General features: G+C 44.8%; 3 protein-coding genes across 8 annotated transcripts; 1 reads left to right on the top strand and 2 right to left on the bottom strand.

The window, feature by feature from the left end:
• The first annotated feature begins 2,317 nt into the window (after nt 1–2,317).
• DNAH14 (dynein axonemal heavy chain 14) lies at nt 2,318–303,278 on the top strand. Of its 2 annotated transcripts, XM_087859257.1 has the most exons (85): nt 2,318–3,544; nt 9,046–9,209; nt 19,275–19,418; nt 25,203–25,333; nt 27,936–28,088; nt 29,217–29,329; nt 38,776–38,838; nt 43,603–43,747; nt 47,258–47,389; nt 55,050–55,300; nt 60,323–60,452; nt 65,836–66,115; nt 66,561–66,606; nt 66,694–66,791; nt 70,484–70,650; nt 71,357–71,701; nt 77,726–78,067; nt 82,233–82,602; nt 84,153–84,343; nt 86,885–87,130; nt 90,229–90,350; nt 92,272–92,443; nt 100,652–100,756; nt 100,844–100,962; nt 101,736–101,810; nt 106,265–106,352; nt 109,223–109,476; nt 114,071–114,302; nt 115,247–115,300; nt 116,754–116,899; nt 119,011–119,079; nt 119,696–119,882; nt 120,701–120,777; nt 125,287–125,458; nt 136,834–136,923; nt 143,008–143,142; nt 146,663–146,878; nt 151,623–151,716; nt 153,008–153,216; nt 154,153–154,405; nt 166,770–166,854; nt 169,470–169,699; nt 180,887–181,003; nt 183,189–183,347; nt 184,411–184,543; nt 185,915–185,976; nt 188,281–188,465; nt 189,619–189,747; nt 190,999–191,136; nt 192,252–192,419; nt 193,554–193,724; nt 196,626–196,793; nt 197,522–197,614; nt 206,478–206,675; nt 208,473–208,634; nt 210,505–210,696; nt 212,022–212,203; nt 216,397–216,505; nt 217,040–217,165; nt 218,808–218,902; nt 221,788–221,947; nt 226,218–226,349; nt 226,709–226,804; nt 235,465–235,605; nt 236,498–236,713; nt 241,216–241,446; nt 242,170–242,291; nt 244,060–244,304; nt 247,352–247,773; nt 247,850–248,039; nt 253,128–253,364; nt 254,890–254,975; nt 259,145–259,301; nt 260,190–260,400; nt 264,029–264,131; nt 265,971–266,198; nt 272,213–272,410; nt 274,469–274,668; nt 278,222–278,382; nt 279,311–279,507; nt 293,285–293,397; nt 294,281–294,420; nt 296,789–296,952; nt 300,411–300,557; nt 300,912–303,278. In XM_087859257.1, exons 1-85 carry the CDS (start codon nt 3,417–3,419, stop codon nt 301,125–301,127), a joined length of 13,923 nt encoding a protein of 4,640 aa, XP_087715383.1. In that variant the 5' UTR covers nt 2,318–3,416; the 3' UTR covers nt 301,128–303,278. The 2 variants fall into 2 exon arrangements, with proteins under 2 accessions (XP_087715383.1, XP_045652839.2); XM_045796883.2 differs by lacking the exons at nt 19,275–19,418; nt 38,776–38,838; nt 43,603–43,747; ... (75 more) ...; nt 300,411–300,557; nt 300,912–303,278 and adding an exon at nt 17,700–17,709 and having other exon boundaries at nt 2,325–3,544; nt 9,046–9,175; nt 29,217–35,798.
• LBR (lamin B receptor) lies at nt 302,501–323,046 on the bottom strand. Of its 3 annotated transcripts, none has more exons than XM_045796859.2 (14): nt 322,940–323,046; nt 318,875–319,053; nt 317,145–317,348; nt 314,698–314,781; nt 314,249–314,444; nt 312,976–313,172; nt 311,923–311,977; nt 310,723–310,914; nt 310,110–310,213; nt 309,081–309,206; nt 306,208–306,376; nt 304,924–305,004; nt 304,703–304,825; nt 302,501–304,311 (listed from the first exon to the last, which is right to left on the bottom strand). In XM_045796859.2, the coding sequence occupies exons 2-14, from the start codon at nt 319,037–319,039 to the stop codon at nt 304,151–304,153; spliced, it is 1,857 nt and encodes a 618-aa protein (XP_045652815.2). In that variant the 5' UTR covers nt 319,040–319,053; nt 322,940–323,046; the 3' UTR covers nt 302,501–304,150. The 3 variants fall into 3 exon arrangements, with proteins under 3 accessions (XP_045652815.2, XP_045652809.2, XP_045652819.2); XM_045796853.2 differs by lacking the exon at nt 322,940–323,046 and adding an exon at nt 320,181–321,766; XM_045796863.2 differs by lacking the exon at nt 322,940–323,046 and adding an exon at nt 319,384–319,671.
• A 37,896-nt stretch (nt 323,047–360,942) lies between these two features.
• Nucleotides 360,943–496,670, bottom strand: ENAH (ENAH actin regulator). 3 transcript variants are annotated; one of them, XM_087859272.1, is made up of 15 exons: nt 496,318–496,670; nt 432,080–432,245; nt 421,181–421,358; nt 395,141–395,225; nt 381,148–381,455; nt 379,234–380,028; nt 376,893–377,197; nt 375,830–375,975; nt 375,625–375,682; nt 375,002–375,050; nt 373,335–373,401; nt 370,765–370,827; nt 367,451–367,529; nt 364,437–364,494; nt 360,943–363,866 (listed from the first exon to the last, which is right to left on the bottom strand). In XM_087859272.1, the coding sequence occupies exons 1-15, from the start codon at nt 496,320–496,322 to the stop codon at nt 363,829–363,831; spliced, it is 2,400 nt and encodes a 799-aa protein (XP_087715398.1). In that variant the 5' UTR covers nt 496,323–496,670; the 3' UTR covers nt 360,943–363,828. The 3 variants fall into 3 exon arrangements, with proteins under 3 accessions (XP_087715398.1, XP_087715393.1, XP_087715396.1); XM_087859267.1 differs by lacking the exon at nt 496,318–496,670 and adding an exon at nt 496,005–496,084; XM_087859270.1 differs by lacking the exons at nt 370,765–370,827; nt 496,318–496,670 and adding an exon at nt 496,005–496,084.
• Nucleotides 496,671–572,314: the final 75,644 nt, after the last annotated feature.

The following is a 572,314-nucleotide window of genomic DNA, read 5'->3' on the forward strand; positions in this document are numbered from 1 at the left end:
ATAATACCTTCATTTTGCCTAATAGTTGCCCGATACGTCTTTTTACTGTCCTTCTCTTGCATCCTTTTTGTATCCTTTTGTTTTACAGATTTGTTTTTAAATAAGATATAATTGGATTTCCTCCCCAGGTTTTCTGTCTTTTTAGAAAATTTGGTGCATTTGTATTGAATAATTATTAGTATGTTTTGGTTTATTTCTGTCACCTTATTTTGTGGTTTACCGTAGAAGTTTTAAGATGTATGCTTAGCTTAGCAAAGTGTAAATTTAATTATTTTCCATCTTCGTCTAGAAAATACGAGAATCTTAAAACAATTTAATTTTAATAATCCTCCTCTTGACCACTATGCTGTTGTTTGTTGTGCACTTTAGTTCCTTCTTACTTTTAATCCCACAAGAAATAATTACTCTTTTGTGCAGTTAGTGTTTATTTAGCTTTACACGTATTCATTACTTCTGCTGATAATTTCTTGCATCTTAGACCTGTCATCTTAGGATCATAGTCCTTTTCGAAGTCCTTTACAGTACATTTTATGAGTGTCTGTTGATTTTATTTGCCTGAAATGTCTTTATTTTGCCTTCATTTTTGAAATACATTTTGCCAGGTATAGAATTCTAAGTCGACAGGTATTTTTCCGTAGCATGTTGGAGATGTTATACCATTGTTTTAGTTGTGTGCGTGCGTGCGCACGTTATCAAGAAGCCCATACTTCGTCTGTTTTTCTCTTTACTCTGTCTCTGGCTGCTGTTATGATCTCCTCTTTGCCTTTGGCCCTCTACAGTTCCACTGTGTTGGGGGGTGTGTGTGTACACGCGCATGTGTCCACTTACATGTTCATCCTGCTTAGAATTTGCAGGACTCTGTGGGGCTATAGATTGGTGTCCAAAAAACTCTCAGTCATTATATTCCCCTTTTTCTCTCTTCTTCCAGACTTTTGATGTGTATTATGTCAGATTTATCATTCTCTCCTGTCTACTGTTTAACCTTTCTTTTCATTTTTTCATCTCTATCCCTTTTTTGACAATTCGTTCAGATCTACCTGAATAAAAATCAGAGTACCGCTTGGGAAAGGGAAGGAGGGAATGAATATTATGTAGGCAACCTACTAAAGTCAACCACAACTGTCCTTTATTTTTTCTGATGTTTTAAATCCCTGTTTTGTGTAAATACATGGTTGTGTTTCACTTCTGATACTTGGGAAGGTTCATGCATCCTTTTAGTTCTTCTGGACTTACAACGTCGTGTATATCCCAACCTTTATTTTGTGATCTACGCACTTTACGTAGCATCTGTTGGCTCCACATTGTGAAATGAAGAAATTAAAACATCATGCATTTACATTTTATCTGATACCTCATACTCCCTAATGTTTATTGCATATGTTATAATTTTAGTTCTTTTTACGGGTACCTTTTACTTTTAAATAATATAGTTAAACTTCTGTTATTTTATTTATCACATTTAAGTAGTCTCTGTGGATGAGGAGTACTTCTGTTCCCTGTAGCTCATTTACCTCCTCTTCTCCCCTCTCGATTGTTTTAATACTTACACTTCTGCTCTGTACCAGGAGTCCTCCAGTTGTTCTGACCTACTTCTCCACTTAGATGAATTTAATGCTTTTCCTATTATTTTCTCTATTGCCATATTTTTGCCTTCATCGCTGTGAGGGTGGAATTTATTATCACGTACGTTTTACAAGAAGGGTTCCCGGATGATATATTTACTGAATTGTGCACGTGTGAAAATGTTTGTTAGCTTTATACTTACATGAAAACTTGGCTCTGAATAAACTTCCTAAGCCACTCCTTTCTCCTGAGGAAATATTCTGGCATTTGAATGTTGCTCTGGAGAAGTGTGAGGTTAACTTGATTTTTTCACTTGTCTGATAGGAAAAAAGAATAACTCATTTGATTTTTTATACTGTTTGATTAATAGATCAAACAACTTCTCTCTGTCTTTTTTTTTGGGGGGGGGGTGTTTGGTGGCCGTGATGATAGCATGAAAATACAAGCTACTCCAGAGTTAAAGTAGATGTTGTAGTTAACATCTACTCTCCTGTTGGGTCTGTCAGATGGTGGCCTAGTGGTCACATCTGGTCTGCCACCTGTTTTTCTAGGTCTGCAAGCTAAGAATGGTTTTTATAAAGGAATAATGACAAGCAATTTGATGATAGATAACACTAACTTTGAACCCCAATATGAACATGTTACCCTTCTCAAAAGAATTCTGTGTTCTTCATTAATAGGAACATTTAAATAGGAATATTTTTAAAAATTCTATTTAACTACTTTCATATTGAATTTCATCAATAAAACATTTGTAGAAATTTGTTTTCTCTCACTTTATGAATAATGTGTAATATCTTTGATTTTTCCCTCTGGTCCATAAGCCTAAAATATTTACTCTTTGGCCTTTTTTTTAGAAGAATTCTGCTGACCTCTCCTCTGTTGTAAATCGAGAATGGGTTTGATTCAGGGATGCTTTTGAATGTAGTGAGACTGTCCCTTGGATCTGAACCTTGTCTGAAGTGTGGGCCCCAGAGTTGTAGCCTTCAGTTCCTGTCTGCGGTAAATGATCCTTCTGTGGCCATTCTTGGCACTCTTGGGATCTGATCGGGACCCTTTCTACACCCTGAGTCTCATCACCAGATAGACCAGTCCTGCGTTGATAGTGGTTGTTGGCTTCATTTCCGATGTGGAAATTTCTATCATTCCTATTCCATTAAGAACTCCTCTTGCCTCTGGCCTCTTTCATTCTGTCATATTTGATTTGTCTGGTGCTAATTCACTTGACAATTGAAGCTTTTCTGCCCTACACTGATTCTAGGCTGCATCTTGGCCTCTTTAGTCAGAGTATGCTGCCATGCCTGCACAGTGCATTTGCTTTGTTTGGAGGCTTTCGGGTCCTTGCTAGATTTCCCTCAGTAAGCAGAAAGAGAACACTGCTTTTTCATATTTCAAAACCCACTCCCTTTTGTTCTGTTCCGTCTGAAGAATGCTAGTAGTATATGGACATGGCCTTTTAGTACTTAGCGAACGGTGAAATGAGTTTAACAGCTTAGGCCACCAGGTCTGTTGACTTCCCTGTGTTCTTTCTGATGATTTTCCCTGAGGAGAGGATCTTAAAACTTAGCATTCTCTTCAGTGTGAAATTTAAGGTAAATTAGAATTGTATGTACATAAAGCCATCGTTGTAAGAAAGAAAACCTTGCCTTAGAGAGGGAGGTAAACAATACGGAGGCTGCCCTGAGAAGGATAACTAGCATAGTGAAGGGCCTGGAAATCACACTATACGGAGGAAACCTTTGAAGGTAATGGAAGATATTCATTTAAGCCCTGTGGGAAGTTGAGAACCATATGTGCAGTTTTGAAACCAATAGTCGTAACTGTGAAAACATCTTTTATATTTAAAAGGTAACATGAACATATTTTTTACAGCCTGTTACTTCAGAGTTCTGTTTAGAAAAAAAAACATCGAGAATATACCCATCGATTTGACAACAATAAATCAAGACATGGACAAGGAGAAAAGCAACACAAAAGCAAGGTAAAATAAGATACAATAAAATTAAAATTTCAACAGCATATGTCTAGTGGTAAGCCATTCTGAGAGTGAGGGACGTACAGTGTCATGTGAGGAATGGATGAGGGTGCCGGAGTTTAGCAGACCTTAGGGAGGGGTTCCCGACAAGATAGGCAGATTAACACCGGCTCCTTCCCCACGCCAGTCTTGGATATGCCAAAAAAGTGAGAAGGGAGTTGCTGGAAATGAGAAGTTAACCAACAGCTGAAAAAGCCCAGGATGGCCCAAGGTGGTTCGGTGTAGGCAGATGGAGCAGAGGTTAGAGAGATTCATGTGCTTGCTTCCTTTCTCGCATTCCTCTCAGTGGATCAGCGTCCACTCAGAAAGAAAATAATGAAGTGAGGAAGTGCTGGAAGAAACTGACTTCTATTTAAGCCTCATGGGTTGAACTCATGCTCTTACTGCTCTCCTTCCTGAAATCCCACCAAATGATCAAAAAGGTATAAACTCACAAAAGAAGGAGAGAGGAGACAAAAGCATGTGGGAGCTGCCAGTGTAATTTGGGAAGCTTGGGAACGGAAGGATAAGTAATTACTGATTTGCAGAGCAGACAGTGCAAACCTAAGGTGACAGGAGTGAAGCCCAGCAGCAGCTGCTTCATCTCCGCTGCCACCTCACCTCCCATCTGTAAGGATCCTCTCGAAGTGGCCAGTGGCAGCGGAAGCAGTAACCTGAAAGTTTTTAGAAGCAGCAGTTAGAACGCAGATCCCCTTCCTTAACCTCCCTCAGCCAAGAGAACGTTTCTTCCTTCATTCCAACAGAAGACATCCAGGATGCGGGGACACCAAACACAGCCGAGAGTACGTTATTGTACCCAAGTCGTAGGGGGCCTTAGTATTCTTCCTGTGCTGGACTTTGAGAAAGCTCACAGCCAAAATCTAAGCACATTATCTTCTGGATATATGGCCAGCTGACAGGAAAAATCTGTAGATAAGGCCAGTTGGGAAAAACTCAAGCATTATCCCGCAGTGAAATCTACCAGTGGACAGATTTCGCCAGTGCCTGAAGAGTGGTCTCATTGCTGTCTCAGTGATGATTCTTAAATACGAGCAGATGACCCGTGATCATTTGAGGAAAGTTTACAGCTTGACAGAAACTCAAATCACAGCCTGGAGAAAAGAGACTGAAGGGAGCAGAAAAGTTCAGTAACAACCAGCACAAGCCTATGTTGGGTTGTCAGGTGACAGAAGAAATAGCATTAAGAGAATAAAAAATAGGGAACATTTGGAGGAAAAAATAGCTTTTGGAAATTAAATATATAATAGCAGAAATGGAGATTGAGAGAACAGGTGAAAGATAAAGCCGAGGAAGTTCTCCAGAAGGAAAAAGGGAAAGGTAGAGATAGACAATAGGAGAGTAAAGATAAGAAGAAGGATACGGAGGAGACAAAAAGATGATGATAGAAATAAATTCCAAAAATGCCTGTAATCACAGTAAATGCAAATGGGCTAGAGTTTTGTTTTTTGTTTTTGTGTTTGTTTTTAATGTCAAACTGGGTTAAATCCATGTGTGGAAACATTTTAGAAAGCAAAAGGGTACCAACAGATGAAAAGTAAAAAGATGCTTCCATATTCTCCTCTGGGTCATAGGGAAGAATTACAAGGCTTCACCATTGCAGACCATAAAACTTGTTTAGACAAATTCTCAAAACATCGCAGTAAATCACATACTCCTAGATCACAGTGGACATCAGTTCTAAGAGCTTAACTAGAAAACCACTCTTCATTTGGAAATGAAACATGATGTCTGAAGAATAGACACTTTTCTGAAAGACCCCCCCTCCCAAGAGGAAACAATGTAGAACTGAGTCTAGAAAAGCAAGAAAGAAGAGAGGAAGGAGTTGAACTTGCCGCCCTAGTCTTGTCTCAGTTACAAGTGGTGTGGCGTAGCCGATTCAGCTGTGCGGAGAGAAATTTATAGTCCTACAGCTTACGCTAACAAACAAGATAGGCTGCAAAATTAATGAGGTAACAATCCATTCTAAGAAGTTAAGGGGAAAAGAGTTGAACAGACTAAACCAAGACAAAATCGAGGGAAGAAGATTAACAAACAGTACCAGAAACTAACAGAATAGAAATCAAAGATAAAATCAGGAAAAGCAACAGCTGTCGATCAAATTGGCAGACCTTTGACAGAATGGACCATGAAAAAGAAAGTCACAAGTGCACAGTTAGGGTTGTAACATGGCACAGCTCTAGGAAACACCGCGTAGCATGTGTTCTCTTTATATACTGCCTCCCAAAACACAAACGCAGGGGGCGCTGAGCAGTGCAGGGTCGGGGCTCTGTAACCACTACTAAGGAGGTGGGAAATGGGAGATGCGTCAGCGCAGAACGATCTGCAGTTAAAAAGATGAGAAGGTTAACTGTTTCATGGCAATTAGTCTGAAATGTAAACGTTTTAAGAAAAGTATGAATAAAATAGGCTCAATAAGTAATAGGCAAAGTGAACTTTTTTAAGTTTTTATTTGAATTCTAGTGTTAACATACAGTGTTATGGTAGTTTCAGGTTTCCAATATAGTGATTCAGCACCTCCGTAGGACACCCAGCGCTCATCACAACAGGTGCACTCCTTAATCCCCATCACCTGCTTCACCCAACCCCCCCACCTCACTGAGTTAAGAGTCCGTTTCTTGATTTGCCTCTTTTTTTCTCCTCTCTGCTCATTTGATTTATTAAATTCCACATATAAGTGAAATCATATGGTATTTGTTTTTCTCTGACTGACTTAATTTTGCTTAGATAATACTCTCTAGTTCCATCCACGTCATTGCAAATGGCAGGATATCATTCCTTTTTATCCACTAAAATTGTCGAATTTATAGTTATGAATCATGACTGCCTCCCCAACCTCCCCTGCCCCCACAGACCACATATACTAGGCTCAAGCAGATTTCCAGAGTTTCTGAGTTTCTGCAAGGTTTATGAGTTCTAGCAGAAATTTAAGAAACGGATAATTCCAATCTTATACAACTTCTTCCACAGAACAGAAAAAGAGAAAATAGTCCCTAAATCGCATGCATGCATGTGGGGGCGAGGGGCACAGGGAGGGAGAGAGAAAGAAACTTAAGCAGACTCTGTGCTAAGCTTGGAGCCCAGGTGGGGCTCGATCTTATGACCCTGAGAGCACAACCTGAGCCAAAACCAAGAGTTCAACGCCCAACACACCGTGCCACCCAGCGTCCCCATTTATACAGTCTTCTAAGTCAGTTTCATTCACAACCTTAGAAGCAGGAAACCTTAAATAAGATACTAACCTACAGGTTACAGTAGCATGTAAAAATGGATGCTACACCAAGATCAAATTGAGTAGCTTATCTCGAAAATGCAAGGTCAGTTCAACATTAGAAAGTGCATCAATACCAGTTATCAATAATAGATTAAAGGGAGAAAAGCATTTGATAAATGGATTATCTCTTAATGATAAAAACCCTTAGCAAACTACATGATTAAGGGCACTTACCAAAAACCTGAAGCAAATATTTTTAATGGTCAAGTATTAAAAGTGTTCCTTTTAAATTGAGAAAAGTGACAAGGATATTTGCTGTTGCCACTTCTATGTGACATGCTATTAAAGGTCCTAAGATAATAAAACAAGAAAAAAGATGAAAAGAAATGAAAGCTGTAAGTTTTGAAAGAGAAACAAACCATAATCATTTATAGATGATATGTCTAGTAAAAAAGTACGAAAGAATTCACAGAGTTTTATAATTAATAAGTGAATTTAATTTAGCAAGGGTGCTAGATTAAAATCAGTGTATGTAAGTGAATTTCATTCCTATAATCCAGCAATAGATTGAAAATTCAATTTTAATCATAACTATCATTTGTAATAGTAATGAAAAATCCAGTACCTAGGAAAAAGCATGTGTTTGACCTTTGTGGAGAAAATTACAAAATTTAATTGAGAATGCAACAGAATTTATATGGAAAAACAAAGGGCCAAGGATATGTAAGCACTCTTAAAAAAAAGAAATTTGGAGGCATGAACCTATAGCTATGACAACTATAGCAATTAAAGCAGTGGGATAGAAAAACAAGGATAGAGAAATAAAATAAAGAACCAGGAGTGGATAATTGTATATATTTGGAGTGATACAGACTTGGTGTTACAGGTCAGGGAAGGGAAGGATGGGAGTGTTCAGTAGTATGTCGTGACAATTGCGTGTCATTATGGGGTGGGAGTGGGGAGAATTGGATCTGCCCCTCACATCATACCCCAAACTCAGGATGAACTATAAGACTTGTGGAAGGCAAAACTTTTAAAGTATTTGGAAAAAGTAAAAGAGTTTTCTCAAGATTAAAGACAGATTTCTTAAGAATAAACACAAATCACAGATGCAGAGATAGATAAATTAGGTTATATTAAAGTGAAGAACTTACATTTATGAAGACTTCGTCAAGAAGTGAGAAGTTGAGTCCAAACCAGAAGAGGTTTTCAGCCCAGGTAAAATGACAAAAGATTACTATATAAAATGTGAAAAGAACTCCTAAACATTGTTAAGAAAGTGGTATACAATTCACTATAAAAAAAAGAACAAAGGGTATGGATTAGACATTTCGATGAAGAAGAAACTGTTCAAGGTGTTCATAAACCAAAGGGGACTCAGACTGCTCAAGGGAAGAGGATTTAGGAATTCCTAATACAGGTATGCATGAGCAAGCGCGAAGTGTTCTGTCTTTGAAGAGAAAGCTTGCCGCCTTATTCATGTGATTCAGTACTTTCGTTTAATATACCGATGGGTAGTTTTGCCCACTGAGCAGCATGTGAGGATCTAGAGAACCTTCTGTTTCCTCCACCTCGCAGAAGCGTGCTCTGTGGCCTGAGTTGGCTGCAGGCACTGATTTTGGATCTGTTCTTATGAGAAGGTTTCCCAAGATTGACAAATAGGCAGTTGGCTAATGTATTGTGAAAAGATTTTGGTTTCAGTCTTGGTAAGGGTTGTCGTTGGGGTTGGTTTTATAAAGACGGGTAATATATGAGTATTAAATTTCAAAAAACTGTGTTCTGACCTCACTCTGCTGCTAATTGGTGAATATTTCTTCATCTTTTAAGTTAGATAAGGATTCTTAAGTCCTTTCTAGCATTAAAATGTCCATGATAATATCAGACCTCTTTTGGATTTAACTAGACTCTCCATGTTTCAGATCTGCTTTTTGTGTTTTTAATTATTTATTTATTAAAAAAATATTTTTAAAAAAATTTTTTTTAAGTAGGCTCCACACCCAGCATGGAGCCCAGGGCATGGCTTGAACTCACAACCCTGAGATCAAGACCTGAACTGAGATCAAGAGTTGGACACTTAACTGACTGAGCCCCCTAGGTGACCTCAGATCTGCTTTTTAAAGTGTATCAAAAATTGCTCGAAAGGGTAGATGTTATATTGTAAAGTACAGTATCAGGGCTTAAACTTGGAGTCCTGGTGGCTGTTAACTATAGCGTCTTACTTTCTTTGTCATATTAGACTCGGGAAACATGAAGAGCAAGACTACGAAGATGTCACACCGCCAGAGGGTCAGCCAGCTCAAGTAGCAGAAAAAGAAACCTCAAAATATAAAACATTCAGAACGCTCTCTGTGCCCCTGAAGTCCGAGGCGACAGGAGAGATCTATCAAGATTACTATCCAGGCATGCCAACTCATGTTTTCTTTTATGGAGACGGAAGGAGGTTTTCGTAGCGCTAAGTTAAGGAAACAGGCAGACTACAGCGCAGTACTGGTCTGCTTTCCGAGTACGGGGTTCGGTAGCGGGTCGATTTCGTTAGTTACGGCGGTCGCTGCGGTCTTTGCGTGCAGTGCTGATCTCTTAAAGGGAACATAATCTACTGGTTGTCACGATAGAAACGGCAACGGTGGTATCGCTGCCCCCACCAAGAGTATCTGATATTTCTGGAGCAACTCAGAGTTGACACCACTCTTCCTGCATGTCCTCTTTTTCGGGATTTGTGTGAGGTGAGGACCTAAAGTTGGGTCCGCATTCTCCGAAGGCCCCGGTGCCTTCTATCTGTGCCATGACCGCCTTTGTGCTCTTGTCTGCCAGGACCCTGACTGCTCCTCCACGGGCCCCTGTTGTTCGTCTTCCTTCCCTCCGCCTGTCCCAGACTGCACCAGCAACAGTATGTAAAACGATTTGTTTAACCACACTTCCTTGTTTACCCAGCTCTTTCCTGTCTTCACTTTTACGAAGGTTGCTCTTTGGTCTGCGTCCATGGCCCCATCTCCCCCCAGCGCCTGTTAACAGTGTCCTTAACTCTTCCCCCTTCTCTCCTCTGCTCCTGGGTTGGCAAAACTGCAACTGTGTGATCAGTGTGATTGTCAGTGTGCCCTGCCGTCACCCTCATACTGGCAAGCCTTTTTGCAGAAAACTTTTGCACTCGCTTGGGTTCGTTCTTCATGAACCGTGGTCTCCAGCACCGTGGGGTGCTCACCACTGCCTGGTGCCCTTTTATGTCTCGGGTTAGCTTTGCCTCTCGTTACCGCGTCCCTTTACACTGTCACAGTTTAGCCATAAGCCTCTCCTTCTTGATTAAAATAATACTAGAAGGAATCAGAGGGAGACCTCTCACTTGCAGCTCCTCGGCCCATCCCGGCCCCATTTCAGTACTTGTCTCACTTCTGGAGCTCCTTTCCCACCATGTCCTCGGGAACATGGGGTCATCTTCCATTCCAGTAGCTCCTCTTTGTCCGTGTATAAACATGCTGCAGGCTTGCCTGTCTTAAACAAGACAACCCAGGAGCATTGTTGGGCCTGTGCTCCCTTTTCGCATCACAAGATCAGGCCTCTTGATAGAGTTGCCTCGGCCTTGCCCTCCACTTACTTCCTTCTCGTTCCCTCCTCAGAGGGGTTCTGACTTCTTCATTCTCAGAAGAGTCTTTCTAATGTCACCAAATACCTCCACATGGCTAAATCCGAGTAAAAAGAATTAATTAGTACATAAAATAATCTTTCTCTTAGTGGACTAGTCTGCAACATTTATTCTTTTGACCACTTCTTTCCTTTTTTCCCCCTTGACTTTTGAGGAGACCACTCTCTTGGCTTTCTTTCTGCCTTTCTGTCTGCTCTCTTCTGGATCTTTATTCCTCTGTCTGCCCTTTAAATGTTGTTGCTTTTCAGGCGTCTTAGGTTCTGCCGATACTCATGTTCCTTCTGTGGACTAGACCATAGTTCGATGATTTTATGTAACAACACATTTCTTCTTAGATTTCTTACTAAGTACATACCCAGAGCGAGTGGGCGCTTCCTGCAGTTGCCTTTAGTCTCTGTCTGAATATGGGTATATTTGACTTTCTGAAGGAGCCTAAGACTTTCTGGCGTACATTGGGCAAGAATGTTTTATCTGACAGATTAAAAAGAGGGAGTGCCTGGGCCTTCTAGCCAAGTGTTTGCAGGCCTGACCAAGCTTCCTTTCCAGCGAAATGAAAAGTTGAAGTACTCCGACCCTTCTGTTACTTTCCTCAGTAAGCAGAAATACAAGGCCGGATAGGAGTACAAGGGTCGGGCAAGGCAAAGGCTTGTTGGCTTTGTTAAGGATTCAGGGCATTATACTATGAAGATAAAAGCCACAGGAAGTTTTACAGAGAGTTAACATGATCAGATTTCTGCTTTGCAGAGATCACTCTGGCTGTGGACTGAAGAATAGATTGGAAAGGAATAAAAATGATACAGGGAGCTCAGTTATGAGGCTTTGGATATTCTGAAGGTAGGATTATCAGGGTGATGGGTTGGTGAGAGAGAGGTGGTGTCAAAGGTGATAGCTAGGTTTCTGGTTTGTTTGATACAATGAATAGCGGTGCCATTCTCTGAGATAGGAAGCCCTGAAGAGGGGTCAAGATTTGTGGGGTTTGGGGATGGGTCATGGTTCAGTTTGGGACATGTTTAATTTGAACTACCTTCGGTCCATTCCAGTGGAGATGTCAAGGAAGCAGTTGACTGTATGTGTCTGGGGCTCAGAGAAGCCAGGGCTGAGGGGATACATTTAGAGTAATTATGTGGTGGAAATGTAAGGCATGGCCATGGGTGAGATTGCCTAAGAAAAGTGTATGAAGTGAGACAGAGACAGGGCCAAATAACTGTAGCAGCTCTGGCCTGGATAAAGGAGGGTGGCTGCAGTGCCCACACGGGGGTGGTCGGCGTCAGGCTAGAGAGAATGATGAGCAAGAGGATGGGGGTGGGGTGTCACAGAGGCCAAAGGAAAAAATGGTATCAAAAATGAAGGAGTAGGTCCTGGTTCAAGATGGTGATGTAGAAGGATCCTGAATTCACCTCTTCCCACAGACACACCAAATCTACAGCTACACGTGTGACAATTTCCTCTGGAAAATATCCCAAAACTGGCCGATCAACTCCTATACATTGGGTGAATGAAGAAAAAAGCCACACAAACATGGGTAGGAGAGGCTGTGACACAATCTCACCATAAACCCTACCCGCGGGGCAGCAACACACCTTCAAGAGGGAACTCACCATCCTGCAATGTTCCCTGAGGAGCGAAGAGTTGGAACCCCTTCGTTGGGCACCTCAGCTTTTAAGACCTGTGCCTGAGAGATGAGCCCCCAAAACAGCTAGCTTTGACAGCCCGGGCTTTGATCCACAAGACCTACAAAGCAACACTGAACTGAGAAACAGTTCTCGAAGGGCTTATGCAGGCTTGCCACCCGAGGGCCCAGTGCACAGGCAGGTGGGCAACTAAAAAGTTCCCAGTTGTTCAGTGAAAGAGGCCTATTTGCTTATCTTAAAGCTTCGCTTTGAGGGTTGGGCTTTTGATTTAACCCACATCCAAGGGCCTGCTGAAATGCTCTCCAAAAATGGAGGCTGGCAGATGCCATCTTTACCCTCTCCCTCTCCCTCACTCCAGGTCCCCAGTATCTCCCAGAAAGGAGCATGTACTCTCATCTGGCACCCTGAATTTTGTGGCTGCCCCCCTGGGGATACCACTAGATATCCTGACTGGTGGCCAGAGGGGCTTACACTCATAGGGCCTGTAGTCCTGTAATAAATGGAGAAGGAAGGGCCCAGCCCAGACACAGCAGACTGAAAACACAGCCCCAGCCTTTCTGGGAAAGGGTCTGTTGGCTTGTCCTAGAGCTTCAGCCTGCAGGACAGGCTTCTTGGGCACACATCTGAGAGCTACTGAGGTGCTGTCTGGGGACAGAGGCCAGTGGGCACCATCTCGGTGCTCTCCTTCTGCCTCATTCTGGGTCACTGGAATCTCCTGGGGTGGGAGGCTGGTGCACCGGTCTGGCACCCTGGTTTTTGCATCTGCCACCTAGGAGACACCTTTTGACCTCCTGGCTCTGGCGACCATGGGGCTTGCACATGTGAGTCCTGCTTGTTAAAAGTGGAGAAACAGTTGGGGGCTCCCTGTCCCCCGGGCACAGAGCAGAGATGGCTTACTGAGGGGCACCCACAGTCTGGGAGTGTAATGTGATGTTGTCAGGGGTTAATCACTTACATGCTAGCTTGAAGGTTAAAAGGTAAAAGTAGTAAAAAGAACTATTAACAAATTTTATTAATGGATACACAGGATAAAAAAATGTAAATTGTGAACACCAAAGACATAGAATGTGGAATGGAGGAGTAAAAATGTAGAGTTTCAGAATGCATTCAAACTTAAGTTGCTATCAACGTAAATAGGTTGTTATAAATATAAGTTGTTTTATTTAAGCACAACACAAAAACCTATAGTAGGTACACAAAAGACGGATGTAAGAATACACTATAGAAAACCATCAGATCACAAAGGAAGAGGGCAAGAGAAGAAGAAAGGAACAAAGGAATTACAAAACAGCCAGAAATCAATTATCATTAATTATTTTAAATGTAAATGTACTAATTCTCCAAACAGAAGCTATTGAATGGCCAAATGGATTTAAAAAAACAAGCCCCATCTATGTGCTGCTTACCAGAGTCTCACTGCAGTTGCACAAACACAGACTGAAAGGGAAGATGGAAAAGATGCCACGCAAATGGAAACAGAAGCTGTGGTCGTAGCATACTGTAATAAGAGATGAAGAAGGTCGGGATAGAATGCTCAAGGGGCCAGTAGAGCAAGAGGATAGAACGTTTGTAAATGTGAACTCAACATAGGGGATCTAAATACATATTAGCAGGTGTAAAAGAAATCGATAACAAGACAGGAATAGTGGAGGGCTTTAACATTGTACTTAGATTCAATGGGAGAGATCATCCAGACCAAAAAAACAAGACCAAAAACAATCCCCTAAAACAATAAGGAAACATTGGTGTTAATATGTGAGACCAGATGGATTTAACAGATGTAGTAGAACATTTCATCCAAAAGCAGCCGACTCCCCATAACTTCTCAAGGGATCATGGGACGGACATTCACCAGGATAGCTCATACAACAGGCCGCAAAACGAGTCTCAATAAATTTAAGCAGGTTGAAATCTTATCAAGCATCTTTTCTGCCATAGTGGTAAAGAATGAAACAAAACCTAGAAATAAGTTAGAAAAGAAAACTGGAAAACTCTCAAACGTGGGGATTAAACAACATGCTATTGAATAACCAAGGGCTAGAGCACCTGGGTGGCTCAGTTGGTTGAGCGTCTGTCTTTAGCTCAGGTCATGATCCCAGGGTCCTAGGATTTAAGCCCCACATCAGGCCTCCCTCTCTCTCTCTGCCACCCTTCCTGCTTGTGCACTCTGTCTCTCTCTCTCAAATAAATAAAAATCTTAAAAAAAAAAAACAAAACAGGGGCGCCTGGGTGGCACAGTGGTTAAGCGTCTGCCTTTGGCTCAGGGCGTGATCCCGGTGTTATGGGATCGAGCCCCACATCAGGCTCCTCCGCTATGAGCCTGCTTCTTCCTCTCCCACTGCCCCTGCCTGTGTTCCCTCTCTCGCTGGCTGTCTCTGTCTCTTGTCAAATAAATAAATAAAATCTTAAAAAAAAAAAACCAAAAAAAAAGGGGCGCCTGGGTGGCACAGCGGTTGGGCGTCTGCCTTCAGCTCAGGGCGTGATCCCGGCGTTATGGGATCGAGCCCCACATCGGGCTCCTCCACTGTGAGCCTGCTTCTTCCTCTCCCACTCCCCCTGCTTGTGTTCCCTCTCTCGCTGGCTGTCTCTATCTCTGTCGAATAAATAAATAAAATCTTTAAACACCCCCCTCCCAAAAAGACAAGGGCCAAAAAAAAAAAATCAAAGGAGAAATTTTTAAAAATGCCTGAGACAAATGAAAATGGAGATACAGCATACCAGAACTTACAGGATACAGCAAAGCAGTTAGAAGAGGGAAGTTCATAGCATTGCAGGCCTATTTTGATAAATGAGAAAAATCTCAAACAATCGAGGAAGTAGAGAATGAACAAACAAAGCCAAAGGTTAGTAGGAAAGAAATAACAGAGATCAGAGAAAAAGTGAAATAGAGACTAAAAAGACAATAGAAAAGATCAGTGCCACTAAGAGATGGTTCTTTGAAAAGATAAAGTTGACAGACCTCTACCAAGAATCAAATACACACAAAAAGACTCGAATAAATAAAACGAGAAGTAGGAAATGTGATAGCTGATAACCACAGGATCAAAGAGACACTATGAACAATTATGCACCAGCAGATTGGATAACCCAGCATAAATGCATAAGTTCCTAGAAACCTACAACCTACCAAGACTGAATCATGAAGAAATAGACAATTTGACCAGAACAATTACTATTAAGAATCATATCGGTAATCAAAAACCTCCCAACCAACAAGTCCGGGACCAGTTGGCTTCACTGGTGAATTCTACCAAACACTCAAAGAAGAGTTCATACTAATCTTTCTCAGATTCTTCCCAGAAATAAAAGAACACTACCAAACTCAGTTTACAAGGTCAGTATTACCCTGATATCAAAACCAAACAGAGATGCCACAGGAAAAGAAAATTACAGGCCAGTATCCCTGGAGAACATGCAAAAATTCTCAACAAAATATTAGCAAACCAAATTCAATGCATTAAAAGCATGAACCTCCAAGAGAAAACATAGGTGGAAATCCTGGATATCGGTCTTGGCAGAGATCTGTTTTTGGATTTGACACTAAAAGCAAGGGCAACAAAAGCAAATATAAAGAAATGGGATTATATCAAACCAAAAATCTTCTGCACGGTGAAGGAAAACAACAAAATGAAAAGACTATGAAATGGAAGCAGATATTTGCAAATTATGTATCTAATAAGGGGGTCATATCCAATCCCCTACAGCTCAATAGCCAAAAAAACAAACTCCAATTAAAAATGGGCAGAGGACCTGAATAGACATTTTTCCAAAAACATGCAGACGGCCCACAGGTAATTATTAGGGGAATGTAAATCAAAACCACAAGGAGCTATAACCTCACACCTGTTAGAATGGCTCTTATCCAAAGACGAGATAGCTAGCGTTGGTGACAATGTGGAGAAAAAGGAACCCTCATGCCCTGTTGGTGGGAATGTAAGTTGATGCAGCCACTGCAGAAAACGGTATAGAGGTTCCTCAAGAAATTGAAAATAGAAATATCATATGATCCCATAATTGCATTTCTTCATGTTTATTTAAAAGAAGTGAAAATTCTAACTCAGAAGGATGTATTACATCCCCCACGTCCATTGCAATGTTATTTACAAGACAGGGAAATAAACTGTCTATTGATGGCAAGAAGCTGCGATATGTATATACAATGGGATATTATTCAGCCATAAGAAAATGAAATCTTGCCGTTTGTGACAACATAGATGGACCTTGACAGCATTGTGCCAAGTGAAATAAGTGTGGTATGATCTCACATAAATGTGAAATCTGGAACAACAACAACCAGACTCAAGGATACAGAGAACAGGTTGGTGGTTGTCAGAGGCAGGGGCTGGGAGTGGACAGAATGAGGGAAGGTGGTCAAATGTACAAACTTTCAGTTATAAATAAATTATGGGGACACGATGTACAGCTTGGTGACTGTTGTTAATAATAGTGTGTTGTAAATTTGAAAGTTGCTAAGAATAAATCTTCAAAGTTCTCATCATAAGAAAAAAAAATGCACTACATGATGAATCTTAGCCAGACTCATTGTGATGATCATGTTGCAGTATGTACAAATACCAAATCATTATGTTGTGCACCTGAAACTAATATGTTATTTGTCAATTATATTTCAATTTTAAAAAAGGAAGGAGCAGTCAAAAGTAATAGCCAAATGAGTACTGAAAATGCCCATTGAATTTACTGACCCAAAGAATAAGGTCACTTGAGTGCTATTTAAGTGAGGTCCGAAACTCAGCTAGACTTGATTAGGACATGGGAGTAGATGAAAACAGAATAGTGAGTACATGTAACTCTTCTGAGAAGTTGTGAAGAAAGGCGAGACAGAGCTTACCAACTAGAGGGAAATGTGGTCTAGGAATAGGTAAAGCTTGATGGGGGCTTGAACTTTATGGTGGGAGCTTGATAGGCAAAAGAGAAGAAGAATAGTTAGCAGTACAGGCATGAGGGGATGGGGTCCAAACGAAGGGTGGAGAGGACTGGTTTGGATGGGAGGAGAAACACCTCCCTTATGAAGTCAGAAGGGGCAGGAGGAAATGATGGTGCAGGGGAGGGTTCGTTGGCTTACTTAGCACAGGCGTGTTGAAGGAATTCCCGTCCCATGCCTTTGTGTGCCCTGGGAAATAGGCATGAAAATCTGTTGGAAGTAGAGAGATTGGAAGGTGAAGGTTCAGGGGTTTGAGGTGCTTGTGAGCTAGCCATTCCAGAGCCAGAAGGGCGAGTGAGCCAGGCAAAGAGTAGGATTTCAGATTAGTGTTCAGGGGCCATTTGTGATTAATTAAAGTGGATTTCAGAAGGTACCAATCCACTCACGTTTGGGCCTTTGTCTGACAGCTGTGCACACATAGGGACGCTGTTCTGCCACGGAGATCAGATCAAAAGAGTGAGAGTTGCAAGAGTGTTGTTGAAAGACAACATAAGTTCAGCGGGACCAGGAGGAAGATGCAAATAAGCAGAGGGATGATGGATAGTAAGTCATGGGGCCTTAAACTGGAGGTGCCAATGAGGTAAAGAAAAATGCTGACGTTGGGAGTTCCGAGCAGGCTGGAAGAAGAGAGGCTGGCGATGACGGGCTCTTGGGGGTGATCTCGGAGTGGTCGGCTGAAGCGGACTAGAGGTGGGAGGGTGTTTCGAGACTGGGGCGAGGGGTGTTGTGTCCACCACCAGAATGACGGGGGTTCACTACGGGGTGAGTAGGCCCTCCCTGGTCCAGGGTTCCAGAATCACTGAGTGGCCAAGCAGGGGGCGGAGTCCAGTGAAGCCTGGAAGAGTCTGAGGTCATGGGAAGGCATGAGCTCTGGGGGAGCAGGGTGTGGGGTTTTTTTTGGTTTTTCTGTATGCTTTTTCTTTTTTGAGATGGCAAGTTGTAAGGATTGGCAGCAGGGAGGGAAACAAGCCCACTTTCCGATCTTGGGGGATTTGGGGTGCTGGTGTGTCAACAACCCCTGCTTGAGAGGGCTGCGTGTTCTTGAGGTCTGGGAAGTCACTAGGCTCCAGTTCAGGTAGGGGAGTGAGCGTGAGAAACTCTTGGAGTGGACGTTAGGGAGAAAGGAAGGTTTGCACGGTTCTCTCACAGACTGTCCACTGAAGCCCACATTTCGTCGTGCAGTCTCCTGAACAAGACTTCTGTTGTCTTACCTTTCTCTCATCCCTGCCCTGGCCCCGACCCGCTATTAGAAACCTTACCGTCATTCCGCGTTTGATTCCGTGGAGCAGGATGGGCGTGTGGTCTCTGATTGTGCAAATAGGACATCTTCTGTCTCTTTCTTTCTCTCTCCCTGTGTCTTTCCTCTTAATTAGGATTATTGGCTGAAATAGAGCGTACTGGCTATTTTGCTTGTACTTGTTTTGTTTGTAATTATTGTGTCTTATCCCCTACTTAATTGTAGCTCAGTGCTGTACACCACATAAATCTTCGTTAAATCAATGAGAAAGTGTGAAATTATTTCCTTGTAAAAAACCGCACTTTCAGTCATTTCCCCATTCTTCTTCATGCTGAGGATCCACTGATCAGGTAAGTCATAGAAGGAATCTGAGAAAGAGGCTGCATGTTACTTTTCCGCATTTGGATCTGAGCATTTTCTGGCCTCAGTTATCAAATTACAGTTAATAAAAAGCTTTTGTTAATGTTTTTCACATGAGAATTCACATTTTAAAGATTTATTGTAATGCTAAAATTAATATTTATCTTTGTAAGAACTTACTGTGTGCTTTTTAAAAAAAGGTTTTATTCATTTGAGAGAGAGAGAGAGAGCATGAGCAGGAGGGAGAGGCTGAACCGGGAGCCTGATGTGGGGCACGGTCCCAGGACCCGGAGATTATGACCTGAGCCAAAGGCAGATGCTTAACCACCTGAGCCTCCCAGGTGGTTGCATTTAAGCATATTAACTTATTGCATTTAAGCATATTAACTAACTTAATCCTTGTAACATTCTATGAGGTTCTCACAGTCCTCGTTTCACAGGTGGATAAGGAAAGGCGGATGGGGTCCGTACAAAGTAAATCACAGCACTGGTGGTAAAGCCTGTAACTGTGCTGGGGATGAAGGCGGTCTGACTCAGAGCCTGTGCGATTCGAACTGAAATTGTATCGTGATTGACCGTATGGCCTGGCATGTGGAATTGCCATGGGATTATTTATAGCCCTTGCTGGTTACTCAGTTAATAATGCTTTTATTTTTAGATTACTTCCAAAAAACTGGAACTCAGCAGGATCTTTCAAAACCAGTTTCTCCTAAGAAGAGAGAGAAATCAAAGGGAAAAAGGGATCAAACTCACGCTTGTCCAAAAGTTAAGAAAAAAAGGCTTGTGTCTTATGATAGAACAGGTACGTGGTATCACCAACCCAGCTTGTTTAGAAGACACACCATTTTTTTCAGAGAATTCTGTGGTTTTATGTGTTTGAGTAGGACACTGACTTTAGAAGAAACAGTCTTACTGAATTTTATGTGTTTGTTTGCTTAAAGAACTGTTTTTTTTAATCTTTTTGAAAACCTAAAATATCAGTAGATTGAAAAATGGGCAGAGTCTGTACTCTATGTTCTTAATTAGGAACAATCTCTAAAGGTTATGGTTATGGGAATTGTGAATAAAGTTGTATGGCTCTGTTTTATCCTTTTAGTAAAACTTTGTGGTATCATTATATTTAATTCTTTTGTGTCTTTGTCTGACACAGAGTTTAAATCCCCAAATAAACATTTCATTTAAACTGATTTTCCTCCCTCACGTTTTCCAGTTTGTATTTTCTCTGTACCTGAGATTCTTATTTGTATCAGTATCCTAAGTTTGACAGGAAAAGGGAAACTTTTCTGTTTCACTCATACACTGTGGTCCAAGGCAGATTAGTCATAAAGCTATGGAGACTTAAACTTCTGGGCCCCTCACTTAAGTAGGCTTCATTTTTTTAAAAAGAAGATCCCCACTATTATGAACGCCTCGGATGGCACAAAAGCCGCAAAGCCGTGTGCCTTGCCTGCGCCCTTCCCGGCGAGTACAAGCGGCAGCTGTGTGACAGAGCCGGGCTCCTGGACCAGGTCAGTCTATGTGGCATTTTTGAGATGTAATAAGACCCCTAATCAGCTGACTTTTTGTTAATCCAAAGGACATTTTCCTGGATGAGCCTGCCCTAATCTGATGAGCCTTCAGAAGAGACCAGAGCAGAAGTAGACGTCACGTCGCTGCCGTCGAAGGGGCAGACGGCCACGTGGTGGGGAGGGCCTTGTGGCAGGGACCCCGAGGTAGACTTTCGCAGCCGACTGTAGTACGTGGCCACCTGTTAGCCGCTCATGGGGCCACAAAGAAGGGAGTTCTGCCGGCAGCCTGGGGGAGCTTGGAGGCAGTTCTTTGCCTGGCCGTGTCTCTGGATGAGGGCATCGTCTGCCAGCTTGTTCATGTCAGCGCTGAGAGACCCTGAGCAGGGGACCCAGCGAAAATTTGCTAGATACCCGAGCCCTGGAAACCGGGGGGTGATAGATGCGTCGTGTCTTACCCCCAGTTCGTGGCAATAGAAAGCAAGTACGGAAGTAAAGTGGTAAATGTGTAGCTCAGGGCGCTCCCCTTTCCGTTCCCTGTCCTGCATTACAGTGGGGCCAGCCGATGGTCACACTCACATGGGCGACTGTCCTTTCCATGTATCGTCTACATTGATATTTGTCCATTTCGGGAGTTTAAAAATTTGTCCACATATGTTTTGACACTGGTTCCTTCAAAAGCCGGAGCCTTGTTCCCCTCCCTTTAAATGAAGGCCCGACTTAGTGACTCAGTTCTAACCAATAATATAGTGGGCTTGATAGTTTGCAGTTATACAAAGTAGAATGTGCTGGAAGCGATGCTGTGTGCCCTCCATGACTAAGTCACGACAGGCATAGTGATCCCTGCTCCTGCGTGCTCTTTTGGCGCCCTCTGTGGGGGCCGCCGGTGTCCTGTGACACACGTACGCAGCCCTACGGAGAGGTCCACTGGAGAAAGAGCTAGACGTCCTGCGCATCGCCATGTGAGGGAGCTAACCGGGAGAGGGGTCCGCCAACCCCAGGAAAGCCCTCAGCTTTTTGATTGCAACCACGTGGGAAACTGAACTCCTGACCCATAGAAACTGTGAGATAATAAATATTTGTTTTAAACCTCTAAATTTTAGGACAGTTGCTCACACATCAATAGATAATGAATACATCCATAAGATATATGGCATTATTGTGTGTATGCAAAAGTGCACGCACCGTATTGACCAGAATAAGCTAGATAGAGAATACATATGGTACGATTTTACTTATATAAAGTAAACGCTAGGTAAAATTGATCTCTAGTCTTGGAAAGCAGGAGAGTGGTGGTGACTTTTGTGGGAACGGGCTAAAGCGGAAGTAGTAACTGGGCAGGGGTTCAAGGCCGACTTCAGGGGTGCTGGTGATGCTTCTCTTCTCGATTGGTGTGCTGGTTCCAGGGTATGTTAGTGCCTGAAAATGCATCAGTCCGTATGTCTACGGATGATATGTGTACTTTTCTGTGTGTATGTTATACTTTAGCAAAAGCTTTAAAATACACATATATGTGACGTTTTGTGTCCCTTTGTAACCTGTCCTTTTGAGATCATTCATGTTGATGTGCGCTTTTGGAATTTACTCTTTCTTTCTTTTAAGATGACTTTTTGTCTAGAATGTCCTCTCTTCTCTTTTTCACCCTCTCAAGCCCGATGTTAAGATCCATTTTTATGAGATTTCTGTAAAGCTCTCAGTGAGGTCCCGAGTCTGCGGTGATCCTTCTCCTTGGAGGGAGTGCAGTACTTACTGGCGGTGTGGCTCCTTTGACAGTTTTTATGTGTCATCTTTCATTATGAGGACATAGTCACATCATAGAATAATACCGGCACTTACATTTTAAACTCCAAGGCAGCAGAAGTTCTGTTTTAAACTTTTTCTTTTTTGAGAGAGAGAGAGAAAGTGTGGGGGACGGGGCAGAGGGAGAGAGAGAATCCCGAGCAGACTCCATGCCCAGCACAGAACCCGACGTGGGCTTGATCTCATGACCCTGAGATCATGACCTGAGCCGAAATCACTAGTCAGACGCTTAACTCCCTGAGCCACCCAGATGCCTCTTTTAAACTTCTTAAAAGAAAGGTTTTATTTTCATCCTAAAGATACTTGGTTTTACACTTAAATGCCAGCACTCTTGATTAAGCACTGTCTTCACTGTTACTCCTGTTGAAGATTCTGTCTGGTGTTGGTGCTTCTTCAAGGCTGTAAGATTAGAAGGTGAGGGCCCGAGAAGGTCAGCCCAGTGCTCACTGATGAGATTTTATTGTGTCTAGAACAGAAGAGACTGGGTTGTGTTTACATTGACAAAAAAAATTTAGTCTTTATGCTGCTCTTTTTTTTTCACGGTTTTTTTCTGGAAGACTTTCTCTTGAAAGTTGGAATTTCCTGACCTTATTTCAGGTACCTGGATTCCGGACTCACTGTGAAAGTGGAATGCAGGCTAGTTTCCTTGTAGTTCTGATTAAAGGAATTGCTGTCTTGGATCATACTGTGCACCCAGCACGCTAGGACAGTGCCTCACCCTGCCATGTTACGTATAAAATGGATTGTCTGATTTTAGTAAATGTCTGTGATTTTTTTTTTCCTAAGATTTTATTTATTTATTTGTCAGAGAGAGAGAGCGCGCGCACAAACGGGGGAGCGGCAGGCAGAGGGAGAAGCAGGCTTCCAGCTGAGCAAGGAGCCTGACTTGGGACTTGATCCCACAACCCTGGGATCATGACCTGAGCTGAAGACAGACGCTTAAATGACTCAGCCACCCAAGCATCCCTATCTATGATTTCTCAATTAATCTGGCTTTTTAGAAAAATTTCTACCCAGCATTTTGGAGGATATATTATTTTCCTTAAACTTACTACATATTCTGAAAAATCGTTATTTTGAATTTGTCCTAAATCGCTTCCATTCTCCAGTGGTTCATTAAATCTGCCAGGTTGCCACCAAGAATGGATGTGTTAATTTACGCTTATGCAATATTGCATTAGAGCAATACCCTGGCCAGCAGTTGATGTTTTCTAACTTAATTTTTTGCAAGTCTGATGGGTGAGAATGGCTTTTTTGTTGTAATTTTAATTTATGATTTTCTGATTACTAATGGGGTTGAATATTTTTTGGTATGTTTACTGGCCATTTGTCTTTTCCTATAAACTGTTCATCTTTCTATCAAAACGTTTATTTCTTATTGGGAAGAACTCTTTAAATATTTGATATGTTAATCCCTCGCTTCTTACATAGGTTATAAACATTTTATTCTAACTTGATAATTATGCTTTAGCTTTATTTCTGGTGGCTTTTCTGCTGTATAAATTGCTAAGTTTGAAGAAGTCAAATTTATTATTTTTTTTAACATGCTTTGATTCTTTTTCAGGAGCATATATTTTCTCTAATATTTCTGTAATTTCCTTTTCCACATTTACTTCTGTAATCTATCTATAGTTTACCCTTGCATATAACTGCATAGTTTTCAAAATGGCTACTTTCCCATTATGATTATGAACAGTTAACAATCGCTCAACTGATTTGAAAATACCTTTATACCTTTTTTCACTTACTAGATTGTGTTTTGTAAATGGCCCTGTCTCTGGTCTGTAATCAGTTTTACAGATCTGTTTTCCTATGCCTTAAGTGCACTACTGTGGTTTCGATTGGTATGCGTTGTTATAGCCTAGTCTGCGTGGCTTACCTCTCAGCTGGACGTAAACTCTTTGTGCCTGTGCTAGTGTCAGCACCTCCCCTTCTCTCTTCTACACCTAATAATAACTAGCTTTCTTTTCAGTTAAGTATTTTAAACTTCTTTCCGTGTTTAAGCAACTGATAGGGCCCAGACTAGGGTGAGACAGGTGAGGTGCCTAGGGTACAAGGTTAAAAGAAGAATTTACTCTTAGGGTTGTGTAGGACCGTATCCTGGCCCTGATGTTGTTTTACACAACAGTTCAAGTCCTGTTTAGTCCTGAGTTAAGAAGCTGTTTTGATCAGTTGGTGTCTGTGATTCCTAGAGATCCAGAAATCTTGAACAACTTCATAGCATTGCTGGTTTTGCCAACATGGTTTCTGGGTTGCTTCTCTTCCCAAGATTTGTTTTACCAAGAAAAGCAGAAGGGCTACGAGGACAAGCTGTAGAGCATGGTGAATAAAAGCCAAGAAAAAGGAATGTCTCAAGAAGGAGAGAATCATTAGCTGCTAAGAGATCAAGGAAGAAGGTCTGAGGGGTGCGTGGGTGGCTCACTCAGTTGAGTGTCCAACTCTTTTTTTTTTTTTCAAAGATTTTTTATTTATTTATTCGACAGAGATAGAGACAGCCAGCGAGAGAGGGAACACAAGCAGGGGGAGTGGGAGAGAAAGAAGCAGGCTCATAGCGGAGGAGCCTGACGTGGGGCTCGATCCCATAACGCCAGTCCCATAACGCCGGGATCACGCCCTGAGCCGAAGGCAGACGCTTAACCACTGTGCCACCCAGGCGCCCCTGAGTGTCCAACTCTTGATCTCAGCTCAGGTCTTGATCTCAGGGTTGTGAGTTCAGGCCCAACCCTGGGCTCCATGCTGGGTGTGGAGCCTACTTGGGAGGAAGGAACGAGGAAGGGAAGGAGGGAGAGAGGGAAAGGAGGAGGGAGGGAAGGAAGAAGGAAAGGATGGGAAAGGAAGGAAGGGAAGGACGGAGGGAAGGAAGGAAGGAGTCTATTGCATGAGAATCTTTAGGAAGAATATTTCCACCTTGCATGGTCATCACTTCTTTCCTGATCCTACTGCTTCCAACACCATCTTTGGCTTTTATTAAGAAAAGCCTCCTAACTGGCTCCTGTTCGAGTGTCTTCTCGTGCCAAGTACCTGTGGAATGTGGAATTAGGTCTTTTGTAATAACTTTTTTAAATGGAAAAATACTATTCCTTTTTTCCGGCTTCTGTTAAAATTAAATTTTAAGCTATATTTTCTCTTCCAATTATATGGTCTTTGTGTAAATTTTAAGTATAAGTTTCCATTTAAATTTTTTCTTTACGTAGAAATATTTGAAATGTTATACATTATCCTAAGTGATGCCTGTACTCACACTTATATTAGATCTTTTTTTTTTTAATGTTCTAAACCAGAACCAGAGGATGATGATGTGACAAGACATATTATAAGGCTAAGAGAAAAGTTTGGTTGGCAAACGATGTTACCGCAGCGCTGTTTGGAGTACAAAAGTTCCAAAATTGCAATTCAGAAGATAATTCTAAAGGTATTAGTCTGTTTTATCCAGTTTTATCTTATAAATCTTAATTTATACCTTAATCTTAATTTCATTCACTTCACAGATATCAAAATTAGACATGATTACATTAATATCAAATTATAATCATTGTTTCATAGTAAATGCTTATGAAAGTGTTGGGCATCATTTCACTTGTCTTATTTCAAGGAGGGAGAACAGATTAAGATATATCTCTGAAATGTGAATCTACTCTTACGTTCCTATCAGAGTTTTTCGTGATTTAGAAAGAAATTCTAATGTACTTCTGTAACATTGTATCCTACTGCCTGGTACCCAATTTTCTATCTCATTGTCTTCGTATTTCCTTATCCTTTCCCCTTCTCAGAAGTTTTAGCCTGTGCAGGGTCACGTGACCAGAGGGTACAAGCGGCAATGAGAAATAAGGTCTGCCTCCTGTGCCCTTCTTCATTACAGGAGATCGAAAATTGGGCAGGATCATCTGTAACTGCTTTTAGACCCAGGATTCTCAAAGGGCGATCCCCCAGCAATCACATCAGCATCACCTTGTAGCGTATTTGCCATACATGTTCTCATCTCCACCGCAGACCTTCTGAATCGGAAACTCGGGTGGAACCCGGTGACCTGTACTTTACGGAGCTCTCCAGGTGATTCTGATGCACAATTGAGAACCGTTGTTCTGGACCAGGACCAGCTTGTTTTTTCTGAGAAGTGCCAGATAATAAAGATTTTAGGCTTTGCAGGCTCTCTGATCTCTGTTGTAATCACTCAGCTCTGTCACTGCAGTGCAGAAGCAACACCAGACAGTACATAAGCAAATGGGTGTGGCTGTGTTCCAGTGAAACTTTATTTACAGAAATAGGCACCTAGTCCTGGCCAGAGTTTGCTGATCCCTGCTCTGGACTGTTACCAGGAGGATAACTGGTCTTTACGTCATTGTCAGAAGCAGCATTCCTGTAAAGCAAAGCACCATGCATAATGGAAGCAGAGTCGCCCAGCTTTGAATCTCTATTTATATGCTCACTGTGTGTTTTGGGGCAAGTTTCTGACCTCTCTGAACTTCAGCTTCTTTGAGCTTGAAATGGAAATAATAGTACTTAACCTTAGAGAGCTGTGAAACTTAAATGAGGCATGCAGGTGGCCTGGTGTCCGGCACGTAGTGGGGATGGTGGTTGAGAAAACACATAGCTGTGCACGAGCCAGCTGTCCTTGGACTCACTGAGAAGGGATGTTTCATTTGTTTGTAAAGAAAAGATTGAGAATACGAAAAAATACTTGCTTTTAATTGAAAAACAATAATTTAATCGGAACATATTATGCTTCTAATAAGTGGATGATTTAATTACATACATGACCCATTTGGATAATTGTGTCCACATTAAGTTTCTAGTATCCTCAACTTTCTGGAATGTAATTAGAACAAAAATGCCTCAAGTGGCCACATAACTAACCAAGCCATGTACTATACAAATCATCACCTGGAGCTTATTTATTTCATTTTACTTGCAGTTTTTAAACTTGTTTTTTAAGGTTTCCAGGTGCGTATCATCTGAGAGGTCAGAACAAGACAGTGAGGGGCGCCTGGGTGGTGCAGTTGGTTAAGCGTCTGGCGCTTAGTTTTGGCTTACGTTGTGATCTTCAGGGTCATGAGATCGAGCCCCGCATCGGCTCCGTGCTCAGTGGGGAGTCTGCGTGAGATTCCCTCTCCCCCTCTCCTTCTGCTCCTCCCTCTACTCTCTCTTTCTCTCTCAAATAAATCTTAAAAACAAAACAAGACAGTGACCACCTGGGACCATTAGGGAGAAACAGTAACAGTCTTCAACGAGGACAAAAACTTTTTTAAGAAGTAAAACTGGATCCAAAATTTTAAATTCCAGTGATTGGAAAGTCTCAAAGCTAAAATAAAGAAATTGCACTTAAAATTTTTTCTTAATATGAAGTGGCTGATTTCTTAGTAATGCCCGGTAAGTAAGAAAGAGGCATTATAGTATATTGCAGGGTCTCAGAGCATGGATTGTATTCACATCTCAACTTGCTCCTTCCTTCCCAAATTACCTAATTTCTCAAAATACTAGTTTCTGCATCTGTTCAATGAGCTTAAAAAGATCATCATCTCTGCAGGTAATTTAAAAGATTAAATTTAAGAGATTAAATTCTTGTGGATAATGTATATGAAACACATTACTTTTTAAATATTTATTATTTACTTCACAAATATTAGTTATTGTTATAATACGAAGCCATCATCATTATCATAATAAATGATTAACATGGTTCGAAAGTTTCTGGTGTTGGCAAACAAATTTATACTAAAAGTGAGGCATGAGTGTTGAAGGTATGTTGCCAGGTTCTTTGTTTGACTAAGAGTGCATGAGGAAGCATGTCGATGAATTTTCATGAATGTTGTTTCACCACATTATAAGAACAAAAATTACATATTTTAAATCTTTCATAAGATTGGTCTTGTTGAACTTTGGACACAAGTTTAGCTTTCCTCAGTGATATTACTCTTAATTTTAATCGAAAACTGTTTCAATTTACTGAGTAATCTGTTGTTCAGCCATTTTATTACTTCTTTTGGTCAAGTTATTTAAAATTTTTTTAACCTCAGGAACCTTTAATGGATGATGGAGAATTTGTATATTGCCTTCCTCGGAAAAATCGTCAAGTTCTCTATAATCCATATGATCTTCAGGTGGTCTCTGCCCACAGAGCTAGACACTGCAAAGAATTTTGGATTATTACTGCATCATTTATCTCAAAGGTAATATAGAATGGGTGTTTTTAGCTTTTAGAATCATATTGGAAAAATATTATCCAATTTAGAATATCTTTGTGTGTTTCAGAAAAACCTCATCATTTGAGGGATAGTTTATGTTTAAGATCCTCTTTGGGAGAAAATTATTTAACAGCAAGTTTGTTTTTTTTCTTTTTTATAGAGATACACGTTTAAGGATTCAGTTTCAAAAACTTTTTTTTAATCTCAAATACTTTATTAAAGTGTAGCTTTTTTTTTTTTTAAAGAAAACTAGACTACAGGGATTTGCTGACATAATAGGAATTATAATAATAAAAGAAAATGTTTTCTCAGGTTTGTGAGAAACTTCACTGCCAGATGTAGAAACCCCCCATTACCCTCTTACATAGCGCTCTGCTACTTACCGCAAGTTGTAATTATAGAGTTACTTTTTTTGATCATTTTCTTAGTGTCTGTCTGCTTCCCCCTACTCTGCCAGCCAACCACACTGTAAGCACGTGTGGGCAGGGCCACATCGGAATGAAGCAGATCTGTAGGTGTAGATGTGGAGATATCCCTGATGTGTATTATCAACTGAAAATGGGAGGAACAACTTCTGTATAAACCAAAATATGCACATAAGTACATATGTGCTGATATAGTCATACTTTTATTTCCAGAAGAAATTTAAGAAAAGGTTAACATTCAGATGGGGAAGAGGGACTCTGGGGAAGGGAATTCCTTGATGAAAGGCCTGTGGTTCTTGGATGTCAAAGTAGGGTATCTTGGTAATGGCATTATTAGTCCCTTTGGAACTACGGCATCCCCGTAGTCAAAATTGAGCTCATGATATTACAAATCATGAGACTGAAGAAATGAACAAATATTTGTGAAAAGTATCTAAGGGTGAGGAAAGTTTCTCTGATTCTTTCTCTGTTGGAGCATGAGAAATAGTATTAGAAAAAGGGCAAGGATAGAAGCAGTGTGGAAAGGGAAATCAAGTTTGGGTATAATGAGGTGGTGGAGGTCATATAGAGAACAAGCTTAATTATAAAAGCAAGTAGTTATGAGGCAAACAGGCTTTCTTAGTTTCTTGAAAATAGTGCATATTTTTTTAAAGAAATAAAGTCATGGTTTTGTGCTTTATATTTGCAGGTTACTAAAATAGGTGATGTAGAAGAAATAGAACTCATACCTACTTTGGAATGGCTTTTAGAAAGAACATGTTACTATTTATTACAGCAATTCAGGATATTTTCCAATTTTCGGTGAGATGAAAGAAAATGAAACCAATTATTTGTAGTATGGTCCTGTTGAAATAGCAACTGCCTGGTTGATGTGTGGGTTCTACATAATGCCATCTTTATGGGGAATATTAGAGGAAACGGGGTATTCCATGAAAGGTTCTTAGACAAGATGGAGGTGTAGGAAGATCCTGAACTCACCACCTCGCACAGACACCACAGACCTCCAGCTGTGTGTGGAATAATTCCCTTGGAAGAGTTCAGAAAACCAGATGGACAGTACCTCTACAACAGAGGAAAAAGGCAGCATGGAGATAGGGAGGAGAAACAGAGACATGCTCTCACCTGAACCCCACCCCCAGTGCGGCAACCCACAAACAGGAAGGATCTCAAACATGTGGAAACTACCTGAGAAGTAAGGAATGTTGCCCACATCAGGCACCCCAATTCTTGGGTTCTGCACCAAAGAGATAAGCCACCAACATGGAACACAATGGGAATTATGTCCAGGAAAACCACAGAACCCAGGGAACAGAGAACCTGCTCATAAAGGGTTTATATGCACAGCTTATATGCACACCCTGGGGCCCAGAGCGAAGGCTGCACCTTGAAAAGTGTCTAGGCCACATGTAAAGGAGACCCATTTACTATTCTTAAGGTGAATGCCAGAGAATCAGGTATCTTTTGGGACTCTCTCTGGGAAAGACAGGCTGGCAGCTGCCATTTTTGCAATCCCATTCCATTTTGCTAATGCCAGTGTTGGCAGTCACTGTTTGGGCAGTCTTCCTGTAACCTGGGCACACCCCAATCCCCCGTGCCAGAAGTGCACCCCAGCCACCTGGGCAGGCATCCCATCCATCCATCCCTAGCCATAACTGCACCCCAGCTTGCCTGGTGAGTGCCGTGCCCCTTCAGTGCCACAGCTGGGCCTCACCAGCCAGCAGGGGTGCGTAGCCCACCCTTGGGACTCCCTTTGAGCATCTGGCACCGGTGGCCAAAGGGGATTGTGCTTCTCAGCCTCACAGGTCACCTACACAAGGCCATTTCTTCAAGTTTGGGAAAGATAGATGTTTTGCCTAATCCATTGGAAAAAACCAGAAAATCAGCAAAATGAGACAGAATGTCTTCAATGAAAGAATAAGAGAAAACTTCAGAAAAAGACCTTAATGAATTGGCAAGAAGTAAATTAACTGATCAGTAGTAGTTCAAAGTAATAGTCATAAAGATGCTTACCAAATTTGGGAAAGGAATGGAACACAGAACTGCAGCAAAGAGATAGAAGATACAAGAAAATACCAAATGGAAGTCACAGAGCTGAAGTAGAACAAATTAACTGAGAAAAACATTAAAGGGGTTCAGCAGCAGACTGGATGAATCAGAAGAGTGGGTCAGACAGTGAGCTAGAGGACAGAGCAACGGAACTCACCTGGACAGAGCAGCAATAAGAAGAGAGGTTTTTAAAAAGTAGAGATAACACAAGTGATCTCTGGGACAATTTCAGGTACACATTCTCACTATAGGAGTCCCAGAAGAAGAAGAGGGGGAAGAGGGGGCAGAAAAACATATTTGAAGAAATAGTGGCTGAAAATGTCCTTAATCTAGGGAAGGAAACAGACATCCATATCCAGGAAGCCCAGAGATTTCCAAATAAGAAGAACCCAAAGAGATTCACACCGAAATATAGTGTAATTAAAATGTCAAAAGTTAAAGATAGAGAATCTTAAAAGCAGCAAGAGAGAAATAACTTGTTACATACAAGATAAACCCGTCAGGCTATCAGCAGATTTCTCAGCAGAAACTTGGCAAGGCAGAAGGGAGCAGCAGAAGCGTATTCAAAGTACTAAATGAAAAAAATTGCAACCGACAATACTCTACCCAGCAAGGTTATAATTCAGAACTGAAGAAGATGAAGAGTTTTCATATAGCAAAAGCTAAAGGACTTCATTACCACTAAACTAGCCTTACAAGAAATTCTAAAGGGACTTACTTAAGCTGAAAAGAAATTATACCAGTTAATGACAAGAAAACATATGAAAGTGAAAATCTCACAGGGGAAACAAAATATATAGTGAAGGTAGTGAATTAATTATTTATAAAGCTAATACAAAGGTCAAAAGACCAATGTAGTAAAATTAAAACTACAATAATTAGTTAAGGAATACATAAAAAGTTGTAAAGTGTGACATCAAAAACCTAAAACATAGAGGGGGATAAAAATGTAGAGTTTCAGAATGTATTCAAATTTAAGTTGCTATGAACTTAAAAAAACACCACTGTATACGTAGGTGGTTATATATGAACCTCATGATAACCTTACAAAACTTAGAGTGAGCACATGATAGAAAATGAATGAGAAAGGAGTCTAAACACTGAAGAAAGTTATAAGACGTCAAGGGAAGAGAGAAAGGAAGAATAAAGGAAGAGAGACTATAAACAGCTAGAAAAGAGTTCACAAAAGGGCAAAAAGTACATATCTATCAAAAATTATTATTTTTTTGTGAGCAACAAAGCAAAATTTATTGAGTGATAGCAAAGTGATAGTACAAAGCTTCCAAGGGGGGAGGGAACCTGAAAGGTTTGCCCTCAAAAGTTAATTAAATGTAAACAGACTAAATTCTCCAGTCACAAGATGTAGAGTGACTGAATGGACTTTAAAAAAAAAAAAAGACTCATCTATATGCTGCCATCAAGAGACTCACTTCAGAAGTAAAGGCACACAGACTAAAAGCGAAGGTATGGAAAAAGATAATTTATGGAAACGAAAAGAAGGCTGTTGTAGCTATACTCCTACAAAATAGACTTAAAGACTTACAGAAAATAAAGTAGGGCATTACATAATGATAAAGGGGTCAATCCAGCAAGAGGATATAATATTTATAAATGTATATGCACCCAGCATAGCACCAGTATGTATAGAGGAAATGTCAACAGATCTAAAGGGAGAAAGAGACAGTATGATACAATAATAGGAGGGGAACTTTAACATCCCACCCATGTCAATTATTAGACCATCCATGCAGGAAATCAATAAGGAAACATTGGCCTTAAGTGACACATTAGACCAGATGGACTTAATAGATTAACATAGAACATTACATTCAAAAGCAGCAGAATACATTTCTTCTCACATGCACATGGTGCTCTCTCCAGGTAAATAACATGTTAGGCCACAAAAAAGTCTCAGAAATTTAACAGGATTGAAATCATATCAAGCATCTTTTTCAATGATGATGGTATGAAACTAGAAATCTATTAGAAGAAGGAAACTGGGAAATCCACAAAAACAAGGAGTTTAAGCAACATGCTACTGAACAGCAAAGGGGTCTTTGAAGAAAGCAAAGGAGAAATAAAAGAAAAAATACCTAGAGACAAATGAAAACAGAAAAATGACATAGCAAAAATGTGTGGGATATAGCAAAAGCAGTTTTAAGAGGGAAGTTCATAACCATACAAGCCTACCTTAAGAAACAAGAAAATCCCAAACAGCCTAACTTTACACCCAAAGGAACTGGAAAAGAAGAGCAAATGAAACCCACAGTTAGTAGAAGGAAGGAAATAATGAAGATCAGAATGGAAATAAGTGGAACAGAGACTAACAAGACAATAGAAAAGACCAATGAAACCAAGAGCCAATTCTGTGAAAAGATAAAATTGACATACCTTTAGCTAGACTCACCAAGAAAAAAGGAGAAAGGGCTCAAATAAAATCAGAATGAAGGAAGTTACAACTGATACCATAGAAATATGAAAAATCATGACAGTCACTATGAACAATTATGCACAAGCAAACTGAACAACCTACAAGAGATGGATAAATTCCTAGAACCATACAACCTACCAAGACTGAATCATGAAGAAGTAGAAAATTTAAATAGACCAATTGCTAGTAATGAGATTAAATCAGTAATCCAAAACTCCCCAAAAAAGTCCAGGGATCTGTTGGCTTCATTGGCAAATTCTACTAAACATTCAAAGAGTGTTTAATACCTATTATTTTCAAACTCTTCCAAAAAAAAAGAAGAGGAAGGAATGCCTCCAAAGTCATTTTATGAGGCCAGTGTTACCCCAATATGAAAACCAGAGGATACCACACAAGTAAAGAACATTACAGGCCAATTTCCCTGATGAACATACATGCGAAAATGCTCAACAAAATGTTAGCAAATCAGAAAATACATAGAAGGATCATGCACATGGTCAAATGGCATTTACTTCAGGGATGGCAAGATTGTTTGACGTCTGCAGAATAATGTGATCTACTATATGATACACCACATTAAAAAATTAAAGATAAAAATGGTTATCTCAATAGATGCATCTGAAAAATTCATTCATTTATGATGAGAACGCTCAACAAAGTGTGTATGGGGGCATATACTTCACCATAGTAAAAGCCGTATATGACAAACCCACAGCTAAAATAATATTCAACCGTGAAAAGCTAAAAGCTTCTCCTCTAAGATTAGGAACAAGACAAAGATGACCACATTTCCCACTTTTATTCAACATAGTATTGGAAGTCTTAGCCACAGCAGTTAGGCAAGAAAAAGAAAAGGCATCCAAATTGGAAAGGAAGAGGTAAAACTGTTTTTTAAAGATGATATTATACTATATGTAGGAGAACAGAGCTGTAGCTGTTGCTATCTCAGATTTTAAGATACACTACAAAGCTACAGTAACCAAACAGTATGATACTGGCACAAAAACAGACACGTAGATCAAAGGAACAGAATAGAGAACCCAGAAATAAACCCATAGTTATATGGCCAATTAATCTATGACAAAGGAGGTAAGAATATGCAATGGGAAGAAGTCTCTTCAATAGATGGTGTTGGGAAAACTGGACAGCACCATGTAAGAGAATGAAACTGGACCACTTTCTTATGCCATACACAAAAATCAACTCAAAATGGGTTAAAGACTAGAATGTAAGCCCTGAAGCCATAAAACACCCAGAAGAAAAGTAGGCCATAAACTCCTTGACATTGGTGACATTTTCTTGGATCTGACTTAAAGGCAAAGGTGGCAAAAGGAACAATAAGCCAATGGAACGACATCTAACTGAAAAGCTTCTGAACAGTGAAGGAAACCCATCAATAAAATGAAAAGGCAAACTACTGACTGGGATGAGATATTTGAAAATCATATATATAATGAGTTGATGTCCAAAAAAAATAGAAGGAATTCGTACAACTTGATGACAAAAATAATTCAATTAAAAATGGGCAGAGGGGCGCCTGGGTGGCACAGCGGTTAAGCGTCTGCCTTCGGCTCAGGGCGTGATCCCGGCGTTATGGGATCGAGCCCCACATCAGGCTCCTCTGCTGTGAGCCTGCTTCTTCCTCTCCCACTCCCCCTGCTTGTGTTCCCTCTCTCGCTGGCTGTCTCTATCTCTGTCAAATAAATAAATAAAATCTTTAAAAAAAAAATAAAATAAAAAAATAAAAATAAAAATGGGCAGAAGGGGCAGCTGGGCGGCTCAGTCAGTTGTGTTTCCAGCTCTTCATTTTGGCTCAGGTCATGATCTCAGGGTCTTGGGATCAAGCTTCACATTGGGCTCCCTGCTCAGCTGGGAGTCTGCTTGAGATTCTCTCTCTCCCCCTAAAATAAATAAAAAAAAAATGGGCAGAGAATCTGAATAGACATTTTTCCAGGACCTACATACGGTGGCCAGCAGACACAGGAAAAGGTGCTTAGCATCACTGATCACCACGGAAATGCAGATCAAAACCCCAATAAGGTATTACTTCCTACCTGTCAGAATGGCTGTTATTTAGGTTTATTGAGATGTGGAGAAAAGGGACCCTCGTGTACAGTTTGTGGGAATGTAAATTGGTGTGGCCACTATGGAAAACAGTATGGAGATTTCCTGAAAATATTAAAATTAGAACTACCATATGATCCCGCAGCTCCACTTCTGGATGGCTATTCGGAGAAAACGGAGGACTAGTTTGAAAAGATATATGCACTCCTTTTTTATTGCAGCACTGTTTTCAATAGCTAAGCTAGAGAAACAACCGCAGTGTTCATTGATAGATGAGTGGATAAAGAAGATGGGGTGTATACATACAGTGGGGTAGTTCCCAGCCATAAAAAAAAAATGAAGACATGCCATTTGTGTCCATATGGATGGGACCCTAAAGGTATTAATGCTAAGTGAAATAAGCCAGAGAAAGACAGATACCACATGATTGCACTTGTATGTGGAACCTAAGAAACAAAACCTACACTCGGAGATACAGAGGACGGAGTTGTGGGTTGCCAGCAGAGAGGTGTTGGGCGAGGGGATGAAGCGAGTGAAGAGAATCAGAAGGTAAGGACTTCCAGTTATAAATAGACCATGGGGTTGTAATGTCGAGTCAGTAATACTGTGTTAACTCTGTACCGTGACAGATGGTAACTCACCGTGCTCGTCAGTCCACAGCGTATACACTGCGATGTCAGGTTGCGGTGTTGTACACCTGAGACGAATGCAATATTGTATGTCAGTGATACCTGAGTAAAAATTTTTTAGATAAAGTTTACTCATTTAAGTATTCATCTTTTTGGATAAATTTGTAAGAAAATTATTTTTATGGTTGAATTTAAATTAACTATAATGACCTTAATTGAATTTGCATTTTGTTTTTCATGTGCATTTATTCATTAAACAAATATTTATTGAGAGTTTGCTAAGAACCAGTTATTGTTCTAGAAGACAGATGTCCTGCTTTCAAATAACTTAGAGTGGGAGAGAGAGACACACAGACATGTAAAACATCAGGTAGAGAAGGACTGTTATAATGGAAAATAAATCAGAGAACTAGAGAGCTGGGCAGCTTGTTGATTCAAGGTCATCATTTAAAAATTTATCTAGTTCTAAGTGACATGACCTGACGCCAGGATCCCTGAGACTCCTGACCCTCCCACAGAAGGCCCAGACTTGCTCCTCGAGTGTTTATATCTAGTTCTGTTCCTTGCGTGTCGTTGACACACGATGTTACACTGGGTTCAGGGGTACAACGTAGTACTTCCTCATCTCTGGGTGCTCTGCGCTCCCCACGAGGGTGGCTGCCGTCTGTCTGTACAGCGCCATTACACTGATCTTTCTGTTTGCAATGTCTCTGTTTTCTTGTGATCTGCTGCTATCTGCTGGAGACTAGGAAAAGAGATAAGTAATATTTTGAATTGTTACATTTAATAAGATAAATAATTGAAGGAAGTTTTTCTTAGAAGTGAATGGATTGTGTGGCAGAGAAGGTCCTCACTTGCAGAGCAGATACTTGCCGGTACCTTTTTTGTTCCACTGTTATGGGCACTGGAGATGTAATCATGTAAAAATATACGAGGTCTGTGTTCCTATAGAACTCCCACTCTAATGCAGGGGGATCAATAATAAGTAAGATTATTTCAGCTAGGGATAACGGCCAGAAAGATAATAAAGGAGAAATTAAGTGTTACTGCTTTAGATAGGATGGCCAGAAATGTGCTGTGTAATCTGAGGCCTGAATGTTGAGAGTAGCTTCAGACAGCATAACAAGATGAAACGTTTTGAGGCAGACACAAGGTCAGCGTGTATTCAAGGGTAGAGGTGGTGCGGCGGAAGCGCTGGAGAGGTTGGGAGGCCAGGGAGCCGGTCCTGTGACTGTCCGGAACTAAGTCACATGGCAGTGGAGGTGGGTCACTGAGACAGCTCTGAGCAGCTCCTGTTCGAGAACGTGTGTGCTGGCTGCATCCCTGTCAGTCGGCGGCAGGACCAGCTCACGATGGTATGGAAAGTACTATTCTCGGAATCTGTTTGTTTAAACTGTCAGTGTTGGACTTTCCAGCTGTTGTCCTTGCCTGTAATAAATCCTTGGGGTCCATTCCACTCTGAATAATTTTAATTGATTAAACTTCCAAAACACAGTTGGAACTGGGATGAGTCATCTTTTTATATCACATTTGGCATCAGTCTGCGGTCAAAACAGTTCATTTTCTTTATTCATGTTAAGAAAAGTATAAATTAAAGTTTAGTCAGGTTAAAACTTATAAATTCATTTTATTTTTATTTTATTTTTTTAAAGATTTTATTTATTTGACAGAGCGCGCATAAGCAGGGAGAAAGGGAGAAACAGGCTCCCCGCTGAGCAGGGAGCCCGGTGCAGGGCTTGATTCCAGGACCCCGGGATCATGACCTGAGCCAAAGGCAGACGCGTCACCGACTGAGCCACCCAGGCGTCCCCCTCCATTTGATTTTTGAATTTAATTTTTAATATATTTTGTTAAGTTTTTTATGACTGACATTGTAACGGGCAACATTCCAAGCAGAAGATGAGGTAAATCTGCAGCGTTGGTGGCTTCCGTTGGCCGTGCGCTGTGTGCTGTGTAGGGGTGACTCCGAGCAGCCGCACCAGCTTCTTAACCTCGGGGGCCTGCCTGGAGGCGTCGCTTCTGTGGCCTGGTGCGGACGCTCCTCCCGCTGTTAGTGGTGGGATTCGTCTGGTGTTCTTTCCAGGGATCTTTTGGAGTGCTGAGGTTCCGTGACTAGAGAAAAGTGAGATAGGAATTTAGCTGGAATGCTTCTTGGGAGCCTGACTCAAAGTCAAGGTGCTAGATCGGAGGCGTTTCTGACTTCTGAGGCCTCAGGTGTGCCTGTTTGCGTGACGTCACGGGGTTCTTTCGGAACTGCTGCTGGCTTCTGTGATTCTCAGCCAGCCAGTGAGATGGGCAGGTTGGCCTCTTGGGCAGTCCTGGCCCCACCAGGTCCTCTTGCTACATAAGGAATCTCACTTTGGCAAACAGGCATCACCATTAAATTCCTTCTCCTACAGGTTCTTTGAGTTTTAAAGATTATAAATGCATCTTTCCAAAAACATAAATATTAAATATGAAAATGATATACACTAGCTTAATTTTTTATATACCAGTGTGCAATGATTTATCAATGTACCTTTCATTATCACTGGAAATTCATTCTTGACTCCTCTTGAAATATGAGTCTCTTTTAAAAATAGTAAGATAAATATATAGAGAGAGAAGAAAAGATTGATTTGATTGATTGATTTAGGGTGAGGAGGGAAGAGGGACAGAGGGAGAAGGGGAGAGAGAATCTCAAGCAGACTCCCCGCTGAGCATGGAGCCCGACACAGGGCTTGATCCCACGACTGTAAGTTCATGACCTGAGCTGTAAATTAAGAGTTGGACACTTAACTGACTGAGCCACCCAGGTGCCCACGAGAAGAATATAGTTTTTATAGTTTTTATACTTAAATTGGGATATTGAAACTAAATTATGTGTCCGTAAGAATTACAATGACTTTGCTCTATGTTCTCTTGATAGTTTGGGAGAGAAGTGATATGATCTAGTATGTACTTCAGGTAAAATTTATGAATGAAACATGTGAATGAAACGTTCTAGGGAATCTAGCATTCCTAAGATGTTATTAAATGTAGTCTATATAAATACATGATTTGTGAATATAGAATGTAAGAAATGTTTTTCTTTTCAGAGTTAATAAATCATTTGTTACTTGGAAATTGAATGTTAGAAGAATTAAGACAGAAAAGAGCAGGTAAGTTTTGACAGGCAATGTAATTTAAAAAATTTTATTTATTGTAAATATGTAATATGGAACAGGTATAAGTCATTTTCACTCAGTGATTGGAAAGTCACTTTATGATTATGATTAAATTTAACCCTTTATGGGGACGCCTGGGTGGCTCTGTCGGTTAAGCGTCAGTTCGGCTCAGGTCATGATCCCAGGGTCCTGGGATCGAGTCCCACCTCGGGCTCTCTGCTCTGCGGGAAGTCAGCTTCTCCCTCTGCTCTGTTCCTCCCCCTTGCTAATGCTTGCTCGCTGTCTCTCTCTGAACAAACAAAATCTTTTTAAAACAATTTAACCCTTTTTTTTTTTTTTAAAGAATTTATTTATTTATTTGACAGAGAGAGACAGCCAGCGAGAGAGGAAACACAAGCAGGGGGAGTGGGAGAGGAAGAAGCAGGCTCATAGCGGAGGAGCCTGATGTGGGGCTCGATCCCATAACGCCAGGATCACACCCTGAGCCGAAGGCAGAAGCTTAACCGCTGTGCCACCCAGGCGCCCCCAATTTAACCCTTTATGATTAAATTTAACCTGTCTTATTTTTAAATACTATATGTAAACATAATAAACACTGTATTACCCAGTATGCCAATCCGTCATATGAGGAAATCATAGTACGATAAAGCACTTTGGATAACTTCCTTTGGTCATTTGATTTAACTTTTTGCTTCCAGAAGGGGAATGACTACATCACACCAGTTAGATGGCTGTTAACCCTACTTTGCAGGATCTCCCGCATGTTGTCAAACTTTTTGCTTTGCGGTAACTGATTGAATGCAGTTGTGAGAAATGATACAGAGATGATACAGAGATCTCCTCCTTCCCCCAGTGGTAATGTCTGCAGACCTACCGTAGGACAGTTGCAGGGCAACCAGGGCAGTGGCATTGACGTAATCAGCATACAGCAGATCTCTGTCCTGGCAGGAGCCCTTCTGTTGCCCTCTTGTAGCCCTTCCTCCTTTCCTCCCACTCCCACCTCTTCTGAGCCCATGGCAAGCACTCCTCTGGTCTCCATTTCTGTGGTTTTGTCTTTTCAAGGATGTTGTGTAAATGGAAGCCTACGGTCCACAGTCTTGGGGAGTAGAGTCCAGCCCCTGCCTTGCTCAGTAGTTCTCCACTGCAGGGACGTGCCATGGTGTAGTCGTTCCCTCGTTGACGAACACCTGCTGCTTTCCAGTTTTTGTCTATTAGACATAAAGATGCTATCAACCTTCATATATAGGTTTTTATGTGAACAGAAGTCTTCATTTCTCAGGGGGAAGTGCCCAGGCATGCCATCCTAGGTCATATGGTAATTGCATGTTAAAGATTTTTTAGAAATGATTGTACCATTTTTCATCCCCACTGGCAGCATTGAGTGCCCCAGCTTCTCCACATGGGTGCCACCATTTGGAATTGTCACTGTTTTTCATTGCAGACATTCTGGTGGCTGTGCGGTAGGATCTCATTGTGGGTTTTTTTTTTTTAACTGGTGTATTTAGACCATGTACATTCAATCGAATTATTTTTATGTTAGGGCTTAAGTTTGCCATTTTATTTTTTGGTTTCTGTTTCTTCTCTGCTTTCTGTTTCTTCCTGTGGATAATTTGAATATTTCTTAGACTTCTTTTTCAATTTTTTTCTGTAGTATTTTTTAATGTCTCTTTTTTGTGGCTTTTTAGTGGTTGCATTATATATACATAACACAAAATTTACTGTTGTTGTCACCTTATTAGTTTGAGTGAACTGTAGTAACCTTAGCTTTATGTCCCTTACCTCCCCCATTTATAGTGTAATTGTCTTAAGTATTTCCTCTGTATGCATTTGGTGCTGTATCAGAAGAGCTAGCATTTTTGCGTCCATCATCAGAGCATAAGTTATAAAACTCAAGAGAAGGATAGTCTATATAATTTTTATTTTTGTTTTACTTTTTAAAGATTATTTATTTTAGAGAGTGTATGCAAGCGGGGGAGGGGCGGAAAAGAGGGGAAGCAGACTCTGTACTGAGTGCAAAGCCCATTGGGGGGCTCCATTTCAAGACCCTGAGATCCTGACCTGAGCTGAAAGCAAGAGTTGGACGCTTAACTGACTGAGCCACCCAGGCGCCCCTATGTTTTTAAAATGTATTCAGTTTGGTTTGTTTATCATGTTCTTGGTTCCTTCTTGATGTTCCGGGGTTCCTTCTTTCATTGTTTTGTTGTATAATTTCTGTTTAGAGAACTTCCTATAGCCATTCTTTTAGGGCAGGTCTGCTGGCAACAAATTCTCTTGCTTCTCCTTTATCTGAGAATGTCTTGCTCTCCCCTGCAGTGAAGGATGTCGTTGCCGACTCTGGGACTCTCAGTTGACAGCTCATTCCTTTCAGCATTTGAAAAATGGGCGCCCCTTTCTTCTGGCCTCCATGGTCATTCGAACTGCTTTTCTTCTATAGATGTTTCTTCTCTTGCTGCTTTCAAGATTCTTTCTTTTGCCTTTGGTTTTCAGAATTTTGGCTTTGATGTGCCTTGGTCGGATTTCTTTGTCTTTGTCCCGTTTTGGGTCACCCTGGCTTCTCGCACGTCTGTGTTTGTGCATCCTTTGATAAATTTGGTAAATTTTCATCTGTATTTCTTTTAAGTATTTTTTCAGCCCTGCCCTCCTCCTCCTTTCCTACTAGGACTTCAGACACAAATGCTACATCTTTTTTATAGTCCTGCTGGTCCCTGAGGGTCTGGGTTGGGTTGGTTTTTTTTGTTTGTTTGTTTTTTGTATTTGTTTCTCTGTTGTTCAGATTGAATAATTTCTTTTGTTCTGTCTTTTAGTTCATTGATTTGTTGTTCAGATTGAATAATTTCTTTTGTTCTGTCTTTTAGTTCATTGATTTAGTTCATTGATTGTCTGTCCATTCCATTTTGCTGTTGAGCTAGTGTATTGAGCTTTTAAATTTCAGTCATTATATTTTTCAATTTTAAAATTTCCATTTAGTTCTTTTTTTATGTCTTCTCTTTCTTTGTTTGACTTTCTGTTTCTTTGCTTGCTCCCACCCAGGGAAGATGAAATTTCCAATTCCCTACTCAGCTTTCCCTAGAAACCCCCAGACGAATGCTAGGGAAGCCTGTTACCACTTGCCAAGGGTAGAACTCCATCCTCTGCCCGTGGCCTTTTTTTCCTTTGGTATCTCACTGAAGTAGAATTGTTGAAAATTTTCTGTCATGCTCGGCTGCCTCTTTCCTGGTCCTTTGGCTGGAGAGCAGGCTTTTTGCTGGCTCCTGTTGGTGTTTCTAGGTTGCTGGTTTCTTCAACTCCAAGCCTGGGGTGGAGGAGGCAAGAGAAAACCCAAGGACCTTAACTCCGCGTCGTTCCTAGCCAGTCCGTCTTCTCTGCCTTTCAGCATCTTCTCATGTTCTCTTCGTGCATGATGTTCACGGTTTCTCGTTGTACTCAGAGGGAAGAATAGTGAAAGGTATATTTACTCCATTTTTCTAGAAGCCAGGACCTAGGTTTTAATAGATTTCTGTGGTATATTTTCTATTACCAAGCAGTTCTATCTTGTGAGTAAAGTTTTGGAGAATGTAGTTAGTTTTCTGTTATAATAAAATGGAATTTGTTGGTGAGTTCCTCATAGCACCTATGCTTGAACAGTCATCAGATGATGCTTGATTTTTCTCTTGTCAGATCTCACCATTACAATTCTCAATTTTTTCATGCTTTCCCCACCGTTAATTATTTTTATAATGCACCCTCCCTAGTTTCTTCATATCTGTGTTAAAATGTGCAAATAAAATCAATTATGTTTTTTAAAGGAAGTAAAGAAAGCCTTAAACAATGTTGAGTAGTGTGAATTCATTACTGTGTGAATTTTGATCATCATTCTCTTGTTAATAAATATCAAGATGGGGTCTGATTTTTGTGGTGTTTCACTTTTTGGAATGTGCCATTTGTCTTTAGTGTGATCTTTTTTTCCTCCCTGTACTAGATATTCGGGAATGTCATGAACCAGTTCCACCTCTGTGAGTAGCTCCAGGTTCTGTGAGGCATGCGTAGTGTGAGGAGGCCTTCTTTGAGATGGACAGCACAAGACTCTGAAAGAGGCAGGGCTAATAAAGGGCCCATGGAGCTTAAGCTTCACTAGCCTCATGGTATATAAAGCTTTTGCCAGTAAAATGGAAAGACAGAAAGAGGCTAATATCTGATAATTATATTTTTTGTATAAAACACAAAAATCAGCCACTCCACAAGGGATCAGTGAAGGGCAGGAGACCCCCTGTTCTTTATACACTGTTGCACAGAGAAGTTTGCTTTTCTTGATCCAGTTTTTCTGGAGCTTTATCTCTCCCATGCTGCTCTTTTCTCCCTCAGTCTTGCGTTGTTGAAAGTGGTCTGTCTCACCTTTGTGACCATGACCAGACAGTAGGAAGGGACTGAGGAAAGAGAAGGGCTCATCTTTTCTATTTTAGGATTTAGTTGGTTGGAGAATTTAAGAAACCTGTCACTGCCTACTATTTCAAAATTATTAGAACTCAGTGGCATGAAATTATTACGTCATTACTTGTTTCTCCTCCGATTTTGTTCATACTCAACACACCCAGTACCACAGCCTTGCTTTCTACATTATCAGCCAAACAAATCTTGTCATGCTTACTGATGTTTATTAATGTCACGTCAACTGTACTAGATAGAATACATATGGATACAAAACAAATGATACTGGTTACTTGTAAATTCATTGTGCTCATTTTGAATGGGAGCTAAGTCTGGAAATTCTTTAACTTTCAGGTCGTTTTTGTACTGCCATCTTTTTTGGGCCGATGAGTTATTTCAAGGCTGTTTGCTTTATATAAAGGGACTTTGTGAGGATGCAGTTGATATCAAGAAAGGTAATGAACATGAAGACCATCCATCTGCCATATGCCTCATAAAGGTGGGTAGAAGTACATTGCTGTATGCTAGTGTTTGTATGTGGAACCAGGAAGACAAGTAGAGTTTTGAGTCGAAGGAATTCATACTGCTAGATCCACCAGTAAACGATCACCGTGCGTGACTGATGTTCTAAAATACAGGGAACGTTATTCCCTCAGATAGTCATTTTTAGTAACAACATGCCTTATACATAACTTCTTCCCTAAACTCAACCTAAGTGTGTTCTGAAGCCCCTTCTCTATTTTCAAAACTCTTGATGTGCAATGTCATTTATAAATAATTATCTACTACAATTGGTAGTTATCAGCTATTCTCTCAATATAGCATGTCAAGAAATTGTCGTGAGTTACAACACAGGTTTTGGTTAAATTTATGAATTCTTCTGTTCCACAATTCTGAGAAAGGGTGACCTTCCTAGTGGATGATTTAATTAAGTTTATATAGAATATTTCTTTCAAAGAGGTTGAAGTACATAGACGTTTGAAGTGTTTAGTATACAACTAAACAGGATTCCAGCAGCTTTTACTTCATTTACTCAGTGAGGAAGGTACTGAGAAGTAAAATTGAGAGTCACCTAGACTTAAAAATAGGGAAAAGATTTGGACAAGTTATAAATTTGATCATCAACTCAAAAATTAATTTTGACTATATATGTGTAATAAGTTTAATACTTACAAATCAGTAGCTTACTTTTAGAATTGATTATATACAGTGGCTGATACGTAATAGATGCTTAATAAATAGTCTTTGAGTGAGTGAATAAATAAAAGAGTTAATGAAGAAAAATGAATTAATCACTACAGATGAAGTACATTTTTTATAGCTAAATTGAGACGAATGTTTCAAAAGGATTACCACTCACGTTAAGGACACATTTCATAGAGGAGTATTTTTGGTAAGGTTTTATTCTAGAAGGAAATTGGTTGGGCAGCTATTTCAGATTGTTTTATGAGTGACTTAGTGGCAGAATTTATCGGTTAATGATGGGCAGTAAGGCAGAGGAGCCTTCGAAATATCTGTGAGTGCCCGTGCCTAGTGGATGGTAATGCTCATGGAGTGACCTTAGACCCTGTCGGCTTCCCCCAGAATGTCAAGAGGAAGGGACCAAAGCATTCCAGACAATTTGCAGATATTTGTTAATTATTGTATGCAAAGGAGATGGATACAAACTAAAAATGAGGTATTGCTGTTTTTAATTTGCTTACCGTTTATTGGAAGAGATAATTCTTTACATATAAAACTGATTGCTAATTCCAGAGGTGGTCCCTCGGTTTTGCTAATCATTCTAGCTAGCCATTTAGCAAAATACAAGGCAGGAAAGGTTTCCTGACAAACAATACTTATAAAACACTTGTAAAATATTCATGCCTCCGATATTCAGCTGAAGCAGAGATTAGCCTTTGGAGTTAAGGTCGGGGCATGTTTCGTGAGGGAAGAGCAGTATGAGCCCGGCCATGCTGGATTTGAATAGCCAGGCGGCAGAAGAGCCGGGGAGCAGAATGTGAGTAAAGGATCAATATGTGTTTGATATGCAAGTTAGGTTGGGTCTTGAATGTTGGGCCAAGAATAACAGAGTAAGGGAGAAGGAGGAGCCGAACCTGGGCATTAGGGCTGGGGCACTCCTAGTGGGGGTTGTGAAGAAAGTTAGCAAGAATAGCAGTTCCTGAGATTGGAGAAACCAGGGCCAAATGGAGGGAGAACAGATTCACAGCCAGGAGAACCGGGATACGAAGGTCAGGAATCAGAAGGTGGCCACTTGCACATTAGGACTGCTGGGGATCCAGATTCCAATGAGGATTGATGAGGAGGCAGGGAGAACGAAGCGAGGGCAGGAGTGCGGACGAAGTTAGAGTGGAGTGCGTGCTGGTGCCAGTGCTCTGCCTGGGTGAGCCTGAACTGTGCGGGGCCTGGAGTGTCTAGAACTGGGTGGGAGAAGGCACACGGGGATCATTGTATCCAGACCTTCCCTTTCAGCTGAGAAACTAAGTCCTAGAGAGACAGTGGTTTATCCAAAGCCACAGAACCAGCCAAAGAGTTGGGACTTGGAGTTCAAGAATAATTGCGTTGGGGAAGGCAGTACTTTGAATGCTTAATAAAAATGTAAATTTGTGTCCTACCCCTTTTGGGGGAGAGTGTGGTGAGTGGTGCTAGTAATCTACACTTTTTGCAAGCACTCTTGGTGATTTCCTATGCAGAGTAAACATTGAGAACCTTTTTTTTTTTAAGTAGGCTCCTTGCCCAGGGTGGAGCCCAATGTGGGGCTTGAATTCACAGCCCTGAGATCAAGACCTGAGCTAAGATCAGGAGTCAGATGCCCAGAGCCACCCAGGCACCCTGAGAACTATTCTTTTTTTTTTTTTCTTTAAGATTTTGGTTATTTATTTGATAGGAAGAGATAGCACAAGCAGGAGAGCAGGAGAGGGAGAAGCAGGTTCCCCGCTGAGCAGAGAGCATGACATGGGACTCAATCCCAGGACCCTGAGATCATGACCTGAGCCAAAGGCAGAAGCTTAACCAACTGAGCCATCCCAGGTGCCCCATATTCTTAAAGAACAATTATTGAAAGTTTCTGAACATGTTATTGTAGGAAAATCAGTGTGATGTTGGTTTACGGGAAAAACTGAAAGCAAGGAGATACAGAGTTAAAGAAATTGCTAGTAGAGTGCTGGAGTAATGCAGATATGAACGGCTTCAGGCAGGAGGTTGGCAGTGAGATCAGGAAGGAAGGGAGATTTTGAGACACGTTTGCTGGAAAAATCGACCTGGTAGCCAGATATGGGACCAGGAGAAGGAGAACACAAAGAGTTAATCCAGAATTGGAAGGCTAGAACAGCACTCTTCAATCTTTTTTTTTTTTTTTGAGGAAGGTGTACAATTATAAAATATTACAGTATGACTAGGGTAAAGATACCTGCTATTTATTGATGAAAATGCGTTTTGGCAAGAGAATTAACAGAATGTGGGAAAAATGAGAGAATTCTGAAAGGAGGAAGGATGCTGGGAGATGCGTTGTTTGTGTGTGGCAGGGCTCGGTGGCACAGGTAATGGAATTTCTCCAGGTCACATTCCGAATGAGCTCAGGAGAACATGCGTGTTACTTGGGTTACGTAATTTTAGCCTCTTTACCCCACATTTAGTGCTCTTGTTTTTAAGTCTTACACATAATTGGATTTCAAAGGTAAAAGCAATTCCTGGATTTGGTGGTTCCCCTGGGTTCGTAGATATTTCAAAAATACATCAACTCTTGAAGTTTTCTGCTGAGGCTTAATCTTAGTTACAGTTAAAACAATAATGTATTTTTCTGTCTTTTATCAAGATTTAGTTTTAACTACTGGTGTTTGGATTTGAAGAACGTAAAAAGCATTTGGTATCTAAAACATAATGAATACAAAAGGAAGCATAAAATATGCTTTTTGTGACATGAAATGATGACCATACTATTTTATATCTTTTTTTTTTTTGTAATGAATTTTGACTTTCCAACACTCAACGTTTACTGTCATTTAATTAGCTGGATAGGTCTCGAACATATTCTCTAGATGAATTTTGTAAAGAACAGTTACAGCAAGCCACCCAGGCACTGAAGCAGCTTGAGGATATCAGAGATAAAGCTATTTCCGAAATCAGAAGTACAGTTTTAAAGGTAATTCTTTAATTATATCCTCTCTTTTTATCCATATTTAATGTACTGAGTAAAGCAGTTGCTCCAGATCGCATCTCTGGAAACAGTGTTGGAAATGGATGGGCGGATTCGTTAGCCAACCAGCTAACGCCACACATTTACTGGGAGCAGGACGTTTTCCAGGTGCTGCGTAGAAGGCAAATATTGACTTGTACGTGTCCCCTGCTTTTTGAAAGTTCGTGTTACACCATGTTGCTTTTACAAAAGATCGATATTCATAACTGTTTTTGCTAGCTAACTGGAAGAAATTCAGAGAGAATTTTCACTTTTATGAAAAAAAGCGAGAAGCAGAAACAGCCTTCAGCGTCCGTTTTGCAGTGAGCTGTTACAGGGCAGCGCCCGGAGCAGTGAGAGGGGCCCCCCAGCTCCTTGCCTGGGACCCACACTCAGCATCTCAGCATCAGGCCGCCAGAGCTGTGGACTGTATCTGTGAGCGTCTGTGCTTTTTCTTGACTTAGTTTGTTCATCCATTAGCAAGATGTGTCCTGCAGTATCGGAAAAGCCTAACAGGTTATCTTTGGGGTCTGGGAATGCTCAAAAATTGTTCCATATAAATTAATGGTCATTGCCTCTGCTTTATGCTGTTTTGGCTTATGGGAGGTTTCATAGCAACTCTACTTTTGGATAGTGGGGGAAACCTGTATAAGAGCATGCAAGCATGTGCGTGTGTGTGTGTGTGTAAATGCATGTATATGTATGTTTACTTATACACCTTCAAGATACTTAAAATCTAACCTGAGCTGACATATATGGGGAAATACAATTTGTTACAAATTTCAGTATTTCTAAGATGAAAATTTACTGCTCAAGAGAAACATACCTAGATGAGACAAAACTTCCCTAAGGATTTTTTTAAAATAATTTTTATTTTGTTACGTTAGTCACCATACAGTATATCCTTAGTTTTTGATGTAGTGTTCCATGATTCATTATTTGTGTATAACACCCAGTGCTCCATGCAATACGTGCCCTCCTTACTACCCATCACCAGCCTATCCCAATCCCTCACCCCCTTCCCCACTGAAGCCCTCAGTTTGTTTCCCAGAGTCCACAGTGTCATGGTTCATTCCCCCTTCTGTTTACCCCCCTTTCATTCTTCAAGCAGAGAAAGACAATTATCATATGGTTTCACTTATTTATGAAACTTCCCTAAGGATTTTATAAAAAGGACTCAATAATACAATGAACAGTGTCCTCAGAACATTTGTACCTGAGATGCTGTGACTCATCTCACAGGGTTATTTTCTATAGCTTCTCTGTATAGGGAATGACCGTGCACGGAAGCATGGTCCACAAACACAGTTTGGTAAGGGACTGATGCACTGTCTCTGCTTATGGGCTTGCTGCCTCTCTCTGCCAGTTTGGTGGAATCCAGGTGGATATTTGAGGCTCTCTGGAGGAATAGGTGGACTGGGTCTCCCTCAAACTGTTTTCCGATGTTATTTCTCTGAATTAAACTTTTGATAGATACTGGGTAGCTGTGACTTCAAGACTTTGCTCCTTGACAAGAAGATGAAGTGAAGCTGTTTTGCATCAATGAAAGAAGGATCTCTTTCCTCATTGCATTCCGCAGTTACCCGGACCTCCCTGAGCCCGTCATATGGGCAGACTCTGGGACAGTTTGGCCAAGGATCGTATAAATCAAACAGGGATTAACCGCATGTGTCTTAGGCCACTGAGAGAGTAGTTGCATATTCCTCATAGTCATTCTAGTGTCTCCTGTTCAGCGTCACCAGGATCTGGTCATAAATATTTGTTAAGAGATTTCTATTTAAATAAATCTCAGATAAGAACCCATTAGACCCACTGCCAACTGACCCTGTTGAAATCCACCAAAATTATTCACTCCATGGAAGTATGCAGATTTAGTAAAAATGACAAGATCATAGAATTGGGAATGGGTCCAAACAAAAAGAGGATATGGGGAATGGAAGTATCAGTAAAGCATTGCATTGCTTTTTCTTTCTTTCTTTTTTTTTTTTTTTAAGATTTTATTTATTTATTTGACAGAGAGAGCGAGAGAGGGATCACAAGCAAGGGGAGTGTGAGAGGGAGAAGCAGGCTTCCCGCTGAGCAGGAAACCTGATGCGGGGCTCGATCTCAGGACCCTGGGATCACAACCTGAGCCAAAGACAGACGCTTAATGGCTGAGCCACCCAGGCGCCCCAGGTTTTTCTTCTTAGGTGTTATCTTGCTAACAGAGACTCATGCCCTGTTTTGACATGGCTCTTTATTTTTTTAAATTTAAATTCAATTAGTAAACATATAGTACATCATTAGTTTTTGATGTGGTGTTCAGTAATTCGTTAGTTGTGTGTAATACCCAATGCTCATTACATCACGTGCCCTCCTCAATGCCCATCACCCAGTTACCCCGTCCCCCCAGCCCCCTCCCTTTCCATAATCCTCAGTTTGTTTCCCGGAGTCAAGAGTCTCTCATGGTTTGGCTCCCTCTCAGTTGACATGGCTCTTTAATCTAGCCAACACATGGCTGAGTTGCTGGGTCCCATCTAATGCAGCTACCTAAAGGCAGGCACCGTTCCCCATTTCCAGACTGAGTGTAATTGGAAAGCACTGACATTACCTGGACAATTTTGTTAGGGCATTTCATATTTAAATGTTGAGGACCATGATTATCAAGCTTTCATGGGCCAGAATCACCTAGGAGGCTTGGTAAAACAAGGGGTCTCCGTTTCAGCAGCTGTAGCCGGGGAGTTTACATTTCTAACAAATTCCTGGGTGAAACTTGATGCTGCTGGTCCTGGAACCACTACTCTAGAATTCCTCCTGGAGAATACTGACCACTTATTTAAGTGTTCAGACTCAGATTTGATATGTGAATTGAACACACTCTGAGACTGTATTTATTTCTCATTGTGAATTTCCCTGAGCTCGGTAGAAGCATCGATTTCAGAGAACTTCAGAGCTATCTGTTGGAAATAAAGTCACAATTTCAGATGCAGATTTTAACAAATGATGAATCGTGCTTTAAGTTTCGATGGCTGTACCCTCTAAGAAGAATTTGAATTATTAAGCATTTGTCCTATCATTTTGACTTGCTGGGAAGTTTCACCATTCCAGAATTTTGGAAATGATGGACACTTCCAAAATGTCATATAATTACTACTACATTTTTGTATGAGAACGTTTAAAGCAACGGAAACCATCAACAAAATGAAAAGGCAGCCTATTGAATGGAAGAAGGTATTTGCAAACGATGTATCTGAAAAGGGGTTAATATCCAAAATATATAAAGAACTTGTACAACTCAACACCAAAACCCCAAATAATCTGATTAAAAAATGGGCAGAGGACCTGAATAGGCATTTTTCCCAAAGAAGACATGGAGATGGCCAATGGACATATGAATGCTCAAATCACTCATCCTCAGGGAAATGCGAATCAAAGCCACAATGAGGTATCACCTCACACCTGTCAGAATGGCTAATATCAAAAGGACAAGAAATAACAGTGTTGGAAAGGATACGGAGAAAAGGGAGCCTCTGCACTGTTGGTGGGAATATAAATTGTGGTGCAATCACTATGGGAAACAGTAGGGAGGTAAATTAAGAATAAAAATACCATGTGATTCAGTAATTCCACTGCTGGGTTATTTACCCAAAGAAAATAAAAACACTAATTTGAAAAGATACATGCACTCCTGTGTTTACTGCAGCATTGTTTACAATAACGAAGATACGGAAGCAACTTAAATGTCGGTTGATAGATGAATGAATAAAGATGTGGTACATACATGCAATGAGATATTACTCAGCCATAAAAAGAATGGCATCTTACCATTGGCAGCAACATGGATTAGACCCAGAGGGTATTATGCTTAGTGAAATAAGACAGAAACAGATACTGTATGGTTTCATTTATATGTGCAGTCTAAAAAAATGAACAAACACAACAGATTCATAAATGGAACAAACTAGTGGTTTCCAGAGGGAAGGGGCTTTGGGAATGGGCAAAATAGGTGAAGGGGATTAAAAGGTACAAACTTCAGTTATAAATAAATCATGGAGATGAAAGTATAGCATAGGGAATATATGTTGCAATAATTTGTATGGTTACGGATGGTAAGAACATTTATTGTGGCGAGCGTAGTATATTGTAAAGAATTGTCACATCCCAACGTGGTATACCAGAGACTAATGTAACATTGTATGTAAGCTGTACTTTGATTTTTAAAATTGCAGTTTTCAGTATGTGGATCTTTGACCTCCTTGGTTATCTATATTCCTAAGTGTTTTGTTGTTTTGAGGCTATTAAGAATGGGATTGTTTTATTTCTTTTTCAGATATTTTGTTGTTACAGAAATGCAACTGATTTCTGTATCTTGGTTATTAGTTTTAGTATATTTTTGGTGAATGCTTTAGGATTTTCTGTATATAAGATTATGTCATCTGAAAACAAAGACAATTTTACTTCTTTTGTTCTGATTCAGATACCTTTTGTTTCTTTTTCTTTTTTCTTTTTTTATTTTATAATAATTTTTTATTATGTTAGTCACCATACTATATATCCTTAGTTTTTGATGTAGTGTTCCATGATTCATTATTTGCGTATAACACCCAGTGCACCATGCAATACGTGCCCTCCTTAATACCCATCACCGGCCTATCCCAGTCCCTCACCCCCCTCTCCTCTGAAGCCCTCAGTTTGTTTCCCAGAGTCCATAGTCTCTCATGGTTCATTCCCCCTTCTGTTTACCTCCCCCCTTCATTCTTCCCTTCCTTCTCCTACCAATCTTCCTGCTATTTCTTATGTTCCATAAATGAGTGAAACCATATGATAATTGTCTTTCTCTGCTTGACTTATTTCACTTAGCATAATCTCCTCCAGTCCCGTCCATGTTGCTGCAAATGTTGGGTAATCGTTCTTTCTGATGGTCTTTTTCTTGCCTGACTCTTGCTGGGCTTCCAGTACTATGTTTAATAGGAGTGGAGAAAGTGGGCACCCTTGTCTTGTTTCAGACCTTAGAGAAAAAGCTTCCAACCTTTCACCATTGAGTATGCTGATGTTAGCTGTGAACTTGTCATATATGGTCCTTCTTATGTTGAGGTATGTTCCTCCTCTACACAATATGTTGAGCATTTTTATCATCAAAGAATGTTGTATTTTGTCATTTGCTTTTTTCTGCATCTGTTGAGGGATCACATGATTTTTATCTTTCAGTTAATAGGATATATCTTATTTGTAAGGTCGGGGAGGGGAGGGGGCAGGGTGAGTACAAACACCTGTGTGTCACAAGCTAGTGAAATCTGCTGGGGGCCTGTGGCAGCTGTGCTGGCCACTGTTCCCTTCTTCAGTGGCAGAAGAGCTGTGTTTATGTGTTGAGCAGGTCACTGTGAACAGGGATCACTCTGGCTGCATGGCTGCTATCAACAGTCCATGTTTTTCTCTTTTGTTCTAGCCATCTCTGTCCATCTCAGCTTTGCTGGCCTGCACGGGGCGACATTGAAGTGGGACCTTTGTTCAGTGCCCCAAAGTCTGGGGAAGCCGGTTACTCACTCTGCTGATGAAGGCAGCTCTTAGAAGCTGGGAAGTTTCCTCTTGGCGCTGAGCAATGCCAGCTGGGGATGGGATGATGTGGGCAAATTGAAGCTGTCTTCCTTCTCTTTTTGGGTGGTTATTCTCAGGATTTGTGTTTCACTGTGTTGCTGAAGTTTCTTCAGTGGACTCCAGAACTGTTCTGGTTCATGGACACCTGTCTTACTTGTTGATCTCTGTCGGGGGCAGAGGCTGGGCTTTCCTATAGCGCCATTGGGGTGAATGTGTAAAACTGAAATGTGACTACTCATTGCCCCAACGCTAGGCAGCATGCTAGAATCAGCTGGCAGGGTGGGGGGGGGGCTCGTAATAAATATTGATATCTGGGACCACCCTAGACCCAGTAAATCAGAGTTTCTGATGATAGAGCCTCCGCCAGCAGGTGAAAAGCTCCTCAGGTGATAAAATACAGCTGGGTTGAAAGGCGTTCTGGGCAATGTTGGGGACTGCCCAGACACAGCACGGGCATAGAACTGATGAAACGGAATCTGAAAGCCACCATCAGTATGTGAACCTAGAGGCAGACTTGAGATGCCTCCCAAAATATGGGAGAGAATATCTACGTATCTGCCTATCGGTGTCAGAATCTCCATTAGCCTCAGAATATTCAATAAAAAGGCCAGCATTACCAGGCTACTACTGTATATTTTTATATTGATACAGTTATTAAGCTATTTAAAATTCTTTTAGTACCAATGCTAAAAATCTTTATTTTGAGTAGTTAACAGACTCTGCTTCACTATTTTACCAATTAAAATGCATTTTGCACATAAAGTTTTCAAATCATGTGGCCACTCCTGGAAAAAAAACGACCTTTTCAATAAAAACATAACCTGTTAATAAAGTCAGTATTTCATTTGTCAGGCCCAGCAGAGCTGTGCCCATAACTGCTATACAAATTATCTTGTCTTATTTAGCCCAATTTCTACAAGCATCTGTTGTATTAGTAAAGAACTACATCACCATGGTAAACCATTCATCCAGAGAGTCCGCCACTACTGGAAAAAACTTAACAAATTGATAATCAACTGACCTAATTAATTTTAAAAAAATTATGTTTTTAAATTAATTTAAAAACATAAATGAATGCAATTGTGTTTTTAAAAATTAGAATACATGGGGCGCCTGGGTGGCGCAGTCATTAAGCGTCTGCCTTCGGCTCAGGGCGTGATCCCGATGTTCTGGGATCGAGCCCCTCATCAGGCTCTTCTGCTGGGAGCCTGCTTCTCCCTCTCCCACTCCCCCTGCTTGTGTTCCCTCTCTCGCTGGCTGTCTCTCTCTCTCTGTCAAATAAATAAATAAAATCTTTAAAAAAAATTGGAATACAGTTTGGAAAGGATGACTATCAAGCATTTAAGTATCAATGGAGCAAAAAATAAAAGGAATGAACAAATATTGAAAATATATTTGGAACTTTAAAGGTCCATCAATAATTAAAAAAATGTTTATGTGTCTAAAAAGAACCATTTGCCCAACTTTGGGATTATTTTAGAGGGCACAATTTAGAAGTTTTGGTGGTACTGGTAGTACTGATGCCATTCCCCAGTAACGTACTAAGTCAGTTGTCTTAAGAGATAGATTGTTTAAAGGCTATTATCTTGAAAGGCGGATTTGATGAACTTAAATTTTTTCTTAATTCTGTATTACGTATCATATATGTGTTAAAAAAAAGGGAGTCTAAGTGCTACAGCCTACCATAAGGGAGGCAGTATTGGACTGGATTTTAGGAAACCTATTATTTACACTTGACTGTCCCCCATTGGTAGCTCTGCCCCCAGTGGTGTACTTGAGAAGGGTCCCTCTATGTAAGAGTGCTTAATCATTACTATGTACTTCCTGTTTGAGTTCCATCAACTCATCTGCTTATAAGTGAGACCCCAAACTTCATAGGCTTCTTTTTTGTCTGCTGTTTAAATACAGTGCAAGCATAAAGTTTTTATGAATATTTTCATAATAATGTTTAGTTGCAGTGTTGTTCAGACTAATGAAAATACTATACATTGGTAATCATGCTATCTTAACATAGGAAATTATCACTGTTTCTCAATTGTTTATTGAACTGTAGGTGGCAGAGAAGAAAGAAATTAAAGAATATTTTGAGTCAAACCTCTCTGAAGACGACACCGTACATTTCAAGCTGCCTAAATATCGACGTTTATTAGAAACAGTTTTGAGATTTCTGCAGCTGGTTGACTACATATTTCAGGAACTCATCCGTCAACTAATGAATACTGCAATCACACTACTTTTGGAATTATTTAATAATTCTGCGAGAATGCCATTTTCAGTGGAAAAAAGGAATGAAGATCTCATTAAGTAAATCACACTTTCTTTGACTTATAAAAGGAATTTATGATCATAATGTAATATATTGTCACTTTTGGAGGAAATACCCAACAATTTAAGCTAGACTTTGAAAATTCTCCTCATAGCAAACTATATGTACTCAGTTTTTGCAATTATCTGAACTTCTTTATCTGGTGATACTTTCATTAATACTATGCATAAAATTTAAGAAAATTTCCTTCCCCTGCCCAAAATATTCTGCAAGGGTAGGTTGCCATGTGAAGTATATGATGCCCAGTGAAATTTGAAATTCAGGTAACGAATAATATCTTAGTGTAAGTATGTCCCAAATACTACCTATACTAAAAATTGTTTATCTTGGAATTCAAATTTAATTTGGTATTCTGTTCTGTATCGATTTGCTAAATCTGGCAATCCTACATGTAGGTATGCTGTATCTTCAAAGTTCAGAACTAGTTCTTAAAAAATCATTTGTGAGAATGGTTCTGGGAGTAGCCACAAGGTTCAACTGGAATTTGAGGCAATTCAAAGTATCTATTGAAAACAAAATATTTTCACCTTTAAAAAAAAAAAGATTTAATTTATTTGAGAGAGAGAGAGCATGCGTGCACACTCGTAGAGAGAGAGAAGCAGACTCCCTACCAAGAAGAGAGCCCGACGAGGGGCTCGATCCCAGGACCCTGAGATCATGGCCTGAGCTGAAGGCAGACACTTAACCACCTGAGTCACCCACGCGCCCCATGTTTTCACCTTCTATTTAAATACTACTGATAAAACATTTTTCTTATTTTCCACAACTGAATCTATCGCTATAATTTGTGAACCATGGAATATGAATTGACATTGTAGAATCCTTTATGTTCAAACTGTCAGAATTTAGCAATATCATTTTAAGTCAAATCAGAGTTTCAGTATCGTAACTAGAGAGTGAAAAATAAGTTCATAAAATTTTGAAGAATCTTAAAGATATTATACTGTTTCTGTAATTTATTATTGAATCCAGCAGAGATTAAATCACTCTTCTAGGGCCTCATAAGTACTTTGAGTTAGTGCTAGGACTTTAACCTATATAAGAGCACAACTATTTAGTAATAGCACATTATAATTTGATTTCTCCTTAAACTCCAGGTGAGTATTTATGTGTGTGTTTGTGTGTTTAGGAGAAGTTTTCAATTTTGAACATAATTTTTTAAAAGATATTATAGTTAAATCAGCATATAATAGAAAATTTGGAAAACAGAAATTGCCCTAATTAAATCACTTAAATACAATGTCTTATTATTTTGGTATAATTTCCCCTAGACTTTTCCTATGTATTTTTCTGTTGTAATCGTAATGTATTATTTCATAGTTCATTTTAAAAATACAACATGTTCTGTATATATTTAACGTTATAGGAGGAATACATGGTAGTGGTTCAAGTACATGTGTTTTTGGAGTCATACCACTTGGGTTTTAATCCCTGTTTCATCTCTGACATATTGTGTGACTTAGGTTAGCTAGTGATAGTAAGCTAGGAGACATTAAATAAATTCTTTAGACCTCAGTTTCCTCATCTGTAGACTAGAGATAACAGTAATACCTATATCATAACGTTGTTTGAGAATAAATACAGTAAATGCCAGCTAAGTAGGAGCTATCATTTAATCTGTTTCCATTGACCTTCTTAACAGTATTGGTTTATATTTCTATAATGACTAATGATGTTTATCCTTTCATATTATTAGCTATTTGTATATCTTTTCTGAAGAAATGTCTTTCAATGTCCTTTGTCCATGTTTAAATTGTGTTGTCTTTTTATTGCTAAGTTATAAGGAGTTTTTAAAATATATTTTGGGTACAAGACCCCTGTTATTACCAAATAATAGATTATTTGCAAAAATTTTCTCCCATTCTGTGGGTCATCTTTTCACTTTCTTGATAGTATCCTTTGAAGTGAAAGTATTTAGTTTCGAAAAAGGCCAGTTTATCTTTTCTTTGTATTTTAAGTGTAATATCTAAGATCATTGCCTAATGCAAGGTCATGAAGATTGATACCTGTATTCTAAGATTTTCAGTTTCAGCTCCTATATTTAGATCTTTGATCCATTTTGTTTTAATTTTTGTATACAGTGTGAGATGAGGGTCTTAATTCATTCTTTCCCATATGGATGTCCAGTTGTCCCAGCACTACTTGTTGAAAAGAATGTTTTTTCTCCATTGAATTGTCTTGGCACTCTTGTTGACAGTCAGTTGACCATAGACGTATGGGTTTATTTTTGGACTCTAAGTGTAATTCAGTTGATCTATATGTCTGTCCTTATGCCAGTATCACACTGTCTTGATTACTGTAGCTTTGTAGTAAGGTTTGAAATTGGAAAGTGTGAATCTGCCAACATTGTTCCTTTCCAACATGGTTGTGGCCATTCTGGCTCCCTTGCATTTAAATATGAATTATAGGATAAGATTGTCAATTTCTGCAAAAAAAAAAAAAAAAAAGAAAGAAAGAAAGAAAAAGCAGCTGGAATTTATATAGGGATTGCATTGAATCTGTGCATAAATATGGGGAGAATTTTCATTTTAATAGTATAAAGTTTTCCAATCCATGAATGTGAGATTATCTTGCCATCTATATAGGTAGTCTAATTTCTTTCAGTGGTCTTTTGTTTTTTAGTGTATATATCCTGCTTCTTTTATTTATTCTTAAGTATTCTTTTTGATGCTATTATAACTGGAATTTTTAAAAATTTTGTTTTGGATTATTAATTGCTAGTGTATTGAAATATAGCTGATTTTTGTATATTGTATCCAGCAATCTCATTCAACTTGTTTATTAGTTCTGTGTTTGTTGGTTTATTTGTTTTTGCTCCTTACGATTTTCTGTGCAGGATCATGACACCTGCAAATAGAGATAGTTTTACTTCTTTTTTTGTCCAGTCTTCCATCTTTTATTACTTTCTGTTGCCTGATCGCCCTGGCTAGATCTTCAGTACGATGTTACTAGAAGTGGCAAGAGTGAACATTCCTGTTTTATTCCTGATCTCAGAGGGGAAACTTTGGTCTTTTTTTCATTAAGTTAGCTGTGGGTTTTTTGCAGGTGCTTTTTATCAGGTTGAGGAAGTGAAGTTTCCTTCTATTGTTAGTTTGTTTAATGTTTTTACATGAAATGTTGGATTTTGTTAAATGCTGTTTTTCTGTGTCAGTTGAAATGTGCTTTTTCCTTTATACTACTAACGTGATACAGTACATTAAGTTAGGTATATACATTTTTGTACGTTGAACCAACCTTGCATTCTTGGGATAAATTCAACTCTATACCGTTATGGTATAGAATCCTTTGTATATGCAGCTAGATTGAGTTTGCTGGTATTTTGTTGAGGATTTCTGTGTCTCTGTTCACAAAGGATATTGATCTGTAGTTTTCTTGTGATGTCTTTGTCTGGTTTGAGTTCCAGGAAAATAGTGGGCTCATAGAACGAATTGGTATAATTTTTTCCTTAAATGTTTGACAGACTTCACTAAAAAACCTATTGGGTCCTGGGGCTTTCTATTTTGAAAGCTTATGAATTGTTTTTTCAATTTCTTTAATAGATGTGGTCCTATGCAGTTTGTCTTTTTCTCTGATTTTTATGAGGGGATGTGGAAAGATTTTCTTAAATGTTCTGTACCATTATCTTGCTGTCAGAAATTCCTAATTGGTTTATTTTCTACCTTATTTTTTCACCTTAAATTGAGATGTCTATCGTATCTTATTATGGTTTGATCCTGCTTTTTAACTCAATCTGATAGTTTCTGTCTTTTGATGAGGAAATTGAACCTGTTCACTTTCAGTATACTTTGCTTTTATTCCTTCCATTTTATTTATGCTTATTATTTATTTTATTTTGTTATTTCTTCACTTTCCCTTTCTCAATTTTCTCATTTTTGTTGATTCAGTCAAATGGCTCTTAATTCCCAATGCCTCCCTCTACCTCCTTGTTTTAGTGTTTCTTATGCTTTCAGTGTGTTTATGAATTCTCCATCTTCCTAATAGTTATGATTTAAATTTTATCTCCCTATTAGCGTATATTTATAAATCTTCACTTTTCCATAAAAATGCTTCATTTTTTTATTTCCCCCAATTAGAGTCATAGAATATTTTTACTTTTACATCCTGTTGAAATGAGACATATGACTTTTTTTATTATAGCAAAATATAAGTAACAGAATTCATTATCATTGAGCACATTCACAATGTTGTGCAACCATCACCATATCCATTTCCAGAACATTTTCATCATCCTGAACTAGGACTCTGTGTGCAGTAAACAATAACTCTTCATTCCCTGTGAGTGGCCCCCTTCCTCCCACCAAGCCCTCCTGACCTCTAATATACTCCCTGTCTCTCTGAATTTACCTGTTCTAGTACTTTATTTAGTGGAGTATTCATACCATGTTTCAACTTTGTATCTAGCTTGTTTCGCTTAGTATAATGTTTTCAGGGTTCTTTCACGTTGTAACATGTATGAGAATTTCTTTCCTTTTTAAGGCTAGATAATAATCCCGTATGTATATACCACATTTTGTTTATCCATCCCTCTATTGATGGACGTTTGGGTTGTGTTCACCTTTTGCTTTTGTGAGTGATGTTGTTAGGAACAATGATGTGTACATTTCTGTTTGAGGCCCTGTTTTCAATTTTTTTGTTTATATGCCCTGAGATGGAGTTGCTGGATCATATGGCCATTCCACATGTCACGCTGAGGAATTTCCCTGCTATTTTCTACGGTAGCTGCACTAGTTTGAGTCCCACCAGCAAGCACCAGGGTTCTAATCCTCACCAACACTTACTGTTTCCCTCTTTTAGAAAATAGTAGCCATCCTAATTGGTGTGAAGTTATATCTCACTGTGGCCTGGATTTATATTTCCCTAATGATTAGGGATACATTGGTAACAATCGACCATCTGTACGTATCTTCTTTGGAGGAATGTCTAATTATTTATGTGTTCTGGATATTAGTAAGATACAAAAGTTTAGAAAGACTTTTTTTTCTTCTCATTTCTTAATCTAGAATATACAAGAATGTCTTTTCTGTCACTGAAAAGATAACAAATGATTATGAAGAATTTGTTGATAATTCAAACTTATGTGCCACTTCTGTTTTAAAGTCAGAAGTAAAAACGGAAGCAGATATTAATGAGGTAAAATGATCTTTAAAAATATAAGCATAGATTTTCGATGTAAAATGAATAAGTTTTGGGATTAAAAATATGATTTATGATTATTCACAATCTCTTGCACACGCACGTGTGCGCGCGCACACACACATACACACACACACACACACACACAGACATCCCTCCCACTGTAGAAAGCTATAATTACACTGACCTCAGCTGGTTCGTTTGTTCATGCATTATTGAGTACTTATTTCCCAGTCAGTGAGCTAGGCACTAGAATCCAGCAGTGTGCAGAACAAGTCCCTGACCTCCTGCAGTTTATGTTCTGCCGAGAGAGACAGATAATGAAGCGATGAGTGCTATGAAGAATACCAAAGGAAGATAAGGGAATGCGGAGTGGTAGTGTACGCTGCTCTACATGGGAATGCTCAGGAGGGACCACCCTGTCTAAAGTAGCAGCTACCCCCTTTGGCCCTCACGACTCTATACCTCTAACTCTTCGCTGCTGTTCAGAGTACTTTTTTCATTGTTATTAACTCAAAAATGATGCAAGACAAATGTGAAAAATCTTGACAGAATCCTAGAAAAACTTTCATTAGGAAATCTTTTCTTGCCATGAAGAATTGTATCCCACCCCCCGCCCCTCAGTGTTTTACTGGGATTAAACTTTATGTGGTAGATGCTTGTGCTATTTGGCAAAAACAGCATTTTTATGAGCTAGCACTGTATAATATGTATACATTACACGTTTTTTCCTTTAAAAATATTTTAGGTAGATTTGGTAACAATGGAAAGTGTGTACATTTTTTATTTTAATGTGTATTTCTCTTGTTAGTAGTGTATTTTTAAAAATATGTTATTGAGGATTTTTGCCCATTAATCTCCTGGATTGATTTTTCTTATTATTTTGTAGGAATTCTTCATGTCTATATTACAGTTATCTTTTCCTACTAGATGGCTTGTTACTTTTATTCCCTTATGATGTATTATTATCAATAATTCTTTTTTAAAGATTTTATTTGAGAGAGAGAGTATGAGCGGGAGTAGGGGCAAAGGCAGAGGGGGAGGGAAAGAGAGAGAAGCAGACTCCTGCTGAGTGTGGAGCCTGACAGGGGACTTGATCTCACGACCCTGAGATCAGGACCTGAGCCAAAATCAAGAGTCAGATGCTTAACCAACTGAGCCACCCAAGCACCTCTGTTATCAATAATTCTTAATTTCAATGTAATAGAATTTATCAATCCTTTTATTTGTGTTCATGTTTGAAATTATTTACCATCCTGAGTCATAAATATATTCACCTTTGTTTTCTTATGAAAGCTTTGGAGTCTGTCCTTCACGTTTGTCTCTCAGTCTGTGTGTGGTGTATGTTTGGGATCATTTTCATTTTTTTCTGTGAGTGACCATTGCTCAGGCACAGTTTCTCTACATCCTTTCCCTGCTGATCTGTACAGTGGCTCTTTCTTTATCATTTATCATATGTTTCCATATACATGTGTCTTCTGTTTCCAAACTGTTACTCTGTCCCGTTGATCTGTTTGCCTGTAACTGTGCCGATTCCACACCAGATTAATGGTATAGCTTTGAAATAAGTCTTCTCCTTTCCTGAGAGTGTCTTCTCTATTCTTAGCTGTTTGCATTTCCATATACATTTTAGAATCAGACCCTACTTGGATTTTGATTGAAATTGCCCAGAAGTTGGGAAGAGTTAATGTTTTATGATATTGAGTCTTACCACATGATTGTGCAATTTAAGTCTTCCTTAATGTTTTTCGATGTCTTTTATAATTTTTTCCATAAAAGTCTTGTGTATTTTTTTGTGGATTTAGCCTGTGTCTTTATAGCCCCAGCCCGTACTCTGAGGGAATTGTTATCTTAGTTGCTTCTACTAGTTCTTTATGAACGCTTAGAATAGAAATATTTTTAGATTAAAAATATATACACTGCTTTAATTTTTTCCTTAGGATTATCATTAAATCAACACTATAGACCTTTTTATGGCTTTCCATTTGCATTGCAGAATTTCTGTTTAGACAAGGTTATACCAATTTCTATTAAAGATATCTTTTAAGTGTATTCTATTTCATACTGGCTGTTGCTTATTGATAACTGAAATCCGGGATTAACTGGTTTTAATTTTTGCATATTACTCATAATCTTGGATATTTTTCTTGTGCTCATTAGCCATTTGTATTTCTCATTTTTATGACTTTTTGATGTTCTTTCCCATTTTTCTGATGGAGTTTTTTTTTTCTTACTGAATTACAAAACGGTTTATAAAATACAGACCGTAACCATTTGTTATACCATGAAAATATAAATCTTAATGCATTTTTGTGTGCATTCTTCAATCCACCCTCCATAGTTCACAGTGAATTTTTTTTGAAATGTATTATTGGTTACTAGAATATACATGTTAAAGTTTGCATAGGGTGTGGTGTTACACTGCATCTGTACATTTTCTCATTCAATGTTACATTGTCAAGACTCGTGTCATGTATCGGTGGGTCTGGGTCCAGTGATGTGCCACTAAATGCCCTCGGTGTGGGACGTGTTGCTGGGAGTGTTAGCAGTAGATAGCCTTTAGCTGTCCGCTTTTTCAGAGATTGCTTCAAGTGCAGCCCCCTTATTCAAAGTCATGCCCCTTTTGGGGGGAGGCCCACATGCAATGAACAATTGTTACAAGGGTTTAAAGGCATGGCATCTCAGTCCCAGTCTGGGCAAGTCTGAAGGGCCGTTCCAGCTCCTGAGCTCCCCATGGCTCGGCTGAGCCTGTGGTGTGGCCTGTGTAACAGCTCAGCCTTCCCCTCTATCCACCCTGCTTGCTTTCTCTCCCTTCCACACAGGTTGACCCAGGCACATTCCTTAGTGTTTACCTCCTGCCTGTCTCAAGTTGGTTTCCCAGGGAACCCAATCTATGACAACACACACACACACACACACACACAATTTATCGTTTCTGATTGTTACATAGTATTCCCAGCTTTCTTCTTTGAATTGGGTATTGATACTTTTGAACATTTTTTCTATTGGGTTTCTTACTGATTTTTAGGACTTTCTTGTGTGTTCCAGATATTGATTCTTTGTTAATTTTAGACTTTAATATTACCTCTTAACTTTGTCCCTCTCTGTTAACCTTAGGTATAGATCTTTGGTAATAGAAATTCTTAATTTCGGTGTTTTAAAATTCAACATCGATTCTGATTTTCCAGTTTGCTTATGATTAGATTTCATGTAGACAGCCTTGTGATCCTGGCATAAATCCTGTGTGTCCCTGGTTTCACTTTTGCCCCACAGCCCTGGTCGTAGCATCTCACTCATACTTTGCCTTCTGTATCTGACCTTGGTTCTCTCCTATTTTTGCTAAACTCATGTTGGTATGGACTGAGTTTTTGAGCTCATTCTAAACAGCCTTGGAAAAGATAGATAATGGGGCGCCTGGGTGGCTCAGTCAGTTAAGTGCCTGCATTCAGCTCAGGTCATGATCCCAGCGTCCTGGGATGAGCCCAGCATCCCCACTGAGCAGGGAGCCTGTTTCTCCCTCTCCTTTTGCCCCTCCCCCTGCTTGTGTACGCACACTCTCTTTCAAATAAATAAATAATCTTTAAGAAGATAGATAATTTATTTTATCTTGGGATGTGTTGAGTCAGAGGTGCCTGTGGGCAACCAGGTGAAAATACTTCTATTAAGATTTTGGAAATCTAGATTTGACTCTCAAGAGAGAGCCAGGCTAAAGTGGGGGAGGTCCCCACTTCCCATTGCATACTCTGGAATTTAGATGTAGCTATTTCTCTCTTGTAATGTACAGTCTGGAAGAATTCAAACTATTTGCTGATCCATTCTTGTTGGCACAAAAAATAATACCCCAAAAATTTATTACAAAAAGATTTTCAAGCCCCACTTCATATTTTAACTGTGGGCTTTGAGTCACAGACCCACAACAGCTGCAGCCTTAACTACATGCTAGCGATATAGCCTTTGACAAGTTAATATAAACTTCCCGAGTCTGAGTTTCTATTTTTGCATAATAAGAGTAATAATTTCTTCCTCCGGGTTACTATGAAGATGAGGTGAAGGTAACTTGTTTACTGTAGTGCCTAGGACATGATAAGCATTCATCAAATAGTAACTATCAAATAGTATCGTATGCTATGAGTATACTGTATCAAGTATACTTCAGTATTTGATATAGATCCAAGTATAATGTATCAGGTAGTAAGTACAGTATACATATTTCATGTATTTATGTACTATGCAAATATTTATGTACTATATTTGCAAAATATTTATGTACTATAATATTAGAAGATATGTAGGGGTTGAGGTCCAGTCATTACCGGAATTAGAGGTTATTTTCCAGAAGACACTATACAACACATTATACATTTGTTTGGAATTGTCTGTGAACTTCTTTATTGTGATAGAACATACATAACATACAATTTACCATTTTAACCATTTTTATACATAAAATTCAGTGGCACTAGTACATTCACAGTGGGGTACACTATCAGCACTATGCGTTTTGCAGAAGTTTTTCATCATCCCATAGAAACCCCCCGTTTGTGCGGAACATTTAAGGATTGCACAGCACCTTCAGTATCTGCCCGAGCTTTTCCCAGCAGCTTAATTGGGTGCTCACGGTGTTAGTTGGTACTGTTAACTGCCTTTGTATACAAATTCATGGTTGAGGTTCCAGCAGGCAACCTAGCTGACCCTGAGAAACACTGGATGCCTCCAGATTGGAGGGAGCCATACGTTGGTGGAGAACCCCTGCCGAGACAGAGCCCAAGACAAACACATTGTCTAAGCAAGATATTTATATGTAAAATACTCCCGATGGATACGTGTACTAGGATATGTATGTTCAAGTGAGGAACTAGCACCTATAGAAATGGATTTGAAGTATATTCCTGATTCGTAATTCTTAGTGTGGAGTACACAGTAAAATGTCCTGCTCAGCTTTCAAATGATTCAAATTCTTGGTATAAAATTGCTTAATCAATATATTGGGCACCCGAAACAAATACAACATTGTATGTTAATTATACTTCAGTTAAAAAACAAAAGATTCTTGGGCCATGCCCCTGACCTTTTAACTCATAATCTCTGGGGATAAGGCCTAAGAATTTGTATTTTTAATAAGCTCTCAAATGATTACTATGTAGCCACTCTGGCATTAACTTACAGTCTTCTGGGGGAAACTGCTGCATTATAATGTATCCTGTGTTTTATATTAACTTGTCTTAACATGCAGATGTCAGTTATGTGGTAATATAATGTTCTTCAGTTATACTGAAGTTATTATTGATCATTTAAAAGTTAGATCTGCATCATCCTAATTTAAAGGAATATTCTTTCAGTTACATATTGTCACCATCATCCTAACATGTCTGTTCATTAGATTTTGAATAGTATTAAAGTAGCTGAGGATTTGAGAAAAATATATGCACCGGTATTTGAAGTCACTCTACACTTGAGCGTTCCCGAAGAGAGTGACTCTTCAGAAAGTTCCACAGAGAACTGTCATGAGTCTGAGAAGTCCTCAGAAGAATCTGAGTTGTTTGAAGAAGATGAGGCATCAAAAAATGAAGTCGGTTGTGTCATAAAACGCTCAAGTGAAGACCTGCCAATAATGAAAAAACCAAAAAAAGCCTCTTCCAACTTTGATGGAATTCTTTCAGGTAAGAGGAAGGAGACTATTAAGAATGAAGGGAAATGTCCTAATAGCTGGAAAAGACAAATGAGAGAAAATTACAGTAGTTTATATGTGGTCCGTGACTAGGTTATAAATGTTAAGAATGCTCAGCGTGAGCATAAACTGAGATCATTTGTGGTGCGTGTAAGTAATAACACCATCATTCATTCGGTTGTCGTACTCACACTATTTCTCACTAATGGGGACCTGAGGACCCCCCTCCATGAGGATGAACACCACCTGGGGTGCTTGTGAACAGTTCAGACTCTCGAACTCGGTCAGGATCTGGGGGTGAGTTGTCCTGCTCGAACACTACTTTTCAAATGACCTTTCCAGTGGTGTTTGGGAACCACGGACACATATCAGTTGGCCATTTAGCTGCTTTAAATATCAGTGTTTTATTCTCTCTTTTTTTCAATGGATTCTTACAGACATGGAAATTATGGCTGATTTTGAGAATAAATACATGTATGATGAGTAAGTAGTAGACATTTTAAAAATTACAAGTAATTAAAATTTGTATTAGTTACTGCATTTTTCTGAAATAAGCTTTTATTTTCTCAGATTTTCGAAATTTGCTACAAATCTCTTCTTAGCTCCCAACAGATTAGAGTTTTCGATAAAAATTCAAAATATGGTGACTGACATTGAAAAATGTATAAGTAAGTATTTTAAAAACTTAACTAGATCACATTGTCTCCTTTGGCAATATTTTCTTAGATGTAGGCATTTGATGCTTATACCCAGAGATCGGCACACAGTACAGTGTATCAGGAGATCAGAAGTTCCCAGTCTTTGGGATCAGTCAATGTGAACTTGGGATTATTTGAGAATGTGTGAATTACACATACAGCCATAGAGTGTAAAGGATGGGAATTAGGAAAATAGGCTAAGGTTTGGATTTTTTCAATGATACATACTACAAAATTCTATGAGACTTAAATAAGCCATATCTTATAGCATAACAAAGATATTGTTTCCATCTTAAATGGATTTTTATTAATTCTTTTCTAGCTATGTGTATACAATCTGAAATTACATGGCTATTACTAGCCCAACCCATGAATTTATCCCTTCTCCATGATCTAAGTCTTATAAAGATCTTAAAATAGCAGGACCCTTGTCAAGTCTTTAAATGTTTATATTTCCTCTTGTTACTAATAAATTTGGGGAGGGATGTCTTGAGATGGTCAGATATCTTTGTTTCTTCTGAAAATTTTGCCCATGAATTTTAGCATTTATTTGTGGATCTTGCCACTAATTAATTAGTGAATCCATTTCTTTGTTCAGTTATTTATTTATAGAAATACGTATTCAGTGATCTGTGTACATATTCATATATGTATGTATGTATGTATACATATATGTATGTGTGCTTATATATTCACCTGAGAAAAATAAAACATCTTGATCACCCCATCATACCAGCCACCCTCATATAACAGCTATTTGCATTTTGCATTTTTACTTTCGTTGGCATCCATTAGTGAAACTTATATTTAAAATATTTCATTATCACTTAGCATTATATTCTAGACATTTTCCACGTTGCTGCGTGTGCTCTTATAATTGTCACTTAGATGGCTGTATAATATTCCATTACATTAATGTGCAATAAGATGTTTAACTGTGAGTGCAGAGTTAAACATGCTCGTGACTACACGCGGTCATGCCGTTCACATCCGGCGCGGAGCTTGTGGCTTCCACAGGATCTTCTCACACAGTAACCGTGAGAGTGAACCTGATGCGTCTGAAGTCTTTCTCTTACTGATCTGTGGTTCTTTTGGATTAAGAAAATTAATCCTTAATCTTTGATAATGAGTTTTAAGAAAAATAAGTAGGTTGTTTGGCTTGATTTTATGGTGATATTTTTGCCATGCAGAACATTATCTTTATGGTATGACACATGCAGAGCCTTTAGACAAGCCTCCAAGATGTGGTGCCCTAGTTAGACAGGCTTGCCCAGTGACCAAATCATAAAAACCATTCTCCTGCTTGTCTTCTAATTCTATTGTGATTTCATTTTTATATTTAAATATTTGATTGCTCTAACATTTATTTGGCATTTGTGAACTTGTCATTTTTTCCCAGACAACTGATTGTCTGTCTGTCCCAGTACCATTCACTGAGAAATCCATTCCTCACCCTCACTGGTTTGAAATGCCACTTTTATCATTTATTCTGTTTTAGTATGTTTATTTATGGACTATATAGTTGATCTGTCTGTAACTCAGGAACAGTACTATACTGCTGTAATTCTGTAACTTCTTCTCTCCCCCAGGAATGTCCTAGGTTCGCTGGTGCTTGTTTTCGTCTGGGGAGTATAACAGACTATTACTGTTACTTCTTTTGTTGCTCAAACTGTCTGGCTTTGCTTTTGCAGAACAGTTCTTTCCAAATGGGTCCTGTGCGCTTTCACCTTACCCTCACCCTTTGTTGTGACCGCTATAGCTTCTGGGGCCACGGGATGCCCCCGGGCCCTCTTGTCGTTCTTTGCCCCAGCCCTAGGACGTGCCTGTGACTTACAGAAGTGGCGCTGCTGTGAGGCCTGGCAGTGAAAGGAGCTAGGAAGTCCATGTGGGAAGCATCAGTCAGGTACTTCTGTGTCCCACATGGAAGGTCATGTCAGAATTGGGACTCTGACCTCCTTGAGAAGCAAATGTGTCAACTAACGCACAGTGCTTGTGTGCTGTTCTCCCCCCCCCACCCCCCGGTCCTCGTTTTCAATCAAGACAGTTTTCCAAAGTTCCTTGTCAACTTCTTTGTTCTCCACCCTCTTCGGTGAGGGTTACTTCGGTGAGGTAGCAAGGTTACTTTGTCCCCGTCGGTATTCCATCTCGGGTTCTCCCCGCCACCTGGTTGGTTCTTCAGAACTTTGCCTGTGTCAAGATTCCCTCCGCGTGGCTCACATGGTGCGGGCTCGACAGCTCCACGTGCACCCCCCGAGCTCCACGCATGCCCAGCTTCCCGTGCTGCGCCTGGGCGGTCAGACCCTCCTCTGCACCCTCTTGTCCCTGACCCCTGGCCTGCCTTTTCCAGAACGGCTATTTTCACACAGAAAAATGCATTTCAAATGCATCCATATTGTTGCACGAAGCAATAGCCTGGTTCCTTTTTGTTGCTGAGTTGTGTTCTGTTGTGTGGGTGTACCTCAGTTTATCCACTCACATTGGGCTTTTCCAGTTTGGGGCAATGGTGAACTAAATTGCTGTAAACATTCACATACACGTTTTTGGATGAACATAAGTTTTCTTTTCTCTTGGGTGTTAATCACGGGTGGGATTGCTGGGCCGTATGGTAGGTATATGTTTAATTTTATGAAAATTGCGAAGTGGTTGTATCGTTTTGCTTTCCTACCAACAACGTATAAAGTTCCAGTCACTCTGCATCCTTGTCAGCACTTGGTGTTGTAAGATCATTAAAAAAAATTTAGCTATTGTAATAGGTGTGTGGTGATAATCTCATTGTGGTTTAATTTACATTTCGCTAATGACTAATATTGTTCATCTTTTCATATGTTTATATACATTTGCTCGTGTACATTTTTTTGTGGTCAGATCTTTAGACCTTTTGCTAATTTTTTTTTTTGGAATGTTTGTTTCCTTGTTGTCAAGTTGCGAGAGGTCTTTATATGTGCTCTGGATACCAGTCTTTTATCAGAAAGATTTGCAAACATTTTCTCCCAGTCTGTGCCTTATCTTTTCATGCTTTCTCACAGAACTAACGTTCTTAACTCTGGTAAAGTACAGGTTATCAATTTTTTTTCCTGTTGTGGATTATGCTTTGGTATCTACAAACTCTTGGTCTAACTCAAAGTCACACAGATTTTTCCTGTATTTTCTCTTGGAATATTTATAAATTTGTGCTTTGTATTTAGGTATATGATTCACTGTGAGTTAATTTCACATAACGTATGAAGTGGAAGTGGAAGTTTTGTTCTGTTTGCTTGTGTGTGTGTTTGCCTGCAGACATTGGTGTTCCGCTAGACTGGAAACACACTGCTGGTGCAGGCTTGTCTCCTCTGTCTCCTCACTGCTGGTCTCATGCTCTCCACGTGGCATCACGTAGCACAGACATTTCAACTACTTCTCAACTTAACGATTTTTCTCAGCTTCTATTTTAATTATGCCTTGGCCCACCGCCATCCAGTACCTGTGAGTGATTCTGTTGTTCCCATAAAATTAAATCCAAACTTGTACACCTGTCTTAAATTCCATTTATCAGGATAGAACACTCTCTAGCCCTTATAATAAGTCAGCCTCAGTTTCCAGTAGTTTTAGATTCATGGATAATTTTAAGGTGTTGCTTTCGGTGGGACTCCTGAAAATACTAATTTTTGAATTATGTATTTTAGCCAAGATTATTCCTCTTTGCCGAGATCCTCGCCTGTCTCTCTTTACTGAATCGGTTTTAATTACAAATTTACCTAATAAGAGTGAAAGTGGAATGGCCTATAAGAAGCCAGCCAGATGGCCAGATTGTCAGATCCTTTTTGAAATGGATCCTACCTACCAAAATAAAGTAAGTTTAAAAACAGTTTCTCTTAGGGACTACTTGGCTCTAGGAGCAGAAACCCACTGAGATTCTTAGATTAAAGGGATTTACTGAAAAATTGGAGTGTCCTAACTTACAGCAATGGAAGTGTCATTTTCCAACTCATCTCCCCATCTGTCCTGCTCATGGGCTTCCGGCTCCGTTCACCTCTTTTGTTTTTTCCAACTTCTGCTATGAAAAGGAGCTTTCTCTTTTATGGTTCCCCCTAATACTGACTTGCCAGTGTGTTGACTTGCCGTGGCCGGGGCGCCCCCATTACGATCCCGCTGGGTATTGTGGTTCAGACCCACAGGAGAATCTCATCATCTCCGCTTGGATCAGATTCTGCCTGGCAGGGAGCCATGTCTTGGGAATTGGGCGAGGTCACAGCAGTCCACGGACCTGCCCTTGTGCGGGGCTGCGCACAGAGCATCTGTGTGCTCTAAAGCAGGATGGCAGGCACAGGAGCACATGACCAGTGTTTCTAGTGGCTTCAGACAACATGCTGACCAGAAAGAGAAATGGCCTAAATATTGAAAAAGCCATCTAAATTTCTTAGTCTTAGGTTTCCAACGTAGTTCTCTAGTGTGGGTTCTTCACAGAGAACTGTTGTATGCATTCTGACAGAACCATCAGCCTGTCAGCCCACACTCGTTGCTCTTACAATTCTGACTTGTTAACGCTTTATTTACAGATTGCCAGTCTCCTGACTGTTGTTGGAAGTTCCATGGGGCAAGTTAATGTTTACAGCTGCAAGTTTATAAAATACTGTTCCATGGTACAGAAGGCCAAAGCCATGAGTATGAAAATCTCATCGATGGACGAACTGACTGCAACACAGTTTAAAACTCTCCTGGCTAAATTCAGAAACTATCTTCAGTATATTATTAATATGGCCATTGAGAAACGCATTGGTATTTTCAAAGTTGTAAGTCTCAGTTATCAGTCAGAGTGCTTACCATATGTTGAGAATGTCATACATCTGATCCAGAACCTCTTGCGATCTGTAATTGAAAGAAAGAATACAAATCTACTTGAAGTAAGTATTGTGGAAATTCCTGTGGCATGAGAATCTCTATGATTATTAGATTATTAATTTAAAATATGTACTTAGGAACTACAAATGATGAGTGTTATCCTCAGAAAATTCTAATATGTATTAACACTTGTTTGGGTCTCTGATCAGATATCATTTCCTCAAAGAAACATTCTCTGTCCACCATTTCCAAAATGGCACCCCTGTTCCTTGTTACGTCTTTTCCCTGTTGGGAATCGTTGCAAAATTATAAACATGGAAATGACATGATACAACTTGCATTTTGTAGGGCGCGCTCTGGCATAAAGAGTAGATTAAAGTGGGACAGGACAGGAGGAAAGCTGTTTCTGGCATCTAGGGGAGTGGTGATGAGCGCTCGAAGCAGGGCAGTAACAGTGAGAAAGAACAAAAAAGTGTGGGGTCTGAGCAGCAGATGGCTTTGAGATCCATTTAAGAGATGGCAGATGTCGTGATTGGCAGAATTTAAGGAATAAGAGAAAGGAATGAACGATACTTTGAGCTTGTGCATTGGGCCGCAGGATGAGCAGGGCTGCAGTGCACGGGCGGGGGCACAGGGCTTGCTTCACTGCGTAACCGTCAGGCAGAGACGTGCGGCTGTGCGTGTCCAGCCATCGGACCGGAAGCATATGGTTAAGTAACCAGCATACAGGTGTCTTTGACGTCATCCTTCAGGAGAATGCACCTGTTAGGTGTGTCATGAGGAAGGAAAAGAACCCCGCAGCAGAAGCCTGAAGAATGCCAATGTGTAGGAGGTTGTGAGATGGAGAGGAGCCTGCAGGGTCCCCTGAGAAGGAGCAACCAGACAGGTTGAGGAAGGCAAGGGAGTGTTTTGAGAAAGAGGGAACATTTAGTAGTTTTTAGTGCTACATAGAGTTTAAGAGAAGATTGAAAAGTGTCTATCTTTAGAACCACAGCAATCCTAAAACATACACAAAATTACTCTCTCTTTCACTTAGGGTTGTATTCCCCAACAAGTATCAGATAACCAAAAAAAAAAAAAAGTCTCTTACACAGCGGTTTCTTTGATGCAAGACGACGTCTCAGTGCTGGCGAGGCAGGCTGGCACCGTGGCTGCCCGGCGGGCAAGGAGCCAGGCCTCTTTCCGATGACGGCGGCTGCCCCACAGGCCCTGTGCTCGCGCTCGAGGCAGAAAATACGGGGACGCAGAAGCAGCAGCGTGGTGCATTTTCGTTCAGTTGTCATTGCCAGGACCGGGTCACAGAGCCGCCTCAGCTGCAGAAGGACCTGACTGAGTTGGCACGTTGTAAGCGCCTCTTCCTCAGTAGTTGAGGAAAGCAAGCAAAAGATGGAGTGGCTTGGGTTTCAAGTCAGACGACTACCGTATCTGCCACAGTCGATGCCTTGGCTGTTCACACCCTTCTTCCCACATACTGAGTTTTAGGGGGCGTCACAAATGTCGCCGCTCTTAGCTGGCTGAGTACTGAGCCGAATGAGAAGGAAGACAACAGGTTAAGGCAAAAAGAGATTAAAGTGCAATTAGGTCCCACTAATGAAGTGGACCTTGGAGAATATGGTTTCTGTTCATTTAAAATTAACCTTCCCCAAACTGCAGCTCAGAGTTAGGGAGGGACTTCGCCCACTCAGCACTGGTTGCCCTGAAACGTGACCAACATCCTGGCTGCAGTGAGCGAGAGGAACACGTACGCTCGGTGGACAGGTCGGCTTTGGAGAGGAAGTGTCTAGGCTCTGCCCGTCCACCTCCTCCTTCCAAACTCACCAGTCACAGGAGTCACTTCACCTTCCCAGGAAGTGAGTGTGGAGGGGAGGGGCCACCAGGAAGGCTGGACGACCGGGGCCCCCTGCCTCATGGAGACATCAGGAGTGGGGGTGAGTGTTGCCCCCCACCCCGCCGTGCGCACTCTATCAGGTGCAGCGTGGCGCTTAGTGTTCCAGTGAGCTGTAAATACGGTAGAAGCCCCCCGCTCGCCCAGTATAAACTGGTGGAGAGGGAACTGGATACATTTAACTGAAACCTCACCCTGTGAAGAAGAAAGTGGGAAAATAGCTGTCTCAGGTGGTCTAGAGCAAATATCACATCTCGCTGGACAGAAATACCAAGCGTTCCTTTCTTTGAGGATAGAGTAAGCTCTGTGGTTGGTCAGTCTGGCAGCCTCTGCCTCACGTCTCTGGGAAAGTGTCTCTTGTCCTCGGTGACCCCCAGTTAGGCCCTGTAGGATGTCTCTCTGGGTTTGCTGTTCTTCACCACCTCATCCAGGGCGGGCATCGTGGGCTTGTACTTGCTGGACCCTGAGCAGGTACACCAGTGAACCTCCTCTTGGCATGAGTTGGGACACCTGCGTATGCCTTAGGAAATGCCACTGATGATTATTAGACTCGGACTTCTTAAAATAATTTTTTCCTATTTGCTTCTGGTTAATTTCACACTTAAGTCTAGACATGATTTTGAAGCCTGAGAACTTTTTATTTTTGGCTGCTGTCTGTGCTTGACACTTCCCTCTCTGCCCTAAAAGTATGGTTCCGTATCTGACGCTGTTTGGAACATAGTCTTGGGAGGAAAAGTTACACACTTCATAGTCTCTGCCAGCAAGGTTCCTGCCAATCCTATTGTCCCACCGTCTTCAGTGAAGGTTCCTAGTTTGAGGTAAGGGCTCTAGTCTCCTCTCCTGCTAAGGCTGGCACTTTGAAGCCACCACTTTCACCCAGAGCGCAGAAACAGCTGTGTCAGTTCTGCAAGCCTTTGAATTAAAGAATTCTCAGGTCGGCTCTGGAAAAGGCAGAGAAGAATTTTCTTATCAGAGCCCCTCAGTCTCTGCTTAGCTTATTTTAGCATGAGTTCATCTCCTAGGATTTCACTGGAAGTAATAAAAGGATCCAGAATATAACACCACATGTTCCCTACTATTTACCCAGGGCTGCAGCTGTAGCTGGCACAGCCCTCAGTCCCATGCAATAGCACACAACATTGTGACCAATTTGTTTGCCACCCTTCACCAAAGAAGATGGCCAATAGATACAAAATATTCTGAACTTGACAATCATCAGGGAAGTGAAAACCGCATGTGTAAATGGCTAGAATTTAAAAGACTGACAATAGCAAGTTCTAAGAAGGATGTGGAGGAACTAGAACTTTCACACCTTGTTGGCGACAATGAAAATGGTGCAGTCACATTGGAAAAGTGGCGATTTCTTGTCAAGTTAAATTTTCACTTACCATTCAACCCAGCAACCCCATTCCACATTACTTACTTACAAGAAATAAAAATAGGTCCACACAGAGACTTGTACTCACATAGCCGTAGACACTTTACCCACAAGTGCCAAAACCTGTCAACAATCCAGAGATCGTTCAAGAGGCGAATAAGGAGAAAAGCGGTGCATTCACGCCTTGGGATCGCGGTCAGCAGTGAGAAAGAACAAATAAGCGCCATGTACGGTTTGGTTGGACTGCAAAAGTATGTTGACCGAAAGAAGCCAGACAGTGGCGTGCCTGCCGGGTGATTCCATCCATACGGAACTTGACAAAGACAAATCTAATCTGTAGCCACACCAGGCAGCTGGGAGTTTTCTGAGGCAGGAGAAGGAGGAGATTATTTGGGATGGGGCACAGCATCTTTAGGGCAAGGAGCATTTTCTATGTATGGATTATGGAGGTAAATACACAGTCACCTCCTCATGATATACAGTTAACATCTTTTGTATGTAAATTTGCTTCAACAAAACTTTGTAAAAAAACAAAATCCTGGCTTTTCCATTTATTATTTGAAAGACGTTAGTTAATATCCTTATTCTTGCTGTACCTCAGTTTCTTTGTCTGCAAATTGGAGATAATATTAGTGATGTACCTAGAGAGATTGTGAGAGTTAAACGAGTTATAGATTATACAACCCTAAACACGTTCTGGCACATAGTGCTGGATGAATGTGAGACTGCAAACCGGATTTCTACAGTTAGAAGGGTCCGGGGTTTTAGTTCCAGAAAACTTTCTGAGCTATAATTTTTAAGATTTATTCATTTATTTGAGAGAGAGCACAAGCAGAGGGAGGGGCAGAGGGAGAGGGAGAGAGTCTAAGCGGACCCAGCGCTGAGTGTGGAGCCTGCCATGGGGCTCAATCTTATGACCCTGAGATCACGACCTGAGCTGAAATCAAGAGTTGGATGCTTAACCAACTGTGCTACCCAGGCGCCCCTGAGCTATAATTTTTTTTAGGAACCAGTTTTGGAAGTTGTTTAATTCGGCCTCTGTCTGGTGCCTGCACGCCCCCACATGTGTTTTTATGTATTTCCTGAGGCTTTGAGTAGCTTCCATTTATGTAGTTAAGGAAGTTCCCCTGTTTTGATGAGAGTATTTTTTATCATAAATGAGTTTTATCAAATGCTTATTCTGCGTCCCTTGGAATAATCACACATTTGTTTTCTTCAGTCCTTTAATGTGGTTTGTTGCACAGCTGACTCCTGGGTTGGTGGATTTAGTTGCCAGCACGCCCATGCACTGACTTGCACGTTATTTGTAAGGTGTTTGCACTTAATGCTTACAAGTGAAATTGGTCTGTGACTTTCTTCTGCCATCCTTATCTGTCTTTGGTATCAGTGTGCGACCAGTGACACAGGGAGTTTGGGTGTATTTCACCTGTTTCTACCAGCTATTTTTTTTTTTTAAAGATTTTATTTATTTATTTAACAGAGATAGAGACAGCCAGCGAGAGAGGGAACACAAGCAGTGGGAGAGGAAGAAGCAGGCTCATAGCAGAGGAGCCTGACGTGGGGCTCAATCCCGTAACGCTGGGATCACGCCCTGAGCCGAAGGCAGGCGCTTAACCGCTGTGCCACCCAGGCGCCCCACTACCAGCTATTTTTTGCAAGAAATTGGGATTACCTGTTTTCTTTGTGATACAAATCGGCATTTTCCTATGTTTCTTTCTTTTTTTCTGGCATTAAACGGGATTTGTGGTTAGAGTCAAGATAGCCATATTTACTGTCTTCTATTTTGGTCATGAATTTCAGTTAACGTAGTAGGCACCACTATCAGCCTGTTCCTAAACTATATCATCCGAGTTGATTAAAGTACAGCTACTTGCTTAGGGTCACACATTAGGAAGCTCTGGAGCTGGGATTCAAGCACAAGCCTCTCTAGTTATAAAGCCTGTTCACATAAACTGTGGGTGGGTTCACAGGGGTTGTTTCTGAGTGGCGGAATAATAGATATTTTCTATATGAAAAGCGTTTTTGTATGAGCATCTATTTTATAATCAAATAGAATAAAGTGTTCAAAAAATTAGAGACATCCAGGCAATTAATTCAAGGCTGTGAAATTGAACATTGAAATGACATTGATTCCAAAATTATGCGTGAGTATTCATTAAGAGCCCTGGAAACATGAGGAAAAAATATGACAAAATTGTAATTTGAGTATAGAAATGCAATTATTTTGAAAATTTCATGGAATGATGTACACACACTTAGAAAAGTATTGATATTATACATATAATGAGTACATACACTTAGATAAAAATAGGATTTGGAATCAGATTTGGGTTTAATCAGTAACTCAGTAGATTTCTGATTTTAGGCTAATGAATTCCCCTGAGATTCTGTTTCCTCCTGCGCAGACTAGAGAAGTAACACCTGATGAGCAAACGTGCTATCCGCACGGGGTGAGAAGTAGCACGTCAGTGCCCAGAACAGGGTAGCAGTTACGCAGCCACACCCTTGCTGTAGCCACGAGTCTGTTTCTCAGAACCAAAGTTATTCATAATATTACTTCCTTTATGTCTTTAGTATTTATTTTAGTATTTATTTAGAATTATTTAGGTGCATTCCGGTTCCCTCTGTTAACATATAGAAAGGACTTGAGCATGTTAATGCTGTAGTATTTAAACCATAGTTAGAATAATGTTTAGAGGATGTCTTCATTTTTTTGTGGAATTATAGTGATGTAAGTTAGTGAGAGATATTAAAAGAATAATTAGCCTTGTAAAATAGTGAGAACTCATTATATAATTCTCATTGATGTGTTAACGATTGCAGGTCGTGGAGTCATCACTGCGAAAGCTGGACTCTGATCCCACTGAAATAGAAGAATTTGTAGAACATTTTACTTTTTTGGATGCAATTTCCTCAAAAATATTTGTATTAGAAAAAGAGTACTCCACGGTTGCTCAGCTGCATTCCGTTGTTCGGTATTACCAGATCCAGATCTCAGAAGAGCAGATTGCCGTATACAAAATTCTTCTTGGCAGGTTTGGCCAACTGAAAACTTCTATGAAGTTAAGCAAAACAAATAAAGATGCGGCTATTTCTAGATTCAGAGACAATTTGGAAGCACACATCGCTGGTCTACGAGTTGACCTCAGTAACTTAAAGGCCAAGGTCAGTATTTTGTTCATTAAATATCAGCGGGATCTTAGTTTCGCATAGGCCTAAACATATAGGTATTTGCTTTCTGTGGAGTCTTAGGTCACTAATCTGATCCAGGTGTTGTTAACCTGGAATCCACAGACAGAATCTTGGTGATTCGTGAGCTTCACTGGGAAGAGAAATTGCATGTCTGTTTTCTCTAACCTCTAATGAAATGTAGCCTTTTCTTCAATTATGAATGAATGTAGACAACAAACAACGGCAAAGTGGTGACCTTTTCCGTACGATTCAACAGTCGGCCACAGGAGGCCCCGGCCCAGGGGGCTGAACCGCCCCTGACATGTGTCTGGGCCTCGCTCTGTGCCCCCTCCGCCCTCGCCGGCGCTGCCAGGTATTAGCGGCCCAGGGAGACGGTACAGCGTGAGTGCCCAGCGTGGATTAGACGCAGCGTGACTTACTGCAGTTACCGGGTTTTCAGCTTCTCCATCGACACGGCTGATCTGTACCGTTCCGCACAAATACAGTGAAGATGAAACCAGTCATGAAAGCACTTGATGCACATACCCCATCTGCAGCCTTTAAAACCGTACTGAAATGTACAGACGCTCACAGACAGAAGGTTCGGGTGGACACAGGTTCCGTTTGTTGAAGTGTATGAGGTGGTGGACACCGCCTGAAATGGGGGTCTGTGTTGCGGTCAGTTTACTGCCGAGTGCTGGGCAAGCACACAGCAGGCCGGGGGCGTCGGGCTGGGACAGGAGAGAGTTGGTGTCCTTGTCACCAAGGGTTCAGAGGCCCTGTGACAGTCGAGAGCCGGGGTGACTCTGCAGAGCTGTCCTGAGCTGAGCCTTCGTTCCTGCACCCGCAGCCCTCCCAGGGGCCTGGTCGTGGGTGACTTTAGCTCTTTTTGGCCAAGGGCAACTCCTGGGAAGGGGCCCCCTCCTCTACCCACCCCTCCCGGGCCTCGCCCCATAAGCTTTCATTTCTGCCGATTATGGTTTTCACTTCTAAATTTTCCATTGGGTTCTTCCCTATATTTTTTCAAATTTCTTAGCTAAGACTTTGTGTTTCCCCACTGTTTTCAAGAATATTCATCATTTTTTTGGTGGAGCATTTTTTATCATACCTGCTTTAAATCCTTTGTCGGGTCATTTTAAAATCTGTGTCATCGAGGTATTGGTGTCTGTTGATGAATCTTCTTCTGTGAGTTGAGATTTTCCTGATTTTTTATATGCTGAATAATTTTGTGTTGTATATTTTGGATTAAACATTAGGCTATAAGACTCCGTCTTATTTAAACCACACGAAGGTTGATATTTTTGTTTCAGAAGGCAGCTGACCTTGTCAGGTTTGAGTCCCAAGACCCAGCCCACGCTCTTGGGGCCGCAGTCCCGTTGTCATTGTGGTTGTCACAGCCTCGGCAGGACTGCTTGGATGCATCCCCCCCCCCCACCTCGCCGTGCGCCATGCAGCACTCAGTCTCACTCTGGGTGGTGGTCTGTCAGCCGCGTCTCCAGGTCTCCGAGGTGCTGAACAGGAGCAGATCTGCATGCGTGTGGCTCACAGGGGCTTTCCGGAGTCCCTTGCTCTCTGTGATCATCCCAGAATTTTCCACATTCCTGGCACTCTTCAGTCCTCTGGCCAGAAAGCGGCGGCCAGTTACTGCGCTCTGCCAGGCACTTCCGTAACTGCACACACATCTACGGCAAAGCAGCAGACACGCAGCAAGCGGTCGGCGGGGTTGCACCTCCCTGGAAGAGAGGACAGTTGTCTCCCCTGAGGTTTTCGTGTACACCCCCTTGGGATGCCTGAGGGCCGGGGGGAGAGAACAGGAGAGAGAGCGAGGCCTTCCACATGCTGTGCGAGCATCCGCTGCCGTCGGAGAAGAAGCCGGCTGCTTGTCAGAGCCGTCCGGACAGCAGGGAAAGAGAGCGCAGTAGAGATCAGCTAGGCTCTGCACACAGCATGACATCCACTGGGCTCTGCACACAGCATGGGCCCGCGAAGCCCTCCAGCCAGGCACCGGGACGGGTCGGTGCCCGATGCATTAACGGGGCAGATGTCAGGGGAGGGGAGGACTCTGGCCAAACCAACTGGATGGGATTCTGGCTAAAGATAGGCCAGAGTGAAGCCAGTCCCGTCCCCTGGGGCGGTGGACGGTGCGGGCCCTGACCAGACGTGGCGGGTGCGGGCTGTGGTACACAGAAACTGGCCTTGACGTAGACGTGCACAGATGGGCCTCGGAGAAGCTTCCGGAGCCTGGCTAAGGTGTGGTCAGGCAGAGAATGCTTGCCAGAACCTCTCCTGAGTCCCCAGTAGTAGGCTCTCCCTGAGCTCTCACACCACAGTGCCCACCGAGCAGAGGTCAGGGTCTGCTAGAAGGACACCGTGGTCAATTTATCACTAATCTGGTGGCACTTCGGATGAGCATCTGCATGCCCGGCCTGCCTTGTACTCTTTACTTTCAGACTTCTCCGGTTGCTGCTCCCTGGGGAGAGCCAGGGTGGGGCATAAGTACTGTCTTCCGACTTTGTGTGACTCTTCACACGACTTCATCTGTATACCTGATGGCTGAGATCATTCTGTGAAGGTCTCAAGTGGAACGCTGCTGCCAGGACTGGCAAAATGTATCCGCATATAAGCCAGTAAGATCATTTCTCCAGCTCTCTCCCCTCGAGATAGCTCATTGACAAACATAAATAATTATTAATGAGTGGAAAACTATGGGAGAAGCCTAAGGAAAGCTTTATCACATGTCATTATATGAGCATCCCTTTTACAGATCATACATTCAGCGGTATCCGTTATCACGAATGCCGTTTATCAGTTTTATGTGGCGTGACCACGCCACACAGAACACAGTGTTGCTTGCCATTCCACGGGTTGGATTTTTTAAAAGAATAAGGTGATAGGATCCAAATTCATTTATTCGTTCAGTAACTTTTTAATAAAAACTGCTGTCTACATCTTACTGTACTAGGTTCTGTGAGGTGTTCAAAAATAAATGGACAAGGGGTGCCTGGGTGGCTCAGTCACTAAGGGTCTGCCTTCGGCCCAGGGCATGATCCCAGGGTCCTGGGATCGAGCCCCGCATCAGGCTCCCTGCTCTGCTGGGAAGCCTGCTTCTTCCTCTCCCACTCCCCTGCTTGTGTTCCTTCTCTTGCTGGCTGTCTCTCTCTCTCTGTCAAATAAATAAATAAAATCCTTAAAAACAAGAATAAAATAAACGGACGAAATCATCCTTAATTCTGAGAAGTTTATAATTTAATAAGGGATAAATCAGGGCAAACTTTTACTTACGTCTTTGGAGGTTATTGCAAACGTCCACAATTTCATGTGCAATACTTAAACTCTAATACAAGGCAAAATGTGATAAGTGCCATAAAAATAGAACAAAGTTAGGGGCGCCTGGGTGGCTCAGATGGTTAAGCATCTGCCTTTGGCTCAGGTCATGATCTCTGGGTCCTGGGATCCAGCCCCACACTGGGCTCCCTGCTCAGCGGGGAGTCTGCTTCTCCCTCTGCCTCTGCCCCTCCCCCTACTCATGCGCTTGTGCTTTCTCTCTCTCTCTGTCTGTCTGAAATGAATAAATCTTAAAAAAAAAAAATAGAACAAAGTTAGGGGTGACTGGCTGTCTCAGTCAGTGGAGCAGTATGCGACTCTTGATCTCAGGGTTGCGAGTTCGAGCCCCACGTTGGGTGTAGAGATTACTTTAAAACATACAATCTTCCAAAAAAAAAAAATAGTAGTACAAGGTTAAACAAGATCAGAAAAAGGAAACAACCTCTGGAGTCAGTACCATGCCCCGGAGGCCATACCCTGAAACTGCCATTTACCATTGGATGATGTGACAATTACTTGTAATTTTAGAACTTCCTTGAAAACCTGTGAAAAACATGAGCTATCTTTCAGGCTTGTTGTATGGATTTAGTAAGTAAGGTAATGTATTACTGACCACAGAGCCCAAGATAGAGAAGGACCATGACAAATTATAGGTGTGATGGTAATAATAAATAATTAAAATTAATCATAATAAACACAAATAATTATTAATTAAGGGCAGTCTCTGCAGGTGATGGTGGTTAAAGCTTCGATTATGGGCTCAGATGCTGTTGGTGAGACACGTGTAAGTCCTGACCGCTGCGATGTCTCATACTGTCTTCCTGTCGTGCTTTAGATAAGGACTCCGGTCCTGCTGAGCGCTAGCACTCGCGTGGACACTGCCGTGGAGATGATGCAGGCTCTCACAGAGGAAGCCGCCGCCCTAGCTCACAAGGCTAAAACCTACTCCAGCTACCAGCACTGCTTCGAGGACGCCCAGTCGCACATGCACTCTCTGAACATGGAGGAGATCACACAGCTGGTCCTGGCGGAGGTTTTGGACATTGAATACGACCTCACCTTGAGGAAAATACTGTGGGAGGTCCAAGAGGAGTGGAGGACACTCTTTCGGGAATGGAGGACTCGTACTCTTCACAGTATTGATATAGAATCAGTCCACAGAAACGTTTCAAAATGGATGCACAAAATCCTCATCCTAGAAAAAGGTAAAAGTGTCTTCCTCAAGGGTCCCGCTACGATTGTACACAGAGTGGCTCTGGGCCGGGAAGATCATTGTCCTTGACCTTATTTCTTTACCTGCTGCCAAGGCCTGGCCGTTAATGGCTGGAGAGGCAATATGGGAGCGTAGGGGTAGGAATCGTTTTCTGAAGCAAGAAAGAGATGAAAACTTTGCAAAAAAATGCGAAGTACTTAATAACAGTGTTCTGTGTTCTTTAGAAGTTGTTTCCCTAGGCAGAACCGCAGATGCTTCGCCATGATCGTGGCTCTTCCTCGGGCCACACATGCAGAGCGCGCACGCAGATCCTCACTGTTGACGCCTGCAGTTGGCTTTGGCCGGTGGGCAAAATAGCTAAAAAGTCATTTTGAGAGGTTTCCCTTCTGCTGACATGAAGCTTTGCCGACTCAGAGCTGCTGTTTCTGTTTGGGCGACTCTGTAAGGTCCGACCTCTCCGCGAGGCGAGCGTCTCATCTCACCCGGCAAGAGAGTGTTGGCTTTTGAAGCCCCTCTCTCACCTTCACCTATACCTCAAGCTATAATTTCCTCTCCAGAAAAATACTTTAAGCTGCTTGATTTTGAATTATACCAGAAATAGAATGATACCACGAAAAGTTCACAGAAGAGAAAAGCTGGGGACAAACCACCCATAGCCTCACTGCTTGGATGTGGCACTCATTCTGTGCGCCTTTTCTCAGGGCTTTGTCCTGTGTCTGTTTCAGAGGACGGGGTGTAGAGTGCCAAGCAGACATAGTTTCCTAGGTAAAATCCTGCTGTTTGCCAGAATGTAGACTTAACCACAGAAGTTATTCTCTTGTCCTTTTATTTCACTGGGTCTTGAAAACCATTATTCAACATGGCTCTAGAAAAGAAGCCCCATCTGTGCCAATTGGCTATTCAAGGAGATAGGTGTGCTTTTCAGTGCTTCTGGGTCTACAACTCTGGCTGTTTCTCGGCCTCCTCTCTTTTTCTTTTAAGAGTTGAGTAAAAAGGTTTTGAGGTTTGAAGTTTCAACTGCAGAGGTTGTGACTCCTGGACAGCCGTGGTTGGTCAGCGCCAGAGGACAGGCCAGTGCTGGTCTGTGGCAAGATCTCTGTGTACATTTCCACGTTTCGGTGTTAAGTATTTTTTTATGACATGATTGTTGCAGGTTTTTGTTCCCCCTTGATGTTCCTCCTTACTGAGCAGATTTTAAAAGCCCCAAACCTGTAACAGTCTTTGAAATGTATATGCACGTACCTGTCTGTCTAGTCAAGAGAAACCTGTGAAACTCTGTGGTAGCTGACGTTTCCTAGTGTCAGATTTTCCAAGAAAACTTGGCTTCAATGGTCTTGGATTTTAGTCACCAGTCCTGATAACTATTTCTCTTTGTTGGAATCCACAGTTGTCTCTTCTGGGAGGGTGATGTTAATAAAACCATCATCTTAATGCAGACTAATAACTGAGAAGCTGAATTACATTAAATAGCAGACGTGTTTTCTGGTTTAAAAAATATAATGAACTTATCATAACCTTCTGCCCTATAAACCCTATTTATAGGTTTACCTAAAAACGACATGGTAACCCATCTTAAGCAATCGGTGACCGAATTTAAGCAAGAGCTGCCTATTATCATGGCTCTGGGAAACCCCTGTCTCAAGCCAAGACACTGGGAGGCACTCCAGGAGATTATTGGAAGGTCCGTTTCTCTTGATAAAGACTGTACAGTAGAGAATCTTCTAGCACTCAAGGTAAACACATATCATTTGAAAAAAAAATAGGTTGGAAGACCAGAGGGGCCAATTTTTAGTGCAAGTAAATCTGTAAGGAATAGGAATTAGAAAAGGGAGAGGTTTGTCCACTGGGAAGGTGGGAGCAGCTGGCGGAGGTCAGGTGGCCGAGGTTACATGTAGCTGCGGGCGCGCCATTCGCTACACCATCGTCCCGGTGATGTGGAACCTGGCCTCGGTGTCCCTCCTGAACTCACACGACCACTTTCCTGTTTAGTATCTGCACTTATGTGTGTCAGAGATATCTTACTGTTAGGGTTCTCCGCCTCCCAGATGCTCCTCTTCCTTCCCCTCCCCATCTCAGCTAAGGGCACCTCTGTTGTTTTTCCGTCTCTTAGGCTAAAAATCATGAAATGATCTTTTAAATCTTCTCTTGCTCTCCCAGTCCTCAACCCATCTAAATCTCTCATCCTTTCCTGGATCATTACCAGGCCTCCTGACTGATCTGTGTGCCAGCAGTGAATTCAGCAAAATATCTAGGTTGTTTCAGAACATATATGTCAACAGCTAGGTTTATTCAAAACAGCATTCCAGAAATGTAGCACAATTGCAAGGACATTTTCCTTTTCAAAGTCTTGGGTTATTGGAGTCGTCCCTGGGCAGGTCAGGTAAAGGGTGAAATTTGGCACACGGTCTAGCAGCAAGCAATAGAAGTGAGGGCAGACAGGCCTCGAGTGGATCAGCTGGTGGCCTTCCTGGGGTTGGTGACTAGAGTAGCTCAGAGGGTTCCAGTGGGCTGTCCCTGCATTTCTAATGTGAATAGTTTAAAAAGGAATTCCCATGCTGTTTTTGGAGGATCCAAATTAAGAGAATTCAGCATCTGAACAAAAATGAACAAGGCCTTCAGCCTCTGAAAGACTGTAGCCAGGAGTCAGAGGAGCCCTTTCTTCCTGAGGTGGATTGTTTAGTAGTCAGAGGGGATAGCAGGCAGTCAGCTGCCAGTCTCACCTGAACTCAAAGAATTCCTGGAAGACCGTGATCATCCCATTTCTATTCGACAGCTTATCCAGTATAATGTGTGTACCTAGATGGACATATTTGGCCCAGAAACTCAGTCTTCATGTTGTAGAGCAGGTCTGTCGTGGGGTAGACCCAGGGACGGCGGTCATGCTACAGGCCTGCCCAGGACAGTCTGTGGCAGGAGTTCACTTGCGATCCTATCAGATGATTAAAGGATGATGTTCAAGGACAGCCATTTCTGTCCAGCGTGTTATGGAGGCTCTGTAAAGCCTGTGACATGAAAAGCATGTCACAAAGTAAATTGAGAGGAAGAGGTCAATAGTATGCACAAAATGCTTACAATCGCTTCATGATTGATCTTTTTCGCTTTAGAACCCAGGTGCTTTATCATAGAGGCAGATAACTACGGGCATTAAGATTCATCTGAAACGTCCTAGGTATTACCGAGTTGATTGGGAGATCTGACCATTTGTCAATCAGGTCCCAAACTTTGACCATGAGGACTTGAAAGGGCTCAGTGCACTTGGTTGAAATTTTGCTTTACGCGCTATCAGTGTCAGGATTTAGTTACTAGCAATTTCAGAATGTCAGCATTAAGCAAAAAGTTCTTTCTTCAGCATAGAAACTTGATGGTCCTGTGGTTCCTTATCTGCCTTTGGCTGAATATCTGTATCAAAGGGCAGGCCTCGTTCTCCAGCTGTTTGTGTAGGCCGTGAGCAGTCAGCCGAGCCCGCCGTGTGACACCTGTCTTTGGCAGATGATGAACACTAGTCCTGTTTGCTTGGAGCCCCACTGAGCTGCATTACCGAAACAGGGATTAGGCATCACTCTTTAACCCCATGGAGATGACATACGGGAACAGGGGTAGATTCTTCTTTCAGGGATAAAAGCAGTTAGCCTGGCTAGTTAATTTTACGATGCGGGAATGAGAAGCCCTCTGAGTATGTCTGTTGCAGTGAGTGAGCCTGGAGATCTTGTGTCAGGATCTTGTCCTCTGGGAACTGGCAGTCCATGCCCATTGGAAAGAAGGCCCGTCTATCCTCCGTTAATGTGTTTTGAGAGCCGTGTGTCCTCATGGCGATAGGGCAAAGAAAGGGAAGCCATGGAAAGCTTGGGTCCATTAGGATGATGTTCTCTCGGATAATTGTTTCTCGAGAATTATTGCAGAAAGTGAAAGCATGTCCACAGAGTGAGGAAGCAGTTGGCGTTAGTGCAGACACAAGAAAGCTGGAGGGTCTAACAGCATCTGCACGTGTACAGAAGGTGCCGTTAACTGTTCTTCGCATGGGCTAGAATTAGAGGAAACATACGCAGTGACTAGAAATTTCACTGAGTGCGCAGAACGCGAAATGGTTAGAATGGATAAAGCCCACAGACAGCCCTGTCATGTGGGTGGGGACGTGCAGCCTCCGGTCAGGGCGTCACCAGGCTGGGACCAGGTCTCCAGGACCTGTGATGTGTGCGTTCCTCTAAGTCTTGCATTGTAAACATCTAAGGAACCATCCGTACACTGAATATTAATGAATAATGTTTTCATTTTAGATGTTTCAGTACGAAAATGAAATTAACGAAATCTCAACCTCCGCCACTAACGAAGCTGCTCTTGAGAAAATGCTGTTTAAGGTTATTGATCAGTGGAACACGACCCCGTTACGCTTAGTTGTTCATCAGTCAGAGACGATGTCCATCCTGATAATTTCCTCCATAGACGACATACTGACTCAGTTAGAAGAGTCTCAGATCATACTTGCAACAGTTAAAGGATCTTCCTCTCTCGGGCCCATTCGGGTAAACACTGTGGCAAAGGGAAAATACTGTAACTGTTTATAGTTTTATTTATCACCTTAAGTTTTTACACTTCGCAACCTTTTGAATTGTACAAATCATTCACATACTTATAAAGAAATGAGAAGGAATGTTAGTAGTTTAAATATTAGAAGTAACTTTTTATGGAAACATATTGTTCATGAAGAATTGTCATAAAGTTCAATTTGAGCAGATAAAATTAATTTAGATAATATAAGAATAGGACCCTATAAACCCTGACTTACCAGCAGTGCCACTGGTGCGAGAAGTATCCACAGTTCAAGCAGGGCCCACGCCAAGCCGATTGCCTGCGGAGTCCTCCTGCTGATGCAGAACGCGCCGTTTTCATTTCCTGTGCTGTTGCTCTCAAAGGGTAATCCTACCTGCGTAGCTGTGTGTCCCTGCAGGCACTGCTGGAACAGCAGCCTGCACGTCTACTGTAGTGTAGCTGGGAACTGAAGCACAGGGCCAGCTGGTATTCAGTGCTCCCCGATATTCCCTCTCTGGGCTGCCCCACATCCAGTAACATGGCCAAGAATCATTTAAAAACTTAAGAAAACTCAACAAGCTATGTAATAATATAGAGATAATTCATTAGTAAAGTTACCATCATTGATACAGACTGAGAAAGAGAAATGTGGACCCATCAAATGGAATTCCCATTACTTGCAAACACATAAGCATTTAGGGAAAATGTCAGTTAACTGAACCTTAGAAAAAAAAGTAAATTACAAAAAACAGATGAACCAAATAGAGAATATATTCTCTAACCACATGTATTAAAATAAAAAATGAACAAGCAGAGAAACAGCAAAAAATAGGAGCAAAACTAACACACACACACACACACACACACACACACAAAAACATTTGATTTCAAAGCATCCATAAGAACATACAGGAAATATAATTTTAAAAATTTCATTAAAAATAAAAAGGAGAGAATTCTAAAAAAAAAACCTTGTCACAAATGGCTTAGAGCCCCATGAAAAGGAAGGTTTATTTTTTTTTTATTTTTTTTTAAGATTTTATTTATTTGACAGCATGAGAGAGCACAAGCAGAGGGAGGGGCAAAGGGAAAGGGAGACGCAGGCTGGAGCCCGATGCAGGACTCGATCCCAGGACCCCGAGATCATGACCTGAGCCAAAGGCAGATGCTTCACCGACTGGGCACCCAGGCACCCCTGAAACAGTTATTTTAACTCCATATGTTTAAAAAATAGATATGTGGAAGATAATATAGACCAAATATAAATATGAAGACCAAAGTCAAACTTCTATAGATGAAAACTATCATATCTGCCATGAACTATGCACTAGATGAGATGGACAGCAGGTTAGACATTGTAGGAGAGAAGATTAGTGAATTTAAATAATTTTGGTAAAGAACAAAGTTGGCAGATCAACACTCCCTGATCTTAAGAGTCACTGTAAAGCTACAGTAGTCAAGACAGTTTTATATTGGTTCAAAGACAGAAAAATGGAACAGAGTAGAGAGTACGGAAATAGACCCACATATATGTGGACACCTGATTTTCAACATAAGTTTAAAGGCAATTCTGGAAAGAATCTTTTTAGAAATGGAGCTTGCAAATTGGACAGTTGCATGCAAAACAAATTTTTAAAACCCTTCAAGGCGTATCATGTAGCATACATAAACTTTAACTCAAGGATGGATCATAGGCCTGAATGCAAAACCTAAAACATCGGAAGAAATTTTTGAAACGTTGAGAAGAAAACATCAGAGAAAATTTTCGTGACCTTGGGCTAGCCAGGTTTCTTCGGTATGATGCCAAAAGAATGATCAATAGAAGGATTTCTGTTAAAAATTAAAAACTTGTGCCCTTCAAAAGACACTATTAAGGGGAAACAATACAGGCCAAGACTGGAAGGAAATACTTGCAAGGCATGTATTTGGTAAAGGACTTGTTTCAAGAATATATAAAGAATTCTCAAAATAAAAAACAATAAAGAAATGGGCAAAAGATTTAAGCAGACATTTCACCAACGAAATTATTTGGATGGGAAATAAACATATGAAAAGATGCTTCACTTCATTATTCATCAGGGAAAAGTTAGAATCCCGGTGAGGTGCCACCATACACCTTATGACTGACTAAAACTAAAAAGACTGGTGATCCCTGGTGTTGGTGAGGAAGCAGCGGAACAGGGAACTCTCGCACACTGCTGTGTGAGAGGTAAAATGTTACAGTAGCTTCAAAGGTTTCTTAAAAAGTTAAAAAAATAGTCCTACCATGTGATGTAGGCATTCCACTCGTAGGTATTTACCCCAAAGAAAGGAAAACTTATGTCCATATGGAGACTGACATGTGAATATTCATAGCAGCGATGTCCACAATAGCCAAACTATGGAAAGAGCCCAGATGTCTGTCGACAGATGAATGGATAAAGAAGATGTGGTCTATATATACAATGAAATACTACTCAGCCATCAAAAAAAATCTTGCCATTTGCAACAACGTGGATGGAACTAGAGGGTATTATGTTAAACAAAATAACTCAGAGAAAGACAATTACCATATGATCTCACTCATGCGGAATTTAAGACAAAACAGGATCATAGGGGAAGAGAGGAAAAAATAAAACAAGATGAAGTCAGAGAGGGAGACAAGCCATAAGAGACTCTTAATCATAGGAAACAAACTGAGGATTGCTGGAGGGGCAGGGGAGGGGGAATGGGGTAACTGGGTGATGGACATTAAGGAGGGTATGTGATGTAATGAGCACTGGGTATAAGACTGGTGAATCATTGACCTCTACCTCTGAAATTAATAGTACGTTATATGTTAATTAATTGAATTTAAATTTAAAAATTTTTTTAAAAATAAAATATGCATATATTTTTAAAATATTTGTATGTTATATAATAAATAAAACAGAAAATTGCATGAACAGAACATCTCAAACGTCCCCCAGAACTAAATATAATTAGATTTACATTTATTTATGGGACCCTTTATAATACTGTCGCTGTGTCAGTGACTGATAGTCACTTTTGATGTCAGTATTTTTACTAAATGAATCTTTAGACTTTACGAATGTGTGTGTTCGTCTTACAGGATATTGTGGATCAGTGGGATCGGAACTTGACTCTCTTCTCTCATACTCTCGAGGAGTGGATGCATTGTCAAAGAAATTGGCTTTATCTTGAACCAGTCTTTCATTCTGTAGAAATACAAAGGTAAAAAAACCCATAAAGAGGTTAAAAAAAATGCATGGTGGATATTTATTGCCTATAAATCCTGAGAAGTCATTTCTTCAACAAACCCTCTAAAATAATTCACCTGTGGGCACAGGAGTCTTCTCTGAATTTGTTTTCATGAAAGATTGCAAGCATCATTTTTTCAAAGGTCCTATTTCTCATTTGTTGATATAAAACTATGAAGGACTGGGAGAAGAGTGTCAGAGAGGTCATTGTAATCCCTAAACCACAATACTGTGTGTGTGTTTCGTTCTAGAATATTAGTGTGGTTTTGAGATGAATAATAAATGTGTTTTTAATAGCATTCATACGTGAATGGTAGTTTCTTACTTTGGACCATGTGAAAGAATGGAGGTCCTAGACAATTGGTGAAAATTCTACCTTTTCTTTTTATTCATAGCATTCAAATTAATTGGTCTCTCTTTAAAGTGGTCTTAAGAGTAAGTTGTGACACATGTCTTATTTAGACAGAATTGAAAGTGTTGACCGTAAATCACACAAGCTAGTCTAGGAGCCATTCTGAAATAAGGCAGGAAGCCATAGAGCATGTATTTGTAAGGTGTGTTAGAGCCGATGATAGAAGACCTTGAATGTCAGGTTCAGTGTTGTGAATTTTATTTTAGGGGCAAAGGGGAGCTCTGAGAGGCTCACCAGAGAAAACTGTTTAGAGGCGAGTAGTGCTTTGCAGGGAACAATACCCAGTCTTGTTACACATGTGTATTTCTTGTCGTATGGGTGCTTTAGTTTCTTCTATCTGTAGTTATTCGAGAGTTCCCAAAGGTGAAACGATAAGGAATGTATCGTTTGTGGTTATAACAACTTACTGCCTTAAACTCGAACTTTAGTTACTCTTTCCCAAAGATTTCTTAATTGATGGAAAGATAAGACCCCTAGTTAGAGTGTCCCCAAGTTGTTCTTCACAGGATTTGTGAGAAAAGGGGGCTCTTAGTGAAGGAATGCGAAGTGCTGTACAGGAGTGCTAAAGAAAAGAAGGTCCGCATCTGTCATGGGCCTGTCTTTGACTAGTGGAGAAGGATGGGGGGCCCTCCCAACAGGGCGGAGTGTGAGGAAGAGGAAGGGGAAGAGAGATTCATTAGCGAGGAGAGTTGCTTGGAGAGGATGCTGTCCTTTCCCCTCCCGCCACCCTCACTGTGAGGTCACACCAGAACGTCCTGTGGAGGTTGGAAGGGTACCCAACAGAGGGGAGGTTGAAGGCACCTCCCTAAGGATTTGTACTGCCCTGAAGAAATGTTTAGGCCCACTGCCCAAAATGGGGACTGGGGTCATGGTGGGGGGGGGTTGCTGGTAGAAGAGCTTGACGTGTGTTGCCCCGGGGTTTGGGGCATTAGAAACTAGGACTCGCCTCTTCTCTGGAAAGCTCGGAAGCAGCCTTTAGTAGCAGAGCAGAGAAGTACAAGAGCACACGGTTGCGTGGACCACTGGTTCTCAACCACAGGGGGAATTGCCCTCTAGGGAACATTAGGCAGTTCTAATGTCAAAAAGCACTTCTCCGACAAGATCAGTAGCTGCTTCTTGAGAAGCTCTCTCCAGGTCGCATTTCCTCTAGAATTGCAGGAGCCTTTGTTTTATTATGTTTCCTAGGACACAGGTCACTTTTACTTACTTTATGTGAACTTGTGAATACCTTCCTTACACCTCTCACTAAGTATGGTCTTGTTAAATGATGGACGCGTGTCTGATTTATCCTAGTATTTCCTACCATGCACATCACCATACATAATAAACACTATAGAATATCTTCACCCGATGATCAGCAAAAATAAAACATGTCACAACATTTTAAAAATTGAGCAATATTCTGTGGAAAATGCATTTAGAATATAGATTTTAATTATAGTACCTTCAAAAGATGAAATTATTTCTGATTTTCTTTCTAAAGGCAGCTCCCAGCAGAAGCAAAACTCTTCTCTCATGTGATTTCCATGTGGAGAGAAATAATGTTAAAAATACAAAACAAACTGGATGCTTTTCGGATAACCACCTCTGCGGGAGTCCTTGAAATTCTACAAAATTGCAACACATGTCTTGACTATATAATGAAAAGTCTGGAGGTAAAACTATAGCAGTCCTAAGGTGGAGAATCATTTAATCGTCGAAACAATGTAATGCACAACAGTAGCTCTTCCAATGCAGATTTTCTTTCTTCTAGCTGCCAACAGTTTTTCCAACTCTAGCCAACTATAGGGTTAATGAAAATACTATCAAAATGAAAAAAAAAGTGGGTAGACCAATCTAAATGGCCTTAGACAAAATACCAAAAAAATTTTTTAAGTGCCTAGGTTTCCTTATCTGTAAATTGGGAATAATGTTAGTGCCTACCTTGAGGGGCTTTGTGCTGAATGAGATAATGCATTTACAGCACAAGAGCTCGCGCAAAGAAAGTATTTAATGAGTGTTAATTATATTAGCACTAGGATTATTATTAAATTGACAAAATCAGCAAAAAATGAAATGGGATAGTTTATTTTATTTAATTTTAAATCCAGTATAGTTAACATAAAGTATTATATTAGTTTCTGGGATACAGTATAATAATTCAACAATTCTATCATCATTCAGTGCTCATCAAGGTTTGTGTACCCTTAATCCCCTTCACCTATTTCATCCCCCCCCCAACCCCTGTAACCAGCAGTGTGTTCTCTATAGTTCAGAGTTTGTCTCTTGGTTTGTCTTTTTTTTTCTTTTGTTCATTTGTTTTGTTTCTAAATTACACATCTGAGTGAAATCATATGGTATTTGTTTTTCCCTAACTGGCTGACTTCATTTAACATTATGCCCTCTAGATCCACCCATGTTGTTACAAATGGCAAGATTTCATTTTTCTTTATGACTGAGTAGTATTCCATTGTATACACATCTTCTCTATCCACTCAGCTGTGGACAGTTGTGCTGCTTCCATAATTTGGCTATTGTAGACAATGCTGTGATAAACATGGGGGCCATATAATTTTTGAATTAGTGTTTTTGTATTTTTTGGGTAAATAGCCTGTAGTGGAATTACTGGATCATATGGTAGATCTTTAATTTTTCAAGGAACCTCCATACTGTTTTCCGCAGTGGCTGCACCAGTTCTCATTCCCACCAACAGTGCACGAGGTTCCTTTTTTCCCCACATCCTCACCAACACCTGTTGTTTCTTGTGTTTTGGATTTTAGCCATTCTGACAGGTGTGAGATGATTGCATTTCCCTGATGATGAGTGATGTTAGGCATCTTTTCATGTGTATGTTGGCCATCTTCATGTCATCTTTGGAGAAATGTCTATTCATGTCTTCTGCCCGTTTTTAAATTGGATTATTTGTGGGTTTTGGTATTGAGATGTATAAATTCTTTATGTGTTTTGGATGCCAGCCTTTATCAGAGATGTCATTGGCAAGTATCTTCTCCCATTCCATAGGTTGTTGTTTAGTTTTGTTGATGGTTTCCTTTGCTGTGCAGAAGCTTTTTATTTTTTTTTATTTTTTTTAAAGATTTTATTTATTTATCTGACAGAGATAGAGACAGCCAGTGAGAGAGGGAACACAAGCAGGGGGAGTGGGAGAGGAAGAAGCAGGCTCACAGCGGAGGAGCCTGATGTGGGGCCCGATCCCATGACGCCGGGATCACGCCATGAGCCAGAGGCAGACGCTTAACCGCTGTGCCACCCAGGCGCCCCCAGAAGCTTTTTATTTTGATGTGGTCCCCCTTGTTTATTTTTGCCTTTGTTTCCCCTGCCTCATGAGACACATCTAAAAAGAAGTTAGTATGGCTGATGTCAGACACATTACTGCCTGTGCTCTCTTCTAGGATTTTTATGGTTTCAGGTTTTCACATTTAGGTCTTTAATCCATTTTGAGTTTATTTTTGTGTATGGTGAAAGAAAGTGGTTTCTCTTTTGCGTGTTGCTATCCAGTTTTCCCAGCACCATTTGTTGAAGCAACTGTCTTTTTCCCATTGCATATTCTTGCCTCCTTTGTTGACGATTAATTGACCATATAATTGTGGGTTTATTTCTGGGCTCTCTATTCTGTTGTATTGATCTATGTGTCTTTTTTTTTTTTTTTTTAAAGAGAGAGCACGTGCACATGAGTGGCAAGGATGGGCAGAGGGAGAGGGAGAATCCCCAGCAGGCTCCACACAGCGTGGGGCCTGATGCAGGGCTGGATCTCACAACCTTGAGATCATGACCAGAGCCAAAATCAGAAGTTGGACACCTAACAGAATGAGTCACCCAGGCACCCATCTATGTGTCTTTTTTTGTGTCCGTACCCTATTGTTTTGATTACTACTGATTTGTAGTATATCTTGAAATCTCAGATTGTGATGCCTCCAGTTTTGTTCTTCTTCTCCAAGATTGCTTTGACTTTTTGAGGTCTTTTGCATACAAATTTTAGGATTGTTTGTTCTCATTCTGTGAAAAATGCTGTTGGTATTTTGATAGGGATTGCATTAATGTCTAGATTGCTTTGGGTAGTATAAATATTTTAACAATATTTGTTCTTGCTGTCCATGAGGATGGAATATCTTTCCATTTGTTCATGTCATCTTAAATTTCTTTCATCAGTGTTTTATAGTTTATAGCGAGAGTACAGGTCTTTCACCTGCTTTGTTAACTTTATCCCTAGAAATTTTATTATTTTTAGTGCTTTCGTAAATAGGACTATTTTCTTAATTTCTGTTTCTTCATTCTTAGCATATAGAAATACAATGGACTTCTGTATATCGATTTTATATCCTGCAACCTTACTGAATTCATTTATCAGTTCTAGTAGATTTTAGTAGTAGGTGGTTTCTTTATGAGGTTTTTATGTATAGTATTATGTCATTCTGCAAATATCCTTACCAATTTGGATACCTTTTATTCCTGTTTTCTTGTCTGATTGCTATGGCTAGGACTTCCAGTACTATGTTGAATAGAAGTAGTGAGAGTAGACATCCCTGTCTTGTTTGACCATAGAGGAAAAGTTCTCAGTTTTTCTGCATTTAGGATGATATTAGCTGTGGGTTTTTCGTATATGGCCTTTATTATGTTGAGGTATGTTCCTGGATGGACTCTGAGAAACAAACTGCAGGCTTCAGAGGGGAGGGGGGTGTGGGGGAATGGGATAGGCTGGTGATGGGTAGTAAGGAGGGCATGTATTGCATGGTGCACTGGGTGTTATATGCAACTAATGAATCATCGAACTTTACATCAAAAACCAGGGATGTACTGTATGGCGACTAACATGATATAATAAAAAAATATTAAAAAAATGAACTCATTCTAAAAGCATTAAATTTTTACTCCTCCTCACGTCTTAAGTATATGGTGTCATACTTTACATCCTTTTATGTTGTGAGTCCCTTGACTGATTTTTACATATATACTTATCTTTAATGCTTTAATGCTTTGGAGATTCCTACTTTTCTTATTCCTTATGGTCTTTCCTTTCCACTCAAAGAGTCCCCTTTGAGGAGAGGAAAAAATAAAACAAGATGAAATCAGAGAGGGAGACAAACCATAAGTGACTCTTAAGCACAGGAAACAAACTGAGGGTTGCTGGAGGGGAGAGGGGTAGGGGGATGTGGTAACTGGGTGATGGAAATTAAGGAGGGCATGTGATATAATGAGCACTGGGTGTTATATAAAACTGATGAATCACTGACCTCTACCTTTGAAACCAATAATACAGTATATGTTAATTGAATTTAAATAAAAATAAATTTTTCTAAAAAACAAACAAAAAAAAAGTCTCCTTTAACATTTCTTGTAGGTTTGGTGGTCATGAACTCCTTTAACTTGTGTTTGAGAAATTCTTTATCTCTCCTTCTGTCCTGAATGAGATAGAGTGGATATCTCTTGCTGGGTAGAGTATTCTTGGTTGCAGGTTTTTTCTTTCAGCACTTTGAATATATCATGCTGCTCCCTTCTGGCCTGCAAAGTTTCAGCTGAAAAATCAGCTAATAGCCTTATGGGGTTTCCCTTGTATGTAACTGCTTTCTTTCCTCTTGCTGCATCTAAAATTCTCTCTTGATCACTGTTTTTTGCCATTTTAATTATGTGTCTTGGTGCAGACCTCCTTGGGTTGGTTTTGTTGGGGGCTCTCTGTGCCTCCTGGATCTGGATTTCTGTTTCCTTCCCCAGATTCAGGAAGTTCTCAGCTGTTACTTCTTCAAATAAATGTTCTGCCCCCTTTTCTCTCGCTTCTCCTTCTGGGATCCCTATCATGAGACTGTTCTTATGCTTGATGGTGTTGCTGAGTTCCCTGCGTCTGTTCTCATTTTGCATCATTTTTTTCTCTCACTGCTCAGCTTGATTACTGTCTATTACTCTGTCCTCTGGGTGGCTGATCCATTCTTCTACTTCCTTTTTTTTTTACTGTTTATTCTAGGTAGTTTATTTTTAATTTCATTTATTGAGTTCTTCATATCTGATTGGTTCTTTATGTTTCCTATCTCTTTTTTGGGGGTCTCACTGAGGTCCTCCACTCTTAAGTCTAGCGTGTAGCTTTATGACCTTTACTTAAAATTCTCTATCAGGAATATTACTTACCTCCACTTTGCTTAAGTCCCTTGCTATGATTTGGGGCGTATTCCTCTGTCTCCTCATTCTGTCTGTTGCTGTGTCTGTTTCTATGTATTAGGAGAGTCCGCTACGTCTCCTGCACTTGAAAGGAGTGGCTCTATGAAGAAGAGGTCCCGCGGTGCAATGTCTCCTCTTCACCAGAAAATGGTTTCAGCGGTGTCTCCGGTGTGTGTTACTACAGGGGTGTCCTACCGTTGTGGCGGAGCTGCGTTCGCCTTCCGTCCGGCCTGTGAGGGCTCTCTGCCTGTTGTGGGCAGAGTCTGGTGCCTGTGGTGTCGTGGGCCGGTCCGGGGCTGCTTTGGGCTTGAGCTGAGTCCGACCAGGTGTTCGCCAGAGATGAAGTAGCACCAAACTGAAGGCACTTGCCCTGTGTTGTTCCCTGAGAAGCTTCTGTGGGTGGGTGGGGTCTTCAGTCAGACCAGCTGCCTGCCCCCAGCCCACAGCTGGGGCCACAGTCAGACTGGCGTGTGTGCAGTTATCTTCCCCTGTTCCAGAGCATGACTCACTCTGGAGCCGTGCTGGCCCTCGTCTGGGCTGTGTGAACACTGCCTGGCTTGTGGCAGACAGACTCCTGCGGAGGCCCCGTGGGGGGGGGGGTTGTGGATCCGCAACATGCATGTGGCCAGGGGTGCAGTGCTAGCAAGGTCTGTGCAGGTCTGCCGTGGGAGGGACCTGGTGCTGAGGTCTGGCTGGAGGGGCGTGTCCACACCGGAAGGAGGGGGTTGCTGTTAGCAAGTGAGTTCCAGCTGCGGTCAGAGGATCTAGGCTAGGAGAGGGAAATGGCACCGTCAGCTCCTTTGTTCCTGGAGAAGTGTCCTCCGATCTCCGTCCCTCCAGCACAGGCTCTGAGATGGGTAAAGGACTCTTTCCTGTATGCCCCAGGTGGTTTTCAAACTGCAGCTTCTGTGCTGTATCTCTGTGGGGCTGTTTGTCACGCAGTCCCTGCAACAGTGGGGACTCCATTTCCTCTCTCCCTCCCAGCTCTCCTAGAGCCGAGCCACTGATTTGTAAAATTTCAGGTTTTAAGTCCTGTTGGTTGTAAGAACTTGCAAAATTTGACCTGTCTCATTTTCTTTCTTTTTTAAATTTATTTTATTATGGTATGTTAGTCACCATACAGTACATCATTAGTTTTTGATATAGTGTTCCATGATTCATTGTTTGCGTATAACACCCAGTGCTCCATGCAATACGTGCCCTCCTTTCAAAGCCAAATGTTAGGAGGATTCATCTTCCCCGTGCTGGCTCCCTGTGAGAGGGTCTGTTTCTCCCCCTGGTCTGTGCTCCTGGGTCTCTCTCTTCTTCCACAGACCCACAAGTCTGTCTAGCTCCCCACCACCTCTCTGCCCTTCCTCTCTTCTTCAGTGTGGCCTCTTCTCTGCATGTAGTCGTGGGGTTTGTTCTGCCAGTCTTTGGGTCATTTTCTGAGTTATTTATGCCAATAGGGGTGTTATCTAGGTTTACCTGGGGGGCGAAGTGAGCGCAGGGTCCTTCCCGTTCCACCGTTGTCCCCAGAAGTCCTCGTCTGATGATTTTATAAATTAAGTTATTCCATATATTTAAACATTGCCAAAACATCAGATTGTCAGCTAGACATACATATTTTGAAATATTGGGTTTTAATACCTGAGATTCGTGGTGAATATATTCACTTCACTTCATAAACCAAGATCTCTTTCTGGGTTTTTATCTCTTTTCCTTGTTGAGCACAAGTCACACCGGGTGTGATGACCCCTCCAGAATACCCACATATGGTAGTTACAGCCTATAGAAAGTTCTCTGCCCAGGAAGACCCTCTGCTCTATGAATCCATGAATCGATTAATAATAGCGAGTTTACTGAGTAAGGATTTAGATAAGCCTTCTAATTATTTCTAGTGTATCTTTGGACTGTTACTAAGCATCATTACCAACCAGTAATTTTCCATTTATTCCTGCATTGAGTACCTGCTTTATACCAGGCACTGCTGCTGCATGCTGGGACTCCTGAGATAATTCCCTACTATTGCAGAACTCAAGATCTCTTACAGGAACCAAAGTAGAAAGATACTAGCCTGAATGTATGCTGTGATAGTTTGGGTGGTATGGTCACATGAAAGAAGAGAGATTAACCTAGCCTGGGAGAAGTGATCATTTAGCTGGGTTTTGGAAAAATGTGTGAGTTGGGCAGGTAAAAGGTTCAGGGTGTGTGGGTGGCTGGGTGGGAAGAGTATCCTAGGCAAAGGGGAAGCATAGATCTGGACCCATGAGCAAGTGTGGCATGTTCTAGAGCCGAAACAAGATGGTACCAGTGGAACCTGTTTTGCAAATGGGAAAGTGGGGAAAGGTAAGATTCCCCAGGAGGTAGGGCCAGGTGACAAAGGGCCTTGAATATCACAATGAAGGATTTTGAGCAAGAGAGTGAAATAATTTGACTTAGAAATGTCTCCCTACAAGGGAGCATAGAGTTATGTGTAGATGGGGGGCAGTGAGAATAGAGAAAAATAAACCAGTTATGAGACTCGAAATCCTGGAGGACTAAGGTAAGACGGTGGTGAGGATGAAAGAACGTGGAGCCAGGAGCTTCTGATGGGCGTGTGGAGGAGAAAGGAAAGAGGTCCAGGCTTGTGCTGAGATTTCTGGCTTGGCCACCCAAGTGGAAGGGGATCACACTGCAGAGAGAGGAGGTAGGAGGGAGAGGCTTGTGTAGAAACAAGTAAGTTTTGTACATGTTGAAAATCTAACACTTAGGGGACAGCCAAATGAACATCTTCAATCAGCAGTTGGGTATGTAGATCTGGGGCAGCGGGAAGTGACAGGAGCCACAGAGCCAGCAGCCCAGGAAGAGTGGGACAGGCGGAGGAGAGATGGGGCAAGCGCCAATCAGCGTTAAAGTGTGGGGACCTCGAGGGATCCTGAAAGCAAATGGTAAGAAGTAGGAGAGTGACATCCCAGGCAGAATGAGGGACAGAGCCAACAGTCACATGCGACGCAGACGTCATGCGACATGAATACTGAGCAGCTCCGGTCTGTCCATCCATTAGCAGAGGGGCTACACGGCAGGGTGCTGGGGTGGCTGAGAGACGAGTTTCTAGACGAACTTTTCAAGCACTGTAACCGTGGAGGGGAGGCGGGCAAGTAGGCAGTAGCTAGAGGAAAACAAACTGCGAGAGGGGGCTGCTTACGTATAGTTTTAATGAGAGGTAAAAGGGGAGCCTGTTGCAAAGGAGAGCTTGCAAGTGCAGGAGAGTGTCAGTGACACAGGATGGCTGGCCCGGTGGCCAAAACAGGCGTCTCCTCCTCTGGAGGAGGGGGACTGAAGACAGGTGTGAGTGCAGCTAAGCCTCAGGGAGGGCTGGGGCTGGAGGGGCCGTGCATGCAGCAGGACATGAGGTGACAACTTACTCCCTGAGGACCCTGAGGACAGGAGAGGAGCAGAAAGGTGGGGGTGGGCAGGCAGTGCTGGTGCTCCAACAGACAGCGGGGCATCTGTGCGTGTGCCTTCACGGGTGGGGTTTCTTGGTTTTTATTTTCATTTGTTTGAGTTTTGCTTTATTAAAAATTATTTTAGCAGTTTAAGAATAAATTAGGCATGGGCTCTTATTTTTACTAATTCTACTCTGTATACTGCAATTTGAATATCATGCTTTTTGTGTGCAAATGTAGGCCCAAATGAGCTGTGATCCTATCATGATTAAACATACATTATGAATGGCAATTTCTTTTGGTTCTGGACAGGACTACCTTGAAATTAAAAGAATGATTTTCCCAAGATTTTACTTTCTTAGCAACGCTGAACTCCTTGATATTCTAGCTGATAGCAGAAATCCTGAGTCGGTACAGGTAATATTATTATTCTCTGTCAGTGATACTATTTCCCAACCAGGTCAGAATTTTATAGTGTTACTGATTCTTGTTTCTGGTCCACAGCCTCATCTTGTGAAGTGTTTTGAAAATATAAAACAATTACTGATATGGAAACAAGAAATCGGGCCTCCTGCTGTGATAATGCTCATATCTGCTGAAGGCGAAACTCTTCTGTTGCCCAAGTAAGGCATTCGTGTTACAAATCAAGCATTCAGACTCTGTAAAACTTCCCTATTTAACACCTCTCTTTGGAAATTTCTGGTATCTCATAGAAGTTTGCTAAGCAAACTGTTTCTTCAAAGATAACGTACCTATGCAGAATTTTACTTTTCCGTGTCTATATTTATTGGTATTATCCTGAGTGCCAACACGGGGTTTTATTATAGGAACTTCAGAAGGCAATTTACTATTTGCTTGGCGTTGTTAATGCTGCTCCCCCTGCTGCCTCCCCGCCCCCAGCCCCCAGCCCGGCTGGCTGTGAACGGCTGCAGGCCGGGTTCATCAGCTGGGTCCTGCCACCACACTGGTCCAGTTTGCCAGCCAGCCTTTGGCATGTGGCTCCTTATGGGAGTTGATTAAAAAATGCTGCACCCAAGTGTCCCCATCCACCAGAGTCCTTAACCCAACCCTGACCTAGGCTGGCTGTTTAAAAGAGCCAGTGAGGAATACAAAAATGCTTTGTAATATAATTTATCTAGTTTGTCAGTTCATGTTTTACTGGAACCTCTTAATTTTGTAAATCCATGGTTTTGATTGATGTCAGAATTCCCTAAAGTTAGGTGGTATATTGTCTGCGTAGCTTTCCAAATTGAGATCTAGAAAAAAATAAAAATTAGAGAATTGTGGTCCTTTGGCCTGTGAATGTTGTAAGTGTAGAAAAGTTAGTCTACAGCCTTATCAAAGGAGTGAAACATGGATAAAAATTGTTTGCAAATTATTTTTGAAAAAATTATAGGAAAATTCGTGTAAGAAGTGCTGTGGAACAGTGGCTGGTGAATGTAGAGAAAAGCATGTTTGATGTGCTGAAAAAGTGAGTACAGTTTTTAATCCTAAGATTGCACTATATATATATATATATATATATATATATATTTAAACTTGGTTAATTCTCTACTAATCCAAGTGGGAAGTATCTGCAGAAATGCATGAAATAAAGTCTTTTATGAAATGGGCTTTGATAGAATATGACAGCACATGGCTGAATGGAAAATAAGCATTTTTACAGTGTGAATGTCAGTTGGAGAGCATGATCAGGGACCACATTTGGGCGAGATTTGTGTGCTTAGGGCTCATTCGTATCTGCAAACTGGCCAGGAGCTGAACTCACGGCAGGACGTTGCTGCCTGCTTTCTAAGGACCCAGTGCCCAGCAGGCTAGGGCAGTAGTCCCTCCCACTTCTGCTTCCTCGCATTGCTTGCTTGGTTCAGGCTTTATACCTTCCAGTCTGTTTTTTACCTTCCAGTCTGTTTAGAGTGAAGAAAGAGCCTCAGAGTGTGAACTTTTCAGAAAATTTGGCTAGAGCCGTCTTGTACAATTCTAATTATTTGTTGTTGGTTATAGAAAGGCTTTTTATTGGTCTTGAGGTTTTAATATCTATATTTATGAATATGATCCTGAAGCCAACACAAAGCTTCCAGAGCAGAGCAGATTATTACTTACTTACATAGATAACCACAGTGGCTTTCCTTGGCTCCAGTTCTTCGCTGGGGTGATGTGATGAGAGCCAGCTGTCTTTCGTGTGAGGACAAGGAACCCTGAAAAATGCATCTGGGCACTTGAAAGACAAACCGATTTTCACTTACTGCTCTGGGACTTTTGTCAGATAATCTTATTTGCTATTAATGATAGTTCTTTCTCTTTCTTCACAGTTCTTTTAAAAAAGTCTCTTCGTTTTCATGTTTAGGATGACAAATTTTGTGCAGTGTTGAAAAGCACAGATGACAGCATCCTTCTTTTGTTCCTAATTTTACGGGGAACGTTTCCAACAACTCACCGTTTGTTTATGATGCTTGGATTTCTGGGATATGCCCCTCATCAAAGTAAAGAGTTTTATTCTACTCATTTGCAAAGTTTTTAATAATTAAAGGATGTATAAATAGTTCAGAGTTGTTTTTTATAATGAATCTGTCAAGAAACCCAAATACTCTTTTGCCTTTAATTTGTGGTTGTCATGAATTAGAATAACAAAGTTCCTTATGTTGAACTTCCCTTGATTTTTCTGATCATTTTGCGGGTCTACATACTTTATTTTCTAGAAAACTGTACTAAACATTTCCTCCTCTTCTGTGGGTTTGTCCTTACCTTGTTTTATTTCTAGCATTTATTTCTAATAAATAACTGTGTCCCCAGCCCTGTTGGCTCCTTTGACCGTGCCCCCATGTCTGCAGAGTCCCTTCACTGAACTCTCAGGGCGCCCTTCGCATGCGCTGCGTTCTGCTGCTTCACTGCTCCCCATCCCGTTGTATGTCTTCCGGTCATCAGGCTTTTGGTCTGGAGGGGTTTTCACTGACTGTTGTTGCATTGAGTTTCTTCATGTCTTTTGGGGCAGCCATGCCAAAGTCATAAACATTTCCTTTTTTCTAGTGAATGCTCTTAAAATGTTAATGTACAAAGTGAAACATATTTTTATCAAAGCCTATAGTAAATACCTCCGATTTGTCCACAGTGAGCATGGATCATTTCCTGATACCCTCCAGTCACCTCCTCCATTTTATAATCATGCAGGATTTTATTCCAAATGAGTTAGTTCTCTGTTTATGGACCAATAATTATCTAGTCTTAGTAAGATTCTTGGTTTGTTTTGGTTTTGTTCATTAGCGATTCACAGGTCTCACATTTTAGAGTTTGTTTTCCTTCTGCTATATATATTTCCAAGTAATTTTTTCCAGAAAACATCTGTGAGTGGCAAATATTTTTATTTTGCCCTCTTACTTGCAGGCTAGTTTGAGTGGAATTAATTTTAAGTTCAAATCCAATTTGTTGAATGCTAGTTCCCCAAAACGTCACCATACCGACATGTTGATAAGACAGAGCTGAGTGTGGGGGTGAAGGAGAAGCCCTGCTGAGACCCCCAGAGCGCCCAGGCACCCAGGCGAGGAAGGATTAAGCTGGAATGTCTGTCTGTCGAGCTGTGGCAGTCTGGTTTGCAGCGGGCCTTCCGTGTGGGGCTTGATTACAGCTGGACAGAGATCAGGGGACGGCCGTCTGGGAGTGGAGGACACAGCAGCAGGGGCTGCCCTTTGGCGCTGGGTTTTGGAAAAAGCATCATTTTTGTTTTCACACATGCCCGGACAGTGAGGTATTATCTTCATAACACATTCAGTTTGGCAAAACAGTGTCTTCTACCTGGAAGCCTTTTCTTAGCGTTTGAGTGTGTCCTTGCACTGTTCCCTTTGGGGAAATGATTTCTCTTTCATCAAATATCGCAGGACCTGGTGGTATTTGATCTCACCAGAAAATGTTCGTATTCCTACGTCACTCTCCCCACTGGCGGAGCGACTGTCAGATACTAGCAGCTCTGGAGATGGCCCTGATCGCAGAGAGTGTCGACTCCGGGTTAGAACCGGTAACGGAGCCGTCTGTGGCTGCGTGAGCTTTGTTACGGCTGCTTCCCCAGGTTCCTAGTCGGACCGGCGAGTCCCTCTGCCTGTCCCAGCAGGTACTGGTGCTCAGTTACAGAGGCAGGCCTGCGCGGCTGCAGGTGACAGAACAGATCCCAGTCTGGGAGTGGCATATCTTCCGGTGCATGGATGTTCCTTTCCATTTCCCCTGGACGCTGCAAGCTGCCTTTGTCACTTCCCCGGCACTCGGGTTCCAGTGCTGTGTCGGATGCAACGGCCGAGTCTCGTGGGAAAATGCCAGTGTCAACAAACTTTGGTTCCTTTCTTCCCATCTCTCCACTTCCCTCCCTTCCTCCCTGTCTTTCCCGCCCTGTTTTCCGACGTGTGGTGCGATTGCAGGCCCGATTCTGCTTCTCTCTCCAGCCCCATTGGCCCTCGGAGCTTTCCATTCCCATTGGCCACCGGCAGCTGAGTATGGGGCAGGGGGTGTGGGGACAGGCAGAACCCACTGCGGTCCCTACTTAGAAAGCTCTCTCCTCATCGTCCTGAAGAGCCACCCCCGCCTCCCTCTTGTTTTGTCAAACTTGGCAGGAGTGTTCTTTGGTGGCTCTTCTCTTTCTAAAATTCAGTCCCAATTTGCTTGCATCTGCTAGAGACGTTTCAAGTTGTGAATCCCCTGGAGCATACTTTCTTGTGTTCCAGTGTTTTCTATGTGTGTATGTGTATATGTATATATATGATATATATTATTATGTAGTATTCATACATTATCATTTGAAGAATATTGTTCACGATGAATATTGTTCACGTGATCCACTCTCTCCCAAGAGACTAGAAAAAATCAGAATAAATATTTCCAAAACCCTGGAGGAAATAAAATAAAATATAGTGTGCTGTGTATGTGTGTATTTATATAAATATAAACACAGGGGAACGTGTCAAAAATAGAAGTAAGATCTTAATTAAAAAAAGATTTTGTCAAAAGAGAAATGGAACTACATGTTGTTAGAGAGAGAGCAGTGCTACACAAAGTTGTGAATAAAAGCAGTAAGGACAGATCACATAACAGCAAACGAAAAGAAAACAAAGACATAAAATAAAAGGTCATTTTAATTGATGAAACATACATTTGCCACTGATGTTGTTTTGAAATACATAGAAAGTTGTTATAAACCTATTTCTCCTCAGTGGCAGTGAAAATAATAAAATGAAAACAGACACCATTTGCAATTACAGCAAAAATTAGAAGAATCAATATTCATTTTAAAAGTAAACTAAATTCTGAATTATGATAAGTTAAGAAAAGAAGCAGTCGAAGTAGAAGAAAATGAGTGAAGTTTCATGTCAAGAATTTCTGACACATGGCATCAGTGATGAAATGTGAAGATTGATCGATTTGACTATACAGAAACTAAAAACTTCTGAGTGGAAAAAACCCACTGTAACAATATGCGGACATTTTCTGTCGGCACATATTAACTTGATCTTAAATAAAAATGTCTGCATATTTTTCATGAATCCTATTGTTTTCCTTATGATTAATTTTTAAAGGTAAATGCAAGGCTTTACTGCGAAAATTCATTTGATGGTTTCAAATTATTTTAAATACTGATTTTGTCATTGATAGTATTAGAAATTCAAAGCTAATGTGTGTCATCTCCCCCTTTTAGTTTTACCATCCCAGAAACTCAGTGGCCCTATTAGAGAAGTACAGGTGATATTAAAGGGAAATTTAAGGAATATGCATTTGCATGAATTAATAAGGCTCTATTAACTCTAGCATTTGGTCCCATACGTATACCTAACTTAGAATTAAAAAACCAGAGATCCTAAAGGAAAATCTCCCCGTGATCTTGTCATGCTTGATCATTAAATGGCCACTATGATTGCACGTAATGATAGAAAGAAAATGTTTTGTTTGTAGGTTTGTAAGTCAAGGGGTCGAAGACTGGAGCTGCCAGACTTTCTCTGCGTGGGTGGTGTCTCATCCAGGACAAGTGGTCCTCACGGTGGTGAGTTAGTTTATGGATATACTGTCCAGAAAGCAAAAATTTAGAAAGAAACCATTATGAAGGGTACTAATATGTGTCACTTACTTTGAAATGCATCAAAAAATAAGATGGACGGTTGAATGGAAAACTGAACAGATATGTGAGAAAGTAAATATAGCAAAAAATAAGCAGGAATATAGGTGGTGGGTATATGGGTATTTGTTTTATAATTCAACTTCTTACGGTTTTTAAATTGTTTCATAATAAAACGTTGGATGAAAATAAATCCTAAATTATTTTGTCAGGGACAGCCCTCTGTTGCAGTGTATTTGGTTTCTACTGCTGTCATTAGAAAGTTGCTACACACTTAGTTGCTTAAAACAGCACACGTTTGTTATCTCGCAGTTGTGTCTGTTGAAGGCCTCACTGGTGTCACTGGCCAAAATCAAGGTCTCAGCAAGGCTGCATTCCTTCCCAGAGGCTCAGGAAAGAGTCCCTTCCCTTCTCTTTCCCAGTTTCTAGAGGCCACTGGGATTCCTTCATTTTCAAAGCCAGCCCTGTTTGCATCTGTCTCTGTCTGCTCTTCTGTAGTCAAACCTCCCTCTGCTCACAGGCAGAAAAAGTTCTCCACGTTTAAGGGTACATATGATCCTATTGGCCCCACTCAGGTAACCCACAATACTCTCTCCATCTGAAGGTCTTGATTTCATCACTTGCAAAGTCCCTTTTGCCACATCAGGTGACACAGTCACAGGTTCTGAAGAGTCACAAAGGAATATCTTCGCAGGGAGCCTTCATTCTGCTCATGGTTGCTGTTCTGGGCCTCAAGGAAGAAAGAGAAACAAGGTCTGAGGGGATAGCAAGGAAGCCAGCACGTAGTACTTTTAAGAGGAGGAATTCGTGAAGTAATGGTCAAAGCCAGGAGTAGGGAATTTCCCCTGTAGACCGTGTTGAATGAGAGAAGGACAGGGACAGATCTCCAGGGACATCCACATTTAACAAGCAGGCAAAGGAAGGGGCTCCCTGAAGGGGAAAGCCAGAGGCGTCAGGGAAGCTAAGGGAGCAGAGAGGGAACTGGACTGACGTTTCTCTGCAGACAATGAGCGGGCGCCATTTTGAAATGCTCTAGAGAGGTCTGAAGTCTCAGTTACGTCTGTCAGTGACAAGAGTCCCCACACACTTGGGAATAGTGGTTCTCTTGCACTGATGGAGGAGGAAGCCCCAGCCCCACGAGTTACCCTCATCAAGTGTCTATAAAGCAGACTTGACTTTATTAAATTCTCTATTAAAGATAACATCACATCTTTTCACTGTGCCTTGCCCCACCACAACTGTCAGGTCTCTGTTCACATAACCTGGGATTAGGGACACAAATAAGGATGTCCGATCTCCCGGTCGCCTATGTCGTGCACTTGACTGAATTTTGATAAAATACTCGAAGATCCTGAGCTGCAAGGGCTTGTGTAAGCTGTTGTCTACAAGGGCAGCAAAATGATGGTGAATTGGTCTGGACATTTCTGTGGTTGACCAGGCATCCAGATAATCAGATCTGCTCTGTGAAGAGAAGATCATCCCTAGATCCCTGGTCCTCCAAACATGCTAATCAAGAAGAAGTGGTTCATTATAGGCTTGAACTGAAATCATTGAACAGACTTTGCCAAATTTCCTCCCCTGTCTGCCCAGCCTGCTGCTAATTCCCCATCCCAGTGTCCCGTTGATAATGTGCCTGTGTGTTCTGGCCACAGAGAATTTCAGTGTGGATTTATCCAGGCCAGAGCACCTGACAGTTACCTTCCAGCTAGCTGAAGAGAGAAAAATCTGGTTCACAGCCTGCCTCACCAGAACTTGCACTGACGCAGCCTAGCAGTGGGGGCTTGGCCCATTGGATGCTCTCTCTGAGGCTGTGAATCTTGAATAAATGCCTCAAACATAGCTGTGCAGTGGCTTTTGACCGGACTCCTCTGTGCGGTAGCCTTGACAACGGTTCCTGCCGCCTCGCCCAGACTCGCTCCTGCCCACATCCCAAGCCACGGTCTCTCTCCTCCTGTTGATCTGCCACATCCTTTCAGAAAGTCAAAGGTGGTTTCTGCTGCATGCATCCAAGAACACGGACTGATACGTCAGGCTCCACACTCTCTCCCCTCTTTTCTTGCTCTGGAAGAAAGTCCCACCGCTATACCTCTTACCTCTATGCTAACTATTCCAGTGTTTATTTCTTTATAGCCTTACATGTTCTTTGGCACTTCAGATTCATGAAACCCCAAAACAAACCCACCACACCCCTTCCCCTCCAGCATGCTGTTCCTTCGGTAGGTGCTATCCTAGGGACTGAAATCACAGTTCACCCAGTCACAGGCCAGAAACCCACAAGCCTCCTGACGTGTTCCCCTCCACTGACTCCCAGGTCAATGTGACCTTAATCCAGTGGCCTTCTTAAAACGACTCTGCCATATGTGGAGAGAGTGAGCCTCAAAAGACGGATCAAATAACGGAAGTCATGCAGAGTTTCTGAAAATTATGATCGCAGACAACATATTCTAGGAAGACTATTTCTGGGGTCAGTTGAGCACACTGTCCTAATTTCTGGAGTTTTCTACCATTATTACTGTGTCCCGGGTTATTACTCAATCTAGTGATGATGGCCAAGAATATAAGATTTCGAAAGTCGAACTATTGGTGATAAATATATTTCAGTTTATTAAAAAATAAGGCCCCAGGAGCATTAATAAAATTCAGTGTCTGACTCTCAAATACATTCAAATGTGTAAACTCTCTTTCACACACAAACATACTCTCTCTCACACACACACACACACACACCCCGTGAAAACATCTGGTTTAATTTATAAAGTTTATTTTTCAGTGATCATCTTTACATCTTCCTTTTCCAGAGCCAGATCATGTTTTACAATGATTGTGTCAAAAGTTTCATGAGTTCTCATTCAAGAGCAGAGCTGGAGAAGGTCCATGCTGGCATGATCCATCACCTAGAAGAGATTGCAGGGCTGGCGGCGCTGGACACTAGTAACGCTCGCACGCAGGCCGTCCTGGGCGCGCTGCTCACGCTCTGCGTGCACTGCAGAGACATCGTGAGGGATTTGCTGCTGAAGGACATCTCCAGTGCGGGGGATTTTGAGTGGACGAGGTAAGTAGATCTCAGTTACGGTAAATTCATTCTCTACCTCAGGTTTTGTCAAACCTGACTTTTACTTTTCTGGGATTTATAGAAATTCTGGGCAGACTGTGTCCGTTTGAGCCCCCTGTGCCTATGTTTTCTTCCGTCTCTTCCACTTTAACCTCCTTCCGCTTCATCTTCCTGGATGGGCTTCGCTCCTCTCATCGTTCAGCCGGAGCACAGCCCTCCCTCAGGCCTCGACTCTTCCCTGTGTGCTGTGCCTTCTGGAACACTCTAAACTGGGAAACAAACCAGAGAGCGTTTCTAGCCAGTTTTCTGCCTCGGAGCACCCTTTCTCCTGCCAGGAGCCTGGCAGTATGTATTCATACATATGTATTTCATACATGAAACAGCACAAATGTGAAACTGTGGCAGAACAGAGCCACTGACCCTGGGGAGAAGAGGAAAGCAAGCATAAGATTCCTATAATGTGAAGTTTCAAACTGCCGAGTTATTTTTTTCTTTCTGAAGATTCCTCTGTTTATGGAAAAATAACTGTCCTGACTGCAGAAGGTCTTTGATTCTCAAGAAAAGTTAATTTTTAAGAAATTCTGCACGAGTATAAATTTACTTATTTTTGATGCAACAATTTCCTTTAAACACTAGGGAAAATGGAGCAGAGAGGCTGATATTTTGACTAACACCACTTGAATTTTACTGAATACTTTATATTTGATATATATTCACATGTTCATTTTACTGCAAAAGTATAACTGTATATTATTTTTAATTGCCGAAGAAATATGCTGTATTGATGAACCATCACTCAAAAGTTCAATATGTCATTATTACTTTCTAGTAACTCTCTTTGAACGTGTAAATGAAAGATGGAAGAGCATATATAGAAAAGTAAAGTAGGAAAGACACGATTCTAACCAACTCTGTGAGCATCTCTGATTCTAGGGCTACAGTTCCCAGGTTGTATGCCAAGGTGCCCCAAGGCCCCATACAGAATGCGCAGGACACTGCATAAAATTTTAAACTTTTGAAGGACCCAGAGGACTCATGTATCAGACACCAAGCAAACTGGTAGCTCAGAGTAGTTGACAAGTTTAACATTAGACCATTAAACGTTAGAATCATATTGATGATTTCTTATTCTTGCAAAGCTAGGTTTTGGGCAGTTGCTCTGATAAAGAAGCAAGCACTAAATGAAAACATGGTATAAGAAACAAAATTGACAGTATCCTATCTGATTCTAAGGCTTGTGAAATTGTGCAGTGCACGACAGGTACACACATCCCATTAGTAAGTAAGGGTGATTATGTAAAAATGAAATAAAAATTTCATTTCTTTTCAATTTATTTGTATATATTTTAAAAACAAGCCACCAAGTTCATTAAGACAAAAATACCTTTAAATTGCTTTGGACCTAAAAATTAATGAAATTAACTATGAGGTATTTATTTTGACTATGGTAATCAAGAAAAAAAAACTATACTACAGGTGCAGTAAATCAAGTTTGGGAACCTCTGTTCTCGGGGAAGAATAATACGGGAGTAAAGCTCTGGAAATTAAAATTTATTTAAATGATGATTTAGTACTTGAATCATAAAACGATTGCTGGGTCTTAGGATAGCAGATACCTTTACACTTTCGCTTACCATTTCTTTACTTCAGCACGGTAAAAGCCGTATCTGTTGAGCCCATAGCTAACATCACACACAACAGTGAAAAGCTGAAAGCTTTTTCTTTAGGATTAGGAGCAAGACAAGGATGTCCACTCTCCCCACCTCTATTCAACATAGTACTGCAAGTCCTAGTGAGAACAGTTAACAAGAAAAAGAAATAAAAGGAATCCAGATTGGAAAGGAAGAAATAAAACTGTCTCTCTTTGCAGATGACATGTAGAAAACCCTAAAGATGCCACCAGAGAACTGACAGTCCTAATAAAAGAATCCAGTAAATTTGCAGGATGCAAAGTCAATATACAAGAACCAGTTGCGGGGTGCCTGGGTGGCTCAGTCGTTAAGCGTCTGCCTTCGGCTCAGGGCATGATCCCGGAGTCCGGGGATCGAGCCCCACATCAGGCTCCTCCGCTAGGAGCCTACTTCTTCCTCTCCCACTCCCCCTGCTTGTGTTCCTTCTCTCGCTGGCTGTCTCTCTCTCTGTCAAATAAATAAATAAAATCTTAAAAAAAAAAAAAACACCCGTTGTATTTCTATACACTTACAATGAACCATCAGAAAGAGAAGTAAAACAATCCCATTTACAATTACACTAAGGGAATAAAATGCTTAGGAATAAATTTGACCAAAGAGGTGAAATATTTGTACACTGAAAACTCAGTGAATTATGACATTAATGAAGGAAATGGAAGAAGAAACGAATGAAAAGACAACCCATGATTGAGGATTGAAAAACTTAATATTGTTAAAATGTCCATACTATCCAACGTCATCTATAGATTCAATGCAAAACCTTTCAAAATGCTAGTGATTTTTTTCACAGAAATAGGAAAACCTAAAATTTTTATGGAACCACAAAAGACCTCAAATATCCAAAACAGTCTTGAGAAACAAGAGCAAAGCTGGAGGTATCACACTTCTTGATTTCAAGCTCTATTACAAAGCTGTAGTAATCACAACAGTAGGGCATTAGCAGACACATAGACCAATGGAACAGAATAGCCCAGAAATAAAACCACACATATATGGCCAATCTATGACAAAAGAGCCAAGAATATACAATGAGCAAAGGACAGTCTCTTCAATAAATGATGCTGGGAAAACTAGACATCCCCATGCAAAAGAATGAAACTGGACCCCTGTCTCATGCGACCCACAGAAACCAGTTGAAATGGATTAAAGACTTGAACATAAGACTTGAAACCATAAAACTATTACTCGAAAACGTAAGACCGTAAACTTGTCATTGGTCTTGGCAATAATTTTTGGATTTGACGCCAAAAGTAAAGGAAATAAAAGCAAAAATAAACAAGTGGGACTACATCAAACCAAAAGCTTCTGAACAAGAAAGGAAACCAGCAACAAAATAAAAAGGCAGCCTACTGAATGGGAGAAAATATTTGCAAACCATGAATCCACTAAGGGATTAATATCCAAAAATATGTAAAGAACTCCTACAACTCAATAGCAAAAAAAAATTTTTTTTGGCTTAAAAAATGGGCAGAGGAACTGAATAGACACATTCCAAGGAAGACCTCCAGATGGCCAACAGGTGCATGAAACGCTGCTCTGCACTACTCATTATCAGGGAAATGCAAATCAAAACCACAGTGAGATACCACCTCGCACCTGTCAGAATGCCTATTGTCAAAAAGACAAATTTTGGTGTGAATGTGGAGAAAAGGGAAGTGTATACGCCATTGGTGGAAATGTAAATTGGTGTACCCGCTATGGAAAATGTGTGGCGGTTTCTCATAAAATTAAAAATATAACTACCATATGATCCAGCAATTCCAATTCTGCATATTTCTGTGAATGAAGTCACCATCTCAAAAAGATATCTGTACCCCATGTTTATCGCAGCATTATTTATAATAGGCAAGACACTCATTAACTGATGAATGGATAAAGAAAATGTAATTTATGTGTAGAATGGAATATCACACAGCCATAAAAAAGAAGGAAATCCTGCCAATTGCTACAACACGGATGGACCTTGATGGCATTATCCTAAATGAAATAGGTCAGACAATGTGTGACCTCACTTACATGTGAAACCCAAAAACACTGAATTCATAGAAACAGAGAAGTGATTGGGGGTTGCCAGAGGCCAGGGGCAGGGGATGTGGATAATGGATGAAGGAGGTCAAAGGTACCAAATTCCAGTTATAAGATAAATAAGTTCTGGGGAGTAATGGATAGTGTGGTGAGTCTAGTTAATAATACTTCATTGCGTATTTGAAGGATGCTGAGATAGTAGATCTTAAATGATGTCATCACAAGAAAAATAAATTCATAACTGTGAATGATGGATGTTACCTAAATTTATTGTGATCATTTCATAATATGTGCATATATCAAATCATTATGTCGTATGCCTTAAACTAACACAAAGGTCTGGGTCATTATCTCTGTAAATCTGGGGTAAAGAATACATACTATAAAGCTACAATTGGGTCGCAATTTTACTCATAGTCTTATAGAGGAGAAAACTTACGGTTAGCCACACGATTCACAGTGTTCATAAGATAAGTACCAAAGTAGCATTTCTCTCAGTTACCCTTGTTGTAAGGATCCTGGTTATAATGAACAATGTCTGAGCCACATCTTTATTGAAAACCACAATACGCTTCGTAGGGATGATTCTTGTGTAAATCCTCTGTTTGTGCTGTGCCCACATCACAGCAAAGCAGCAGGGCTCCGCGAGACCGTTTTCCTCACAGGGAAAGTGCTCACGTGCTTGTAGGATTCGGAGTTCTAATATTTCATGTCTAACATAGTCACTGATGAACTGTCCATAACTCTTCGTTTTGTTTTAACGTTTTTATTTGTTTTTTTACTCAACACTCCATTTTTAATCTTTGTTATGTTTCTACTTGTGAAAACTAAAACTAATTTTGCCCAAATAATATGCAAACTTACAATATTGTTTTCAGGCACTTGCAGTATAAATGGAATGACAAACAGAAGTTGTGCTATGTGTCTCAAGGAGACGCCAGCTTCACGTACGGCTACGAGTACTTGGGCTGCACCCCCCGGTTGGTTATCACGCCCCTCACTAGCAGGTGCTGGCTCACCCTCACGGGAGCGCTGCTCCTGAATCTTGGAGGCTGCCCCGCGGGCCCCGCCGGCACGGGCAAAACGGAGAGTGTCAAAGATCTAGCCAAAGTAAGTGCTTTCCGTCGCCAGAATCCTGGTGGTTGTGGTTGCGCAAACCTTAACAGTATCTTACATTGACACCGTTCTGCTATGAAGATGTTCATAACATTTAACGAACACCTTACCAGATTCACTAAGTGTATTTGTATGTATTTGTATACATTTGTGTACACTTGTGTAACGTCCAGTGTATTTGGATGTAATTCATCCATTCACTTTTAAATGTCCACTGTGTGCTGGTTCGTGGGACCTCTGCAGGCCAAGTATGCTTCTGTTTACCTGGGATTCCACTGTGCCAGCTGATGAGTGAGCGGCAGCATCGTCCCCTTCATGCAAGGGTGATTTTGAGCTGCACGCAGACTTCTGCCTGGTCGTGTGTGTGTATGTGTGACACACACAGAGAGAGCAAGACAAGTAACTGATGAAAGTGGAGGATATAGTTTGATGTCACTGGAATGACATGGGTGAAATGCTTTTTTAGTTTTTTGTTGATGTGTTTTAAAAACAGGACGTTAGGGGCGCCTGGGTGGCACAGCGGTTAAGCGTCTGCCTTTGGCTCAGGGCGTGATCCCGGCGTTCTGGGATCGAGCCCCACATCGGGCTCCTCCGCTAGGAGCCTGCTTCTTCTTCTCCCATTCCCCTTGCTTGTGTTCCCTCTCTCGCTGGCTGTCTCTCTCTCTGTCGAATAAATAAATAAAATCTTTAAAAAAAATAAAAATAAAAAAAATAAAACCAGGACGTTAGTGTTCCATGTACTAATCAACTTAATTTGTAGTGTGTGTGCATTTACACTCTACCAAGTTTTGTGAATTTCTATATTTGGTATGTAATTCATCTGGAGATTGCAAAGTTTTCTCAAAAAGTAAAGACATTTTATTACTCCAGAAGTTTTAACGTTAACATTTTGTGTCATAACTTAAGAGATCTATTAAAATAGTATTTTTGTTTCTCAGTCCTTAGGCAAACATTGTGTGGTCTTCAACTGTTTCGAGGATTTGGATTATAAGGTAAAGCTTATTCATATATATGCAGGAAAAAAATATTGTGCACATAAAAGAAATAATTCATTGAGGATTGAAAGAACAAGAAAACTGTTTCTCTTGGAGAGACCATAAGTATGAATAGAAGTGTAAATGCTATTAATTCTTTTAAATTAATAGAATAGAAACTTAGAATGTAATAGAAACTTAAAACACTATGCAATTTACTTTTATGCAACTGAACTACTTAAGACAGTGGTTTTCAAACTTTTTGACAGAGATTTTTCCAAACAAAATCTGATATGGGACATGAATATATTTAAAAATTAAGAGTACTGCTCTGTTAATCTAAATTTATTTATAAGTTCTAACCCTATACTTTTATTTACTGAAAAGGTAATCATTAAGAACAATGAGGCTATTACAATTAACACAAAAATTTGAGTCAGAGTTTGTATGGATGATTATAATTTTATGCCAGCCTTATTTTGCTTTGGTGGCATATTACCTAAGACATAGCTCATAACATTCTGAAATATTTATTGAAATGTCCTATACCTCTGTGCCTGCCACGAATTTACTTAAAGTTTCAAAATACTCCCATCGATTTTGTTTTGCATGTTAAGTTCAAACCATTTACCTTTTATTAGGGTCATTTTATTGGCAGCTAAAGGCACATTCCCCACGAGACCCTGCATTTCCAGTTAGTGCTCACTTAGCACATTAAAAATAGCAATAAACATAAATAAGCTGTTTGCATGAGTCTTGTTAGACATAGGGAACTGCCCTCTGGTGGGGTGAGCAGGGCTGGGAGCAGCTAACCCGGAGCCAAGAAACCTGCTAATCAAGATAAATCATATTTTAATGAAATACTTTTTTTAGAATCAAAATTAGGGGCGCCTGGGTGGCACAGCGGTTAAGCGTCTGCCTTCGGCTCAGGGCGTGATCCCGGCGTTATGGGATCGAGCCCCACATCAGGCTCCTCTGCTATGAGCCTGCTTCTTCCTCTCCCACTCCCCCTGCTTGTGTTCCCTCTCTCGCTGGCTGTCTCTATCTCTGTCAAATAAATAAATAAAATCTTAAAAAAAAAAAATTAATGCCGAAAAACCCATGAAAAATGAAATATCAGAATTTTCGGTAAAGACACGACCTGATTCCCACAGCCAAAGGGAAGAACCGGACTCGGTGTCTCTGGCCCAAGGGGCTCTCATGTGCACTGCCTATGAGAGCAGGCGTTCCCTCGCCCATATTCATCCACACGTGTTGTGTTGGGCCTACAGTGTTTTCGCTGGTTTCGGCTGCCGGCACGTAGGCATCAGTGGGTTCTGGACCTGGCAGCCTCCCCTGAACGCTGAGGGCCAGGTGGTGCTGCCCTGCACCTGCCAGGGGCACAGGGCATGCGCTTGCCTCGGGAAAACTACGGAACCGCATGGGACCCTGGCCCGGCGACAGCTTTCACCTGCGTGTAATTGTTTTCAAGATAATGGGAAAGTTCTTCTTCGGACTGGTGCAGTCGGGAGCATGGTGCTGTTTGGACGAGTTCAATCGGATTGACGTGCAGGTCCTCTCCGTGATTGCATCGCAGATCCTAACAATCAAGGCGGCCAAAGACAGCTACTCTGTCAGGTACCGGGGGATGCGTTTGCTTACTTACTCTTCAGTATTCCTTCTCCGGTAAGTGTTTGGCTGTTGTTTTTTTTCCTAAACACAGACCAAAAGGAGTGACATCTTGGATGTCTTCTTTGCTGGGCAAGTAACGTGCAAATATACGTAACTAACTTTCATGCCAGCCTGGGTGTATCCGGGCTCCTGTCCAGCCTTGGGACCATCTTCCGGGCCACCAGGACAAGGTCACAAATATATCCAATGACTTTTACTTTGGGTTTAAATTCTCTTAGTACCTTTCCATGTTATATTTCACTTGAAGAAACCAACATATTTTTCTTTAATTCTACATCTTTTTAAAAAACAAATTATACTGGCCACACACCTGAAGTCCTCTCTTATCCCATTACTCTGAATTAACATACTTTTATTGAAAAAAAATTTTTGTAAAAATAATATTTGTATGTTAAGATGACTAACGTTTACTAATCCAAGCAAAATTTTTTTCTCTTCAGATAAATTCAGGAATGCACATGATTTGCTTTATGGGCATAATTGAATTTGTGGGTTTAAAATTTCTATTACAATCTAATATTTCTTTTTTTTAATTTTTATTTTTTTAAGTAATCTCTATACCCAACGTGGGGCTCAAACTCACTTGTGGCTTTACTCTCAAGGATTTTGTTCCCACTGTTAGAGTCAGCGTTGCAAGGCGTCACGCATCTATAGGTGTACATGGGGGGGTGGTCACAGCAGGCCACACGTCACCAGTTCTCCACCATGCCTCACTGTCTGCCAGGCTTTCCTCTATTCTGTCCAGGGAGTCCTCAGCTTTTGTTCTCAGCGTTCTTCCTTTCCAGCTTTGACCACCCTCACTGCTGTCGCCTGTCCGTAAAGTCACCAAAGCATTTCTCTCCATGGTCCCTACCTCTGGTGCTGACAACAGGACACTAATCTCCAGGCCAAGGTTCTACTTCACAGCGGTCCCAAAATTATCTAATTGGGTAGTTAGGGGCAGGCTGCATTGCATGCTAACACAAGAACTCTGTGCCATGGCCACTATTTGCTCTGCAGTGTCACCCGGGGAGAACTCTGTGTCCGAGGGTCTCCTCAGGTTCTTCTCCCTGTTCAGTCAGGTCATTCAGGTGGGCGCCTTCTGGCCACAGGCCCCACAAACTCTTCACACGTGATTAAATAAATCTGAAACCGCAGAGCGCCTGGGTGGTACCATCGGTTAAGTGTCCGACTCTTGGTTTTGGCTTACGTCTTGATCTCAGAGTCGTGAGTCTGCTTGGGATTCCGTCTCCCCTCTCCCTCTGCCCTTCCTGCTCATGCTGTCTCTTCCTGTCCCTCTCAAATAAATAAATCTTTTTTTAAAAAAATCTGAACCCCCGCAGGGCTCACAACTTTGGGTCAAAATGACCCTCTTCTTTCCCCTCTTAAAATTGTTTTTTTTCCTAGCATGTGCTGTTTGGAATTAAATGTAACACAGCCATAGGAATGTTCCCAAACTCACTTATTGTTTTCATACTTTGACTTAGAGAAAAGAGTTCTCTTAGTAATGAATATTATAATGGACAGGGAAGGAAAATTTTTCCTTTACCTGTCAAGGTTCTTTTGGCTGGTCCATTAATTAAATTGGCATAAGATAAATTAGTAGGAGAAAAGTTTGATTGTATGCATACATGAGCCTCGCACAGACATGAGAGGTTCAAAGACAGGCAATTAAGTCTGTATGCCATTCTGAGCTAAGGAGAAGGGGGAAGGGGTCTGGGGCTACAAAGGGAAGGAACAGAAGTCCCAGGGGGATGGGAAGAGCTCATGTTTGGAGAACAAATATTTGTCATGCCCTGCAGAGACAGCAGAACACAGAGAGGAATATGAATGAATCGGTCTGCTGAGCATCCCACAGTTTACCATGCCCAGCCCATATTCTCTGTAGTTGTCTCTGGTGAGAGCTGTCTTTCTGGACCCAGCCCTCTATCTAAACTTGCAGAAGCAGTTAAAGAGGGAGGTAAAAAGCTCTTTCTGAGTCTTTCGGGCCTTCATTGTCTTCAGCTGAAAGTAATGCACATAACGAAGTGGCACATTATGGGGGGTGCTCGTTCTGAACCCCTTCCAATGTCTTGTAGGTTTGTACTGGAAGGAAAAGAAATTCGTATCAACATGTCTTGTGCAGTATTTGTCACCATGAACCCTGGGTAAGTAGCGGTTAATCTGTTAGGAGTGGAGACAGTCAGAATTGGTTTCTGAGATCTTAGCCATGATGCAGTTGTCTGACGTTGTAATGTACCATTCACCGCCACTGCCTGACTCCCTCCTCTACTCGCACACTTAAAATCAGCAGCAGCTCCGTACTCATCCGCGTGGGTGGTCTCAAATTAAGTTTCTGTCTAAGGGGTGTTTTCACTTCCAAAAGAACCAGAGAGAAAGGAAAAGGTCAGCCACTTGTCACAAAGGAGACAGACAAAAAAGCCGAGAGTAGCAGAAGGAAGGGAACTTGTGGTTACAAGGAGCGGAGGCCAGGCAGGCTCAGTAAACACCTGTCGAGGGAGGGAACGTGGTGACAGTCGGGCCGGAGTGACCTGATGTGAGGGGCACTGTGGGAGGAGGCACAGGAGGAAAAGTCAGTAGAGGAAGACACTCTTGAGATGAAAAGTACAGTCGAAACCGTTTTATATGCTTGTTTTCAAATGAAGGTCACGTAGGAAGCTACCAGGATTATTCTGGGGAAAACTATATTGTGCGGTTCCTCATCAGGAAAACTGAAAAACTGCTTTGTTGTTGTTGTTTCTTTGTTTTTCTTACCCCCTTAAGGTACAAAGGTCGAGTAGAGCTCCCAAATAACTTACAGTCTCTGTTTCGCCCAGTGGCGATGATGGCTCCCCATTATCAGATGATTACTGAAATACTGCTATTTTCAGTTGGTTTCAAATCTGCAAAATCACTGTCTGGAAAGCTGGTTAACGTTTATGAATTAGCTAGCAAGCAGCTCTCACAACAGGTAACGAACTGCTTTTCTCAAAATAAAGGTGATTATAGAAAACTTTAAGACTTTTCTGGCACTGGACCAAGGATGACCTAGGGAAATAACGGAGCTAGGATCCCATCAGCGCTTGGCGAGCTGGTGTGGGTGTGAGGTGATGTGTCGGGTCAGTCAGGTTGCAAGCCTTTCCTCCAGGACCTGGAGAGAGTAATGGAGAATCCGCTGTGTTAAACCGCGGACTACTTTCTCCATACGAGGACATTAACCTTTACGGCGACTCTCACACTTTATTGTGCTTCGAGATAATTGGGGGTATTTGTTAAAACACACATCACTGGACCTTACCACCAACTTTCTGGTTGTCTGGGGTGGCCTCAAGAATTTGCGTTTCTAACCAGTTCTCAGCAGTTCCTGATGTTGCTGATATGAGTAGCACATTTTGAAAATGATTTTTCTGGGCTATGCCAGCTTAACGAGTATCTGTTTATGACTCAACATGGTTTGGACAACCAGCCACGTCACCTCCAAAGCGTTCTTCTTTATCATGTTCTTTCAGCCCATCTCTCCATTTCAGAGAAAGTTTAATTTAGGTACTAATAGTTTCTACAGCTTTAATACTTGTGACGCTCTCTTTTAAGAAGGAGACTGAGGGGCACCAGTTTGGGGGGGAAGCGAGGGCATTGGAAGCCAGATGCAGGCTTTCTTGAGTTATATCCCAGTCTCTCTCCACAGTGCATGTGATTTGGGATTTAACTGTGTAGGAAATGCATTTATTTCTAGGTCATCCCATTTTTCCTTCAGAAACTTAATAACTCAGATATTTTAATGCTTTATAGGATCATTACGACTTTGGCTTGAGGTCTCTGAAGACAGTTTTAATAGTGGCTGGAAAGAAGAAACAGGTATTTAAATGGTGAGTTGAGTTTTGAATCGTTAGGTCAAAGGGAGTTAAACAACACAGGGAAAATAATTGGTAAAAGTCTTAAGTAATGATGTCGAGATAAGACAGGGAGCTCCCAGAATGTCGCAGTGAAATATGGTAGAGGTGTTTAAGAATGTGAAAGAAGAGGGGCGCCTGGGTGGCACAGCAGTTAAGCGTCTGCCTGCGGCTCAGGGCGTGATCCCAGCATTATGGGATTGAGCCCCACATCAGGCTCCTCCACTATGAGCCTGCTTCTTCCTCTCCCACTCCCCCTGCTTGTGTTCCCTCTGTCTCTGGCTGTCTCTATCTCTGTCAAATAAATAAATAAAATCTTTAAAAAAAAAAAAAAAAGAGTGTGAAAGAAGAGAAAGAAAAAATGCACAAAATCCCTGGATACTTTTCCCTAAAAGAACCCATACTTTTAAAAAATTATCTTACCTTTATATAATAAAAGATACACTGGAATAAAAGGCCTCATTTAAAAGAGCAGTAATTTAATGAGAAATGTAAAACCCATATGAAGAAAGGACACAAATGAAAATATGAATAAATGAAATAATAGGTCATGTAGTTAATATCGTAACATCTTAAAGGGCTTAGCATCATAAAGATTTAAAGACTCTAAAAGCTCATTTATGAATGGAAGTACATCCCAGTGAATATACCAAAGGTATTATTTGCTTATTGTTAGGAAAGCAGGTTCTAAAGTTCACATAGAAAGGGGCGCCTCAGTGGCACAGTCAGTTAACTGTCCAACTCTTGGTTTCAGCTCAGGTCCTGATCTCATGGGTCATGAGATTGAGCCCCGTGTCAGGCTCCACACTCAGCAGGAAGTCTGCCTGTCTCTCTCCCTCTGTTCCACCCCCCACTCACATTCACATGTGCACGTGCACTCTTCTGTCTCTTAAATAAATAAATCTTTTTTAAAAAGAAAGATAATTAAGACTAGCTAGACAAATATTAACAAATGAAAGGAATGAAGGAGAAACATCCCTTTAATTATTGAGACCTATTATAGAGCTTCGTTGGTTGCAACACTGTGGTGCTGGCTTATGAACTGAGGGGGCAAACCGTCGGGGCAGAACAGAACCCCTGGGGCGGGACTGCCCACGCGGGGCACGTAGTCTGTTGTCAGTTGTGAGGCAAGAACAGACTTGACAGACTTTTCAGCAATTGCCGTTGGGAAAACTAAATTGCGTGTGCATAAGGATCCAGTTAGAACCATGGCCAATGTTATTTACCTAAATAACAGGATCAAAAAAAGACTAAAACCATAAAAGTATTTGAAGAAACAAAATGTCCTTTATATCCTTGGACTACAGAAGACCTTTGAAACTAAGACTCAAAATCTACAAGCCATAAAGGAAGAGAAGGATAATGGTCTAAAAACACTGTGAGGTCAGGAGCCGAGTGAGAGAAATGCACATTTAAAATTGAAATGTTGTTTCCCATCAGACGGGCAAAAATACGAAAGCGGACGGGACTGTGTTGGTGAAGCTATAGGGAAGGAGGCGTTTGTTTTCATCATTGCTAAGGGGCCGACCTGTTTGGGTTGGATTTGAGGCTGTATTACCTATTAAAAATGAAAAATGTGAATATGTTGTAAAAGGACATATCAACATACTATTTACATGAATTTTTAAAACATGGTAAATGTTAGAGATTTTTCATGGATACCTAGATGTAGCACCAAGCACAGAATGTTGAGTGGGAGGGGAAGAGTCAGGGATGAGGCTTTAGCTTGGCTAGTATTATGTTATTTCTTAAAAATAAAGGAACTAGGGTGCCTGGGTGGCTCAGTCAGTTAAGCGACTCCCTTTGGCTTAGGTCATGATCCCTGGGTCCTGGGATTGAGTCCCACGTCGGGCTCTCTGCTCAGCAGGGAGTCTGCTGCTCCTTCTCGCTCTCCCTCTGTGTTCTTCCCCCCCCCAAATAAATAAATAAAATCTTAAAAAATAAATAAATTAGGGAACTAAGGCATATATTGCAAAATGGCCTGTATAAGTCGATGGCAGGTAAATGGGTATCTGTTACGAAATGCTTTGTAATTGGGAAGATTAGAGACAGGAGTACCAGGAATCAGCTTCCTGACATCCTCCAGTCCTCCAACGTATGAGGACCTGTTCCAGTGAGGGAGTCCCCGAGAAGCCTCCATTCTCGCAGGCGCCGGGACTGGGGCTTCCGTGTCCAGCGTGCTGTCAGTCTGCCGCCCTGAGGAGCAGCTCCTTCTGTCTGTCTGTGCTTACACAGCTGTGACAGCCCACCTCCCTGGTTCCGCCCAAGCAAAGTAGACATGATTGTGAGAAGTTGACTGTATTATAAAAAGGATTGGGGAATTTTTATCAGAGTAAAGCAGAGCAAGCAATTTAAAAATTAATATTAGACTATTTTGCTTTTTAAAAATCCCTTGGCCCTCCCTGACACCAAAAATTAGCGTTGTTTTTCTTGTCTGTCCTCTTCCCTTCTGTCCCTTCCTCCATCTGCTCCAACCCGTTCTCCCTCAGGCTCCTGGCTTTGCCTCCGAGGAATACAAGGATACCGCAAATGTCCCTCATTTCCAGATGCGTTCTGGATGCATTTCCCCTTTCTCCTCCCTTTTCTGTCTCGGATGAATTGGCAGAGCCTAGCTCTGACTCCCAAAGAGTTTTGAGGTGCTTATATGTAAAAAAGTAATACAAGACCGTGTACTCGCTTTATAGGGCTGCCCATAACCAATTACTACAGACCTGACATCTTAAAACACCAGAAAGATGTTTTCTTAAAGCACCTGAGGCCAGAAGTCTGAAACCAAGGTTGTGGGCAGGACTGTTGTCCCAGCCTCGGCCCTGAGGGAGAGTCCACCCTCTGCTCCGCCAGCACCCCAGGGCTTGTGGGCACATCGCTCCAGTGTCTGCCCCATCTTCCCACTATTTGCGCGTCTGTGTGTCTCTCTGCCTCGCTCTCGGTAGGAGCGTGTGACTGCATTTAAATCTGGGTCATCTGGGATAAATTCAAGATTCTTAATCACATCTTTTGCTGTATCAGATAATATTCACAGGTTCCAGGGATTAGCAAGTGAAATATCCCTGTGGGACATTTTGTTTGCCTCCCACAGGCAGCTTCTCTGTCGGCCCCAGAAAGGAGGTTTCCATATCTCCCCTTTGGTTTAGAAAACAAACTGTCCAATGGCTGAAATCCTAGGATGTCCTTGGTAGAAAAGATTTGCTTTGTCAACGGCTAGAGAATTAACATCTCTTCAGGTAAACACTTGAAACACTTAAAAACTTACCACAGTACTGGGCCATAAAGTGAGTCTTAACTAATTCCAAAGAACGGGTTGGTATCATGAAAGCAATCATAATGGGTAAAAAGAATAATAAGGTTTAATAACTATCCTTTTCTTAAATTTTAGTTGATGTTAGTCTAGAGCTTTCATTTTTTTTATTCTTAAATGATAACAGATATTCCCCATGATAATCTCAGATGCCATCCTCCAAATTATTCTTTCATAGAACTTTAGTTGTCTTATCTTTATATCTAATAGCAAAGTATCATAACAACATTATTGTATATAAGCCATGATCGCTCCCAGATGTAGTGGTCCATCCTTCCTTCCGTCCGTCTGTCCGTCCGTCCGTCCTTCCTTCCTTGTCAGTCAAGATCTGTCTTGGGAAAAAATGACCTGACACCCAGCAGCTGTCTGACCTCTCCCTACCTCTTAAGTGGTTGAAAAGATTAATGAATTCTTTCATTCAAGAATTAAGCAGAGTGCCCAGTAAAAAGTACTTACTAAACGTTAGCTATTAGCTGTTTTTAAGGATCAGAGACTTAAAAATTGCCACCATCCTGTTGAAGAGTTTTGGACACTCGTCCACAGGGGGACAGGAGGACCACTTCCACCCAGAGGACGTTTCGTCCTTTGCGTCTCTGCAGTCTGATCGTACGGCATGCAGCTCCTTCTCCTGGTTAGATGTTTGGTGTATATGAATATGTACTGAAGTGCTCAACGGGCAAAATGCTGTTATCATGGGACAATACGTCATGTGATGACTCCTTGCATCTGGAGGCTTTTGCGACGATGGTTCTGGCTTGAACGGCAGAGGGAGTTCACCATGTCTCTCCATCAGAAAATCCAGAGACTTTGAATAAATCGTTATTTTTTTTAATTTAAAAAATTTTTTTATTATTATGTTATGTTAGTCACCATACAGTACATCATTAGTTTTTGATTTTTTATTTGATATTAGCCCGAATTCATTCTGTTATTTGCAGCTAAAACACGCTACTTGATACAGTGGCTGTCCCTGAAATCAGTGACTGGGGAGTGGACTGTTGGAGACCAGTCCGGGCCCCTCTCTGGATCCAGGGACCAGATTCACCTCACCCACACCACATAGCTGCTTTGCGTGAGGGAGAGGAGGAAGGGCTGTTGGGATAGCCACCTCTACAAGGGAATAGGAGCTCTCTTCAATGTCAGCGAAGCATACTCGCTAACTTTATCTTTTTCTTCTTCCATTAAAGTAACACCAATGACCATCTTTCTGAAACGGATGAGACTCTGATCATTATTGAGGCTATAATGGAAGCTAGTTTGCCAAAATTTCTCCCTGAAGACATCCCACGTTTTGAAAAGATTATAGGAGATATTTTTCCTGGAGCAGCAGTTTCAACAGCAAATCAGATTGCCTTGGAGGTAATAAGACTTTTGAAAACCATCACAAATGATTTAGATGTGGAATATTAATTAAGAAATGATGTAAGTAAAAAATATTACAGTTCTTCCTGAAATACTGTACTCATGTTCTGGTTGGAGGGATAAACGTACTCAGAGATGTATCTCCCCTTGGGAGAGAAACAGAGCGCATCGCGGCCTCAGTCAAGGAAAGCCACTACTTACGTTGTTCCCTGGTTTTCTCGTCTTTCCAATGGGAATAATGTTTCCTCTTCCTACTTTAAAGGAGGGCTTTAAGGATCAAATGAGATCAGAATTATGAAGAAGAACATTCCAGTGTAAAATTCTGTGGTCATAAAAATGATGTATCATGACTTTATTTCCTCTTACACCTGCTGCCTTGTAGTCACTGCCACTGTCTAGGTGAGGTCTCAACTTCTTTCCTACCACCCCTGTGGCCACATGCCATGGCCGCCAGCGTGTGACAGGCCCACAGAGCCCACAGAGCCCCCATCACACAAACACGGAGTCAGGTCCCCTGGCACCGGTCACACTGCCTTTCACAGTCTGGCCACGTCAGGTTACCTTGCTGTGTATCCTTTGTCCTCCCGCAGCTTTTTCCACCCCGAGTCTCTCTGCTTTCTGGCTCTTGCTGGGCCCTTATCAGTCGTCAGGCCATCAAACCCACGCATTCCTTTCCCTGGGACACTGCCCAATTTTTTAAACTGCTTGTTTTTTTTTTAATTTTAAAATATATGGTTTACATAGCTTATAGTTTAAACAGCTTCACAATGAATCCTTCCCTAAATACAGGTATAAGCTACGTGTACAACCTCATCCCAGCGGGCACAGAGTACTTACTATCTTGAGGTACACATGAAGCGCTTAGCAGGAGAAGATCATTCACTAGGCTCTGTAGGAAGGTTTGGGAGAATTTCCCTTGCAAACCACCCGGACCAGGAGTTTTATGACATGATAGTTCTTTCGTGGTTCTGGTCTCGTTAGATTTCAGATCCCTTCTAGGCTCAGCTTCATTGAACTTGAGAGTGTTTTCATTGCATTCACACGTTAGAATGTTCTGTGTGGATTGGAGCAAACCGTCTCACAACCCCTGTGGTTTCCTGTTTCTGATGCTACTCTCCCAGGCAGGTCTTATTTTCTTAGCTTGGGTTTTCTTCATTACATAGATGACATAGAAGTGTATCTAATTGTTTTCTTCAAAAAAACCCAGCTTTTTATTTATTTAATGCATCTTTTGGATTCCTAACCTTTTCATATCCATATTGATATTTTTAAATATCTTTCTTTATTCCTCTCGGTTTTGTGTTTTCCTTCCAGCTGTCTGAGTAAGATGAGTAGTTTATTTTTTTATTACTCTAAGTTTATAAAACAAGGGGCACCAGGGTGACTCCATTGGTTAGGCATCTGGCCCTTGGTCTCAGCTCAGGTTTTTTTTTTTTTTTTTTAAAGATTTTATTTATTTATTTGACAGAGACAGCCAGCGAGAGAGGGAACACAAGCAGGGGAAGTGGGAGAGGAAGAAGCAGGCTCCCAGCAGAGGAGCCTGATGCGGGGCTCGATCCCAGCACTCTGGGATCATGCCCTGAGCCAAAGGCAGACGCTTAAGGACTGAGCCACCCAGGCGCTCCTGAGCTCAGGTCTTGAACTCCGGGTTGTGGTGCAAGCCCCACACTGGGCTCCGCGCTGGGCGTGGAGCCTACTTAAAAAACAAAAACAACAAAAGAAAACTATAACTTCATCTAAGCACTGCTTTAGTTATATAGGCTCTAAGTTCAGGTAGGTAGGGTTTTCCTAAGCATTTCTTCCCAGAAATGTGATAGGATAGTTAGTACTTCCTTTCTTTCCTAAGTGTTCTTTTAAGACAGAAGCTTTTCATGCGTTTGATTTCCAGGTAAAGGATGTTTTTATTTTCTGATTTTTTTACCAATTTCTGGTCTTACTGAATTGTGATCAGAGAATAGTGTCTTCATTATTTTTCCTTAAGAATTTAATTTAGACTCTTTTATGGCCTAATATGTAGGTAACTAGGAATAGTCCCCATGCACATGAAAAAAAGGTATATTCTCTCATGGACGGCAAATATAAGACAGAGTTCAGTTTATCTCCATTTGTTATGACTGTTAAATTAGCATTTGGTAAGTGAAGCACAGGGTACCGGCTGGTGAGCCACAGTTCGACAAGACACACTGAAATAGAGATGCTTATTACTCATGGGTCCTGGAGGAGGTTCGCGGTACAGGCCTCCAGGGGCTGCTTGGGGAGGACAAGGCAGGGTACAGGCAGGGAGGCAGGCCCCGGAGCACATGCCTTCATCGGGGTCCATGGCTGGACTGCTTTTGGAGTTCCCAGGCTCAGGCTGGATTGGTCAGTTCAAACAAACAGAGCAGGACTTTGGTAAGTTCCCCATGGGTCCGTCTAAGGCACATGTAGGGGGAAGGCCCCGGGGGGAGGGGTGTCCTACCAGCAGCTTGCACCTGCTCACGACTCAGCGGGCTGCCGTCCGGGGCCTGCACTGATGTGAGGGCCTGGTGTCATGGTTTCATGGCCCCGCGGGCTGTTGGGTGCAGCGGCAGCAGTATCCTGAAGCAGCTTAGCTAAACCCTCGACCCCATTTTCTCTATCTTATCGATGGTGTTGCTCGTCACATAGTCAGATTTGTACCTGTTTCCCTGTTCTCCTCGGACTCAGAAATGAATTCATGTCTCCTATTACTACATTCCTATTTACTCTTACAATCTCTGCTTCCTAATGGTTGTGACCATGTTGTTTGACACACGAATCTCAGTAACAAATCATTGCGTAAGTTGTATCCTTCAATACATAGCACTTTCGTTTTCTTGTCTATGGTTTTTTGGCTTGAATTCCACTTCGTTTGTTAAGACAGTTACTCCATTTTTTGTTTGCTTTGTGTACTTTTGGACTTGTTTTTTTCAAACTTTATAAATTCCACAAAGTGAAGTGGTTTTTAAATTTCATTTTTTTTCTACTGATTTTTGTTCAGGTTAGTATCTTTATTCTGAGGGTAACTTTATACATTTTTATAATAATATCCATAGTTTTCCACATATTTGGATATTATCTGTTAGTCCCTAATATGAACAGTGGTGTGTGTCTTCTTTTCCCCTTTCTGCTCTTTCACTGCTCAAATTCAGACAATTTTGCCTTTTTTTTTTTTTCAACTTTGTACATTAGAAATGCTGTCTCTGCCTCTGTGCAGGAAGGGTGTCTGTGAACTTCCTCTCCCCCCAGCCGAGGCCCTGGACCCTCCCAGCTCTCTCTAGATCCAGCCTCACTGCTGCGTGACCACGCGATGCCCTCAGTTGCTTCACAGTGTCGTAGAGTTTTTGGCGATATTGGTGTCATATTTTTATAGTATTCCTAGTGGTTTATTGCAGGTGTACTGAAATGCCTTTGATTTGAAACTCCCCTTGAATATGGCAACCTTGCTGAATTCTCTCAGTTCAGAAGTGCACTGATTTTATGTGTTCTCTGGGGATATTTTTGGTAATAATGACGTAATGACAGCTGTACCTCTTTCCTCCCATCCTGTGTCCCATATTCTCCTTTGGTTATGATACTTTTCCAGTGATGAGTCGCTCCCGCATTCCTGGGACATACCAGGTTTTGTCAGCATGTGACTTTTATACACTACTGGATTAAGTTAGTTAATATTTTATTTAGGATTGTCACATGTACGCTTAAAGTGAGGTGTCCTTACCTGTTTTTAGAATCAAGATTATACCAGTTTCTCACAATAGGCTGAACAAATGTTCTTCTGTTTTCTGGAAAAACTTGTATAAGATTGAGGTTAACTATTTCTTAGATTTTTGGTCAAACTCACTATAAAAATACTTGGATCTGGATTTTGTAGGGGTGGGAGGGAGAGGCTTTGAACTACTTAATGACCCCTTCACGCTCTCTGTGTTCACACAACACGTCTGTATTTCTAAATGTATTAATTAAAGTTGTTTCTACTACTCACCATTTTCCAGGCTCTGCTGCAGTGTTTTCTGTTCTTTATTATTGATCATTCTTGCTTGAGGTCTGCATATAATCAGTTCTTTCGAAGAGGTAACTTTTGGTTTTGATTATCCCCCCCTTTTTTTTGTCTATTTGGTTGATTTCTGTCCTTCATTATTTATGTATTTTTTATTTCTTTGGATTTGTTCTCCTGTTCTTTTTTCTAGTTTCTTTAGTGCTTAATTTCTTTTTTATCTGTTTCTTCCTAAAGTATTTGCAGATGACATTTTCCTCTCAGTATTCCTTTAGCTGTTTCCCACAAATTTTCACATGTAATGTTTTAATTAGCATTTAGTTATAAATATTTCTTAATTACCTTCATGATTTTTTTGTAGACCACGAGTTAATTTTTTTGGCAATTTCTAAGAAGTTAAACTACCCTTTTATTATTAATCTCCATTTATGGTTAGTTTTGATTGGGAACTATATGCTATACTCCATATATTTTTCTTTTTAAGATAACCTTCATGAGGTTTCCTACACCCTCTAATGGTATTGTTTTGTAAGTGCTTGTATTCTGTGCTCGTTGGACTTAATGTTATATTACATACACTGTTACGCAGCTTTGATATCTATTTATTTTTTATTGATCCATCAGGTTCTAAAAGGGCTGTATTAAGATCTTAACTACAATTGTTGATACACATCTGTTTTCCCTGCATTTCTGTCAATTGCTGGCCTTATATAGTTTGAAGATATAAGTGGTATATGTATTTATATCTTCTTATTCTTCTTAAATTCCACATGTAAGTGAAATCATATGGTATTTGTCTTTGACTAACTTATTTCACTTAGTATTATATCCTCTAGGTCCATCCATGTTGTTGCAAATGGTAAGATTTCAGTCTTTTTTATGGCTGAGTGAAATGGGATGCCTGAGTGGCTCAGTCAGTTGGGTGATATTCCATTGTATATGTACACCACCTCTTCTTTATCCATCCATCCACTGATGGGCACTTGGGCTGCTCCCACACCTTGAGTATTGTAAATAATGCTGCAGTAAACATAGGAGTGCGTGTGTCTTTTCAAATTACTGTCTGCATTTCTTTTTTTTTATTTTTTTTTAAGATTTTATTTATTTATTTGACAGAGAGACAGCCAGCAAGAGAGGGAACACAAGCAGGGGGAGTGGGAGAGAAAGAAGCAGGCTCCCAGCAGAGCAGGCAGCCTGATGTGGGGCTCGATCCCAGGACCCTGGGATCCTGCCCTGAGCCGAGGGCAGATGCTTAATGACTGAGCCACCCAGGCACCCCTGTTTGCATTTCTTTAGGTTAAATACCCAGTAGTGAAATTACTGGATCATATGGCAATTCTATTTTTATTTTACTGTTTTCCAGAGTGGCTACACCAGTTGCATTCCCACCAACAGTGCACAAGGGTTCCTTTTTTTCCATATCATCACCAATACCGATTGTTTCCTCTGGGTTTTGGGGTTTTGGGGAGGTTTTCTTTGTTTCTTTAAGTGTTAATTTCATTATGGTTAACACACAGTGTTGTATTAGTTTTAGATGTACAGCATAACAATTCAACAATTCCATTTATTGAACCATTCTTACTCCTCTCCCTCCCACGTTTTAGGTATATGGTGGTATGCTTTACATTCTTTTATTTTGTGAATCCCTTGACTGAGTTTTACAGATACACTTATTTTTGCCTCTTTTGTGCTTCCTCCTTTTCTTACTCCTGCTTATGGTCTTTCCTTTCCACTCAAAGAATAGCCTTTAACATTTCTTGGAGGGCTGGTTTAGTGTCGTTAATTCCTTTAACTTTTGTCTGAGAAACTGTCTCTCCTTCTGTTCTGAATGAGAGCCTTACTGGATAGAGTATTCTTGGCTGCAGATTTTTTCCTTTCAGTGCTTTGAATATTTCCTTCGACTCGCTTCTGGCCTGCAAAGTTTCTGCTGAAGAATCCACTGATAGCTCTGTGGGGTTTCCCTTGTATGTAACTGCTTTCTTTTCTCTTGCTGCTTTTAAAATTCTCTCTTTATCCCTACTTTTTGTCATTTTATTTACTTTGTGTCTTGGTGTGGGCCCCTTTGAATTGGTTTTGTTGGGAGCTCTCTGTGACTCCTTCCCCAGATTTGGGAAGTTTCCAGCTATCATTTCTTCAAAGAAATCTTCTGCCCCCTTTTCTCACTCTTCTCCTTCTGGGATCCCTGTCATGTGACTGTTCTTATGCTTGATGGTGTCGCTGAGTTCCCTGCGTCTGTTCTCATTTTGCATCATTTTTTTCTCTCACTGCTCAGCTTGATTACTGTCTATTACTCTGTCCTCCGGGTGGCTGATCCATTCTTCTACTTCCTTTTTTTTTTTTACTGTTTATTCTAGGTAGTTTATTTTTAATTCCATTTAGTGAGTCCATTATCTCTAATTGGTTCTCTTTGTGGAGGGTCTCAAAAAGTGGAGGTCCTCCACTTTCTTCTCAAGTCTAGCGATTGTCTTTACGATCACTACTTTTAATGCTCTATCAGGTGTATTACTTATCTCCATTTCACTTAGCTCTCTTGCTGTGATTTTGTTCTCTTCTTTCATTTAGAACATATTATTCTGTCTTCTCATTCTGTCTCTCTGTTTGTTTCTCTGTATTCGGAAAGTCAGCTACGTCTCCTGCACTTAACGGTAGTGGCTTTCTGATGAGGTCCTGCAGTTCCCTGCAGTGCAGTGTCCCCTGTTCCCCAGAACCTGGAGCTTCCGGGTGTCTCTTGTGTGTGTGTTTCCTGTGCCCTGTTGTGGCTGCAGTCCAGTCATCTGCAGTGGCTCTCTTTGCCTGTTGTGGGGTTTGGTCCCTATGTTGTTAATGGTCCAGTGTGAGGCTTGAGTTGGGCCAGACCAGGCATTTGCCAGGGCTGCAGTGGCACCAAAGTGCAGGGCACTTTCCCTGTATTGTCCCCTGAGAAGTTTCCTTGGTGGGCAGGGCGAGAGTCCAACTGGTGTGTGTGGTTATCTTCCCCCTTTCCCTGAGGCAGGAGTGACTACAGTGATGCTGGCCCCTGTCTGGGCTTTTTGCACACTGCCATGCCTGTGACAGCACTTTGAACGGGCTTCTGCCCAGGGCACATCGGAGGGGGCGGATCTGCAGGAGAACTTGGGGGGACGGGATGTACAGTGGTAGCAAGGTTTGCGTGGGGCTGTTATGGGAGGGGACCTGGAGCTGGGGCCTGGCTGCGGGGGCCGAGCAACTGTTAGCAAGCCAGGTGAGAGTGTTCCCACTGCACTGGGTCCTGCAGGTGTCCATGTATCTAGGCTGGGGCGTGAGGGAGGGAATGGTCTCCTAAGGGAGAAGTCTCCAAAGATCCCTGCTGTAGCGCACATTCTCGGATTAGTAAATGAACCTCCTCCTCATGTACCCCAGGTGTCTTTCAAGCTGCGCCTTCTGTGCTGTATCTCAGAGGGGCTGCTGCTTGTGCTGCCCTGTTAAGGGCAGGGACTCAGCTTCCTGTCTGAACCTGCTGATTCTTAAAGTTCAGGTGGTAAGCCCCACTGATGGTAAGAACTCACAAAGTTAGGCCCCTCTGGTTTCCAAAGCCAATGTTAGGGGGATTCCTCTTCCCAGTACAGGTCCCTGTGCCTGGGCTGGGGTCTGCTCCTCTTCCCCTGCCTGTGCCCGTGGGTCCCTCCCTCCTGCAGACAGTGTTGCAGGTCTGTTTGGTTCCCGCTGTGTCTCTGCCCATCCTACCCTCTTCGTGGTGGCCTCTTGTCAATGTGTAGCTGTGAAGAGGCTGTCCTGCCAGTCTTTGGGGAGTTTTCTGGGTCATTTACACTGATGTGAGTGTTATCTAGTTATATCTGTGGGACGAGGTGAGCCCAGGATCCTCCTGCTCCTCCGTCTTCCCTGACGTCTCTCCGGAAGCTTTGAAAACTTCCGTTTTGTCTTTGATATTCTAAATCTCACTTTAAATTCTCTAGTTATGTATTTTCATATTCTATTAGCCATTTTAGTATGGAGCCATTTATTTTTAGTTCGCTATGTTGACAGGAAAGAGGCTTCTGCTGTGAGATTCTTTGTTCCACATGATTCAATGAGTTGGATTTTTCCATATCAACAAGTTGTAGGTCCAAACTCTAAGCTAAATAAGCTTAACTATTTTCATAGCACTTATGTGTGTTTTAGAGTTTGTAGATTTTTTTTGTATTCTTATTTTAATGAAAATACAATTTGAGATGTATATATATAGAGATATATAGATATAGACATATATTTATATATGTATCTTTGTGGCTTTGTGCCTCGTGTCTTCCAGGAGACATACAGTGGATGGTTGCATGTAAGCTGTTGCCTACATTTTGCATATTTATACAGTTTGAGGATTTTCACTTTGCTAAAAAAAAAAGGGAAGGAAGATGTTAGTTGACAAGTTTTGCTTTCTCTGTCTTGTATAAGCATCTTTCCATCTCTCCTCAGCCTACGCATTCCTTCCTCTCATCTCTCCAGTTATATGTTACCTTTAACATTTTTCAAGTCGCAGCTAAAACAAACAGCATTGCCATCATAGTAGCATTTCTAGGTGCACAGTAATGGTTTGACTTTTGAACCTTGTTATATATTCAGCTCTTCATCAGTTTTACAAGTCAGTTTACAGGGGCGCCAGGGTGGCTCGGTTGTTAAGCGTCTGCCTTTGGCTCAGGGTGTGATCCCGGTGTTATGGGATCGAGCCCCACATCAGGCTCCTCCGCTGGGAGCCTGCTTCTTCCTCTCCCACTCCCCCTGCTTGTGTTCCCTCTCTCGCTGGCTGTCTCTATCTCTGTCAAATAAATAAATAAAATCTTTAAAAAAAAACAAAAAAAAAGAAAAAGTCAGTTTACAGGCATCAGTTTATTCTGCTACTTTCCCTTTGTATAATTTTTACATTTATTAATATGCAGGCTATCAACTGTTAAATAAACTGTTAATAAAATGTTGCCAAATAGTAATATATGGCTCAAGAAATGGCACAAAGTGCACAACTTATAGGATTAATATTAAATTGGGAATAATCCAGTCTTTTATTTAATAGTGTATTTTTGATTGTTTACACAGGGACCAGTGACATATAGCATATCCACGTAGGAATATATGTTATTAAATAAATACTCTGTAGGTGTGCTGTTTACACTTCTTGTTCAGTTGAGGTACAGGAGTCTGAATTGCATGCAATAGGCAATTGGAATCTATCCAACTTATTCACATTTCTGTCTCTAACAAAATCTACACTGTGGGGGTGCAGTGTCATTAAGTCAGGGCAACCATAGGATTAACAAAGAATTACCAAAACCATATCCTGGAATAAATGATGTATAGTTTGCCATGAGTTGACTCTATGGAACTTCCCTTACAACCATAAATACTTTACAGTAGAATTATGATTTTATTTCAAAACCTTCCAAAGTAAGGAATTGTGAAAATCTTTAACCAGGAGGGAAGACCTATCTCTTCTTTTGATTATCCCACTTCTGCTGATCCTCTGCATCCCATGCCACCCCTAGTCCACTCCTGCAGACTGTTGGCTTACATCTAGGCAGGTGTCTAGGTTTGTATTGTCCATGGAAGAGAATTCCTAGCCCCTGCATCTAAAACTACTGCATGTTCAGGCCCTAAGTGGGTGTCTCATCAACTCCTTTTAAAAGAGGTTGCTCTCATTGCGCTACTAGGTATTTACCCCAAAGATACAAATGCAGTGATCCAAAGGGGCACCTGCACCCCAGTGTTTATAGCAGCAGTGTCCACAATAGCCAAAGTATGGAAAGAGCCCAGATGTCCATCAGCAGGTGAATGGATAAAGAAGATGTGGTATATACATACAATGGAATACTACTCAGCCATCAAAAAAAGAAATCTTTACCTTTGCAATGACATGGATGGAACTAGAGGGTATTATGCTAAGTGAAATAAGTCAATCAGAGAAGACAATTAAATGATTTCATTCATAGGTGGAAGTTAAGAAACAAAACAGAGGAGATTGAGGAAGGGAGGGAAAAATAGAATAAGGTGAAATCAGAGAGGGAGACAAACCATAAGAGACTCTTAACTCTAGGAAACAAACAGAGGGTTGCTGGAGGGGAGGAGGTGGGGAGATGGGGTAACTGGATGATGGACATTAAGGAGGGCATGTGTTGTAATTAGCACTGGTTGTTATATACAACTGATGAATCATTGACCTCTACCCTGAAACTAATAATACACTATATGTTAATTAATTGAATGTAAATAAAATAAAACTTAAAAAATAAAAATGAAAGAGGTTGCTCTCAGCTGATCTCCTACCTCCAGTAGCCTGGCATTGGAAATACTTTGTCTCCATTCGTACAGTCCTGCTGAGTGTTCTGTGTCTCCTTCAGCAGCATCTGTCTGTTCCATCATGGGAATGCAAGGAATGAGAAGTGGAGTAGAAGAGGTCAGTGAGAAAAAGGATAAATCCCACTTTTTTCTGTAGGCACATTTACAGATAATATTGACGCTGAAATTAACCCCACTTTATTTTTTTTTAAGATTTTTTTTTTTTTAGATTTGAGATAGAGACAGAGAGCACTGAGCCAGGGGACAGAGGGAGAGAGAGAAGCAGGCTCCCCACTGAGCAGGGAGCCCGATGTAGGACTTGGTCCCAGGACCCTGAGATCATGACCTGAGCCGAAGGCAGATGCTTCACTGACTGAGCCACCCACATGTCCCTAAACCCCACTTTAGAAGGAAACGTGGCTGCCCTTATAATTCCTGCATTAAAATATTAAGTATCTTTCCAAGCTGCAGCCACTTACTGGATGTTTTAATGTCTAATCACATCAAGTCCTCAGTCTTACAAATTGTGCTTTCTGTTCTAGAATATTCTTAGTATTGTTACAAAGCTGAAAACCTACCTTAATGGTGATTGGAATTACACAAAGATACAGACTCTTTTAAATGTTCTTTTAGCATATGATAATTAGACAATGGTACTATGGTAACAGTTCTTAAATACATCTTAAAGAATGAATTCTTTTTTTTTCAAAAATTCATTTATTTTAGAGAGTGTGTGGGGGGGGGAGGGAGAGAGAAAATCTCAAGACAACTCCCCACTGAGGAAGCAGGGCTCGATGCCAGGACCCTGAGATCATGACCTGAGCTGAAATCAAGAGTTGAATGCTCAACTGACTGAACCTCCCAGGAGCCCTAAGAATGAATTTTTAAATTGGGGGAGAGTCTATAAATTTGCTACCTGGGATCTGTGAACATAACATTTTGTGGGTATTGTATCTTGGGGTAAGTAGTAGTCCCAGGTTGGTGAAATTAAGAACTGTCTTAAAGTGCAGTATTTGGTACCTATTAAGAGAGATTTTGTAGGGTTATGTCTTAAGGATTTAATTTGCAATGCACTTTAAATTAATGTATTTATTTTCTTTAGAATGCAATATTTATTGCGACAGAACAGTTGGGCTTACAACAGTGGCCAGCTCAGAAAAAGAAAATCGTACAGTTTTATAATCAACTGCAGGTAAGTGAGGAATGGCATGTTAGCAGCTCTTTGCTCCTGAACCTTAATAGTTCTGATCAAGGAGACAACCAGGGTAACAGTGAAGTGGTTTACTCGGTTTTTTTACCAGATGTGGTTACTTGACCCTTTAACTTTGAACAGATTATCTTCTTCACCCCTGTCCCCTTACTACATGATTCTAAAAACCCTGCACACGTGGTGTGAGTGTTCGGCCTTGCATAGCTGCGCCGCCTTTGCATTTTCTGTCCCCATGAATGAACCAGCTGGAAAAGATGGTGCATTTCCCTGATAATTAGTAATATTGTACATTTTCATATTTATTTCTTTGCCATTTGAATTTCCAGATTATATAACGTACTCATTTCTCAATTCGGTTTTTTGTCTTTTTCTTACCAAGTGTGTATAAACTTTTCATTATGCGTTTTTATATCCTATTTCTTTATTGTTTATATGCATTGCAAATAAATTCTCTAAATCTTAGGTTTTCAGAAATGTTCCTAGTGTTCAGTGTGCGGGAGACATTGTTAATGCAGGAAAGTCCATTTGTCTTTTTCTTATGGTTTGTTTTTGTGAATGTTTAGAAATCTTTTCTATCCTATTTCATAAAGATATTTCTATGATTTTTTTCCAAAATTTTTAAATTTTATTTGCATGGTATTATGCAAATGATACTTGCATTTCCCATTTTTAAGTTGTCTGGAATTTATTTTTCTTTAAGATGTCAAATATGGATCTTTTTCCTCAGATGGATAACCGGTTTTCCCAAGACTTTTCCTCACTGATTTGCTATTTCTCTCATATACCATGTTTCCAGTCTAATAAGGTGGATTTCTTTGTTGATTTCTTCCATGTTTTATTATTTTGGTCTTTATCTTATGACTACACCAGTCTTAATTACCATAGCTTCATAATAGGTTTCCATATCTGGTGGTACCAATTGTAAGAGAAGAAAAAAAAAAAAAAGCTATCCCTGACCCTCTTAGGGTTCCTGGCTGAGTCTGAAAATCAAATTGAGAAAGAAAGATTAGCAGAAGAAAAGCATGCGCATCTTAACTGTATTTAGTATTTTTTTACATGGGAGCCTTTAAAGAGAATAGAGACCCAAAGAAGCGAGCAGAACAGGAGGCTTTATAGAAAAAGAAACAATGAATTTGTGCAGAGTTAGCAGGGCAGAGGGGTTTGGGCTGGGGGTGTAGTAGGTGGTGAAGAAGTAACTAGGAAGATACAGGCCAGTTGAGCCAGGTTTGTCCATAAAGCCTTGTCAGCCCCTCATTTCCCATAAGGATGTCTCTGTCCTCTGGGTACGAAGAGGGCGCCTTTCACGTGGGGCTTTTATGACCTCTTTCAGGGGAAGAAAGGTGAGGTGGGGAAGCTCAGAGTGACCTTCCTGTTTCTGCCATGTAAAGAAGACTCCTCCAGCTTAATCTAACATGCCAAAGACAGGGTGCCTATCTTGTCCTGAGCCCTGCCATCATCTTCCCTCTTTGTCATTTTCCCCGATTCTTAGATAATCAGTTGATTGTTTGCCAGTGAAAAAAAATTAAAATTAAAAAGTCCTATTTGGATTTCTATTCGGATAGAATTGAATGAATAACTCGTGTTGAGAATTTTCATTTTATGGTATCACATTTTTCCCTTCCTGAATATATTGAGTTGATTTAACAAGTTAGCCTGCCACAGCTTCACAGCAGCAGAAAGTGCTAGACTCCTGGGTCAGAAAGGACCGTTTACCACTCAGCAACAGCAGTAGCCTTATCCCCAAGATTTAGTTCTTGGAGGATGACGCGGGGTCAGGTGATGCCTGCATGTGTGGTAAGTGTTCCACAGAAGCACCCCATCTTAGGAACACTGCAGCCTTAGAAGGGGACTACCAGCAGACATTCCTAGCCTTTGCTCAGGAAGGAGACATTATCTTTGTTATTCTAGACAGGAATTTAACGTTCTCCATCCTGATTAGAGGACTGTATCTTCCAAAAACTGTTTGCTATACAAACATCCTTGAAAAGGCAGTCCTAAACAAAGCTTCCGATGCCTCTGTTCAGAGGCATGTAGAAATGTCAGCGACTGTAGAGAATTGTCTCCCCAAAATTCCACCCCTTGTTTATACACTGTCTTGGCTTCTGGTGAATTTTCCCATGGCCGCTCTGTTGACTACTCTGATTAATCTGACTGCCAGGGGCTGGGACCACTTTTATTCAGCTTATTTCCTACAACATTTAGCTAGAGCCTCTATCAAGAGGACGATACACAGTAGGACGGAGCCAACCTAAAATACTAATCTCAGCCATGCCTATCAAAGGTTCGGGGCTCAAACAGCTGAACACATCAGAAGCCATCAGACTCCACCTTAAAAGCCAGGGGGATTTCTCCTGAAGCTGCTATATATTGATTGTTCCTCTTGGTCCAAAGGATTAATCCAGGTAGAGCAAGAGTATCAGCTGTACAGATGTTGTCTCGGCCCAGGAGGAGAAAGGGACCAGGGCCATTCTATCATCCATAACAACCCTGGACTGATGTGACTGCCTTCCTGGGACAAGTTGATGTTTCCTTAAATACTAGATTTTTAACACTTTAACCGCCTCTGAGGTGCAAGTTGCATTGTTTTGGGGAAGGAGACAAGTTGGTGCCTGACTTCTACGTAAGAAATCAAGCCTAAGGGTATACATGGTGCCCTTAGAAAGAGTTTCTTAATAGTTGTTGGGTTCCCCAAACGGGACTATCACAGTTCAAGGGATACAGTTCTCAGTTCGAATAATTAGGTCTAGTTCTTTTTTTGTTTTGTTTTTGGAGTGACCACTTGAGGACAAGCAGTCCAGTCTGACCTGTTTGCCATATCATGAGCCAGATGGCATTTGTCTGCTCCAGGAAATGAGTGAGCAATGGAGATAGGAGTGAGGAAGATAGGCAAGACATCTTGAGCGATGGCCAGGTGTTTTGCCTGGGAGGTGCAGAAGCTGAGGCCACCCCTGCAGTTCCTGCTAGATTTCTCCGTAACGGGTAGGGGAATAACACTTAAATCATGGTCAGTTCTATTTGGTAGGGGGTGGTGGTCCCAGCAGTCAGGAAGATGAAAGGCTCCTACATTTGTTTGGGGTACCCCCTTTGCCAGGAAGGAAAGAGAGGGAGTTCTGAAAGACAAAAGATCTTCAGTATTCATCTTTCCCCCTGTATTCCGTGGTCTGAGGTGTGCCCTCCCTAGGTGTCTGGGTTTTTGCTGCTCTTGCACTGCCACAAAATTGGTATGCCCCATTTCAGTACTTATTACCATAATTATTTTCTAAACATCCCCTGCTGTGATGCACGAGGGACAAGGGCATTTTTATGGAACTTGGAACCATTATGTACCCTGCTTTGGCCTGCGTGGGCCACTGTGGAAGGACTCATCAGGAAGTATACTCGATCAAGTGGTCATTATCCTTATGGCCTAAGACCATGTCATTCCAAGAGAATCCAGGTAATTGAACCAGAATTAAATTTGAATCCTCTGGGCCCCATTTTGGAATGTGTACAATCAGGGTGGCCTGAGGTCGTCATTAGGGAACAGAAAGAAACCCCATGCTCAGGATTGGTCAGAATGAATCCCAAATTCTCAAAATAGATCTCTATAATCCCCCTTCTCTTTTATGCTGATAATTACCTAGGAAGCAGATGAAAGGAAATGAACCCCTTCTGGGGATGTCTACATTCAATGACCAGCCCTCCCTGGTAAGGTGTGTGGACAAAGAAAAGGGAAGGGGCATGGATCAGAAATCTTTGGAGTCAGTCTTTGAGAAGGCTGTTCCAATGCTCAGTAATACCAGATGCATATGGATGGTAGGGAGCATAGGAGGCCCACAGAATGTCTGGACCATCAGCTCGTGGTTAAGAGACTCCTATAATAAAAGGTATACCATTGTCCGACTGCAAATGGTCCAGAAATCCAAATGACACAATTTTCGTTTCAAGAAACATAATGGTGTGGCTGGAGTTAGCTGATTGGATCAAAACAGCAATCCCATAGCCTGAAATAGTGTCAGTGTCAGTGAGTCACCACCAATAGCCCCAGGAGAGGGGGTGTGCAGATCTGATGAAGGATCTGCCTGGAGTACGTGGGGGTCATTCGTGCCCAGGCAGTACGACTCTTCCCACCATGAAGTCTGGAGCACAGCAGTAGTCCCTGTGTCACAAACACACGGTCCTTTACTTTGTGAGTTCTGTGACGGAGAACACGTTGCCACATCCCATGTGACGTTGTGTCCAGCCAGCAATCATGGCAGTCTGGGAAGGACAGGCTTGATCAGCAGCCTGGTTCTGGGTCCTCGTCGTGGGCCCATGAGTAACTCCGATAGTCTCAGTAGCGGCCCCAATTCGCTTCCACAGTTCACAACTCCAGAGAGGGTTATCTTTAATCTTGTAGTCCGTAACAGTTTCCCAAGTGGCAGGCCAAATAGCAAGGCCACTGCCAAAGCCAGAGTCAGAGTTCTCACCGTGAACAGAACTGACAGGTCTGCTCTTGGTTCTTCATTGCTGGCTCTGAGGAGGGACAGCGAGAGCCTTCAGGTCTCAGCTAGGCTGAGCCACCAGTAAAACGGACTAAGGCATATACGGGATCTTTGTAAATCAAGGGCTTCACTGGGCCAGCAGCTTTGCTTTAGGACGTGAAGTAGGGGATAAAGTTGCTCCCACAGGGACAGCTGCCTCTCTTTCATGTAAGGCCATGATGCCCCGGTGGCCAGTTAGCTGCGTCATGCAAGCCTTTTGGACTCCTTCTCACCTGGCCAGTTGCAGGATGGAATTATCAGAGCAGAGAATCATAAGACCTACATGAGGATAAAGAGACTGGAATGGAAGTGAAAAATATTTTAGCTTTATCCATATTTGAATTTTAATGTATTTATTTGATATATTATTAAAGATAATCATTTCTTTAATCCTATTCCAGTAGTCTAAAAGAGATGGGGAGGGACACTTTAAGAGCTTTAGCATCTGACGCTTTCCCCCTTGTCTTAGTCCGTTTGGGCTGTCGTAACAAAATACCATAGATGGGGTGGTTTAAACAATAGACATTTATTTCTCACTGTTCTGGAGGCTGGGAAGTTTAAGATCAAAGTGCTAGCAGATTTGGCTTCTGGTGAGAGCTCTCTTCCTGGCTTGTGGATGGTCCCCTTCTCACTGTGTCCTCACATAGTGGAGAGATGTTAAACTCTGGTCCCTCTCCCTCTTTTTGTAAAGACACTAATCCCATCACAGGCCCACCCTCATGACCTCGTCTAAACCTAATTACCTAGCAAAGGCCTCACTTCCAGTATTGTTGCATTGGGTGTCAGCCTCAACATTTGAATTTTAGAGGAACACAAACATGGACTCTGTAACACCATTTGTGATTGGGTTGGACAGAAGAAGATGGGATCAAGCAAATTTTGTAAGAGATGAGGAACTTTGGACAGTGGGTACCTAGTGGTTTTATTAACTAGATTAGGGAATAAGAGAAGCAACAAGTGTGAAAAGAAGGTGTAGATTAGATTATGTTGACTTTGAAAATCATGTGAGACATCCAGATGGAAGTATCTAGTAGACCACTGAAATTTCACTCAGGCACATAGAACCAAAGCCTGGAAAAAATAAATACATTAGGAAGTCATTAGAACTCAGGTCATAGTGAAAGATGTTCAAGTTGATGAGATTGGTAGGGCTAATGTAGGAAGAAGGGAGAGAGAAAAGGATGAATTAGAGAAGACTAACATGGAAATGACATTCAAAACTCAAAAGAGAAAAGAATAGAGAAGAGGAAAGCGGAGATAAATCATATTACAGAAGCCAATCTTAGAGAAAGGTCCAAAAATAAAGGAGAATTGGATAAAGATAAACCGTCAAATATCAAGAATTGAAAGTCATCCTTTGAATTTTAAAATTAGGAGGTTTCTGTTTATTTTGACATTAACCTAGTCAATGAAAACAGAACCCAGATTATAATAGATTGAACAGTAATATGAAGGAAGGGTTTGTGGATACAGAGATGTGTTTGAAATAAGAACCTTCGCATTTCATCTTAGCTGAACCATCAGTAAACCAAAATTAAATCATAAATCTGCAATTTTGTTTTAGACTTGCGTTGGTGTGATGTTAGTAGGCCCAACGTGTGGAGGAAAGACAACAGTCAGAAGAATTTTAGAAAGAGCATTAACACTATCACCAGTTGAAGACTTCCTATCAAGTAAAGAAAGGGCATCTATTTCACAGGTAAATACTAAGTAATATGTCTCTATTTCTTCAATCTTACTTTATACTTCAGTAACATTTTATGTCCTGTTTATATAAGTATGTTCTTTTTAAATTTATGCTAGGAATTTTGTAGTTAGGAATCATTGTAGTAAATAGGATTTTTTTTTTATTTCAATCTCAAACTAGTAATTACTAGTAATTACTACTACTAAAATCCGTGGAATTATATATTTATTTTGTATTTAGTCACCTTCATGGACTGGTAATGTTAAATTGTAATTGTTTTTATAGGTGATCAATTGAATCATCTTCAAATGAATATGATTTTGTCTCTTTTGTAATATTTATATAATTTTTATTCTTATTGCATTGATTAACCCTCCAAAACAGTGTTAACTGTAATAATATCTTGTTTCTTTATCTGAAATACCGTTAATATTGCTGCATTTAATATGGTATTTGCTCTTTGTGTATGATAGTCTTTCATACGCTGGGAATTTTCTTCCATTCTCATTATACTTTGGTTTTGATTTTTGGAATTTATGAAATAACTTTTCAGAATCTATTTTTTTATATTTTAATAGGTTAATAAGCTATGTTGATAGATTTATTAATATTAAATTATCCTGGAATTCCTAGAATAACTCTGACTTTTTCATATATATATATATTTTTTTTAATGACTAATATTTTTATTTCATTTTTTCCAAATTTTTATTTAAATTCTAGTTAATAGCATAGTAATACTTTCAGGAGTAGAATTCAGTGATTCATCACTTATATCTAACACCCAGTGCTCATCATGACAAGTGCCCTCCTTAATGCCCATCCCCCATCCTAGCCCATCCCCCACCCAACTCCCTCCATCACCCCTCAGTCTGTTCTCCCTCATTAGGAGTCTCTTATGGTTTGTTTCCCTCTTTTTCCCCCCCTTCCCATATGTTCATCTGCTGTTTCTTAAATTCCACATATGAGTGAAATCAGATGGTATTTTTATTAAATATAAAGTTAGATCCCGATAAATAACGTGTCCTTCAGTTGTCTTATTTAAAGGCTCGGCTGTCGTTATTCCACAAGTTTTAGAAAATCAGGTTCTCAGTTCTGCAGTTGGCTTGTTTCAGGTGGCATGCAGTTTCTTTCCATTTTTAGCTCTTACTTTCAATAAGCAAGAAAATGTGTCTTCTTTTCTGTAGTTTGCAGTGTATGTCTTTCTCCTCCTCGATTATATGTATTCCAAAGTATTTTATTCTTTGGATGCTATTATAAATGGACTTGAAATTTCTTAAACTTTGTTGTTGTTGTTGAAGCGTGTTCATTGCTGCTATATGGGAATGCAACTGATTTTTGTGTGTTGATCTTATATCCTGCAGATATGCTGGTTCATTTATTGGCTCTAGTAGTTGTTTTGTAGATTCTTTGGGATTTTCTATATATAGAATCATGTCATATTTAAATGGAGATACTTTTACTTCTCTCTTTGCAATTTGGATGCTTTTTAATTTATCACCTGATTACCCGGCTAGGACTTTCAGTGCAGTGTTTAATAGCAGCGGTGAAAATGGGAATTCTTGCCTTGTACCTGATATTAGGGCGAAAGCTTCCAGGCTTTCACCACTGACTATGGTATCATCTGTGGGTTTTTCATAAATACCCCTGATTATAGTAAGGAAGTTCCTTTCTATTTCTAGTTTGTTGAGTGTTTTTACCGTGAAAGGGTGTGAAACTTTATCGGATGTTTTTTTCTGCCTCTCTTAATGTGATCATGTGGTTTCTTTTGTCGTATTAATATGCTATATCACATTGATTGATTTTTTTGTTGTTGTTGAACCCACCCCTCCATTCCTAAAATAAATCTCATCTGGTCATGGTGAATCATCCTTTCAATGTGCTGTTGCATTCAGTTTGCTAGCACTTTCTTGAGGATTTTTGCATCTCTATGCGTAAGGGATACTGGTGTGTCCTTTTCTCATGGTGTCTTGGTGTGGATTTGGTATCAGGATCATTCTAGCCTCACAGAATGTGTTAGGAAGTATTTTTTCCTTTTCTATTTTTTTTGCAAGAATTTGAGTAAGGTTGGTGTTAATTCATTTTCAGGTGTTTGGTAAAACTCATCTACCATCTGATTTGGGACTTTCTTGGAGATTTTGATGACTGATTCAGTCTCTCTGCTTGTTACAGATCTGTTGAGATTTTCTGTTTCTTCTTGAGTTAGTTTTGATAATTTTTGTTATTTCTAGGAATTTATCTGTGTCCTGTAGATTACATAATTTGGCATACAGTCATTCATAATGTTTTCTTATAATCCTTTTAATTTCTACAAGGCGCTAGGAGTGTCCATACTTTATTTCTGATATTATTTGTGTCTTTTTTAATTTAATAATTATTTCCTTTTTTATTGAGGTATAACTGACATATAGTATTATATTGTTTCAGGTGTGCAACATAGTTATTTGACATTTATATATATTGTGAAATGATGACCACTAGTCTAGTTACCATGTCACTGAACAAAATTAATAGTGTTATTGACTGTATTGCCCATGCTGTGCATTGCATATCCATGACTTATTTTTTATATGACTAGAATTTTGTACCTTTTGATTCCTTTCAACTATTTTGGTCCCCCTCCCAATATATTTCCCCTCTGGCAACCACCAATATATTCTCTGTATCTATGAGTCTTGGGTTTTTGTCTTTTAGATTCCACATATAAGTGAAATCATGTGGTATTTGTCTTTCTCTCTCTGACTTACTTCCTGAGCATAATCCCAAGATTATTCTTGGCTTGTCTCTCTCTCTCTCTTTTTCCCTTTGCTGATGTGTTTTGTTTCTTAAATTCCACATATAAGTAGTGTATAGAATTGTTGAGCCACTATAGTGTACAACTGAAACTAATATAACACTGTATGTTAACTACACTAGAATTAAAATGAAAAAAAAAACAATATTAAGTCTTCCAATCCATATATGTATATATTTTCTAGATATAAGTCCCTTATCAGGGACTATGATTTACAAACCCTTTCTTTCATTTCGTGGTTGTCTTTATTTTCTTGATGGTATCCTTTGAAACACCAAAGTTTTTAACCTTGATGAAGTTCAGTCTATTTTTTCCATGTTGTTACAAAATGGAAAGATTTTATTCTTTTTTTAATGATGAATAGGATTCCGTCATATATATATATACACACACGTGTGTGTGTGTATGTGCGTGCATGTGTGTGTATACACACCACATCTTCTTTATCCATTCTTCCATCAGTGGACATTTAGGTTGCTTCTGTATTTTGGACATTGTAAATAATGTTGAAATAAACATAAGGGTGCATATAACTTTTCAAATTAGTGTTTTTGTTTTCTTCAAATAGATAACAAAGAGTGGAATTGTTAGATTATTAATTAATGATCACAGATTATTAGGGTCTCTTTCTTTGGAGTGAAAGACCTCTCCTAAAACTCTTTGGTGTTAATAGTGCAAAAATTTAAATAATTGTACTATAGTTAGTGCCTTTAAGAAACCACACTGGATTTTTTTCAGATTTCAGGAAGAAAAGGAAAAGTAGATATTTGTGTTTTAAATCCGAAGTGTATCACTGTTGGTGAACTATATGGACAACTGGATCCTAATACTATGGAATGGACTGATGGATTATTATCAACAGCAGTTCGAAATTATGTATATTTTAACACTGCAAGGAACTCAAAGAAAGACAGCGATTTCGGACTGAAATCAAGAATCTCAGATGCATCTGATGTAAGTTAATATGGAAGGATTATTTTTGTCTATTGTGGATTACTTCATTGTTTAAAGATTGATATTTAAGCATTATTATACTTACCAGTATAAAAGTAAATTTAAAAATTATTATGATCAGGGGCGCCTAGGTGGCACAGTCATTAAGCGTCTGCCTTCGGCTCAGGGCGTGATCCCGGCGTTCTGGGATCGAGCCCCACATCAGGCTCCTCCGCTAGGAGCCTGCTTCTTCCTCTCCCACTCCCCCTGCTTGTGTTCCCTCTCTCAGTGGCTGTCTCTCTCTCTCAAATAAATAAAATCTTTAAAAAAAAATTATTATTATCAGTTTAAAAAGGAGAAAAATTAGAAGCTATGAAAAAACAGAAAATATGACACCGGGTTTTAAAATGGTTGGTAAACAATAAAATGAAAGATACTGGCTTTTAAAGTAGCACAGAGTGGGTTAAGTGTAAGCAGAGGGTGATCTAGTGATTCTGTCACCACCAGTATATCTTACAAATTAATGAGTATGAAAATACTTCACTGGAAAAGTGAAAAAGTTTTTGATACAAAATTCATCACAAAATCAACATAAATAGCAAACAAAAATTTGAATGTTGTATTCTCATTAGTTATAAGTAGGAATTACTAGTAAATTTCATTAGCCAAAATGTATTAACAGACGAATGGCATTTAAAACCAAACAGATAAACAAAGATTTTTTTTTAAGTTTTTACTTAAGTTCCAGTTAGTTAACACAGAGTGTAATATTAATTTCAGGCGTACAGTATAGTGATTCAGCCCTTCCATGCATCACCCATGCTCATCACGACAAGTGCACTCTTAGCCCGTTTACCTGTCTCACCTGTCCTCCCGCCCACCTCCCACCCAGTGACCATCAATGTGTTCTCTAGAGTTAAGAGTCTGTTTTTTGGTTTCTCTCTCTCTCTCTCTTTTTTTTTCTCCCTTGCTCATTTGTTTTGTTTCTTAAATTCCACATACAAGTGATGAATAGAATTGTTGAGCCACTATATTGTACACATGAAACTAATATAACACCGTATCTTAACTACACTAGAATTAAAATGAAAAAAAAGTATTAAGTCTTCCAATCCATATTTTTTTTCTAGATGCAAGTATCTTATCAGGGACTATGATTTACAAACACTTTCTTTCATTTTGTGGGTTGTCTTTATTTTCTTGATGGTATCCTTTGAAACACAAGTTTTTAACCTTGATGAAGTTCAATCTATTTTTCCTTTGTCACTTGTTTTTTGATATCATATCTGAAGAAAGCTTTGCATAATTCAAGGTCAAAGACTTTATTCTGTGCTTTATTATAAGAGTTTTATGGTTTTCACTTTTCTATTTAGGTCTTTGGTCTCTTTTGGGTTGACTTTTGTGTCGAAGGGATCCCAGTTCATTCTTTTGCATCTGAATATCCAATTGTTCCAGAACTATTGTTGAAAAGACTGTTCTTTCCCACATTGAATTGTCTTGTCACTCTTGTCAAAATCAACTGATTGTGAATGTAGGGATTTATTTCTGGACTTTCTGTTCCATTAATCTTGACGTCTATCCTTATGCAAATGCCACACTTGATTACTGGAGCTTTGCACTAAGTTTTGAAATAGAAAGCTAAAGTAGTTTTTAAGACCTTGACAAATTGATTCTAAAATGTACGTAGAAGAACCAAGGTCCCTGATATTCCTGAATAAAAAAACAAGGGGAAGAATCTGGGTGGTGAGATCTGCCAGAGGTCAAGAATTATTATAAAATTGGGGTACAACAGCCTGCTATTGGTGCAGAAAAAGTTGGCGGTTCTGAACTACTCTGTGCCTATGACATAATGTAAAAATGTGTAGAAAAAATAACTGAATTTTGTAGAGAAATTGATAAATCACATCCTAGTGTGAGATTTTATTGCATCATTCTCAGTAATTGATAGAGAAGGAATATCCTAAAGTGGCTGTGATTAAATTCTTCATGCTAATTATCACCAGTTAGAAATGGAAATAGGAAAAATTCTGCTAACAGTGGCAAAAATCTATAAAAAAAATACATTGGAATAAATGTAAAAGAAAGGAACTTGTCATGGGAGGGTGGCAGCGAGGGAGGCAGGAATACCTATACCAAATTAATATACGGATATAATGTCTTTCCAAGCAAAATCCCCCTTTAAAAAAAAGTGAATTAAATGACTTTAAAGTTCATTAGGAAGTATAAATGTTCCAAGAGTTCAAAGAAAATCTGGGCAAAAACCATAGTGCTTTTTATTTCTAAAATGTTCTATATTAATTTTAGAACAAATCCATACTGTAACCAAAACAGTGAGGTACAATATAATGCAGTGCCATAGTTAATAACACGGTATTGGATATTTGAAAGTTTGTAAGAGAGCGGATCTTCAGAGTTCTCACCGCAAGAAAAAAATGTTTACGTATGTGTAGTGATGGATGCTAACCAGACTTTTATGATCATTTCATAATCTACACAAATACTGAATTCATTATATCACACATCCGAGACTAATGTAATGTCGAGTGTTGAGTACATGTCAGGAAAAAAAAAAAAAAAGGTAACACTTTTCAAAACCTGAATAAAATCCCTGGAAGGTGCTAACACAGAAACGGAACCAGTCAGAGTCCAGAAACATATTCAGACATATATAGGAAATTAATATACAACTGAAGTAATATTTCTAATCAGGAAAAGCATTGTTTACTCAATTCATTGTTTATATAGATTGCTATTTTGTGATGTGAAAACATAGAAAGACCCTTACCTCTACCTCATTCCCTACCCAGAAATAAATTTCCAGGGGTGACTGGGTGGCTCTGTGGATTAAGCTCAGGTTGTGATCCCCAGGTCTTGGGATCAAGTCCCGCATCAGGCTCCCTGCTCAGCAGGGAGCCTGCTTCTCCCTCTCCCTCTGCCTGCCGCTCCCCCTGCCTGTGCTCTTGCTCTTTGTCAAATAAAAAAGGGAAGGAAGGAGGGAGGGAGGGAAGGAGAAAATTCCAGATGAAATAACCAACTAAATATAAAAATAAAATTATAAAAACATAATAATATTTGGGGACATATTTGTAGAGTTAGGAAGACCTTAACTAAAACTGGGAACCCAAAAATCATAAAAGGGAGATAAAATTATTTGACTGTAAATATAAGAAAAAAATTTTTTAATAGTTGCAACAGACAGCTTCTATTAAAGCAAACCACAGTCTGGAAGAAAGCTTACAGCATCTTATAGGAGTGAGTTAGTATCCTTGCTATAGACGAGGTGCTATAAGAATAGACGCAAATAAGAAAGGATGGAAAACTCAGGAGATGAGGAAGGCTATGACTAGAACGCTGATCGAACACATGAAAATGGTCAAGTGACATATGAAAGACCCACAGCCTAAGTATTAGTCAAAAATTAAAAATTGTAGGGGCGCCTGGGTGGCACAGGGGTTAAGCGTCTGCCTTCAGCTCAGGGCGTGATCCCAGCGTTCTGGGATCGAGTCCCACATCAGGCTCCTCCGTTATGAGCCTGCTTCTTCCTCTCCCACTCCCCCTGCTTGTGTTCCCTCTCTCGCTGGCTGTCTGTATCTCTGTCAAATAAATAAATAAAATCTTTAAAAAATAAATAAATAAAATAAAAAAATAAAAAAAATAAAAATTGTAGCAATGATAGGTTTCACATTTTTCTCATCAAGTTTTCACAACCTAAGAATATCAGTAGCTAAACCATTTGGTATTAACGAAGATGTGGAGAAACAAACATTCCTACATCTTGTTGGTGGAAGTATTGTCACAAACTTTCAAAAAGAAATCCAATAGAATTTATTAAGGATTAAAATCCAGATAACATTTGACCCACAATCCCACATTTTTTAAAAATCTAGGGAAAGAAATGCAGTAGTGCATAATGACTTATGTACAGGGCTGGTAAGTGCAGACTTACAGAAATAATCATTGGAAACAGCCCCGTGCTTGGTCTTCTCCCTGATGAGCCTTGAGAATGAGAAGTGGCTGGTTACCGTCTGTTGGGTTGTGAGGCCCTGGCTGAAACATGGGCCTCACTCCTGTGTGTGGTCTCTCTCTGGAGCCCACTGGCTCTAGTGTTTGGTCAGCTTCCCCTACTCTTGGGGGCAAAGAAAACCAGTGCTAGTCAGCTGATGATATGGGACTCGACCCTGTTGAGGAGCAAAATAATAAAGTCCCCCAGATAATTAAGAGTTAACTGTATGCATAGATCAGAATTTCTCAGAGATTCGTGTGAGAACAACCTGTATTTGTATCACCTGGGGAGTATAATACAAATGGGGATTCCTGGACAACTCTGCAAACCGATTCTGTCAGAGTCTCCAAGGATGAGGTGTTAGAATCTGTGGTTTAGCAGATCCTGGAGGTAATTCTTCTGTGCCTAAAATTTTAAAAGTACTATGAAGGAGGGGGGAAATATGCACCAAAATATCAACAGTGATTCTTTATAGATGGTGGAAATTCAGAGAATATTTGCTTTCTTCTTTGTGCTCTATGTTTTTATTTTAATGTTCTACGAGCATGTACTGTGTGGGGGGAAACAACCAAAAGAATTCTCTAAAAGAAAACGGCCTGTATTCACCCCTCAGCTCAGCCAAACTGCGCCGGTTACGGGGAGGTCTTTCAGTGACAGAACCTTCTGCCTTTTCCCATTTTTATTCTGGAGAGCATATTGGTATATCCATTGGAACTAGAAAGTGTGGTCAAATTAACATTATCGATTACGTAAATATTTTAGGTTTTCAAACTCGATTTCTCTGATGCGGCAGATACTGACATTAATATATTTGAGAAGGAGATGGAGAAGGACGTTAACATTCCAGAAAGTCAGAGTAAGTGTTATTTGATTCAATAAAGTGATTGATTATGAGCTTTATTTCTGTTTTTAAAAACATTTTTGATGAGTGATATTTTGTTCTTTTACTATATTTTTTCCGTGTTTATTTAGAATTTGTGTATTAATCATATACTATGGTATATTCATCTATAATTCTGTTATAGAAGTGGTAGGTCTTGTATAACCCTTTCAGTTTATAAATGAACATTAATATCTCAAGAGAACCAAGTAGATACTAAAGGTAGAAGTAATACTGTGTGGAAACCTACAATAGTGTTGTCTCTGAAGTGGACTCGAGACAATCTGCCTGTTCCCAGGCCAAGTACTACAACCCAAGCACACTCCTCTAAGAAGGATTGCACACCCACTGTGTGCCACTCTGTGGTGTACAGGGAATGGAGAGTGGGGGTGGGGGGTGATCCTGCTCCGGAGGAGTGGGCAGGGTGCTGCTGGAGCCCCCCCCCCCAGAGTGCTTTCACGGCTCCAGGGTGGCCCCCCCCCAGAGTGCTTTCACGGCTCCAGGGTGGCCCTCTAGCCACACATTCGCCAGCCAGATATGAGCCAGACGCTGAAAGAGGCTTCTGCTGTTGCTTCTGCTGTTGCTTCTGCGTTTCGAGAAGCCCTCGATTGTTGTGTGGCACTCTCTGGTGTGCAGGTTGGAGAGCACAGTCCTTGGGCGCAGCAAGTTCCCTTCCAGCGTTTGAAGACAGGCCCCGAGTCACGTGTTTCAGCCAGTCTGACCATCCGCCTCCTGGCTGTCCTCCCTCTTCTGCTGGGCTCTCATGTCTTTCAGGTGGCTCACTACTTTCTGTGTCCACAGTGACCCACACGTTCCTCCCCTAGCTTGACCAGTGGGTTTTCTAGAACTGTGGGGCAGGGTGGTTGCCTGTAGCTATGGAAAGAGGAGTAAATGGGGTCACGGTGTGAACTACTCTGGAATGTATTCGACTCTTTCTTCGAAGGGCATCTACTTCCCTTTCCTGTTTCCCAGAGGCAGCATATCCAAACAGTGCTCTGGGTGGAAAGGGGAGACTCACAAACCATAGCATTATGGAAAGAGAACTCCTGGATCTCCAAAATTTAAAGGCTAATGTTGAAATAATGTTGAAAGAATTACTAAGTATATACTACGGGTAGTTATTTTTATTTAATAAATAGTAGAGACTGCATAAAAACATATTCAGTCTAGTGTTTTCTAGGATATCTAACTCCATATAGACAATTTGCAAGATTGTAGTAAAAGAAAACATTATTCTCAGTTACATCAAAAATACCTTTCTCTGCAGACTACAGTTGGCAGTGGATTATTTTAGATGGTCCAGTGGATACCTTCTGGGTAGAAAATCTAAACTCCATGCTGGATGATACTGGAACATTATGCCTAGCAAACAGTGAGAGAATAGTCTTAACTAATAAAATACGAGTGATTTTTGAAGTGGACAGTCTCTCTCAGGCCAGTCCTGCTACTGTCAGCCGATGTGCAATGGTCTATATGGTAAGTTTCCAAAATCAAATTTCATAAAGAAAATGTATTGTTTAGTCATTATCTACAGCATTTTTGATGAATGGTTTATCGTTGCCCCTGGACTCGGCAGGGTGATCGCGGTAGGTCAGTTTTGTGTCCCCTGAAGCCTCCTAACCCAGAAGCGCATGTGAGCGTAATTACGGTGTGTAAACGAGTCCTCCGGGGCTGGAACGTGCGTGTTCTCAGTGCTGTGAGCGAGTGGCGCCTTCTAGACGGCAGGGGCCGCGGCCTCGGTTATTTTTCCGTAGAGGAACCGCTGCCCTGAAGCCTTTTCGCACGGAATCTGTGACCCTTCGGACCCGCGGAGCACAGCCCCGTGGTGAGAGGGGTGGACGACACAACAAAGACTAGGTTTCTTCTCTCCAGGAAATTAAGTAGTAGCCGCGACCCGCCCTGTGTCCTGTAGCAAAGCAGATGCTGCCTTCCCCTCAGCACGTACACGTAACCTCAGCGCTCCTCCCTGCACGTAATGCCCCGGGTGCTTGTTGTCGTGTAAGACCGTGGTTACGGTCACAAATCCGAGACAGGTCACTCTTTTTTTTTTTAATTTAAATCCAGTCAATTAACATATAACATATTAGTTTCAGAGGTAGAGGTCAGTGATTCATCAGTTGCATACAACCCCCATTGCTCATCACATCACGTTCCCTCCTTAATGCCCATCCCCCAGTTGCCCCATCCACCCAGCCCTCCTCCAGCAACCCTCAGTTTGCTTCCTATGATTAAGAGCCTCTTGCGGTTGAGACCGGTCATTTTTTAAGCTGTTTTGATCAGTTGCACTTTGATGAATGGTGATTCTGAACCATATTCTGCCAGGGGCAGTGGTGAAGTAAAGAGATGATAAGAAAGAAGACGGACACGGTATTTTTCTTCATTTATGTAACATCTTGTGCTTTATGTTGGTAGGATCCTGTTGATCTGGGATGGGAGCCTTATATGAAGTCATGGCTTTCGAAAACTTCTAAAATTATGAGTCAAACAGGAGTGAGTTGTCTTGAATTCATGATTAAAAATAGTGTTGCAGACGGACTACAGTTTATAAAGAAGCATCAGAAATGTCAGCCGTTTCCTGTCCAGGACGTAATGATTGTTATAACTCTGTGCAGAATTCTTGATGCTTTCTTTGACTTCATGGGTAAAAATGGAGGCTTTGGAAAATGTGAGTTTCCCCCCCTTATATTAGTGGTCTTGTATCTCACCTCATCAATGCCAATTATTCATCACCTCTTATTGAGTTTTATCAAAGAAAACAAAGAAAGAAAGACCAGGAATTTCTAGTCTGTTTGAACCAACAGCAGACATGCACATGGAACAAACTAAAAACCATTTATAAAGGAGCACATGAACAAAGTAAAGTAATATCATATGTTGAAGGGTCACAAGAAAAATGAGTAGAAGGAATCCTAAGAGGGTCTCTATTAGGGAAGAATGCTTTTGGTATGTTTTAAAGATTCTTGGAAAGAGTGGGGAAAATGTGTCCAGAATCTTAGGTGTAAATTATAATCATGCAAAGGTGTAAACGTGCAAAGTAGTGTGAGGTGAGAGCAAAAGATTCAGAAAATAGTGTAGCATTATGGGTAAAGGTGTGGTCTCCGGACTCAGGACACCCACCTTCAGACACTGGTTCTGTCTGGCTCCCAGTGAGACGGGGAATTGGTACAGGCTCCCAACTCTGCCTCCAAAACCCAGTTTGAGATCCATCAAACCAACAGCCATTGTGAGAAATCCCTGGGGCGACAAGATGGTTAAGGTCCTAGTTGGGGAAGCAGCATTCCTGAGGGGAAGAGACCTGGATCCCATGACTGGGAGAATATTTAGCTTGGGCCTCTCCCCTTCTGACAGCTCTGAGCGGACCGTCGACCTTCCCTTTGCCGGTCAGCACCGCAGCCCAGCTAGAGGCAGCAACACCATCGCGTGTTGGCGGTGAAGCCTGACTAGGTTCGGGAACAGCTACAAGCTTATTTCTTCCCAGGGCCAGGGCCCTTCACATCTTGAAGTCGAAGTGTTTAAGAGAAAGAGACAGTGTCAGTGTGGATACAAGTTGTTAGCACACAACTTTCCTGCCTTGAAGAGTGGCCACTTGCTCTCCAGATGCACAAGTCTAAATTCGTCAGAAGCAGAAGCCAGGAAAATGGGAGTACTAGAAACAAAGCAAGAAGGAGTTACGAGAAGGAACATCATAAATGGGTTGGATGCTGATGTGGTTAGCTGTATGACAGCTCAGTCCAGGTGCTGTCCCGGATCACACAGCAGGAGGCGCTAAGGAGAGGAAACACCGCGTCTGTGTCTGTGCGGACTTCAGTAGAACTAACTGGAAGTATAGTCATTTACATAGTATACATATATGTGTATGTTTAGCTGTGTGTGAGGGTGTGTATTTAGTTGAAAGATGAATACAAGTTGAAAGTTTAGCATCCATATACAGAACCTCCAGAAAGAAATTTTTTTAAATAAATAGAAGGGAGGAAATATTTCAAGAAGTAATTACTAAGGTGTTCTAGAATTTGAGAAAATGTAAGACCTAAGATTGAATAGGATCCTGGAATATTAAATAGGTCAGGAAAGTAAAAACCCACACCTAGAAGTATTATACTGATATATTACGTACCCCCCCTGCCCCTGCCAGTTCTTGGATGCTCTGTTCTTTTGGTTTGTGGGGTTTTCTGTTCTTTTTGTCTTCATATTTCAGAATAACTTTTGTTGATTTATAATCCAAGTCACTAATTCTTTGCTGCATTCAGTCCACTGGATAAGCCCATTGGAAGAATTCTCATCTCTGTTAGTGTGATTTCTATTTCTAGCATTTCCATTTGACTCTCTTTTTATAGTGCTCGGTGGTCTGCTGAAATTCTCTGTTCATTTTACGTCAGATGTTTTAACAGTTTGACTGTAGTTGTTTTAAATCCCCGACACCTGGGCCATGTCTGGATCTGTTCTATTGACTGCTTCGTATCTTGGCAACAGGACTCTTTTTCATATTTTTATGTCTCATGTTTTATTGAACGTCAGATATTGTGGGGAAAGGAGGAATAGAGACAGGTATATTGAGTTTATACCTGAAAATGGTTACACCTTTTCTTCTGCCAGATTGTTGAGTTAATGGTGGGGAGGATGGAGTCTGTATGGACCAGGATTCAGCTTTTATTGTTGCTTATAGGTACCTTCGGTGCACCAGACTCCAAAGTCTCTGTGCTCCCCCACGTCCCCTGGCAATAGACTGCTGCTGTTGTTCCTTGGTGGAAGGCTCACAGTGGGAGCAGGGGTGATTTCTAGGTTCTCCTGCTCTAGCCGCAGTCTAAGGCAGGCTCTGGGCACCTGAGCCTCAGGAATGGGGGTTCTCAGCAAAGAAACGGTTTGTTGTGATTTGAGACTATCTCAGATGAAAGGGAGATTCTAAGAAATTCCGGAAGAAAAAGCCGACACGATTATAAGAACAGTTTAACACAAGATTTCTCAACAGCAATACTGATTAAGGGAAAAAATGATGTATTATCTTCAAAGCATTTTATATTTGGCTAATTAAACATATTCTCAGATATGCAAAGCCTGAAAAAGTTTAACATACGAGACTTTTGGAGTAATCCAGTACTGCAAGAAATGGATCAAGGAGAATTATCTGAGATATGGAAGTTAGATGTGATTAAATAATTCAGTAAAACTTAATGCAGCCAAAGTAAGCAGAGAACACTTCTCAAAAGTATGAACATAAAAATCCAGAACAAAATTTCAGACAATTTCAACATAAAGTGCATAGGAAGGGAAGGGAGGAGGTGGCAGTTCAAAGAAAGCTGAGAGAAGACGATTACCTGCATTGTTTGAGGAAAAAAACAGAAGCGAAGTCTAAAAAGTGATGGAGAAAAATAAACATAAAGTATAATCTTAATGTGCTAAGGGTAAGCCTCAGAGTAATAATAAAATCCACAGAGGGTTGCCTGAGGGTTCAGTCGGTTGGGCATCCGACTTTTGGTGTCAGCTCAGGTCACGGTCTCAGGGTCATGGGATTGAGCCCCGATTGGGCCTCTGCGCTCAGCAGGGAGTCTACATGAGATTCTCTCCCCTCGCCCCACCCCGTCATTCGTTTTTTTCTCTCTTTCTCTCTCTCCCCAAAAGTAAATAAATAAATCTTCAAAAAAATAATAGAATCCATAGCTTTAAGTATGCGAAGTAATGTTCTTTACAATAAAAGATAGAAAAGGAAACCAAAAAGAAAGAAATTTGAATAACAAAAAAATTGATCCAACTTTAACAATAATTACGATAATATAAAGGAGTTAAACTCCCTCGTTTAAAAGATAGAAACTGATTTCATTTTTTTTTGTAGTTTCTTTTTTTTATTTCAAGTTTTTATTTAAATTCAAGCTAGTTAGCGTAGTGTAATACTGGTTTCAGGTGTAGAATTCAGTGATTCATCACTTATCACCCCCAGTGCTCATCACAACAGGTGCCCTCCTTAATCCCCATCACTGATCTAGCCCATCCCCCCACCCACCTCCCTCCATCTGCCCTCAGTTTGTTCTCTATAGTCAAGAGTCTTTCATGGTTTGCTTCCCTCTCTCTTTTTTGAAACTGATTCGATTTTAAAGCAAACAAATACTAATTTTTTTTCTACAAGTATCGTCATTAAACCAAAAGGATACAAATGGAGTAGCCACTTTGGTTAAACAGTTTGGCAGTTCCTCTAATGTGAAACATAGTTACCATTTGACCCAGCAATTCCACTCCTAAAAAAAATAAACCCAAAAGAAATGGAAATGTGTCCATGCAAAAAGTTGGACACAAAGGTTTATAACACCATTATTCATAATAACCAAAAAGCGGAAACAACCCAAATGTCTGTTAAATGGATAAAGAAAGTGTGGTTTATCCACACGATGTATATTATTGGGCCATAAAAAGAAAGGAAACATTGATACATGCACAGCAGGGATGAACTTGAGGACATTCTGCTCTGTGAAAGAAGGCAGTCACCAACACCACATCCTGCAGGGCTCCGTTTGTAGGAAATGTGCAGAATAAGCGAATCCTAAGGAGGCTGTGCTTGCCGGGGGTTGGGGGAAGGAGGAAACAGGCAGTTCTGCCAATGGGTGTAGAGTTTCTTTTTGGAGCGATGAAAACATCCTAAAATTATAGTGGTAATGTCTGCACAACTCCGATTATACTAAAAACCACTGAATTGTGCATTTTTAAAGGGGGACTTCTATATTATGTGAATTACATCTCAATCTATTATTTACGAAGATGGACATGGAATGGTTGGAATAAGGGAATAAGATGCATAATGTAAATATACATGAAAAGAAAGCCAAGCTGTCAACTTAAATATTAGCCCAAATTTTATTTTAGCATGAAAATTGTCTTAAGCAATAAAAAGATTAAGACCTATTAAGAACATATTAGAGATATATATTCTGGATTATGATACATACACACATATATTGGGGGAATATATAAACAAAGACAGAAGAACTAAGTGTTAAAATAAGCAAACCAGTAATTAGAGATACTTGAGCAGTCCCTCTTGGGAGGCCTCCCAGGTAGCACACACACGGAAATTCTTACATCCTGCACCTGAAGGGAAATGAAAGCTCAAGACCAGGACTTGGTCATCAGAATGGCCACACTTTAGAAAATGTTAATGACCAACCCTGACACTCAGGGTGGAGGCATCTGAGCAAACATCACCCCAAATACTGAAACCCCCAGACTCAATACTCCAAAGCATTTGTTGCTAATAAGTTCAGTGCTGGTGGCTCTGGAGACCAGAGCTGACAGTAGAGGCGACCATTACTGAACTAGTCTCACTAGAAGGGCTGATGTTGCCCTTCCTGCCAGAAACCGGAATTCAGCCAAGCAAGGGTGGGGGGGGGGCAGAGATGATTCTCAGAGTTATTAAGATAAGTTATTAGAATAAGATATTAAGATAAGTTATTAGTAGATAGTAAGATATTAGTATCTATTAAATAGTATTAAATATTAGATATCAGATTAGAGATTAGATTGTATTAGATATTAGATAGTAAGATATGTATTTAAGATAAGATATAATATATTAAGATAGTAATATATTAAGTTATTAATAGAAGGTGCCATCCCTATGGGCAGGATGTATGGGCAACCAACTAGGTACCATCAACGTGTATCATGAGAAGAAGTCCAGAAGGTTAAGAGTAGCTGCCTCAGTAGTAAGTCATGATCTCCTGCCTGTTTCCAAACCCAAGCAGCTTTCAGGCCCAGAACTCATTGACTAAGGAGGAGATTGGGACCTTCTGCAATATCATGGGAAGTATTTCTTTCTTTTTTTTTTTCAAGATTTTATTTATTTATTTGACAAAGAGAGACAGCCAGTGAGAGAGGGAACACAAGCACGGGGAGTAGGAGAGGAAGAAGCAGGCTCATAGCAGAGAAGCCTGATGTGGGGCTCGATCCCAGAACACTGGGATCACGCCCTGAGCTGAAGGCTTTACGACTGCGCCACCCAGGCGCCCCTCATGGGAAATATTTCTAAAAATAATTACACTGGTCCTTCTTCAAAGGGGACTGCAGCCGTTTACTTGAGTGATGTACACTAGGGAGAGAGGACCGCTCGATGTTTAGAACTGTTGGACACAGGGTCTGACTGATACTGATACCCAGAAACCTAAGGCATCTTCATGCTCCCCTTCCATCGGAGTGGGGCCTGTGAGGGCTAGGTAATAAATGCAACAGGGAATCTTGACCAGGGTTCAGTTTACTGAAGTGGGAATTAAGAATTCCATTGGGAATTAAGGATTTAAATTTTTAATGCTATTCTTAAGTTTTAAAATCTTAACTTTCTGTTGTTTATTGCTGATACATAGAAATACAATTGATATTTTATACTGATAAAGACATGAGTACTGTATTTCCAATCAGTGTGCATTTTATTTCTTATCTTTGTCTTTTTGTACTGGGTAGGACCTCCAATACAAAGTTCATAGATGTTTTGACAGCAGACATACCATTTTCCCCCCAATCTGAAGGAGAAAGCATTCATTTTTCACCATTTCTGTGTCATTTTAGCCATAGGTTTCTTTCATAGACGTCCTTTATCAAGTTGATGAAGTTTCTTACTATGTCTAGTTTGCTAAGAGATTTTCTTGATCACGGATAGTGGGGTTTTTTCCTGCATATATTGAGATTATTAAATTTTTTAAATAATGAGTTTTCTAATTTCCTTTGTGGTTTATTCTTTGTCCTGTGGTTGTTTAGGAATGTGGAGTTTATTTCCAAATATGTAGGGACTTGCTAGATGTCTTTTTGTTTTGTTTTTAATTTCTAGTTTAATTTTTCCTGTTATAAAATACACTTTGCATGATTTTAGTGCTTTACGTTTATTGAGACTTGTTTGATAGCCAGAAGTTCTCTATCTAGGGGAATGTTCTTGTGCGCTTGAAAACAAGAAGTATTCTTCCTTTGTTGGATGAAATGTTCTATAAATATCAACTTAGTCTAGATGATAGTATTTCTCAAATGTTCTGTATCTTTTCTGATTTCCTTGCTCCATATTCTACCAGATAACAAAAAAGGAATATTAAAATCTCCAATTGCAATTGTGATTTGTCTCTGTATGGTTTCAGTTCTGTGAGTTTTCCCTTTGTGTATGTTGAAGCTGTTATTAGGTGTGGACATTCAGACTTGCTATCTCTTCTTGGTGCATTGAATCCTTGGTTAATTATTTCTTTATCTCTGGTAATTACCTTTCTCTAAGATCTACTTTGCCTGATATTAACATAGCCACTTCTGCATTTTTATCAACTTCTGGGGTACTGCTTTCCATCCTTTCACTTCTGACCTATCTGTGTTTTTGCATATGAAGTGCCTTTCCTGTTGACAGACTGTATTTGGTCTTCACTTCGTTATCATCTGATGGTCTCTGGCTTTCAGGTGGAACATTCAGGCCATTTATTTAATATGTAAGGTTAAACATTACATAAATACATAAATACAAGAGCACTTTGAGAGACTAACAAAATGTATTCAACAATACAAAAAATAACCAAACATAACTTCTAAAATAATACATACAGTCACTGAATGGAAAACTGAGCGGATGGGCTAATACTGACTTAGTTTTATCTAATGCTGAAAAGGGAATGAGCAAACCAGGATGTAAAAAAGATGGCACTATGACAGGGAAGATTGAGACAGAGAAATTCTCACATACATTTGTTTGGAGTTCTAGAAAAATCATAAGGAAAAGGCTATATACAAAAAGTAAATGGGCGAGAATTTTCCAGAACTGGTAAAATACATGTATTCTCAGTATAGAAGGTGAAACACATCTCAAGCAAGACAAATAAAGTGAAGCACTCACCTACATTTACCATCACGAAACTACCGAGCACCAAAAACAAGAATACATTTGAAAGGCAGAGAAAGAGGACAGATTACCTACTAAGGAATCATAACTAGATGGACAAAACACTTTTCAACAACAAAAATGGAAGCCAGAAAACAATCTAATGTATAATAGGCTGAGAAAAAAAGTAACTCTTAATTCAGAAGTGGTAGCCAGCCTTCCATTTTAAAATGCTGGTAAAAGAGAGACCCCTTGGATTTTCAGACAAGGATTTGAGAGAGTCCACCAGAACAGACCATAACTGAAGGAACTTCGGAAGTATACACTTCAGGTAGAAGGAAAATGATCTCAGAAGGAGTATTTGAGGTTAAAGAAAAAAACATGAAAAACAGAGGTGATTTAGACAAGATAAATGACAAAAGTAGCACAACAGGTCAAAAGAATAAACATTTTAGTAAATCGTGTTGGATCAACTAATTATCCGTATTTTTAAAAAAGAGCTTATTGCCTCACATTATACACAAAAATAAAATAAGTCTCAGGTAGATTAAAGCATCTAATTGAAAAAAATGACACTTGAGAACTTTTAAAAGGAAATATAGTAGAATATATTCATGATATTGAATTGATGGTGGACTCCTAATATACAAAATTTCAGGAAAAGGTAGGTGTATTTTTGTGTAGAACAGGCAAGACTATGTGTTTCTCAGACAGCATCAAAAGTTTGAAAGACAAGCCCCAGATTATAACACATATAAACCAACAAAATATTATCCAGTATCCAGGTTGTCTGAAGCATATGGATTAAAAGCTACACGTATCCACACACATGATGCTCCACGAACCTGAGGAGTAGAAGAAAGCAAACTGTGCAAGTCCCTACATTTGACACCATTTATATAAATTTTTTGAATCATATAAAGTGAAACTGTATATATTTTAGGGGTACATACTACTGAAATTATTTTCATCGCTCATGACAATAATAAACAAATTCGGTCTGGTAGCAGTATCTGCAGGAATCAGCAGGAATGTGAACTGAGAGCTGCGGCCACAGGTGGCGGATACGACAGTAATGCTTCACAGCGTAACCCGGAGGGAGTCTGAAAAATCACTGTTCAGTTTTTATACTTTTTAGTTACTGTGACTATTGCACAGTAAGTATTTTTTATGAAATGTATAACTCATTCTATGGAGGTAAAACAGATCAACAAAAACAGTGATCAAAATAATTAAATTTAAGGAAAGGGGGAAACAGGAAGCCTGTTTAAACACTGCAAATGAAATGATAATACCAAATATATCACTGATTGCAGTGAAGATAAAGATTCTCAAAATTGAATTTTCAACCTTACTATAAAAGACACACTTAAATCGTAATGAAATGAAAATTGAAAAGAAAGTAATGGGGACAGCCTGGGTGGCTCATTCGGGTAAGTTTCTGCCTTCTGCTCAGGTCATGATCCCAGGCTCCTGGGATCGAGTCCCACGTCAGGCTCCCTTTTCAGTGGGAAGTCTGCTTCTCCCTGTCCATCTGCCCCTCTCCCCACTCGTTCTCTCTCTCTCTCTCAAATAGAATCTTTATTAAAGAAAAAGTAATGGAAAAGATACACAAGAAAACCATTAGCTATACTTGCACATATGTGTTATATGTACATATTCATCTATGTGTGGGTTGGCAGTAGTAACAGGAGACAAAAGGAGTGGTAAGCTAAAAACATTGAAGGGACAAAGGAAGGGCATTTTGTGTTGATAATTGTAACTATCCACTAAGAAAGTACACAGTTATGAGCATTTTTGCAATTAACAACATGTCCTCAAAATATTTAAGTCAAAAACTAACAGAATTGTAGGAAATTATCAAATCCACAATCATAGTAAAAAGAATTTTTTTGATGATTTGACATTTACTTAAGTCCAATTTTATTGAGAAATGACATCCAACACTGAATAAATTTAAGGCATACAGCACGATGGCTTGATTTACATCTGTTGTGAAATGATTACTACACTAGGTTCTCAGTTAATATCCATCTTCTCATATAGATACAATAAAAATAAAAGGAAAAAGAAAAAAATTGCTTTTTTTCCATAAAGTTTTATTCTCATGGTTTTCCTTCTTTTTTTTTTTTTTCCAAGATTTTATTTATTTATTTGACAGAGAGAGACAGCCAGCAAGAGAGGGAACACAAGCAGGGGAGTGGGAGAGGAAGAAACGCCCGATGCGGGGCTCGATCCCAGAACACTGGGATCACGCCCTGAGCCGAAGGCAGACGCTTAAGGACTGCGCCACCCAGGCGCCCCATCATGGTTTTCCTTCTTTACCATTTCAACAGATTTGTTTTCTGTTGTCTTGCAGATTTTAATTGTATTTTCCCAATTTTTTAAAAAAGGGGTTTTTTTTAGTCAGAAAAAACAAAACATAAAAGGACCAACAATATTTTAAACAAAAAGTCATAAAAATTACAACCATCCTCATCAGTTGATTTAGTTCTATGTAATTGTTGTTGATCTTGATCTTTTGGTATCAGTTTTATGAATTTGTAAGTTTTTAAATCAGAGTTCTGTAAATTCTTAGTCAATTCAGTGGTATGATCTTAGCTGTCAGAACCCAGTCAGTCGTCTTTTCTGCACCTCTCCTGGAGCATGAAGTGTTAGAGGAAAACAACTGTCTGTAAGTGACAAGAGACTTAAAAACAGCTGTGGCTAAAGATCTGATGAGAGTTCATTGTAATGCATTGGCAAGGAAATTTGATTATTTTTGTGATATCTTAATTTAAAAAATAAAATGATTGATAATATTACACTAAGCCACCAGATTTCTAGGAATTTCATATAATTTTTAGAATATTTACATTAATAATATACATCTGTTTATATATAACCTAAAGAAAATTTAGTATCACTTTTATTTGATAATGCTTTCTGTGTAATTTAATATATCAAGTAAATGTAATTAGTTGAATATATCTCTTTTATAGGGAGAGAGAGCAAATCTTTTGAGATGGTCCAGGGACCCTCTGTAAAAATCTCAAAGTTATTTCAGGGTCAGAAAAACTTCATTTAGAGTTTGATTTGGGGGAAGTTTATCAGAAGTTTCACAAAGTTTTAAAATACTTGATTAAAGAGGATCATATCATTGTGAAACAATATTTAGTTATTAATTTAACCAAAGAGACAAAGACTTGAGGCAAATACAAAAAGTTACATAGTTGTAAAAAACTCAGCTCTTTTACTAGAGAAGACTCAGTTTTCTTAAGTAATCAAAGACGTGATAAAGACAACATGAATCCCAGTAAATTATTTTGGCAAAACATCAATCACTGTTTTCTTTTTTTCTTTTTTTTAAGGTTTTTATTATTTGTCAGAGAGAGGGCACACAAGCAGGGGAGGCAGAGGGAGGAGAAACAGACTCCCCACTGAGCAGGGAGCCTGATGCGGGACTCTGGGATCAGGGCCTAAGCGGAAGGCAGATGTTTAACAGACTGAGCCACCCAGGTGTCCCCAGTCATTGTTTTCTAGACAGATTACTTAAAAAGTAAAGAAAAACCTCATATAATCCTATCAAGAACAAATCAATAGTCCCAGAAAACTTTGTCCTTTGAACAGATGAAAGAAAATTAAATTTTAGTTTCACATAAGCTCATTCTTGATATTAAAGCTTATTTTTAAGACAATTAAACAGAGATCTTTTATAAATTAATTTTGACAGTATTGTCTAGATATAGAAAAATGTTATCCATACGTAGCATATATCCATACACATACATGAACATACAGACAGACACAGAGCCTGTAGCTCCAAGAGTGAACTGTATCCTTGAATCCGGTACAACAACACACAACTCACTAGTTGATAAAGAACAGTTGAGTTCCAGTTGTGTCTGTGGCAGATGGAACGAGTGTCTGGAAGGGTAGAGGAGAGGCAGGTATGAAAGCCACCTGGGTCACAGGGGTCTTCTCACAACCACTAAAATTTCCAATAAATGAAACTTAAATAAAATTCTTAAAGTGTTTAACCTTACAGATAATGAAAAGAACATTTATTTGAAAATAGCATAAAATTTTCATCTAATAAGCAAAGAGATTTTCGAATGGAGAAAACACATCAATAGCTAGAATGTATTAACATATAAACTCACAGAAGCTATTCGAGGTAGAAGTTGTTTCAGCCTTTCTTGGAGAGCCATCTGGCAATATATGTCAAAAATATCCATGTATTCTGCCCTAGAATCTCTCATTCTAGAGAAATAATCACAGAAGTGTACAGATTAATGCACAAGGACCTTTATTTTGTAGCAGCATTATTTATTATAAAACAGCAAAAATCTGAATTCCACCAATAGGAGAATGGCTTCATAAACCAGGGTGCAACAGTGTCACGTTCCAATGGAAAGACATGAAGACAGACTTAAAAAGCAGGATGAGACGCCAACTCTCTTTTTAACTTTTGATTTGGGTTTAAATTCTAAAATATAGTATTTAAATATTATGTATTTATATAAAGGACCATAATGAAATGCATCACCATTTAGTCATTGTTAACTTACGTGTTGTAGAATTGTAGAGTGATAGGTACTACAAGAAGCCTTTATTATTTTAATATAAAGAAAACAAACATTATAAAAGAGAAAATAAGCTAAAAGAAAGAATGAGTAATTGCTCATTCTCTCTGTTCCTCTGCGACATGCATTACCTGGACAGAACAGGTGGGTGACGGGGGTGGGAGGGAGATGAATACAGTCTGCCCAAAGTGCACCTGCTTGCTGTTTGTTTTAGTAAACTCACTACTTGAAATTAGATAGCGTTTCTAATCCTTCACCTCACATTAGGACCCATTTACAATTTAGTTCGTAACGTACATCACTTCGGAGGTGATTACCTGAATGTCCTAAAGTTTTCACGTTGGAGCAATCCGACTTAACAAAAAAGATACTAGAATGGAATGAAGAAAAAAGTATGTTGATTTATGCTTCAGATACGTAAGAATCACTTTGGACAATTGCAGGTACATCCTCTGCCCCTCTTCTCTTAGAAAGGGGACTCCCGCTTCGGTCTGGTAAGAGAGCTACGTGAGAATGCGTGAAAGAAGGATGTTCTGTGACAATTCACAAACGAAACAATGTTGAAGGTTAAACCTCACTAAGTTACCAGGTAAATTTAGGGTCTGTTGTTCACTGTGGAAAAAAAACTCTTTTCCTTTTAGGTGAAGATTTGAAGGATATTTCCACTGAGGAGAAAAGTTCTTCACATTCAGAAGTTTCTGTCAAACTCAGGAGTGTAAAAAAGAGGTCAGTTACATTCATTCCACAGATCTGCTTAAGTCCCTACTAGGTGCCAGCCCCGCAAGCTCGTGCGGGATTACCTGTCAATAAGCCAGGACTTTTGTGACTTCCTAATATCAAAATCCACTTTATCTTATTGCAGCTTAGATAGAGCCCTTGTGTATCTAATGCGAGTTCACGAGATTTTGATACTAAGTTAAATGGACAATGTGAGTACATCCCGGGCAGACTTTGTGCATATTTGAGAAAGGAATAAAATTGACATGAATTTATTTCATGAAGCTGCTGTTTACGAGCTGAGAAATGTTGAGCCAGTTACTAAATAATCTTTCAGCTTTGGTTTTCTCATTTATTAAAGTAGAATAATAATGCGATGTGCTACGTGTCTAGAATAGCGCCCGGTCCATAGTCAGTACATTACAGCTATAGAGATTATTAGCTCTGCATGTCTGCCATTTTACAAAATGGACAGGAGAGCCACTGTTGAGGCCCTCCTGCATTCCATCATGAGGCCCCAACACATTCATGTCACATTTTCTTTTAAATGACAACATTTAAGTACGGTTTTTACTCTGGCAACTCCTTCACTTCCCCCTCTTGTCTGCATCCTCACTGTCTGATTTCTGCCCAAACCTTCACTGTTTCCTGCCTGTCCTGTTGCAAGAGCTTCCCCCATTGGTTTTCCCACTTCTTCTAGTCCATTCTGAACGCAACTACTGTACATTATTTTAAACTTTTATTGAACGGTGAGTAGCCATAAAAGAGTATTTGTGAAGTACGGGCAGGATATAAACAATATGCAAACATCACTATACACACCACACAGTTCTAGAAAAAACTTGTAATTTATCTTTGAAGTCCACCATGTATCTATCTAGATCTTATGCCATCCTATCATCTGGACCAACGTGGATTTTGCGTTTATCAATACATTTCCAAACAATGTATTTTTCACATTTGCATGTTTTTAAACTGTAGTAGAATCACTGTGTTCTTGGTGACTTACTTATATTTTTTTGTTCAGTGTTCCTATGATTAATTCACTGTGCATGTAAGGGTTCTTCATTTCACTGCTATTAGTCCATTGTATAAATATGTCACAAATTACTGACCTGTTGATGGACGTATATATTTTCAATTTTTGTTATGACAAATTCTACAGTGATTAATATGCTTGTGCACGTCTCCTGGTATTTATATGCAGACATTCGATTTTTTAAAAGATTTTTTTTTAATTTATTTTTTTGAAAGAAAGGGAGAGAGGGAACATGAGCAGAGCGGAGAGGGAGAAGCAGGCTCCCCGCTGAGCAGGGAGCCCAATGCGGGGCTCAATCCCAGGACCCTGAGACCATAACCTGAGCCAAAGCAGACGCTTCACCAACTGAGCCACCCAGGCGCCCTGCAGATGTTTGATTCTTTAAAAAAAAAATACACTACAAAAAAATCAATAATAAATTAGAATGTCTCTTTTTTCTAGCCATTCCATGCCTTCCCATTTCACTCCGAGTGGAAGGACAGAAGCCGTGTAGAATGTGAAAGCCCTGCCCGCCTCTGCTCTGACTCCAGTGTGCTTCAGTGACACTGGCTTTTTGTCTCAGTTCCTCAAACCAGCCGTCATCCTTTGACCTCGGGTCGTGGCACATGTGTTCCTTGTGCTCGAAATGTTCATCTTCCTACATTTTGCCCAATCTCACTCAGTCTTCACGTCCCCGTTCACCTGTCACCTCTCCCCAGGGGCCGTCCCCACCTGCCGCAGGTGGACGCAGTCCCCTCTACCGCCTGGCATGGCCCACGTAACTGCATTCTTCACACACGCCATGGCTTAGCATGTGTGTTCTTGTTCTAGGCAGAAGGGATCACCTTTGCTTTGTCCAGGGGAACTGATACATGGTAGGAATTCAGGACATATTTGCTGAATGAACTATCACACATGATAGAAATTTTAAATAGAATTAATTGTACATGTGCATTAGACATTCATGATTGCCAAGAAATTTCAGGTCGGCGATATATTTTTTAGGATTTTCATAATTTATAAATAATTTTATAATAATGCTAAATCCTGAATTATTTTAAATGCCTTGAAATCAAGCCCAAACCTGTCCTTCAGTCCATCACCATCAGCCCTGTCACTAGAGAATCTCAGGGTCCACAGACCAGGGTGACCTTGTTGGCCCAGACTGGACAAGACTCTCCTCAGACTCTCAGTGCCTGGCTTTAGCCAGGTGGAGCTAAGTCAGCCTCTGGAACTTGGTTGAGAGGAGTACAGAGTGAAGGACTGTTCGTTTATGTTTTTGTACATAAAATGGGGAATTACCAGATGATCTCCCAAAAGACAGGTAAACTGTCAACTAATAAACCTAATAAATAAAAGTGAATCATTTGTACTACATAAAGAAAGGTTGACTACAAATCTCTTACACAAATGGTACCTTAAAAATAGTAGCAGTATATAATGTAACATGACGTATCAACAAAAATTGTACATTAACCTTTTAAACATTTATGTTAACACCTAACTGTTTTATAATTTTTAATAATGAAACTTTGACATGATATCGACATCCCTGAACTTCCTTCTGAAAATGTTAACACTCACCCTTCCACATTCTCTGCCCCAGAGCTGAAAATACATGGTATCTGGAGAAGAATCCCGATAAATTAAAAATTATGCTTCAGAAGCTCTTCGTGTTTGCATTTACTTGGGCGTTTGGAGGAACTTTAAAGCGTGAGGATGAGCATGAAGATGACATGGTGCTGTATTCGAGCCACGAGCCTAGTACTCTGGCCAGGGTGACCTACGATTTTGACAACCTTGTGCATGAATTATTCGAGAGCAATCCCCATATAGGTAAGTTCTGGGGGCAGCAGTCATAATTTTGCTTACCTTAGAATATTGGTTTGGGGGTGTCTGGGTGGTTCAGTCGGCCGCTCAGTCCAACTCCTGATCTCAGCGCCGGTCTTAATCTCAGAGTTGAGAGTTCAAGCCCCATGTTGGGCTCCTTGCTGGGCATGGAGCCTACTTAAAAAAAAAAAATACAGGTACTTTGTCAGAGCCAATATAAATCTCTGGATAAAATAAAAATTTTTAAAAAAGAGGGACGCCTGGGTGGGCTCAGTTGGTTAAGGGTCCAACTCTTGATTTTGGCTCAGGTCATGATCTCAGGGTTGTGAGATGGAGTCTCTCTCCCTCTGCCCCTCCCTCCTTAAAAAATTAGCTTGAAACTCTTTTTGTTTGGGCTTCAGTTAAAAGGCCCATCTTTTAAAAATGTGAGATTAAAGGTAAAAGCACACTCCAGTACCCCTACTCCAGCAAAAAGAGGCTGCAGTAAATTAGATTCCTGGTTGAAGAACAAAGGCAGAAGAACAAAGATAAAGCCTTGAAACTATGGCCTCGGCCAGTTGAGCCGAGCAGCCACATAGCTGGCTCCGTGAGATACAGACCATCGTGCACCAGGAGCTTCTGCAGATTATAGTTTCATTTACTTTTTACAGACTTATATTGAAAAAATTATTTTATGAAGTCTTAGATTTTTTTTATTAATTTGTGGTTTTTTGAGTCTGTTCTAACAAATGGACTCTGGCCTAATATTCTGAAATGGTAAGCCTTCCCAATTAGCTGTTACTGATTAAAGGAACTTTGAACAGATGAAGAGATCCTTGGTACAGGTGCCAAAAAGACACAAAATAGTGAACATGAATATATTTAGAAGAACTTTGTTAAATAAAGATGAGGGCTAAAAATATTTACCAAAAGTACAGGTTTGACCAGTTCATGTGTTATAACTCTTAAAGTACCTTTTGAAATTATTTGTAAAAGTTCTATTTAACTTTGATCACAAAGCTTTATGTTATTTCCTATGGAAATTAACTTTTTTAAAAAGATTTTATTTATTTGAGAGAGAGAGCATGAGCAGGGGGAAGGAGAAGCAGGCAGAGGGAGAGGGAGAAGCAGGCTCCCTGCTGAGCACAGAGCCCTACGTGGGGCTTGATCCCAGGATCCTGAGATCATGATCTGAGCCGAAGGCAGACAGTTAACTGACTGAGCCATCCAGGTGCCCCAGAAATTAACTTCTAATATAAAGCATTGCATGTTAATTTGTTGTTGAACTTAGTGATTCAACTCGATGTTGCTGCTAGCTCCTATGATAAATAAACCACCCTGATTTTCAGGCATAAATACCTCAAATTCCATAATTTCTTTTCCCGGTGAACCTAAAGACAAGTCCATAAATCATACAATATGTTAGATTGTTTATCTTAAAACGATGACTCTGAAATTTTGTCTTGTCATCTGTAGTACCAGTGGAAAAGCTGGTTTGAGACAGGGATGTAAGGATGAAAGGAGAGGCAGGCGGCAGCGGTCGTAAAAAGTACAAAACCATCAAAATGGAAATGAGTAGAAAAGGGAGTCCAGAAACCTCCCACTTGTAGTCATCCTGTGAACAGAATTATAAAACACCAAACAATCAATACTAAGAAAGTATACCAATGAAATCACCTATCATAATATTAATTCATTCCAGATGAAATTGTTGTAGTCTAACGGAGACTTTAATATAAATATGTTTAGCGTTCTTTTTTGAAAGATAGATAAAGAAATGGCATCCATTTTTAAATAAAGAAGCATATATGAAGCAAAAACAAAAAAAAATAGTAGAAATGAAAATAGAACACGGCTATGAAAGAGGACTAAATAGAAATTCTGTAGTCATTCAAATGGAAGAGTCAGTAGTCCAGACGAACTCTACTCTTGGCACCATCAAAGAAAGAATTAGTAAATTGATGGGCGCCTGGGTGGCTCAGTCAGTTAAGCATCTGCCTTTGGCTCAGGTCATGATCTCAGGGTTCTGAGATCAAGCCCCAAGTTGGGCTGAGCAGGGATCCTGCTTGTCCCTCTCCCTCTGCCCCTCTCCCAGCTCATGCTCATTCTCTCTCTCTCTCAAATAAATAAATGAAATCTTTTTTAAAAGATCAGTAAATTGAAACCTAGAAAAAAGTTTTCAAGTTTTCTTCATCTTGACTTTGCGTGTTTCTTATTAAGCTTAGTCGTACGTATGTCATCCTTTTTTCTGTGGTTTTGCATTTGCCATTATGAATGGTAATTCAAGTGCTTCCCCATTAAGTATGGTCCAGGTTTTGTTGTTGTTGCTGAGCTCTTTTTTTTTTTTTTAAGATTTTATTTATTTATTCGACAGAGATAGAGACAGTCAGCGAGAGAGGGAACACAAGCAGGGGGAGTGGGAGAGGAAGAAGCAGGCTCATAGCGGAGGAGCCTGATGTGGGGCTCGGTCCCATGACGCCGGGATCACGCCCTGAGCCGAAGGCAGATGCTTAACCGCTGTGCCACCCAGGCGCCCCTGTTGCTGAGCTCTTAAGTTTCATTTCTGAAGGTCTGTTTGGTTCCTTTGAAATAGGCTGTGTCACTTTTTTATAGTTTCTTGCTGTTTTTAGGTATTTTCAAGCTTACTTTTATTTAAACATAGAAAGCATAGTAAGCATGGCTGTCTTAGAATATGTACCTGATAATTCCAGTCATTTAAGTCTTACTAATTGGTGGCTCTTAACCTTGTTTCTGCTAATCACCTTTAACTGATTATTAAATTCGCAAAATTATTTGTGTGGTTTAGGATAACAGTTCCGTCTATCCACTGCATCCATCATAGCTAAAGATTAGATCAGGCAAGAACATCAATGGATGTTACACTTAGGGCAGAATTTGACGAAGAGCAGGCTATTCCCTGATCTGACACTGTTTCCTCACAAACTGGTTCTTAGTTGCAAGAGATTAAACAACAGAGAAGGAAAGCAAAGGACAAATGTTGCAGTGACTCCTCTTGCTGGGCGATGATAAGGCAGAATAAGGGCTTCCGGAGATCCCCACGTCTCACACCTTGGGCCTGTGGATATGCTGTCTCATAGCACAGCAGAGTTTGAGAATGGCACTAAGTTAAGGACCTTGAGTTGGGAAGATTACCCTGGATTATCTTATGGGGGCCAATGTAACTGCATGAGTCCTTAGTGATGGAGAAGGAGGCAGCAGAGTGACCGGAGGAGGCGTGCGGAGGGAAGCGAGGTTGAAGTGACGCAGTTGTGCAGCTGCGGGCTTTGAAGGTGGAGGAAGAGGCCATGAGCCCAGGACTACAGGTGGCCGCCCAGAGCTGGAAAGGGCAAAGAAAGGGATTTTCCTTGAGAGCCTCCAAAGGAATGCAGTCCTGCCAACACTTTGATTTTAGCCATGACAACAGCTTGGACCTCTGACCTCTGAAACTGTAAACCAATAAATCTGTGTTGCTTCAAGCCCCTAAGGCTGTGGTGATTTCTTATAACAGCAATAGACAACTTACACAAAGGCTTTGTTAGTCTGAACTCACGCCTTCTATTCTCAATAGACCTGCAGATAGATGCAGAGATAAAACGATTTCTCAACATTTGCAGCAACATGGACGGGACTGGAGGAGATGATGCTAAGTGCAATAAGTCAAGCAGAGAAAGACAACTATCATTTGGTTTCACTCATTTATGGAACATAAGAAGTAGGAAGATCAGTAGGGGAAGAAAGGGAAGAATGAAGGGGGAATGAACCATGAGAGACTATGGACTCTGGGAAACAAACTGAGGGCTTCAGAGGGGAGGGGAGTGGGGGAATGGGATAGGCCGGTGATGGGTAGTAAGGAGGGCACGTATTGCATGGTGCACTGGGTGTTATACGCAAGTAATGAATCATCGAACTTTACATCAAAAACTAGGGATGTACTGTATGGTGACTAACATAATATAATAATAAAAAACAAACAAAACAACAAAAAACAGATGTGTGTTTATTAGTACACGGAGATACATTTCTCAGCTCTTTACTCTCATCACCCTCCCCTTGGCGGCACAGCCCAGTGCCAGGAGGGAAGAGGGACGGCATGTGCATGAGCGACTGGCTTCTCAGCTGTGTGGGACACTGCCAGGGAGGCCCAGTTTTCTTTAGCCCCATACAAAGTACCAAACTCTGAGCTACCTGACTGTAGGGCAGTGAATGGCTGGGAGAATAGCAGCCAGGGCTCAGAATGGGACACAAATCCTGCTAAACAGCTTTAGAACTCCAATAGGAGGTCCACCCATGAGCTTCTGGGGACACCTTGCCCGAGGATCCCCTGAACTGGCCCACACACAGGCTCCCCCAGCACTCCACTAGCCTTACCCATAAACGCCCCCATCCAGGGGCCAGTGCCCTGAGTACATCCCAGAGGGGAGCAGAAGTAAGCCTTTTCATATGGCTAGTAGAATCCTCAGCAGACTGTAGGAGTGGGAGAAACCACACAAATATGGCCCCCAGCACCACCCTAGGGAAAGCAACAGGGAGGCTGTCAGCACCCAGCCTGGCTTGGCAGGATGGAGAGAAGGCATACGTGCCTAAAAATTCCCCAACAGGTGAGAACAAGATCTTGTCCTCTCCATAGAAAAGACCCAGAAAAGCCTCAGGATCCTTAACAGGTCGAAGGGAGTTATTTCTCTCCCACAGCCAGGTAGTAGAGACCGGAGGAGACCGTTTCTTCAAATGTAGAGACTGCAATGAAGAACTTCCAGGAACATGAAAAATCGAGGAAACATGATAACCAAAGGAGTACAATATTTCTCCAGTAACTGACCCCAAAGAAACAGAGATTTGTGATTTGCTTGATAAAAATTCAAAATAGTTGTTTTGAGGAAGCCCAGTGAGCTAAAAGACAACACTGGGGGCGCCTGGGTGGCACAGCAGTTAAGCATCTGCCTTCAACTCAGGGCGTGATCCCGGCGTTATGGGATCAAGCCCCACATCAGGCTCCTCCGCTATGAGCCTGCTTCTTCCTCTCCCACTCCCCCTGCTTGTGTTCCCTCTCTAGCTGGCTGTCTCTATCCTGTCGAATAAATAAATAAAATCTTTAAAAAAAATAAAAAATAAAAAAATAAAAGACAACACTGGAGGACAATGAAATCAGGAAAACAATACTTGAACAAAATGAGAAATTTAACAGAGATGGGAATCAGAACAGAACCAAACAGAAGTTGTGGAGCTGGAGAATACAGCAAATGGAATAAAACATCAACCATAGACTGGATCAAGCAGAGGAAAGAGTCTCTAAGACAGAAAACAGTTCATTTGAAATTATCCATTAACTGGAGAACAGAGAAAAAGAATGGACAAAGCCTATGAAATATGGGATATCATTTTTTAAAATCTACACATTATGGGAGTCCCAGAAGGAGAGGAGAGGGAGAAAGGGGCAGAAAGCTTATTTAAAGAAATAATGGCAGAGAAGTTACTGAATCTGGGGAGGGATTTAGATACCTTTTACATAAAGTTCAGAGATCCTCCAATAATTTCAACCCAAAAAATCTTCTCAGACACATTATAATAAACTGTCTAAAGAAAGAGAATTTGAACACAGGCAAAGGAAAAAATTGCCCACATAGAATGAACACCATAAGGCTCAGCAAATTCCTCAGCACAAACCTTGCAGGCCAGGGGACAGTGGGATGATCTCTTCAAGGTGCTGAAAGAGAAAACTGCTAACCGGGAATACTTTATTCTGCAAAGTTGTCCTTCAGAAATGAAGGAGAGGGGCGTCTGGGTGGCTCAGTCAGTTAAGCATCTGCCTTCAGTTCAGGTCGTGATCTCTGGGTCCTGGGTCAAGCCCTCTATGGGGCTCCCTGCTCAGTGGGGAGTCTGCTTCTCCCTCTCCTTCCACCCTTCCCCCTGCTTGTTCTCTCTATCTCTCATGCTCTCTTTCTCTCTCTCTCAAATAAATAAAATATTTTTTTAAAAAATGAAGGAGAGATAAAGACTTTCCCAAACAAACAAAAGCTGAGGGAGTTCACCACCCCAGACCTGCCCTACAAGGAATGCTAAAAGGAGTTCTTCAAACTGAAGTGAAAATGTTAATTAGCAGCAGGAAAACATATGAAATTATAAAACATATTGGTAAAGGTAAGAATATAGTCAAACTCACATGCTCTAATACTGTAATGTGTGTGAATCACTTTTAACTCTAGTATAAAAATTAAAACCCAAAAACATTAAAAATTACTATAGCCTCTTAGATGTGTAATGGATGCACAATATAAAGAGAGAGAAATTGTGACATGGAAAACATAAAATGTGAGGGGAGGATAAAAGAGTTTTTGCACGTGATTGAAGTTAAGTTGTTATCAGCTTAAAAGATGTTTTATGTAAGTGTCATGGTAACCACAAACCAAAAACTAACAGTAGATACACAAAAGATAAAGAAAAGGAAATTAAAGCATACCTCTAGGGAAAATCATCAGTTCACAAGGAAGACGGGAAGAGGGAACATAATCAGATGACATTAGTCTTTGCTTCTCAAGATTACTTTAAAAGTAAATGAATTAAATTCTACAATCAAAAGATAACAGGTATATAAATGGATTTTTAAAACAATACCCAACTATATGCTGCCTACAAGAGATTCACTTCTGATTCAGGGACACACAGAGGCTCAAATGGCAGGGATGGGAAATGATATTTCATGCAAATGGAAAACTGAAAGATACCAGGTGTAGCTAAGCTATACTTATATTGGACAATATAGACTTTAAATAAAAAAGTATAACAAATAAGATTGAAAATTATACCAAGTATCTTTTCTGACCATAGTGGAATGAAACTAGAAATACCTTGATGAAAACTAAAAAAAAAAAAAAAAAAAAGGAGAAATTAAACAACACACTTCTGAAAAATCAATGAAAAAAAAGTTAAACCTTGAAAAAAACAATGGAAACACAACTTATTGTACCTTATAGGTTTCTTCTTTTTTTTAAGATTTTATTTATTTATTTGACACAGAGAAAGACAGCCAGTGAAAGAGGGAACACAAGCAGGGGGAGTGGGAGAGGAAGAAGCAGGCTACCAGCAGAGGAGCCTGATGTGGGGCTCGATCCCAGAACGCTGGGATCACGCCCTGAGCCGAAGGCAGACACTTAACGATTGCGCCACCCAGGCGCCCCATGTAACTTATAGATTTCAATAAAAATTTCTTAGAAGGAGTTTTATAGCAATAAATGCCTACATGACGATAAAAGAAAGATCTCAAATAATCTAACTTTACACTTCAAAGAAAAAGAAGAATAAACTAAGCCTAAAGTTAGCAGAAGGAAAGAAATAACAAAGATCAGAGTAGAAATGAATTAAAAGAAACCAGAAAAACAATAGAAAAGATCAACGAAACTAAGAGCAGGTTTTTTGAAAAGATAAACAAAATTGACAAATCTGGAAGAACAGATACTGTTCAGATGTCTGTACTGTCTAAAGCAATCTACAGATTTAATGCAATCCCTATCAAAATATCAATGGCATTTTTCACAGGGCTAGAAAAACAGTCCTAAAATTTGTTCAGAACTGCAAAAGACAAAAGACTGCCAAAGCAGTCTTGAAAAGAAAAAACAGGAAGCATCACAATACCGGACTTCAGGTTCTATTACAAAGCTGTAGTAAACAAAACAGTATGGTACTGTCATAAAAATAGACACATAGATCAACAGAACAGAATAGAGAGCCCAGAAATAAACCCACAATTAGGGGCACCTGGGTGGCTCAGGTTGGTTGGGCATCTACCTTCAGCTTGGGTCATGATCTCAGGGTCCTGGGATCGAGCCCCAAGTTGGGCTCCCTGCTCAGCGGGGAGCCTGCTTCTCCCTCCACCCCAACCCCCCCTCATGTTCACTCACTCTCAAATAAAATCTCTTAAAAAAAGTAATAAATCCACAATTACATGGTCAATACATCTTCAACACAGCAGGAAAGAAAATACAATGGGGGAAAAACAGTCTTTTCAAATGGTACTGGGAAAACTGGACAGCCATATCAGAAGAATGAAACTGGACCACTTTCTTATACCATACACAAAAATAAACTCAAAATGAATTAAGGACCTAAATGTGGGATCTGAAACTGTAAAATCCTAGAGGAGAAGACAGATAGTAACCTCTTAGACATGGGCATAGCAGTATTTTTCTAGATGTGTCTTCTGAGACAAGAGAAATAAGAGCAAAAATAAACTAATCAAAATAAAAAGCTTCTGCACAGCAAAGGAAACAACAAAACTAAAAGGCAATTTATGGAATGGGAGAAGATATTTGCAAGTAACATGTCTGATAAAGGGTTAGTTTCCAAAATATAAAGAACTGATACAACTCAAATCCAAAAAACAATCCAATTAAAAAATGGGCAGAAGACATGAACAGACACTTGTCCAAAGAAGACATCCAGATGGCCAACAGACACATGAAAAGATGCTCAATGTCACTTGTCACCAGGGAAACGCAAATCTAAACCACAATGAGGCATCGCCTCGCACGGGTCAGAATGGCTAAAATCAACAACACGAGAAATAACAGGTGTCAGCCAGGATGGGGAGAAGAGGAGCACTTGTGCATCACTGGTGGAAATGCAAACTGGTGCACCCACTGTGGAAGACAGGATTGAGGTTTCTCAAAAAATCAAAAATGGCACTACCCCATGATCCAATAATCACATTAGTGGGTATTTACCCCGAAAGTACAAAAACACTGATTCAAAGGGCTGTGCACCCCAGTGGTTACTGCAGCGTTATTTACAGTAGCTGAAATATGGAAGCAGCGCCAGTGGTTTATCAGCTGATGAATGGATAAAGAAGATGTGATACACACACACACACACACACACACACACAATGGAATACTACTCAGCCATAAAAAGGATGAATTCTTGCCATTTGCAACAACATGGATGCACCTAGAGCATATTATGCCAAATGAAATAAGTCAGTCAGAGAAAGACAAATACTGTGTGATTTCACTCATATGTGGAATTTAAGAAACAAAACAAACAAATGGAAAAAGCGAGACAAGCCAAGAAACAGATTCTTAACTCTAGAGAACACACTGATGGTCACCAGAAGGGAGATGGGGAGGGATGGGCGGAACAGGTGATGGGGAGTCAGGAGGCCACTTATTATATAAATATTTTTTAAAAAGAAAGAAAATAAATAAGACATCTTTGAAAACAGTGAAAAAAAGTAGTGAAAGGCATCCAAATTGGAAAGGAAGAAGTAAAATTGTCTCTGCTTACAGATGATATGATCTTATATACAGAATATCCTGAAGACTATACAAAAAACTTTTATAACAAATAAACAAATTCAGTAAAGTTGCAGGATTCAAAATCACATACAAAAATCACTTGTGTTTCTGTGCACTAACTAGCCGAACAAGAGTTTAAGAAAATAGTACCATTTACAAGTGCCTCAAAAAATAAAATAACTAAGAATAAATTAACCAAGGAGATAAAAGGTCAGTACATTGAAAATTACAAGACACTGATGAAAGGAATCAAAGAAGACACAACTAAATAGACTGTGTTTATGGATGGAAGGGATTAGTATTGTTAAAATGTCCGTACTACCCAAAGCCATCTATAGATTCCGTGCTTTCCCTATCAAAACCGCAGTGGCGTTTTTCACAGAAATAGATAAAACAATCCTCAAATTCATATGGAACCAGAAAAGACTGAAGAGCCAAAACAATCCTGTGGAAGAAGAACAAAGCCGGAGGCATCACACTCCTGATCTCAAACTGTAATACAGAGCAGTAAAAATCAGAACACTATGGCGCTGGCATTGAAAACCAACACAGAGACCAAGAGAACAGAATAGAGTCTAGAAATACCCATGCCCTTACACCCAACCAATTTTTTTTAAAGATTTTGTTCACTTCAGAGAGAGCACACACATGAGTAGGGAGGGGCAGAGGGAGAGGGGGAAAGAAGCCGAAGCAGACTCCTCACTGAGCACAGAACCCAACGTGGGGTTCAATCTCACAACCACGAAATCACAACCTGAGCTGAAACCAAGTCAGACACCCAGCCGACTGAACCACCCATGCACCCCTAGCCAACCAATTTTTGACAAAGACATCAAGAAGATAGTCTTTTCAATAAACAGAATTGGGAAAACTGGATAGTCACATGCAAACTGAATAATGAAGTTGGACCCCTAACTCACACCACTAACAAAAATGAACTCAAAATGGATTAAAGATACAAATGTAAGACCTGAACTATAAAATTCCTAGAAGGAATTGACATTGGTCTTGGCAATGATTTTTTGGAATTGACACCAAAAGCAAAAACAAGTGGGACTGCACGAAGTTGAAAAGCTTCTGCACAGCCAAGGAAACAATCAACGGAATGAAAACGCAGCCTATGGAGCAGGAGAAAACATTTGCAAACCATGTGTGTGATAAGGGGTTAGTATCCTAAATACTAAATAATACTCCTACAACTCAGTAGCAAAAAAAAAAAAAAACCCCAAAAAAAAACAAAGCCCAGATCGGTGATTACCAAGGGTTGGGACTAAAGACAAAAGGGGTAGCACTAGGAAGTTTTTTTAGGGTTTTAGAATTGTTCTGTTATCTCACCCGTTATGGTGATTACAAAATACGTTCCAGTGGTAAAAAACTCCTAGAACTGTGTACTCCAAAAAAAATGAATTTACTGGTATATAAAAATTTTATAAATGTTTCAAAGAACTGTATCAAATATTCACACTGTTATCGTCATACGGTGAAACCATGGCTAAATTCTTTTGCTTTTATTGTTCTGTATTTTCCAGAATCTATTAAGAAAATTTATTACTTTTGTAATGGAAAAACAAATGTGCTTTGCAAATAAGTAGCAAAGTTATCTAATACACTGGTTTGAGTAAAACCAGTATATTACTGTCATTTAATAATATCCAACACGTGATAATAAGCAGAACTTCTGGGTAAGATTTCAAAGGATATCAGATAATGATTCACCTTGCTTTCTGGATATAAAAAGACATTTTTATGTAATTAAAGATCAGAAGAATAAAAAAGGCCTGTTTTATAAATTTGGATATACCCTTGGTGAATAGTTACTATTTCTGATTCAACAATCAGATTTTTCACATAGAGATCATATCATCAATGAAGCATTCCATAAATGAACCTTTCTTACTTGGATTGATTGATTTGTCATTTTCACATGTAGGCGTCAACCTACCAACTGGTAAACGTTCCATCTTTGGCTATTTTGTGGATTTACAGCAATGCGAATTCATACCATGGTCAGAATTACTTCCTAGTATTCAGACACTAATTCAAAAAGGTAAGAAGAATTACAAGAATCATACTCTAACTTCTCTAAAATGTTGGGACTACTTTAGATATAAAAATAGTTACCTCAGCAACTTTGGAGACTGATCTGTTCCAAGTTGGGCAGAATCAGCTTAGATCTATGTTTACAAAGCAGGCCTTTAAGACAATATCCACTGAGTATTGCTTTCTGAGAAACTGGATTCTATATGATTGAGTCAGGTGTGCATTGTAAAACTATAGGTCATTGAAAGTCTTACTAGTGGAAATATTTAGTATTTTAATTAGCTGTGGTTATTGAAAGCAAAAAAGGGAGAGGACCTCATAAAATAGGAAAAGCATATATGTAAGAACTACACTTGATTTTAAAAGAGCCAATTAGAAAAGAATAATCATACCTTCACAAATATCCATAAATGCTTCATTGTTCATTGTTCTTTTTCTCAATCTTCTGCATACTTACAGAAAACAAAGATACAGAAGATTGTTGTACCACGAGAGCTCAGTTGAAGTTTGAGGCAGGAACTTAATGACCAAGCTTCATTTAGCGTTCTTGCAAATATAAGAAATTCAATAAATGCAAATTGAGTTGAATTTCTTTGAGGTCAGGTTTCTCTTATCAGTGTATTTCAAAGTTTGGTTATCAGACTTTCTGGCAGAAAACAACCAGAGATATCATAGTTGCCAAGCATCCAGAAAGTTCTAATTTTGAATTAATTTGTACAAACTTTCTATTGTGTAATATTTGTCACAGTAGGTGTTAGTGGGTGATTATATTTATTTAAAACATCTGAGTTGTGTATCATATGTTAGTGCTATATTGGTTATTTTTATCCTTAGCTTTTACTACTACGTCCAAAAACACAACTGAATGCATGGAACTCAGTATCGTAGTTTACCATTCCTATGGGAAACTAAATCCAAGATACCACTTCCTCTGGTCCCACCTTATCCTCATTGTAGGCCACAAGCCTAGAAGAAATTAAACCCCTCCCAAGCTTTCAAAGCCAACCTATGACAGGAATCTAAATGTCGAAACATCCCAGTACCGTCTTCGTTTGAGACTATCCGAAGTCAATCAGACCAGTCTCTGGCACCAGAAACAAACCATAACAAAACCCCCACATTTTGTTCATGTAAGACTCCAGGAAGATTCTCAGAAATACCATTAATGATGTGAGGTGCTTTGGAATGAAAACACTGGAAGGCAGCTTGTCAGTGTGTATCGAAATTATACATCCTATGCCAATTTATACGGACCCAGCAGCTCCGCCTGTGACAGGCCGTGTGCAGGATGATGTGGGTGTATTCTGTACACTCAGCAAAAGACTGGAAACACCGTAAATATCCGTTGCTGGGACACTGGAAGAAATCTATGAGACATTCACCTCTAAAATGTACTCAGTTTTTTGAAGTGCTGACCAGCATACACAGGATGGGAACTAGTCTCTAGGATACAGGAGTGAGAGACTATTGACCACACACTTTCATGTGCTTCAGAATCGTGCGCCCTGTGAGCGTGTGGGCCAGTCGATGGCCAACGTTAGAAAAGCGACTACAAGATGAGCAAGTGAGGTCTCTGTTGTGTGGAGCCCTTCCGAGAGGTTTGGCTGCATGATGGTGGAAAGAGTGGGGGTGGTGTTTGTAGGAAGCTGTGGAATCAAGACGGATATGGTTTCGTTTGGGGGTGTGTGTGTGTGTGTGTGCGTGTTTTATTTCATATAAAATTTCCCATGTTCAACTGGTTTTTACTAAATGAATGTCAGTTTCCCATGGTTCAACCAATAACAAGACAGAGATACTAGTACATAAGTGTTCGTTCATGGGAAAGTTTCAACAGGAACAAGAGACAGATAATGGGGGAGAAGCCTTACCTGGGAAGGGAAGTTCTTCTACGACGGCAGGAGCTTTGGCAGCAGAGCTGCTTTCTTCCTTTCACTGGAGGGAAGGAGGAGGGGAAGGGGCATTGCCTGCAGGTGGTGGACAGTCGGAGGGATGGGGGTAGTTCACCGCCTGAGTGGGGGTGGAAGGAACAGCTGCTGAGATCAGCAGAGACCCCCAGGCACTGGCGTCCGTTTTGGCTTCTGTGCGTCTGCTGACATTGTTCTACACTGTGCAGACTTCTCCAGAAAGTATTTAGTACCTAAAAGATTAACGTTTATCTATAGGTCATTTGAAACTTTTTAACTTTACCTTAGGAACGCCAATACTAGTGGACCCTGAAGGATCGAGTGAAAACCTCTTGAAGATAACAGAATATGGAGAGAACATCAGTCATATTGCCACCAGAGACACGGTGTCCCTTTCCTTCCTCATAAGCCTTCTTTTAAAGAATTTCTGCCCTGTACTTCTCACAGGTATTTAGATTTAAAGAAGGAGAATTTCAGAGTTAGGAACAGGATTAGTAATTATTTAGTCTAAACATTTTACTTTATAACTGGGGAAAAAATACGCCCTGAAAAGCTTTAGACACCATATCAATCTATATTCTTACTAACAGTATATGAATGCCCCTTTCCCTACGTTTGCCAGTAGAGGCCGTTATAACTCTTTATCCTTCCTTCTGGTCCTTCCAAGACAAATTCCAGAAGTAGAACCATAGCGTCAACGCATGCATGGCCTCCACAGCCTGTGGGCTGATGGCCTTAGAGGGTCCCTAATGGTAGGAACATCGATTGGTCTAATTAAATGTACTCACATAACTACATACAAGGAAAACATTGAAAGAAACTGCCTGATTTTTTTTAAAAAATTATACACGTAATTCCTCAACCTGACGTTCAGATGTTTCCATCCTTTAAGGTTACCACATGACTAATTCAATACAGCCCCACCTCTCCTGTAACATTTATTTTACCTCTTCTAGCCCCCTACGCTGTGTTGTCCATCACCAGAGGCCGTCGTGTTGCTCCCCGAGTTCCAAACAGAAAGTATTGAGGCAAATGAGGCTGGAACTCTCAGACAGTCCATTCCTTGCCTCCAGTTTGGCCTGAGAAAATTCTTACTCTTAATATCCACGGAATTGTAAAGTCATGACCCTGTTCTGCTGCAGAAGTTTGTCATCAAACCTCTCTCCCAGATTGTGTCGGCCAAAGTTTTCAGGGAAATGAATTTCGTGTAGCAGTAGCAGCTCGTCTGTGCTGTAAGCAAAAAGATTGGTGAGAGGCGTACGTGAGCATTCAGTTAGAAATAATGGTTAACTCTGAATCGGTCCTTTTGTAAGAGCTGTAAAAAATTTGAGAGGATTTCATATTTACTCCCTGGTTTTACCCAATCTTAACCATGGTTTTTAAAAAAGGGGAGGAAAGAATCTATGTTTCATGTAATTTTCAAATAAAGTGTTATTGGTTCATCTTAATGTGTTAGCATCTCTTCATTTCCTTGGCTATAAATGTAACCTAATGTCTTTTTTTTCCTTAGGAGACCCTGCTGTTGGGAAAACCAGTGCCATTAATGAAATGCTGGAGAAGTTGGAGGGCCCTGGAGCACTGGATGTGAAATACGGCTCCATCTTAGGAGAAGTCCTACTCTTCAATGAAATTAAAAAATCAAGGTTGTATATTTAAACGCTAAATTTGATTTGTCTGGTAAAAAAAAAAAGTTTGCTTTGATATATAAATGTGCCTTGTTTTAAAAAGCAAACCTGTTAACGTTAAAATGCAGAATTCTTCCAAAGGCAAGAGAGGAACAAAATCTGTACTTTTCCCAAGTATTAACACCTAGATTAATTCCTTTATGTGAGAAGTTTTTACGTTTATTTTACGTATAACTTATAATTTAAAATCTCCTTTTTCTTACATAACAAAATGAAGCTATAAGCTGTTTTCCTTCCTGGAAAAATGCACCTAAAACATACCAAAAAAGTATTGCATATAATTGGTTTTCTTGCCCTAGAATTTTCATCTTATCAAATAGAAAATAAATATTCTTTAAACGTGGGACTCTTGATCTCAGCCCAGCTCTGATCTCAGGGTCATGGGTTCCCGCCCCGTTGGGCTCCAAGCACACTGGGTGTGGAGCCTTCTTGAAAAAACAAAACAAAACAAAACAAAACAAAAAAACATTCTTTACAAAGAACTTTGCCCTTCTCTGTGTCTCTTCCTGAAGGGAGGGGGGAAAAAAGCAAAGAAAAAGAGTTCTAAATCGTGCAAATAAAAAGTGCAAATTTTTAAAGTTAATTCTAATTAAAACATGAGAGAAGCACACTGTTGTTTGACCAGAGTAACACTGTAGGATTCCTCCCCAGCCGCAGCCCGTCTCCCGCCCGCACTTGTCAAGGCTGTCCTGTCTTCCTAAGACATCTTGAATTCCCCCACTTGTCCTTCCGATGCCACTGGTAGCCAGAGCACCGTCACCTGCATGTTACATGCATGATTTTGGGATGGATCCTACTACACTTAAGCAAGGCCATAAAAAGTCAGAGAAAGAATTTTTGAAAGATTTAAAACCATAGGAATCCTTCCTTATCTGAATTATTATAATAATAAATAATAAATGCCAGAAAAGAAATCTTACTGGAGGTTCACTATTTAAACTGGATTTTAATCAAGAAATCATATTACAAAGAAACACCTGAAGACAAGGCTATACTAAAGGTGAAAGGGGCTTCTGCTGAGCGGTCCGCAAGGGAAAGTGCATTTTATAAAGGGATGAGTGAGTTAATGGCTTACTGCCCATCGGGGAGACCAGTAGCCTGGCACCCTAGGAATTTGTGCAGTTTGTTTTTGAGAGTGAGCCTGTGGTGTTGAACTTAATGGTGACGGGTGGCATGATCTTCTCTGTAAAAGTGCAAACAGGAAAAAAGAATATTTGTTCCCTTGTGGGAGAGCGAGGTACAACCCACCGCACTCTGGTACTTCGATGATATTTTGTTCATACGGCTACAACGGTAAGCAAGCTGATTTTGGATCTTTTCTTCCAACAGCCTGAAGCAGAATATCAGCATCTTGCTTTCTGAAACTCGCAAGACAGCCACTGGAAGTCAAGGTACATATCACGTCGTGTGAAACTCCTTCCTGGCTCAGCCATGTGCAGGTCGCCGCGTGCTTGTCTGGTATCTCAGAATGAACAGATTTCCACTGATGGTTTAAAATCGAGAATCCTGAAAGATCTCCACGCCCCTCTCAGACTGCCGTGCCCTGCCCAACAGCTGGGCTGGTGATGGCAGTGCTTCCCAGCAGGCGGCTTCTCCGGCTTCTCCGGGGAACTTTGGATGAAGTCTAGAAGTACCTGGAGGCAGCGTCGGCCTCTCCTGTTCCTTCATGCTTGTCCGAGTAACGCAGGGGAGAAGTCACTATATGAGTTCTCAGATCGGGCCGCACACGCGGCACTTCCGGAGCCCCCTCCTGGGGAATGCGGGCCAAGTGGTCTGGGAGCAGCCACTCCATTGCTTTTTTCTTTTTTTTTTTTATTTGTAGTATTCCATGATTCATCATTTGCATATAACACCTAGTGCTCATTGCAATACATGCCCTCCTTAGTAGCCATCACCAGGCTGACCCATCCCCTCACCCCCCTCCCCTCTGAAACCCTCAGTTTGTGTCCCAGAGTCCATAGTCTCTCATGGTTCGTCTCCCTCTCTGATTCTCCCCCTTCTTTTTCCCTTCCTTCCCCTAATATCCTCCATGCGATTCCTTACATTCCACATATGAGTGAAACCATATGATAATTATCTTTCTCTGCTTGACTTATTTCACTTAGCATAATCCCCTCCAGTTCCATCCATGTCATTGCAAATGGTGGATATTCATCCTTTCTGATGGCTGAGGAATATTCCATTGTATACATGAACCACATCTTCTTTATCCATTCGTCTGATGAAAGGCATCTCGGCCCCTTCCACAGTTTGGCTACTATGGACATTGCAGCTATGAACACTGGGGTGCATGTGCCCCTTCTTTTCACTACATCTGTATCTTTAGGGTAAACACCCAGTAGTGCAATTGCTGAGTCATAGGGTAGCTCTATTTTTAACTCTTTGAGGAACCTCCATACTGTTTTCCAGAGTGGCTGTACCAACTTGCATTCCCACCAACAATATAGGAGGGATCCCCTTTCTCCACATCCTCTCCAACATCTGTTGTTTCCTGCCTTGTTAATATTAGCCATTCTGACTGGTGTGAGGTGGTGTCTCAGTGTGGTCTGATCTGCGTTTCCCTGAGGGCTAGTGATGTGGAGCATCTTTTCATGCATCTGTTGGCCATTTGGATGTCTTCTCTGGAGAAGTGTCTGCTCATGTCTTCTGCCCATTTTTTGACTTGATTATTTGTTTTTTGGGTGTTGAGTTTGAGAAGTTCTTTATAAATCTTGGATACTAGCCCTTTATCTATAATGTCATTTGCAAATATCTTCTCCCATTCCGTGGGTTGCCTCTTAGTTTTGTTGACTGTTTCCTTTGCTGTGCAGAAGCTTTTTATCTTGATGAAGTCCCAAAAGTTCATTTTTGCTTTTGTTTCCCTTGCCTTTGGAGACGTGTCTGGAAAGAAGTTGCTGTGGCCGATGTTGAGGAGGTTACTGCCCATGTTCTCTTCTAGGAAAGCCACTCCATTTCTGAAGAGGAAAAGCATGGGCAGCCCCCAGACCTATCGGGAAGGGAGCCTGGCCACAAGATTCTTGCCACAAGGGGGCAGATCGGGAAGGGAGCCTGGCCACAAGATTCTTGCCACAAGGGGGCAGATCGGGAAGGGAGCCTGGCCACAAAATTCTTGCCACAAGGGGGCAGATCGGGAAGGGAGCCTGGCCACAAGATTCTTGCCACAAGGGGGCAGATCGGGAAGGGAGCCTGGCCACAAGATTCTTGCCAGAGGAGTTTTTGGTTTTGTTTTTACTTTTATATTTGCCGTAGCACCATCCCGAGTGGCCCTTGTGGAGGGTGCTCTCAGGGGATGCGTCCTAAGTCTGATGCCTTTGGTGGAGCAGGTGGGTGTTGCTTTTCAGCCTCTCCTGTGTGCTCTCAGTAGATACATACCATCTTGTTCATCCAGATACTTTCAGATCATAAAAAGGGACCTGTGTCAGGTGTGCTTCAACTGCAGAGATTTCTCTGAGCTTTCATACTGTTGTATTTGGCTGTGGTTGCAGAGACCCAGCAGACCACATCAAAGGAAGGAAATCATTGGAAACATTTCACAGTTGGTATTCCTGCTCTCACTGAATTGTCCTCAGAGCCATTTCTTGTAAATAATACAGTAAAAGTATATAATGTTTATATTTCCTAACACCTTAAAAATAAATCACAGATATTCTCAAAGTACTTTAAATTTGTGTTTCTTTCCATATTTGGCATAACAGAGAAGCCTATTAAAAAGCCAGCGGTCAGAACTGATGAAAGTTCATTGAAAAATGATAAGAAAGGAATTATAGTCTCAACAATAAATTTTAGCATCAGTATCACAGCTGCCAAAGCCAAGAAGATGATCCTGAAGAAATTAGTGAGAAGAACCAGAGATACTCTTGGAGCACCAAAGAACAGCAGGGTAAAATGCCCCCATCCCGTTGACTAATCTGCTTCTGCCACTCAAGCCATAATGTGACTTGTTTTAATTAATAATCATAAACAGAGAATCAGCTAAGTGTCACATATACTCCTGTACAGCTAGAAAATGCACTTTATAACTACCGATCGGTATACTACTGATCAATTACACGGATTCAGAATTACTAAAGCCAGAAGACGCTCCTGGCATCTAAAGTAAACGTGACCAGATAGGACAGAAAAGGTGTTAGATGCCCCTGGTTTTGTGATGGTGTATTTGACCACATTTTCTTCCTGTGACCGTGACTTGGGACTGTTAAAAACCAAAATGCAACTGAGTAAATTTTAAGGATTTATTGGCTTTACTCAATTATTCATGAGTCTGCTAGGCATGCAACTAGCAGAAAGAAAGGGGCTCCCAGGAGCTGTACAAGATGAAAGACTTTTACAGGTGAAGGGGGTTGGGGGGGGAATTATACTGGCAAAAGGAGTGTTAATTGTGACAATGTCACTTTCCCCCTGGGTATGGCAGGGTATGTCAGGCCAAGGACCTCCCTAGTGCTGAGGGACTGGTTTAAGATTCCATTTCTGGGGGGCGCCTGGGTAGCGCAGTCGTTAAAGCGTCTGCCTTCGGCTCAGGGCGTGATCCTGGCGTTCCGGGATCGAGTCCCACATCGGGCTCCTCCGCTGGGAGCCTGCTTCTTCCTCTCCCACTCCCCCTGCTGTGTTCCCTCTCTCGCTGGCTGTCTCTCTGTGTCAAATAAATAAATAAATAAATAAATCTTTAAAAAAAAAAAAAAAAGATTCCATTTCTGGGAGAGCCGAAACTGTCATTAAGTCTGGGTTGGGTGGCACGGGGCCTACCGTAAGGGACTCCATTTCGGGCCTGTTGTGAGAAAGAGAAACTGGAACCACAGTCTCAGGGAAAAGTGCTAAGAGAACAGACTTGTTGAGTGCAGTCTGCTATTTTGAAAACTTACTGTTTTCTAAAGTCATCTCTTCAAAATGGAATTTGGTCTGCTGCTTTTTAATAGAAAAACAGGCGTGTTGTTTCACGCAACTTTGTTCTTACACCATAGTGTAATTAATATGCCTAATTTGTAATTGAAGGAAAGGCAATACTAAGTGATTTAAACCCTTTTGTCTTGCTCAAGATTGTACTGTTCATTGATGATCTGAACGTGCCAGAATCAGATATGTACGGAGCTCAGCCGCCCCTGGAATTAATCAGGCAGTTGCTGGATATGGGAGGCCTGTACGACACTGAGAAGAACGTTTGGAAGGTACAGCGTATACGAAGGTTTTGTTCCCATTAACAGTGAATTAAATATTCATAGCAGTGTTGAGTGAATGGAGAAATGTAGGAACTCTAGTCACACAGACAGAACACATCGGAAACCCTACTTGAACCGTGCTGATGGCGTCCTTGTCATTCCACGCAGCTCCATAGGATTCGCTGTTGGCGTGAAAATTACCAGTATGGCCCTCTAGGTTTCATTTCTGAGTCAAATAAATGCTCACCGTTATTCATCACATCAGTAGTTCATCAGATTTTTCAGTGTAGCAGTAGTTCACATAGGAGAAAAGCTAGTGAAAATATGTCCCTTCAAATGCATCCTTACTGTCTGCATAAGCCTGTTCTGTGTCTCTATTTGCAAAATCACAGATCAGGGATATGCAGTAGCAAAGTCCTACAGATTCCCAGGGTGGTGTTCCTGTGCCGTTGTTTTTGTTGCATTGAACCAAATCAGAGTGGCTGCGGTTTTTGAAAGAGCAAATGCACTTGTCTCCTTACTTGGTAAAGTTGACTTTGTGAAATTAGATGGTTGCATTACAAACAGTTGCACGTCTCAGACAAACCTGGGCCAAGGATCCTGGACAGCACCCTGGCTGGTGCATGGTGTCAGCTCAGACCCCAGACTGTCTGAACCACCCGTCTTCCTACAGCCAGGAGAAGAATTCTGATGCAGCCCGGGCAGGGGATATCCAGGAGACAAGGACAAAGGACAAGAAGTGCTGAGGCTGGCCTCTTGTGGGCTTCCTGTGGCCGGGGCCGGGGCCTGGGCCTGTTACAAAGCCCACCATGAGTCTGTGAGTCGGTTTGCAGGACCGAGGCCAGCCCTGCAGCGTTCTGAAGGTACAGTGTCCACAGGCTGTGACCCGCGCAACTCTGGCTTTCCTGGAGACTCACTCCCATGCTTCTGAGCCCTCCCTCATCGCCAGAGTCCTCCCTCATCGCCAGAGTCCTCCGCTCGCCTCAGCGTGCTGCTCAGTGTCCAATAATTGCTTTTCCAAAGACAGGCTGTTGCTTGATGACATTTATAAAGCCTCCTAGAAGGAACATGTCTTGAAATTGCATTTGAGGATTTTGGTTACTTCCAAGAAGATCAATTTCTATTACTGTCCAAGTTTTTGTTTTCGCAGTAAATCATCTTTTCGTCTAAACATTGAAATCTGTTCATTGGGGGCTGGGAAATGGGTGATATTTCACTTTCTACAGATGCGTGTACCCGTCCTTTTCACTCTTCCTGCAGAACATTCAAGATCTTTCTCTAGTGGCAGCCTGCGTCCCTGCAGCAGTCAGGAGGCACATCAGCCCGCGTCTCCTCAAACACTTTACCATCCTGGTGCTGCCGCACCCTCCGCAGAGCGCCTTGCAGGCCATTTTCCAGGTAGTGCGTCCAGTTCGTTTTCTACTGAACAAGAAGTTTAATTCCCTGGTATGAGAGAAACCTTGAGAACTTGAAACCACTGATACTGAAAGAAAATTCCCTCAGGGGGATGGGTTTTGTTCCCCCTCCCTCCACTTTCCGGCCTGTGGTTGTAATGTGTGTCTGAATAACCGCAGCGTAAGTCAGTGCGCATTAGAAATACATGTGGCACACGTTTATTGCATGTGTAACCTGTGGCTCGTACGGCTTCGTTCTCAAAGATCCTGATCCAGCATATCTGGGATGGAGCTCGGGAGTCTGCGTTATTAACAAGCTCGCCTGGGGTTTTGCTATCTTGGTTTGTTTTCTTTGTTTCTTTATAGAATACAAAATAAGAAAAAGAATCTGAAATATCTTATTAGAAAAATGGCTCAATTTGAAATCTAGTTTGATTAGAAAAATAAATTTGAGGGGCACGTGGGCGGCTCAGTCAGTTAAGCATCCGGCTCTTAGCTCAGGTATTGATCTCAGGGTCGTGCATTCAAGCCCCGTGCTGGGGCCTACTTAAAAAAAAAGAAAGAAAGAAAAAAATCTTATGCAGGATTACTGATTTCTTCAAAGCTAATCATGTGTTTTCCTTCTTTATAATATAAAATTTAAAGATCAGTTTTTTAAATCTGTCTTTCAAAAAGCCCTTGGTAATTCTGCACATGATCAAAAACCCACACCTTAAAAAAATCCTAATGTAGAAGAATTTATCTATACATACACCAACCCAAAATGAGACAATAGTTCTGTCACTTTGTATTCCATCTGGTAACCTCTCCTGGGGGCAAGGGGGCGGGAGAATTGCCAGCAGTCCTGCTATACACAGAGGTGGGGCATGAATGGTCCCCAGAGAGCAGCAGCACGTGCCTCTAGGTCATTCACCAAACTTGGACAAGGAGAATTTTCCCCGGTTTGCGACACTCACAGTGTCTTTGTATTAGTCTGTTTGGTTTAAAGTGGGTTCTAATTACTAACATTTTAAATGTCATTAATCCTCCATGATAGTACACACATCTCCTCCTTAGTAGGGATTAAGTAGGAAGAAACTGCTTAAACTTTTGGGCTGACTATAAAATTTCTTTTTAAAGGCTCATTTGGGAATGTATTTCTCCATCAATAACTTCACATCTGACGTTCAGAAAAGTAAGGATCAGATAATATCTTGTTCTCTCGCTCTCTACTATCAAGTATGTCAGAATATGTTGCCAACCCCAGCGAAATGCCATTACCTGTTCAATCTTCGAGATATGTTTAAGGTGTGTCTTAAAATTCATTCTCTAGCTTAACTTTAAATTGTAAGTTGAAGAAATGTAATTTTACTGAATTGACTCTCTCTCTCTCTGTCCCCATTTCTCCACTGTCAACATTCAGTTGTTAGAGAAGGGGGGGAAGAAGAAATCCAAGTTGATTAGTTTTGCTGTTTATTAGCAGGTTATCCCATGAGCCATTTAAAAAAGAATCATTAAAATAATTCCCTGCAGAGAATTCAGTGACGAAAGCCACTCAGACTGTTAGGCTCAGATTCTCAGCAGGGAAAGCAGTGGCAAGGATATTACATGGCTTTTGGTTTTGCTTTATTTCTGAGATATTATTGCAGCTCTCAGAAAATGAAAGCCTGTATGCATTTCATAAATATGCTTGCATTTCCCACGAGTCTTGTTTTTTACAGCAGGAACTGTTGCCAACTGTGCTGACTTAGTCATTAGCCTTGATCAAATAATTTTCAGAATTAAAACATTAAGAAAAACCGTTTTTGGGTTTTTTCCCCAAAGATTTTATTTATTAATGTGTCAGAGAGAGAGGGAGAGACCACAAGCAGGGGGAGCAGCACGTAGAGGGAGAAGCAGGCTCCCCACTGAGCAGGGAGCCCCATGCAGGACTCGATCCCAGGACCTTGGGATCATGACCTGAGCCGAAGGCAGACGCTTCACCGACTGAGCCACCCAGGCATCCCAAGAAAAACAATTTTTGAATTCAGTCTTTCTCTCCTTGCCATGGGCCTGTGGTCCAAAATAGTGCATATCATGTTTGAAATGGGTTATAAGTTCTTTTAATCTTAGAACATGTCAGCACGAAGAAGCATGTCCCGATCACCACCCGCATAGTCAGGACCCATGCTTCCCGTGCGGGCGAGGCCTCCACTAGGCCCAGCCGAGGGGTTCTTAGCCCCTCTCCCTCCAGGGGGGGATGCCATGCCAGTTTTCCCCGAGTTATGACCTGCCCATCTCATTTCAAAATCAAGTTTATCACTTGGAGAAATGGACAATTCTTACCTCAGATGATGGCTTCTATTTTTATGGAATCGTTGGTAAACCTGCAAAAATTGAGCCTCTACTTCACATACTACCTGCTAATGTTAAAAAAAAAAGTTATGTTTCAATCCCTAATAGCTTCTCCTGGGATTGCTGCAAGCTGAGAAGGTCGTCATTAAGTCCAGAGAGATGGCGGCTCTGTTCTTTGCTCATGAAGCCACCCGTGTGTTTCACGATCGCCTAATTGAATATACTGAAAAAGGGCTTTTCTATCAACTTCTCTCAAAGGAAATTGAAAATTATTTTCAGGTAAGCTTATATTTTAAAAATTATTTTAAATGGTATTTTGGGCAAAAATGGTGTTTTCTAAAAGTCCTCAGCCATTTCTATAATATTAATAACAACATTATTAATATTATTAACAATCCCATTTTCCACTTGATAATGTCTAAATGAGCATAGATTTGATATGATGGAAATGATCAAGTCTTGATGCCTTTGCTCGTGCGTTTGGCCTTCACAAGCCCTGACACGGCTCCCGTTTCTCCAGGACTGGCCGAAGTGCTCCATCTCCGTTGCTCCAGCCCCTTGAACTTTGGCCTCCAGGTGCCCCTGGGCTCCAGGTCCAGAAGGAAGGAGAGCCGTACAGGAGACTGAGCCGCCCCACAGGGTGGTGGGGAAGCAGAGGGACGAGCTCAGCGCCTTTATGAGGCCGGCGGTGTGAGCTCAAGAGAATTGGGGGTGGGGCGGTCCTTCGGAATTCCTTCCAGGATGACTCCTCCTTCCTTTTGTCGTCTTTGATGGCGCTGCTTTCTCTCACCCTGTTCATAGAAGCCCAGGATATGTAACGAATTCACAACAGTAAAAAAAAAAAAAAAAAAAAAAAAAGACTTTGGGGTATGAACCTTATACCTAGAAATGCAGACATGCACATAAATTCAGAACACAGCGCATACACATACATGTGGATGTGTGTTCGTGCGTATGTATACGTGTACTGTGTACGTGTACATATGTATGTATAAGACTAGTCACAAATCCAGACAGCTTTTAAAAAGTACTTTCTAGACCCTCCCATCAGTATTTCCTTTCAGTCCAAGCTCTCTGCTCTTCAGCGCAGATCCTCCTTGATGTGACTGTTCATGCCGGCGCCCAGCCGCTACCCTCCCATCTCCGTTGAGCTTGCAGGGCTCATCCTTTTCCCGCTCGCTCGTGGAGTCCCTCAGACCTGGCCCAGTGTCCTCGGAGCTGCTCTTCCGTGATGCTTCGGACTCCTCTCGTCCCTACTTTTCCTCTGCTCAGAGACTAGACTCCCCAGCCCACTTGTGTACTGTCCCCACTCTTCTTCCCCGGCAGCCTGAGAAGCACTCGAATATAGAGGCTGCCCATGTGGACCCTGCCCACCTCCCAAGCCCAACCCCACCCCTGAGCAGCTGTGGGGCCCCGGCAGGGACCCCTGTGTCTCTGTTCCCTCATCTCTGAAGCTGGGGTAGCAGCTGTGCCCACCTCGAAGGCTGTGCTGAGAATCAGCAGCACTCATTTGTGTTTAGGACAGTTTCTGACATACAGTAAGCGCTCGATAAATGTAAGCTGTGGGGAAGAACTGGACCTTATGTCTACATTTCAGACACAGACAGGTGGTTTGGCAGAAAGAACCTGAACTCTAAAGTGAGACCTCGGTTTGTCTTTTAAGTCTGGCTCATGGTGTTCGGGGTGCTTCGTGCTCGACACGCAGAACCACTTGCAGAACCAATCCCGGTCTGCCCGCTGCGCCCTCTGCCCCTCCCGGTGCCCTGGCCTGATGTTGCCCACCTCGGTGACGGGCGGTACCGTCCCAGCCTGCGTCCGCACCGGAAACCTCGGCACATCAGCCCCACGTCCTAGCCGGAACGTGGCGGCGTCTCTCCTGCCTCTGCCTCAACACCTCTGGGTCCCCTCTGGCCGTCCTTCCAGATTCAGCTCCCGCTTCCTCGTCAACTGAATGTTCTGGCCAATACCGCACCCTTTCCAGTTTCAGTGTCCCTTCTTTCTCCCGGGACTGTGGACTTTTCCTATTCTAGAACTTACTGTAATGTCATTACTTATTTCTCTCTCTAACCTATGGGTTCCGTGAAAACAAAGTCATTGATTTTACCTTTACCTAAATCACCAGGATTCAGCATCCTCCCTTCCTCTCAGTTGGTGCTTGGTAAAGATAACTGGGAGGAAGGGAAGGAGGGAGGGAGAGACTTTGCTAAAATAACAGAAGAGAGCTCATTTGTGCCGCAGGGAAGTTCGCACACTCCCTCCTGCAAACGGCAGCTGCAGCCCAGGTTTCGGACTTCGCCAGACTGATCGAGCAGTGGGTGTAGAGGCGGTAGGACGAGAGCTCGCACGTGCTTCAGGGACGCACGGCTTGCTCTGTGGACGGACACCAGGAACCACTACAAGACCCCAGATTAAAGACATACTGACCCCATCTTCCTTAAGGACATAGGATATAAAGTAGTTCTCTGAGAATTTGGGTTTATATGGTATCGTTTAATCAGTTGGGGGGCTGGCTTATTTTCATTTTAAAAAAATCAAATGTGATAACACTAATAACAGTCGCACTTACAACGTGCCAGACACTGTTTCCAGAGCTTTCTATACCGTTGCTCATCTTAATCTCTGTAACGCCTCTGCGATGGAGGTCCTGTTGTTATCCTCAGTGTACACATGAAGAAACTGAGGCAGAGTGGGGTTAAGAACTTGCCCCAGGTTACACAGCTAGTTAAGTGGTGGAGTCATCCAAACCCAGGATAGCGGACTCCAGATATCCTTTTACCCATCACGTTATCCTGCCCCCCAACCTTATCTCCCGGGCCTGCTAGGAATTTCTGGTGCCAGACACCAGGTCAGGGGCGGGGGGAGTGTCGCTGAGACCTACACGGAAGGCGCGGGCCCGGTGTAGGTGCCGCATGCTTCTGGTAGAACGCAATGGCAGTATATTTGGTCTCCTTTGCAGCCCTTTTGTTTATAGTATATGCATTTTAAAATACCATCCTGAGAAAGGGTCCGTAGGTTTCACTGCCAACAGGGGGTCCAGAGCACACAAAAGGCGAAGAGCCCCCAAGGCTTACCTACATCTGTTGCGCCAAGAGCGTCTCTGATACAGTCTATTACGTTAGTTTTGATAATGAGTGGAACTTGGCTATTAACAGGTACTATTAAATGATTATCTTACAATAGATTCAATGGACCAAAGAAAAACTGATGAACGACTCAGTTGTATTTGTGGATTTCTTGGATATAAACAAGCCTCATAGGAAAAAGATCTATCGGAATACCAATGACTATAATAAACTTGCCAATGTACTGAATGAATTCCAAATGAAGCTGAGCTCCACGTCTTTGGAGGTACGTACAGACACGCGCTGCGTAGAGTCTGAGGAGTGCCGTGTGTGTGTGTGTGCACATGTGTGTGTGTGTGCGCACGTGTGTACACACAGGTCACTTATATACACGCAAACGCACATAGATGGGTATATTTATTTCACAGCAGATATTTTCAAGACGTGTGTGTATAAGAAGGAGGGGCACCTGGGTTGCTCAGTCAGCTGAGTGTCCGACTCCTGGTTTCAGCTCAGGTCATGATCTCAGGGTTGTACATCCGGCTCTGTGCTCAGCAGGGAGTCTGCGTGGGATTCTCCCTCTCCCTCTCACTCTGTGTGTCCAGACCAGCAGCAAGGAGCAGCACCCCTGTCACTGCTGTCGTGGACAGACAGGTGTCGGACCAGAGGCCCCGACAGAATCACAGATTCCTCACCCCATCTCCTGGGACTCTTCTCTCACCACGAGTCCCACCCCAAGACAGCAGCAGCAGAACAGCCCCGATGCTGTTGTTCTCCTCTTCCTTCTCTTCTCTCGAGCCTGTGACTCCCCCAGTCTGCTCACAGCAGTACTGGCATAGGGACAGTCCTTGTTATGCAAATTTATTTTTCATAAATATGAACCCGTTTACTGGGTCTAGGTTGCTGGATTACGAAATTGTCACTCTCGTTCCCGAATCCTTGCATGTAAACTGCAGTGAACGTTTGATTTTTCTATGCCTGTAAGGAGTTTATTTGTCCCATTTCCTCTGCTAGATTTTTCATCCCATGGTGTTATTCAAGGAAGCCATAGAACACATCGCAAGAGCTGCGAGGGTCCTTCGGCAGCCTGGGAGTCATATGTTACTGGTAAAAATTTAAATTGTTCAAATACCTTTAAGTTTCAAAATAACAGTTGGGGAAATCTGATAAAATCTACCTGGCTTACAAAAGTTTTATTTATGCAGACTTTATGTTTGTGAAAGCTTGCAGCCACTGAGTCCCACAACAATGTGGTCTTCCTCTCTGGAGTTTGCATAAGAAATTTATCAGCATGTTAAAATGCTTGTTTTGGGAAAGCATTTGATGTGACTAGAAGTGACGGAGCTGGCAGCGTCTCTCCATATCCTCAGCACGAATGTAGTGTCTGTGCAGGTGGATCTTGACCTTGAAAATAGTACATTTCCTGGAATATTGATTAGAAACATGAGTCTTTGCACAAAGTTCTGTTTCTCATGAAAACAAGTGGGAGTTAAATTCTTGGAAAATCCCCAAATAACTTGAATAGAGAAAAGCTTTCAGAAGGCTAAATAAAATCCAACACATACAGCCAATTATAGGAATCACAGTATTTATGAATATTTAAGCTATTGTTTATGCCTATTATTTATATATTTTATACTTTTGTTTATATCTAGTTATTTTATTCACATCATTTTTTCCCAAAAGGACTTGTTTTACATGCAGAACTACTAGAGCTGTATTTAAACCGACACATATTAAGACTAATTAAAAGGAATTAAAAACTAAAAAGAGAATTAAGGCAAAAATACAAAAGCAAATATTCCCACCACTGAAAACTATTCCTTTACTAAGCTTGCCCTTCTCATAAATGGAGACCTACCGCTCTAGCCAGAAACCCAGGAACCCCTCACCTGGACACTTTTCTGTCACACCACACCTTCAGTCCATCAGTACTGGCAATGCAACTTCCAAAATACATTTCAAGTCTGCACACTTGTACGCATCTGGATTGCCACCACGCTACCTGAGGCACTGCCACCGCCCAGGACTCCTTCCTCCCCTATCTAAAATAGCAGGCTCTCCCCTCCCCTCAGCTCCTGTCACTCTGTCCCTTTATTCTGCTTTTTCTCCCTAGACCTTTGCATTATCTGATCTTATATATTTAATTTTTCATTTTTTTATTATCAGTCTCCACATTTAGCACACAAGCTCTGTAAGATCTATGGTTTTGTCTATTTCAGTTAATAACAGGTTATTTTTTAACTCCCAAATGGTACATACTCTGTTCGGTTTTTTTACCACTGAGTGACATTATTTTCTAATAACTGAGTTTACAGAGAGTTCTCAATTCTAAAATCCTGAGAATGCATTCAGAGCAATTTTTAAAAACCTAACACTCAACTGGAAACTTGCCTCTTTAACAATGCTTTCTCATGACCCTATCGTCCTATCAGAGCCCCTGTTAAAAATACAATTTAAAGTATGTTAAGTCCCTGTTTCCTCTCTGCTCCTGTGACTGCTTTGCCCAATTAAACATCATCGATAGATCTTTGCTCTGGATTCACTTGTGTAAAATGGTAAAATAACCGGAAGCTGACCTCGCCTGCAAGGCTTCAGCAGGGACTAGTAGCTGGAGGGAGCATAATGACCTGGTGAAGAACCTTTAAAACAGATTTTAAAAAATAATCATGATCTAGATTGGTCAATTCAAATGAGATTAGTTGAATAGGTAAAGAAGTAAAAAGCAAATCATACATGACTTGTTAAAAAGTAAACATTACTTATAGTTCAGCTGGATTGTGTTATTGAACTATCCAGAGCAAGAAAACAAGCTTCTAGAAGCTGCCCTCCTCCCTTGGCTCATGACCCGCCTTCTCCATCTCCAAAGCCAGCAACATGCCGTCTTTCTAAGCCTTCATCAGCTGTCACATGTCTTCCTTTGTCTCTCTATCTGACCACAGCCAAGAAAGATTCCCTGTTCTTAAGGACTCATGTGTTTAGACTGGGCTCAACCAGATTATCCAAAATCCCCATTTTAAGGTCCTTAATTTTAATCACATTGGCAAAGTCTCTTTTGCCATATAAGGTAATATATTCACAGGCTGTAGGGATCATAACATGATACATTTCGGGGTGAGGGTGAGGATAGCAAAGATATTATTCTACCTACCACAGATAGTATATTTTTCGTTTAACTGCTTTCAAAGATAGGTGCATAAAACAGTAATTACAAAACTATTATTAGGCTTATAATATAAAGATTTAGTTAATATAATAATAGCACACAAGAGGAAGGAGCAAATGGAGCTATATTGAGCAAACTTTCTATATTTTACTGGAATTAAGTTAATATTAATCTGGAATAGATCGATAAAATATCCAGTGTAATTCCTAGAGAAACCATCAAAAAAAAAAAAAAACCTCAAAAAATACATAATGTAAAACAACAAAAGAATTAGAATAGAACTCTAGAAAATATTAACACCATAAGAAGGTAGTAAAGGAGAAACAAAGGGGGAAAAAGACATGAGACACTAAAAAACAGCAATATGGTAGATGTAAATCAAATCATATCAATCATAACATTAAATATAAATGTACTAAATGTTCCAATAAAAAGGCAGAGATTGGAGGACAGGATTTTTTTTTTTAAATCCAATCATGTGTTGTCAACAGGAGTTGCATTTTAGACTCACGCAGAAGTGACTGAAAATGAAAAGATGGAGAAAGATAATTCATGTCAATAATTCCCATAAAAGGGTTGGAATAGGTTTTACTAATATCAGACAAAATATACCTTCAGGGGAAAAAAATAAGTGTTCTGAGAGAAAAGAAAGATGTTATAATGATAAAACCATTAATCATCAGAAAGATATGACAGTTATAAACACACACACCTACAGCTAAGCCCCAAAATATGTGAAGCCAAACAGATAGAATTGAAGAGAGAGAAATAAGCAGTTCAACAGCAGTGATTGGAGTCTTCAATATCCCCTCTCTCATTGTTGGAGCAACTAGATATAAAATCAACAAGGATATAAATGTCAACAATCCTGTAAAACAATTTGACCTAATTGATATAGATAGCAGAGTCCTTCCAACAACAGCAAAATACACATTCTTCTGAAGCACACATGGAACGTTCTCCAACATAGTCCATGTGCCAGACTATAGAACAAGCCTCAATACATTTAAAAGGATTGAAGTCATTCATAGTATGTCCTCAGCCCACAATAGATAGAATTAAAGTAGAAATCAATAACAGAAAGAGATTTGAAATATTCACAAATATTGGAAAAATGGAATTTTTACAACATACTCCTAAATAACCAATGAGTGAAAGAAGAAATCACAAGAGATATTGTAAAATATTCTGAGATACATGAAAACATGGCATACCCAAAGCAGTGCTTAGAGGGAAATGTATATAAGCTATAAATGCCGGGGCACCTGGGTGGCTCAGTCATTAAGCATCTGCCTCTGGCTCAGCGCATGATCCCGGCATTCTGGGATCGAGCCCCACATCAGGCTCCTCTGGTGGGAGCCTGCATCTTCCTCTCCCATTCCCCTTGCTTGTGTTCCCTCTCTCACTGGCTGTCTCTCTCTCCATCAAATAAATAAAATCTTAAAAAAAAAAAAAAAAGCTATAAATGCCTATATTTTTAAAAAGAAGAAAAACCTCGAATGACCTAACCTCCCACATTAGCAAACTACAGAAGGAAAGAAGACTAAACCCCAAGCAAGCAAAAAGAAGGAATTAATAAAGATGAGAGAAGTAGAGAACAGAAAACAAAGAGAGAATATCAACAAAACCAAAGGTTTGTTCTCTGAAAAGATGAACAAAATCGACAAACCAAGAAAGCAAAAGAGAAAGAAGAGTCCATCATTAAAAATTATTGAAACCAGGAATTAAAGAGAGGACATAACTGCCAACGTTACAGAAATAAAGGATTATAAGAGAACAGTATGAGCAACTGTGTGCTGGCACACTGGATAGCCTAGATGAAAAGGACACTTGCTGGGAAGACACAAATGACTGAGCTAAAGAGATAGGAAATCTGAAAAGACCTAAACAAAGAGATTGAATTGGGAGTTTGAAAACTTCCCGTGAAGAAAAGTCCAGGGTCAAACGGATTCACTGGAGAATTCTACCAAACATTTAAGGAAGAATGAAATCCATCCTTCACAAACTGTTCCTGAAAATAGAGGGGGGAACAGCTCCCAACTCACCCACGAGGCCAGTTATCACCTGATACCAAAACCAGACAAGACACATCACAGCAAGAGAAAACTACAGACCAATATCCCTTATGAATATAGTTGTAAAATTCCTGCACAAAATATTAGCAAACCAAATGCAACAACACGTAAGTATCATAGGCCATGACCAAGTGAGATTTATCCTGGGAATGTATGTTTGGCTTAACATCCAAAATACAGTAATGCAATGCACCATATTAATAGAATACAAGGCAAAAACCACATGATCATTTGTGCAGAAAATGTGTTTGATAAAATCCAGTACCATTAATGATTTTTTTAAACTCTCAGCAAAAAGGAATAGAAGGGAACTTCACCAACCTAATAAAAGGCATCTATGGAAAACTTATATGCTTAATGATGAAAGGCTAAATGTTTTCCCCCTAACACTGGGAACAAAACAAAGATGTTGTCTCTCACAATTTCTATTCAACCCTACACTGGAGTTTGTATCCAGTGCAATTAGATAAGAAAAAGAAAAGGAAAAATAAAAGGCATTCAGATACTCACTTTACAAGAAGTAAAACTCTTCATTCACATTCCACGTGATCCTGTTTATAGAAAATCCTACGGACAAACTACCCAATTAAAAATAAACAGACACCTCACAAAAGCATATAAAAAGGTTCTCAATTTCATTTGTTGTTAGGGAAAACAATGTGATACCACTACATGCCTATTGAAGTGACCAAAAATTTAAAAAAAATGAATAGTGGGAATTGCTAGCAAGGATACAAAGCAACAGGAGCTCTCATTTATTGCTGATGGGAATGCAAAATGGCACAGTCACTTGGAAGGATAGCTTGGTGGCTTTTTACAAAGCTAAAGATAGCCTTACCATATAGTCTAGCAGTATGCTCCCATGTATTTACCTAACATATTTGAAAACTTACTTCCTCACAGAAACCTTCCCATGTGTAATTGTAGTGACTTTATTAAAAAACTAGACACAACCAAAATGTCCTTTGGTAAGTGATAAACTGGGGTACAATGAAATATTATTCAAAGATAAAAAGAAATGAGATATCAAGCCACAAAAAAGACGTGGACAAATCTTAAAGGCATATTGCTAAGTGAAAGAAGTCAGTCTGGAAATATTACACACTGTATGATTCCAATTATATGACATTCTGGAAAAGGCAAAACTATGGTGATGGTAAAAAGATTGGTGGTTGCCAAGAGTTTGGAGAAAGGAAGAAAGGTTAAACACAAGATATTCGAATGGTGACACTATTCTGTGCAATGCTGTCATGATGAATACATGACACCAGACATTTGTCAAAGCCCATAGAACTTCACAGCACAAAGAGTGAACCTTAGTGTATGGAAGTTTCAAAAAATCATTTAGGAGGTCTGGGGAATCCCTGGATGGAATGCAGAATGTGAGGAAACAACCAAACTGTGTTACCGTGTGTGCAACAATCTCCCTGAGGAGGGTGGGAAGGAAAGGAACTAACCTAAGGAAATTTGGAAATGAGTGGAGTCTGTTAGACTCAAGGCAAAAGAAACTTACGTAAGCACTATACTGTAGCTGATAAAGTAGTTTCCTGTGGGAGTGCGGTCACCATTCTGGTACTGCTGTGCGTATGTATCACAACTAAGGAACTAAGTAAAGGATGGCAGGTGGTGGGAGCCACTTTTCTCACTGTTGGAGTGGGAGCTTACAGATGAGCAAGGGGAAGAGGCTAGAATTATCCATATGCTGATGGATGAGAGTTGAAGACAGCAGTTGAACTCGTGTTTGGCTTCGTGTATATGGTTCTATACAGACATATTTATAGGAATGTGTGTATGCAAAGGTCAGCATACAAACATGTTTCCTTGCTGTGTCAGCCAAGAGAACCTGGCAAAATGCCCAGTTGTAACAAGCACACCCAGCACCCAGGTCTTGGTTTCTTTTCTTTTCTTTGTTTATTTTAATTCAATTAGCCAACATACAGTACATCATTAGTTTCAGATGTAGTGTTCAGTAATTGATCAGTTGTGTATAACACCCAGGGCTCATCACATCATGTGCCCTCCTTAATGCCCATCACCGAATTACTCCATCCCCCTACCCCCTCCCCTCTAACAACCCTCAGTTTGTTTCCTATAGTTAAGAGTCTCTCATGGTTTGTCTCCCTTTCTAGTGACTTCCCATTCAGTTTTCCCTCCGTTCCCCTATGACCCTCCGCACTGTTTCTTAAATTCCACATATGAATGAAATCATATGATAATTGTCTTTTTCTGACTGACTGATTTCACTTAGCATGATACCCTCTAGTTCCATCCATGTCATTGCAAATGGTGAGATTTCATTCTTTTTGATGGCTGAGTAATATTCCATTGTGTGTGTGTGTGTGTGTGTGTGTGTGTGTGTGTGTGTGTGTGTGTGTGTATACACACCACATCTTCTTTATCCGTTCTTCTGTTGATAGACATCTGGGCTCTTTCCATGGTTTGGCTATTGTGGGCATTGCTGCTATGAACATTGGGGTACAGGTGCCCCTTTGGATCACATTTGTATCTTTCAGGTGAATACCCAGTAGTGCAATTGCTGGGTCATAGGGTAGCTCTATTTTTAACTTCTTGAGGAACCTCCATACCATCTTCCAGAGTGGCTACACCAGTTTGCGTTCCCAGGTCTTGGTTTCTAATACCATTCTTCAACAAAAGGGCCAGGGCTCCTGGGAAAAATGGCTTACCGTAGGGCTGGCACAAGAAATATACTGTGTTGAGCATGGAGTATCTTCTTGTGCAGAAAGGAAGTGTTTTTAAAAATCACAATGACAAGAGAGAGAGAAGAGCCAACTAAAAGAGTTCCCGATGGCCATACCCCAAAACAACAACATAAATAGGGTAGTACTGGATTATAACTCAAATATAAGTATCCAAGAGTCGGTACATATAAACACATGATTAAATAAATAAACAAATAGGGGGAAATAGACAAATCTCCCGTACAGAAAAATTCTAAATAATGTGTGTAGATACTCTGCCCTCAAGGAATTGGAGCATAACTCCGCACTCCTTAACTGTGAGCTATGAGTGATTTCCTCTCAAAGGATGCAGTAGGAAAAGGAGAAAAACACGAACTTCACAGTGGAGAAGCCTGACATACAGCACTTTATCTAGGTGACCAAGGTCAGCGTTAACAGTGCTAAATCAGGTTGATAAATGGCTCTTTATCCCCGCGGTCTTCCCTCCCAGAAACACATAACCCCAATCTAGTTAAAAGGAAAACATCAAGAAAATCCCAACCGAGAGACGTTCTGCAAAATGCCTGACCGGCTCACTTCAACCCCGTCAGTGTCATCAAAACAAAACAAAAAAGGAAAGTCTGAAACTGTCACAGTCAAGAGGAACCTCAGGGCATATAACTAGCAAATGTAATGTGTCCTTGATGGGATCCGGGGACAGAAAAAGATGTTAGGTAAAAACTAAGTATGGATTGTAGTTAATAATAATGTATCGATACTGTCTCATTAGTGGTAACAAATATACTAGCTAGATGTTGGCAGGGGAAACTGGATGTGGGGCATATGAAAATTCTCTTTTCTGTCTTGGCAATTTTACTGTAAATCAAAACCTCTCCTAAAATCAAAAAGTTTATTATTTTAAGTGGACAAAAGATTTAACTAGATACTTCACCAAAGAGACATGAATGCGCATAAGCGGGTGAGAAAACTACTCGCCGTCATTAACCGTTTGGGGAGGGCGGTCTGGAAGCAAGTGGAGACACGGGCACGCACGTGCTGGCACTGTGCCACGGCAAGTGTAGGCAAGGCTGTCATTGAGCCGGAACTCGCACACAGGGCCGGTGCCAATGTAAACTAGCACAGCTGCTTTGAAAACCAGTTTGACCATTTCTTACAAAGTTAACTCCCGTGGACCCTCTAACGGAGCAGTTCCATTTCTCTTTATCTACACAAGAGGAAGTAAAACAAACGTTCGCTTGACGACCTGCACGAAAGTGTCCCGAGCACTAGTAGAATAGCCGTGAAGTGGACGTCCTCCCACGTGGCCATCTGCAGTGGGATACTACTCAGCAATAAAAAGGAGCAGACTACTAACAGATGCTACCACGTGAAGGAACCACAACACCGTCATGCTCAGTGCGGACGCAGATGCAGAAGACTTCGTATTTACCCTTCAGTGGCTGGGAAACCTGGAGGGACGGGAAGCCTGCTAATGGTTGCCTGGCACTGGGGTTGGAATGAAGACTCACTACTCACAGGCCTGGGGGATCTTTCTGGGGATAGAACTGTTCTAAGACTGGATTTACCGGTTGCAAACCTGTAAATTTACTAAACATCATTGAATTATACACACAAAAAGAGGTATAGTCTGTACATTATAGCTCAGCAAAGCTGCTAGAACAGGTGATACTTCGTCATTATTACCAAAGAGCACCTAAGTGTTTATTGCTCGGAATATATAGGAAAAGACCTATCTAAATTCTTCTACATGAAAAGTCAAATATTGGCAGTAACATAATGATTTATAAACCTGTCGATGCTATTTTTTCAGATTGTGTTATCGTTCCAGTCAAACTGTCTCATATTATTTCAAGAGACTATACAGAGAAAATGTATATGAAAGCCCTATTGGACTTTGATAAATACTTTCATTATATTTCACGTATTTCCCAAAAAGATTATAAAAGATATTTTGCTGAGAGGAAACTATGCATTTCAAGGTGTCTGGGACGCACATAGGAATCATATGTTGGATTGTTCTTCTTGCCCAGGTAGGAATAGACGGCTGTGGGAAGGAGACCTGTGCCACCCTGGCCTGTTACTTGACAGAATGCAAACTCTACCGGGTGCCCACGTCCTACAACTACCCCTACATCGAATTCAAAGAAGACTTTAAAAGGGGCTTCATTCAAGCAGGATTAGAAGGGAACCCCACTGCTTTGATAGTTGCTAGTTTAAACCCAAAGCAGGTGAGTACTTTTTGTCTTTCGCATTTGCTAGCATTTGCCGTGTAAGTAGTGCCTGCCCCCCATTTCATATTTGAAAAGAAAGTATAGGCCTGCCAGCCTGCCCTGGCTTTTCCACTGTTCTGGCCGTCCCCACTCACAGCCCACAGCGTCTGTGTTTGTCCTCTTGCTGCGGAGAGTTCTGCAAAAGCATTTCTGTCTTTAGAATTTTCATTTTAATTGGCCATGAGAAGTAATTGGCCCATGTAGCTAAACTAGCTTTATGGTCTGCAAGAGGCTCCTGGTCCCCCCCTCTGTCCCCCTGCTCCAGCGGCACTGCCGAATTTAGGACTCTCCTCGCAGGATAGGCCTTGTTTACATACAAGCAAAAAAATGCTAATCACCCAACGCCTGTGTTAACCTGTTATCTGGAGTAAATGATGCCCTTCCACAGCCTAGACGTAATCACGCACGCCGTCTCCCATTCAGTGTACCTTGTGGCAACATTTCACAGCAACAGTTTATTCTGTGCTCCAGACTCATGTAGTTACGAGCAAGCGTTGTTTCAAACTCGCATCTTGTTTCTCTCCTCATACTGGGCCTCTCTCCCTGGGGTCGCGGTTTTCCTGCATATGGAATTTTGAGAGTAAGTCCCAGTGCTGTGTTGTTATCTGCTGTTCTTTGGAGTGTCCAATTTTCCACTTTACTTATATTTAATTATATGTCCTCCCTTTCCCAAAGTTAAGTACTGTTCATCAGCTTGAGGTTTCTGTGAGATACTTTTCTGGATTCGGATGTCGCTTCTCCCATGCCGGAAACCTGCTGTTCTAATTTACGAAGTCATTTTTCAGAAACACACTATCAGTCAGAGCTGGGCTGGACGTGCTCATCTACTCCTGTGTCATTCGGGACTTCAGGGTCACTGGATCTCTTCTCCACACTTTCCAGCTTTTTCCTGACCACAGCATTGCTGCTTTCCATGTGAATCCAAAAAACCGGGTGATGACTGTGTTAACATTTGTTAAGTGGAGCCCAGGGTGCTGATGCACAGTTCAACAGAAGACCACGCAAGAGATTGAAACGGAGAAGTTTCTTACCCGTCCTGGAAGAAGAACACAGCATGCCTCGAGGGGCCACATGGGGAGGTCAGGGCAGGGTCAGGCAGGGAGAGGCGCAATCCAGAGCCCGTGAGTGGTGTGACTTGGGCTCCCAGGCTAGGGCCTGATCGGTCCACTCACACCTAAAGAGTGGGGTTTTGGTTCGCCCCATGGAGGTCTGTCCGAGGGGCACATAAGGCCCATGGGCCCTGGGAGGCGGGGGCGGCTGCTGAGCACAGGCTGTCAGGAAAGTCCTACCAGCAGCCGGCACCTGCTCGCCCGTGCGGGCGGCTTGCACGAGGGACTGGTGTCAGTGAAGGGTCCCTGCAGGCTGCTTGGTGAAACGAAGCCAGTGCCGAGGCAGCAGCACCCCAGGGTAGCTAAGCGGAGCCCCTGACAAGGAGGAAAGGCTCAGTGTGTTCTCCGTCAGTCATGGGTGAGACAGGAGATGAGCCAGCCCCACGTGGCTCTGTTGGCCCGTCCTGGAGGCTGTCCTCCCGCTCGCTTTCCTTCCCCACCTGAAACACTGGGAACTGTGAGGGTCAGAGAAGGAGCCTGAGGAGGGGATGACGCTACACGTGCTGTTTTAGGTAAAGCTTGGATTTACTCTCCGTTTTAACAAAAACTCCTTCACTGCTCTTGGTCCTGGGTCTCAATTTGTTGTGTTCAGAGTGAAAAAGTAAGTACTTTACTCATTCCTGATTTGATATCTGTTTCACCTAAGGAGTTGTTAATGGAAGATTTGAACAGCATTCTCAATTTGAGGAAAATACTGGACCTGTTTGAAAACGAGGAGCTGGACTCCATTGCGCTAAGGATGCGATCTTTTGCTGAACGGTCTGGTCACGTTGATAACAGGCAGTCTCTGCTTGCTTCCTTCCAAAAGGTACTCTTTTGTGGCTTGGCTTTATCAAATTATCATGTTAAATTGAAAGTAGACTTTGTTTATAATTCTGTACCCAATTTTCAAGTTGGGTAATTTTTTTTTTTTTTTAGTTCTTTTAATGAGTTTTTAAAGTTAAAACGAATGACTGGATCCCCGCACACAGACACTCTATACCCTTAGGGAAGTCCAAGGTCAGCCAGGATCTGGGCCTACCTGGCCCTCAGTGGCTGAAGAACATGGTAGCAGTGAGAGGCAATGACAAGAGAAATAAGATGCTGGGTTTATTTCTTACACTGACTTCCCTCCCTGACCACGGTTGGCAACAAGTCTGGAAAAGCAAGAGATAAGAATTCTTGCATCCCTTTGAATAGCCCTGGAATTGGCTGGGGGGTGATGGGCACAGACAGAAATAATCCAGACAGAGCAGGTGATAGAAGAACTCAGCAGTGGGGTCCATCTGGAGAGAGAGTCCAGACCAACGAGGTAAGCTTTCCACGTCTTTAAGGCATGACGACTGGCCAACCGCTCAGCAGTGAGAGAGAGAGAGAGGAGAGAGGATCGCCCCAACCAGACATCCAGATGGGAAGCACCATAGACCAACTTCTTTCTTGGGCCAGTTCCTTTCGACAGTGGGGTCATCTGAGAATTGACCTGGCCCATCTTCCATCCTCAGTGGACACTTAGTGATCCGGCACTACAAGATGTAAAAAAATTCCACAAATACACAATTGAGGGAGAACAACATCATATGATGCTTAGATTAGGTTATATTTTTAAATGCAGTCACCCTGATAACTTGTTGCCCTCTAGTGCCTTGTTACTAAATTGGTTTACATAGATTGTGATTGGCGAGGAAGAGCAAAGAATTTCTCATTGGAGAACAGTGCAGTCCAGAAATAAAAAATAAAGCAAGAATCCCAGTTAGAAATCAGTTTTGATTATTTGTATGTCTGTTTTATACCACACTTCCAAAACTGATTTGAAGTGTCTTACAATAATAATAGCGAAAGCGTACTTGAAACCGCTAACACTGTATGTCTTCAGGGAGGAGTTTGGGGATGGGTAAAGCAAAGAGAGGTAACCTCATTTTTAATTTTAGCATTTCTCGCTTGTACGAATTCTACGTTGAGCAGTTTGATCTGCTTTCATACCTGTTTTAAAGACAAAAAGGAGGAAAAAGAATCTTACACTTTCCTCTTCTTTCAGCTTTACCACACTTCTTTGGCAAAATAGGTTGCTTGATCCTCAAACATCTTATCACTTTGTACAAACTGAGCTGTTTGCGTTGAAAAGAACATTGAGTCCCCGAAGCTGCTGTCGGTGATATGGTTTCACTGAAAGCGACGCAGGACATCGGGAAGGACTGTACGCCCATGCCAGTCCTTCCGAGTGGACAGGAACAGCAGCCACGCAGCTGCGTGGGGGCAAGGATGCGGGAGGATTTCACAGAAACCAGCGCTTTGCCCAAGCCCTGCGAAACTGGAGCGGCTCTAATTCCGCGTGGCGCTAACCCTTCGGGGGCTTGTGACTGCCTCCCTCATGCTCCGCCCATGACGTCGGTGTGTTTCTGTGTCTTCCGGCTTTCATTCCTCTGACCACTTCCCACACTGAGTTTCTGGGCATCTTGGTGGCCCAGCAGCCCAGAGCAGAGTGAAATAGAGCCGCCCCCCACCTGCTGTCAGGTCCCCCACTGAACAAAACTCTAGCACCACACCCGCCCATGTGACCTGGTTCATAGAGGGGATGTTCCAGGTCTTGCAGAGCAGAACCCAGCCACTTTCCTCGCGAGAGCTCCACAGGATTTGCAGTTTCCTTTGGCAGGTGCTCAGGGGATTCCATGTGAACACATTACATCTGTATTAATTTTCAGAGGATCCATAAGAATCTTCATATTTTCATGACCATGAGTCCAGCAGGACCGACCTTCCGCCAGCATTGTAGAGCCTACCCTTCGATGATCGCTGCCTGCACGATCGACTGGTATGAGAAGTGGCCAGAAGCAGCCCTCCTTGTCGTAGCCAATTCCTTCTTAAGAGAAAAGGTGGATTTAAAGAACAGAGAGGTAAATACAACCCTTAAAGAATCGGACCCACGGAAAGATTTCAGATTATTAACAGCACCTGGCAGAACTGTCTCTGAATGGTAGTGAGTCCTAGGTAGCCAAAAACAGGCAGCGCTGGGCAAAACCATGAAATAGGTCAAGGGCTTGCCTTGACTCTTTATCAGTTCCCCGTCTCTTTTGCCCCCTGACCCGTCCTGATTCCTCACTGCCTGGGTCTCTGCACTGTCCTGCCCCATGGTGAGCAGCAGGTTTCCTTGAAGCCAGGTGCCGTGGGAAGGACGCTGCCGCCTCCTGGGTACTCCCTGTTGATGTCTCTGGCTTGGCTACGACAAACCACGTGTGAAATAAGCCCAGAATTCATGAGCCACAGCACGAATCTTTTCTAGCGCGGCCCCACCGAAGACCCGTTGGGTGTTGACAAAGGAAGCTATAAAAGCAGAGCGGCCCAAGACTCAGCGCGGCACCTGGAAAAGGGCTTGCGACCTTACTTGGCAAGCGTCCAAGGAAAGCTAAGGCCAAGGCTAGAGTCAGGGTCGAGTCAGGAAAAAAATGCAGCTGAGTTAGAGGAGACCAGGTTATTGGCCAGCCTTGGTGGCTGCAGGTGGGCACCAGGGCTAGGTCGTGTCTCCGAATTTTCTCTAAAACTAAGCAAGGGGCACTTTCTCCTCTAGTTTGCCCATCCACATATCAGTATATCATTTGAGTATGTAAGGACATTTTTGCAGCTTTATGTCACTCAAGGAAGAGAAGTGGAGTCTCTTGTAATTGATAATCTACTTTAGGAAAGGAAGATAGGAGATTTAAGAGAAAAAAAAAAAGGCACCATGACCCCGGGCCATTGGTGATAGCCCCCTAAGTCCTTGGATGGCTATAGCAGAAGTGAGGGGAAAGCCTAGTAGGTTGTCTGGCATGTCCTAAACCACCAGCCCTGTTGCCTTGTCCACCCGAACACCATCCAAACCACTAAGACGTCTCTATTCTTGGTCCCATTTACCCAGGGCCTTTTTCTATCTTCCCATATCTCAGAATGATAAACTGTTTCAAGTTATTTTCTCTTTCTTTATGTATGTTTATTTTTTTTAAGATTTTATTTATTTATTTGACAGAGAGAGAGGCAGCCAGCAAGAGAAGGAACACAAGCAGGGGGAGTGGGAGAGGAAGAAGCAGGCTCCCAGTGGAGGAGCCGGATGTGGGACTCGATCCCAGGACTCTGGGATCACACCCTGGGCCGAAGGCAGACACTTAACGACTGAGCCACCCAGGCGCCCCTCTTTATGTATGTTTAGATTGCTTTCTCTTGATTCTTAAAAATTATTATCCTGCAGAACTTAAAAGAAAAACTTGCCCCAACGTGTGTCCAAATCCACAGAAGTATAAAAGAGTTGAACACGAAATACTGCCAGGAAACCAGAAGGCATTATTATATCACTCCCAGTAGCTACTTGCGGTTCATGGATACATTTGCTCACATTTTGAGGTCACGAGAGAAGGAAATGCAAACAAAGAGGTAAGACTTTGAGACCAAATCAGAAATACATACATATATATTTTTTTTAGTTGGTGCTTTTATTTGTAAAAAGAGACACAAATACAAAAGAAGGAGCCCGAATCTGTCTTTCTTTTGGGGGGAAAAGGCAACAGCTGCACAAGCCCTTCAAAGAGGTGTAAGGCATTCAAAGGCTGCCCGTCGGTCGAGACAGGGCGGACACGCGCAGCCGGGGAAGAGGTGTTGAGCCGTCGTTAGGTCGCGTCGTGAAAGCAAGAGCAGCCACAGGTGCCACCAGCCATGTCCCTTATCCCAGGGACAACACCAGAGTAACGGAAGCCCAATGTCACAGACAGTGGGATGCCCCGGTGCTGCGGACCCTGTGTCCAGCTGCCCCTGGGAAGATGGGCGAGGAAACACGGCGCAGCGGGTTTCTATCTGATCAGAGCCCCGGCAACACCGAGAAACCGTGTCCTAACAGCTGCCCAGTAAGATGGACACGTGAGCGGAAATGGCCTTGTAGGACCTGCCTACGAGCATCCCACACTCTCTACTCCAGGAGGCCCACACGGTGTCCTGACAAGACCTCGAGCAGTTGCGGTGAGGCCTGCGTGACCTGCGTGGGGGCGTGAAGGCTGCCGGGGCTCCCCCCAGGCGGAGCTGCTGCCCTCCGGCAACATCCTCCAGCCTGGCCTGTGTCCCGCTACAGGAATTGGGGCCACCCGACGAGACACCCTCATTAACAGTACTGATAGGGACTTGATGCAAGTCCGTTCTGTGTCTTCGGTGACACTGGAGGACAGTGCCCATGACTCTGACTCCGCAGCCAGGCTCCCGATCAGGAGCCAAGCCAGTTAGAAATGCCGTCAATCCGGGTGCATCAGCGTTGGCGGTCACACATATGCAGCCTCGCACGTGCTGCGGGAAGCCCAGGACAATGGAAGTTTCTCCTCTCCGCTCGTGCTAGAGCTGTCAGTTTGCGTCTGGCAGAGCAGCGGAGGCCAGAAGCAGTAGCTGCCTCCGCGGCGGCCTGATGCAAATGCAGTGTCCGGGGCTCATTTTTTGACATTTTTGTTAACAAGGCCGGGTGGGCCACGGCAGATTCCACGTCGTTCCATGTAGAGCCGCCGCTGGAGTCCATGAATGCAGTGAAGCTTCAAGGAGTCCTGTTAGGTTAGAAGGTGAATCTTGTCCTATTGTTTGAAGTAAAAACTTGTCAGTCCTGGAGATAGGGGCTCCCGGGTGGTTTCTCCAGGTCCCTACATTGAGCTTTTTGTTGGTCGGTGGTCACACTGAGGGTGATGACAGCAGTCTGTATAAATTGGCCGGATGCCCCACACATAGGAGTCAAGAGATTAGGGGGTCCTCCTTCCACCTTTGACTTCCAAGTTTCCAAGGTGTCCCCTTCCCACCACTGGGGAGGGGGCGGCTGCTGCCTTCCACCCGCAGGCATGTGACGGCAGTCGGTACGACCAGTCCCTGTCACGGCTGCTGCTTCCCTTCCCCGTCTTGCCCGTGCCCCACCCGCACCATCAGCCCAGACTCATCTCTAGGTGGCTTGGTGGTGTCTATTCCTTGTGCTAGCCCAGAACGTCTCCCACCCCCGATGTGTGGGTCAGACCAGGAACACCTTCAAACTTATTCACATGGTCATTATCATCGTGATCCATAACTGGTCACATCTCTCAAGGTGGTAAAAGAAGCACCAGGTTAAAGGTCCCCACTCCCCGGCTCCTCTTTGCTACTTGCAAATTCCAGCAGCTCCGTTTCCCAGGGGTAGACATGGGAGAAAAAAAAAGCAGGGAGGGTTCATTCTGTGGTCTGGGTCCCTTACAGCCAATCCACATCTCTTCCCCACCCAGAACTCATAATGAAACATTCCGTTTACAGGGGAGGGAAGTCCCAACCTGCCTGCCTCACGTGTGTGCTGCCCGGGGAGCTGGGCTTCAGTGTTCCTAAGAGTTCATTTTATTTTTAATAGCACCTGCTTCTTGGGGGTGGGATTACAGATTGACTGCAAGCAGTGGCTGACATATGCAGCTCACAACAATAACAACCCTGAGTGATACGGACGTGTATTTTAGGAAGATCACTCTGGCATTAGAACGGGGGATAAATTGAAGAGAGAGAAAACTTAAAACAAAGATTTGAAAGCTATTGTAGGAATCCAGATGAGACGTTTTGAGGACCTGTCCAAGGCTTAGAGCAAAGAGGGAAATGAGAGCAAATGCCCGACAGCATCCGTGTCACTGACCTTGTACAGGGCATGGCTGACAGCATCCTTTTAGGTTAGGAAAGTCCTGCTAGAGTCAGGACTAAACTTTTGTTGGCTGACGGATTTGGAGTCTGCTGGTTTTACAGTATTTGTGTTTATTTACTTTATTCCTTACAAACTGTATGTTTTCAATTTTTTATCTTAACGAATGGATAAATGGAAAATTTTCAACTTACTGCTGCTTCTTAAAAAAAAAAAAAAAAAAAAAACCCTTTCACTTCGAAATAGATTCACCGGAAGTTGCAAAACAGTACAGAGAGGTCCAACTTACAGTTTACACTCAGTTCCCCCTGTCGTTACATTTTCCGTAACTGTGACATCAAAGCCAGGACGCAGGCATTGGTGCCACCTGTGTGCATAGCCCCGCACCCTTGTGTCCTGCGTGTGGATTTGTGCACAACTGTTCATTGCCATGGCCGCATCCCTTGGGCTGCCCCCGCCACCGACCACTCCCAGCAGCGCCGGCCACGGTCTGGTCTCTGTCTCCCCCTTCCCCTTACACGGGGGAACAAGATGGGCTTCACCCAGCATCACGCCTTGGAGTTCCATCCAGCTGTTGCATGTACCGATAGTTTGTTCTGTCCTGTAAGCACCCCACGGTATGGATGTACCACGGTTCGTGCACCATTCATCCACGGGAGGAACTGGGGCTGTTTTCAGGGGGGAGTGGTTCTGAACGGAGCTGCTGTGAACATGTCTAGGGGAAATGCCAGGAGCGTGATCGTTGAGTCATACAGTGTGTATGCCGGGCTGTAAAGAAAATAACACCAAGTTGTTCTCCACAGTGGCCGCGTGTGAGGAATCCAGCTTCCCCACGTCCTTGCAAACACGTGGCACCGTGCTGTCCGTGTGCACGCCTCTGCACTGGTGCATCCTTTCAGTTTAATGCCTTTTCATAGCATTGGCACATTTTCTAAATGGATTCTTTGATTTTTCTCATTGCTGGGCTTTTTTTTTTTTTTAAGATTTTTATTTATTTGTCAGAGCACGCAAGCAGGGCGGAGCAGCAGAGGGAGAAGCAGGCTCCCCGCTGAGCAGGGAGCCCGATGTAGGACTCGACCCCAGGACCCTGGGATCATGACCTGAGCCAAGGGCAGATGCTTAACTGAGTGAGCCACCCAGGTGCCCTCTCTTTGCTGAGTTCGGAGAGCTGTCTGTGTTCTAAAGAGGAGTCGTCTGTCGCATGTACGGGTTGCAGATACTTATCCCAGCAGTTACTTGTCATCTTCTGGACAGAATGTTTGTTTCAATTTTGATTAAGTCCAGTTTGTCAGATCTGTTTTTCTTTCTCAGATATGCTTCTCTTGTCAAGTCTGTGAACTTGGTCCTGGATCCTGGAGACTTTCTCCTATGCATTCTTCTAAGAGCATCATAGACCCACCTTTTACCCTCCATTCCATGGTCCACTTTGACTTAGTTCTGTATAAGACGTGAGGCTTACGTCCAGGTTCATGCCGTATAACCAGTCGCTCCACACCCTGTGTTGAAAACGTTTCCTTTTTCTCTCACTTCTGCGCCTTTGTGAAGAGCTGGTTGACTGTGCTTGTGTGCGTTTGTTTCCGGCTTCTCTGTCTCGTTCTGTTGATGGACGTGCCTGACCCTCTGCGGGTACCCCAGTCCTGACGACTCTCACTACCCAATCAGTCTCACAATCAGGTAGAGAGGTGCCACCCACCCACTTTATTCTTTTGCAAAATCGTTGTAATCATCCTAGTTCATTTGGCTTTCTATATAAATTTTAGAAGATCCTTGTCTGTATCTACAAAAAAAGAAAAAATCTCACTGCGATTTTGGTAGGCATCACGTTAAGTCTATGTATCAATTTGGGGGAGGATCGACATCTTTACCATGTTGTCTTCCAATACAAGATCGCAATGTATCTTGCTTTGCCGATGTTTCATTACATCTTATGCCTTCTTAATACTTCTCCCCCCCTCAGGAATCATTTTTATATGGGTCTATCCAGGATCCTGGAAGCAACCGTGCTCGTTACAGATATGCAAGAGGAGCTCTTGATTCTTGGCCCACAGATAGAACAAAAAACAAAGGTATAGCTGGTTTGCAATCTCTTTTAAATATTTGATGGTTTAATACAGAGCAGTGTTGGAAAGCAGAGGCTCTGATACTTGGCGAACATGGGTTAGGATTCCAGCTTTGTTAGCAGGCCGCTGGGTAGCTCTGTTGGCCTCAACTTTCTTACCTGTAAAATGAGCAAGACAGTGGCAACGATGACAGCAAAGTAGTAACAGCATTACGTTGTAACCACTGAGTGTGACAGTAGGCCTACAACTAGTTGTAAAAGCTCACCTAGCATAATTCTGTCGTTAGTTAAATCAACCTGAACTATGCCATGGTCGCTTGCAGTCTGCAGCGCGTTCTCAAACACGACGTGTGTCGCGTGAGATGATACTGGCTATGGTTACCCTTTCCAGTTTAGTCTGTCCAAATATATTTCAGGCTGATTTTGGTAAATATTATAATGAAATGAGCTTTATGACTTTTTCTTGAAATGAATTTCTCTTTAAAGAAGAGCTACCATATCTCTTAAAATTCATTCTCAAAAGAACCGTGTGTCTCATTAGGAAAAGGAAGCCCTAATGGAAAAACTGCAGAAAGATTCACAAGTGGTGGAGAAGGTCCAGATGCTTGTTAAACAGGATGAAGAAATTATGGCCGAAGAAGTAAGAATTGTGCAAGAGTACGCCCAGGTAAACGCTAAAATATAATCGGTCACAATTATTTGGATCGTTTGCAAAATGATTCCAGATGACCTCGTGTGAGAATTATTTCCATATCATTTCCTGGGGAATGTTCAGCCTAGCTGATGAAAATGTGGTTTTCGTTTTTGATGGTCAGGTTCAGTTCTTTCAGCTTCATAACTCGTATCACCGATAATGTCATGAATATTTTTAGTGTTGCTATCAATTGGCGTAAACAAAACTGGCATTTCAAGGTTTTTGACTAATTTTAGATGCCATGTGGATTGAGAGCATTCACCAACCAGTTTTCCACCAATGTCTTCCTTAGAGAGTTGTTTTCTGATATTTATATTTTCATTAATGTTAACAGTTCTTGCAAACTCAGCCAGAACCTTTACTTTTTACAGTGTGATTGTATGATGCATTCTTCTTTGTGTATCAGATTGTTAAACAGACAAGAGGCAGATCATTACCTCTATCCTCAATGTACTTTTTCCTCTTAATGAATTATTGCTTTTAGTATAACCTGAACATTTTCATCACATTTTGCTCCTCTAACAAAATCATCTCTATTGATTTTAACACTGTATCACGTTTGTGTTGTAGCTCACAAAGCTTCGTCGTCATTATTTATTTGTAAAGAAGATTTTTAAATTATAAAATAAGGCACCTTTCATACACGCCTATGTAAGAACCCTCTAATGTCTCACTTATTTCACGGAAAAACTCCAAAACATCTTTTTAAGTGCAGTGGCTATTATCCCCAAACTTAGGAATTCTGATGGCTCATTTTTGCGTAACTCCCATCCAAAAAAGTGGACACTCTGGCACGTGTAGACGAGTGTGCACTGCATGGTCTGGTGTGTTCGTGAAGGAGTGAACTTCCGTTCGGGGTAGGTATTGACGATCACCTGACCTTGCACTTACAGTCTCACACATCTGGTGCATGCAAGGGCTTTGCACAGACCAGATTCAGGATCGGTGTATTGCAAACCTTGTTTCTCCTCCATTACCCACGTAGCTCTGGTGCTAGGCCCCGTGGCATAAGTGTATATTACAATATGTCCCCTGGCCGAGCACCTTAATGTCACATGCCCAGAAAAGCTGGAACAGGGGACAGTGAAAGTATTTCTGGAAGTCATTCCTAATTGAGATAGCTTGCGATAACTTAATTATACAGACAGGTGACTGTGTGCAGACCCCAGACATGTCCCCGGCCATCTCGGGAACACCTGCCCCGAGAGGAAACCTGACTGCAGTTACAATGTCTAACTTTCACAAGCCTAGCGAAGACACGCGGCCCCGCCAACATTGGTGGAGCTCCTTCCAGGCCCCGGGGGGAGGTCTGGGCCAGTGAGGGGCTCTGAAGCTTAGGCTTCATTAGCTGGACAGTGACCCCCTGTCCCAGGACCACCCCTCGAAAGGGCGTTGTTACTGCCCTAGTGCGCTGGAGAAGGCCAGAGCCACACATAACTTCTCATCAGGGAGGGAGTAAGGCACCGCGCTTAGGACTCCAGCACGCGTTCCCAGCAGCGTAAATAGCACGCGTCGTGGAAAAGTCAAATCTATTTTCCAAGTTCAAAATGTAAAAATTTATGGTATGCAGCCTTGTGCATTGATACACGCTTGGGGGCCTCTCACTTTGTTGCAGGAAACTGCCCATGAAGTAAAAAGCGTGCTGCCAGCTCTAGAAAAGGCGGTCGTGGCTCTGAGCGCCCTGGATAAAGCCGACATCGCTGAGCTGAGGTAAGTCACCTGGGTTTGTTGGGAGCTGGAAAAGCTCAACAGAAAACACAGATACATGCTAAGAGGGACTGAGTCCCTATTCATGTATTTTTAGACGAAGTCATTTTTAGCCATTTTGGTGACTTTACATTTGTCATTATGTGTGTTACGTGCTGTCTGTCGTCCGCGTTGTGGCGCCATCAGCCGTGGGGCATGTCAGTGTTCTGTGTTCCCTCGAGAAAGAAAAGCTGCTGCCAACCAAGCTGTGCAGGAAGAAATGAGACGCTCCAAGGTCCAGAGCCTGATCCCGATGTTTCTAGTTTGAATCTCTGGGTGCGATGCTCTCCGTTGGTGTCTGCGGCCCAACAGAGAAGAAGACTCTGCTGTCACCTCTCCGATGGGTTGAGCCGTCCGTTGTTTACCGGAAGTAGTATTTCCATTACCGATGTAGGAGTAGGCACATCTACTGCGATATTTGTCATGGTGCTTTACCTCTGGGGACAGGAAGAGAAGAGGACACACAAGCTGTCATTCATCAGTGACTCTCCAGGGAGAGCGGCGCATGCCACAGGGCCATAGCCGTGCCCTGTGGCTGAAGGTCGGGTGCAGAGAGAGACAAGCAAGAGGAGCCGGGCAGATTCTCAACCTCTCTCCTGTTTGACCTCATTCACCGGAGTGTGTTCTCGCACATTCGGGCGGCAGAGACACACAGTGCACGCTGTGCCCCAGACCCCCTGGAAGTGAGAGTGGTTACCAGTTGCCAGATGTCGTAGAAGCCAAGAACTGAGCAGATTTGCACGTACGCCAGGGAGGTGTCTAAAGGAAGGGTGTTGTACGCAGAAGACACGGAAAGCACTGAAGGCCGAAGGCAGAAACGTGCTTCGCGGGCCCGGGGAACTTCCAACACGAGGGTGGGTGCAGCCCGTGAGTGCAAGGGGGTGGCCGGAGTCCACACGGGCCAAGTAGCAGCGTCCACAACGCCCCAGCATCATACTCCTGGTGCCTCATGCCTTCGTTCCAGAAGTTCCATTCTCTCAGCTTCTCTCTGGCACATAATCCCAAGAGAGAGGCCAGCTAAATGCCCGTGAGCCTGAGTTCTGAGGGCAGTGTGTTACCTTGCAGGCTCTGTGACCAAGCTTCCTGGGCCGGAGTCCTGGCATTGCCTCCCCGTGCCTCAGCTTCCCTTTTATGCAATGGGGATAACAGGTGATCAGAGGACTGGGTGAGTTAAAACATGTCAAGTGCTTAGAACAGAGTCTGGCATGAGGCAAGGGCTCGAGTTATTTCAATGCTAAGAGCTTTCCTTGGATCGAGCATGCCCGCTCCCCTTCCCTGGCTAGAAAAACCTAGCCTTTCCAGGGATTCTCTCCATGTGCCTTGGGGGTTTTTTGTTTGTTTGTTTGTTTCTTAAGATTCTCCCTTGTGATACTGCTGATGTGCATTTCACTTTGGTTCCAACACCAGATATATGGGACCCCTTACAATAGGAATTCTTAGGGCGTGTGGCAGAGACATCCAGCAGATACCCAGTCCAGCCCGCTCTCTTTCCTAGCTGCTGTCCAGCAGCAAAGTGCAAAGGATTGCCCCATCATAGGATTAGCGGCATTAGCTGCTAGAAGAAGGAGGGAGATAGTAGAAAATACAGATTGGAGCAAACCAATACAAGTCTAAGCCAGAGGACTCCTGTGTAGTGATGAGGCCCTTAAAGCAGATTTCCAGGGTAAGTAGGTCTTGCTTTGAATCAGGTATTTGTTTCTGGAAAGTGACATGTACATGGGACTAGAGTCAAGTGAATGTATTTTCCCTTTAATTTACATTAAAATTTTATAGATAATACATTTTATCTTAATTTGACTATATTCCCATTATGTTTGCTTTAAAAAGAGTCAAACATAGGCAAAATTGAGGAAAATTTGCTTTTGGAGCTCTCCTTTCTCCCCTGTGGACCTTGTCTCTCTTTTCCTAGTTCCTCTGTTACAGCTTTCTCCTTATTTCAAAAAAAACATACTGATGATCTCAGAAAAGCCATCTGATAAATTAGTTTTAAACAAAGTGTTAATGATTTATTTAGTCCTGAAAAAGATCCGCATTTTAAAAGTAGACTGTAAACAAGAACAAAGATTAATCTAAATGAATGAATCTCTAATGGTGAAATTTAAGGCAGAGGGATCTTCTTGGTAACCCCCATAGATGGTGTTATACACATAAAGTTGGCTTCATTGCCTGCCTTCTTTTGGAAAGTCTATATGGTTTCATTTGGGGGACACTCATTACCATGGATGGACCCCTCCCCTTTGTTTCCAAATCCCAAATGCTGTTACATAGCAACCATCACCCTCGTGGCCTTTCATGGAAACTTACTTCTTGTGACTGTTCTTCTGACCCCCTGCTTTCCAGAGTGTCACCTTCTCATTAACAGTGCAGTGGCATGTCAGCTGATGAGGACACAGATAAGAAGAGGCTTCCAGCGTTCCAATAATCACGCCCGAGACCCACTCTTGCCCCCCCCTTCCCTCACTCTGCTCTGTAGTGATTTTATGGTAGGAATTTTAGATCAGGGTGGAGAAAAGTCATGTGTTTAAGGGGAGTGGCACAGTCGCCTCCGTCACTGGGATGAAACATGACGGTTCCTGCTTTAAAGAACGCCGCAGTGAGCACTTTGAAGAGAATTCACCTCTAACTTAGCCGTTCTTCATATTTAAGTTTTATGCGTGTCATCTTCCTAAAGCAAAGATACCCATGTATTAAACATACCCCAATGTTTAAAAATACCCAAAACTGAAGTAGCTAAGTAGTTGTCCTTGAGAAAATGCCGGTTAAACATCCGTGGGTGTTGTCCTCTGAGATGGTCTGCAGGTGCCTTTGATACCAGCTGTGAAGCTGACGAGGTTCTGGCCCTGTTGCAGGGTGTACACGCGGCCTCCCTTCCTCGTGCTGACCGTCATGAACGCCGTCTGCATGCTCCTGCAGAAGAAACCTAACTGGGCTTCGGCAAAGCTGCTGCTTTCAGAGACTGGTTTCCTGAAAAAACTGGTTAACCTTGACAAGGACAGCATCCCCGAGAAGGTAAAAAGCCGGCCCCTGATGAATGCGTAACCAATGCCTTCCGTGCTCGTAGCTTGGAGGAGTCCAGGAGAAGTGTTAAAATTGGCATTTGTGCATTAGAACGGAAAATCCGTGATGCACGTTAAAAGATGAGAGAGCAGGCTCCACAGCCAAACGTAACAGGTTTGCTGGGAGTGCCGAGGAGAAGCAGTGCGTCGCCCAAATCGGGGAAGGCCATGTCTCAGAATCTCTTGAATGAGAGAAGAGACCAACGGAGGGAGAAGGTCTCCCTGGACGCATTGCATTACACTAAGAAACCGCAAGGAGTGGGTAAGAGTGTCTGAGATTTCTTAAAATTCAGATATAATTGGTATATAACATTATATTGATTTCGGGTGTACGATATTATGCCTCAGCATTTGTACATACTGTGAAGCGATCACCACAGTAAGCCTAGTTATCATCTGTCCCCACATAGTTACACATATTTTTTCTTATGATAACTTTTAAGATCTACTCCATAACAACCTTCAAATACACAATACAATACTTTTAACTATAGTCATCATGCTGTACGTTCCATCCCCAGGGCTTTTTATCTTGTAACTGGAAGTTTGCTCCTTTTGACCCCCTTCACCATCTCTAACAGCCCCCCAGCTCTGACAGCCACCAATCTGTTCTCTGTGTCTGAGTTCAGTTTTTTGTTTAAATTCCACAGATAAGTGATATCATCTTTCTCTGTCGGACTTACTTCACTTAGCGTAATGGCCGCAAGGCCCATCCATGTTGTCACAACTGGAAGGATTTCTTTCCTTTTTATGGCTGAATAATATTGCAGTGTGTGTGTGTGTGTGTGTGTGTGTGTGTGTGTGTGTGTGTGTTCGTTATCCACACATCCATCAGTGGACACTTCATTTGCTCCCTTGGCTTAGCTGTTGGAAATAATACTTCAGTGAGCATAGGAGTACTTATATCTTTTCAAGTTAGTGTTTTTGTTTCTTTTGGATAAATACCCAGAAGTAGAATTGCTGGATGAATGGTAGTTCCATTTTTAATTTAATTGAGGAGCCTCCATACTTTCTTTCCATGATGGCTGCACCAATTTATAATCCCACCAGCAGTGCACGAGGAGGGGTCCTTTTTCCCTGCATCCTCGCCAACACCTCTTGTCTCTTGTCTCTTTGGTATGAACCATTCTGACAGCTGCGAGGTGGCGCCTCACTGTGGGTGGATCTGCTGTCCCTGACGACGATCTAGTACAAATTACATACGCTGTAATGGATCCTTCGTTCCTGGATCTAGTACAAATTACATCCGTTGTAATGGATCCTTCGTTCCTGGATCTAGTACAAATCACATCCGCTGTAATGGATCCTTCGTTCCTGGATCTAGTACAAATCACATCCGCTGTAATGGATCCTTCGTTCCTGGATCTAGTACAAATCACATCCGCTGTAGTGGATCCTTCGTTCCCGGATCTAGTACAAATCACATCCGCTGTAATGCATCCTTCGTTCCTGGATCTAGTACAAATCACATCCGCTGTAATGCATCCTTCGTTCCTCGATCTAGTACAAATCACATCCGCTGTAGTGGATCCTTCGTTCCTGGATCTAGTACAAATCACATCCGCTGTAGTGGATCCTTCGTTCCTGGATCTAGTACAAATCACATCCGCTGTAATGGATCCTTCGTTCCTGGCTTTGTTTATTTGAGCCCTCTCTCTTTTTTTCTTGGTAAATTAGCTTCAGGTTTTTCAATTTTGTTGTCTTTTTAAAAAACCAACTCTTAGATTCATTGATCGTTTTTATTGCGTTTTAGTCTCCGTTTCCTTGACTGCTCTCATTTTTGTTGTTTCTTCCTTCTACTAACTTCGGACTGCACTGTTCTTCTTTTGCTGGTCTGGTGGGTATGTTAAACTAGAAGACTGACCCTCAGGACAGAGCTATAAGGTAAACACAGAAGCCTCTTTCACTGAACAACCGGGAACGAGGCGGGGCGAGTCTGCACAGGCCCTTTCAGGACCGTTTCTCAGTTCACTGTGGCCTTGGGGCTCTCGTGGAGGGAAGCCCTGTTGGCTTTTGAAACCAGATGTTCTGGGGGTCTTCTCTCAGGTGCATGTCTAAAAAGTTGAGGTGCCAGGTGTGGGCGTTCAAACCCTTTACTTTTCAGAGAGAAGCTTGGGGTTGTGAGTTCCCTCCCGATTGTGGGTCACCGTGCCAGGAGGGGGGTGTACGGCCAAATTATGTCTCGGCTTCTGCTGCCCGTTTCAAGGGTGTTTCTTCTCATTGCCCAGTGTGTAGGAGTCATTCAGCTTCTGGGTTTCTTCGGAGGCAGTCGATCTGTTATGTTGTTGTAGCTTTGGAGAAGGTGAGTTTAGGCTCCTCCTACATCACCATCTTGAACTGGATCCCGAAGATTTATTTTTATTTGCATAACAAATGTTCACAGAACAACATGTGCCAGACACGCTTCTGAGCACTTCAAATATATGAATTCATGCTGGAGGAGACGGGGGACAGACAGGAGCAGAGAAAAACGAAGAAAATAAGGTAGCCTGACACCTAGGGAAGGGCTTTGCTGGAGCAGATTTAACTCAGCAGAACATGGATTTGCTTTCGGACTTCGAGGAGGCTGAAAGCAGGGCCGAAGTCCTGAGCGCACATTGGAGTTCAGGGCCCCGGTAGAGCGGGAGGCCCTGCTGGACAGGTGAGTCTTGTAGGAAGAGGAGGGGTATGTGTGGCAGGGCAGGCGGGAGGTTGCGAGGGCCTGGACCCAGGCACAGTAGGTAGCAGTAAAAGGGCCGGACGCCACCGACGTGGCCAAAGCCAAGTAATGCCTGTGGCGGCAGGAGCTGCACGAGGCGAGGAACAGAATCGCCCCCAGAGCCCCAAAGAGACTGCCATCCCACTTGTACCTTGACTGCAGATTTCTTGTCTCCGGGACTGTCAGAGAATAGATTGCTGTTGTTTCCGGTCACCCGGTTTGTGGTAATTTGTCACAGTGATCCCAGGAAGCAAATAGAGATTTGGGTCCCAGGCAGTGGTTGCTGTGGTAACATACCCAGAAATGTGAAAGTGGCTTTGGAAGTGGACGATGTGTAGAGACTAGAGGAAGAGCCAAACCGGGGTATTGGCAGGAGTGGGGCTAAGAGCTCCGTGCAGGGGCAGGCAGGTAGATTGGTAGATGCATACGTGGCCCTGTCCTTGATTCATTTAGTAACCTTCCGAGGACATCATGGGACATGAGGATAGCTTACAAGACCAACTCATTCCTTGGTGTTACAAAGGTGACGTTGTAATGGGGAAGCCAGACATCAAACAGCCGATACCGAATCAGTTAGTTGCTTACAGTGACGATCTGTGCTCTTAGGATACAGGGCAGTAGGTGAACAAGGTGACTTTTTTAGCAGAATGTTAATGTTGACATCCGTATTATTCCTGAATTAATGAAACAACCACTCACTCACTGAAGCATTCTTAGCAAAAACGATTCCCTGTGGTTTTGTTTAAATAGATCTTTCAAGCTAAAATAATAGCTCATCAAAAGAAATTATTAAAAGCCTAACAGTTTTTTAAGCAATAATGGAAACACCAATAATGAATTGATAATGGACCACCTGCCATCTAAATTAGCCGGCAGAATGGTTCTGTCCTACCAGACAAGAGAGGAGATGCAGGCTTGGGAAGGAAAAGAAAAAAGAGTCTCAGTCTGAGAAAGATGTTATTTTGATTATGGCTCCCGCAGTAGGTGAGAAATCGTATGTGGCCAACGGGAAACAGGGCTGTACGTGTGGGCGAGGTGGATGTTTGCGCCCGTGGCACAGTAAGCTAGGGTGTCGTCAGGGAGCCCCCGCGTGCCCAGGCCTCCACCACTGACAGCACAGCCCTTTAACTAGCGACAGTGCCCTGCCGATCTGCCCCTTGGGGACAGAAGGTGGGGGACGGTGTCCGTCCGCTCACACCTCGGCTGCACAAGAGGGAGACTGCAGACCGCCTTGCACACCAAGTCCACAAAGTCAGCCTGCTTCGTCTTTGTTTTACGATGGAGTCCCTTGCGTGCAACGGCGGCACAGCCACCGGGCCAGCCGCGGCGGTAACCCGGTGTCTGACGGAGGCTTCCCTCCCGCGGCCAGAGACGCCGTGCTGCCGGCTGTGTCCGCGCGTCTGCGACTGAAGAGTAGCTGAGGATTTCCCGTGTGAAATACAGTTTTACGTTACCGTGGACTGGGGAACATCTCGGGTCACTCACATTTCGTTTTCTTGTAATACACGAATTGTGTTATCTCTAGGTTTTCATGAAGCTGAAAAAAATTTTAATCTTACCTGATTTCAACCCAAACAAGATCGCTCTCGTTTCTGTTGCCTGTTGCTCTATGTGCCAGTGGGTCATAGCTTTGAATAACTACCACGAAGTACAGAAGGTACGCTCTGTCCTCCCGTGTGTCCGTGACCGCCCGGAAGTCACACAGCAGAGCCCCAGGGACAGTGTTCACTTCACAAGGAGCACGTGAACTGCTGTGGAAAGAATAGCGCTGGGGAAAACCACTTTAATCAAAGATACTATGTTAACAGATGTCAATTTTATTATTTTATTATTTATTTTATTTTATTTTTTAATTTATTATATGTATTTATAAGATAAAGTTATTTTATGGGTAAATATTTATATTATTTTTATTTTTTATGATTTTATTTTATTTATGGCAACTATGCTCTTGTTTTATTTTAACAGTGAACTTGACATTTTTTAATGGTTAAATGTTGTGACATTCTTTTTTAGGTGGTGGGCCCTAAGCAAGTCCGAGTAGCTGAAGCTCAAAATGTCCTCAAAATTGCACGACAGAGGTTGGCTGAGAAGCAAAGAGGTTTGCAGCTGGTAAGACATTTGTGTGCTTGTTAAACTTGCAACAGCTTTGTGAACTAGTCAGAAACACCAAGAAAAGGTCATTACCTCAGTAGAGTTTTATCAGTTTAGGATAAAATGAGGATAAAAGGAAAGTAGTGACGAGATTAATTGTGATTAAATAATACAGGGACTATATGTAAAGGTGCCTTTCACATAATAAAACACTCAATAATGCTAATTATTACTTGTCAGTGATACATTAATTTACCATTTCACCAGATTTCTCCCAGGAGAGCTTTGTGACTTCCGTCTACCAAAGATGTACCCAGAATCAATCTGTGATCTTAAAAAACTATCCTTAATCTGTTTATATCAAATTACTATGTTGTTTTGTGAAGACATGGTTATTTCTTAAACTTCTTGGTGTTCAGTTAAAACAGGGATATCGTTATGAGAGCAAGGACTGAGGTCGCCAGCCCGCTCACAGGCATTCTGAGAGGGGGCGATGTAGCACTCTTCCGAGATGGCCACACAGCAGGGAAATGCACCCCTTTGGCGTCTTCTGTTTGCCCGTATACAGTCTTTCTCCCAAACCGCCCCCCATTCCGATGTAGTTGCCCACATTCTAAAATCTGGGGATTTCATTTAAAATTTGAATTTCTGTCTTCACTTGAAAATTCAGATCAGCCATGGGCTGGCACTCTCACTGGCTATAATAAGCCCCCTTCTCACTTCAAACATTCATGTCACCTGCCTGCCCCCTAGGCGTTTCTTGCAAACTCAGCTATATAAAAGGTATTGGACATTTTTGAAGAGAATTAACAAATTTTTACTGAATGTATTTTATGTTGACATGTCATTGTATTGCTGATACTTTGTTGCTGCTTACAATGTATGTATACAGTCATACTTAGAGATGTGTTGCTAATAGCTAATGTTTATGGAGCACAGACTGTGTTCCAAGTACCGCACAGAGGCTTTATACAGACTTTTGCAGTCAATCCTCAAGTCAGCTTTCAGAAGAAGATGTTTCCAAGAGAGAAGACTAAAGTCAAAGATTTGGTAAATTTGTCCAAATCTTGAACCTCTTAAGTGGTGCCCATGCTCTAACCCAGGGCTGTCTAACTTGAAAGCACTTAATCTGCTGCACTAAAAATACTCCTGTTCACGGGTGATATGCAAACCATCCAGCAGCCGGTGTGGCTCAGACTCCAGCTAGTCACAGAGCAGTGTGGGGTCCTGGAGGTCACCCACGAGGACGGAATAGTGGGGAGAGGCCCAGGGTGGGTGCTCTCCAGGGTGTGGCGCAGGACTACTTACCAGCCGCTACAGAAATAGTGCAGTACTTTAACAACTGGCGTGCCTCCATCAGCCTGTTCCTTTCCCACACTCAAGTTCATGAATGGAGTAGACCCAGGAAAGGAAAAAGTTTGCTTCATAATTTAAAGAAAAAGATTACACATTATACAACTTGATAAACAGGGAGTTCAAGAAGAAATACAGTTGACCTTTGAACAACATGGGCTGGAACAGCAAAGTCCTCTTCTACCTGGATTGTTTTCACTAAATACAGCACAGCATTGTAAATGTATTTTCTCTTCCTTATGGTTTTCTTAATGACATTTTCTTGTTTCTACCTTTATTATAAGAATATAGCTTATAATACATGTAACATACATATTGACATATGTATGTAACATATTTATGTGTTGTGTTGTCAGAAAGGCTTCTACTCAACAGCAGGCTATTAGTAGATAAGCTTTGGGGAGTCAAAAGTTATACGTGGATTTTCAGCTGCTCAGGGGGTTGGCACCCCTAACCCCTGTGTTGTTCAAGGCTCGCCTATAATTTTTAATTTAATGGAAATGTCCATTTGTTGTTTTTCAATAATTACTAGAAATTCTGTGTAAATAAATTTAAAAACCTGAATGATATGCCTGGTTTTCAGGAAATTCTTAGTCACTAAAAGTCAACTAAAAATAAACTTGAAAGCCTAAACAAGCAAAAATCAGAGCTTTCAAAGGTCTGAGATAGAACAACCAGACAGCAAATAAGGAAAGAGAGGAATGAAGAGCACAATGAACCAGCAAGACCTGCAGACACTCCAGAGCACTCCACCCAACAGCAGAACGCACAGAACAGGTCTTCGTGGAGTCCTAACGGCAGATATCCTTTGAAGTATCTTCTGCAACCACATGGAATAAAGTATGAAACCAAGAACAGAGGAAAACTGGAAAATTCACAAATACGTGAGGATTACACAGTAAACTCCAAAGCAATCAATGGGCCAAAGAAGAAATCATAAGGTAAGTTAGAAAATACTTAGAGACAAATGAAAACAGAATACAACGTATCAAAACTTTCGGCATGTGGCAAAAGCAGTGCCCAGAGGGACATTCATAGCTCAAATTGCTACATTAAAAAGAAGAAAGATCTGAAATCAATAGCCTCACTTTATACTTGAAGGAACTAGAAAAAGAACAACTAAACCCAAAATGTAGCTGATGGAAAGAAATAATAAATATTAGATCAGAGGTAAAGAAAATAATGAAAAAACAAGAGAAAATCAGTGAAACCAAAAGTTGGTTCTTTGAAAAGATCGTCGAGATTAACAAACCATTAACTTAGATCCCTAAAGATTCCACCAAAACCTGGTAGAATAAACAAAGCCGGTAAAGTGGCAAAATGCAAAATCAGTGTACAAAAATCAGTTGTGTTTCTATACACCAAGAACAAACTATCCAAAAGAGACATTAAGAAAATAATCACATTGACAATCGCATCAAAAAGAATAAAATGCCTAGGAATAAATTTAACCAAGGAGGCGAAAGACCTGTACTCTGAAAGAGGAAGAAGATACAAATAAATGGAAAGATCGTCCATGCTCATGGTTAGGAAGAATGACTATACTACCCAAAGCTAGCTTTGGGTTAAGGTTAAGTGCAATCCCTATCAAAATTCTAAGACATTTTTCACAGAAATAGAACAAACAATCCCAAAATTTGTATGGGGCCACAAAATTTGTTATCTTTTATTTTTTTTTTATGATACCCATTTTAACAGGTGTGAGGTGATACCTCTTAGTGGTTTTGTTTAACTTGCATTTCTCTGATGATCAGTAATACTGAGTATATTTTCATATATGTTGGCCATCTGTGTGTCTTCTTTGGAAAAATGTTTAGTTCCTCTGCTGATTTTTTTTTTTTTTGAGAGAGAGAGAGAGAGAGAACACACACGAATGGTGGGGAGGGGGCAGGCAGAGGGAAAGGGAGAGAGAGAATCCCAAGCAGGCTCCTTGCCAAGCACAGAGCCTGATATGGGGCTCCATCCCACAACCCTGAGATCATGACCTGAGCTGAAATCAAGAGTCAGACACTTTCTGAGTGAGCCACCCAGGTGCTGCATTGTCTGCTCATTTTTTAATCAGATGGTTTGGGGTTTTGTTACTGAGTTGTAAAAGCTCTTTATGTATTTTAGATATTAGCCTCTTATCCAACTGTTTTGCAAAACTGTTCTCCCATTTTGTAGTTTACTCTTTCATTTTTTTCCCTTTCATTTTGTCCATTGTTTATTTTGCTCTGCAGAATTTGAAGTTTGATGTAGTCCCAGTTCGTGATTTTTGCTTTTCTTGTTTATGCTTTTGGTGTTATATCCAAAAAAATTATCACCAAGACCAATGTCAAGCAGTTTCTTCCCTACATTTTCTACTGGGAGTTTCATGCTATCAGTTTTGTGGTGTTCTGATTTATTTTGAGTTAATTTGTGTGAGTGGTATAAGAGGGGAGTCCACTCTCATTGCTCTGCATGTTTTCGCAGCACCATTCGTTGGAGAGACTCTCCCTTCCCCGTGGGTTGTTTTTGGCTCCCTTGTTGAATGTTAGTTGACCGTATATGCCAGGGTTTGATCCTGGGCTCGCTATTCTGTTCCAGTAGTCTGTGTGTCTGTTTTATGCCGGTACTGTACTGTTTTTATTATTGTATAGACATGCTACTGATTTCTGGATATTGATTGTACATCCTGTAACTTTACCAACATTGCTGATTAGTTCTGACAGTTTTTTGGTTGAGTCTTTGGGATTTTCTATATACAAAGCATGTCATCTGCAAATAGTGATACTTTTCCTTGTTCCTTTCTGATGTGGGTGCTGTTTATTTCTTTGTCTTGCCTGCTTGCTCTAATCAGACCTCCAGTACTATAGTGAGCAAGAATGATGAGGGTGGGCATCCTGACCCTGTTCCTGATCTTGGAGGAAAGGTTCTCAGTTTTCCACCGTGGAGTATAATGTTAGCTATGGGTTTGTATTAACTGCCCTTAATTATCTTAAGGTTTGTTCCTTCTATACCCAATCTGTTGATGGTTTTTATCATGATAGGATATTGTATTCTGTCAGATGCTTTTTCGGCATTTATTGCGATGATCCACGTGACTTTTATCATTCTCTTAATATGATGTAATACATTTATAGATTTGCATATGTTGAACCATCCTTGCATCCCAGGGATAAATCCTACATGGTCATGCTGTACAACTCTTTTAATGTGTTCTTAACCAACTGAACCACCCAGGCGCCCCCCTTTTAATGTGTTCTTGAGTTCAGTTTGCTAGTATTTTGTTGAGAATTTTTGCATCTATATTCATCAAGGATATTAGTCTGTAGTTTTAGTTTTTAGGTCAGTTATTTTATTTTTCTGTGATTTGGGATAAATAATTCTGTTTCTTTATTTTTCTTGATTCTCTGTGTTGGTCTCTGTGCATTTGATAAAACAGCCACCTCTGCCTGTCCTGACAGAATGGTCTTGTGCAGGGGACGAACGTCCTCAGTGCAGCCTGAGCTCCTGCTTGTCTCCCACACCGTGGCAGTGCCCCGGCAGCCTTGTGTGTTCTTAGGGGCTCCCAGAATTCAGAATTAGGGTCCCAAAGGGGGGCATCTCAGTCAGCACCTAGATCAGGCTCCTTGGAAGCCTATGTCAGTAGTTCTCTTCAGGGACAGATGGGGAGATGGGTGCTTCTGTCTGAGTCCTCGGCACTGAGCCAGTTAAGAACTGGTTCTGTGTTTGCTGTAGTTCTGGGGGACCCACGAGTGCAAGCTTTGCTGGCCACCAGAGCCAGGTGCCCGAGTGGTGTAGCCTCTGGGCCACCGCCACCAATGCCGGGGCACCTACCAGCCTCCCGGGTCCCTGGGGAGGATCAAGGTGAACCCCTAAATGTCTGGTAAACTAGAAGCCTGACCCTCAGGCCGCAGCCTCTTCCAAATAGGCCTCTTTAAAGCGAAGACTGGGAGACACACATTTCTGTCTGCCTCCTCTGTGCCGAGCCCTGGGGGCATAGGCAGTTAGGAAGTATTTGCTCTAGTCTGGTGGGTCTTGTGGATGCAAGCCCTCTTGGCTTTCAGTCTTAGAAGCTGAGACACTAGGTGTTGGGTTCAAAACCTTTTGTCCTCAGAGGGAAGCTGGAGCTGCGAGTGCTCTTGTTTGTGTCGCTGTGCCAGGGGCGGGGGTCATGGTGAGAGTGGGTCTCGGCCTCTCCTGTTTGGATGTGAGTGCTCTTCGTTGGCCCAGTGTGCCGGACTTGCTCAGCTAGCTTCTGGATTTCTTCCATGGGGAATTGCTCCATGCGGAGCTGTAGGTTTGGTGCGTCCACAGGAGCAAATGAGTTCAGATGCCTCCTCTGTCGCCATCTTGGACTGGAACTCCCTGTTACGTACTCTTTGACGCTTGGTATGTTCGATTTTGGTATTTACTCAGTTCTCCTGATGTTCATAATTTTTTTGTGTGTATTTTGTATTTCCATTCATTTACCCAACAAATTCTTATTTCTAATATTGTCCATTTGTTTTTTACTATTATCAAGTGGTAGGGCAGAAAAAAACGAACTCGAAATTTCAGTCAGAACCTTACTTATTAATAGACTACCTTCCTTTCCAGCTTGCAACTGTGGTCTTCATGAGAAGTTTCTAATACTTTAATTCACTGAACTCAAACAAGTGTATTTGAAATGTATATAAAATATTAACGGATATAGTTAGTATTTTAAAAGTGAGTGTAGTAGTTAACTCCATTGTTTTAGCTCTTTGTTGAGATTTTCTTCTCAGTTATGTACTGTCTCCTATTTTAAAAATAGGTCTTTTGTTCACCTGGGCCCTAATATAAAAAATATTTCCAAAAAAATCTAGGGAACTTTAGGGGAAATAATGCCAGAGGGGCGCCTGGGTGGCTCAGTCGTTAAGCATCTGCCTTCGGCTCAGGGCCTGATCCCAGGGTCCTGGGATCGAGCCCCACATTGGGCTCCCTGCTCCACTGGGAGCCTGCTTCTTCCTCTCCCACTCCCCCTGCTTGTGTTCCCTTTCTCACTGGCTGTCTCTCTCTCTCTGTCAAATAAATAAATAAAATATTTAAATAAATAAATAAATAAATAAATAAATAAATAAATAAATAAATAATGCCAGAACATATACATGAGCATTCCTTAAAAATGTTACCTTTGGGAACATAGTGCCTGTCATATAATAGACTTTTTGTGGGTTTATGTGAAAAGATATTCAGCATCACTCATCATCAGGGAAATGCAAATCAAAACCACAGTAACACCTCACACCTGTCAGAATGGCCAAAATCAAAAACACGAGAAACAGCAGGTGTTGGCGAGGATGCAGAGAAAGGGGACCCTCATGCACCTTTGGTGGGAATGCAGACTAGCACAGCCACTCTGGGAAACAGTATGGAGGGACCTTAAATGCACCCCTGTGTTTATTGCAGCATTATTCGCAATAGCCCAAGATACGGAAGTGGCCCAAGTGTCCATCAACAGAGGGGATGGATAAAGAAGATGTGGGATATAAACAATGGAATACTACTCAGCCCTCAAAAGGAATGAGATCTTGCCATCTGCAATGACACGGATGGAACTAGAGTGTATTATGCTAAGTGAAATCAGTCAGTCAGAGAAAGAGCAATGCCATATGGTCTCACTCATGTGGAATTTAAGAAACAAAACAAATGAACAAAGAAAAATCCAAAAAAAACAGACTCTTAACTCTAGAGAACACATTGATGGTCCCCAGAGGGAGGATGGGGGTTAAGGAATGCACTTGTGAGGAGCACTGAGCAATGTATAGAATTGTTGAATTGCTACATTGTACACCTGAAACCAATATAACATTGTATGTTAACTCTACTGGAACGAAAAGAAATCAAATGACAGTACAAAGCAAAAAAAAAAAAAAAAGAGAGAGAGAGAAAAGGAATTTCATCTTTAATTGAATCAGTAAATCCCACACTTGAATATTTATATAGTTCACTAGGTCATTAATAGCAAGAACATTTTCTCGGAATAACCAAATCAGAGGGAATGAACAAGCAAACAAAAACAGCATTTTACATTAGAGTGAAAACAACTGAGTAATGATTATGAGTGAACCAGGAATAAGTAAATCTTCAGAGTAATCATGCCAAAAGTAGCTAATGTGTATATGTATTTTTTAATTAGGTATTTTCCCCAGGATAACATCTGTAGACTAGGAAGAGAAATTATAAATTAGAAACTGCACTCAATAAGCACAATTTTGTATATATGATTTCATGAACATACTTTTTTCAAGTCTCCATGCTAAACATGGTCTTCAGAGATTTTGAGAAGACATGAACATCTTTCAAAAATATAAATATAAAATATAAATAGCAATATAAAGATAATAAGGCCATAACTCAAGAGATAATATCAGGCAGTTTATAATAACTTCTCAAACAGCGGTTATAAACTGTACATCGGGGGCGCCTGGGTGGCACAGCGGTTAAGCGTCTGCCTTCGGCTCAGGGCGTGATCCCAGCGTTACGGGATCGAGTCCCACATCAGGCTCCGCTATGAGCCTGCTTCTTCCTCTCCCACTCCCCCTACTTGTGTTCCCTCTCTCGCTGGCTGTCTCTGTCTCTGTCAAATAAATAAATAAAATCTTTTAAAAAAAAATAAGTAAACAGTACATCGGTGTGGATTTGACAGTACTGAGGCTTACATTTAAGGAGTTGGAGGAAATGCGGAAGAGAGCAGTCTGGCTGCTGACTGATATTATTGGAAAGGAGATGACACTGGGGAGGGAGGTTGGGGCCAGGTCGGGGAGGCTTTTATTGATGGGGCCAAAACTTTGGGCCATGTCCATGGGCAATGATTTCTAGAGAAATTCACCAAATGCTTTTGAGTAAAGGCATTATCAAGATAAGTGCTAATTTAAGAATATAATTTTGTCAGCTCTTCAGGACGATACCCTTTCCCCCGACAGCCCAGGCGTACTTTAAAAACCCCCCTTCATCCTACCAGCCTTGCTTCGAAAGCCCACTAGTTCATCCGGGCTGGTCAGTGTATCTGGAATGGAAAGTTCAGTCATCTTTTTGGAGAAGGAAACTGGATATAACATTTTCTGTCTGAAAAAGAAATCAGAAAATGATGAATCTTCAAGTGCTGAGCTTGTACAAAAGCCTGTTGAGGAAAGTGGCATTTTCAAGACAGACTGTAGTATCAGGGGATCAGTTATTTACTGACCACACTGTTACTGTTAACGTAGCCCATCTTTCCCGGAAGATTTTCCAGGACGTGAGAATGAAGTGGCCGTGCACTGTATTTATGTAAGCGACAGTTAAACTCTTGAGGCAAAATGAGAGTAATAGTGTGTCTCAATAATGAACGAATTGTCTTTCAGGTCGAAGAACATGTGCTGTGTTTGCAGGCGGCCTACAGAGACGTAGTTGCTGAAAAAGAGCTCTTAGTCAACAGAAGGAAACTGGCCACCAAGCGCCTGCAGTGCGCGTCCGTCCTGCTAACCGCCCTGGAAGATGAGAAGGCATGACTCTCTCTATCTCCTTCAGTAATTTCTCCCGGGCTTGACAACCCCCAGGATGCTATTTTCACCCAAGGTTGTATCACGTACCTCCTAAAACTATCTTATCATCCAGTTGTTTTTTTATTGAGATCAGCAGACACTCCTTATAAAAACAAAGGAGTTCTGGTCAAGTAGTCTTCAAACAGAGGCGACAGACTGCAAGGATCCGACAGGACTTTCTCTTGCTCCCCAGAGCTCAGCTCTCTAGTCTGACGAGGTCCACAGTAAACCTGTCGGTGAGCATGTCCGAGCTTTCCCTGTCCAGCACAGGGACAGCCCAAGCCAAATGCATAAGCCAAGGTGGCTTAAAGGGGATGAGACCTCAAAGGGAGGAGAAAATTTTATTCTGTTCTGTCAATCCTCAGGCCTCTTTTATCTCTCTTTGTAAAATTTCTGCTGATCTTCTCTAAACTTCAACTTTCTGGTCTTAAAATGAAGTCAGTGGGTTTTACTTAACAGGATATTGAAAGCATCAAATGAGATTTTCAAAGTAAAATGCCTGTTGGACATGGAAGGATTCAATAAACATCAGTCACGATTATTACGGAACACCATTAATAATATGATGTATTGTTATTTTAAAAATTACCCTGCTTTGTGACACAGAGGACTTGACATGGCTATCGGTGCTAACAACTATGACCGTGCTGACAAATCCAAGAACAGGGCTCATGTTCCCCTTAGAAAACTCTTTTATAATATTATCCATTATTAATTTTAATGCAAATAGCATGAGAACAGTGATACTAATAGCAATGCTAGATCCAAGTTGGAGACCACAAATATCTTATATGTCTCATAATAGTGTATTTTATGCCCAATAGCAAGAACTCATTTTTATTTTAACATTTAGACTCGATGGCAAGAAACAATCAGTCGAATAGACAAGAAGTTGGAAGGAATTTTGGGCGACACCCTTCTGTCTGCAGCGTGCATTGTCTACGGCGGAGCCTTAACAGCCGAATTTCGCCGGTTAATTGTGAACAAATGGGAGAATCTTTGCACTAAAAACAACATTTCTTTTTCTCCTAACTTTTCCTTAATTGAAGTCATGGCACAAAAACACGAGGTAGTAACTTATTTCTATTACCCAGTTAAGTGGCTGTTGTTGATTTGAATTTTGGGTGTAAATGCATTTTTTTTTTTTGACTGGGATCTTTTCCCCAAGTTGTTTTGATAAAGGAAAATACTGAAATTTGTTGCAGGTCTTTAAAAAAAAAATACTTTTTCAAAATTATAGTTCTAATGCCTCAGTTACATCTCTTATTTCTCATCCTCTGGGCAAAAGTCAGAAAATCCTCTTACTCACTGTAGTCCTACTGCCCCACCCTGATAAATATAGCCAGTTTCTCTCCCTGAAGCCCCTTTCATTAATAAAATTGGTGAACACAGGGCACCTAGGTGGCTCAGTCAGTTAAGCGTCTGGCTATTCTCAGGTCACGATATCAGGGTCATGGAATCAGGCCCTCTCCCTCTCCTTCTGCCCCTCCCCGCCCTCGCTCATTCTTTCTCTCTCAAAATTAATAAGTAAAATATTTAAAAAAATAAAATAGGTGAACTTACTGAGCCACAGGTAATATTCTTAGAAAAAGCCAAAAATATAGACCTCAAATTTATCAATAAATATTTATTGTCTATCTGTCTATGTTGAGGGGATAAAAAAGAAATACACCTTTTTTATTCATACCCAAAGAGTAATTTTAGATTGATTTCTGCACTGATAACCCAACTTAAACTGACCATCCAACCTACAAAAAGTCTCAGAAGCAAATACTGGCTTCTCATTTGCATAATGCTAATAACCAACTTAAACCCAAATATATCAATAATTACGTTAGATGTAAGTGATCTAAAAAGTCCACTTAAAAAGGTAAGATCGTAAGACTATATAAAAATATAAACCAAAGCACAAAACAGAAACCATAAGTTATTTAGAAAGAACACGTCTAAAACATAAAGGTTGGCAGTAAAAAAAAAAAAAAAAAAAAAAAGGAAATTTACCACAGATTACCAAAAAAGGGCAAAATAGACTTTAAGGCAAAAAAGGATTACTAGAATTAAATAACTTTATGTTACAATAAGAATTCATCCAAGTCTCCAAGAATGTTCTCTCAATTCTCAATTTGTAACTAATAATCAGACTTCAAATAAATTCATAAAGCACACATTAAAAGAACTACAGATAAAAATGGACAAATCTACAATCATAGTGAAAGATCTAACACACTTCTTCCTATAACACATAGAAAAAGAACACAAAACTCAGTAAGGATAGAGAAGATTTGACCAATATAATCCACAAACGGACGTACTAGGCACACCCAGGACACTGTGGCCTACAGCTGAAGCTCACATTCTGTGCAAGCACCTGTAGAACAGTGCCAACACTGACCAGATCACCAGCCCCCCCCCCAGAAGTTTCAACAGATGTCAAAGGACTGAAATCACAGAGCATGTTATCTGTCACAATAAGGCAATGAAGCCACAAGTCAGAGAATAAAAGTTTCTTTGAAAATCCCCATATTTCTGGAAATTAGGACATATACTCCCAAACTAACCACAAGTCAGAGAAGAAATCAGAAGTGAAAAAATGAAGCATTGCTCAACGTTTTTCCTTTGAGACTAGAAACATGACAAAGGGATATCCACCATCTCCACCGTGTCTAACACCCTAGCAGAGATCCTAGACATGCAGTAAGGCTAGTAAAAGATACTAGGATTGGAAAAGAAGAAAAAAAACAAGAAATAGAAATTCTTGCAGATATATACCTAGAAAATCCAAGAGGATCTGTAGACATATCATGAGAATTCATAGAAGTTTAATAATGTTTCTCAAAGTTTCTGGAATTAAAGTTAATATACAAAAATTGATTGTATTTCTCTACACCAGCACAAGCAGGGTGCACAATGTTTGTAGATACCATTTATCATAGCATCAAAATGAATCCATCAGAAGTTGTATAAAATTTACAGGAACAAAACTATAAAATATTATTGGGATAAAGTGATAAATTTTAAGAAAACTAAGTAAGTGAAGAGTTATGCCATGTTCACGAATGGAAAGACTCAGTATCCTGAAGCTGCCAGTTCTTCCCAAATGGATCTGTAGATCCAGGGTAATCCCTATCAGCATTCCTGCAGGTAGGGGAGCACGTATGTGTGTATCTTACCTGAGAAACTGATTCTGAAAGTTAGAAGGCAGAGAGCCAACGTGTCTAAGATATTATTGATGAAGAACAAGGTGGAAGGACTTGCTGTATCAAATATCAACACTTAGGACATTTATTTAGGACAGGGGAATTATTTATCCATGTGTGTCCCAGTGCAGGACAAACACCACTACCAATGGAACAGAACAGAGAGCCCAGAAACAGACCCACACGTACGTGGACATCTGATTTATGACAAAGCTGATACTGCAGTGCAGTAAGGAATGGGTAGTCTTTTCAATAAGTAGGGCTGGGTGATTGAATATCCATAAGTAAAAAAAAAAAAAAAATTGATCATTACCTCACACCATATATAAAAGTTCAATTGCAATTGAATTGTGGACCTAACTGTGGAAGGCAAGTTAGTAAAGCATAATTTAGGAGAATATGTTCATGACCCTAAGAAAAGATTTTTTAAGCGGCACTAACCATAAAGGAAAACATTAAATGAATTACATTAAAATTTAGACCTTTTATTCTTCAAAAGATACCACACTCAGAGGATATAAAGAGAAGTCAATGAATAGAAGAGAATATTTGTAATAAAAAGTTCTGCCAATCAGTAGCAAAAGACATACAAGCTAGTAAATAAATGGGTAAGAACCTTGAACAGGCAGCTCACAAAATCACCAATAAACATTTGAAAGGTGCTTAACCTCATTATTCATTAGGGAATGAAAGTTAAATCTAAAATGAGATATCACAACACATCAGCCAACATCAGCCAAAGGGACTAACATTTGAAAGACTAATAATATTAAGAATTAGCATGGATAGGGAATAATAGAAATTCTCATACACTGCTGGTGAGAATATAAAATGCTAACATCATCTTAGAAAACTGACTTCAGCTACAAGTATTAAAAATACACCTCCCTGGGGCGCCTGGGTGGCTCATTCAGTTAAGCATCCGACACTTGATCTCAGCTCAGGTCTTGATCTCAGGGTCGTGAGTTCAAGCCCCACGTTGGGGTCCATGCTGGGCGTGGAGCCTACTTAAAACACACACACAACACACACACACACACACACACACACACACACACACACACACCATGACCCAACATTCCTAGCTGTTTACCCATAAAAAATGTGTGTATATATATATATATATATATATATATATATATATATATATATATATATATATGTTAATCAGAAGAATATAAAAGAATGTTCATTGTAGCATTATTCATAATAACCCAAAAGTTGAGAAACACTCTAAGTTCCCTCACCAGTAGAATGGATAAATAAATCTAGGTGTGTTCATAAATACCGCAGTGAGAATGAATAAATACAGTTATAAAACAACACAGACGAGGTCAGACAGAAAAGGGGATACTTGAAGATTGCCTTTATCTAAAGTTCCAAAATTAGCAAAATGAAATGAGATAGGAACACATACTTGGGTAAAACAATACGGAAAAGCATGGAAGTCAGGGGAAAGATTGGTTTTTTAAAATAGAACCTCTTGGGTAGGAAGTTTGTTTCTCTCCCCTCGCTGACCTTGGCTTTCCTGCACCTGTAATCAGATGCAAAGGGAGCTACTCAGCTACTTGTGGGTTTCAGGATTCTTCATCCCCTCTCTGGTTCCCTCTTGTGTAGATTCAAGAGAATGCAGTTCTTCACAGGCTTACACAAAATACTTCTTCTTTCCTTTAAACTGAAAAGTATCCTTGGCTTCTCCGGGGACGCCCTGCTGCCTTTCACTGGACCGTCCCGGTGTCCTGTTCCTTCTCTGACCTCCATGAGCCTTCTTGGCTTTTCCTCCCAGCCTGCTGGGACTGCCGTGAAGTCAGAGCCGCAGGCAGAGACTCCGTAAGGATGAGAAGTTTATCAGTCTTGCAGTCAGCATCTGAGTCAAACCCTCGGTCTGCCTCTTCCTCTGACAGTATGACCACAGGCAGACCCCAGTTCCTCCTTCCGAGAAATGAGGGTTGTTGTCGCAATTTAACTAGATAATGTACGTGTGTTCTTGGCAGGTGGTGGGTGTGCAACAGAGTAGCTGTGATCACCTCTGTATAATTCTGTGTTCTTGCATGTTTCATATGTGCATTCAAGTCCAAGATCCTTGGGAACAGGAACCCTCTCTTAAAATTCTTGCCTGTCTCCCATAGCATCTTTGTTGTGATGGGCATTCGTCCTTCCTGATGAACAGAAAAGTGTCAATTATGGAATAATTACTCATATTACCCAAAATTTCATATCCCAATGTTTTAAATTGTTCATCTCCTTAGTCCTTTCAAAGAGTATTTGATTTTTCTTAAAGGCAGTGATCCTGTAGGATCCACTGAGATCTTACAGGATACTAAAGACGTGAATGAGTGTATGAAACCGTTAAGTACCAGTGCTCTCGTTCCAGATCAGCCGATGGCATTCTCAGGGGCTCCCCCTTGGTCAGTACTCAACCGAGAACGCCATCCTGATCAAGAACGGCCTGCAGTGGCCACTGCTGATTGACCCACACAAGCAGGCGCACAACTGGATCCGGCAGATGGAAGGGTCCCGGCTGCAGGAGCTGTCCATCGAGGACAGCAGTTACATCCAGACCATCGAAAATGCTATGAAAACGGGAGGCAGCGTCCTCTTGCAGGTATTAGGGCAGAACAGCCTCACTCCCTGATTCCGTGCAGCTGCCATAGATACTGTGTGCCCCGAGCACAGAAACTAAAAGCTCTGAGTTACAGGTAACTTTGTCAGGGGAAAATATATATAAAGAGGGGCATCTGGGTGGCTCAGTCGGTTGAGCATCCAACTCTTGATTTCGGCTCAAGTCATGATCTCGGGGTCATGGGATCGAGCCCTGCGTTGGGCTCCACGCTCAGCAGGGTGTCTCCTTGGAGAGTCTCTCTTTCCCTCTCCCTCTGCCCCTCTCCCCCCTTGCACATGCATGCTCTCCTCTCTCTCTCTCTCAAAATACATAAAATCTTTTTTAAAAAATAATAAATAAACAAAATAATAAATACAGTGACTTTTCAGTGTTCAGTTCTCTCCGATCAGGCTTTCTTTGGTGTCCAAATACTAACAAGATTTACTTTTTATTTTTCTTAGAGACAAGAAAGAGTCGGGGGGTGGGGAGCAGCAAAGGTAAAGAGAAAGAGAATCTCAAGCAGACTTCCCACTGAGTGCAGAGCCCACTGCGGGGCTCGATCTCATGACCCTGAGATCATGACCTGCGCCGAAATTCAAGAGTCAGACACTCAACCGACTGAGCCACCCAGGCGCCCCAGAAACACATTTTTTAAATGCTCTGTCTTTTCAACTGATTTATTTGTTATAAGATGAACTTCTTATTTATGTCTGTTGGGTTTTTCAGAATCTCCCTGAAACATTAACTCCAAGCTTGAAGGCAATTTTGAAGAAGGATATCTATCAGAAAAGAGGACAATATTTCATAAGGATTCATGATTCTGAGATTGAATACAATTCCAAATTTAGGTAAAGTCTCTCACAGTGAAATTGAGTCAACTGTTTATATTTTTAAAGACAAATATTATTGAAGGCCTGTATTTCAGTCCCGGGAAGCTTCTCCTGGAGGAAAAAGTGAGATTGCATTTCGAATGTTTTGTTTGTTTGCGTTTCCGGTTGCACTCATTAGTACACGGGATAGAGAACTGACTTTTATTTATCAAGCTTTCCAAACCAGCATTTTCCATGCTGTTCCTGATAAGCCCTGTGGGTCCAGGGGGAGTCCCCAGAAGGTGTGCAAAGCCTGGCCCCACTTGATCCACAAGAATTCCAGTGGACCTGTTTGCCTAACATTTTATTTCAGCAAGAAAAGCTTCTGCTCCTTTAAAAAACAAAATCCGTATTGGATATCCAGAGCAAAAAGAGAACAAATTCCGCTTGGTCAGATAAAAATGTTGTATGCATGTTCCCAGGAGCAAGGGACCTTCCGGGATGCAACCCCCACTCCCCCTGCCACAAAGCACCCCATAGAGTCTGGTTTAATTACCACAAAAATATAATTCCCAAGGGAATAAGACATTTGAGTGGCCAGGAATGTGCACTCTGCCCATGACTTCACCATCGGCAGCTCACTGCGTGAGCGAGTCCTCAGCAAGGGGGAGCGGGAAGGTGGGTTTACTGGTCCCCAGCAGGTGCACTCCCCTGCCTTACAGGGGCGGTAACACGCTGAGTGCTCATGTGGTCGGTGGGTCCTCGCACCCCCCCACCCCGGCAGGGCTCTGCAGCCTTGCCCGTCACCGCGCTCGTACAGCCTGGACTCCCCTCGCCCAGCCTCCCTCCTTATTGCAAAGTATGATCCTCAGAACATTCTAGGGATTTAATAGGTGTCACTCAAAAAAGGGTCTCATACTTCTTAAAAGCTCTAGGTTAAACAAACAGGATTCTTTAAGGACTCGAAACCTCTTTGTGTAACAGACCCTGTCCGGGGCGCTGCGTTCTGCAGGACGCCGTTCCTTCTTTCTCGCCGAATATTATTGATTGAGCAACAGCTCTAGGGAGGCTAATGAAGGAACGTTTTGCCGAATTGCCCACCTGGCGCCCATGTTTGGTTGTGAGTTTGAAGAGGTGGTGGGGGGCACCCCTGTGGAGGCAGACTGCACACGGGTCCCCACTCTGTCACTGTGCGGCTACATATTGGGGTGTGAGTGACTTACTGAACCTCTCTGGGCCTCAGTTCCACCCTTTATAAAATGGAACAGGAGCTGTCCCTGCTGGGTTGAGTTGCTGGGGACACCAAACAAGATCCAGAATCATTCTTGACCCTTATCCCCCCCCCACCCCACTCCAGGCCCCTCCCCCACCTCTCGCATGCGCAGCCCTCTCCCAGCTTCCTTCTCCCCCGAAACCTCCCACCCCTGCGGAGTGGTCCCTTTAGAGAAGGTCGGCCTCCCTCTGCTCACACCCTCCACCGGGCTCTCGCTCACTCGGGGCAGAAACCACAGTGCTGACAATCATCTGACAGCGGGTCAGAGCTACCGCTAGCTAGCACTGCTTTCCTCTGTCCCGATGCTCCCACCGAATACAGTAGGGGCATCATCTGTGGCAGTGTTTCTTAGTAAATAGCACCTGTATTCACACGGTACAAAGTGAGAGCCTCTTCTCTGTACCAGGCTGAGCAACACTAAAAATCAACCTTGTTTACTTCTAGGAGAAATGTTTTTTCTATTATTTAATAAATTTGTTTCATTCTTTTCCTCTGCAGACCCTCTGACTAACCGGCGTGTTTCTCGTGCTTTAGGTTATACATGTCTACGGAAATAGACACCCCCCGGGTTCCTCCCGCAGTGTGCAACTGTGTTACCATGGTCAACTTCACAGTGACGTTCCAGGGTTTGCAGGACCAGCTCCTGTCTACCATCTTAACTCACGAAGTTCCTTACTTAGAAAAGCAACATTTCCAGTTACTGGAGAGTATCTCCCTTGATGCTGTGACCCTTGAAGAACTAGAGGAAAAAACGCTGACTGTGCTACGGAACGCACAAGGTTAGTGAGGGTCTTCAGTGACGTCAGACCTTCGCGTACCTCTGTGAAGGACAGAATGAAAGCTCTAAGAGCTACGTTCTGAATTGGTACCAAAAATATCAGATGTGCGTTTCCACCAGATAACTGATTAGTGTGGGTGAAACGCCCTATTTCTAAAATTAAAACACTATGGATGTTGATGTCCCTACGTTCCTACCTCTGCCGGAGCTCATTATACTATATGACAGTGGCCACGAGATAATCACATAAGTTATGAGAAAAATTACGGAGACCACTCCATCATATATCTGACATCCGTCATATGGATCAAGTTAGATTGTAGAGACCAAAAGATGAGGCTTTCCCCAAGTATTAATAATTAAAATATACCAGGACAAAATTCAGTAATTTACTTCTATGTGTCCCATTAAAATATGATGTTTATTAAAATAGTAGTAGAAATTATTTTCCTCTTCAACACAAGAAATATCTAAGAAACCATAGTCTTTAAATTTTTACAATATAATTTCTAAACCACTATATCTAAAGCGTTGTCAGTTCCTGGGGGCACACTGACCTATCTGCTCCTAAAAGGTTCTGGATACCCAGTTTCAACATGCGGGATGGGGATCCCCCATGCTAATGACAACGTTCGGATGCTGGGTGGGTGTCCTACAATTCAACTCCATTCTGACGCGATCGCCCCAGAGACAGCATCAGACTCACCCTCGCCTTAAGCTTTCAGTCCCACGAGACTGTCCCTCCCCACAGAAGGCTTCAGATAGAAGCTCCAGCAAAGCCCCTCTTGAGGTTTGATCAGTTCGCTGGCAGACTAGAACTCAGGACACCTGTTTGCTCACTGGATTACTGGTCTCTTCTGCAAGGATGAACTTGGAACAGCCAGGTGAAAGAGATGCGTGGGCTGAGGTGTGGGGGACAGAGGCGGGGCTTCCGTGCTAGCCATCTGTTGGGGGTCACTGTCCTGGCAACCACCCCATCCTTAGATGGAGACTACAGTCACCTCATTAACATAACAGAAGTCGCCTTTATTCCTCTCATCCCCAGGGTATTCAGAGCTCTAAGCCAGGGATGGGGACGAAGACCTCCTGTGTATTTCCTGTTATAAGTCACAGTATCACAGCTCCTAACTCATCCGTGATCAGATACTTTCCATCTAGTGGTGGACTGCCGTTCTCTCTTAACTGGTGACTCAGTGGGGCTTGAAAGTCTCTCAGCTGCTTTAGCTCCCTATTAAGGATCGGACTGTATTCCTTCCTACTTTAATTACACCTAATACACTATTTCTGTGTCACACACGGCTAAGCCATGCTTCTGTTCATGACAAGACTAGGATGAGGTTGCGTGGACCAGGTTGTCACATCTGTTTCTCTGGGAGGGTTGGAATGAATCAGCAGCTGATCACTCCTCAGGGAGCAAAACTGGGACACGCAGAGATGATGTGACACACAGGAGGTGACTGTTGGCCTAATAGGACTTGCGAGGATAGCCTCTCTTGTTCTAGGAACCACTATATGACAAATGTCATGTTTTGCTGTAACTTTTGCCTAAATAGGACAAGAGATCGACTTAATGAGACAAAGGAAAGTTGTTGATGATAGCCCCATCACACTGTAAGCTGGCGTTATGCTTTGGTGCTGATTCCCTACCAGTGGTTCCTCACGGGAGAGTCAGGGATTTTTTAAAGACTAACCTTTTACCAATAGTAGTTATAATACAATTGTTCTTGAAAAAAACTAAAAAGATTCCTCAATTTGGTACCTATTTTCCCTCCCTTTTCCAAGTTTTAGTAAAATGGATCATCCTTACTATCTCTTTGTAAAAGTGTGGTTGCCCACTCCCTGTGGGCAACGGTGTGGTGGGCTTGGGGACTCACATAGCCCACACCCGAGGTCCCGACGTGACTTAGAAAGCTTTGCTAAAATCAATCAGAATATGGGATCCAGGTCATGGAATGTAACAATCCCACAATTCCTTGCAATGATCATTATGAAGCTGTGTTTAGTTCCTGATACGGATGTAATATTTAAATGTTCTTGGTGAGGTTTGGTGGGTCCGGAGCCGACGGCCAAGAAAGAATTCTTGAAACGTCCTTGGTGCAGAATGGTGGTTTTATTAAATCACAAGGACAGGATCCGCGGGCAGAAAGAGCTGCTGTCCTGGGATTGTGAGGAGCAACTGGTTAGATACCTTCGGGGTTGCGGAAAGTAAAGATAAGGAAAGTTCCAAAAGGACTTTCATATGCTCGAGAAGACCCTCAGGACACGGGAGGCCTTGCTATTGTCAAAACAAGGCGGTTTTTCCCTCTAGCAAGGCATTAACGTGAAGACTGTCGGAGCTTCCTGGAGGAACCGTATACTCGGCCCGCCCCAAATATTTGGCAATGGGCTACAGGACATTTAATGGTATCTACATTTCCTTTTGCCTTTACCACACTTTAAGAGGGCTCTTTTCAAACTAACATGTGTCTAGGGTAAGCATCAAGGATAGTGAGGAGTCTGCAAATCGTATCACTAACAAAAGCACTTGAGGAAAATGGGAATGCGCATAAAATAGTAGAGTTTGTAATGGTAATAGGAGAACCATCTTAAATATTTGAAAAGGAGAGAATTATTCTGTTTCTAGAGCAGAGCTTTTTTTCAAGAGGTAAGTTGCAACCTGTTCATGGAATGAGAAATCCATGTTGGATTAAAGTTGGTCATTACCAACTTTATTGTTTACTAAAATAGAAAATATCGGAGTGCACATGCTATTTTTCGGAAATTTTGTCTCCTTGTCTATGCGGACGGTGGGTCATTCCTTATGACAGAGTGGCTACTTATCATGTGCTTATAATGAAAATAGCATCCACCCTACTAAAGTAATACAAAGAAGAGATGGGGGGCGTGTGTGCTATTAACCAAACTATTCGGAAATACGACCTGTCTTCATTTAGCCGCCCATCTGCCACATAAAACCACCAAACTCTTATGGAGAGATTTCAGAATGAAGGAACTGCGTTTAATATTGCAAGTGGGTTTTATTTAAAATCATTTTTTGTTTCTTTTTAGAATGTGTGTTAGATGATGAGGAAATCGTAGACATCTTAAGAAAATCCAAAAAGGCTTCAAATGAAATTTCAAAGCGCATCAAAGCCACAGAAAAAGCGCAAAGTAAGGTCCAAGAGGCGCGCCACAGCCACCTGCCCGTCGCCGCCCGGGGCGCCCGGCTCTACTTCCTCGTGGCCGGCCTGGCGCGCCTCAGCCGCTCGTACCGGTTCTCCCTGGACTGGTTCCGCCAGGCGTTCCTGCTGGCCGTCGGCTCCGCGAGCAGAGCGCAGCAAGAGCCCAGCCCTGGAAGGGACAAGATGTCTCTGAAGAAAACTCGTGATGTTACAAACCTCTCCAAAGAACCGAAGCTAGGAAGTGAGGAAAATCTCTCCGAGACACATCTTAAAAATTCAGTCGATGTGCTGACACGACGTATCTTCAAGGTGAGACACCCTTGCCTGTGACTTTTGCGTAAGTATTTCCTCCAGGCGGCTGGCCTCACGCTCCGTTTCCCCCTAGGTGGTCTCTTCAGCTCTGTTGGACCAACATAAACTGAGCTTCTCCCTCCTGCTCTGCGTCACAATCATGCAAAATAATGCTGGTGAAGGCGATGACCTCGGGTCCTTACCGGGTGAAGAATGGGACCTCTTCCTACATTCTGGCACACTGACAAACGTGAACGGTGTGACGCCCCAGGCCAAACTTAATAGTAAGTAAAGGTACTGCTCTGGGTTCCGTAAAAAGCCCTTAAAAACATGTTTCCCTGAAAAACATGGCGAGATGTTGAACGTGCTCCAAGTCGGTGCTTCTTTGGGGTTAAACTAAAAACAGCTTGAGGTCAGGTGTGACGTTTAATTCATCACTGTGTCCTTACAGGTCGAGCACATAATTGCTACTCAGTAATGAATGAATGAATGAATGAATGAATGAATGAATGGCATTTGCTATGGTTATCCTAATCCTAATCTATAAAGCTGAATGCCCAAGGCTAGACTTCAGGGACACGCACACGTGCGCACAAGCACACACGCACACACACACATTGATTAAATATCACCTGGAGTGAAACGTTACCCCTCCTCACTGTAGTCACCCTCAGTATCTTCGGAAAATTCCTGGAAAATTGGAACCACGAAAACCATGCTTGTGCAAAATGAATAGGCAGAAATCACGACGTGTGGGATCTGTTCAAATCCTCCTATAACCTACATTTTTAGGTATATTTATTTTTTTTAATTGTGGTAAGATACACATAACCTAGAATTTACCTTCTTCACCATTTTTAAGCATCCAATTCAGTAGCATGAAGTACATTGACATTGTTGTGCTGTGTCATAATTTTAAGTCACAAGAAATGAAAAGCTAAAGGTAGTCTGACATTCTCACTGAGGGAGGAAAGGTAGTAGATTAAAGTAGCCTTTGTCATGTGTTCTGAGACTTTTAGCAAAGACTAAAGTCAGAATGGAAATACCAAAGAATTGCTCTGGAGGATACCAGACATTTGGAGAGTTTTGTTTTGTTGTTTGTTTGTTTTTATTTATACCAAAGCCTGGCATACAGTAGACGTTTGGTAAACGATTGTCGAGTCAATAAACGCTCTTGTGAGTTTACTAAGATTCTTTGGCTTGCCAGAAACAGACAACAATGACTCAATATCTCAAACCAAAATAAAAATAAAAATGTTTAGAAGGATTCTGGGGTATCTCAGAAAACAGCAGGGAAAATGTGAATAACTGAGCACCAACAGGAGACGAACCTACATCTGGCAGTTCTCAGGCCCTGGGCCTCATGGTCAGACACCGCGTCTCCAGGAAGGTGGGTCTGAGCACCGCAGCCTCTGGCAGGACTCTACTCCTGAACCACCCACCTACAACCAGGAGACGAGGTCTCGCAGGAAAACAGCCAGCCCACCAGGCATCCGCTGCACTTGGAAACCTAAAAACATCCCCAGTGTATTTTAAGAAACAACAAAAATATAACAGCTTCCATTTTTTTATTATACAAGCAGTACGTGTTTATTGAACCACTCCAACCTACAGATACACAAGAAGAAGTAAATAAATCTTCTGTAATTCCACAGTCTAGAGATTATCACTATTAATATTTTTGGGGTTTTCCTTCCACTGGTTTCCCTCCATGTATATATTCTTTACATATATTCATATTCATATTGGAGTATTCATGTGTATTCTTTCAGGTAACTTGGCTATACAGACTTCCTTTTTTCCAAATTAATAACATGTCAAAAAAGCTGCCTGTGTCAATAAATATACTTGAGATTTTTTAATGTCTGTGCAACATTCCAATTTTCGAGTGGACCAACACTTATGTAACCATTCTCTCAAGCTATTGGGTTTCCAGTTTTTTCTTATGCTAAACAGAAAGCACAATGATTGACATATAAAGTAGCTTTTCTGACTAGAAACTAGAAATCAGTATCACATGAGAAATCCAAAAATATGTGGATATTAAACAACATACTCTTAAATAACCAGTGGATCAAAGAAATTAAAAATTAAGATGCAATATAACAAAACTTATTTGGATACAGCAAAAACAGTACGACGAGAGAAATTTATAACTATAAATGCATCCATTAAAAAAGCAGGTCTCAAACAACCTAACCCTACACCTCAAAGAACTAGCAAAAAAAAAAAAAAAAAAAAAAGAGGGAACTAACCGTAAAGCTAGCAGAAGGAAGGAGACAGTAAAAAGTGGAGCACAAATAAAATAGAGCATTAAAAAAATAGAAAAATCAGCAAAACTAATAGCTGGCTTCCTGAAAATATCAACAAAATTGACAAACTCTTAACTAGATTAACAAGAAAATAAAAGACTCAAATATCTGAAATCAGAGATGAACCCGGGAACATTAAAACTGATGCCACAAAAATAAAAAGGATCACAGGAGACACTATGAACCATTACATGCCAACAAACTGGACAACCTAGAAGAAATGGAAATGCATAATCTACCCAGACTGAATCATAGAGAAATAGAAAATTTGAACAGACTTATAACTAATAAGGAGATTGATTCAGTAAGCAGAAATCTCCCAGCAGTGAAAAGGCCTGGGCCAGACGGCTGCACTGGAAAATTCTACCAAACATTAAAAAATAAAATAAACACAAATTTTCCTGAAACTCTTCAAAAAAAAAAAAAAAAAGATGAAGAGGGAACGCTTCTGAGCTTGTTCAGCATTTCCCTGATACCAAAGCCAAAGATTCTACAAGAAAAGAAAGCTACAGGCTGATATTTCTGATGAATATAGATGTCAAAATTCTCCACAAAATACAGCAAACCAAATTCAATAGCATAGTAAAAGGATTATACACCATGACCAAGTGCAACTTATTCCTGGAATACAAAGTTGTTTCAATGTAATGAAATCAATCAATGTCATAAGCACATTAACAGAATGAAGGACAAAACCACATGACCATCTTAACTGATGCAGAAAAAGGATTGGTAAGATTCAACTCTTTAGTAATTGAGAATACTCAACAAACTGGGAATAAAAGGAAACTACCACCACACAATAAAAGTCATTTGTGAAAAACCCACAGCTAACATCCTACTCAGTGGTAGAACTCTGAGTTTTTCTCTAAGATCATGAGCAAGGCAAAGATACCCCCTGCTCTTACGTAACACTTGTTTTTAGCATGGAAGTTCTAGCCAATGCACTAGACAAGAAAAAGAAATAAAAGGTTTCCAAATTGGAAAGGAAGAAGTAAAACTATCTTTGTTCACAGATGACATGATCTTACATGTTTAAAACTCTAAAGAGTCATGAAAACACTGTTAGAGCTAGTAAACCAGTACAGCAAAGCTGCAAGATACAAAACCAACATACATCATCAGGGTCATTTCTATACATTAACAACAAATAATATGAAAAGGAAATTCAGAAAACAATTTCATTTGTAATAGCAGCAAAAGGAATAAAACACTTAGGAATAAGCCTAACCAAGGAGGGTGAAAAACACATATACTGAAAACTACAAAACATTGCTGAAAGAAATTGAAGACAACACAAATAAATGGAAAGACATCCCATGTTCATGGATTGGCAGACTTAATACTGTTAAGATGTCCATACTAACCCAAAGCAATCTATAGATTCAATGCAATGACTAACAAAATCCCAATAGAAATTCTTGCAGGAATAGGAAAATTCTTCCTAAAATTCATATGTAATCTCAAGGGACTCCAAATAGCCAAAACAATTTTGAAAAAGAACAAAGTTGGAGCCATCATACATCTTGGTTTCAAGCTATGTTATAAAGCTATTATAAAGAAAACGGTCTGGTACTAGCATAAAGACGGGTAAATAGACCAATGGAATGGAACAGAGAGCCCAGAAATTAACACATACATGGTCAAATGATCTTCACTGAGGGTAGAAAGAGCACTCAATGGGGAAAGGATAATCTCTTTCACAAATGGTGCTGGGAAAACTGGGTATCTACATGCAAAAGAACAAAATTGGACCCTTATACCAAATACAAAAATAAACTCAAAATGGATCCAGGATCTGAACATAAGACCTAAAACTATAAAACTCTGAGAAGAAAGGAGAAGGGAAAAGTTTTATAACTCCGGACTTGGTAATCTCTTTGATATGTCACCAGTGCCCAGGCAACAAAAGCAAAAATAGACAATTGAAATAACATCAAACTTAAAAACTTCTGTACATCAAATAACACAATCAACAGAGTAAAAAGGCAATCTATGGAATGGGAGAAATAATTTCAAATCATGTATCTGATAAGGAGATAATGTATAGAATATATAAAGAAATTCGACCACTCAACAACAAGAATCAAATAACCTCATTTTAAAATGGGCCAAGGACCTGAATAGACATTTTTCTAAAGATGATATGCAGATGGCCAACAAGCACATGGAAAGATGGTCAATATCCTTAATCATCAGGAAATGCAAATCAAAAGACCACAATGAGATATCATCTCACACCCATTAGGATTGCTACCATAGAAACAACAACAACAACAAACCCCAGAAAATAAAAAAGTGCTGGCGAGGGTGTGCGGGCTTCGGAGCCTTTGTGCGCTGTTGGTGGGACTATAAACTGGTACAGCTCTTACAGAAAACAGTATGGAGACCCCTCAAAAAGTTAAAGGTGAAACGAGCATGTGGTCTAAGAATACCACACTGGGTATGTATGCAAAAGAATCGAAAGCAGGGTCTCAGACCACTGTGTGCACGCCTGTGTCCCCAGCAGCACTGTTCACGTAGCCAGTAGCTGGAAGCAGCCCACACGTCCGTCAGGGGATGAGTGGATCAGCATGACGTGTGTAGTTCCAAGGGAATATCATTCAGCCTTTAGAAGAAGGAAACCCCGGCACCTGCTACGGCACGGATGAAGCTTGAGGACGCAGTGCTGAGGGAAAGAAGCCAGTCACAAAGACTCCGTGGTTCCACGTACCTGAGGCATCTGAAGTAGTTGGAATCAGAGTGACAGAGAGGACGATGGCGGTGCCCAGGGGCTGGGGAGGGCTGCTTAATGGGGGCAGAGTTCCGGATTTGCAGAGAAAGTTCTGGAAATCTGTTTCACAACAACATGAAGGTACTTAACTCTGATGAACACGTACAAATGGTTCAGAAGGTTAATGGTATGTGTTTTTACCACAATGAAAAGCTTGCCATGAATGAAAGTTTTACGTAAAACGGCTTTTCCTCAACAACAGTATTTCTTTAACATCTACCTTTAATGAGTAACTCAAAGGTAAAGGGTACCGTCTCTTTTAACTGGTCCTTTCCGTTTTCCGGTAGGCATGTATGAGACGTGCAGAGATGGGCATCTGCAGTGGCTGGCGGAATCCCGGTGGAAAGAGTGCCAGTATGTGAGCGGTGCGCTAGAGCCCTTCTCTCTCCTGTGCAAGTCCCTTCTGTCCAACGTGGCCCAGTGGGATGCTTTCAGAAACAGTAAGGCTGCATATTGCCTGATGAGCGTGCCTTTCTCTGCAGAAGATGCTTCAGTGGAGGAGAGTAAGAAATCACCAAAGGAAAGTAAGAGAGCATTCAATGTCTTATTTAACTAACCGAGTAACAGACGTGCGCACGTGGATGGTCAGCTTACGGACGTAGCTCAGTGTCTTAGGAACGTAGCTCTGCTGTGAGCTTCTGCCACAGCATACGAGCACGTATGCCGGTAACAGACACACCCTTCCGCACGTTTCCTCTGCTCTTGTCTCTGGGACGGGCAGCTGGAAATGGAGCCGCTGGGTCAAAAGCATACGATTTTTATGTTAACAGTTGCTGCCAGGTTGCTTGTCTTAAAGTCCAGGATAATTTACATTTCCACCAGCAATACATGACTTCTTTTCCAAGAGGGTTATTGATCTTTTCTTAACTCTTGCCAATCTGAAAGCTGTAAGGTACTTTAATTTGGATTTCCTGACCAGCACCACGTTTAAGTACCTTTTCAGATGGCTGTAGACCATTCGGACTTACCTACTCATGTACTCGGCCCATTTTGCTACTGAATTATTCATTCTTTTGTGGCCATCTGTAAGAACCCTATTGGTGTAACAGATAATTAACTTTTTGTTTTGTTAAAGATACCAACCTGTTCATTCAAGTATTTTTAAAAATCAGCCAGTGTCTTTTGGATTTGTTTATACTGTCTCTGCCACGCAAGGGAGAAACGTCTGTATGGCCAGTTACGTCTACTTTCTTTCTTTTATAGCTTCCTGATTTCCAGTTCTGACTAAGAAGTTCTCCTCTTCCCCTGGGGTTCTCTCTCTAGGTCATTATTTTGTAAAGTGAAGATCTTTTTATTTTGGGGAAAAAATCAGATTTATCAATTTGTAACTAGATTTTCATGTATCCTGGACTTTTTTTTTTTTAAGATCAACACACGTATTTTAGCCCTATCAAAAAAAGCTACTTTGTAATCCACTTTGTGTTTAAAGTTAGACATGGGGAAAATACATGGAAATAGTAGGAGGCAGAAACGCCAGGTACATCGGGATAGTTGGGGGTGCGCATGTAGGACTCTGTTGCAGTGGTAAGAGGGTGGTATTAAAAACGCAGATCTGTGTAATACTCAGTTTTCAAAAATTTGAGAGTCTTGTTGCATTTCCGCCTGATTGTCATCTCCCGCGTGTTTAGAGGTAGACTATGGCGAGAACCCGCTAACCGCTGGAGTTACTAGTTTACATTCACCGGAAAACCTCCCACACACGGAGTAGGTTGTAAAGTGTTGGCCGCGCCTCTGCTTCTCCTGTCGGTGAAGCGTCCAACTCAGGTCTTGACCTCAGGGTCGTGGGATCGAGCCCCGTGTCGGGTGCTCCGTGGGGAGGCTGCTCGGGATTCTCTCCCCCTCTCCTCACTCCCCTCTGACCTGCGCGTGCGTGCACACTCTCTCTCTCTTGAGAGTAAATAGATCTTTTAAAAAATAATTAAAAAACAAGTTAGACATGTTTTTAAAGCAAACTTTATAGTTTTATAAGAAAATTTTCATTGTGGTGTCTCTTAGTGATGCAAAGCACTCGATTGTTCACCTCCGTTTCTTTCTCTAAATGACATCTAGCTGAACTTCTGGATGAAAATGAAGAAATACGTAGTCCTGTGAATTTCCCCTGGGAGAAACTCACTCCATTTCAGAGACTTATCTTGGTAAGATGTGCTGTGAGCAAACAGCGATACTCTACATGTTTTGAGCACTTTATCGTTAACTTAAACCATTCAAATTTAAAATTTTCTAAGCAAAATCTGTGGGTTTTACAAGTAACGTTCATGTTAGAGGGACGCACTCATACTCTGATCGGGTGACACTCCTGGTCCCCCTCTGTCTCCGCGCACTCCCCCCCAGAGGAGGAGGACTTGGAAAGCAGGTACATGAGAGGGATGAAGGTAAGTGGTTGCTCAGCGCCTTCGCCCCGTCCCTTCAGGGGTCCGCCTCCTGCAGACAGCACACCTGCGCTCTGCTCTCCACGCCATCCGCAGTCCAGGCACAGACCCGGCCTGTGAGGGCTCCGTATCGGGAAGCACATCCATCCTCCCGCTGTTACTTACGGTGATATGTTACCTGACTCCTCCTGCTTCACAATCACGGGGGTGGGGGGGTTGGGGATGCAAATGGGTGTCATTCATGAGCCCCTTAAAACATCTAAAGCTTAGCGTGTGCTAAACATTTTGCAGACATTATTTTATTTAATCCTCATAATAATCTCAGGGGAGAGCTATGATTTTTTTCCCCCACATCACAGAATTAGGGGGCCAAGGCTTAGAAATTGCCTAATGGCTGTGATGCCTGGGTGCCTCAGTCGGTTGAGTGTCTGCCTTCGGCTCAGGTCCTGATCTCAGGGTCCTGGGATTGAGTCCCACATGTGGGCTCCCTGCTCAGTGGGGAGTCTGCTTCTCCCTCTGCCTCTCACCCTGCTCCCACTTGTGCATGCTCGCTGTCTCAAATAAATAAATCTTGAAAAAAGGAAAGGAAAGGAAAGGAAAGGAAAGGAAAGGAAAGGAAAGGAAAGGAAAGGAAGGGAGGGAAAGGGGAGGGGGAGAGGGAAGGGCAGGAAGAAAGAAAATGAAGAAAGAAAAGAAAGGAAAGAAAGAAAAGGAAAGAAAGAAAAGAAAGAAAAAAAGGAAAGAAAAAAGAAAAGAAAAGAAGAGAAAGAAAGAAAAAGAAAAGGGAAGAGAAGAAACACTGCTAACAGGGCCAGGATTGAAACCCAGAATATTTGTAAGACCTGGTTCCTGTCAATAACACTACTCTTCCCAGGGAGACCTCCTCAATTCATCCTCACCTGAAAAACTTTATTTCTGCATCTGCCATCCAGCTTAGGGATGGAGAAACCCTCCTCTGTCTCCCCTATCAGCCCTGACTTAGTACAAACACCAGCCCGGACAGGCGGTCCCCCTTCAATTTCTGCCTTAAATTTTATATTTGTACACTTTAAAATTCACCCCAGAATTGCATCTGGCATACAGACATTTCAGTTTGTTTTGTTTCTAGAAGTTTAAGTATAATTTGTCACCAAACAAATGGGTTCGAACCTCTGGAGGTCTGTCTGAAGTCTGTCTGACTTCAGAGTCTTCGAGTAAAGAGAACAAAGATATCACACACGATTTAAAAACTCCGTGTAGAGTTATCTTCTATTTTTTTACTGTGGCAGAATATAATTTCATTTAATCCTGATATCCTCTTTTAATTCTAAATGAGAAATTTTAATTCTGAGAAATTCAGTGGCATGAAGTACATTCACAGTCTTGTGCGCCCACCACCTCTATTTCCAGAACTTTCTTATCCTCCCAACAGATGCTCTGCACCTGCTAACTGGTAACTCCCCATTCCTTCCTCCCACTAGACACTGGCAGACACCATTCTACTTTCTGTCTCCAGTTGCTGATTCCAGGAACCTCGTGGCAGCACAGTCACGCAACATCTGTCTTTTCGAGTCTGGCTACTTGCCCTCAGCGTAATGTGTTCAGAGCTCATCCATGTGGTAGCAGGTGTCAGGGTCTCATTCCTGCCCAAGGCTGAGGACGCGCCACATCATCTTTATCCGTTCATCTGTCCGTGCACACGTGGGCTGCTCCCTCTGATGGGGTGACACTCCTGGGCCCCTCTGTCCCCGCACACCCCACCCCCCGGAGGAGGAGGACTTGGAAAGCGGGTGCCTGTGAGGGATGGAGGAGAGCGGTGTCAGGGGGTAACCGCTGCAAACGTGGGTGCCCAAGTTTGGTTTGCATTGCTTTTTCTTTGAGCCAAAATTTGCTCATTGAGAGATTTCACCAAAAAACCCACATTTCCAGCTTTCATTGAAAAAGTAAAGGCTCAGGCAGTGCTGGCTGGGTCCACAGGCAGCGGCAGCAGCTAGAGCCGAGCGGCGTCTGCCCCGAGGACCGCCGCACCACGGTCGTGAGTCACTGCAGGGATCACCTCCTCGCACCGACCATTAGCTGCCAGCACGCGCCAACCCGCTTCTCTGATTCATGTTACCCACCTGGCAGTGTAGACAGCCTGCTACCCCCACTCTACCTGCGGATTACTGACCTGTCACGACACGAGCATACATTTCAGCTGTAGGAGCTGACAGAGGTGCCGTGAACACCGCACGGTCCGTGTAGCGCCGCCCGAGCTGCAGAAAACGGGGGCAGATGCAGCAATGCTTGTGTGCGCGCAGGGAATGTCGGTAAGGAGCCGCAAGAAACAATAGAGGTTTGCCCGAAAGTAGGACCTCCATTGCCCAATTTCTCGTTCTTTGGATTATTTGAACTGTACGTGGCCAGTATGTGTTCCCCTGACAGCAAAATTAACCTTTTAAAGCCTGTGCTACCTTACCTTTCCCCAGTAAGGTCCAGAAGATTCTAGTTTGTCAGCTAGAAACTTGATGAGTGTAGCGATCCTATTTTCCAAACCCACCATCAGAAGACATGATCTGATAAAGGGTCAAGTACACATGCAAAGAAATTGAGTTAGAATATTTGAAACTGAGTGTGGCCTCTAAGAGTCGGAAATTGAGATCGCCACCCAAGAGAGTCCACTAGATTGTCTCAGAAAGAAACCTCCACCTGGGGCAAGAGGGTATCACAGAGCTGCACGAGGGCAAGGACTCAGTCCAGTCCTCGCCCCGCTCCCCATCACGACCACATCATGGGAAAGATAACAAGGGCGGGGGGAGGGGACATGAGGAAAATTTCCAGAACTATCCATAGCTGCTTAGAAAGGAGCTGGCAGAACTGAGTTTAGCACAACCCCATTTCTTCCGGTCTTGCTTTCTCTCCCACCCCCGGTGTTAAAACTTACTGTACCACTTTATTGGTCAATGAAGTAAGGGAGGAACAGCAGCACAATGGTGACAGCTGGTCACACTCACATCTGGGACTCTCAGGGTGACGTGTGGGGACCACACCTGACCATCTGTTGCCCTCGGCTGATTCGAGCGCTTTCACTAAGTGGGCGCACTGGGCGAGCTCCGCTCTTAGACCTCGCGTGCTTTGTGCACTGCCGATTTTCATCTGCAAACACATGCATTTAAGTCAAATAAAATCAAGATTAATTTTTCCAAGGAATAACAGAAAAGAGCGGAATTTGACATAATGATCACATGTATTATGTTAAACAGTGCAATTGCCAATGTTTGACAGTTTTTGACCTGTAAAAATGGCAGTGTCCTGTGGTTCAACCCAGGGCATCTGCACACCTTTCAGCCTTAAATGATGGGGTCTCTGACTCTGAGGACAGAATTCATGGTCATTTTATAAACAGCATGTAAGTAGTTTGTATGAAACAGTTTTCATGGAAAAGGTCTTTCCTCCTCCAGGATTTGCAATGATTTCTTCCAACGGACCCTGACCCTCTGCTTACTGCAAACACATACACGGTTTCTAAAATCTTTCAGCCCTTCCAGAGTTCTTTCTGTATACGCACGCCGTTTGTGGTGCTGTTTATCTTTGTGTTATTCCTGGAGGAGTTAGTCGCCTTCCGGTTGTGCCGTCCTGATTTTCACCCTCTCCAGACACATCCAGCAGAGCAGGAAGAGGCCCACGGGAAAGGTTTCCTTGCAGAATCAGGGACCATAACTGGGATTTTTACATCCAAGGCAAGATCTCTGTCAGAGTGTGAGAGGGACGGAGGCACAGGGTGGCCCTGGCTCCGAGGAGGGACCACAAGCCGTGGTGGCCGCCTCTCTCCATGACACGTGCCCAGCACGAGGAGCAGCGTAAAACTCCGACCACGCGGATCGTGAACACTGCTTTGCTTTGTTCCATTTTATGATCGGGACCATTCCCTTGCGTGGTTTTTAAAGTTACCTTCTCTTCCGTGCTTTCTTGTTTAGATAAAAATTCTTCAACCAGAACATTTGAGGAATTCAGTGAAATGGTTTATAACTGAAAAAATGGGAAATGAATACATTCTCAGAACTGGAATTAATTTGGAAGAGTCGTATAAGGAATCCAGTGCCAGAACCCCACTGATACTTCTCCACTCCCATGGTAAGAGGCCGCCTCCGTACTTAGTGAAAGGTGTAGACAAGTAGGTTCGTGTCTGGTATTTCCGTGTTTAAAACAGTTTTCTATTCTTAGTTAAGTATTCTGGGAAAGGGACTGATTAAAACTTTATAATAAGACTGAATATTTCTGAAAATATGAAAGAATAAAGAAGAATAAAATTTCCCGGATTCATAAGCATGGAAAAACTTATCTGTGCTAATTTTCTGTGCAGAAAATCTCTCTTAAACATGTATTATTGATCTGAAAGTTGGGATGGCCCTTGTATTTATTAACTGTTCTAATCTGTTGGTTCATGAAAACATAATACATAACAAACCGTCAGAATGTGGCCCTGCCAACCCAGCCCTTGTGTCCCTCAAAACTCCAAATGCTTTTTCCCTTCTCTTTGCCCCCACAGACCCTAAGCAAAGTATTTTCAGTTATCTTCTGTTCTTTGTCATCTCTAAATCAAATATGTCTTCGCAGTTCACTATATTCAAACTTTGATTCTATTAGGCATAAAATCTTTCTGAAAGTGCATCCATGCAGAGGCTTCCTCCTCTGGAACCTTTTATGTGGAGCAGCCACTCTGCACCTGACGCACTCATAGTAGCTACTGTCCATTTTCTGAAGACATAGCCCAGAATGGCTGCCAGGGCTCTAGCCCTCACGTCCACGCTCTAAACAATAGAATGGAAGAAAGGAAGTATGAAACAAGTTAACAGAGCTTGATCTTGATCTCAGCTCAGGTCTTGATCTCGGGGTTGTGGGTTCAAGCCCTGCATTGGGCTGCACGCTGGGTGTGGAGCCTACATTCAGTCAGTCACTATGTTTTCAAGAGGGAATGAAATGAGTTTATAATTGTGTGTACGTTTCCACGTTGTTGTGCAGGGACTGACCTCACCAACACTGTCCTGAAATTTGCACGAGAGTTAAAAGGAGGAACAAGTCATGTGACCATTGTTTCCCTGGGCCGCGGCCAGGCCACGAAGGCAGAGGAGCTCATCATGAAGGCCCTCCCCAAAGCCTCACAGTGGGTCTTCCTGCAGAACTGTCACCTCGCAGCGTCATTTATGCCAAGGCTGTGCGCTATCATCGAGTCGTAAGAGCTTTACGTGATTTGTAAGGGATCAGATTAACGATCAGAACGGTGAGGTGAGACAGAACGGCCACGTTTAAGCGGTGATAAAGTAATGTGCCGGGCCACTCAGGGGAAGTTAAGCTTTCTTGTGCAGGTTCTCTCTTCTCCAGGATCTGTACAACTGTGCTAAGAAACACCTCAGTTTTTTAGGGAAAAAAGCCTCTCTGGTTTTTACTCTCCATCGCCTACATCACTTCCTTCCTGTCCTTCTCCACAGATGAACCCGCCACAGCCGCAATTCCGTCCGGGTGTGTGGATCTAAACCATAGTCTTTCATATTCTGCATGATTCTGAACAGCAGAACGTAGTGGCTCACATCCCTCCTTCCAGTGGTGATTTATTTTACGGCCTGTAGTTCGTACTTACTCTGACTTTCTTGGGCTCAGTCCACTTCTCTAGGCTGTCTCTCCCAAAGACTTGCTCACTCAGACAGAAACTTCCAGAGGCTCAGCCTTCTTGTTGGCAGCAGTAGTTGCAAGTCGGTCGCTATAACTTTGAAGAATTAGCAATGTTTTAATTCTTTAATAGATTTTATTTATTTGAGAGAGAGCATGCACGCACGAGCGGGGGTAGGGGGCAGAGATGGAGGGAGAGAGAGGGAAAGAATCCCAAGCAGGGCTCCATCTCACGACCCCGAGATCACGACCTGAGCCGGAACCAAGAGACTGACGCTTGACCGACTGAGCCACCCAAGCACCCCAGCAACGTTTTAAGTTAGTAAAGTTGTAACTGGTTGTGCTCTGGAGTTTTCTCTCCCACTTTGCATTTCTGTTGCTTCCCGGCTGCAGCCGGTGCTGGACTTGGAACGTGTACTCAGGTCAGGGCCGCATCGTCCTCACGCTGTTATTTGGATGTCGTGAGCACCCGCAAGGAAACTAAACCAAGAAGCAACTGCCCTGACTTAAAGTTCTAAAAACCTCGTTAGCATCATTCATTCTATTCTCAGACTCCTATGCCTTTAGCAAATTAAAAAGTATTTGGTAATTTTTCTTTCACATTTACTTCATCACTGAAGAGAACCAGAAGATGAAGTTTGCCTAGTTGTATGATTTCGATAGTTGTTAACTTTGGAAGATGACACAAGAACTTCTACCAGGTCCTTCAGTCATTGTTCATTCAAAAACTATTTCTAGGGCACCTACCTATTTGCCAGGAATCATTCTAGAGACTCAGGACACGGTATGGACCAGACAGACATTGTGTCAGACTTCCAGAACGTATTAAGATACAGAGCAACAGTGGAATGGCAGAGAGCCATGCATCATTCTAAAAAAAGAAATCGGAGGAACATTCTTCAGAACAGAATTTCAGGGGCGCCTGGGTGGCACAATCGTTAAGCGTCTGCCTTCGGCTCAGGGCGTGATCCCAGCGTTGTGGGATCGAGTCCCACATCAGGCTCCTCCGCTATGAGCCTGCTTCTTCCTCTCCCACTCCCCCTGCTTGTGTTCCCTCTCTTGCTGGCTGTCTCTCTCTGTCAAATAAATAAATAAAATCTTTAAAAAAAAAAAAAAAGAACAGACTTAATTAGTAAGAGTAATTAACAATGTGTAAAAAAAAAAACCTATATAATCAGAGTGTAATTAAGAGAAATTCATCCTTCTTTATTAAATCAAGTCAGTAAGTGTTAAGACCATCACCCAGCAGCCTACTGTGGGAGAGAGACACGTGAAGCAAATTTCTTACGTTTAAGAGTTAGAGCAATATGTTTTGAACATATTTCCCTAACTCTTAAACATAAGAAAACTCTTAAACTCTTAAATTCTTAAAATATGTTCACAAGATATTGCTAAGACAAAAAACAGCAGGCTACCAACAGTACGTGCCACATAATATTTTTATTTAAAGAAAAAGAGAGCGAAGGGCGCCTGGGGGGCTCAGTCAGTTGAATGAGCCGAAACCTGATTTCGGCTCAGGTCGTGATCTCAGGATTGTGAGATCAAACCCCCTGTCGGGCTTCACTCTGGGCGCGGAGTCGCCTTGAGATTCTCTCTCCCTCTGCCCCGCCCCCCTGCTTGTGCTCTCTCTCTTTCTCTAAAATAAATAAATCTTTAAAAAAAGAGAGAAGAGAGATAGAAAAGGAAAAAGGTGTACTTACACCTAGTTACTAGGATATTAGATTATTTTTGTTTTTCCACTTAATTCTGAATTTGGTTTTGTTGTTGTGTTGGGTTTTTTGGTTTGTTTGCTTTCATTGTTTTGGTTTGTTTTGTACACTTTACAAAAATAATTTCAGACGTGAAGAAAAGCTGCAAGAATAGCACGAAGTTTCTCCTACACTCTTCACCTCTGTTTCCTGCAGTTAACATTAGCCGGGTCGTGCCTTTCCTGTTTGTACATATGTATGTAACTTTTTGAATCACTGAAAGTAAACTGCAGACATGATGCCCCTTGAGCCCCCTACAAACTTCAGTGTGCTTATCGATTGTCTAACCCACATATCTAGCCTATTGGCCCAATAATCACTTTTACTGCAGAAACAGAAAGACAAAGTTCTGATCCAGGTTCTAACTGAGGATTTCTCATTTCATTCAGCTGCCATGTCTCTTTAATCCTCTTTATTCCAGAATTGTTCCTCAGTCTTTGTCTTTCATAACTTGGACATTTTTGAAAAGCACGAGCCAGTTACTTTGTCAAATGTCCCTCCATTTGGGTTTGTCCGCTATTTTCCCGTGGTTCGATGATGGCTGGGCAGTGTGGCAGGAACGCCACAGAGGACATGTTGTGTCCTTCTCAGTGCATCGTACCCAGAGGCACACGATGTCCGTCTGTCCCATTACTGGTGATAATAACTTCACTCATTGACCGAAGTGGCATCCTCCCCCCCGTAGGCTTTTCAGACCATGATACATCTCAACCTCTCGCCTGCTGGTCGTACAGCCCCTGAGAATGTTTGACTGGATTAGGACTCGATTATTTGCCAAATGGTGACTTTCTAACTCCTCAGTTCCTTCTAAATTTATCGACTGATGTTCTGCCCTATGGAAGAGGCTTCCCGCCCGCCCTTAATCATCGGTTTGTTTGTATCAGTCGCGGATTCCTGTTCAGTTCGGTGGAGTATCAGCTGTGACCACTGGCACTTACTTTCATGTCCGGTTGTTCCAGATTTGACCCGTGGAACACTGCATTTTGTTCTTAATTTGTCATTTTTCCAAGGTTCTTTGCCATGAGCATATATCACTTTTGTGCTTATAGGTGGAAACTCTGCTTTTTAAAACAGAATTACTGGGTCTTATGCAAATTTCTGCACAGCATGAAAGGCCATGGTGGGCTGATAGGGCCTGTAGGTGATTATGGAAACGAGCTCTAGGTCACTTTAGACACTGAGATTCTGCGATTCCTTAAATATGTGGGTTTGGCTTAAATTTTTTACACTAGGGGCGCCTGGGTTGTTCAGTCGGTGAAGCGTCTGCCTTCGGCTCAGGTCATGATCCCGGGGTCCTGGGTTCAAACCCCGAGTCGGGCTCCCTGCTCAGCGGGGAGTCTGCTTCTCCATCTCTCCAGCTTGTGCTCTCTCACTCTCTCTCTCAAATAAATAAAACCTTTTTTAAAAATTTTTACACTAAAATATTTTTAAATTTTTGTTTTGCAGATTTAATAGCCCAGATGTGACAGTTGACCCTGAGTTCAGGTTATGGTTAAGCTCAAAATTAGACAGTACCTTCCCAATTCCGATTCTTCAGAAGAGTTTGAAGGTAAGGACAGAGTAGAACAGATTTTGATGTTGACTGAGGAGCACTGTTTGAGTGTAAATTCTCTTGCACTCATAAATCGGAATTACGAAGGGAGTCCTGACTCTAGCACGCTGACCTACTCTGCGTGGCCCCGCACGGCAGGCGGGAAGGACGCTAGCATAGTAGGCGAGATCCCTGCTTTCAGTTCACAGCTTGACGGACGTTTTCTCGAACCAACAGGTATAAACCAGAATGTCTGATCTGTGTGCTTTTCTCGCCCTTCTTCTCTGGCCTTACCCTGTCTCTGCTCCCCCAACCAGCCCACAGCATATTCTCTGGAAAGGCTCTGGCAGGAAGCACGTTGAAAGCAGGTGTTGGGGACAGGGGACCGAAGGATGACAGGTAGGGACAGAGAGCTTCCAGGAACATTTCACCTCAAGCAGGTCCATTGCTCTAATTAGCAAAATACAGCTTCACTTCAGATATAAGCAACTTCTTCCCCAAGATAACACTTTCTCTCTCTCTCTCTCTCTCTCTCTGCCCTCTCCCACTGCCCCCACTCCCCTCCGGCCTCCCCCTGCATACATCCTTCCTCATGGGGCTGTGCAGAGTTTTGCTTTTGGAGACATGAGCAAGAGTCTCCAAAGAATCAGCCGTGAGCCTCAGGGAGTGAAACTCTGTGAACATTCTTTCATGTCTGCAGTCAGGCCTCTCAGCAAACATTGCAGGCAGTTTGCATTAACAGATACTGAAAGGTAAACGTGCCTTGGAAGGTAGAGAACGTCTGCTCTACGAGGCGCTTCTCACAGCCACCCAGCCACATTCTCAGGGTGATAAGACTCGGAGCCATTTGGTTAACACTCCAGGGATTGTGAAAACCCAGGTACCTTTTCCTCTTTCCCCAGAGATAATCTCTCTGCGCTCCAGAGCAAACGTTTCTCTGTCTCTCGGTCTCTGTCTCTGGAAGGAGGGGCTGCATCTGGCCCTCCCCTCTCCCCCGTCACCCTGTGAGGATCAGAGCATGAGGGAGCACCGTGAGCTCTGATCCTGGATCCAGAAACGTCCGGTTCATGTACACACACATCCATGTGTCGTACATACAGACCCACACAGATCCGCATATCCACAAGGTTTTTATACGTGTGTGTGTGTGTACGTGTGTGTGTACGTGTGTGTCTATGCGTAATGTACAAGGAAGGGAACATTTCAAACCTTTTACAGCTTTGGAGTTAACAGCCACGCTCTTTAAAAAGCCCCCCCCTCCCCACTTCACCTCTGCCCCTCCTCACTGTAATTCTCCTGGTTAGGGAGTCAGCCAAAGGGATTTTTAACGCAAGCAGGGCACTTGGGTATTACCCCAAGTTTATTGTTCTTTTGAATCTCGGTGCTGACGAGATGCTTCTGTAGGCTCCACTGATTCTGTCTCCTGGGCTTGGGCACTCCCCACCGCCTTCGCCCCCTCCCCACCTCCCGCCCCCCACCTGCTGGCCTCACTGAGGCCAAGCAGCCCCCATTCTGTCACAGCCCCGCAGCCACCACTGACAGTTTTGACGACAGTAGCTCTTTACTGTCAAACCTTCCAGAATGCTGTGCTTCCAGAATGCCAGACTTCGAGCAAGCAGGAGTGCTTTTAATGACAATGTTAAACTTTTCATTTTAAGATCTGAAATGGAACAATAGGAAATCTGGTACAATCCTTTAACAGAAATTTTCAAATGAGAAAATAACACAAGAGTTTTTATTTGCCACGAACTCCTGCAAACATTTACACTCTTAGCCCGCTCTCTGCGCAGTGCAACGCAGGTGTCCCCTGGATCAGCACCTCTGCTCACCTGGTGTTTACTCATTTCTGTCTTAAAGATTGCGGTGGAAAATCCCCAGGGGCTGAAAAGTAACTTACTTCAGACCTTTGGATATGGTGGGAGCGGAGAAGTAACAGAAGAGATACTTGAAAAACCTGACTGTGGACCGTCATGGAAAAAACTTTTATTCAGCTTATGTGTTTTCAACGCTGTGATCAATGAAAGAAAAAATTACGGAATATTGGGCTGGAATATTGCTTATAAATTTAGTTCTTCGGACTTGGGGGTAAGTGATATCTTCCAAATAACCAATAATAAATAAATCACAATAGGATACAAACTGCCTAGTGTGCGTCCACACAGATACTAAGTATTTTCATGGCGTTAAGAAAATGAACTCCGTGACAAGGGCTAATGCGGAGAAACGTGGACCGGGAAGCCAGCTTTTCTGGAAACAGATCACAGCCCCCCACCTACGGATGTATAAGCATTTAATCCGGTGGGCGAGCTAACAAGCTCTCAGGCTCTCGGGCTCTTCGTTCCCTTGGCCAAAAAAAGAAAAAAAGCAGGATGGGCGAAGGGAGGGCGGACGCCAGTACCTACTTCAAAGGGCTTCTAAGAGGCAGACTGGTTAAGATGGGCAAGACTCTCAGGACAGCGCCTGACACAGAGAAACCCCTGCAACTGTGTCTGCAGTTTCTATCATATTTATTTAAAGTAAGAGAGCTTGCACTGACCCACTGCGGGAGAGGGGGACGTAGCTTCCTAGTCTTTCTTCACTATTCTCTATCTAGAACCTTCTACTTGCTTGACATTGCCGGGTGTATTTTTATGGCTCAAGTAAACAGGTGGTAACGCCTGCTCTAGCTTCCCCCAGGTTAGAGCAGACACCAGAACACTTTCTGAGCAACATCTTGATTCTGCCTCTGGTATCTGCCCCCAAGACCCACCCCTTCTAGGGCCTCCGGAGGCTCTTCGGCTTTCACGAGCGGCTGTCACAGCTCTCTGCGCGCTCAGCTGCCTGTCCGAGTACGTGCAAGCGTGCACGGGCGCCCCCAACCAGAGCGTGACATGAAACAGCCACTCTGGGTGTTTGTCAGGGAATCTGAGCCCAGGCACACTTTGTCCCAACCCCACTCAGAGCTTAATCAAAAGGCTAACAATATACTGGGGGGGAAATACCTGTAGTGTGGATGATGCAAATGGCTAATATGCTGATTATATGAAAATCTTTTATAAATTAAGAGAAAGATAAATACCCCAATAGGCAAAGGACATGGTTAGGCAATTTGCAGTGTAAATACAAAAAGGCAATAAGATTATGAAAATGTATTCCATTTCATTAGTAATTGTGATGTTAATTTTATGTGTCAGCTTGACTGGCCCACAAGATCCCCAGGTATTTATTTGGTCAAGCATTATTTTGAGGATGCCTGTGAGGGTATTTTCTGGAAATTCATATTCAAATTAATAGACTCTCTCTAATGTGATGGGCCTCGTCCAATCAGTTGAAGAACTGACCAGAACTAAAAGGAAATCTCCTGCCTGAATGCTTCGAACTGGAACATTGGCTTTTTCCGGCCTTTGGACTTGAACTGAAACATTGGCTCTTTCTGGGTCTTGAGCCTGCCAGCCTTCAGGCAGGAAGGACACCGTCAGCTCTCCTGGGTCTCCTGCTGTCAAACGCAGGTCTTGACATTTGTCAGCCTCCATAATTACATGAGCCAAGTCCTAATAGTAAACTATGTACATCATACTGGTTCTCTGGAGAAGCCTGACGAACACAGTAATCAAGGAAATGCTCATTAAAATCTCGTTAAAATGAGATACCACCTTTCACTCCCGCAGTGGCTGAAACAAACCAACAAAAATGCAGAGAAGCAGAGGCTGTCTTATGCTGCTGCTGGGGGGCACTTTGGTAATATGTATCCAAAGAATAGATCTGTAAAGAATTTCTCTTATCATTGATTCAGAAAGAGATAGTCACATTTATAGGATTGATTAATAAAATTAGTTATAACAGAGACAAAGTATGATTTCATTTCTGTGTATATATATATATAACTCATTTCCCTTGCGGATGGTGTTTTTAAGAAGTCTGTCCTAAACCATCTGTAGGGGGAATGAACGGTGGGACTGGGATGGCTGGTGTTAGCAGGGCACGTCGCCATGCGAAGAGCGTGGGCCATTACCGGCAGCACTTGGTGCGGCCCGGATTCATGGGATGCTGCCCTTCTTCTGGCATTTTGCAGAGAGGCTTGCTCAAGCCAGAAGCAGCTGGTGACATCATCGCACTGTAGTACCCTTCCCCTCCTGCTCTCCCCCCCCCCTTTGTGAGGCAGAAGTGAGGGCAGCCTTGCCAGTGGGAGAGAAAGCCGGGGTGGGTGCCAAGCTGGCTCACGGTCTGCAGGTTCCTGCTCGGAACTTCGTGGGGAACGGGCTCTACGCACAGCCCCCCTCATAAAGGAAGTGGGCCCTGTGGGAAGTTGAGTTTGGACACGACTCCTCCCACTCGGAGGAGTCCCCAGCCAGCCAGCTGGTGGTCAGGCAACTCGGGGTTTGCTCAGGGGACTGGCGGTCCGACCAGTGCTGTGTCCCAGCCCACAAGGCTTAGCATCAGTGGACCGCACGCAGGGCTATGGCCAATGAAAGCTCCCCCAAACCGGGACTTGAGCCCCATGGACAAGACCAAGAAAAACAACTTATCCAATGAGATCCAGTGACCAGAGAAAGAACATAAGCAATGAAACAGAAAACTCTAAGAGCCCGTAAGGACATACACATTTCACACCTGTACACACGCACGTATGTATTTCGCACGCATGATTTTTTTAGGTGAGCACATATCACAAGTTTATTTTTTTTAACTTTTTAACAGAAGAACCAGCAGGATGGTAAAACTGGTTTTTAAAAATATGGAGAAGTATTTGTAAATACGGAGAGAAATTGTAATGAAATACCATTGCTAAGTTACATCCCAAACTGATAAATGCCCTGCAGGCAATAAAATTGTGCTATTGGTTCGTAAGTCGCTTCATGAGCCGGACAGCGTTTGTATTTCTCTCGGACAGAGTTCATCAGCATTGTCCTCAGAAAGAACCACGTGCAGGGCCATCAGTTTTCTGTAAGTTTCAGCAGCTGCTCTGACAGAACTTTACGTGCTCCGAGCAAGAACAGCGCATCAGCACAAGAGCAGGCGCTCCTGGGATGGTCGACAGGCCTTGAAAGAGCATGTCAGACGCTGCTCCAGTGGGGCATGGAAAAGATCCGTGCTCACCCCTTTACTATTTCCAGATTTTGGAGTTTTTATTTTTTTTTTTTTTTTTAGATTTTATTCATTTATTTGAGAGGGAGAGAGGGAGCATAAGCAGGAGGGACAGAGGGGGAGGGAGAAGCAGGCTCCCCGCTGAGCAGGGAGCCCGACTCAGGACTCGATCCCAGGACCCTGGGATCATGACCTGAGCCAAAGGCAGACGCTTCACCAACTGGGCCACCCGGGCGCCCCCTAAATACAGATTATTTAAAAGGAAGACTCATACTACAAGAAAAATTCCTCTAGTCACTTTAAGCTAAAAATACCAACCTGTCTCAGCAGAACCTAGAGGTGGGAGAGGAAGGTCTTTTGGTGCAGGGAGGAGTCCCTGTGAGGACAGGGAGGGCAGAAGAAGAAATGGAAACATGGACGCTTCCTTGGAGGGCGGGGGGGGGGGGGTCACCGATGTCTTCTTTCCATTAGAAAAATGTTATTTTAATAGGACTTCAAGGAAAGGAAAGATCACCTGTTATGGAAATACTCTGATGTGTAAATTGGCAAAGAAGAAAAAGGAAAATAGCAGTCTGGTCAAACTATCAAAAATAAGGAGGGAGAGAAACAACCAAGTGCACTAAATAGTAGCAAAGTCACGTGGAAGGAATGTTACCAGGCATCATTTGAAATGTAAACGGACTGCACTCCCTCATTAACAGACACGTGCAATTTGTATGAAAAACATTTAAATTAATGAAGACAGCTTAAAACTACCAAGAAACTAATAACAGCAGCAACAAAGCAGGAATGGCAGTGTTCGTATCAGACAAGATAGAATTTCATCTGAAAAAGCACCAAACGGTAGAAAGAGGAACAGTTTGTGAAGATCAACAGTTGTGAAAAGGCTTGGTTTTAAGTGGTTTATGGATTGACTAACCTGAGCCTCACATCAGCCCTATGAAGAGGGTGGTACTATCCGCATTTGACCGTTGCTGTACAGAGAGGCTGAGGAAGCTGCTGGAACAGACAGGATTCAAACTGTGGTGGTCTCACTTACACCGTGTGGTCTCGATATTCGTCGGAGAACAGCCTGCGGTAGTGTGCGTACACCCACGTGTGTGTGTATAGACACACGCACACACATACGTGTATATTACATATGTGCGTATTCCTGTATAACTGTTGTGGGAGTTTCAAAAACGTCTTTCAGAATTAGCTCTGATAAGCAAAAGTAAGACCAATACTAGAATAATACCATCAACAGACTTGAGTAACGGGGGTGTATAGAACCTAGCATCGCCTAGCAGACTGTACATATTTCTTTCATGTACTAAGGATCTTAGAAAACCCCACCATGAACATGGCCACAAAGTAAAATTTATAATTATGAGCCACGTTCTCTGACCACAATCTAATAAATAATAAAAACTTGGCCCCAAAGATCTTAAGTTGGAAATTAAGAAACATGCCTCTAGATAATTCTTTCATCAAAAAGGATATTGAAAGGGAAATCACAAAATATCTCAAACACAAAGGAAATGAGATTCCTTCATACCAAAAATGATACAACAGTACAAAAATATGCTCAGAAAAAAATAAACTACTATCTTAAATATCTTCACTATTAAGAAAGGCAGGAAATTAATATTCATCTTAAGAAATTAGAAAAAAAAATAGGAACTAAAATAAAGAATATAATTTTTAATAGTAATAAAATAATATACAAAAATAGTAGAAAGGAAAAATCCAAAAATTGGTTTTTGAAAATCTGTATGAACCCAATGATTTCTGGGAAAACATGAATTATCAAAATTGACTCGAAAAATTATGGAAATTTTGAATACACCAATTGCTACAAAACGTTGCAAATAACACCAGAATGAAATGGTTTCCTGGCTTAGTTTACTCTAGACTTTAAGAAACAGATATAAATATTACTTAAGCTGTTCCAAACCTTAGAAAAAGATGGCAATCTCCCCAATTCATTTTATGAAACCATAATTTTAATATGAACAACTGATGAAAATATTATATGTAAGAAAATAGGCTAATTTTACTTAGAACTTGATGTAAAAATCCTATATAACCTATTAATAGGCTTCAGCAATGAATCAGAAGAATAATACTCTATGATCAAGTAGGGGTTATTCTGAGAATGGCTCGATATCTGGAAATCCATAACTCACGCCACATGGTCACATCAGTAGATGCAGAAAAGGCTTTTGTTATGAATTCCGGCACCATTCCTGACAAGAACTCCAAAATACAGGATTAAAAGGGATTACTTAAATATGGAAAAGACCACCAAAAAACTGTAGCAAATATTTTAAATAGCTAACACTAAAGTTGTTTTTATTAAAATCCAGAATCCAAAAAAAAAAAAAAAAAATCAGTCACGTTGCCTATTCTCACATTGACATTCAGCATTGCCTTAAAATCTCTAGTCAACGCGGGACTAAGGATACATAATCCATGTCAACGATGTAAAATGATGTTCATGCATATTAATGAGGGAATAAGAAGAAGACTGTATATAAGAGATCCACTGCCCAGTTGCAGGGCAACAACAAAAAAGAATTAATGGATGAAAATGTATATCCTAGTATTTTTATTCCTCTTGCTATTTCCGTTTATGGTTGACTCTTGAAATGCAGGATCGGGGCACCGACCCCCTGTGTGGTTAAAAATCCACTTACAACTTTCAACTCCCCCCCAAACATAACTAATAGCCAACTATTGACCGGAAGCCTTACCGATAACCTCAACAACAGTCGATTAACAGGTATTTGTATGTTGTATGTATGATACACTGTGTACCTATAATAAAGTCAGCCTGAGAAAAGAAAATGTTATTGAGAAAATCGTAACAGAAAATACATTCACAGGACTGTGAAAAAACCCACATAATTCAAACGCATTGCTGTTCACGGGTCAACTGTATTTTTAAAGAGAAAACATCCATGGCTGTTTGAGAAATGATGATTTTATGTTAGTACATCCCAGTGAGCTACAGGCATGTTCTGAAATAATAAAAACTGATGGATTTTCTAAAGGTCTCCATCAAGATTTTGGAAAATGCCCTGAGCACACGGTCCAGTATCTCGTGGCCGACACTGCGCTACCTGATTGGGGAAGTGATTTATGGTGGCCGGGTGACCGACACGTGGGACAGGCGATGTTTGAACACCCTTCTCTACAAATTTTGTAATCCTGAAGTGCTGAGAGATGATTTCAGTTTCTCCAGTGACGAGGTAAGAAAATGTATTTCCTCACATCACTCGCTTACCTGAATGGTGTTATGTTATTTAAAGTCTGCATTTTAGAATTTTTAATTTTAGAATTAATTAGAATTTAATTCTAAGAAATTTTAATGTTCTTAGAATTTAATTCTAAGAAATTTTAATGTTCCCTTTCAATGGCTTTTATTAACTTCCAGTGTTTCTTTAAAGATTTCATTTATTCATTTTAGAGAGAGCAAGAGCGAGAGAGCGAGAGCAAGAGAGTACACACAGAGGCAGAGGGACAGAGAGAGAGAGAAGCGGATTCCCCACTGAGCAGGGAGCCCGATGCAGGACTCAATCCCAGGTCCCTGAGATCATGACCTGAGCCAAAGGCAGACCCTTAACTGCCTGTGCCACCCAGGCGTCCCTATTAACTTCTAGTCTCCCAGAAATAATTCAGCGTTACTCTGGCAGTTAACATTTCATCTATCCATCCGTACTCTCAAGGCCAGAGAAGACCTGGATATGACCTCTGTGTCCTCGATTATCCCGATTTACAGCAGTTCCCTGACCTCATCATGCCATTGTGAAGATTTATGCACCCAGCATCCGAGCACCCAGATACATCCATCTTCCATCACCTCCCCTGTGCAAACCCCTGTGCCTCTATAGACCTGTCCCTTTGAAGAGACCCAAACAGAAGGCCCCTAGTCCCCACACATTCTGCGATCCTATTGGGTGAAGGTCGCCAGCTCCGGGCCTGGGACCCCGGTGTCACTTCCTGGGAGCCCTCAGAGGTCCCTGTCCCCATGCACCGGGCTCTTGGCTCTGCCCTCTGCGCCATCCTTCCAATTCTGTAGAAAGGGGCCCATGTTTATGGCTCAGCAGTTTCTTCAGCACCTTCCTTTCTGCAGTCGAACTGCAGTCTGACGTCCTTTCCACATTCTACTGTCTCTGTCCCTTTCAGACCAAGCTGATACAGTTCATTTTTGAACTCTGAGTTTCTGGAATCAGTTTGTCATCTTCTCCAATAAAGGTGCACCAGCACATACCCCCGGGGCAGCTCAGCTGTCGTGGTGGCTCAGGGTTCCCCGGGAGTTACGCCCAAGACGTCGGCTGGGCTGCGGTCATTAGGGCTTCCCTGGGGCGGGAGAAGCCACTTCCAAGCCACTCACAGGACTGATGGCCAGAAGCCTCAGTGCTTCCACATTCGGGACCTCGGGGGGCAGCGCGGGGGTGGCTCCCGACCACCATCGATAGGGGTGTCTGAGGATCGGGGTCGTGCAGCTGGCTACCCCCAGAGCAACCAACCCACCAGAGAGAAACGAGGCTGCGGCACCGTGTACGAGCTGGTCCCCAGCCACACGCCGTCCCCTCCGCTCCGCGTTCTGTGGGAAGAAGCAGCCACGCAGTCCAGCCTCCATTCCAGGAGAGGAGAAGTGGCTCCGTGTTTCAAAGGGATGGAGTCAAAGATAGTCACGTTCATCACCATCGCTAAGTAGGGCTTTGAAGGCACAGGCTCTCCCAGTTAGATGTGACTGTGAGAGTCGGCCTTACGGAGCAGCACCGGCTTCGGCTGATCCCGGGAGATGCTGCTGGTGGATGGGAAGGAAGCTCTCCCGCGCCCAGTAAGGAGCTTGTCAATTATTAAAAATTGTATTATTGTATCACTGGAATTTTGCACCTTTTGACCATGTTCCCGCATTTTGCCCATCTCCCACCTCCCAAGTGGTCAGAAGGATTCTTCAGCTCAGTGTCCCGTTCCCTCTCCAGGTCTCACCACAGTACTCTGGTGTGTGAGGGCCTGACCGCATCCGCTCCCCGGAGGCATGGTTCATGGAGACACGGGTGGTGAGAAGCCACCCACTGGCCCTTAACGTCTCTCTTTTCCCAACAGGAAAGTTATTGAGCAGATCAGTACAACTGCACTTTACAAGCACAGTCCCAGATGTCGCTTTTGACAGAAGTGTCTAGAATATGGCACCTAGAACTAAGAAGAGCCTTCTGTATATGTTTTATGGGAAGCAGTGTCTTATGGAAAATAGGTCTCACTCGGGGCAAAAACTAACGAAGTGGTTAAATTTTCAGATACCTCAGTCAGTGCCCAGATCTGCGAGCATCGGCGACTGCATACACATTATCCAGTCCTTCCCTGACGACGACCCTCCGGACCTCTTAGGCCTGCACCCTGAGGCCGTACGACGCTGCAGGGAGATCCAGGGCCAGGAGTTCGTCGACAGTCTCATCGCCATGGAACCAAGAGCCACCACCACCCACCTCCTGGTCAGGTAAGAGCTCACCAGGAAAAACGTTTAGTCGGAAATTACAGAACATTCATAGGCAAGAATTAAATATTAAATGACTAATTAATAACTTGGAGAGATACAATGCCGAACTTGTGGATCAATAAGTCTAAAATATAGCGTAAAATGTAAAACACAGTCTAAAAATACAGAGACTAAATTCTGCAGATGACACAGAGGCGAGGAGACACAGCTAGGAGCGCGTGCGCACACACACGTAAATATAATTACGAGGTACGCAGTGGGCACTCAATAAATCTTTGTGGAATGAGTGGTCTATACCCAGTGAGTGGCATTTTTAAACTGACTTTGTTTTAGTGTGAAATGTCACTTTTCCTTCTCTAGGACGGGGAAAGACACCTATCATAATAAGTAAGAGGACTGTTTGGTCAAGAGAAGCTCGCTGTGTCCTTAGAGGCCTGGGTGGCTTGTGCCTCTGTTAGTCACACTGCTCAGTATCCTTACTCTACTTATCTGTACCTAGACAATGCCTGTCTACCCATCAAGGCCGTCATGAAGTTCAGATGTTCTCAACCCAAACTCTCCAGCCTCATCAGCCTGTAAGCGTAAGATAAGGTCGTTTGTGTCAAGGCCACGACCACCTGGTGTGAGCTCCCCAACGAAGTGTGTCCCTGCTATGCTCACTCAGATCTGCTCAGGACACAGGTGGCACGCACGGGCTTCACCTCTCTTCCTTCCTCACTGGCTCCAGGCTCAAATCCCAGCTCCACCACTTGACTTTGCAAACTTGGGGATGCCAATGAGGTCTTTTGTCTCCGGTTCATCAAATTTAAATTAGAAATAGTAATAGTGTCTAGCAGGGCTCTGCTCAGAATATGAGTTCCTTATGTAAGTTTGGCTTTTCAATTTGCAAGTCTAACAGATTTTAACAAGCATTTTGAAAAGGTCTTTGAATAGTATTTGGTTCCATCAACAAACTTAAACACTTTCAGACATGCTAATATTCATTACGAACTTAATATACTTCAGCTAGCTGACTCCCAAACCCTCTCGAGTCTTCAATAAGCCTTATAAATCTAATAATTAAACAAATATGCCAGATCTTAAACTTGCTTATATATTTTTTAAATTTATTTATTTGAGAGAGAGAGAGAGACAGATAGCAAAAGAGAGAGCACGAGCGGGGAGGAGAGGAAGAAGCAGACTCCCCACTGAGCAGGGAGCCCAACGTGGGACTCAATCTTGGGACTCTGGGATCATGACCCGAGCCAAAGGCAGACGCTTAACTGATTGAAACACCCAGGCACCCCCTATTTTCTTAAAAAAAGATGTTATTTATTTGACAGAAAGAGAGCACAAGCAGGGGGAGCAGCAGAGGGAGAGGGAGAAACCTGGTCCCCACTGAGCAGGGAGCCCGACGCTGGACTTGATCCCAGGACCCCGGGTTCATGACCTGAGCCGAAGGCAGACACTTCACCGACTGAGCCACCTAGGCACCCCTAAAATCGTAAATTTAAACCAATTTCTCAATCATGTGTTTTAAGTTGGAGTGACAAAGCTGATCTTCAGGTTTTAAGAGCCCAAATCTCTTAAATATCACCAATAGTGAAAACACCAACATGTACAGAGTCCTCAACACAAAACTACTGTTACTATGATTTTGATTCTGTTAGTCTCGTCTACACCAGCTTCTAAGCCTTCCCCACGCTGAGAGATGCTAAGCAGGGAGCAGGGGCGTCACAGGGCAGGATGTGTGAGTCTGCCTTCTCAGGGTGCTTAAGGTTGGAAAAACCCCAGGCAAATAAACAGAAATTTAAACTACAACACGAATTGCTTCTTGTTGGCAACACTCACAGGATCCCTTGAACCCCGATCAGAGTTGTCACCAAGACAGTAACAACTCCAGCAGCCTGTGAGGTGACAGTCACGTTACCCACATGCCTGGATTCCAATGACGTGTGCCCTAACGGACTCAGACTCACACACTGGGTGTTACGTTCCGTTTGCTCTGCAGGATAGCTGGGGCCTCCACGGTCTCCCCCCTGGTGCGCAGGGGGCTCCACTCTAGATAACTACCCCGTGACCTCACCACAAGGCCCCTCCTTCTATAAAGCTGGGTTGAGGCCTGGGTTTTGTGGAGAAGAGCTGTGAACCATCAGCATCTTCCATCCACGGAGTCCCTCCTGTCAGTGAGTTACCCCGAAGAAAAACTCTGGAAAAGGTCTTCTCAGTCTGGGGGATACTTGACTGGCCCTCCCCCACCTTCTAACAGGCTCTTAATATACACGTGTATTTTTTTCCACTTACCTCTCAAACCTCTGAACCCATAGGAATCCTGTGCTCCTCAGGTCTTCCTGTCTCTCTGGACTGTGAAACTCCTGTTAAGATGCTATCTGACTGGATTCTCACTAGGGCTTTGGTTATTTGGTGATCTCGTCCAAGGTCATCCCACGGACACAAAATAGACCGACCTGAGCTCTCATTTCACTGACGGAGTAAATATATCCTAACTATGTACAACGTAGAGGGAAAGCTGCACACGGAGAGGAGGACGTCATTGGAAACCTTCCAGTATGTCCCCAGAATATCAGCTTAAATTCCCCGCACAGCCGACACTTCTAAGTAGTAATTCTGTACTTTTAGTCTTAACAAACACACCAGTCAGAGACGAGATGATTGTAAGGGGCTGCTTCTCGTAAGCACGTGAAACCGGTTTATTCAGGTCCCTCTGGTTATTTTGGGACGCTATGATTATTACAGTTAGGCGCCCTTTACTCAAAATGTACCAGAAACTTCTCTGTGTAAAGTGCACTTGAAAGATCGGTCCCATTCGATGTGACCCCCTCGGTGCTAGCAAACATTTGCGCTTTGGAGATGTTTGCAATATTATTGAAGTCATCTGATCTTTTGAATCCTCGTAAGGCAGCCTGGAAGAATCCCACCGAGTAACCCTACTCGCAAGTCAAAAACTAGGGTTTTCCTACTGCGTTGTGCGCAGCTGTGGCTCCTCCCAGACTATCGCTCACCTTCCAGGACAACCCTCCTTCGGGCGTGTGACCCGGGCTGTTACTGAAAGCCCGTCCCTGCCGGTATTTAGAGTCACTGAGCGGGACACAAAGCAGGTGCGCCCCGTGGCCATCTCCTCCGCTCCCGGCAGGGAGGTGCCATCACCATCCCGAGCCCCGGTTTCAAAGAGCTCCTCCAGCTTCCGCGCTTCCTGGCTTTGTGTCCCCATCCACGCAGGTGTCGGCAGGGGAGCCGCCTGTCCTGCTCACTCGTGTCCGTGCCGTCAGGTTGCTGCTTTTCTTCTTCCCGCTCTTGGCACTTCACGCACGCGCATTCAGGGGATGCGTAGTTGACAAGGAAATCTTAAAACTTTAAAAATGCGTGTGTTCTTGTAAATGTCTGCAGCACACTGGACAGTTGCCTCCTCTGTCAAATGCAGCGAATGCCCTCGTCTGCGTCCCGTGGCTCTGTGGCTCTGGGAGGCTGTGCTGGCCCTCAGGTGGGACCCACCGGAGGGCTTTCCCTGTTCAGACAGATCTGTAGCTCATTCTCCTCCTAATTCTTTCTGCAGTGGTGAGCAGAGTAACGACGAACTGGTGATGGAAATTTTATCCGACATGATAAAGCGGCTGCCAATGTCTGTGGAGAAGGAGGAATGTTCTGGAACTCCCAGCACCTTGAAGTGCTTCATGTCCAGCCCCATTTGGGAGTCTCTTTATAAAAGCATCCAAGGTAAGCACAGGACGTGAGCGGGGACCCCAGGGAAGGACTCTGGCAGCAAGAGGAAGGAAGAGTGGAGATCCCACTGAAGGGAGCGCAGAAATACGAAGCCTGAGTGAGCGGGAGAGCGGAATCTCTCTCCAGGCTGAGAGATGGGGAGCAGACGACAAAATGAGGCTGTGGCTTTGTCTTTGCTTCTGTTCTTGTTGAGGCTGGGAGGGGGTGAGGTGAGGGGGGTCGTGGCCCCAAGACTAGAGGGCAGGAAGTCCTCCTTGTTGCAAAGCAGCTCTGCAGGCGGTGGGGTTCAGAGGGGCCTTTGACTCAGAACTCGGGGGAGGACGCACAGGGCCAAAGGGGGCGGCGGCAACCAGCCTGGTTAAATTCTCCACATCCATATTTTAACCCTCGAAAGAAAGTTCATCTGGGAACCCCATGCTGAGCAGTAGTCTATGCAGTCCGTGCTGTCGCTGAGTCTGGACCACGGTCAGCAAACCAGGGCTGCAGCCAATCCAGCTACCATTCCTTCTCGTACAGCCTGAACGCAAAAATGGTTTTTATGTTTTTTTAGTGGTTAAAAAAAACAAGAAAGAGTATTTTTGGAGCATAAGTGCTATATGACATTCCAGGTTGAGCGCGCACAAGTCAGTCTTCATTGGCCTGAAGCCGTGCTCGCTCACTCCCGCGTGTGCACGCCTGCGTTCACACGGCCGAAGCAGCGCTGAGCGGTCGTGACCCAGGCAGGAGGGCCCCAGAGCCTGCCCCAGGCTCTGGCTTTTTTGTTTTTTTGTTTGTTTTTTGTTTGTTTGTTTTGGCCAAAAAAAAAAATGCATCTCAATCCCCCGTCTGGACACATGGAGCTCCTTTGAGTTCCAAAGCCTGTATTGCTCCATGTAAGCCTCATTTTATCTGAAAACTAACATCATTTTTTGTTTAAATCCAGGCTATGATCCCCTCATTCATTGCGCCTTACTGACCTTTCTGAGTCAAGAAATTGAACGGTTTGATACGTTCTTATTGGTTGTGCATAAATCTTTGAAAGACCTTCAACTTGCAATAAAAGGAGAGATCATCCTCACCCAAGAACTGGAAGAAATCTATGGCTCTTTCCTTAAGACTTGCGTACCTACCCTGTGGCAGGTAAGCACTACCGGTCCTTCTGCTTTTTAAAGATTGAATTTATTTATGGAACAGAAAGAGAGCGAGCGCGCGCGCACGAGCCGGGGGAGGGACAGAGGGAGAAGAAGCAGACTCCCCCGCTGAGCAGGGAGCCCGACGCAGGGCTCAAACCCAGGACTGTGGGATCATGACCTGAGCCAAAGGCAAATGCTTCACCAACGGAGCCACCCAGGCGTCCCAAGAGTCTATTTCTTAAATTCCACATATGAGTGAAACCAAATGGTACTTGTCTTCCCATGCCTGACTTATTTCACTTAGCGTCACACTCTAGGTCCATCCATGCTGTTGCAAATGGCAAGATTTCATCCTTTTTTCTGGGGGAATAACCTTCCATTGTGCCTATGCACCGCATCTTATCCATCCATCTATCCAAGGACGCTCGGGTTGTTGGTTATATTGGTCTTGGTGTAGACAGTGCTGCAATAAACACAGGGGTGCAGAGATCTTTGAATTCGTGTTTTTGTATCCTTTGGGTAAATACCTGCTAGTGGATTAATGGAAACGCAGTAATTGTATTTTTAATGTTTTGAGGCACCTCCATACTGTTTCCAGCGTGCTGCACCAATCTGCATTCCCACCAACAGTGCACGAGGGTTCCTTTTTCTCCACATTCGTTTCAACACCTGTTGTTTCTTGTGTTTTTAATGTTAGCCATGCTGACAGGTGTGAGGTGGTGTCTCATTGTGTTTTGATTTGCGTTGCCCTGATGATCAGTGATGAGCATCTTTTCATGTGTGTTGGCCATCTGCATGTCTTTTTTTTCAAAAAAGATTTCTTTATTGGAGAGAGAGCACAAGCAGGGGGAGGTGGAGAGGGAGAAGCAGAGAGAGAATCTCAAGCAGACTCCCCGCTGAGCACGGAGCCCAATGCAGGGCTTGATCTCATGACCCTAAGATCACGACCTGAGCTGAAACCAAGAGTCAGGTGCTCAACGGACGGAGCCACCCAGGCGCCCCTGGCATGTCTTTGTAGAAATGTCTGTTCATGTCTTCTGCCCATTTTTTAACTGAATTATGTTTTTGGTGTTGAGTTGTGTCAGTTCTTTATATATTTTGGATACTAACCCTTTATTGCATATGTCACTTTCAAACATCTCCCATTCCATTGGCTGCTGCTTTCAGTTTTGTTGTTTCCTTCACTGTGCAGAAGCTTTTATTTTGATGAAGTCCCACTAGTTTATTTTTGCTTTTGTTTCTCTTGCCAATCTAGAGACCAATCTAGAAAAAATGTTGCTACAGCTGATGTCAGAGACATGACTGTCTAGGATTTTTAGGGTTTCACGTCTCCTATTTATGTCTGTAATCTACTTTGAGTTTATTTTCGTGTGTGGTATGAGAAAGTGGTCCAGACCCACTCTTTTGCAAGTAACTGTCCAGTTTTCTCAATGCCATTTGTTGAAGAGACGGTCTTTTTCCCGCTGTATTTTCTTTCCTCCTTTGTTGAAGAGTAATTGACTATATAACTGTGACCTTATTTCTGGGCTCTCCATTCTGACCCATTGATCTGTGTGTCTGTTTTTGTGCCAGCACCATACTGTTTCGATTACTACAGCTTTGTTGTGTATCTTGAAATCTGGGATTGCGATTGGATGGAAATCTTGGATTGTTCTTTTTCAAGATTGCTTTGGCTATTTGGGGTCTTTTGTGGTTCCATACAAATTTTAGGATTGTTTATCATAGTTTTGTGAAAAATGCTGTTGGTACTTTGATAGGGATTCCATTAAATCTGTAGATTCCTTGGGATAGTGTGGACATTTTAACAATATTCTCCCAGTCCATGAGTATGGAATATCTTTCCATTTGTTTGTGTCCTCTTCGATTTCTTTTGTCAGTGTTTTATAGTTTTCAGAGTACACATCTTTCACCTCTTTGGTTAGGTTTATTCCTAGGTATTTTATTATTTTTGCTGCAGTTGTAAATAGGGCGGTTTTCTTAATTTTTCTTCTTCATTATTGGTGTATAGAAATGCAATGGATTTCTGTATGTTGATTTTGTATCCTCCAACCTCACTGAATTTGTTTATCAGTTCTAGCAAATTTTTTTTTGGTGGAACATTTAGGGTTTTCTATATATAGTACCATGTCATCTGCAAATAGTAAAGTCTGCTTCTTCCTTGCCGATTTGGATGCCTTTTATTTCTTGACTGATTGCTGTGGCCAAGACTTCCATACTGTGTTGAATAAAAATGAGTGGACACCCTTGTCTTGTTTCTGATCTTAGGGGGAAAGTTCTCAGGTTTTCACCATTGAGGATGATGTTAGCTGTGGGTTTTTCATATATGGCCTTTATTATGTTGAGGTACGTTCCATCTAAACCTACTTCGTCAGGGACTGTTTTTTTTTCCATGAATGGCTGTTGTACTTTGTCAAATGTTTTTCGGCACCTGTTGAAAGTGTTACGTGGCTTTCACCCTTGCTTTTGTTGATGTGATGCATCACGTTGATTTGTGAGTATTGAGCCACACCTGCATCCTGGGAATAAATCCCACTCCATTGTGATGAATAATTTTTTTAATGTATTGTTGGATTCGGTTTGCTAGTATTTTGTCAAGGATTTTTGCATCTATGTTCATCATGGATATTGGCCTGTAGTTCCGTTTTGTATATGGGGGGCTCTCTATCTGGTCTTGGTATCAGGTAATGCTGGCCTCAGAATGAATTTGGAAGCTTTTCCTTCTTGTATTTTTTTTTAAAGATTTTATTTATTTATTTGACAGAGAGAGACAGCCAGCGAGGGAGGGAACACAAGCAGGGGGAGTGGGAGAGGAAGAAGCAGGCTCATAGCGGAGGAGCCTGATGTGGGGCTCGATCCCATAACGCCAGGATCACGCCCTGAGCTGAAGGCAGAAGCTTAACCGCTGTGCCACCCAGACGCCCCATCCTTCTTGTATTTTTTGGAATAGTTTGAGAGGAATAGGTATTAACTCTTCTTTAAATGTTTGGTAGAATTTCCCTGGGAAGCTGTCAGGTCCTGGACTTTTGTTTGTTGGGAGCTTTTTGATTTAATTACCAGCAAGTAAATTGAATCAGTAATCTGCTGAAATTTTCTACTTCCTCCTGATTGAGTTTTGGGAGGTTTTATGTTCCTAGGAATTGACCCATTTCTTCTAGGTTGTCCAGTCTGTTGGCACATAATTTTACATAATCTCTCATAATCCTTTGTTCTCTCCTGGTGCTGGTTATTATTTCTCCTCCATTGATTTGATTATTTGAGTGTTCTCTCTCTCTTTCTCTCTTTCTCTCTTTCTCTTTGAGGAGTCTGGACTAGTTTTATCAATATTGAACTTTTCAAAAATCCAGCTCCTGGCTTCGTTGATCTGTTCTACTGGTTTCTAATCCCTACTTCATTTATTTTTGCAATTATCTTTCTTATTTCCTTCCTTCTACTGGTTTTGAGTTTTATTGTTCTTTTTCCTGCTCCTTTTAGATGTGAGGTTACATCATTTGAGATTTTTCTTGCTTCTTGAGGTAGCCCTGTGTTGCTATAAACTCCCCTCTTAGAACAGCTTTTTCTGCATCCCAGAGATTTGGGACTGCTAGATTTTCGTTTGTCTCCATGTATTTTTTTTTTTATTTCTTCTTTGATTTCTCGGTTGACCCATTCATTTTTTTTTTCAGTAGCATGTATTTAACCTTCATATACTTGTGTTCTTTCCAGATTTTTTTTTCTTGGGGTTAATTTCTAGTTTCATAGCACTGTGGTCAGAAAAGATGCATGGTATGACTTCAGTCTTTGAATTTGTCAAGACTCACTTTGTGGCCTAATATGTGATCTACTCTGGGGAAGCTCCCTGTGCACTTGAAAACGATGTGTATTCTGATTTAGGATGGAATGTTCTGAATAGATCTGTGAGACCATCTGGTCCAACACATCATTCAAAGCCACTGTTGCCTTACGGATTTTCTGTTCGGATGATCTGTCCACTGATGTAAGTGGGGTGTTAAAGTCCCCTCATATTATCGTATTATCTATTTCTTCCTTTGTTTATTAGCTGCTTTATGTATTTGGGTGCTCTGATGTTGGGTGCCTAAATATTCACAATTGTTATATCGTGTTGCATTGTCCCCGGTATGATTATATAGTGTCCTTCTTCGTCTCTTGTTATGGTCTTTGTTTTATTTATTTTTTTTTAAAGATTTTTATTTATTTATTCGACAGAGATAGAGACAGCCAGCGAGAGAGGGAACACAAGCAGGGGGAGTGGGAGAGGAAGAAGCAGGCTCACAGCGGAGGAGCCTGATGTGGGGCTCGATCCCATAATGCCGGGATCATGCCCTGAGCCGCAGGCAGACGCTTAACCACTGTGCCACCCAGGCGCCCCTAGTCTTTGTTTTAAAGTCTATTTCATTCAGTATTAGAATTGTTATCCTGGCTTTCTTTTCACTCCATTTGCATGATAAATGTTTTCTGTCCCTTCACTTTCAATCTCCAGGTGTCTTTAGGACTGAAATGAGTCTCTTGTAGGCGGCATGTAGATGGGTCTTGCTTTTTTATCCATTCTGTCCCCTTATGTCTTTTGCTTGGAGCATTGAGTCCATTTACATTCACAGTAATTATTGACAGGAATGTACTTATTGCCATTTTTTTACTCATTTTATGGTTGTTTTTGTCGTTCTTCTCTGTTCCTTTCTTCTCTGGCTCTTCTGTTTGTTGGTTTTCTTCAGTGACATACTTGGATTTCCTTCTCTTTATTTTTTGCATATCTATTACCGGTTTGTGGGGTTTGCTGTTTTTCTTTTTTTTAACAGAGTGAAGGGGAAGGGCAGAGGGAGAGGGAGAGAATCTCAAGCAGGCTCCACACTCAGCGCAGAGCCCAACATGGGGCTCAGTCCCAGGACCCTGAGATCATGGCCTGAGCTGAAATCAAGAGTCAGAAGCTTAACTGACTGAACCACCCAGGTGCCCCTCTATTACCAGTTTTTGATTATGTTACCATTCAGTTTGTATGTAACATCCTGTGTGTGGAGGGGTCTGTATTAAGTTGATGGTCGCCTACTTTCGAACCCATTCTAAAAGCACTAAATTTTTACTACTCCCCGTGCCTTATGTATATGGTATCATACTTTACATCCTTTTATTTTGTGAGTCCCTTGACAGATTTTTTACACGTATAGTTATTTTTACTGCTTTTGTGCTTTCCTGGTTTTGTGTTTCCACTCAGAAGCCCCTTTGTCACTTCTTGTAGGGCTGGTTTAGCGGCCATGAATTCCTTTAATTTTTGTTTGGGAAAATTTTTTTCTCTCCTGTTCTGAATGATAGCCTTGCTGGATAGAGTATTCTTGGCTACAGATTTTTACTTTTAGCACTTTGTGGGCCAGATGTGAGCAGCAGGGTATAATCAAAGTTTCTGCTGAAAAATCCACTGATAGCCTTATGGGGTTTCCCTTGTTTGCAACTGTTTTCTTTCCTCTTGCTGCTTTTAGAATTCTCTCTGGATCACTGCCTTTATTCACTTCGTGTCTGGGTGCAGACCTCCTTGGGTTGGTTTTGTTGGGGGCTCTCTGTGCTTCCTGGATCTGGATTTCTGTCTCCTTCCCCAGATTCAGGAAGTTTTCAGCTATCATGTCTTCAAATATTTGTTCATATTATTTCTTCAAATAGACTGCTATATACACAAATTCCCTGTTTCTCTCTCTTCTCCTCCTGGGATCCCAATCATGCAACTGTTACTCTTCTTGACAGTGTTGCTGAGTTCCCTGGGTCTATTCTCTCTCTCTCTCTCTCTCTCTCTCTCCCTCCCTCCTCTGTTCAGCTTGATTGCTTTCCATGACTCTGTCTTCCAGGTTGCTGATCCAGTCACCTGCTTCCTCTAGTCTACTGTTTATTCCATCTAGTGTATTTTTAATTTCATTTATTGAGTTCTTCATATCTGATTGGTTCTTTTCTTTGCTTTCTATCTTTGTGGAGGGTCTCACTGAGGTCTCCACTCTTCTTTTAAGTCTAGTATCTGTAGGACCATTACTTTATATCTCTATCAGGCATGCTACTTATCTCCATTTCACTTAGATTTCTTGCTGTGATTTTTGTCCCGTTCTTTGATTTGGGGCCTGTTCCTTTCTCCTCTTTTGTCGACTCTGTGTCTGTTTCTACGTGGTAGGAGAGTCCGCTACGTCTCCTGCACTTCCAAGGAGTGGCTCTATGAAGAAGAGGTCCCGCGGTGCAATGTCTCCTCTTCACCAGAAAATGGTTTCAGGGGTGTCTCCGGTGTGCGTTGCTACAGGGGTGTCCTACCGTTGTGGCGGAGCTGCGTTCGCCTTCCGTCCGGCCTGCGAGGGCTCTCTGCCTGTTGTGGGCAGAGTCTGGTGCCTGTGGTGTCGTGGGCCGGTCCGGGGCTGCCTTGGGCTTGAGCTGAGTCCGACCAGGTGTTCGCCAGAGATGAAGCAGCACCAAACTGAGGGCACTTGCCCTGTGTTGTTCCCTGAGAAGCTTCTGTGGGTGGGTGGGGTCTTCAGTCAGACCAGCTGCCTGCCCCCAGCCCACAGCTGGGGCCACAGTCAGACTGGCGTGTGTGCGGTTATCTTCCCCTGTCCCAGAGCAGGACTCACTCTGGAGCCGTGCTGGCCCTCGTCTGGGCTGCGTGCACACTGCCTAGCTTGTGACACCACTTTGGACGGACTCCTGCCGAAGGCATGTTGGAGCTGGCAGGTCTGCAGAAGAGCGGGGGTGCGGGGTACAGTGTCAGCGGTGTCTACAAGGTCAGCAGAGGGGGCCGGCCGTGGAGGACTGGCGGGAAGGGGCAGGGTGCGCTGTTAGCGTCCTGGGTGCGGAGCCGTCCCGCTGTGCTGTTCCCACGCGTGTCTGGAGGCTGGGGAGGGAAATGGGGCTTGCCGGCTCCTCTGTTCCTGGAGGGGTCTCCCGAGGACCTCTGTCCCAGTGATGAGTAAACAAGCCCCCCTCCCATATGCCTCAGGGCTTCTTCAAACTTGCATCCATGCTGAATCTCCAGCCTGTGTGGTGTTCTGTCTCTTTAAGGGCAGAGACTCCGTTTCCTCTCCCCCTCCGGGCTCTCCCAGAGCTCAGCTTGCTGATTTTTTAAAGTTCCAGGTCTTAAGCCCCACTGATTGTAAGAACTCACAGAGTTAGGCCCCTCTGGTTTCCAAAGCCAAACGTCCTGGGGATTTGCTTTATCTGTATGGGTCTCCCACGCCTGGGGTGCCTGGGGTGGGGTCTGCTCCTGTCCCCTCTCTGCCCCTGCTGCACGCCCCCCCCCATGGATGGTCTGCTCACCCTTGCAAACCCTTGTCAAGTCCATCCTTGTTATTCAGGAATTAGATCTTTGCAAATTTGCCTGCCTGTTAAAAATTATTTTTTCAAAGATTTTACAGAGTGAGCACAAGTCAGGGGGAAGGGGCAGAGGGAGAGCATCGCAAGCAGACCCCTCTGAGCACAGAGCCTGTCGTGGGGCTCAACCCCACAACCCATGAGATCGTGACCTGAGCCAAAATCACGAGTTGGACGCTTAACCAACTGAGCCACCCAGGTGCCCCTAAAAATTACTTCTAACCCCAAAATTGTGCTCTCGGTGCTTTGATGGTCATTTACACACACGTACGGAGTGGCAGAAAATTTCCTTCTCCCTACGTGCACGTTCCCACTGAGATTGAAAAGGTACACGGTTTCTTGTTTCTCTTTTCACGATCTGTTTCATGCTACATTTTTCACATCTTCGTGCTTTTTGTTGGTGATGTTACTGCTTCAGATGGCTCCCAGGTGTTGTGCTGAAACGCCGTGTTCCTGCTGTGACGTGCTTCATAGGGAATACACGTGTTCACTCATGAATTCTGCTACTGGCCGTGAGTACAGGGTTCATGAATCAATACTATCCAGATGTCTCGAAACACAAAACACACATAAAGCAAGGTTTATTGACTGGGTGACAAAAAGGTGGTCAGGAGCAATAGTTCAGTCTTCACAACTGCAGTGTTCATGGAAACCTTACTGCAAATATGGAGAATAATTATATGTGTGTATATATATGGAGAGACAGAACTGGAAGAAAACATACAAAAAATTTTCTCTGGGTGATAGAATCATGAGTGATTTCTATTTCTGCCTTATCCTTTCTATATTTTCACATTTCTACAATGAGAATATGTTGCTTTTTGTAGATAGAAAAAAATTTAAATTAAAAATTAAAAACAAAAGATGAAATGATTACTGGGGCCTTAGCCTTAAGCAGAAAACCAAGTTTTAGAAACAGAAAATGTGGGGCGCTTGGGTGGCACAGCGGTTAAGCGTCTGCCTTCGGCTCAGGGCGTGATCCCGGCGTTACGGGATCGAGTCCCACATCAGGCTCCTCCGCTGGGAGCCTGCTTCTTCCTCTCCCACTCCCCCTGCTTGTGTTCCCTCTCTTGCTGGCTGTCTCTCTGTCAAAATAAATAAAATCTTAAAAAAAATAGAAACAGAAAATGTATTAGAACAGGAATAAAATCAGCCACGAAGTTGTGGCAGCATAGAGGAGGAGATGAACAAGGATTGTTGAAAAGGTAACACGATGTTAAACATAGAGCCGTTGCTCCAGAAGTTAAATTCTCCCTCTGCTCTAGCCCTCCCTCAAACCCTGACTCTTACACCAGATTAAAAACCTGTGTAGACACATCAAAGGATGCTTAACATCCATTGTCATCAGGAAAATGCAAATCAGAGCCCCAGGGAGCTACAATCTCATGCCCGCCGGGATGAGTAGAATCAGGAAGGCAGATAATAACAAACATGGCAAGGACGGGAGAGACGGGAAGCCTCCTGTGCTGCTCCCGGGGATGTAAAATGGTGCGGCCACTCGGAGCATGATCTGTAAGTTCCTCAGAAAGGTAAATAGCGTTACCATTTGACCCAGCGATTCCACTCCTAGTATATACCCAAGAGAAATTAGAACATAGCCACAAAGAAACTTGCCATGAATGTTCATAGCGGCATTATTCATAGTAGCGAGAAACTCCAACACTGCTGAGGAATGGAGAAACATCCAACACTGCTGAGGAATGGAGAAACAATACGGTAGCTACATAGATCGCGTGGATATACACAGACACACGTGTACAGTGGCATGTTACCCATCAGAAGGACAGATGTACTGACACGTGCTACAGCATGGATTAACCTTGAAAACGTTATGCCAGGTGAGCAAAGGCAGCCACAGAAGACCACACGTGGTAGGATTACATTTCCAGGAAATGTCCAGAACAGGCAAATCCACAGAGACAGAAAGTAGGTTCGGGATTGCCTAGACAAAGGGGAAACCACAGTCTGGATGAGCTCTGGGAGAAGCGGAAGTGGGAAGAGAAGAGGGATGGTCAAGACAACACCAACCCACAGGGGAGGGAAGGGGCAGAGGAGCCAGTGAGGAGAACTAGAGAGGAAGTTAGCATAGAAAGTGGTCACGGAAGCCAGGGCAAGAGTGAGGGCAGAGGTGACCTGCAGAGAACAGGTGCAAAGCAGCACAGGTGGGGGGGGGCGGGATCATGAATACGAAAAGTAGAAGGTCATTGGTGACTTCTGAAGAAGGATCAAAGGCAATAGGTTCAGAGTCACTGGGAAGAGGGGACAGGAACTAGTGAATTTGTCAAGAACCCAGACCATAAAGAAAAGGAGGTCACAGAGTGAGGGCTGAGGGGCCCTTCTTCTCCCCCACAACAGGTAAGATTTTTTTTAACTTTATTGAGGAGTAATTGGCAAATGTCGTTGTATATGTTGAAAGTCTACTATGTGATGATTTGATCAACATTGTGGAGTGATTGCTAAGAGCAAGGTAACGAACATGGCCGTCGCACGTCCCAGGTAACATAATTATATGTTATATGTTATGTTGACGTGTGTGGTGGCGAGGGGGCTCGTGCTCTACTCGGGGCAACGTCTCAGTGCACGACGCCGAGTTACCGACTACGGTCACCGTGTTGTCCACCAGCTCCTCAGGATCCTTCGTACAACTGAAAACCTGCGTCCCCTGACCAACGTCACCCCCATTTCCCCCTCCTCCACCCCTAGCAACCACCATCCTATTCTCTGTCTCCACAAAACTGGCTTTTCTTTGTTTTAGATTCCACACGTAAGTGATGCCGCGTGTGTCTTGCTCTGTCTGGTTTATTGCACTTAAGCGTGAGGCCCTGCGGGTTCCTCCGTGTTGCTGCAATGGCGGGATTTCCTTCTGTTTTTGTGGCTGAACAGCAGCCGGTTATGTGTATGGACCACATTTTCCTTTTCCTGTGGCTCTTCGAGAGACACTTGGAAGGTTTCCGTATCTAGGCTGTTGTGAATAAAGCTGCAACGAACACGGGACTGCAGATTTCTCTTCAAGACACTGGTTTCCGTTCCTTCATATGCACACCCGGGACTGGGATTGCTGGGCCACGTGGTGGTTCAAGTTTTAATGTTTGAGGAACCAGCATACCGTTTTCCATCATGACAGTCATTTTAGGGGCTCCTGGGTGGCTCAGTCCGTTAAGCGTCCGACTCTTGGTTTCAGCTCAGGTCATGATCTCAGGGTCGTGGGATCGAACCCAGCCCGGGGCTCCACACTCAGCACAAGCCCTGCTTGAGATTCTCTCCCTCTCCCCGCTCACGCAGGTGCGCTTGCTCTTTCTCTAAAATAAAGTAACTATTTTAAACTCTTAAGGGTTTCCTTTTTGCACATTGTCCCCAATACTTGTCATCAGCTTTTCGATGATAGCCATCCTACCAGGTGTGGGGTGGGCGCTCCTTGTGGTTGGTTTGCATTTCCCTGATAACTGGTGACGTGGGGCACCGGCTCGTGTACCCTGGCCGTGTGTATCTTCCTGGGAAAACGTCCCTAGAGCCCCTTGGCCCATTTTTAATCAGATTATTGTTCTATAGCTATTGAGTTGGGTGAGTGCTTTATACGTTCTGTATTTAACCACTTGTCAGATAGATGGCTTGTGAGTATTTTCTCCCGTTCCATGAGTTGCTTTTCCAATTTATTGTTTCCTTTGCTGTGCAGAAGAAATATATAGTCCCACTTATTTTAGCTTCTGTTGACTGTGCTCTGGTGTCTTACCCAAGAAATCGTTGCCAAGACCCATGTCAAGAATCTTTTTCCATATATTTTCTTCCAAAACTTTTATGGTTTCAGATTTCACATTCAAGTCTTTGATCCATTTCTATTTTCGTGAGTGGTGTAAGATTCTGCGTCATTGTTTTGCACGTGGATATCCGGTTTTCCCAGCTTCATTTCTTGAAGAGACTGTTCCTTACCCCAGTTCGTGTTCTTAGCACCCTTATCAAAAATTAGCTGACCATACATGACTGGGTTTATGTCTGGGCTTTCTATTCTGTTCCACTGGTCTATGTGCCTATCTTTATGCCAGTACCATATTGTTTTCATTACTACAACTTTGTAACAGAGCTTAAAATCAAGAAGTGTGATGCTTCCAGCTGGGATCTTCTGTTTTAGAATTGCTTTTGTTATGCGGGGTCTTTCATAATTCCATACAAATTTTAGGAAACTTTTTCTGTTTCTGCGAAAAATGCCATGGGAATTTTGAATTGGGATTGTATTGACTCTGTAGACACTAGGGATAGTATAGACATTTTCACAATATTCTTCCAACCCAAGAAGACAGGAATTCCTTCCACTTATTCATGTCTTCCTCAAGGTCTTTCATCAATTTTGTACAGTTTTCAGTGTATAGATCTTTTACCTCCTTGTTCAAATTTAGTCCTAAGTATTTTGTTATTTTTGATGCTATGGTAGATAAGATTGCTTTCTTAATTTCTCTTTCAGATAGTTTGTTACTGTGTAGAAATGCAACTAATTTCTCTATGTTGATTTTATATCTTACAACTTTACTGAATTCATTTATTCTAGGTTTTTTTGAATCTTTAGGGTTTTATTTATATATATATAATATATAATATAATATATATAATATATAATATATGTATATATATATAATGTCCTCTGCAGCAACAATTTTACTTTTTCCTTCTGAATTTGTATGCTTTATTCTTTTTCTTGCCTAATTGCTCCAGCTAGGACTTTCTACACATTTTGAATAGAAATGGTGAGAGTGGACATCCTTGTCTTGTCCTTGATCCTAGAGGAAAGGCTTCTAACTTTTCACCATTCAATATGATGTTAGCTGTGGGCTTGTCATATGTGGCCTTTATTATGCTGAGGAACATTCTGTCTATACTTAATTTGTTGAGCATTTTTATCATGAAAGGATGTTGAATTTTATCAAATGCTTTTTCTACATCAATTGAAATGATCATATGATTTTTTTCAGATTTATATTTTATATTTTTATAATAATATTTTTTTATTATGTTAGTCACCATACAGTACATCCCTGGTTTCCAATGTAAAGTTCGATGATTCCTTAGTTGCGTATAACACCCAGTGCACCATGCAATACGTGCCCTCCTTACTACCCATCACCGGTCTATCCCATTCCCCCACCCCCTCCCCTCTGAAGCCCTCAGTTTGTTTCTCAGAGTCCATAGTCTCTCGTGCTTCATTCCCCCTTGTGATTACCCCCCTTTCTTTATCCCTTTCTTCTCCTACCGATCTTCCTAGTTCATATGTTCCATAGATGAGAGAAATCATGATAATTGTCTTTCTCTGCTTGACTTATTTCACTTAGCATTATCTCCTCCAATGCCGTCCATGTTGCAGCAAATGTTGAGAAATCGTTCTTTCTGATAGCTGAATAATATTTCATTGTATATATGGACCACAGCTTCTTAATCCAGTCATCTGTTGAAGGGCATCTCGGCTCCTTCCACGATTTAGCTATTGTGGACATTGCTGCTATGAACATTGGGGTGCATATGGCCCTTCTCTTCACTGTGTCTGTATCTTTGGGGTAAATACCCAGTAGTGCAATGGCTGGGTCATAGGGTAGCTCAATTTTTAACTTTTTAAGGGACCTCCACACTGTTTTCCAGAGTGGCTGTACCAACTTGCATTCCCACCAACAATGTAGGAGGGATCCCCTTTCTCCACATCCTCTCCAACAACTGTTTCTTGCCTTGTCAATTTTTGCCTTTCTAACTGGCGTAAGGTGTATCTTAGTGTGGCTTTGATTTTTATCCTTCATTCTGTTCATGTGGTACATTTATTGATTTGTCTGTGTCGAACCATCCTTGCATCCCAGGGTGAATCCTACTTGATCATGGTGTACGATCCTTTTAATGTGTGCCTGAATTCAGTTTGCTAGTATTTTATTGAGGGTCAAACAAATAGGATTGAGTGTTGGGTGGCTGTGTATTTGGGATAGAAGCACACGTTAATAAACAGGCTGGAGAATGGACAGCTGAGGCTACAGAAGAGAGGAAGTACTCCAGAAAGGCTCTGCAGAGCCCAGGCAGGTCAGCTTGACTCAGAACTGGAAGGAGCAGCGGCAGTCCCACAGCGGGTGGTGGATGGGTTTATAGGGTTTGGTACCGGGGAAGGCTGGGGTGTTGAAATTGCTCACATCTAAGGGCAAGTGAAGTTAAGCTGCCCAGAGAAGGGGAAAGGGGCAGATCAAAGGACTTGAGGAAGTGATGAAAGCCTTCAGCCAGGGTGGAAACGGCAGGTGTTTCGTCCAAAGCACAGTTAAGATAATGCTGCTTTCCCCGGGTATTGGTTTCCTATTTCTCATGTGCTCTCGGCTGGAAAACAGCATTCTCCTGCCAAGTTACTTCTCCCTGCAAATTACCAAAGTTCACAGATATGTTTCCAATAACCCCAAGGATAAGTCTTAAAAAAAAATGATGTGCCTGTCTTTAAATCCCAACAGAAACATGCCTACAAGTCTTGTAAGCCCCTGAGTTCCTGGGTTAATGATCTCATCCAGCGAGTGAATTTCTTCAATACTTGGGCCAAAATGGCTTACACTGCAATCCATCATCGGTATGGATGGGAGCTGCTTTATGTCTCTTCCTTATTTGGGCTTAGAGCTTAACAGTTTACCATGTAATTTCCTATGCGTGGTCTTTGGGGTTCTCAGAGCAGCATGGGAACTTAGCAAGGAAGGGGCTGTTGTCTTCAGTTTAGGATGAAGGCCTGGAAGACACACGGGGTGCCGAGGGTCCTGTCTGCGGTCTGACCACTCTAAGGGACGGACAGGCCCAGACCTGGTGCCTGTCTCCTTCTGTTACTCTACACTGTATCCTGGGAAAGTGGCAGCAGGAAACGTGAAAGGAAATGAGAATTCGTTACGTGTCATTTTTAAACGTGTTTAATACATAGATCGAAATTATTTAAACATGAGAGCAGCCAACACTCTAGAAGTGCCCTCTCCCACGTCCTCATGTAACTGTCACAGTGGCCCTGTGACACGCAGGAGGTCCTGGCCTTCATCACCCTCGCTGTGGACATGAGCAAATGGAGGCAGAGACACGAAGTAGCTTGCCCAGCACTTTGCTACCAGAAAGTGAGAGTATTGAGATTTGAACCCAGAAAATCTGCTTCCAAAGTCTGTACAGACTGCCTCTCGTGCCACATCACTCTGAGTGCTGGGGCACATCGTCTAAGAGAAACCAGCAACCCTGGAACAATCCACCGATTCCTCAGGGCACAGCCGAGACCCCCTGCAGAGCAGCAAGCCTAGCCACCCAAATCCACAGCCTCCCTGCACGTCTAAGCCACAGCTGGTCCCCCTAAAGTGCAAGATTGGGTCCTGAGTGGGGAGAGCTTGAGATGAAAAGGGAAGGAGGGGCGTTGGAGGGATGGTCGTGGGAACGTGCACGATGGTGGTGCCCTTGATCTCTCAGCCTCTGTACGCCTCCAACAGGTATATGACATTTGTCACAACCTGGAAGCGTTCTAGTCCATCACCTGCCCAGACCCCCAGATACCCTGATGATGGGCACAGCGATTTCTCTGAAGGATTTCCTGCAAGATACTGGCTCCCAGCTTTCTTCTTTCCACAAGGTGACTATGAGAACCACGCGGTCTGTGCCCAGGCCCCCCACTGCTGGCCTCCCTTCTCCTCCTCTCCAGCATGAGAGCCCCGCGCCCTGCAGGCACCCCGCACCAGGGCGGTCTCTCTCCCTCCCGCCCTCTTCCTCTCTTACCCCTCCCTCCCCACACGTTGCACTGGACCATCCCCGCCAGACCGCACCTGCACCTTCCAGGCCTGTGAGGTCCAAGGCCGACACCATGTCCCTCTCAAAGGCCACTGCCTTTCATCAGGACTCGTGGAGGTGGGTGCCTCCCCAGGGGGTGAATCTGTATTCAGCCGTTTTCACTGATGAATAAACGATGCCATCCAGCAGGAAGGGAAGACATCCCAGCCGATGCCCTAGAACAGCGTGCGGTTGGGGTGTGGTGGGAGCGGGAAGGGGGCAAGGCTGGATCGTGAGCGTGGCCAGGGCAGACCCAGGTCTGTGCGCCCGCCCCGCCGCACCCCTCGCATCCGGTACAGCCCGGCACCTAAAAGCCTCTCAGCGAGTATTTGAAGAATGACCAACTTTCCGAATGAATACATACGAATAGATGAACAAAGGAATACTTCCGGAGCGTGACCCAGGGGACGGAAACAAAGGTCCGGGAAGGCAACTCCAGAAACAGCCTGCTGCCCGTGAGCCCGTCCGCACATGCGGCTGGAGGGACGAGACTGGCGCCCAGACAGGGGGCTTGCGGGGAGCCGGGGGCTGTGCCCAGCACGTGGCGGACACAAGCTCATCAGGTCTCGTGTCGATCGTACGGGGTCCTTCCTGTTATCACCCCTGTTCTCAGCGAGGAAGGCCATGGCGCCGAGAGGTTACGTGGCTTCCCCAAGTCCCACAGCCGGATGCACCTGCGGCGAGTGAGGAATGTGGCGGGTCTGACTTGGAAGTCCCCGTGTGTCACCCGGCCCTGGGAACCGCGTGTTTGTCGGAGCCGAAGGACCAGATGCGAGAGGGGACGAGCACGGACGGGAGGCAAGAGGTTCCCGCAGCCCGAGCGCAAACCCCACGACAGACAATGGTGTAGGATGACGCTGGGAAGACGGACACGGGCTCCGGGGCGGATGGGGCCCACTGGGGAGTCGGCCCCCTCCTGCAGCCCAGGAGCCACGGCCACGTTTCAGGCCGGGGACAAGCATGGGCGGAGTCTGGGTCCCAGGTAGGCGTCTGCTTTACTCTCCAGGCGGGAATTGGTGGTGGCCCCGAGGGGACCTGGACAACAGTCCTAGACGGACCCCGAGGGAGCAGAGGGGCTTGGAACAGCTCCCAGCTCTCCGGTGGATAGCTGGGCAGACACTGAAACCGGGCCCCGGGGGGAGGAGTGAAGTGATGAGCAGCGAGGGGACAGCACCTGGCAAGTCGGAGACGTTCGGAGAAGACAGCGCGATGGCCAGTGAGCGGCTAGCTGTGCGGGGCTGGAGCTCAGGAGAGACGGGGGCTCGCGGACGGAGGGAGGGCGGCGCGGAGCGTCAGGCCACCGCGGGACAGCTGCTGCCTGAGGCGCAGAGGCATCAGGGCGCCGGTCTCCTCCCCCAGAGCCTGCAGAGCTCCAAGGGGCCACGGAGGACGACAGGAGCCCTTCTGGCTCGTCCGCACAGGTGGCCTCTGGGCCTCGGAAAGTTACAGGGAACTCGGAGAAAGGCCGTCCCAGGCTGGTGGCGGCGCACAGACACCACGTGAGGTGGCCACAGCAGCAAGGAGAGGACACGGGCTGCGTGGCAGGGGCTCAACTGCCCAGGGGAGGCGCTAAAATTCCCTCCGTGAGCACTGGTGTGGTGGATACCAGGCAGGGGCATGAATCAGAGGTAGGATGGAGTTCCAGGCTACTTGCGGGATGGATTAAACCAGGAGGAGAGGGGCTGGTGGCAAAGAACAGTCGCGAGCTGTGTTAGGAGTGTTGGTATTCAGACACAGAATGCAAGCAAAACAGTAAGTTCTAGGCTTATGTGAGTGGAAAGGAAGTCAAGGGGTTTGGCTTCAGGAATGGGTGGTTCCAGGTGACTGTCCTGTGTTCCTCTCAGCCTGCCTCTGCCTGTCTTAGCTCTGTTTCCACTGTGTCTTGGTCTCGTCTTTCCCAGCTGCACCCAGCATTTCTCGTGCAGCCACGGGGAGAAGCAGCCACCACGGCTTAGCAACTCCAGAGGAAGGGTGCCTGCCCAGCGCCTGGATGCCATTTCCTGAGAAACTCTGACACCCTCGGGTCTTGTACTGTCCCTGGGACCCAGCTTTGTTGCCAGGGGGAAGAAGTACATGAGTCTTGCTCCCCCAGCCCCCGGGGAACCCTTGGGAAGGACACAGCCCCTGATCCCCCAGACTCCCAGGGAACTGGTTGCTGTGTTTTTTCTCCAAAGCCTTTCTTACTGCTGTGCTTCAAGACCACGGACGGTCCCAAGGAGTCTCTATAGACACCCTCACTTTTACCCACCACGTGATCGCGGACACCACTGACATCAAAGACGAGGAGTTCTCCATAATGATCCAGAAGAAGCTCAACATCGTCAGGAGAGCCTTTAAGGTACTGGTGTGCTTAAAACAGAGTGAGTGTCTGTCCAACTAGCCGCTCCCTCAGCAGCCCCCCTTCCCCTGGGCTGGGGGCTGTGCGAGTCCTAAAGGTATGCACAGATCCTCATCCCCCCCCTTTTTTTCTTTAAGCGAATTTGTATTACTTTTTCCCCACTTCTTATTATGGTAAAACATACATAATGTAAAACCTTTTAACTATTTCTAAGTGTCCAGTTCTGTGACATTATGCACATTCTGCGGCCATCTCCAGAACTTTCCTCCGTGTGGATGTGTGGAGGTGAGCAAGCTCTCTGCTCTCTTCTTGCAAGGACGCTAAGCCATCTGTTTCCGGACCCCACCAGTGCGACGTCATTAACCCTAATTACTCCTTCGAGGCCTCCTCTCTAAATGCCGCCGCGCTGGCTGACGGGGCTTCAACACCAGGACGGGGAGGGGACAGGATGTCCTGCCCACCGCGGCTGGCTTCCACCTGCCAGGAATCACCTGGGCCGCTCCCATCTCTCGCCTGTCGTGCACAGAGCTTGTATGAACTTGGGTGGCAAGTATTTGAGTCCCTGCTTTCCACTGACTTGGGTGCGCGTCTAGCGTGGGGACCACTGGGCCATCTGGCGATTCTGCCAAACTTTTTGAGGAGCCTCCCTGTTTCCCAGAGTGGCCGCACGAGTCTGCACTCCCAGCCACGGGGCGCGGGGGACGCGAGCTGGGAGCTCGCTGGGTCTCGGGTGCGTCCCCTGGCGCCGTGGGCTCGCTGGCCGTCCGCGGTCTTCTCTGGAGGGCGGCTCTTCAGGTCCTGCGCCCGTGTGTCCACCAGGATTGTGGCTGAGTGGTAGGAGCGCCTTCTGTGCTCCGGATGCTGACGTCTCACTGCACGTGTGGCCCGCGCGTGTCTTCCTCGGTCCTGTAGGCTCCCTCTCTGCTCCGGGACAGCGTCCTCTTGCGCCCCGGGGGCGGCCGTGGTGACGTAGCACGACGGGGGCAGCATCGCTCGCGTGCTTGGGTGGCCCAGCCAAGACCTTAGCAGCAAGCCCCCAAGTCACCACGCTTTCTGCCCGTTTTCTTCTCAGAGTTTTACGGTTTTAGCCCTTAAGTTTAGGTCTTGGATCCGTTTTGAGTTCAGGGTCCGTGGGGTGGGCCGATGCCCAGTTTTCCCAGCGCCGTCTGTTGGAGGGACCTGGCCTTTCCCCGTTGAAAACCTCAGCACCTCCGTTGCAAATCATTCGAACACAAGCGCGTTTACTTCTAGGTTCTCCGCTCTGTCCCCCTGTTCTCTACGTCCCATCTTTTCGCCAATAGCACACTGTTTCGAGGACCGTCACTTTATCATAAGCTTTGAAATCTTAAGTTTAAGACCTCCGACTTTTTGCTTCAAGATTATTTTGTTTACTCAGTTGTCCTTGAGATTACTTATGAATTTTAGGATGGATTTCTCTATTTCTGCTAAAGATGTTATTGGGATTTTGACAGAGATGGGCATTGACTCTGTAATCACTTTGGGCAGTACTGACACGAGTATTGTCTCCAAATCTACAACCTCATCGTCCCTTTTGAAAACTGTTTGTGCATGCTTTCTCTTCTGGATGAATTGGACACTAGGCCTATTACATTTCAATTTTTAACCTGGGATTTTGACCAGCCTGCTGTACATTTATGTATAAATTCAGGGGAGAATTGCTATCTAATACTGAGTCTTTCCATATAGGAACATGCTTTGTCTTTCTGTTTATTCAGGTTTTATTTTCTTCACGCTGGTCTTAGAAATTTACGGTTACACTGTTCTCCTAAGTGTTCGTAATTGTTGCCATCGTGAACAGGATTTTTAACGGCCTCCATCTTACTCTCTGTTGTTAGCTCTCTAGCTGGGGTTACCTCTTGAGGTAAGGACACAGTCCTCTGAGACCCTGATGTCTAAGACTCCTGACACCAACTGCCAAGTTTGGGGTTTCCTAAAACCACCCTCGGGTTTAGTAATTTGCTAGAAAGACTCGTAAGACTCCAGGAAAGCTCTACACTGACAATGACAGCTTTGTTGTAGCAAAAGGATACAAATCAGAACCAGCCAAAGGAAGAGACCCCTGGGGCAGAATCTAGGACTGGGAGGGTCCCAGACACCCAGCTTCCGTGTCCTCGGGGAGGCGTTACCCCCGGTGTCGATGTGGAAGGACAGGACGGAGTGCTCACCCAAGCTCCGGCACTGTTTCTGACCGGGGTTTCCCTGCAGCCATATTTGAATCACTGCCCACGTGGCTTCTCCCAGCCCCAGAGGTTGGGCTGATGTCACTTGGCTCCGTGTTCCAGTCCTCTGATCTTCACTCTGCATGGCTGGCCCCCATCCTGAGCAGTCTCATTAGCATAAAGTCTGGGGACCACCAGGAGTCCCGTGGTTAGTGTGAGCCTGCAGGGTGGTCCCAGGAATAAAATCCTGGGGTCTAGAAGTCACCTCCCAGGAACCAGAGAGAAGGCAAACCAAAAAAAATTTTTTTCTTAAAGATTTTGAGAAAGAGAACAGGGAGAATGGCAGAGGGAGAGGCAGAAGCAGGCTCCCCGCAGAGCAGGAAGCCCAACGCGGGGCTCAAGACGCTTGTCTGAGCCCCCCAGGCATCCCCCAAATTCTTTATTATACATCTTTCTACTCATTTCTATTTGTTTTCTAATTTAAACTGGCCAAGTTTGTCTACTTCATTTATTTTTTCAAATACACCAGGTCTTGCTTTTATTAACTTGGATCTAATGGTGTTTTCTGTTGACCTTTGTAGCTCCTTCCGCTTTGTGGGAGTTTATCTTCTTGCTCTTTCACTAGCTCGTGTTTATTTTCATTGAGACACGACATAGAACACAGGTATTCCACCCAGCCCCCCGATCCAGCCATAAGCGAGTGCCGGTGAGCAGCCCTCCTGGGGACCGTCCCCTCGCAGATGTCCCCGTTCTGGCCTTTGTCAGCCTCCACTGCGTTTCCTCGCTCCGCCTCCCCAGGAGCGGGCCGGTGCGGTCGGGGCTCCCCGCGCTCGGCGGCAAGTGTGCGGGCTCCGTCCTGGGGCTCTGCAGCCCCGTCGTGTCCCTGTAGCACAGCTGCTCTCACCCCGAGGGGCTGCAGGGCTGCGGCCGGGTAGGACTGTCGAGATCAGACCGCAGGTGTCTTCTGATGGACACAGATACTCGTTCGGCTTGGCTGTCTACCCGCGAACTCAGGGCCACGGGTCGCCGTCTGGTTGGCCCCGGGGTAGTGCCGCTGCTGTTTCACAGGGGAAGCTCCGGGAACGTGTGGGATGGAGGGGAAGAGCAGCAGCCCTCACGGACCGGGAAGGACCGCCGTACTCCCCGGAGGACCTGGGAAGACGCCCTGGGCCGGGCTGGGAGGGAAGCGCTCCGTCCTCCCAGGACCCTCCGGCAGACAGAGCGCTGTTAACGTGTCGCGCCCAGGGACCCGCTGACGCCACCTCTCTTTGATCCTAGGGCACAGACAGCACACACGTTGGAGTTCACATTTATGGTTTATTCATCGAGGGGGCAAGATGGAATCATGAACAAAAAGTACTAGAAGACTCGCTGCCTCGTGAGCTGTGCTGCGACTTTCCTGAAATCTACTTCCTGCCGACAAAGGTAACGACCTGCGTGCGCATGGCCGAGTCCGGCCTGCGGGCTGGCCCTCCTCTTCCCAGTCCCCCTCCCTCTGGCTTCCCTGGGGCGTTTGATACACGTCAGATGGCAAACGACACTTAACACAGCCCAAAATACTGATTGCTAGCATGTGAACTAGGCGCTGTGCCAACATCCGTGTTGCTTTTCAAGTATGTTCTGTGCAGTCCTGTCAGAAAGTTCCAGAGTCCAGCGTAACCTGCATATGCAGCCACAGAAATGCGTGCAATTTACAACCGTCCCCCAAATCTAGCACGTGCAAGACGGGGGCTCCTGGTTTGCAGTGTGACTACTGGATTTTTTTTTTTTTTTTTTTAGATTTCTACTGAAAGAGCAGATGCTTCTGAGCAGAGAGACTCCGAACTCTACACGTTTGAATGCCCCATCTATCAGACACCTGAGCGGTCAAGAATTCTGACAACCACTGGCTTACGCTCGAACTTTCTAACCTCGGTGTATTTACCCACGAAGAGACCCCCTAGTCACTGGATCACAAGGCAGGTCGCACTGCTGTGTGAGAAGAATGAGAAATAAACGTATGTACCAGACCATTTCATGTTTGACTCGAGCCAGACTGACGTGTTTCGAGACCGTGACATGTAGCCAACACCCTTCACGGAGACATCCGTGTCCGGCCAGACTGGCCAGGTGCAGTCGGTCACCCCCCGCACCTGCAGGGGGATCTGCCAGCCGCTCCGTTCTCCGCACACAGGACCCACGTGCGCCGTCCCAGGTGAGCAGGTCTCCCTTTCCCGAGCGTGCAAGCTGGCAACAGTGATCTCTGCGGTCACCGGCCATCCAGTCTACACAGGGGCTAGTTCTCGGGAACTCGTTCCCCAGCTACACAGAGCCCAGGATGGGACCCCGCTGGCCTGACCGCAGGCTTCTGAGACACACGCAGATCTTCTCTTAAGGGGTTCACCAGACCTCATCCCACTGGAACCCCAATCGCGAGTGGGGAGCACGTTCGGTCACTACCAAAATGTGTTTCCGCCAGCAGGGTCTCTAGTACCGAGCACGGGGTGGAGCACGAGTCGGAACAGCGATCCGCAGGCCAGCCCATGCCATGGGGTGGCGGCAGCGGCTCTGCTCCGGGCGGAAGCTGGTGCTCAGCGCGACGAGTCTCACCCGAGCTCACTCTGCCTGGAGGACGGCCCGAAGCCACATCTGCGGCCACCCTCCCTCGGCAGCAGGCATGTCGGCAGAAAGCCCCCCGCGCGTGCAGACTGACCCACAGCCCGCTGTCTCTGGGGCGAGCGTGCAGTGCGGGGCCCACGCCCAGATCCATGAGAGCCGCAAACACAACAGTCATGACATCGTCCTTTGGTGTCATCTAGGAACTTGGTCTGAAGGTAACCATCCCAAACCACACAAGCTAATTACACGCCGCACTGTTGAAAAGAACGAGACCTGGTTCCTGTCGGTTAGAAATGGAAGTATTTGGTCCGAGTCACTTGCTGAAGTAGCTTTCGGAATTAGACACAATTTGCTAACAGACCGTGAGCTCTGGAGCCAGGGCCTTTTCTCCCCACAGTCCGGGGCAGAGACCAAGGGGAGCCTCTGGCCTCCTCTCACGGACGCACAAACACGTCACAGACGCGCTTGGTCTCTCCACGCACTTGGACGCTTGCGTGGCTCATACAAGCTCGTGAGCGTAGCCCCGACTGTGAATGGTTCTGATCGTTTCTCTATTTTCTCAAACGAGGACTAGACACATGGCCACGATCTGGGACCCTCAACTTAGCCCTTCAAGTTCCAACCTTCGGTGAGCCTCAATGCCAAGAGCCGTGGGCCCAGGACACTCTTTGGATCCCCTGTGGCCCAGGAGGATGGCGGTGGTCACGTCCAGGCTCCTGGGTTAGAGCCAACAACTCCAGAGTCAGAGGTGGGGAAAAGAGGCTCTCAGGTGCAAAGGTCAACATCTTTATTTTCAACTTTATTTCCAACTTAAAACTTCATCATTCAACTTGTCAAATGTGTCAAAAACAAAATGAACAACAAATCGTAGCTGATACCCAGAAACGGCAGCACTATACTGGTAAAAGCTCTTTTCTCATTACCAGAGAAAGAGTGAAATGTCCTCCTTCCTGACCCACAGCTTCCTTGGTCAGTCGAGCACAGGACACGCGGAGACCCTCTTTCCGACACCAGGAGAAAAGCATAATCAAAAAACTGCCTGCTTACGTCAGTGAGAAGAAGACACGGACAAAGTCCCCTCAACAAGGTTTCAAGAGCAAGCCGCCTTGGTGATCACACTGACGGAGCCCGGTCCACACCGTCCAGCGGCCGCCCACAACGGGCGTCACACCCAAGTGTCTTGTACGTAAAATGCATCCTTAAAAACCCAAACATACACACGATGTTTACTAGATTCCCCTATATTTAAGATACTGAGGACAATTTAATTTTGAACACAAAATTTTAGTGAATTTGCTACTGTTCCATTCTAGGACAATTAATGAGACTCTCTCAACTAGAACTTAATAGCTAGAGCGACCCTACACACGTGTGCTAGACCAAACTAGAGAAATGGTTTTGAACGCCTGCGCTTAGAAGAACGCCCCCTCCTTTACCGGGAGCCGCGCTCTGGGACTCTAGGGGACGCACAAATACAGTATGAGCGGCATGGCCTCAACAGTAGCAAAACCACAGTTTTATTTTAAGTAAAAAAAAAAAATACAAAAATATCAGCCTGAAATGGCAAGTTTTCAAACACCAATCTGTGTAAAAATGTTTAAATAGTGATGTTACTGCAAAAATATATATTCTATTTTTTTTTCTATCGGCAACAGTTTATAAAGGCAAACGAACAGCCGCGGTTGAGGTAGCGAAGCCAAATTCACAAACTTTGGATTAAGAAAAATACCCTTCCTAGTTTTAACAGCATCTTTATACAACGTTAAATGAATTCTAATTGTTTTGCAATTTTTAATTGACATGTATTACTTTATAAAACTTAATTTAAAATACTGCAAATGTTTTCATTAAAAAGATACTTAGTCCTATTTCACATTCAAAATACTGTACAGAAAAATCTGAAGTTCCCATATATTACATGAAAGCTACGTATTTACATTTTCAAATGCGGTTCTAGAAGCTAAGGGTAAGCAGACTGCCCGACGATCTCCCTTCATCCACGGCTGCGAACAACCCCCCCTTCACAGAGAGCAGTTAATGCAGGGCCAGCCAGGGTCTACGTACAAATCACTTAACTAGGAAATGATGTCGTTCAAAAGGAAATGGATGAAAATTCTCTTCTCTGAATATAAGGAAACATAAACGTGCTTCAAAGGTCACAGTTGGTTTCACATAAGAAATACCACTGACAATCACAATTTGGTGTCTGTGGCTTCTGACGACTTTCCAATGGTATTTTCAGTGCGTTTACAAGACTTGAAGAATTGACCATTTCCCACTAGAAAGCAAATCCTCACACCTTTACCTGTTTCCTCCTGTGCGTTGTTGTGATGTAATAACAAACCCGGCGAGGTTAACCGGACCGCCTGGCCCCACAGTCCTGGCTCGAGAGCCCGGCGGCGCCCGGCGAGGCGGCCGCGCTAGTAGACGAACGGGACGATGCGGTAGGGCACGCGCTGGCGGTACTGCTCCCAGGCCAGCCCGTACTTCCTCCGGCAGTGGCGCTCGTCGCGCGCCTCGCGGTGCACCAGCAGCACGGCGAAGTAGATCACGTAGAAATAGGGCAGAATGTGCTTAAATCCTGCGGAACGCGACAGCAGACGCGTGAGGGGTCTTCATGATCCCACACAGCGCCTTCCCTGTTTTCCCCCCAATCCTCCCAAGTGAACCTTTTTCCCTAGGTTGCTCCCCTTTTCCCTAGGATGGGGAAACCTCCCACCCCGCACGGGCACGTGGCAGAAGGTGGAGGTGGCGTCTGCATGACGGGCTCTCCAGGGGACAGGGACGACTGCGCCCTCCCACACGCCCGTCCTCTCCTGGCCTTCAGAGTCCTCGAGTCCACTCCCCTCACTCGGCTTAGAAAGAGAGCCATCAGGCACACTGGCAAGTGTGGGAGCTCCTTCTGCCAAGGGGAGTGCGAGCCCCCAACTCTGCCCGCCGCCCCCAACACGGCACCCCCATGCGGTGCTCACCACAGGGCAGGGACCACGCCAGGGCCATGATGAGATCACCCAAGTAATTGGGGTGACGAACGAAGCCCCACCATCCAGAAACTAGAAGATTTTTTCCAGTGGAAGTATGGATGGTTTTTAGATCTGGATGAAAATAAAAATATATTTATAATGACTCTACACAAATAGAGACACGAAATCTCTATGTGACGTACATAATATAAATATAAACCGGTACTTACGTGCAAGCTTTGGATCATTGGGATTTTTCCGGAATGCATTTTTCTGAGAATTTGCACATCGGAAGATTACATATCCACAAACTGTAATTTTTTAAAACTTTCATGTTAATAATTTAGATCGATATAATCAAATATTTAAGAACATTTGTAATTTCACTTAGAAATGATTTCTATGCTCTGAGGAAACTTCCAAAGGATGGAATACGTTGAGAGGTTTTGAACTGTTCTTAAGAACTCAATCTCAGAATGTCAAAATAAGATAACGATCTTGAAATTTCACCATCCACCGGGGCGGGGGGATGCAAAACCAACCAGTACAGTTACATCCACAAATAAAACCGAATACAGCCCGGGCTGTAATCCCACCAAGCTGGCGTCCGGCAGAACTGAACGCAGGGCACGTCTCGTCCTCTAGCACCTACGAGCCGGACACGGACGCTGCAGGACTCAAACCACAGCTCCGAGCCAGCACCGGGATGACCTGCGCAGAAATGCCCGCAGATCCCACCGTGAGCCCACAAGCTGATTATTTCCGATTTCAAATGTCTAACAGGCCCTCACGTACCGCTGCCTCCTGTCATCCAGCCTCCGGACAGCGCTAGGCGCTGACCCGTAAACTCCACGCACAGCGTTCCGAGCGACGCCCAGGCGTGCTGAGCATGGGTAACCAAACCAGTGATGAAACGAAATCCTACTTTTAATCAATACCTGGAACTTCTTCTTTTGCCGCGTAGTTAGTGTAGCAAAACTCGCTATATTTGAAGCTCATGCTGATTTTCCTACACTGCCTCGGGTGCGGGCATTTAACAAACAGTGTCCTAGGAGAAGAGCCACCCTGACGCTCCTCCGTGCCCGCCCGCCCCCTCCCCACACTTCCCCCCCAGCTCACACTTGAGATCAAACAGCCTAGCCTCCAGTGAGTGAACACTGACTGACGGTCCCCAGAGACGTTGCCTTCAGCATGACCTTCCTGGGGCTGTAAGTCCCCCGCTGGCGCGCGCAGGCCTCACACATCTGAGAGCAGGTGGGCCCAGCGCAGCAGGACCAACCTTCCTGCTTTCCAAGGTGCCCACCCGAAAGAGCAGGCCCTGCAAAGGAAAAGCCACCGAAGGACGAAGCATCCATGCTCTCTGCAAGCGCAAGATTGGTTTTATGTTCCTGACCCATCACAAACTACTGCAAACCTGATTACGGCCACTGAAAAGGGCACATTACAACGTGCAGGTGCCAGAGACGAGACTCGGTGCACGACACTAACGCGCAGAGACTCAAGTCGGTACTCACGTTTCAGAGCAATAATCAGAGAGGCCATGGGCCAGGACACTTCATTGGGATGGTTGACGAGATAAAAGGCTTGAAAGCTGTAGATAAAGGGAACCCACACTAAGTCTCCAAAAGCCAGCATGAATCCAAACCCATCGTGGGTGATGTCCATGGTTGTCAACAACGCTTCCTGTGAGGAAAGAGTGGGAAAAGCCATTTGTAAAGACCTTTGACAGCTTCTGTGTTTCAGGTATACAAATAAAGTACTGTTTTCTAGTCAAATTCCTACAGAGCTATGGGAGGGCACACCAACCAAAAGTGTTTTGGTGGGGGGAGGGTCTGGTTCAACAGCAGGTGTCCCCCACCTGGTCACTCTGCCGCCTCCATCTCCAGTCATCATACCCGTTCTCTCCACGATGTGGAAATAACACGTTTCGGAAAGGCCACTGGTGCCTCCTGCTTCTGCCCAGAGAACCTTTCCCCGACCTCAGCCTACAGCCCCCCGAGCTACCCCCACCCCCCGGACCAGACCAGGCGCTTCTCAATGCCGCACCTGCTCGCAGGCTAAAGCGAATGAGGCATGTCCCGTACTGGCCCTGCCACTCCCCACACTGGGCCACAGGAGGAAAGGCAGGGACCCCGTGTTGTCACCTCATCCCTCCAGCACACCGCTCGCCTGCTCTGCAGTAAGTGTTCTCGGGGTTTGCTGGAGGAATAACAACGTCGCCAACTGCCTCTGCGTCCACTCCACGTGTGCCAATCTACCTTCCCGTCGCGGTCTGCCTCTCCACGTCCGCCTCGCACACAGGCCGCCAGGCCGCACGGCAAGGTGCCTGCCGTCCTCCTCCATCTAGGCTGCACTCGCGCAAGCACACGCGCCGCTGCACATGCAGGCCAGACTCTGGATGTCACCAAGGTCAAAACTCAGGAGGCCCTGAGATTCCCTGAGGGAATCTCTACAGAGAAGGAAAAGCAGCAAGTGTGCGCCCTGGGAAGGAGCGCTGGCTCAGGCTAAAGAAACAACGTGGTCCAAAGACCGTTTTGTGCCAGAAAGACCACGGGACACAGAAGGGGTGTGTCAGTCCTGCAGGTGATTCCTGGGCACGCACCGGGGACGACGGGGATGGGAGAACGAGCGCTGGAGGGAGCCGGCACAGCAAGGGGACCCCCGGGGCAGCACCCCACAGAGACGCCAGGGAACGCTCACTGGTGTTTCATCGCTCTTGTCGGTTCCTTCCGGTCACCCAACCTAGTCAGGTGGAGGCTCAGACTCCGCGGGGCATGTGGCAGTGGCCAGAGGCCCGAGGTGGCCCAAGCCCAAGCCCGCTGCTCCAAAAGGCCGGGTGCTGCCCACGCGTGGGGACTGCCCTGCCTGACTGCGCCCCTTCCCAGCCCCGAGAGCAGACATGGCCACACATCCAGGACCTACGCCTCTCCAGCCACGTCAGCAGTGACCACCACCGCGGGTCAGAAAGCTGGAAGGGGGAAGAAACTAGAATGAATTACTAATCACTGACGAGCTACCAGAAAGTTTAAAAAAAAAAAAAAAGCCTCTGAGATGAAGCAATAGGGAAGCCTCATCCGGCTCAGGCTACCAGCCACCTGCCTCCGGGGAGCCACTTGTCACCCGACAGCAGGGGACTGCGCCCGCACGACCCGGCGTACTTCCGACATCGGGGTTTCCTTCCAAAAGCACATCTCCCCAGGAGGAGATGCAGACCATGCGAGGCCGCAGGAGCTCCACGCAGAGCCGTGACCTGGCACTCGTGGCTTCCTGACCCCTAAAGGCCCCAGCCCTCCCAAAGAGAAGGAAGATTACTGGGAGACAAGCCTCGGGCTTTCCGAGTCACCCCGACAGCGTGCTCGGCGGCCAGCCTGGCCCCCCAACCCCCCGGGCCGCAGGAGTCACCTCGGACTCCAGATGCCGACAGACTGTCCTGCAAACTTGCTCTGTGACACCGTCATGTCAGGCTGCCAGTTCTGTTTCTAAAACCAGAGAAACTCAGCTTGGCATCTGGAGGCACGAATTACAAAGACACCAGGAAATTGGTAACATGGGTGGGAAACCAACCTAAGGACTAGATTATTTTCAAGGGGAATGTGTTCAGTTGAGACCAAGCATCTTCAAGGAGCAGAAAACACGGATGGCTTCTCAGCGTGAGGAAAGCCACAGGTTAGGAACCCGGCTTGACGTAAACCGGTTTCCTTGATTATCAGGACTTCTGACTCTCTCTCTGGCCAGAGCTAGTCTGTGTATTTCCAAATACCAACAATAAAACACATCTCCCAGTAGGTAAGAACTAGCTGCCTCTTGACAATCCAAAAAGCACTATCCTAATTCAGTGATTATCCATCTTTCATTTGATGCAGTAATTAAGAAACTGAGATTTAGGGGCGCCTGGGTGGCACAGCGGTTAAGCGTCTGCCTTCGGCTCAGGGCGTGATCCCGGTGTTATGGGATCGAGCCCCACGTCAGGCTCCTCCACTGTGAGCCTGCTTCTTCCTCTCCCACTCCCCTGCTTGTGTTCCCTCTCTCGCTGGCTGTCTCTATCTCTGTCAAATAAATAAATAAAATCTTTAAAAAAAAAAAAAAAAGAAAAAAGAAACTGAGATTTATTTATGAACCCGTCCCACCCACAGATCTTAAATATCTCGCACCAAGGAGCAGCTGAGACGCACAGAAGCACCAGCAAATTCCCACTTACAGGCGTTAGCGCTCCCCATGTCCGCACAAGGCACCCCGTGGACGGACACCCACCTGTTCCTCACCAGCCTGGGAGGGGTGCACCCCCCTCACCCGGGGTGGGAGGCCGAGGCTCCGAGTGGGCAGGCAGGTCACCACCCGCACTCGAAGCCGCCTGACTCCCAAAGCCTCTGCTCCTAAACTGAATTACCTCGTTCCAGAGTGCGTCCAGCACGTACAAGAGCTGGAAACTGTTCACCAAAATCATCGCTAAGGATGGAGTGGCTCGATTCTGTATCTTCATCTCAGCCAAAAGCATCACCAAGTTCACAACCACCTAAAAGAAAAGGGGCAAGTACCGTCTCAGACTGCCTCCCCAGACCCTTCGCTACCACCGGGGGAGACGGTCACCTCACTGCTGAGAAAGTCACAGAGGCCACCTGATCACGCAGCGACCTGCAGGGCCGAGACGTCAATACCATGAACCCAGGTGTGACACCCCAGGAACGACACGCGGTCACCTCCATGGTACTCTTGTCAAAAATGCATCACTTACACCAATCATGAGAAGACAGCGGGCCCCCTACACGGTATGTGACCAGCATGCTGCAAGTGGCAAGGTCACAAGAGCCAGGGAAAGACGCCAGGAGACAAAGCCGAGTCACAGCCACGTGCACTGGAGGCCTGCCCAGCGAGGGTCCCAGGACAGAAAAAGGCCAACAGTGGAAAAAGGGGGGAAACTCAACAGGCCTGTGGGTTTAGCTGGTAATACTGTAAGAACGGTAATTTGCTGGCCTCGAGGCTACGTGGTTTTGCCCCACGTTCACATGGGGGACCAGTGAGGTGCAGAAGGGAATCCTGTCTCTGTTTTGCAACTCCCCCAAGGTCTAAAATTAGGTAAAAATTTGTTTTGTTTTCTTTTTAAAGATGACGAGAATATATTTTTTCTTATGTAAATTTACCTACGCTATCGTGTTCCTACATAAATATACGATATAATTAGAATAAAACAAACCCTGATGTTTCATAACCTGTGACAGGGCATCTTAACCCTGTGGACTCTATCTGCAGGAACAAAATACTTCAAATACAGATTTGTGGAAAGTTACAATTATTCCTAAAAACAGCTAAAATTATTCCTAAAACCCCACAGCTTCCTCGAAGGGGTCTACAATTATTTCTAAATGCAAGACTTATGTGTACTCCTGAATTGAAATTTAAAGAGAAGATGACAACATACCCATCCGATCAATCCCGGGCGCAATTCACAAAAGTATTTGAGATCAAAAGTACCAATCCGAGGATTAAGTTCGCGGCCGATGAAGAAATCATAGATGGCATTTCCTGGAAAGGAGAAGTTCTTATGCAAACAGTACAGCAAATAGGAGGCTTACAAAAAGCACTGCTGTCTACCGTCCGGGGTCCCAGGCAGCCCCTCGGGGTCCAGCAGGTGGCAGCGCGGGCAGGTGTGCCAGTGAGGACGGGCCGTGAGGACCCATCTGGAAGCAGCGAGGCCTCGAGGGCCAGAGCCCCTGATTTTAAGGGAACCGGAGCTTTTTTAAAATGTAGACTCACAATTTTCTGAAATAAGCAACTTCATTTCTTAAAATGTTTGAACACTTTAGGTCAGAATCAACTGATTTGTGATCTCCGTGACTGGGCTTAGTCTTTTTAAGGATGTTTACTATTTGAGACCAAAGGAGAAAATCGTCCTAAATTGTGATGCTGACATTACTAAAACGTTGGTGCCTACACATTAAGTCACGACAAGAAAAGGTCTTACTCGTCACGGTGTGACTGAAAGAGGAAGAGAACCGACTAGGCAGGCGGGAGGGCGGGGGCGCGCTGCTCACCGGAGCTGGCGGGGGCCAGGGCGGCCGGGGGAGCCCCCGCAGCCCGCACGGCCAGGTAGGCGCTGAGGCCCGCGGCGAAGGCGAGGGCGGCCAGCGCCAGCTGCAGGAAGTGCCGGTACACGTACAGCAGCTCCGCGCCCCAGTACGCAGCTGCCCCGACGGCCGCGGCGCTCAGCAGGAAAGCATAGAACCCTAGAAACAGGGCGACACAGAAACGTGAACCCGGGCGGCATGAGACGTCCATCCCCATACAACGCGCAGCGTCCCGTCGTCGGGCTCGGCGTGCGGGCACCGCGGGTAACCTTCCGGACAGAGCCCGGCGCGCTCGGGTTTTCACAGGCTAACATACTGAAGCTATTCTTGTGCATTCCGAACAGTTACTATGTGCTTTTAGTTAAGAGAAAGCTGAAAGGTACACAGAAATTCACTATTAGAAAGTTGACAAGGATCTCAAAATTCACAGAATCCTAACCCTCAGACCCAACCATTAACAGAACGGTGCCAAACACACCTCTCAAGTCTTTAGGGCAATCTTAGCAGTTGAAAATTGTAACTAGGGGTGCCTGGGTGGCTCAGTCGGCTAAGATGCCAACTCGATTTCGGCTCAGGTCGTGATCTCGGGGTCGTGGGATCGAGTCCCGTGTCGGGCTCCCTGCTCAGATGGTCCCGCTCCGTCTGCGGCTCCCTCCCACTCATGCTCTCTCTCTCAATTTCTCAAATAAAATCTTTTAAAAATAATAATTAAAAGAGAAAATATAAAAAAGGAGAGAAAGGGACCCTAGGGCTTCTCCGAGCAGAGACGTGACAGTGATGAAGCAGCTGCCATCAGACACTCGGGGGGACAGTGGTCCCGGCAGAAGCACAGAGGTTGCAGCAAAAGGAGGGCGGCCCTCGGCTCCCGGGGCAGGAGCGGCCAGGAAGCCCAGGCAGAATGGGACCTCCCGGGCCTGGCAGTGACCCCAGATGGTAAAATACACAGACAAGTACAATCACTTCAATGAGCCTTAAGTACTAGTAGGAAAATCAAACCAGGTGGCGGCAGGAGCGCCCGAGGGGCTGTCACTGCACCCGGCACGTGGAGCCCAGGGCTGAGAGCACACCAGTCCCCACGGCAGCCAGCGGCTCGGACACACGCAAGAGCATACCGCTCACGGGCTCTGAGCGATCATCAAATCGGAGTGTTAAAAAAAAAAAAATCACCATTCAATCTATACTTGAGTCTTCTTCCATCAGTAAGAGGCATTCCTTCCACAACCTTAAAGGAAAAAAAAATTTTTTTTTAATTTAAAGCTTTAAAAAGCACAACGCTCTACCAACATCCATACCTCATCTACAGCACAGGCAGTCAGTGGCACGTCATGCGGGGAACCTCGAGGGGTCCGCTGACATGTACATCTCCGAGAAACTGCTCAGGGCACGAGGCTGCTGGGCCAGTGCACCCCCCGCCCCCCACGGGCACCAGCGGCCTGCACGGACTTGGAAACTGTCCTCATCTTGTCCGCCTCCAGCTCCGACGTCTGCAGGGACAGAGCACAAGCCCGTCGTCCCACGTGGCTGAGGTCCTTGTCCGCGGCCCCCCACACTGAGCCTGGCTAGCCCGGCTCACCTGCCGCCTGCAGACTCGTCCTCACACACGCTCCCTCGCTTCCTCAGCCATTCCCCACATTCTCTGTCTCCAAGAGACTGTGAGCACTTCTGGGTGAGGAGCGCTCGTCTGTTCCTCTGTAGTCACGCGCAGTACCCCCAACACACACTCAAGAAACACACGTCTCCATCAGGATGAGTGAAAATAAAAAGTCCACTTGCTCGATGGCCGCCACATTCTACTCCCCAAAATGACTATTCAGCGATGCTGCAATGCGCATGGACAGAAAGCACTAACGTGGTGTCCTGTCTTGGGCCAGACTCCGCTTCCCTTTCACTGGCTACGAAAGGGGACCCAGGTGAAGGGTCAGGCCTGGTGGAGATCATAGTGTGAGCAGACCCCCGGGGCAGGCTGATTTCCAGCGACCCCTGTAGGATCCTTACCTAACGACTGCGCTGGCTGTAGCCTGTAAATATGTGAAAATACACACGTACACGCACATCTACAAAATCTTTAACCGTAAAACTGCTTTGCTTATTAAACGTTATCTAGTCTGAAGCAGGCTTACCTAAGTTAATCTGAATGTGTTTTTACGGCAGAGCTTTACCCTAAAAATGCTGAAGGGGGGAGGCGACCCACGACCACGTGCCCTCCCAACGGAAACTTACCTTCCCGATCGGCAGTAAGTAGAACAGAGCCTGAAGAAAAAACCAGAGGAGGTAGACCCCAAACACTCTGGTTTCCCACAAATCAGGCAAAGCTGGCAAAGGAGGCGGGAAATTCAGAAGACTGGGCTCCTTCTGTTTGCACAGCAACAGCAACAGGAAGAGGAAGGCGGGCAGGCCGAGCATGATGAGAAACACACCTGCGGACGACCAGTGACCAGCTAAGGCTCGCACTTGAGTGCACTTTAGCTAGTGTTTTCACTTCGTCAAGGCAGAACCGGAGGCTGGCTAACCGTCTGACACCGACGGCCAACGTGCCGTCCTCCGGCTACCTGGGGTGCCCGGCGGGCAAGCGCCCCCGGCCCCGAGACGGCCCATCGGCCGAGGCCCGGCCCCAACGGCCGACGCCACCTCACAGACCAGGCTCTAAAGCATTTAACATCCAGCAGCCACGGGAGCAGACATGTTGAGATTCCAGAAAACTAGAGATCAGAACATCTAGAACTTACCAGCCTAATCGTAAAAAAGCAAACGTTCTAGTGCTAAGTTTCCAGCACTTAGGGCCGCACCCCGTTCACGGAGTGCGTGCGCAGACACAGTGAGGCCGGACACCACCGCCCACAGCCCGGCCAGCCCACACACGGACAACTCACAGGACACATGGCAAGTAAGCCAGGTAGGATTTTGAATCCTCTGGCCGAAAGTATTTTCTTTTACTAGTATTTTCTTTTACGTGAAGTTTCATCACTTTCAAATTATTACCCACTTCAGAACACTAAGCCTCTGGACACTTCCGATCTTGGATGCTCGCAGCCAAACCGCCGGGAAGGTTGGGCAGACACCCTGACCCCAATCCCCGTACAGGGCCTCTGCCCACTGGCTCGGCTGTGCTCGGCTCCACCCCTCAGGCCTCATTCGTCCATTTTCCTGTCCCTAACTAGTTCGCCCTCCTCCGCATACACCTCCCACGCCAACCTTCCCTTTACCTTCTGCATTTCTTTGTTCAAAGCTACTCAGAGATTGCTGGAAGTTGTAAGTACAGCCACACGCACCCTCCCCACTCTAGGACGATCCTCAAAAATGCTCCCGCTGCAGGACTTTGCACCTGCTATTCCTTCTGCCTGGAAGGCTCCTCCCCAGCCCCTCTCCCCAACCCCGGGCTCAGGCCCTGGCCTGCTTCCCACTCCTTCAGAGGAAGGCCTTTCCTTCCCGGCACTGCTGCACCCGCGCTCACCCCCTCCGCCCTCCCCACGCTAAGCCCGGAGCTGCCGCCTACCAGGGACTCCCCCGAACTCCAGGTCCTTGGTCTGCGTGGCTGGCCCTTCAGAGGTTTTCAATAATGTAGATCCTTTTGTTGCAACAATGTTTTCTTCCTTAGAATCTATGTCTTTTAATTTGATCTCCTCTCTTCTTGGCCGAAGGCTATGCTGTGTAGGTATGTAACTACTTTCTTCCGACAAATGGAATTTTTCCTAATTAAAAAATAAAAATGAGAAATGTTTACAGTCAATAATTATCCTTAATGCTACCACATTAACTGATTCAGCATCTTAATACAGCCATTTACTCACAAGAATAAATTTGTTAAATAATATTCAGTCTTAATTTAAAAACAGAATTTTAGAAAAGATTGTAAGAGAATGTTATGGTGTTCACTGTGACTCTTGAGGGAAAGTCACATTCACAAAGAGGTCAAGTGCCGAAGACGAGAAGGACAGCCCATACCTCGGTGTTTCTGTGAGGCAGGCCGTCCCTCTCTGTGCGCTCAGGCTCCCCGTTGTATCTGCTGATGCTGTTTCCAAACGGCTTCTACGGTGAAGAATACAAACCACTGTAAACGTAAGAATCGTACCTTATTAAAAAGACCATGGTGGCAAAAATTTGCTATTATGAAGTCGAGCAATAAAACAAAGATTCTCACAGCTTTGATTCTAAGGGATTTCAGCATACTTTTGTTAAAAAGGAAAAGAAATAAAATTGATTAGCATTTTCCAGTCTTGGAAAGATTGGATTTTACGGTATAGATCTCTACACGAGATCTTTTCTCTTTTAAACATAATTAGACTGAGTGTTACAATGTCATTGTTCAATGCCGGATACTCTAATATATGCTAGGAGTTAGAGAAAGTAAAAATTGGTCAATTAGTTCATTGAGTGGTTAAAAAAGGGGGGAGGAGAGACATTCACTGCCCCAAAATAGCCACCAAGGGGAAATTAAGACAGGATGGGTACTTAGTGCCGCCAGTGACCTGCAGACCCCCTCCTTGCTGAATTCCCGCTGCCTGGTTTCTCCGGAGCCCTAAGCGCCCCCTGCCTGTGTTCCTCTCCTCAACCCTGCATCTTCTTTAGGCTGCGGAGGAACTGCTCATCGGACTGAACCAGGGAAGTGTGTTCGCTTGCAAGATTTTTCAGGCAATGCCTGGCTGAAATCTGTCACTTTGCTCCTTTCTGCATCACCGACAAATGAGAACACTAATAAACCAGGAGGAGGAAAGTAAGTTAAAAATGTCCTTGGGAGGCCCGCTGGCAAAGGGCCGCAATGAGATAGTGTCAAGTTCTAGCTCAGATCGGAGTCAAACCGCTCAGATCAGAGTCAAACTGAGCGGTGCAAACAGTCAACGTACAATGAAGTCCACCAAAGCACCAGCAGCCACTCAGCAGATGGAGCCACGTAAATACCACACTCTCCTTTCCTCCGATATCCGCCACATAATCCCAGGCAACCCCTGTGACACCGTGCCACAGCTGCTCAGCCAGCCCCACCCCGCGCTGACCGCAGATGGACAGGGTGCGCACACAGGGAGGCAAGTCACTGCACGATCAGGCGTCCACGTGACCGTCAAAGCTACACGCAGCACAGCAGGGTCCTTCCCGTGCGACACACCACCCTCAATTCCAAGTGCACACACGGTGGCCCAGGGCTCTGCTGGTGAGGAGCACAGCCAGTCTGTGGCTCGGGTCACTGGGACTGTAAGAAGGTCACACTGTAAACACAGAATGGTCACTAAATGCTAAAAATGAAAAAGTGACAGAAAGTAGCACGCAGCATCTGTTTCTTAACCTGAGTCCCGACTGGCCCAGAGAGCTGCTAAGAGACAATGTTCGAGCTCACCAGTGCTCATCAAAAGGCAAGGAAAAGCGGTGAGCGGACAGTCTTTGGCAATCAAATTGACCAAAACAAAATTATTATAATTCTCAGAATGAGAAAATAGGCAGATATTGGCAGAAAATTACAGATATTGGCAGAAATCCCCTTGAGGCAATCTGGCCACAGGTATTAAAGCCTCGAATCTGCTCTCCCATCTGACCTGGCAGTTCCACTTCTAAGCCCTGATCTTAAAGAAATATCAGATGCTGTATAAGAATATTTGTTTACAATGGTGAAAATTTAGAGAAAAAGATAAATGCCTATCATCAATAAGGAAGCGGATGTTAACAGTCACAGCACCACTGGAGGATTTATGGTGTGGCCAAACAATTCCATACAGCAGCCGATGTATACAAATAGAATGCACGTTTTTCCTAATATTTTAAAATTTAAAAATCTGACTACAGAACAGTGTATACCTAAATCCAGTTTTTTAGGGTTCTGTGTCTATTTTACCCAGAAAGAGATAATATTAAGTGAACAGAATAAAAGATCATATTTATTCAATTCTTTTTCTTCAAAATCATTTCCATCTGGCCTATCATCTAAGATATCCTTGCACATGGGCCTATAGTTTCTGTCCGTTGACCTTTCCAAGCTTCAACTCAGAAAGTAATTCTGTTAAAGTTACGATGCCAAGACACCAAGGATATGTTTTTGTAACACACAGTTACATTTCCTTATTTTATACATGAACTTCTATAAACTATAAAACTTTTCCAGTGCAGCCTACAATCTACCTCTGTACCAAGTTTAAACACGGCTTTTTCTAAAAGGATGATGTTAAGTGGCACTCTCGTAACCTCGCATTCTTTTCCACTGGAATTTAAAAATATTATACTTCCTATTCTTTCATGTGTTTACATCATCTTCCAAAGTCATCACCCTGGATGCGATGCTTCCCTGGCCCTTGAGTATGACTCACTACAAACAGTCTGAGTAGACACGCACATGAAGGGGAAGACGGTTTGGGACCGAACCCCGGACAAGGGTAAAGGCCTCCCGCGAGCCCGGGAACACGCACCAACACCAGCGGAGTCAACTTTACTTCCAATACTTCCTTCCTCATTTCCTTAATGTCGGCCTGGTGCGAAGCAGAGGCGGATCGCCGGGAACTTCTAGGTGGTCGACCCGGGGATCTGGAGCGCGACCTTGACCTACTCCCTCGGCGTCTGGAGGGAGAACTGGAAGTTGAGCCACTTTTCCTTTGTCTAAAGGAAGTTAAAGGCTAGAGAGGGACAAGAAGGCACAGAGCTTTAGCACAAGGTGGACCCGAATGAGAAGAGGGTGCAAAGGCGTGCCTGGTACCATCGACTCCATGACCACCCGGGCATCAGGGCGGCCGAGGGCCCGCTGGACCAGGCCAACCAGATGCCGCAATAGTGGCCCACCTCCCACGGGACACATGTGGCCTTTCCACTCCTGACCCTTCTCAGAAGGTATGGCCACGGAATGGCTGTGTCTGAACCACCTAGCTGTGCGCTCTGCCAACAGCACGCACAAGAGCAGCTGTCACTGATGCCGAGTCAAACTGAGATGAGGCGATAAGCGAACTGCACACAATAACAAGAAACCTAGTCCCCCAGGTGCACTCTCAACATCACGCCCCGGCGGATCTGGAAAGCGGGGGGCGCGGGGGGGTGGGGGGGACGCGCAAGGTTGGGTTACTTAATAGCAACATTTTGCTCCGCCCTCTTCTCTCCCACCTGATTTTCTGTGGCCCAGGAGCTAACATTTTGTAAATGATTGCAAACAAAAACAAAAGAACCATGAAACTTTGTGACACATGGGAATTACTTGAAATTCTCACTTCAGTGTCTACATAAAGTTTTATTGGAACAGAGCCACACCCACTCACTTCCAGACTGCCTACGGCTGCTCTCGCACTGCAGAAACTACATGGCCCATAACGCCTTTGTTCAAAAGCTTTGCCAGCCCCAGGCCAGAGTACTCAAACTGTGGTTCAGAGAATATGGGTTCAAGAACTGTTTCTTACTGATCTACAACAAAAAATGAAATTGAGACTAGATGTGGAGAAATCTTCATAGCATTTCATAGTGATTTTATGCCTATTGAATCTAACACTACAAAGTTAGGGCTTTTACTGTGCACATCTTTCTTCCAAGTGCCCAGTAAGTCATTTATGGTATTTTACAGAAACGCTTCTACACCATGGACCAGATCATTTAAAGCCCAGGACCCCACCAGAGAGGCTGAGAAGCCCTGGGCCAGACCTAAATCTAATTAACGACACTCTCCTGGTTAAATCCTCAGTGGTCAGGATGAAGTCCCAGTCCCTCCAGTTCTGCTCCCGTTAACCCTCGGCTGGCCCTTGCACACCGCACACTTGGCCATCCGTGTCCTCCCACCGCCCCAAGTCTCTAGCCAGAGCCGTGAACCTCCATCCCCCAAGTTTTCCCCATTTGGCCTCAGCACTGACCTGGGTGTCCTCTGCAAGCCCTCCCTAAGACTCAGTTCCACCCTCACCCCCGTGCGCACCAGCACCACCTGCCAAACTTCCCTCACCAAACACATGACACCAGGGACATGACCCACAGGAGGAGGTCTTCTCCCAGAACTGGGAGCTTCTGGGACCAGGACAGAGCACTGTACTCAAGCCTCCCCAACCCGCAGCCGCAAAGCGGCCCCGCGCCTCCACACACAGCCGGAACTGACCGCTCTACACCTAGAAACACACCACTAGTTCTTTCCCCTGCCTATAAACCGACTCCAGCAAAGCCAAGGAGCACTTACCTTGATATCACTCTCCTTCAGTTCAAGTTCAGTGCCGTCTTTGTACTTGACGGTGTAGAGCTGGGAGTGGCTGTCATGGCTCAGAATTTCGACTTCATAGTAAAGCGAACTTCCAGGCCACCGACCTCTTACCACCTCCCCGTCAGCGAATTTCCTACTCGGCATTTTGAAAAATCAGTCTGAATAGTTTAAAAGAAAAAAAACAAGGAGTCACTGTATACACACTTACATGTGTCTTTTTTCACAGACTGAACACTAAAATACAACTTTCCAAAGTGTTTAACTGGCCAAGATTTTAGGACCAGAAAGGCCTCGGGGTTTGGGGGAGGATGTCCGACCCCTTAGTCCAAAGGTGAGAACAAAGTGTAAAGATGTTAACTGTTTTTTCCAAGGACATAAAAATAGGCAGCAGGAAACGGCAGAGCTGGGACGCACAGAGGCCGTTCTTTCTGCTAGGGCCTGTCTCTTCTGGAGTCACTTTACACAGGATGATCTCGCCAGTGGGGTACCTGCCGGTGACGTGAAGATGCAGCAGGATGGAAGGGCACCAATTGGTTTGCACTCTGCAAAATGCCATCACCCAAGTGACCAGATTTCTTGCTATTCAACAAGCCACCGTTACAAAGGATGCATTTTCTGATTCATAAATTCACATACAGGGCACCTGGCTGGCTCAGCCGGTAGAGCATGCGACTCTTCATCTCTGGGTCGTGAGTTCAAGTCCCACATTGGACACAGAGTTTACTTTAAATAGATAGATAAATCAATTTGCATATAGTTTTACAAAGCCTTTAAAAATGTATTTAATTTTTAACACATTACCTATATTAAAAACAATAGACTCTAAGAAACCATCTGGGAAAATCAAGGATGTATAATTAACATGACTATAACCCACCAACAAGGCGAAAAATAATCCCAAACCCATAACGAATAGCAAATTTGGGGTGCTTTCATAAAGTTTTCAAGTCTTACAGCTAAAATCCCAAATGCACCCCAAGCAAGTCTGCCAACCACACATGGGTGGGCACGCACCTGGCCTTTACCCTAGCGCAGCCCCCAGGCCTGCAGCAGGCACCCACCCGTGGCTACAACATTCTTTTCCACACGGCCCCAGAGCCGCGTTTCAACAGCTCCAAGAAAGCACCCTCAGCCTGCAGGAATGACCACTTCGGTGCAGCCTACTGGCCACCCTTCTTCAATTATCAACGGGCACTGGGTGCTTCCAGCTCTCGGGCCCCAAGCTTTCCCCGGCCACCGAGCGGCAGAGTCCCACTGCCACATGACCAAACCAAGTGCTTCCCACCTTCTGCACCAGCAGCTGAACAGGCTGGGGCCCGGTCTAAGCAGCAGACAGTCCCGCAGAGAAATGCTCCCCAGTCACCTTCCTCTGGCCAGCTGAACCCCGGCTAGACTGGACCCGTGAGTAGGCCTCCTCAGCCCACCGCTGTCCAGAGCCGACTGTCCAACACTGTGTGGGCACCCCAGCAGCTCTCCGGAGTTAAGGAAGGACACAGTGGCATTACCCCACCCCTCCAGGGGGAAACCTTTCATAAGCACATTTCTTCACTGTTAATTGCCTGAGAAAATACTTCACAAACTTCACTTGTTTAGAAAGATAGAAGCTGGGTTTGTAGATGAAAGCAAACCCAGCCACTTATCCAGTGATTAGGGGGTGTCAGTCATCACACGCAAGCGGAGAGGGTGCTCTCTGCCCGCGCCCACCTGAGATAGCATCACGGGCTAATGAAGGGCTGTGGGATCGGACAAGGGGCAGAGGAGCCAGAAGCTTCGGGGCTGAAGTCACACCTGCCTGAGGCGGCACCTGAGGGCCCTTGGCAAGCAGGGGCAGTGGACACCTTGGGCCACAGAGAGGGGGACAAAAAGGAAGGTGACAACAGCAAACCTTGCCTGTTTCAACATTCAGGTCCGAGAGTCTCCAAATACTGAGAAAGAGGAAGGAAATGTGCCCTTCTTCTCTCATGCCCCTCCTCCTCCCTGGACCCCCTAAAAATCACACCGCTGTTACTGGGACTGATGCTTTCAACTAGGGTTGAAAGAAGACAACTGCATCTTGCTACACGAAGACGCCGTTCAGGTTTCAAACAACTCTTCAAAGACTGGAAAACATGATTTCTTAAAAAGCCCTTGGAGCAGATACTGTACCTCTCTGAACATTTATTTACTGCCGTCTTTCTGTCACTCGATTAAATATTTTGGGTTACACAAATTAAGATACGTGGTGGATATCTGTTGGGTCGCTAAGCTCAATTTAAAAAAAAAAAAGACAAGAATCAGGACTTCACAGGGATGTTTCCCATGGTGGCTGAAGAAGAAAACCCAAGCCAGCCCTCTCCCTAGGAGACCAGTGTGGTACCATCAACAAATGTTCCAAAAGATGAAACCACAACATTATGAGCACCTCCACTTTGCCCAAGCTCCTCCCACACTTGTGACAGCACGGCCACCTCCCAACAGAATCTCCTGCGGGACTGAATCAGCCGGGATGGGTCACACCAGCCTCACTGCCGTGATGCACCCCCCTGATGCAGTCCAGACCCACACGGAAAGGCCTCACTTCAAGGGGATGTTTCAGCCAAGAGTGGAAAGGAAAAGTCTGTTTACTGAATACCACCACCCCAGGTTTTCACTACGAAGCCACATGCTGGCTAACTTCCTTGTCAATTAGCACGGGGATCCTCACACATTTGGGCTCCAATATGTTACTATTTATTAACACCACAGAATGCTGCCCATCAGAGACCACAGTGTTACAAGGGTCTTTGGTCACTTTCACTTTTCCAGACCAGTCCAAATACAAATGACAAAGGGAGGCTCAAAGCAAGTCTGCCGGCTTCCCTTGCACACCTGGGCCCAGGGCCCAAGGCCTGCAACGCAAATACCTGGCCTTGCCCCCCGCCCCCGCCCCCGCCCCCCGCCCCAACAGCAGGATGCTGAGGAAACCCCACTGCCCAGGCCGACCCGGGCAGACGGCCCGCCCCCGCCCCCAAGTAATCTGAAAATGCCAAGGTAAGGTCCACTCCCCTGCGGCTCACTCTTCCCCCTCCTCCCCAGACAGCTCTCCATCACCAGCTGAGCTGGGGTGCTCCGTCCACACCCGGCCCCTCTCCGGCCCCGCAGCTCCCGGTCTCTCCGCCACAGCTGCGGCCACGAAGGGCGGGCACCGGCGCACGCGGCGCGGGGGCTGGCGCGGCAGGTGCGGCAGGTGACCGTGCCTCCGAGGCCCTTGCGGGGCTGGAGGAGGGGAAGTCCGCAGCGCCTCCGCCGGGCGGAGCCGTCATCCCGAGCCAAGCCCTCCGCGCTCAGGCCTTAGAAGTGCCCCTTGAGGCCGCGGGCCGGTGTCACGAGGAGAACTTTTTTAAAAGCCTTAAACGGCGAAAACACAGGATCGAGCGCGCGCAGCCCTCTTCACCATCCGCTTTCAGAGCGTGGGAGTCCGGGGCCGGGTGACAGCGAGGGCGGACGGCAGCCGCGCCTCGTCCCCGTCAGCGCATCCCTCGTCCCCGCGTCCCCCGGTCCCCAGTCCCTGTCAGTGCATCCCTCGTCCCCGCGAGTCCCCCGTCCCGCCAGCCGGGCCCCCGCGTCCCCGTCAGCGCATCCCTCGTCCCCGCGAGTTCCCTGTCCCGCCTACCGGGCCCCCGTACCCCCGTTCCTCCCATCGGGCTCCCGCGTCCCCGAGTCCCCCGTCCCCGTCAGCACATCTCTCGTCCCAGCATCTCCCCGAGTCCCCCGTCCCGCCTGCCGGGCTCCCGCGTCCCCCTCGTCAGCGAATCCGTCATCCCAGCATCTCCCCGCGTCCCCCGTCCCCGCCGCGGCCGCACGTAGGGGCCCGAGGCCCACCACCGCCGCCCTCCCGGCCGACACCGCCGCGGCGCGCCCAAAATGGAGGGAGGCGCCGGCGATTTCCACCTCCGCTCCACTTCCGCCGCGGCCCGGCCGACCCCCTGCAGGGGAAGCCCGGGCCGCGCGTCCCCTCCCCCCTGCCCCCGCCCCCTGCCCCCAGGAGGCCGCGCCGCGCTGGGTGGCGGGCACGGGGATGCTCACCTGCGCCGGGCTGCGACGGGACGCGAACGGCTCCGGGACAGTCACCGAGCAGCACACGGCGGCGGCTCCGCGCGCACGACGCCGCCCGTCGCGCCCGCGCCCGCGCCCCCGCTCTCGAGCGCGCGCCGCGCCCCGCCCCTCAGCGAGGCCGCCCAGGGCTGCCATTGGCCCTTCGGCCTTTTGAATCGTCCCCGGCGCCGCCGATTGGTCGTGCGCGTGGCGCGTCCGCCCCGCCCGTCCAGCCCGCGGGGGAGGCGGGGAGGCGGGGAGGCGGGGCGCGGAGCCGGGCGGAGCCCGAAGGTCAGCCCCGCGCCCGCCTTATCTCTGCGGTCCAGGCGCCGCGCCCCCGCCCCGCCCCTGCGCTCCTGCCCCCAGCCCAGCTCAGCGAGGTGCGGCGCGCTTCGGGCCAAGGGCCGGCTTGGCCAAAGAGATAATAATAAAAAGCTACGAAGAAAACAATCGATTCGCGCGGTGACGAGTCCGGACCAACTGTCCGGGGCCGCAGGTGCTTCCTGCGAAGACGCTGGCAGAGCTCTCCCAACCGCGTGGGGGGCTGCGCTCCCCTAGGCGCCTGGCTCCTTTGTCCTGGAGGCGGCGGGACCCGGCCTGGGCCGCGGGCGGGTGAAGGGGGCTCAGTGACCGGAGGGGGGGCAGCGGTGGCGCTGGGTCTGGGACAGGGGGGCGAAGGGGGGGCGCGCAGTGAACGGAGCGAGGGGCAGGGGTATTGCGGGGTCTGGGGCGCCCGGGGACCGGGGGTCCTGGCCGGAGGTGCCAAAAAGTACGCAGTAATGTGCGGCCGGGGACGGAAAACTCTTACCTTGCGCCCTGGGCTACCACCCGCATCCCACAAGTCCGGCGTTAATTAGCCTCCAAAGTGCCAATCATTACATTAACTCCGAATCTGGTATGGATCCTAAACTTTTTTTTTTCTCCAAGTTATCATTATTGGTTAGTTGGTTTCCTTCCTTTGAGGTCGAGAGTTTAAAGAAGTCCATTGAAGTTCCCCATTTTGCAGTGTGGTCAAGTATTTCTTAAGCTGATACTAGACTAGCCTAACTTACCAGGTTAATTTAAGTGAATTTCCATTTTTAAAACACTGTCAGTTAAATTAAAATAAACAGGCTTTTGCATTGATAATGCAGCTCTGGTTGCAAGAGTTCTCGTTTTCTCACAGTTATAAACTACAAAACATTCAGGTTTACTACTTTAAAAAAATAAAAATAAAAGCTAATACATTGAGCTTCCTCAGACATTCACATCCAGTGGGAAAGTTTTCATCAGAGCCTTTGCTGAAAACAAGTTCTGACATCAAATTGTCTTGTCATGGAATTTTCGTGGAGATCGGAGCTACAGAAATGCACATTGCACCCCAAAGTCAGAAAACCTGATTTTTAGTAAAGCTGTAGGCCGCATTGTCCTAGTGTTTAAGGTAAGATCATATTAACCCTGCCTCATTTTTTTGCAGCAGATGACCCAGAAATGAAAACACTACTCCAGGTAGAAGGGTCCCTAAGACAGTCACTATTCCTAATGGCCAAGCAGTGCTATGCTGTTAGTTCTCATCTGTCCTGCCCAGGACCAGGATTTCACTGCACTTCCTGGAGAGACGCATTTCCTGGATCATTTCCGTTTATGAAATAAAAGATTCTCGTAAACACACACACACACACACACACACACACACACACACACTGCATTTTAAAAGTCAGGTTTATAAAGCCTCATAACAAAATGAAGTTAAAAGATTGTAAATCACTAGAATGAGCTGAGTTAACATTCTACCTTATAAATCACCAAAAACATTTTTCGAAACGACTGATTTTGACATCAGAGAAACTAAGCAATACTTATTGTTTATTTCTAGTTAGTGGACAGAAGTATGTTGTGAAAAACAAGATTAATACCTTGGTTACTTTCTCAATAAAGGAAGGATTAGTACTTTCCTCTCATTTTTCTTATAGAGACTACTAAAAGTGTGTATATTGGGGAGTGGAGAATTTCCAGGGTTAGTTCTCAGAGAGAGGCTTGTCAACCACAATTAGCCAGTTGTAGATTTTCAGAAAATATAAAGTCAAAGTCACTTAAAGAACCATGTCTTGGCACTGCTGTCAGTAACGTGGCCATGACTGGCACAGTCCCCTCCTCCATTTGCAAGGAGAATGTGGCAGTGGGGAAGCAAAGCCCATGGCCTGGGCAGCTGACGCAGCCAGAGACCACACTTGGGGCCAGGAAACCTTGCACGGGAAATATGCATGGGACACAGGACCCTCATCGAGGGTCTTTGCTTCTGCTTTCCAGAGGATCTGGGGTATGAGGACAGAAACAGTTCTTTCAGGAAGTAGGCCTAGGCACAATTTCACGTGGCATGAGGAAATCCAGTTGGACTCCTTGGGTACTGTCTTTTTGGTTGTTTAAAGATTTTATTTATTTATTTGAGAATGAGAGAGTGTGCACACATGAGGGGGTAAGGCAGAGGGAGAGGGAGAAGCAGACTCCCCACTGAGCAGGGAGCCCGATGTGGGGCTCCATCCCAGGACCTTGAGATCATGACCAGAGCCGAATGAAGGCAGATGCTTAACTGAGTGAGGTGCCCAGGCGCCTGGTCCTGCTTTATAAGGGACAAGGTGTTCTATGCTGCAGCTGCAGAAAGCCTTTCATGACGTGGACGTACCCCAGGGGCCATCTGATAGCACATTTCTGACGGTGTTTGATCTGAATCATTCCTATTCACAGAAACGGAGTTCGTGGTTACCACGGTGGAGTAATTAGGTCCATCTCGATAACAATGACTTTTGCATCGTTATTTGAAATGCTTATACTTATTTCTATTTGTAGCACTTACCTGCTTCTTTTTTCTTACTGTTTCACTATCAGAAGGGGCAACTTTGAAGACAGGGATCCCAGTCCCCTGCTATCCTCAGCTTCAATGGAAGAACTGAAGCAAAGGAATATCTTCAGCAATTCTGCCCAAATATTCAAGCTACACACTCCCGAGAGCTGTTGGATACATATTCAAGCCAACTCTGTACAACCTTCAAATAAATCTATGTCAATTACATTCTGTCTAAAAACAGAATCACATATACTTGTCATTCATGTAGGAGTGTGTTCTGAATAAACTAATTCAACAGACTACTGTGCTCCAAAGAGGTTTTAGGTTGTATAATCAATGAGGATGCTCTTGCTTCAAATAAAGTGAAGAAACGTAAAATAATCATGCAATTTTTCTTTTGCATATTTAAATGTATGCAAATTTAAAATGATTAAAATACTAGCGTCCATCTCAACTATTTTATATCTTCACCCTCGAACGTGTTTTACGCAGATCTGATTGCACCCATACCATAGGAAACGAAGATCACCATGATCTCAAAGTGAGTCTTTGAAGACAGGCCCTGGGAAGGCAGACAGACAAGTGTTTCTTCAGAGCCCAGACTTAGGGTCCTGGAGGAGGGGCACCTAGGGGGCTCAGACACTTGATTTCAGCTCAGGTCACGGTCTCTCTATCCCCATAACGTTGCATTTCCCCCTCCCCGAGCCCGACAGCTGCCATTCAACTTCCGGTCTCTAGTCCTCCAGCGGCCCCAGGGACCTCCCGTCCGTGGATGTCCTCTCGTGACTGGTTTATCCCAGTCGGCACGATGTCCTTGGGTTTCATCCATGGGGTAGCAGATGTCAGAATTTGCTTCTTTTAAAGACTGAACAATATTCCCTTGGATGCACGTGGCACATTTCGCTTAGCCACTCATCTAGCCATAGACATGTGGGCTGCTTCCATCTCTTGCTGCTGTGAACACAGGGGCAGAATTCTGGCTGCTTCCAGTTCTCCGGGGTATACATCCAGAAGAGGAATTGCTGGATCATATGGTCATTTTACGCTACATTGTTTTAGGAACCGCCATACACGGTAGCTGCACCCAGTTTTTTTTTTAAGATTTTATTTATTTATTTGACAGAGAGACAGAATGAGCACAAGCAGGGAAGTGTCAGGCGGAGGGAGAGGGAGAAGCAGGCTCCCTGCGGAGCAGAGAGCCCCACCTGGGGCCGGTCCCAGGACCCTGAGATCACGACCTGAGCCAAAGGCAGACGCCCAACCAACTAAGCCACCCAGGTGCCCCACGCACCCATTTTTATATTCCCACCAACAGTGCACTAAGGTTCCAAGTTCTCCACAGCTGCACCAACACGTGCTTTTTTCTGGTTTTTGCTTTTTTTTTTTCCCAGTACCCATCCTAATGGGAGAAAGCTGGTCCTACCAATGTTCTAATAAAATAAATATTTCTGATTTTAAAATATTTGAATTGTATCATACATGCTTAGTCAACCCCCCAGGGCACCCTGCAAACTCTGACTTAGGACATGCGCATTAGATTAAGCACGATTGCTTGAACCCACTCAATGGTATTCGTGCCACGCATTTTTTTTTTTTAGCACAACACTAGATGGCTTGCAGTGCAGCGCAGTTCAAAATCTTGCTAACTTCCTGAGGCCAAGGCTTCGTGTGAGAAAAACGCTAGCAAGCCTGTGAAAAACTCTTCCAATTTCCTAAGGCAGATATGATTTGAGAAGAGCTGAAATATGAAATATTAACAAAGGTAAATTAGTATAGAAGCACACTATTGGCTCAACTCACTTCATCTCAGTTAAGTAAGGCAGGGTGGAGGAGAGAGCCTCGTAGGACTGTCCTTTAGAAAAAAAACAAGAGAACATTTCTCCGAGGGGAGCTGTGTTAGCACATGCTGGCTAACCCGTCGGGTTTCCAAGGAGGAGGAGAAACATGTCAAACCCTGTGGACTGTATCCAGTTTTGCAAAGCGAGTGTTTTGGACACATAAGCATACAGAGTTCAATGTTACATCTTCCTCTGAAATATACACCAGCTCAGGGCAGGGGGGCGGGGGGCTGGGTGGTTCAGCCGCTTAAACGTCTGCCATCGGCTCAGCTCATGATCTCAGGGTCCTGGGATGGAGCCCCGCGTTGGACTCTGTGCTCAGCTGGGAGTCAGCTTGGGATTCTCTCCCTCTACTCCCTCCCCTTGTGCGTGCACTCTCTCTGTCTCTCTAAAATGAATGAATAAATAAATAAATAAATAAATAAATAAATAAATAAAATCTTTAGATATACACAGGGAAATGGTAGCCAAGAGAGAGGATGGCTCTCTCTCAATTCCAAGAGTCCACGCCAAAAAGAGCTGGAGGAATTCTGTCGGCAGGCTTCAGAGTCGGGGAAACATGCATTGGGGCCCCGGCCTCTCTGCCGACACCGGGGACCATAGGCAAGGTACTTAGGCTTTATTTTCAGACTGTTTCCTTATCCATAAAATAAGAAAAATAATAGCCATTATTCCCAGGGCTGTTGCAAGGTTTAAATTTAAAAAGTAGTAATCACGAAATACTTCTGATTCCGTGATTTATTAATTTTATTCATTCAGCAAAAATGGATTGAACTCTTATAATGAAAGAAATTTGAAAACAGGGGCGCCTGGGTGGCACAGCAGTTAAGCATCTGCCTTCGGCTCAGGGCGTGATCCCGGCATTGTGGGATCGAGCCCCACATCAGGCTCCTCCGCTATGAGCCTGCTTCTTCCTCTCCCACTTCCCCTGCTTGTGTTCCCTCTCTCACTGGCTGTCTCTATCTCTGTCGAATAAATAAATAAAATCTTAAAAAAAAAAAAAAAAAGAAATTTGAAAACAAATTTTAAAAAATTTTTACAACAAATTCTAGGAATGCCTGGGATTTTTTATGTTTATCAAAACATGGTATAAATTAGTGGGGGGAGGATGAAGTGTCCTGCTTTTAGGGGATTCTTTCAGTAAAGCTTTCCAACAAGGCCCCACATGCTGTCGGACAGTCAGACTGCCTGGAAAAGCAAGTGGAATCAGCATGCTGTTGTTGAGAGCACAGCACCCCCACCCCCACCCCCAGGCAGGGGACCCGTGGTTCCTTTGCCATCCCTCAAAGAGTTTACAGTAACTAAAGCGGAAAAAAATGTCTCTCCCAGTGTTTGAAAGTAACTCACAATCCAAAAGTATTCCCCCTAAAAGTACTCATAGTGCTTGGTCATTTGACAGTCGCTGAGTGATGGCAAAATGCCAGGGACCAGTTGGCAGAAAGTCCTACGATGGCTTGAGCATGCTCTTTGCCTCGCACCACCCCCCCCCACCGACACACACACACACACACACACACACACACACACACACACACCCCGAGGCCTCTGTCACAACCTCAGCCTTTAAATACATTTTGCAAAAAGGGATGCAACTCACAGCAGGGCCTTTGAGACTTCCCCCACAGGTCTGTCCCTGAGGATCGACCTGAAGCTAGGGAAAGAAGGCGCTGGCCTCAGGTAGAGAGGGGAGGGCGTGGGGCACGGGGGGAGGACGTGGGGCACGGGGAGGGCGCGGGTCATGGCACTTGCCGGCTTCGAGGCAGGACTCAGGGCTCCTGAAGCTCACATCCATGCCCGCATTGGAATGAACTTGCATTGGAATGAACTTGCTTTGTCTGGCCCTAGGCTCCAGAGTGTTTCATGATGAGCTTTGCCTTCTGTCGGTGAGATCTGAGTCGTTTTTAAATGTTTATCACTCCCACGGCCCTTGTGCCAAATGTTAGAAATTCTGAATACATTGGGGCACCTGGGTAGCACAGTCGTTAAGCGTCTGCCTTCGGCTTAGGGCGTGATCCCGGCGGTCGGGGATCAAGTCCTACATCGGGCTCCTCCTCTGGGAGCCTGCTTCTTCCTCTCCCACTCCCCCTGCTTGTGTTCCCTCTCTCACTGGCTGTCTCTATCAAATAAATAAATAAAATCTTAAAAAAAAAAAAAAAGAAATTCTGAATACACTTTGTTAATATTTAACGACATCCTGGAGCTCCTCTCCGGGCTCAGCTGCTGCTGGTGGGAGCAGGGGGTAGTTCTGTTCGTATTTCTTTCAAGGAGGGAGCGGTTTTGGGGCTCCTGGGTGGCTCAGTCAGTTAAGTGTCTGCCTTGGGCTCAGGTCATGATCCCAGAGTCCTGGAATCAAGTCCTGCGTCCATTCTGAGTCTGAGCCCAGCTTCCTGCTCAGCAGGGAGACTGCTTCTCCCTCTCCCTCTGCTGATCCCCCTGCTCATGCTCTCTCTCTCAAATAAATAAATAAAATCTTTTTTAAAAAAGGAGAGAGTGGTTTTAATCAGCAAGCAGGGATGGTGGAGCGGGGATGCCTCACGAGCTCACCGTGGATGGACACACAGGCAGGCTCACACATGCAGATAGAAGTCCGCGTGTCTGTACCGCCCAGCTCAGGAGCCCTTCCAGAACCTTCTGGCGTCAAGCCCACGAAACCGAAAGCAAAGGGGCTGGGAACTCTTCCTCTGTTTGTCAGGCACCTGAAGGAGCTCAGAGAGAATAAAACAACATCTGATCTCTTTGTTTTCTGTTTCAAGTTTTTAAACAGGAAGAACAGGAACAGGAAGAAAGAACAGGAGGAAAAATAGCTCCATTCGCAGGAGAGTCACCCAGCAGGGTCTGGGCACCTCCTTTACTCCAAGGCTCCCTGGAGGAGGGGGTGGGCCCCCAGCAGGATGCTCTCGGGAGCCCCTCAGAGCCCTGGGAAGCCATCTGGGTGTACCAGGTCCCACGGGGCCACCAGAAGGGCCCATCTTGGCAAACAGGCCTTCCATGTCATTGTTTTAGTGGCCTTTGTGTCCCCGGCATGGTATAGGCCAACAAAGATCTGTTGGGTGGATAAGAAACAAACACAGGGAGGGACAAAAAAGGCTAAAAACGATTCAGAAGAGGAGAGGAGGCAAATGGAGGCAAATGGGCCACCCTGGGAGGCTGGGCCTTGCTTCAAGGACACGGACACTCTGGCTCAGAGAGGGACTGGACCATGAGCATCCGCCCAAGTCGCTGCCCAGCAGTGCAGCCCCCATGGCCTCGCCTGGGGAGGGGTGCGGGAGAGCTGGCCGAGTGCAGGGCAGCCCTGAGACGCGTTCAGGGTGGAGGCAGGGTTGCACATTCACAGAAATACACTGGAGGGGAGACAGAGCAGGGACCATGGGAGCCGCCCCCGCCTGCACCTGCCGGCCACCCACGTGCAGGAGGGATGTGGGGCCTCGGAGAGGTGCCAGGGACCGGGAGACCAGCCAGGCACAATTCAAGCCCCACCTGGGTCCCAAAGAACTGGGACAGGATTCAGAGACGCTTCCGTGGATCCCTGAGATCCACAGCTCTGTGCCTGCGATCACCGGGACCGGCTACAGGGGGAGGCCCGCTGGTGCAGCCAGTGGGCAGGTGAGCTGGGGCCAGGCTGCAGAGCTGGCCTCGGGGGTGGGGAGGCCTTGCTCTGACTTCACTTCCTGGGGTGCAAGGTCGTTGCAGGCCCTGCACGTGAGCAGGAAGTGGGCAGGGCCCCTGTTCTGCCTGGTGGGTCATGAAAGAAGAAACAGACAAGTCATAACCTCTGCGGTCTGGTTTATGTTGCAACATGGAGACCAGGAAGCTTATCTTGGGGGAGGCCGAGGTGCCAATGTCGGGAGGCCGGGCCTCGGCTGCTGGAGGCCGAGGGGGCAGCCAGCCTTTGTCCTGCATGGGAAGCACCAGGTCCTGGAACGGAAACGTGCCCCCAAATGTAATCATGTCATCAGAATGGGCCCGTCAGAACACAGTTTACAAGAATGGTATTTTTTTAAACACAGAAGGAGTTTGAGTCTCTCTAAAAACCAACAGCCCCTCCCTGAGCTTGACGTGAGTGAGGAGCAGCTCGAGTCAGTGGGTGACAGGAGGTGGGGACATGTTAACGCCCTTGGGTGGGGTCACAGGGCATCCCAGCAGGTAGAGCCAACCTGTCCTTTTAAGTCTGTGAATCTGGTGGGTCTTGAAACCGTGTCGGGCTTCAGACAGATGGTCAGGAATGGCCACCTGGATCAGCGAGAGCCCACTTACTGCCAGAAAGTACGACCCACAGGCTAGCCCGGGGAGCCGCCTGGGAAGGGACCAGGGTTTCAGTGGGGATGCTGGTTAAGGACAAAAGTACGGATGCTGAGTGACGGGGAGACATCCTGGTGGAGCCTCAAGAGGACATATCCTCTGACAGCCACACTGAAGGCCCCCTGAGCCGCAGGCTGAGCGAACCTCCCGGCTCCCAGGGCTTCGGGAACCATCCGCGGCTGGTGAGGAAACCCGCCTCCCCGCAGCTCTCTGCCGCCTGCCACCTGGTGAGCCGGTAGCGAAGCCTGGCCGAGCAGGACTGGGCGTGGTCCTGCCGCGCAGATGGAGGGAGTGTCTGCTCCTCATCTGCCCACGCGGCTCCTCCCGAGTGTCTCGTCGTTCCGAAAGATGAGACACCATTAACCAGATTCCTAAGTGCACCCCAACGTGGCCACTGTTGCTGCTGCCGCCCCAGGAGCACTGCATTGCACCTTGGGGGGGCGCCCCAGGGTGACCCTCAGAAGCACTTTGATCTTCATTAGCACTTGGGATTTAAAATAAATACCCAGTTCCTGGGGCAGGGAGGCAGCCTGGGGAAGTCCCAGGAGGTGGGGCTCTCAGGGTCTGGGGCCTCCAGAGGCCACATGGGGAGCTTAGCTGGGTGTGTCCCGGAAGCCGGTCCCCGGTTTGGCAGGCCTGGCTCTGTTTGGCTTCTGAGAGCAAGGACACCCGTGCGCGGGGCTCTGGGGCTGCTACATGTGAACACACACAGCCCTAAAGCTGCAGGAGGATGATGCCATTTTGCGCGGGGTGAAAGGGAATGTCTTCACATGGGGGAGGGGAGTACGTCTGCAGAGACCCCCCAGTCCCCAGCCTTTGGGTTGAGGCTGAGGGGACCTCCTGGGGGAGCAGGGGAGCGAGTCCCAAGTCCGGCCCAGAGAGGAGCAGGTGCTTCCGCCTCTGGACCCTTGCTGTCCCCAGGGGCCTGAGTCCAGGCTGCGCTTGCCTTGAAAGGGCACCCTGCCAAGCAGCTCCCGCAGCATTTGGGAAAAGGCCCCTTCCCAGGACAGTACTCATCCTGCAAATTAAAGGGTTCATGTCAGAGACACTTTAAATCATGCAAAATGTTGCAGCCAGCTAGACAATACGATACAGTCGGCACCCTTGAAGGGACGGCACGGCGAGCCCTCGGCCCAGTCCTGGTGCCGTGAGCCTGCGGTGAGCCTACAGCCCTCGGGACACCAGGGAAGGGGATCGCGGGGTCTTGTGGATCGGTGGCGGACAAAGGTCCGCTCATTCAGGTGTCTATTGAGCACCTGCGGTGTGCGGCCGCTGGGTGACGGCCTGGGCACAGCTGAGCGGGAGAGACCGACAGGGCAACGGGCCACAGCGTGGGGACATTCCAACAGGACCCAGCAGGTTGGGGAGACGCCAGTCCCTGCGAGTAGCCCCCCTTGGAGATTTCCCCAAAGCAGCTTTGCAAGGGGCCGGGGGTAGGATCCTTCCCTTTCTGATTTCTTTCCTTCTCTAGCAGTCGAAAAGTTCTGTCCCGCGCACGTCAATTCAGGCTAAATGGATTTCTCCTGTAAGGCTGTGGCCCAGGAAAATCCTTCCCCGAGAGGGAAGAGGAGCTCGCTACTCCCTCTTCCTACCTACACCTCCCTCCTGGCCTGAGTTGCTGAATTAGGGGCAGCTGGAGCTGCCTGAGCCTCATCTTGTGCAAAATAGAAAACAAAGCAAAACAAAACACCCGCTGGGGGCAGGAGGCCTGGAGCACGGCTGGATCTCGGTGCCCATCCCTCTCCTGGAGCCCTGGCCTGGTTGTCGGTGGTGCCTCGGGCAGGATTCGGGGCATCCGAGTGGACTTCACAAGGCACAGCGGCTCCCAGAAGGGAGGGCCCGAGACCGCGCTGACCCTTCTGGAGTCCCTCCCCAAGGAAGAGACCCCACTGAGGGTGTCCTCGCCACTGGAAATACGATTACCATTGAACCAAACCCTTGGGCTGCTTCGTCTGCTAGAAACTGGGCAGGGGATGAATAAAAATAAATTTTCATGGCACTCGGTTGCCTTCAGGGAGCATTCATGGGCGGTTTCTCCTCTGATCCTCACAAAAAACCGATGGGGTAAAGGGGCAGACCCTTCTCACCCACTTTGTACAAAGGGAAACGGATGATGCAGACCAGCATCCGAGGGCCAGCAGGGGGTGGAGTGGGATGGAGCCGGAAGCCAGGCCCATGGGCATCTCATCCAGGGCTCTCCGGTTCCTCTGCACTCAACAGCCCCCTGACGGGCCCCCTTCTTCTGCCCTTGCCCTGAAGGCTTGATTTTCTCTTCTGAAAATGTGAGGTCCTATCGCTTGCCTGCTTCCCATCTCTCACGGTGCACAAAACCCTTCCAAATCTGCCCACCCTCCGTCCTTCACTGGCCTCACCCCCCTCCCCGCCCCTCTGCACACTCAGCTCCAGCCACCCCAGTCTCCTTGCTATTGGCTTCTATCTCAGGGCCTCTACACATGCTGCCCTCTCTGCTAGAACACTTCCCAGATATTGTGTGGCTCTCTCCCTCTCTTCCTCAGGTCTTGCCCCCAGGTCACCATATTTCCATGAGGCCTTTCTTGACCACTCTGTTGAAAAATACAACTCACCACCAACCCCGCACTTCCTTTCCTTTCCTCCATGGCACTTCCCATCAGACATATATACGCTCCTTTTACCTTCCTCAGGTGTTTAGGACTAGAAGAATAGCTCCCGCAGGGCAGGGGGGTTGCCTGCTTTCCCAGCCCTAGAGCAATACTAAGGGGCATAGCAGGTGCTCCCTAAATTCTAGGGGAACGAATGGCTGTAGAGACTCTGCTCGGAGAGTAAGGCATAGACTGCCCCTTTCTTCACAAGGACAGAGGCGGCTGTGGTGTAATCAGATGTCCCTTGAAAGGCAGCGTGGCGACGGGAACATCTTCATGATACCCATTTGCGGCCAAGCCCCTGCAGGCCAGTTACCTCCTTCACAAGGCTGAGCAACTTAACGTGGTGATCCTCTGGAGATGAATACCTGAGACCCTCCTTTATTCTGGCAGAACACTGTCTCCTGGAAAGTTTCTAAGAACCATGCCTGGTTCTTAGATATCACTCTGTCCTCACCTGTTGGACTTGGTGGGGGGAACGGGAGACCCAGTGGGAGGCCTGGAGAGGACACCAGGTGGGCTGGAGGAGCCCCGGGCGCGCATCCCCAGCACAGCGCCCCCTCCAGGGTCCAGGAGCTCAGTGCAGGCATCCGAGTGTCCAGGAGCCTCGGCTCCCAGTGCACGATGCCCCCTGTGGCCGGTACAGGTGTGTGCACCCCCCACCGGGCCAGGAATGCAGGCTCTGCGCCTGGTCCTGCTCTGGCCGGGTCCAACCCCAGCCCCAGCCGCCCAGGTCCCCTGCAGGGATGAGACGGACGCGGTGGGTGCCAGAGGGGCGCGGGGCGGCCGAGGTGAAGGACCCTCTCCACTGAGGCCTCGATTTCCTCAATCAGTACAATAGAAACGTGCTTCTCACACCCATGTTGGCCGCAGCAGGACGCACAACAGCCATTACTCACAACGTGTCCACGCACAGGTGACTGGATGAACAAAATGTGGTTTACTGTGTGTCTCCGACGGAATATTCTTCAGTCTTAAAGAAGAAGGAAGTCCTGACACCCGCTACAACATGGACAAACCACGTTATGCCGAGTGCAGTAAGCCAGCCACAGGAAGACAAACGCGTCATCCCACTTGTATGAGGTCCCTAAAATAGCCAAATTCATAGAAACAGAAAGTACAATGGTGGGTGCCGGGGGCGGGAGGGATGCGCAACCGGGGAGTGACTGCTGAACGATCGCACAACCTGCGTCTGAGAAGGTGAAACGTTCTGCAGATGGGCTCAGAGCACCTCTGGCCTGTGCACCACACGTGGTCACAAAGGTCAAGTATATGTATCTTTTACCACAATGAAACCATTTTTTTAAACTTTTAAGTTCAGTTGCTTACAGGAAAATGTGTTTGGGTGCATTCCAGCTGCAGAATCTGTCGGCGGGGTGTTGTTAGACACTTACTGGAAGGGAGGTGTATGGCACAGTGGGCAAGACTCTACGTTCTGGAGACACAGTTCCTGCGTGGAGACCCCCAGATTCTCAGCAGGCAGCCACGGACCTTTGGAAGGTCAGTGCCTCCAGTGACATACAGCAAGTCCTCCGGACAAGCACTAGCTCTCAAGAACTGTTCTAGAATGTGCATATATTCACTGAGAACTTTTTCTGGGCATGAAGAACTCGGATGGGAGCAGGAGGGAGCAGCACTGCCCGCAGGGAATGTGTCTTCTAACAGGAGAGTGATCAGAGCCCCCTCTGTCCCTGCCCCCTGCCCACTGGTGAGTAATAATAAATCAGGGTTATATCATGGAAATATCTCCAGGCAGGGGGCAGGAGACCATGACAAGAACACAACTAAAATCAAAATGGTCATTGTTGAAAAAGGATTTGGCTCACACCAGCTGAGGCCCCCTGCCCAAGGTTGGCTGGAGGGGCGTCCCCCATGGTCACCCTAAAGGACCACTTCCTGGGCACGCCAGAGGAACTTCATGTGGAGGACTCCCTCTGGCCACTCAGGTCATAGCTGAAATGTTGTCTCCAGGAGCTCTTTCCCCTCACCTGACCTCCAGTAGCCCTTCCCATACTCTTCCAGTCATTTCTGCTACTTTCTGCAGAGTGCTTAACGGCATTCGATACCATCCTGTTCGTTAGTGGCCTTCCCCCCTCCCTAGAGTGAAACTCCCCAAGAGCAAGGATCTTCTGTCTACACCAGATGGACACTCAGGGCACATTCCTGAATGATGAGGCCCAGCCATCTCCACAGTAATCCAGAAGTGCACTTGGGTTAGGGGCCCATCCATGGTCCACCAAATCCAGCCTGTCCGCTACCTGACATTTCCCACCTAGTGACAGCCACCCATTCAGCCCGAGTGATGGAGATGTCCGCAGAACAGTGTGAGTGGCCGCTCCTGCTGGCCCCCCACACAACCCACCCTTACAGCGAGTCTCAGGAGACCAGAACCAGTGTGCCAACTGCTCCACAGTCCACAGGGAATTATGAGAGCTCTTTAAGCAAAAGAGTGACCCAGATTATTATTTTTTTATTCAAGAGACCCAGAAGAGTCCCCCAAAATCCTGGAAAAGAACAAAGATGAGGACTCGTTTTTGATTTCCAAGCTTACTCTCTGTAGTAGTCAAGACTGTGTGATACCGGCACTAGGATAGACATAGATCAATGCGATGGGATTAAGACCAGCAATACACCCTCACATTTACAGTCCATTGATTTTTGACAAGCGTGCCAATACAACGCAATAGGGAAAGAACAGTCTTTGTAACAAATGGCGCCGGGACAAATGGATATTCACATGCAAAAGAATGAAGTTGGACCCTTACCTCACACCATATACAAAAATTAGCTCCAAATGGATCAAAGACCTAAATGTAAGAGCTAGAATGATAAATCTTAGAGGGAAATATAGGCATAAATTTTGTGAGACTGGATTAGGCAATGGTTCCTTAACATATGATACCAAAAGCATAAACAAAGGAAAAACATAGCTAAACTGGACTTCATCAAAATGAAAAGCTTTTGTACTTTCTAAAAGCCATTAAAAGACACTATCAAGAAAGTGAGAATACGGGGGAGCCTGGGTGGCACAGCAGTTAAGCGTCTGCCTTCGGCTCAGGGCGCGATCCCGGCGTTCTGGGATCGAGCCCCACATCAGGCTCCTCCGCTATGAGCCTGCTTCTTCCTCTCCCACTCCCCCTGCTTGTGTTCCCTCTCTCGCTGGCTGTCTCTATCTCTGTCGAATAAATAAATAAAATCTTAAAAAAAAAAAAGAAAGAAAGAAAGTGAGAATACAACCCATAGAGTGGGAAAAAGTTTCCCAAATCAAATATCTATTACCAGATTTGTTTTGAAAATAATGAAGAACTCTCACAATTCAATAATAAGATAATCAATCTAATTTTAAAATGGGCAAAAGATCTGAATAGAGGTTTCTCCAAAGAAGATACACCAATGGCCAACCAGCATATGAAAAAATATAACATTTGCATCGGGAAAATGTGAATCAAAACCACACCACTTCATACCCACTAAATAGAGAGTAAAGAAAGAAAAGAAGAAGAGACAACGGACAGAGACAGAGAAATGCCAAGTGTGGACAAGGATGTGGAGAAAAGAGAACCCTCGTCCTGGACAGAGAGAACTGTAAAATGGTGCAGGGGCTTTGGGAATTATTTCCTCAGAAAGTCAAACTTACAGTTACCATATGACTCCTCGGTATATGGAGAAACGGAAACATATGTCCGTACAAACACTTGTCCACGGATTTCATAGCAGCGTTACTCAGAACAACTCATTGGGTGTCCAGTCCATCATCAGGCAAATGGCGAAAGGAAATGGGGCATATCTGAACCGTGGAGCATGACTGGCCAGAAGGAGGACGGATGACATGGTACAGTGTGGACGATTCTTGAAATCATCATGAGAGTGAAAGTAGACTGTCGCAAAAGACCACACAGTGTATGATTCCATTAATATAAAATGTCCAGAACAGGTGAATCCATACAGACAGATTTGTGGTTGCCTGGGGCTGGGGTGGATGCAGAAATGGGGAGTGACTGTCAGGCTGGGGCTTCTCTTTGGGGGGGGACAGAAACGTTCCGAAGTTGGTTGTGGCAATGGTTGCACAATGAGTATACGACATACCTTTTCAAATGAATGAATTACACAGTATGTGAATTATCTATCTTAACAAAGCTGTTGTGCTTTTTTTAAAGATTTACCTATTTTAGAGAGAGAGAGTGTGTGCGAGCGGGAGGGAGGGGCAGAGGGAGAGAGTCTCAAGCAGACTCCTGGCCCAATCCCACGACCCTCAGATCAGGACCTGTGTGGAAACCAAGAGTCAGACGCTTAACCGACGAGCCCCCCAAGCACCCCAGCTGTTGTATTTTTTAAGGTGTTCTCCTGCTGGACTGGAGCAGAGACAGCAGGAGGGTGAGGGGACAGTAAGGAGGCTGTTGGGGTCGTTCAGGGTGGAAATGACAAAGGTCAGCGTCCAGGCTATGGCAGTGAGGGTGCAGGACTGGGAGCAGAATCTGCAGGCGGCGGGGGAAGGAGGGGATTAAGGATGGAGTCACTGACCGAGCTTGTGCAGCTGGAGGTGCAGGGGCTCGGGCTTACTGAGTACCACCTGCATGGCGGGTCCACCTTTATTTCTTCTTCCCCATATTTACGCTGTGAGACCGAGGCTTGGAGGGGTTCCGGGTTCCGTCTCACATCCCGGGTTCCCTCCTGTCCTCTCCTGGGTCTCGGGATGTCTGCTGGGGGCTGGAAGGCGGGTGGGGGGGGGTGGCAGCCAAAGCCCAGAGGGGCTGCACTCAAGCATATAGAACTCAAGTGGCCAAAGATACACGAAACAATCCCCTAAAAATAAACTCCCTGAGGAAAGCCCTCTTGTGGCTCCGTAGGCCCTGCCGTACCCTCCAAGTGTGGTGCTGGGCTCTGGGGGAGCCATGTCGGGGGGTGTCAGTCAGCTTCCTGCTCCCCTGTGGACCCTGACCCTGCATGGGGGTCCCTCTGCCCCTGAACCCCTGTCCCCTGCCAGTCCAGGGAGCATGTGGTGGGTCGTCCGGGCCGAGAAGACCCGGGAACCCATCGGGCCTGCTCCAGGGGCTCAAGGCGTGGGGAGGACTGGCCAGCAGGGCAAGTGAGGTCAGGCTCGGGTGCCAGGGAGTGTGGGAGGGACAGAGGGACCCGCCTACACCAAGGCCCTGGGATCCTGGCAGCGGGGTGGGGGGGGGAGAACCACCCCCAGCCTGCAGGCCAGTTGTGTCAATAAAGTTTTATTGGAACACCATCCCGCCTGCCTTGCGGTGTGTCTGTGGTCTCTCTCCCTCGGCTGTGGCCGGCACACCTCGAGTCTGTGTCCCTGACCTTCTACAGAGAAGGTCTGCCACCCCCTGCTGTGGACAGTCTTTCACTGCTGAGTAAGAGCGAGAGGACCAGGCCTCGCTGGCATGCTGGAACTGGGTGGGGCTGGAGGCCGGCCGTGAGCACCCGTGGCTGACCTGGGAGAAGCAGGTGCCGACCTGAGCCCTGGTGGTTAGGGCCGGGGGAAGCTCGGCCGCATCGGAATGGCCAATCCTCCAATTGGCACTGGCTGCCTGAGACACTGGGTTGAGCAAGAGTGAGGATGTCATTCTGAAAAAAGGTGTCACGGCGTCCAAACCTCATGTGGAGAAGGGCGGGAGCAGCTGGAGACACGAGGACCCCATCTTTTCCCCTCAAATTAAAAGGTGTTTCCATTGAGTTGGAAATAAATAAAGCTTGACTGCTGGAATTTCTTCTTTGCTGAAAAATAGAAGATGTCATCTTGGGATTTGCTCACGTCTGAAAATTCTGAGCCATTGCTTTGTTCCCCTTGTTAATGACAGGCCCCTGGAGGCTTGTCTGGGCGTCGGTCCAGACACAGGCCCCCGCCTGCGAGTCCACCCCGCATCCTGAAGGAGGATGTGACAGAGATGGGGCCCAGAGGGGTGCGGCTGTGGAGCTGGCAGGGTCCTGAGGCGCAGGGACCAGAGCGACGGGCAGAGTCCAGTGGGGGCGGCTCACGGGCCGGGGGAGACACACAGCTCGGATGGCGCGGGCAGCAGGGAAAGGCTCTTCCTCCCTGTCACCTCTGTGACTGCTCATAGGAGAAGGGACGGTGCTGTCCCTGGGGGCAGTCTGGGCATCTGGGGCCCTGAGAGCAGGCCGGAGCCTGGGAGCAGGGCGGTTCAGGGAACGTGGTCTGGGTGGGACAGGAAGTAAAATCCGAAAAGTGACAGGACAGACATGACAATGCTCAGAGAAGGAATCCGAAGCCTCGTCCTTCTCTGGGTGAGCGGAGGGGCTATGGTGGGATCCTCCCGTCCCCGAGACGGCGCAGAGGGACAGGTGGCCGCCGTCTGGCCCGCCCACAGCTTGGGCATCGAGTTTGGCCGCAAGTGCTCGGTGTGGGCGGCTGTAAGAGTCACTGTCTGCACATAAGGATGAAGCGAGAGGAACATCCCCTTCTCCCACCGGGAAGGACATACAGGGTTTGTGCTCCTCGGCCAGGCTCTCAGAGGGAGAAGGAGGGGTGGGTCGGATGCGAGCAGCTTCTTTGTGCCATGAGGGCTGCCAGCCCAAGAGGAATCCCCTCAGGGTCCTAGGGCCCGGCCAGGAGCAAGTCCGGGCCTTGGCTCCTCCAGAGGGAAGGCCAGACTGCCCAGGGACACGGCGAGGGTCCCTCTGTGGTGAGTCCACAGAGCTTCCCGGTGCCAAGAGCAGAGCAGGGGACCCCCCACACATGCCTGTGGCCACCCAGAGAGACCCCGTGGGGGGCATCTCAGAGCCCCTGGGGTGGGGGGCAATATTCAGGAAACAGAAGGAGCCGCGGTGACCGCGCAGGACTATGGCCCAGGCCTTCCCCCCAAAAGCCTGGGACTCCCTGGGAACCCATGGAGTGGGATGAGGTCCCCAGAAACTGAACGCGATGATCCCCCTCCGGGAGGTGCAGGTTTGAAGTCAGATTCGTTTAGTTTAGGAAATGGCGTTCACTGCTTTCACGTTTCAGCATTACAGAGCGGTTACATGGTTAGACGGGTAATAGGGACCCTGGCTTTTACCCAAAAAAGGCAATTCATTGGAAAGAGAATGAGCAAGCAGGAAAGGCCTGAAAGTAGCATGGTGTCCGTCACTGGGACGCCAGCAAGGGCCCAGCAGAGCGGCTCTGCAGCATTCCCCCAGGTGGGGGGCATCACCCGAGCACTTACACCATCAGGGCCCTGCTGAGCCCTTGCCATGTGCCAAGCACAGAGTGACAAGTTTACCTGGGCTGTTTAATCATCACGACAACCTCATGAGGTGGGCATTACTGTCGTTACCCCTGGTTTGCCGATGTGGGAGCAAGGCACAGAGAGGTTGAGTAACTCACTGAAGGTCACACAGCCAGGACCTGGAGAGCCAGGAATCTCTCCACCGCTCTCCTGTGCTGCCTCCATTGGGAACTGGGTGGCTAGCCCGCTTGTGTCCCTTCCCAAACACTTGACAAGTCACCAGGGAGGACAGGCAGGAAAAAGGTAGACAGGCTGCTGGCACACACCCGTGCGCGTTACGGTCTATGTGTAACCCGTTTCCTCATCTCAACCACACCATACCCCCCTGAGGACACCGAGCCCCAGCACGTAAGTGACAGGCCTGGGGCCACGGCAGCTGCTGGGGGCGGCGCTAGGGCTGTCTCGCCCTCACCTCGGCCTCAGCAAGCGAGGGGGAGGGGGCAAGGGGGGCACTGCAGGCCCCGTTGGTGCCAGGGCACCCAAGTCAGATAAGCACCAATCTCACACAAGGCCTTTCTGATGAGTCCTGACACTCAAAGCCACCAGAGGAGGGGCGTGGAGCAAGGTCAAGGTCTCCCTGGCCCACGACGGTAAACCACCTGCTGAGCCTGCGGGGAGCCGCCCTCTCTGCGGCCGGCCACCCGTTTCCTGCCTCGGTTCTGTGTCAGGGTGGAGGCGGGGGTGCAGGCTCCGGAAGAGGACAGGGCAGGGCTGCGGCGGGGCAGGGCTGCGGAGAAGCCATTCCCGGCCCTGGGGGACAGTGCAGGGGCAGCGCGGGGCCAGCAGGGACCCCTTCCACTCTGTCCCTGGAGGAGCCTGGGGACAGAGGTGCCGCAGAGAGAGGCCTGTGGGGCCGATGAGAGGAGGCTCGTCGGGGTCGGAGGCCAGGACTGGTTGTCCCACCCGGAGACGAGAAGGAGAAGGAGCTTTCTGGCCCCTCCGACAGTGAGAATTGTGCCTTCTCTCTTGCTTGTTCTTCCAAACCAGAAGAAAGGAACTTGAGCTCCAGCAAGGGACTTGAGTTCCACCTGCTGGCCCTTCCTGAGGGGTAAGGGGGCTGAGCACTCGAGGGTGGGGATGACCTCGTTGGCCCTGGGCCATGAGATGGGTCGGGCCAGAAGTCCAGGAGGGAGGCCCTGAACTGAGCAGGCACGGCTGCCGGGGAGTGGGTGGGGGCTTCTCCAAAACCACGCACCTGCTCCTCGGCTCCTTCCAGAAACACAAGGAACTGAAAAACAGGCGCCTCGCTGTGGCCCAGAAGCGCTTCGTGCCCTCGAGGCCGTTACAACCCCTGGAGGTGTTACCGGGCAGTAGCAGGAGGGGTTTGGGCCAGGTGACCCCCGAGGGGCTTGCCAGCTCTGCCCCCACGACCGTGAGTTGAACCCCCTGCATGCACTGTGCACAGAAAATTCTGGAAGGAGGAGAGAGTACGGCAGATTCAGAGAGGGCTTCTCTAAGACAATGAGCCCGGCGTCTGCCCCACACCTACTAAATTAGAGGCAGGGCCTGGAAGGTGCATTTTAACAAGCTCACACCAAAATCTGAGGCCAGCAGCCCCGTTTGCGCTTCCCGCACCCGAACCCTTGCACCTGCTGCACCCCTCCCTCCACCTTTCCCCAGGTCTGCACTGCTCTCCCTCGACTCCACGCGGGTCTCTGCCAGAACATTCCTCAGAGGTCCTTCCTGACCCCCTGGTCTGACAGATGAACAGGGCACGGTGGGTCTAAGTATGTCCTGTGCATCGTTCGGGAAATACTTCTACTAAAAAAGTATTTGTTGGCAACATGAAACTGAAATTTAGCTGGGTGCCCTGTGTTTTTCCTTGCGAAATCTGAAATTCCTGAGGCGGGGGGGACTCTGAGCCCCCAGCCCCCTGGGACAGTAGGGGCGTTGGCAGGTTGGAGCTCCCCACTGCCACCGCCCCACCCCGTCCTCTCCCCCACCCACCGGAAAGAAGGCAAACCACTTTCTGGGGCTGCCTGGGCACCTGCAGAGGGGTGCATAAGGATTTCTGGGCCAGGACAGACCCACGCTCGCTCTTCTCCCATCTGCTTTGCTGCCCACCCCAAGTGCTTGGGCATTCTGCCAAGTCCCCAGGGGGCCACACACCTCCGTGGCCGGTGTGGCCTGGGCCAGGGGTTCCAACTCAGGGAACTGCTCCGGGCGGGAACCGGAGCCCCTGCATGGACCATGAGCTCCCCGCCCCTGATGCCAGTAACCATGGCAACTCAGAGCCGGGGTGAGCTGGGGGTTGGTTTGTGTCCTCCCTCAAATCCTAGCCCCCAGTACCCCGGAATGTGACCTCATTTGGAGACAGGCTGATGAATCCAAAATGCCTGTGGGCTGCGCACCCCCCATCTCTCTGTTTACTCAGGTGGGGGCCCCCACAAGGACACATTGGTGGTGAACCCCAGGACACCCTGGGCTTCTCGGATCCCTTCACTCTTGTCTCAGAACAGCCTGGTCTTGGCTCAGGAAAGCCGCTGGTGCCAGCCGGGTGGGGGGGCTCAGGCCGGAGCTGACCCTCCAGGTGGGGGTGCACCTGCTTTGACACCAGCCTTGCTGGGGCATTTGGGGACCGGCTGCAAAAAGCTCCCTGGGAGCCCAGAATAAGATTGTCGGGATGTGTAGCCGAAGGAAAGAAGTTGAGAGGAGCCAGAGTCGGACATACATAAAGCAGCACGAAGATCGGCTCTCCTGTCTGCAGAGCTGGTCTGTGCCCTCGGGATGGATGGGGAGATCGCCCGCTCGCCCGCTGCAATGCCGAGCTTCCTCTCTCCATTAGGTTCGCAGCACCCCGCACAGCACCGAGCACACAGTAGGTGCTCAACACATGCCCAGCTCTCCCGTTCCGCTCTGAGGCTCAGAGGAAGGAGGTAATTTGCAGGCTGGGAGGCAGTCTGCTCAGCGGTGGGCACTTGGAGCCGGAGCTTTCAACACCAGACTGGGTGTCAGGAGCTTCCGATTCCCGACCAGCTATCAGATAGCCGCTGCTGGGTGACCTGGGGCGACTCCTGACCCCAGTTCTGCAAATGGGGGGTGCCAGTCCCCAACGGGGGCAGCCTCCCGCCCCACGAGCCCTTCCTGGTGTCAGGTTGGATGGTGGCACTGTAAAGGCCTCCCCAGGGCGAGGGCTCTCCAGGCACCTGTAGCAGCGTGGGCCGAAGCTTTCAGAGGCCGGAGGGAAAAATCAGGGAGACCCCCCCACCGACCAGCAACCAAGTCAGGGCTTCAGGGGCAAGAATTACAGGGAGCTGCTCTGGGCAGAATGTTTGTGCCCCCCCAGATTCGTAGGTGAATCCCACCCCCCACACCATGATGCCATGAGGAGGCCTCTGGGAGGTGAGAAGTCATGAGAGGGGGGCCCTCTCCAGCCTCCAGAGCGGGGACAAATGTTCCCCGCCAACGCCCCCAGGCCCAGCTGCTTTGATGTGGACCAACACAGCACCAGACTGGGCTTCTTTTTAGTGGTTTTTAAGGAGATAAATGCCAGTTTTGAGTGACTGTCACCTTGTGCCTGCCTCGAGGACCCCCAAGCCAGGGGAAAATGCCAATGGGAGCAGAGGGGCGGCAGTCCTGGGGCTTGGTGACTGGCAGGAGCGCCCCAGGCATCCGAGGGGAGACCCCAGCACCCCCAAGCCCGCAACTGGCCCTTCCTGCCAGTATAGCAGGACAGAGGGGACAGACACCAGCGGCAGAGCGACCTGAGGCCAGCAGGTGCCAGCACACTGAGCCTGGGCTGCGGGCAAGGACAGGCTGGAGGTGAGTGAGAGGCTCGGGCCCAACACTGTCACCCTGACGAAGGCAGTGGCCTTCCCACCCCACCTCTTCCTCTCCGAGCTGCCCCTGCCGGTCACACAGACGCTCCTACTCACACCGTCTCTGCTGGACGCGAGATGGGAGGGACAGGACTGCCTGAGTTACCCGCCCCGTCTTTACTGGGGTCCAAGGTCCAGACAGCTGGGAGACCGCCCCTCTGCACTGGGTGACTGGGGAGAGGCACCAGGGAGGGCCGTGCAGCCTAGACCGCGCTCCCCAGGGCAGACCCCATGCTGGGGTGGCCTCTCGGGGGAGCCCCAGGCTGTGGGGCCGACCTGGCTTCAAGTCCCGCTCCACCCCTGGCTGGGGTCCGGCCAGGCCACTGTGACCCACTGGAGACCAGCCTCTCAAGAAGGGTGCTGCCCGGGACGGGGAGGGTGGTTGGCTGAGGCAGGGGTTGGCCCCAGCTTTGGAGCCAAGGTCAAGGTCATCTTGTTGGCCCCTCCAGCCAGTGAACGGAAGGAGGCAAGGTTGGAGCGCCTGACCATGTCCACCCCGCGTGGGCCTCTCTGGGGGCAGTGTTGGTTCCTCCCACTCACCCTGCTGTCTCCCCTTTTCTCCCCCCACGCTGCCGCCCTCACTCCGGCTCAGAGTCGGCTTCCTGGAGACGCTAACCCGCAACTCCCTCTCCAACAGCCCCGTGTCTCGGTTTCCACCTCCCAGGTGCCTCGGATCCAATACTGCACAAGCGGAGGGTGACCCCCCAGCACCCAGCAGGCAGGGCGCCAGGAGCAGGAATGGGGCTCCCCACCCCTGGTGACCTTGGTGTCCACCCCACAGAGAGGCGTCCACTAAAATCAAAACACCTGAAGAGACCTGGGGAGCAACAAACAAGGGAAACCAAGTTCTCCCAGGCACCTGCCCTGCCTGCCCCGCACTCCCTCCCTCCTCCCCTGCTGGGGGTCAGGACGCTGACCCTCCTCACCCGGGGGTGGGGGAACACGCCTCCACGCTCGCCTCGTCCTCCGCACAGGCCTGCCGCTCTGTGGTCACATGCTCAGGGGGGAGTCGCTCCCGCGGTCTGTCCCCAACTGCAGGGACACCACTGCCTCAGAAGCCAGACGCCTCGACTCTCCTCCCCTCACGGCCCTCCTGCCCCCAAGTTCTACCCCGCCCTGGCCACTGGTATGGATGTGCCATTTGCTGGTGACTCCCCCAAAGTGGGGTACCCAGGTCCCAGCACCGCTCCCGGGAGGGGTCAGGCCAGAGGGGCCCACGACGGCTCCACACACACCTTCTTGGACACGCCTTGAGGTCCTGTCAGCTCTCCCGGACTCGGTGCTGACCATGCAAAGAGCCAGCTGCACATCCCATTCAGTCACACCGTGCACACCTTAGCCTCAGTCTCCTTAACTGTCAAATGGGGTGAGTAAAGTACCTGCGCAGCGCAAGCCACGGCGGGAAGGAGGAGCGACGAGAACGACCGGCGGCCGCCAGGGGGCGCCCGAGCGCCACCGCCCAGCACGGCGAGCTGGAGACGGGTTCCCTGCTGCACCTGCCACCTGCAGCGCCGGCGGCCCAGGCATGCTGGCCGTCCCTGCCCCGCGCCTCACCTGCCCCTCTGGAAGGCCGAGTGCGTCGGGCGACCCACCCCCGGATGCGCATCCAAACCTCAGGTGCTGTGGCCCAAGAGCAGGTGTGGGGACGGTCTGACCGGGAGGGATACACCTTTACGGAAAGAACGGAAATGACCCAGAGCCCGGCCACGGCCAAGAATATGACAGAGCTGAGTCTGGCTCTCTCCCCACAGTCTTTTCTGCTCACCTGGCCCCAGGTGTCTCACGTTAGTCCTCACTGCCCCTCCCCACCTCGTTCCCGCTACCCTGCACAGGGTACCCACCAGCCTGGGAGCTCCCAGGACAGGGTCCCCTCTCAGGAGGACAGGCTGGCAGAGATGAGAAAGTAAAAGGGTCTGGGGAATGACACACGGGATGTGGAGGCAGATATGTGAATTCCACCTCTCGAAAATGAAATAGGGCAAAACCTCTTTCTGGTCAGGGTGGGGAAGGGCACAAATGCTTACACAATCCCCCTGCCTCTTAGTGGGGGATGAAGTCAAGGGTCAGCATTTCGATCTGGCTTTGAGTAGAGAAAAAGTCCTGTTTCCAAAGTGTCCACCAGGACTTTGCAGCCAAGGGAATATCATCAGGACATATCTCTGATGGTTAATTTTATGTGTCAAATTGACTAGGCCATGGGGTGCCCGGATAGTTGGTCGAGTATGATTCTGGTTGCGTCTGTGAGGGCGTTTCTGCATGATATGAATGTTTAAATCAGTAGATTTTAAAGCAGATTGCCTTCCCAATGTGGGTGGGCCTCGCCCAATCCGCTGAAGGCCTGAACAGAACAAAAAGGCTGAGGCTCCCAGAGCAAGAGGGAAATCCTCCTACTTGACTGTTTCTGAGCTGAGACATAGCTTTTTCTGTCTTCAGACTTGAACTGAGACATCAGCCCTTCTCGGGTCCTGAGCCTGCTGGCCTTCAGACCAGAACAATATCGTCAACCCTCCTGAGTCTCCAGCTTGCTGACTGCAGACCTGGGGACTTGTCAGCCTCTGTAACCGCTTGAGCGTGTAATCACATGTTATATCTGTATACGATATTCCATATAGTATATGTGCATGTACACATATCCAATTGGTTCTGTTTCTCTGGAGAACCCTGGCTAATGCAGGATCCTAGTCAAAAGAGCAACACAGTATCATCCTTATTCTCTTCTCTCGCGTTGGCAGAGACAAGTCCTTTGGGCATATGGAGGAAAATGGTACATGTGCAAATGTGTTGAGTCAACATATCCTCTTTGGAGTCCGTCCTTGGAGACAACTGTACGCAGTGGAAGTGTCTTGTGCATACAAAGATGTTCAAAGGGACATTGTGATTCCCCCTTCTAGCACCCACTGTCCCCCTAGTAAAGAGGCCCCAGTGTCTGGTCAATCAGAGCAGCCTCCTGGCCACGACTGGCTCAGGGTTGGGCACATGGCCAAGTCACGTCAAGTAGCATAAATGAGATTTTATTCAGATTTTGTAGGAACTGATTTAAAAAAAAAAAAAGGACTTATTTTTTTCTTCTGAGAAGGCTCTGGCAGCCACCTTGTCACCATGAGGGAGATGCCCAGCCTGAGAATCCAAAGCACAGACTAAAGTCTTACAGCCATTTATGCCCCAAGCCAGAGACTTCCCTTGGTCTTTCACTGACATAAGCAACAATTTTTCTGGTTTCATACAGTAAGTTTAACATGTATTTCCATAATCCTGATTCCAAAGGGCTGCACTGCTATAATAGTGGGCATAAGATGAACCAGTGGCCATCAACGGTAAATTGATTAAGTAACTATCCAGGATCCTAATAACAAAACGCTTCACAACAATTAAACAAGTTTGTACATGTAGAAACTAGTCCACATTATAGTATTAAGTTTTTTTAAAGGTAGTAAACAGCAACAGAATATGATCTGGGAGGAGTATGTAGTAAGTACCTTACCAGTGGCCACCTTCAATGTCTTGTCCTTTAACGCTAAGTTGTTACTTTTCTAATCAGAGTAAGAAACAATTATTTTCATTTTGGAAAAAGAGAGTATTTGACAATTTGTGTTTTAGAGTGTTTTGAATATCCCTGTGTCAAAATGGCCACTTAACTACACACTGATTAGAATGGCGGGAGTCCGTCGGCAACAGCCAATGCTGGCAAGCACCCCCTTGCTGGTGGGATGCAAAATGGCACAGCCACTTTGGAAGACAGTTTGGCAGTTTCCTATGAAACATACTCTTCCCAGGCGATCCAGCAATCACGTTCCTTGGTATGTACCCCAAGGAGGTGAATTTCTTATCTGCATTCCAGTCTTCACATGAATTACCAAACTAAGAAAGCCTTCTGTAGCTTCTATGCCCTTGCCCCTCAGTACTCCCAGCCTGGGATGCCCTTCACACATCTACCCTCCAAGGTTGATCTCAGATGCCACCGTAGCCACAAAGTCTCCCTCATCCCTCATGCCTTCCTCTGCATTCCCCCAGTGCCTTGCTCTTGTTAGGAACCCCTTCAGTTGCAAGTAATAGAAATTCTGACTAGCAGTGGCTTGAATATATCTTGGGATATTTTTCCTTTAAGTATGGAGGATGGTGGATGTTGATTAGTTCAGTGACTCAGCAACGTCAGATCTGCTGTCTCTGAGATTCTCTTGACCTTCCCTTCATGACTACAGGATGGCTGCAGTTGCTCGGAGATCATACACTCACATCACATTCAAGGAAGAGAAATGAGGGGCAGGGCAGGGTAGAACGTTTCTCATTTGCCTTTCTCCAATCCAGAAGTTTCCAACAGGTGTCCTCTTATACTTCATTGTCGAGAACTGGACCATAGGCCCTCTTCAGACCAAGTCTGGACCTCCACTTCTGACAGGAAGGGAACTTGACTGAGACCTGAACGAAATGGGGTCAGGTCGGCAGGAAAAGAAGGAGGGGGAAAGGCTCTTCTGGGGTCCTTTTTGACCTTCTTTATCCATTTCACCCCCACCCCGTCTCTGGCAACCACCAATCTATTCTCTGTATCTCTGAGCTCGGGGTTTTGTTTTTTCGGTTCCACAAGTGAGGTCAGGTGGTATTTGCCTTCCTCTGACTTCACTTAGCACGATGCCCTCAGCCCCAGCCATGTTGTTGCAAATGGCAAGTTCCGTTCTTTCTTATGGCTGAATAGCTATTCCGTGATCACATATGAAATCACGTTTTCTTTCTCCGTTCATCCATCCATAGACATCGGTTGCTTCCATGTCTCGCGGTTGTAACTAATGCTGCAGTGAACATGGGGGTGCCGGTAGCTTTTCCAAGGAGTGTTTTCGTTTTCCTCAGAGAAATACCCAGAAGTGACATTATTGGATCACAGGGTAGCTCCACTTTTAATTTTTTGAGGAAACTTCACAAAATTTCCACACTGGCTGCACCAGTTTGCATTCCCACCAACAGTGCACGAGGGTTCCCCTTTCTCCACATCCTCACCCACACCTGTTATCTCTGTGTTGTTGATTTTAGCCATTCTGACAGGTGTGAGGTGGCATCTCACTGTGGTTTCGATTTGCATTTCCCTGATGACGAGTGATGTTGAGCACCTTTTCATGTGTCTGTTGGCTGTCTGGATGTCTTCTTTGGAAAAATGGCTGTTCCAATCCTCTGTTCATTTTTGCTTTATTTTTTTAAAAGATTTTATTTATTTATTTGAGAGACAGACATAGCAAGAGAGCAAGCGGGAGAAGGAGAAGCAGGCTCCCCACTGAGCAGGGAGCCCAACGCGGAGCTCGATCCAGGACCCTGGGATCACGACCTGAGCCGAAGGCAGACGCTTAACGACTGAGCCACCCACGCACCCCCTCTGCTCATTTTTGAATCAGATTCTTTTCTTATGGGGTTGTGTGAGTTCTTTATATATTTTGGATTATTAGCCCCTTATCAGATACATGAATTGCAAATATTTTCACCCATTCTGTAGCTTGCCTTTTCATTTTGTTGTTTCTTTTGCTGTGCAGAAGGTTTTAATTTGATGTCCCACCACCTTATTATTCCTTTGCTGCCTTTGCTTTTGGTGTTGGGAATGGCTTATCAAGTAGCAATGGACGGTCTCGGCCACACTCCCGCCTCCCAGCCTAGAGGATGGGACTAGACCCTGGAAAGGCTTGTGAGGAATTCGGACTCGGTTTTGGGTACAGCAGGACTGGGAGGGACGTGCTCCGAGCTGCATGTAGTGAGGCTGCCGCGGTGGCCTGTACGTAGGCAAGGAGGGGAGAAAGGGCAGGGAGGCTATGCTAGGGCGCGCTGGGAGGCAGGGGGCACCTGGCCCGACTGGCAGGACAGAAGCCAGAGGAGCGGTGAGGGGCTCATGCAATCCCAGGTGAGGTGGGCCAACGGATGAGGCACGCAGCAGCCTGGGCCGCAGGGGCCAGTGCGCCAGGCCGAACGCTGGCCTGGAGTCAGCGGGTGCCGGGCTCCAGAGATGGGCCCAGCAGCCCTGAGCATGTGGCCCGAGGGCCAACCGTCCAGTGCATCGAGACCTCGAGAGGCTGCTGGGAGAGGAGGGCGCATTAACCAACCTGAACCCTTCTGGCTGGGGGCTTACTGTTCCCGGGCTAAAACAATCCTACGGCATGAGACCAGAACTTAGACCCAGGATCACGTGCTGCCTTGCCACCTGGTCGGATGCGGAAGGCCCCTCCGGGGGACTGAGCCGGCCTCCCCCAGGCCCCGCTGCCGGCTCTGCTCCTGACGGCGGGGCTGCAGCGTCTGCCCAAGCTGGCAGCAGGCGGCTCCCCGGCAGGGTGAACGGGAGGCAGTGGCAAGACTCCTGTGGTTTTGGCCGCTCTGGCTGGGAGCACCCATGGGAGAGACACCGGTGGTCTGATGGTGCCTGGGGTTGCTGAGTGTCACCTGCCAGGCCCCCCCTCACGGGACGCGGGGGTGCAGTGACAGCAGCTCGTATTTGCTGTCCCCACAGTGGGAGGGAGGACCCGCCTCTGCTGATGGCCCTGCAGCCCACCCAGGGCCCCCCCCCACCACCCAGAAATGAGGGCCCTGCTCTCCCCGAGAGGCCAGTCCTTTCTGCCTTCCCTCTCAACACTGAAAACCCAATTTCAACTGGTTGTACATCTTTTCCACACAGGGCCTAGGCGTGTGCACGACTGTCAAGCCAGACACCGCTGTGGTTGTGCCACACATTTGTATACTTTCTGCAAACCTCGGGGTCCCAGAAACTCAAGGTACCCTTTTAAACATCAGAATCGCTCTCTCTCTCTCATGAGGACCTCTGTCCCTCTGCAGGAATGTCTGGTGTGGCCCGTGCTGCGGTATCGGGGGAAAGTGTGCACGCTCCCCAATTCTCTCCCACCGCTCAGAAGGCAGCTCTCACCACGCCTCCACCTGTGGCTTTTATCCCCCACTGCACCCCCCACCCTGCTGGCTGCTGGGCACCAGAACTCCCTTCCCCATCCCCTTCAGGCAGCACCCATGATGTCATTTCCCGCTCTGTAACGTCGGCGGATGTGGCTCACCAGTCCCCCCAACTGCGCGCACACACGTAAGGGCAAGAACTGTATTTAGAGGCACCCACCCCACTCTTCTCCCTCTTCCTGTCTTACAGGCAGACGAAGGCAGGCGTGCTTACGCATCAGAGTCTGCTGCCTCCTGGAATTTGGCCCCCTGCATCAGCACCTTCTCACCGTTGAGAGAAGGTTGTTGAGGCCCTGAGGCACTTGTGCTGGGTCTCACTGTGGCAATAGAACTTGGGACGGGGCGGCCGCGTTGAGCTCAGTCGCATTTCCAAACCAGCTGGAGCCGCTCCCATCCCGCACACAGGGGGCAGCCCCGCCAGGGCTCGGACGGGACGAGCTGCCCCTAAAGGTGACCCCAGGCATGGACTGGACCCAGCAGTGCTGCTCCCCGCCAGACAGCCGGAGAAGCATCCACAGGTTCGGCAGACACGTGCCGGAACATTCAGGGCACGGCTGCCCGTGAGAGTCGGGGACTGCGCCGTCACATGCAGAATAGTGAGGGAAAGAAACCAGACCTGGAAAAGCGCCATTCCACGTACATAGAGCGCGAATGTGGCCAGACGTCAGGAAAGCGTTTACCGTGGGCACAGTGGCTGGGAGGAGGGGGCTTCTGCGGTCATGCTGATGTCATTTCCCGAGCTGGGTGCTGGTCAAGTGTGCTTAGTGTGCCAAGTCCGTGAGCTGTACATGTATGTGCTTCATCTGTGCTTTACTTCAATTAAAAAAAAAAAAAAGCCAACGCGGTGGGGAATCCTGGCTCTGAAGTCTCCTGGCTGCGCCCCTCTCCTGGGGCTTGGGCGGACCCGTCAAGAGACAGTGGTTCTTTTCAGCCAGTTGACAGGCAGCAGCCTTGACCTCTGGCTCTGCCGTGGGCCCGTATCGACGGAGCTTGAACATGGAGACCTGCCCTGACCCCGCAGCTCACTCCCAGCCATGCATCCCCGTGCTCCCCTGCGCCCGGTCTGCAGCTGCCAGGGAGGGTCAAAGAGGCGCTCTGGAGTTCTGGACACCGAATGTCACGGCCAGCCTGGCCCAGCCTGGACCCTCAGCACCGCAGCTGCGTATCTCTCAGCACAGAACCACCACGAAGCTAGAGCTGGGACGGCCTCTGAATTCCCAAACACTGAACTTTCCAGCTGAGAACAGAAGCGCTAAACACTAGTCCCAACGTGCAGGGCGCACTCGGGGGGGGGGGGGGCTCACACATCACTCGGCCGCCCGGGGGCATCCTGCAGTCACATCTCCCAGCCCAGCATCCTGGGATATCACGTCTCACGAGAAGCTCCAGGACAGTGCCTTCCTGGGGATGGAGGGGCCTGGCGAACATTCCCATCACACCGTCTCTTGGAGGATGAGGCCTGTGTCTAATACCGGGATTTAGCCTAGAACCAGAAGCATCGAAGAACACAGGAGGCTGAGGACACCTCGGGACTGCCATGTGCCTCCCCACCAACCCCGACAAACTCCTTTCCTGCCCACCTTGGGGCCTTCTTGGGCATCTGAGCCGGAGAGGAGAGGTCAAGAACTTCAGACTAGTTAGAGATAAGACTGCCGGAAAGGAAGAGGAAGTTGCTCTAGTTAGTCTGTGGGGTGCCCTGCGCCTTCCTTCGCTTGCCTGACTTCAGAACGACGACGCTGTGCAGGAAGTGAAGCCACCAAATGGTCATGTCCTTCACGCCAACATCCCAGCGAGCCCCGTACTAACCAGACCCAGGTACCCTTGGCTGCAAGGCACCGCTCTGAAAACATCCGACGTGGATTCCTCATTAATGACATGGGGTCTCTGACATGCCTTCCTTTTTCTAAGCTCACAGCATTGAGGGACTCTGAAGTGGTCCCGCTCTTGGATTGCACACCAAATGCAGTCGATAGCACACAGCACAAGGGCATCTGGGAGGCGTGGAGGAAGAGGAGGGGGTGCGCACAGCCGTTCACTAACCCGACGGGCTCCCAAGGAGTCGAGGCTGCAGCCCTGGACATCTCCAGCCAAGATGTCGCTGAGGTCCCTGGGGCATCTGGTGGACGGAGGGAAGGGTGGCACCGGGGATGGACGCAGACAGCCTGACACCCTCCCCAGCGGTGGGGTGACATGCAGAAGGTGCCCAGAGAAAGCTCTTGAAGCTTTCAGAGCTAAGCGTATTATTTTTTTAAGGTTTACTTATTTGAGAGAGAATGCAAGCAGGGGCAGGGGCCGAGGGAGAGAAGCAGACTCGGGAGCGCAGGGCCTGACGCGGGGCTCGATCCCAGGACCCCCAGACCATGACCTGGGCCAACACCAAGAGTCGGACGCTTAACTGACTGAGGTTAAGGAGCCCCAGCACTGAGCGTATTCTAATGTCAGAATCGCCACCAGTAGAGCGGAACACAAAACTCTTTCTCACGCCATCTTTGGAAAACTAGGAACAACCGGTACAATGAACACAAACGAGTCTCCTCTGAATTAATCATCTCGTCTTTTTATTTCAAAAGAAAGGAAACCAAGCAGCTGAAGGGCGGCGCAGTTAAAACAGCAAAGCTGCAGAGGAAAGAGGAGAAAGAGGTGGGTCAGATTCCAATGACACGGCGGCTGGACGCGGACAGTCTGATGCGGCAAACCTCCATCCCATCAGGTCCCGGGACTCGCTGGGCCCCTTTTCTGGAAGCTGAGCCTTTGCCTTACACATTCGAGACGCGTCACGTGCACACAGGTCACACTTCCTGGTTACGCGAAAGGCATGCAGTTCCCACGGCCACCCGGAGGGTACCACGCCGTGCACAGGCGCTGCTCCCGTCTGCCGGGTCCTTCCTCGGGTCCTCTCCTTTCTCTCCTGTTTGAAACTTTGCTGCAAGACCGGTGCAGCCTAACGCTCCCTGCCCTGCCGGCCGGCCCAGCTTCACAGCTCACCCTTCCATCCACTTCCCATTCGTGAAGGGGGATGCCAAGCTCGGAAGGTAAAACTTCCCAACAGTAGGACTGCCTCTTATCTGGGTTCACTGATGATTTCAGTCAAGCCAGTAATTTACAATTTGTTGCTTTAAGACAAGTTGCTCCCAGTTTCATCCACTCCTGAAATTAAGCCTGGCCCATAACTCAGAAATTCCATGAGATAAGACACATGAGTTCTGTCTGCACATAAAACCACCATGACTTTTTTTTATTATTTTAAAAATTCTTTTTAAAAATATTTTGAGAGTGAATGAACGAGAGAGTGAGAGAACGAGTAGGGTGAGGGGCAGAGGGAGAAGCAGACTCCCCACTGAGCAGGTAGCCCAACATGGGGCTCGATCCCAGGACCCTGAGATCATGACCTGAGCCAAAGGCAGACGCTTCACCGACTGAGTCACCCAGACGCCTCTCAACCGTAACTTTAAAGCGTGATCTCCATCCCTGCTGCTGTACGAGGCGCGCTCCCAGATTATAAAGCCCCCATTTTGTGGGCTACCATGTGTTTATATCTTTAGCAAAGAAAACAGCTCTGCCTAATCTTCTAAGTTAGGACAAACGCACGTTTCTAGCTTTAAAATTTGTAGCGAACAAAGATAACATGAGAGACTAACCCATTTGGACCATAAGAGAAGCCACCTTTACATTTAATCTACTGTGCTATTCTACTGAACGATTTCGGCCTATCAACCTGATAGGCCTGGGAAGGAAAATGTATTTAAACATTCCGAATCTCCTCGTGGAAACGGTGCAGGTTGTCCTAGCCAGAAAGCCAATTCATGGCCTCCCGCGTTCCCAGAAACAAAATACAAAGCTCCAAACCAGCTTTGCTGTCACTCAGATGCCCACTCTCGGCCCCCAAAGGGCCGGCAGGAAGTTTGGTGGAGCTGGTTTTTATGCAGGTCAAGTAAAGGAGGGTCTGAAAACGCCTCTGAGAGGCGAGGTGACAGAAAGCTTCCCACCAGCGCCACAGGGCCCACCTCTGCTTGCAGCAGACTCGCTGGTCCCAACATACCCACGCTCTGCCCCCCAGCTACAGACTCGAGGTTTTCAGTGCGTTTCTATAATTACAGACTGCGGGGACGTTTCCTCATTCAGTCTTATCAAGCAGACCAAAAAAAGAATTTCTATGAAAATATGTAAATACTGTAATTGAGTTTGGGATATTTTGCATCAACTACAGATGTCTTGAGATAGAATTTTCCTTCTAGCTCATTCACTTTTGTTAGAAACACTTCATTTTCCCAAAAAAGAAACTCCTAAAATGAAGAGCATATCTTCTTGCTAACAAACACAGAATTCCAAAACACACGCACACCCACCGAAAACTAAGTCAAAGAATGTCCGCACAACAGGGCTCCTGTTTTATAACCCAGACCTTCCGGGATGACCTCTGACTGTGCCGATTACCTTCCTCTTGTCGAGGCCAAGCAAGGACTCAGGACAATAGTCACTCCAACAGCCCAGAAGTCGCTGGGATTACAGTGAGGAGCAGCTGGGGAGGAGTGATGACCCGCGTGCTTCTACAGAAGGACAGAGCGGACAGGGCACAGCGGGCTCCAGGGACAGGAGCCGCGGAATGTTCCTCCCCAAGAAACACAGAAGGGCAGCTTCACCCCACGCGGCTCAGGCTGTTCACTGAAGCGGCTCCTGGACCAGAAAGAGTCCACCAAGGACGTCCCATTGTGGACATGGGGTCGTATGTCTCACGTGATCCCACAGCCCCGGGTCTCTGTGACAGTGGGTCTCCGTGAAGAGCAGCAGGTGCTCCGGGGCTGAGAATGCACCGACGCTGCCAAGCAGACACCCGTCAACCCCTCGGGCACCACCAGCACCTTACGTGATAGCCCTGACCTCAACGGTCACCTTGCGGATTCCTATGTTCCCCACCCAGAATGCGTGTTTCTCAGTGATTAGGGTCTAAGATTTAACACACTTAAAATCTGCACTTAAGATCGGAGAGCAAAAGTCAGGGCTTCCTTCCCTCCCGTTCGATCAAAAAAGAAAACCAACCAGCCAGTGGCCACAGAGGAAGGCAGAAGCAGACGCCACCTGAGAGGCCCCGAGGGAGGAGGCGAGGCCCCGAGGGAGGAGGCCAGCCCCACGCAGCCGGGGAGCTCCGGGCATCAGGCCAGGGAAAGGGCAAAGGGGTGGCTTCATCAGGAGTCCGGGAACGCCACTCCCTTTCAGAGGCAGCGCCAACCCCCGAGTTCACGTTCGGCAGCTGACGCTACTGACAGCAGGCGTGATCCTGGGAAGGAGTGGGGGCTGAGAACACCACCCACCTCAATCGGTAGATGAAAGGACACCAGGCTTTAAACACGGCTCTCTTCTGAACATCCAACCCTCCCAGCGCTTTGCTTGGGGGAAATTCTCCTCCCCCGAGAGTCTGGGGACAAATTCCGTGCCTCCCACGGAGCCTCTCTGCGCTGCTCTGGGTGCCCTATCAGTTCCTCACCGGTCTGGCCTGGCCAGTCCCCAGCACGGCGGCAGTGGTGGCAGCCCACTGTGAGCACAGACGCCACCAGACTCGAGGGTGCGCAGGGTCAGGGAAACTTGGAGCCGCCTGGTGCCTGATTCTGTGGCAGGCAGGACAGACCACATGGGCCCCCAAGTTCACCCTGGGTGGGCGGTGGAGGGGGGGGGAAACAAGGAAAATCCCAAGTTGATATTTCTCATCTAAAATTTAGTGAAGCAAATTGCAAGACGTTTAAAATGCCTTTAATGTTTAAAAAAGGGCCTTACAATTTCCACAGGTGTGACTAAGGGCATGGAACATTAGAAGTTTTAAGAACCAGTGTTAAGAAGCCGCCTGGGGCACGTGTGTCGCGGAGTGTTAGCCGAAAACCTCTTTTCCTGGCCTCTACAGATTTGAACCAAAACCCTTGTGCCTGCTAGGGAATTCAGTACCCCGTAATGTAGATTTCTTCTCCTCCAAGCATCATTTCTCGTGCAGTCCAAAGGACCAGTGGCGTGCTTTTCTGCACATTCTACGCCTTCTTGGAAGGACCATCACTTATGAAAATAAGCTGACCCACAGAACAGTATTCGCTATGTTAGTGACTCCTTCTTCACGTATTTAAAAAATTCTGTTACCCACAGCTAAAGAAACCATTCTCGGAAGCAAAGGGGAAAGAGTTAAGTTTACACACGAGGAACTTGGAAGTTTGTCATCTGCGTGTAGATTTTTCATTCACGGCGTAATACAAACTTAGTTTTCCAATGAAATAAGTAAGTTTTCCTAACAGCTGTCGTTAAGACGGGAAGCTGCGTTCTCTCGTGTCTAGAGGCCGGTGCCCTGGTGCATAGACCTCAGTGTAGGGAGTTTCTGGGTCACAGACACCGGTAAACATTGAAGTCATCACATCTGTGATTTCTTTAGATTTAACAGAAGTAACCAATAAATGTGGCTGTCATTCCTTTACATCCTAAGTCACTATGCCCAAGTCAGGGATTCACCCTCTCATAAAAACAGCTAGCTTATAAAGAAAAACTACTTAGAAAGGCAGGTCAGTTCACACAGCTTGTACCTGGAGCAGTGTGTGAATGTGTGTCCTTCCCGGAAGACCCCGCTGCCCCTCAGGGGAGCACCCGTGGCGGGCCTGTCGTCCCCGGCCCGCACAGCCCTGCCACCCATGTGCTGTCGTAGCCGTTTCTTTTCTAATCAGTCTTAGACTTAAGTTGAAGGCTTCACTCTTCTAGTATTATTAGGATATAAAAATCTCGACTCTCAAAAACTCTCTACAGATAACATAACAGGGACACGGGAAGCCCACGGCCCATCTGGATGTTGGCCCCTCTAGGGTTCGGTTGCAGAAACGTCATTTCCTGGAGGGCTGCCCGCTCCAGCATCTTCGCCAATGTGCTCAGACTCCAGAGAAGGCTACTCTTGAGTCAGTGTTCTTCACTCCATCGTCATGGCACGGAAGGCACCTAGAACATTTCTGTTCACCCAGATTCATGGGTCCTTACACATGCTTCAAGTTCTGACAACGTCAAAATCATCCGAGTATAAATACTAAGTGGCTTTTCAGTGACAAGTCAGATGTACTAAGCATCAGCCCTTTGGATGCAGCACTCCGGGGACCCTTTCGCATCCCTCAGAGTCTCCTCAGGGAGACGTACGGACACAAATTCATCTTTCTAGTAAAAACAAAACTGGCACTACAACCACAGGTTTGGGATTATGAAGTAAGTGTCTTTAGGAAACAGGATTATAGGACAGACACATAAAAGAGCAAGAGCCCCTAGAGCGTTCTTTCACACACTACACTTTATGTGGTGCCGTTTCCATGCTACCCATCGACAGATTTAAAGGTGATGGGGTTATAAAGTTATGATGCAGCATCCCTTTGTAAACTGTGCTCTGGAGGATAACACTTAGAAGTGAGAGGTCAACTCTTCAAACGGCACTGAAGGCATATACAGATCTTAGGAGACACAGAAGCTGTGGCGGGGCAAGTTGAAAAGGTTGCAATCTGTTACTTAATTCACTTCTTTAAAAAAAAAAAAAAGATTTTATTTATTTACGAGAGAGAGCAAGAGGGCAGGGGCAGGGACAGAGGCAGAGGGACAAGCAGACTCCATGCTGAGCGCAGAGCCCAACGTGGGGCTCGATCCCACAACCCTGAGATGAAACCAAGCGTTGGACGCTTAACCGACTGAGCCACCCAGGTGCCCCATGTTGCTTAATTCACATCTGAATGGGACAGAAGTGACTTCTAGTTTGTAGACGAACATTATGATGTATACATGAAGGGGAGCAAGGGCCTGAGACGGCTGACATGGCTGCAGGCGCCCACGAAAAGGGGAGAGGATGACGGAGAGAAACGTGGGGTGTGGTGACAGAGTAAAGACAGGGGTTACTGTACCTCCAATGAAGACATCAGAATCTCACAACGGACTCAAAATCAGTACCACGTGAAGTCAGATAAACAGTGTTCCTGCTCATACGAAGGCTTCAAGAAGTCGGCACACTAAACACCACAGATCAGACTTTACTATGCTTAAAATTCAGTGCTTGCTAAGGTCCTTTCCCCCGCCAACTACATCAAGGGAAACAGTAACTGTGTGAGTTTCAGTGTCTATGCCATAGATTAAAACAGTAAAATTAAACCTTTGTCACTCTCTTGACGGGAAGAGCAGACCACTGCGCCAAGACGGGCCGAGGGGAGACAGGAAGGGGGGACCCACAACAGCCGTTTCAAACGAACAGCAGACACACGATCACGTCTTCCCTTTGTCTGTTACTCAGTATTTTCGAATCCGGAAATCTGGAAGGAATAGTGACGAGCTGTGTAGACTTTGGGTAGTGAAGCCACAGGCTTTTCGCATTCAAGAGAACTTATTTTAGAGCCGAAAGATCACTTCACAGTGTCATCTAAGTGTCACAAACAAGCAACACGTATATACTGCAAGTTTATTTCAATCACACAAACGAAGTTAGCGTGTAGGAAATTTAAATGAAACAGTACGGTAAAAATAGCAGAGAACCGAAAAATCTAAAAAGGAAGCACACCTAAAGCATGAGAACCAACATTCATTAGTGTTTCATCTTCAGTTCTGATTGACACGTGATGCTTGCAAATTGTGAACAAACTGTGAAATCACGATGACTGCTCTGGAGAGATTTCAGCACCGGCGGTAGGATGTATACATTCAGTTGGTTTGCAATGGACTGCTGGCCATTTACAGAGCATCTAGGACAGATTTGTCACGGGTCAGATCACAGTGTTGAGGAAAGAAGTGCCTTCCTGAAATCAGAAAGGACTCCCTGAACTGCACTCAGCTTCGGACACCCAGTGAACACAGAGCACGAACACCGTCCGCATGACGGGTTCCAAGGAACATCACCTCGCTAAGGGAAGTCACATGAGCTTCTGCTTCCCACTGGAATTACTGAAATCTCTAACGATGACAAAACTGTCCTGTAGGACAGTAAATGTGTACGGTGATTGGGAAGAACACATTTAGCGATCCAGGCGAACGCACACTGATGGAATGCGATGTGACCCAGCACTGGTTCTGTCCTGTTACACAGACATCCTGGGAGGATCGGACCAAGGCACGAGACACCGAGTGCATACACCAGCTCCTCATTAAGATCTAGCGTGTTGCTGTAGTCTTTCCTCTGACTTTGGACCACTTGTACCCAGTATCCTATCCTACTAGAGACTAACTTCACCGACAAAATCAAGTGATTTCTCACCAGATTTATAGGGGACGTGAGCGTTTATACCATCTAAGTGTTTGCATAACCAAAAGGACAGTAATAAAGATCAAAGTGCCTCTGATTTCTTTTAGAAGACAGTACTTTAGAGGCTTGCTGCAGCTTGGATGCCTTTCCTACTACTGCCTGACGATGAACGGTTGATAGAACAGAACTGTGGACTTGAATTATGATGGCTCATCCATCACAAATTAATCTGAAACTGAAGTCTCTACAGAAACAGAAACTATTTTAACAAGGAAAATAATTCCCTCACTCAAACCTTTTTGAGTGGTAAACTATGCTACCAAGAAGCTCTGACCAACTGAGGTTACAAAATCTAGAAAAAGATGAAAATGAATTATTTCTTCAAAATTTTAGTAAAACTTCAGATTATCAAAGATTTCAAAGCAAATATGGCACGTAACTGAAGCATAAATCAAGATGGAGAGCCTGGAGAATTTGTGATTTCCTAAATTAAAAAAAAAAAACAAACCTATCCTTGCAACATATAGAATTTCTCCCCTATTTCAATCTTCGAGAGTTTCCAGGGGAAGGGCATGGATTACATGTGCACACATGTGTGTGCACACCCGTGTGGGGGTAAGAAGAGGACCTAGGTCCTTCTTCCCACCACCTGAGTCTCGCTCTGTCACGACAAGAGAACCACGCAGAGCCCCTCGCTGGTCCCCTCTGCCACGTGGTGTCTGTGACATCAGTTGCTGCTGACATCGCTACTTCGTGTGTTTCCACGTAATGAAATTCAAAAGCAGCTTCCTGGTCAGGAACATGTACCTGACACCTGTCCAACTGCGGGCACCTAGGTAGTAAGTAACTGCCAAATTCAGGGATCGAATTTTCGAGTTCCACAGTACGATGTAATCCATGTGAAGCTCAGAATCATGTTCCAGACCGCTGAGATTATTCAAGTTAAAATACGAACAGCTGAAGACATGATGTAAAAGATTGAGTACTTGGTTCTGCTAACATATTTACCAATTTACCAATTAAAGTCACAAAATATTCCTCATTATTATTCATGCAGGTAATTGAGAAAAAAAAGACAGTGCAGAAATTAACTTTAAAAGAAAAATTATTCCTTCCTTCCTCCCACCCCCCTATACTCTACAAAAGGTTTTCCCTGGGACCAGGCCTTGAAAAGGCCCCTACGTTATTAGTGGGACATGCATTACTGTCTGCAATTAAAAAAGCTAATTTTGTGGTGGTTGTAATTACATTATAAAAATGTCCACATGCATAAATCTAAAAAAGGTTGAAAACCTACGGTAAGTCTACAATATATTGTTTTACATTTGACCACTGGTGTGTGTTACGTAGGAGTCAGATTTGGTAAAGCATTTTAACAATTTAGGAAGGCATCTAAATCTTTAAATTCTGGACGAATTTTATGTTTTAATCTACAAAATTGCATGAAGGCTAACTCGAGAGACTTCCTATCATTCTAAAATTCCTCAAGCCAGACAAATCATTTTTAGGACACTTTCTTATAAATATCACCCTTGGAAAGCACATACAATTCCATTTGTTCCACTCTTAGGATCTTAACCTACACAGGGCTGATCTCCAATCCTCACGGAATATCCAATGTGATAGGAAGACAAACCTGAGAGAAACATTTACAATACAATAGCATAACTTGCTCAATTCTTCGTCAGCACTCTCTGAAAACAAACTTCTTAAGCCTTTCTCCTCTTTATTTTAGCAATGGACTGTGAAAAACGTGCGATTTTTGTCTTGACATGAAAATATTTCAATGCGTGGCGATCTTGCCTGATGGGTTTAGTATTTTCTGCATAACTACGAAACAGGAACTTGTATCCGACTCTTCCATCCTGTTGAAAAGGTCAGAAAAAAGCAGCAAACTGGGAGGGAAATAGCTTATCGCCAGAGTAACAGCGTCTGAAGGCTCGCGAGGATGTTGGTTTCCTCTTTCCGACTGTTTGTCTCCACTGTCTTCTCACAGCTCACAAATGTAGGGGTTTGTTGTTGTTAACAGCTGTTGTTTGCAGGGGTCTCTCTCCTTTCTCCAGACTTAAGTCCTATTCCTCCTTGGTTCGTCTCTCTACGCAGAATTGGACTTGCTCAGTTCTTGCCTGATCGCTGGGCACGAAAAGGAAATGTATTTCAAGTAAATACAATGATGAGGTAAAATCAATGAGTGATTCATTCCTAAGAAATCTCAGAGGCTGTCTTCAAACTCCAAGTAATAAAGAGACGAACGGACCCTGCATGTTCCACTGCACAGACCTTTGTTTTCTTAACCCAAAGATGGTATAATTTATATATATGTACACACACACACACTAATTCATTTGCGCCCTCCCTTTTGTGTACACAGTGACGACACGGACTCTGTGGGCTCAGCATCCACAGAGAAGACAGCGGGGTGGGATGTGAGGCCAGAGCCGAGCCCCGTCAGCCTGGATTTCCATCTGACGCTACTCAACCCCTGACACGTAGGGACCTCATTTATCCCGATTTTTACAAATAACTTCCATTGTAAGGAGAGGGCTCCTCCCTGACATCCTAAGCCAAGCAAAAGGCAGGTTACTATGCAAAAGTAATTGTTTTATGCCCTAAGTAATAAACTGGTTATTTCTTTATGTGCATTTCCTTAAAAATGGGTATTCTCAAACATTACAGGGACAGCAAATCTGTTTATATACTCACCATCAATGAGCTCTTCTTTTAGCTTTGTTAATTCTTTTCTCATTTCATCTAAAATGTCCTAAAATATTAGAGAAACACATCAGGAATACAGGGAAAAAAAAAAAAACCTACCACTACAAATACTGTTGCTCATTAGAATTTTAAGAATATATGAAGTATGATGTATAGTTTGTATTGCCAGAGTCCCTCCCAGACAAGGCTGTCTTAGAGTAATCCGGGCAAATCATGTTTTAACAGTCTTACTAGTCTTCGCTTATTCTAGCCTAGCAAAACATGAAACATTAGAATACTCTCTGAAACTAAAAAATAATTCTGCCATCCAGTGAAAGGTAGGATTCAGGTTAATTTCTAGAAAAGATAGTAGCTCCGCTTTCAGCCTTGTCTTCCAGAAGCAGTCTGAAAGGTGGAGCATAATGAAATTTCAAGAACAGGAAAAGTAAACTAGACAAGCAGATCCTGGCCAACCTGTGATCTGGTCTGAAGTATGGGATTCCTTAGGAATCACACCACAGCTGCCACACCTTGCTTCAAGGAAACCGATTTTCCCCTGGAGCTGCCCTAATGGGTAGAGACGAGGGTGGATGGGGCCCTGTCTGGACTTAGAGGGTCCGATATGGCAGACACAGCCACACGCAGCCACCGAGCACCTGAGATGTGGCCAGTGTGAAATGAGATGTGCTGCCAGGGTAAAGCACACACCAGATTTCAAAGACTTAGCAAGAAGAAAATAATGTGTAATAATTCTTTAGTAATTTTAAAATATTGATTACATATTGAAATGTTATTTCGGTTATATTAACTGAAATATATTAAAATGAAATTCACCTGTTTCTCTTTACCTGTTTAATATGGCTACTAGAAATTTTAAAGTACTTGTGTGGCCCCTATTTGTATTTTGGTTTAATAGTGTTGTTCTAGACGCTCCTTCCTCCATGAAAACCATCCGCCTTCAAAAATTTTGCAAAATCTGTATTTATAAGTTCACTTTGAAATCATGGACAACCACCCCACCCCTGCCCAAACTTAAAAAATCCATAAGAACAGGGGCTCCTGGGTGGCTCAGTCAGTTGAGCGTCTGATTCTTGATTTCGGCTCTGGTCACGGTCTCAGCATTGCACGATATAGCCCTGCTTTGGGTTCCGGGCTGGGCGTGGAGCCTGCTTAATACTCTCGCTCCCTCTCCCTCTGCCCCTCCCCGCCCCAAATTACCAGCACAGTGTCACACGACAGCTAAAAGGGCTTTGACAAGGTGACGCAATTTGAAGAGTAACACCTACCCTTTGGATGGATTAGTTCCAATATGTGACCTTTACTACTGCACACCTCAGGTAAAATTAAATCGCTCTATTTAAGGCTCATTTTCTTAAAAACCTTTTCATGTTTAAAATAAGGTTGAAACACTCAATTAGTATAACTCCTCCACTTTACCAATGAGGAAACAAGCACAGAAATTATTAGTACAGACTATCAGATATCCTTATTTAAATTCATATTAAAATCTGCCCTAGCAGGAGAACTTTCCTCTCTTCCCCACTGCTTCAGATAGCCAAGAAGTTACCACGTTCTCAAGTGCGTGCCAGTGTCTACTTTAAAGTGTTTTTCAAGAAAAGAAAGCCATGTTTAATATACAGGAAAATGAGGGCTTGATTATCAATGACCTCAAGCTTCCTTTTCAAACTTATAGGACTCAATTTAACTTTTCAAATAACTTTACAGTATAAAAATTAGATTTATCTGAAATTATGGTTAGTATTTCTCCCTTTAATTCGTATTTGACTTTAATTTTGAATGCCTATTACTGCAACATTCTGGGTCCCCTTTTGAGCCGCCAAACATTTACTAGCATTTAAACAAAGGAGTGACACCACAGGGAGCACTGGCTTTGAGGAAAGATGTGGGCTCCGATCCTGACTCAGCTACTGACTGAGCTGTGCGACTGAGCCGTGGAACTCCTCGGAATCTCAGATGCGCAGAGTCTGAGTCTAACACTGTCTGATGGGCCTCCCACGAGGACCAGAAGACACACCATGCTAAGAGTCCAGCCAGCGCCTGGCCTGCTGTGACAGGGACTGGTGGTGACGGTCACTGCTCTCATAGGTCCCCGGGGGGGCCTTGCTTCCTGCAGCTACTCTGGGCTTAGGTCCGTGAAACCGACGTTGTCTTACTAAGGTGTGTACACTGCCCCTCCTCTTTAAATCTTTTTAACACTGCCATTTTTTAAAAATTTATTTTACCTCTTCTGGGAATAAAATATTTTAAAGCCCTACACATCTTCTCACCTATCACTCCTTCCCCTTTCTTGTTTGAGTACCTATGTGTATAATGCAGAGGTATCCAAAATATGGACAAGATCCTTTTCTTTTTTATAAAGTTGAGATAACTGTTCATACTGTTTGGTTCCCTGTCTGTTTCACCTAGCATGGGCGAGTGCTCACCATTCAGTATTCAATACTCTCATTTTTGGTCCCTTAATGGTCACCGGGCCCTCCCCAACACTGTGGATTTATATACTTCTGCAGTATTTTCGTAGCATAAATTCTTGGAAGTGAAATTGCTGGGTTCAAAGGTAAGGTATTTATTTTTAAGGCCTGTGATCTATTTTCCCAACTGCTTCCTAGGAAATAAAAGTATACGAGAGTGCCCATTTCCCTCACATTCTTGCCAAAACCAGATTCACTGGGTCCATTTTTGTCAACAGGTAAGTAGAAAGTGCAACCCCATTTTCCTTCACAATTACACACCATGCACTGACATATAAAGTTTATTTTATATCATTAAGCCACCTGCCCCCACCCTTCACCACTGCTGGAACTTTACGTGAACGCACTGAACCAAAAAAAAAACGAAGATTTGAAAAAAACAATACAGTACTCATGTCACTGTTTCATTTGTATAGAAAGATCTAAACTCTATATTCTTTTCCAGTACATTCACCATCTGTCAAATGCCAGCACACAGACATTTTTACAGAGAAACCAGTGCACGGGGAGGAAAAGCTGCTGGCGAGCGCCTACCTGCTTCAGCCTGTCGTAGTCTAGCCCCTCCGTCTGGACGCCGTTGGCACTGGGCTGTGATGAAGGTGCAGATTTTGGTCTGTACAAATGGAATTTCCAGGACAGGTAAACAATACTTGGGATGTTTAAGGAGTTCACAAAAAATTGCAAATTTACCAACCCAACACCAGATTTCAGTACTTTTCTTAAAACACAGATGTTAAAAAGTTAATCGTCAAAGTTGCAGGACTGATTAGAACAGAAAACGGATGGTATTTTTCACTTTGCTCAGTGTGTCCAGTTATTTGTAAAGAAATCAGACAACAGTGATGGGATGAAAATGCTCTTCAATAAAGGGCAGAGGAGCACATTCTCTGCGCAGACGGCAGGAAACGGGGTGTGCAGCACGCTGACGGGAACAGACACACCTGACCAGCTGTGACATCGAGGCCCAAGGAGCACGATCTCGTTCTTCTGAAAGTGTACAGAGCCTATGAAACACCTGGCAGACCAACCACTAAGATGCATCAGTTTACAAATTCTGTGCCTTGGTTTACGGGAAAAAACCAACTTAGTAATAAGCATGATTCGTTCTGTGTGTTTCATGCCATTTTGAGCATCCAAATAAGTAAGAATGCTGGGGAAAAAATGAAAAGGATATTCATATCCAGTTGGCTATGTGGCTGTTTCCAGACAAGTTTTTATGGAGATGCCATCTGAATGATGTGTTTCCAGCTAACTACTTACACAAACTTATTTTGTTTAAAAAAAACAAAACAACAAAACAACAGGGTGCCTGGTGGCTCAGTCAGTTAAGCATCTGAATCTTGGTTTCGGCTGGGGTTGTGATCTCAGGGTCGCGGGCTTGAGCCCCACATGGGGTTCCACACTCAGTGGGGAGTCTGCTTGGGATTCTCTCCCTCTCCACTGTCCCTCCCCCTCGCATGCACATTCTCTCTAATAAATAAATCTTTAAATTAAAAAAAAAAAGGAAATGCCACACAGAAGATTATTACTACATGTTCAGAAGTTTAGCTTCTATTAAAAATTCTACATGAAGAAATAAGTCTTAGAAATTAGGTATATTTTAAGCAAGAGTTTCAGTATCAAATAAACCAGTCATGGCTCCTTTCCAATTTCGGCAAGTAGAGAAAATCCCAGTGGAAAATCTAGAGTCTTAACTGGGCACTCCTCTATGTTCTGGTTTAGTATGGTAAGTGGCCATGTTTCGCTCTGAGGGCTGCAACTCAATGCAGATGAAAACTATCCGCTGAGTCATGTATCTTCAAGTACCAACGTCACAAATCTGAACTGAAACTCGGTACACACAGTAACTTTTCAAAGTTATGATTTCACAACTCTTACAAGGCATATTATACTCCAAACCCACAGGCGTTATTTGTGAAGATGAAATATTGAGTTAATTTGCTTTCATATCAAACGTATGACTGCTTAACAGGTTGTCATACAAAGCAAGTCAGCCAATTTTATTTTATGAGACCTCTGCTGCTCTGCTTGTATGAAGCAGGGAAAAACAACTTTCAGAAAACTTCACTCCATAAGCCCTGAGCTGGGCACTGGGGGGAAAAGACGACTTACTTACAGAGCGTATTCCCTTTCCTCTAGAGAGGACACACCTTTTCACTTTGCTGAGGGGGCGGCTGCATCCCCCGGTCACGGAGGACGTACTGAGAGCCACGGCAGGCCAGGCAGGCGTTCCGGGCACAGGCCGCCCTGGTGAACACCCCTGAGGGTCCACACGCTGCATTTCGTTTACCCCCGCTGTCTGTTCCTGCTCTCCTGACCTACACTCTTAATTACTCTGCTTTTCTTTCACTTTTCACATTTAAGTGGTACAACCAGTGAATGCTTTTCTCCTAAGGTTATATAACGAATATCCCCGACGTTCACACGAACGACTATAGTCTGCTAATTAACCAGGCAGTATGTTATGAATATACCCATACTTATTAAACAATACAACACATTATTGTTATATAATAAACGACTGAGGAAACATGCAATTAAGAAATTTTAATTCATGCTAACATGCAATCCACCACCAGCACCACCACCATGATAATTAACTAAAGGGGGGAACTTTTCATACTGAAGGAAAGAAGTAATCACCACTTTTTAAAAAAAGGTTTATCAACATTATTCTATCAAGGGACCCTACGTGGGAAAGCAGTAAGAGAACTGAGAAGATTAATAACAGAAAATCTCATTAAATGCTATTTTCCTATGTACTAGCAAAATTTCTAAGTAATTCTTTTGGTGACAATGATTAAACCACCTTGAAAAAAGCAGGAAAAATGATTTCGTGCTTGTAATATCAACATTTTACACAGATTTAACTGGCTGACAAACTTATCAAATATTTTAATCATCAATAGTATGAAAATAACTTGGCCAAATACAGTCTGCAGAGCTCCTGACTCACTGCCATAGACACCCCTCCATATACTATTTAAGTCATGTTCCCAGGAGACTTCATGTGTATTTTTAAAAATAGGCACATATAATAACATGGGCATACCTCTGTTATTTGTAATCTATGGGTTTTCACCATAATTGATAACAAAGTACGAGGCCTTCCCAGAGGTTTCTGTGTTACCTCTAAACAGCTGCCTATAAAATAACTACCACAATATTTAAAGTCCCTCTACCAAATTAATTCTAAATATAAGCTTAAACACTTGAGGATTTTTAAAAAATTGTCAATTTCTTTAATTAAGAAAGAAATACATGGTTCTTAATTTTCTTAATTAAAAAAACGGTGTAACAGGACTCATCCTAGAAAACCACCTGCCCAGGACGGGAGACGTCAGACTGGTGAAGGCACACAATCCACTGCCAAGTACGGACGAGACACGGATGTCCCTCCAGGAATACGTTTTTCACAAGTGTGGCTGTAATACAGTCCCGTGTTCCACTAGCACACAGTACAAATCTTCTACTCTACCTTTTAAAGGCCTTGTCTCAAGCTTCTAAGGAGAAAAGCCTTTAGAAGAAAATGCAAAAGCTACAAAAAGGGCCTGGAGAAGACATAGGCGGCCTCAGACTCCACTCTAGCCTTGCTGATGTGCCCACCATTCACGTGTGTCCTGATCCAACCAGAAAATGAAGGCAGGGGAATGAACCCTATTAACTTTTCTAATTAAAATCTTGTAGTGTTTTTTAAAAAGTGCTCTAAATAAAGCTAAATATGAAAGATTCTATTTTCCTAAAGTAGCTCCCTTGTGGTGATTACCAATCCAGGTAGAAAAAGCTCAGCCCTATCCTCAACATGTTATTTCAAAGTCTCAAACCACAAAGTCACATCAGGATGATACCTGTGTAATGAATCATAGGACCTGTTGTCAAAAACAATCTGATTTTTCCTTGGAGAATCCCGTCTATGAAGGGGAAAAACCATTTAAAGGGAAATACAATAGAACTTTAAAAAAATAATTCATACTATGTTCCTGTTTTATAGATTTGTAGTCACAGCAAAACAATGAAAGGAGTCCATTAACCTTACAACAGTTTTTTCCCAATACAAAAGAAGATACGTGGACCCTAATTCTAGTTATGTAAGGATGCTCGTCTGACAATTACAGAGAACAGAAAGGGAATCGTGGTGCAATGACCACTTTGAGAGACTGCAGACATAGTAAAAGCTACTACACAAAGTATCAACAAGTTTCAAAACATAGTAAAAATCACTGTAGCTTGAAGTACGCAAAATTAACTCATCTCAGAAACAGAGCATGTAAGCTCTTTTATCACCTTCAATATAAAACCTGTGAGCTCTTACTGAAAACCATACGAGAACTCACACATTCCCAATGGGACATTCCAGTCGGAGTTTAAGGTAATTTTAATGACATTTTTGCTTTGACCCTGCTATCTGGCATCTTCCCTAATACAGTACAACACAGCACCTTGTGTGTATGACAGAGTATTAATCAATCCTACCACTGACATAACCTCAACATGGACGTTTGTAAGAGAAAGGGGTACTTTCACTGCCATGCGAGGATGACGTGCATTTAGATAAAAACATCAAGTGGCCAATACACTGGCTCTCAGCAGGAACAGGGGACAAAACTTGGGAAGAAAAACCATACAGTTTAATCCTTTCAACATACTTTTCAAATCTTTCATGGCTTAAAACTGCTTGGGGTAAAATTTTAAGACACCTATCACTGGCTGGATCAAATCTATCAAAAGCTATATGAGTGGTCAGGAAAGAAATGGGATTTTCCAAATTTCCATTTCAGGAAAGGAGAGGAAAACCACCCACCAGAGCAGAACACCATTACGACACACTACTGGATAATAAGAACCAATATTCAGTTCATCTACAGGAAAGTCCTTTTTAAATGGTGACTTTCAGAACACTTATTAAACTTCCTTTAGAACTCTGAAAAATCTTTCAAAGAGTATTTTTTAAATGAACCCAAACACATCAAGGAACTTTTATTCCATTTGGAGAACCTATTTCATGTCCCTCCATGGACTCAGGGTTTGCTCACTATGGAACCCGTATCAGTTAAGGTAGGGATGAAGAGCAGACACAGAGAGAAAGATTCTTCCCTGTCCCATGTATGTTTTTAAAAGATACACGGGACATCACGATTCTGTTCTCTGATACGGACTTGATAAATTAGTCTTCAAAACGTGCTAGTGGAGAAATCTATAAAAACTACCAGAGACGCATCGGAAGGCCACATCAATCAGGTATCTGATAAACAAAAATGTGCAATTTTTCTCCTCTACTGAAAACATGTCCACCAAAGGCAATTCCTGCATTTTTCTCCTAAAATCAAATACATTCATCTTTTAGTCAGTGAGAAACTAAAAGTTTCTAAATAGTCGAAAAGGCTTTGAGGAACTTAAATAACTCTGTCATCACCAGATCTTTCCTCCTGGCACAAAGAACCACATAAAAACAAATCCAGATTTAGATTTAGGCTCACGCTGAACAGATTTATGACAATGTGAGGTCTATCCTTGTATTTTTCTTTATTAGCTTTCTATTATTAGAATCAAGTTTACTTTTTAAGAGGTAAAAATAAAGCAAAGAGCTCAGAAAGAAAAGGCCAAAAACTTTTTAGTCTCTAAACACATACTTTTTTTCTGGAAAAAAATTTAAGTCCTTTAAACGGTCTCATAAATCCAGAAAAAGTTTCATCTATGTTCAAGATCTGAGATACAAATTTAGTTACGACAATAAAATATGCCTAGCTAAGCAATGCTGAATTCGCTAAGACCATGCCTCACAGCCACTGGTAGAAACAGAAATTCACTAGTCTTGTTTCTGGGCACTATCCTTACTAAGTTGGTTTTAAGTAGAAATTTCTACTGAGAGAGAACTCAATCTTTCTACTTCACAAATTCATAGCTTCAGGTTTTATTTTGCTCTCTTTTACTTTGCTCTCTCATTGTTCAACATTAAATTTCTTGAAAGTGACAACAGTACTGGGGTTACGCAGGAGGATATCCCAGTTCTTAGGGAAAATGCTGAGGCATTTGCAAACTGCTTTCCAACACTCCAGAGAAACACGTGTGGAAGGGAGGTAAGAGCTCATGCCAGTGGGGTAAAACTAGTAACTGGGGAATCTAGGTGACAGGTACATGGGTGTTTCCTCTATTATTCTCTCAACTTTACTGTAGTTTTGAATTTTTCAAAATAAAAAAAAATCGGGAGGAATAAAAACTATCTTAAAATTTCAGACAACCTGGCCAACAGTAAGCAACCCGACAATTCACTAGGAAAAATCTGATGGTGCTCAGTGGTCTCCAGCAGTAGGAGGATTCCAGGTTTTATCTGCTCCTTTGTACTATTTCAAATCTACCATTCACATGTCAATTCCTTTTTAAATACACATGTAGCATAGAAGTCAGAAAACAAACATACCTGGAGATAACAGGTGACTTGCTGCCGTTCATTGTATTTGTTCTTTCCCAAGGTTTTCTTGTTGGTTCTTTAAAAACAAGGTACGTAAGTTATGAAGTCTCCTATGTGCTCCCAGAGTTATTTATTGTGAAACCAATAACGAAATACTAAGTAACATCATACATGTTTATGTGGTAATACAGATGAAAAATTTTTAAGTACAATGCTGAACGTTAATTAAAATCTATAAGGATTCCAATTTGTACACCTTCAGACCTTAAAATGAGAGGACATTAATAAGCAAGTATGACGAGCCCCCCGGGAAAGTGCAGGCTGCCAAGTCTCTGACACCGGAAGCCCACACACCAGGAGGTGCACAGCCTCTCTAGCGATAGAGATGGAATTCTCAGCTCAGGGTCTGGAGAAGCTTCAGGGAGCGCACGAGTGAAATGATGAGCAAATCTGTATAAAAATACGGTCATCCCCTGGGGGAGGGGGATGGATTCATAGTTCTTTTCAACTTGTAAACAGTTCTGTGACCCCAACTGACAGTGGAGTTCTACAGAGTCTGTGTTCTTAGTAACAGCATATATGCTAATTTTGGCTTCTGGAAGAAAGATAAAGTAGTTCATAAACCAGATAATTTTTAATGAAAGTAATATCAACAAACTGATCTGAGTCCCATTTAGAGGAAAAACAATTTACAAAGTCACAATATTAACCACAGTACAGCCATCAAAATATTGAATAGCCACCATTCAATGAGAATGTGAGGTTTTTTTTTTTTTTTTTTTTTGGCAAATGGGTTACAATCACAAAAACAGAATTTTTTAGGATTTCTAAACAGCGGAATTCTAGAGGTTGCTGGTAGTCTCCAAACCAAAATGTGTAGGAATTACTGTGGACATTTCTCTATAAAAACTTCTCATGGGCCATTCTAGACATTAATTCATCAAAATTACCAAATTTATTCATGTCACTTTATTTCAAATTAGATAAAAAGCTGAACAGGTAAGACCAGCTCCTGGCTTCAGTCAAACACAGGAAAGGGCACCTCACATCCTCATCACGGATGCTGTGCTGGTCAGGCACCTCCAGGGAGAGGTAGTTTGTTCGTACTCTATGGAATATAATCGCAACCTAGAGCCCTCAGCATCAGAAACTGCGTGGAGTTCAATACCACTTGCCCAAAGCTGTAATGAGGCTTCTTTTTTCCTTACAAATGAGCAGCTTTATTTCCCTGATTATCAGTATTACCCAAACGCATGGTTAAAAGGACAACTCTCTCCATTTGAGAATGTTTTGAAATGGACATCAGTGCTAACTACGTGCTCACCTAATCTTCATCTTTAAGAATCCAGGATTAAAAGTACTTCCCTTCATCTGATAACGTATGTCTCTGTGCTCTAGTGAATAACCTCAAATCATCCACAGCAGTACACATGGAATGTGTAAAAGTTACGATTTTCAAAGAATCATCAGAAAAAAACTTTGGGTTTTAATGGATCTCTCCATATCACAAAGGCAGAGGAAAAGCAAGTCAGTGCCTTCAAGTGTGAACGAACAACTTTGTTTTCATCACCAGGCAGGCACTTGGTCCCAACATGGGTAAATGGGGCATTTTTAACCGAGCAGTATTAGTATTTCGAGAAGGCTCATAAAGGTTAAAACAGACCTCCTGAACTTACCAGGTGTACTTGTTGACGAGGCCTTGGAAGTTACGGGCTCCGAATCTTCCTAAATAGACAGAAACACTTATCAATCACATCGTACCCACCAGCAAGCTAGACACAGAGTCAGGGGCTCACATGCTTCCATTTCCAACATGCCTGCTGCGTTTCCCACTGCGTCCTTCATCAGCCTCCTCTCCCTTCCGTTGCAGCCCAGACCTGCCTCCTGTATCCCCCACAGCCCCCGTCCTCCCTGCGCGGCATGAGCCCTGCTGCTGAGCTGGACGTAGCGGCAGGTGGGGGCACAGCTAATAAACATGGGGCTCCTAGGGGATTCACCCAATTCCTTCCTTTTCAACACAAGGACACGGAGACCCTAAGAGATTCAGAACATCGGGTGAAGATACAGCATTCGCCCCACAGCTGAGTGCAGCATTTTCCTGGCAGATCCCCATGCCCTGCCCGCCTCACAAGAACGCTAGGAAAATGGGATACATCACGCTCGAAACAAGCCATTTGTAATCTGTGAAGAGCTGAAATAAGGAATTGTAAGTTCCACCCCATCTCTGACATCGCTCCCTGAATGAGCCACGCCGGGCTTTCCCGTTTTCAGTTGGGGTACACTCTCTTCATGAACTTACGTTTTTGTCCTCTTTTTGTTCTGTTTCTATTGTTGATCCCTTTTCAGCAATTCTTCTCCTAGAAAGAAGATTTTTTGAAAATTCATCTAACTCTGAGTATAAAAACAACTCCAAAAGGGAGGAACTGCGTCTAGTTAAATTGTTTTTTAATAAAATGAACATAATCCTCTCAATCCCGAACGTGTTCACACAGTTTCTCACTCACCTCCTGGCCAGCAGGGCACTCATTTCTTCCATTAATCCACTGCCTCCTAAAGGAAGGGGTCCATTCCCACGACCTGTGTCTGACTTCGAGGAGGCTGGGTTCACACCGACGGTGGTCCCTCCGCTTGGGAAAGAAGCATCCTCCATCTTGATGAGAATACAGACAGAAAGTAAACTCCTGTGCTTATGACATTAATTTCAATAAAAACATCCAAATATTATTTTTTAAAACTTTCTAAGAACGAATGGAGTGATTGGCATTAACTTTTTATTAATCAGTGGAAGTTTCATCCACGTTTACATCAACAATAATGGGATAAAACATTATCACGTCTCCCTGTTCCATACACGGAGGAGGACATGTCACTCTGGTGGCACAAAAATAAGTAATCTGCCAAAACACGCATAATCCAAATCTAATCTTGAGGAAACTATCGGGGAAACCAAACTGAAGGGCAGGCTCCAGAGACAGTTCTGCAGACCTTGCCAAAGTCAACCTCACGTACGAAAGAGTGAGGAACTGTCCCAGATTTTATGGCAAACTCAGGACATCGCAGCTAAATGTACTGAGTGATCTCGGGCTAGAAAAGAAAACTGCCATAAAGGACATTGTTGGACAATACGTGGCATTTGAATACATTTGTAGATTAGAAGAGTCTGTCAATTAAACTTCCTGATCCTACTCGTTCTCCAGTGGGCACGTATAGGTGAATGTCCCTGCTCCTAATGACCCCACGCTCCAGTGTTTAGGGAAACGGGGGCGTGGTGTGTCTGACTCACTCTCAATTCAGACAAAAAGGGAGCGTGTGTGTGTCCCCCAGAAGGAAAACACACGTGGAGAATAATTAAGCAAATACGGTAAAACGTGAAAGTGGTGAGTCTGTGTGGTGCGTTTACAGAGGCTATATTCTTGCAACTTTTCTGTAAGTAGAAATTATCCCGAATTTTTAAATCAATGATGTAACACAGGATTCATGAAATGGGAAGACAGTAAATCCGCTATCCCCGTTACTGAGGAAGAATAGACACAAGCAGAAAGCACAGAGACGTGGAGGTGCATTTACCCGGGACACTTTCCTCAGTTTCGCTCCGGCGATGGCAGCCGCAAGTCCAGTCAAAGGGCGATTGTCTTCAGACGCGGATCCCGCAAAAAATCCAGATGCAGGGAGGGGGGGAGCAGGAGGTGGAGGGGGAGGGGGGGGCGCTTGATTAGGAAGAGGGGGCGGAGGGGGTGGGGGTGGAGGCCCCGAGGCGGGGAGCGGAGGTGGGGGCGGAGGCCCCGGGTGGGGGGGCAGTGCTGCTGGAGCCGGGGCAGGACCTGGGGGGAGTGGAGGGGGGGGCGGAGGTGCAGGTGGTCCCAAGACAACGCCTGAGAGAAAGAGACGTTAAATAAGACCGTCAACAACAGAGCCGCAGGACTCAATCTTGTGCAAAGGGATGCAGGATGCCATGCTAAATTAAACTGCCTCAAACATTTACTACCTATTAATGAGCTCCATTTAGCATAATGTTTAAAGTTGAGATCAGTGTCAAAAAGATACTAAAACGCAAGGCCAAAGTATATAATGTCCTGCCTTAATGTTAGAGCTTTATTAACAGAACTGTAGGACAGTCAGCTAGTTACATCTTTGGGGGTTCATAGGGCTGTGTAAGTGCTTATAAAATCTGTGATGGAGGCAGCGTCCTGAGGAAGCGAGCCCATGTGCATGACCGCAGTTAGGACTGCTGGAAATAATGGACTTCCAAGAGTCTGTGTGAACCTGGGAAGGTTGAGACCCTTAAGCCTACCATAGTGAAGACCCCATATTTACGCGCAGACAGACGGCCGCAGTGGCTGGACTGAGAATAGGAGGGAGGGGTGGGACCCCAGTTCAGCATCTTAAAAATGTTCCACCTTTTAAATCTAATGTGTACAGAATCACTGAAGTAAAGGAATCTACTGGAACAAAGTACAACCTGAAAGTAACTACCAGAAATAATTAAATGATACAGAATTTGAAGTTCCTTTTAGTCTAGAAGACAGGGGTAAGAGAGAAATGTCTCCAAACCTTGGAAAATCACAAAGAGAGTGAAGGACAACTTACTTGGTATCAGAAGACCAAACTAGTAGGCACTCTCCCTCCTTGAAGACTTTTAAAGGGGTATTTTAGGACAAATAAGATGCTATCTGCACACTGGGTGGTAATTTTTTGAAACTGAAAACACCAACAGCTCTTAGAGGAACACAGAGCAATGGAATGCCTCTCTTCCTCGGACTGTGGGCTCTAAGGGCACAGCAGGTGGGTCACATGACCTTGTCAGGCTCACTGTGCCTCCCTGTCCGGCATTACCATCACGTGATAGAAGTCTGCCTGTACAAGAATTCTGACTCAGTGTTTAAGCAAAATCAATGCGCCACAAGAAAAACATATACACAGCAATAACAAGTCTTATTTCTTATCTTAAGAACAAAGATTTTTTAAAAAGAAGGGTATTTAAATCCAGGCTATGACACTGTTTCTTTCTACGTACAAATTAGTTGTCATATTCCTTCCTGCAATTCTTGCTAAATCCTATCTTTGAAAAAAAAAAAACAGGGTTGCCAAGCATCTTCTTATTCACTATGGAACCAGGTCCTTCTCTACTTACAAATCATCCAAACTTAGAAGATTACATCCTCCCTCCCCTGTTACCATGACGGCAAGGTTTGGGCAAGGGGAGGGCGTGGGAGGGATGACTGTGGAGGATGCTTATTCTCTGCCAACTGTCCCTTCAGGCCACAATTACTTCTTGTAATTCTGGAGCATGGAATCCACCACTGGGGCACACATCAGGCCTGCCATACTCCCCACCCCGCAGGCAAAGTCGGGCTGCTCCTCAGGTTTTGGGGTATACCTAGTCCAGTGTGGGAAGCCCAATACAGGAGAGGTCAAAATGAAACAGGGCTCAAGAATCAGAACTGTTCCAGGGGAGACTCTAGGATGACACATTTCAGGACTTCAGTTGGGCACCAAACAGAATCTCCAAATTTCCCACAAATTAAAGGAAGACAAGTTAGGTCATGTATTTATCCTGTAGATAAATCATGTAGATAAACGTGTCGAGTAACATCTTCCTAGTGGGATTTATAAGGAATGTGTTGCGGAGGCCCTCAAATACTGGGACAGCCCTCCAGCTACGACACTGTGGAAGACATCAAAATCCAGATCAACGTGGACATTCCTCATCTTGACCCTCCTCCAACTGCAGTTAATCCAGCAGAAAGAACCTCACTCATCTTCTACTTGTTTAAATTACAGGAAGTTGGGCACAGTGACAGGGCTGTTTGCCTACCAAAACCACCCTCCCCGTGCTTCTAGGCAGTGACAGCTGCTGGTACACCACATGTCCAGGACTCGCTGTTAGTAGCAACAATGGAAGCCTTACCCTGTTGGGCTGGAGTCTCGGCCGGCTGAGAGGCTGCCTGCAAGCCTGGCTCAGAAGCAGAGGAGTCCCCCAGCACAGAGTTTAGAGGAGTCTCCGCAGAGGCAGGGGCAGCTGCAGAGGGAGAAGGGAGAACACTAGGCTTGGATGAGGGAGTTGAGGCAATAGGGGTGCTTGGAGGAGGAGAGGCTTGAGATCCACAGTGTGAGCGCGGTGCGAGGGAAGGCAGTGGAGGCGGCGGCGGCGGCGCTGCTGGCCCTGAGGTAGGCGGTGGAGACACTGGACATGTGACAGAGTCAAGCGGCCCATTGGGTGCTGTTGGTGATGGAGGCATTGGGGGCACAGGAGAAGAAACACAAACAGGGAGGACAGGCCTTGGACCAGTCGCTTTGCCTGGGGGACTGCTAATCATTACTGGAGGAGATGGAGGGAGGGGCGAAACAGCGGAAGTAGACCAGGCACAGGGCTTCGTAGCTGGAGGCTGAGAAGAGGGTGTGTTCACAGGAGAAGAAGGCCGAGAGTTTTTGTTCAGAGGACGAGGAACTGTAGCGTAATGGGGAAGAACAGGGTGGAAGGCTGAACCTACAGATGCTGCAAAACGTGTCGCGGAGTGTCGAAGTGGTGGTGTAGGGGGTGTGGAAGTAGGTGGCAAAGCGGTCACTACAGCATAGTCAGGAGTGGCCTCCGACACTGGAGCTGAGATGACTTTAGCATAGGATGGAGGAGGTGCCGAAGGAGGCTGGCAACTGGCATACTCAGGAAGTGGCGCGCTATACAGGGAGCTGTCGGAGGATGGAGCTGCACAGAAGGTGGGAAGCAACAGCAAGGACAGGATAAAAAAGGAGAGAGAAAAAGGGAGCTAGTAAAGCCACAAAACCAGCATTCAGACAAAATGTACAAATGTAGACCACAGTTAGTACCCAAGAACTAATAAGCATGTGTGCAAGAACTGATCTCACCCGAGAACGTGTGAACTCGTTCGTGCATTTTGAAACCCAGAGGAGGAAGAAATCAGTTTTCTTTTTATCTGATAAGTATACTGATAAATTGCTTAGCTTATCCTTTGCAAGAGCAAGACTGTATCTTAATTCTCATTATTTAGCCCACTAAAAGGACATTAAAATTACATGCATAGGACCATAAACAGAAGAATACGTCTGCTGGTCTTTTAAGAACAAATAGCAAAACTGACAAAAAGTTTTATAAAGGGCTAGGAACCCCCTATTCAATGCTTATTTGTGGATAAGTGTTGTTCTTCTGGCTATCACCCCAGAAAATAATTAGGCAGTTAAAAACAAATTAACGCAAAGAACAAACCAATCAACCACACTGAGATCCACGCTGAGACCTTTGATATAGGCCACATGGAATAGAAAAATAATTCTTAAATCCTATTCCAATAAATGTCAATTTTAATGAATGTCTCAAACTTTCAGTTTTCTCTTAACCCTTAATGTCATTCAATAAATTCCATTAGATTTAGAAGTTTTCACTAATTTTTCGCAATACTCGGACATCCGTAAAGTACTAGTCCGTTTTAGAGAGGGTGTTTTCCTCCTTCGACAGGTCTAGAGTGCCATCAAGCACACTTCTTGAATCCTATAGGATTCAGGACAGTTTAAGCAACCTCCAAAGGGAAATACATTCCTAGTTCACCCAATACAGAACATTTCCCATAAACACACAGTGCACTTTACAGCCAATTTACAGCGAGTCCGAAGAATTAGAAAGCCGGACTACAGAGAGCTTTCCTAAGTCTCCAAGCAATAAATGCCATACAGAGAGGACTAAGGAAATGGTAAAGTAGCAAGTGCTGCATGTTTTGCCCTGTCCACCCGTCCTGCTTGCCCCCCCCCAGCCCCTCCCTCCCGGCACCCCGCGCCCGACACCAGGCGGCAAAGCGAGGCGCGCACTTACCAGCGGCTGACAGCCTGCGCTCGCGCTCCCACTCCAGCTGTTCGCGCTCCAGCTGCTCCTGCCGCTCCCGCTGCTCCCGCTCGCGCTCCCGCTGCTCCTGCCGCTCCCGCTGCTCCCGCTCTCGGTCGAGCCGCTCCAGCCGCTCTCGCTCCAGACGATCCTGACGCTCGCGCTCCCGCTGCTCCCGCTCCCGCTCCAGCTGCTCCTGCTCCAGGCGCTCGCGCTCCACTCGCTCCACGCGCTCCACGCGCTCACGCTCCACGCGCTCGCGCTCCAGCTCCTTCTGTCGCTGCTGCTCTTGCAGCTGCCTGAAATTTAAAAATTAAAAAAAAAAATCAGAAATATGCAACAATGGCCACTCACCACGAAACACCCACTCCTTCAGATGAACCTATGCGCGCCTCAGTTCTGATACAGACACAAAGTGGAGCCTGCAATCCACATCCGCCAGTGAAGACGGATGGGACGGGAGGACTTACCAGCGTCACAGAAATGAAAACGACCTAGCTGGATCATCCCCACGTGACACTAGCGTCTCACTCTACTCTGCACTGTTCATGAACAAAGTGCTACAAATAAATGAATTTTCCAAGTGGCTGAACACGCAACACCATAGTGCCACGTCATTGTATCAAATGTCCTCTTAGAAAACACCAGGGCTGGCCACACAGTAGTGCGACAAAAGTCGGCTTCATTTGTTTTTGCACCCTGCCCCTACCACTTCTGAAGGATCACAACTGGCAGGTCTGCTAGGGGAAAAGGTACTCGTATCTTAAGATTTTGGATACATGGCTCCAAACTGTGTTCAGAAATGGTGGCTGGGCTCCCAAGCAGCCCCAAAGATGAGAATTCCCTTTCTCCTCTCCAACACCGAACACTATCACCGTTTCTAACGGCAGCTGAGAGGCTTGCTCCCACAGACAGCCTGCGTTCTGCCCTCTCGGAGCGCAGTGCGAGACACGGCTGCACGCGCTCTCTGACCAGCTTGCTCCCAGGAGAGTTCATATTCCATACTCAGGTGAAGAGCTCCTTTCTCTATTAAAGGTGATAACCCTTTGTCACAAATGCTGGTCGTATGTATTTTTAACTTTTATTAAGGCTTTTTAAAGATGCCTTTGATTTTTACAGTTTCATTTAAAACCGTAATGTGTTAACTTTGTTGAAGTTGTGATCTGGCTTGTAACTTTTACATAGAAAGTCTAGTGCTCTATTCCTTTATGTGATCTGCCTTTGAAATCTTTCTTAGCCCCTTCTCACAACAAAGTTACATAATTACATGTTTTTACAACAAAACCCTTAGTTTATATGAAATTCATCTTAGTTTTGGGATGTGTAGTCCTGAGCTACGTCACACACCATTTAGAGTTGCTCATGGTCCTGATTTAAGATGCCACCTTTATGTGTGTAGTTCTGAAATTCCAGAATGTTCTGGTTGGTGGATCTGTTTGTCTAGTATGGGACCAGGACCTTGATGCTTTTTCATCTGAAATAAATATCTAGTAGGGTGCATCCAACCTTATCACTCTTCTTTTTGAGTTTTTCTAGATGATTCTCAAGACACTTAGCTTCTTCTAGGTTAAACTTCAGAAACACTTTGTTAAATTTAACCCTTCTGCCAAGACCTATCCTTCTCAATCCTATTAATGCTTTATTAAATTTGAAGATCAATGAGAAAAACATTCGTCTTTTAATCTCCTTGTCTAAGAATGTATGGAATGTCTCAGTATTTATACAATTAAATTAAAAATCTCCTTTCACTCTAGGACTTCAAATGCTGGCTTTTGGAATCACTGTGATTATATTAAAACCTAAAGAGGCCCAATGTATATGGGTCTGAAACATAAAAGCAAACTGTATGTTTCCATACATATATGTAACAGAGCAGGCAAATATGTCTCCAAGTACCTAAGCGATAGTCTTGCTATAAAAGTTAACTCTCCCCAAAATAAAAAATAGCCCCATCTTATACATAATATATTTCATAGCATGGTGGGTAAGATTAAATGAAGCAATGCCTTAAAAAGCTGTTTAAAAAGTTCCTGGGGCATTAAGAACACTCAATAAATGTGAGCTACAATCGGGAATTTCACGAGGACTTTTCTTGGCACTGGCTAATAAACCGCTGGGTTCCCAGTAGAGGCAGAGCTAAATGACAGAGCGAGGATGCCAGCCTTCGTCCCTCCCAGCACTACCAATAAACCACTAAGACTTCTCCAGAAATCTCTCCCATTCGTGTTTCCTAAACTGACCACAAAAAAGGGAAAAGCCCATTTGACAAGTGAGTCAACCCCACTTGTCTCAGAAAAGCACGAAGCCTCTCTCTGGGCCTATCCCCGTACTTAACAGTACCTGCACAAGAGTGGGGGGAGGCCCTACTCAGTGCAAGCAGTCACTGCGTCAGACCTGGGACATATATTTAAAACACACCATATGTGTCAAAAAGTATGAGCGCACTCGTACTTTTTAATGTAATACTCCAAGCAATCTACTGGATCTGAAAGGGAAAGATATACCTGTAGTACTCTAATGAGAATACATCTGTGCACAGAAGCTAAGGGAAACTACTTAGCGTCAGACTACAGCAGCTCACCAAGAACTCTAGGATGAAAAGACACAAGTTCCTAGGCCCTTTCCCATTTCCACACCACCTCTTTCATTTTATTCTTGTCAACATAATACAGGTACATAAAGCTTATTAAAAAAAACCAACAGTTCATTGCTCCAACCTTCCCACCCATTTCCAATTACTCTCAACTCTTTTTGGACTTTTCTTTTAACTTCAGATACTGCCCACAGGTAACTCCGGTGGCTCCCTCACCACACCCAAGCCTCTCCCAGCACAATCACGGGAGAATGCACATTCCTGGTGAAATCAATATTCAGAGTTTATGTTATTAATACAGCTACACCATATGATACCCTAAGACTACGCTGCATTTCTCTTCCTGTCTTTAAAGTCATCTCTACACCCAATGCGGGGCTCGAGCTCATGACCCTGAGATCAAGAGTCGCACACTCTTCCACTTGAACCAGCCAGGTGCCCCACACTGCATTTCGTATTGACGTTCTGATTTGTTTTGCTGTTGTTGCTGTTTTTACCTCCCAGCTGATAGTCATTTCTCCAAGCAACACAATGCTTTTATCACAAAAAGTAAGCTCAAGCCACAGGCAGAAAGCCAGATCTCAAGGAATTATTGCATAATGACATTTACAGCCAGGGAGTCCTGACTTAGGAAGATTATTCCACATGTCAGAACCTAATATTTATTCAAGGGTTTTCACTCTGTAAAAGATCAAGAAGGAGTATGACGCCAGAGAGATTCCCAAGTTCACGGACAGTGAGTGGAGTAGGCAGTTCATACAGCTCCAAGAAATTCTGCTATTTTCTTAATTTGAAGGGAGAAAAAAAAAGAGGTGGTTAAAGTCCCTGGCCACTTTTTAGCCTGCTCACTGAAAAGATGCACATCTATATATATTTCCCAAAGTAGTGTGTCAAAAGGAAAATCTCAGGCTTACAAATCTTTAGTAGCATGAATAATTCCCACCTAAATTGGATGATATATAAACCTGACATTCATGTTCTGACCTCTAAAGCAAGGACATCTGTATTATCTTTTTAGGGGACAGTTTCCAAGTTTATAAACCCTGCTTTTCTTAAAAATATCACTGCCAACTCACAGACAGGAAACGCACATTGACTCTTCTTCCCAGAGCTGTGTCTACAGCTGTTCTTTACTCAGAGCCATCTGAAGACTTTCTCAAAATACAAGGGCTCGACTTCTGAACTACGCAAAAATTCTGCCAGACTAACTTTTAAGTTAGGATATGTATTTTACATTAACTTGAAAGTTTCTGAGAAAATACACATTTTTTTCAAAGACAATTGTAGTGCAAATGACCAATATTATAGCCACCAAAAGCATTGGGAAAAAAAATCAGAAATTGTTCCTCCCACCACCAAAATACCTATTTCCTTAAAAGATCTGTCCCCCAAAGTGAAGAGATGCCCAAAGCACTGGCCAACGATGAGTTTAATAGATTTTTCTTAAATATATTCAGACATAAATTTAGTTTATGTTGACTCAAAGACTTTTTTTTAAGCAAGCAAAATATAATTAAAGTTTAAAAATACATTTCATACACCCTTACCTATGCGGAAGAGTGTTAGGTAGATCACAAATGATTTAAATTTTGATACAATGAAGTAAAGGAGAGCAGACTCAGAAAATAATCTGAGTTGATAACACTTAGTAACACAACAATGTTCCTGACATTTGTCAGAAAATAAAATTACACGAATGTGTTCTGATCACATCACGTGGGTATTTCACTTCTCTATTAGCAAGCAAATGGAAAGTGGATAAAACGAAACAAGACAATCAAGATGTAACGTTACGAGGCCCGTACTTACAGGAGGAGGCGGTCGACTCTCGGTCCATCCTGCCTGTGAAGGCCGACCGGGGGGCTATAAACCCTCATTGCTGCCCCGCTGCTTGGGTGCTGGGACAACTAGTCCCCTTTTATAACTTTGAGGTAGTGGTGCTGATCTGCTGGCTATTTATAGACATTAACTAAATTGAGTTCGATGTTGAGCCTAAACACAGGACTGACTCATGTTTCTTAAATATGTTTTTCATCATTGTCAAAGAAGCCAAATATTAATGAGTAAGCACCCAAAACTGATATTAACAAATGAAACAAAAATGAGTAGAAAACTAAACTATCCTACCTTCACGTGACGACAGGAAAGGTACGGGACTGATTAACATCCAAAGTCAACATTCGTTTTTTCAACTCGAACTCACCCTCATTGAAATAAAACAATGAAACTTATAAAACACACACACAGCAGGACAACAAAGCTTGTAACAAAACGGGAATCCCTTCCCTGGGGAGGGACCCTCCCCGCTCCTGATTTCGCTCTCCAGAAGCAAGTACTTCCAATCTGGTACTGACCTCGTGTTTCTGAACACGGTGACTTGTTCAGAGCGGCTCCTTCTTAGTCCCCCAGCCTGACCATTATCTACTGATGTCCTACCGCACGAAGGAGCTAGTTCCTACCCCCCCACCCACAAAACCTCCCTCCTCATTCTTCCAACCAAACCACACCGCCACTTCGGATACATCGACATTCACTTGTATTATTCATGGCTGATCACATTTACTTTTCAGAGCAATTCTTCCTTGCTCTGGTGTTAAAAATCACTATTTTTTTCATTTGATTCTTTTTCTTTACACCATCCCTGCTTCACCCCAAACTCTGCACAAGAACTGTAAAGCCCCTTGAGGTAGAGCCTGCTCCACTCCTCGTCCAGCCTCTGCTGACGGCTGATAATTCCTGGACGTGCCTGGCTTGCAGGTACACCACCACAGTGTCTGCCTCCAACCTATGATTTTCTCCTCGTGTCAGTCTCCATCTTCACAGGCCCATCTTCCTTCTGTATCCTTCTCCTCCTCTAAGGACATCATTCGTACTGGATTAAGAAGGGCCCACCCCACTCCAGTACGACCTCATCTTAACTACCGAATCTATTTCCGTGTAGGGTCACATTTTGAGATACTGGAGATTAGGACGTCTTTCTTGGGGGACACAATTCAATCCATAACATCCCTCATCAACACAATTTTGGAAATTAGAAAGTGGACAGCCATTTCTTACCTGTCACGTTATGTAACTAATGTTCTTCAAAGTGCAGCTGACCTTCCTAAACAAACCAAATTCTAAATACGTTGTTTAAGCTTTTCTTTAGTAATTAATTTCCTTTTTCATAGCTATTTCAGAAGAAACAACTTAAAGAAGAAGAATTCTTAGCTATTAATTAAAATAACCCATTAATAATTTATGGTTCTGAGGAAAAATCCTATGAAGTTTGTTATGCAAACCCAACATACAAATGCCTGGAGGAGAGCACTGTTCCTATCGTCCTCTCCCTACCCATCACTACTTGCTCACCAAGTACAAACCACCTGGCCACCTTCAAAACTCAATTCATGATACCCCTAACAACAGCCTGCCTAAAAGCAGTAACAGAAATATATCATTTATTATAATATGAACTTTATACTAAAAATAGAACTACCCAAATCTTACAGGTGAATATTATGATGCAAATCAATCGGCATTTTCATTACCCTTTTTGCAGTAATGGCATAGAAAAGAGCCAGTTAAGGAGCCAAAGTTAATAAGGTCACAAAAGCTGGCCGAGGGTACTGTATCAAGCCTCTGAAAATAAAACCAAACACAAGAAAATTTGTTTCTGTATAAATAACCACATGAAATAAATTTTGGAAATAGAATTTCTATTGGAAACCCAATTTCTGAGCGGACCGTGCTGCATATCCCGCCGCCATCATCCGGTCCAGCCACGCGCTGCTGCGGAGACAAACGCCAGTGCTAAGCGCCTGTATAAAAACGTACTCAAAGTATCTTCTTCCAAGTACGGTTTCAACAGGGGCAAAAAGATCCTACGGGATGTAGGCCAAAGGAAAATGGCATACCTTTCTCATAATCTGAGAATACTAAAGTGTTAAAAAGCAAGGTGCCTTTTTATTATACAACAAATTCAGGGAAAAAGCACTTTACAAGCTGGACACAACGTGCTCGTCTGACTGCTCTGTCAATCCTGAGGCGGTACCGTGTCACAGGGCTGTCTGCACCCCGTGCCCTTACACATCTCTGCTCTTTCGGCCTGGAATGGTCCTCCCTTCTAGGACCACAAGTCCCTACTCTGCTTCCTCTTCAAGGCACGGCTCCCAGCGCATCTCCTCAGGGAAGCTCCCAGCGCCGCCCAAACAGCACAGACAGAAAAGCCTAAGCAGGGGCGCCTGGGTGGCGCAGTCGTTAAGCGTCTGCCTTCGGCTCAGGGCGTGATCCCGGCGTTCTGGGATCGAGCCCCACATCAGGCTCCTCTGCTGGGAGCCTGCTTCTCCCTCTCCCACTCCCCCTGCTTGTGTTCCCTCTCTCGCTGGCTGTCTCTATCTGTCAAATAAATAAATAAAATCTTTAAAAAAAAAAAGAAAAGAAAAAGAAAAGCCTAAGCGGCATGAAAATGGCGTGTATTACCATACTTAACTGTCCCTAAACTGTACAAACTCATATGTTTTCTGCCTCTCATACGTAACATCTACAGATACATGAATTCAGTACCAGAAACTTCTTGGCTTTTTCTCAGAAACTTTATTCAGGTCTCCACTCTCAAAGAGCCTATGATGTTCGCTGCAGAGGAGAGACTTAGCTGCAAACTGAATAAATAGTAAAATATAAAATAAGAGAGTGTGTGATGAAGTTTTAAGAGTTCAGAAAAGAAGCCACCAGTACACCTGGAGAAGAATCTACAGATGATGACAACGCAGTCAGAAGAGGAAAACCCGAGAGCGGTGTATGCAGACACAGCCAGGAGAGAGGACACGGACGCGCAGGGGGGTCCTCATACGTCAGGCCAAACAGCAAAGCTGGACGTGAGAAGGGCCAGCCTTCGGGAGTGCTGAGGGCGAAGTGACACGGCAGGACTATCTGGACTCATATTCAAGTCTCCCACCACTCCAAGATTCTACTGGAATTCTTGAAAGTCAAAACTGTGCATAAACCAACTCAGGACAAAGTAGAAAACTGAGGGGTCGTCAGCAGACCAACTCTATCATCAAGGTCATGAAAGCACGAACAGCAGAGAGCAGAGTAAGTCTAGACCTCTCTCCTCAGTTTCCGTAGACAAGTATATCCAAGTGCGCATTCAACATTCTTTACGTGGATGTCCAACGAACATCTCCCTCTCACATTCTCAAAGTTCACCTCTGGTACCTCCCAACAAAACCTGCTCTACTCACAGTCTTCCGCATCTCAGTTGAGCACAACTCCATCCTACCCACTTGCTTAGGTTAAAAGCCACAACTTCCCCCTCTCATACCCCACACATCCCCCCGGAAAGCGTCAGAATCTGCCTACTCGCCACCTTTGTGACTTGGCGGAAGCCACCATTACATCCCACCTCGTTTCCCTTAACAGCCTCCCTGGTTCTCCTGCTGGGCTGCGCTCACCGCCCCGCGCCCACCTCCATCCGGGCTTCTCCAAAGGCTCGTCTCAATGGAGCAGCCAGATTGACGGTTAATACGGTAAGCCAGATCATTTCTATCAAAGCCATTCAGGGGCGCCCGGGTGGCTCAGTCGGTTGAGCGTCCGACTCTTGATTTCGACTCAGGTCATGATCTCAGGATTGTGGGACTGAGCCTCGGGTCCACACTCTGCAGAGAGTCTGCTTGAGATTCTCCCTCTCCCTCTGCCCCTCCCCCATTCTCTCTCTCTAAAATAAATTCTTTAAAAAAAAATCCAATGGTCCCTTTTCTCTCAGAACAAGAGCTACCTCCTCTGCAATCACTGGCCAGGTCCTGCAAGATAGGACTCTGCATTAGCTTCACACTCACCCAGCACTCTCCTTTCAATCCTTGCTCTCTCTGCCCAAGCCGCTATGGCCTCTTCCTTTGTCCTCGTACTCACACGCACAATCCCGCCCTAAGGCCTTTGCGTGGCTGTTCCCTCTTTGTGCAAAGCACTTCACCCGGACACCTGCTTGGCCAGGCTAGCTCCTACCTTTGTTTCGGTAAGACTCACCCTGATCAGCCTATTTAAAATTATAACCAGCCTCCCCTCGCCGCCCCGCCACACACACTCCCCTCTACTCGGCTGGGTCTCCTCCCAGAGCACTAAACATCCTTTGCCATGTCTACTGTTTCCTGTCTGATGGGGGTAAGGCTGTTTACGCCCCCACCCCACTCCCTGTCCTGGCATGTTGTAAGCACAGGGAACAAACAGCACCTGGAACCTTCTCACCTCGTTGCAGAGCGAAGGCAGCCACAACCAGAACACATACTGAGTGAGAGTGGCTGACGCGCACGCGACAAGAGGAACCTGGAGAGACGCCCCCCCCCCCCCCCACGGTGAGGCCAGCAGACACAGAGGCTGGGAGGGGGCCACGTGGTCATAATCAGGCCGATCAATAAAGTCACACTTTGAAGAACTGTGGCATCTGCCACCCCTCTCCTCCTCAACCTTAGCTCACTGGATGGCATTTCCCACAGAAGACTGTTCTCTAAACAAACTCAACACGCTGCCTTGGGTGAGTCTGGGCTTCTGGTGGCACTAGGGGTAGCTCAACATTTGTGGGGTCCCCACCCTTGTACCCTAAAGGAGAGCCCACCAGTCTACTCGCTCCACCCACTTCCACAGACCTCCCGGCCATCCTCCTGGTGAGGGAGGAACGTGCCCAGCAGAGACCTTACCTCCATGATTCAAGAGGAAAGCCAAGCCAAGTACGGACGCTATTCAATCTCATCTGTTTAGAGATAAACGGACCACTAAAGATGACCAGATATTTGAGTAAAACCAGTAAGACAAACAATTCAACTCTACGGGAGAGAGAAGATTCAGGCAAAGGAAGAGAAATCGGAGAGGCTTAAGATATAATCATAAATTTGGAACAGGCTGTTAAAAAGGGAATAATTACAAAATAGAAAATACTCTTGAGATTAAGATTCATCTTTCAACAGACGATCTACTACTATGTTATCCCCGTTAGGTGGCTGTGAGCCATGCATGCGGCTCCTGAGCATTGCAATGTGGCCTGTCCGGACAGAAAAGTGCAGTAAGTGTAAAACACATACCAAATTTTGAAGACTCAGTATGAAAAATAGAATGTAAAATACCTTTATACGTATTTCATCTTGAAATAATACTTTAGATAGACTGGGTTAAATAAAATATTATTATAATTAATTTCACCTGTTTCTTTTTTACATTTGCTAATATGACCACTAGAAAAATTTTAATTACATATACGGCCCATATTGTATTTCTACTAGAAAGTGCTGGTCTAGAATATATCACTAAAAATATCGCCAAGAATACAGAACAAAAAAAAGAAGCAAAAAATGAGGAAAGAGAAATATCATGAGAAAATAAATAACCCAGAAAGGCCAGCATTTGACTAGTAGGAGTTCCCAAAAAAGAGAACAGAGAAAACAGAGAGAAGAAATGTTTAAATGGCTGTAAGTCTTCGAATGGAAAAGGTCCATTAAGTACTTAAAGAAAAAAAAGAGGAAAAAAGAAACCACAAACCCCAAAAACTTTAGCTAGTGACATATTCCTGAAAACCCAGATTACCATGGTTGACAGGTTTAAAGGGATTCCAGAAGGAGTGGGTGTGGGGGGAAGTCACCTACAACATAAGAACCCAGTTAATGACAGACGGAGGAAGACTGCAAATGTCTCAACTGTGAAGCGAGAAAACCAGGGGGTGGGATGGAAGCGCAGGGACAGGGGTGTCATAGAGCGAGGAGCGCAGAGAGCTCAAGTGAAGATGCAGGTTCAATCTGAAAGAGAAACCAGCAGTGGGACTGAAACCAATGGCTACTGGAAGCTGGACAGGGAGGTGGACAAGTCATACTTCGCAGTGGAAAGAGGGAGTCAGCAGCCCCCAACCACACGGGATCATCAAGAACCAGAAACGTATTATTTCATGCTATGGAAGAAGCCATCAGAAGTACTAAAGGTAGAAATGGTTAGGTGTGATTCATTCTGGGGATTAACAGGAGGGGAAGGGCATGACTGCGTGGCAGGTGACCCTCCCCATCTTATGCCCTCTGGTGCGATATGGGAGTCTTCCACGTACAAACGACTTTAAGAAGAACTAATCTGACAGTAATAAAGTGGGAATAAGTGAAAGGGGTCGGGGCTAAAGACTGGCAAACCAACTAGAAAACACTAGCGGTACAGAAGAGAACAAATACTGGAAAAGCTATTAGTCACGAGTGTCAGAAGAGTAGATCCAAAAGGCTGTTAGAGAAAGAAGTCAGAGGGTACACTGCGACAGGGATGATGAGTGAAGAGCATTACAGACGTCCTGTGCAGAAAGTTTGGGAGAAATACTGAAGAGAAGAAAGCATGCACATGAAGAATGAAATCATAAGGGTTTTACACTGTGGTATTAGTGGGACACCCAAATGCATGAGCTCCACAATAGGAATTCTCACTGAGGATCAACTGTTGGAAACGAGAGGGTCTCTGACCCTCTAAAATGACACATAAGCGCAAGTCTGCTTGCATAACAGAAGGGTGGGGGCTGGGGGAAAGAGGGCACGTGCCTGCTGCTGTCACCCAATTCTCAAAAGGACCCATGACACTGCTCCATTTCGTGGGAAATACTGCACTGATCTCAGGTTCAGGGACACAGCTGTCCATGTGGAAGCCACCAGCATAAGACAGTTAAGAAGAAGCTACAATATACAACCCAATCATCAGTCTGTCGAGGTAGACCATGTACAGAGGAAGAACGAGGACAGCTCGTGCACACGCCCAAGGGGCTCAAGGGACAGGAGGCGGCAAGGAAGAGACTCTGCAGGATCAAAAGGAAGAAAGCAAAGAGGGAGATGTGCACAAGGAGAAGAAATCTCAACTAGAAACAAGTCAATGCTGGAAGAAGCATTTCCAGGAGATCTGAGCAGACACAAAATACATTTCACCAGATAAAAAAAACAAGTGCGGAAGGGGCGCCTGGGTGGCTCAGTCTAGTTAAGTGTCTGCCTTCGGCTCAGGGCATGATCCCCATATCGGGCTCCTCTGCTGGAAGCCTGCTTCTTCCTCTCCCACTCCCCCCTGCTTGTGTTCCCTCTCTCTCTGGCTGTCTCTCTCTCTGTGTCAAATAAATAAATAAAATCTTTAAGAAAAAAAAAAAAAAAGCAAGTGGGTAGAGGAAAGAGAAAGGAAGGGACACAGATAAAAAATAACACCAAGAGAGAAAGACAGTGGTATCCGATAGGTTTCCCTAAAAGAAAGAAGAGGGGCACCCAGCCGGCTCAGTTGGTGCAGTGAGTGACTCTTGATCTCGGCCCCACGTGAGGTACAGAGATTAGTTAAAAATAAAAAATCTTTTTTAAAAATTAAAAAAATAAAAAATTTTAAAAAATGAAAGAAGACTGTGTGGCTATGGACAGAAAATAATTTTAAAATTTACACCCATTTTTCAGAACTTTGCATTTCACTCTTCAAAACGACTGAGTTGAGTCTTGAACTAAACAAGTAATACAAACAACATCCAATTTTCAAACCCTGCAGTATCTTCCTACACACAAGCAGACAAGCCTCAAGTCCAGGGGAGTGCTACAGGGTCAGCCAGCACTTGGACAGGACCAAAGTGGACACGGGGCACAGCGTTTTGACTGTAGTAGAAATTCGCTCAATACTCATTTCTGCTAAAACTGCAAGTTACAAGCTCTCAACCACCTCTATGCAATGGGTCGCCCAACAGAGACCCTTAACGAGCCAGCAGAGGGTGCCTATTTCTATTTCTGTATTGTCTTCACCCAGCAACTGTCCCAGGGGCCACCTGCTTGCCTTTCCATGATGCCAGAAATTATCTGTTAACGTGTGGGTTCTCTCCTGGTTCTTCCTGGCAAATGTTATTCCCAATACCATGATCTTTTTTTTTTTTTTTTAAAGATTTTATTTATTTATGTGACAGAGAGACAGCCAGCGAGAGAGGGAACACAGCAGGGGGAGTGGGAGAGGAAGAAGCAGGCTCACAGCGGAAGAGCCTGATGTGGGACTCGATCCCGGATGGCCAGGATCACGCCCTGAGCCGAAGGCAGACGCTTTAACGACTGCGCCACCCAGGCGCCCCTCATGATCATTTTTTTAAAAAAGATTTATCCATTCACTTGAGAGAGAAAAAGAGAGAAGCAATGTGAGTGGGGGAGGGGCAGAGGTGAAGCAGACTCCCTGAGCGCGGAGCTTGACCTGAGGCTCAATCTCACGACTCCACAGATGACGAACTGAGCCGAAACCAAGAGTCAGACGCTCAATGGACTGACTGTGCCACCTAGGTGCCCCATGATCATTTTTTTATTAATTACTTTTCCGTGTGTGTGTGGATGGGGGGCGGGGGTGGGCAACAGAATCATTACAATCTAACTCTTGTTCTAACGTGTTTAAAACACTCAATATAGAACCAAAATTCTATCTTTTAAACTTTCCTTATTTCTACAAAAACTTTATTTGTATCTGTTATAGCACCACTCAAAAGAGTTGGATAGATTTTCATCAAATTTGGGGGGTATTTCTGGAGTGATTGAACTGAATATAAAAGACTGTGACAAAAACAAAATTCATTTCGGGAGGGCCTTCCCCAAGAGCTAAGCAGTTACACCCCAAAGCAGCCAACACAGAATGTAGTAGAGATCCTTCTGTCTGTCAGGGGAACATGACACACATATCAAAACAACATGGAGAATCTGAGGAGTGTTTCAAACGTGAGATCCAAATCTAAGGTCACAAGAAGAAATTCTGGCTTGCCATGGAGCAAATGCTTGTCAGATGGAAGAATCTATCTATATGATGGTTATCAGCTCTCTAAAATAAAACAGGTGACCTACAGTGATAACAAGCAACATCAACATCTCCAAAAAGTTCTTATTTGTTTAAAATGGGACACCTGGATTAACTAACTCAATTTTAGTTACTGTATGTACCTGAATTTTATAAAACTATTTTATTAATTTGGTAGCTTATAGTTCAGAGACTCCGCTAACTCAGAAACAACTATACCCAAATGAGGCTGTATTAGAATGTCCAATGTATTTCTTTATAAACTGCACGGAAGCAAGGATAATATTACTGACTTCACCAAACCAGCAACTTAATCATAAACAGAATGAGTTTGTATTCCACTACTAAGCACCATGGTAACATCTCAAGATCAAGGACGTCTACGAACAGCCAACACGATTTCAACTTTCTGGTTAAATTAGTTATGTGAAAGCCACAATGACCATAGACCAATTTATAACTGCTATAAAAATAAGTCTCCTTGAAGTCAAAGTCACTTTGTATGCTGCTAAGTGACTTTTAAATGGCTGACAAGACATAATCCACTTTCAATATTAGGATGCTCACAGGTCTTCTGCAATAGAAAGAAAAACTACAAATAACAATTGATTAAAAATTTACCTTCTTTGAATTTCCAATTCTTCTTGTGATGGACCATTTTGAACTTGGGCAGGTAGCTGAGAATTTTGTCTAGGCAATGTTGGCCCTAAAAGGGAGGAAAACATTATAGATGAGCATTATCTTTATAGTTAGCTGGAGAGAGGAGATAAAATCATGAGAAGAATAACATAAAACCATCACATATTTACAAATGTATCTTCTTTTTTGTTTAGCAAAATAAAATATAAGCTTTACATAACACACAGCAAATGAAAGACTGCAACATAATACTGTCATCATCTCCAGAAGGCTTACTTGAAACAAATGGAAAACATCAACGATAAAGGAAAAATAAACATTTATATATGAAGAGCTTGAGGAAAACAAGTGTTCAATGAGCATCTGAATAGGCACCTGAGCTGGACGTTTCTAAGACAATGAGACATTCTCTTTCTTATTCATGAAGTGGAGAGGGAGAACTTAAATGAAAAAATCAGAATTCAAAAACTCACCTAAATAGAACACTGGAAATGAAAAACAGGAGAGAGAGAGCATGAGAACCTTATTACTAGGATGAAGAATGCTAATGCATTTATCAAATTTGCCCAACTTAAGCTGCCATTTTTATTTAATGGCTTGTCATTTCCAGCACTGGTGAAAACAAACATTTGCTAAGCTTCTATATATAATTAACCTACTTATCTGAATTTTTAACGTAACAGAGGTAATCTTAATAACTTTTCATTTGGGGTTAAAAAAACAAAACAAAAACAGAAACAAACCAAAAGTAAAAACCACCCAAAAACCAAAAACCAAAACCCTACATTCAAACCAACATGGCTCTGTCACGAGAAACTAATGACCATCCATTCCCACATACCATGTGCAATGCAGACCCATTTTTACCATCTTATAAACAAATGCCACTAAATATGGGACGTTGTAATGTCACTGGATATAAAAATTAAATGTGTCATGAGAGAAATAAATACTGGACCTAATATGCAATGCCTAGGGTTAAAACAGAACAATCTTGAAATCTAACCCAGTAAACAAGAGAATCCAGTAAACAAGTAAATCTAGTGTGCCAGCAAATGCCCGTAACAGATATTTTGAAAGTGTTTTGTAGGCCGCTAGTACCAGAAACAGGGTAAGACAGAAACACTTCTGTGTCCTAACACAAATTCTTGGTAACTCTGTGCTGTTCTGGGGAAGTAAACGTTGCCGCTAGAAGGATAAGGCTCCTGGCAATGTGGTACAGTACTGGCATATTCCAAATGTGGAAAAACAGGTAAGTGGATCTAAACTTACCTACTAAATTTTTTTCTCATCTCTTTACCCACTTCTAGATTAATCATGTAATTTGTCCTCTAAAAAACAAGTTACATGACAATTGCAGTGATGTATTTCATTAGATTTCCTAAGTTTGCTACTTTGAAAACCACACAAAGGAAATATTAAAATAATATTAATTCTACGTCATCAGCAACAACAAAAAAATCAAAAAGCTTTTTAAATTAATGTTAAACACGCACTTAAAATTTTTGCATAAATGAAAAATAGAACTTGTCTAGGAAACAGGCCGGAATTCTTTCCTTCTTTTGGAAATGAACATACTTATGTAAAAATAGACTGTCATATTAAGCCATACACTAATGTCTAATACTCTCAGAAGGAAAAGATGTCTTGTCTCTTCCGGCAGAAGGAGAGACAAACAGAAGATTGAGGGTGGAGGGTAAACTTGAGAAAATATAAACTATTTGGGGGAAGTATTTTTTATATCCAAAGTTATGTGTTTATCCAAAAATATTAAATGTGAGCATTTAGCCTGGGCAACTCAAGAGACCATTCTGGCTTAATTATTTTTTAAAATAATGTTTATTTAAGTGAAAAGCTCATGCTGTTCGAATAATTAAGCAGCTGGATCCCACGGGGTCAGAGAGACTGTCCAGAACCCATCCCAAAAAAGGACGCTGACATACTGTTCACATCTAGCGCAAGCATTTGTGACCTCTATAGTGATGCTGACAGATGAAATTTTCCAATATAAATCTACCAATTTAAGTTTTAACTCAAATATAAATTCAAGAAAAGGGTGTCAAAATTTTAACTCAATCTTGATTTTATTAAAGAGATTTTTTTAAACTAACAAAAGTTTGATATAACTCAAAAAAAGTTTGAGAAAAAATTACCTTTCAAAAGCAATTTACAGAAACTTTTGGATTTTTGAAGTTAAAAACCTAACGAACTTGTTTTAAAAGGTTTTAAAAATGTGGGAAGTATTCTCTGACTGATATCATTAAAAAATTAATTTATCACAGTTTATTCATGCAGCTAAAAGAGGAAAACTTAAGGAAGATCTTTTTAAAATGAGGGGAATTCTGATCCAAGAAAAGCTCTTACGAGTGTCTTCTACATGATTCTTTGTGGTAACGGGCAGCTTGTCTTTCCACAGACATCCCCCGGTGGTGGGACAGAGAGAAGGGGCCTTCCCCTGGTGTCTTCTCGCACCTGTATTTAGTCTAGTTGTCTTGTCTGTTTCTCCCCCATCAGAACTGTCAAGTCACGATAATGAGCACACTGAAATTCATGTGCCTTTAAAGATAATGTAAATATACCGTAAGCACTAACGAGAAGAGTTCGGGGTCACTTAAGAACTGCAGGGACACGATTTCATGCTTCCTTCTGGTCAAACACTCTGCGGGGTCATTCAAGTGGTCGATCCCACCAACATGAGGCTCACGACATGAAGCAGCAACGGAGAGCAGTCCAGGCTGCCAGCTGCCCTTGTTTTCTGCACTGTATGTACTTTCGGTCATACTCCTACATGAGTATCTGTGTTCTCAGAGAATGCAGAAAAAGGCACTTCCCTAGCCGGTGGGCAAATGACAGTATTGTTATGAGCATCCCGTGGTGGCTGACAGTTCTCTCTGGGAAAAAAGAGAAATCACACGTGAGCCCGCTCATCCCTATGTGGTGTCATGAAGAACAGCAGCTAACTTTGAGGGTTACTGTCTCTGTTTCATTACCAGAGCCAGAGACAAGGACTGATATTAATCTGTCCTAGCTAGAATTCATACAGCAGAGATGTGACTTAGTTGCTAATACAGAAAATGTGTCCGTGTCACTGACAGGTTCTCTATAAATGATGGAAAGCAGAATAGAGTGTCTCTCGAATCCAGGAAGGAATGGCATTTCAGTCTTGACTTAATACTGAGTTTTGGCTAAAGCACACTGCACCTGCTGTCACATTTTAATTTTCACAAATCTGGTTTCACACTTAGCCACAGACTGCTTAAAAACACAGGACTAAAAGACCAGGAGGTGTTATTATACACAATACAATCAAGTGTAAACTTAGCAATGTGGTAATTATATTATTGTACACAGTTAAATCAATTAAAGGTAATAATGGGGAAAATCTGCTTTTTAACACATTATTTTACAACTTAAAAATTCACCCTTATTGAGGGCAAATCAATCCTCTCTGCAATTGGGTTAACTGTATCTATTATTCTGCATGTGGAACTCAACATAGTAAGGAGCAAAGTACAGAACATCAAGTAGGTTTTCAGAATGAACTAAAAAAAAAACACCAATACCAATAATAACTCATGGCTAGTTCAAAAGGTGGCCTAGAAGAGCCCCCAGGAGGAGGCCGAGAAGCATCGCTGAGAGTCACTGATTAAGCCCTGGGGAGCAGGGAGTTACGAAGACCAGCAGCACAGGCTCACTGCTGGGACCCTGTCACCCGGAGCAAGCCGAAAATGGAACTTTAGGTCATTAAGAAATACATCAGAGTTTCCATTTTTGGAAATTTATAACACATGCTTCTTTGCCTAAACCATCAGTACATAAATTTTAAAATAATTCGAAAGAGAATTAGGTAAAGAACCAATATCAGAAATACTGAAGAATCACATCAAAAACTGAGTCACATGGATAAAGTATATACACACAGCTGAACTGTTTATCAAAGATTTTAGCAGTATTATCACTTTGAATTTTATCTCTCATAGAATAATTGGGCCAAAGTAAACAGGAATAAAAAAAGATATATCTATATAGATATATATGTCCAAAAAAAAAAAGTTCTAACGAGTACGAGTCATTTTTTGAACTTGGTTTTCCAAAACAGAAGGTTTTAGAATCAAATAAGGATAAAAACAATTCAGAAGAAGGTGTGCGTGTGTGTGTAAGCGTGCGTGCATGTGTCTGTGTGTGTGCACACACAGCTCTATCTTTGTGTAAGGGCACGAGCATGCACCTGCCTGACTGCGACTCAGGGCAGCTAAGGGACGTCTCCAGCTCATGCATGCGAACAACACATACGTGTGCATGTGTGTGCACAGGAGTGCAAGAGCACTCTCTAAGCCCAAACTCGCTCCTCACCTACTGTACAAAGAAGCCTGTCACTCAGGAGCCAAGCTGGGGAAGCAGCAATGGCTTACATCCACCTCACGACATCTGCGCCTACAACTTAACTCAAGCTGAGCGAAAGCTCCCTTCAGCTAAGACACATTCGCATTCCTCAAAACATACTAAGGTGGATGTCATTCTGTCCCTTAAGTTATAAATTAAAAGACTGCTTCAAACAAAATAGTTGAAAACAAAAACGAACAAACAAAAACCCCTCTCGTTCATGGTGCAAGAACTGAAGAAGAATTATTTTGGGGCCCTCATCCTAACTACATCCTCACTAAGAAGCCAACTCAAAAGCTGACCGAATCACCTACATGAGCCACGACAGATAGCACAACATAAAACGTAGCTTGCTGTTTACCCCGAATACCACAAGCCAGACTATGGCCTACGGAAACAAAAGTTATGGAAATGTGCAAGTAGTATGTACCACAGCTTGAAAAAATAATGTAAACATAATGTTGCTTACCACAGAAAATACATCGCAAATTAGTGCTGTCCTGGGTAGCAGCAACCTTGCTCTGGGCTGCAACAGACACCTTGGTGTTAGAAGCTTCACAGGACAACGGGCCCATCTGAAGAACTTCACACAAACTAAAAGGTGCTTTCAAAGGTTCAAAATGTTTTTATACATACGTCCTATCTAGATCCTCATTCTGGAAGCTCTGTAATTTAATAAAAACGTATCTTCTTTAATATAAACTTTAAAAAGAATTTTTATGGGTAATCTTATTTGTGGAAAAACCCTGTAACAAGCCACAGACCAAATGATGCACAGACCAAATAGCTTCTTTGCAGAGTTAGACAATCAGAGAGTGCAATCGATTGACATTTCACAACCATATTTTACAAAGTAAATGGAACTGAGGTATAGGAGGTCAGCATCCGTGGCTGACTTAATTTCACAGTATCTACCCTCTTTCAGTATTGCTCATTTAGAGGACTTTGCAGTTGAAAAAAATTCAGGGGAAACACTTAAGATTAACTTAACCTAAGAAGAACTCATTTCTACTAGTTGAAAAAGACAAAAGCCATTTTAACCAGCCTCTAGCAATTAAAGTGTTTTACAGTCACTGATGTAAATAAGAATATCTTCATTGGCTTTGCAATCTGAAAAAACATCAAAACTACCCATTGTTTTACCAAGCCACATTTTATCATTCTTTTTTTTTTCTCAATATGCATATATACTTGACAAAATATCTTATTAAAAACATGTGGCCACATCAAATAGCCATTTATTATTTAGGCTACCTATGTTAAAATCTACCCTAAGTATTAATGAAGTAAATTCTCTTTAACGGAAAAAACTCAGTGAGAAGAAGGTGCTAATTTAAGAAAAGGGGAAGAAGGGCTTATATAAAATCAAGGTGACACTCAAAACTGGGATAGGAAAAACAAAATTAAAAATTTTCTTAGTATGCTATTAGTGATATCCAAAACTTCATATCAATAATTTTCTATAAAATTCCAAAGAAATTCTTTTCAGCCTAGGAAAGATTTTCTTTTTCCGTTCGTATTAGCCAAAAAACAATGAACAGATTAAAATATATTGACTCAAGAAAGACTGCATAAAGGCAAACAAGACAGTATTTTAGATTTCCCCTAAACTGTGTTCTTTAAATAATACAATTTATGCTAACTAAAAAGTTTGCATAGAATCAGAACCAAACCAATTTAAAGACCATACATCTGAAAATGGTAATAAATCTTAAATAATCAGAATTTTAAAAATCATTTTTAGAAATTAGATTTAATATCATCCAATTAAGTTTAAACCTTGCTTTAAAAATATTACATACAGCAGATATTTTCAAACACAAACAAAATAAATAAGATTGAGAAACGTCACCTTTGCTAAGTACTTCCAATAACCCCGTCTATTATTATTATTATTAAAGCCGCATGCACAACATTCACTGACAGGAGAGAGACCACAGGCATACATATAACATGTCTACCAAGTCAATCACATCATTTCAAAGCAGATAAACAATTCAGGAAATTTTCAACAGTAATATTTTAAGTCTAAACTTCAAAAGAATCTGTCTTACCAATGTCTGTAAATGACTACTTCTGTAATGTCTTTATTAATAAACATGCCTGGTCTTCAGGTTTTACCCTTCTGTTCCTTTAATTCGTGTTTAAAGGGAAAGAGTAAGGAAAATATAAAAACTTACAAGAAAGCCCTGAGAAATGATCTCGTCTCGGACAGCAAAGCACCTGCCGTGCTGCGCGGCCAATCATTTTGGCACAGTCATCTGACCACTGTCAGAATGCAGGGAGACCATTCGGACTGCGTGAGACCCCACATTTTCCACCAAAAATTCCCACCCTTGTCACAGTTTACAACTACTAAGCACCACTCTTGCACTCAGTATCTTCAGACATCTTCTGTCTACGGACTTCTACTTCTCGCCACCACATGAAATACTGATCTCCGTTCTACCGCAGTCGGCATTTCCCGAAGCCGCGCGACTGCTCACCCGGTCGGACACACACAGCTAGCGACGCTTCCTGCCGAATGCTGATGCTACTCACTCTGGGCTCAGCCGGGGAAGGGAGGGGAGTGGGCAGTGCAGGAAGGACAGTCACTGCCCAGACTGGGCGGATGCAGTAACAGGATGCCTGCAGCATCCTCACTCTCAGGGCAGATACAGCGTTCCTTACGGCTCCCGTACCCCCAAGAGACCGCCTCTTTCCAAGTCAGCCCAGGACCAATCAGGCTTGGCGCTGAGAGGAGCACGGGCCCTGCAAGAAAGCACGTGCTGAGGTTACAATGCCCCCAAAACACAAAATTTAGCATCAGTATTGGACTTCTGGAAAGAAAAATGACGTCGTCTATCAGCCACTCTGCCCGCAAGCCAGTGCCATCACGGCTGCTCAGTCCTAATGCAGTCTGCAGGGCGGCGACCCCTAAGGCTCTGCCTGCCCCGCTCTCTCCCCTTCGGTGTTTGGTGTGAGCAGCGAGAAGGAAGCAGCCTGCGAGAACCAGCAGCAGCGACCAGGACAGGGTGTTTGCCTCTGCGCAGCATGATGGCGTGCTACTGCTGGACATCATCACGACAGCCGGCCCTCAGCTGCAGTCCCGCGGCACCTGGTAACGGGGACATCACCCATCCTGGCATTTTTTTTGCTGAGGATGCAATGAGATAATGTTTGCTTAAAGCTGGTTTTACTTCAATTTACTCTTTGGAAAGCCGGTCTGTTGAGCAGGCACACACATCAGCTTCCAAATGAGCAGTGTTGGCGCTTTTGACCATCAGTAGGGCCCCCAGGTATTACCCTCACGATCTCAAAGTTCTACGACCTACGTTTTGAAAGGGAATGAAAATAAATGTGTGTGTCTGTTCTAAGGTGTCTAGAAGAGAATGGAGGAAGACACTGCAGTGGTGTAGCTGCCTACCATGAAAAAAACAAAAACAAACAAAACCAGGTACTGCGGGAATGCAAACTGTGCAGCCGCTGCAGAAACAGTATGGAGGTTCCTCAAAAATTAAAAACAGAACTACCCCACGATTCAGCAATCCCACTTCTGGGCATATATCCAAAGGAAATGAAAACAAGATACCCAAGAAACACCCGCACCCCTATGTTTGCTGCAGCCTTAGTCACAATAATCAAGATACTGCAACAACCTACTGTCCATCAGCAGATGACAGAAGATGCAGAGTGAGTGTGTGTGCGTGTGTGAGAGATAGTCCATCCACGGAATACACACAATGGAATATTAGTCAGCTGTAAGAAAGAAGGAAATCCTGTCATTTGCACGAACCTGGATGGACCCTGAAGGCATCACACTAAGCGGAATGAGCCAGACAGAGAAAGACAAAGACTGCACGGCATCACTTGTATGTGAACTTTAAAAACAACAACAACAACAACAACAAAACTCATAGAAACAGTAGAAAAGTGGTTGCCAGGGCCTGTAGGTGGGGTAAATAAACAGAGGTTGGTAAAAAGGCACCAACTTTCAGCTATAAGATGCGTAAGGACCAAGGATCTGATATACACACGGTGACTGTAGTTGACAGCACTGTACTGTATAACTGAAATGTGCTAACTCACTCAAGCGTCTGTCTGTGTCTCTCTCTCACACACACACACGAAATTAAGGTGATAGAAGTGTTAATTAACTAGATGGGAGGGGTCCTTTCACAATATATGCCATATCGGATCATCAGGACATGCACTTTAAACATCTTACAATTTTGTTCTTCAATTATACCTCAGTAAAACTGAAAAAAACAGACACATATAGACATACGTATCTCGGTCTCATTCTGCAGGGCTCCGTGCCAGCAGATACGAGAACTACAATAAAGAGCAAACTGTGTTCAGTGTGATGGCATTTTAATACATTTTCAAAAAATTTTTCACATTGTTTTAAAATACGTGCAGTTTTTAATAAAAGAAAATCTTCATATACCTCAGGAAGTGGGGCATCATGCATCTCTAGCTACACATGAAAAAAAGCCAACATATAAACCTCTCTCTCGTGTCGCTGTGCCAAGTCTTAGGCAAAGTGTACATGCGATGGGGTTCCCCTGCCCCCTTCAATTCTTTAATCCTTCCCCAACTAATGGTCTCAGGTACATCTTATTCCCTTCTCAGCAAATGGAAGATGGCTGCTAACAGCTCACAACTGCGGATAATTCATGAGGCTTGAACAGCGACAGTCCCAACATGCTGCCTGGCCCACACCTGTTCTGTACACTATTTATTTTCACCTGTGGAATCGACGACTCTGCCCCCAGCTAAAGAAACCGTCAGAGCCAGCCATAATGTACCAATCCTGCCACGTCCCAACACTCGTAAAGGCATGTTTACTTCTCTGCAGAGCAGACCGTCCCCCCGACCACCCTACAGGCCCCGCTCTGCCGCCACGGGCAGTGTGACGCACATGCACAGTCAGGCAGCGGCTACTTGAACAAACAGGACCAGCTTACCGCTGGAGCGCTGGCTAAGTCTCTAAACAGCACCGTGATCACAGTGACACAAACCAGAAATCCAGGGCCCTCCTCACCCCTCCCTTTTTATTACTAGTGAACCTACTGCCAAGCCCCTTCCTGTCACCTCGAAATCTCTCTCCAAACGGCCTCCATTGCCACATGACCTCTTGTCCAGACAGTGGTTTTCCGAGAGGGATGCATTTATCCCAGAATGCTAAACACACACTGGCATGGGAAAGAAAAGAATAGCACTTCTATTTCTGTTCATTTTTCTCTCATCCTTTTTCTTTTATGTTTCATAACATATGCAGTATGTCAACACCAAAGTACCTGTACCTAAGCCATACGCACAGACGGAGTGGGGGATAAGCTCAAGCTCCCAGAGACCGCCAGCCCTGACTGTCACGACGCGGCGCATGCTGATCTCGGTACGACCCCCTTCCCCGCGGCAGCCAGTGATGCCTTAGCGACTGAGCCAGATCAAATCGCCTCCCTCCACACAATTTCTTCAATTGCTTCCACTGCTCTTCAGATAAACCTCAAACTCCAGTGCCCTCTCTCCATGACGTGGCCATGGTCTCTCTCATCCAGATCACGCTCTGTCTCCCTAGGCTCCAGGCACGCCGGTCTTTCCATCTTTCCAGCGTGCTCTGTCGAGGCTCTGCACGGCCCCCTGACCCCGGCCCTGACTTCCGCGCACAGCAGTCTTCTCCTGGGCGGTGGGAAGATTTCCTTCCCTGCTCCCTAGAACGTGCTGGTAGTCAACACTCAACCCGGTTCCTATCAGCCTCCCCTCCACTAGGAGTTCTTTTTCCTACTTCAAGTTTTAGCCATCTACGTTTTCTCCTGTTAGCCACTTCGGAACATCTGAAAGGATATAATAAGCATAAATATAAATTAGGTAATTATCAAATTTTCTAAGAAATTTGAAGAATCTGTCTGAAGATTTCAGAGAGAAGTTTTAGTACAATATTATAACGAGGCAAAGTGGGCCAAACTTCTGCTTGGGCGAGAGACAGACAAAACGCGCCACGACAGCCTACAACTCTGGAGACATGGGGGGGCGGGGAGCAGCAAGGCAGCAGCTCCGCGGGCAAGGCTCCCGGGAGGCACCGTCAGCGACGCCCGCCGCCTGAACTCCGATCTGTTCTCAGGAAGCTCACAGCCCCTCCCTCCCTTATCCACGAGGAGGAGCGGAAGCGTGTGTAACCAAGAAAAGTCTTTGCACTCTCACCGTACAACACAGTCTTTCCGAGACCGTGTCTCTTTGCTCCTACTTTTACAAGACAAACAGAATTAAGAGAACCAAAAAAAGTACCAAGTTTCTAAGCTAATGCTCTTGGATGTGGAAAAAAATGAAGGCAGGGCAACTGTGGACAGGAAAACCCAGCCTGGGAACAAAAGAAGACAAATGTCAGGGACTTTGCGAGACGGTCAAGCGCTTCCCTCTAGCCGCATTCAGCTCGGCACACACTTCTGCTGCAATTCAGCAAGTTTCACAGGTTGAGTTTGTTTTTAAACTAAAGAATCTGCGGAAGGCTTTCTGCTTTGCTTTTTAAGCTCTTTATTTTAAAAAATGCTAAGATTCAGTCATGACTTTCACAGTCCAACAACTTCACAATAAGAAAGCCAACTGGTGAAACGTGAGCGCCCCCCTGGCACAACTGAGCACGCCTAGAGGCGTGACACACGGTTTTCACTACGCTCTCCTTCTCAAACTGCCCCGCGCGACAAGACGGCTGAACCGTGAACACGTCACGCTAGACAGAGCCGGTCGCGAAAGAGCACGCATCGCCTGCTTCCACGTATGTGAACGTCCAGGACAGGCGAAGCACAGAGCAGCTCGGCGGCCGCCAGGAGCGGGGAGGGTGCTGACGGCGGCCTCAGGCGGGGGGCTTCCTCGGCCGTGAGCAGCTGTCTGGGGCTGCCTGCGCGGCGGCTGCTCTGCCGGCTGAAGCACTGACCACCGCGTCGCACGCGTCACACGGGGACGCGACGCGCGCGCTCCAGACAGCTCTGAAGGACAACAGCGCCGTGCTGGGGCTGCACTCTTCGTCTCAAAATCGTTCTTCACGCAAACGTGACAAATACCTCGACACCTATCACCGTCCCCTTACGGGAAATACAAAAAGTGATTATCTCTGGGTGGTAGGATTCTAGGTATTTTTTTTACATTCTTCTTTATGCTCTTCTGTACTGCTTAAATTCTTACAATAAGCACACAGCTTTTTAATCAGGAAAAAACCCCACTTACTTTCCCTTGAAAACAAAAATGCTATGCTGGAAATGGCAGTTCCATTAGCAAGAGCTCTGGCCTTGGATGGGAGACATGGATACGAACGACGAAGAAAGTGACACGAGTAGTAACAGTGGGCCGACCCCAAGGGTCTGGAAGGGCTGCAGAGCCAGGGTGCCCTTTCCAAACTCGAGAGCCGGTGTGGGAAGGCCCATGCAGTACCCCCGCCAGCAGGAATCAACACCGACGGCGTCTCTGAGGTGGGGACTCTGAATATCCGCGTGCTCAGGGTGGTTCATCCCGGCGACGCCAGGACAGCAGTCTCCCTCTCCGTGGGGCCGGGCGCCCGGCTCTCATCTCTGCACGCGAATTTCAGATACTCCAGCACACACACCAAGAAGCAACTTCTAACGAAAACCACACTGGGCAACAAATAATTATGACAAAGGTGCCCAAATTTACTTTTTGAAACTCAAAATTATGTAAAGTTTTATTAGAAGGATAGTTTGGAACACAAAATAAATTGGATGGTTCAGGTGATGCAAGGTTTACCGCCTTGGGCTGCTGGTGGGGTGGGGGTGTCAGCAAGGATGGACCATGAACTCACTCTGCCGACTGAACACCAGAAGCTTCAGTCTCTGAAATTTAATTACATCCACAACAATATGTACCTTATGTCCCTACTCTTCGTTTTTTTTATTTTAAAGATTTTAATTACTTAAGAGAGAGAGAACAAGCTACAGACAGAGCACAAGCAGGGAGAGCGGCAGGAAGAGGGAGAAGCAGGCTCCCCACTGAGCAGGGAGCCCCACTTGGGGCTCGATCCCAGGACCCCGGGATCATGACCTGAGCTGAAGGCAGACGCTTCACTGACTGAGCCAGCCAGGCATCCCCATGTTCCTACTCTTTAAATATACTGTCTCATGATTAGTGATTAGTAGTCCATAAACGCTGCTGCCAATTCAAACGTGATGGTTTGTGATGGTGATGAAGCATTGGTATATTTATTTAGGCGAAGAATACTGAAAATGGGATCGCTACTGTTACCAAACTTATAAAAATTAAGGAAACTTCGAATTAGGAGTGTCACAGGTTCCCCCTCTTAATACTTAATAAGTGTTACTCAATAAAGTACTTCTTTTTCAGGAAAACTGTACACTAAATACTTACCTTTTAAATTATATTTTTAGTATTTTAGTCATTAGGTTTACATTATTCTTACTTCACTAGACATTTTTCACATAAAATCTGAATCTTTTAACCACTCACCCTCAAACACAAGATGTAAAAGCAGCAGCAATTCACTGTTATTTAAAAACAAAATGGGGGGCTGGGAGGGACTTCGGTATCAGCAAGAGCCCAGGAGGAAACACCATGAAGTGCCAGGACCACCTACTAGGGCCTAAGGGCTTTCCGATGTACTGTGTGATTGCCGAGTCATTACACTTTGTACTATCTACTCAGAGTTAGCGGTCGGCCTCGCTGGACTTGAAGATGCTCAAAGGTAACGTCTGTGCCCTGTTCATCATCCCAGCGCGAGCAACCAGCACGACCAGCTTGGCACAGGGTAAATGATACATTTGTTTAACTAAAGTGGTTTTTTACAGAATCCGGGCAATTTAAACAGAACCTGCCGAAGGTATACTGCGTGCCAGCGGTAGTCTAAGCACCTTTACATAGTCCATCCAAATGCTGCAAGTGGGTAGGAGAAACAGGAGAATGAATCTGTGCATAATTTTATTAATAGAAAAGAGATACACAAGACCAGAAATACTTTAAAAGTCAGGGAAATAAAAGTGTTTTTAAATAAAAAAACAAGCTTTGTGCGGACGGAGAAGTGGGGGTTTCCGTAAAGCCTAATTCAGTATAATGTAAAGAAGAACCCAGAAAACCTGTATCTGAAGTTTTTAATGGACTGTAGGCTTCCCATGAGCTTCCAGGAAAGAATTAATTCTTTAAAAAGCAAGGAAGCAGCCTCGTCCATATCCACTTCCCAGAGTAAAGAAATTCAGGTGAAGGTAAGTTCTTTGCCCAGTCCTTACGACCAAGAGCCATAAGAAGGCAGGACACAGGAGCAACCCTGAAGGCAGGCAGGACTTCAGACACCAGGAGTGTCTTGAGAAAGGCAATCTGGCTGTGCACCCTCTTACCGTGTGTCCTCCTAACAAGCTCACCCTGAACTTGTTCGTGAGCAAGTCACACTCTACGTGCCGGCTGCAGGGACCAGGGACCGTCACTTTTCACAGGAAGATAAAGCGCACAAGAAACACTAGTGGGAAGTTTTAACAACATCTGCTCAAAACCATACTTTACTGAGTAAAGGGTAGGTTTTGGCAGAGAAACAGAAGCTGCACTAACAGACAAGGTGGAAACACCACAGTCCTGAACACCTAGCGCTTGTGCAGAGTGTGATACTCGAAAATAAAACTGCCCTATCCAAACGGAAGCAGATGTGTTTATTTAAAAGTGAAGAGACATCATTCAAGCTGATTTCCCCAAAGAATCGTAGGTATCCCTTTGGAGCAGTAAAACAGTTATGGCTTCCTAAGAACAGAATTCTAGACACTCCAACATTCATTCATGGAAATAATACTATCAAGTACTATTACTGCATTAAACATACTTGAGAGCTGTTTATAGCTCACATCTTAATCCAAATTAGCAGGCTGTAGTTTACATTTAAAAAAATATATGTAAGTGTCCTTCGGCCTTCAGCAGACAAGAGACGCTTTGAATAACTTGATCTGTTTGTGCCAACAGAGTCTGCTAGTAAAGACTAGCATTGTCGCTAACTTTGGTTCTGCCAAATTTATTTATTCAATCCAGAAATTAACAGTTTAAAGTGTTCTGAGAAAACAGTAAGTCACTCAGTGGTGAAAGAAGAAACAGAAAGCCAAGGACCTGGATGTAGGGGTGTGTGTTTACTTAATGCAGAGTCAAGAGGGGCCAGCTCCTGAGAAGCAGGAGCCACATTAAGGAGTCTACTTTTTTCTAAAAACAACAGAAGGCTACCACAAGGCTATCTGGTGCCCAGGACAGAGGGAGGGCAACAATCTACACTGCCCCCTATCAATACAAGCTCCATCCGAAGCAGTACCTGCAAAGAGACTAGAGACCCACTTCCTGGGAATTCATGTCACTCACCCAGTCAATATCTTCAAATTGGGGATGTACGATTCTAAAGCTTAAATATATAAAGACTAGGGCTCTAAATCTGAATAAGAAAAAGTAATTCTTCATGTTTAGTATAGCATTAACACAGTAAAGATCAGGACGGTATTTGCAAAGGAGACTCCTTACTATAAATGCATTTCTTCCTAGTGAACGACACTGTCATAACCAAATACCCCTGAAAGTTTCCAGAAAACAGAAGCCATTTGTTTTCTGGTGTGAATTTTCTCAGAAATTGCAAAAGCCCACAGAAACAGCAGGTCTACCTTACAAGAACTATTTTCAGTGACTTGCCACGAGCAGCTCGCTGTGTTCATTCTACCGCACAACTGCTGCCCTGTCCCACTCGCGGGACGCATGCTGCCAGGCAGACATTTCTGACCTCGTCTGTCTTCTCTACCCAATTCATAGTCCCTTAAGGTGCACAATTTTGAATTACTTGTTTTTGTTTCTCGCATAATATGTAACATAGAACCTTATTAAGAGTACAAATAATTCTGTTCCCTGTGGCTTTTCTTCTTTTAGATTATGAGACCACATACCTGTTAGGAATTTTTAATGGATTAAGGAAACAATATTCTTTATATATACAATACTGATTTCAAAGATACCACTGTTTAATACCATCTTCAAAAGACTGATTAGAATTTTTCTGTCTTGCCAGGAACATAAAAACAGAAATACCCGGGGCGCCTGGGTGGCACAGCGGTTAAGCGCCTGCCTTCGGCTCAGGGCGTGATCCCGGCGTTATGGGATCGAGTCCCACATCAGGCTCTTCTGCTATGAGCCTGCTTCTTCCTCTCCCACTCCCCCTGCTTGTGTTCCCTCTCTCGCTGCTGTCTCTATCTCTGTCAAATAAATAAATAAAAATCTTTAAAAAAAAAAACAGAAATACCCAATGTTCATTCAGAGGCACCAATGTACACGTGCTCTTTGCCGAATACAAACAAAGACAAGCCCAGAATACACTATCCCATTTACAGATCGATAAAAGCACGTCCAAAATTCAGCTGTAAGAACGGCGGGGCAGGCCTGGCTGCCACTGTTGTCTTGTGACTGGTCTCACCACAGAAGTAGTTCCTGCAATTCAGTTCTCATCAATGAAGAACAAGATACTCTGTTCTATTAGAGCTTCTCCCCACTCCCTACATCCTTCTTTAAAGATGGAAAAGTCCTACAAAACAGGTATCAGAATTTTTGACATCCAGTAAATGCTCCTCCAATTTATGGGCAACAAATATGATTAAAATTCAGGAATACAAGTAACTGTATATAAATTACTATTCTCTTGCAATAAAACATGCAAACAATCAAGGATGACAGCCTCGGATCACCGCAGCATCACTCATTAGATTTTAAGCTATTCATAAAGTAAGCTGAGAAATGTCGTCCCCAGCTAGACCTGCGTCAGACAATACCTGACAAGATGTCCCACCGCCAGAGAAGCAGAGAAACAAGAATAAGAGGCAGAGAGAATAGAGTGTCTGACAACAAACTTCAGGCTACGGTCACCTTCTAAAAGACGATTACACGCAGATTAAACAGAAAAATCCTGTCTCTTTTAGTCATTCAGTCACATCCATCTTGGAGCGGGATCAGATCTAAGTCCGCACCGTAAGACTAAAGCCATGCCCGTGAAAAATGCAGTGTCAGACTTGAGTCACAGCCACGCTCAAGAGCTTTCCCCAAACAGCTAGTGATCTGGAACTTAAAAGTCTAGAAGCAAATATTTTAAAGTTCATTTATTATAAATCATAATTCCCAGATTATATGAACCAAAATAATTCACCTATTAGAACATAATTGTGAAAATCACAAGAGGAGAAGTCACAAATGTACCAACGAGAAACCAGAAGAACCTGAACTTCTAAGAGGCAGAGCTCAAACAGCAACAGTGGTTACTACCACTGGACAGAAGATGGTTTCAAATCTAATCACTGGGCAATTTTTATACATGGAGCATGAAATAAGGCCACCAGACCTCCCTCCATTCTCCCTGACGGTGACAGGTGGTGACGAGCAGGACAGGAGTGAGGTCTGCACTATGCCTATTTCTCTGACATGCCCGGCCCCCAGGAAGTCATCCTGATGGGAAGGAGAGAAGATGCAGAACAGACAGAGGGAAGAACAATGATAGGAAGAAAGGCCCGTCTGTTATAGGCAAAGCTATTACAGACACAGAACCCTAAAGAGATAGAAAATATGGAATCCTCAATTCTCATCCACTAGACAATCTTATCCAGTAGACAAGAGCTCTTTGCTAGGCTGCCTGGAAAGGATAAAAGCCGCCGGAAATTTTCCTCTCAGTCCACAGTCTCCCTGATGATTACAGAGGGCAGTCATCCTCAAAGGTTCTGGTCACAGGCCTCCCCGTACCCTTAAACATCTTTAAAGACCCCGAACAGCTCTCGTTCAGATGAATTACAGCTACTGTTATTTGCTGTATTAAATAAACAATATTCTTCCAGTTTTAATTTCTACTAATTCATTTTTTTAAATTAAAAATTATTATAATTATTTTCCAAAATAAAAATTATTTCCCAAATAAAAAATATTAGCTATTAGGATGACATGGTTTTTTATTTTTACAAATCTCTTCAATGTTTGGCTTAGTAGAATACAGCTGGATTATTTTATTTGCTTTTGCATTCAGTATGTTATGTCACCTTGTTTTGGCTGAAGTATAAGAAGGAAAAAGGAGCGCCTTAGAGACACCCTGAAATGGTCTAGGAGAGGGTCCTCAAGGGTCCCTGGAGCACACTTTTTAAATCCTGAGTTAGGGTTTTCAACTCAAGATTTCTGATGCTGCAGGTGGCTTGGCCCAAAGAAAATGAGAGTATAGTGAACAATCAGGCAAAGACCATAATCCAGGGATGGCATCAATCCCTCCAATGACAAGGGGACAATGAGGGCACCTACAAACTACAAGTGGAAGCTACAAGGTAAACATTCATTCAAACTGTCCTCTAAGTGACCAAGAACTAGCTACAGAGTAATTCCAAGTACAACTCAATGCAAACGCTGGAGCATAAAGCTATACGGAACAAACGAGAAGGGTGTGATACCTTAGTGTTTATCGCCTGCACTAATCCCGTCACTTTCCAGTCCCAGAACTTTAAGGGGGCTCCTGTAGGTGAATGCGAGACCAGAGCGCAGAGAACCAAAGGGAGGCCAAGGGAACAGAACCCACGAGAGGCAGCCTTCCAAGGGAATCTGGCTCTGGTGCACCCGCGGAAAGAAGGGTGCCTACATTACATTCTGGAGAGAACAGAGATCCACTACCCAATTCACTTACAGAAGTGCTCAGCAACCCTGTGCGCGCCCAGCTGAGAAAGGCAGAGACACAGGCAGAACACTGAGGCTGGGAGGTATGATGGGCGGGGCACAGGTACTGGAAGCCTAACTCAGGAGCGCCTGACCTGTTCCACAGCTGGAAACCCTTTTATTACTTTAACCCCCTTGGACTAGACGTTCGGAGTGAGCCTGTTCAAAGAAACTTCTTTCACAAGTAATCACATATGCAATTGGTCATGTTTTCAATTCAGGTACTGGGACTATTTAAGCTTTTCTTATTGGCATCTTGGAACAATCACAAAATCACAGAAAGATCCAAAAATTCCCAAAATGTCAACAATAGTCAATCAGAACGTCTAATAGGTTTTAGGTTAAGTATCTCTACAAAGAGCTGGTAATTTTTAGTCCCAGGCAAAGAAACTTAATATTTGAGTTAGTGGTTGTAACAACCCTATCACTAGGATGTATGGTGTACATTGTCCTTTTAGCTTTCCAAACCGAGGGAGATCATCTCACTTCAGTTGTTCTGTAGTAGTCTTGTGGGTAAAAACTGAAAATCAACCGCTCTCAGGTGAAGAGAATCATCTCCCACAGAAAAGGACATCTGCATGCTACACTCATGCTAACTCTGTCAATAAGTTACTAAACTGGGGGGGCTGGGTGGCTCAGTCGGTGGGCTCGGGTCATGATCTCACGGTCGGGGGATCAAGCCCCATGTTGGGCTGCGCTCAGCAGGGAGCCTGCTTGAGATTCTCTCCTTCTCCCCCTCTCTCTAATAAACAATAAATCTTTAAAAATTTTGTTACTCAACTTGGGGCTGAACAGATTTGCTAATTGCATTTTAAAGTCTGTAGAGAAATTGTTTCTTTGCCTCCGCTGTGAGCTACTTGAAGACAACCCTGTGTCTATGTACCTTTCTTTCTAAAACCTGGACTCAGGTTCACAGTAAAAATCAGCTTTCTGCTGAAATATGTTTTCATGTTTTGCCTCTTTCTCCCAGGCATAACAGTCGTACCACGTCACCCGCAGACACCGTACTCTGCCACAGATCTCTGGCACTGCCGTGTAACATGTGCAGCCAGAGTTCTTTCTTAATGAAAGCAGTCACCTAAGGAGGCACAGCACTAGAACAATACTGGTTTCCCATGCAAACTGCCCCAACTCGCACTGCCATCTCTCTCGTTTCAATTTCCCCTCTATTCTCATGATGTCTGTCTCCACGGGGCAATCTCATGCTTGTCCCCTCATCCAGCAGCTCCCTTTTCAAGTATAGCTTTGTTCCCATTATTCCACCTGCTCAAAAACTCCACTAAATCTGTGTCACCCATGGCTCTCAAAGGCCCTTCTTGATCAGATCTCACTTCTGACTTTCTCCCCACAGGACCAAACAGGCCCCCACCCGGCAAACACAGCTCATTCCTTCCCCTTCCGCTCTCCCACGCCGTCTCCAGCTCCCTGTGCCTACACTTCATTCCCCTTCCAAAATGAGCTAAAAAGCCACCTCATCAACACTTGCCCAGTTGCTCCTGTGAAAAGAAACCTCATTCCCCTTCAGACAGGATTTTATCTATACCTCAGAAATGACCTCCTTTGGGGATGATGGGTGTGTCTTATCTCCCCTCCAAAGGAAGAATCCTTGAGGAGGAGATTTGAGTCTAATTTTCCTCTGCAATTAGATGCACCCATATGATGGATGAATTAACTAATTTACGATGAGGGAAAAAAAAGTATCAAGACAGGTCTTCACCAGAGAGTAAAGACAAGAAAGAGGGTAAAGAAAATCAAAGTCTCTCTGCCACTTGTTCTTCCTCGAAGCAAGTTAGTCCACACAGCAGAATTCTCCAGGTATTTATAAATATTAGCATTCAAAAAAAAACATCTTATAATTTAATAATACTAACGTCTTCATCTCATTTAATTCCCATAATGATATCCTAACATATTCTTAAAAGGAAACAGCTTTAGAGAAGGCACCCCGCCACCAGAGAAGAGACTGTCTCTGACTCCAATTGTAAGTGCTTCCACTAAATCACAATAAAAGACCTTGAAAATTTGCCAAAACACATAAAACAAAAAGTAAATGAAAGTTCTTCTTTCCTATTTTCTCACCCTAAAGTGACTTTCCTCAAAAGCCTTTTAAATGTGCTTTGAAGGCAAGAGAAATGAAGCTACAATGAGGTCTCCTTGCAACTTGCAGCCCACTAATAAATCCCTGAGACATACAGGCTGTAACACCCCTACAACTCCCTCAAGGATTTTTTTTTTTAATGTTTTACCAATGAAGATTTGCTCTAGTCAGTGTCACTTCACTCTGGGAACCACAAATGCCCAGGATATGCTAACATTCGCCTTTCAGCATGTGGCCCACTGACACACATCTGAAGGGTCTCATGACTAACGCTTTGCTAGAACAATAGGGACTAACCTTATCTTGACAATATCTAGCCCTGCAAGGCCTTGGAGACCTTGCTCTCAACATACACAAACTCCTTAGAGACTTACCTTATCCCTAACCCCCACTAACTAGAAACTGTACCATCAGTCACCCCTCATAATCCCAGCACAGCTCTTTCTGCCCACAGGTCCCGTCCCTGTGCTACAATAAAGGCACCTTTTTGCACATACATACATACATACATAAATGTGCTTTGACTATGTTGATTTGAAAAGTAGAGAAATGGCCTCAGGGCCAGAAGACCCAACCCCAGTTGTGCCTCCCCCTCCAGATATATGACTCAAGGGAAGTCCCACCTGTCCTGCCAATCTTTGTAACTGGACACTGGGGACACGGCTCCTGCAGATCAATGTCCCGTTCCTGTGGAGACTGAATTTACAACAGGGGAGAGTGCAAAGGAGGTAATATAAAACCAGCATGTGACCGTGCCCACAAAAAGACTGTCCCCCAGTACTGCAACCTGATGAGCAGCCAACACTTCGTCTGTTTCAAAAGCTGATTGAGGAAAGATAAGTTGATTGAGGAAAACTCAGTAAAAAATACTGCCCAAGATGACCTCTGGGTTTCTTTCGAGGTCCAATTTCATATGATTTTATGAGGGCATTAATAAAGTGCTCCAAGGGATGCCTTGGTGGCTCAGTGAGTTAAGCATCTGCCTTCGGCTCAGGTCATGATCCCAGGGTCCTGGGATCGAGTCCCACATCTCCCTCTGCCTGCCTCTCTCTCTGACAAATAAATAAACAAAATCTTAAAAAAATAAAAAATAAAGTGCTTCAAATGCAGTGTGTCCAAAATCAAATCCGTGACCCAGGGCCCAGAACCACAACCCTCCTTCTCCCCTTCTCTGGCTAATGCCATCTTTGCCAGTGGCCTGGACGATGGCTGGTGGCCCGGAGGGACATATCTGTAATCACTTTACAGGACCCCTGCCTGCCTCCTTCCTGGCCTAACCATCACACATCACCAACACAGATCCTAAATGCGATCTTACGCAGTAGTCTAGCTGTGGGCCCCAGGGCAGGTCCCAGGACCTTCTGTAAGCCTCACTCGTGTCTCCAAGAGAAGGACACCCCCAACTCTGCCGGGTTATTATAAAGATCGTCAGTAATACGCGTGCCCAGTAAGGACCTGGCATACAGCTGGCACCTAATAAACAGATCATTATTCCTGCCTCAGACGGGCTTTAAGGACAAAATGGAACAATGCCCTTGAGGGCACAGTAAGTAGCAGGAAGTAGAAGTGTCACCTCCTCCTCCCTCTGCTCCTCCCCTTGCTGTGACGGTTTCATTTCCAGGCACCACCTTTCTCACCCGTGGCATCACAACGGCACCCTAACCAGGCCATGCCGGGGGCGCGTGCTCACTGGCCCATCATGTTCGTCCTAAAGCACACACCTGCTCACAGAAACGCACACCTGGCCCCCCTCACTGGCAGTGTGTCACCAACCCGGCACCGTGCACGCACACCCTCAGCAGGACACCAGACCCTTCCCCGGCTTCTCTCTCAGATTTCCCTCCTCTGTAAAGTCTTACACCCAGGCTACAACACAGCCTCTCTGTTGTTTCACAATGGCCCCCAGCCAGTCTAGAATATTCTACCACGGCTGAGGCCTACGCATTCTTCAAATCATACCTCCGGCATCATCTACTGTTCGAATCTCCCCTGAACCCTGGAGTTTTCTTTGGTATTCCCCAGGCCTTTGTGCAGACCTCACTCACAGCCTCTCGCACACTGTATCCACTGTATCCTAACGTGCTGATCTTGTTTCCAGTGGCTCCAGACCCGCTGAAAGCCCAGAGGGCAAGGGACAGGCCTCAGCCTGTTAGCATTATTCCCCGTGCCTGGCACAGGACCTATGCTCAAAACACACTCGATGGCATCTGTGATATGACCTCAGTATTGGTTCCATGAAACATGCGATCTGCAGGACTTAAAAATAAATGTCACTGTTAAAGGTATTTCTAAAAACTTTTTGAGATTTCTAAAATTAATTAATTCCAAAACATATCTCCAAAAGATTAAAAAATGTGGAAATAAAATTCATATAAATGCTCACACTGAAAGGTATATCAGACCAAGTTTCCAGTAAGAAAAAAAATTAATGGAATCTCTATATAGAAATATTTTTAAAATCTAAAAAAAATTTAAACATGAGAATCTCATTGTGTTCTCATCTTCAATAGCTACAAAATAAAATCTAGCAAAAGCAGTCTTAGTTAATGGTAAAATATTTTAAGGTTTTCCTTCCACAAAGGTATGCTTAATCTTGGTCAAGAAGAACAAAAGCAGAATATACTTACTGGCTATGCATATGATTTTCCTTTTAAAAAACTGAATTAAAAAATTATTTCCTATTTTCAAATGCCCTGAACCTTTCTCAAAAACAAATTGTGCAAATTTACCTCCACTAATCATCACAAGGACTAACTTTACATTTTATATAATCCACAACTATTATCTGCAAAACTGCTATAAATGTACTTGACAAACAACACAGAAATAAAAAATAACGGTCGGGATAATACGATCTGAACTTAAGTGTTTAAATTCGAGTCTGTCATTAGAGAAAGGGAAGAGATAAACTGTAGCATTTGGTACAGAAGAACGAAGGCTAATTCAACTCTTTTTCAAGAATGTTAGAACATGTGATTTGTGTTTTTTAAGTTCCAAATATAACTCGCTGTATTTAGCACCTCCTGTACTTTCCAGTATATTAGATAATTGCACACCAAGTTAAAAACAAAATAAAGGAAAACATTCCTGCCACCCTCCCTTTTCATAAAAGAGATGGAAATACCACACACACAGAGAGCACCTTATAAAGGTCAGTATGAATAGCCCCAAAGTAGTTTTTTCTTCATTTAAAAAAACTTGAGGGTTTAGAGAACTCGGGGACAAGGGAGAGGGGAAAGGGGAACCATGCGATTATGGGCTCTGCAGAGCCGCATGGTGCCTCAGTGGCTCTGGGCTCTGACCCCCGCGTCAACCAGAGCAGCACCACGATTCTGTCTGCAAGGGCACTGAGGTTCTCAAGAAGATTCTGTCTGAACAAAGGACGCATAACTTTAAAAAACCTAAAAATCACTCAGAAGGATAAACCAACATTCAGTGGATAATACTGACGTTAACAGCTAAAAAACAAACAGAATGAACATAAGTATTTAATATGGAAAAATGGTTTTAAAACGTGGCAAATCATTAAGTAGCAGGAAAGCCTGATGTCTGCAGTCACTTCACCCTTAGGAATGTTTGTTTCCTTTGCTTCTGATCAGAGGTTCGTTGGGTATATTGTTTGCTTAGGGAGGGGACACGAAAGTTAAGCTTTTTCAACGTGGTTTTGGCAGGAAGACAATAGATGGTTTCAGCAAGGAACTGGCTGTGAACCCAAAGCAAACAGCTGTGCAAGGGGAAGGCAAGCTCAACATGAGAGGTGACATTATTGGGTAGATTTGTATAGGTGGATGGCACGGGCCCACTAAATAATCCTGGGGTGGGGGACACGCGTATCCTACTGTGGAGATCTGCAGAGAAAACTACGCCTTTCTGATTCTCAGCACTGGAACCCTCCTGTGCCTCCACTTGCAAGCCAGGTTAACGCCATCAAAGCTCAGAAATTAGTGTTTAACTACAGCAATTTAAGAAAAAAGTCATTTTCTAAATAAATCATTTCCTGTGCTTTGTTTTCTCTGATGAAACCGATATAAAACCAAAGCCTCTCTGCAGGGAGATGGTTAAAATGGGCCCACATGTTCCACCACCAGCCCCCTCGCCTCGGCCCTTGGCGCAACAGACCCAGGCTGTAACACAGAAGAGAATAAAGTTTCAAGATCATCTAAGAAAAATCAATTAAATTTTTTTGCATTACCAAAATGCTTGTAGCTAGTGAGATGATGGGTGATTTTCCCACTTGCCAAATTTTCTAGAATGTGGAAATTATAACAGAACGTAACTGAGTCTCTCCACACTAAGACCAATTAATTTCAAAAGATGGCGATCAGAAGAAAAAACAGTAGCATTTGCATTCTGAAAGCAAACTACAGGACTACACACTGATAAAAACAATCCTTTCCGTTTGGTTAAAAACAAATTGATGACAAGATGAAAGCCAATCGTTTTAACCCGCTTTAGTAACATTTAGTTCCTAAACTTCATGGATACTCTCTTGAAGGTTTTTAGAAATAAAAATGCTAGTTTGTTTCAAACATGAGGAAGCCAAATGTCACTGTCCTACATACACTGCTCTACACTTTGGGCCTTTCATTATCTGTTATGCAGTTGGCCTCTTTATAGGACATTAAGTGCCTATATTGTAGTTTCTCTGCTCTGGTGAGACCACGACGAGGGGGCATTCTACCCCTGCAGCAGAAGGCCGACAAGAGGCAGACACATACGCACTCAGTCTACACCCGAGACGGTGCACACCCACCGGCTTCTCTATGCTATGCTCTGGACTTACTGACAAACCAGGAGCTTCCAGAGGTTTCTCAAAACAGATAAGATGTCAAGAGCTATGCACCACTTCTTTACAAAAATCTTAATTTCCTCAAAAGAGCTCATATAAACCATCTACAGGCATAAAAAGGTGGTTTTGGCAATATTGCAAATGTCTTCTTACTCTGAAATTCATATCTGAGATAGACTAACCCGTGGGCTAGATGTTTGAACCCTGAGAATAAGACACAGTATAAATAAAATTTAACATATCTATAACAGGTTTTGAAACTCTGTACCTTCAACAAAATGCCAAACCCTAATCTGTCTCTCCTCTGAAAAGATACAAGTGCACCTTGCTTCTGGCACGTCCACATGTTCAACATCACTACTAAGGCCACAACAAAGGCAAGAGAAACCACATTTACACTGTTTTACATAGAACACTTATTTTCAGAATATAAAATCTATCTCCCCAAAGAAATCACCACACATTGTTATATTTCGTTGTCAATTTTGTGAAGCAAAACTAACACAGAGTTCATCTCTGATACATACACAGATTTAAATCCTGGGTTTTTAAACAGTGAATTATTTCTGCTGCTCTTTTTAACCACCATGCAGTGTCGAGGAGATGCAATGCAGGCTCGTACCACCTGAGGGCACTCCTAAAAATCTTCGAATAACTTTCAGAATCAAGTTCTTACGAACGAGGATGAAGGAAATCCAGTCCTACTTGAAGTTCATGGGCTCGGTAGTGACAAAAAATGTGTTTCAGAAAACATGTGTTTCTTCGTACAAGGGCGAGATGATGATAAATACATAATTTCTATCCACTGCATATTCTCTGAGCCTCCCATCACGCAACAAAAGCCGAGGTGCTGAGGAGCAGGAGCTTAACTATCTTCAAAGGAGAGGGTTAAAAATTGACTGACTAACCAATCTCATGAGATTATCCTTCTAGATTATATGTTTATCATCAACAAACCAAAGTTTACATTTCTGTAGAGAACAACACAAATTCAAGAATTACTTCAAATATATTTCACAAACACATATACACGGCACTTCGAGAAAACAAGTAAACCCAGACACCATACCTGTTTCCTGGGAATTCAACACCTCTAAGGCATGCATCATGGCACTTGCGAAGACATTGGCATCCTCCTTGCTGCCAAAGTTGAGGCCATACACCTGTCGAGCATCTCGCCACTGGTGGAAGGTCTGCGTAGCCTGATTGTACTTCAACCCCTTAGGGATGGCACAATTTATCACCACCTGAAAGACAGGGATGCCTCAGAGAGTCAACCTAATACTTGGCAGAATCAGCAAACCCTGAGTGGATGTACTCATTCAAACCTGTTCCTCACGGGCCTTGGCAAAAAAAATAAAATAAAATAAAGGTTGAAATCCATTATCTTGGGTAAAATCAGTCTGCAGAAGTAACAGTCTGACGGAAGGTAAGCTGTCTGATGTTACAAAGGTCTGCCCTTAAAACAGTACATCAGCACAACAAAGAAAATCTACACCCTCATTAAATTAAATATATTTTAACATGCTTATTAAAGTATTATACATTCAGAAAACATATAAAACATAAGTAGTCAATGGTCCCACATAGCCAAAATCCTGATCAAGAAAAAGGAATGTTAACACCAAAAACTTCCTTCATAAGTCCTCCACCTCCCCAAAGATACTGGCCACAGTTCTAGCATCACCGATCAGTTCTGCAGGTTTCTGAATTTATGTAAGCGGAGCTACACAGCACATACTGTCACGTGCCTGCTCTCTGTCCCTCATGACTGTTTATGGGAGTCAGCTATCAGCCACACGCAGCTCTGGTTTATTCTTTTTTTATTCTTTTTAAAAGATTTTATTTATTTATCTAGCAGAAAGAGGGAGCACGTGCACAAGCAGGGAGAGCGGCAGGCAGAGGGAGAGGGAGAAGTAGGTTCCCCACTGAGCAGGGAGCCCGATGTGGGACTCGATCCCAGGACTCCGGGATCACGATCTGAGCCAAAGGCAGACGCTCCACCGACTGAGCCACCCAGGCGCCCCACCTCTGGTTTATTCTTTCTCACTACTCTGTGGTGTTCCATCGTATCGACCACGCTTATTTGCCCACCCCCCCGTTCTTGAACTTCTGCATTACTTGCAGTTTGGTGCTATTAAAAACAGCGATGTTATGAACACCCTACTAAATGTCTTCTGCTACACAGGGTCGCCCCTTCTGTTGGGCGTATACCCAGGAGTGGAGTTGTCATGGGCCAAAGACACGCTCAACTTCAGCAGACAACTCCAAGTAGCTTTGCAAATTGGTTCTATCGACTTTCGCTTCCATGGCGGCCACGACAGCTTGTGCAAGCGCACATACAGCATTACGACTGGAACCGTCCGCCTTCATCTGAGCACTTCGGGCAGGTATGACTACCACTCCACCGTGGTTCCAGTCTGCGTATATCCCTGATTACTAATGAGATTTAGTACTGTCTCGTGTTCTAACGGCTATGTGCATATCTTCTTCTATGAACACCTGCTTAAATGAAATCTCGTGCCCGTTTTTCTACTGAGCTGTCCACCTGTTTCTCTATTGATCTGGAAGAGTCCTTTATACATTCTGGATAGGACCCCACCATGGGTTATCCAGGCTGCACACACCTTCTCCCAGGGTGCAGCCTGCCTTGTCACTCCCTGAAAGGTGTCTTCTGATGAATGCAAGTTCTTAACTTTAATTCAGTCCAAAGTAGCAATCTTGTCCTTTTGTGGGTAATACTTTTTGGAACTTGTTTAAAAAGTGCTTCTCAATTCCAAGACCATGAAAATATTATCCCATATTATTTTATTTAGGAGCTTTACTGTTTTACTTTCACAGTTACATCCCCAATCCACCTGGAAAGTTTAGCCTCTGGTGTGAAATAAGGTTCAGGTTTCCTTTTCATTTCAATATGGCTATCCAATCAATCCAGTACTACCTATTAACTGTGCTGCGGGCTTCCTTTTCTCATAAATCAGGTGTCTACTTGGCTGTTTTGTTCTACTGGTCAATATGCCTATCTTTGAGCCAACATCACAGTGTCTTAATTACTGTCGCTCTGTCCTAGGCCTTGATTACCACTGGAGTACGTCATCCTTACCCTGTTGCTCGTTCTTCACGGCTGCTGTGCCCAGCCTCAACCCTGTGTGTGCAGCTACAGTTTTACATTCAGATTATTAATTCTGAGTGACTTACACAATCTGCCTGTCTCTGCTTTTCACTGGAGGGTTCAGTCCATTTATCATATTTCATGTAAATTATATATTAATTTAGGCCTAAATCCATCCCACCTTCTTTTAGAGTGTATTACTATTACCCTTCTACTAGCCTGCTAGTTAGACAAGCTTTCACTGCCCTGGAGAGTATGACAGGCATCAGCACCTCACTGTTACTTTTATACAGCAGATGATCACTTAGGATTTGCCCATATTTACACCTGCTGCTACTTTTTATTCCTTCTGCCCTTTCCAAGCTTCCGCTGGGACCATTTCTGATCGTGAAGAACACATTTCAGAATTTCAGTTTCTTTCAATGCAGATCTCATGATGAATTCTCTCCATTTTTTGTCTGTCAGAAAATGTCTTTAATTCACCTTCATTTCGAAGAGGATTTTTATTACATAGGTCACTTGTTTTCTTTCAAGCCCACTGCCTTCTCAGCTTTTGCCGCTTCTACTGAGAAGTCAGCCGGCCATTCACTGTAGCATCTTCAAGCTGTTTTGTCTTCACTGGCTGCTCACGGGTCTCATGCTGCATTTAGTTTATGGTGATTTCATATGATGGGTTTTTATATGGTTTTCTCTGTATTTATCCCACTTAAGGTTTACAGCATTTCTAAGCCGATGTTCTATTATTAATTTCTGAAAATTCTTTTTCATTACCTCCTCAGCTTTTCTTCTACCCTGTTCTCTCCTCTGGGCCTCCAACTACACATACATTACACTTTTCACTACGTCCACTACATCTCTTTTTTCTCTTAATCTCCTTCACGTCTTTCGTCATCCCCCCATCCCTCCCCTCTGCAGTGCCCCATTGTTCTCTGGATTTATGAGTCTATTTCTGTTTTCTGTTTGTTCTGTTTTTTAGATTCCACATGTAAGTGAAATCATATGGTATGGTATTTGTCTTTTATTTCATTTAGTAATATAACCTTCAGATCCGGGGCACCTGGGTGGCTCAGTCATTAAGCGTCTGCCTTCGGCTCAGGGTGTGATCCCAGAATCCTGGGATCAAGCCCCACATCAGGCTCCCTGCTCCGCTGGGAGCACTGGGAGCCTGCTTCTTCCTCTCCCACTCCCCCTGCTTGTGCTCCCTCTCTCGCTGGCTGTCTCTGTCTGTCAAATAAATAAATAAAAACTTAAATAAAAACAAAATAAATAACCTTCAGATCCATCCATGTTGTTGCAAATGGCAAGGTTTCATTCTTTTTTATGGTCAAGTAATATTCTATTGTGTACACACACCACATCTTTATCCATTCGTCTATCAGCAAACACTTGGGTGAATTCCACATTTTGGCTATTATAAATACTGCTGGAATAAACACTGGGTGCCTTTATCTTCTGGAATTAGGTTTCGTTTCCCTATGTTTTTTGCATGCCCATATTTTTCCTCTCTTAGAATTTCTTAGTTTCAGTCTGAATATTTTCTTCTTCTTCTTTTTGGGGTAGGGGGCAGAGGGCGAGAGAGAATCCTAAGCAGGCTGCAGCCCCAGCACAGAGCCTGATGCAGGGCTTCGTCTCACAACCCTGAGATCACAGTCTGAGCCAACTGTGCCACCCAGGCGCCCCTGAATATTTTCTTCTGACCTATATTCCACTTACTGCTTCTCTTTAGCTGTTCCTAGTCAGCTGTAAAACCCACCACCGAACTATTAACAACACTGAGTTTTCAATTCTGAAATTTCCATGTGGTTCTTCTTTCAATTTTCCATTCTCTGCTGAAATTCTCAACCTTGTGCTATTTCCTAGACTATATCAAACATAGTTACTCTAAAGTCAATTCTGGATTCCCAGTGGGTCTGTTCTGTTACTACTCCTCTTGCCTCCCCATGGGCCAGGTGATTTTATTTCATGTCAGATGCTGCGTGTGGACAACTGTATGGAAATTGTGAAGCCTACAATGATGTTATATTTTCCAGGGAAGATTCACATTTGCTTCTGGCAAGCAGCTAGGAAAACTAACAATCTGAAATCAACTCAACCCCAGAGTGAATGAAGTAATTAGAGGCTGGGTATCAGTTCCCGTAAAGACCAGCCTCATTCTGAGGCAAACCTCTTCCCAGGGGATAGGGCTTCAGGGTCCCAAATCATGGCCTACGGATTACCAAGAAAACCCTTCCTCATGAGCAGGCTCTAATCCCCAGTTCTTGTTCTGTTAGTCCCAGAAGTTAGCCAAAAGCTCTGCTCAGTCCCCCCTTTGAAAAGTGGGACGTGCCTCTAGGTAAACAGAGGTCCGAAGCTGGGCTCACTCTTCCGGTTCTCTCTTCTTTCAGATCATGGACCCGTAATTCTTTGTCATGTAGGCTCTCCAAACACTCTTCTTCTTAATATTCTGTCCAACTGTGTTAGTTCTCAGAGAGAAGATCCGTCTATATTACCTCATCCACCAATACCCAAACCTGAAATTATTTTTAAATATGATGATCTCTTAAAGACATTATGCTAGACACAAACTGACAAATACTGTCTGACTCCACTTATCTGAAATACCTACAATAATCAAATTTATTAAAAAAAAAACAACAACAGGTGGAATGAAGGTTGCCAGGGACTAAGGAAGGGCAAACAGAGACTGTTTCATGGGCTCAGTTTCAGCGTGGGAAGAAGATGGACAGTGGTGACAGTTGCACACCCATGTGAGTGCACTGAATGCCACTGAACTGTACACTCAGACATGGGTAAAATGGTCAATCTTGTGTGGTATACATTTTACAATTTAAAAAACGATGGCCTCTTGTCATGTGATGCTTGTACGTATCGGGGTGGGGGCCATAAATCATCATTGGAAAATTATAAGCCCCATTTGGAAGTGGATCTATATCCCTGCTTGGCAAATAGTCTGGAAAGATCAGGCAAAGACAGCGACATTCACTTTTTCAATCATTCAGCAACAGAATGTTAGAGGAGGAAAATGTTAACTTAAGTCGTGTTATGTACACCACTAGTCCACTTCCTCCACTGGGAGAGACTGAACATATTGATTCAACTACTTCATTTCTAACTTTCAAGGATAGACAGTAATGTACATAATCTCAAGAAACTTATTTATTTTTTTACATTTTATTAAGCAGGCTCCATACCCCACATGGGGCTTGAACTCACAACCCTGAGATCAAGAGTCTCAGACTCTAATGAGCCAGCCAGGCACCCCCCCCCAAAAAAAGTAAAAGGGAAAGCAGATGTGCTCACATGAGACTGTTTGCTGGAGGTCCGCTAGGGACGCCTCCAGGTTTGGACTTGATCATCATCCTCGATACTTCCCACCCAATGAGCCTGAGTCGGGTGAGTGTTCCATCCTCCACATTCTCACCCACTTCCAGCCACATCCTAGCACAGCAAACCATGCACCGAGCATCTACTCTTCCTTGTCTTCTTGGCTCAGTATGTGACTCTGTCTACGAAGTCATCCACGACCCTCCTTCCCCGTCTTCTCAACAAAATGACCGCTCCTGTATGCCTCATTACCATAACTAACAACTCATTCTTTACTGCAGCCTTCTTTCAAACCTAAGCACAGTGCCTAGAACATAATAAGCACTTAGTGTTAAGCAAAAGGGGGGGGGCATTTTAATATGTATGTATGTATATAATATGTGTGCATTTAAATTTAAAAATAAATGGGGGGTGATCAATAAGTTTCCACTTAAAACAGACTATAACCATTAAAAAATGTAACAGGGTAGCAGTGCCTGGGTGGCACAGCCAGTTAGGTCAGTCCAACCCTTGGTTTCAACTCAGGTCATGATCTCAGGGTTGTGGGATCAGATTCTCTCTCTCTCCCTCTGTCCCTCCCCCCTCCCCTCCCCTAAAAAGGAAGGAAGGAAGGAAGGAAGGAAGGAAGGAAGGAAGGAAGGAAGGAAGGAAGGAAGGAAAAAAGGGAAGGAGGGAGGGAGGGAGGGAACAAACCAATCATTTATTACATTTATTCTTAGGTACATTATCATTTTTGTTACTTTAGCGATATCTTTGTAAAATTATACAGCTGACCCCCGCACAACACAGGTTTAAACTGCATGAGTCCACTTACACGTGGACATTTTTTGCAACAATCCAGTACTGTAAATGTATGTTCTCTTCCTTATGATTTTCTTAATAGCATTTTCTTTTCTCCAGCTTACTTACAATGCATAATACATATAACACACAAAATATGTGTTCATTGACCATTTATGTTATAAATAAGGCTTCCAGTGAACTGTAGGCTATTAGCAGTTAAGCTGTGGGGGAGTCGAAAGTTATACATGGATTTTCAACTGCATGGGAGGTGGTGCCCCTAACCCCCAGGTTGTTCAAGGGTCAGGTGTATTTTCAAATTGTTTATTGCTAGTTATACAAAAATGCTACTGATTTTTATAAACTGATCTATCCAGCAACCATGCTCAATAATCTTATCAGTTCTCATATCTCATCTGCAGATGCTCCTGGGATTTTTTTATGTAGACAACTGTATCACCAGGGAATACGGTCAGCTCTATTTTCTCCTTTCCGATCCGTGGAGCTTGTATTCCTTCATCTTCCTATCACTAGGTTACCTCCTCCTCTGCAATGCTAAATGCAAATGATTAAAGCTGAAATCCCCAAGTAATTCCTGAGTCTCATGGTAATCCCCTCCGACATTATACTATCCTGTAAGATGCTGGATGTATGTTTATACTATGCATCCTTATTAGCTTAAGAAAATTCATTCTTATTCCAAATGTGCTGAAAATTATGATGTATGGATTTTATCAAATGCTTTTTTTCTGAATCTCATTTTTTTTCTTATAGGTTTTCTCCTTGTAAACTACATTAATAAATTATCTAATGTTAAACTAGTCTTACATTACTGAGATGGAAACAAACCTTATTTGGTCAAGAGGTAGTATTTTTTCCATACACACTGCTGCATTTGGTCTGCTAACATCTCACTGAGGACTTTTATATCCATGTCAGTGCTCATAACCGAGGCTGGCCTATAATCTTCCTCTCTCAAATTGTTCTATGTTGCAGATATCAAAATTATACTAGCCTCATAAAATACTATTCTTTAGAACAATTTGTATAAAACAGGTAATAATCTTTTTTTTTTAAAAGATTTTATTTATTTGACAGAGATAGAGACAGCCAGCGAGAGAGGGAACACAAGCAGGGGGAGTGGGAGAGGAAGAGGCAGGCTCATAGCGGAAGAGCCTGATGGGGGGCTCGATCCCATAACGCCGGGATCACGCCCTGAGCCAAAGGCAGATGCCTAACCGCTGTGCCACCCAGGCGCCCCAAAACAGGTAACATCTTAAAGGTTTTCAGATTTTGTTTGTAAAGCTCTGGACTCCCTCGCTCCTTGTTTTTTACATTTTGGGGTTAGACTATTAATTATTGATATATTTTATGACTGTGAGTCTGTTTTTCTATTTTTCTACCAGCCTTGGTAAATGATATTTTTCTACAAGATGACCCCTTTCTTGGCTAAAGCTGTTCATAATATTATACTTTATTTCCTTACTATAATGATCTTTTTCAATCCTAATACTGTTTATTTGTAACTTTTCATTTTTTGATTCTGCCAATTTTTCCATTCAATGAAACCGCTTTTGTATTAATAATTTTCATGTCTTTTTTTATTTAATATCTCCTTTTATTTTTAGTATTTCCTCCCTGCTTTCTTTAGGTCAAGTTCATTACATGCCATAAAGATTTGTCCATCAAAGGACAGCTTAGATGTTTTACCGGTTTCTACATGTACATCCTGTCACTCCAGTCGAAGTCTTTTTTTTTTTTTTTTAAGATTTTTATTTATTTATTTGACAGAGAGAGAGAGAGCGAGCACAAGCAGGGAGAGTGGCAGGCAGAAGGAAAAGGAGACTCCCCGCTGAGCAGGGAGCCCCATATGGGGCTCCAACAAGGGCCCTGGGACAACGACCTGTGCCGAAGGCAGACGCTTAACCAACTGAGCCACCCAGGTGTCCCTGTTTCCTAAACATTTTTTAATCTTCATAATGATTTCATATTAGTGTCACAAATTATTCAGAAGTTTCTTTAAATTTCCAGGGGCGCCTGGGTAGCGCAGTCGTTAAGCGTCTACCTTCGGCTCAGGGCGTGATCCCGGTGTTATGGGATCGAGCCCCACATCAGGCTCCTCCACTGGAAGCCTGCTTCTTCCTCTCCCACTCCCCCTGCTTGTGTTCTCTATCTGGCTGGCTGTCTCTCTGTCAAATAAATAAATTTAAAAAAAAAAAGTTTCTTTAAATTTCCAAACATTCCATTTGTCAAAACCTAGAAGTCATAGTTTACTCATGAATAAAAACTTAAGTGTTTCATATGAAAATTTCTTGGCATATTTCTAATTATTTTTATCATTCATTCAGGTATAACTGAAATATAACATTATATTTATATAACTTAATAATATCCAGGTGTACAACATAATGATTCAATCGAACTATTTTTAAATAGTCATTTTCTTTTCTGCCAACATTTAGATACTTTTAGGGTTGTTCATCAGTGCTATGAAATGACCAATTCATCAAATTCACCAAAAATGTAGGGGTGCCTGGGTGGCGTAGTCATTAAGCATCTGCCTTCGGCTCAGGGCGTGATCCCGGCATTCTGGGATCGAGCCCCACATTGGGCTCCTTCCTAGGAACCTGCTTCTTCCTCTCCCACTCCCCCTGCTTGTGCTCCCTTTCTCGCTGGCTGTCTCTGTCAAATAAATAAATAAAATCTTAAAAAAAAAAAAAAGTCATACTGGTTTGACATATTGTATTAAAAATGTTGGGGCGCCTGGGTGGCACAGCAGTTAAGCGCCTGCCTTCGGCTCAGGGCGTGATCCCGGCGTTATGGGATCGAGCCCCACATCAGGCTCCTCCGCTATGAGCCTGCTTCTTCCTGTCCCGCTCCCCCTGCTTGTGTTCCCTCTCCCGCTGGCTGTCTCTATCTCTGTCAAATAAATAAATAAAATCTTTAAAAAAAAAAAATGTTGAGCCATTTCTAGCAAGTTTTTAAAGTTGTGCCGTCTTCATTTTCTTCTCTGCAATAGCATCTCTGGGAGTGTCTGATTTGTCTCAGGCCTGACTCATGTGGGGACATTGTGCTGGAGGGAGAGACCTCTGTAGCACCTGGATTCCTGACTAGGAACAAAGGTTCCTGGTACACAGACTGGGGGCCAGAGAAGGGCCACGCAATGGGGTGGACAGCAGGAGCGGGGAGACCGAGGAGGGAAAGAACAGGGTAGGGTGGGGGGCCCAGGGCAGCGACAGAAGGAGAAGGGACCTTTCGAAGGCAGGAAGGGGGGCAGGCTGGGCAGTTTGCATTAAGCACAGGAACCTCTCTATCTGCGGACCGACTCCGCACTGCACGTGTTTCTGCAGGGTGCCCCAAGAGGGTCACTGACATCTGTTAATTTCCAAACCACAGTTGTGTGAATGAAGTTGGACGCTCCCATCGTTCAGAAAACCACAAACACCTTTGTCCCCCAGGCTGACGGTGTGCATCCTGGCGTGGAGGATGCACATAAACTGTGGTCTCAGAGCCCGACCGCTCACAGGCCCACAGCCACTGCATGCACCCATTACAAACCTGAGTCCCTAGGTGTTCGCAGTTCATAACCGCCACCCTAAAACACAGGGCTGCTGCAGCATCCAGCTGCACACAACACCTCAGGGTGTCCCAGGGGAAACTTACAGACCTGTCTTTCTTCAGTTAAGGGCTCAGCTGGAAATTTGTTCCATTTTTCCTGCATGTGGCTAACACTGGATGATTCCACCATCTTACTGGAACTAAAAGTATTTCATAAAGCTGTCCTTCAGAGAAGTTCTTGCTGCTATTAGCATATTCTTAGTGCTAGTAAGACCCCATCTACATTTTCCTCTATCTACTACTCCTGGTCTGTTAAGGTCCAAGAAATCAAGTCATCAAATAAATCCAGTCACCTTTCTGGGAAATCCAGGGCAGTGAATTAGTAAAAGCTTAGTTTTCATCCCAGAACGCATCACAAAAGCCTAACTATTCCAACAACCTTAATACCTAGAATTTTTCTATCATACAAGAATTCAACAGTATTTTCTGAAACTATTTAGACTTTCAACTCCTTCCTCCAGCCCCACGCCTTCGGCAGGAAATGAATTCCTTAAACATACAAATCTCCTCTTTAAGTGGTATTTCACATTTTTGTTTGTCCTAAATTTACTTTGGATTCCCAAACCTAGTTAGCTGGAAGGCCCCAAGACCTACCTCATGCATGTTCATAATTTAAAGTCATATTTATATTTTTTGTGCAATTAGCTCTAAATCCTCACCCAAATTCAGGCCTCCTAAAAGGGGGAAAGGGTAGGAAGGCAAACCGGTACTCAGTTCTCCCACCCAGAACATGCTGACTGCGCCTGCAAAGCACTAGTTCAGTTTACTGACCATTTTACAAGTCCTTGTGTAATTCTTTTTTTTTTTTTTTAAAGATTTTATTTATTTATTTGACAGAGATAGAGACAGCCAGCGAGAGAGGGGACACGAGCAGGGGGAGTGGGAGAGGAAGAAGCAGGCTCATAGCAGAGGAGCCTGATGTGGGGCTCGATCCCACAACGCCAGGATCATGCCCTGAGTCGAAGGCAGACGCTTAACCGCTGTGCCACCCAGGCGCCCCCCTGTGTAATTCTAGACAACTTTTTTTTTTTCAGTTAGCCAGCATATAGTACCATCCTAAGTTTTTGTTAGTGTTCAACAATTCATTAGCTGCGTATATAGACAACTTTAAATAAGAATTTAATAGACCCTTACCTGATGGTCCTGAATCTTCCTGCCCACCACTCGGAACGTGTTGTTGCCTGTATGGTGATATATATGAACTCGGCTGAACCCAGTTGAGCCACCAGCTGGCACCCACTTCTTGTTGGCATCATCATAAACCATCACAGCAGCTCTTGCCTGACAGATACTCTGTTCACTGTAAAAAATAAAATATGCAAACTTAAGATATTTAAAATATGCCATGTCTCCCATACAGCTATACAGAATTAGCCAACAATCAGTGCTTCACTGGGTGCTAGAACAAGAAAGACAGGGGCTTCCTGCCTTTACGCGTAAAGTCTAATGGGGAGAAGAGACCAAAAACAAGTGTGATGAGGGACCAGAGAAGGTCTGGATCCATAAAGAGCACTGAGACAAGCAACACGAGAACTGTTTTCTAACCAAATACACAGCATCTAATACGCTCATGAAACTGAATACAAGTATAAATTAGCCATCATTTGTTCAACTGGACATCTGTTTATAATACTGGTGACCTGTGATTACCCACTCTTTACTGGCAAGATTCTTTTTACCATCAGGCTTGCTTCAAGGTCTACAGAACAAATTCTGATGAGCTCTATATTCTCCTTGAAATATGGAGTGGCCACTAACAAGCAATGGATGGCAATGGTCTAGTCCCTGATTCCACTTGGGCAAGACAACATCCTATGTCCTAAATTTCTTCATCTAAAAATGTGATAATTTCTAGAGATCCTTCTAGATTTTAAATTCTAACCTTCATAGACAAATATTAAAGAAAAGGCTAATTTCCATGAAAGAATCTTTAAATCTCAGCTTTGTTTCAATTATTTGTTACCAAGACTGAGATACAGAAATAAAAAGTAGAGATGATCTTAATTTCATGTTAAGTACTAGGTTCCTCTTTTAAATATTCTGTAATACTACTGGGGGGGAAAAGACTGATTTGAATTTTATTACTTCATAACATAGCTTATTTTTTAAAGAATCGAATACTAAGAATGAGCAACAAAACAGTTACGTTATGCTGACCCAACTAAAATAACACAATCGCCACATCGAAGACTTATCTGATGCTTAAAGCAGAAGTTAATGGAAATGCCCCCAAATAGCTCATCCAACCTCATCCTTAACAAAAGCACCGCTCATCTACCAATGTTAGCCTCAAGGATTTTAAGCAGCTGATCATATGGTTCTTGGCCAATATCCTCAAAAAGAAAAAGTTACTGTCTGACCCTCTCCTCTTACTCACACTTCTGCCCCATCCCTCAACAGCCTGTGGTTTACTCGTCACGTGACTTAACGATGGAACATCAGGGGAGATCCACAGGGGTCGCAGCACTGAGGTACACGGTCACTTCAGAACAGTGAGGTCATCGTTATTTCTAATTTTCCATCAGAGAAACTTTACAAAAACTAACTCGTAACAGTATTTGTTTAGCACAAACACTGAAACAGAGTGGTACTGCCTAAATTTTTATGTGGCACTAAAATTTCTTGGTAAACTAGTCCTGGGAATAAAAACAAGTTAATGACAAAAGCTTGAATTATTTCTAAACGCCTGATTAAAGAGCATTTGTCAACACAGAAATTGAAATCTCTTCATCACTCACAACAGAAATACTTGTGAAGTGACAGCATTTTCAGGACCTCACACAAAGATCCCGTGAAACAAGCTAAGGCAAAGGGCCCCTTACAGCATATAGCCCAAGAAAGAAAGCTACTACTAATGGTAAGTAACAAAACAGCATTTTCCAGTTTTCAAAAACATTAGTATTTTGGACACGTTTCCTAATATTTATAATACAATGTCTCCTCCAGAAGTCCCAGTGGGATCATAGAAGCCAAAGCAATAAACCCCCATTTGCTATAAATTAAGTCATTCCATGACTAAAAAACAACACAAAACAAAACAAAAAATCCTTTTAAATATACATAGGAAATCTAAAACGAAGAGAGTTAAACATAATGTCCCCACTTTTTCCTCCACCACTGCTCTGGAGTGGGCTGCTGGAGACAATTCCAAACAGGGAAGCACACAGTTAACTCAACAGCTTTAACTAATCCTGATTAATCAAGATACATACAAACTACTTAGCAATCAAATGTCTGGTCATTTGCATTTCCTTGGGAAAGCTATCACCACAGAAACAAAGACAGACATATCCAAGCAGCCAAGAGAGGACACAAATGCCAAAATTAGTTGACTAGTTTTCTAATGAAGATGAAAAGAAATCTTCAAAATGAGAAACTAAAAATACAAATCCAGTTCTCAGCGAAGCCAACAAGCACAAAAAAAAAAAAAAAAGCCAAGATTCAAGAGAAGAAAAAGTAACAAGGCTGTGTGGCAAGCTGTGAGGGACAGGTTATGCCCGAATAACTGTTGTCCTAGAAGCCACAGCAAAGCCCAGACAAGAAGGGACAGCAGCGCCCGCTGGGGTCCTCAGTGACAAATGCAAGCCAAGTCCTCACAATTCCATTCCACGGCATCTGAGGACCTCTCCTCACTAGACAGACAACTGTGTTGTACCAGAAATTATTTGGTGTTTGTCCCAGATCCAGGCACAGAGCTCCTAAAACCCCTGGAATCTTCCAGGCAGTAAGAGTGTCTTTGGCGTGCTGCTCAACAGCTCTATGCTTCAAGATGAGGGCTGGCTGCCAGAAATACCATGCCATGCTTACAGGGTGGAAATTTTCAGTTCCACCCCACCCCCCACCTCTGCGGAGGGCAGAAGGGCCAGAGATCAAGTTCACTCACTAATGGGCAATCATGTCCTCCATCATGCCTACATAACGAGCCCTCCATCAAAACACCCCAAGGAGCTCACACCGCAAGGCTGGCGGGTTGGCGAGCCGGTAGAGGGCATGGAAGCTCTGTGCTTGCCCCATACTTTGTGCTATGCATGTTTTCCACCTGGCTGTTCCTAAATTATATCCGTTATTGAAAACAAAGAAACAAAAACAGTAACAGTAAGCAAAGCAGTTTCCTGAGTTCTAGGAGTTGTTCTAGCACATTGCCGAACCTGCAGGGAGGTGGGGGGAACATCAGAATTTGTGGGCAGCTGGGCACTAAATGTATGGGTAACCCACGTACCCCATCAGCAGCTGGTCCCTCAAGTAGGGTCATTCTCAGGGGACTGAGCCCCTAACATGCGGCGTCTACACTAACTCCAGACAGCGTCAGAAGAGAACTGAATTGCACACCCAGTTGGTACTGGAAAATAGAATTGGCAGCTGACGTGAGAAGAAAACCACACATACACCAACTCTGATTACAGGTGTGCATAAAATAGGCCAGTGGCACCGTCTTGGATCTCATGAACCCAGACTTCAAAAATAGGCTGCATGAATCAATACAGAATCGGTTGATAACATTTTGGTCTACTTGCCAGGGAGGAGATGGGGGAGGGAGGAAACACCACAACAACTTACTAAACAAGGATATTTTGGAACTTAAAAATCTCAAAATAAAAATCATGTAATGTAATATACTGTAAATGTAACAACTAGCTTTCTCTAACATCTCCACCTAGGCCATTTTCCCCCCATTTCTCCCTGGTCCCGTGAAATACTTAACAAGGGCCTTAAAGAAAGACTGGCCTCAGTCCCAACAGAGCTGCCTGCACACTGGGGTGTAGCGAGCAATGGAGCAACGACAGAAACAGCTTACAGGTTCTTCTGATAAGAATTTCCAGCCTTCTCTAGCATTTTTACCTGAGAAAGTCAATGGGGAAGCTTGCAAATTGCTGAAATTACATACATATGTGCAGTTTTTCAGGGAAAAGTGAAATGGAAGGCAGGCAAGATTTAAGTACCACAGCTACTGAAGAGTCAAAAAAAAAAAAAAACCCCAAAAAATGTTTAAGAAAATTAAGAGCCAACAAGCACAGCAAAAGAGTCAAAAATGTTATGATCCTCCTAACAGCCTTCTATCTGCGTTATAATAAGCCTCAAAAATAAACAGCGAGTCAGAGTCTTCAACATTCTGAGTCAGTAACGGAACTGCACCCAAGATTAAATTAGTAAATTACTAAGCTACAGTTTTGTGAAGAACAGGCATGAAATAAGTTTCACTTTATGACCAAATGCCATTGGTACAGTTATAACTGTTACACTTCATCTTCCTGATATTAATTTTTATCTTGATCTTTTATTTATTTACTTACTGACTGCCCCACAGAGCCTAACCTGTGGTAAAGTACCCAGGTCTGTACAACTTCTTCTCTACTACCAACCACTTACAGAAGGAGAATTCACATTTCGTCTGTTGTGATACTGAGTCATTCCACGAACTAAGATGTAATTCAGAAGATAAAATATTACAATAAAATGACACAAGAAAGTTGGGAATTTTAAAGAGAGGATTTCCATCGTATGCACTGATGTCAATTTTTTTGCTCAAACCTGAAATTTTATAACATTTCAAGCATTAAAGACGCTTAGAGTAAAACAATGTTAGATTTCAATTCAATTCCACAAACACTGCTCCTGGGGCACAAAATGAAAGGGAGCTAGGCCATCGCAGTCATAAAAGACTATGCATCCCACCTGGAATAATAAACACATATTTTTCCCAAATAGGAAATAAATAATAAACAGTGTGTCCTGTATGGTGTTAAGCACTAGCAGAACCACAAATCACAGAGTCTCTTTCTCTCAGTTCAGCACTCTGGGATCTGGCCACCCTGCAAACCCAAGGGTCACTCCAGAACCCTCCCTACCCTCATCGGCCCAGGCCCTCAACAGTCACCACAGCCTGCCAATCCTACTTCCTCACTACTTCTAAATTCATTCATTCATTCCCTTTGCTTCACAATGCTCAGCAGCTCTGGGCCCTCCCTAGTCTTTTACTGGATTATTTCCGCAATCTCCTAACGTATTTCTGACTGCCAACTTTACTCCCTCCCCCTTTTCCTAAATCAAATCGGATTATGTCACTCTCCGGGTTAAGACATTCCAAAGACTCATTTCAGGATAGACTCTGCCTTCCTAACGCAGAAGACAAGGTCCACTGTCTTCCTTAACATCCCTTCTTTCTTTCAACTGCTTACTGATGCGTGCCAGGCACCAATCCAGCATCCTGGTGCTAGCGGCGTATCAGAGTTCCAAACCATCCAAACCCCCAACACCACAGTGACAATTATGCCATACTTGTCCATACGTCCATACCCCTGCACTTGCCTTTCCCTCCACCCATCTACACACTTCCTCTTCCCCAAATACCTAATACTCAGCCATCCCCCAATTTTAGACCCAAGTGTCACATCTTCCTGCCCCCCTCAACAGAACTCATTCTGTGTTCTCACAACACACTCCGCACATCACCTCTGCACCAATGTCATGTTAAACCCCTGAAGGACTGCCACTGTATCTCTTCATCTCCCCTCGTGACAATTTGTTAAAGCGGTGAGAGACAGGAACTGCAAAAAGTAAAAAAAAAAAAAATTTGCCAGCTTTGAGTAAGAACCCAAAATATGCCGGAGAAAGCCCCCCTTTCTGACTTCCAATGCCCCAAAGGACACCATCAATACCTATCTATAACACCATCATTAGCACTCAAAAACCACAGACGTATGCTCTTCTCCCAGCAGCTGGCCCGTGCACTGACCAAGAGTCAGCCGCGTTTGTGACTGAGTGTATCCACTCTAATTGTGCAATTTACTAAACAGATACTGTGTAAGTATATACAAATTCTATGAAATTAGATTCAATGTTTTGGAAAGCTTCTCTCAGGTCGGAGTCACTGAAGAGCTGTGAGCCGCATACGATGGGTGGAGGGGCTCGGGCAGGTCAGGCAAGGTCTACACTCAGAACACTTCGTGTGCATCTCCGTTCTCCCTCCACTTTCAAGAAGCCAAAGCCGCAACTCAAGATACGGCACAGGTGTGCCTTCGGAAAGAAAAATAATGTAGAATTCTCATCATCGGCGTAACACTAAAAGCTTACCAGAAAAAAGCTACAGAATTAACATATCTATTATAAAGTAGACTAAAACGTTTAAAGGCATAAATCATTTTTAAGGACACCAAATGTGAACGAGTTCAGTGATCCAACCTTCAAGACCAGGACAGGTCACATGGATTCAAGGGCTTCCACCGCAGGGCGCGTTTATGAAATGCTGATGAAGCTTTTCTCCTTCATATTCCACCCAGGGGAGAAAAAAAGAACAACCTTGAAAAGATTCAGAAGGAAAGCTGCCTGCTAGCAACAGTCAGGTGCTGCTGAGGGACCTAGGAAAGAGGTGAATGCTGACACACAGAGACACAAAAAAAGGCTGCAGACAATCTGTTTTCTGCTGTATCCTGCAAGGCAAGAAAACCATCTGGGAGAGCAGCAGCTCCAAATACGTAGAAAGGAAAAACTTCCCGTAAAGACCACACAGGCATACACCACTCTTCTGAGAAATATTAAGGTTAAAAAGGGAAAATACCAACATGTCACTACTGAACTCTTCATCCCGCAACATCTATTTATGTGTGAAGTACAAACGCAATCTAGTATAGTATAAAATAGTATAACTGATCCACGATCACCAAAGAAAATGATCAGTTTATCTAAAGCAAAGCAGCATGTTTCAGAAAATGTTTCAGCGAATCTGTTGCATTATCCTAGAGGATGAAAAAAATCTCTTAAAATGGGGAGAAATCATTGGGTTGGATAAAATGTAGAAAAAGCACCTTGGAGGAGGCACTCACTGCATGCAGCCGTGTGTGTTCAGAAGTAAGGAGGGCATCTCAACAAAAATCCGTATGTACTATCTGGCTTTAATTATGACTACCTCTTCCTCGAGTAAGTATAGGACCTGCGCAATCCTGTCAATGTGACGAGAACCTGGCTAGGCCCGTGAGTAGCTGCAGAGAGACGAGGGACAAAGCGAATGAAAAGGCACAGCTCTGGAATGCTCAGAAGCACAAGAGAGGAGGAAGCAAGGACGGGCGTTACAGGAGTCTGTGGGGAGAGAAGAAAATGGAGTCCTGCTGGGCTGGAAATCACAGAAGCAGCAGGACAGGCAAGACCCGGTGGGGGTGGGGGTGGGGGGGCCCTGCCTCAGTGCACGATTCAGGCTGGGCACACGGAAGGAGCCCTGGGCTCACCGCAGAGAAGCACAGACAAAGTCAAGCCCGCTGGCCGTTCCTGGAGTACACAAGACGACTAGGTACCCAAAGTAAAGCAAATAGTATTTTTCTTGCTACTTTTTTTTTTTAAGATTTTATTTATTTGAGAGAGAGAGAGAGCATGAGCAGGGGGGAGAGGGAGAAGCAGACTCCCCGTCAAGCAGGGAGTCCAGATACAGGGCTCAATCCCAGGATGCTGGGATTATGACCCATGCAGAAGGCAGACGCTTAACCGACTGAGCCACCCAGGTGCCCTGTAAATGGTATTTTTCTAAAACTTAAAACCAGTTGCTTCAGGAGACTGTGCTCTACAACTACCCACAAATATTTTTTAAATATTTAAATATTTAAATTTAAAAATACGTTTTAACATATTACTTAACTGCAAGCACAAAAACCCTAACAAAATCAAGGAGGGAAACTGTGCTAATGGTACTACTCTCTGTAATATCTAGTAAGACTGACACATCCCCTCTTAAAGTCAAGGTCACAAAGCATCCAAATCACTTTACATCATCAAGACCTGAAACCTAGGGACATTTCAGTGACACAGGTCATTAATTACTGAGCCAGTGTTGTGAAGAAAATGATACTAATAAAAATAGGACTATATGAATACAACACGAAGTGTCACATACTGTTCTATGTGCTTTGCCTTTATTAATTCATTTATCTATTTACCAACCTTATTGGTAGATATTTGTCATATCCCCACTTTACACGTAGGGAATTGACACAATCGCAGAAGTGGGACTCAGAGCAGCCAGTCTGCTTGAGTATGGACTCACGACCACTCTACTCGAGTAACTGAGTCTAACGATCAATTATATTATTGCACAAAACTACCTCCTCAACGTTTTCTACTATTTCCACATTACTCTTCATGTTATACTTAATGCGAAGCTAAGGGTAGAGAACCTGGGTACAACGGACTCTTGAACAACATGGGTTTCAACTGCGTGTGGATTTCTGATAGACACAGTGCAGTCCCGTAAATATTTTCTCCTCCTTATGAGTTCCGTAATGTGTCCTTTTCTCCAGCTTACTTTACTGTAAGAATACAGTGTATAATTCATAGAACATACAGAGTATGTGCTCATCAACTGTTCATGGGATCAGTAAGGCTTCTGGTCAACAGCAGGCTATTCATAGTGAAGTTTTTTGGAGTCAGAAGTTATACATGGATTTTTGACTGCGTGAGGGATCAGCACCCTAACCCCCATGTTGTTCAAGGTCAACTGTACATACAACGGAATATTAGCCTTAAAAAGGAAAGAAATCCCGACACCTGCTATAACATGGATGAACCTTGAGGACATCATACTGAGTGAAATTAGCAAGACACAGAAGGACAAATACTGTGGGATGCCATTCACGTGTGGCCTGCAGAGCGGTAGAACTCACAGAGACAGACAGGAGAACGGTGGTTGCCAGGGGCTGGAGGGAGGGATGGGTGAAGAGTGATTCAGTGGGTCCAGTTTCAGTTCAGGATGATGACAAAGTTCTGGAGATGGGCGGCAGTGATGGTCACACAATCATGTGAATGTACTTAAGGCCACTGAACTGTGTGTCAAAAAATGATTAAAATGGTAAATTAAGTTATGCATATTTTGCCACAATGAGAAAAAATATATATAATAGCTTTAAATATTAAGAAAATGTAAGAAAGTATTTTTGCCCATCAAAGAATAAAACCATATTTATTAGTCTTACTTGCATTTGGTTAAAGGTTGTATCTTAACACAAGTTTTAGGAAATTAGTATTAATAATGAAAATAAAGATGATGACATTTTCTACAATGACTCTAACTTGTTATAATAAGAATTTAAAGTTTTGTTATACTCCTTTATTTGAGATAATTTGCTAATTTGCTCATTCCTTTCTTTCTATAAGATTTCTTTTTGGGTTGTTACTGAAGACCCACTGCTTTCCTTGTTATAAACTCAGGCTTTAAAATCTCTCACTTGTGTACATTTCTGGCCCCTGCTATAAGTACACACTACGAGAAACAATTCACATCTTTTTTTCTCTCCTTCCAACAACCATCATACAGGGCTCCCAGTGCCCCCCACCTCCTAGTACTCATGCCCTTGTGTGATCTTCTCCCACTGTCTCTGGGCAGGACCCAGCAACCTGCTTCTATTCTTTGGCAAAAGTTATGGAATGTCACTTCCAAGGTTAATTTACAGAAACAGTGGCTTCATTTGTGGGGAAAGCCCACAGAACAAGGCCACCCACCAGGACAGGACTGACCCCCTCAGTCCAACAGCCCACAAGCAACTGAATCTAACCAATAACTCTGTGAATGAGCCTAGAAGCAGATTTTCCTGGGGTGACCTGGGTCAGGACCACGGCCTGGCCGGCATCTTGATGACTCTTGTTGAGCAACTCCTACCCAGATTCCTGATCCACAGAAACTGTGTGGTAATAAACGTGTATTGTTTTAAGCCACTAAAGGTTTTGCTGTAATTTTATTATACGGCCATTAATAACTACTACACCCCACAGACCGGACACCCTCTTGCCTGGGCCCCTAAGACCTTAAACTTTTTTCCCCATTATATTAGTTTCAGGTGTACACATGATTCAGTATTTGTATATACTCTGAAAATGATAACCACAATAAATCTAGTTAACATTCATCATCACACATAGTTAAAAATACCTGTTCTTGTGATGAGAACTCTTAAGATCTATTCTCTTAGCACAAATATACAATACAGTACTTAAAGTAAATTTCTTAAAAGCCAAGATAATCTCAAACTCATATGCCCCATGGCACTTAGCACATGACAGACACACAGGGTCCATATTCTTTATCTAGCCCCCCATCTCCTTAAAATGAACTTGCAGTGTCAAAGATCAATTCCCAATGCACGAGCAAACCTAAAACCTCATTAATAGCATAAGAGCTCACACAAAGTAGAGACAGTCACAAAAGGGAAAAATATGCAGAGACGCTTCACTTGGCAACACATACCCGCACTATCCTAGCAAATCTTCCCATTAACAAGAAATTTTTCTCAGAACAACTGATCAGAGATTATTTCACCTTTTTCCTGAGGCTTTTTGCCTCACATTACCTTCATCAGATTAATATAGCAAAGCAGCCAAAGTACTTCCAAGTACTGCTTGAGTTAAAATTACCCAAGGGGCGCCTGGCTGACTCAGTCAGAGGAGCGTGTGACTCTTGATCTCGGGGATGTGAGTTCGAGCCCCACGCTGGGCGTAGAGATCACTTAAAAATAAAATCTTTAAAAAAAATTTTTTTTTTTAAATAGCAAGTATGGCTGATTTTAGCTATAAAGACACCAGACAGGGCCGGGCTAGGCCAGACTTGGAAATAAAAACAGGTGTGGGGCAGGGGTGGATGGGGTTTCACTTATTTCTCTTTATATTCTCACTTTGGAAGGTTATTAACTTCCTGAAGTAATAATTCAGTGAACACGTGTGAACAATAAGGAAACAAACAGGTACCACATGAGATTAAGAAAGAACAACTAAGGCAGAATACTGCAGGATCTCAACTTTTTCCCCCCACAAAAATCTATGGCAGGAGGGTTCTGCTTCTGGCCAAGTAATGGCCACGTGAGGTCCTTCCCAAATGACCCTCCCCTAGATAAAACTATAAACTCTAGGTAAGACGTACAGAACAACGATCGGAAAGTGCTGAAGAAGGATCGGAAGGGAGTCAGCTTTGGTAAAAAAGGAACAATATGGGAAGAGATCCCTGATTTTTACAGCTTTCAGCCTGAGGACAGGTCCCCCAGTCAGTGCGACCTAGCAGATCTGCCCCAACAGAAAACGCCAGTCTTTCTAGTTTGAAGAAGACAGAGCTGAGGGCAATCCAAAGTGCTGGAAAACTGGAGGATATTTCTAGGGGAACAAAGGGGATGGAGGAAGGCAGGTTAGATCTGGTGTATACACTCTGCCTACCTCTCCCGGTGAGTCCTAAAAGACGCATGTGCCGGTACTTCCTGAGCAGAGCAACCCAGCTAAGGCTGACAGGCTGAAACTGAAACGCCATGGGCTGCCGGACTGACAGCCAAGCTACTGGCCTGCCAGAACAACATCACCAACACCCGTCAGAGCGCCACAGCGTTATCTCAGAGCTGGTTGTCAGTCCATGAAAATATGCAGCGGTCTCCAGAGAAGGGACAGATACGACAGCCCCAGAACAAGATGAAGGTGAGCATGTTGGACTGAAGGCAGCTACTATCACTGTGTTCAAGGACATAAAGTAAATGCGCTTATAATGGAAAGACAGGAAATAGCAGAGAAATTTCCACTACTGAAAAATACTTTTTTCTTTATTGTTAAGACGAAAACTTTCTGGGTGGCTTAACAGAACAGAGGTGGCAGGGGAAAGAACTGGTACACTTTACAATGTATCAATAGTGATTATGCAATATACAGGAGAGGAAAAGAGACTGGGGGAAAAAACAAGCAGTCATTCAGGGACCTGTGGGGAGTAGCAGCAGGTGTAACATACATGCAGGGAGAGTCCAGGACCACACACAAAATAAAAGGAGGAAAGCATAAAAACATAGAAGTAACCACCCACAGGCATAATGTAGTCCAAGATAAAGAGAAATGCTTGAAACACCAAAAAAAAAATGAAACATCATATACAGAACAATTCAGATGACTACAGACTTCTCTTCCGAAATAATCGGGACCAGAGGACAGGAAAAACATGAATGTCGATCCATACCTCACACCACGCAAAAAAAATTAGTTCAAGACACATCATCGACTTAAACATACAAGCTAAACTCAGAAAGGTTTTAAAAAGAAACAGGAAGGTGTCCCCATGAACTGGGGGCAAAGTTTCAGCAAAAATCGGAGAACGAAAAAGTTGGCAAATTAAAATTTACTCTCATCAAAAAACACCTTTAAGAAAGGTGAATATTAATGTATGTATGAATATTAATTATAGCTCAATAAAGCTGTTACAGAAAGGAAGAAGGGAGGGTGGAGGGAATACACAGGCAAGGCGCAGAGGAGGAGAAAAAAATACAAAACATAAACCTGGCACGTATCCACGATCTGTTTTTAAAACTACAACTAAATACAGATCTTCTTCGACTTATGATGGGATGGGGTTATGTCCTGATAAACCCATTTTAAGTTGAAAATATCCTAAGTTGAAATGCATTTAATACACTTAAAACTCCTGAACTCCTAGCTGAGCCTCGCCCACCTTGCCCGTGCTCAGAACACTTGGCTGAGCCTCTAACACAAAGCCTGTTCCACAGTCAAGTGCTGACTCTCTCCTGGGACTTACTCAACACTGGACCGGAAGTGAGACGCAGCACGCTCATGTGGACACAGCATGGCCGTGTCGGCTGGTGCCCCCGCGCCGGTGTGGCTGACAGACCTGGCAAGTGGAACACAGGTAATTGTGGTCCGTTCACACAATGCTGTAGCACCAAGCAAGGAGACAAACAACTGGGACCTACAACAACGCAGGTGACAGCACACGCACCCGGCCGTGAAGGAAGACTTACACGCGCGTCTGCACTTCGTGATTCCTAACAAATGAAGTTCTAGAACCAGAAACGCTAACCAATAGTAGAAAGTGAGCAGGAAGGCGGTTGGTTATCTGTGGGAGAGAGGGATAAAAGCCAGGATGACATGGGAAGGGACTTCAGGGAACTCTGCCCTCGTCCCAACAATGTTCTGTCTTGAAAGGGGTTTTGGTTACGTGGGCGTGTGCATCTGACAAAACTCACCCCATGGTTTATTTCACTGTGTATATTTGGCCACAAGAGGAAGGAAAACTATTACTGGGCCCTGGTTAATGATATACATACTGAATACTTAAAACACCGTGCACTGGTGACCTTACCTTACGTCTTGGACATACATCTAAATAAATAATTTACACACACGCACATAGGTAAATGGATAAATGGACAGGTATGTGATGAAGCAAGTCCAGGAAAGTACTAACGCTCAGACAGGTGGTTGCCAGAGGTGGGAGGGGTCAGGAGGAGTGGGTATGGAGGGGGTCAAAAGGCACAAACTTCCAGTTATAAAATCACTCCTGGGGGTAAAATGTATGTCATGGCAAATCTAGTTATTAATATGTATTATATATCTGAAAGTTGGTACAACAGTAGATCTCAGAGTTCTCATAAGAAAAAAATATTTGTAACTGTGTGCAGTGACATACGTTAACTAGACTGTTTCTAGTTCCCCATATAAGCATCAAATCACTATATGCTGTATACATGAAACCAATGTCAATTATATCTTGATTTTTAAAAAGAAAATATATATACCCACACACATACTTTTTCTTCACATTTGTGCCAAAATCCAATAAATATATAAATTTCACACTGCTGAAAATCAAAATCCTGAAGAATGTTAAAAAAAATGTTAACGGTAGATCCAGATAGTGGGTATACAAATTTTCACTGAATAATTCTTTCAACTGTTGTGTATGTTTGAGATTGCTCATAATAAACTTGTGGAGAAGTGGGACTGAGTTCAACTAAGTGTTCATGCCTGTGCAGCGTTCTCTATGAAGGAGCTAACTCTGCACATACTTCACACCTGTAATGGAAATTATGCAAAACAGTACATTTTTAAATCTTCATCAATAAAAAGGAAAAGACAAAAGACTGGCATGTTTTATTTCTCCATATTCATTCAAATAAGAATTCTAAAAGTTTTAAATAGGATCAGTTTAGGGGCGCCTGGGTGGCACAGCGGTTAAGCGTCTGCCTTCGGCTCAGGGCGTGATCCCGGCGTTATGGGATCGAGCCCCACATCAGGCTCTTCTGCTATGAGCCTGCTTCTTCCTCTCCCACTCCCCCTGCTTGTGTTCCCTCTTTCGCTGGCTGTCTCTATCTCTGTCGAATAAATAAATAAAATAAATCTTTAAAAAAAATAAAAATAAAAAAAAAAAATAGGATCAGTTTAGAAACAATGTGTAGATGAAAATAAAGTCTGGCAGCAGTGTAGTGACTAATCCCCTCCCCCTGTTGTCCACACACACACACACACACGCGCACACGCGCACACACACACACAAGGCTTCCAGAGTCCCACAGCACAGCTTCAACAATAGCTGTAAGCACCATAAAGGTATTTACAGCCCATAACTTTCTCCTCAGCTCCAAACCCACACAGACAACCACCTAGCATGTATTTCTATCTAAATGTCACAAACATACCTCAAAATACCACCTCTTTTCTTCCCTCACCCTGTGCGCTCCTCCCTCTAATTCCCATCCCAGAGAAAAGGTACAGAAGACCCTGCTGTCTGGGCCCAACTAGAAAGCCCCAAGCATCTCCACCAGCCCCCTCTTCCTTCTGACCCACTGCCACTCACTGGTGCATTCTTTCTGTCCCAATTATCCCCCCTCTTTGGCTGCCTGCCTGCAGCCCCAGCATCGGCACTTCCCAACAAGGAGAAGCATCCAAATAGTACCCAGAAAATGTAGTCCCACTAACTGTGCATAGGAGACTCTAATTAAGAATATTTTAATTAGGACTTTTACAAAATACATTTACATTTCTGATGGCTTACCTAATGTCACTTTCAGGGAAACTGTAAGACAGTTTACTCATGTTACCTTATCAGTTTTGTGGTTAAGGCCAGGTAACACTGAGATCTTAGATTTCCTTATGGAACTACTTTGAGGTCTACATACAACAAAATCATCGATACACAAACCAGGCCGTTCTCCCTCACAGAGCCCGTAGTCCGGCAAGGCTTCCAGTCTTGTCCTCAAAGTTCTGCAAGACAGGTGTCTTTAGGTGCTCCAGAGTACGGACAGGCCCTCCCTTCCAGCTCTGCACGACTGAGCACCTCCCACAAGTGATTCGGCCTCCCTGAGCATCAGTCGCTCACCTCTAGAGTGCAGTCAGGGCAGTCCCTGAGTCGGAGCACAGTCCTAAGAGCACGAGCACGGGCGTCAAGAACTCCAAGGGCTGCACACGGGGACCACCCCACGACACTCACCGCTCTCCGGACCACAGCAACAGCACTGGGGTCAATGAGGGCCACACATAAATGGGGCCTGAGAGTCACAAGTGAGCACAACACTACCGAACAACGATAGCACCCCCTTAGCATGTGATGCGTGGACAAGCCACCCGAAGGTCCATGCTGTGCCAAAATCCAATAAATATATAAATTGGAGACTGACGGAAACTTGGGGCTCCCGGCTCCGACAGTCCAGTGCGTGTGTGCAGTGAGCGTGACCGACTCCTATCATCTGTGCTCAGTGGGGCTCTCTTCATTTCCATGCCTCCTGGGGCTCCCGCTTCACGTGAGGCCACTGAGGCTACAGGGAACGTTTGTGAATCTGGGATCCACGAGGGCCTTGAAATGTCACCAGCGCACTGTGACACCGTGCACTCAGCACATCTCTCGGGGCTGGAATACGATCCTCACTTCTTGTTTCAATTTAAATTAACTGCTAATGCGTGTGACCGAACAATGATTATGAGCTCTCCAACTCCTACCAAGTTGCTTTTCTGTTGGTTTTTAGCATTTAAATTAAAAGGCACCTTAAAGCAAAATACATATGAATATAACATCCAAGTACTTTGAACACTTAGTCAAACTAAATCGATAATAAACGGACGCTGCTCGTGCTGGGAAATAACCAGCTGAGGCAAGCCTGGTTTTCCTATCATCCTAAGGAAACCGTTCATTTTCCAAGAGTACTCCTTGGACATTCGTGGGTCCAGACCAGATATTTATACGGTTTGGCAAATATATTCAACATTCACCAGCTGCCAACTCCTGCTCAAAACGACGTCCTACATTGTGAAATCCTGTCCTGAATTCTGGCCTGTCCACCACAGCTGGGAAAGCACATTCTCACCTCTTTTCCATAGAAAGCTCCTCCACACAGACCAGCACTCCAGCCCCTGAACACGACGTGGCCAGATCACTTGGCACAATGACAGAAATCAAACAAGTTCAGCATACTTCGGTTCTGGGAACTAGACTATACGACCGCCACACAACACAAACTCCAGAAAAGATTACTGGACCATTATCTGAGACGGCACACAGCGGACCTTCAATACACCCTAAACGAGTCTGGGAGCCCTGAAGAGACTACAGCCAACGCAGATCTTGCAAGTTTCATGTTTCATATTAAAATTTAATGAGTATTTTGCAATTCACTCCACCATAGAGCCGGTTTTAATATCATGTTCTCCCCCAAAGTCTTCCAGTAAAACGGACGCTCCACGTAGGTATGCCACATTCACCTCGTGGTCTGCTCCACGCACTGGCACACCACAGCCTGGCCCTGAGAGGGTACAAGTACCCAAGTACCAGAAGGCAGAAGTACCCAAGAGTGCTATATTCCACAACAGGAGGAAGCCTGGATTTCAAGGCCTCCACACCAAAGACTCCCGAAGGCTCGGGGACGGGGAATGATACGTATGGATGGAAAGTCAGCAGTCATGTGACTGTCACTGACAACAGAGCAAACAAGTAACAGCAAAGAGTGATTTAGGCGTCACTAGCATACGATGTTTTGTTCACACACTTTGGCAGGGTGTTCAGAATGTAATTATAGCACAGCATGATCGAAGAGAATTACTGGCCGTCATTGGAAAAGCAGCGGCCCGCTTTCATCCTGCGTCTTCAGGCAAATGCGAACTGCATGACGCTCCAGAGATTTTGGAGTGGTCTGTCCTGTGCTCTACAAAACGTTCAAACAAGGTGGAATGGTAATTATTATACGTTTAAGAAGACAAAAGTGCTTAAAAAGAAGGCCTCCGTGCTGTGCTTTTCTGATACTCTGGGCAAAGCAGAGTGACCAACAATCAATGGTTGCCTGCAGGCAAGACGGTCCACTGGAACCTGCTGGAAGCGCACCTGCAATTCTCACACGGTCTCAGCTGTCAAATTCTCTCCCCTCCACCTGAAGAGCTGAAGTGGGCATGCAAGCAATAAAAGTTTGGGTGAGACGACAAATGCAAAGATAAGTCTGTTATCCCGAGGACCAAACACGCTGTCTCTGGCGCACTGCTTGATTCAACGCATAAGGGCAATCTGGTTTCAAATGGCTATGAAAAGTGATAAGCCACACGGTTTTTATTTTTTCAGTTTCAGTGACGACATTTTCAAGCAGAGCACAAAATCTATTTCTGGAATTTCTTCAGGGAAATTACATCATGACAATCTACTAACTCTCATCATTCCCACTGAGGCAACAGTCTCTTCTCTCCATTCCATTAATCGTCCTATTTACCGCTGAGCGTCCGGAAAGTCTTCTTTCTCTGACCACCTTGTTATGCGATGCTGCTCCATCCGACCTCCCAGTTCACGCCCAAGCAGTCTTCTCAGACTGGCCACTTTCCACACCAGCCCTCACGTAGGTCTACAAGAACCACCGAACTCCAGTGTCACCATACCCCGGATGATCCCCACCATATTCCCACAACCTTTTAACTAGAGCTGGCATCCCAGCACAGAGACCTGCATCACTGCTACCCACAGTGCTAACACCTGAAGCACAGTCAAGCATTTGCTGAACACCAAGTGAACAAATGGTACTACATCCACATGAACCACGGACCACCGTTTAGTCTTTTCAAACTTTTTAAAATCAGAGATCATCTTCCAGAAATAACATGCAACTTTGTATTTGAAGTCAAGGGGGGAGGATGTCTCTTACTTTCCATCTTTGCTAACAGTATAATCCATGAAGGTTAGACACTATACACTAAACAAATATACAGAACTGACACAATTTAGGAAAAATGGGCATATAGAAATTAACATATACAGTATCAGATCTAATCCACTGAAGCTTAGGAGCAACTCACTCTTAAAACTACCACGTTAATAATGGCACAAATATTCAAACTAAATCTTTCTACCCATCAATTAATTTTAACCAGATGACGTGTGCAACTGAAGTAGATTTAATGAAATGCATCTTGACATGAGCAGGTGGTCACTCTTACTCTAGCACCCAGCAAAATGAGGGGCAAGTACTCTCGGCTTCCTCTCAAGTCTCCGAATCACGAAACGTGCTTTGTCATGACAAACGGATACCTAAAATACTGCACGTGTGGAATCAGAACATTCTAACGTATGATGCTCCTACCCGTATTCTCATGTGTTAGCTTAATCTCTTAAATGTGCAGCAGCTGACTATCAGCTGGCGTGGGACCTAAATCCTGATCCTATTTCTCAAAGTAATTCACACAACATCTCCAAGCAACAGCTGTGTAACTTTTATAGTATATCTAAAAATATAAAGTTCAAACATTAAATGAATTTCATCTAACATTTAGGAATATGACTGAACAAAATACAGTCAACTCAATTCATGTTAAAGAAGTAATTTAGCAGAAGGCAACATTCAAAATGATGAGTAATCCAATTCATAAAAAATAAAAACGTTTTGGGGCTGCATTTTAATTTTAGAAGTGCCCTCTTTTTTTCCTCTATATAATGCCTGCGACTAACCACACTCAGAGTATTCTTTTTATTATTATTTCCCTACTACTAAAGAAGATATTCCATGTGGCTAAAAATTTAGAAACTATAGTTTCTCAGTATCTTGACATAATTCTCGGCCCGCCCACAACTGTAACCAAGAAAGACTTTCCTGAAGCTGCCTCACTGTGGCATGCCACCTTTTAATACCGTTCCTCTGCAAGTCCCATTCTCACACCAAGTATTCCTCATTGAAAAACCCAATTTTCAGGTACTTTTTCCCCTCCGGGACAATCGCAACAGGGACCTATACTGTCCAAACCAGTCCCTCTACTACCCGTCAGACCTGCTGCTTGATGAGCAGAGAGTCTGGAGGGCTCGCATTGAGCTCAGCCCTCCTGGGTCTTCAAATTCCTGACCTCTAGAATAGAAGGATTCCTGAAATTACCCAAGTCATATCACAAAATAAGAGGACGACACACAGCCCTAGTGATGCTGTACAACTTCAGATGGGGAGGGGGGCCTGGCTTCAAATAAGGCTTTTCCAAGAAGTTTCATTATTTAAATTTACCAAATAGCAGTTAAATCACGCTACAAGAACAACACAGACTACAAATATTCCTCTCCAATTATTAAGCCTGAAATGGTGATTTAGCCTATTATGTTGCCCTACATTAGTTACAACAGTTTCTAGGAAATTTTACTTACTTGGTCTAGGATTATAGTTCAAAATCTGGCCTTCTAGATAGCCACTTCTTTTCAAATGCCACTAAATAAAAACAAAATCAGGTGAGGGGCGCCTGGGTGCCTCAGTCGGGGGGCACCCGACTCTTGTTCCACCTCAGGTCATGCTCTCAGGGTCGTGAGATCGAGCCCCCCGTTGACCTCCACTCTCGGTGGGCAGTCTGCTTGAGAGCCTCTCTCCCTCCCCCTGTGCCCCTCCCTACCTGCTCTCTTCCTCTCTCTCTAAAAATAAATAAATTCATCTTAAAAACGTAATCAGGTGATACAGACCCAAGCTGGGCAGCAAAGGGTTAAAGATCATGGTTTATCTCGCAGTTGGACGGCATGTTCTTCACACAGCTGCCACCTTAAGACTTCCATCTCTCTCTGTAATGTTCAGATGAAAATGAAAATTAAACATCTGACCAGTGAGATAAAAATGGTAAATAAGTTGAACAAATGGCCACAGCTGTTGGTGGCACTGTTTCTGTCATCCCAATGACTGCCTTGGGGCAGAAGACTTACAGACACCCCCCCCCCCAATCTCTCCCCTCCTTTCTCTCACACTCTGGAGAACAGCAAGAGAAGCTCTCCAGTCACACCCTGGACACCACTACTACCCAAAGCAACCACGTATTTATGTTTCTGTTCTGGAAAGAAACAAATATTCTGCCAGTGGTGACATAAGACATTTTAAATCTTTACCCAGAGAGACTCTGTGTTCTGTAAGGGTAGTGCCTTGGAACAAGGTTAACACTGAAACCCAACCAGTAACCCAAACTGGAGGACACTATACAAAATAATTTCTTCATCAAAAAGGTCAAGGTTAAGAAAGCCTGAAAGACCTGCTCCGTATTAAAAGACACATGATAATGAAAACCCACATGCCATCTAAATTGACTCCTGGACTAGAAAATACGGTTTTCTTTTGCTACGCTAAATCTGAGCAAATTTTCGTAAATAATGCATTAGGTCCACAAGGTATATTCTAAGATCATATCCTATGGCGACCCAGATCTAAAGTCAACCTGTTGAACTTTTCACTTAAATCTTTACTTTTTAATCAGTGGCATTAAGAGTTTCCCCTCTATTTAATGCTTTTTACAGCTATTACCTAGTTACATGCTTCCCAATGACCTCCATCTTCGCAACCTCTGCTTGCAGTAGTATTCTTAATCTCTTTTTAAAGATATGGTAGCAGCTGCAGAAGCTTGAAGGAACCAGAGAAGAGTACCCAGCAGGACCCAAAGCCCCTTCACAAAGGGTCTGATACACTCACGTCCCGTGCGGTAAAGTTCGCAGAGAATGAAGGTGCTTCCCTTACAACAGTTTTCCTATACTTTAAACATAAGTGTCAAAACTTTATTTGTAATTACTTTAATTTACTTTAATCATTTAAAAAGAAACTATAAATTACACCATCTCTTGCTGTCTTCTTAGCTAACCCCACACAAGAGTACACAGGAACAAGAAAGTGGGAAGGAAGAAAGAAAAAAGGGAAAAAGAAAAGGAAAGACAAAGTATATCCATAATAAAAGGAACTAAAAACCCTATATAACATCAGCTTCCATGGGCAAGGGGAGGCCTCACCAAGAACATGAAATGTAATAAGGCACTTGTCTCATTAGAGAAGGCACAGTCTTTGGTAAATTTTTGAAACCAACAAAAGTAAATAAACACACATTTTAAGAGCAAATGGCGCTCACGCGCACGTGCATGCACACAAACTATAACTTTGAAACCAAAGGGTCTGAAAGAGCCCATCTATCCAGGGGAAAGCAAGAGAGGCAATAAAGAATAAAAGGAAAGTTAATGATATAAAAGACAAAAGCTAGAAAAGCAGTAATACCCAATAAAATATAAAGGTAAAGCAAAATTACAGAAGCATCATAGTTAACAATAAAACTACTATCCTATAACAGTATTCGATTCATGCAAAAATCAATGGATGCTGAACACTGGGTTGCAGCTGCTGGGTATGCATTCGGTCTCAAAGCATCACTCCACAAAGTACTTATTAATAACGAAGAGATGCAGATGTCTTTATGATGAAGAGACGTGATTCCAGACCACCTTAACCAAATGATCAAAACTAACACTCCAGAACTGGAGAAGATGGATGGTCATCATGGGCCCCACATGATGGTCTGGAAAGAACACAACATCGCTATGTAATAAAATACTCCTGCCTCAATGGTTAGCCTACACATACTCAAGTAGAAACAAGCAAGCAGGCAGAAACAATCCTGCAACTGGCCAGGACTCCTCAAAATGGCAATGGCAAGACAGGGAAAAAAGGCTGAAGAACCGTTTTCAGAATCTAGATTACAAGAAACCAAAGAGACAGGATGGACAGATGGAACTGATGAATGGAGGGAGGGGAAGAGCAATAAAGAACATGACTGGTAAACTTAAGGAACTCTGGGTGAAGACAGCATGTTAGACAGCACAGCATCAACATTAATCACCAATCTGATAATTTCATTGTGATGACGGAGCAAGGTGCCCATGCTGTTCACATTCGGCGGAACTGCGTGCAACTCCCAAAGGGTGCACCAAACACACAAAGAAAAATTAGAAATGAAATATGAAAGCAAATATGCAAATATGAAATATGAAAAATATTAACTACTGGTGAATCTACATACAGAATATGAAAAATGAAATACGAAATATGAAAAATTATTAATGAAAATATGAAATATGAAAACATGAAAGCAAATATGAAAAAATGAAAGCAAATGAAAAATGAAAAAATGAAAGCAAATGAAAAATGAAAAAATATGAAAGCAAATATGAAAGAATATTAACTACTGGTGAATCTACATACAGAGTACATTAATTTTCTTTGTAACATTCTTGTAACTTTGAAAATTTTCCCAAAAAAGTAAATTTAAAGGAATATAACACTATATAAAGAGGTTATATACTGATGAAAACAGAAGACTAAGATCTATCCACCATCAACACATTCACTCTACACAATATGCCTTGAAATATATCTAACAGAACTATAGGGAAAAAATTGACAATTATTCTTAATTGAATCTACTATTCAGAAAGGACAGATCAAGCAGACAAAATATAAGCAAAAATATCAAAGTCCTGAACAACACAATTAGAAGGCTCGAATTAGAAATACACAGAATGCCACCCCAATAAAAGAGAAAATATGCAGGTTTTCTAGCATATCTGAAATATTTATTTAAATAAGCCATGTACTGGGCAAAAGGAAGCCTCATTAAATTCCAAACAGATTATGCTCTGAAATAATGCAATAAAATTGGAAATAAATAACAAAATTAACTATTAAAAAATTCCCAAATTGGAAACCAAAAAATGTATAATTACATAACCCTGAGGCTGAAAAGGAGACCAATAAAAGTTAAGAAACATTAAGAAAATATCCAAAGGCAGAACTTAAGAGGAAACGACATGGCTTTAAGCACATGTATCGAAAAATTGAAATGAATGAAAATTTTTAAACCAAAAGAGAAAAGCCAAAAAAATAAAAAGGGAAAAGCGAGATGTGCAGAAATCAATGAAAATCTAGACCAAAAGGACTGAGAAAAGTAACACCAAAAAATGTTTCTTAATAAATACTAACACCACCACCCCTCAAATAATAAATAAATAAATAAACACATACATACATACATACTAACAACCCAGATAAAACTCTGCTAAGAGTGGCAGAAAGCGATAGAAGACCCAAGAGTAGCGAAATCATTAGACAGATTTTCTTAACACAGGAATTTTAACTAAACATCAATGAATGTGTAATCTAGATGAATGCCCAAATTATCACAGAAAATACAGAGGACCTGAACAGATCAAAAGATTAATGGATCAAAACTGAAAAATAAAAAGATAAAGAAATGGTAATGCTCCTGTCACCCACATGCACCACACTCAATGACATACAGACACACACCACATACACCAGACACACAAACACACACACCACACACATACCACACTTAAACACACCACACTCACAAGACACACACCCACACACACCCATCACACTTACACACTTACACACACAACACACTCACTCACACACACCAACAAAAAATACTCCTGAGACTATTTTTAATAGTCTTCTACCAACCTTGAAGAAATAGTTTATCCTTATGTTAAATGAGTGCGTTCAGAAAGTAAAGAGCAAAAGATGCCTGGCCCATTTAATTAGGCTAGTGTCATCTTGATTTGAAAACCAGGGAAAGTTATAGTTAAGTAATTTACTAAAGTAGGTGTATAAGTTACTGATCAACCAAATCCCAGTTGTGTACTCAAAAAAAAAAAAAAAAAAAAAGATTCCCCATATTAAAAGGTGTAAGAAAAAACATGATTATCTCAGGAGAAGCAGAAAAATTTGAAGGAATCTATTTAACAATTTTTAAAATCTTATCAAGCGAGGAACAGAAGAGAGTTTCCTTCTTTTGGTAAAGGTTACGTATACCAAAAGCCTCAGACAAATATAGAGGAACTTCAGATGCGCTCCCCTTAAGTCAAAGAACTGCAGACAGCCTGGCCAACACCGAAAAAGGAAAAAGAAAGAACATAACGCTCAGAAGGAAGAAAGAAAAGTGGCACGAGCACCACTGACATCATCATCCATCTACGAGCACCCATACAATCCACTGCCCCCCCCAATCTGTACATTTGTGTAATCTCAAATTCTTGTTGACTTCTTCAAGGAACTCAATAAATTGACCTAATATATTTATGCAAAAGCAATGGTTGGTTAATCAACACCTAAATCGCCTGAAAAAGCATCATCTTGCACAATCAGATAGGGAGACATACTATTAAATTACAGACACAACAGTATGAACAGAAAGGTGTGAGCACAAGAACAAGGGCCAAGTAGAAAAAAATGGAACTTTCTTCATGACACAGGATGAAATAATAACTTAATAAAGGACAGAAGGGGGGCATCTGGGTGGCTCAGTTGGTGAAGCATCTGCCTTCAGCTCAGGTCATGATCCCAGAGTCCTAGAGTCCCAGGATCGGGTCCTGCATTAGGCTCCCCAATCAGCAAGAAGTCTGCTTCTCCCTCTGACCCTCCCCCTTCTCATGCTCTCTCCCTCTCTCAAATAAATAAAAATCTTTAAAAAAAAAAAAAAAAGGATAAAAGAGCACCACAAATCAATGGTCAAACAACTGATTGTTGAATCAAAGGCTCTTGGCCATCCGAAATGAGGACTCTACCTTAAAACAGTCATTTTTCCTAAGTAAAATTAAGTAATTTAACAAGCATTTAAGATTACATGTGAAACTCCTTGAAATTTCAAAGGATTTTTTTAACAACACATACAGTTCCTTATTAGAGTTTAAAGTACATGTTTAAAAGCTAAGCCACTATTAAAAGAATAACCACTGAAAGTATTTAAGATACGGTAACTTGCAGCTTCCATAAAATTTTTCATTATACAGTAATACTCAAAATTAGCGAAAACTCGACAAAGTACACCTTCAAACAGAAGCATGCTCTTCTCTTTCTCTGCAACGCAGTTCTGTACATCTAAGGTTAACACGAGTATCAACTTCAGTTTCACAAAGGCAGGGAGCTGCTGTTTATCCTACCACAGCCTCAGAATGTACCAGAGGCTCATGGCAGGCACACTGGGCCGTGAAGGGCCATGAGTCACGCTTATTTTCAAAGACAACACTTAGGGCCTATCAATCAAAAGGACTGTGAAAACTACATTAAAGAAAACATCTGTATTAACCAAATGTAGTTCTAAAAATCAGAGCATGAGTCAATATACAAAATCATAAAAACGAACTCACTTTATATAAAATTTCACAAAGTTAAGTACCATATGGCTACGGGGCTGAATGGTCAAAATAAAAATTGGTAGTCACTCAGAATTGTAAAGAAGAGAAGATCATGGAAAAATATCAGAAATGTGTCACATAAAACAAATGAAAATACCACCCAAATGCCTTTCATATATCCGGTTTTAAAGGGTTAATCTTATTTATTCAACTATAATACAAGGTAAAACTTTTTTGTCAGCACTATAAATTTCTGCTAGAAACTTCTGACAAGCACACACTTGTGTGTTTGCCAGAAAATTTTTAGTAATAGTACACATTATGAGTAAAATAATAACAGTCATCCACTAAATAAACTCAGAATCTTAAACAAGCTATTTTTAGTGGTAGACAATAAAAACAGGAATTCCTTGTCTCTTCATTTTGGAAAAAAAAAAACAAAACAAAACTCTTAGTGGATATTCCAGGCAAATTAAAGTCCAGACTCTTTTACCATTTTCGGCCTATGAAGTTACTACTGTTCCTTCTTCCTATGGACAATGTCAGTGCCTTGAGAGAGAAGGGACGAACGGAGCCAAAGGGGAAACAGGGCTTCTTCCTAGAAAAGGGGGGGGGGGGGAGAATGGGTGGGAAAAAGGCACCTGAGCAGCTGCTACTGAACAAGGCAGGACTACACAGAGTGACTTACCCACTCGAAGTGAGCACCATGGTGTAAAAATCCTACGTGTTGACATAGAACACTGGACTACGCTACTAACAGTACGTATATGGCCCAACAGTAGAAATCCTCCTTTTTTATTCAGCTGAGCATCACAAAGAAGCAAATATTTTTGTAAACGGTGAAAAAACAAGATTTGAAAATAAGCATAATAGAGATGGCTTAGGTACGCCCTACGAGAAAAGATTACAAAATGGCTGCAAGCTGACTTTAGTCACCATTAATGAGACATTCCAGTAGGGGTTGTCAAGGGTTAAACAATACACAAAGGGGATGATGTCAGCCTACAGCGCTGATTTCTCACAGGGTTTATAAGGAAAATCTGCACAACAGAAAAACAAATCCAAAAACATGAACCTAGAGCAATCAAGGGCTTGTTCATCTCTGAAATGCAAATAGGAAATACCAAATTAAAATCTTAAAAAAAAAAAACGTACATCTTGTAAACAGGCATATTACTTTGAAAACACAGGAAGAACATCATAAAGCTCAGAACATGTCAAACAAAGTGCTACATCTTGCCTTTCAACAGTCTCTAAGTCACAAGAAAGTACTACTAATGATGGCTAAACAAGTCATGAATTATTTAATCCAATTTTAAAAGACTGGAGACAAAGATCTAGCCCTTAAATTTTATTGGGGGAAGAAAAAAAGCTGCCATTTTTTCTTAGTATTTAACCAAGCAAGATGCCACAGTTAAAACCAGCCCTCTGGGCAGACAGTTCAAACGGTTCTTGTAATCTTCAAGCTACACCCAAGATACAGGGAGGGAGCAAGTGTGTGCTTGTGTGGTAACCTAACCGGGTACCAAGCAAAACTCAAGCACCGTCACAAACACAGGTCATTACTGATCTCCACTGAAAACCAATGCTGATTTACAAAAGGAGTCCCTCTGAAACGTGGTGTACTCTATCTTACACTGTTTTTAAACTAGTATCATCACATGATTAGAAAAGCAAAAGCAACTAAATAGATGTATTCGAGAAATGACTTTAACACTAACTACAATTAGATGGAAACACATACTCTGTCTTGAAATAAAAAATGATAAATACTATTTAAAATTTTTAAATTCTATCAAATGCTGATGAAGTTTCTAGTGAAAAAGTTGGGAATGTCAAAAACAAAGAGCACTGACTGAATCAAGGATTGTACTCCCAGCCATTAACTAACCTGACTGCTGACAGCTCACCTTTAACGGTTAGCTTCACTGACTCCTGGGGCGGAAGCTTCACAAACATGTCCTACTCAATTCTTGGAATAATCATAGCAAACACGTACTGCTGCTATCCCCATTCTGCAGATGATGATACTGAGGCTCATATCTTAAAGAGCTTGCCTATGGTTATAAAAGTACTAAGTCATAAAACCCAGGATTCAAACGTGAGCCATCTGAGCCCAGAATGCTTCCCTTAACTACCAAGTGTATATGTATTTGGTTTTCTGGGTTTCAACTTCTTCACCGGTGCAATCAAAGGTTCTAACTAACAAAATGCAAAAACAGCAACAGAGGTTTCAACTATTAAACAAGATGGATCTAGAAGCAGTGGAAAAGAGAAATCAATCAATAAGAAAAACACAAATGCCCCGATATAAAAATGGACAATTCACAAAACAGTCAGAGAAAATGGACAGAGATGAAAAACACCCAAGTAGGCTACAGCAAAGAAATGCAAGCTAAAACAAGATATCCTTTTAAACCCTGATAATGCAGTGTGGGAAAAGGGTCTATCTTGTTGACAGAAGTGAAATGGTGCAAGTATTGCCAGCGGCTGTTTGTCCTTATGCATCAAGAGTCTTCGAAATGTAGATATCCACTGATTCTGCGGATTACACTGTTTATAAGTGTATTATGTAAGTGTATTATGTATGTGTAAGAACGTTAAACCAAAACCCACTCGTGATGATAGGGAATTCCACCATGGGACCAAAGAGGTAAATACATTTTCAGGTTGAACTTTATGGAACTGCTGATATTCAACCACTTGTGCACAGAAATGCACAGAGTAATTTTTAAAGTAATATGTATCTATATTTAAAGTTGACTTTTTAAATATTAAACAAGGAAAAATAGGAAACAAAACACACTAGTTTAGGAAATAAGAAAGACCAATAGGAAGAGAATATCTGAGAGTCGACTCTACTCTTGGCACCTTTACAGGCATCGTCTCTAATTTCCTACAGTCGCCCTGTAATGTACTGTTACTCTCAGTTCACAGGTTTGGGAGTAAATCTCACACAGGTTATATAATTTAGGGAACTAGTCAAAGCAAGGCTAGCAGACCTTCTACGTCTGACTTCAAAGCCCATACCATCTCAAATAGGTTACGCCAATACATATTCCTTCCTCAAGTGTATTAGAACTAATAACATAATATCAATAACAGGAGGACATCTAGGACATATTAAAAAATTTTTTATGAAATAATACTGCTTTCAAAGCATAAGAGACCATGAAAATACTTGTGGGCTCAGCTGTGGCCTCCTCCCCCCCAAAATCCTATGTTGAAGTCCTCACCCCCAGCACCTCAGAACGGGACCATATTTGGAGATCGGACCTTTAAAGAGGTGATTAAGGTAAAATGAGATCATACAGCTGGCCCCAATCCAACCTGACTGTTGCCCTTAGAAGAAAAGATTAGGACACAGACAAAGGGAAGAGGACAGCGAAAAGGTGGCCTTCTGCAAGCCAAGGAGGCAAGCCTCAGCAACTGGGCCTGCCAATACCTTCATCCTGGACTTCCATCCCCCAGAACAGACAGAAAAATGCGTTTCTGTCACTTATGCCACTAGTGTGTGGTATTTTGCTATGGTGGCCCTAGCGGACCACCGTGGTGCCCTTACTCTGAAAGTACTGAACACTGTAAAAACCTACATCTGACATCCCTCCTGTATTAAAAAAAATATGCTTTTAGATAGATTACCCATAAAGCACCAAAAGAGAACACTTTACAAATACTTTTAATGAAATATGAGATCATTTAAAAAATAATACCTCAATTTAACCTCCTGGAGTCACAGTATTGTTAAAAAGCTTTGGTAGTCCATTCAAAATAAACATTAATAACCTTACAATCCCAAAACTAGCCCTTCTTACACATATCTAATAAAATAACCTACCTAGGTCCTGAGTAATGCAGCAGACAGTGCCAACCACAAAGACCTGAGACGGCAGAGAAGTGGTATGCCTCACAAGTCCAACACTAAATAACAAATAATTTTTTTAAAGGCAGAGACCACAAACAAACAAACAACAGTAGAGGACTACAGCAGACTAAAGAACACGGAAATTGTCTCATGGAGCCGTTGAGGCCCGGTACCCAAAAAAAAAAAAAAAAAAAAGCCTTTCAAGGCTCAGGAATCAGGTATGGGGAAGGCTGCACCCCAGAAGGAGTCATCCATCAAGCTCGCAGATCCCATAACCCAAGCAAAGAACCAGACACAGAGCCCTCCACGATGGCAAGTTCACAGGAGAGGGACGTGGACAAAGGCGTTAGAGAGGGAAGCCCACCGGGAATGGCCGCCACGAACCACCCCCTGCCTGCCTCCGCCAGCTCAGCCGCAGGGTCTCCGAAGTCCAGCTTCACCTCTCAGGCAGGAAGACCCTTTTTTCCCTACAGGACAAAGGACCTACAGACACTGACAGCTGAGGGTCTCTCTGAGAAAGTCAGATCCAACGGTCTGGCCTAGAGAGGGACAGCCCTCTGTAAGCTCCGTCCTCGGGAATGCGCCGCCCAACTCAGCGAGAAACAAAACAAAGCCTCACCCTTAAATCTGACAGCCAAGGACCCTCGCACATTTGAGAAATCCTCCAATTTGAAAGATAAGAAACAAAACAGAGGGAAGGGAGACATTTTTTATAAAACAAAAACAAGACAATGCAGGGAAGAGGAAAATTTTCAAATTATATACAATTAATATCCTCAAAGGGAAATATTCACTGGTAAAATAAGCATTAGAAGGAATATTCATAAAACAAAAAACCCTTTGAAATTAAAAAAAAATACAGTAAAAAGTTTATGAATCCAGTAAGAGTTGAAACCTAAGTAACAACAAAGATAAACCGGGGGGGGGGGGGATAAAAGCTGGTCCAGAAGGCCCAGAAACCCCATAATAAGAGCTATTCTCTTTCAGACAGCCCATTACTAAAGAAATTGCTTAGCACTAAAGGGTGTGTACTTCTAGATTTAAAGCATCCATCAAAAGCCAGCACAATGAATTGGTTTTTACAGACTCACCTTAAGACACATCACTATCAAGTTCAGAGCACCAGGAATAAAGGGAAGCTCCTAAAGCTTCCGGAAAGAAAAAACAGGTTTTTCCAAAGGACTGAGAAGCAGAATGACATCCCATTTTTCAGAGCAACACAGGGAACTCAGAGACACTGGAGCAACACCTTCAAAATCCTGAGGAAAAACAATTTCCAGCCTTGACTTCCAACCACAGCCAAATTACCAATCAAGAGGAGGCTGTAAGAAAAACATTCTTAGATATTGTAGGTCTACCAGAACTTGCTTCCCATGCCCCATTTCTCAGAAAGCTGAAAGTGGGAAGCAATACAGAAAAAAGGCAAAGAGAATTCCCAGGACGGTGAAAATTGTACTGTAAGTTGGCCAAAAAAGCAACTGGTCCAGACTGGAACAGAAGGTTAAAGGTATCCAAGAAAAAAGTGAAAAGCCGCTGAAGGATGGCCTGGTATGTTTGTACTGAAAGGAGAGGTCACCATCGGTGGGAGAGGCTGAGAAAGCAGTGAGAATGTGGAAAACAGAGCACAGAACACCAAGACTCACTAAATCTAGATTCGACAAAGTCATCTGCAAGGAAAATGAGACCATGGTGTACACAGAGCTCAGATGTAAACGGTATTTATGTAATCATAACAATACAAATCTTGGTTCAGCAAACTTCGTTACATAACTGTATCTAGAAAAGAAAAACACACATCGTGGGGAGGGAGGCGAGACTAAGAAACTCAATCCCTATCTTCCATAAGAGAAGTCAAGACATCAATTCTAAAACTGGAGCAAGTCAAGAAATGTTGGAAATACCAAAAAACTGCACAACTGCACAAGAAGCACGTCAAGGTGGCAGCGGTCCTCCGCGAAGCTGGGTTCTAGAGGGGAAGGCACAGGGCCAGGGATTCCTTTTTCTTTTTTTTTTTTTTCAACTCTAGGCTCTGTGGAACTATTTGACTTCATAAACTATGTACTGGTTTGATAAAAATTAAATTTCAGAATTATGCATTAGCTTTTAAAAGTCATGCTTTAGAATAATATTTATACAGGAAAGTATTCACAGTACATTATCAAGGGGGAATCACATTACAGAACATTAAGTACAATAAAAAATACACTGCATTAAAAAAAATAGAAAATACACATACTGAAAGTGGTTTGTTCTGGAGTAGTGGCATTATTTTCATTTTCTTATGTAAGCTTTTCTATATTGTTCAAATTTTCTAGAATAGACACACTTTACTTTGTAATTCATTTAAATCAAGGAGTAAAAGGTCAGTAGAGCCCAAAGACCAAAGAATTAAATTAATAATGATTCCTGTCCCAGTAAGGCCCCATTTAGACCCCATTGTGTGTTTAAAAATAAACTTGTGATTTTTATAATTACTATAAAAACCCTGGGAGACACTCTAAAAATTTAGCAAGAAAAAAAACAATGCCAGGTCCCCCCATCAGAATCGTTCTCATCTTTTTCAAGTGTGCTTAGACTTCATCCATCTTAAACTTTACACCAAGATTACAGGGCTCAGACAGCTGACTTCCAGTTTCAGAACTCTAGATGGAGCGGTCACTTTGTAAACTTAAAACGTAACCCAAAATGCTGGAAGAAGGAAACAACTTAGAACTTCTCTCATGTCCAAAACAGAACTAAAATTAAAAGAGAAAAAAAAGTCAATCAACAAAGTAGAGGAAATATTTATACAACAGAAGCTAGTACAAGCACTACAAATGCTGGATTTGGCCCACACACGCGTGTTCGGGGGGAAAAAACAAATACTCGAATGTTCATGACATTATGATATCCCAACATTAATCCAAACACTCGTCAAAAGTGGAATGGATAAACTAGCATTTCACACAGTGGGATAAAATGAATGATATGTGTGAATGACACAAACCTGACGTTAAGCCAAAGCAGCCAGACACTGAATACATACTGTGTGATTCTATTTATGTAAGTACCGAAACAGGCAAAACTAATCTACACTGTTACAAGTCAGACAGTGGTTACCCTTTGGGGACAGACTGTGACTGTGAGAAGGCAGGAGAGCAGCAGGGTTCTCTTTCCGATCTGGGTGCTCGTTACATGGGTCTACTGATTTAGTGAAAACTTGTTACAATATGTATTCTTGTCTGTTTATGTTATTTTTCAATAACAATTTCAAATCAAAGAGTATTAATACTCAAATGACCAGAAGCACATGAGAAGATACTCAACACCAGTAATTATTAGGGAAAGCCAAACAAACAAACAAAAACACGAGAGACCACTTCACACTAAGATGGCCACAACCACAATAAAAACCAAAAAACCAAAAACTTAAAAATTAGTGCTGGCGGAGGAGGTGGAGAAATTGGACCTCACATACACTGCTGATGGGAGTATAAAATGGTCCAGGGGCGCCTGGGTGGCACAGCGGTTAAGCGTCTGCCTTCGGCTCAAGGCGTGATTCCAGCGTTCTGGGATCGAGCCCCACATCAGGCTCCTCCGCTATGAGCCTGCTTCTTCCTCTCCCACTCCCCCTGCTTGTGTTCCCTCTCTCACTGGCTGTTTCTATCTCTGTCAAATAAATAAATAAAATCTTTTTTAAAAATAAATAAATAAATAAAATGGTCCAGCCACTGGGGAAGCCAGTTGGACACATCGTCAGTAAGGGAACACAGATTTACTGTATGACCCAGCAATTCCACTCCTAGGTGTTATGTCCAGAGAAACTGAATACAGGGCCTCAAACAAATACCTGTACATAAATGTCCACAGCAGCTCTGTTCACAACAGCTAAAAGGTAAGAAACAACCTAAATACCCATCTACAGATAAATGGAGAATCAAAATGTAGGATACCCATACAGCAGGCAATGGAATGAAAAGCAATCAAAGTGTGAAGAATGAGGTACCGACGCTTGCTACAACATGGATGACCCTGAAACCCTAGCAAGATGGGAGACCACAGACACAAAAAGCCATATATGCTCTGATTCCATTTATCTAAGATGCCCAGAATAGGCAAACCTGTCGAGTCAGAACGCAGATGAGTGGTTGCCAGGGGCTGAGGGGCGACTGCTTCATGGGTACAGGGCTTCCACTTGGAAGGACGAAATCTGAGCCAAACAGTGCTGGCAGTCACACACATGAGGAAGGTACTTAATGCCACTCACTCGTGCGTGCACTTTAAAACGGTTACCATGGTAAATTTTAGGTTATATCTATTTTACCACAATAAAAAAATTTTTGAAAAAAAGGTAACCCTTAAATGCGGCCAGGATACAGTTAGCACTTAAATAGAATCCATTTTGCAAAGAATTTTGGCAATAAATGATAAATAATTCATCTTTGCCCTAGTCCATATTTCTCCTTCTGAGAACCCTAAGAAACAAAAAAACTTTAGATCCAAAAGTGCTCATTGTAACATTTGCAATAGCAAAAAAACCCACAAAAGCAAAAAACTAAATGCCAAGCTATCAGGGAACGGGTAAGTAAATCAACAATATATTTAGAAAATTAATTATGCCGAAACTAAAAATGTTTACTGAAGGCATCCATTATAAAATGGAAGAATATTTATATGATGAAGCAACTGTGATTAAAAGCAAACAATACAAATTCTATAAACACAAGCTAATTATTGCAACAAAAGACTCAAAGAATGTTTACTTTCGGTTTGCTATGGACACTGTATTTTATTCTGCTTTCTGTCCCTTGAACAAAGCAAGCTCCTTCTCATCTCAGGGCCCTGAGACCTGCTCTGTCTACTTGGAATGCTCTTCTTCCTCATCTTTCACCTCAACTCAGATTTCACCCGAGAAGGGCCTTCCCTACCCACTCCCATCACGACAGGCCTTGGTGCATCCCGTCCTGCCTGTTCCCACCTCACAGTTCATCTTCTTTACACTTAACCTGAGAATAACTGACTTGCTGATTTACTGGTACATATTGCTTCTCCATCCCCTACTGAGATAATACACCCCTGAGTACAGAGACTCTTACCTTGGCTACATACACAACCCAGACAATGGTACCTGCCAGCAATAATAAGTCTTTGTGACGCTAATCAATAAATACTCGTTGACTGATGAACGTGTTCCCTTTACTTTTCCACAGTTTGTCAATTTTCTATAGTAAGTATATACTATTTTTGTTTTTAATCCTATTTTTAAAGATTACTACTTCAATGTGTAAATATTACTTATTAAGCCAAAGAAAATACAGAACTTTGCTGGATATTCCCCAAGGACAAGCCAAGGGCCTAGTTTTCAATCACAACCACAAAAATAACTAATTATATATCCTTCCTAATAAAGGACAATGCTCTACTACACTTTAGAGCCTATCTTACCTATTTTCAGAAGCTTAGAGAGCTCAATTTCTAGTTCCATAAAGTGTTTAATCACCTTTCCCCACACCAATCCTCCCTTCATTCCACCACCCATGCCCTACCCCCTACACACAAATCCTCTGAGTGTCATTTTAAGGGAGCCACATGTAAGGCACAAGAATTATTTCAGAACTCATTGGAAACAGTATGCAAAAATATTAGATGTTGAGAAGTAAATAAATTTAATTTTACTCATATACATGAATTTCAAATTAAGATACACTAGAAAAGCAGCCTGACTACATTTGCTCTTCTGTTGATCTGTAGTTGAAACGCAGTTTCACAAGAACATAGCTATATACGGTATTTATAATTATATTTATATTGTATCCATATATAAAAATTGAAAAGAAAAATATTCTTTTCTGAAGAGAGAACTGGTTGAGATGTTCAAGAAACAAAGGTGCTACCACACTCTGTAGAGGACAATGCCGGATTCCAATAAAATACAAACATTTAAAACTTACTGTCATTGTTTCCATTAGTGATTGGAAAACGGTGCCCATTGACTAAGTCAAGGTTTGAAGATGCCCGGCTTAAGTGTTAAAAATCTACTGAGCTCAGACCAGCAAATGTAACCTTGAACATCAGGAAAAAAAAAAAAAAAAAAAAAGGATATTTCTTCCATTTGTCGTTAGGAGAACTTTGCCGGTCTACTGACAAATGTGCCAGCCACTTTAAATGTAGATTCAAGTTCTAGTCACAATGATACAACCAAACTACATACGCAAATATACCTCCGAATTCTTTTACCTTACCTTTCAAGGCTCAGAGATACCACCAGAGACCTTTTAGATAAAAAGATCTGTCCAGGTAACACAGAATGACCTTCTGGTGAAGACTGACAGCTTGCAACGCAAGCCTAAAAAGACCCAGGCATTATTAAGATCCTGGCTCATGATTTAGACCATTATCTGGTATATAAAAGGTCAGCATACATCCACATTAAAAGTAACCACCACAGGTTCTTATTTCTGTAGTATTAAATAAGTGTTCATTCAGATGATCAAAAGAATCTCAACAGAGCAGTACTAAGTCACAGGGTGGCAATTAATTTAGTCTCTTCTACAAAATCTCAACATAATTAGAACCATCAGAACAGGTGAGATATTTGACCCCATGGATGCAACCCGAACCCACTAGGCAAACTAAGAATTCAACCATTTAAGTAAATTCCACTACCAATGCTTCTACTACCAATGCTTCTAGAAATTATTAGAACTTAAATTCCAACACAAAATATGGATAAATCACGCCTCATACTGCCATCCAAACAATAGGAAGGCATTTGTGTCTCTGCCATTACCAAAACGGTTAAATAATATGCAGCTAATTTTTTACATTCTGCTACCACCACTCATAATTAAATTCTGAGCAAAAACTAAGAGAAGACAGAAGCAACATTTTTAATTTGCTCAATACTAGCTGTCAACTACTCTTTCAAGGAAGCTCCCCTAAACATAAAGGTTATCAGTTAGAGGCATTACTAGTGACAAATAAGTGAATGTAAGGAGAGAGAGAGGAGAAAACACTCATCCTTGAGGCAAAGGAACGCGATTTCAGGAACCAGGAAGCAGATTTCAGCTACGTACCAATGTGCACCTAATCCCCAAACTGTTCAGCAGCTGCTGCCCCTGCAAAGTAGCCTCCATCCTCATCCAAACATCCCCCTGGAGGAAAATGACAACTCCCTGAAAGCAATCAGCCTTCCTAACATTCAACTTTTCAATAACTGGGGAAAAGAAAAAGTGAACCATGGGTCAATATCCCTAAAACTAAAACCAGCAGCAGCTCTCTGTACAAAGGCCTCACCCACCTCTCTGAAAAAAGAATGGCTGTCCAGACACAAAACTGGCCACAGGGATTACTTTTGAACGCCCCTACCGCGTCCCTGGAATGCTTTCGGGCAGTACTCTTCAGCTGGGAGTGGGGGCGCTCCGCCTGGGGACCGTGCGCCAGCGCTGCGGGGGACTGGATCACCAAGTCGGTTTTGCCTGCTGGCTCCCAGTTTCCTGCATGAATTACCGGCACACAGGCCTGCCCCTTTCCACTGCGGTCCGGGTCACAGGTCTTTGTTCCGAACATGGCCCGCGGTGGTTTGAATGCGCACTCTGCAGGAAAGTCGGCTTCGACCCTGAAAGCCCACTCACCCCGTGCAGGGCCTCGCCCTGTCAGCCCCGAGAGCCACCATCTTGGCCTTCCCAGGGTGCAGCGCGCCGGAGGCCCCGCACTTCCTGTCCGCCGGCCTCGGACTTCCCAAAGCAGCAGTGGCCCGGGGCTCACCCCAGCAGCGCAAGGCACCTGAGGGCGCAGCGCGTGGGGCAGCCCCCCGCAGGCGGGTCCCACACGTGAACAAGGAGCGCACGCCTTGCCACCCGCACCCCCCCCCCAGGCCTCCGCCTCTGCCCACCGCCTGCATCGGCCCGTCTAGTTCTCCGAGAGTCTGTTAGGCCCAAAACAGCGGAGGAGACGATCTTTCAGCCCCTGACGATCCAGCACTGGGCAGAGCCTCGTACTACTGAACAATAACAGGAGTCCGGAATGGAGTCTTCTCTGGAAAATCCCTGCCCCATTTCCCTTAAGAACTGTCGGGGACGCCATTCAACCAAACAGCAAATTCTGGACACGGGCGCCGCCCCTCACACCCCCACCCCCACCTCCCGGCCGGCATGTCACCACCACTCGGGCCGTCGCTGCGTCAACGCAACTCAATGCACAGAAAACCTTCCCAACCATTCCCTCCTGCTCCTACCAGTGACCGACAGGCATCCCCGCAAGCACGCTCCTGCTCACACCCTCCTGACTCAGCCCTGTGCCGTGACCTCTGAGTACCTCCAAATGACCTCTCTAAGCCTGGGGCACCACGCTGAGCCAGGCAGACAGACAGACCAACACTGTACGCTCTCACTGACACGTGGGACCTAAGAAAGCCAAACCCGTAGAAACAGACTAGAGTGAAGGTGCTGGGGAGCAGGGAGATGCTATCTGAGGGAGCACAGCTGTGAGCTAAGTTCTGGGGAATCCACAGCATGGTGACTACGGCTAACACCGTTCTATTACATAGTCCGATGCTGTTCAGACAGTACATCTTAAATGTTCTCACCCCAAAGAAAAAGGAATTATGTGAGGGGATGGAGCTATTACCGACCTCACTGTGCTGATGGGTTCACAACATACACCTATCAGATCTTCACAATGCACACTTAAACTTCCCTATGTTATTTGTCAACAAGATCTCCATAAAGCTGGGAGAAACAGACCGGCGCACACGTAAATTAAACAGGTCTACCTCTTCATCAACACTAAGGTTATTTTACACACCATGAGGATCCTGTCACACCACCCACCAAAAACCCTCAGTGGTTTTTCCTAAATTAAGTATTTCGAATTCAGACTTCTCCCATATGCCACACGGGCCTCCAACAACTGAACACATCCCACCACCTGCACATGCTCGTCAGCCCGCTGCTTCAGCGTCACCAACAGGGCCAAGTACAAGCTCTCTGAGGCATGCCTGTTCTCCCTTCCAAAGCTACTCCCACAGCCCGCGGGACAGGAGCATTTGGTCAGGCGGACAGGGACCATTCAGACCCACCTGCACTCCCACTCTGTCTCCTCCCAGCCCCGCTCCTTGTTTCAGAGACTTCGAAAGCAGCTGAAAATTGGTTTCTACCCCCAACATGAAACATTCTGTGTACTATCATGTTAGATGTGTACAGAGGGTGTTTTTAATGTGTCATCGGTCGACTCTTGAAAAAGTCTTGCCATTATTAAGACCATGTAACTATGGAAAAGTGTTCATGATACCACGTTAAATCAAAGAGACACCAAAGGTCATGCATCTTAAATGTTAGGGTTTATAAGTAACTTCCTTCTCTTTCCTATATTCCAAATTTTTGTTGACAGAGCTTCTAATTTTAAACTGAGGGTGATGGGTATGTTCCCTAGCTTGCCTGTGCTGATGGTTTCATGGGTACATACATGTCAAAACTTATCAAACTGTACACTGAGAATATGTGACACTGACTGTATACAAAGTGCACATCAATGAAGCTGTTAAAACATCTCAGTGGTGTGCCTGAGAAACTGCGGCAAAATACATAAACCCAAACTTCAAACATCTAACTATGGGAAAGGCTGAGGGGGGCGGGGGGACGCCAGACAGGAATCTGCTCCATAAAGTCACTCAGAGAGTGAATTTCAAAAGGAAGAAAGGACAAATGGGGAGAAAAAAGAACGATATGCTTCTAAAGAAGCACCCCCCCCCCGCACACACCCAGTGCACTCCTCTACTTGAAGCAAAAAAATACGTGTAAGTTAAGGCATTAGAAGTGGCACTTTTGTATTGCAGAGATTCAGGATTACACTAAAACGTGGAAGAAAAGCAGCCAAGAACTTTCAAGACTACTAGAGTTCTTCCCGTGGATTTAAGAAATCTCAGGGAAAAAATCGAAAAAACAGTCTTAGAGAAAGGGAGAAAATAAAGAGGTGGCAGGTTGGTTTGTTCGTTTAGGGATATATGCTTCTTCTGCTTCGCTTTTCTATTCTGTTGCCCTATTTTTTTGTAGTTTATCAAATTAGTCCTTTTCATTTGTTTTCTAAAATGTGTTTCCCAGTATTTTTTGTTTCGCTAAATATTAGTAAGATACTTCTCCCAAGGGCTCTCGGATTAAAGAGTAACCCTTCTGTGTTGGGTAGCTATTCTAAAAAACACCTGCATTAAACTGGTGAGTTAGGAAAGAAAGGAAACAGCCAACAAGTCATTTTATCAAGCAATCGAAACCCCATAATTTCACGTATAAGTCCAAAGTACAATGACTCTCTCATTAACAAATCTCTTGGAAGAGATAGACACTTTAGAAGTTAAAAGCTTCGTAATTTAGCGGTGGTTAAGCAATATGTTCTTGACAACGAAAGAGTGCTCTGTTTCCCACATCCGGACTCTAACCACAGAGGCTGAAGAAGCCAAGATTAAGGTCCCCTAAAGGGGGCATACCCGGGAGCCTGGTTCTTGTGACACCCGGCATGGGGCTGATTCTCCCCAGGCTACAGTCTTACGTGGCATGTACATCGCTGCATCACCAAGTAAGTGGGAAAACTACAGGGTAAGTGCCCCTGACCTGGTGGGATATGATGTGGCTTCTCCCCTGCTCTGGTATCTGATGATGGAGTGCTGTGGTCAACAACGTGGACACGGAACACTCAGACACCGGACAAGGATCTCTACTCTCCTACATGACCCACTCCTGAAGGCCGAGTGGGCAAGAGCCAAGCAACAGTCTTAATTCAAAAAAAGTTTTTGAATTCAGGGGCACCTGGGTGGCTCAGCTGGTTAAGCGTCCGACTCTTGATTTCAGCTCAGGCATGATCTTGGGGTCCTGGGATCAAGCCCCCACACTGAGCTCTGTGCTCAGCAGGGAGTCTGCTAAAGGATTCTCCCTCTCCCTGCCCCTCTGCCTCTACCCCCACCCCGCTCGTGCATGCGCATGCTCTCTCTTAAATAGATCTTTTTTAAAAAATGATTTTTCATTCCAACAGTCAGAAGATACTAAATCCCTAGTAAGGGGGTGCATATTTAGCTTTAAAAACTAAGATACGAGCAATCACTTAAAGATAAAATATGGATAAAATTTACTGTCTAATAATTCTCACCTTGAGTTCTAGTTCTCTTGACGTACCTAACACAACATTTGGTAGACGAAAGTGATTTTCTTTTTCATTGCTCAGAGAGCTTGTGAGAAATGAGATGTCGTCTTACCAATTTTCTTTCAAATTTTCGTAGGAAGATGTTGAGCCTCAGCCTTCTTTTATTACTGTGAAGGGAGTGCTGCATGCTACGCTCTTCGACAAGCTCCGTAAGCCTGTAAACTTAACAGATCACTAAAAAATGAATCAACCTCTTAAGACTTCACCTTTTAGACGCATTTCCTGTCTTTTTTATATATAACTCAAGTTTGCTACGGTCCTCCTCAGCTGAAGATCATATAACGGGCATCCACTTTCAGACACCCTTCTCCCACTTCACAAAGTGTCCATCCTCACCACCACTGGGACTCACCACAGAAGCCCAGCCTGCTAGAGCAGAGGGACGGTGACCCAAGCAGGGCTGTCGCCAGTCTTAACCCAGGATGTTTCTACTTGAAGATTACAGGAAACATTCTTTGACTTCAACTTACAAAAGCTGGACGAGTGGGACTCGGGAGAAACCGTGTGAAGAAAGACTGTAGAGACGAGAATGAAGACAAGCGAAGAGAAGAAACAGAGTACTCCTGGTCAACCAAAACTGCTTGTGCTCTCCTCCTCCCTGAGGCCCACAGGAGGCTCTGGTTCTGAAAGGGGTGCACTTCTTCAGCTGACCCGAATTTCCATCGGTATCAACAAAATCATCTTACCCACCATACAGACACAGACCACCAGCTTCCGTACAAATAGGGCCGAGTCCCATGGAGACTGAAGAACACCGCTTCTGGAATACCTAGTGACCTCTGGATTTGTGTCAACTGTGTTATTAACGTTTCATCTCTTCTGTTTTCCCCACATTTTTATGAGGGCAAAAGCACAGTCACAGTCAAATCAATGCACACCACGCTCTACCAGGGCTCGGACGGTGGACCGCCAGGCCAGCAGCTCACCCTCCGTGCCAACCGCCCTGATTCCTGCTTGTCAGTGGACGTGAAAAGCACTAACCTGAGAACCAGGAGCAGCGTCTGCCAGCACAGGGGCATGAGCGCTCCCACAGGTAAAAGCCCTGAGCAAGAGCTTCTGGACTCAGTCATTCAGGAAGATGTAGGCAAACCTTCTTCCTACTAGAAGAAAATGATGGGATCTAAAGCTTACAACATGAGGCGAAGACATTCGTTTTAGTATTACAAGTCTTATACTGACATTTTTTATAATCTAGCCCCTTATGTTATTGTTTTAGTGAAGACTCTAAGAAAACACTGTCATTGCAAGACCTAGTTCTCAGTCAGCATAAATTTGTGGGAACATACTGCACACGCGGATTTGGACATGTGGTATTGAAGATGCCTGTTAGATACACAAATGAATTAAGTTCCAGGTGATTATCTAGAGCTTACAAGAGAGAGTGAGCCAGAAGTTTAAATCTGGGAGTCAGTAGCACACGGGGGCTAGGTAAAACTGGGAGGCATGCAAGTCTGAGGGGGAGAAGACAAAGACACCGGAGGGAAGGACCAAGGGATGCAGCCAATGTGATAAAGAGAGAAGCAAGAGCTTCAAGTCCCTTAAGTCCAAGTGGTTCAAAGCCAGGATGGCCAACTGTGCTGGATGCTATGAGAAGGCTCGGGGTGACCAGGAGTCCCTTCCCTCACAGCCTCCTCTCCTCGGAGAAAACATTCTATAGGCACGTGATAGTTCGGAATCCTGTAACAACCTTTTAGAGAAAAGCCACTTGACCTCCAGAGTTGCTAATGATTTTCTAGCTAAAGAAGTATCAGTAACTCAGGCTACAACCAAGAAGTACCCCATGGACAGGTGGCTCTGAAGCTGATTTGGGATTTGGGATGCCTCCACTGACCATACAGAGCCCCCTGGCAGGGTGAAGGAGAGAGCTGAACCTATTCTTGCCCCCAGCTTCCAAGACAATGGCATTTCAAACACTCACTACTTGGTCCCACACCGTCCAACTTATCAAAACAATGAAAGCAGGGAGAGTCAGTTGCTTCATGCATCCAGAAGGCACAGCATTAAATGAGAGCTTACCTGGGAGCGAAGGCATCACCACAGAACTTGAAGAGAGCTGGAGGAGATGGGGGTAGCCAGGTCCTCCTTCTCCCAAACCTGATCCCAGCACCTAGATGTGATTCAGGATAAAGGCCTAGAGGAGCCATGAGTCAATTCTTCTAGATTTAAAGGTCAACATCGAAACATTCTTTGCTGCCGCTGCTTGCTGTGAAATGGACACTCAATATATTCGCAGGCTGGCATGAAAACTGGCACAACGCTTTTGGAAAGCATTTGGCACTATGATTCAAGAGCTTTTAAGGCTGTTTCTATTTATTTGGAGATCTAATACTATTTCTGGAAATCTATCTTAAGGAATTAGTCTGCAATTAGGAGGAAAAAACCCTTCAAGTTCATGAAAGCATTATTCATTATACAAAATCACTTTAAACCATGTAAATAGCCGTTTGAAAGGAAATAGGTAAATTACAGTGAAATATGCAACTAACAGAATCAAGTTTTTTAGAGGCATAGAACATGCAAAACATCAAGTGAACAAAACAAAAAATGCAGAGCGCATCATCAAATGTGTACATAAATGCATGAAAATAAAAGGAGGAGTTGTTTTTTTTAAGATGGTACAACAATGAAGAAAAATGGAAGCAAACTGTAGAACAAATCTGGCTGATCAGGATGGGAACATACAAATCAGGGGGGATCCAGGTCGAGGAGTCTCAAGGCAGAAGATGTGCCAGAATAGTCATTGGGGGAGGAAGGCACTCAGAGGGAAGAGTAAGTTCTTTAGCTAAAGAATGGGAAGAGAGGGGCGCCTGGGTGGCTCAGCCGGTTGGGCATCCGACTCTTGATTTTGGTTCAGGTCATGGTCTCGCGCTTGTGGGATCAATCCCCGGATCAAGCTCGCGCTGGGCATGGAGCCTACTTGGGATTCTTTCTCTCCCTCTGCCCCTTCCTGCCCCTATAAATAAGTAAATAAATCTTTATATTAAAAAACAAAAAAATGGGACTAGAGATATGGTCCCCAGTGGAAAGGAAATCCATCATCTCTTGCATCAACTGAAGGCTCCAAGGTCACCTAGCACCGCCCTCTCCTGTTTCACTCCAGCCTACTGCTCCTTACTCGAGATTGCCAATATGAACATCAACTCCAAGTTCTCCATGAAACAGAGGAGCATGAACTCACTGAGAAGCACAGGATCCGAAGCTGACTGGCTTTAGACTTTAGATGGCATCACATCAGAATTCCCTCGCAACACGTAACTCCCTATATACATGTGTACTACACTACCAGAAAATAATGTGCGTTCTGTGAACTCTTCCAGAAGGAACAGCATGGGAAATGGCCCAGCAACAGGCCAGAAAAGGGCACTAAATCCTCAACATGCAATTAACCATAACATTTATAATTTCATACACAATTTGCCATAATAGAAAAGAACACACAATGCATCCTTTCAAAATTCATGACATTTACAATTTATAGCCAAACTAAATTCATTAACAGTCCAAAACGCTGATGAAGGATATTAAATTTACTTTAAAAAGCTCTGTAGCTTTTTTTTTTTTTTTTTTGTAGATAATTCTGAAAAGATCATCACTCTTACCACTGAACAGAAAAGAAAGTGGTTCAAAGAGTGGGCACCGTCTCGTGGCGGCTGAGCGCACAGGTCTGGACTCTGGGGCCTGAACCCCCCCACTCCACCGGGGCTGTCTGTGTGTCCTGCTCTCCGTCTCACACCCAGGTGTGCTCACCTGGAGCACAGCAAAAGCACTCACTGTTTAGGGTTGTCATGAAGATAAAATGAGTCAATTTACCAGAAGCGCATGGAAGACGGCCTGGTCTAGGTCACTAAATGGTCGCGCAAGGCTGTCCCTCAGCCTGGAGGAGGACAGAAGTGGTGGCCAGGACAGCACCACGAATGCACCCAATGCTGGACATCCCACCCACCCCTGAGACAGTGCATTTGACGGTATGTATACTGTAGCACCATATTCTAGAAAAAGGCTATTATCGGTCACCCACTTGGTATCAGAACATTTTAATTTCTCCTGGAAAAAAAAGAAAGTATCGGATTCTACATGAGATTCTATACAAGGCCAGGAATCCTATAAAAATAAACTTTATCAAGCAAGGGATTCTGATATCAACTTCTGGCCCCGTACTTTTAAAGAAAGAAATTTCAAAATAACATGTTGTGCTCTAAGGTAAAGTTCTAATGTTCCAGTTACTTAACTTGAATTTTCCAGCAAAAATGGACTCATTTTTGAGTAAACAGTAACAAAACAAATACACAAATACAATACAAAGCAAAAATATAAAACCCTTTCTTTGAACACAAGCATCAGTGTAACTTCTATGTGAGAACAGAAAGACCTCCCAGTTACTTAAAAGTAACCAATAGAAAAAGCAAGGAAAATCATTTTTAAACCTCCATTTTAAAAAGAAACCTTGCAAAACAGCCCCAAACCACTTCTCTCCGATTACAAAATGAGCATGTGGTGCGAAGGGACACAGAATACCAATTTCTGATACCCTGCACTGACTGACAATGCTTGTTGCCTGGCAACGAGAGCCTGATACCCTGTCCTGACTGACAATGCTTGTTGCCTGGCAACGAAAGCCCGCAGGCTGGAAACAGCACAGAACTCCTTTTCTCCACTTGCCAAGCCACAGTTAACCCCGTCGCGGCTAAGGAAGGATGCAAACACTGTTGTGCAGAGACTGCTACCAACACCCGCAGTCTAATGCTATAAAGTCTAAAGCCATAGAACCACAAGCCCAAATCCCAGTCCATTCACATCTTGAGAGCCAGTAAGATGCCCTAACTCTGCGCGTTCCCTACGTTTGAGAAAAAAACTGCTGCCCACTGGACACATTTCTTTGAAAGCATCATCTGCAAGAGCTGTTTAAAAAAAAAAAAAAAATCCTAGGTAATAACATACCAACGCATCTTTTATTTCACAATTTAAAAGAAGGAATTTGAGTGTTTCAGTTTATTTTCTAAAAATCGTAATTTATGAGCAAGGGCTGTAATTTCCTAACAATTTAAATTTTTTTCCTACTTAAAATGTTATTTGAACAACTTTTATGTATTACCTATCCAGGTAACTAGTAATATTTCGTAAAACTTGTTTTTTGACAGAATTCTCCATCTAAAGACCAAACCATAAAAGCTTGTCCCTCGCCTTGCCGTGGCTTTAAACACGTTCACTGTTTTGGGATTTCCCCATTTCTTTTGCAAAATGGCTGTCACGTTCCACCTAAGAAACAGATTAAATACCAGATAAAATAAACTTAAGAGTGGCTCTCAAACTTTTCAAAGATGAGAAGGCCTTTTCAAGTCATTACTTGTACTTTTAATGTATATTGACTGAGAAAATGTGATTGAAAAGCACTTTGGGGGGCCCCTGGGTGGCTCAGTCAGTTAAGCGACCGTCTCTTGATTTCAGCTCAGGTCACGGTCTCAGGGTCGTGGGATTGAGCCCCAAGTCCCGCTCCACGCTCAGTGGGGAGTCTGCTCAAGATTCTCCCTCCCTCTTTCTCTGCCCCTCCCTCTCTCGCTTTCTAAAAAAAATTTTTTTTAATATATAAAAGCACTTTGAATTTACTATCTTTGAAATTAATCTGTATAATATCTTAACAGCATGTACATATATACTTGAAATACATGCATGTGAATTGAAGGCTGGCAGCTCTGGATTACAGACAAAGCTTGGGGCACACAGGTGTGCAAGTGCTCTGTAAAATAATCTTAGAGCTGCCCCCAGAGCCCACAAATGGATGTCATTAATCTACCAGAAACGTTCGAATCATTTTGAAGACCTAGGGTAAAGTGCACACAGATTTGGAAGTGAGGCACTCCCAGGTTCGGGTCCAGGATCCGCTGCTTGCTTGCCATGCTCGTGCACTCACTCGTGCACGCTCACTCGCTCTCTCTCTCTCCCCGGTCAGGGCACCACTGAGGGTAATCCCCCCACTGCGGGTAGCTGTGCCCTACGCAGCCCATCAGTATCACTCCTCTACCTGTCCTTCAGAGACTGACAAAATCTGGCCCCCTCTGCTACACTGCCCATCACTTCGTTCCTGTAAAAACTCCGAGAGGAGAGCAGAGAGAGCAATGGATGTGATCTTAAAGGATGGGACATCAAATCTAAGAAAAAGCACTGGAAGGTAAAAGAATTACAGGCCCTATCAAAGTGTCAGGAGTAAGGTCTTTGAAATGATGCAAGAGTCTGATTTGAACCTCAGCTGTCATTCACCAACCACGTGGCTAAGCCCAGGCTTCCTCCACAGTAAGTGACGACACCAATCTCAAGGCTTATCTTAATCCATTATAGAAAGTGATTCACCGGGTGCACTTAGCAAGTCACCTGGCCTGCCGTTAAATGTGCAACAAATAGTAGCGTTTACGTATCAGAGATCGACTTATTTCACAGAAGGAGAGAACATTAAAAGTTGTAGTATGTCACTGGCTGGCGCACTTGATTTGTACCCAGCGTGAGCAAGGGTTCGCCTCAGATACACTGTGACCTCTAGCCAGGGACTCGTGCCCTGTGCCCGGCGGGTATCAGGCTTCCAGATCAGCGAGGAAAACCCATCAACTCTTTGGGACACAAAAGTTAAAAGTGAAAATATCTTTCAGAAGAATGAGCTAAGTTTATTTTAAATACTTGCACTGAACTAACAATGAGGTATAACAACTTCTTTCAATAAGGTTTTTTTTTCTTCATTTCACTTGTGTTAAAATGCAAAAGCTGATTTTTTTTTTCATCTTCATGGAATTCCTAACTTAGAAACAGGATTATATCAACCGATTCTCAGGACAGATTTTCTTTTTTGCGAAACTATTCACCAACTGTGGTTGTGTTACCAAGCTGAAGTCTAAATAACCAAACAGATGTGTCTTTTGTAACAAAAGTAGGAAACAGCAAAAAAAAAATCACCTTTTTTCACTTAAACACAAAACACTGAGATGTTTTAAATGTCGAGGTTTTTTTTTTTTTTACCTTTTCAAAATTGTACAGTAGTTCCTGATATTATAGAATCTAGAACAATAGTTCTCGAGTGGGGTGACATTTCCTCCATGCAACATTTGATGCTGTCTGGAGACATCTTTGGGTGTCGCCACTGGGGGGAAGGCTGGGGTGAGCTACCAGCATCTATGGGCAGCAGCCAGAACAGCCCCCACGACACAGAATTATCTGGCCCCAAACATCAATAAAGCCTGATTTAGAGGGAGGAATTCACAGTGGAGGAAAAAATACTAAACTTTCTTTCAAAACGACTAGAAACATCCAGTTTTCCCAGCATCATCTGTTGAAAAGATTATCCTTTCCCCATCGAATGGTCTTGGCACCCTTATCAAAAGTCAACTAACCACAAATGTGCAGATTTAACTTCCGGGGGGCGCCTGGGTGGCGCAGTCGTTAAGCGTCTGCCTTCGGCTCAGGGCGTGATCCCAGCGTTCTGGGATCGAGCCCCGCATCAGGCTCCTCTGCTGGGAGCCTGCTTCTTCCTCTCCCACTCCCCCTGCTTGTGTTCCCTCTCTCGCTGGCTGTCTCTACCTCTGTTAAATAAATAAATAAAATCTTAAAAAAAAAAAAAAAAAGATTTAACTTCCGGGCTCTCTGTGCAGTGCCACTGGTTTATGGGGCTATAGTCATGCCAGCACCACACTGTTTGATCACTGCGGCTTTGTGGGAAGTTCTGAAATCAGCAAGTGGGAGTCCTCCAACTCTGCTCTTTTTCAAGATTGTTTTGACTATTCTGGCTCCCTTGAAATTCCATCTGAATTTTAGGGTGGGCTTCTCTATTTCTGCAAAAAATAAAATAAAATGCGATTGGGATTTGGACAGAGACTGTACTGAATATGTAGATCACTGTGGGTAGTACTGTCATCTTAACATTAGGTCTTTCATCTATGCACAGGGCTCCATTCATTTAATTAGGTCTTTGATTTCTTTCAGTAATATTTTATAGTTTTCAGTTTACAAAGTCTTCGCTTCCTTGCTTAAATTTATTCCTAGGTATTTTATTCTTTTAGATAGTACTGTAAATGGAGCTACTTTCTTATTTCCCTTTTCAGATTGTTCACTGCTGGTGTACACACAACTGATTTTTGTGTGTTGATCTTACGCCCTGCAATTTTGCTGAATTTATTTCCTGGTTCTGGTAGCCCTTATGGACGTGTTCCATGTGTTTCTACTTAATGTGTGCGTATGCATGCCTCCCTCTGTATCTGTCATCGGGGCTGTTAGCTGATCAAAGGGAGAGATGTAGGAGACCAAAGTTGTGGCCCATACCCTAGTGGGAAACTCAGACGGGAAATGATGTTGAAGTCCTAACCCCCCCATCCCCGCCACTTCCCCTGTACCTCAGAACATGACCTTACTTGAAAACAGGGTCATTACAGATGTAATCAGTTACAATGAGGTCACACTGAGGTAGGCCGGGCCCTTTTATCCAATAGGACCAGTCTCCTTAAAAGAGGAAAACACCACTCTAAGACAGACACACACAGGGAAAGGTGGCCATATGCCCACAGAAGCAGAAACTGACTGATGCATTTACATAAGCCAAAGAATGCCAAGGACTGCCAGCACACACCAGAAGCTGGAAGAGGCAAGGAAGGAATTCTGCCTCAAGACTGTAACATAAAAACCCCAAGTTTCCAGCCTACTGGCCTGCCCTACAAATTTCGGATGCAAGATCAACTCGTCTAAGTTTCCAGCCTGCCTTACAAAGTTCACGCGGCTCAGCCCCCATTACCATGAGTCAATTCCAAACATCCACCCGTAAAGAGAAAGAGTAGATTTGGAGATCACAAAAAATAAACTGCCCGCTTCATAACCGTACCCATGATCCGTATGAAAACCTTCCCAAATCAGTTTCTGATTTTAGGACTTTGTACAGATTCAAATAGAACTGCACCAATTAATCAGTTAAAAGGAAACAGAGCTGCTGACTGGGTGATACGATACCTATTTGTATAAGGTTTCTGGGCAGAAAAATATAGACTTGATGTGTTGTCCTTACACTTTCAAGTATATTACATATTAACATTTACATAGGAAAATTTTTTATCCAAACAGTACACCACGACCCCCTCACTTCATCAGTTATTCATACCTTTACACGTGCCTTGACTACAAAGGTACAAAAACATACTGTGTTTAACTCAAAATTGTTCAAAGTACTATCTTAATACCTTTGAAAATCATGTGATTCAGCTAGAGAATTAAAATTTGAAGGCCTACGACAATCAATAATCATGAGTTTAGTTGTTAAATTTATTTTTTACAAGTTATTGGAAGTCGCTGATGATACCCAGCATATTACAAAGTGCTTAGGGAAATGCACCTGAGTAAACGCTTACCTTTAATTTTTTGAGGGAAGACATGCCTGGAGTACCAAATGCTCCAGAAGGCTGACAAATGCTATCAGTTCAATAAGGGAGTGATCCCTAAAGACATAAAGTGAAGAGAAGGCTGAAGCGAGAGACTGAGTGGGCACCGAGGCAACTTTCTGGAACACAGAACAGAAGGAACAAGACCAAAATCCCACGGGCACCTGTAGGGAACCACAGATAGACTGTTCTGAAATGAATGGCACGGAGAGGCACACAGAAGGTCTGCGGAGGCACCCAAAGGCCAGGTGGCGACGTCCGTCCTGTGTGCCAAGGGTACAGGTCGAAGTTCTCAGGAGAAAGTGTGGGGCACCACTGGCCCTGCAGCGCCCCAGCATCAGGAGGGAAAGGTCAAGAAGGAGACCTGAAGGCTCCGACAGGGGAGACGGGAGGCTGGTTCCCTGTGACGCAGATGACGGTTCTACACCTCAGGGCTCTGCTTTTCAATCTGATGATTCCTCGTAACATATTTTAAACATCATCTTAAAATATAGGTTCTCTAAGAGTTTAACTGGTTCTTTGCTTTTAGAGTGCCTCAAAACAGAAGTCTTTCATATTCAAAGTTAAAGAAAAAAGGCCAAATAACATTCAAAAGCCTCTACTTATTTAAAATGAAAGTAAAGGTGCGACACAAAGAAAACAATAACTAGAATACACCAAACCCATAAATCCTCTAAATGCACTACGGTGAACCCAAAACAAGGCAATGGATTGTTAATTCCATTTTGCACAGAAAGACTTCGAGACCTGGACAGCCAAGCGAAGGTCTGACGGCCAGGGAAGAGCAGAGTGGCTCTGAAGCCAAGAGGATTCTGTTAAACTTGACTATCTCCTCCCAAAATGAGAACGCTCTGAAAACCTTCCACATCCAGAGGAATATAAAACGATGACAGAGATTTCCCTTAAAGTGGATGATTTGAACAAAATAACAGACAAGTATAACAAAAGACTAAGGCAATACAAAATAATGCTATCGATCTGCCGTAAGTAAAAACATACCATAGGAGAAAATTTTCAAGTATTATTTGCAGATGACACTTTGAAAGAAACCAAACACAAATATACGAAATGGTCTCTACCCTCATGATACCATACACCACTCCCCAACGCTTGTGAAAAGCAATTAATGGCTATTCCCCCACTAAACTATAAGCACAAGGGAATGTGTCATGTCTATGCACATCTTTACCTTTTTAAAATGGTTTCTGAGGATTTATCTTACTGGGTCACATCACTAACTGTGGAATCACAGAGCAGGAACAATCATGCAGGGCCAGTTCAGTCTGAATTCTAACAGCGGAGGGAGGCCACTGAAGTGTGTTAAACAGGAGGTGAGCTGACCACACGTGATGGTCTTTCTGCAGAAAGAGCTGACTACTGCAGACACAGCAGACTGGGTGCGACAACAGAGCCACACAATAGCGAATCCAGAACGACACGTCTATAAAAATGTAATACAGGCCAAAAATAGGTCCAGGGGTCTTGACAGGATCCATTGCCAGACTCCAGTAAGATGCCAGGTTGCCCAGCAACGCAAAAGGAACCCTGACACAAAAACTTCCACTAATGAACTAACCATTTTTGAAATCGGTCCCTATCAGGTATCCATGCCAGGTGGTACCAGCCTCTGTCGGTCCGTTTCCCCTCTGACCCGTCAGTCTCTCGGGAACTGGCACGGGCTTCAATGACAAAGTGACGCAATGCAAACCATGTACGAAGTGGAAGTGCGAGGCTTCATGAAGTCACTGAATATGAGGAGAACCGTTTCCAACTAGTGGCAGAGCCACAACAATGAAAATCTGAGAGGGACCCTGACCGGGCAGAAACAAGGGGGAACTTAACAGGCGGGAAGCGGGCTCTGTATCCTGACCTAGCTGGTGGCTACAGAGGCAGGCAGATACAGTATAAATCCATCAAGCTGTATGTACATTTATAACGAATACATTTAGCTGTCTGTAAATTACACCTTTGGGGGAGAAAAAGGAACACAAAAGATCCTCCTACCTCCAAGAATTACAGGGTCTGAATGTGAGGCCAGCTTGGGGCAGAGATCAAAGACACCAGTGAGCCTCGGGGTGCAGTGTGCCTGGAGCCGGCTCTGCCTCTGGACTCCCAACTACAGGTCAGTAAACGTGAATGTTTAAATACCTTCAGTCTGTTACTTGCAGCTGAAAGCATTTTAACAGATAACAAGTGAATAATTGGAGAAAGCTAACAGAAATGAGGTAACAAGAGGTCAAAGGAAATAACTGAAAATTGAGGTAAACCCCCAGCCTTACTAGTGGAGCCCTTGAGTATTTTGGCAAAATGACTTTCTTTGGGATTATACTAGAAAAGTCATCACAACAGGATGGGTATAGTTCTATCCTATCTCACAATAAATTTTAAAAAAAATTGATGTAAAAACAAGCAACTAACACTTGCTTCACTCTTGTTCCATTCTAAGAATTTGACACAGTTGCAACCAAAGCATGAATGTTTTCATAATTTTGTTTCGTTTTTCAAGATTAAAGCCAAATAAAGCCTTTTCTCCCCAGCCCAGCTATCTCTCAAGTGTCACTCAACCTATTCTAGGTCTATTTCTTCTACATGGCCTTGCTCTTGGACCAATTATTTCCAGAAAATAAAGAACCCTTAGATGATGAGATCACAAAGAAAACAAATCATTCACTCACACATCAACATTTTAGAAAACTCAAATACACACTTCAGTTCACACAAGTTACCCAGGACAGAGAGGCCCCAGGGCATACTGGTTAAAATGTGAGCTCCAGAACCAGCCTACCAGGACGGGGACGGGACCCCAGTTCCACCAGGCGTGACCCTGGACAAATCGCTTAGCCCTCTGTGGCTCAGAGTCCTCATCTACAAAATAACAACAGCTCCTACCACTTCGTAAGTTATCAGAGGAGTAACAAGTAATATGTAAAGTATTTCAGGCAATGAGTACTCAATAACCACTAGCGATTATATTTCAAAATCTAAGATAACCAAAAAATATAAATGCCAAAGTTGGAATTAAGTTCTTAGCAAAGGAAAAACTTCTTTAAAATCCCAGGCATTATGTTTAAATACAAGCACATATATTTTAAGTAAAAATTAAGGCAAGCAAATATGGCAACAGATGTCGTACTGGCACCGTAAACGAGCTAGTTTAACTTCTAAATATACAACTTTCTTAAAGGTAGCGCATCAAACCTATTGAACTAGAAAGCACGTGATGCGGCACCTTCCTAGAGATGATGTGAAAAATCTGAATATGCACAGAGAAAGAATGGAAAACTTGGTATTATCAAAAGGTCAATTCTGTCCTCTACTCGTTTTTGTTTTTTTAAAGAATGTTAGGGGTTTATTTTTATTTTTTTTAATATTTTATTTATTTATTTCTCAGAGAGAGAGCACGAGCAGGGGGAGAGGCAGGCAGAGGGAGAAGGCTCCCTGCTGAGCAAGAAGCCCGTTGCAGCACTCAATCCCAGGATCATGACCCAAGCTGAAGGCAGACGCTTACCCGACTGAGCCACCCAGGCGTCCCACCTCTACCCATTATTAATCCATTAACTTAACACAATTCAAACTAAAACCCCAACAGATTTGGGGATATACCTTTTCTTATTTCATTTTTGTTTTAACTGATAAAATAATTCTACGATTAACCTAGAAGAATGCGTTAAATGGAAAAGTAAAGTTCTGAAAATCCTAAGAAAAGAAACAGTAACTTCCTTTACTAGACATTAAAGCATATTATAAACTTCTAGTCATTGAACCATGAAAAAACAGCACCGAATTAGATAATTAACGAGTCCAGATCCAGAAGCCAGTACTTATGGAAACCCAGGACACAGGAATGTGGCATTTCAAACCAATGAGAAAGAATGGGTTAGTCGACAAAGGATACTGACAGGTGACCAAACACTCGATATTTAGCTTGAGGCTAAAGTAATCTCTCCCACCTGACATCACAATAAATTGCAGGTGGCTTAGACTGAAACATAAATGAAACCATCAAAGGAAAAGAAAACGTCGGGGCATACACATACAACTTCCGGTTGGCGAAAGCATGGCACCAAAGGCAGAAACTATCAAGGCAAGGACCGATAGACGTGACATGAAATGGTAGCGCTTCTACACCAAAACAAAACTTAAAAGACAAGGTGACAGGTCTCCCCCCACGCGGACTCTGGGCTTGACCTTGTGCCTGGCTTCAGCCCAGGAGACAAGGGAACAGGTTGTGGGCTGAGCTCTGATAAGAGCTTGCGCACTAAGACTGACACTTCTAAGTGAGAGACAGACAGACACACCACGTGAGCCCAGCCAACGGATGAGAACGCATGAGCGAGTCCAGGGGCCACTAGCAGCAGGAGCGCCTGCCAGCTCACACACGTTCTGCAAGGCAACGACACAGAGGGGCTGCACAAGGAGGGGCTACTTGTTAACGACAGAATAAATCACTGCAAGACTGAACATCCCACGGGGAAAAGTGACAAAGTGCACCCACAGACAATTCGCACAAAAACAGAGCTGTCCCATGACACGAGGAAACGTTCAACTCTCCTACTAATCAAAGAAATACAAATCAAAACACTGAGGGGTGCCTGTTTGGCTCGAACAGAGGCACATGTGACTCTTGATATTGGGATCATGAGTTCGAGCCTCACATTGGTTGTGGAGATGACTTAAGAGAAATTTAAAAAACAGAACACTGAGATAACACGTTTTGCCTACAGATTGGCAAAGATTAAAAATGCTGATAATGCCCTAAATTGGCCAGCACGTCAGACAACTGGCACTCTCATTCACTGTTGCTGATCTGACGATGTGTAACCAAAACTAATCAAATTCCCTTTGATCTGGTAAATTCATTTCATTATTCACTCAAATATTTACTGTGTACTTCCGTGCTGGGAACTAGGAATACAGTCGGATCAGGACCTTAATAACGCAGGTTCCATTCTAAGAGTGCGAAGATGCCGCTGAGGCTTTCGCAGGAGTAACAACAGCTGATGGCCACTTTGAAGGTCATTCTAACTGCTGCGTGGAGAAGGGGGCAATGAGAATGGAAAAGAGGAAACACTAAATGTTCACGTGAGGGACGCCTGGCTGGCTCAGTCAGAGGGACGGTGCGTCTCCTGATCTTGGGATTCTAAGTTCGAACCCCACACTGGGTGAAGAGATCACTTAGAAATAAAATCTTGGAGGGCGCCTGGGTGGCTCAGTCATTAAGCGTCTGCCTTTGGCTCAGGGTGTGATCCTGGTGTTCTGGGATCGAGCCCCACATCAGGCTCCTCCGCTAGGAGCCTGCTTCTTCCTCTCCCACTCCCCCTGCCTGTGTTCCCTCTCTCGCTGGCTGTCTATCTCTGTCAAATAAATAAATTAAATCTTAAAAAAAAATAAATTAAAATAAAATAAAATAAAATCTTGGGACGCCTGGGTGGCACAGCGGTTAAGTGTCTGCCTTCGGCTCAGGGCGTGATCCCGGAGTTCTGGGATCGAGCCCCACATCAGGCTCCTCCGCTAGGAGCCTGCTTCTTCCTCTCCCACTCCCCCTGCCTGTGTTCCCTCTCTCGCTGGCTGTCTATCTCTGTCAAATAAATAAATTAAATCTTTAAAAAAAATAAATTAAAATAAAATAAAATAAAATCTTGGGATGCCTGGGTGGCTCAGCTTACGTGTCTGCCTTCGGCTCAGGTCATGATCCCAGGGTCCTAGGATCGAGTCCTACATCGGCCTCCTTCCTCACTGGGGAGCCTGCTTCTCCCTCTGCCCACCCCCACCCGCTCTTCTGTACACATGCGCTCTGTCTGATAAATAAAATCTTTAAAAAACAGAAATCTTAAAAAAAAAAAATTTAAATAAATAAATGTTCACATGAGGTAACAGTGGCCTGTACTTGAGTAGCGTCAGGGAGAAGAAGAAGGAAACAGGGATCGACCTCACAGGACCTGCTAACAGAAAAACGTGAGAGAAAGGAAGAGAAAAGGAAAAAAAGGAACTACTGATTCTGCTACTAGGAATTCATCCTAAAATAGAAGTAGATGTGCAGGTACAGAACATCGAGCACGTGCACGAAGACGCACATCCCAAGATGTTTACAGCACTGCTTAATAATAACAAAAATAATGAAAAGTAATCTAAAAGTCCATCCCCTAAGATATAAGTTAAGTAGATTAAGGTTATCCAAAACATAGTGAAAATACTGTCCAGTCACTTAAAATTACGCAGCTCAGTATTTCGTGACAAGAATTATGTAGGGGCGCCTGGGTGGCGCAGTCGTTAAGCGTCTGCCTTCGGCTCAGGGCGTGATCCCGGCGTTATGGGATCGAGCCCCACATCAGGCTCCTCCACTATGAGCCTGCTTCTTCCTCTCCCACTCCCCCTGCTTGTGTTCCCTCTCTCGCTGGCTGTCTCTCTCTCTGTCGAATAAATAAATAAAATCTTCAAAAAAAAAAAAATTACGTAGAAAGGCGCCAATTACAAACCATATAATGTAGTGTAATTTCACTTACAAACAGGATGATCTCACTTTTACTTAAAACATACACACACAAACACATTTATGGCTGCATATGTGCATTAGAAAAAGCCTAGAAAGCTACAAATCACAAAGCAAAAGTCTAGATGGTCTTGGTTTGAGTTATTAATATCTTTATACTTTCCATACCTTCTAAAATCTACATAAAACCTGTACCAGAAGTTTATAATGGAAGGAAAAAACTCACTAAAACACAACACAACACTGACCAGACATTTATTTGGACAAGAGTAATTGGTTCATTTTCTCAAAATACTACAAACACAACAATTGAAGAAATTACAAAGTCATAAAAATAACTCAAGGTTTTAAATTAAAACTACTGATTCGTGAATTGTTAAAACTGTTAAAAAATGAACCATCCCAAGTTGCTTGCGACGCTGGTCTGAGAGGAGGTGGGAGCTGAGAGAGGAGGGGAAGGGCCATCTCAGGATTGCAGGACACAGCAGACACTCAAACATGAAAACCACAGAAAGATCCCTTCACTGCAGCCGCACTCCCGAGATTTGCCCTGAAGGGCTATTCATTTTATCCCACTTGTGCTCTGCGGTTCTCGAGGAAGCTTCTTCCCTACCGAGATGACGCAGGTAACACAGAAACCGAAAGCAGAGAAGACTGAGGCCCCCCCCCCACAGCGACAGGTAGTCATTTTTGGATTTCATGCCATGAGATGCACCAGTTACCAAGACTAGAAGTTCTAGAAGGCCTTCAGCCCTGGAAAAGTCAGGCCTGTTTAAAAATGTCAAGACTCCTTCGTCCCCCCGAGACAAAACTTTCTTTGGTGTTGGACGGTACTGTAGGCATACCCAAGACAACTCACCAGCAGACTACAGCTTCCTCGGATTCTCACGGATTTGCTTCGTGGACTCTCCGTGACTCAGCCATCCGTACGGCTCGTAGGGCTCCAAAGTCACTCAGGCCCCCCCAGGGCACCCCACCAAGGTCTCCCCTCCCTTAGCACTCCCACCTGCCTGGCTGCCCCCAAGGAAAGCCCGGCAGTTGGGTCTTCAATCTCTCTTCTTCAGAAAATAGGAAGACGTCCCTTCACAGTGTTAGCCCAAAGTTGACAAGATGGCGGAAGCCGCGTGAAGCAAACGGTACCACCCATTCCACTGAAGAAGTGAAAAGAATAACCCGAGGATGAGGGAGCGGGGTTGAGCCGTAACTCCCATACCACAAAATTCACCGTTTGAAAGGATCACATTCAGTGGGCTGTGCAACCGGCACACCGTTTAATTCCAGAACATTTTCATCCCCAAAGGAAGAAACCCCCTGCCTACCCACCAAAGCAGCCACTTCCCACTCCTCCCTCCGTCTCCCGCTCGGGCCCTGGCAACCGCTCTTCTTCTCGCTGTCTCTCCACGACACACCCCTGCTGGACACTTGCTACCGCTGGGGTCGGACCACACGCAGCCTTTTGTGCCTGACTTCCTCGGCTTGGCAGGTTTCCACGCACTCCCGGGGCTCCTCCTGACGGTCAAACGCTACTCCGCAGTGTGGATATGCCACATGTGGACGAGCTGTTCGGCACTCAGCGGCCACCTGAGCTGTCTCCACGCTCTGACTCTTCCGATAACACCGTGGACATTGTGGACTAGCTCCTGTGTAGACCATCGCTTTCGCTTCTCTGGCGCCTACACCTGGGAGCGTAACTGCTGGGTCAAGAGCGACTCTATGTTTCACTATTGAAGGAACTACCGAGCTGTGTTCTAACGCAGCTGTCTCATTTCACATGGTTTTTCACATTGTTAACACAAACTGAAGAGACGTCAGAGTTTCATAGAAATAAGGGATTTACTCCTCTCAAGTCCGTTTTATGTGCTGAGTGTCATGCCAGGGTTTTATATAATTTCTGATCAAATTTTGCCAACAATTCTATAATGCAAAAAAGCATCTCCATCTTTGTCAAAACAGAACCCAAACTCAGGCTGACTTCAAAGCCTGTCACTCCACCCTCTGCCGTGCCCACCTGTACACTCAGATTCGTGGACACTGCTTCACACCAAAATGGTTCTTTGGAAAAGCTACATGGTAATTAAATTTATTAGAATCATTATAAAACAGAAGCTTCCCCATGTACAGAAATTTCTAGAACATATGAGGTCTCTTGTATAAACCAGCTCCCTCATTTATTTTCTTTAGCAAATAACATTTACGTGTAGAGTTACTTAAAACCTATCTACAGACCGCCTAAACATTATACAGATTAGCTTCTTCCATCAAAGGTCTATCAAGGACAAAAAAAAATCTGGGTACCTTCTGCTACAGACTGAATTGCCCCCCAAAATTTGCAGGCTAAAGCCCTAACCCCCAATGAGACTATATCTGGAGACAGGACTTTCAGGAGGTAATTAAGCTTAAATGAGGTCATGAGGGTGGGGCCCTAAATCCATAGGACTGGTGACCTTATAGGTCTCGGCCATGGGGCAACACCGCAAGAAGGCAGTCTGCCAGCAGGTAGCGGGAGCCCTACCGGAGCCCGGCCACACCCACACCCCAATCTCAGACATCCAGTGTCCAGAACTTTGAGAAAGTAAGTTTCTGTGGTTCAAGCCACCCGGTCTACGGTATTTTTTGTTATGGCAGCCTGAGCTGAGAAATACATCCTCTTCGTGAGTATCAGAAACTATCCAATTGTTGGCATTTTAAGCACTGGTAAGAATCACAACAAAGGAGGCACTAAGTGGAGCAGAAATAAGCTAACCCAAGAGACACATAAAAGCTTTCTGCTCAAAAACAGTTGCAAATCCCATGATCGAAGAGATGAGAAACAGAAGGATGGCCCTTCTATTAATCTAGAATGTAAGGAGACAGTGCAGGATCCCGGTATCCCCCAAAGGGCTTTGGAGTTAGACAACCCAGAGTCTCACTCTTTTTGTCATGTCTGAGCTCTGTGTTTGAAAAAGACACAAACTCTACAGCTATTCCTGTGGTCCAGATACTGGCTTCTGTTTGAATTAAATTAACATTTATTACATGCCAAATACTATGATGTGCCCTTTAGTACCCAGCACAGCTTAAAGAATGTTACAGGTGCTCCGGGTGTTACTGCCAGTGAACATATTCTGGAAAAGAATACCCCAAATACCCCAAAGCCAAACACTGGCATGAGCACCCTCCATTTGCCAAATATTTTACTGATACCATAAACATAAAAATGCAGTCCCTGCCCTCAAGGAGCTTACAATGAAAAAGGACAGATAGATCCAGGTATTTATAAAACAATGTAATAAATGCAAAGGCAAAAAAATAGAGAGTATGTGGGAACACAGGGGAATGACTGGGGCATAGATAAATCTGGGACTACATCCCAGATGGTTGACAAAGAATTCCCTTCTTGCTTTCTACTCCAGAAAGCTTCCTAAACCTTTACTCGGGGAACCATCTACTGAAGTACAGCTCAGCTCAGACTCTCTCCTTTTACTTTTTACTTACACTCAATCCCATCCATCAATTGAGGGGGGGAGGTTTGATTTGTTTTGACACAAACAGAGTTTACTTCTCTTCCTCCCCCACGACCACAGAAAAATTGAAATCACATTTTCCCAAATCCTTCTTACTGGCTGTTTTACAAGTTATACAATCACCCTAGATTTAAGCTGTGTGTAGGGTAAAACCATCAGTCTGGGATGTCATTTCTTCTAGACCAGCCAAATGGGGTTTGCCTAGTTATTCTGCTTACTCCAACTGGGCTAGCAAGGTATCCAAAACTTTGAATACTGTGCAAACTTCAGTAAATTTTCTCCATCCATCCAAACTGTTATCAAGATTTATTCACCTGATAAACATCTAAAAACAAACCAACGCCTAAATACAAAGCACTGGCATTTCCCCAAAAATGCAAATTTGGCTCCTGCCCCTAAAATAAACCTCTGTGGGAAAGTCAGACACCCCGGAACTACAGTATAAATGAAGACCAGTGAGAATGGAGGCACTAGAATTTGCAACCCTTCATGGATATCTCACGTGACACTGGACACGACAAACCTGTGAAATCACAGGGTTATCTCCAGTTTTACCAGTTTGCTCAATTAACGAGCAAATCCTGAATCTTCTGAGCCCTGATCGTACCACACTCTAAATGCTTATTATTACCATAAAGGAAGGTAACAAAATCATAACAAGTATTTCAAAGGCTAAATATCCACACAGGAAGGAAAGAGTAAAAGATTAGTTTCCTGGCTTATGAAATAAGAAGGCCGGACTGCATCAGGTGATCAGATAAGGGGCATTCCAGGAAACCCTCCCATGGCCACTCTCTGGGACCATGCAGGTCCCAATCAAACCCTGATGATGAGGACATCACGCACTCTTTCCCGCCAAGCCCAGAAATGCATTTATGTCCGTATCAACAAGGTAGCCACTACCAAGAGAAGATAAGCAAAATGTAACCTACTTACCATCCTTGAACCAGAAGAGTCCCAGAAAGGTAAAGCAGACTACCCAAAAGTTTTATATAACTAGTCTAAGACAGAGCTAAGCCCCAAAACAAGAAGAGCAACATAACTGTACGCTGCTATACAGCATACCAGCATCTTCTCTTCCACGATCATGTGACCCTCACTACCCAAAGACCATCCCCATTTTTACATATTTTAAGACATGGATCAATGAGGGGAGCCGGGGTGGCGCAGTGGTTAGGCGTCCGCCTTCAGCTCAGGGCATGGTCCCAGCATTCTGGGTTCGGGCCCCACGTCAGGCTCCTCCACTGGGAGCCTGCTTCTTCCTCTCCCACTCCCCCTGCTTGTGTTTCCTCTCTCGCTGGCTGTCTCTCTCTGTCAAATAAATAAATAAAATCTTAAAAAAAAAAAAAAAAGACAGACATGGATCAATGAAATCGTGCGATTAGCTCCAGGTTCTCCAGCTAGTCAGTGGCTTCAATGAACCCTCACAACCCTACCACGCCTTTTCTTTCCAATGTGACAAAGTCACAGAGCAGTGAGTAGAAGCATGGACTATTTACATGTAATATGGACCCACGAATGTCAATCCAAAAATCTTCTGAGCTCTTACCCACTAGCCTACATGCAACTGTGTTACGTCAGACAAGCTCCTCCTTCCATAAAAAAAGATCTGGGGTGCCTGGGTGGCTCAGTCGGTTAAGCATCCTCTGAGTCTTGATTTCGGCTCAGGTCATGATCTCAGGGTGGTGGGATCAGTCCTGCCTTGGGCTCTGTGCTCAGGAGGGAGTCGTAGTCTGCTTGAGATTCCCTCCCTCTCCTTCTGCCCCGCCCCCTGCCTGTGTGCTCTCTAAAATAAATAAATAAATCTTTAAAAAAAAAATCTTGAGTGACCAACTAGTTTTAAAAAAAGCAATCAGGGGCGCCTGGGTGGCTAAGTTGTTAGGCGTTTGCCTTCAGCTCAGGTCATGATCCCAGGGTCCTGGGATCGAGCCCCAGGCTCCCGGCTCAGCGGGAAGCCTGCTTCTCCCCCTCCCACTCCCCCTGCTTGTGTTCCCTCTCTCGCTGCCTCTCTCTCCGTCAAATAAATAAAATCTTAAAAAAAAAAAAGTTAATCATTTAATAGGCCTACACACTATTAATATTACATATATACATACACACCTACCTCCAACACAAATCATTGTATACTTTCGAAATATTACAGAAGTGAAAAAAAGGAGAACCAAGAAGCTGGGTGTTACGGTAACAAAACTACCAGCTTTGGGGGCCTCCACCTTTTCACTGTCTTGTCTAAGAAAATACACTTTCTCGTTTCTTAAAGAATCTTCTTTAAACAAAGTATTAACCAGTAATTCCAAATGCAGCTTTTTACATGTGTAGAATGCCTTTGTGACTGTCTCAGGAATGTAAAGCATTATCCAGTCCCCTCCTGCCTCGGAATATTACACCCAGTGAGCCTGCTATTCCTGAAATTGAAGTCATCTGAGAGATCTTATCACAAATACTTCAATGGCAACACACTCATCATATTCTCTCTTCAGAATTCTGACCAACTTAATGGAAATTCCTGCCCATGCATTCCTATTTCTGGATGGACTTTAAACCATCAGGACTCCTTAATATAAAGATTCAATTTAATACCATACTACTTATGTTCTACTGGACTTAAAAAATCACTGAGATGAAGTCAAATATTAATATAACCTGAAAAGCCCTTTCTTAAGCACCAAAATATCCCAAAGCTTTTTGTACCCGCACAAGAACCTTTCACTTCCACACCAAAGCAGCCTACTTTCCCGCGGGTCTAAGGAAAAGTGTACGCAAGAGTTGCACAAACCACCTACCAAATAATCCAATGCTACCAAGTGAGAAGCTGATCCTCTTTTGTGCTCTTCAATTATTCAGAATTGGCCTACAAAGAATGGCTGGGGACTACCTGAAGGAACCTTTCAGACCTGTGCACCATGTTTGGCTTTTATGCTACTGGAAAGCATCAGTATGATCCTCCCTCTCCAAATTTAGTAAAGAACAGAGCAAGAAGCTTAGAAATTACAAAGTACTCTGCATTAGAAAAGGAATTTTAAAGTGAAGACATAATTTACCTGTGACAGACTGGCAACTACACAGGACAATGATCAAACTTCACTAAATACCCAAAACATTACTTTTTTTTTTTTTTTGGTTCATAACCTCTAAATCAGAAAGCTTTATGATTTTATTTTAAAATACCCCAGTTTTCGCTGTTCTCCATTTCTCAATATTGAGATAAATTTACCCCAAATTCGGGGGGGGGGGGGGACCTTGTAACTCCTGGTCTGCAAGACTCCTTACAGCATTGAGTCTTTAAAACAGAAATCAACATTACATGGTATTAGAAAATATAACGTTACCTATGTTTTATAACAGTTCCTGCGTTTTCAAGGACATCAGTGCCCGGATTAAAAAACAAAAAACAAACAAACAACAACAACAAAAAAAAAACCCATGCTCAAACCCATGGTTCAAGTTTTTCCAGCCGTATTTTCAGAGATTATGTTTTTCGGTTTGCACGCCATAATTACATTTTAAACTGGTCCATTACATTTGAAAATAAGTTGTGTGGAATGACTAAGGAAAAGGGGTCACTTAGAGATACGGCATTAAACACATTTTTAAGGCCAACAAAATCAAGGCTTGTAACTTGGAATCCGAGAAAACAGAATTCAAATTTCCAGCAAGCTAAAGTGAAAAATACAGCTATGTCACACAAAAACATATTTAAAAATAAAAATGGGAAAGTGTTCAAGCTCGATAAAAAAAAGAAAACTAGCGTTTAAAATGGAAACTACTTAAATTGAGAAAGAATCCCAATGACATGACATTTTCTCGCCAAAGCGAAGGAATCTGAAGGCTCTATCGCTGAGATCTCATTGTATTGCGTTATGAAGGTCTTGGCAACGGCTGGCCATTAATCTCGAACACAAAGGGGCCTCCGCAGCGGAGGCAGCGAGAGACCACCTCCCCCCGAGGCCGGAGCGTAGTCCCCCGCGGGACCCCCGGCGGCGGCGCCCGGAGGCCGGCCCGCGGGGACGCGCGAAGGGCCCAGCGCGCCCCGAGTCCTGCGCCAGCCCCCGGGGCGGCGGGCGCCAACCGGACCCGGGCGCGGAGAGCGCGGCGCATCACCGCGCAACCTCTCCCAGGAGCAGGGCCGGCCGGGGGGAAACGCAGACCCCCGCGGCTCCTGGCGCGGCCACCGCAACCCCGCTTCCCGACCGCACGCCGGCGCCTCGGCTCCGGGGCCGCCCCGCGGGCAGCGAAAGGGGAGCGGCCGTCCCGGAGGCCAGCGCGCCCTCCAGACGCAGGCCCGCGCCGCGCCCGCGCCCCCGCCCCGCCGGCGCCCGGTCACCTTCCAGCGCTCGCCGCCCACCGCGCCGCAGCACCCGCTACCGCACACTCGGAGCTCCCAAACTTTTCTGCCCCCCAACCCCCCACCCCCGGTTCCAGCCAAGAGGAAGGCGCACGACTCCTCACCTCCGCCCGGAACAATACCCGTCTCCCGGCAACGCGCACGCCGGGGCCCGCGACCCCCTCCCCATCCCCATCCCCGGGCCGGGCCGGGCGCGCGGGCGGGGGAGGGGACCGGACGAGCAGGGCCTCGGGGACGGCAGGCAGGGCCGCGACGAGACCCAGCGCCGGGCCGCTGCCGGTGCGGAGCGAGGCCCGAGGGACAAAGGGACGGAAGCGCCGAGGCCGGGCGGCGCCCGCCGGGGGTGGGGGGCCTCCGCGGGGTCGCGGCGCCCGCCGCACAATGGCCCGCCGCCCCCGCCCGCGCCCTCACCCTCACCTCATGGTGCCGGCGGCCCGCGGCTCCCCAGCTGCCGGGGACGCGGGGGGCGCGAGCCGGGGCCTCTCCTCCGGGGGCGGGGACGCGGCTGGCGGACGGCGGACGGCGGCCGGCGCGCGGCTCCTCCTCCGGCGGCTGGCGCTACACCATGTCCCCTCACAAAGCGGTGGCGCCGGCCGAGCGCGGGAGACGCGGCGGAGGCCGCAAGACTGCGAGGTCGGGCGCCGAGGCGGGCGGGCCGCCGGCTGCGCGTCGTCCCCGCTGAAGGAGCGCCCAGCCGCCCTGGGAGGAAGCCCGCCGCCGGGCCGAGTACAGGCGGCGCCGCAGCCGCGCAGGAGAGCCGCGAGCGCCGCGCGGGGCCGGGGAGGCGGGGCGCGCGGCCAGGGAGCACGCAAGCGCCGCCCTCGCTCCCGCCCCGCCCCCTTCTCCTCCTCCTCCTCCTCCTCCTCCTCCCCCCCCTCCCCGCCCCCTCCCTCCTGGGGCGGGGGCGAGGGGCGCGCGGCGAGGGGCGGGGCGGGAGCGCCCCTGCGCCGGCCGCCGGAGCCCGCCGGCCTGCGGAACGCGCTCGGCGGAGTCCTTTTGTGGCCTCGGGCCCGCTGCCTGCGCTCCCCGGCGCCCTGGCCGCGGGGGGCTGTGGGGGGCTGCGTGGGTTGCGGGAGCTGCGGGCTCCCGGGCTGGCGCCGGGGCGGGGGTGGGGCGCCTAATCGCGACGCGGGGGCCGCATTGTCCTCCGGGGCCGCCCGCGCGCCGCACCAGCCGGGAGACACGCGCACCGGGGGCGGGCATGACCTCATCGGCGAGCGCACGCGGTCGCGAACTGGGGGCTGCCGCCGGGGGGCGCGGGAGGGCGACCCCGCCACAAGGGATCAGGGGTCCCGTCATTCACTGGGCTCCCAAGTCACCTGCTTTGAAAGGTAGCTGTGGAGTGCGGGCGCAGCAAACTCGTGGAAAGCCACGGGGGCGGGGGCCGGCCTCCAGCAAGGCAGAATTTATGGTGTGGGAGGTTGTCGGCCTCCAAAAGCAAATCCACTAATCAAGTAAGAATCAGACCGGACAAATGGCAGGCGTCCTGTAGTCCCGACGAGGGGGGGTGGGTAGACTGTACAAAAGGCGGCTGGGATGGAAAAGGTCCCCTGCTACCGGGTTCCCATTGCCGCACCATCCGGTCCAAAATGGAGGACCTAGCATGACTCCAGGAATCTATTCAAAAGTTTCGGTGTGTTATTTTAAGATGGACGTACAATTCCAACTGTAGTTATGACACGAGATCATGTGCACTTCCAAAAGAAAAGCGAGCGAGTGACAGTCATGCTTGGTCAATGCCTGACTCGTCTATAATGGAACTGTGCGGCCCAGTTTTGACTATAAAAAGCTTCCTGGTTTCAGACTCGATACTGAGTGATTTTCTTTTCGGAAGCTGCAGCCTCAAACCGACAGCCCTATAGAAGCAGTGACCTGCAGCTATGGCACAGGACCAGGGTGGCCGCAGGTTGTAAAAAGCTCCGTGCGCCTGCTTTAACATGGTGTACTTGGAGAACACTAATTTCCACCCACATACCTAATTACAGCTTACCGCCACACAGTATTTTATGCAGGGATCTCCAAGCACCGAGAGAGAGAACACCCTAGCCATATTGTTGCCATATTGCAAGCAGAGACGGGGAGAGAGCTCAAGGACTGGCGGAGTCCGTGCACTGGGCACCGTTAGAGACCCTAACTATGAGGTTCATCGTCGGACCATAAGCATAAAACACACACAACCTCAAAGAGGATCCTCCAAATTAACCAAAGACCATTTGCTGCGGAGGCTTTTTCCTTGGAAAAGTAATAAGACACACTGAACCATCTTGGGGGAGGTATTAACAAGACATACTGGACCACAAAGAACTCGCACCACTTTGCCCTAGTCCATTCACAGCACTACAGTACATCCAGCAGAGCTTATGTTTCAGGGAAAACTCTCACAAAGGGCCAAAAGGGGGTGGAGATTTTGCTGTAATGCCTCAAACCACCTCCTGCCAGAAAATGCCTTCCAGATGACTCCATAACCTACTTCTCGTTTGTGAAATTTAATCCACCCCGCACTCAGTAAGCAATCTATCACATCATCTTTATCCTAACAGCAGACATTCCAATGGTATGGGCACCAAATTAAGCAATCCGAGTGGAAAAGGCTGCTCTTATTTTCTACGTTTATTAAAAATGTACCAGCCAAGAATCTTGGCTGCCTACAACCATTTCCATCCTTTGGCAGTGGCAGCTCTCCAGCTCGCAAGTTGGTCATACCATTGCCCTTGGATTTAGATATTGCAATGGGTAGCCCGACCTCCAAAGGCGTTCTGTGGCAGGGCAATCTGTTGCTTGTGACAAAATGTTGTTGCTTCTCAATCATATTTGGTAGAACAGTCAAAGAGGGGCAAAGAAAAACTTTGAGCTGGGAAATCACAGACGAATTCTGGTCGCAGAGGAAACTTTGTGGAATGTGTTGCCATATAGAATAAAAGAATTTTAGATATGGAAAGAATCTTAAGTCCCTCCCACTCGTTTTTCCAAAAGGGGAAAAGGAGACCCAGAGAGGTTAAGTAAATTGCCTACTGTCCCACAGCCACTTTGTGGTGGAACTTAAACCCAGGATTTCCAATGACAGGTGTAGTCCTCTTTCTACCGCCTCGTACCACGTAACTATGGCAAAAGTAACAATGGGGTGAAGTGGTCAAGAGTTAAAGCTGATTCTCTTCTCATAAACCCTGCTTAAAAATGAGCTGGGATTATGTGTGGCTCGGCTGGATGGCGAAAATCGTTTGAACACCTCTTACAAGGGTTGCCCAGCCAGAAGCCCAATGCCTGGCCTTTGTGTAGGCACCCAGATGTTTGAAAGGGGAAGGGAGGAAGGAAGGAAGGAAGGAAGGAAGGAAGGAAGGAAGGAAGGAAGGAAGGAAGGAAGGAAGGAAGGTAGGTCTGCCTGCTCTAATCGAAGATGAGGAGGAGACTATTCATCAAAAGAAATGGATTCTCTTCCTAATGCTGAGTGTATGAGCCTCCTCCTTCCCTCCTCCAGCAACACCCCAGCTGAGTAGGACTGTAGGAGGTCGGCTCCAAGCCCTAGGTAGTCACAGCCTTGATGCTGGGCTACGCATCTGTTAGCAGTGTGCACCCAGGCGTAAGATGAAACAAAACCCATGCTTCTGCTGAAGACGAGTTTGCTGCAGGGGTGTTGTCAGTCTGGCTCGGAGGGTTCTCTCAGAACACGCCTTGTTTAAATCCGTCTGATAGCATCAGTGTGGGCTTGTCCTCCATTTATGGGCATAAGGAGGATGCGTGACTAACGCTACCAGTCAGGAAGTCAGTGCTAAGGATTGTAGGCACGGTCTCCCCAGCACCCAAAAAAGGGTTCTCCCCTGAAAAGTAAGGAGTTACTTAGGGACGGGTGAGGAAGAGCACGTAGTTTAGAGTGACTGTGACTGTACACTTTCTTCTTCTATGTATCAGTATTTTTTTCTTGTGTGGGGCAATTAGTTCACGACATATTTTCTGTTGATCTCTCCAAGAATGGAAAAAAGAAATAATGTAGAACATGATATTCCAGTAGGATTCAAGATATTTTTCTTACTCATCGTTCAGCTCTAGCTGCCCATATATAATCTGGGTCCTAAAATATTATCAGAAGACATAGACATGAGAGGAAAGTATTTGCCTCTGACATTTGCATTTTTCTCCCATTTGTCATTTTTCTCCCTTCCAAATTAGGATTTATTCAGTTAATCTCATTTCCTCTTCCCAGAGTCTCTTTTCTTAGCACTTCACTGTGGAAACTTGACAGAAGATTCCTAAATCCTGAACTGTCACACTGGAGTAACATTAATTGGTAGACACCATATTCTATAAAATGCAATACATTATTTCCACAGAATTCAGCCACAGCTGTGATTTAAAGATATATTGGGAGGGGGGAGGGGTAGAGGGAGAGAATCTCAGGCAGACCCCATGCTGAGTGGGGTGCCCAAAGCGGGGCTTGATCTCACGACCCGTGTAATCATGATCAGAGCCAAAACCAAGAGTCAGATGCCCAACGGACTGGGCGCCCAGCCACAGCTGCTATTTAAAGAATACGGCAGGTGGGCTCCAGTTCTAAAGATTTTATTTATTTGTCAGAGAATGAGAGAGAGAGCACAAGCAGGGGGAGCAGCAGGCAGAGGGAGAAGCAGGCTCCCTGCTGAGCAGGGGCCAGATGTGGAGCTCAAACCCAGGACCCTGACTGAGATCATGACCTAAGCCGAAGGCAGATGCTTCACTGACCTAGCCACCCACGTGCCCTCCCCCCCTTTTTTTTTAAGATTTTTTTTTTTTATAGGTGGGCTACAGTTATAGAAAACAATTAAATCATGGTGCTTTACAGACGGGGTTGAAAAGACGCACCATCACCATCTGATTCTGAACTCTCACGTCTTCTGAGATCTGCCGGTAGCTTGGGAGGAACTAGTGGTTTCCCTCTTTCTTGCATTTGCATTGATTTATTTGTCCCATTTACTGTAATCTGACTCGAGAATACCAATCATGTTAGGGACATTATGATCGGGTGACAACTGACCTTGGAATCTTTCCTTAAAGGGGATCAGGAGGAAAGTTACTGAAGAAAAGATGATTTTCTGCCTAATCGCAGTAGAGGTGAAAGATATTACCACTAGGCTGTGTCCTGAACAAACTGTCCAAAATGAATTCATAAGGCTTCACACCACATCGTCTGTGACTTTTCTCACACCGCCGGCTTGTTGCAAAGTTCATTAAAAATCCTGATTATCTTTCTCTTTGAAACTGTTGCTAAGCATGGTGACCTGACCAAATTCTAGTTCAAGAAATGATCTTTGAATCTTCATTTCCTTAAGTTTAATGTCAAAATCCAGCCTCTGGTCAAGGCTTCCTACAGTTGAAAGCAGCAACTCCACCCATTTTAGTGCCTTTAAGCCTTGATCATTAGCACCAACTTACGTTGAAGGAAAACGGTGATGTCATATCCATTCCGTACAAGAAGAGATTGAGTCCTCGAGCCAGGTAGCCGGCAGCTAAATTCTTCGCTGTAAATTGAATTGCAAATCAAAAATTAAGGAAATTAAGGGCAGAATCCTTCCCCTCTCCTGTCTGTGCTAACAATTCCTGCTTTAGATGGAAGCCAATGTGGATAGGCTCTAGGTCTGAGAAAAAAACTAATGGTCTTGGAGGCACGGGAATGTGAGAGATGAGTGTGGCTTGGTGATTGGCTCACCAATAATGGTATTTGCTAACCCTCGAGGCGTTTACATACCTCGGTTAATCCTCCCAACATTCCTGGGAAGTGGAGCCCGTTATGGCCATCCTTGCTGGGCACGCAGTTCACGCAAGTGAAGCTGGAAGGTTAAGCAGTTGAGAAAGCCAGAAAGGCCATTCCACGGGCCACACGTTCAAGTCGTGCACCAGATAGCCTCATCTATGTCACTTCCTCTGATTAAAAAGTAAGAGAGAAAATGACTCATGGTCCACTTAGGAAAAGGGACTAACATATTTAAAAGCAAAACAAACAAAACTCTCTCAAGTCACTTAGCTCTTCCTTACCGACCCCAGGTAGCCACGGCAGGAGGCCACCTGGTAAATCATGACACTCCGGTCACCCAGCGGGACCCTTAGGCACAGGTTTGTGTCCTGAGTTCCCATGCTGATACCTCATGCAATGGAAACACTCAAAGAAGTCTCTCCAAATGAGAGACCTCTCATAACGTTTGTTCGTTTGTTTTCCAGAATAATAACGCTACTGAGAAGTGAAGGGAGATAACTCACTCCTTGAGCTCACCACCTTCACCTCCGCTGTCCCACGCACAAAACTAGCAGAGGGGTATGGAGCTTAGAGGAGCAGTTTCTTAAACCAACTTGGTGAACCAAAAACTCATAAGGAAACCCTTGGTGTATGTTGGCTACCATTTTTCATTGAATTCACGGCAATCAACAAACGAGGCCAAGCCCAAGCCCAAGTGTGTTTTTATATTTTTTATTTTTATTTTTTAAAGATTTTATTTATTTATTTGACACAGAGAGAGAGAGCACAAGCAGGAGGAGAAGCAAGCTCCCCCGCTGAACAGGGAGCCTGATGTGGGACTCAATCCCAGGACCCTGGGATCATGACCTGAGCTGAAGGCAGGCACCCAACCGACTGAGCCACCCAGGCACCACCAAGTGTGTTTTTAAAGGTGCCTAGAGAAGTGTCTACATTCTCTTTATTAATCTTCCGGTTGGTTATCAGAGAGCCTAGATGGGGAATACCACACCCCCTGGGGCACCCCATGCTCTCTGGAGCTTTGGTCGTTCGCAAAACAATCAGGCGTGAAAGTCTAGGATGAGAGTTACAATCTCTGAAAAGGATTCATCTACTTCTTGGTATATCCTCTCATGAAAGACTTTTTTTAGGACTGACGTACTCACTAAGAATGTATCAACGATGGACATGGTTGTATGTCAGGGAAAGGTCTTGAACGCAGCCCCACTTACTGTCTTAGCTTCCTGTCCATGCTTTCTTGTCTAACTCAGGGGGCATTTCATATCTGTCAAGCATCTGGGCATTAACTTTCTTTAAATAGCTCCTGCTTGGGGACACCTGGGTGGCTCAGTCGGTTTAATCTCTGACTCTTGACTTTGGCTCAGGTCGTGATCTCAGGGTTCTGGGATCAAGCTCCAGGTCGGGCTCCACACTCAGTGGGGAGTCTGCTGGAGACTCTCTCTCTCTCTCCTTCTGTCCCTCTTCCCCCTCAGAGCATGAGCAGGGGGAGGAGCAGAGGGAGAGGGAGAAGCAAACTCCTGGCTGAGCAGGGAGCCTGATGTGGGACTCGATTCCAGAACCCTGAGATCATGACCTCAGCTGAAGGCAGATGCTTAACAGACTAGCCACCCAGGTGCCCCCTTTTTTTAATATATAAAATAAATAAATCTTCAAAATAAATAAATAGCTCTTATTTCGTGTGGTTTTTTTTGCAATGTTGCCTTCCCGGAGCATCTCACCCAACTTGAATTTACTCGGTGTCTCTCACATGCAAACAATATTTCCTTTGAAAAGTTCACAGTCTGGTCTTTTCCTTCTTTTCACCTTATTTTCTCTCCTACTACTAATGAGATGATAGTTTCAACTTGCTTTATTTGAGTTATTTATATCTTCAGTCCTCTGTTTAGTGTCAAGGCTGGTTTGGTGCTCCTTTCTTAGTGAATGATGCCCAAATTAAGTTAAGAAACAATCCCTAAGACAGCTGGCCTGTGATTCTTCATGTTGCCCTGGTATCCCAAGCACCGGACAGTCTGTTTAATATTGAAAGTTGATGTATCTAGCCAAGTGCATAGTTTATGTCAGGTTTGACTCACGGAACTTTCCAGAGTAACTCTGTTCTGTGACCGGATGGGGGGATACAAGTAGGGAAGGAGGAGTTAAACCAGTCTGGGTGTGAGCATAAATGGAAAAGCTATTGACATGGGGCGATTTGATCTCTTGGTTGACCTGTGCTCAACCGGCATCAATCCATAGCACACGGAGCACTTAATCCTCTCCTAATAATGGGGTTTCTAGTGAGAGGACACAGCGAAGGAGCCCTGATGCTAAATCCAACGCAACTACCCCATCCTTGCTAGCAAACGTATCCAAGAAAAGGGGCTTTTCTGCTTTGACCTTCCAGCCGGGTTCTTCTGTCAGGATTCTGACAACAACAGACAGAAACCCAATTTGAAGAAGCTTAAGAGAAAAAAAAGAAATTTAGCTGCATATTTCTTCTTTCTTCTTCTTCTTCTTTTTTTTAAGATTTATTTATTTATTTTAGCGGGGAGGGGCAGAGGAAGAGGGAGAAGGAATCTCCAGCAGACTCCACGCTGATGGCAGAGCTGGACCTCGCGATCCTGAGATCCTGACCTGAGCCGAAACCAAGAGTCGGCGCTCAACCGCGTGTGGCGCCCAGGCACCCCTGTGTATTTCAAGTATCATCTTCAGACTAGCTAGATAGCTAGATGCAGGGCTCAATGTCACCCTCTCCAGCTTCGCGTTCCGACCTATTCTCTCCCAAAGTACAATATTCGATTTCACGTTCTACCAGCACTGTGATCCCAAAGCTGGACAGTCTGTCCAACCAGCAAGGACTCCAGACCAAGTGGAGCCACACAACGATCCTGAACCAGTCACTGTGGCCAGAGTGAAGAGGTTCTCCAGTCGGCCAGGACCAAGTCATGGGTCCACCCTGTGGTGAGATTTGTTTTTTTAAAGATTTTATTTATTTATTTGTTAGAGAGAGGGAGAGAGCACAAGCAGGGGAGAGGCAGTGGGAAAGGGAGAAGCAGACTCCCTGCTGAGCAGAGAGCCTGATGCAGGTCTCGACCCCAGGACTCTGGGATCGTGACCTGAGCCGAAAGCAGACGCTTCACTGACTGAGCCAACCAGGCACCCCACTGTGGTGAGATTTTTTTTATAAAAATGGTCTCAATAAATATAAATTATTATATACTAATAGATAATATTTATCTATTTATACTAATAGATAATATTACAATAGTCATAATAATATCCGTGCTTTTGGATTGGTCTCCCACACTGACGCTGAGCTTGGTCATGTGATTTGTTTTGGCCAATGAGACGATAGCAAATGTGACACAAGCAGAGACTTATAAAGGCTTGCTCCTCGGGGCCTGCCCTTACTTATTGCTCTCTGGAAATCAAAAATGAGATAGATGCATGAAAGAAGCTGGGCTAGTTTGCCAAAGGACAAAAGACCACATGGATAGAAGAGAGTTGCCCAAGTTGAGGTCCTAGACCAACAGCCTGTCAACCCCCAGACTGTAAATGAGGGTTCTAGACCATCCAACCCCCCTGAGCTGACCCAGACCAGAATGACTTCCCAGTCAACCTACGGAACCCTGAGAAATAACGGTTCTCGTTTTAAGGCCACTGAAGATATGGGGCCGTTTGTTATGCAGCAAGATGAACTCATACACTAATTCTCTTCCTCAAGAAGTGCCCCTGGTGTTCGAGTACAACACTGGTGGCAGCCCTGCGGAGGGAATCTTTTTTCCAGAAGCTCTCGCTCCACCTGAAGGATGTCCACGTTGGTGCAAGTTCTGATATCGAGGGACTCCTGAGTCCACGTGGAGACAACACAGCTCCTCGCTGGTTGGTTGGTTATTATACTTTACAGTTCTGTGGGCAGAAGAGAGCAGGAAATGCAAGACAGGCAAGTACAAGCAAAATGATGACAGTGCCAGGCCGTAGAGGTGCCCAGCAATGTGCAGATAACACAGAAGCTCCGGAGGTCACGTGCAAGAATTGCAACTTGTGAGCTGAGCGGCCCACATTCTTATTCCGCTCTCTGCTTAGTGTCCTTTTGTTATCCACAAATCCTTAGGAAAGTCTCTCGGGAACGGTCCAAACTGTGCCCAGCTGGTCCACAAGACATGAAGAGTCTTTGCTGATGCTCAAGTTCAACTTTCCAGTGGGAACAGCACCCCTCTTAGGCCGTCAGGTCGGTGGCAGAGGTAAACACCCCCTCTAGTCCACCAAACGCGGCAGAGTCACTTAGCACGGTTCTCAGTGAGGGACCGTTGTCTGGCTAAGGAGCCAGGCGGGAGTTTGGCTAAAACCCATGTTTCTCTCCAACTTGAACAAGACACTGAGGTCATCCCTCAGAAGCGTTCGAGAAGGCCGTTTCTCTCCAAGGAGAGAAGAGGAGAGGAAGCGAATATTCCTGGAGGTCTCAGAGCAGTTCAGATGTTGGCCTCCAGACGGACCGGGCAATAGTCCAGGGGTGTGACTGCAGCGAAGCTAGAGTATGGGAAAGATCCAAGGAGGCCGTAAGAAGCAACCTTAGAGCTCAAGACACAGGTCTGATGGAAGTGGACATGGGGGTCAGGAGGAGGGAAGAGCCAGGACGAATAGGGGGGAAAGGGAAGCCCTTTACAAATACTTGGGGCGAAGTGGTCCGGGAGAGGTCCCGGAAACCAATAGATTACGTATCGACATACATGTTCCCGCACCGGAGGATCCCTCAGTGGTTTTCTCAGTAGGGTCCCAAGTCACTCTCCCCTGCCCTGAGCAGGTCGGCTGCATTGTCATGGGTGCTAGAGGACACGAGACCTATGTGAAACACTCCCTCTTAAAGGGTTGCAATGGACAGCCAGCTTGCGCTAACGGAATTACTTCTCATGTAATAAAGCCTGGGAAAGGCAAGGATGACTGGTGTCTCACAGCGTCAAAACCTCATCTGTCTTTCGTTTTTACCCTCCGAGTATTGGCTTCTTCCTCTCAGATTGGCTTCTTCACAAGGCTATAATGACAGCTGCCAGCACCTACTGGCTCCCCTCCTTCTTGGCCATCAGAGGGACTGCTCTGCTCCAATGAGCTGCGGGCGGGGGGAAACAGAGACAAGCCCCGATTGACTTGCTCAGGTCGTGTGCCCCTACACAGTCTGGCTGGGGGCCCACGTGGGCCAGAGAGCCCTCCTAGAACCAGACCCCTGCAGGGAGAGAAGGGAGGCTCCTCGAAAGAAGAGAGGGGGTTTTCTCTGAACCTGGAAATAAGACCGTTGCAAATTCTTCTGGCTTCCTTACCAAGTTCTGCTACTTCCCAGTGGATCACTCATTTAAGGAGTAAGATGGAAAAGAACAGAATAAAGTCTAAATAATGGCATCATGGCTATGGACCAAGTTCTGGGCAATGTCTCTCTCTCTTTATTTTTTCTCATTTCATCTCCCTCCATATTTTACTTCTCCACATTTCTTTTTTTTTCCTTTTAAGATGTTATTTTTAAGTAATTTCTACACCAAATGCGGGACTCAAACTCATGACCGTGAGATGAAGATTCGAGTGGTCCTCCAACTGACCCAGCCAGGTGCCCCTCCATGTTTCTTCTCACCTGGATACATAAGAAAAATCATGAACGTAAGAATAAAAATGAAAATAAAAAGGAACAAGTTTTTTAAACTTTCTTTAAACAGGGGCGCCTGGGTGGCTCAGTGGGTGAAGTGTGTGCCTTCGGTTCAGGTCACGATCTGGGGGTCCTGGGATCGAACCCAGCATTGGGCTCCCTGCTCAGCAGAGAGCCTGCTTCTCCCTCTCCCTCTGCAACCCCCCCCCCATGCTCTCTCTCTCTCAAATAAAATCTTTAAAAATAAATAAATTTTCCTTAAACAGCAGTATTAAAGGTAACCCAATGGTTTAAAGCCTAAATGCATAAAGAGAGGAGAGATGCATTTAAAGCATAGAAAAAGATAAAAATAACATTTCAAATGGGTACGAGATGGTGTGTGAATCCTTAAATTATTTCTAATTTTAGTGGAGTTTATGATTTCCTCTATTAACGTCTAGTTGAGTTGCTTTTTGGTACTGTGAGGAACAGGGGCTTTTTATTATATTGGCTACTGAATTTTACTGTAAAAGTCTCTCCCTTTGGTTGATTGGATGGAACAGGAGGTCCTTTCTGTATTTGTTTCTGTCTGTGTCCGTTTGGCTTATTTTAAGACATCAATTCATAATTAAATAGAACCGAGAAGAAAGCCTGTAAAATCAGATCAACTCCCATGTTTTTAGTTTATTTCATCCGCCAAGTTCAAATTTATTATTTTTAAAGAAAATTTATTGTGTTATCATTTATATATAATAGAATGCATCCACCTCAAGCGTACATTATTGCAACGAGTTTGGGCAAATTTCAATGCCATGTGACCACCATTACAATCAAGGAGTAGAAAAAGTCCATCACCTGCAAAAGCTCCTTTGTGACTCTTCTTAGCTTCCTTCCCTCACCTGCAGCCCGGCAACCACCAGTCTGCTTTGTGTCATCATAGATTAGATTTTCTTTTCTAGAGCTTCATGTAAATGTAATCATGCTGCTTGCACTCTTGCACCAACTTCTTTGACTCAACATGATGTATGTATGATTCGTCCCTGTTGTTATGTATATCGGTAGACCACTCCTTTTTACTGCTGAGTCCTATTCCATTGTGTGGATATACCATAATTTGTTTATCCATTTACCTGTTGGTAGACGTTTGGGTTGTTTCCAGTTTTTAGGCTCTCATGCATAGAGCTGGTATGAACATTCATGTGTAAGTCTTTGTGTGAATGTACATTTTCATTTCTTTTGGGTAAGTTTTTCGATTTGGAATGACTGGTCTGGTTAGTATATATTTAACTTTACAGAAAACTGCCAAGCTGGTTTCCATATTGTTGTGCCATTTTCCATTCCCACTGGCCGTGTGTGAGCGTTTCGATTGCTCCACATCTTGTCAACACTTAGTATGGTCAGCCTTTGTCATTTTAACCCCTCTAGTGGATATGTGGTGCTATCTCATCGCGGTTTTAATTTGCGTTTCCCTGGTGACTAATGATGTTGGGTATCTTTTTGTGTACTTATTGGCCGTCTGTATATCTTCTCTGTCCCTCATTATTGCCACTCATCCACGTTTGGGCTCTCTTGTCTAGAATGTAAATTGCTAGCTCAACTCCAGTGTAAATCAAGGTCTGGTCATATCATCACCATACTTAGAAGGCTTCCACAGAGCCCTATTTGCTCAGAATACAGTTCACACTTCTTAGCATGGCATTCAACACGTCTACCAGTTGAGCCACACAAGACTCTTTAAGACCAATTGCCTGCCATTTTTCTTCCCTAGCTTTTCTCCCTGACCCCTATTCCTCCCCACGCTTGCTCCTTAGGCTGTTGACCGTTCCCTAACCGTGCCATATGTACTCATGGAGTTGCGGCTTTCTCATGTCGTGTATTCTACTGGGGGTGTCCTTTGCTCTTCTCCACGTGAACACATTAAGCTCAGCTCCAAAGTCTCCCCTTCTGGGAAGCCTCCCCAGCCTGCCGAGGTAGAATTCCCAGCTGTCCTTGCATTTCAGTGATATTCAGTGCACATGCTGCTACCGGCCACCGGGTGCCCGGTCCTGGGGCTCCCTGCCCCGAGTAGAGCTCTTCAAGGGCATCAGTGGTGCCCACCCCTCTTGCATCCCGAGGGCTTCACACTGACTCCTTTTTTTTTTAAGATTTTATTTATTTATTTATTCAACAGAGATAGAGACAGCCAGCGAGAGAGGGAACACAAGCAGGGGGAGTGGGAGAGGAAGAAGCAGGCTCCCAGTGGAGGAGCCTGATGTGGGGCTCGATCCCATAATGCCAGGATCACGCCCTGAGCTGAAGGCAGACGCTTAACTGCTGTGCCACCCAGGCGCCCCTTCACACTGACTCCTACTTGGTCACTCTGGCTGACCCAGTGGGGATGCGTGACTGAGCCAATAAACCCAAAACCTGCCTTGAGACCAGCGTTCACCCTCCAGAGACCCGCGTCTCCTTATCTGTACGTTGAGAGTAAAAGAGCTCACTCATAGTTTCTTTCCAGGTCTAACGTTTTTAAATTCTGTATCTAGTATTTGAAATCCAGTAAAATAGTCGATTTCACCATATTCCAAAACCGGATGACAGGGCCAGTGGCGCTAATGAGATAACTGGACTGTTGTTGAGTCTGGTGCTTGGAGGAACGGCATCTGATTCATTATGAAGTGACAAGTTGAAAACGGTGGCACTCTTCTCGCTCACCTCTGCTGGCAGATGTGATAATGAAGAACTGCACCATTTGGGTCTAAATCTACAATACAGCCGCAACAGCACATTCTCACATTTTCCTACGAGTTCGTGCCTTTATGTTTCTATGTGTCATGGGTTTTTCTCTCCTACAGTTTGAGGGAAGACAAAGGGAAGAAGGATAGTACTTAGGAACATACGGTCTACTATTTAGCTGGATAGTCACAATTAAAGCAATCTAGTAATTATGACTTCAATTGTAACTTGTAGTATTTATCATCTTTTTTTAAAAAAGGTTGTTTACCAAGTATATCAAGTTAAAAATATATGATGAAGACATTTTTTCCATATGGGATATGACAAATACTGTTTTAAATAAGGCAAATTATCTATGATATTTTTTTGACCTATAAATCCAGAAGTTTCCTTCCCACATGATTACCCTGGAAAAAGTTAGAAATTGAAGCAGTCTATGATAGCTTCTTAACTTCTTCCCAGGGTTACAGCATTCGTTAGCTGGCAAAAGCCAGAGCCAGCTCTACAATTTGGATTTCAGATTTAGTAAGTGGAAAATCATTTGTAAGACCCAAAATACACAAAGCTACAGCAGCAACAATATCCTTTGCAAGCATTTCAGAAGGATCACCAGCGCAAGGCCAACATTTATTAATTGTTCTATAAAAAGACATACATAGAGGCATCAACCCCAAAGGTCTGACAACATTAAAGAACCGTTAAAATGACTGTCAACTGTCCATTAACTCTGAAGCGAAAGGTGCTCATGGAATTATATCACCATAACCTTCCAGGATGCTCTTGTATTTTTTAGGAATTTTGTCCAAATTAGGGATATTCTTCCTCCCCTGACAGTTTAAGAGCTGCATTGAATTGACCCATAGTACGTGTGTCTTTTCCATATGTAGCAGATCAATATTCCTGCCATTTAGAAAAAGATACCAGACCAGAACTACCGCTCTGGGTGTCTGTCTTTCACCATCTATAAAATGAGAGTGACAGTCTTAGGAAAGAGTCTTCCCAGTGGGACTCCTGTAAAAACAGGTCTCATTTTTTTTTAAGATTTTATTTATTTATTTGACAGAGAGAGAGATAGCCAGCGAGAGAGGGAACACAGGCAGAGGGAGTGGGAGAGGAAGAAGCAGGCTCCCAGCAGAGGAGCCCTATGTGGGGCTCGATCCCAGGACTCTGGGATCACGCCCTGAGCCAAAGGCAGACGCTTAACAACTGAGCCACCCAGGTGCCCCAGGTCTAATTTTTTTTTTTAACTCTCCAGTACCCCCAAGAAAGTCCAGAACATGGAAACCTCCCCAACAAATGATAAGAAGTCATTTTTTTCAGGATTCTTACCATACAGCTATTAAAAAGTAAGTGAATAATTTAAAAATGTGATGACGTGGGGGAAATGCTCTTAAACATATTATGAAGGGCGAAAACCAGGCTATCAAATTGTAAGAATAGAATGAGGCTGATTTTTTTAAAGATTTTTTATTTATTTATTTGAGAGAGAGAGTGAAGAGAGCTCAAGCAGGGGCAGACACAGAGGGAGGAGAAGCAGGCTGCCCACTAAACAAGGAGCCTGATGCGGGGCTCGATCCCAGGACCCCAGGATCATGACTCAAGATGAGGGAAGGAACTTAACCGGCTGAGCCACCCAGGCGCCCCAGCCCCAGAATAAGGCCAATGTTTATTTATTTGCTTGTTTAAAGATTTTGTTTTTTAAATAATCTGTACACTCAAGTGGGGCTCAAACCCACAACCCCAAGATCAAAACATGCATGCTCTACTGACTGAGCCAGCCAGGTGCCCCAGCATAAGGCCGATTTTTAACAATAAGACTGGGTAAGGCACAAATCCATGAGCATGCATGGCAGGACTAGGGAACAGTCGACAATCTAAGGTGCAAGCCTGTGTGTATTGAAGAGGGTGAGCAGGGGAGACAAGATATGGAAGGAAAATGGCACCAAACATATGTAGCTACACATACGTACTCGCACACGTGCTTATACATATATGTGTCTATATACACGTAAGTACATATATGTGGGGGGGGCTGTGTGTTGGGAGGCTTAGAGAATGGACAGACGTGCACAAAAACATTAATCAAAGGGGGCGCCTGGGTGGCTCAGTCGGGCACCTGCCTTCAGCTCAGGTCATGATCTCAGGGTCCTGGGATTGAGCCCCAAGTCAGGCTCCCGGGAGCCTGCTTCTCCCTCTCCCTCTGCCTGCTGCTCTGCCTACTTGTGCTCTCTCTGTGTCAAATAAATAAATAAAATCTTAAAAAAAAAAAACATTAACCAAAGCTCTCACTAGACAGTGGCACTCTTTTCTTTTACTTACTTTTCTATAACTTCTAAATTTCCTGCAATGAATATATGTTATTTTATAATAAAAATTTACTTTTTTTAAAGATTTCTTTAATTTTAGAGAGCGGGAGAGAGAGAGAGAATCTCAAGCAAGATTCCACACTGAGCACAGAGCCTGACACAGGGCTCGATCCCAGGACCCCAAAATCATGACCTAAGCTAAAACCAAGAGTCAGACGCTTCACTGACTGAGCCAGCCAGGTACCCCAATAAAAAGTTATTTTTAAAAAGATCTTTTCAAATAATTGATTATAGGCCTCTTTGAAATAGCGAGCTCTCCTGTGCCTTGAAAACATGATTTTTATGATCGTAACTGCTGTGCAAAGTGAGACATGCCTGCTTAACTTGCTCTGGCTTCGTGTAGGAAATTCCCCACAACCCAGAGGGGCGTCTGACAGCTAGTAGTCTTCAACATCTGAACGACACCAAAAACCACTACGTTAAGCACAAAGGGCATTTGACAGAAAATGACAGGTGTTGGCAAGGACGTGGGGAAAGGGGAACGCTCGTGCACCGTTGATGGGAATGCAAACCGGCACAGCCGCCGTGGACAACAGTGTGGAGGTGCCTCCGAAAGTTAAAAATAGATTGACTGAACAATCCAGTAATTCCCCCGCTGGGTATTTACCAAGAAAATTGAAAGCAAGGCGTCAAAGAGATATCCGTTCAGCCACGTTCAGCAGCATTATTCACAATGGCCAAAAGGTGGAGGCAATCCAGGTCTCCAATAGCTGAACAGTGGACAAAATGTGGTATATAACCATACAATGAAATCTCATGTGCCTGACGGAGGAAAGAAATTTTGGGGCGCCTGGGGGGCTCAGTCGGTGAAGCATCGACTCTTGGTTTGGGTTCAGGTCTTGATCTCAAGGTCGTGAGATCGATCCCTGCATCAGGTTCTGTGCTCGGCATGGAGTCTCTTTGAGGTTCTCTCTCTCCCTCTCCCCTCCCCCCAGCACGCTTTCTCTACCTCTAAATAAATAAATCAATCTTTTTTTTTTTTTAGGGGGCGCCTGGGTGGCTCAGTCAGTTAAGTATCTGCCTTCAGCTCAGATCATGATCACAGGGTCCTGGGATGGAGCCCCACATTGGGCTCCTTGTTCAGTGGGGAGCCTGCTTCTCCCTCTCCCACTGCCCCCCCACTTGTGCACACACCCTATCTCTCTCTCTCTCAAATAAACAAATAAAAATCTTTTAAAAATTGGCCTCATTCTATTCTTACAATTTGATAGCCTGGTTTTCTTCCTTCTGTTTCCAAAACAACAGAAAAAGTTTAAAATTTGCAATTTGGGTTCTTAAAGGAATAAGCTCTGGTTACCTGGAAAGGGCACCCATGTTGGCCGAAACCGAGCAGTGCGGTCTCCGCCCCAGGGCTAGACAAAGGAGGTGTCACCCGTCCAGATGCTTTTGAGTCATTCGAGTAACCCCACACAAGGCCAGCCCCACCATCACCTTGGTTACCGTCTCCTGGGGCCAAGCTTCATTCATTTACCCTCCCTGAGTGCTTTCTCTCCAGGCAGGTGCACCTGTGCCCCAGGCTCGAAGGGCGGGGGGCTGCCCTCTCCCACCCCCTCAGTGAAAGGGGATCCTGGCCTTTCTCCTCTTGTTGCACTTGGGCCCCAGACCACTAACCAACTCTGGTGCGTAGTATTTGAAGAAGCGCTCCACGATCACTTCTGGCTGATCCCACAGCAAAGCTCGAGAAGCAGAGCTAGGACCGCCCTTGGGGTTGGGGTTGGGGGGTGGCTTTCTTAGGAAATCAGTTTTGAAGTGCTGCGGGAGCACCGATCAGCTTTTACACCACGAAACGTAAACCCCACAGCTCTGGCCTGGAGAGACAGAGAGAGACAAAGAGAGACAGAGACAGACAGGGAGAGAGAGGCTGGGGGTTGACTGTGGTCAACCTGTGGACAGCGCTGTCCGGGGGGGCGGCCGCCGGACCCCTCACCCCTTCAGTCAGAGCAGCTTTGCCTTCATTAGGAACTTTGGGAAACCATACACAAAAATTCCAACGTGTTTCTGCTTCTAGAATGGAGGTAGAGGTTGAGGGCTCTCCCAAGGAGACAGTACACCCCACACTCCCCAGCGCCTGGGTGAGCCGCCCAGCCGAGGCCCAGCCTCTCGGGAGGAGAGGTCGTGGCGATGCTGTTTATCCTGTTCAAGGGACTTGTTAGTGAAGCCAGGACTCACGCCCCGCGTGGTTAGTAATCCTTCACCCCCAGCCCTTCCTGTCTGCCTCTTTTCCCAGATTAAACACACTGGCATCAAGAGAGGGCCTCAAGTTTATGTTCACAAGGCCTGGCTTCAGCTCTGACGTGGCCGCTGCAGACGTACGTGAGTTTGCAGACGTCTCGGAGCTTTCTCACGTGTCAAACTGTGTGAATCCCCGCCCTAACCTCCCCTCGGGTTGTTATGCGCATCAAATGAAATGACCCAGCTTGTGTTCAAATTGATTTTGAAATATTTATGTTGAATGTATTGTGTCCTGAAATGATCACCATTTTTACTTATGGGATGTCTTACAGCCTGATTTGCCCGAGGCCACATGCCTGGGTTTTTTTTCCCTCTTTTCTTTTATTTATTTATTTTTTTTAAGAGAGAGAGAGCAGGTGGGGAGGGGCAGAGGGACAGAGAGAGAATCTCCAGCAGACTCCCCACTGAGCATGGAGCCCAACTCGGGGCTCGATCTCCCGACCCTGAGATCATGACCTGAACCAAAACCAAGAGTTGGATGCTTAACCGACTGAGCCCCCCAGGGGCCCCTTTTTTTCTTTTTTAAATGAAGGAAGAACAGGTAACATGATCCCATGTCCGTGAAACTGCAAGCTCAGGCTTAGAGCACTGCTGTTGGGAGGTAGTAGGGAGACGGCCCCGCAGGACCGGGTCAGACGGTCACACCAGCTGGCTTAGCTACCGTTAAGGTGTTCCTGATCGGCTTCCGGGGACATTTACTTAGAAATGTTACTGCGATAGTGGAGTCCCCTATCCGACCGGGGGTTCTAAACGTGGGGGCCAAAGGACACCTGAACCTCTGAAGGGCCTCTACTTCCGAGGCTTTTCTAGAGGCAGAGTTTTTCTGGGTCATCTTGCGGCCGCCTGCCTCATCGTCCGGCTCTCCTGCGTCACCTCCCGCCTGCCCCCGCCACCCCCACGCCGCAACTGTGTCTGACTCACACCAGCCACCCGAAGATAGGAGAGGTCCGAAAATGAAAAAAAACACGGAAAATAATATCTCAGGTGGAAGCAACCCAAAGTGCCCACCGACGAATGAGCAGGTAAGCGAAATGTGGCAGAATAGAGACAACGGAATATTTTCCAGCCTTAAAAAGGAAGGAAATCCAGAGGCACCCGGGTGGCTCAGTCAGTTGGGTGTCTGCCTTTGGCTCAGGTCGTGATCCTGGGGTCCTGGGATTGAGCCCCATCTCTGGCTCCCTGCTCAGCAGGGAACCTGTTTCTCCCTCTCCCTTTGCCCCTCCCTCGGCTCTCTCGCTCTCTCTCCCTCTCTCTCTCTCTCTCAGCATAAATGAACCTTGAAGGCATCATTCTCGGTGCAACAAGCCAGTCACCAAAGGACAAATGTTGTGTGATGCCACTTACATGAGGTACCTGGAGTAGGCATGTTCCTAGAGACAGACAGTCATTCAGAAGTTACTAGGCCTAGGGGAGGAGGCAATGCGGAATTATGTTTGGCAGTGTGGAGTTTACGTTTTGCAAGATGTAAATGTCATGGAGGGGGCTGGTGGTGATGCTTGTACAACCGTGTGAATGAATGTGCTTCAAACCACTGAACTGTCAGTTAGAAATGGTTAAGATGGTTAATTTTAAGATTTGTGTATTTAACCACAGGAGGGAAAAAAAAAAAAAAGGTAACATCTCCCAGCAGAAATTTAGACATCTTTAGCGACACTTGGTTTTTTTCCAGGAATCAAGGACAAGCGCTTATTACTTCTCTAGAATATTCTGTTTTCTTCTACTCATTCTGGGACGGGCTCAGTAAGTAAATTACATCTTTATTTCACACCCACACACGAATTATAAGTGGATGGAGGGTGATTGGGGCATCTAGAAAAAGTATAATAGCCCTGGTAATGCAAACTCCAGCAAATTCTCCTAGCAATTCCAGAAACTGCTAGCTACTTTCCCCATTCCCTGTAAGATGTCTAAGTTTTTGAAAATCTTAGGAGTCTTTGACGCCTTTTGGAAATGTAAGAGAGTATTATTGTACTTCACTAATAACATTGATGGAACCCCCAAAATTCAGTGATTTGCAATGCCTGTCTACACAGGGCTGCATAACCAGGAATGGAGACAAACACTCGACTTCAGTAACGTTTGGTCCAACACTCCTACCCTTGTTTGAAGGAGAGACTGTCTTGTTCGGTGGAATGACTTCTTTAACAATGAACCATTCATTCGCTTCTGATTGCACCAGAAGGAGAGAATTACCAGTTCTTCAAAGTAGCTTTTTAAAGCACAAAATTAGCCTTCTGGGGGTGAGAAAGGCTGGGAACAGGTAGGGGTAAGAAATTGGATCTAAATTAATTCAGCCCAGGCTACCCAGGACCTGGAAGCTGGTTCCACGCTGACGTCCTCTGTCTGAGTTCTAAACGGGTGGCCCTATTTCTGTTCTTAATGCAAAGAAATCTTCATCACACGGAACACGGCTGATGTAAGGGGGACTTTATCTGATCGGCATGGCAGAAGGACCAAAAGCTGAAGGAGCTGAGTGACCTCCTGCCCTCTCTCTGGAAGCCAAGGTGGAGAGGGGTACAGCAGTGGTAGATGTAGGAGAGAATCTACTTATCCTTTTCAGGAGACGATGTTTCCTCCAGAATCGTCTACACAGCATTGTTCATCTGTGTTGAATTCTCCTTAAAATTAAGCGACTCTGTTCAGGGGGCTCTTCTAGCAATGAGAAAACTGTGATATAGTACAGCCTTAGTCACCAAAATCAGCAATGGGTTTTAAGGCAGGAAGAAAGGAGTTTCTGGATGAGGGACAGACGGCTCCCGAAGAAAGCCCGTTGGAACGAGGAGCTGACCTCCGGAGAAAGAGCACAGACAGAGATCAGCAAGGTGAGCCTGCTCGAGAGAGGGAGGAGCGGGCAGCGCGAGCCCAAGCTCCTCACCCACCTTTGATGCTTGAGAACGGAAACCATCTCTCCCTATTTCTGTACACCTTGAACACAAGGACCAAAGCCACCAATGTCTACGTTACTGTGACTTTCTCATCCCACTGTGTTTCCTGGGGCGCCTGGGTGGCTCAGTCAGTGAAGCATCTGCCTTCAGCTCAGGTCATGATCTCAGGGTCCTGAGATCGAGTCCTGCCTCAGGCTCCCTGCTCAGCACAGAGCTGGCTTCTCCCTCTCCCTCTTCCCCTGTACCCCGCTCGTGCTCTCTCTCTCAAATAAATAAATGAAAACTTAAAAAAAATTGCTTTCTTATGCCAGGAGACACTTTCACAGGCAAATAACTGTGTTGTTTGTTACAGGAACTTCCAACTGTTTCAGCAGAAAGCGCCAAGGTTTTTGTCCAAAGACCCTTTGAAACCCTGTCTCAGAATCCTGGCTTTGCTCTTCCCACCATTATTGGACGATCTTTACCAGACGGACTCAAGCCCCCGTGTTGAAAGAACTGCCTGAAACCAAACGGCCAGTTCTCAATAAATTCTAACCTTGCCTTTTCCCCTCGGAGATCCCACCAAAGCTCTGTCCAGGGGGTATACTCCCTTCTCGAAATAAGCGCTAGACTCAGCTTTCTCCCGTCAACGGGTTGTGCTAGTGTTATTTGGGGACCCAGCATTTGACACACTGACGTGCACAACACACGAGAAGATTAGTTGATAATCGATATTGTGCTTTACAATTCACCACTGTCCCAAGCTGTGTCTCACTGAGCCCATTACGGCTGTGAGGGGGAGGCAGGATAAGTCAATTTCGGAGTCATGACAGTTTCACACGAGAGAACAGGAGTCCAAGGAGGGCAAGCAATTTATTTGAGGTTAAACAGCCAATTAAAAGGCAGGGTAGAATCTTTATTGAAATCTCTTGATTTCAAAGGTTGAAGGTCAAACTGCAGAGGTCATCATTATGATATTTTGCATTCGAGTAGGAAATAAAGCATTTGCCTAAATCGTAAAGAACCGAAATGTATTCGTTGCTGGGACCACAGTAACAGGGCACCCCAAGTTGTGTGGCTTAGAACAACAGAAATCATTGTCCTACAGTTCCAGAGACAAGAAATCCAAAGTCAAGGTGTTAGGCAACTCCTCCTGAGGGCTGTGAGGGGAAATCGACTCCATGCCTCTTACCTAACTTCTGGTGGTTTTCTGGCAATTTTTCACATTCCTTGGTTTTTTCCAACAAACTTCCACCTCTGCCTTCATCTTCACCCAGCATGTTCTCCACGAGCATGTCTGCATCCAGATTTCCTCTTATTTATTTATTTATTTATTTATTTATTTATTTATTTATTTAAGAGAGCGAGCCAACAGGGCAGAGGGGGCGAGGAGCAGAGGGAAAGGGAGAAGCAGCCTCCCTACCGAGCAGGGAGCCTGACGTGGGGCTCAATCCCAGGACCCCTGACGTGGGGCTCGATCCCAGGACCCCAAGGTCATGACCTGAGCTGACATAACCAACTGAGCCACCCAGGCGCCCCCAAATTTCCCCTTTTTGATGAGGACACCAGTCATCTTGGCTTAAGGGTCCACCCTACTCCTGTATGAGCTCATCTTAACAAATCACATCACCTGTGACTGTATTTCCAAGCAAAGTGACAATCTGAGATCCGGGGGGGGGCGGTGTTGGTCAGCACATGGACTTGGAGGGGAAGCAATTCAACCCATAACACAAAGATGTGAATTGTTCCACCTTTGCAAACCCAGCAATTGCTAATTGATGCTTTTATGCCAGTAAATCCAGGGAACTAGGGATGATTTTTAAGACAGTGTACTTTGCCACCGTGTAGAGACACCTAATTCCTCAGGGCAGATAGATTTCCTGGGCTGCTATGTGGCTGATTTTACTTTATTCTCAGTAATAAGTAATCATGAATACTTCATGGACGCCATTGTTTGTATTCAGGTTACAGGACACAGCCGCCTCCACTGCATTTGGAGAGTGAGAACAACGACGGAGTCGTGTCCACCAGAGAGCCTGGGCCGGCCCGGTGCACGCCATACTCTCAGTGGTGCAAATGGGCTCGTGCAAAAACACAGTGCGAAGAAAACAACCTATTTTAGTCACAAAACGTAGACAGAGAAAGTGGCCTGTTACTAACTTGGGTGAATTTATTCCAGAAACCTCTTCTGCTTTAACAGTCAAGGGCTGATCCCAGGAGCAAACATTCTACTCCTCAACAAGGGTCTCGCCTGATCCATTTACCAACCACAAAAATAGGTTCAGATCTGTGTCATCGAAGCTTTCACACAATCAGCAGGGACAGCCCGAGGGGGTTGCTCTTTTCTTCTTCTTCTGTTTCGTCCATTTTTTGTTGGTTTTGGTGGAAATCTCTATTTCGAGAGGGAAAATTGTAATTGCTTACTGGAAACAGATGTTTTCTGAATCAGCGGATTAGATGTTTTTATGACTATGTTGATTTTGGCTTCATATGATGTTGCACGCATTCAAATACTGTATACACGGATACATACATGAAACTTGTCTGTAAAGGATGAACTAGAACAATAAAATCAACACCATGAAACTCACCACCCAGCTAAAGAACCAGAACACCACCTGTCACTCTTCCCTTCCCTATGTGACTTACTTGATACATCGTTTTGCTTTGCTGGGCGTGGAGCTTTATAAAAGTAGCATATATATGTGGTCTTCTTTGCTCAGGTCTTTGCTTTCAATATGGTGGCTCTGAGATGACCCCCATGTCCGCATGTCACCCTCGCTCATTCCTTTTCGTTGCTATGCAATCATCCATTGTTTTGATGCTCTAAAGTTTACTTATCCATCTGCCTGGAAAAGAAAACTGAGTTGTCTGCACTGTTTTGTCCTTTTGAATAATGAACATTCTATGGGCGTCCTTCTGCGCGCGTGGCACCCTGGGTTGGTGGCGGCAGATTCTTCCAGCAAGCCGCACCCGGGCAACTAAGCTCAAATGACTTGTCCAAGGTCACACAGTGATTTAGTGAGGCAGCCGGGACTAGAACCCAGCCACCGCAGACCCCACTGTCTGTCCCACCCTGCTGCTCAGCTGCTTCTCTTTTCCTGGTCTCAGCACAGCACAGAAACAGAGAGGGCACAGGAAGCCCTCAGAACACAGAAAGCATGGAAGTAGGACCTCCTGACATCTGGAAAAGACCATCACCTCCCCCCGTGGACACCTGGAGCCCCGCTCTCAAAATGAATGAGTGTAGGGAAGGCATCAGATTCTCAGAAGACAGCATATCCTCCGCTGCTCGTACCTTTTCCCTGTCAACACCTTTCTGGCCGAAAAGAAGGAGGAAAGCTATACTCAAGCTCCTCTCTGCTGCTCTTTAGATCCAGAAGGAATCCCACGTTACAGCGTTGCCTTCTGTATTTCTGTCCCTTCCTCCCTTCTTTTAAAATTCAGATCATTGAACAGACAAGGGTCACAGCTAAAAATAAACCCTCATTTTCCTGGCGCTACCTGTGATGTCACTAAACGTGTTCACCCGTCTCCAGAGTCAACACTAGATGCACAGGCAGGTGGGTGCACGCTGGCAAAAGTCAAGCCTCGGTTCGCAAGCAGCTTCCAGAAGCACGTGGCATAATTGTGGCCCGGGGGCTGGGCTCTGCCAGGAGACATTCAGCCCGATTACTGCTGGCCTCCAAACCACCTCTCATCCAGACATTTTACCCAGATTTGTCGCCAAGCACCAGTGCTCACACCTCCCCGCGGACGGAAGTGTCAGTAACTGTTTTTAGCAGAAGGAAACCGAGGCTCCATAAAACAAGGCAGTAAGCTGAGCGGCTGGGGCCATCTCCAGCCAAGTAAGAAATAAAAATGGATTTTGCGAAAAAACCAAGAACGTGTGCTTCTCTCTGTTTTTTCTTCGGGCAGACACCAAAAGGCGATCAACATGCAGAGGGTTAAATACGTTCCATGGTGTCGGCTCAGGACAGGCCATATTAGAAATGAATAATAGAAAAACAGTGCTCTCACTAAGCTTCGTAACGCCAGCAAATTTGTGGATTTGGGTTAACCGAGGCTGGAATTCCAGAGAATTCCAGAGCTCAAGTAACCCAGGAGTGGCAGGCCACGGGAATTTCTGGTGGTTGGTTAGAAATCTTCAATGTCAGCATTCATGCTCAACCGAACTCAGCATTTGCACCCAATATGTAAGTAACTTTCTTTCCATGCTTGTGACGATACGGAGCCCGGATGGAAGAGAGGAGCAAAAAGTCTGTACCCACTTGGGACTAAACGTGGCCCCCAGTGGTGGGGAGTGCTCTCCGTCCTCCCTAGCAGCTCTTCGTGCCTGATGCAGGAAGACAGGGACACCTCAGGCTGCGAGGACAGCAAGGCAGTGACCACACTGTGCATTTGTCTCCCGATCCATAGGCTCTCATGGGTCCCCAGCTGGCTGTGTCTGAAGGCTCTGATTCCCCAGGAGCTGGAAGCCCCTGGAGGGCCGGGACTCCCTTTTATTCCTCTGCAGGTCCTCTGTCAGCCAGGGTTTGGTCGGGACGCGCCCCCTCTGCCCCAGTGTGATTGCAGGACACACAGCAGCAGTTATGGGAGAAGCTGGGGAAGTTGGGGGCCTGCGGGGGGTTGGAGGATCCGTCACTGACTAGCCCCCCAGCAGCACTGGTGTGAGAGCAGGACTGGTCCACGGGGAATCGTCCCCTTTGCATCTGGTGGTGCAGCTGGGGGGAGGGGGAGGCTGGGAGATATTGGCCAAGGGTGGAAAATCTCAGTTAAGGTGAGTGAGTCCCAGAGACCCCCCCCCATGCAGCACACCGCCTGTGGTTAACGACGCTCTGCTGTACCCTCAGACACCTGCCAGGAGCGTAGATCTCAGTTTAGCGTTATCACACACAGAATAACAATAGTAAAAATAACAAATAAGGAGGGCGAGGGTGGGAGGAAACTTCTGGTAGTGATGGGTGTGCTTATGGCACCGACTGCGGTGCTGGCCTCACTGGTGGACACTTAGCTCCAGACCCATCTAGTTGTACACAGGAAACGTGAACAGCTTTTTCTAGGTCAATCACACCTCAATAAGGTGGCTGGGTTTTTTTCAAGAAAGAAAGGAAGAAGAGCTGGGTGTGGAATGGAAATCAGCAAGGACGAGCCGGAGCCCCCCAGCACGTGGGCCCCTGCCACCACCTTGAACCACAGCGACCTTCCCACCTTCCAGATCTGGCCCCGATGTCTCACCCAGCATCCTACAGAGAAAGGGGTTCTGGAAACCTAATTTCCACTAAACCGAGTTGACCCCAGACAGCACGCGACCACTGCAGTTGTGTCCGAGGCACCCAGAGTCCAGCTGGTCACTTTCTAGCATCGTGGGGAAAGCCCAGGCCTGGAGGCAGCAGACCAGGAGCTCCGGTCATGGCTCCATCCTACAAATGTGTTCTTGGCCAAGCTGCTCACCCTCTCTGCACTGCAGCTCCTCCAAAGGGGAAAGGAAACAATGTTTCATCGCTAGACGTCTATGCAGAGGCGAGAGAGTTAAAATGTTAGCAGTGAGCTTTGGTAACTTCCATCCAAAGCTTCTAGAAGATACTAGATTCTGCAGTATTCTCTCTCTCTCTGATTTCCCTGCTGTGTGCTTCAAACACGTCCACCGAGAGCTGAGTCTCCTAGCTAAAGCATCGGACTGAAAATCAGAAATTCCAGCCAATTTTTCTCTAACTCTACTTTTGGCATGCTTTGAAATTTGGAGCAAGTCATTAGACCATTCTCTGTCGATGTTTACTCACGTACAGAATGGGGATAATAATGTTCCAACAACAGTGACTGCCCACCAGCTAAGTCCCTGAAAGCAATGAGGCCCTCGCACAGTGACCAGGAGCCTCACCAGAGCTTTGTCTGCAAGATTTCCAGGGCTAGCTGTGTGTCCCTTCTTGGGACAATAGATAGGATTACGCCAGAGTTTGCTAAGCCAGCAAAACGGCCCCATTTCACCTTGAGCCGAAGCTCCGGGGCTTAAGCTCCGGGGCGTGCTTCCTTTAACGATGTGCCATCGAATGCAGGAAAACAACCCATTTCCTGGTTCCAGTCTAATCACCTGTAAAGCAACAGAGGGGCCTGCCTTGCTGTGTCCGCTGGCAGGAGTAACAGTGAACCGAAGAAAGGGGACCGGGTGGGGAGCGGGGCGGGGGTGGGGAGGTGGGGAGAGACGGGGCCAGGTCAGGGCGGAGGAAGCAGGACCCAAGCCAGGCAATGCCCTCTCCCTGGACCAACCACTTTCTTGTTTTGTTTTTTTTTAAGATTTTATTTTTAAGTAATCTCTACACTCAGAGTGGGGCCTGAACTCACAACCCTGAGATCAAGCATCCCCCGCACACGCCAGGCGCTGCAGGACCAGCCACCTTCTGTGGAGGACGGGGGAGTCCGGCCAGGGGCCTCCTCCTGAGACCGCAGCTCTGAAGAGCACAAACTCCACCCCCTTCACTTGGCTTCAGAGGGTTAACTTTAAGGTAGACGGGGGTCCAGAAAATAACACACAATGATATTCGCTCCACGTTTTTCCATGAACGTGGGCTTCCTAGGTCTGAGTCCTTAAGTGGCCTTAAGAATTTCAACGTGGGGCAGTCGATGCTTCAACCCTCTGTCCCAACATCCGTAAGTGACGAGCAGAGCCCACCGACAGATGCAAACATAGGACACTTGAACGTAAAGAATCATCTCTTGCCTCCGCAGGTGACAAAGCCCAGAGTGACATTTGCCAGCCTCCGCTTGCCTCTCTCAGGCTGAGGTTATTTATAGAGGGAAGCCTTGTATCACACCATCCACATTCTTCCCCGTGTCTCTGTGATCCAGGGCATGCTTAAGCAAGCTGGCTGGTGGTCAGTGAGCTCGGAATATTTATATAGAGTCAAGGATGAACAGACTTTGGTATCTGAAAAGCCCGGCATTAAAAATAGCCGTCCAAATATTTCATGATCGAAAGACTCCGTTCCGAAGCCCTTTGTCCATTCGTGTCCCTCTTTCATAACTGGAAGACTTTTGTGTGACTGACTGCCTCTGGGGCTAGTGTCATGTTTGTTATGTTTATATAGTAACCAAAAACTCCGGATAAATATTTATGTCGTTACAAAACTTTTTGCGGGCCCCAAGCTTGGAACGATCTGAAAGAAAACTAAACACTCCATTTGGGGCCATCGTAAATCCCCTGTTGTCAACGTGACTTGGACATCGGGAAAGGAGGAGTAAGCCGGAGGAGCTGCCATATGTCTGCCCCGAGTGGGCTCGGAGGGGTCGGGGAGGAGGGAGGAAGGGGCTGCCCCTGCCGGTCCGCGCTGAGTGTCCCGACAGCTGGTAACGTGCACAGCGGCATTTTGTACCTGTCGGCTGTTGCCCGGGGGATGCCTGTGTGATGAATGAATAATGGGCTCCTGGGGGCTCTTCTTACACTAAACCATTCAGGGCATATGGCTCTGGCCAGTTCTCTCTCCCATCCCATCGTTTGGTGGTTGCCAAACTACATTTGTTCCCCAGGCCATAAAAAGGAGTATCACAGCTTTTAGGAGAATATGGAAGAGCATCAGTCTTTGGGGACATGATCTCAAGAACCCACATCTGAAACCTTCCTGCGGCATCTGTTGGGGAAGGGCTCGGGGTCAGTGAGGCGGGAGTGTGAAGAAGAGGAAGACCCCACCGGGAATCGTTCCTTTGAATACACAGAGGCCAAGTGCACCTTGGCGCGGGTCATCCCTGGAGAAATTCCACGAGAGAGAAACAGAGAATGCTCCCGGGGGTGACAAGGTGGCTACGGGCTCCCAGGAATTTGGGGCCAGTGATGTATAAAATAGTCATGGCAGCCGTGTTCGCCTCTCAGGGTTGTTGGGAGGGAAAAGTGCAACAGTACAGAGGGTGCTGAGCGTGACGTCAGGGGCACGTTCACAGCGGTCAGCGTTCCCAGCTTCGGAGCCCTCGCTGCCCCACTGCCCACACTGAGAGGGAGCAGCTCTCACCGGACACCTGTAGCTGGAACGACCAGAAAACTCTGAGCGGAACGTCTCCACGGGGGCTTTGACTCGGAGCAAGGATGTTTCTGGTCCTGTTCCCCGAAAGCTCAGGACTGAGGGTGTAGCTGTCTGTCCCCACCCAGGAGAGAAACCCTACCCTGGCTGGGGCTGAGTCAGCAGAAGTCTGGCCTCCTGGCGGGGCGGCCTGTGGGGCCTTTTTGTCCTTGAAGAGTTCAGAGTGTTTCTGGAGGCTTTGCTCATGGGCCAGGGGACGCGGGGTGAGACCTGAAATAGTCCCCAGCTAGGGCCGCAGGCCAGCAGCTGTGCCCGTGGCAGTTGTGTCCCGGTCACTCATCCGACCCCGGGCCTGGGGATCCCTGACAAGTGGTCATGAGAGCCTCGCACGTGTTCCCTGTCTGGAAGCCAACGGGTGGGGGTAGGGGTGGGGAAGGGAGCCAGACTCTGCCCCCCCCCCCCCCCCCCCCCCGCCAACAGCGCCCTCCTGCCATCCCTCTCCTCCCCCACGGAAGTCAGTCGTAGAGTCTGAGGGGGAGGGAGGATCCCCGCACTTTGGAGCAATGAGAGGACTCTTCTTTCATCCTGTTTTCAGGACAGTCTGGGCTCTTTTTCCACTTTGAAATTCAGGTAAATTTCTCATCAAAAGGAATCTGACCCCTGGGGCCTTCTGAAAGGGTGTGAACACTGAATCTCATTTGAGGAGGACGAATGACTCTAACGGGTCTTCCTGAGCGTCCACTATGCACCTCGCAGGGTCAGAGGGGCCCTTTGTACATTTCCCACTTACTCCCCCCGAGTGGATCTCCAGTACCCAGGTTACGAGAGAGGGGCCGCAGCAGAATCAACTCACCTTTCCCCCTCACAGAGGGCCGCCTGTGTTGTTAAGGAGTATCTCAAAGCATTTTTCTCCTTCTTAAAAATAGTTTATAAAGTTTCCTGGTTATTAAAAGTAACACACGTTCATGTCAGAAAATTTGAAAAATGTGAAGTGCATTAAAAACTAGTAATTCAGGGGGGTGCCTGGGTGGCACAGCGGTTAAGCATCTGCCTTCGGCTCAGGGCGTGATCCTGGTGTTATGGGATCGAGCCCCACATCAGGCTCCTCTGCTATGAGCCTGCTTCTTCCTCTCCCACTCCCCCTGCTTGTGTTCCCTCTCTCGCTGGCTGTCTCTATCTCTGTCAAATAAATAAATAAAATCTTTAAAAAAAAAAAAAACTAGTAATTCAGGGCGCCTGGGTGGCTCAGATGGTGGGGTGTCTGCCTTTGGTTCAGGTCATGATCACGTGGTCCTGGGATCGAGCCCCAAGTGGAGCTCCCAGCTCAGCAGGGAGCCTGCTTCTCCCTCTCCCTCTGCCTGCTGCTCCCCCTGCGTGTGCTCTCTGTCAAATAAATAAATAAAATCTTCTTTTAAAAAAAAGTAGTGATTCTACTACCCCATAGAACTTTTCAAGTTTTTTATAAGGTATTTTCTTGTGCATCTATTTATAATATTTCTTTTTTTTTCCCAAAAAAATTTGGGAACTTGAAACTTTTTAGACTTTCTGTCGATTTGTAAATCTACTTAAGATACCAGGAAGCCTATTGCATGGTGCACTGGGTGTTATACGCAACTAATGAATCATTGAACTTTACATCAAAAACCAGGGATGTACTGTATGGCGACTAACATAATATAATAAAAAAAATATTATTATAAAAAAAAAAAGATACCAGGAAGCCTATTTCACCCAGTGAAGCAACTATGGACTTCTCAAGGTCAAGTACAGTTCAGAGAGCTGACCAGGCAGTTTCTGAGAGGGGATCAAATTTGGCAAAACGCCTTTTTCCACCCCGATAGAAGCTTTAAGTGCCCGATGATTTGTTTTTCTGGCAGCCGGGCCACTTTTCAGTGGTAACCAGTGGCTATTAGCATCGTTACAAGTTCTTAAACCTCTCTGGGCATTCATCTTGCTCCAGATGTTACAAAAATTTAGTGACTGAAAAGGGACATACATAACGTCTTCGGCTGCCAGCTCAAGGTCATGGGGATTATAGCCTCATTCTCTCAATTTGGAGCTTCGGCCAGACCCCATCAGAGGGATTTCACCTCGTTACAAACCAAGGAGGCTTCACTATGCATACAGTTGAGCATTTTACATTTTCGGCCAGCCGCCCGGGTAGCTGTGTGTGCTCATTGGAAACATCACTCCTTGGCCAGATAGCCCTTCCCGGGGTTCTCCCGTGGGCACGAGAGTTTATACTCTCTTCTGATTCTGTCTTCGCCCCTGAGATCCTAACCAGTAGCATTTTTCCTCCTTTGTCGGATCAGGTAGAATCATTAGTGGTAGGGGCTGCTTTTTTGAAAGACAGCCTATAATCCTAAAAAGTCCTTTGCGTTGGAGACTTATGGGCTTCTTGAGACCATGTGTCTAGAATTGCAATGTCATCTTCTCCACCCAGAAGTATAGCTTTGACCGCTCCCTCTGCATAAAGATACATGAACTGTTTTGGCACTGAATATAATAATAGCATGTATCGTAGTATTGATACAGAATAGCGGCTACTTCATCCCTGAGTGTGGTACGAACCATTTCTATTGCTTCTCGAAGGAACTCGATGGTGCCGAGGGACACGATCAGCAGGCTGCAGGCACAGGCCAGCTGGCCCGACCTTCCGGCGGCTTTTCCATGTGGCTACATGTCCACTTAACAAACGGAATGGACGCTCCGTTTCGCCGGAGCCCCGTGGGCTAAAGATGGAAAGAATGTGGGAGCTGTGTCACGGACCACAATGGTTGCGTGCTGTGTAATTTGAAGACAAGATTCCTTTGCCATGTGTCACTAACCTCCTATGTTACCTCCTTCGTCGATATTTCGTAACCACCAATTTTTTTTTTTTTTTTTTTGCCAGTGCCCACATGCAAAGATGGGTTTGTATTAAAAAATAAATGAGAACAGCACATTCCACATTCTGACGCGGTGTAGCCGCATTTTCCGCCCGAAGCCTCCTTCCTCCTTTCAGGAAACAAAAGACACTAGGCAGAGTGACTGACTCCGTTGCAGTTCCTGGTGAGAAGGGGGACAGGATGTCAGCGATAAAAGCAGAGCCTTCTTCCTTTGAATTATCCAAACGTTCGGAGATGGGAACAGCCACCGGGGGAGAACACGGCGCGGTGCGGTTTGATCTGATTTTGCGGCCCGTCTATTTCCAATCGGAGAGCTCGACTACTTTCAACAGCAAGAGTCAGGAAACCAGACTTACAGTGGCTTTTTCTCATATAACAAGGAGACAGGAAGTGAGCGGTCCAGGCTGGGCCATCCAAGACTCGGGTTTTTCGTCCTATCCCACCAACCATACCGTGGTGGATTTTGTCCTTGTGCTTGTCTCCTCGCGGTGGCCAGACAGCTCCTGTGCCTCTGGGACCCACTTTTAAGGCAGGAGGAAGGGGACAGGACCAGGCTAGCCGGATGCTCCCCTTGCATCTGGGAAGTAAAACGTTTCCCTGAACCCAGGGCGGAGTCTGCTGTTCTCGCACTGACCAGAGCTGTGTCACGTGGCCACTCGCAACACGCTGAGCTCCTTGCAGACGGAAGCGGTTGTCCACACGTGTTCTCAGGGGCGTGGGCATCGCGAAGAAGCCTTGCTTACGTGACAGCAGTCCCCAGAGTTCTGTGCATATGTGAAAATGTCTGTAACGGGTTGGTAATTCCCATTATAATTATTATGCAAACACACTGGGTTTAAATTAGTGGAAAAGTAAGACTTATTTCTAAAAGGTCAATCTGACCATTTTAACTCCACGCCCATACCCCCACCCCCATTAAAACACTTTGGAAGCTTTCCATGGTTGTTTTTTGTTTTTTGTTTTTAATTTGAGAGAGAGAGAGTGGGGCAGAGGGGCAGAGAGAGAGGGAGAAGCAGCCTCCCCGCTGAGCAGGACTCAATCCCAGGATGTCAGCAATCATGACCTTCAGATCATGATCTGTGCTGAAGGCAAAGGTCAACCGACTGAGCCACCCAAGTGACCCTCCAAAGCTTTTAAGATCAAATGTAAAGTCTTTGGCACGTCTTCTACACACCTGCAGGACACAGCCCCTGTTCATTTCAACAGCCTCTTAAATGCCTCTCGGCCTCAGGACCTTTGCACCTGCCCTTCCTTCTACTCAGAAGACTCTTTTCCCCCTCTGGGCCTGGCACCCCCTGCTTATTCTTCAGCTCTAAGATGAAAGGTTCCCTGGAGAAGCATTCCGTGACCTGTCCATCTAGCATGGGGCACCCTGACGTGAACTCCACATACTCTAATCTTCTTAACACTTAACTAAAATACTATTTAGCAGTGAATTGTTTCAAGCCTGCCTCCCTGCGAAAACATTAGCTTTGCGGAGGCCCTAATGTTCTGGTTTCCTGCGCCTACCTGGTTTATTGTCTGCTGTGTGGTAAGCACTTCACAAATATTATTGGATGAATGAAATGAAGTTTTAAAAGCATGAAACTGATTTTGCTGATAATAGGCATTTGTGCTACTCAAAATATGGTCCGCAAATGGGTGCCAGTCTGCGAGACGTTCACGGTTCATCTGTGACAAGCGTGGACACTGAAAGCCAGTGTTTAGAAACTCCTATAGCAATTTTTAAAGTGTCACTCGATGGTTTGAAAATTAAAAAAAAAAAAAGAATAAAACTAGTCCTTCGACACAGAGAGCTTGAGAAACAGTCACCGCACTAATAAAAGGCAAGCATCTCTCAAGCTGCAGGAGCCCCCGAGCCCCGGCCAGCGGGCGGCAGAAGCTGCGGGTCGCGGGCACTGCCCGCCAGATGGAGGCCACAGCTTCCTTCTGTGTGGAGGCCTGTCTCCCCAGCTTCACAGCCCCTTATGTAATTTGACTGTACCTCTGTGTCCTCACCTGTAACTGGGGACGATGACGACACCATTGTGAAAAACACTGAGCTGGTCAATGCCATGCAGAGCATTTTGAAACATTATATGAGTATCTGATATTATTATTCGACGATACAGGGGAGCGCCAGGCAGTACAAACTAAGAGAGGGTTTTTAAAAACTAAAACATGGTTTTGATTAAAATAACACTTGGGCTCTAAGAGCCCAGCGAACAGAGATTGACATCAAAGGACACAGAGAACAAACAGCCCGCCGGAGGGATGGGAGGCCGTGTGTGCCCAAGGCAGGCCAAGGCCCGGCTCTGACCTCATAGCAAGGAAAATATTTGCACAGCAGAGCTGGCGAATTCATGCACGGTTCTTATGTGGGAGAACTTGCAGTCAGAGAGGGAGGGATGGAGCAGTATCTGGGTTTTGCTCTGAGGTTCTTCTCCAGCTCAGAGTATTGGCCTGACACTCTCTCAGTAAGGCTGCGTCTTCTTAACTGAAGGCTTTAATGCAAACTGCAAGGACGACTTACAGGTTTCATTGGAAGGTCTCGTCAGTCATTTACACTTTAGTATAAAGAAAACATTTGAGGGCACCTGTTGCTCGCTCGGTCCTCTAACCCCACCTGCCCCTGCAAATCCTCTCCATCATATTCAACTCAGCTGCTACCTTATCCTTGCGAATTGCCTTGGGGGTGTCCAGCCTCACCATTCTCCTGCTTCCCTGCCAGGATGGACAGACAGACGGACCACCCCTGACAATGTCCGTTCCCCTCTCCCCGCCCCAGCACAGAGCTGCCCACAGGACGGGTCCTCAGTAGATCCCAGCTGGGTGATGGGGAAGGTGAGGCAGAAAACCCTGCACACCTGTGTCAGTGGGGTCGGGGGTGGGCCCTGGAGTTCGGGCTGGGGAAGGTCATTCATTGGTGACCTGAAGAGGGCATTTTGGGGGGGGGCCTCGCCCTGGGAGGCGAGGAGGAAGGAGCAAGGGGGTGGTGAGAACGGGCAGACAGGATGTGCACAAGGAAATCCTGTTTCCCTTTTTTCCTTCTCCTTCCTTACGATTGTTTTCTTTGTTTTATCGGGGTGTCATGGGCCTGTCGCCACGTGTCAGTGTGAGGTGTGCGGCGTGAGGACCTGACTTCCCTACTGCGAAACGGTGACCTCGGCACTCAGGTTGGTTCCATGTCGTGGCGGTGGTGAGCCCGCCGTGAATGCGGGGGTGCTGGCGTTTTTGGACACAGCGGTTTTGTTTCCTTTGGGTAAATAGGCACGCGTGGAATTGCTGGGCCATATGGTGGTCCCCAGTCATCATGTTCTGAGGTACAACGCGCACCCCCACCGGCAGGGCGCGAGGGGCAGTGAGAAGAGAGTCAGACTGAGACCAGAGCAGGCGCACAGACACCCGTCCCTGCGGTGGAGGAGGGACTCCCGCAGGACACTGAGGAGCCCCCCCGCCCCACCCTGGGCGGTAGGACAGCAGTACCACTCACCCCGACAGAAAGGACCTGTGTCAGGCACGGGGTGGAGCCTTTAATCCCCAGGATCCCCTATAATGCCCACAACGACCCGCTAAACTAGATACCATTATTCCCCCCATTTTAAAATGGGGGCCAATTTTCAACTGAGGCCCACAGAGCTGCCCGGTCGCTCAATGTCATAGCTAGCAAGCCGAGCAGCTGGGGCCGTCCCATGTTGACAGGAGTGGAGGGACAGACGGGGGACTCAGACGCAGGTGACTTTGCAGGTTTGGGGACAGGCAACAGTGGGCATCGTCACCTGATGTCCTCTCTCTGTGAAGTAGGGGTGGGGGGGTCAGAGGAGGGGTCAGCAGGGAGAGCGAGGCTGCCCGCGTGCTGAGCGGTGGGACAGATGAGCACCTGCCAGGGCGCAGGCGCGGCTCCGGGGGCCAGAAGGAGAGCACCAGGCAGCTACAGCACAGTGGGGACGGTCTGTTTTCAGCCCTCAGAGCTGAGGGCGGGCCCGCCGTGGAGGCGTCCTAGCTAGAGTGCCAATTTAGTTCCAGAAAGAAGGAAGTTGGCTGGTTACTCGCCAGTGCCAGCGCATGTCAGAACAATAGCCCTGCCGCGTCCTGGAGAGTGGAGGGCCACACCCATGTCAGGACCATCCCCAGAACCTTCCATCGGCTTTTGGGTCCACCTTGTAATTTGTCCTAAAGTTCGTCTTCGACGTCCCCAATCTCCATAGCGTGACCGCTGTTAGTTCTGAAATGTCCACTTATTCATTCCACAAGTATTTACTCAGAGTCGGGCAGCAGCGGCCAATGCGTCCACCGTGCCGGCCCTCCAGAGCCAGGGGGACACATCTGCTTTGGCTGGACTAGAACAGAAGCACCACGAAGTCCGAGACCTTGATTATTTTGTTCACTGCTCCATTCCTGGCACCTGAAACAGTGCCTGGCATGTAATAGGTGCTCGGCAAACGCTTGCTGGCCACACAAGGGCATTGACCGAGAAGCTACGGAGTTGAAGCTTTAGCCCTCACTTTTCAGTTTGAGACCCTGCTCACACCGGCCCCTTCGAGGCTCTGGGAGGGGCCCTACTATGTGCTCTCATGCGTACATGTGCTTTTGTTTTTAAGATTCTATTTATTTATTTGAGAGAGAGAGCATGGGGGGAGGGGCAGAGGGAGAAGCAGACTCTCTGCAGAGCAGGGAGCCCAACGTGGGGCTCGATCCCAGGACCCTGGTATCATGACCTGAGCCGAAGGCAGACTCTTCACTGACTGAGCCACTCAGGTGCCCCGGGTTCTGTGTTTTTATAAAAATTTCAAAAGTAAGCGATTTTAACTGGTTGAAACCTCTGTCTCTACCCTAGTTTCCCCCATCACCTTCCCCTGAAGTCAAGTGACACTGGATCGGCCACGGGCCTTTGGAGACCCAGCTAAGAGGAAGTGGCGTTGGGACTACACTGAGCGTGGGCGGTGGGGACCTTCTTCTGTGGTACGCGTCCTTTAAGGTGTGTAGTTGAGTTGTCGCCAGCTGTCCAGCAGGGGAATGACTTCCAGGGATACTCCTGCCGTCCACTATGTAACAAAGGAGCAGGGTCAGGTGTGGGGTCACAAAACTGAGTGTGTCTTAGGCTCCTGGTGCTGGAAGTCTGTGGACGTTAGAGAAGCAAGATCTTTCTTAAAGATGGCCTCCAAACTTGTTTGAGCTTCGGGCCCCCCAGAACAGGAGCCTGCCCTTGGCTAGATGAATGGCTGGGTCTAAGTCCTCCCACCTGGAGAAACAGTCAGCTCCTCCGGTCCTCCGGCACTTACAGCCAACAAAGTCTGGTTCAAAGGTTATTCTTGGTCCTCGGACATACATCAGACCATTCCAGAAAATGATCCGTCTTCCCCAATGTCGCTCTTGTGAGAACAGCTCGGCCAACTTCTCCAAAGGGCAGCTAGCTTCCAGTCAGATCTTCGGAACTGATCTTCCTTACACAAATACATTGAGCCCTTACCATGAGTCAGGCGTTGGGGGTAAAACGTTAAATAACACACAGTTCCCTTCTTCGAAGAGCTTTTAGTCTAATTGGGGGGGGGGGGGAGGTTGACCAGCCACACAGGTGATGGCAGCCCCAGACCCGCACTAAGGAAGGCGGTGATGAGCCGGTGGGTGGGGCGGCCCACTCGCGCTGGGCGAGCCAGGGAACGCTCGCTGGAAAGGCTGAGTCAAGCGCTTGGCAGGGCGGCTATAGCCCTGGGGGGAGGGTGAACGGACTGGATCAAAGGTGCCCAGATCTGGCTGATCATGAGAATCACCTGGGGGAGCTTCACGAATCCCAGACCCACCCCGACCTACTGACTCAGAATTTCAGTGGGCTGAGCCTCCGGAATCCACCTTAAAAAAAAAAATCACCCCGGTGGTGTTTTTGATCCCCCAGATTTGGTGAAGTGGTTGCCCTTGTGATTCAGTGGGGGATAAAGAGCCTGCAGGAACGGGGCATCCTATGGTGGCGGGAGAAGGGGGACCGAGACCGCAGGTGGAGGAGACATTCCAGGCCATGGACGGAGAGCCACCAGGTGGGGTGTCTGAAGGGAGGGGAGCGCAGGCCCTGCCAGGGGGGAGGGACGGGAGGCATTGGGCATGGCTGGCTGCCTCGGGCTCGGAACGTCGTTTAGCGACCTGCTGCGATGGCAGGCGCCGCACCAGGGACGTGGCGGTGCAAGTGCCTGGGGTGCAGGCAGGACAGACACGGTACTGGAGGCTGCCCTGGGACCCTGCAGCTTTCTGTCCCCCTGGGGTTTGCAACGAGTCCAGCCTCCACTTCTTAGTTCAAGAGACAGCTCGTTTTGTCATTTACCTTTAAGAAAACAGTTTTATTTAGATGTAATTCCTGTGCCATAAAATTCATGCTTTTAGGAGTGTGTGGTTCATGGGGGTTGAGTGCATTTGGACGGGTGCCGCCATCACCACTCTACAATTTTAGAATGGTTTCATCACTTGAAAAAAGAAACTTGAGCCCATGAAGAGTCACTCCCATCCCCCAGTCACCGCCAGGCTACTTTCTCTCTATATAAACCTGTCTGTTCTGGACACTTCACACACATGGGGTCACACGGATGTGGCCTTCGCGTCTGGCTGCTCTCACTTAGCGTGTTTTCAGGGTTCATCCACGTTATAGTATATACCCATTCCCTTTGATAGTTAAAGAATATTCCATAACACGGATCTCATTTATCCATTTGTCAGTTGACGGACATCTGGGGTGTGTCGGCTGTTGGGTTTTAGGAATAATGCTGCTCTGCAGACTTATGTGTAAGTTTCTTCTTAAATACAGGCTTTCCGTTCTCTGAAAGTGTTCATGTAGGAGCGGCATTTCTGGGTCATCTGGGAAGTCCGTGTTTAATGTCTCGAGGCAGTGGCACATTGCTTTCCAAACTCCCCTTCACGTTCCCACCAGCAGCGTGTAAGAGTCTGGCTTCTTCACATCCTCCCCGACTTGTTTTCATTCCTTGTTTTCATCAGAACATCCTAGTGGGTGAAGTGGTACCTCACTATGGTCTCGATTTACATCTCCCTTATGACTAAGGATGCTCGGTATCTTTCCATGTGCTTATTGGCCACGTGGAGATCTTCTTGGGAGAAATGTCTACTCAAAGCAAGCCTATGCCCATTTTTTTAAGATTCAGACTTTCATTTTTATTTTATTTTATTTTATTTTTAGAGAGAGAGCGAGCATGCAGGAGCAGGGGGGCAGGGGCAGAAGGAGAGGAGAGAGAGAGGATCTCACGATCCTGAGATCATGACCTGAGCCGAAACCAAGAGTTGGACGCTTTAATCGACTGAGACACCCAGGTGCCCCAACCTGTACTCATTTTTAAATTGGGCGTTTTTTTTTTATTGTCAAGTTGGAAAAGGTCCTTATACATTCTAGGTACGAGTCCCTTATCAGACATATGATCTGTAAATATTTTCTCCCATTCCGTGGGTTGCCTTTTCACTTTCTTAATGGCATCCTTTGAGGTATAAAAGTTTTTAATCTTGATGCCAATGTATCCATTTTTTCCTTTGTCACTTGGGCTTGTGGTGGTGGCATATTTAAGAAACCAGTGCCGGCTCCAGGCTCCTGAAGATTTGTTCCTGTGTTTTCCTCTATGAGTTTTATAGTTTAGCTCTTACATTTAGGTCTCTGATCCACTTTGAGATCATTTTTATACGGTTTGATAGAGGGCGTCAACTTCATTCCCTCGCATAAGGACGTCCAGTTGTTCCCTATACCATTTGTTGGAAAGACTATTTTTTCCCTGCTGAATTCTTGGCACCCTTCTTGGAAATCCATTAACCATATGCAAGGGTGTATTTCTGGACTCTGGATTACATGCCATTGACCTATATGTCTGTCCTTACACCAGCCCCACGCTGTCCTGACTACCATACCTTTGTAGTAGGTTTGGAAATCAGGAAGTGTGAGAGTGCCAACTGCTCTCTTGGTGGCAGTGGGGATTTTGACTATTCTGGGATTTCCATATGAATTTGGATCAGCTGTTGGTTTCTGCAAAAAAAGCAGCTGGGATTTGGTAAGGATAACATTGGAGTCTTCTCTTCTTGAAGTACTTCGATGAGGTCACTAACAGGGGTATTTATTACCTGTTAATACTCAAGTACTTGTTATCTGTTTGACAGATAAGAAACAGAGGCCAGAACAGTTCGTTGTTTTTTTAGAGATTTTATTTATTTATTTGAGAGAGAGAGAGCACGAATGGGGAGAGGAGAGAGAGAGAGGGAGAAGCAGGCTCCCTGACGCGGGGCTCGATCCCGGGACCCTGGAATCATGACCTGAGCCGAAGGCAGATGCTTCATTGACTAAGCCACCCAGGCGCCCCCGAAACCGCTTTCCTTGTGCCACACCTGCCCCCGTGAGCCAAGCTAGTAAATTAAACACAGTAGTGCCTTCTGGGGAGTTGGGGGAGGCTTGACAGCAATTCATGCAAAGTAACTGCAAAAATAATTGAGGATCCTAAGGGGTACAGGGCTGGCGGTCCCCATCACGTCTCCGTTGATCACCAGTCTGCACCCAGTGCAAGTCAGGCGGACCCTGGACGATGACAACAGATTACTGTGGTCCACCAGGCAGGAGCCCCATCTGCAGCTGCCATGCCGGACGTGATCTTCGCTAGAACAAATTACCATAATTGCACATAATATGTGGCCACTGAGCCAATGAGTGTATTCTTTCCCATCCCTACGAAAAAAGGATCAGAACAGTTGATTCATTCAGAGCAGACAACATATACCTTTACAGTCTTGCCCCAGGGCTATTTTAACGCTCCTGCTCTTGGCATAACACAGTCCCGGGAGACCTGGACTGGCTGGGTATTGATGACATCATGCATCATCAGACCAGCCGAGCAAGCAGTGACTAGTGCCTTAGAGACCTCCGTGGCACGTGATTCCAAAGAACGGGAGGAAAACACTGAAGATTCAGAGGTCTGCCGTGTCAGCAACATTTGTAGGGGTCTGGTGGTCTGGGGCATGCTGAGACATCCCCCCAAAGTAAAAGATATGTTATTGGCCCTTAGACTTCCCACCTCGAGAAAGGAAGCCCCCCACCTGGCCTCCGAGATCTACAGGTCGCGTCTTCCAACCCACATGCCAGGTGACATGGAAACCTGTCCACTTTAAACAAGGCCAAGGGCAGAAGAGGGCCTGCAGAGAACATCCAGGCTGTAGTACAAACGGTCCGACTCTTGGGCCATATGATCCTGCTGGCCCTGTGTTACTAGAGGCATCAGCAGAAGTTATGACACGTCCCCGTGGGAGAATCACAATGCAGATGCCCTGGGTCCTGGAGCAAGGCCATGCCATCTGCAACAGAGAATGCTATCCCTTTCTGGAAAGCTACTGGCTGCTATTAGGCCCTCATAGAGACCACAGACTCGTGGCCACGCAAGCCAGAATGGCTCATCGTGAGCGGGGTTCTGTCCAAGCCATTAGAATCATCAGGCCAGGCCGTCCTAAAACGGTGCACCATGAAACGTGACTGGTAAATCCAGGATTGCCCGCGAGCAGGGAGGAAGGACACACATGGTCTAAACCAGCTGGCGAGCCAGACGCCCACGCTACTGACCGAGCCCCTCTCCCTCAGTTCCCTTCCATGGCTCCATGTGGCCCTCTGGATAGCTGGTCAGGACCAGTGAGGAGAGAAGGAAAAATCCTAAGCACGGTTCATGGATGGATTGGCTCGATTCGTGGGTGCACGCTGAAAACGGATGCCAGCTACGCCAGCGTGTAATTCAGGGGTGACCTTGAAAAACAATGCGAGGCGGAGATCCTCTCAAGGACCAGGACTTCCGGCGGTGAATGTCATCCAGCTCGTGGGAACAAAGAAGCGGCTGAGTTTAGAACGAACAAGGACTCATGAGTAGTGGTGAGCGGCTTGGTCAAGGGCCTTGAAAGAGAAACATGTGACGGTGGGGACTAGGAAGTCTGAGGTACAGGCACTTGGATGGACATATGGGAGTGGGTGAGCTACGGAAAGATCCAGTGTTTGCATGTTAATGCCCCCGAGATAGCACCCACTGAAGTAGTACTAGTAACCAGGCGGCACAGCATAGCGCATGCCCAAGCGGAGTAGCCACGGGACGGAGGCCACGCACGGGCCCAACAGCGCAGCCCCCTGACCACCACTGACCCAGCCACCAACGCTGCGTGCCCAGCCTGCCGGCGGAGACCAACCCCGAGTTCTCTCTTTGGTCTCAACCCTCGAGAGCACCCACCAGCTGCCTTGCAAGCCATTCCATTTTTTTTTACAGAAGACTAGCAGGAAACGGAGTATCTATTAGGTCTGTGCGGGGATGCCTATCTCCCTGGCTTGAAAGCAAGAGAAGCCACCAGTGAGGCCAAGATGACCAGATCTGAATATTTCAACACTTAACCCTGTATGCAAATGAAGAGACCACGAACTGAGGACGTCTGCATTAGGTTTGTGACACAGAAATGATTCGTGGGTGTGAGGACTTCGACATACAGCCAACCCGATGTGTGAGAGAAGGGCCGGGACCCTAACACACACCCCGAATCTAACAAGCACCACGGCCTGAATATCATTCACCGCCACGGAGACGCCCAGTCAGGCGCGTACGGAGGACTCTGTCCGGGGCTCGGCTCGCGTCACGGCACAGACGACACTCTACAGCGCGCCATCAGCGGCTGGACCGATTTCACTGGCGAGGAGGCACTGCCCTATTTTACTTAACTAAGTTCCCTTTTTCTTTTTTTCTGTCTTGGTAATTAATTTTGCCAGAATTAGACAGATACTCCAGGGATGGCTTTCCCTTTGTTCCACGTGGGGCCTCCACGAGCACCGGCCTCCAAGGGCTCCGTGTTCAGGCCCTCAGCACAGGGTCCCACAGACCGCTGCACCAGGCCACGGGGCCCACGTTACTGCGAAGGAGGCACCAGAGTAAGCCCGTGACCTTGACACCTGTAGCGGACCACCTCGTCGGAGGGAGGAGTGAAGCGTCACCATGGGGGCGTTGTGAGGACAGCAATAGACCCTTTCAATCCGGGACCCAAGAGGTGGGAGTGAGAACGACTCCACTCACCACCACCCTCCATGACCCACTCAGGGGCTCTGTGCTTCCTCTCTCTGGAACTCTGGGCTCTGCAGGGTCAGAGGTCCTGGGTTCAAAAGAAGAAACGCTTCCACCCAGGGACACACGGAGCTCGGGCTGCTGTTGGGCTAGGCCAGGCTCCTTGTGCCTAATGACCCGCAGACGTCATGTCAGCAGTGAAAATGCACCGAGATCAGCAGAAGGCAGGACGCTCTTACACGTGAGGGGCAAGAGGGAACACGTCTGGCACACGGGTGACCCATTTGGGTGACTCCTGGTTTTTCCTCGCCCCGTTTGACAGCTAATGGACAAACACAGCAGCTCTGGCTGAGAAGGGCACAGTGGCCAGGGGACAGACCTCTCAGAGAGAAGGGCCAGGTCCCCCCACCAAGTAAGCCACCTGGGCCAGCAGACATGCCATTTGTGGGTGAGGGGAATCTAGAACGGAGAGAAGGTCTGCAATGCCAGGGGCTGGAGCTCTTCCCAAAACCTTCGTCTTAGAAGTTTCTCCAAGAGAAGCCCCCTGGGATTCTGGGGGAGCTTCTCCCCAAACTTCCAGGAAGGAGCAGATCTGAGTGCAGGGCTTATAACAGATGCTGTGCTCTCCCAAGGACAGAAGGCCTTGTTCCCCCAACGGCTTGTGGGGCCACCGGTGCACAGCCTCAGCTGCCAGCCTCCCTGTTGAGGAGTCTGGTCCCTTCCTGAGACCACTCTCATACCGTGACCTGGAACGGCCTGCCCCCACACCCTAACTCAGGATAGCTCTGAAACGCCAGCCAGCGTCAGAGCTCCCCTTGGGCTTGGCTGACAGCTTCGTGGGGGCTGCTTCCTCTCCCCGCTGTGGGATTTGACCACAAAGCATTCTTCAATAAACGTCCTGTGGGCTGACACCAGCTCTGGGGCAGCCTCGGGGACCCCGCCTGCCACAGTGACATCGGAGCGGGTCCAAGGGGAGCAAGAAGAAAGATTGTTCAGGCAAAGGGACAGCTAGTCCAAAGGCCCTGGGGCAAGAATGTCCGTGTGGCTGGAATAGCAGAAACCAGAGTGGCTGTAGAGGAGGGAGCAAAGGGGCCAAGCGGGACCAGGAAACCAGACAGACCCTTGAGACTACGCAGGACCTCGAAAGTCACCCCCTGGATTCGGCTCTGCTCTCAGTGGCGCCATTCCATACGTTTTGGTATGAAAGATAACACCTTCGAACTTACCGTGTAAACGAATCGTTCAGGCTGCTGTCTTTGGAGTGAGGACGGTTCCCAGGAGGCTGGCCAGGAGGGTATGTCAGTGACCCAGGGCAGGCGGGACAGCGGCTTGGACCAGGGTGACAGTGTGGAGTCAACAGGTTTTCTGGGAGGTCGGGTGCAAGGTGTGACAGAAAGAGAAACAATTTAACCAACAGACACTCCTCCCCCTGTGCTCTCAGATAATTGATATTTACGTTTTGCTGATGTTGGTTTCCAGAGACAGTTATTAAAAATTTCATATAATACATTGATGCAATCTATTATTTTTTTTTTAAAGATTTTATTTATTTATTCGACAGGATAGAGACAGCCAGCGAGGGAGGGAACACAAGCAGGGGGAGTGGGAGAGGAAGAAGCAGGCTCATAGCGGAGGAGCCTGATGTGGGGCTCGATCCCACAACGCCGGGATCACGCCCTGAGCCGAAGGCAGACGCTTAACCGCTATGCCACCCAGGCGCCCCCCCCCTTTTTTTTTTTAAAGATGCAATCTATTATTTTCAGTAATAAACCTTGAACATCTTTCTCGCTCTCTCGTTGTGTTGATCTGTTGTCATTTTTAATGAGTTAACTTTCCTAAAACACAATTATACGGATAATTTTCATGATTACACTTAATTCCTTATTTGGGGACTTTTGGGTTCTTAGTGTTTTACTACAATACGCCGGACCGGCATTACATAGACCCGTATCCGTGGGCTCGCGCACTCTTGCTCTGGGATGAATTCTAAGACGTGGGCTACCAGGTCAAAGAGCGTGCACATTTCTAGGGTTTTGGAGATGGACTCCTAACTGCCCAAACGTTTCCCAAACTACTTTATCTCCACAACAGAGATCTAATTCACACATGCACATGGGTTTTTGCCCAACAGCATTTGCGCTGAAATAAGCAAGAAGGAAGTCACAAGTTCTCTTTGGAAGAATAGTAAGTTTCCCAGGCAAGCACAGTACTTGAGAAAAAAGGAAAGGAAGAGCTAAATTAGAGGGAGTGCAGCTGAACTTCTAGAAGGTGAAGAGGTAGGTCTGTACTCAAGGGGGAGCTGAGCTTCCAGAAGTTTCCATCAGGCTTGGCCTCTGGTTAATGGCTCCACACAGAGTACAGACTAACGTTTCCACTCCTGAGTGAGGCGTGGACAGTCCCGCAGAATCTGAACCCCCTGCTTGCTTTTCAGTTTCAGTCCTGCTCCCTCCCTCGTGGTACTTCATGTGATCGGACCCCCCGCCCCAGCAATCGCCTTCTGTCCTTCTGTTCCAGCCTTGCCCCGTGCTGTCCTCCCTCACTTTCTCTATCTGCCGAAGCCCTTCTCATCCCTACAGGCCCAGTGCAAACATGAATTCTCTGGCGCTTTCTCCAGGCAGAATTCATCACCCTGTCTTCTGTCTTCCCATAGCACTCTGCCCCCCACTGGGGGAGAAGTTTCTGTGGAATCAGTTGCCTCCTGCTAGACATGGAGCTCACTGAGGACAAAGGGTACGTCTCTTTCATCATTGGACTCCGATGCCAGGTATACAGCAGGTGCTCAGTAAATACTGGCTGAACTAGGTTGACTCAGAACCAGATTCAGGGCACCTGATCCTTATCCAGGGCCTTTTATGCTGCCCTAAAGCAAAGGCCTGCGTATCGAGAATGCACAGGACGGTAAGACGGAGTGGACTCCTCTCTCAACTCCCCGCCAGCCATTTCTGTTACCCGTTGAAACTGCAGCCGAAATTATTTCTTCTGGATGTGATAGTACTTCCCGTTCCATTTCGAATATCCCTGAAAGGGATTATTTCACCACTGTGAACCCTACTAACCAGAAGGTATTGTTAGCACCTGTCCGACGCAACAACTGGCCTACAAGAGTCACCTGCAGGAGGGGCTGGGGTCAGGTGCATGGTAATCAGCATTGCAAGGAGACAGGTGCGGGGCAGGGGTGAGGGGACGGGAAGGGCCCGTCCTGCTTGAGGCACCATGGAGGGAGGTACAGGGCAGCAAGGAGGCACGGGTGCCAGGGGAGGGGGTGCCCGGGGGGGAAGGACGTGTGCGCTGGGAGGGAGACAGCAAAGCAAAGTTCCCTGGGACTTTCTGGGACGCCCGTAGTCCCTGCGTGGAGTACTGATCCCCAGCTCTGACTTCCAGTCACCTCCAGTAAATCTCCTTTTTGCTAGAGTGCCAGAAAATTCTCAGGTAATTTTCCAATTTCAATTCACCTTAATCTTAAAAATAAATACATGCCTCGTGGCATTTTTCAGAGGGGTGGGTGTTTGATGAAGTCAAGTGAGTGACACCAGGGTGTCACAACTCCAGAAAGGTTTCGTATCGCTGGTTTAGAGTTTCCCAGTGAGTGGGAGTTTGATGAACTGAAAAATGAAGTGGCTTCCAAGTCACTCTGCCCCTACTACGCTGATTTGCAAACACAGAGCCTTCCTACACTGTGGCAGAGCTCCCAGCCTGGGGCTGAATGAACCCTGCAGAGCTAGGGCGAGGCACTCACCGGGCGGCTGGAGAAAGCCCTGAAAGGATGTGTTAGCTGCCCGCTGACAGCCGCAGGACCCCCGAGGGGCGGGACGGGCTGCCAGGTTACGGCACAAAACCTGGGAGCGGGGACCTCTCGGGACAGCGGCAGGCTGGAGCCCTGGCCTCCTGTTTCCCTCTAAAAGAGGCCACCAGCTAAATGGCTCACCTTTCTGGCTCTCTGTAGTCAGAGGTTCACGCCGCCCAGGAGAAGAGGGAAAAGGGCAAGTCAGACTTGGTAGCATCTGTTGATGCCTGGGCTTGACCCTGGAACAGCGTTTGGTGGCGTCTTTCAGGACAAGTGGGGGCTATGTTTGAAAGCAATTCATGACTTCATTTTGCTTTTTTTTTTTTTTTTTTTTTTTTTGCTCCGGATTACTTGGGAGTCTTTTGTACGGGATGATTACCTTGGATTAATCATTTGAATTGGGATTTTCCTATTTCCCAAAGGAGAGAGCCTGAGGGGTCCTCTCGGCCAGGATCCATCTTCTCCAGAAGCCAGCAGGTGGTGTTGCTGGTGTGGAGACACCTTCACGGGCCCTGCTGATGCCCCGGTGACCTTTGTAGCTTTTCCTCGGACCCAACGGCTAACTTCCTCTCCCTCTGGGTTTACCTCTTTCAAAATGCTATGTAGCTGCTCATAGATGGCATAGCGATAATGCAGGTCAGGCCTCTGTGGACATTCCAAGAAAGATAGAACTCTCAGGCGCCTGGGTGGCTCAGTCGGGTAAGCGTCTGCCTTCGGCTCAGGTCATGATCGCCGGGTCCTGGGATCGAGTCCCGTGTCGGTCTCCCTGCTCAGCGGGGAGCCTGCTTCTCCCTCTGCACCACCTCCGTTATCTCTCTCTCAAATAAGTAAATAATCTTAAAAAAAAAAAAAAAACTTTCAAATGAAATCTGTATGCACGGTCAGAATACGAAACAAAAAAAGAGAAAAGGTCGTTTGGCTGAGCTCAGATGGGGGCCTGGAGCACTGACTCGCCCCTCCCAGCCCCTGGAAAGCGAATCTGTCACAGGTTCCAGGATTCTGCCATTATCCGAATCGCAATGTCTCCATCTCCAAGGGAAATTTTGTCATCTGGCATTTCAATGGCTGCTTTAGAATACTACCAGAGATTTGGCAGCCTCCCAACGGGAGAGGCAGGCACCTGCGTCTGGGCTGGGAAGCCAGCAGGCAGCACCGGGGGCGGGGGGGGGGGGGGGGGTGTCTGAGTGACCAGGGCCAGCTCGCGGCATCGCACAAAGCACCCGGTTTGGAAAAGGCCTTAGGGAGGACCAGAGACAGAGGGTGACACATGTCTTCTGTAGGTCGGACGGCACGTCCACTTTCCCATCCAGCTAAAGACGCCCCCCACCCCCAGCAGCTTGCCTGCGGAGGCCTGTCTGGCGAGCTAACAGTAGACGGTTGTGACTACCCAGCAGCTAGCGAACGGGGCGGGGGGGGGGGGGGGCAGGTGCGTACGCCCGACGCTTCGGAATCCTCCCAACACTCCGGGTCCGGAGCGGGGCTGCACGAGCCGCTTCCGTGCTGGATCAACCCCTTAACGCAAGACACTTGTTCCTTGGTATTTTTCCGGAAGAGAGGAGGGGCTCTGCCCCAGCGAGCAGAGAGAGCCGCTCTGGTGTTAGAATTCTATGAAACGAAATGCGTTCTTTGGACTCGATAAACTGTTCCCAGGCCAAGGAAGGCGTGAGGCCAGCCTGAGTCTGGGGGCTGATTTCAGGTGCCCACGGGCTTTAGTGAAGGAGGAAAAGCAACCAGCCCTGTCCTCCTAATTCGCCTCGCCAATCAGGCCTGGAAGGTTCAGCATGTTCTTGGTGCAGCTCAAGAGAAGCTCACTAAACATCCTGTCCTCTGAAAACTGACCCGTCCGGCAGGGCCCATGCCAAGAGTGTTTCTCTTCTGGTATCAGGGACGGATTGCGATGCTCCTGTGGTCAGAGGCACAAGTTTCCCGGATGAGGGGCACTGGTCCCCAGAGCCGGGGCCCCACGCTGAGCTCCATGGGCTCCCACTCAGTACCATCCTGGGAGGCAGCATGGGGAGAACAGTGAAGGTCCGGGAGTTGGGAGCAGGACTGTCCCAGCTCAGGCCCCAGCCTCTGTAACAGGGGATAAAGATCACACCTGCCTAACAGAGTCCTTGCAAAGAAATGAGTCCAGGGCCCTGCACACAGCAGGTGCAATTAAGTGGGGCTGCCCTGACTTTGACCCCTGGATCTGCTTCTGTGCTGAGCCTCCCCCTCCCCCTCCCTTCCTCCTCCCCCCACAGGGACCACGCTCCCGCAGTAATTTCTTTCAGCTGCTGAACCCAGGTGCTGGCTATGTTACCCCTGCCCACTCCTCGCCCATCTCCAGGACTCTGCAGGGCGACGTGCTCCCTGGAAGAGCGCCAACATCCCTGCTCCAGAACTTGCTGTCAGCAGATCAACTCGTGACTTGGGTGGAAAAGGTCACTTTTCACCTCTTGCCCTGAGCTGCGAGGAACAACAGTGTCGTGCCCGAGAGAAACGTGCCTGCGTTTCTCTGGTGGTTGTGTGTCCGTGCCTGGAGAGGCCCTGCCGGCTCCGGTAAGAGGGAGCGGAACATTCGGTAGTCTCTCCAGCCAGGTCCTCCCATGACCTGGAGATACGCTAGCACCGAGACTGTTTGAAGGAGAGACAATGAGAATAATTGCCAAATAGAAAGTACCATTGGCATAAGTGCTTTCCGTGATGAAGCCCGGTCCCTCGCCCTCCCTTTGGCAACTCGAACCACAGAATCAATAACGTCGTGCCGAGCACCGCGTCCCCGGGACAAGAAGTGAGTCGGCTCCCTGCGCCCGGCCAGCCTTCTGGAGCCCGCTAGCTGCACCGCCCTGAGTGCCCATCCCTTCCTGGGATCCCGGCCCAGATGCCAGGGTTGCACCTTTCCCTCATGTCCCAGAAGCTTCTTTCGGGGCTTGAGCGCTCACGATGGCTGTGGCCGTCTCCTTCTGCTTTCTCCGACGCACACTCACCCAGCTTTTATGGAGTGCCAATGGTACTCTGGACACTCTGCCGAACACATCCGCCAACACCAGCTTGTTGAGTTCCCCGGGGTGGGTGTCACCGCCGCTCCCATTTTACCCGAGGAAATGGACACTTGGGGGTTCAAGTTAGCAAAGCCATCCAGAAAACAAAGAGCAGGGCCAGGGTTCCAGCGCAGAGCGCATGCTGACTGTCCCACGTTTCCCTTATCACGCTTGCCCTACCTCCAGACGCTTCCAATCTCAGAGGAAAGTGAGCTGCTGTTGGAGGAGACATGCTGATTAGAGATTCTGCCCACGGCATGGGGGAAGATGATGGAAGTGTGGCTGCTGGGGACCCCGTGCCCAGGGGGATGAGGCCAGGGAAGGGGTCCTCCTCCTCGTCCTGGAGACCAGCACGCGGCCCGCCACACAGAGTATCCAGGCTTCTAATCCCACAGCAGGGCCCCGAATGTACAGTGCTTCATGGACCACCGTGGTCAGTACCCACTGGGGCTAAGTCAACTCACCTCTCGAGAGACGTGCCCTAAAGAGCCTTTCCACAGCTTGTCTGTCACGGACTCTTCACGAGGCCCTGTCTCGTAGTAAAGTGCCTGTGATGAGCATGAGCAGAGCACAGGGCCACCCCCCATGCTTCTCGCAGTTCTCCACGTGGAGATGAAAGTAGGGCTCGCTAGCCCCTCCATCAAAGGGCACCGAGATGGACAGCAAAGGGGACCTGCCTATAGATCTGTGGATTTTTTAAAACTTATTCAAAAAGAGGCCCTTTCTGACAGTTTTGCTTAGAGACGGGGTCAGAGACTGCAGGTTCCTGCATGAGGCCTGATTTCCTTTCCCCCTGATTGTAAAACTCCAAGTTGATTTGTGGCAGCACTGTGCCCAGCTGAAGTCTACATTGGCAAGCTTTCCTGGCCAATGAGGTAGCAGAGAGGTGGTATGTGCAACTTTCAAGACATCTGCTTAGACTCAGGTGGCAGGTTGCCTGTCTATTGCCGTTTGCCATTCTCCCTCTATCCTTCTGCCTGGAATGCAGATGTGATGGCTGATGTGCTGCAGCCCTCTTGAACCATGAGGCAACCTTGGGGATGGAAGCCCCTGCTACAGATAGTGTTGGAGAAAGCCAGAGCAGCTTGGGGTTCCTGATAACTTCATGGAGGTGCCATGCCTACCCAGAACTGCATTCCTCTGGACTCCTTTGACACCAGAGAACGAGCCCTTGTATCTGTCGTATGAAGTCTAATTTAATCCCAAAGGATGAGTCTTGTTTGACTGAAGGTCCTGGAATGTCTAGCTAGCCTAGGGCACCTGAATCCTATCTGCTCTCTCTCTCTCTAAAACACACATACGTGAGTCTGTCTCATAGTGTGATGACGCACAGAATATATGGTCACCCGTACAAGTTGGGGTATGAAGACTTGGTAGGTAGTACTACATTAATGCCTAAGTTCAGTCCTTTGATGAATAAATATGTATTACACTTCCACCATGCCAGGTACTGAGCTAGGTACACGGTCTCTTACTCTCCAGAAGCTTACAGGCCATTTAAACGGTGAGATGTGTACTGGAAGAAAGTTCTGTAACAGGAAGGAGTTCTCCAACCTAACCTCAGGGAAGACTTCCCAGCGAACACTGGGGCCTGGAGGGCGGGTGGGAGCCAGGCAGGCCTTGAAATGAGAAGCTTTCTGTGGCTGACGCGCAATCCCTTTCAGCAGACCACACTTGGCCTTCCCAGAAAGTCCATGACCCAGCAGCTGATTCTTGCTAAGTTTGCAATGATCTTGCGGTGATCAATACTGACGGCCACTCCGTTGCTGTACCCACAGTTTATTTTTTTTAAAGATTTTATTTATTTATTTGAGAGAGAGTGTACAGGCAGGGGGAGGGACAGAGAGAGAGGGAGAAACAGACTCCCCACTGAGCAGGGAGCACAACTCAGGACCCCAGGAGCACGACCTGAGCCAAAGGCAGACGCTTCACCTTCACCGACTGAGCCCCCCAGGTGTCCCGGACCCACAGTTTCGAAGGGAGTTCATCGTTGTCCTTCTTTTGCTTTTCCCGCAGTGTTTACTCCTTCCTAGGCCTGAGAGCGAGGGGGAAAGTGTGCGTGGCTCAGACAGTCTGATCCAGTACAAAGAGTAGATTTAGGGGAAGGTCCCGCTCTGTGGGTATCCCGATCAGTTTTCATTCCGGGGCCTTGGCCTGGGAGGAGAGGTGGGTGGGGACAGGGGAGCACCCCCGGTGAGCCCTGCTCTCGCCCCGTTTGACCGTCACTCCCACACCTAATCATCTCGAGGCAGCGCGAGGCCTGCAGCTTCTGCCCCTAACAGAAAGTTTTTGCTCACGTTGAAGGTGACAATGACTGGTTATGAGTGGCCGAAGCCACCTCGAGCCAGCTTGTGCAGGAAAGGACAAGTCACTGAAGCCGAGGCCGCAGGACCGTGCCGAAATCGGGAGCTGGAAGGTATGGGAAGCGTCTCTCCACACCTCTGCGTCCACGTCCACTCTACTCTTCCTGCTCTCTGATGCACTTTCTCAGCTCTCTGTGCACAGAGTCGCAAAATTAAATCAAAAAATCATTTGATAATAATGCCTTAACTCCTGGGTTTTCACATGGTCAAGAGATCGGCCCAGAAAGAGACTTTTAGTCTCAATTCCAGGCCCTGGGGCAAAGATGCCAGCTGGCCCAGCTTGGCTTAGAAGCCCCTCCTGGGGTGCAAGCCACGGGCAGGGGAGGAGGCCACAGCAGACCAGCGTGGAGCCCACATCGGGCAGCCACGAGCACACGAGCGGGCCACGCTGGGGAGGGAGAGTCCGCTCCAGTCTCCCCCAAACCCTCCGATCCCCGCACCACGGACAAGGCTCAGTGGGAACCTGGTCTCTCGGACAAACGTCCGTGTCCTGGCTGGAGGCAGGACCAGCTCCCCCCGGGCATGCAGTTCTGTCTGCTCTGTGCAGTCTCAAGCCCAGCATCTAGAATAACGCTCACACCATGAGACCCGGCCCATCAAATAATGAATCTATGCCTTCTTGGACAGGGAAAGGGGGCCGGGGGGCAGCAGGGGAGGGGAGAGCACAGGAGAGGGATACGAGCCGAATCGGAACACACTCCTGAGGCGTATTTGCAGGCACCGGCCTTCCTAGTTTCTGGGCCCCGGAGGGGATTAGGGAGCAGGGACAAGCCCTGGTCTTCATTCCACAAAGCCTCGGTCCCTGGACGCCAAGCACGGCTGGGCTGTCGGCCCCTCTCTGGTCCTGTGACCCCTGGCTACCTTCGTGCCCCTCCAAGTCTTCGTTTGCTCATCGGTACACAGACCTCGGGGCTATTGGGATTAACCGGTACAATACGTTAAACGCTTCCTTGTATAGATGCATAAATATTCACTCACTCTTGCAAAACCCGGTTGGCTGTTCTGTTTTGGCAGGAGGTGCAGGGGCCCAGGGTGCTGGTCACTTCCCTTCCTACAGGCCTGGGGCTCTTAGAGGGCACAGAACTCACCAGCATCCTGAGTCTTTCTCACGCGAGAGGAGCCCTGCCTTCGCCTGGCGGCTCGCTGCTCTAAGAAGGCGAAGCTCGTCACTGGCGTTGCACCGGGCACATCTCGCCATCCTGTGTCGTCCGGTGTCAGAGGGCGGGCTGAAGCGGGTGGCCGCCCAGCCGAGCCCCGGGCCCCGCTGCCTCCCAGCCTGGCTTCTGGTCCCCGGGCTCTCCGGCCCAGGTGGGCCTCTGAATCGCCCTTCTCCTGCCCCGCTGCCCAGCCATCCCAAGCCTCAGATCCATTCCCAGCTCCCCCGCTCCCTCAGCCTCTGCTCGGGATGCCCTGCCCCACCTCCCCCCAGGCTCCCTTCCCCCTGCTCCCACCCAACAGGAGACCAGAGAGAAAACGTCTCCCAGGACTCATTCCCCAGAGACTCTCCCTCCCTCCCACCCACCCAGCCCCAGTTTGGCCTCAGAGCAGACCACGGGTGACGGTGATCGCTCCCATCCTCTGGGGGCCCATCATCCACCTTCAGCAGGCAGGGACACAGTGACAACCTAAACCAAATGGAGAAAGCAGGAGACATTTTTTTAAAGAGAAAAAAAGAACATAATTTCCAAAGGACATTAAGCTCTATTCAGGGACACAATCTCCAATCAACAAAATGAAAGCGGGCGGAGGGGTGGCCCCAGGGGCCTGGCTCAAAGGCAGCTTGATGGTGAGAGTGTTCTCACGCAGAGCCAGCCCTACCCCCAGCCCAGCCCCTCCGGCGTCAGGTCCAAGCTGCGGGGCTCTGGGCCTCCCTGCCGCCTGGGACTGCCTCCCCGAGCACTTCCAAGGCCTCCCTCACAGGAAATGGCAAGACAGGTTGGCTGACAGAAATCGCCCAGAAGGAACAGGGTCGGGTCAGGTGCCGAAGGTGTGCAGAGGTGCTGAAGTGTTTGGCTTGTGGAAGGAGGGGAGGGGACACCTGGGTGGTCAGGCCTGGGCCTCCCGCACCCCACCTGAGGCAGTGCGGCCCTCCCAGCTAGAGGGGGCCTCAAGATGGTTCTGGGAGGCAGAGAGAAGGCCCTTACTCCCTAGGAGACTCTTCCAGAAGCCTCTTTCCTTTCAGGGTCTTTTCTTAACGCGCGAGTCAGACAGTAAGCAAATACAAAGAGCTGCCAGGTGCTGCCAGACGCTCAGAGAAGGCTCCAGAAAAACAGGAGCTCCTGACCCGGCTTCAGGGAGTTCACCACCTGGGTAGAGAGCTGAGACACGGAAAGACGTTAGATTAGATGTTGGGCATGCATTCACACATCCAGTGTGATGATGGAAGGGGTATTCCCCTGAGCTTAAGACCAGGAGCTCTAAGACTTGCTAAGATGGTCATGTTGCCTGGGACTCATATGTTGCTTCTAAGAGGCCTCAGAGCTCCCTGCCAACGTCTCAGGAAACCTTGGTCAGATTCCCTTCTTCCGTTTTTCTCCATTCTGAGGCCAAAATTTCTCATCCTTCCTTCACAGCCAGGAAAGTGAGGAAGCAGGCCACGGGCCGGCCCACCAGGCAACCAGCCCAAGGTCTACCCAGACCCGAAGGTTCAGCCAAGGCCTTTCCAATCCCCACAGGCACCTCCGTCTTCATGCACAGGATGAATTCATGGAGTTTTTCATCGAGAAGTGCACTCTTGTGAGGCACGGTCCAAAGAGAATCAGAGACAGCGTGCTGGGGCTCGCTGTGGACACAGTAATAACGTAAGCCCACGTTGGGGGGGCTCAGTAGGATGCTGCCGGGTGCCAGCTTGGGGGTCAACAGTCTTCTCGGAAAAGGCCAGCTCCTAAGTAGCAAATAGTTTAGGATTTGTGGGTCAAACATTATCTCTGTTGCCCCTTCTTCTCCTCCTCTTCTTCTTCCTCTTCACTCTTTAAAAAAAATTGTGTTAAAGTACACAAAACATAAAATTTACCATCTTCCCCCCGACGGAAAGGACAGTCCCCAGTCCCTGGATAGCCACCTGCAAAAGAATTAAAATGGACCCTTACCTTACACCATATACAAAAATTAAAATGGATTTACAACCTAAACATAACAACCCAAACTATAAAGCCCCTGGAAGAAAACACAGCAAAAAGCTTCATGATGTTGGATTTGCAATGATTTCTTGGATATGACACCGAAAGCACGGGCGACAAGAACAGAAATAAACACATGGGACGACGTCAAACTTGAAGACCTTTGTGCATCAAAGGACACCATCGACAGATTTAAAAGGCAACCTTTGACATGAAAGAGAATATTTGCAAGTCACTTGTCTGATAAGGGGTTAGGGTCCAGACTATGTAAAGAGCTCCTGCAACTCAACAACATAAAAAAATCAAATAACCCAATTAAAAAATAGGCAAAGGGCTTGTATAGACATCTCTCCCGGGGTGATACACACGGCCACACGCGTATGCTCAACATCGCTAACTCTCAGAGAAACTGAAATCAAAAACCACAGGGAGGAAGCACCTCACACCGGCCAAGAGGACCACACTCCAAAGGAAACAAACAGAAACAGTAAACCGAGTGTTGGCGAGGATGTGGAGACGTTGGAATCTCGTGCACTGTAGGTGGGATTCTAAAATGGGTGCAGCCGCTGCGGAGAACGGTATGGCGGTTCTTCGAAAAGTTCAAAATGGATCCACTTACATCCAAGAGAACTGGAGCGTGATCTCGGGTGTCCGCACACCCGTACTCCGAGCAGCACTACCCACCGTAGCCAAGAGGTAGAGACGAGCCACGTGTCCCTCCGTGGACTGACAGGCACGATGTACTATCTACACACAACGGAATCTCCCTCCGGCCTCGAAAGGAAGACAATCCTGTCTTGTCACGGGTCGTTACGTGTGTGGGAACCGGGGAGAAACACGAGGACATCGTGCTCACGTACAGAAGCCCGCCACAGAAAGGCCAACACAGCGGACTCCGCTCATACGGGTGAGGTCTCTGAAGCAGATTTCTAGAAACAGAAGGTGGACCGGTGGTTGCCTGGGCCTGGGGAGAGATCGAGAATTGTTGTGTAATGGGTATAGAGTTTCAGTTTCGCAAGACAAAACGATCCTGGAGACCCATTCATAACAATGTGAAAACACCAGTCTACTGAGACGCACGCTTAACACTGGTTAAGATGGTAGATTCTATGTTGTGTTTCCACTACAATTTTTTTAAAGCATTCAAAGGCCCAGCTAGAAAAAACTCTGTTACCATCTGAACCATTTTAAGTGTACCATTCAGTGCATGTGTGTGTGTGTTAACAACCCTTTAAAAGTGTAAAAAGCCATGGGGCGCCTGGTGGCTCAGTCGGTAAGTGTCTGCCTTTCACTCAGGTCATGATCCCAGGGTCCCAGGATCGAGTCCCCCATCAGGTGAGACTCCACAGGGAGTCTGCTTCTCCCCCTTCCTCTCCCCCAACCCCTGCTCAGGCTCTAGCCTCCAGCTTGCGCCTGCTCTCTCTCTCTCTCAAGTGAATAAATAGTCTTTTTTTTTTTTTTTAAATATGAAAAACCAGGCCTTACAAAAACAGGCTACGACTAGATTTGGCCCATATGCCCACGTTTCCTGACCTCTGTGCTAGATCAATGAACATAAAACCCAGATTTGGTCAAATGTAAAGGCTTTTATCCAGGACAAAGGAAGGTCGTCGCATACAAGAGATGGTAAGACCTCCAGACCCAGCCTCAGGGAGGCTGTTAGGACTCGTCCCTTAGTCAGACCTTTAGCTCTGCGGCATACTGGCTGTGCAATCTTAGAGGAGTTACTCACCCTCTCTGTTCTCAGCTCATCAGTAAAATTGGGGTGATAACTGAACCGTCCCTCTGGAGTCATAGTGAGGATTAAATGAGAGAATATGCAGGAAGCACTTGGCTAGCATGTGGCACACGGGAAGACCACAGTAAATGTTGGCTTCTATGCTTGTCAGGAAAGAGGAATTCTGAGAAAGACATCCGGTTCACTACACTGTCAAGATTGAGGCCATTTTAATCCCAAGATGAGGTCATGGTCAAACATTTTAGTTCAGCTTGGAAATACAAGAGCTGATTGGGAGTGGTCTGGTTCCCTTGCCCTGGGGCTCCTGGGTGGGAATCCGGGGTGGGGGGGTCCCCCCAAGCTAACCCATGGTGCTGTTTGAACCCTGGCCCTGGGTGGCAGGCTTTAATGCAGGGGAGAGGCTGCCCCCACCAGATAGAAGGGGTGGGTGACCAGATGGTCAGGAGGGGCAAGGGATGAGGGGGTCACAAGAGAGAGAGCCCGTGGCAAGCTGGGTGAAACCAAAGCCTCACACCAAGGCACCCACACACATCTTGCGTCTTTGTTCCAGGGGGTGTGACCCGTGGCAGCAGGGCCAGGGACCAGGCGGATGGCGGTGTACATCCGGGCTCCTTAGCAGGCATCAGTGAAATTCGGGATCCTGATGCAGATTCCGACACTCACCTCATAACGCTGGGTTTAAAACACCCCCCCTACCCCACCCCGCGCCCTGTCAGCCACATTCATCAGAGGCACCCTGTGTGCACAGCCCAGTGGGAATCCACAGGAAGTGAACTGGGAAACTGAAGACAGGGGCTCAGCCGTGGCCGTGGCCAGGCTCACGTGGCTGCACAACAGGAGCCAGTGGGGGCCGGGGGGGGGGGGAAGGTCACGAGGCGGGGGCTGGCTCCAGACCAGGTCCTGGAGGTGCGCACCCAGCCCCACCCGGCAGCCGCTCCTCCCAGGTCACTGCGGGACTGGAAGGGCGCCCAGGGCAAGTGCTGGGCAGGGATCCATTCGGTTTTAGAGGAAAAACAACCACAGATCGGATTTCAAGGCTCAGAGTCTCTCCACCCCCTCCTTCCAGTCCTTTCTAAAGAGCTGCGGGAACTGGAACCCCCCAGAGGGGCGGAGGCTGGTGGCTGCCAGCAGGGCTCTGCAGGAACCTCGAAGCCCCCAGGCCACCTCCAGCAGCGTGTGCGGCTTGCGTGGGTGGAGACGAGACGGGGTTCCGCAGGCGACCCCTGGCCCAGCGAGGACCAAGCCCGGGTGGTCCGGACACGGAGGATCCACACTGGGGTCTCAACCAAGAAGAACAAAAGAACAAGATCAATTATCCGCCCCCTCTGGAGCCAGAATGTTCTAAACCCAAAGCTACTGATGTTCACAGATACTTTCATCCTGTGCAGGGACCCCCCCCCCCCCCTCGCCAGGAGCCCCGGGAGCCACAGGAGTGACGTCCCTGCCCACTCACACTGGGACCCCTGCAAAGTGTCAGCAGCTAAGGGCTTACAAGTTATCTCTCCCAGGGTGGGTTAGCTTCCCAACTCCGGGTGGGTTATGACGTGGGAAACAAAGGCAGAAGAAAACTTAAATCTCCTTACTACCTACAGCCCACTAACAAGTCCTCGAAACAGGCAGAGTGACTTCCTCTAGGAGCTCAGCTGCCTCGATGTTAATTCTTTGCTAAGGGCGAAAGGCAGTCTATGTAACATACAAAAATTCCCCTGGAGACTTCCTTTATCTCTGCCCCACAAGGTACATGTTGGCAATCATCCCCAAGCACAGGGCGCTCCGATATAGATCTGAAGGGTCTCATGAGTAGGGTTTTACTAGACAGTAAAAAATGACCTTTCCCTAACAACAGCTAGCCCCGCAAGATCCTGGAAACCTTGCTTCCAAAGTCCTAGAGACTGACGCTATCGCTGACCCCTCCCAACCTGAAAGTATATGATTGGCCCACTCCTCATGACCGCAGGGCAGCTCTTTCTGCCCACAGGTCCCGTCCCTGAGCTTTAATGAAATCGTCTTCCTGCACTGAAGATGCTTCAAGAAGTCCTTCTTGCCCTTCAGCGTCAAACCCTGACATCTCTCCTACATCATTGGGAGTTAGGCTGTTTAGAGCCTAGAAGTCATATGTCCCAGATGGTGCTCTCTCCACAAGCAGCCATGTCCTTGGGCATCTGCAGTCACACTGATCCAAGGGTCCTCGGGCTTCATCAGACCCCAGGTCCGGGCATCAAACCTCCGGTGGCCAGAGCCCGTCACACTAGAAAGCAGCCCAAGCTAATAAAGGGAAGGGGATTTTAGACATCATGCCCCCAAGCTGGTTCCCTCTAACTGCATATCCAGCTTGAACAAAGATGAAAATTTACATTATTTTGCATTTTAAACAATTTATTAGTCTCCCAAAAAGTACTGATTGACGCGTAGTAATTAACAACAAAGTAATCAGTTGCAAATTGCCAATAATTGCTGTCATTTCAAGGGTGCTTTTTTCCCCTTCATTTTCTTCTCTCTGCTCTGACTCTGATTTTTTTTTTTTTAAGTAAGCTCTGCGCCCAAAGTGGGGCTTGAGCTCAGGACCCCGAGATCAAGAGTCGCATGCCCCACCAACTGAGCCAGCCAGGCGCCTCGACCACTGTCTTTGATTTTAAACCAACATATATTTATTGACCTTCTTTAGACAAGGTGTGGACTAGGAGCCATGGTGCCCAAAAAGATACACCAGCCAAGTACTCGCATTTGAGATATTGGCATTCTTGCTCGGGGAGTAACACGGGAAAAAACCCAAGTGTCAAAAGAGTGGGAAGTCATGCCTTGCTGGCTCTGGGAAGGGCGACCATTACACCTGGATGTGCAGGGAGTGTGGTTTTAAGTTGCTTGGGGGTCGTAAACCACTTCTATTTCCAGTGGCGTGCTCTCCTTTATGTCAGTGGTTCCCAAATTTTGGACGTCTAGGAATGACCGACACGAGTTCTATGAAGGAAGTGTTCTATGGCCGAAACCATTTGGGAGACACGCAGGTGGCATATATATACATCTGTCATTGACATATAATTGACATACAGCTTGTGTGATTCTAACGCAGACAACCTGTGAGGTTTTCTGTAGTGCGGAAGGTCACAGAGGCTTCCAAGAGCCAGAGTGCCTTGCCAACCAGCCCAAGCAGTCCAAGACAGTGCAGGCAGTGGCCCCCACACTTGACCTTGAAAGAGTCCCTCCTCCTTGCCCCTTTTCCTACAACCAAGATGAATTAGCATCTTTCTAGACATGGTGATTCCAGAGACCTTAAGTGTTCTCACTCCGTTCGCGTGGCAGAAAATGAAAATGCTCGAGCCTCCTCTCCATGGAGTTTCCTCCAAGAGTCCAGCCCATACTCATCCCTCTTTCCCCAGTTCTCCAAAAGCAAGCACTTTGGTATCACCCTATTCATTCATTTTTTTTATTTATTTATTTATTTATTTATTTATTTATTTATTTATTTATCTATCTATCTATCTATCTATCTATAAGGTTTTAAATTTAAGTAATCTCTACACAAATTTCTGGGACTTGAACTCCCAACCCTGAGCTCAAGAGTCGCATGATCCACCGACTGGAGCCAGCCAGGTGCCCCTCGCTATTCCCAGCTTAGAACCCAGCCTTTGCCTGTCTCCTGTTTTTACAGCTCTGAATCTCCCATCATCCAGCTCAGTGCAGAGCATACCGCCACGTGCTCACGAACGACAAATTGCCTGGTTGTTAAATACGCTCCAGCGTCGTGGTTAAGGGCAGACCCTGGGCTCAGGAAGCCAGAGTTCAGGCACTGGCTGTGGCGTATTGACTGTGTGACCTTAGGAAAGTTACTTAAACTCTCTGGACTTCTGTTTCTTCAACTGTCCCTCATAAGGTTGAGTATTAAAGCGCCCAGCACGTAGTCAATATTTAATCAATGTTAGCTATTTTCATCACTAATCTTTTTTTTTAAAGATTTTCTTTATTTATTTGAGACAGAGAACACAAGCAAGGGGTGGGGAGGAGGGGCAGAGGGAGAGGAGCAGGCTCCCCTCCGAGCAGGGAGCCCAATGCGGGACTTGATCCCAGGACCCCAGGATCATGACCTGAGCCAAAGGCAGACGCGTCACCGACTGAGCCCCCCGGGCGCCCCCATCACTGATCTTCAGTGTGTTCTACGCTTGGTCACCGGGTGAGGAGAGAACACGGCCTGTGCGTGGAGGGCCAGACTTCAAGGGCAGCCCAGAACACTGGCCCCAAACATTGTTCATTTATCTCTTCTGAGATCTCAGGGCCTTTTAAAATCTCAACTTATCCATTTTCACAGGAGTTCCTGGACCTAGGATGGAATCCGATATAATTACCCTGGGAGGGTTAGTGACCTGCTCAAGGTCACTTGCCAGGGTCAAGCACAGGCTGGAAATAGAAGTTGGCTCCATGGTCCCCTCTTTGTCTCAGCAGCTTCCTCTCAGTGTGGTTTTGGCAGACAGAGCACCCGGAGTGATGCAGCGAGCACGGCGGGCAAGGAGCAGGCTCCGCGTTCAGAACAGCCTTGACGGTGCTATTGTCCCCTCGGCCTCCCGCGGGCAGGCTGATATCTCCAGCAGCCTCCCGTCCCTCTCCGAGCACTCAAAATAGTATTCCCTGACCTGCATTCACCAGGCTGCTGGAGGGAGAGGAGACAGGGCACGCCGGGCCGGCCAGGGGGGAGGGCTCGCAAGCCCAGCGCGGCTCAGACCTCGGCCCTTCCAGCACCAACGCGCTTCTCATCGCCCGCTCTGCACGCCAGCTCCTGGGAAGGAACCCACAAGTCCCTTGTCGCTTCCGTAAGCAGGAAAAGTCCGCCGCCGCCAGCCCCTTGCTCAAGCAAGCATCCAGGGACCGAGCTGGCCACCGCCCTGCGTGTGACTGCGAAAGCTCCCAACAGGAGAAAACCATCTAAGGATGCTGAGAAAACGCATCGTCTGTGTGTGTGTGTGTGTGTGTGTGTGTGTGTGTGTGTTCAGACCCCTCTGCTCTGCCTTTCTGGTTACAGAGCTCCTTGCTTTTACAATGATCACAGCTAATTGTTTATGGAGTTGCATGTTGCATCCAGGACCCCACCCCCACCCCGCACCATGAGCCGCCAGCTTGACCTCGCAGGGAGAGGTGCAGAAGCAGGTGGGAAGCAGATCAGGAAAGGACAAAAGGATAAACAATGAATTCCTGACCAAGCTGTCAGGCGACTCCTGTTGTCACAACACACGTCTAGTGCGACTCCTGTTGTCACAACACACGTCTAGTGCGACTGTCTGATAAGCCAGTCGCTCTCCTCGTGGCGAGAGGCATGGAGGTGAGATCAGAGGCCAGCCGTCTAGCCAAGACCGAGGCCAGGAGCCCGGGGCTCGACTCCTGAGCAACCACGCATTCTCTCTGCGCTGTCTGTCGGCCGCTGCCTCCATAGAAACCCCTGGTTCACAGTTTCTGCTCGCAGGGCTTGCTGTCGGCTCTTCATTGCTCTCTAGGCAGAGAATACCAAGCTACATCTTCCTCTGGGTCTCTGTCCTCTACTAGTTGACAAAATGTGGCAGGACAGATAAGACAAGTACATGGTGCTGCTTCTGGGAGGTAATGTGCTGGAACACTTCTCTCAAAGTGTGCCTGCCTACGGCCGCCTGGTTGCCTCTGTCAGTAGGGCGAGTGACTCGATCTCCAGGCCGGGAGTTCAAGCCCCACACTGGGCGCTGAGCTTAATTAAAAAAATAACAGACAAGAAATCCAAGTATGCCTGCCGAGTGTTCTAAAATCTCATTTTTAACGCTGGTACTTAATATTCATATCAAATAATAAGAGCTATTTACTTGCATTTTATATGTATTTTTCTAAGATTTATTTATTTTAGAGAGAGAGAGCACAAGCAGAAAGGGGCAGGGAGAGAGAATCTCAAGCAGACACTCCGCTGAGCACTGAGCCCCACACAGGGAGGGCTCGATCTCACGACCCTGAGATCACGACCTGAGCCGAACCCAAGAGTCAGACGCTCAACTGACTGTGCCACCCAGGTGCTCCATATGTATTTTAAATGACCTTCCCCTGTACCTTATTTCATCCAATTATAGATACCATCAGTATAAGAAGCACTTTATTTTTGTAAACCACCAAGGAAAAAAAACTTGCATGGATTATAAAACGCATCGTGATTTCAGAGACATTAAAATGTGGAAATAGGGGCGCCTGGGTGCCTCAGTCAGTAAAGCATCTGCCTTCGGCTCAGGTCATGATCGCAGGGTCCTGGGATCGATCAATCCCTACATGGGGCTCCCCGCTCCTCGGGAAGCCTGCTTCTCTCTCTCCTCCTGCCCTTCCCACCGCTCGTGCTCTCTCTCTCTCTCGATCACTCTCCCTCTCTCAAATAGAAAAAAATCTCCAAAGCATTAAAAAAAATAAATAAAATGTGAAAAAAAAAAGTGCCTCTTAGAGCTGATACAATATTACACGTAGAAGAAACTCGTTTTCCTCCGCGTCAGGCTACTGCACCCGCCCTCTTCTCAAGTCTGCCTGGAGGCTGCCCGCGTCAGAGTGGATGTCGCTGGGAGAAAGGAAAGGTGGGGGAACGATGGATATAGCATCTGTAAGGACAAGGTACCACGTGGATAAGCAAGTCTAGTCATCCCCCCTCTGCTTCCTGGCTCTGCCAAATAACTGAGCTCAGGAGTAATGGAACGGGACCCCGGGCTTGGCAGCTGTTTGTACAGAAAGAGCATCGTCTATACCCAAGACAGTGCGAGGGCTGTGCTGCGGGAGGGTCCGGGCCTTGAGAAGGCACCGGATCCGAGCTTGAAGGTAAAGCGTCTCCGTTCTGCAAGTGCAGGGAGACAGGGAAACGGGCGCCAGGGTCAGATGGCACGGCTGCCCATTTAGCCAGACGACCTTCAAGGTCGTAGGCAAATGGCTCAAGGTTTCGGACCGTCTTAGGCTGGCATCGGCCACCATCAGGTGTTTGAGCTCAGCAATAATTGATGTGATATTGACATTTCAGGGGGAAAGAAACAGCATTTCAGGGGAAAAAAAAAAAGCCAAGAGAATTTCAAGAGGACAAACTGTGCATGAACTCAGTGGGAAAAGATGGAAGTCGAAAGGATTCAGGAAAATACAATCCAATGTTTCTTGGAGGCGCAACCGTCAGAGAGAGCAGTTTGGGGACAGCGGCGGTAGAGGTCCCTGACTTGGAGGACAAACGTGAGCCAGCAGGAGAATCAGCCTTCGGGTGGTTGGGGACAGTCGTGACACTGGGGAGGGCATGGGTGGGAAACTGGATTGGGGAATCATTTTTAGAGAGAGAGAGCACGACCCTGAGATCACAACCTGAGCCGAAACCGAGAGTCAGATGCTTAACCGACGGCACCAACCAGGCGCCCCGTATCTATTTTAAATGACCTTCCCCTGTACCTTTTTCGTCCAATTATAGATACCATCAATATAAGAAGCACTTTATTTTTGTAAACCATCCAGGGGGAAAAAAAAAGAAAAACTTGCATGGATTATAAAATGCATCCTGATTCCAGAGACATTAAAATGTGAAAACGGGGCGCCTGGGTGGCAGAGAGGAGAAAGTGGAGTCAGGGTTCTGGAGTCCATGGGAAAAGATGAGGAGCAGAAAGGAGCAACTTCAGGAGTGAAGTAATTGTTTTCTAAGTTAGCGAGTATTTGAAGCGTGCTGAGTGGTACAGAGAAGAAAGGGGGATCAGCAAAGCCAGTCCCTCGGATACACTGGTTTCCTTGTGCATATAAAGGTCGTCCACGGATCCTGTAGTCTGGTACGTGTGCAATAGCATTACGTCTAAAGAACAATGTACCAAAAAATTTTAAAAATAAAAAACAATGGACATCCCTTAAAAAATACCTTATTGCTTACAGATGGTAGCCTTCATCTGAGATGTAATCTTTTTGCTGCTGGAGGGTCTCGCCTCCACGCTGGTGGCCACTGACTGGTCAGGGTGGTGGGTGCTGAAGGTGGGGTGGCCGTGGCAATTTCTTAAAATAATAACAATGAAGTTTGCGGCATCGATAGACTCTCCCTTTCATGGAGGATTTCTCTGTAGCAGGAGATGCTGTTTGACAGCATTGGACCCGTGGTAGAATTTCTAGAATTGGAGTCGGTCCCCTCAAACCCTGCTGCTGCCTCATCAGCTCAGTTTCTGGAATATTCTAAATCCTTTGTTGTCATTTCAACGATTTTCACCAGGAGTACATGCAATCTCAGGAAACCACATTCATTGCTCGTCAGTTCAGGTTTCATCATGAGATTGCAGCCCGTCAGTTCCATCTTTGGGCTCCGCTCCTGATTCTAGTTCTCCTGCTCTTTCCATCCCATCTGCAGCGACTTCCTCCCCTGAAGTCTTGAGTCTTCAGTTTGTAAAAAACGCAATATCCACAAAGCACAATATAAGGTACGTCTGATAATAAACACCCAGATATTCAAATGTCACTCTTTCCATATATTTGCCTCCAATACTTTCAAAAACATTTTTGCCTCAAGAAAGAACAAACATTACAGATAAAACTGAGGCCATTCCCATTCCCTCCTCTACTTCCCTGGAGATAAGCTCTATCTTCCTGTTACACTGTGACCCTTCCAATTATTTTTGTACTCTTACGACATAGAAGCCTAAAAATATTACGTAGGGATTTTAAATTGTTTATATACATGGTATAATAACATACATATCCCTTTGCAATTTTCCTTTATTTCATTCAATATTCATATTATGTTTTGGAAATTCATCCATAATTATACATATATAAATATGTATTGTAATTATTTTAACTTCTGTATAGTATGTCCTTATATGAACATGTCATTAGTTATTTCTCCATTTTGGGGGTTTCAGCTATGATCAACAGCACAGTAATGGGTATCTACTTGTGGAGCCCAAATCTATGTTGTACACCAGCCCAAGACTTTATTTATTTATGTTTAGTAATCTCTATACCCAACGTGGGGCTCAAACAACCCAGAGATCAAGAGTTGCACACTCTTCCAACTGAGCCAGCCAGGTGCCCCTGCCCAAGACTTTTTGGGGGATATCAGCTCAGAAGTAGACTCCTGGGTCGTAGGGGATGCATGTTTCTAACAGATATTGCCAAATTGCTTTCTGAGAATATGTTTTAAACTCTACGTCTCCCCCAATACTTGATATGTGGGGACTTTCAAATGCTTGCCAGTCTGATAGGCATAACTGTCTTCATCTCCACTTTGCATTTTCCTGATCACTTGGGAGTGTAGACATTGGCCATTCAAGCTTCTCCTTCTGGGAATGAAATTGGTTTATTTATTTATTTTAAAATTTTATTTATTTATTTGTTTACTTTTTTTGAGAGAGAGGGGGGGGAGAGGGGGAGGGGCAGTGGGAGAGGGAGAATCTGAAGCAGGCTCCGTGCTCAGCATGGAGCCGGAGGTGTGGCTCGACCTGACGATCCTGAGATCAGGACTGGAGCCAAAATCAAGAGTCAGATGCTTAACCAACTGAGCCACCCAGGGGTCCCTGAAATTGCTTCTTTTAGTCTATGCCTTTTTTTCCTATGTGGTTGGTAGGGTTTTAATTTTTTTTTCTTTTTTAACTGATTTGTGGGAGTTGTTTATACATTTTGGGTAGAAATCCCTTGTCAGTTACATGTGCTCTAAATATCTTCTCCCGTCTGCGGCTTGTCTTTTAACACTATTCACAGTGTCTTTAATTTTTCTTCTAATTATGAAAATGTTCAATCAACCACACAAGTTGAGAAAACAGTAAAATGAAACCATATTATCCATTACCCAGACTCAAATGTTAAAAGGTTTTGTCTCACGTGCTTTACTTCTTTTTTCTTTCTTATATTTCTAACATATTTTATTATTTTTAAAGATTTTATTTTTAAGTCATCTCTACATTCAGTGTGGGGCTTGAACTCACGACCCCAAGATCAAGAGTTGCCCACTCCTCCGACTGGGCTGGCTGGGCACCCCCACTGCTAAGGTATTTTAAGGCCCATCGCAGACTGTAGGTCATGTCCCTCCCACATACTTCAGTAACCATCAGTAGCTCAGAGGATACTTTGTAGTTATGCCACAATGACACTTATCAAAATTCACGCTTACTCCTCATATCACCTACTATGTACGTAGTGATTGTGGATACATGGGAGTTTCTGGGTTTCACATTTTTTGCTGCCAGACACAGATGTCCCATTGCCTGGCCTGGGGTGACGAGAGCTGTCCTTCTAGGTGAGGACGACCGGGGGTGATTCCACCTCTGATCCATCAGGTGCTCCTTTTCCAGGAAGCGGCAGCCTTTCTACACCTGGGGGGACACAGGAGCCACCTGTGGCCCACTGGAGTCACTACTTCTCTGACACTTCTGTTAGAAAGTAGCCATCAGGAGCACCTGGGTGGCTCAGTCGGTGAGGCGTCTGCCTTCAGCTCAGGTCATGATCTCAGGGTCCTGGAATCGAGTCCCGCATCAGGCTCCCTGCTCAACGGGGAGTCTGCTTCTCCCTCTTTCTCTGCCTCTCACCCTGCTCGTGCTCTCTCTCTGTCTCTCTCAAATAAATAAAATCCTTTAAAAAAGAACGTAGCCATCGACCTTGGAGAGGGTCTGCCTGCTGCTAGTATTTTCCCACGCCTGTGTGGGAGGCCGGTGTGAGCTCAGGCAGGAAACTCTTCATACCCCTCTGGGAAGAGGGGAGCCAGAGAAGCCGATGAGAGTCTGCAGGCTCTGTGGGGTGGGCTGGGCTCAATCCCTCTGCTGAGTTTTCACAATGAAGAAAGCAGATGTTTACTGGAGGGGGAAAAAGGGCTTGAATACAAATACTAGAATAGGGCTTCTCAAATCTGTGTGTTCTGTGATTCCCTTGACTCGGAGAAAGTCTGTGCAGTTCTCCCTATACTGCCTAACACGGGAAAGACCCCAGATCTCTGAAGCAGCTTTGGATAAGACACCAGTGAGGTAATGTCTGGTTTTGGTTAAATATCCCAAATAGATTACTCACTCTTGCTAGATAAAAGGTAAAGACACTATCGTGTTATAAACACAAACCCTGCGGAAAACAGGCCCCCCTCCCCCGGACCTGCACTGGGAAGCCTCGGGGCTGTCCTAAGACCAAGGGTTAACCCTCCTGACAGGAAAACCAGTTGGCTCTGTGACCTTTGCAAGCTCCTTTTCCCTGGGACCCCAGGCCACCAAGGAGAAGGGGGATGCTCGTTTCCCACACAGTCTCCTCTCCGAGTGCAGGAGACGTGCTAGACTCCGGTGCCGGAGTCAGGCCCCAAAGGCTGCAGGCAGTAGCTCTTACCCTCTGGGCCTTCAGTCCTGGGCCTGGGAGCAATTCCTTCCATTTAAAAAGCACTTCACAGTTTTGTTTTGTTTTTTTAAGATTGTATTTCTTTATTTGACAGAGAGAGAGACAGCACAAGCAGGGGAGCGGCAGGCAGAGCAGGCGGAGGGAGAAGCAGGCTACCCGCAGAGCAGGAAGCCTGACATAGGGCTCGATCCCAGGACTCCGGGATCATGACCTGAGCCGAAGGCAGACGCTTAACCGACTGAGCCATCCAGGCGCCCCACCACTTTGCAGCTTACAAAGAATTCCACATGCACTGTTTCAACCCACAAGAACTTTGCAAGAGGAGCAGAGAATAGTGAGGCTCAGATTGGTTCAAGTGCCAGGCAGGGCCTCTAAATGGGGAGTGTGGACCCCAAGGCCAAGGTTGTTTGCCTGCACCCATTGGAGGGGGTTTAGAGGCCTGGGAGAGGCTGACAAGAGAGCAGGGATTCACTTTTTGACCCCAGGGGTGGGTCCGAGCCCTCACCACCCCCGCCGTCCTGCCAGGGGACCCTCTGTCCTGTCCACACTGCCCAGGGCCGGGCTGGCCAGAGCTTCTGTTGTACAAGGAGACTAACCCAGCGCCGGCGCAATGGATCGACTTCCCCAAGGGTCCTCGCCCGCCGCCAAGTCCACCCACACACTCTCTGACCCTCTGCAGTGGGGTCCTTGAAATGTCATTTCACAACGTCCCGGCCGACCTCGGGGCGGCGGATGGTAAACCCGTTAGCGCTGGCCCGTCTCCCGAACAGGCTCGGCAGCAGACTTCCTCCTCCCCCACACCGTTGCCAGGCCGCCTGGCCTGGAATCTCGGCGGCAAGCTCCAGACGGTGCCAAGAAGCGTCTCCGGGACGTGCAAAGGCAGCCCGCGAGGGTGAAAAAGCACCAGCTGATGCTGGGGCCACCCCGCCCCGTGGGAACCTCCTACAGGCCTCCGTGTGCACGGGGGCTGCCACACCGAGGGGCTGCCAGGACTGGAAGGTGCCCTGCGGAGCGCTCGCTCAATCCCTCCGAGCACCTCCTTCCTGAGTCTCCTCCCCCAAAAGGCTCAGCAGGGCTCCCCATGCTCCTTGGGGCTCCCAGACCCTCCTCTGAGGAAATCGCCAGCCTCCCATGGGGGCAAGAGGCTTTAGTAATCTGGACCGAAATAGCATGGAAATGCGATGAACCCATGGAGGCAGAGCAGCTCCCCAGGGGCACCTGTGAGCCTGAAGCCCAGACCAGAGCACCCGCCTCCATCATCCCTGCTCGGCTGGCGGTGGCCAGGGGCACGTGGCAGAGTGGAAAGTCACAGGTAGCCGGGGGTTGCGCTGCGCAGGTGACCAGTGATTTTTTTTAATATGAACACTTTTTACATACGTTCTTTCCTAATCCTCAGACCACAGCTGTGTCTGGAACACAGCAGATGCAGGTGTTGCTTTCTCTTCCTTTCTCCCGATGAGGTTGGAAGGGAAAATACGATCCCCACTTGAGAAAGGAACCAGCCGAGGCTGTCGTATGCACAGAGGGGACCCTAGACTCAGACACAGTGCTCCTGGCCATGCACGTCCAGCCCCGGGATTCTGGGACGCCTCTCAAGCCCTTCATCCCATCCGTCCTCCTAAACTCAACTGTGCACCATCCTCGCAGCTCCTGGCCGCGCTGGGGACACTTCGGATCGGTGAGCCAGCCCAGTCCTCACGAAGCACGAAGGAAGGTAGCCTGCTCTCATTCTACGCAGGCGGAAACGGATGCCCGTGGGGGCCAAGTGATTTCTCCGAAGGGCACAGGGGCCGTCCAGCTCCCAGGTCCGCTGGGTGGGTGCTGTGGTCCTGAGTGGCCCCCTGCCTCAGATACCAGTCAGGGAGTCCCTCGAAGGCACCGCGTCCAGCACCCAGTATGTGCTCAACAGCTGTCTACGGAGTCAGCCCCAGGCAGCTGGGAAGGAGGGAGGCCACAGGAAGCCCGTAGCTGGGCAGGAACTCCTTGCTCTGCTTTTCCTAAGACACTAAACAGCCACAAAACAGTCCATCCTCTGGAGCCTGAGTGGCGCAGTCAGCTAAGCCTCCGACTTTTGGTTTCGGCTCAGGTCGTGATTTGGGGCTCGTGAGATCGAGCCCTGCACGGGGCTCCACGTTCAGCATGGAGTCTTAAAAAAAAAAACCCAAACGGTCCATCCTCTGATGGACTTTGGGGGACCAGCCCCTCTGAAGGCAGTACCAGCTCCCGGCGCCCCAGCCCGAGGTCCGACTTCGGTCCCCAGGACTACACACTTCGGTGTCTGGGCCTAGAATCGATGGGCTCCCCCCAAAAGCTGGAAATGGGACTCGCAGCTTCTGTGCTGACGTGATGAGGTGGAATCAAATGGTGAGGACTTCCCAGAACGTTCTCATGAATGAGTTGCTCAGGTTGGGACAAGTCCAGAACGTGTGCCCACGAAGGGCAGCAAGTTACACACTGAGATCTAATATGAGCCATCTGGTCTGGAGGGACGGGCGCCTGGAAACAGCCCAGCGAGCCAACTTCTCTGGGGGAAATGATGAGTCAACTCTGCCCAGAAACAGAAGCCCGCACCGAAGGCCTCTGTCGCAGGAGCCGCCGAAGCTCCTCTTGGAGGAGCCCGAGTGGGGGAAGTCCAGCTAAAGAGCACCCTCAGATTCCAGGTGCTCAGCCATCTGGTCCCGGGCTTGGCCAGGACACGGTGAGCACGGACCGGGGCGGGGGCGGGGCACGGGGTGCAGAGGAGCCAGACAGCCAGCCACACGCGCCAGGCAAGACGGGAGAGGACGGCGGGCCCGGACCGGGACGGCTCAGCCTTGGTCCCCGAGAACAACTTTCTTCTGTGTGTTCCCCTCTCGGCCACAGTCACCACTGCCTCTAAGAAAGCAAAAAGCCAACCAATTACCAGGTCTAATTATCTCCCTTCAGCCTCTTCCTGGCAGCGGCCGCCAAGGCTCTTGCCAAAACTGCTTCACCAACACCCTGATCCAAAAGGCCCCAAGTCAGCAGAAGAAGGCCCTGCCGGCCCAGAGCAGCTGTGAGGTTTTCCCGACACCGGGACAGGCCAGAGGGCTTCCGCGCTGCCGGCTTCAGAGCAGCCCTCTCCCTGGAGACCCGTGGCCTCTGCATCTGGCCCCAGGAGAGATGGGGGTGCCGGCCCCCCGGGACCACGGCAGAAAATGACACAGCAGCGATGATGGCCACTTGCCCCAGCGGCACCCCTGGCCCAGGAAGGGAGGAGGCTTTCAGAGGCCTGTTTGTGCTTGCCCTGGTCAGGGCTTGCCTAGGGCCGGCCTGGGCCCCGGGGACCAGCACGGTTGGGAGATGGGCCAGGGCTCCCGAGGAGATGCTGGGAAGCTCTCCGAGCCTGGCCACATTTCCTTGCCCTTCCGAAGCAGTTGTCCCACCTCTAACGACTGGCGCAATGAGTCAGCCTCCAACCCCAGTGGCCTCAGGGGCCACGGAGAGGCTTGTGAGAGCAGGGAGTGGGGGAGAAGGTGGCTGTCCCCTCAGCACCCAGCCCTGCAGCCTAGGGAACCCGGACCAGTTGCCCATCGCTGGGCAGTTCTGAAACCAGACAAGAAGCAGGAGTGACTTAGGGCCAAGGCCTGGAGAACAGGGGGTATCGTGCACATGGGTGCGACAGCCCTAGGGGACCTGCCACTTCCATGCAGATGCCATCCCGGCCCTGTGTGGAGGGACACAGGTCCCGCCAGCAGACTGGGAGCCTTCAAACCCCAATGAAAGGAGGGAGGCTACGCCCGGGAGGTGCTGGTGACTCATCCCCAGAAGAAAGGAGGTCTAGAAGCCAAGACGGACATGCTTCCCAGCCCCGACCCATGCAGGCAACAGCTCACCCGTCCCGGCACGCACGCCCGAGAGGTCTCTGGGGATACAGAAATCCCACTGGCCAGTGATTAGAAAAGAATGTCTTCCTACAAACTGTGGTGGGGGGTAATTTCCCCATATGTCATCATGCTGGTCACCGGCAAACACCGACTGTGCGGGGCTGTCTCAGGTATTTGGTTACGAAGGCCAGCCCCTGTGTCTTGAAGACAGACCATCAAGGCCAGCCAAGCTTAACAGGAGCCTGAGCGACCGGACACCCCCGCCTTGCACCCGGTCACATGCAGGGGACAAACAACGCCCACTTTGCACACTTTATTCCTTTCCTCTTTGGCGGTGACTGGAAGGCTGGGAGAGGTGGGAAGCAGTGAGAGCGTCTAAGGAGGAGCCGAGCGTGCCGGAGGGAGAGCAGGGGGCTGTGGGACAAGGCTCTCGGGTCTGCATGGGGAAGGGGACAGGGCAGTCATGACATCCCCTGGGCCTGGGCTTATCTTCTCCAGCTGTCCCTCCAGAGCTCTGGCCTCGGCAGGTGTCCCTTTCTCCCTTCCTCACTGCGGTGAAGGCTGGGTTATCAGCGCCCTGCTTTCCCGCAGCCCCACACAGAGCTCCTCTAAACAAGACAGTCAAGAAGGGGTGTGGTGGGATGGGAGCACGTTGCCCCCCACGACTCTGGTGATCTCTGCCCCCTTCAGCACACTCTCTCCCAAGATGCCATTCTGGGCGACTCTGCTACTGAGCTCACCAAACTCCAGCTACCCTGACCTCCCCCTGGGGGAGGGCTGCACCTGCTCCCCGAAAGTTTGTCTCTGCGCCTTTGCTCACACCCTCTGCATCCAAAAGCCTGGCCCTTCCGTCTATCATAATCTGACCTTTGTCCTCCAAATCCAGCGCCCCTGTGTGGCTTTTCCTGACCCCTTGCCCCGTGAACCCGTGCTGTGCCGGCTCAGCCCAACTGTGTGACTTGATGGCACACCCTGCTCATTACAGCGAGCCCTGTGCCCAGATGCTGCCGTCTCCATACTGGGCCCAACCCCCACCTCACAAAACCCAAGCGAATACCAGGTAGGTGCTCAGGAGTGTGGCTTGACTGGACTGAAAGACTGAGGACAGAAGCACAGCCCGCAGCCGAGTGGAGATGTCATCTGATTTATTAATTAATCTAAACACAGTTCATGCAAGTGCTCCAGGGCATGGTTAGAAAAAAAAACCCAGAACATTTAAAAAATGATAAAAATAACATTTACCAGCCTAGAAATAACTCCCGTCCTTTCTTCCCAGCGCCGGTTCCCCTCCTGGCCTCCCAGGGCCCCCCACCCCCCACCAGCTGGTTGTCCCCTTTACCCACCGCACTTCTTTGGTGATTAACAGAACTCCTGCCAGTGCTTGCTAATTGGGTTAATGCACTGGCTCTCCCAGCAGCCCAGCCCACCACACTGGCTGCTTTCCCAATACCTGCCTCTCATCTGTTCCAGGCTTACTAATTTGCAACAACAACCTCCATTGTCCCCCACATCTGGGACTTCGGGGTTTCAAGTGAATCTCCCTAAGGCAGAGAACAGAAGATGCTGCTATTTCGGTTTGTCTCCTGGACAATGGGGCCATTCTCTGGGGCCTGTGGGCAGTGCAGGGGAACCTAAGCCGTGATGGGACCTGGGCCAGGGAGGGGAGCACACAGGGGTAAAGTTCTGAACTTTTCTTCTTGGCTACTTGGGTTTACATTTCATTCCAACCAATTTCAGATGCAACTGACAAGCCAGGAGCCTGGGGATTTGAGGACCCCCGCCCTTTGGCCTCTGGTCTCTAGAACAGCCTGCACAGGGCTTGGGCAGGTCTGACCTGGCCTGACCCAGCTTCCCCCAGAGAAGGCAACATTGAGGGTGGTCTTTCCCACCCCCAAGGCTCAATCATTGCCTCTCAACACCCCGGGGGTGGGGGAGGGGAGCTTTTCTCCCCTGTTGTTTGTGAGATGTTTTCATTCTGCTTAAATCGGTTTCACCTGAAAGAGATCATTACCTGCCCAGGAGCACCTGGCTGGCTCGGTCGGTAGAGCATTCTTCCCTTGATCTCAGGGTAGTGAGTTCAAGCCCCACGCTGGGCGTGGAGCCTACTTAAAAACAAAGAGATTATTACCTGCCCAATGGAAGGCAATGTCAGCATTCTTGAAATGGGATGCACCCGGGACAGCCGGAGACAGCCTCCAGGAGTCTGAGACGCACCTGGGGGTGCCTTACCCTGGTTCTCACACCTTCTGTGGTCTGAGCCCCCCTTTAGCCTGGCTCCTGGGAAGGAGCTCAGTTTCTTAGAGCAACTTTTCTACCTTTGCTCCTCCCAGTCTCCAGGTAATCCTACTGTCCCCGGGCAGCTCCCAGGGCTTCCGACCACAGGCTCAGGGAGTGCTGAACGTGGGCCCCTGGGGCAGCCCTGGGCTACTCCCAGGGACACGTCGGGAAGATGAGCTTTTGGCATTTTATACAGTCACACCTTCTATTGTTCCGTCTGGACCTCTGAGCGTGCCGTCCCCACACCCCTGGGAGGGGCGGGAACACTAGAGTGCGCCTACTGGTCGCGGTCATGGTGGTGGCTGGTGCTCCAGAAAGGCCCCTTCCGTGTTGCCTTCAACTCTGATTTTCAACTCCCCTTACCCCATCCCTCTGCTCTCAGGAGGGTGCAAGTCTCTGGCACTCAGCTCTGTGTTCACTGCCGCAGGGGAGAGGTGCTCAGTGAGTCCTTAATGAATTCGACTGGGTTGGGAGTTCCTGGCGAGGACTTAAGCGCCCGCCCAGGCTGTCTCCGGAAAGGAAATGCTGATTTGAGAAACACGTAACGGAAGGCACCCACCGCTTCCCCCACGACGCTGGGAGTCGGGCTGGCTCCCTGGACAGGGGAACTCCCTGCAGAGACGTCTCCCTGTGACTGTCTGCACACCACTGCCCCCTGCTGGACACGGAGGCCATCCAAAGCCAGCCACCCTGGGGCTCCTTCTTTCCCCGTTCTGGACACAGCTCCTGGCCTAACCGGTTTCTCGCCCTGACTGCTTTCCTTTGACTCTGCGTCACCCAGGAAGGTACGCAAGGAACAGCAGCTGCTTTGAGTCCCGTGAATACTGCCTGAAAACCGAGGCGACCCAGAGTCACTGGCAAGCAATCCGGCAGCACCGCGGACTGTTACTGCAAGGATCGATAGAAGATTCTCAGGAAGAACTTCCACCTGCTCGTGAACTAGAACCTCTGCGGAGCTGACCACACTTGGGAGTCACCCGAGGAAAACCAAGAGGAACAAAAGGCTTCAAGCAGGAGAATTTCTATTTTAAAAACAGTAAAAACTTTCTCCTTTGGGGAAAGATCAGGGAAGGGAAAGCACACACATACACTGTGGGTCAGACTGCTTTCTCCTTCCCCGCGACACGCCTCCTCTCTTCGATTACAGGGATTCGTGAATTTGCCTTACTATTTCTGCCCTGACCCCATTAGCTTGTAAGTACTTTGTCCAGTCCAACAACTGGTCTGTAAGGTACAGGTACTCAATTCCTGGCAGTCAAACACAGGATGGGAGTGGCTTAATTTGCCAATAGCGATGGTATTATTGTAAGTGAAAAAGAAGGCATCACACGTGTCGCTTATTCATTGCTTCGGTTTGCCGAGAAGTTACATTCATCTTCCCAAATGGAACTGGAGTGGCAGGCATTTGGATACAGGAATCAGGCTCAGGGAGGAAGGTGGCCCTGAGCCGATATCCGGGAGTGGCACAGCATGGCCCTGGGACGAACTACAGGGGGTGTGAGCTCGAAGTCTGGTACCTCCTGACTGCTGCTGGGGGCCCTGGGGGCCAGCACTGAGCCAGAGCAA

This window comes from Ursus americanus, chromosome 2, assembly GCF_024610735.1.
Source record: "Ursus americanus isolate L20-20 chromosome 2, mUrsAme1.1.p, whole genome shotgun sequence".
Lineage (NCBI taxonomy): Eukaryota > Metazoa > Chordata > Mammalia > Carnivora > Ursidae > Ursus > Ursus americanus.

Excerpts from the sequence above, each read along its gene's own strand:
- DNAH14 (XM_087859257.1), top strand. The coding sequence starts at position 3,417 with ATGAACATATTTTTTACAGCCTGTTACTTCAGAGTTCTGTTTAGAAAA. Across the intron at positions 90,351-92,271 it reads CATTCTGTAGAAATACAAAG|GCAGCTCCCAGCAGAAGCAA; the intron begins GTAAAAAAACCC and ends TTCTTTCTAAAG. Across the intron at positions 115,301-116,753 it reads TCGAGGATTTGGATTATAAG|ATAATGGGAAAGTTCTTCTT; the intron begins GTAAAGCTTATT and ends ATTGTTTTCAAG.
- LBR (XM_045796859.2), bottom strand. The coding sequence starts at position 319,039 with ATGCCGAGTAGGAAATTCGCTGACGGGGAGGTGGTAAGAGGTCGGTGG. Across the intron at positions 310,915-311,922 it reads ACTCAAGTATAGATTGAATG|GGTTCTATGCTTTCCTGCTG; the intron begins GTGATTTTTTTT and ends CCCTGTTTCTAG. Across the intron at positions 304,312-304,702 it reads GGCGTGGTCCCTGCCCTGTG|GATTTAAGCACATTCTGCCC; the intron begins GTGAGCACCGCA and ends CGCGTTCCGCAG.
- ENAH (XM_087859267.1), bottom strand. The coding sequence starts at position 496,075 with ATGGGGATGGGGAGGGGGTCGCGGGCCCCGGCGTGCGCGTTGCCGGGA. Across the intron at positions 375,683-375,829 it reads AGTGCCCTGCTGGCCAGGAG|GAGAAGAATTGCTGAAAAGG; the intron begins GTGAGTGAGAAA and ends TCTTCTTTCTAG. Across the intron at positions 367,530-370,764 it reads TCCTATGATTCATTACACAG|ACCAAAATCTGCACCTTCAT; the intron begins GTATCATCCTGA and ends CCATTTGTACAG.